General features: G+C 39.6%; 4 protein-coding genes, 7 long non-coding RNA genes and 2 other non-coding genes across 68 annotated transcripts in view; 8 read left to right on the top strand and 5 right to left on the bottom strand.

The window, feature by feature from the left end:
• Positions 1–62,243, top strand: part of LOC144292990 (uncharacterized) — a 329,341-nt gene extending 267,098 nt beyond the window's left edge. For 19 of the 22 annotated variants that reach the window (XR_013360568.1, XR_013360534.1, XR_013360550.1 and 16 more), the window contains 3 exons: positions 27,483–27,545; positions 49,546–49,831; positions 58,038–62,243. Coding sequence is in view for 3 of the 22 variants with exons in the window: in XM_077864072.1 (XP_077720198.1) it covers positions 27,483–27,496 (14 nt within the window). In the remaining 19 variants the exon portion in view is untranslated. Of the gene's footprint in view, positions 1–27,482; positions 27,546–27,962; positions 28,776–49,545; positions 51,047–58,037 lie in introns of those variants that run through there. The other 3 variants (XM_077864072.1, XM_077864053.1, XM_077864061.1) reach the window with 3 other exon arrangements.
• LOC144303804 (U6 spliceosomal RNA) lies at positions 58,897–59,005 on the top strand. Its single transcript, XR_013370780.1, has one exon. It is a non-coding gene; the product is annotated as a U6 spliceosomal RNA (small nuclear RNA).
• Positions 62,244–145,670: 83,427 nt separating the features above from the next.
• On the bottom strand, positions 145,671–187,127 carry PCSK1 (proprotein convertase subtilisin/kexin type 1). Its single transcript, XM_077864015.1, has 14 exons — positions 186,705–187,127; positions 183,739–183,843; positions 180,423–180,533; positions 177,745–177,891; positions 176,411–176,487; positions 171,075–171,163; positions 167,975–168,147; positions 166,764–166,976; positions 164,190–164,290; positions 155,360–155,593; positions 152,523–152,680; positions 151,097–151,230; positions 148,658–148,819; positions 145,671–146,977 (listed from the first exon to the last, which is right to left on the bottom strand). Exons 1-14 carry the CDS (start codon positions 186,882–186,884, stop codon positions 146,600–146,602), a joined length of 2,262 nt encoding a protein of 753 aa, XP_077720141.1. The 5' UTR covers positions 186,885–187,127; the 3' UTR covers positions 145,671–146,599.
• Positions 155,104–249,882, top strand: LOC144292971 (uncharacterized). Of its 2 annotated transcripts, none has more exons than XR_013360396.1 (3): positions 155,104–155,652; positions 177,171–177,275; positions 249,242–249,882. It is a non-coding gene; the product is annotated as an uncharacterized LOC144292971 (long non-coding RNA). The 2 variants fall into 2 exon arrangements; XR_013360397.1 differs by lacking the exon at positions 249,242–249,882 and adding an exon at positions 179,769–179,872.
• On the bottom strand, positions 236,092–241,638 carry LOC144290140 (uncharacterized). Its single transcript, XR_013357965.1, has 3 exons — positions 241,526–241,638; positions 237,676–237,752; positions 236,092–236,255 (listed from the first exon to the last, which is right to left on the bottom strand). It is a non-coding gene; the product is annotated as an uncharacterized LOC144290140 (long non-coding RNA).
• A 23,481-nt stretch (positions 249,883–273,363) lies between the features above and the next one.
• Positions 273,364–282,766, bottom strand: LOC144292954 (uncharacterized). The gene is made up of 3 exons (XR_013360376.1): positions 282,481–282,766; positions 280,252–280,337; positions 273,364–273,699 (listed from the first exon to the last, which is right to left on the bottom strand). It is a non-coding gene; the product is annotated as an uncharacterized LOC144292954 (long non-coding RNA).
• On the top strand, positions 275,303–287,020 carry LOC144292947 (uncharacterized). Of its 6 annotated transcripts, none has more exons than XR_013360365.1 (4): positions 275,303–275,572; positions 281,168–281,273; positions 286,615–286,775; positions 286,881–287,020. It is a non-coding gene; the product is annotated as an uncharacterized LOC144292947 (long non-coding RNA). The 6 variants fall into 6 exon arrangements; XR_013360363.1 differs by having other exon boundaries at positions 275,306–275,464; XR_013360367.1 differs by having other exon boundaries at positions 275,310–275,464; positions 286,672–286,775.
• A 24,585-nt stretch (positions 287,021–311,605) lies between these two features.
• LOC144292932 (uncharacterized) lies at positions 311,606–384,321 on the top strand. Of its 5 annotated transcripts, XR_013360344.1 has the most exons (9): positions 311,606–311,743; positions 314,316–314,544; positions 319,408–319,509; positions 342,992–343,128; positions 364,011–364,131; positions 364,260–364,422; positions 378,508–378,666; positions 382,514–382,630; positions 383,923–384,321. It is a non-coding gene; the product is annotated as an uncharacterized LOC144292932 (long non-coding RNA). The 5 variants fall into 5 exon arrangements; XR_013360337.1 differs by lacking the exon at positions 382,514–382,630; XR_013360339.1 differs by lacking the exons at positions 364,011–364,131; positions 382,514–382,630.
• LOC144292945 (uncharacterized) lies at positions 381,803–386,649 on the bottom strand. The gene is made up of 2 exons (XR_013360361.1): positions 386,322–386,649; positions 381,803–383,966 (listed from the first exon to the last, which is right to left on the bottom strand). It is a non-coding gene; the product is annotated as an uncharacterized LOC144292945 (long non-coding RNA).
• Positions 386,650–386,701: 52 nt separating this feature from the next.
• Positions 386,702–497,885, top strand: CAST (calpastatin). 20 transcript variants are annotated; one of them, XM_077863811.1, is made up of 32 exons: positions 386,702–386,857; positions 400,129–400,191; positions 418,331–418,402; positions 443,434–443,493; positions 447,509–447,574; positions 448,251–448,292; positions 450,121–450,177; positions 450,515–450,628; positions 451,850–451,939; positions 455,509–455,577; positions 457,137–457,235; positions 458,850–458,930; positions 459,514–459,552; positions 460,284–460,376; positions 460,510–460,602; positions 461,697–461,798; positions 465,764–465,847; positions 467,006–467,053; positions 468,180–468,275; positions 469,944–470,039; positions 473,781–473,882; positions 474,407–474,490; positions 476,032–476,082; positions 476,240–476,311; positions 480,973–481,071; positions 482,668–482,775; positions 484,242–484,331; positions 485,525–485,569; positions 485,995–486,087; positions 487,305–487,376; positions 494,837–494,902; positions 495,819–497,885. In XM_077863811.1, exons 1-31 carry the CDS (start codon positions 386,783–386,785, stop codon positions 494,885–494,887), a joined length of 2,406 nt encoding a protein of 801 aa, XP_077719937.1. In that variant the 5' UTR covers positions 386,702–386,782; the 3' UTR covers positions 494,888–494,902; positions 495,819–497,885. The 20 variants fall into 20 exon arrangements, with proteins under 20 accessions (XP_077719937.1, XP_077719921.1, XP_077719927.1 ...); XM_077863795.1 differs by having other exon boundaries at positions 461,694–461,798; XM_077863801.1 differs by having other exon boundaries at positions 455,506–455,577.
• On the top strand, positions 458,192–458,296 carry LOC144303769 (U6 spliceosomal RNA). Its single transcript, XR_013370756.1, has one exon. It is a non-coding gene; the product is annotated as a U6 spliceosomal RNA (small nuclear RNA).
• On the bottom strand, positions 497,689–540,286 carry ERAP1 (endoplasmic reticulum aminopeptidase 1). 4 transcript variants are annotated; one of them, XM_077863763.1, is made up of 21 exons: positions 540,168–540,286; positions 538,218–538,275; positions 533,821–533,853; positions 532,947–533,490; positions 531,074–531,212; positions 527,989–528,123; positions 525,016–525,136; positions 524,095–524,249; positions 523,642–523,755; positions 521,889–522,020; positions 518,166–518,297; positions 517,953–518,021; positions 516,278–516,432; positions 510,144–510,223; positions 509,436–509,619; positions 507,998–508,154; positions 506,163–506,347; positions 505,119–505,280; positions 504,504–504,644; positions 503,859–503,940; positions 497,689–499,259 (listed from the first exon to the last, which is right to left on the bottom strand). In XM_077863763.1, exons 4-21 carry the CDS (start codon positions 533,471–533,473, stop codon positions 499,104–499,106), a joined length of 2,826 nt encoding a protein of 941 aa, XP_077719889.1. In that variant the 5' UTR covers positions 533,474–533,490; positions 533,821–533,853; positions 538,218–538,275; positions 540,168–540,286; the 3' UTR covers positions 497,689–499,103. The 4 variants fall into 4 exon arrangements, with proteins under 4 accessions (XP_077719889.1, XP_077719898.1, XP_077719876.1 ...); XM_077863772.1 differs by lacking the exon at positions 540,168–540,286 and adding an exon at positions 538,350–538,569; XM_077863750.1 differs by lacking the exon at positions 533,821–533,853 and having other exon boundaries at positions 540,168–540,285.
• On the top strand, positions 540,054–575,954 carry LOC144292923 (uncharacterized). 3 transcript variants are annotated; one of them, XR_013360333.1, is made up of 4 exons: positions 540,054–540,477; positions 541,005–541,118; positions 542,165–542,275; positions 544,286–545,576. It is a non-coding gene; the product is annotated as an uncharacterized LOC144292923 (long non-coding RNA). The 3 variants fall into 3 exon arrangements; XR_013360331.1 differs by lacking the exon at positions 544,286–545,576 and adding an exon at positions 573,231–575,954 and having other exon boundaries at positions 540,073–540,477; XR_013360332.1 differs by lacking the exons at positions 542,165–542,275; positions 544,286–545,576 and adding an exon at positions 541,447–541,771 and having other exon boundaries at positions 540,119–540,477.
• The last annotated feature ends 762 nt before the right edge of the window (positions 575,955–576,716 follow it).

Raw genomic sequence — 576,716 nt, 5'->3', positions numbered from 1 at the left:
TTAAAATTCAGGCCTTCTAATCTTCTAATTTCTTGTTTACTATCTTTTCCTCACGTACTCTACTTGATTCATCACCAGATTAGTCTCCACATGAACAAATGAGTTATTGTCTTGATTAAACCTGGTTTTAAGTGTGTTGCTCTAATACATTTTATTTGTCCTATAGATTAGTATCTGTATTTGCAATCAATTTAGCTAAAAGGAACTTACACAAATTTTATAATCCATCTTTGCATAGAAGGGCATGACAAAGTATGTTCAAGATTATGGGATGATTCATTTTTATGAAATCCTTGATTTGAGAAGAGGTAACTATTGTGTATCACATTAATACTAAGAGAATTTGCAACACACTTGCAAAGTTGGTTGTATTTCAAAACCTCAACTTCTTAACCTAGAGATTGTTTTAAGGAACAAATTAATAAAATCATATCAAAATGGGAAGAATATGAGAAAATATTTAGTGAAAGATTTAAAAGTAAGAACAAAACACATAGGTAACAGTATCTCAAAATATATGAAATTCTGGACCAAAATTACTTGCCAATGGAGTTCTATTCCTGGATCTACCAATTATTTTTATGTAATAAAGAGTGTATCTGATTGATTATCTTTAAAACAACCACTTTATGTCACCATAGAATTCTAGGATTGAAAGACTCAAAAATTCAGGTTATCCATTACCTGGCTTTAAGAGAGGACCTATCAAACCATTCCACTTAGCTGAGAATGGCTTCTCTTCCAAATGTTCTCTATTTATGTCCAGAATAAAGAATTATCATGTCTTATGAATACATATAGAATCATATATTAAGAGTACTTCTAGCTTAAGACATGAAGGATGACAGATACAAAGGACAATTTGCTCTTTTCTCCATTGGGTCTTTAGAAGACATTTTGTTTTCTACTATTCTGTCAAATGAACTTTTACACTTCATCGTTATATTGTGATTGAGTTTGTTTTCCATGAATGATGCCTTCTAGAATACCTTTATGGTATAGTGATGTAGTTCCTAAAGTGTCCTTTGGAGAAAGAGACATAATTTCCAAGGCAGTAGCAACAGAATAAGGATAATGAAGCTTGGGAATCAGAGAGTTCCCATGGTAGTACTATAGGATAATTGCTTTATAGAACAAAATTTGTTAAAAAGAAATTAGAGGATTGTAAATGTATTGAATGTGTAGTGCAACATATAAAATAGTTCACAGTGAACATAGTACATGATTAGTTTGTATTGTGTTTTGAAGGGAAGGAGTAATGTTTCAACATAATGTGGCCTGTTTTTCAATCAGGTGATCCATTCACTGAATTAGGAAACATTTCTCCTTCACACAGTGTAGGAAGTGTGAAGGGGGAAAACTGGATTCAAAATTATTTCTCTGATAAAGTTACTTTGACAGGTCATCAGTAAATTCTTCTTTTGTTCTTACCTATGTTCCTTCTATTATGAAAAAAAAGTGTCTTTATGATCCTTCTTCCCATCTGGACTTGGAGAATAATTGATCAATGATCTTTGGTATTTGGCCATTGAGCCTGAGACATAGCCAGCACTGGTAGAGTGCCAGAGATGGTGACAAAGCAGATAGTTTCTTTTGCTCAGACCTAGCTCTCTACCATCTGAAGAAAAACAAACCTCCCATTCTCACAATGACAAATGAATGATCAAGCCTGCATGGGTCCAAGCCTGTACTTCTTGTACAGCCTGAAAATTATGCTATTCTCTATAACCAATGTCCTGCAGTATGAGAGCAGGAGTTAGGTTCTTGATTTTTCACCTATTGTTGGTACAAACTGTAAGAGCTGCCTTAAAGTGTCCCCCAGAGTTGCCCTGGGCAGAGGGACAAAGTCCTCCTATGACTTCTCACTGATCCAGGTTTGCTACCTACTTCTAAAGTCCTTTTAGGCCTGTCATAACTTTGCAGTTCTCTCCTTATTGTTACTATCTTCTTTTTTATCAATATTTTTATAGTTAATGTCCAGGAACTATCTCATAATCCTAGTAATTATTATCTGTAAAATTAAGTAATTAAAAGATTTTCTTTTGATAGGTCTCTAATCATACCACTTTCAATTTCAATTTCATTCAGTCGCATCTATAAAAGTCACCATGGCAATAAAACTTAAAAGAAAATACAGAAGCAAATCTCCATGATCATGAGTTATACAATGATTTCTTAGATACAATAGGAAAACCACAAGTAATAAAAGACCATTAACTTTGACTTCATCAAAATTAAAAACTTTTGTGCTTCAAAGAACAGCATCGGGAAGGTACAAAGATAGTCTATAGACTGGGAAAAAGTATTTGCAAATCATATATTTGAAAATAAATCCAGACTATATAAAGAACTGTTACAATTCCATAGTAAAGTGGCAATCCAATTTTTTAAATTGTACAAAGGATAAGAATAGACATTTCTTTAAAAAAAGATACAAATTACTAACAAGCACATGAAATAACGCCCAACATCATTAGCCATTAGGGAAATGCAAATCAAAACCACAATGAGATACTACTTCACAATTACTAGAATAGCTATAATAAAAAAGGCAATAACAAGCTCTGTTAAAGATGTGAAGAAATTGGAACCGTCATTTATTACTGGTAGGGATATAAATTGGTACAGCCAGTTTGGCAGCTCCTCAAAATGTTAAACATGGAATTACCAAATGACCCAGCAATTCTACTCCTAAGTATATAGTCAAGAGAATTGAAAATGTATGTCTAAAGAAAAACTTATACGTGAATGTTCATAGCAGTATTATTCAAAGAAACTGCCTAAGTGTTCATCAACTGATGGCTGGATAGACACAATGTTTTATACCCGTAAAATGGAATATTATTTGGCCATAAAAGAAAATGAACTACTGATATATGCTACAACTTGAGTGAATTTCAAAGACATTATGCTGAGTAAAAGAAGTTAGTCACAAGAGACCACATATTGTAAGGTTATGTCTATATATATATAAAAAAAAAAAACCAGAATAAGGAAGTCTTTTAGAGACAGAAAGTAAATTAGTGGTTGACTAGAATTTGTGGGAAAGGAGGGAATAGGATGGGAAGGGACTGTTAATGGGATGGGACTTCTTTTTGGTGATAAGAATGTTTTAAATTAGATTATGGTGATGGTTGCACAATTCTGTAAATATTCTAAATATCATTGAATTGTATACTTGAACACATTTAAATGGGTAAATTTTATGGTATAAATTATATCCCAATAAAACTTAAAAATAATTATGATATATTAATATGAAAACAGTGACACTAAGCAAAACTTCATGATTTATCATGTTCATTCTGGAACAACAATGATTAGATTTAAATAAAAACATGAAAAAAATTTTGGCAGTTACTCAGATTTCGGTGCTGGCCACTAACATGCTGGATATCAGAACAGAGATTACCATGAGGTTATGTAAAAGAAGAATCTGGTGCAACATGCCAGTCTTAATTACAAGTGGATGCCTAAGCTATTTTTATTGATCAGGATTGGATGGGGATGGAATATTACTCAGCCATTAGAAACGACAAATACCCACCATTTGCTTCGACGTGTATGGAACTGGAGGGTATTATGCTGAGTGAAATAAGTCAATCGGAGAAGGACAAACATTATATGGTCTCATTCACTTGGGGAATATAAAAAATAGTGAAAGGGAATAAAGGGGAAAGGAGAAACAATAAGTGGGAAATATCAGAAAGGGAGACAGAACATGAGAGACTCCTAACTCTGGGAAATGAACTGGGGGTGGTGGAAGGGGAGGAGGGCGGGGGTGGGGGTGACTGGGTGGCAGGCACTGAGGTGGGCACTTGATGGGATGAGCACTGGGTGTTATTCTGTATGTTGACAAATTGAACACCAATAAAAAATAAATTTATTTAAAAAAAAAAGGATTGGATGGGGAGATGAAAAAAGTATACCATTCAAGCCATCGTACTTTAAAGAAAATCTGATACATGTTGGTGGTAAAAGGATTAAAAAATCAGAGATTTGATATAGGCCACAACTTTGGGTGCATATTTTATCAAGAGAAGTACTTTTCAGAGTGTGATCTGGGGTCAATTCCCATCAGTATTTTGAGGGGAGAGTATTTATTAGGACTGAAATGTATCCTGTCACACTATAACTATGAATCAGCATCTTTGGAGGATGAGGGTGATAAAAGATTGAAGGAATCTGCAATTTTAATGTCACTATTTGATTTTTTCCCATCCCCATTTTATTGAAGTATAACTAACAAATAAAAATTGTATATATTTAAGGATGATGATGTGGATTTGACATTTTGATACACATATATGTTGTAAAACAATTGCCACAATCAAGCTAATTAATATATCCATCCCCTCCTATAGTTATCTACGTGATTCTTATGTAACTAAATTTGAGAACACTGATAACCAAGTAGAAGATCCCTGTTGATTGGATTTATAATTTCTGTTCTACAAGGTCCCTAAAAAATAACAAAACTTAATTTAAAGCATTTTTCAAGGCTTATATTATAATTTTAAATGAAAATAGCTTCACCTATCTAAAAGGTCTAAATTAAAGAGTAGATAAATGCTTGTGGCCCAAGATTATCTCCCTTTATTTTCAACACATGCACAAACCCTTGCGCCATAACGAGGACCTTAAAAGTCACCTTTTAATAAATTAGCACTATAAAAATAGGTTATATGTGATGGTTTTGTATAGTGAAAAGAATGTGTTTTGTACTTACTTTTGGCATATTATGGATTAAGTATTTTTATGGATTAGTGTGGGAATTTACTATTTACAATAATATTTACAATAGAAAAAGTTTTTCATGTTCATGATAATATACTTATTAAATATATACTGTTCGTGAGTAAAACATGATCTTTTGGGAAAAGAACTGTTAAGAGGTTGTCTCTGTCTTTAGTAAAATGACCCCAAATGAATTAGATAAATTACTATTATTATTAAATAATAATAGTAAACTAGGAAATGACCATGGGTTTGTATTTTTTTAAAAGTTGCTCTAAGTGTTTACAGTTAATTTTGATTATTGGCCCTAGGAACACCTAACTGTACTAAAAGATGGTAGGTATTCATTATGTGCTACTTCATTAAGTGAGATGACTTTAAAGTTCCTGTTAGTAGTCGAAATTAATTTTTTAAACTAATGATTTATTTATTTTTCTGTTTTATCTTGTCAGCTAGAACTTACACCATTATATATGCCTATATTTTTTCTAGGAGTTTTATGATTTCATGTCTCAAATTTAGGTCTTTAGTTTATTTTGAGTTTATTTTTGTGTATGATGTAAGAAAGTGGTCCAGTTTCAATATTTTGCATATAGCTGTCTAGTTTTCCCACTACCATTTACTGAATAGAACTAGAACAAATAATCCTAAAATATGTATGGAGCCACAAAGACCCTGAATAGCCAAAAGCAATCTTAAAAAAGAATAACAAAGCTGAAGGCATCAGAATACCAGATTTCAAGATATACTATAAAACTATAATAATCAAAATAGTCTGGTACTGAAACAAAAATAGACACATAGATTACTGGAACAGAACAGAAAGCTAAAAATAAGCCCATGCTTACACAGTCAATTAATCTATGACAAAGGAGGCAAGAAGATATGATGGGAAGCCATGTGACCCTGGGCTCTTGTTTGTTGGGAGTTTTTTGACTACTGAGTCCATTTCATTGCTGGTAATTGGTCTGTTCAAATTTTCCATTTTTTCCTGATTCAGTTTTGGAAGGTTATGTATTTCTAGGCATTTATCCATTTCTTCTAGGCTGTCCAACTTATTGCCATGTAATTTTATAAAATATTATAATTCTCTTATAATCCATTATATTTCTGTGGTGTTGACTATATTATTTCTCCTCTCCTCTAATTTCTGGTTTTATTTATTTGATGCCTCTCTTGATGAGTTTGGCTAAAGTTTTATGAATTTTGTTGATCTTTTAAAAGAATCAGCTCCTGGTTTTATTGAATTGTTCTATTGGGTTTTTTTTTAATCTATTTCACATATTTCTTCTCTAATCTTTATTATTTCTTTCCTTCTGTTGGCCTTGGGCTTTGTTCTTTTTCTTGTTTGCGAGGTTATGTTTATTTGAGATTTTTCCTACTTCTTGAGGTTGGAAAAATTGCTATTGCTATAAACTTCTGTCCTAGAACCACTTCTGCTGCATCCCAAAGACTTTGGACCATTGTGTTTTCATTTTCATTTGTCTCCATGTATGTTTTTTAATTTCCTTTTTTGAATTCTTTGTTGATCTATTAATTGTTTAGTAGCATGTTATTTAGCCTGCATGTATTTGTGTACTCTCCAGACTTTTCCTTGTGATTGATTTCTAGTTTCATACTGTTGTCAGAAAAGATGGATGGTATGATTTCAGTATTTTTAAATTACTGAAACTTGTTTTGTCACTTAACATGTCATCTGTTCTGGAGAATGTTCCATGTGCACTTGAAGAGAATGTATAATCTGATGTTTTTTGATGAAATGTCCTGGATAAATCTGTTAGGTCCATCTGGTCTAATGTATCATTCAAAGCCATTGTTTCCTTATTGATTTTCTGTTTGGGTGATCTGTTCATTGCTGTATATGGGGTATTAAAGTTCACTTATTATTATATTACCATCAGTTTCTTTCTTTGCATCTATTTACAGGTGCTCTATGTATGTAGGTGTTCCCATGTTAGGTACACAGATATTTATAATTGTTATATCCTCTTGCTGGATTATTTGTTTTATCATTATGTAGTGTCCTTCTTTGTCTCTTGTCACAGTCTTTGTTTTGTTTTGTTTTTTTAAAAGATCTTATTTATTTATTCATTAGAGGCAGAGACATAGGCAGAGGGAGAAGCAGGCTTCTCACAGGAAGCCTCATATGGGACTTGATCCCGGACCCAGGATCACGCCCTGAGCCAAAGGCAGATGCTCAACCACTGAGCCACCCAGGTGTCCCTCACAGTCTTTGTTTTAAAGTCTGTTTTGTCTGATATAAGTATTGCTATCTCAGCTTTCTTTTTTGCTTCCATTTGCATGTGTATTTTTTTCATCCCTTCACTTTCAATCTGCATGTAATTTTAGGTCTGAAGTAAGTCTGTTGTAGGCAACATAGAGATGGATCTGGCTTTCTTATCCATTTAGTCATCCTATGTCTTTTGATTGGAGCATTTAGTCCAATTACATTTGAAGTAGTTATTGATAGGTATATACTCATGGCCATTTTGTTATTTGTTTTACAGTTGTTTTGTAGTTCTCTTTTTCCTTCTTCCTCTCTTGCTCTCTTCCCTTGTGGTTTAATGGCTTTTTAAATAGTGTTCAGCTAATTTTAGGATTATAAAATTAACAACAGAAATTCAATATTAAAAATCTCAGTAATGGGGTGCCTGGGTGGTTCAATCAATTAAGCATCTTCCTTCTGCTCCATCATGATCTCAGAGTCCTGAGATTGAGCCCCATATAGGGCTCCCTGCTCAGCAGGGAGTCTGCTTCTCCCTCTCCTTCTGCCCCTGCCCCTGCTTGTGGTCTCTCTGTCTCTTTCTCTCTTAAATAAATAAATAAAATATTTTTAAAAATCCAACTCAGTAGAGTTTGTATGTAACAGCACAGCCTTGTATAAATGCAACATAGAAAATGGCATAACTAAAAAAAAAGCAACAAGCTAAGAAAGAGAGAGTGCAGAGTAGGGCAGAGAGAGAGAGAAAGTATAAGATGCCTAGGGAAAAAATGTCACAAAATCTTTTCCTTTCTTCATGCACGAAATTATGAAACTTTATTTAGAGTCATAAAACTATGACCTAAACATTTGGAGAAACATACCATATTTATGGATAGGAAGACTTTTAAAAATATTAAATCTTTCCAATTTATCTAAAAATTCAGTGCCATTCCAATCAAATTCCTAGAAGGCTTTTAAAATAATTTTTAAAAAGATTTTATTTATTTATTCATGAGAGACACAGAGAGAGAGAGAGAGAGAGAGAGAGAGGCAGAGATACAGGCAGAGGGAGAAGCAGGCTCCATGCAGGGATCCTGACGTGAGACTCGATCCTGGGTCTCCAGGATCACACCCGGCCTGAAGGCGGCACTAAACTGCTAGGCCACCAGGACTGCCCTAAAATAATTTTTATAAAGGTGTGCAGCAATTCTATTTCAAAGTACAGTCATGTATTTTAGAGAAATACTTCTGTATGTGTATATAGGTATTCATTGCTTAGAATAGTAAAAAATGAGAAACAACCTATTATTCACTGATCATTGAATGGTATATTAACTGTAGATTATTATTATTTGACAGCTAAAATGAAGCACTTCCATCAATCTGCAGGTGTCAATATGAATAGATTTGTAAAACAAAATATTTAATGCAAAAGGCAAATTACTGAAAGAATATGTATATATGTTATAAAATAAGTGGGACTTAAAAACCAAAATAGCTCTATATGTTAATTCATGCATAAGCATGTGGTAAAATTATACAGTTTCAAATTTAATTGATTCCTCAAAACTTCAGCACACCTCTGAGGAAAGAGAAGAGGGAAGGCATGTGTGTGGAATTAGAACTTTAGCTGTATCTGGAATACTTTAAAAAAAGAACAAGGGATCCCTGGGTGGCGCAGCGGTTTGGCGCCTGCCTTTGGCCCAGGGCGCGATCCTGGAGACCCAGGATCGAATCCCACATTGGGCTCCCGGTGCATGGAGCCTGCTTCTCCCTCTGCCTGTGTCTCTGCCTCTCTCTTTCTCTCTCTGTGACTATCATAAATTAAAAAAAAAAAAAATTAAAAAAAAAATAAAAATAAAAAAAGAACAAATATGAAGCAAAGATAAACTAATATTGACATCTGTTATAAATGGGTAGCAAATAATTAGCTTCTGTTATATTTGAAATATTTCAGAAAACAAAATCAATAAAAATTGATTTGTAGAATTTTCTATACTGATCAACTCTTAAATGAGCTGACATAAAGCCCTATATTTAATTTAGATCCTCTCATCAATATTTGCCATACCTAAAGGCTGGACAGATGGTAAATATAATATTCTTTCTATTTGACAGATGGGTGAACTAGAAGGTTTAATTACTTTCTCCTAGTTACATAATAAGTAGTTCTGGAAACAAAATATTTTGGTCAATAACTTTGGGGTTTAGCCATCACAGAGAATGTAAGAACATAGTGATTAGCCTTTACAGTTTCTACCACAAGACAACATAATATATTCACTTATATGTTCTATTACATATCTAAAACAGAAGCCATATATCTTCATGTATAATCAGATACTTTAGAAGAGAAAATATATGCTTTAAATTCTAGTTTTTCTCATGGTGGTTGTTACAAATAAGTCTTTCCATTCTGACATATTTCTAATAAATGATAATTTATTATTTAAAAATATATTTTTATTTATTTTAAAAGAAAAGAGAGAGTGGGAGCAGGGGAAGGGCAGAGGGAGAGGGAGAAAATCTCAAGCAGACTCCACACTGAGTGTGGAGCCTGATGGGGGGGGCTCTACCTTATGGCCTTGAGATCATGACCTGAGCTGAAATCAAGAGTTGGATGCTTAATTGACTGAGCCACCCAGATGCCCTATTTATTATTTCTTAAAGTGAGAGCTTTTGACATCAAAGAAAAGCCAACAGTCAATCAGATCTCTTAGCAGAACATTTCCTTTCCCTACTTCAGGAATGGGTATTTATAGCAAAGAGCATCTGGATTGTATTCAGGAGACATAATTTTTCTTCTCAAGTCTTCCACTGACTAACTGTGGCCTATATCAATTTTTTGAATCATCCAGAAGCTGTAAAATATCATAGAAAAAGATATATCAGATTGAGAGAACAGCATTAATCTTAAAATATATTGCTCATATTGAACATGGCAAAGAACCTACTGGGGCTGGAAGGACATGTTTATGGAATGCAATTGTAGGAAATGGGACTGGGGAGGCTTTGGATTTTACTTGTCAGCAATTGAAGATTGTTGAGGAATGGTGCAATATTATGTTCATTAGGGTTTGCTTGGGAATATTGTCATTCAGTAATGGCAAACAGCATATGAAGTATCAGGTCAACCAAATTGAGACTTACTTGCTTACAAAATGAGAAATAAGGAGGTAGAGAGACCAAAGTGGTACAGCACAGTCATCAAAAACTCAGATTCCTTCTAGCTTCCTGTTTTACCAGCCTTAGCTTGAGACTTTTGTCCTCGTTCTCTCAGAATGGCTGTTCCACCTCTAGGCAGAAAGAAAAGGGAAACTAAAAGAATGAAAAGTTTAGTCCAAGTAAACAGTAATATGTTGGCTTTGATGAAAGTCCTATCTAATAGACTTAGACTTACATCTCATTGGCCAGAAGTAGATCACAGGAAGTTTGGGCCTGTATATAGTTTATGTTTGTGTGTATGTTTTATAAGTATAATTCATTTACAATAAACTACATGTATATGCAATACATCATGAAATCATTACCATAATTCAGATACCAAGTATTTCTAGGAGGTGAATATTTTAACACGGAAACATTGTCATCTAAATAACTTAAGGTTCTTTTAGCAAGGAAAAAATGGAAAAATAAGTATTGAGAAACTAGCAGTATCTGCCAGAATTTCTAGATTCAAAAATTCTCCCAAGGATACCCCTCCAAGTAGTCCTCCTACCTCAGCTTGGTGGACCCCCGGAGAGCTTGTCAGGAGAATTGAAGGCAGGAGCTTGCCTTGGGATCTTTTCTGGCCTAAGTCTGCCTTGGCTGGTAGTATGACTTAGAGGTGAATGTGATTTTTAGAGTCACACCAGGGTTAAAATCCCAGTTCCCTCTACTAACTCATTGTGTAGCTTTGAATGATTTAGTTTCGTATTTATTGAGCACCAACTATGTACCAGGGGCTCTGCCGTTCTTTGGGCAGATAGCAGTAAGGGGTAAACACAGTCCATCCCTTCACAGAGCTTACTTTCTTGTGGTGACTGAGCCTTTTCTATAAATAGGAGATGTGGTAAGGATAAATTTAGTTCTTATGACATGTAAATGCTGGTTAAATGGTAATTGTTCAGAAGCTGTCCTAGATTTGGATTCGTTCTCCTGAAACTAGTACTTACTTACATTTGGGAGCTTAGATCTCTCCACTAGAAGTTCTGCTTGATTTTGGATTAATCCCAGGAGTTCTGGGCTTTTTTTGGAGCTAATTAAGGCCAACTAAGCTATGACCCTAAACCTCATTGGGTTAAGAGCACATGACCTAGTTTCTTCCCTCTGGGGAAGATAGTTCTCAAATATCTTCTTGGAATCTCAGAAATCCCCTGCCTCTGAAAATCCTTCTATTTTGAAACTATTCAAGGACTGGAGCTTATTTTTACCACCCCTCTCTGCTTACACCTCTGTGGGCCACTCTGGTGTGTTGTTGTTGTTGTTGTTGTTTCCAGCAGCAGGAATCTGGGAATAATCCTAGCACTCCAAAGACATTAGAGCACCTAGAGAAGCTGAGATTTATCCTAGGTCATGGGGACCTTGATTCTAGATCCCTGATTTCTCCCATTTTTTCTTCCTAGCATGAAGAAATGCTGGGAAGATCAACAGTTCTCCTTCTCCTTGCGATTTCCTTTGCCTTTTGGTATCATCAAAAATATTGGAATATTATAATAATTACTTCTTACTAAGTAACTACTATGAGCTGGGCACTTTGTATATATTATCTCATTTAATAACCTTGTTATTATTCTCATTTTACAGAAAGGAAACTAAGTTTGCAGAGATGACAAGCACTCTTCCCAAGGTCATTTAACCCATAATGGATAGAGTTGGGATTTACACCCAGCTCTGTCTGACTTTAGGTCTTTTTTTTTTTTTTTTAACTGCTATGCTACACTGTGGCTGTTTTTGGAATTACCTATTCTTGGGAAATATTTATCGTAGCCATCTTTGGACACAGTTTGGTAGAAATCCCAAATACCTTAATAGTCAGTTCTATTTCCCTTTTAAAACTCACAATTCAGCGATGTATCTAAGGAAAAGTGGCTGTCTTTGCCAAGCTCCTGGATTGTTCACCTTGAGCCTGGCAGTTTACTCCTGGCCTGGCCCTGTGTGCAGTTGCCAGTCCTGAGAGCTTGCTGTGACTGTACCCTGTCAGAGACTATAGTTGGGCTCACCACATATGCTTGTCTCTAGAGAAGAGTCCTTCACTTTTCTCAGCCTAGAGTTAGTTGCATTTAAAATGTGCCTGGGTGGGCACCTCCCATGTTCCGTCTGAATTTTTAAGTGAGTTGAGGGGTAAGGAATGAAGAAAAGTCAGAACAAAACATTTCATGAATGTCCAAAAAGCATGCGAAAGACATTTCTACTGACCTTTTTTTTTTTTTATTTTTTTATGATAGACACAAAGAGAAAGAGAGAGAGAGGCAGAGACATAGGCAGAGGGAGAAGCAGGCTCCATGCACCGGGAGCCCGATGTGGGACTCGATCCCGGGTCTCCAGGATCGCACCCTGGGCCAAAGGCAGGCGCCAAACTGCTGCGCCACCCAGAGATCCCCTCTACTGAACTTTCTGATATTCCACTTCTGGCCCTGTGATGGTTTCTTACAAATATTGCATGTTTTAGACATAATTATACTAAACTTTTTTGTTAATCTGAAGTCCAGATTTATCTGGTGGCCTATACCTTATCTGGCAACCCTAAGTTGGATGATATATTTATTATGATCATGACTGACTGGACCTGAGTTCTTTTTCTTCTTAGACTGTGTTATATTCCTCTCCATGTAAGATGAGGCCAACATGTCCAAACACTGTAATTGAAGAACCAACTCAAATGCTGCCTTTCCTTTTCCCTTATTCTTTACATCGGAAGTAATATCTTCTTCCTCTAAATTGTTTTGTTTTGTGTGTTTGAATTATAATTGTGTAAGCATTTCTCGAAGAGGAACCAGATGCTTCTGGTGAGTGAAGTTATCACCCTAGAAGTTTCTCTCCCCTAGAAATATTAAAATTTGTTGATGTTCAACAAGAAATGAAAACTGCTTGAGGTCTGTCCACAATGGGAGTCCATTTATCTGTATCATGTGCTGAGGTGGTCCTAAGAGGTTCATTTTGCAGGAGAGAAGTACAGCTCTGAGAGGAAGGGTTCTGGAATGAACTTCCTACTAAAAGCTTCCCCAGGTGCTCTCACTTCAGAACCTTCCTATTGGGGTTCATATTCTTGGCTAGTCTTTGCTAGAATTTTACATATATAAACCTTTTTTCAAATGTGAGTTTGAGCTTTTTCGGGAGAGGGGAATGTGTTTTAATTTTGTGCAATATAAGATATATTAGTTTCTTAAAATGATGTATGAAGTTTTAATTTCTAGCCTGTGAAAACAATTTGCAATAGTTTAAACATTGTTAATTCTTTGGAAATTTTCTATAATTTGTGTATAAAACCTAAAGGGACCTAGCAACGTATTCTAAAAATAATCTTTGACCACATTTTAAATTCTTCTCATAATCATTAATCTATATGGGTTATCCATATATCTTCTTGATTCAATTTTAGAAATTTTAATTTTTCTTTAAACATTTTTATTCACACTTTACGCTTATTTCTATAAAATTGTATGTAATATTTCTTTTCTTTCCTTTTTTTCTTTTCTTTTCTTTTCCTTTCTTTTCTTCATTTCTTTTTTAAGAGAGTGAGAATGGTAGGAGGAGGGATAGTAGGAAAGAAAGAATCCCAAGCCAACTCTGTGCTGAGCATGAAGCCTAATGTGAGGCTCTATCTCACAACCCTGAGATCATGACCTGAGCCAAAATCAAGAGTTGGATGCTTAACTGAGTCACGTAGATGCCCCTGTAATATTTCTAACAATTAAAAAATAATGTCCTCTATATCTGTTGATATTTTTCCTTACACATTCTTAATTTTTCCTAAGGCTAATTTTTATCCAAAGAATTTGCTCACAGACTTATTTTTAATTCTGTTCCCTTTTACATTTCTAATTTATTTTTTTTTGTTTTTTTGTTTTTTTATTTTTTATTGGTGTTCAATTTACTAACATACAGAATAACCCCCAGTGCCTGTCACCCATACATTTCTAATTTATTAAAATATATTTTTACCTTTATTTTTTCTTTAGGTTTGCTTTACCTTCTAATTTATTGAAATTGTATGTTTATTTCTTTAATTCCATTATTTCTTGATAATATAAAATTATGTATTACCAAAAGTAGTTTAAGCCATCTCCCATAATTAAAAAAATTTAAATACAATGTTAGTTTTTCAAATGATTTTCAGAAAAGTAAAAACAAGAGAATGAAAACCATCTATAATCCAATTAGCAGGTTTAAAATTTTTTAACCTTTTGTTGAGGCATATCCTTTTAGATCATTCTTTTTCCTCTCCTCTCTTTTTCTTTCTTGAACATATGTATTTTTAAAAAACGGTATCATGTATATATACAGTTTTACATTTCTTTGCTTTTCAGATAATATTTTAACATTGTAAAATTCAAATCTGTATCATTTATAATTGCTGCATAATTTCCCACAATTTGGATAATTTACCACAATTTGCTTAAGCTATGCACTATTGATAAATATTAAAGTTGTTTTGTATTTTCTATGTTTATATTTTTACTATATAATAAAGGCTGAGAAATTAATAAAGGAGCTTATAAAAAGGTTGCATTGGAAATTATTGTACATACATTTTTGGACAGCAGTATTATTTCTTTGGTGTAGGTTTCCAGATACGGAATTATTTGAGAGGGGTCATTGGATATGTTTACCACATTTTGATGAGTTTTGCCAGACTTCCTTCCAGATTAGTGTGTCATTTACTTTTCCACCGACATATATGAATGAGAATGTTTGCTCTGGGACCAATAGCTATAATCATTGCTAATCTGATAAAATAATCTATTTTTTAAACAACCTATTGTTGTTTTAATTTCTATTTTTTTAATTACTGGTGAGGTTGAATTTCTGATAAACTTATTGACCAGTTAGCTATGTAAACATGATTTATATTTGTGAACATATGTAATGTACTTAAGCCATTTAAATAGCACCTGGTACAAAACAGGTGCTGTATCAGTTGCTATCTTATTATTAATTTTAATTTTGTTTTATAAATTGCCTGTCATTATCCTTTAGTTATTTTCTATTGATATTTATTTTTTAATAGTCTTTTAACAGGAATTTTGAGTTCCTTTGGACCCTGAAGTTAATGAGAAGAGTGGCATTTGAGTCTTTCTCCCCTGCCATAGAAATTTATATATAAAATAAATTATTAGAAATTTATTAAATTTCTATCTTAACTTTTCTAGCTTTGTTTTTCCTTGTCTGGATGTATGTAGTGTTCATTCATTCTTTTCCTTGGAATGTTAAAATTTCAAAAGGTGTTGGGCTTCTCTCACTAATCTGCCATATTAGAGAATCTTTTTTGTTCTAACATTTTTCAATTTTCTTATATTATCTCTTTAGTTATTGCTTCTGTCTCATTGTTTTCTGATATTGTCTGAAATACTAATAAGATTGGATTTTTGTTTTTATCATTCATTTATAATGTTTCGCCTCTCATCTTTTAAGTCTGCCCTTTTTTTCTGCATCTTGATGGGTTTTGATTTTGATTGTTCACATCACTAATTTCATTTTCCACAGTGTTGATTCAATCCTTATTGCCTACTCTAGATTAGAGTTGTAATATTCTATCCTTAGTCTCCTTCGTGCCCCCTTTTCTTTTGCTGCCTTTCACCTAAGTAAATCTCTCTGCCATTTATAATCTCACCTCATTTTGCCTTGTATAGTTCATGTTTTCTTAATTTTATTGGGGCATGAAGCATGTGTTTTCTAGTATTTTCTTCTGTTTCCTATATAGTAGGTAACTTTTAAATCTTGCTTTTTTTATCTTGAATGTTGTCTTCAATTTATTATGCCATATAATATTTATAACTACACTTCAGTATTTTTTCTCCCTGCTTCTCATTTCTGTGTGAGCAGTGGACTACCCATCTTTGGTGTTTGCTAACAAACTGATAGGTTCGACCCCAGCTTTCTATTCTGAAGCTTGACTACAGCTTAATATCAGTTATGTTGGTTCACAGATCCAACTCCCACAGCCTGTGAGGAGGAAGAAATGAGATGAATACCAGGTAGCACAGCAGAGGGATGTTGACTGTGTCCTTTTCCCTCCATATTTGGTGAAGGTGCTGTTTGGGTGTCAGATTTTGAAGCCCAGCTTTCCTTCCTGTCTGCTTTATATAAGCTGCACCTGTGCCTTGCTTCTCTCCATCTGCAAACTTATTCCTTTGGTATGGCCTCTGTCAGAATTCAGGACATCAAGAAACACTCCTTTCAAATGCCATGTTCCACCTCAGCAAATTGAAGCCTAAGCAGTTTACTCCTTGCTGTCTTAGATCCCACCCCCACCCCCACCCCCACCCCCACCCCAGCCTCCTACCCCAGCCTCCTACCCCAGCCATTAGATCTTGTCTCTCCAAATAAGTGACTATGCACCAGAGGATTTAAGAGTTACTCCTTGGTGACTGATTGTATTCATTTTTTATCTAATCTACTTCATTTATACCTGAAATCCCTCTAACTTTCTCTTTGTGAGTGATTATCTTCCTGGTTTCTAATTTGTTTTTTTTTTTTTTCTTTTTTTTTTTCTTTTTTTTTTTTTTTAATTTTATGATAGTCACAGAGAGAGAGAGAGAGGCAGAGACACAGGCAAAGGGAGAAGCAGGCTCCATGCACCGGGAGCCCGATGTGGGATTCGATCCCGGGTCTCCAGGATCGCGCCCTGGGCCAAAGGCAGGCGCCAAACCGCTGCGCCACCCAGGGATCCCCCTGGTTTCTAATTTGAAGGGGGACTTTCTCTTGTCTTTTATGACCCTTTGAACATTTCAGTGGAAATCTGAGAAGGAGGTGTGAGGCATCCATGCTCTCATTTACATACTCAGTTTTTTAATAGTCACATATTTACTTGAATATAGCAGACATTTAAAAAAAGAAAAGAAAGCTAATGATCTAGCAAAGAATGAATACCATCTTGACCTTAAGGGGTACTAACTCTCTTTATGTGACCTGTATTATTTTTATCTTTGCAGAAAAATATGAGATTTTTTCACACTTATAGATTCTTTCTTCTTCTTCTTCTTCTTCTTCTTCTTCTTCTTCTTCTTCTTCTTCTTCTTTTACTTTTTTAATTTATAGATACTTTAGATGGCAATAATGACAATCAGGTTCTGATTGGAAAAAAATATCCAGACTGATCTTGAAATAAGTTCAAATGTTATTTCTTCATTTGTAAAATAGATTTTTGTCTGCATTCCTTCAATGTACTGTCCCTGTGTTAGGTACATCAGATACAAAGATGAATAAAATATGATTCATGCCCTCCTGCAGGAAACTCACATTATAATATAATAATCTACTAGGAGTAGCTGCTTTTCTTTTCTTTTCCAGGTCAAACATTAGAATTGTTTTCTGAAAATGGAAGTATTCAGGATAATGAAAATGTCTTTTTCTCTCTGGCACTGGAAGTCTTGTTTATTTGAGTAAATCAATGAATGAATTATTTTACCAGGAGCTTAACAAGAGATTGGAAGAATGTTTATCTCACTAATCCTGGAGTAATGGAGGAAGAATTTCCTCTCTTTTATGGTTCCTAGACTTACTGGAGTCAGGAAAAGTTAAACTTGACTGAATTTACATTTTCTTTTAAGTATTTTTTTGTTAGGTATGTATGATTTTTCATTGTGTTAATAACTGGAATCAGTATGTAATCATACATATATTTTAAGTATTGCTATATTCTTATCCACACATTTAAAAGAAGATAAAATATAACTTCAGCTTCTGGAGGATAAGAATTTTATTTTTGAACTTTCTAAATGCTACTTGGCATATATCACTAATAGAAAATATTTTGCCAACTAGAAATAGAGACATGCATCCTTCAGAGCCAGGCATATGGCTTTATCAAATCTAGTAGACATCTGTGGATTTTGTATGCTCAGCTTCAAAGATTAAACCTTTTTTTTTTTTTAATTACCCTGATTTTTTCCTATTCCATCTTGTCTTGGTGGTGGTATCAAATGAGGTGCCCATTTATCCAATGCATGGGAACATGATTCAAGCCATGCTGCCCACATTACCATAAGTCATAGTCCCTTAGTTTCTCTACCTTGATCCTTAGAATGACCTAGCTGTGTCCTCCAATGCTTGACGATATAGCATTTCCTTCAATTCTAGGAGCTGTCCTGTATCTGTTCTAATAAATTTATATTGACTCAACTTTCTGTTCCAAAAATCTTGGTATATAGAGACAAGATTTCAGTAAAATTCCAAACATTGGAATTAAGTAATATTCTAAAATTTTAAAAATTGTATTTTACTTTGGAGTATATTTTCTTACTCCTTCTGAATACGGTGCTCTATTGTTCTGAGAAATTATGTGGAGCAAAATAACAAAACAATGGAAGGATTATTTGATACAGAACAAGTTGGAACATGTGAGATGATGGAAATAAGTAACTCCTCTACTGGTACTATTCTTAAAGAAAATTCATTATCATCACCATCAAAATCATATGCCAGACACTGTGCTTAGAGATTTACAGATATTATTTCTAGTCTTTAGAAAAAATTTGAAAATAATGTTAACCCCATTTTATAGATGGGAAAGATTAATGTTTGAAGCTTGTTTGTTAGCTGTTAATGACAATTTTAGCCGAAGTTCGGCTCACTATCAAGCCTGTACTCTCTGTACAATGACACACTTTTAGCTTCTTAAAGTACAAAATTCTTTGTTTCTGTCCTTCGGATATTAAGTTATAATTTTTACATGATGTTTATCCTTCTTTCATTAAATATTTATTGAGTGAGTAGGTGGGTAAGGTCTCCATGAATGTATGTAAATATAGCCTTGAGGCATATGTTTTAAGAAGTAAAGATGACAAAATAGCATGTAGAAGGTCTTCCTTCTTTTGTAGATTATTTAGATTGTATCTAAAATATGTCTATGAGTCAAGGGCAAGGATAATAAGTATTTCTCATTTTTTGTTCAGAAAATCCACTCACAATTTATTTCAAATGATTCAGAAAACTCTTATTTTTTCTTGTTCTCCTAATCCCAATCTATTCTACTCATCTAACATACATTCATACTGTAGTATGTTTGGGAAACTTTCTAAGTTCTATGGAATTTTAGTTCATTTAATTTTAGAGTGGGACACCTGGGTGGCTCAGTGGTTAAGCATCTGCCTTTGGTTCAGGTCATGATCCCAGGGTCCTGTGATTGATTCCTGCATCAGGCTCCCTCCAGGGAGCCTGCTTCTCCCTCTGCCTGTGTCTCTGCCTCTGTGTCTCCCATGAATAAATAAATATTTAAAAAATAATTTTAGAGTATTACTATGCAATAAGAATATAAAGAGTATCTGGCAGCCCAGGTGGCTCAGTGGTTTAGCGCCTGCCTTCAGCCCAGAGCCTGATCCTGGAGGCGCAGGATCAAGTCCCACGTCGGGCTCCCTGCATGGAGCCTGCTTCTTTCTGCCTGTGTCTCTGCCTCTCTCTCTCTCTCTCTTCTCTTTCTCTCTCTCTGTGTCTCTCATGAATAAATAAATAAAATCTTTAAAAAATATATAAAGAGTATCACTGGATACTTCCAGAAAATGGATAGAGTCCCAAGTATACCAATGCTGCTATTAATGTCTTAGGTACACCTGTATAGTGCCCGAGATGAATCGCTGGAATCACAGCCTCTAGGGAGCTAAAACCCAATGATCGTGGAGAAACTTTTGTAGCATCTATAGCCAAATCTGACAACCACTTTATCCTTATCTTTTCTAGCACTCATGATAAGAATTGTGCAGAAAAATGTACAATTCAATCTTTTCCCTCCCCTCATTCTCACACTGTCTACTACCCCTGTTCAGTAATAGAAGGGAAGAGGTTAAGCATGTTGCCTCATTGACAGTAGAACTTACTTAGTTTGTGCAGAAGAAATTTTCTGTGTGCTCAGAGATATCAGTGTTTGCTTTCTATGTAATGGAAAAAAGCATAAAGGTAATGAGTAGACTCTCTGGAAGCTGAAATGCCAAAGAAGCATAACCAGGCTTTGGTTCTACCCATGCTGGAGGGTTTTGTATATTCAATTCATTACTAATGATTCATTTTATTTGAAAGACTTGGTCTATGTGAGATTGTATTTGAAAAATCTGTGCAGTTAGGGGGACTGTAGTATTTCTGTGGAAAATTAAACTGATGCAAAGAACAAAGCCAGATAGAGAGGATGGATACCCAAATAAATGATTCAGGACAAAACAGGCAGAGCAGCACCTAAGTGTGAGTTTATGCTATTATTAAGCAGTGGCAAAAGATTTGAAAGTGGTTAGAGTTGGAACATTCTGACCATCAGTGTCAGCTCCTTGAAGAAACTTAAAAAAAAAAAATCCAACAAACTTTATTTTTCTCATAACTGGTTTAGATACGGTAAAGTATCCCATCTCCTTTTTATTTCCTTTCAAACACTTTCTGGTGGTGATAGTGGGTGGAGATCAGTTGCCTTATAATAGAAAGCACGCTATAGCTAGTTCTATGTTCTTTGTTCTGTCTTAATCTCTTTGAACTCCTTAGAGTGCTAGCTAGGAGTCTCCCTAGGCACCTACAGGAGAATGAGTTCTCTGTGTGTGCTGTGGGAACCAGGCTGAATGTGAGCATATCCCAGAAGCAGCACCAACTGCACTTTGGATTAGAGATCCTTCAGGGTGGAGGTGGCTGAGCTAGAAGTCCGGGCACTCAAAGTACCTCCCCAGACCACAGCATCCCAGGTCAGTGGTTTTAAAACTGGCTGAGGTTTAAAAATTGCAGACTTTAGGGTTTCAGCCAAATATCCCAAACGAGCACATCCAAGAGTGGATTCTGGAAATCTGCCTTCTTAACAAATAATCTGAAGATCGGCTAAAATTCCAAGCTACAATTCTAAGTCCTTTGTGAAGAAGAAATCACCCTCCCTCCCCACTCCACCAGCGTGATTACTTTTGTGCGTGGTGAGAGAAAAGGCACCAGTGTGTTTTAGAAGAGTGAGACCCGTGTTTGGGAAAAGCTTCTCAGTATATCCACCTTCTTAAAGGCTCCATCCTCCCCTCCCAAACTGCCAGCTTTACTGTGTAGGAATCTGAATTTGACATTTTCATCCACTTTCCCATTTTTTGGCTTAGCTTTGCCTTGGCCAAATATTGCAGCTGGAAAAGTGAAAGGGTACCTTAAAGATAGATACTGACATATAATCATGTCAGTAATTAGTGGAGGTTCCAGAAAATGGAACTTTACCCATTAAAGTGCCAACACTTTTTTTTTTTAAAGTATTAAGACACCTCTGCTTTCAGAAACAGAGTATTGAACATTTGTACTTTTCCTGATGATTCAGAATTGTCATTAAACTATGACTTCTTTTGCTGTGCAATGCACATGTTAAGGAAAGTTTTGAAGCTGGTAGGTCAATCTCTCCTGCAATTTTTATTCTGTGTTGTTGTTGTTATAGTTTTTGTTTGCCTGTGCGGTACCATTGACTCTGCCTTTTTGAGGGCCAGCTGCCTCTGTACTGCTGTCAGTATGTTTGCCTGGGAAGTATATGTCCTTTAATTTTTGTTTCTAATCTTTGTAGGCTGCGGTACCAAATAGCTGAACTGCTGGAACTAGATCTTAATTAGAATGAGCTGGATTCTGGGCAAAGTTTTGGTGATCTGTCCTGGGAGTAACCGTCCCAGCTTAGGGAGATGGATGTCATGACATTTGTTCTGGCTGCCCAGAAGGTTTTGTTTACACGTTTATTTTGTTTACTTATGTATGGCTGTGTTTCAGAGGACTCTGAGTTGTTGGAGTGGTTAGTTCTGACTAACTGAAGAGTTATTGTCTATAGCAGAAAACTTGAAGTGAGCATTTGTTTGCATGTGCCAGCATATTCATTTTTAACCTGATGATGATTGAGAGAAAGGTTGAAAATGCCGGTTGGAATGTGGAACAAACAGAACATTGGTTTTATTTTTTTTCTTTCCCTCTTAGACTATCAATGATGCTGGATCCCAGGCTGCACCAGGAAGGGGTTTTGACTTCTCTCCTTCCTGTTATTTTATTTTGCACCCAGAAAATAGATTGGCAGCTGTCATAGCCACACAAACACTTGGCTTGTTGGTAGCTTAGGAAAATGCAACCCTTTTCTGTTTGCTGATAATCAGAGCAAAGAAAAGCACCTGCTGGGTTATCTTATGGGAGCAAAGAAGGACTAATGCCCAATCTCCAAAGAAAACCGCCAATTCCCTGGCTGTTCTCCCGGACAAGTAGTTTGGTGCCACAGAGCAGCTGTGTGTAGAGACACACTTCTTGGGTCCAAGAGGAAGGATTTTCTTGGCTTACAGACTCAGCCCACAGTAGCCCCTTGGTGGCAGTCAGGGCCACTCATTCTAGGGGACAAATTCACCAAAGTAAGTTATCTATCTGTGTATCTTTGAGATCAATGGGAAGAGCTTCCTCCTGGCTTTCTGCTCTTTGCCATTAACACCATAAACTTAGCTGCCAAAATGACCAGGCATTCTTGGCTTCTCCTTTATTTTATTTATCTCAACAAATCTTACCTCTCTCTCCGTCTCTCTTTCTCTCCAAAAAGACTTAAAGATAAAACTAGATAGAGGATCCCTGGGTGGCTCAGCGGTTTAGCACTTGCCTTCGGCCCCAGGGTGTGATCCTGGAGTCCCAGGATCGAGTCCCACATTGGGCTCCCTGCACGGAACCTGCTTCTCCCTTTGCTTATGTCTCTGCCTCTGTCTCTCTCTCTCTCTCTCTCTCTCTGTCTTTCATGAATAAATAAAATCTTTAAAAATAAATAAATAAAACTAGATAGAAATGGGTTAGAATATGAAGATGCTTAACAATGTCTGTTTAGTTGTAATGTCAGTGGCTTTCTTTTGTTTTAAGTCATTAAGCAGTCATTTCACCTTTAAAGGACAAATTGTAAATCCTAACAATGATCTACATTGAAATAATTATAATGTACCAACTTGTACATATTCATATTCTTTTTTTAAAATATTTTATTTATTTATTCATGAGAGACGCACAGAGAGGTAGAGACACCCTGCATGGAGCCTGATGTGGGACTTGATTCCAGGTCTCCAGGATCAGGCCCCGGACTGAAGACGGTGCTAAACCGCTGAGCCACCAGGGCTGCCCTACATATTCATATTCTTATATCAGCAGTGTAAAAGTTTGAAACCTTTGTAAAAGAGTTGTTTTGCTTTCCAAGTATGGAATTGATATGTGGCTTTTCAATTTTGTTATTTTATTTATTGTGAAAAATTATTGCCTGCTTATACTTTGAGATTTTTTAAATTTGTGGGCCTCCATTTACTTATTGGTAGAAGAAGATTCATGCTCTTGTTGAGTCTTCTTTACCTTATAAAGGTAATTGTAGCTGTTCGTAGAGAAAGGCTGGCCTCCTAACTCCTCACCATTTTATCCAGGGACTAAATATTGACTTTTGTCACATAGCTACCATATGCTATTTTAATGTGTATTATTCTACATTTGTTTTTCACAGGGGTGATATTTATAGGTAAGGATAAAATGACTTTGAATGTAAAAGAAAAAAAGTATTGCTAAAGAAATATTCAAAATACATAGGGCATTTTCCCTTATAATTTATACTTTGATTTTATAGTACCTATATTCATTTGTAGTTTTTTTAATGATCCTTAGGTGGGATATGCCTTTCGAAGCCAGATACAGAGAAGGCATAGAGATTATTATATGCTCATTAAGGGACTCTGAAATCTAATTGCTGAGTTACATTATGGCATCACCCTTGGTAATAAGATCTTGAAAAAATTTTTAAACTTTCTATGCCTTATTTTACTCCTTTCGGAGGGGAAATAATAATAATACTACATTTCTCATAGGATTGTTATGAAATTATAGATAGCCAATTTAAAGGATGTAGCTCAGTGCCCAGCATGTGATGAAGATGCAACAAATGTCTATAACTATTACTTTATTGTCCTAGCTGCAAATGAATCTCTGTACAAATTCTGACAAATGCTGAACCTCCAAAATTAACTGATAAGTCAGTAATCTTTGGAAGAGACCTAAAAGTGGCATAAAAGTTAGATGGATTAAATACAATAAACAAAGCAAAGCAACAAAATCCACTTTACAGGCATTCAATAATTATTTGTTGTTTTAAAAAGTAATTAGGTATTAGGTATTAGAAACCAATAGATTAATAGACTCTGTGGGTTGGGTGTGGAAACTTAAGTAAATATCATCCTTCCTAATTGCCTCCTTCAGGGTTTTTGTCTCCTCTACCATGTTCCCTTACCATTCATCCTAATATTTGAATGTCTCCAGTGATCCTAATACTTGAACCTCTCCAGAGATGTCTCCTATCTACGAGGAGGCAGTTTTGATTATTGGGAAGATTATTTAGGTTGGGCTGACAATCTGCTTCTTTTGCTTCCACCCATCCTTCCTAGTTTGGCTTTTATGGTTCTTCATGTGTCAGTGGCTCACATATTTAAGTATATTTTCTACATTCTCCATTCTTTTCATTTTACAGACACAACTTTTTTTAAATCACATGATTTCAAGTTCTCTATTGTTATGAATTATGAACTTTTGAACTGAGCTTACTTCATTTAGAAACTGTATTTAGTTACAAGTAACAGGGACTACCAAACTAGAGGCTTAAAACAGAAAGGGATATATTTTCCTCTCACATAAGAGAAATCCTGTAGCTCAGAGCTAAGATGGTAATAGCAAATTCTTCAGGTTCCAGGACCTTCTGAATTTCTTCTCTGCACCTCAGGTTTTGGAGGTGCCCATTTAGCTACTACTGTTGTGTTCCCATTCTGGAGGCAGGAAAAATTAGAAGTGCCTGATGCAAATAGGGTGCATACCTCCTGTATCTGCTTCCCTATTGAAAGAGCTCCCTTGGACATTAACAGCAACTTCTACTTCTTCTTGGCCGGAACTATGTCGTATGCTCAACACAAATGTAAGGAAGGCAAGGAAATGTAGTTTTCAACTAAGGTTTCAATGCTACCCTGAATAAAAGGAGGATTATTTCAGTAAGAAAAAAAGGGTAAACTACACATAAGGTAGGAAACTGGCAGTCTGCATTAGGATGTTCTTGGAAAAATTTCCTTCTGAAGTGTGGTCTCCCCACTTCAACAACAGTCTGGAGATTAAATGACTCTGAAGAGTAGAATGGGTCTACATCTGGGTAGAAATTTGACTTCTAGAAAATAGTACCAATTAATTAAAATACCACAGAAAAAGTAGAGAGCAGTCCTAACTTGGGCAGAACTTTGTTTATTCAACTCATTTGAGCTCAGCGCCAGTAATCTTAATGTTTACCAAGGCTTCCTACCCATTGAGAACTGAAAGGCTGCTCTTTCCTGGACTGTTTTCTGCTCTACACTCTGACATGCACATGTGGTAGATCCAAAAAGCAGCCTCTAAAGATATGCTCTACTAAAATGCCTATGAGTAAGTGGCATAGTGGTAAAGTCATTTTAGGAAAGTGTAAGTCAGTGAATGAAGTTCTTTATGATATGTGTATTAATGCCAAGATATTCTAAGAAATTATTCTAGAGTACAGAGTCTTGCTGGGATTAGAAACTTTATCTAAACAACCTTGCTGTTAACTTCTCTTTCTGTCCAAGGGATCCCAGATTTTACTGGAATGGGGAAAACAAAAGCATAGTGGTACCCATTGAGAAAAACTGTAAGTAAAACCAAAGAAAACACATGCCTACTCCATAAGGTGTTCTGAAAACTGCAGCTATCTCTGAGAGTGAAAGGAGTTGAAATAAGATTAACTGGTATATCACAGACATCAGCCAATATATCCTTTCCAGCTACAGAGAAGCCCATACTTAGCTAGCTCAGCTATGGTTCATAGCCAGATGTTGGTGGTAGTAACAAGGGCCTTCTTGCCTGTGTTTCACGAGTACAAGTAATGTGACTAGTATCTGACTTTATCCCCCAAAACTTGGAGACAAGCCTCCATTGGCTGAATCTGGACTCTTTAGACAGAAAATGCTCTCAGCACCAACAATGCAGACAGTTAACATCAAGGCCAACTTAAGAGTATCCTCTTTCTTTTTATTTTCTTCTTCTTCATTTTCAGGTTAGATTGAAATCCTACATCCTGCTATCTACCTAGTTTCCAAACACCCATCTTTCTGAAGCAGGAATGGAATGTAAAAGTACAATCCAGGAATAGGTTGACAAATGCAAAGTGTGTCTGGTCTTCCCATAATCCTACCTGACTCTAATAGGATTTTATCTGACAGTCACTATAGGCTTTTTTAAACCAGTTTTTACATCAGCCCCAAGGAAGAAGTGGCAAAAAATATAATAAAAAAATATGGTTACTAATTTCATAAAGTCAATGATAGCTTTGATGATGTAGGAAAAAATGTTCCAAGTTCTGAAAATATAAAAATCTGTAAGAAACAGTTTCTGTCCTTATAAAGCTTATGATTAAGTGACTACTGAGAACTTAATCTTTGTATTGTGGGTTCTACAAGTGAACTTTTATAACAAATATTTCCTTTTTTTTAGTTGAAATGTAATTAATATACAATATTATATTTTTTTCACGTGTACAGCATATTACTTCACCAATTCTATGCATTACTTAGCGCTCACCACGATATATTTACTGTCTTCACCAAACATTGTTATATTATTGACTATATTCCCTATGCCATACTTTTTATCTCTATGATTTGTTTATTTTATGACTGAAAATTTGTACCTCTTAATCCTCTTTATCTATTTCATCTGTTTGTCTACCCATCTTCCTTCTGAAAACCATCAGTTTATTCTCTGTACTTGAGTCTACTTTTTTGTTGGTTTTCTTCTTGTTTGTTCATTTGTTTTGTTTTTTAGATTCCACATTTTAAATGTGAAATTTTATTATAAGAACCTTAGGAAATATCTTTCAGTATTCATAATGTTCTAGTGTAGATTACTGAAATATAGGCATTTCATCCAGGATGACTCATGCATTGCAGATCTGAACTATTGCTTAAATGGGTTCAAAGGAAATGGCAATTGAGTTTGTTGATTGTTGAACCTATTTCTAGTGGTATCAGAATGACTGGAGTCTGATAGCTAAGGTTTTATTCCTTTCATCAGCTGTTATGGACTTCATAAAGACATAAGAAATGTGTATTTCAAAGCAGCAAATCATATTTAAAGGATTACTTAAAATGAAATCATGTCTCCTGTATTTAAAGAAGTCAGATAACATTTTAATTCTTAAATAACCAAATATAGAGATTTTTGTTTTCCTTTCTTTCCATTCTTTTCACATAATTTTACTTCTCATTTCAAAGTAGATTTTGCAGTGGTTGATATCTCTTTTAATATGGCCTACACAAGGAAGTTTTCTCTCCAGTGCTAAAAACACATAAAATATGGACATGATCATTAATGTTATTTCTCTTTACAGGAGGCAGAATGTGACACAAGTGACTCTCAAGCCTGGCACATACCAGAGCCACCGGGAAAACTGGTAAAATATACCGCTGCCTGGTCCCTAGGTTACCCAGAACCATGGACTCTAGAATGGGGCCCAGGCATTGGCATTGTTTTAAAATATCTCTAGGTGATTATAATGTCCAAGAATAGCTAGAAACTCCCACTTTTGTTGGAAAGCAAAATAATCAAATTATGCTAATTGGCACCAAATAGTGTATAGCTTATAGTGTCGTTTGAATTTCCAAAGTCAGTATCTAACAGATTCTGATCACTGTGACAAAGTATAATGAAAGCATTTAGGTAAGGGCAGAAAATATTTCAGGCAGGAGAGTCTTAAGTATTCCTTAAGTTTCAACACTTAGATGACTACATGGCCTGACTTAACTGCTTTGGATATGTGACCCTGGCTTTTTTTTTTTTTTTAATTTTTATTTTTATTTATTTATGATAGTTACACAGAGAGAGAGAAAGGCAGAGACATAGGCAGAGGGAGAAGCAGGCTCCATGCACCGGGAGCCCGACGTGGGATTCGACCCTGGGGTCTCCAGGATCGCACCCTGGGCCAAAGGCAGGCGCTAAACCGCTGCGCCACCCAGGGATCCCCGTGTGACCCTGGCTTTTAACTCAGCTTCCTAAAGAGGGATGTGTTAAACACTTCTCTGATGCTTATATGCTTATATTTTAGTAGATTTTTCCTAAAACTGAAATTTCTGGGAATATAAATACTTTTGATTGCCCAGAGCCTCATTTGCCCTTCTATCTTTGTCCTTTTATTATTAGAGCTATGCCTATTCAGGGAAAATAAAATGGATACCCTAAAACAATCAAGGGGACACTAAGCCATTTGAAGCTTCATTGGCTTTCTTAGGTAATCTTGTCTAATATAGAAGGGGTTGAGTATCAAATTTTCAAAATATTTCTTGAATTTTCTAGTTACTTAGAATGTATTCTCCTATTTGTTACATTTCTCTGTGTACTAACTTCAGTATTTGTACATTTGTGATTGGAATGCCTATACTGTCTTTTATGGGTAAGCGGTAATGTCTATTCCATTTCTCAAATTCTTCATTGTAAGATGTGTGGATAATGAAGTTAAAGAGCAGAATTCACATTCTTGTTTAGCTTTCTCCCTAGCTGTGTGATCTTAGGCAAATCATTAACCTCTCCAAGCCTTAATTTTCTTATCTGTGAAACAAACAGAAGTGATCATAGTTCCTATGTCTTAGACTTATTATGGAGTTTGAAAAAGATAATGTAAGTAAAGTCCGTGCCACGTGTGCTAAATATTATTACAATTATTTCTTTACCACTATTCAATTTTTTAGAGAAATAAAAAGGTTTGAAGGAAAATGAATAATTGCTTTGGAGATAAGGATTTTTCGATGAAAAAATTTGCATTTGTCCCTATTGCAAGTATTTGAAATGTAGTAATTTGAATACCTGAAATCTCAAATCAAGAGCTATGACAGCATATTTTATCTCAAAGGAATGCTAGAAAATTTCCTCTATTTCATTATATGCATTGTCAAAGTCATCCAACATTTCATAGAAGATGCTAGGAAATATGCACCCACTAGAAAAGAGGAGAGAAATGCAGTTTCTGGCAAGTCACAGAATTCCTTGGGATTGGGGTGGGATGGGATGTGATCAAAGTAGTAAAGTGTTGCTATTCCCCTTGAATTCTTTTTCTTTTTCTTTTTTTGTGAATTCTTTCTTTTTAAAATATGGCCTCCAATCCTTATTTGAATGTTATCTGTGAGCTAATTCAGGGTGAGAGACGAAACCTTGGGAACAGCATGTACAGATAATTATCTTCTAGTTACTTTACAGAAATGTCCATGTGCTGACCCTCCCTGTCTCCTTTCTTCAGAGCACAAAACTACTACAAGATCTTCCGCAACTTATGATGGGGAGGGGTCACATCCCAATTAACCCTTCGTAGGTTGAAAATGTCATAAGTAAAAAAATGAATTTAATACACTTAAACTATCAAACATCATAGCTTAGGCTCGCCTGCCTTAAAGCACTCAGAACACTCCACATTAGCCTACACTTGGATAAAATCATCTAACAAAAAAGCCTATTTTACAATAAAGTGTTGCATATCTCCTGTAATTTATTGACTACTGTACTGAAAGTGAAAAGCAGAATGGGTATATGCGTACAGAGCGTTGTAAGGGAATGGGTTGTTTATTGTCATGATCATGTGGCTGCCAGAGCTGTGGCTCACTGCCATCACCCAACATCATGAGAATATTACCATACCGTATATATCACTAGTCTGGGTTAAAGATCAAAAGTCAAAATGCAAAATGTGGTTTCTAGTGAAGAGGTATTGCTTTCCCACTATCATAAAGTCAAAAAGTTGTAAGTTTAACCATTATAAGTTGAAGACCATCTGTATATATTTTCTCCCCTTTAGTATGCCTTAACCAATATTAGGTAGGTGACTTCATGTTATCTCATGGCAGAGACAAAATACAAACAGAAACAGTAAAGGGCTTAATCTAAAGATGAAAACAATTTATAAGGAGTAGGAATGGGAAAAGAAATTCCCTACCTTTTCTTTCTTCCCTCTGGATGGCTTTTATTTCTCTCTCCTCACTGATACTAATAGGTTATAGCAACTTGTATCATCTGTACTTATTCTCCTCTTATTTAACCTCTCCTTCTATGTTTACACTTTTTTTGTTGTTGTTTACACTTTTAAATAGCAGTTTCTGAATTCAAGAATCATTGCTTCCATATCTGTTAAAGGGGAAATATATATATAATTTTTTTTAAATTTACTTTGAATTTTACTACTAGGACAGTGCTTACAATCTTGTCCAGAGTTATTCTGTTAGTTACAAAAGGAGTTACACAAGGAGGTATTGATTGATGTATGATAAGAAAACAGTGTCTAATTTTGGAAATATCTCATTGTATTTTGGGACCAGGTGAGAATTGAGGGTTATTCTTTTTTTGTTCTTTTTTTTTTTTTTTTTACTTCTGTCTTTATGAATTCTCCATTAAAATACCGATTATTTTTTGACCTCTAACAGACCAGGAAATTTATATTTCTGCAACTATTGGAGTTCATTCTCACCTTTTTCCATCCATGTTGGGTATGTTTGTTCATTGCTAAGCCTTTTAAGTTATTCATGATCCTAACTAGAATTTTCAGATGAGTTAAAATGCATTTCCTTATAGCTTATGTGGCAGGCATCAGATGATTAAAAAACAAAATTCATTTTCCTACTGTGGGCTTAATGCGTCAGAATCTGGGGCACAGTTAGGCTTAGAGGGAGGAAGGAAGGAGCTAAAGAAAAGTGAAAGGTAAAAAAGCAGACATATATCAGGAAAAACTCCAGCCAGGGCGGATGGACTGAGCTTTATCAGTGCTCCTTCATGATATGTGTTGAAATAAATGCAGGAAACAGCTTTTGCTTCGAAGTTTGGAATGTTGTGGTAACTGATATTTAAATGAAGGAATGTTACAATTGGAAGGGCTGACCTAAAACTCTTTCCAAAACCATCGATTTTATTTATTAAAATTATTGAAGAGAAGAAAAGTGACAAGAAAAATCATAGATCACTTATTTATTGGACAAGGTACTTGGAGTTCTCTTCTGTGGCAGAGCATCAATTAAGATGGGTTTTATTATGCTCAGCATGTGTGTTTGCCTGGTTTAAATTGTTTACGTATTTACTGGCGAGGCGCTAATGAAAATAAATCAGCCCAAAGGACTTTTATCTCCCTGTCTGTGGAACACTGTGAAAGTTGCATTTTTAATGGATGATGACCACAGTTGTTTTTAGGATTCCTGAATGAAGTCATGAAGTCTTAAAAATTTTGGATCTCAAAGTTTTGACTCATGTTACAATTTGAGCAACTGCTTTGCTTTATAGAAAAGAGCTTGGTCTCATTTTGACCAAGGCTGTAGATTCATTCTTACAAGTTGGAGGCTCATTTCTTGGGATAATATTTTAAAGCCCCATGATTAAGCCAATACTTTAGTTAGGCTGATTTAAATTGTGAGGAAAGATACATCCAGGTCACTTTAAGGCACCATTCCCTCAAATCAGGTATCCTGTTCTACACCTTGTCAGTTAAGGGCACTGCAAAATACAGACTTCAGAGCCCTCCCTTAAATAGGGTTAAACTTCTTTTTTTTTTGGTAGCAAGATTTCAAAGAGACTTCAATGTGCATGTGGATATTGTGACTAATCAAGAAAGGACATGGCACTGAGTATTTCCCAGACTATTATCGAGCACTATCTATTTACATCTCTCAGAATTCTGTTTCTCAGAAGACAGTTAGGGAAAAGCTGCCTGGAGTGATAGAGTTCCTCATAAACTGGCAGTCAGCCCCCCTGGACTTTGGTCTAGAAGCCCATCACCATGCCTGCCTTATTCAAGAACAGGACTTTGTGACCCACTTTTCTGTGCTACGTGTGTTAATACTTACTGAGGGAGAGGATCCAGGGAAGTCTATTGGCCACTCTCCAATACGGAACACTTTTATTGATATGTCTTAAACCAAGGTGCCCCAGAGCAGTTTGGCCTTTACACATGATCCTTTGGCCTTAGCACAAATTCCTGGGCCAACTAGCTGTGGCCAATGTAGTAATATGAAGTGGCCAAAACCACAGAATTTTGTGCTGTTTTTCCTCACATGGAGGCTGTGATAGGAGGTTAAGTTTTCAGGACCATTCTGCTTAGGTGGCATCCATCTTCATGTAAGATATTCATTCATTTTATTAATTTATTCAGCAAGCAGTATTAGATGCCTGTTATATATTGAGCACCATGTTAGGCTATGGAGGTACAAACATGAGTAAGATATCTTTTTTTGGTTCTCAATCAACTTGGTTGTCTTTGTTTCATAAGATATTGTTTGGATGTAAAGTGAGCTGCTTCATTTTGAAAGCCAGTATAGGTGATTTAAATATATACATAACCTCCTTGTTATTTTCCTGTTACTATTTGATCTCCTATTTGGTCTAAATATTCTGCAGTGTTCCCCTCAAAGACACCAGCAGCAGGCAGTCCTGGCATAAACCTGGGGCACCAGGAATGCGGTACTTGTTGGTTGTTTAATTGGTAGCAAGATTATGGCCTCTTTCCCATGGGGGAGACCTGGTTCGTATGATGCTTGTTTTCTGTTATGCATTCTCAGGATGGGCATCCCAGATGGTCCCTGGCTAATTGTGGGGCAGAAGAGGGACACGGTGGCAGCACATGCAGCGCTGCCAGAAGGAACACATCTGTAGCAGTTGTGTGGATCTTTGCCCTTGGTGAGCTATTCTTTTCTGTGCTGAGGGGCAGGTCTTGAAGAAGAAAACTTCAGGGCAAGAGGAAAACTAACTTGTGCTCTTCTCTGAGTTTAAGAGGATCCTGGTTCGTGGCTTACTATGCTCCAGGTTCAGTACTACTGGCATAGAGAGATCCCTTTAGCTATTGGCTCCAACTAAATATATTGTATATTATGTGCAGGAACATCAGCAAGTTAAACAATGTTTGCCCCAGAAAGGGCAAAGATTCTCACTTGCAACATTTAAATTTATCTATTAGAATCTACTTCACAGTTAAAGAAAGTTGGGATATCTTCTGATAGGAAGGATACATGGCAAAATTACTGAATTTAGTGTTGACGTTGACACTAGCTGTTTACCATTTGTAGCCAGACAGAGATAGTAGATGATGGAAGACGTTCTTCCTGGGTCTTCTCCTTAAAATCCCCCCCACTCAATATAAGGGAAGGGAGAAGAAATGTGTGGGAAATATCAGAAAGGGAGACAGAACATAAAGACTCCTAACTCTGGGAAATGAACTAGGGGTGGTAGAAGAGGAGGAGGGCGGGGGGTGGGGGTGAGTGGGTGACGGGCACTGAGGGGGATACTTGACGGGATGAGCACTGGGTGTTATTCTGTATGTTGGTAAATTGAACACCAATAAAAATTATTTTATTAAAAAAAAATCCCCCCCACTCATCCTTCTTTTGGCTGCATTGTTCAAAATGACAGTCTCATGCACTGTTCTTTTTTGATTCATTGGGTAAGTACTGACTCCAGAATGAAAGGATTACACTGCTTTCCTTTGGTCAGTTCTTTGCATATCTGTTCTTCACGATTCTCTAAAAGGTTTCTTACCATGTGTAAGACAAGGTGCAAGCCACCTGGAGAAACACAACGGTGCACAAGGCATGCTCCTTGCCATCCACTAACAGGTCCACGACTCGACCCAATGTGAGATGTGTGTGATACATTCTACACAAACCATGCTGTAAAGGAAGTTGTGATGGCTTTGTAGAATATGATCATTAGTAGGCAGATTCTGGCACTGATGGATTGGTGTGGACTAGTTTGTAAATGTGCTGCGTCAGGGCCCTGGACAACATCATGGCAACCTCATGTTTCATAAAGATGAAACTCACATAACTGAATTCTTTCAGGAATGCATTTTCCAACTTCTATGCACTCTTGAAGCAAAGGCCATAATGCTATAGCTTTGGTTCCTTTTGAACAGTTCACCTTCTGGGAACCTAAGTGGTACTTAGTATATTCTAGGCCATCACCAGCTTCCACTATGGTTGAGGGTCTAGTTTGGTGCCGAGTGTTTCAGTGGCAGATCTAAGATAGGCCTCTCTTTAAGGCAAATTGTTCTCTGTGTCATGATGATATCTTACTATGTTAACAAAGGAGCTTTCTAACTTCTATTACATATTACCTGTGTTTAAAGGATCATGTTCGGGACACCTGGGTGGCTCAGCAGTTGGGCGCCTGCCTTCAGCTTGGGTCATGATCCTGGGATCCGGGATCGAGTCCCACATCAGGCTCCCTGCAAGGAGCCTGTTTCTCCCTCTGCCTGTGTTTCTACCTCTCTCTCAGTCTGTATCTCTCATGAATAAATAAATAAATCTTAAAAAAAAGATCATATTCATTTACCATATATCACTGATTTTAAGGCACACATTTTTTCCACATTTTTGAAATCAGAATGTGTTTTATAGTCACTGGCATGTCATTATTTAGTCTGTGGCCTTGCTCCTCATCCTTAAAAAAAATCTTTTTTAAAGACACAACCCTCGGGATGCCTGGGTGGCTTAGGGGTTGAGCATCTGCCCTTGGCTCAGGTTGTGATCCTAGGGTCCTGGGATTGAGTCCCACATCGGGCTCCTCATAGGAAGCCTGCCTCTCCCTCTGTCTCTGTTTCTGCCTCTCTCTCTCTCTCTGTGTCTCTCATAAATAAATAAATAAATAATAATCTTAAAAAAAAAAAAAGACACAAGGCCCTACTAAAGGAGCATTGAAGAACCCCTTCCCCCCTGCCATGTTTCTGGTAAATAGCACATTAAAGTAATTCAGGGATTCATGTCATTTGGGTCCTATAGGTGTGAGAAGACCAGGGCACCTTATCTTATATCTCGACATATTTTTGGGTCCTCTCCTTTGTGAAAGAGGGAGCAGTAGCATAGAAAGATATGGGTAAGATCGGTCCATGAATTTAGACTATTTGTAATGAATCCAACAGTCCATGAATGCTACAGAGTATATGTTCTTCTACTGTCCACCATGCCCATAGGCATATTAGCAGACTCTAACAGATAGCAAAGGCACTCCCATGTAATAAACTAAATGACTAAGAGAAGTGTAATAATAGAATATATGAACAATACCAAATGACAGGGTCAGACAATCAGTATAAATCCTGAATGGGAAGAGGCTATTTGGGGCTGGGAAAAGTTAATGGAAGATATGAGAGGTGAACTGGCTTTTGAAAGCAATAAAAGATTTGAATAGAGGAAATGGGGGTAGGGAGGAAAAATATGTCTTCTTCCCTGTTTTTTTAAACCTCAGTGTCCAATAGGCATAGCCATAGATTAATTAAAAGTGGATGAGCGTTTTTAGGCTCCAAACACACATTTGAAAATACAGCATATGCTTATTATAAGACTGGCTGTTTTACTAAGAACCAGTTGGAATATATGTGCTTTGGGGGTGATTTTGAACCTTTTTCACTAGCTTGGCTTAGCAAAAGAAGCCCACAAAGCCCTGACTCATGTGTGACATAGCACAGACAAGAGTGGCTGGGCAGGCTTAACTCTAGAGAGGTTTCAAGGGGACTGTTTCCCTTAGACCTGAGCGTAAAGGGACTATGACCTGTGACTCAGAGAGGCACTCTTGAGCTGGATAAAATGACTAGCCCATTCTCATCTCAAACAAGCCAGCCTAGGCCACACTTGGATTATTTAGCAGGCAGTAATGAGGTCTTTTAAATAAATTAGTCACAGTTTTGGAAGATAATCCTGGCTTCCCTTGTGGTTATGCCAGTTATGTTTCAAATCACAGTGAATCCCTTCTTCCCAAGCATGGGCTATGCTACATGTAGGACTTAGTGGAGGGCTCATTTCTATTCTCAAATGGGCCTTCCACTTCTCCTTCTCAGTCACTTATTCCTGGCTTCTTCTAACACATAAAAGCACAATTTGAGCATTCCAGAACACTTTATCAATAAAGTATGAAATCGTTTCTTTATATTTGCAGTATAGTTCTAAAGTTTAAAATGATGAAGACCCACTCCACAATCATAAATAGCAGATCACATTGCTCACCTTTAAAAAAAAAAATGTCTCTTTTCAGTTTATCTTTGGTCCCAATGACTGAAAGTTCTGTGAAATACATTTAAGAGAGCTTCTTCCATTTTAAACAACTTGCCCCAGACTTGGGACATCAGATTCTCTTCTTTCCGTCCTTCCTTTTATTTTCATCTGCTTCCCCAGTTATCCACTGTGATGCACCTTATATACTTTTATAAAATACTGGTGCCCAGGACCCACCCACAGAGATTCTGATTTATTGGTTTGAGGTAGGGTTCAGAATCAGGCTGTTTTTGTTTTTATGTTTACTGAGACATAATGACATAAAACATTATCTTAGTTTCAGATGTACAACATAATGATTTGATGTTTGTATACATTGTGAATAATCACCACAATAAGTTAACATCCATCACCATACATAATTACAATTTTAGGATCTAACCTCTTAGATAAAGTCTTTTAGGATCTAACCTCTTAGCAATTTTTCAAATATACAATATAGTTTTACTGTTACCACCATGCATTACATCCTCAGGACTTATTTATTTTAGAACCAAAAATTTATACCTTCACCAATTTTCCTCACCCCCTACCCCTTGTCCCTGGCAACCACCAATATGTTCCCTGCATCTACGAGTTTGTGGTTTTGTCTTGTATTTTTTTGTTGTTGTTTCTAAGAATCAGGGTTTTTTTTTGATCACCCAAGTGATTATAGAAACAGTCTTGAGAACCACTGTGTCAGTTTTGAAACCTGATCGGCATCAGTAAATATCTCTAAATCCAGAGGTTGAGGTTGCTCCAGTTTCATAAATCATGAGACAGAATTTTTCCAGCAGCTTTGGAACAAAGACAAAGAATCCAGAACATTCTCAGGCCCCAATGCTGGATAACCCCTAGATTAAGGATTTTAACTTTTTTTTTTTTTTTTTTGTCTATTTCTGCTGTAAAGCAACCCACCTAGTTACCCCTGTGGCTAATATATATGGTATCTTAATGAAAGTTAGAAAAAACCACCCCTTGCTTAAGACACTATTGCTATTTTCTGGCAAATTGTCAGAATATTCAAGTCTATGATAACTATGTAAATGATGCTCCATGGAGTTGTGCAGTGCACAGCCTGCACAACCACACCCTGTGACCCATCACATTCTTGTTTTTCTTGTTTAAACAAGTCATGACCTGAACTAGTGACCTGGAGACTACAGGCCTCAGATGACACATATTGGCAGGTAGTTTTAGGCATGGTTTCTAAGATAAAAGGCAACTTCAAAGTCTGAGATGATGGGTTAAGATGTTCTCAAAAGGCTCCCTGTCTCATGACTCTGTCATGTTGCTTAATTTAGCCCAGGTTGCCAGGGAAATGAATTCAGAGTTGACCAGTACAGTGTCTAGAAGCTGTGTATGAATAATAAATAAAATTCATGGCAACTATGCCTTTGCTTGACAACCTGGGATGGCTTTATTTGCTTTTGCAAAGCTAAAGACTAACATAACCTGCTCAACCTCAGCAAAATTGCTAAGTAAGCCAGGCTTATTTTCAAATTTCTCAGCATCTTCTTTTTTTCTTTTTTGTCCCTTTCTTTATGGAAGTAGACACCCAGAAAAGGCAGGTATGTTACTCATGGAATATTCTGACAGAGGGATTTAGCCCAGTACCTCACTGCCTGACCAGTGAATTCTGTGGTTGGCTCCTGTCTTCACTGTAATTGCATTTAAGCAGGTTCTGATAGTGTAGCTCTGTTGTTCACTAGGACCTTCTGCAGTGATGGAAAGTCTCTATAATGCACTGTCCAATACTATATATGTATATACACACACACACTTTATAGGTAGATATCCCTAACTATATGTGGCTATTGAGCACTTGAAATAGGGTTAGGGAAATTAAGGAATTGAGTTTCTAATTTTAAATACTTTTAATTAATTAAAATTTAAATTTAAATAAGGTACACATGGCTAATGGCTGCCATATTAGACAGTACAGATCTGAAAGCATCAGAAGTAACTGGTGCATTTTAAGAAATCCACTCAGCTGCCAAAGATCCACTCAAGCAAAAGAGCCTGAATTTCTGAGAATGCTATCTGGCCATCAGTATGTTTTAAAAGTTTCCCAGGGGACTAACGTGCAGGCACAACTGAGAAGCATAGCATTATTGATTCACCATCTGCATGTACCCTAGAGTTTTGCTGATTCCAGACATTTTGAGCTCAGAGCACTAGGTAAGGGAGTATTGTGGGTAGAAAAGGGTGTTGTGGATGGTAAGTAATAAACAGTTGGATGAGTGACTCACGGAACCTGAAGGTAGATAAGACAAAAGAGTTGTGATAAGTGCCCATAGGAGAGCTTCGGTCATAGGCGCTGTAGATGGGTGCAGCGTAGGAAACGCTGGTGGGAGAAAGAGCTTTAGGATAAGTAATCTGTATTGACCTTTTTTCCATTTGACATCATCCGTTGAGAACCTTTTGCACCAGCCCCTGCCATAAAGGGCACAAAGGTAGAAAAGAAGGGTCGCCGCCATGGAAAAAGTTACAGGGTGTGGAATTAACAAAAAAGAAGAGAAAAATTAAAAAAAATTTTTTTTAAAGAAGAGAAAAATCAGAAAAACTTGACCAAATTGAGAGTAATCCTTATTTAACTCCTTATGTGTGCCATTTGCCATTATTACCTAGCATAAGTAGCTGTCATACACGTCATTAAATGGAGATTGGGTTATCTCTGTTGTAGCATGTGTTCCTTTGCAGCAGTAGCCTCTGTTTTTACCTTCTTAGCCTTCATGTGGTCTGTTTGTGAACAGTTTAAACAAATTGAAAGGAGCCTTAGTACAAATCCACCTGCAACTTCCCATAAGCAGTATGTATGGAGTAAATGTCTATAATAATTTTTGGCAAATGCATTAAATAAATCTTCTCCTCTTGTTGTCCACCCACCTTCACCCCTTTCCCTTGACCACATCACACGTAGCACATTTCTGTTTCTAACCATAGCCTAAATCAAAGTATTTTCTGTGCTCTGATGGGAGTAAATAGGAGAATTAAGGCAACATTTCTCTAGTAGTTAAGTGTCAGAGGGTGTGTGTGTGTGGGCGGGGAGCAGCCCACAATCCTCCTCTCCCCTGGAAGCAGCATCAAGTATGTCTCCGTGGCTTTGTGCCTTCCCGTCATGTGCTTCAGCATCAGCATTCACTTGAAAAACTGCCTTAATTTTATCATGTGTGTAGTGTTTGGGGTAGGGCTTTCTACCAGGAGGATGTGAAAGCTTGGAGGATGACAAGCACTCCTATTCTCTGGGCACTGGACTTCCTCTTCACACCAGCCTAACAAATAACAAACACAGCATAAATTAGTTCCATCCATCTTTGTGCTTTATATAAATGGTACCATAGAGTGTGCATGGCTTTTATGTCTGCCTTCTTTCCTTTAACACATGATTTGTGAGATTCATTCATATTGTTGCATATAATCTTAGACTGTTTACCTTCTAACTGTAGTGCTTTCCTCTGTGTGAATAAACTCAAATATATATATATTTTTTTAGACAAATGTTTTTATTTTATTTATTTATTTTTTATTTATGATAGTCACAGAGAGAGAGAGAGAGAGAGGCAAAGACATAGGCAGAGGGAGAAGCAGGCTCCATGCACCGGGAGCCCAATGTGGGATTCGATCCTGGGTCTCCAGGATCGCACCCTGGGCCAAAGTCAGGCGCCAAACCGCTGCGCCACCCAGGGATCCCAAACTCAAATATATTTACCCATTCAGCTGTTGAGGGATGTTTGGGTCGTTTTCAGTTTGAGGTTATTACAATTGCTGCTATGAACAATCTGATACATGCAGTCCAGTGAATGTATGTATATATTTCTGTTGGAAATATAACTAATAGTGCACTTGTCAGGTAATAGGATATGTGACTATTTCAGTTTAAATAGATACTTGCCAAACATCTCCGAAGTAGTTACACTGATGCTCCTGTCCATCAGCAGTGTAGGAGAGTTCTGATGCCTCTGCACATCCTTTTCTATCTTCTCATTTGAGGCATTCTGGTATATGTCCAGCATCACACTGTGGTTTAATTTGCATTTTCTTGATGACTATTGAACTTGAGCGCTTGTCATGTTTATTGGCCATCTACAAATAATTTTTGTTGTTTGCTCTAATATGGTTATTCTAATAACATATAGCCAAATTTCTTACTCTCTTTTTTCTCTAGTACTTTCATAGCTTTTTAAATATTTTTTAACCAGTTAATGTCACAGAGAAATCAAATTCCCTCCTTTTAGGCTAATCTAATATAGTTGTTTATTATATAGTTGTTTTTTTAATTGTTCAGTTACCTGGTAGTAAAGGGAACAATTTTTATCTTTCAAAACAAAGGGAAAGATTTCACCAAAATGAAATAACTTGATGTATAATAAATGTGAACAGACTCAAGGAAAATTATGCATAGTCATTTTGGAGTATGAATAACTGATATAATTTTTTGGATAGGATAAAATGTTTTACATCAATTATATACTTAAAAGGCAGTCAGCCTTAATACTGAGAGAGAGAACAAGCCTAGAGAAGAACTTACCCTGATGGAATTTGCTTTCTATATGAGAATACTTTCTAGAGTTGATATGACATTGACAGATTTTATTTAAATCAAATGAGCTATTGTTTAAGAGGCCTTTTATATTATTAGAATTCAAGCCTGCCAAGCTGTTCTGTGAAGTGCAGTCATGGAATTTCAGAGAAGGCTTCCATGGTTAGGTGAGTTGGATAAACTCATTAAACAGAGTGATTGGAGCATTTTGAGCTTTGCTAAAGACCACATGGGTAGTGTGACAGCTAAGAAAAGGAATGCTAGAGTAAGCTAGGTTGTCTGGCTGTGTCCTCATTCTCCTGTTTTAAGCAAATACACAGTGGATTTATTACCTGACAATGAGTGACAAAGGTTTATAAAAAGTACTGGCTCTCCTTGTTGAAGGAAAACTTAGTTGGTTATATATTGCTGACTGAAGCTTCTTATCCTTTGAGGCATCAGTAGGATTTCAACTGACCCCAAGTCTTTCCATATTGCTAGCTTAGATATTATTCTACATAGAAAATATTTTTATGAAAATGTCTAATTCAAGGAACAGTTTTCTCAAAGGCTTGAATGTCTTTGAATGTTCTATTTCATTGACCAAGAGTGAACACAATGCAGATCTCTCATCACTTGTTAGTTCTTGCCTATGTGTGCTCCTGATTGGCCTCAGCAGGCAACGGATCAGTGATGTACTGAGGGGGCCCTGGAGCTTCACTGACCATGGTCTCATTCCTGTGCCTGTCATTCTATCATTATTGCTGTACCCCTTTGAGTTTTGGAGGATTTGGGAGTGAGATTTCTTTTTTTATTTTTTTTTAAAGATTTTGTTTATTCATGAGAGAGAGAGAGAGAGAGGCAGAGGGAGAAACAGGCTCCATGCAGGGAGCCCGACGTGGGACTCGATCCCAGGTCTCCAGGATCAGGCCCTGGGCTGAAGGCAATGCTAAACCGCTGAGCCACCCGGGCTGCCCCGGGAAAAAGTACATGTATACTTGAAATTTTTGTCATTTGGCATCTTATCAAGGACTTGCTAAAATAGGTCCTGCATAGGGAAGAGGAGGAGATGGGAGGGAACTTGTGGGAGAAGAAATGAGTTAGAGCTCCCAGTTTTACTGTCCAGTCTTGATTCTGTCCCAAAAATTTACCAAAAGCATCACTCTTGAAAGGTGTTTGTGTGTAAAAAACAAAACAAAACAAAACAAAACAAATATATATATATATATAAATGATATATATGTTCACTTTTTTACCCCAGGAGTATCACAAATTTGAGAGTAAAATGTATTTTGAAACAGATATCAAGAAATGTGTTCAAATAGTTTCTGTCATTATTAAATCTGTCCTCTAATCAAATATAGGGTATGTGTGTGTGTGTCTTCACTTACACTGTTACTTTCTAGAGATGATGGGTGTGACAACAAAGAGGAAGGGAGACAATAATTTCTCCTTATTATTGGCCATTGCCTTTAAAATTTCTCCTGGCCTTTCAAACTGGCATGCTTCCCTCTGACTCTAAGTGGCTCATGTTTCAAAAATATTTTGAGAGAATTGTTCCAGCGTGTTTTCTATCCTATACTGAAAATCTCTGGTTATATGTTCTAGAAAAACTTGGTATGATTAATAAACAGGAAAGAAGGGTTCACAGAAAAGATCACCTGATAGACCTCTCTTCAGTTCCAGATCTGCTCTGTGACACTCTTTTCTTCATCCTTTCTGGAAATGCCTGAATTATACCCTAATGGTCAATGAACTCTTTGTGCTTTAAGGAGGGAGAGTTGAGGATCTGTTTGACTTTTGCTGAAGTTAGTCAATTAACACCTTGAGGTAGTAGCAGATGTTACTACCTGGAAGACATAATGACCTTTGATTTGAAAGAAGCCAGCCCTTTAAAGTTTTAGATAATTATGTTTGAGATAATTCACAGCTGCTCTGGGGCCTTTGCCTCTTTCATTGACACTAAGCCATATTTTAACTCATCCCCAGATGTACCAAGTCTATTCATTGACTCAATGAGTCATTAATTGCCTTTAAAGTTTCATTAGAAGCAGAGACATTGCTAAAGAGCTTCTATTAGTCACCCTTTGATCCATGTTCAGTTAGACATTTGAACAAGAATTGATAACGTAACCAATGATGTCAAAAAAGAGAGGCTAACGCAGGTATTGGATTCTCCACTGTCCAGGTCCAATAAATAATGAAAAATGTAAAGGACCTCTTGGAATGGCTTCCGGTCAGCCAGTGTGAGATGCTGCAGAGAGGTTAGATAATAGATTGTCGCAGATGATAGTTTGTGTGAGCTCACATGTTTGCCCTGTCTAGCCCTCCTTTCTGCGTCCTCATTTCTAGGTCATTTTTTGCTCTACCCCTTTCACATAAATAGCACATCTGCTCAAGACATAGAGTTTATTTTGAAGGACACAGGTAATTCAAAAGCTATTTATGTTCGGATACTACTTACCTAATTTAAATAGCCCAGCAATGATGAAATACTAGCATAGCATAATCTAAAATAGTTTGGCCTAGCTTATTATGTTGTTATGATGCACATTACAAGCTCATTTGCTGTAATTAATTAGTGGAGCAAGGATAGAGCCTCAGCTTTAATTGCTTCTATCTAACAAATGTTTTCGAGGAGAGTTCATTTATTAAGAGCAAACTGAGAAGAATACGTATGCAAAAAGCTCCTTTTGTTCTCTCTTCACTTTACATTTTTTTCAATGCTATTATTTAAAATAAAATTTTTAAAGGTCTAAATAGAAGCAAGTATTGTGTTTCTTTGCCAGCAGTGTTTTTTACTAAATTGACACTTCCTAAAATATCATCTTTACATGCAGTGTGTTTTCCTCCCAATGTTGCTGGCTGATCTTCATGCTTTAACTCTTTCAAATCCTTGGACTGTTGAGGGGCTAGAGTTGGGAGCAACAATGGGATGGAATTCCATTTTCTCCCTTGCCTTGTCAAGTCTCCAGAGCAAGGTGAGATGACAAGTATAATTTCGCACTGTGAAAACAGCAATATGAAACCAATGGAATAGATAATACTGTGTGTTGATATCAGTCCCCTGAACTAGTATTATTATTTTTTATGGATATTCATTTTTATACTGTCAACATGCAAACAGTAATAGTTCTTTCATTATTTAGCTCTGAATAATTTTCAAGGTGACTTTTTACATATATTGTTTCCTTTAGTCATATTCCAAACACTGAAGCTGGCTGGGCAAAGTCCTGTTCCTCTTCCTTTACAAGTAATGGGACTGACATTGAAACACGCTAAGGGATTTGGCTGAGAGCATGTATCTGTGTTTAGTAGAGACTAGAAACAGACCTGGCCTTCTGATAGCTGGCACATATCCCTCTATACTATTGTTGTTAAAGATTTTAAACATATAGGAACTCAATGAAACAGATACCCACAAAGCCACCTCCTTAGATTTGATAAATGTTAGCCTTCTGTTTACTTGCTTCAGATCATTTTTTGTTTGAACGTTTGAAATCAAGCAGGCATTGTGAATGCATCTAATACTGTCCTTCCCCCATCTCTTTTCCATCCTTCTGCTCTCCCTTGAGAATCACCATAATCCTGAATTTGTTGGGAAGCCTTCCCATGAAACTTTTCAGAGTTTGTATTTATATATCCATGAACATATACAATATTATGTTATGCTTTAAAATTTAAATATGAGGAATCATATGTACCATTTTGCAACTTCAGTTCTGTCCTACTTCTTCAGTAGTATGTTCCCAAAATTTACTCCTATAAATCTAGTTCATTCATTTCAACAGGTACATAGTATTCTATTGTATGAATAAACCATGTTTATTATTCCATTCTTTATTTATGGACATTTAGGTTATTGTCCATTTCTCCCTATTTCAAACAGTGCAGTAAAGAATATCTTTGTGCAAAAGAATATCTTTACTGCTTGGCAAAAGGTACAATAATTTCTCTTGGCCTGAAGGATGTACCTAGGAGTTTAATTAATATGCTATACTCATTTTCAAGTTTTCTAGGGGTCAGCATATCTCTTTCCAAAGTAGTTGTGCTAACTCGTTCTGCCACAAGCAACATAAATTCTCTTTCCCTATATTTTTTCCAATAATTGGTGTTATCAGCTTCCATATTGTTCTCTCCTACTTCCCTAATTCCACTGGTGTATAATGATTCCTCCTTGTTTTAATTTGATCCTTATGTTTACCTGTCTTTCCCTATACTTAGTGGTCACTGAGATGTCTCCTTCAGCCAATTACCTGTTTATACTATTTGCTTCTTTTTCTGTTGAACTTTTTGCAGTAATCTTATTATGAATAGGAATTTCATATATATTCTGGATATTTTAGCAATTATATCTTCTCCCAATCTGTGACTTGTCTCAACCTTGCCTATGGTGACTTTTTAATGGTACAAAAGGTTTTTATTACAATGTGCAATATGATTTATTAATATTTCCCTTGTTTTTGTAATATTCTGCCTTTTAAGAAATTCCCTAGACTGACATCATAAAGATATTCAACTATATTTTGAGAGGGCTTAAAGCTTTTTTAGGTCTTTTTTTTTTAAGATTTTATTTACTTATTCATGAGAGACAGAGAGAGACAGAGACACAGGCAGAAGGAGAAGCAGGCTCCCTGTGGGGACCCTGATGCGGAACTCGAACCCAGGACCCTGAGATCATGACCTGAGCCAAAGGCAGATGCTCAACCATTGAGCCACCGAGGTGGCTTTATAGGTCTTATAATCATTTTGAACTTATTTTTTGTGGATGTTGAGAGTTAGAAATCTACTTTTACTTTTCCCTTGTGGATAGCAGTTATCCCAGTGACATTTATTGACTAATCCATACTTCAACTTTTGACTTTTTTAAATTTAGTTTTTATTTTCTATCAAATGGCATGTACAAAATACAAATGCTCAAGAATTCTACAGTCTATTTTAGAAATGAAAACTAGAAGTTCCCTGCCATTATACCTCTTACCATTTCCTGCACCCCAAATATAAATGCTATTTTATTTCTTTTAGTCTTTGTAAAGTTAAAAAAAAAAAAAAGAAAGACAAAAGAAAAGAAAAAACTCTTTGTCCCTTAATCATATGCTTGTGATAACAGCTCTTAATATGTCATATTGGGACATTAGTCTTTAAACTTTGGAAGTTGAGGGTGTTTGTTTCTGTTCTTCTAAACTAATGATACTGTAATGTTGGTTCAATAAATATTTCATATTTACATTATTTTCATTATGCAAACTATTTACAAATGATCTTTGTACTATACTTTAATTACTTTTTCTTTCCTGCACATTTTTGGGTTTGTTTTTCTTGGAGTTATGGTCTTATTTTATTCATATATTTATTTTTTATGATCTTATCATAATTTGCCCCAAGCTATCTCTTATATAAATCTCCTCTTATATTCAAACACTTCCATTTTCTGACAATATCGTCTTTTAAAAAATATTTTAATTGAGATATAATTGACATGTTACAAATTTGTTAGAGGGGTACAACATAATGATTCAATATTTGTATACATTGAGAAATTATCTCAATGTTAAGTTTAGTTAACATCCATCACCTCACATAGTTACAATTTTTTTCCCTTGGGATAAAAAATTTTAAGATCTATTCTCCTAGCAACTTTCAAATGTATAACATGGTATTATTCACTATAGTCACCATGCTGTACATTATATACGCATGACTTATTTATTTTATACCTGGAAGTTTGTACCTTTTGACTCCCTTCACCCATTTTGCTCATTCCCCAACTTTCCTACATATAAATGAGATTAAATAGTATTTATCTTTCTCTGCCTGACTCATTTCACTTAGTGTTCCCAAGATCTGTTCATGTTGTTATGAATGGCAAGATATTCCTTATTTATGACTGAATAATATTCCATTGTGTATGTGTACATTTTCTTTATCCCTTTATCCATTGTGAGTAATAGTGCAGTGACCATAGGGGTAATGTATCTTTTCAAATTAGTGTTTTCATTTCCTTTGGGTAAATACCCAGAAGTGGAATTGCTGGATCATATGGTAGTTCTATTTTTAATTTTTTGAGGGAGCTCCATGCTGTTTTCCATAGAGGCCATACCAATTTACATTCCTACCAACAGTGCACAAGGATTTTCTTTTCTTCACGTCTTCTTAAACACTTGCTATTTTTTGTCATTTCAATAACAGCTATTCTAACAGACATAAGGTGATATCTATTGTGGTTTTGATGTGCCTGTATCATCAACAGGCACTTTTTAAAGATGGCTGTCTCAGAGCTCTCTGACCTGCAATCTGGACAAGTTGTTCTCTTGGAGATAAATAGCTGGTGTCTTGAGATCTCCTGTTACCATCCTGGGAATTCCCTTTGCTTCCCTCTTGTATTAGATTGCTTGTTTTCTGGATCCCATTCTTCCTCTCTTTGCTTAATTCCCTTAATTCAGTGGAATATATTCATTAGTAGCTCCCTAAGAAAGAGTACATGTTAGATAAAGTTTTGGGGACCTTTAACACCTGAAAATATTCTTTCCATAACTTGACAAGGTATATGTTTTTAGATTATGTTCCTCAGATTACATTTTCCCTCAGAATTTTGAAGGCATTACGTCATTGTCCTACTTTCTAGTAATGCTCTTAAAAATTCAGAGCCATTTTATCCCTAATCTTCATTAAGAGAGGACCGGAAATATAGAAGAATCTTCCTGAGCTGCAGAGCATGAGTCCCTTAATGCTAGTGTGGAGTAACAATGAAAGAATTTGGAAGAAACTAATGCATGGTCACTCTCTTCCTGACTGGGGGAGGTGGGCAAGGGACACCTATAGGACCCCAGTGAGGAGAGAAGTCAGTAAGTGAGGATACATGAGCTTCCTATGGGCCAAGTGAAAATAGATTTGTATGGTCTTCAAAGAATCTCCCCCAGGAACTACCTCCTAGGCCTGCAGACCCCAGCAGTAAGAGAGTATGGGTATACTTTTTGAGTCAAGATCTGGGGAGGTGCACAAGAAGTCAACTGGAAAGTGCACTGTTGCAGTATGGAGGCTCCAAGGTCAGGAGTCAATCCTCAAAGGGCCCTCAAATATAACCTTTGATTGCACAGTCAGATTTCAGCATGCACCATGGAGGGCTCAATGGAGATGTTCTCAGTCATACCAAGTTTGCCACATAAAGAACCACTTTGTAAACACTTTTGGAGGAACTACTCCAATGAGAAGAAAAATAATTCTAGGAGATACAACCAAAGATATGGAAAATAAGGATAATTAGATAAATGTACTAAAGGGTATTTTTTGTTCAAAAAAATTATCAGAGGCCAAAGGGCAAACAAACAAACAAACAGAAGCCAACAAAAACCTCTTACTATTCCAGACCTAAAATTCTAGGTAATTCTATGATGGGGAAAAGAAAAGTGTAAACTAAAGGGATGAGAGTGTATCGTAATAACACAGCCTTAAAATCTACAGAACATTATGATGATGTATGATTTTTTTCTTCACAAGAAATGGGGAAAATCCCCTCCTTATCTTGTACCAGGATGATTCAATGTCAGAAAATATCAATGGATTACAATATATTTGCAGTCTTAAAAATAAAAATCATATATTCATTTCAAGAACTACAGGAAAGTTATTTAATAATAGTAGGCAGCCAATGGTGAGTAAAGCAGTGGTATGCTGGAAATGTAATAAAAAATGACCCACTACCTCTTCCAGACACCTCTACCTTGAATAAAGGGTGTAAATGAAAATGGAAATTTTCTTTGTTTTGTTTTGTCTTAGATCAGGTTCTCTAGAAACAGAGAGTGACTATAGAATTCAGGGCAAATGTGTTTTTGAGGAGTATTCTTCAAAAAAAATCAATAGGGTTAAGGATAAGAAAAGTGGGAAAATGGAGCAAAGATATGATTTCAGGATACATGCCATGTAAGTGACACAATAGAACTGTGCTTCCTGGAGTCAGAGACTGGCCTCTTGCACCTTTGAAATCAGTTGATATATATGTAGTGGTAGTGGGGTGGTGGTGTCATGACTTCTCAGGAAAGTTGGCACCTGTCAGGTGAGGGCAATTCTCCTGAGAGAATTGTTTGGAAATCACTCATAGACAGCCTTCACAGCAGCTGAGAGGAGAATGTGCAGGCCCAGTAAATGAATGAGGGCAGGCTGGAGAGGAACAACTTAGCTTCTACCACACTAATTTATATATTAAACTGAAAATTCTAGTTTCTGGATCAAGATTGCATTTTACAACTTGAAGTGACTGTAGGATTTTTTTTCATATCACATTGAAGATTGCTTGTTTTTATCCCAAGGCAGAGGAAGATGTTCTCCAACTGAAAAGGACAGCAGAAGACAGAAAACAAAAACATTTGTTTTTTTTTTAAGATTTTATTTATTTATTCATGAGAGACACACAGAGAGAGAGAGAGGCACAGACACAGGCAGAGGGAGAAGCAGGGTCCATGCAGGGAGCCCAATGTGGGACTCGATCCCAGGTCCCTAGGATCACAGCCTGGGCTGAAGGTGGCGCTAAATCGCTGAGCCACCAGGCTGCCCCAAAACATTTGTTTTTGTTATTTGTTATTATTACATCCAATGAGTCCTACATGCTCGACATACTACATATGTATATACCTATTATACACATATGCATATGTACACACGTCATCACATTCCATGCCACACATACATGTTAGCACATATGTACACATATGTGTACCTGGATATTTCATCTACTGTCTCATATTCTATAGACTAGAAAAAAATCAGTGATATATTCTTACAATGATCTCATAAGTAGCTACTGTTAACATGGGTATTATATATGCATTAAGATCTAAATGACTGTTATTGCTAGAGTGAAAGTGTAGGTGATATTCATATTTTCTTTTTAGCATTCTACTTCTTTGAAATAAAGAAAGTTGAAAAGAGGGCACTTCTTTTTCTGCCAAAGATCTGGAAACACTTTGTCCCTGGATGGACTTTCAGCCAAAGGAGGATCTCCATAGGAATGGAAGAAATCACACGCTCTGCTCCAGGATCCTCCATTTGCCAGGTCACATTGCTTTACTTTGGATTTCTACCATCTGAGAGAAGGTCAGTCCAAAGACCTAAGACCTACCATGGTGCTGCAGATTGCTGAGCAACGCCAGGGAATATGTCCTCTTGTGTCTTTGCCAGGTAAGGATCTGAAGATCTGAAGAGGAGATGTTTGCATCCCCGGTACCTCACATTTTGTGCCAAACCAGGACTACACTGCAAGAAGTCTCTTTGCCAATTTTCCTTTATTAAAAAGATACTCCTCTCCATGCCCAAGAATAATATTATGGAAAAGGATAACCATTTAGCTGTGTTTGACCATGGTCCTAAGGAATTCAGCAGGATCCCACAGAATTCCAAACTACACATTTTTTAATTCATAAGCAAAGGATGAAAGGTACATCATTGGACATGATAATAGAAAATATGCAAATCTTTAGAATGCTTTACAGTGTCCCCAGAATGCAAAGCATCGATATCATGATGGATGTCATGTACCATGGTTATATACATAATATGCAAACATTATTCTCTGAGCAATAATAAAATATGCTTCTTTGGAAATTGTGAAAGCTGAGCTGACCATTAAGGATTTGGCATTTCATTTTGCTGTATGGAAAGACATTTAGCATGTGGTTTCACACCCAGTATTTGGGAGGTGGTCCAAGCTCAGTGGTCCTAGACATAGTCAACATCCGCTTCTTCTAGGATTTAGATAGCCCCACTAGCATTCAGAATCTCTGGGCACACACTGCACCATTATTTTAAAGCACATTTCTTGGTGCCAGACAACAGGCAAACACTAGTGAAGTTCCAGGGAGAGGCATGTTTATTTGTTTTCTGTGGTTCAGAAACCATTTCCGTTTGCTTGAATAAGACAGTGTCTAAAAGCAACTTCCTTTCTTTTCCCATGGCTCCTTGAAATGGCAAATTATTAAAATTATCAGGACTACTGGCATGAGAATGAATGAGAGGTGATCTCATTTTGGAGGAGGCACTGAGCAGAAGAAAAGATTTGAAAAATTAACATGAATCCATTCTATGGGACTCAAGGTTGGGTTTTTTGGGTGATTGTTTGGTAATTCCTCTCTTCCCTCCCTTGATAAACACACACACACACACACACACACACACACACACACACACACACACCCCTTGGTTACTACATCATAAAGATGATTCACCTCGGGAATTCAGCCCATATCACCACTCAGGAGAGGTCATAAATGAGAAGAAAACAATGAACAATGAAGTAGAATTAACAAACAAATGAAGTTGCTGAAAAGAAAACTTTGTTTATAGGTGGCTCTCTGAGTACAGAGAGATCTGGTATATCGATAGATTGCTAATTAGAAAATCTGGAGGGATCCCTGGGTGGCTCAGCGGTTTGGCGCCTGCCTTTGGCCCAGGGCGTGATCCTGGAGACCTGGGATTGAATCCCACGTCGGGCTCCCGGACATGGAGCCTGCTTCTCCCTCTGCCTGTGTCTCTGCCTCTCTCTCTCTCTGTGTGACTATCATAAATAAATAAAAAAAAAATTAAAAAAAAAAATCTGGAGTCTGACCCCTGCTCTGACACCCATGTGAGTTTGGATGAGACCCATAATCATACCAAGCCTCAGTTTCCATTTCTATAAAATGCTGAAACTAGTTGCTTTGCTTACTCCAAAGAATTATTGCTAAGTGTCGAATAAGAGAACATGTGAAAATATGTTATGAACTACGAAGCACTTTACTAATATACCAGTAGAACATGAATATGTTAAACCTAAAGATTGAATTGGTTTTCTTAACTTTGTCCCTTCCTATTTGTTCCCTGTGCCATGAGGCCCTCATCATCTCAGTTCCTACTCAAAACTGGTCTCCTATCTCCAGTCCCATACTTCAAAATCTTTTCAGTCTCTTCTGTAATTGAAAGCTGGTAAATCTTCCTAAATTACCATTTTCCTCGGCAATGTCTTAACTCTTGGAAGCCACTGAAATCCCATGTGGTATTTTAAAATAATAAAAATAAGATGCTATGATAAAGGCATAATGTGGGTGCTAATGTAATCTAGATATCAATTTAGATCTCTCTGTTGCTTGGGAATCAGGGATCTAAATAAGTTGGTTCCTATTCCCAATTCCATAGCCCATAATTGGTCAAAATAATGTCACATACATTATTGAGAACATGCTTGCTAAAGATTGCTAAATTGATCTGGGCCTTTTTTTTCCCCCTCCAAATGATAGAAACTCAACTTAATGGGATTTCTGGGTGGCTCAGTGGTTGAGCGTCTGCCTTTGGCTCAGGATGTCATCCCAGAATTTTGAGATTGAGTCCCACATCGGGCTCCACCCTGGGGAGGCTGCTTCTCCCTCTGCCTGTGTCTCTGCCTCTCTCTTTCTCTCTGTGTCTCTCATGAATAAATAAATAAATAAAATCTTTTTTTAAAAAAGTGAATCTATTTACTTTTAAAAGATATATATATATATATTTAAGATTTTATTTATTTATTCATGAGAGACAGAGAGAGAGAGAGGCAGAGACACAGGCAGAGGGAGAAGCAGGCTCCATGCCCGGAGCCTGACGCGGGACTCCATCCTGGGTCTCCAGGATCACGCCCTGGGCTGAAGGCGGTGCTAAACCGCTGAGCCACCCAGACTGCCCTAGATTCACTTTTATAACAAAAATGGAAAAGAAATATGGCTTCAGGCATGGCTAGATCTAGTGATTCAAATTGTATCAACAGAATTCTGCCTTTTTCTTTTTGCTCTAGTTTCCCTCTGTGTTGTCTTCACTTGAAGACAGTGTCTCTTCATATGATAGACATGCTAATGAATGATTAATTAAGATTTATTAGCAGTTCATTACTGCTACAATTTAAAAAATAAAATAAAAATGGTTTAAACAAGATATTTGTTTCTCACTTATGGGTCTAGATGTAAATCATATAGACAACTATGTCCTGTAAAGTCTTCAGATACCCATTCTTAAAAGTGTGAATGGCCATCTCTCAATCACCCTTTGGTGATTGGTAATACCAGAAAGTATTACCATTGGTAACACCAGGAAGGGTTTTTATTTTCCATGACTCTTTTGGGTAAATATTCATCATTGCTACAACCTAACCACATGTTGTCTTTTTTAAAATCATTGTGAAGTTATTATAACCTTAGGGATATTTACTAAATCTACTATTTAGAAAACTGCTATTTTTATCAGGTTAGTGCTTTCAACTTTGGCTGCTATACCTTAGAATCATCTGAAGGATCTTAAGAAAAAAATGGATTCCAAGATTCCATTGTGGACCAATTAAATCAGAATATCTAGGCAATAGGGCCTGGTTTGTTTTTTGTTTATTTAATTATAGGTTTGGGGGCACCTGGGTGGTATAGTCAGTTGTGTCTGACTTGGTTTTGGCTCAGGTCATAATCTCAAGGTCATGAGATTGCGCCCTGTATCAGGCTCTGTGCTTAGGACTCTCTCTCCCTGTCCCTTTGCCCTTCCCTGACTGTACTTGCTTTCTCTCTAAAATAAATAAATAAATTAATTAATTAATTAATTAATTAAATAAATGTAGGTTCATCACACTGGTCTCCATATGCAGCTAAGATTAATATTGTTTGAGGTCTATGTGGACTAATTGGTCTTCCCTAAACAAAACTTGTCCAAAATGGAGTAAGAAAGACAGAATGACTTTGTCTTGTATCTGGTCACATATACGACTTAGGTATTCTCTAATGTCTCCATCATCTGCAGATGTAAGAACTCCAAGTATCTTCCTAGTCATGGGGTTTTTGGACTCACTCTCAAGAAGGATCCCAATTCCCTGTCCTCCCCATGTCTCTGACCCTTTGACTGGCAGGGCGTATTCTGTTGTTTGGACCCTGTGGCTCATCTTTGCTCATGAATAGTCTTATCATAATTTCCATTTTGTCTAGACTAAAGCTCAGGGCAGCACACACTGTTTAACAATTGAAAGAAATATCCTGAGCTCAGACCTGCCCTAGGACACTCTTCTAAAGCTCCCATTTGCCTTAATATATGTGCAGAGGCCCCTTGCAGCCTAGAGTTTGGCATTATACCAAGCAACTATCTTTTGCTTATCCAGTGTCATAAATTCATCAGTAAGCCTATTTATTTAACTTGGTTTCTTTCTCAAATGACTTCACAAAATGTTAGTAACTGAAAGTCAGGTTCAGAAAGAATTTATGTTTATGGGCAGGCATTTTCAATGACAGAAATCTGGTTACTGAAACATCTGTGTCTTTCCATCCCTTTTCTTCAGCCATTATTTAGAAGGCACCATATTTGACTCCAATGAAAATGTGAGGTGCCAGTTTAGAGGCGGAATCTGCACCAGCTGTTAGGAGGGACATGAGAATCACATAGTTACCTGCTATAGCTATTACTTCTAGTCTACAAGGAATGAGCTTAGTGTTTCACTAAGAAGAAAAGGAAAGAAAGAGCAGGGGTTGGTAATAAAGGATAGCATGATATCCTTACAAAAATGTTTGGGTGTAGCTGGTGAGGAAGAAAGATAAAGTTGATCCACCCATCACCGTCGGGGACTGAGTCCTGCAAAATAACTATTGACTGGATTATTACCTTCTTTCTCATTGCAGTTGTAAATCAAATCCTGGGTTAGGTGAGTTCAGATACCTCTAACCTCTCAGGAACACTGGAGTGCTAATAGTCAGGTGTCTAGTTGCCCATGTTTTACTCATATGCCACAGCACCCCCACAGCTAACCAGTAGAGGGTTAAGCTTTTGCTGAGTTCCCGTGTTAAGGGTGATGGTGGGCTCTGTTCTGGGCCTACCAAGAACTGCCTCTAAGGAGCCAGGTCCTCCATTGAGGCAGTCTGGTGGGGAGAGAGTCTGTCTTTGAAGCCTGATCTACAGTTTCCTTGCAGTTTCATTCCAGGGGACGAATGAAAAATGCCTAACAATGTGTAAGAGGGGCTCAATAAATGATATCCGTAGGAAGGGAAGATACCAGGAGGGAAATCATAAACACAAAGTGGGTGCTGAGACAACAAACATATCAGCAGGGGAATTTAATTTAGGAAGTGATCCAAGAGAAAAGAAAGCTGACAAAGGTTGACAGCTGTGGTTGTAGAGAAGGATGTGAACTTACTCATTTTTTTTATCTCTTGCATCAATCTTCATGAAAAGTGGAAATGGGCTGATTCTGATGGCAGTAATCTTGGACTACCCATAATCTAGTCTCTTTGCACAAGTCAGCAAAGAGTAGTACTATAATGGACCTGGATCTTTCTAAATATGACTGTTTATACTATTATTAAATAATGTACTGTTTTGAGTCCTGGTTTCCTCACTCATAAAGAGAGTGAGATATACCTGTCCTTTTCTCTGGGGTTTTCAAAGCTCAAATGCAGTAGTGTTTATCCATTTTTATTTATCTCATTTGTTCATTTAACAAATATCTATTGTCTACTATGCATCAAGCACTGTTCTGGGTGCTGGAGATATAGAAATGAACAGTGCAGGATAACATCCTTGCTTTTATGGAGCTTACATTTTAGCAGTAGGCAAAAGATAATAAGGAAATAAGCAAATAAATGTCCAACATATCAGGTATCAACAATTGCTATGAAGAAAATACATAGGTAAAGGGGATAGAATTACTGAAAAAGCTTTGTAAACTATGAAGAACTACGCAAAATTAAGATTTTACCCTATTTCAAACTCGACTGAATAATAGGATTAAGCTCAAGGTCTTTGGCACTGGAGAGTGCATTTGACATTTTCAAACAAGAGGAATTTCTGTTATTGCTCATTACAAGATCAGCCTTTTTTAAAAGGCCCCATTTTCCCACCTTCTCTTAAGTCCTTATATTGGCCTGAGGCTTCTTGGAAATGACTCATCCTCTTTAAAATAGAGGGAAATTTAAGTCAGCATCAGAAATATCTAGGATTTGAGTGTTTTCTAAATCTTAATTCTAATCTTTATGTCTATGGAAAGTTCTTTTTCTTATTTTGCCTAATCCCCATTTTGGGAAATAGGAGCACTCTTCTTTTTCCTTTTCTTTCTTTTTGTGAACTCCTCAGTGCTTTATTTTGTTTTTATGTCTGTTGAAGATAGAATCATATTATCTTTATAGGTGCTACGTATTGAATATTAATCTTCAATAGAGATTACACTCAGTTCATTTAATGTAATTTCTTGATTAATGTTAAAAGCGTACTTCTCAAACATTTATGACTGTCTCTAAATGGAAGGCATGTCTTTGAATAGAAAGAATAGCAAATCACTATTCTTTCACCAGTGTGGGCACAACTGAATTAAAAGTGAAGCTAGAAGCCAGATGCAGTTTTTATTTTAACACGGTAATAGAGCACTCTCACCCAAGAGTCTGAGTGCTAGCAACTCCACCTGGAAGGATTGCTTCCATATAATATAAATTGCCTTTAGGCATAAGGTAATAGATTCTAATTATTTTTGATATTCATTCCATTAAGCTGAACTACTTTAAAATGGAACTCTCCTACATTAAAACTCAGTAGTAACTGTTCATAATCTCTTGTTATAAGATACTTTAAATGCTTTTTAGACACTCTCTAGTTTCCACAAGGTAGGTGACCAACAGAAATATTTCCCAAGCTTATTTAACAGTGACAAGACATTACCTTTTTCTCAAAGGTCAAGGAGGGGTTGATGGCTAGATGCTGTGAACAACTCCGATGCAGAAGTCTTCCTTTACTTGCTTCCTGGACTCAAAGAACAAATATTAAGAATCGATAGAGGATTTTATAAAAGGATGTGCCCTTAAAGTGAGGTGCAGAATATGGACTATAATTGTGACTTTGAAAATATGAGGCTTTGTACCACTATTCAATATTATTAGCTTTAAATTGTCCTCAAAGTTTAAATCCAGGGATTTTTCTCTATTTTTATTTCTCCAAATATTTTTGATTTGTATGAACTAGAGAAGACCCCTGCATTTTTATTTTTAAAAATTGCTAAGAAGGCTAAAAAAAAAAAAAATTAAGATAGCATTGAGATCCTAAAACTGAAATCCAATTTAATAGTCTCAGTGTGAGGGTGAGGACTTTTTAAAGCAACAGTTCATTATCACTTCCCTGTCTTCAATTTATTCTTTTGTTTTTTAATGGAATTAAAGGTTTTATTTTTTGCCGTTTGTTAAAAGAAAATAAAGTTCTACATGATATGAACACCAAAACAAACACTCATTTAATTAGGTATTTAAATATTCACTAAAACATTATCTATTTCTTTCTAAAATCCTACTTAAAAAAATCAATTACTTGCTTTGAAAAGTAGACTTTTTTAAACGTTTGTGTGTGTTGTAATTTCCAGTATGAAACTTGCCTTTTTAAATTAAAACTGAGGATCAGAGACAAATGACATGTTGCATTTTTTTCTTTCTTAGTTTGCCTACCTTTCCTCTCCAGTCTCAATAGGCTGTGTCTTTGTGCACCTGAAGAAGACAAACTTCTTTTTTTGAATAAAGCTATTCTATACAACTTGCTGGCATAAGTGAGAGGAATTCTCTCAGGCATGCTCTTTTTTCCTCCATTTCCTCCCACTATCTTGACCAGAGGTTCTCTCTACCCATACTCCAATCTCATAATCTGAAAAGAAAAAGAAAACATTGTTCCAGCTCATTCTGGTTTGAAATAGGCCTTTGAGCTCTATTTACAAAGAGTCATTTCCATGACAATATCAAAGCCCTCAATTTCTATTCGGTGTTATAAAGAGGAAAATCTCTCATTCAAGTGACCCTTCAGACCTGTATTTTTTCCAAGGTGTGAGATCAGATGTGAAATGAGCCCATAAAGAAACTGGTTGGGAAAAACCAATAACTACACCCTGGGATTCTTTCCTGGGGTGTTAACAGTTCCATGTAACCCTCGGTTCTATTTGCATTAGTCCTCTGTTGAATATAAGAATTAGAGAAAGCACTTTAAATAAGGAAATTGAAACTTTATCCACTTCTATTCTATATTCTATTGAAAGTCTAAGGACATTTGATAAAATCAAATCACATTTGTATAGGTAGTGGCACTTCCAAGAGATTAAAAAATGCAAATAAATAACTAAGGAATTTGCAAGATGAGTATTTAAAGTGCAGTCATATCTGCTGTCTCTTTAATGCTGATGAAAGCCATCCTGCAAAAGGAACTTCAGTATTTTCGGTAGCCTTAGAAACAGGAAACTTTTTTATGGTGAAATTTTGAATACAAATTCTGCTTTTGGTATTTTTCAAAACACTGGAGATAGTGAAATAAGACATAAATATGCTAAACTTTAGAAATATTCACTTTTCCAAAAGCTGTTCTGAGTTTCCGATGGAATTTTATTCCTTTTCTTATTTTGTAGGAAGGATTTTGGCTATTAAACTGCAGAGTGAATCTGACTGTTAAGATCAAGAAAATCTTGGATACACGTTGAATTAATGCTATAAACTTTCTTATATGTCTTCAGATGCTTTGGAGGAAATTAAATAGACAAGGGGACTGATTCCCATCCAATCTACTGCCATTTGTGAAGTAAAAATTACCTTTGAACACAGAGCTTCATAGTAATTGCATAATTATTTTTGTTTTCTCATCAATGCCAGCCTGCTACAAGTGAGGTACAGCAGTCTGAAAAGAAGTAATCTGAGATGGAATTCTAACAAATTAAAAAATATTTCCTGCAGCCACCCCTCTTCTTTCTGATTTGTAAAAAGCCATTTCAAGAATTTATGGTGACACTGTAAAAAAAGTAAACTAAAGATCAATATCTCTGATGAATGTAGATGCAAAAACCCTCCACAAAATTCTAGCAAACTGAATCCAACAATACATTAAAAAAAATCATTCTCCTCAATCAAGTGGGATTTATTCCAAAGATACAAGAGTGCTTCAATATTTGCAAGTCAATCAACATGATACATCACATCAATAAGAGAAAGGATAAAAACCATATGATCATTTCAATGGATGCAGAAAAATTATTTGATAAAGTACAACATCCATTCATGATAAAAACTGTCAACAAAGTAGATTTAGAGGGAACATACCTCAACATCACAAAGGCCAAAATGAAAAACCGACAGCTAATATCATACTTCATGCAGAAAAACTAAGAACTTTTCCTCTAAGATCAGGAATAAGACAAAGATGTCCACTTGTACTCTTTATTCAACATAGTACTGAAAGTCCTAGCCACAGCAATCAGACAACAAAAAGAAATAGTGCTTGCTTCTGCAGCACATAATTTAAAGAATTGGAACAATGCATGGAAGATTGGCATGGCCACTGTGCATGGAAGACATACAAATTTGTGAAGTGTTCCATATTAAAAAAAAAAATCAGCCAATCAATAAAAGACATCCAAATTGGTAAGGAAGAGGTAAAATTTCCACTATTTGAAGATGATATGATAGTGTATATTGAAAACCATAAAGAATCCACCAAAAAGCTACTAGTACCGATAATTCAGTAAAATCATAGGGCACAAAAATTAATATACAAAAACCAGTTGCATTTCTATATAATAATAATGAAGTAGCAGAAAGAGAAAGTAATAAAACAATCCCATTTACACTTGCACTAAAAAGAACAAAATAACCTAGGAATAAACTTAACTAAGGAGGTGAAAGGACCTATGCTCCAAAAACTATAGAACACTGATGAAAGAAATTAAAGATGACATAAACAAATGAAAGATGTTCCATGCTCATGGGTTGGAAGAACAAATATTGTTAAAAAGTCCATTCTAGCCAAAGCAATCTATAAATTTTAATGTAATCCCTATCAGTATTTTTCACAGAACTAGAACAAATGATCCTAAAATATGTATGGAACCACATATTTTAAAGCCCAAAGAACCAAAGCAATCTTGAAAAAGAAAATCAAAGCTAGAGGTATCACAGTCCCAGGTTTTAAGATGTACTACAAAGCTGTAGCAATCAAAACAGTTTGGTGCTGGCACAAAAATAGACACATAGGTCAATAGAATAGAATATAGAGCCCAGAAATAAATCCATGGTTTTATGAACAATTAATCAATCACAAAGGAAGCAAGAAGATACAATGGGGGAAAGGCAGTCTCTTCAACAATGGTGCTGGGAAAACTGTACCACTTTCTGATACTATGCATAGAAATAAACTCTAAATGGTATAAGGACCTAAATGTGAGACCTGAACCATAGAATTGCTGGATGAGGTATGCCTGGGTGGCTCAGTGACTGAGCATCTGCCTTTGGCTCAGGATGCGATCTTGGGGTCCTGGGATCGAGTTCTGCACTGAGCTTCTTGCAGGGAGCCTGCTTCTTCCTCTGCCTATGTCTCTGCTTCTCTCTGTGTCTCTCATGAATAAATAAATAAAATCTTAAAAAATAAAAATAAAATTCCTAGACAAAAACATAGGCAGTAATCTCTTTAATATAAGTTGTAGCAATACTTTTCTAGATATGTCTCCTCAAGCAAGAGACTCAACAGCAAAAATAAACTATTGAGACTACACCAAAATAAAAAGCTTTTGCACAGTGAAGGAAAGCATCAACAAAACAAAACAAAAAAAAACAACTTAGTAAATGGGAGAATGTATTTGCAAATGATGTTTCCAATAAAGGTTTAATACCCAAAATATATAAAGATTTATACAACACAACATAAAAACCCCCAAAATAATCCAATTAAAAATGAGTAGAGGGTTACCCAGCTGGCTCAGTTGGTTAATTGACTGGGTCTTGATTTTGGCCCAGTGCCTTAGAATTGAGCTCCACATCAGGCACTGTGCTCAGGGGGCAGTCTGTGTGAGAATTTTTTCTCCCTCTGCTCCTCCCCTTGCTCTCTCTCTTTCTCTCAAATAAATAAATAAATAAATAAATAAATAAATAAATAAATCTTTTTTAAAAAATGAGCAGAGGAACTAAAAAGACATTTTCTTTTTTTTTTTAATTTATTTATTTATGATAGTAACAGAGGGAGAGAGAGAGAGGCAGAGACACAGGCAGAGAGAGAAGCAGGGTCCATGCACCGAGAGCCCGACGTGGGATTCAATCCTGGGTCTCCAGGATCGCGCCCTGGGCCAAAGGCAGGCGCCAAACCGCTGCGCCACCCAGGGATCCCAAAAGACATTTTCTAAACAAGGTATACAGATGACCAATAGAAACATGAAAAGATCAACATCACTCATCATCAGGGAAATGCAGATCAAAAGCACAATGAGATGTCACCATACACCTGCCAAAATGGCTAAAATCAAAACCAACAAGAAATAACAAGTGTTAGTGAGAATGTGGAGAAAAAGGAATCTGTTTGTGTTGTTGATGGAAATGCAAGCTGGTGTAGCCACTGTGGAAAATGTTATGAAGATTCCTCAAAAAATTAAAAACAATTACCATATGATCCAGTAATTTCACTTCTGGGTATTTACCCAAAGAAAATGAAAACACTAGTTAGAAAAGATATATATACCCCCTGGTTATTCCAGCATTATTTAGAAAAGCAAGCTATGGAAGCTTGCCCACATATCCACTGGTAGATGGATGGATAAGGAAGATGTGGTATATATACACAATGAAATATTACTCAGCCATAAAAAAAAGAGTGAAATCTTTCCATTCGCAGAAACATGGATGGACCTAGAGGGTATAATGCTGAGTGAAGAAAGTCCATCAGAGAAAGACAAATACCATGTGATTTCACCTGTGTGTCAAATTTAAGAAACAGAACAAATGAACAAAGAAAAAAGATACAAACAAACAAACAAAGCCCATACTCTTAACTATACAGAACAAATTGGTAGTTGTCAGAGGGAAGGCGAGCGAGCGGGTTATGTATGAAATGAGGGGATTAAGAATACACTTGTGATGAGCAGTGAGCAATAGATACAAGTGTTGAATCATTACGTTGTACACCTGAAGCTAATATAGCACTGTATGTTAACTATAGTTGGGTAAAAAATTTCTGAGCAGTGATATAGCTACATAGTATGAAGTGATAAAATAGTAATTATATAAATATTAGTAGATTAATATTAACTCCAAAGTCTATGTATTAAAATAATAAACTTCTGCTTGTTAAGATTTTCAGATTATGTTAATCTTAATATATGTATATATATTTATATGAACTATCTCATTTTCCAAAGGATGAGGAAACTTTGGGTATAAGACTATGTTACAAGGACAAGTAAAATATTGTACCTTTCTTTGGCTGACTCCATTTGTATGGCTTGGGCAACTCACAAGAAGGGTTGACTTCTTTTGACTTGGTTTCTCTCTTAAAAACATGGATAAAGAGACCCTTGGCTAACAATCACAAATGTTCAAGCCTCAAAGTTAAATTTTCCTTCTGGTAGTTGTAACTAGATGAGAATGAGGAAATAGGATAGATGAAGAATATTTTATAAAATGAAGACATGTAAGGTTTTCTCTTAGAGCTGGTTAATTAGTCTGCCTTTTCCCTTATGTCTGGTCCGAGAAGTTTTGCAGTCAATACTTTAGACTGCAGAGCCCACTGTGTGGTAAGAAATTTTTCATTTTAGCTGTCATGTTCCATCTCACTGCTGCTGCCATGACACACTGCTCAGTTTTGGAGGTATGTTTTTAATTATTATTTTTAAAATCTTAGAGTATTTTGGACATAGTAGGTACTTATTAGAATTGATAATGATGGTGAATTTTTTTCTCCTTCTATGTTATACATTTGATATTTCTGTAGTAAATATTTTTCTCAAAATATTTTAAATTTGCCTTCTGTTCGAAAAGGAGACCACTTTATTGGCAAACATGTGCTTAAGGGTAGTGAACACAGGTTTTGGAGTCAGGAATTTCAACCCTGGCTTTACTAAATATTCTTGGGTAAGTTATTTAACCTTTCTGACTCTGAGATTTCACATGTGAAAATTGTAAATAGTAATGCACAAATCTCAGTTTTTCTTTTGGAGACAAATGAGATGAAAAAATGTGCCTAGTATATAGTGCTTAACATACAAGTGATTTATTTTATTATTGTTGTTATTCTTAATAGAAGTAAGACTCTACAATATAATTCTGTTTAAAACCTTTGAAGATTTTTTTTTAATTGAGTTGACTAGGGGCACCTGGGTGGCTCAGGCAGGTAAGTCTCTGACTTTGGCTCAGGTTATGATCTCAGGGTCCTGGGATCAGGCTCCCTGCTCCTGAAGGAGTCTGCTTGTCCTTCTCCTTCGGGTCTGCCCCTTCCCCTATTTGTGCTCTCTCTCTAAAATAAAATACAATTTACAATTAAAAAGATAAAATGAAATCTCTAAAAAAATAAAATAAATTGAGTTGACTAAGTGAAGTGACCACATGGATTAAATTTCCAAATTGTTTTATTTCATGTAGATAAAATTAGTGATATTTTTGTCTTCTACTTCAAGCATTGGTTCAATTTTTATCAGAATCCTTGGGTAGTGGGTAATTTGGACATGTGTGAAAGAAATACAACCTATACTGTCTTTCTGTGTCTTAATTTAGCTTAAGCCTTTATTGTGCTATTTGCATTTTACTTACCTTTCCAGGATTATACACAGGTTTGGGGGCTTACACAATACCAGGGCACAGAGGTGAGAGTGGACAAATGCTCCATTAGTCATTGGTACACAGAAGTTGCTGCTAGTAATTCTTTGGACACAGATCAGGAAAAACTCTATTCTCCTTGCCAGGTCCTAAGTTAGTTGGTTATTTTCATTAAGTGATGAGTGGAAGGTTAGGATTTTAGGAAACAGACATTAATCAGAAGGGTTTTTTTTTTGTTTATAGCAATACCCCTTATTTTCCATTGAAAATAAAATTAAATAAAAATCAGATATATCCACAATGGCTTCCCAGTGCTTTACTGATGAGGTTTCATGTTTCATTTTTTTGGTATAAGCAACAAAGATGAATCTTTCCATATCCCTATGATGCCTTGTCTTTGGGAAATGAACAAAAAGTTCATTCAGAGTTAAGTTCAAAAAACACTGCTTCCTTTAGACGGTGGTAGCCAGCCTTCAAGGTGGTGCCTAATGAGGCATTCCTTCTGGCATTCTTGTTCTTGTATGATCTTCTCCCATAATCAGTAGATTTGATCCATATAACCAATAGGATCTTGGAGGAAATAACAATGTGCAATTTCTGAATGTTAGTCATAAAAGAGATTGTGGCGTCTGCCTTCTCTTCACTATCTGTCTCCCCAGGAAAGCCAGCCACCATATTTTGAGAATCCTCAAGCAGTTTTGTGGAGGAGAGGAACTGAGACCAATTGCCAATAGCCACAGTGAACTTGTTTGTCCTGTAAATGACCTACCTGGGAAGTCAGATCTTCCAGACTTAGTCAAGATGTTACATGAGTCTAGTCTTAGCTGACATTTTAACTCAGGAGAGAACCTGAACCAAATTGACAGAGCTAAGCCACTCTGAAATTCTTGACCTACAGAAACCATGTGAGATAAATAATTATTATAAGTTTAAGCCATTAAGTTTGGAATAATTTGTTATTGCAGCAATAGATAACTAAAATACAGGCATATAAGAATTCTTATGAATAGATGTAAAGGCTTTGTCAATAATCCCTTGCTTCCCCCTACCCCCTTTGTAATATATACACATTACTTTTTGGGAACAGAATGGTTCGAGTTTTGTGGTCTTGCACTCTGCAAATGACATTCCATCTTCACAAAGTTCATTTTTTTCCCCAGAAGAAAGATTGAATGCATGTCAAATGACCAAGAGGTTTAGTCAGCTGAGTCAGGACAGTCTAAAATTCTCCTATTTGTGTCCACCTGGCTCTCTTAGCTTCTCTATCTCCTTTTATTTCTGTGCCAATCTTGGTGGAGTTGAGTGGGTGGGGTACAGGAAAATTTTTGCTGTTTCTGTGTCAAGCTTTGGGAGTAAGGAAGCATGAGAGACTCTGGGTTTTCTTTATTCTCATCTGCTTAAATTCACCACAATTATGTCTTCTCCCTAAGGGTCCTGGCCCCATTATGTCTTCCATGTAGGGCTTTCCAAAATCTCTATAATCACCAATTAGAGAACTTATTTCTAGTCTATATGTGTGTCTGGCAGAGGTAGTAGGTGGAGGTGACAGATATGGTACCTTTCTTTCTTCATTTCTTCTGAGTATTTTGTCTCTACCCCAGATATTGTCCATTTAAGTTCTTTGGCAGTTGAAAACCATAGCCAGAATGACTGTTAGGCTTTTCTGGTTTTTGCCTTGTTTTACTCCTCTCAGGCATGTTTTTTTTTTTTTTAATAATAAATTTATTTTTTATTGGTGTTCAATTTGCCAACATACAGAATAACACCCAGTGCTCATCCCGTCAAGTGCCTCCCTCAGTGCCCGTCACCCATTCACCCCCACCCCCGCCCTCCTCCCCTTCTACCACCCCTATTTCGTTTCCCAGAGTTAGGAGTCTTCATGTTCTGTCTCCCTTTCTGACATTTCCTACCCATTTCTTCTCCCTTCCCTTCTATTCCCTTTCACTATTATTTATATTCCCCAAATGAATGAGACCATATAATGTTTTTCCTTCTCCGATTGACTCATTTCACTCAGCATAATACCCTCCAGTTCCATCCACGTTGAAGCAAATGGTGGATATTTGTCGTTTCTAATGGCTGAGGAATATTCCATTGTATACATAAACCACAGCTTCTTTATCCATTCATCTTTCGATGGACACCGAGGCTCCTTCCACAGTTTGGCTATTGTGGCCATTGCTGCTATAAACATCGGGGTTCAGGTGTCCTGGCGTTTCACTGCATCTGTATCTTTGGGGTAAATCCCCAACAGTGCAATTGCTGGGTCGTAGGGCAGGTCTATTTTTAACTCTTTGAGGAACCTCCACAGTTTTCCAGAGTGGCTGCACCAGTTCCCATTCCCACCAACAGTGTAAGAGGGTTCCCTTTTCTCCTCATCCTCTCCAACATTTGTGGTTTCCTGCCTTGTTAATTTTCCCCATTCTCACTGGTGTGAGGTGGTATCTCATTGTGGTTTTGATTTGTATTTCCCTGATGGCAAGTGATGCGGAGCATTTTCTCATGTGCATGTTGGCCATGTCTATGTCTTCCTCTGTGAGATTTCTCTTCATGTCTTTTGCCCATTTCACGATTGGATTGTTTGTTTCTTTGGTGTTGAGTTTAATCAGTTCTTTATAGATCTTGGAAACTAGCCCTTTATCTGATACGTCATTTGCAAATATCTTCTCCCATTCTGTAGGTTGTCTTTTAGTTTTGTTGACTGTATCCTTTGCTGTGCAAAAGCTTCTTATCTTGATGAAGTCCCAATAGTTCATTTTTGCTTTTGTTTCTTTTGCCTTCGTGGATGTATCTTGTAAGAAGTTACTGTGGCCGAGTTCAAAAAGGGTGTTGCCTGCGTTCTTCTCTAGGATTTTGATGGAATCTTGTCTCACATTTAGATCTTTCATCCATTTTGAGTTTATCTTTGTGTATGGTGAAAGAGAGTGGTTGTTTGTTTGTTTTTTTATCAGGCATGTTTGTTTGAATAAGGGAAAGGGATGGAGGAAATGCTGGGGAGAAAAAAAAAGAATGTATGTTAATATCTCAAAGATATGCCAACACACTTATGGCAATTCATACTGGGGTTTCAAATTTCACCTGAAATTTTCCCTAAAATTATATGTGAATAAAAGCTATCTGAAGGTGAGAGTAAACACAGGGAATAAAGTTTGAGAAAAGCTGAGATACTTCTGTGGGTCCTGGCCATTTTAGAAAACCTGAAACATTCTTTCTTAAGACTGCCACAGATAAAAAGTTTGGCAATAGTATAATTTAGATACATTTTAATATTAGAATAACTATTGAATTCCTTTAAACATTTCACAAAGGTAGGAAACTAGTTCTTGGTGCTATCTGTTGAATGTGCAGACCAGTGGTCTTACGCAACATATTAAGTAGAGAGCTATTAAAAATGTAGGCACTCAAGCCCTGCCCCAGCAATTCTGATTCAGACCAAATTATCTGTTTCATTTTAAGGGTGTGGTCACTTTTATTCCTCAAGTTATATATCCATTTATTGACTAATAGGCTGGTTGTTCTCACAAGATAATTCTGTTTCCTTTGGAATTGATAAAAGCAGGAGCAATGATTAATAACAGACAAGTTTGTCTTTTAGTAGTTTGTACAGCTCTAAACAATTTACAAAGTACTGTCAAAGAACAGTCAACACAGAGGAAGTGGAGCCAAGGAGTGGAGAGAGACACACAGGATTCTCATGATACCATCTATTGGTGTAAAGTCAGTATACCCCTGAACATGAAACAATAAATTCCTTTAAAAAAAAAAAATTAAGCTAGGTTGAATTGGATTTTCTGACACCTTAATTAAAAGAATCTCAACTGATAACAATTTCCCCCAAATGGTTGTTGAATATATGCTTGAATGGAAGATTGAGGTGTACATGGGAGATGGGGAACATACAGTAGCCAACCTCTCCTGACATTTCTCTTTGGATAAGAAACACCTCTTTTGCATAGTACAGTTCCAGTGGTCACCATTTATATGAAATATAATACTAATAGTGCTCCCCAGGATGTAGGCAGCAAGGCAGCCCTGAAGGAGGATGATTGTGGGGTGAGAGAGAATCTGTGGTTCTTAGTGCTGCATCATTCATATCCTAGAGTCCCATTTCCCAAAAGTGGACAGACCACATTCTCTCTACGTTCCCATGTGTTGTTACGGATCCTTACTCTTCGGGAGTTCTATCCAGTTTTTTTCTTCTCCTATTAGGACAAAGCCAGAAACATTTAATTTGACTGTATGAAATAGTATTTAGAATATGTGTAGGTTGGCAGCCCAGGTGGCTCAGCGGTTTGGCGCTGCCTTCAGCCCAGGGCCTGATCCTGTAGACCCGGGGTTGAGTCCCACGTTGGGCTCCCTGCGTGGAGCCTGCTTCTCCCTCTGCCTGTGTCTCAGCCTCTCTCTCTGTGTGTCTCTCATGAATAAATAAATAAAATCTTAAAAAAAAAAAAAGAATATGTGTAGTTCTTAAGCTTAGACCTCATTATCATGTACATAATTGTTATTTTTATTGTAAGTTTTATTCCGTTAAAGTACTTATTTTACTGAATCACCTTATGGTGACTCAGGCTTTATAAATGTATTGGTCAATAAATGTTCAAGTAGTTACAACTTTAAAAAAAAATTGGGGGAATTCTTGCTCTATAGCCATGCATTGACTTCAGTTGAATCTTTCTGTTTTTTGTTTCTTTCATTTGTATATCTCGCTTCTTTGTACACTCATTCAGTAGTTTAAAGAAACACAAAGAAGAGAGAATGGAGCAGAAAACTGATCTCTTTGTTCTCATTTTTAAAATTTAGCAGTATGCTTCCTCAATAGAGCTCACCTCGGGGATTATTATTGTTTTCTCATGAAATTCTGTGACTCTCTTGCATTTAAGTGACTCCTTTTGTTCAGCTGGCATAGGTCCAGCTGAATCAGTTTTCAATGCCCAGGAAGTTGAGAAAAATCTGATTTGTTTTTCCCTATCTGCAGAGAAGGAACACATGTTGCTATGTACAAAAGGAAATTGCCAGTCTCTGAAAATTTCCTTTTGCAATGTCTAATAGAATAATGTGCAAGCATTTTTGTTGAGTTCTGAAAATATTCTGTCTTGTAATATTTTTGCAAGTGGCCAAACCTAAGTAATATGTTTTATACACTTTCTCATTTAAAAAAAATAAAGTCATCAGTCAAGATTGCCAGTTTAACATTGAACACTTCTATCCACCAGGCTTTGGAAGGGTAACCATACTCTATATGATAGAGGAAGGTGAACAGTTCTAAGTAGTAGCCAGCATAGATACCTTCTTGCCTGGGCTTATTTTCATAATTGTTGAAATGGTTCATTTCCATAACTTTTCATTAAGTTTTCAGAAATAGAGGGAGAGCAAGGCATAAAATATTTATCTACTTATGATACCTGGTCAGAGCTGCTGAACACCTGTGCATCCCCAGAAGAAAGCTTCATCAGTTAATAGGGAAACATTCTCCAATGTTATTCTCTAGTCGTGGAACATTCACTACTAAGTGAAAAGATACTTCCTAATGTCTGTTCCTATGATGAATACTGAAGCAAGCAAACTATAGAAAGAAATTTCCAATAATAGATTTAAATACATAATGGAGATAGATAGATGGATAGATGATAGATAGATATTTTGTTTGTAAGAAGAAAAAGAATTGTCATTTTGAATAGCCACATTTAACATAATAATAATAGTGCTTTTATTTTTTTTTTATTTTTTTATAATAGTGCTTTTATATCTTTCTTTTGAATATAATGCCCTGCATGGAGATGTAGTAAAAATGAACTACTGCTTTTATGCCCAAGTAGGATAAGCTGATTTTGGAAGGGGGGCATGTTGGACTTTGGGAATGATGAAAGGGTAGTACATTACAACATTTTGAACCAGTGGGTCCACTGAGGATGTTATGCCCTTGGTGTTACCCAATTCTTTCATAAATATGACTTGATAATGATATTGACAATGGCCTAGGAAAGTATTTCATCATTAATTTTAAGACAAGATTTCTGGTTTCCAAAGTGAAATAGGAACATACGTTAAAAGCCCTGAAGAAATTTGGAACAAATAGTAAGGGTGTATTCCACAGGACCAGGGTGTATCAAATCTTTATTAAGATAGTCATTTCTGAATATTTTAGTCTAGGAAACCAAAATAAGGTATCATACAGCTAAGAGATTCATTCCACTAAAGATTATTTATTATTGTTATTTCTTTCAGACAGTGTAACTGGATCTTTTATTTGCAATTGCTTCTACTTGTCAAAAATAATGCAAACTGAAAAAAAAATAAAAACAAAAACAAAAATAATGCAAACTGGAAAAAGATTAATGAAATCAGAACAATAGAAAAAGTCCTAGAAATAATGTCACATAAGGCAGATGTTAATTTTAAAATATTAAAAGTGAAAAAAAAACTATATTTGCAGTAAGATATCCAGTTTTGCATATAATAAAGCATATAATATAAAACACACACACAGAGTATAATGATTGAAGGGCTGTAAATGTTAACAATGGTTATGTCTAAGTAGTGGTATTTTGGAAGATTTTGAAACTCCTCATTGTACTTCACTATATTTTTCACATTTCCTACCAAGAACAGTTGTTACTTTTTAATTAGAAGATAAATGCTATAAAATGTCTAAAGCTTTATATAAAATTTAATTTAAAAAAATCTTTACACAAAATTTCAGAATAGTATTTCCTATTGAAGAGAAGCCATGTTGTTTTAAGTAAAAAACTATCCAACATACTAAACTCTAACTGAATTGCACAGTCTACATGACATCATTTTCTTCTACAGGGCTTGCTACATTTTCTGCTTTGGTTAGATCTTCTTTTATTTCTCCATACCAAATTTTTTCCATTGAACCAGTATAGTATCTTTACCTTTGCTAGTACCTTCTACTCTTCTCTCTTAAAATCCATGTCTGTAAAGTCCCTTTTAAAATGTGTCATAAGCTGTCTCCCTCCAGGAAATCTTTTCTTACTTAGGTTTCTTACTTAGGTTGATTACTTTTTAATGTAAATCTTCAGCTAGTGTGCATTTGTTTTTAAGATAGTAGTTTATGGCAGTTGTCATGTAACTTTATATATAATTCTCTGTAATTTATTTTTTGTTGAAGCATTCCGTTATCTAGAGGAGAAATTCTCAAGGTACATAGGCTAGAGCTTTGCTATTTTTGTTTCCTGCAAAAAAACTGGAATAGTGAATCTATACTAATCAAGCAGCTGAAAATATATAGTAACAGGTGAATCAAGAATCCTGTGAGAAAAATTGGACAGAGATAATGAGGTAAAATTCTGAACCTTTGGCTGCTGGTTGAATCAAATCTTTCCTGATGGTGTCTGATCAGCTGTGCTGGTTATATCCAAACTATTGCAATAATGTGGATGTGGATGAAAATGTGTCTTGGCTCTTTATTCCTCATTTTGCATTATGGACTGACTGGTTTTCAGAGACAGGAACCCTAGGATTTGACCCAACCTCAGATTCCATAGTAGCTTGCTGACCACTCTCCTAGGCCTGATAGTTTTCTATTGTTCCTCTACATTGGACAGTGTTTGGTAATTGGGCATTGTGTTATTTTGAATTATCTTTATGGCTTCCAGTGTCAGTTCTAAAATAACACATGTCATAGGAACTAGAGACTATTTCAGCGTGAACCGTTATGCACAATCTTAAAAAGTATTTTTAATGCACAGGTTGAAAGTTAGTTTTGTTGTTATTGTTGTCATTTGTACATATTTAGGCAGCTTTCTTTTTCAGTAGGTCTTTTATGAAATGTGGCATTTGACAAAGGGTCAGTATTAGAAAGTTTAGGGCAGGGAGTTAATATGGCTAGATGCTTATTCTTTCCAGGAATACTAGTTTTTGAAAGTGAGATTTGGGGAACAACTGCTTTATACAAAAGAACAATCTGAGGGGAAAATTTTGGGGTTAGGAAAGAAAGCTAATAGACAATTTCTTATTTCTATTCTGAATAAGGTTTTTCTCCATATCCAACCAGATGTACTTGTGCTTATGTCTCAGGGATTTGCTGCTGTTGTGGCAGTCTACTGGCAATGAGGGAGAGGACTGGAGTAATGCCTGCATTTATCTCATCCAACTTCATGTTTGATGTGAAACATGGTTCTTGGGATGACATTTTAGAGGAGCTACACCAGCTGCTGGAGTATTCTTAAACTCTATATCCTCCTGTTGACTGAGCAGAAAGATAACCTGAAACAGTGGGAATTAGAAAGGTGTCTTTTACTAATGGCAGAAGAGCCAAAAGTGAGCTAGGAGCAGGTAATCTGAAATAGATAGCTATATTGTTTTTGTTTTGTTTTGTTATTTTTCCCCTTTTTTTTTTTTTGAGTTGTGTTATGGCTATGCCAGGTTTCCAAGTTTTTTAAATCTTAGTAGGCACAAGGAAACATTTTTCCTAAGTTTATTGTACCTCCCATATAAGTCTTGGGAGCACTGTTTGCAGAATAGTTTCCAAATATAAAGGTTGTAAGCTAATTAGAAATTACTGGAGCTGATCTTGTATGGTCCTTTCTGTAGTGAGTGTGTCCATGTCCTCAGAGAATAGAGAAACGTAGAAGCATCTGATTCCCATCCATTTCACTCTAGTCCTACCACAATATACAGATGTTGTGTTTTCACAAGGTATCTACTGGCTGTGAAGTAGAAATCTAGCCACAGTTTATGCACGTGCATCCAGCATGTTTGTTGGATGACCCTAGGCCCACTGGCATCTTTCACAACTCATCTTAGACTTGTTTGGAAACCTGCCTTCTCTGCATCAGTGATGTAAAACCAGCAAATGACCGTTTGCAAAGAAGGGATGGAAACAATCCATAATGCAGAATCCTGGACTCAGAATATTGCCTTTCTCCTCTTTTGGCTCTAAATCTAGTCTTTTTGTTTGCTGCTTGGTAAGAGAACTGCTTGTACCTGAGTAATGCAGACCTTCCTTGCCAGGAAATCATATAAATTCATCTTTGTTTCAAATTGCTATTTGGCAGTCTTTGTTTCTCATAGTCTTACACAGGATAAGTATGATTGCTCACCTAGATGGCAGAGACAGGGCTGTGAATACAGGAAGGATATTTGACTTCATTTCTCATTGTTAAAGTACTTCTACCTAATTCTGTGGATTTTTTTGTGAAGTTCAAATAAACTAATACAAGTAAAGTGACAGAGCCTGACATATGGTAAAGATTAGCTATTATTATTAATTATGTTATTTAGGGACATTAACATCATTTTCCAGTGTCTCAGGACAACTGTTCTGCAAATCCCTGGCTATGGCTTGAATGATAAGGAACTTTAATCTATAAATGAACTTTCAAGACCTATAAAATTGAAATTTAAACAAATAACAGTTTTAATGCCAAATACTTGAACAAAGGGTCTAGGTATTAGCTCCTTTAAACAATTTCAGTCAGCAAGAAGATTTGTGAAAAATGCAAATACCCTAAAATAAGTATATGCATGTGTTAAGTGTCAAAAATTAAAGGCAGAATAATAGAGAATTCTTATTTTTATAGAAAGGCCTATTAATTTGCTAACTAATTCAGTATCTGTGATCAAATTAACAAGACACTCAAAAGGAAGGCAGTGTAAAAAGACTGAAATATTCTAATAAAATCACTTTAAAGCGGTTGGCTTCCAATAACGTATTGAAATGCTGGGCGAACAAATCACAATGTTGGGAAACATCAAAATGTTCTGCTCTTTGGTAAAGTTGTACTTTATGCCTGCCCAGCCCCCATGCTCCTGTTGGCTGGGAGCCTCCTCCCTGCTCCACCACACACTAGTTACTGCTTTGTTGGCACATGCACATTTCATAAAAGTACTACTGCCAGGAACACTGGGTGAAAGACACTGATACAAAGCAATATAACCAGCAGTTCACATGTACATTCACAGTACATAGTTTAATGGAAAACTTGCCTAAATATGATTGTGCTTTATAATGTCAATGCTACATGGATTTTTAAGGTTAATTTTCTCCTTGCCTCTCACTTGATGAGTAATTGGTTGTAAACTTAGTGCCAGATGTCTCCTGACATGCTTCAAACGTCACTGTAGAAAATTGGTCTAAGGGCTACTCTTTTGTTGTGTTTCTCAAGACCCACTGATTTTTTTTTTCTGTCCCCTTGATGAGCAATTTATTAACTTAGATTAGCTATTCACAAAAGAAGCCTAGTCTATTGAAGGAACACCTCCGGAGTATTACATCCCAACACCAAGACTATCAAAACAAGAAAGATAAGAAACCTGTTTTCAAAGGGAAACATTGGCTGCTCTGGTGAATTAGTCTTGGCTTTGTGTTTTGAGATTTGTCTCTGTCAATGTTCTAAGAAAGCAAAAGAACTTTTGCAGAAAGAAAGTAGTAAAAGACCATGGAATATTACTCAGCCATTAGAAACGACAAATACCCACCATTTGCTTCGACATGGATGGAACTGGAGGGTATTATGCTGAGTGAAGTAAGTCAGTCGAAGAAGGACGAACATTATATGGTCTCATTCATTTGGGGAATATAAAAAATAGTGAAAGGGAATAAACGGGAAAGGAGAAAAAATAAGTGGGAAATATCAGAAAGGGAGACAGAACATGAGAGACTCCTAACTCTGGGAAATGAACCAGGGGTGGTGGAAGGGGAGGTGGGCTGGGGGTGGGGGTGACTGGGTGGTGGATACTGAGGTGGGCACTTGACGGGATGAGCACTGGGTGTTATTCTGTATGTTGACAAATTGAACACCAATAAAAAATAAATTTATTTTAAAAAAAAAGAAAGTAGTAAAAGAAACCTCTCCATATTTCCCTCTGTGGTACTCAGGACTACTTCATAAAATACAGTGCTCAAGATATACAACTATTTGGCTGCCACTGTGTTAATATTCCCAAGTGGCCTGTTTTTTGCCATTCTAATCTATATAAACTACAGAGTCAGTTGGGATTCCTCATCTAAACCATAAAAGACAAAATAATTTAAGTGACTATATCCTCAATCTTTTTAAAAGACAGTACATAACTAGGACCTCCCTAGCTACGTAGGGGAGTTTATTACATACAATGAATGCCATAGTTAGTAGGAATAAATTCTCTCAAAACTGGCTACAAATGGCTGATGGACTTTCAAGTCTATCTTTAAATATGATCTTTAGGATATATGTTATGTTCAATAAAAGTCTAACGAATGGTCAAAAGCCTCCAGAGCTGGAAATGTCAAACGATACTCAAATGAAAATTCAAGATAATGCCCATTCATATTTCATTTTTTTTTGTCTTAAATAACAAGTTGATTTTGCTCTTTCTTGAGCTATAATTTACACATAGTAAAATTCCCACTTTTTAGATGTACAGCTCAATGAGTTTTGACTAATTCATGTAGTCATGTAACTACCACCGAAATCAAGATATGGGATAATTTCTCATTAGACTTTTTAGTAAGCCCTTCCCCTGACCAACTACCAAAAGCTACTGATCTCCATTTCTATAATTTGTTTTCCTGTTTTGTAATAACATATTAATTGAATCATTCAGTAGATAGTCTCTTGAGTCTGATTTTTTTCTCTTAGCATAATGCTTTTGAGATTTATCCATGTTGGTGCATCTATATATACCTTTTCTTTCTTATTGTCATGTGGATATAACATAATTTATCTGTTCACCAGTTGATGAACATTTTGAGTTGTTTTTGGCTCTTAGCATTGGTGAATTAAGTTATTGTAAACATTCATATGCATATCTTTTTTTAAAGATATTTATTTATTTATTTATTCATTCATTCATTCATTCATTCATTCATGAGAGATACAGAGAGAGAGGCAGAGACACAGCCAGAGAGAGGCAGAGAGAGAGAAGCAGGCTCCATGCAAGGAGCCTGACACAGAACTCGATCCTGGGTCTCCAGCATCACGCCCTGGGCCGAAGGCAGGCACTAAACTGCTGAGCCATCCAGGTGTCCCTTATATGCGTATCTTTGTGTAGATACAAGTTTTCATATCTCTGGGATAACCTGCATGTAAGTTTACCTGTACAAGAAACTGCAAACTTTTTTCCAAAGAAGAATTCTCACCAGCAATATGTAAGTGTTCTAGCCACTTTGTATCCTCATCAGCATTTGATATTGCCATTTAATTTGAGCCATTCTAATAGGTGTGTAGTAGTATCTCATTGTCTTTCAAGTTATAATACAATTATAAAATCAGTTATGAAAGACATATCAAATAATTGAAGTCATGTTACACATCAGAAAGACAGTTTCTGTTATTTTGTTAGACTTGCACATTGGCTGTTTGCCATGTTCTCCTACTGATGTTGTACCACTGAGCCATCTCTAATCATAAATTATAACTACATAATACTCAAGCATACGTAGCATTAGCAGGCACAGAATCTTTGCTTTCTAGCCAGATTGAAATCTTGCTAACAACAGGATTTGTAATAGAATCATTAGAAGCTTTTTGCTCTTTTTTTTTTTTCCATGCAATATGACAGGATAATACCTACCTGGGAAATGTTTCTGCAGCATCTCCAAAATTGAAATGTAGCCAATTACTTCCTGGAACCTTCCAAACCAGCCTCATGTAGAAAACTGGTTTTTGCCACAGTGAAGTAGGAATAAAAGTTGTTAGAGCTACAGCAGCAATTTACTTTTATCTTTACAGAAATTAGATTCACCTTTGATTATTTGTTGGGCCCTGTGACACTTGCTCTTATTCTTCAAGAGTTTTGATTTGGACTGAGGCCATCCCTCATCTTTCCTATGTAGTAGTAGTATGAATGAAACTGAAAGATTGGGGCTCTTGTCCCTCCTCAGAGTTTTGACTAGACCAGAACCTTCCCTGCCTTACAAGTATAGCAGCTCCTTCATGACTTCATGACTTTTTTTTTTTAATCCCTGCTGGGAATCCCTTTGCTCTCCTTCTCTGCCTGGGAAGTTCTTACTGGTCCTTCAAGACTAGATCAAATGTTACCTCCTCTAAGATCCCCAATTCCTTGAGTCCTGTTAGTCACACTGAACTGCGCTTTTGTTTTGTTTGAAAAACTATCACATTGCTGTGTGATTACCTATTCATATTGCCGTATCTCTCCTGGATTCTGAAATCTTGCCAGGCAAGAACCATATGTTAATCATTGTTAACACATAGTACACACTCAATAAACATTTTTGACTGACTCTGTATACATTTGCTATATGGCTATGTTTAAATGCAGAGATTTTCTTCAGCTTAAAAAAGGAATTATTAAAGCATCTGCTGAACAGAATTTTTTTTTAATAAAAGCCATTCATATATAGATTGGCAAAGTGGTGGTTGTAAGCTTTGATTGATCTCAGAACTGGATTCGTCTCACCCTCACCCTCCCAATGAGATTATAAACCTCTTGTAATGGGAAAGAAAAGTCAAAGAATTAAAAGAATTCTGTGACTTTCATCTTCATTATTGCTCTTTGATATGTATTTAAGTAATTGCTTTAATCGTGTCACCAAAATATTAAGGCTATGAGACTAAACAAAAAATTGTTTAGTATGAATATATCCCATGCAATATTTGAGAAAAACTTATACTAAAAAATGGTTTTTTGTTTATCTGAAATTCAGATTTACCTAGGTATCCTATATCTTATCTGACAACTCTAGCCAAAGCAAAACCTCTTCATCTTGTATACTAGAATCACTGATAAGGAATGGTTAGTGCTCTTGGAAGTCAGCTCAGAAATATATAATGGACAATGTGAGACTATTATTCCCCCAGATTGGCCAGTATGGGTGAATTCAGCTGGATGACCATCTTGGCCAGTCTAGGGTACAAGACCAATAAGAGAACTGATGCCAGAAAGAGAAGGAGAATTAAAGTCACTGACACTTATAGCAATTTGGGTCATGTAGAGGTCTATAGATATATGCTATATTTTTTCAGATTTAATTTATTTATTTATGAGAAACACACAGAGAAAGGCAGAGACATAGGCAGAGGGAAAAGGAGGCTCTGTGCAGGGAACCTGCTGCAGGCTCAATCTCAGGACCTCAGGATCATGACTACCCCATGAGCCACCTGGGTGCCCCTGTAGATATGCTAGATTAAAGAAGGCTTCATATTGTATACTACTCTTCTCACGAGAGATCTGGTTTTTTTTTCTTTTGAATGTGAAAAGGCTCTGTAACTGCTGTAACTAATAAAATATTAGCAGAAGTACCACTGTGCCAGTTTCTGAGCCAAGGCCCTAAGAGCCTCTCAGTTTCTACTTCCCCTCTCTTAGAACACTCTTTTTGGGAACTGCGAGCTCCAAACAAGAGTTCCAGCTTCCCTGACACTGTCATGCTAGAGAGGGCTTGTGTCATGCTAGAGAGGGCTTATGTTGACAGCCCACCCTTTCTGCCATCTGCATCAAGCCACATGACAGTGAGGTTTTTGTGGATGCCCCCTGCCCCCAGGACCCACCTAAGAGTTGAAAATCACCAAGTGAACTCTTTTACTGCTACAGGGAACAAAAGAAACACCCAGCTAAGCCCAGCCTGAATTTTTGAACCATAACATCTGGAGATAACAATAAAATGGTTGTCTTTGTAAGCTGCCAAGTTTCAAATGGTTTTATAACACATCAATAGATAAAGAGAACAATAAATACAGACACTAAGTTCCCCAACTCCGTGGTGACTTTGTCAAGAAAAGGATACCTTTGATCATGGAGTATTCAAACTTCTCCATTTGTTTGTTTGCAAGGAACTCAAAGCCACACTACCCCAGCTAAAGCATAGATAGGAATTCAGGGTGACGTCCTCTCTGCCCATCTCTTGTCCTGACTCTCCAGAAGCCAGGAGGTGTTCTGCAGTGCAACCAAGAAAAATTGTGAGATGTAGCTGAGGCCTAACCTAGGATGCAGGTTAACAATGAGATAATGTACAAATCTGGATCTAGATGCAGAGAAGAGCATCACAGGGGAGCAACACTACCAATATGAGATAAAGCCACGTAGAAATGTTCACGGGGTAGCAAGAAATCTGGGCTGAAATTACCCATAGTAGTATTTGTTGTAACAGAGAAACTTTCTACAGGGAGAAGGAAAGGCTGAGAGTCTGCAGACAGAATCTGAGAAGCCCCTTTGGGGAATGTCACTGGGAATCCCAAAGGTGGATGATGCAAGAAAGGGGTTGACCCAAGCCACCCAGGGCCAAAGACTTCACTAGTTTCTCTGTGAGGAAAGTAAATAAGACCACACCTGGGTTACATATGCTGTATGTGATATTTATCTAACTTAATTGTCAAATAAATCTGTTTCCAGTTTTACTTTGGGTCTTCTCAAAGAAGGTCATTTGTTTTCTGAAATATTACCCAAAAGATCTCTTTTGAGATATTGCTGGGTGAAAGGTACCCAAACCTGGGTGGTCTTAAAAGATTATCTAGCTATCTTCTTGGTGTCTAAGGACTAGATATGAGTCAGCAAGGCCTCTGAATAACAGATGCTAGTGAGAGAACAGATGCTCCAGGAGGGACTCACCCGGCGTGGACACTGCCAAGGAACCCTTTCACACACATTTAACTGATCAGAAAACCACTGGTTTTTAGTGGTTTAAAGCGAGGCACACCTGCATTAGAAAGCTGTTATCCTATTTCAGAATCCAAGTCTAGCATATTTTATTCTGTATGTGCTTGAAAAATAATTTGATTTAATGAATATGTATGATGATTATAATAATTTAGTCACATTACATGAACCCTTTCCCTAAGGAAGTGCAAAGCTTTTAAATAAGCCACTTCTAAAAACCATCACATCCTACTGCATGCAGCAACAATCAGAGAAGCCCTGACTTTGCACGTTACTGTATTAACTTAATAAGCTGAGTGAACTCCGAGGTTACCTGAGGCAGGCCCCTTAGAGGATCTTACAAGAGTTTTATTAGGAAACAGAGAGCACATTTAAAGGTTTGTTAATATTTGTACCCTGGTATTACTCATAATATACGTTCACAGTCTACAAAGCTAAGGCTTCCTTCAGAGCCAATAATGCTGCGTGCTGGAAAGCATATCAGCAGTGGCTCAAATTCATTCATAATCTGTAATGCTGACTGCATGACCACAGAAAAAACAGTCATGAAATGCTATCATGGAGTGGTCAGTTATTATACCAATAACTCAGTGGCTTGACATTTTCAGCAGTAAAATATCCAGGCATCTGAACTTAAAAAAAAATCACAGCAATTTTTAGTCATGGCAGCAGAAACATTTGTGACCGTGAGACGATCCATTTTCTTGCCTGTTAACCTTCGTGTTGGAGCAATTGCTCCCCTGGCTGGCTCATTTGATGATGAAGTGATCAATTTCTGGACACCTAGCAAGTCACTGTGTGTTTGAAACTCTCCAGCGCAGGAGTGGGCAATTATTTTGACTTCGAACACAACTTAGTATGTTTGGCTAAACGCAGAGAACTCCCTGTGGGGAATGAGTGCTTCTCTGCTAATGTGTCAGAACACATCTGTCAGAGGTAACTTAATGGTAATAGCTCAGTGAATTTTTAGGAATGGTGTTTCTGGACTGAGGGACTCTATCCTTCCTCCTACCTGCCTTGGCTCCAGAAGGCCATAATCTTCTCATGGACACTTTTATGGTTCTGTTCAAAGATTGGACCCATTGCTGTGTCGTGGACATGTCTTCACCTTTGTCACTCGTCCTTTCACACCTGTTATGATACTCAAGGGCCATCGAGTGAGGTGGAAAGACACCAGATATGGTGTCAAGAGACCCAGACTTGAAATCAGTCTCCCTCTTTGCATGATGGATGGCTGACATATCACTCAACACCTGGTTCATTTAGCAGGAGTGAAATGGTCAATGAACCTGCATTCTGTAGAACCAGACTGACTGGGTTCTCTGTGCTCGGTTTCCCTATCTGGAAAATGATGGTATTGATTGCTAACACTATAGTGCTTACTTTATGCCAGGCCATTTCCTAAGTGCTTTCCATATATATTAACTCATTTAATTCTAAGAATTTGCATCACCACTTCAAGCATGCCCCAGTGCCCTGCTTGGGAAAGAAGGATGAAAGTGGGACTTGCTGGGAATTCTGATTCTTCAGGGGCATTTTGGAAGGTACCTGATTGGCCTTGAGGGAGCTACAGAGGCTGGTGGGCTATGCAGTGAGTCAAGGAGGGGGAGGTGTTCTTGCTAGATGATATTCCAAGCTCCTGTGGTCATTTGCAGAGATACCAACAAGCACCCTTTCCTCCCACCTCCAAGCTTGCCCTTCACCCCTCTCAGCTCCAAACACAGTCCTTCTCTACTTACGCATGCTTAACAAGCTGCCTACTGCCAAGTAACTCCTTCTTTCCCTTTGAAAACTGTCCTTGATGATCATTCTCACCCAGTTCTACTGGTGCCCGGGTGCTTTTGGGGAAGAGCAAACATCGCATCAGAGACCTTTGGGAAGGTTTTTTTATCTACCCGAATGTGCAGCAGCCTTTGGTCCAGAGATAGTAAGGGCTGGAGCCATGCTTTTGGTTTGCAGTAGGCAGGGACTTTGAAGTTTCTGCAGTTTGACTTCTTTGTTTGTTTGTCTCAGTAGCTTGTTTCTAGGCTGTTGCCTCTAGTATCTTTACATGCTAGTTCTAAAACCCTCATGTTGCCTCGAAATACCAAAAATCACCAAATTGGGCAGAATATATAGTTCTCCCTGATCTGCTATTAAATAGATGACATCAGCCTCCAGAGTTGACTCCCTTCAGCTGCTAATGGTGGGTTTTACAAGGAAAAAGAGACCTTCAGTTTACTTCTGCCATTCTTTCCATACATCATTTTGTATGAGGGCTTTAATCCCCTTCCTGCTTAATACCCTCCCCGACCAAAGCCTTGCTTCCTGGTCTGAGGAAAACTGACTTTCACGGTTGGTCTGCCTCTCTTAGTCCCTCCACTGACCCTTCAGTCCAAGTTGATTAACCAAACTTCAATCTAGAAATTTCTATAGATTTTTAGGGTTTGGAGCATTTTGGAGAAGTGGGAAGTAAACTGAGGTCTGGATAGGCAGCTGTTTGTTTTCTCGCTTGCCTCTGCATACATAAGATATTTGATGCCTATCTTCAAAGAAGTGTTCATCCAATCACAAAGTGTTGGGTTAACAAAGACACTTTCTGGTTGAACAAGTTCCTACAGTTTTTAAGCTTTGGCTCCCAGAGTACATTGTCACTCAGGAGATTGAACTTTGAGGTGAGCACTTTATGTTGTTCATTATACCCAGGGGTTATTTTGTTGATAGTGGTAGGTTATAAAAGTACACTATCCCGGCACCTGGGTGGCTCAGTCAGTTAAGCATCTGCCTTCAGCCCAGGTCATGACCCCAGGATCCTGGGATGGAGCCCTGTTCAGTGGGTAGTCTGCTTTTCCCTCTCTGCCCCTCCCCTGCTCATGCACATGGGCTTTCTCTCTCTCTCTGTCTCTCTGTCTCTGTCTCTGTCTCTCTCTCTCCTGTCTCTCCCTTTCTCAAATAAATAAATAAAATGTTTTTAAAAACCAGTGAATTATCTGGTTACAAGTATCAGGAGCTGCAAAGAGAAATAAATCACAGTCCCACACTTCATTTTTCATTTTTCATTTTCAGACGCAGGACTGGAGAGAATGAGATGATTTCTTTTATATTTTTCTTTTTAATTTTTTCTTTAAAGTCTAGGACTGCTTTGCCTGTTGGTACCTATTCAACACCAACAGGCAGTAATTACCACTCTTTTTTCTGGCCCAAGGACTTATTGTTTTAGCTTTTTTTGGGTTGTTGTTGTTAAGGAAATGTGTTTATAATTCAGATTTTATAGTTGCAAGGAACCGTAAAGGTCATCTAGTTCAATCATTCCATTTGACTAATGAAGAAATTGAGGCTCAGCAGTGAAGTGCTTCATTCTAGTTTATACAGCTCGCCTCTCGCAGAGGTGAGAACAGAACCAAGACCAGTCGTTCTTTTCTGTGCATGAGGTTGTTGCCCTTTCCCTTTTCCCTGCCTATTGATAGCCCCCTATTCTCTGGGCTTTCTAGAGCATGAGATTATAGGACACACAATTCTAAAAAACCCTACTTAATTATTGTTAGCAGATGGCCTTCAGATACTAACCTTTGGTTGCCTTAAAGAATAGCCCATATCTTATTGATAGAAATTCTTCATGCTGATCTTTATTTAATTCACTGTTTCCCAGGATCCTCATCCTTTCCAGCTGGTTATTAATTATCAGGCAATATCCTCTCGAGCTGTCTCTATTTCTTAATTACCTTATTAATTGTATTCACATAAATTGATCTCTCTGACATTCTAAGTCTGACTCACTGAGGAAATAGGTCTAATATTCACAAGAGACTGCAACAGTCTCACTACCTTAACTTATTATTTCCATTAGGCAGACTGATATCACTAGAAACCAGATGTGGCTGCTTAGCTGAATAGGTCTTTATCCTAATCGTAATTACAATGTCCTTTAACAATTCTCTCTTGCTCACCTTTCTTGCTTGCTCAGACACACATGATACTTATCAGTTCATTTCTACCTGCGCTCTTTAATCTTTAGCATAGAAGGAATTTCCTCCTTCATATTATCTTGCAGTAATCTTCTATTTGCAATTCAAGGCAATTATGGTGAGTAAACATGAATGTATTTTAATTTTTCAGTTTTTACTGTAACACTGCACCCTAAGGGCCTGATGCCCAATTAAACATTTAAAAACAACTTTTTAAGTTTTTGCATACAAAAAGAGTTTCTTAATGTGTGCTGTTTAAGGTATACCACTGTTTACCCCATCTTTTCAGCCAGGTTCCACTTAACTTTTATGAAATGACAAGGGTAGACAGATCTTAATATATATAAATTGGCCGTTGTTCCGTACAATTCTTTGTGTATTTTTTTTTTTAATTCTTTGTGTATTTGCATTAGAAATGGTTGATTGGTAGGAAATTAGAGCTGAAGACAAGAATCTCTATGAATAAAGTAAGTATTAAAAAGAGAATTCCTATGTGTGCTTATTTGTGGTTGGCAGCAAGTCAGCTCCCATCTCTTAGAAAGAAAAGGGTAATATAAATTCAAAATGCCATTGTTTTTCATAATGAGAAAAATGGGCACCTGGATGCCACTAATGGACAGATTTTGTTTTTGTTTTTTCTGGGGGTACAAGGACCCAATTTGATGATCTACATGACTGAGTCTCTCCGTGTTATCTACATGCCTACAGAACATTTATCTATAGATACCACCATCTCAAACTACTCCCAGCTACCTTGCCCATTCACTCATCCTATTCATTCCATCAACCTGGATGTCATCTTCTAGGCCCTTCTTCTCTCCCTCTCACTTACAAGATGTGTCATCTAATCAGTAAAGTCTACTTCCATTGATTTGGCTTTCTTATTGCTTCTCTTCAACCTGTTTCTTGTGGTGCTGCTGCTTCAGCTTTGCTCCTCAGCCTTTCTTTCTGAAATCATTGCATCTAATTTCAAAGATATCCCTTCTTTCATTGAATGATTTAAGGGCCTCCTTGACCAGCCTCACTAGTCTTAAATCTTTACTGTCCTTTCTCTCATTCTGCACTTTTGCCAGGTTTATCCATATCCACAGGTCCCAAACTTCCCATGGGATTTTGTATCCCATCCATCTGCATGTTCTTTTCTTGAAGTATCATTCCCACCTAATTTTATCTGTCAAACTCCTACTCACATTTTAGGACTTAGCTCCAGCATCCTTTCTGGCTAGCTATGGTGACATCCCAAATAGAGTTGAGCCTTCTCTTCTTTGTGCATCTTTTTAATTTGTACAGATCTCACAATTATATATTTATTAACTGTACTGCAATCATTTGTGCGCCTCTATTTCCTTTTAGAATATAAATTCCTCAAAGGCAGAAGTATGATTATTTTTCATTTTCAGCATCTGGTTCATGATGTAGCACACCATAGATTCCCAGTGGATATTATTCAAATGAATGAAGGAATCTATGATCTTTTGAAATTCTTCAAGTTACATTCTTATGGAATTCATGATTTTACACTTATGTTTGGTTTTATCCAAATGTCAAGGGCCAGTTGGTTCCCTAACCAGTGTTTTTGTCAGCCTGCCTACAAGCCTGCTGTTTCTCTGAAATCACTAAGGCTGAGGTAGAGAAGAAGCAGTCACCCTGTGCAACAATAGTGTGCCATCCACTGTTATTAAGTGTCATGGGGAAGGAAATGGCTTTGGAGGAAACTGAACTCAGTTTAAATTTCAGTTTTGTCAAGTGTAAATGGCAATAATAATAACAGCTGACTTCCAAAGTCATTGTGAAGATTAAATCAGGTAACATGTATAAAGCACTTAAACACAGTCCTTAGTATGTAGTAAATTCTCAGTAAATAACAGTCGTTATCATTATCAGCACATTTATTATATAATCCTCTGTAGAGGAGAGGCAGGGAGAAGTGTGGCAATACTTTACTGTCATCAAGGCACTCCTTTTTCAAAGATAAGTGTACTACCAGTGTTCTTATCCAAACCGTAGAATACAGGCAATTATTTCAGTAACTGTTTTTGCAATTGTCTAAGGATGGGAGCTAACTTGTGCCATTTTTTGCCTAGGAGAGATGTTAATTCATTATACAAAGTGTGCCTTAGGGCGTTAGTTCTCAAGGGGAGAGAACTAACGTCCTAAGGCACACTTTGACTCCCACATTTTGGCCTAAACTCAATGGCTATTGGGCTGGAAATGTGTTTTTAGAACCAGTAATAAAGTTTATAAGACACTTGAGGACCTATAAAATAAAAAAAGTTTTCTTTATATAGATCCTTTTAATTCCTTTGTGCCTTTAAAGTAGAGGGAACAATTTTTTTTCAAAACCATCTTTTTTTTTAAGATTTTATTTATTTATTCATGAGAGACAGAGACAGAGGAAGAGACACAGGCAGAGGGAGAAGCAGGCTCCATGCAGGGAGCCCGACATGGGACTCGATCCCGGGACTCCAGGATCACGCCCTGGGCTGAAGGTGGCGCTAAACCGCTGAGCCATCAGGGCTGCCCTAGAGGGAACAATTTTGTGGTCAAAAGACCGCTGGACTAGAAGTTAGAAGATGGATTCAGCAGCTTACTCTGGGAACAACTAAGGATGGTTACTCCCATAGGTGCTGAGAGCTTCTAACTTCTCTGCAATGAGAGTAAGACCCATCCTGTTGACAGTTCCAATTCTAGGATGTTTTAAATCACAGAATATATTTGAAAGTGTTATACAATTTATAAATACTATACAGATCTAAGCTATTATGAAGATGATGATTCTGCTTTACCGCCATCCTGCTTCCTTCACCAGATGACACTAATCAGCCCAGATGTCTAAGAGCAACTCGACTGTTTCAGAAATGAGGAAATGAGTGGCTTTAGTTAAAATTGCCCAACTTTTATCTGTTCTATCCCTGTCTTTCATTCTTGTACTGCTGGGTTTCCCTTGGCCTTTTCGTTGACTATTAAAGATTTATTCATGCGATACCAGTTGCTATTTCTAACTGCTTTTCTGAAAATTGTTAAAAGCTCAAAGCAATCTGTCATCTCTGTCAGGCCACTTAACTAAGCTCTTGGACTATGGGGAATAGCCCAGGAAGCCCAGATTAGTCTTTTAATGTGCTAAATGGAGTTATCTTTTGATTTGTCTTTGCAGGTTGGAAAGTGAGTTTAGCTATTATTTCCTTTTTTGGGTGTGAGCTAGCTACTTTAAAAAAATTGAGTCTGTATTTTCTACTGGATTTCCCTTCTGGACATTTATGTACTCCACTCAGAGCATCAGAAACCAAGGTAGATTCCAGGCCAATTATCTTAAAGGAGAGCAGGTTAACAAATCATTGATCTTTCTCACTAACCCACTGCTGGAGAAAAAGTTACATTACCTCCAATAGCATTTCAAATCCTCTGATCTAAGACTAGAGTTAGATGTTACCTACACCCAAAAATAATCTGGTTCTTTATTCCCAGCCAAATTGTTCTATACTCAATAATTGTCAAACATGACATGTTCTGCTCCTTCATTTTGGTTCTCATGGCTCTCCTCTTGGTCCCCTATACCTTTTTTTGTCTCACAGTGGTAAGATAAAACAAAACAGGAAGGCATCAATTAAAACTCAGCCTCTTTAATGCTTCCTTGTCCCCTCCTGATCCCATTTGAGATCCTTTTTCTCTTTCTCCCATTGGCGTTTATCAAGTATATTATGCAATTTAGGAATTTTGGCTAAAAGTCTATCTGTATTTTATTTGGTAACTTTTAAAATAGCTTCATGAGTTCTTTTTCTCCAACCCAAATTGTAAGAACAATGTCTTATATTTTCTTTATTGGTACAGAATTTTACCTAGACTTGTAATTATTATACAAATTTTAAATGATTATTTACCATATGTTATTAATATTATTAATAATAATGCCTGTGGCTTCACTGGTAATAATTGAGGGTCCAGTGGAAACTATGGATTGTCCCTGAACTCACATACATGCAGGGGTGCAACTGGCCTCACTATTACACTTAATGGAAGAAATGCTCAGAAAACAATGTGATAGAATGGGTTTGTTTAAATTGGTGAAAGCTGTGAATTTTTAAATTGTATGCATGTCAGCGTATTATCTGTTCTAATACTTTGACTCAACCACAAAGTTTTCTCTTATTAGGGACTTCAACTTATGAAACTGAAGCAGTCCCTTTCTGGCTCCCTCAGGAAAAAGCTGAACAAACAGATGGGCCTTCCTTGGAATGTCAACCAACAAGAGCCCTGCTTCTATTGACAGAGGTTGTAAATTTTACTGGTGGCCCCTCAAGAACATAGGCTCCACTGCCCAGTTCCCCTGGGGAGCGACAGCTAAAAGTAACAAGGTGGAGCCTATCTTTATTGCACTGTTGCTTTTCTTTAAGAGGCCCAGTAACCAGCAAGATGAACAAACTGTAAGTTGAGGTCTATTCTTCATGCCCCTAAAATTTTCTGCTCCCAACACAGCTGCAGTGCTTATCCTCAAGATTTAATAATTTCAACTACATCAAACTAAAAATCTTCTGAACTGAAAAGGAAACTCTAAACAAAATGAAAAGGCAACCTCCAGAATGGGAGAAAATACTTGAAAATTGTGTATCTGATAAGGGACTCACATCCCTAATACATAAATATATAAAGAATGCATACGACTCAATAGCACACAAACAAACAAACAAAAAAAACAATTAAAAACTGGGCAGAAGAACTGAATAGGCATTTTTTCAAAGGAGCATGTAAGTGACCCACAGGTGTTATGATAAGGTGTTCAACATCACTAATCATCAAGAAAATGCAAATCAAAACCAAAATGAAATACCACCTCACACCTGTTAGAGTGGCTATCATCAAAAGACAAGAGAAAACAACTGCTGGGGAGGATGTGGAACGAAGGGAACTCTTATACACTGTTGCCAGGAATATACATTGGTGAAACTACTATGGAAAACAGTATGGAGTTTCCTCAAAAAATTAAAATTAGAGCTACCAAAGATCCAGCAACCCCACTTCTGAGTCTTTATCCAAAGGAAATGAAATCACTGTCTCAAGAAGATGTATATAATGCTATGTTTGTTGCAGCATTCTTTATAATACCCAAGACATGGAAACAATCTAAGTGTCCATCAATAGATAAATGTACAAATAAAATATATATGTATACATATATACACACACATATGCATATACATATATGTATACATACACATATACATATACATACACATATACGTAGAATGGCATATTATTCAGCCATTAGAAAAAGGGAATCTTGACTTTTGCAAAAACAAAGATGGGGGCAGTCCTGGTGGCTCAGTGGTTTAGCACCGCCTTCAGCCCAGGGCCTGATCCTGGAGACCCGGGATCGAGTCCCACATCGGGCTCCCTGCATGGAGCCTGCTTCTCCCTCTGCCTGTGTCTCTGCCTCTCTCTCTCTGTGTCTTTCATGAATAAATAAATAAAAATTAAAAACAAAAACAACAAAGATGGATCTTGAGGGCATTATGCTAAGTGAAATAAGTCAGGAAAAAACAAATACTGTATGATCTCATTTATAAGTGGAATCTAAAAAAACCAAGCTCATAGACAGAAAAGATTGGCTCTTGCCAGAGGCAACAAGGAGTAGGGGAAGAATGGGTAAAGGAGTTCAAAAGGTACAAACTTCTTGTTATAAGATAAATAAGTCCTGGGGATGTAATGTACAGCATGCTGACCGTAGTTAAGAATATTGCATTGAACATATGAAAGTTGCTAAGACTGTAAATCTTAAAAGTTCTCATCACGAGAGAAAAATATTGAAGCTGCGTGAGGTAATGACTGTTAACTGAACTTACCGTGGTAATGGTTTTATTGTATATACACGTATCAGATCATTATGTTGTACACCCTGGGCTAGTACAGTGTTCTGTTAGTTATATCTGCATAAATCTAGGGTAGGAGAAGCTACCTAATGCTTTAAATTTTGCCATTTGAAAAATGATCTTTTTAATTGATAAATTCTCTAAGGAAAACCTAGGAACTTTGAGTTACAAAATAAATTTTAAAAAATAATTTGAATAAAAAGTTAATAAAGCTAATTGATTCAGATTTTCCCTTGGGTTTGTAGGAGATGAAGAACTTCCTTAGTCTCACCTCTTGGATGATACTTAATTAGAGAGAAACCAAGAAACTCTATGCTTGGGAGAGGCTGAGCAGCCTTGCCTAATGCTTCTTTCGTACATTCCTAAACTTAGGAAATTTTAAACTAACCTTTAAACTTTAATAGGTGCCAAACTTTGCATAGAATAATCTTATTCCAAACCCAATTGGTTTTAATATTGAATATTATCAATTATAGAAAAATAGAAAATAGGGCAGCCTGGGTGGCTCAGTGGTTTAGCACTGCCTTCAGCCCAGGGCATGGTCCTAGAGACCCGGGATCGAGTCCCATGTCGGGCTCCCTGCATGGAGCCTGCTTCTCCCTCTACCTGTGTCTCTGCCTCTCTCTGTCTCTCTCATGAATGAATAAATAAAATCTTTAAAAAAGAAAAAAATTAAAAAATAGAAAATAGAAAAGTATTAGAAATAACCTATATACCAAGCAATTGGGAAAACTGAGAATTAGTTATGGTATCCAGACTAAAAAGAAAAAAAAAAAAGAGCTAACAATTTCAGAAATGATGCTGATGATCCAGAAACCTTTATTTGTTAACAAATAATTCCTGAGGTATCAGCTATTGCCTATTTTTTTAAGGATTTCTTGCTTCTTTTAAAATGAATTCTAAGAAACCTGCAGATGTCCGTATAGGCAGCAACCTGTGCTTTGTGCAAAATAGGCTCTGGACAGAGATTTGTTAAATTGAATTCTGTAAAAAGCATAACTCTATTTCCCGAGTTGGTTTAAGAGCTATCTTGGAATTTTAACGTTTTTCTTTTTAAACATTATTATAATCATTTAGAATGGGCCAACCTGATTTCACAGTGAATTACCCATCTCTTATCTTTTTCTCCAGAGTCTTAATCATTTCTGTCAAATAAAGATGAGCCAGGAACACCTTGTTAATGCCAAAATGACTACTAGAATGTCCTGGCTTTGGAGGTTTTCTGTATACTAGGCTGCACCGTATGACATTACCAATATTTGACCATTTTTTATTTTCCATAGATGATAGTTGTAAACGGTTCACACTAAGACATCTTTTCTCCCCATGTCCAGTAAACATAATCTGGGCTTCCAGGTGTGGGCAGAAGAGAAGCTCTTCCTCTGGCTTCTCCCCATCACTGTGCCAACAAGGAAGTGGAAAGGGTTATTGCCAGCTTGTCTCTCTCACCTAGCTTAGTAAATATAGAGTGACTGTGATAATGTCTCCAGGGAGCTTTAGTTTATGGACTGATGTGCCAATTTTGGATTTTTAATTGTCATATCTTTTCAATTGCTCATCATTTTATTATTGCTTCTTTTCACCCCTGTCCTCCCCAGTTTCCTTTCAGTTTATTGGCTTCTGTACTGTTAGAAGGTAATCAAAAGCACAGCCTGAGTGGCTCAGTGATTTAGTGCTGCCTTTGGCCCAGGGTGTGATCCTGGGGTCCTGGGATTGAGTCCTAGGTCGGGTTCCCAGCATGGAGCCTGCTTCTCCCTCTGCCTGTGTCTCTGCCTCTCTCTGTGTGTCTCTCATGAATAAATAAATAAAATCTTTTTTTTAAAAAAAAGAAGGCAATCAAAACCATGCTTTTAAGAAGCTTCTATTAGCATACAGTTTCAGTCATTCCAGAGCTTCACTTGATAGAGTCATGAAGGATTTTCCTTTCCGATAAAGCTAATGGAAATAATATGTGGCAGGAGTCGTGCAAATCTGATGTGTGAATGTCCAAAAATTCTTTTATTATTTAGTAACAACGAGTGTGGTACACCTTGCATTCTGTACACAGGATTCCCTTCTTCTGGGGAAGTAGCCCATCATTTATGGGTGTGTAGACCCTGGAGTTGACTTGGAGAATAGGTTAAAAATCCATAGGTGCTCAGCATTGCTGAGGGAATAGAGACAGCAGTAACTTCTATGTCTGTCATCTGTCATTCTGATCCATGCCTGTTTATTGCTTCCTATGAGTCTCTGCCTATTGCAATAATAAAACAGGAGATCAGGAAGTGACCCTAAAAGTCATCTAAGACCTTGGTTGTTTACACTTTCAAATCACATGAAAAAAATGGATTTTCCCCGAGAAAAGTGAAATTATGTAATCACTGCATTGTTGCATTTTATTTTAGAAGTTTTAGGCAGACTCTGTGGAATCTGGTGAAGATTCCATAATCAGGGGCAGCCCTGGTGGCGCAGCAGTTCATCACCGCCTGCGGCCCGGGGTGTGATCCTGGAGACCCAGGATCGAGTCCCACATCGGGCTCCCTGCATGGAGCCTGCTTCTCCCTCTGCCTGTGTCTCTGCCTCTCTCTCACTCTCTCTGAATGAAAAAATAAGTAAATCTTAAAAAAAAAAAGATACAAATTGCTCTAAGTTGATTATGATTTCTTCTAACAAATTGTTGAGAAAAATTACCTTAAAAAAAAAAAGATTCCCTAATCAGGAGTCCTACTATCTTTTTACACATAGGGAAACTGAGGACCAGGCAGATGTAATGACTTGCCCCAGAATATAAAACTTTCAGTCACAAATTGGAGAGTAACTAAAACTCGGTTCTAGTGTCTCCACTTGTAGTTCTTTTTCTGTGAGGTCACTTGCCTCATTGTCATTCTCTTTCTTACATGTGGAACCCCATAAAACCAGGCTGTAGGAAGAGGTAGGAGAAGTTGACATGAAGTTTTGTGGGATCCCCACTTCCAAACCATGCAACCAGGAAAGGTGGGCAGAGACTATACCAAAAGCATTAATAAACTTGGTCAATTTATTGAAAGAAAATTCAATTCTTTCAGACAAAATACCAAATACAAAATACCAAATCACTCATGTTTTCACTTTTCAGTTGGATCACCTCATGCCCCATGGTAGCTTATTTTCTTTATTTCTGCATATTTATCAGCCACGCAGTAGGTCTAATTCTTGCTTTTATTAATTTTCTTCTGAGAGAAACTACCTAAAACAAAGGATATACTTTAAGGAAATAATTGCATTGACAATGTCATTTTCTTTTTATTTCTTTTTATCGAAGTTCAATTTAATGTCAACTTTATCCAAGCACTGAACCAAGTTACCAGCTCTGCCTGGTTGGGTTTATAGACAGAAATGTCACAGATTTGGAAGGCTTTTCAATGCACAGATCACTATGCATTAAATCCTCATCTAACTGGGCTTTTCCAGTCGTTGAATGATAAAGAAATGAAGAAGAAAGATGCAGGCATAACCATTTGTGGGCCAAAGATTATCTTACATCATATATGCAAATTAATGTGACCTTCCTATTTGGCATACAACATGTCATTGGAAACAGGTGGAACAGTCACTTCTTACACTTTGCCATTTTCTTTGTAGGAGGCCTTTGTTAGGAACCAGAAGCCCTTCATGGCTCTCCTAATCACTATCTTTGTGAGTGACCTGGGATAGAGGAGGTCTGAGTCCCCCTAAATACAAAAAGGGAGGAAAAAAGTACTCCTGTCTGAGGAGTTTGAACAAGAGACCACCAAAGAGGTCCCAATTACAAACAAAACAAAAGAAAAACAAACTTCCAGGATATCTACACAGGGCAGGAGGATTCACACTGTTTATTATAACATGATGCTTCAAACCTTGAGTTTTTGCTTCATGCTTAGAGCGAGACACAGCTGACTGCTCCTTGTTTGGGAGGATCCTGGACAGCATTTCCCAGATTTCAGCTGTTATATATTACCTTCAAAATTTTGTCAGAATCGTTTTCTCTAAATTGACTCAGACCTTTTTTTTTTTTTTTTAACTTGAGTGAATTCTTTTGTGTATCATAAAGGGAAAATTAGGGGGCGCCTGGGTGGCTTAGTCGCTTAAGTGTCTGCCTTCTGCTCAGGTTCATGATCTCAGGGTCCTACAATCAAGCCCCTCAGTGTCTGGCTCCCTGCTCAGCAAGGAGTCTGCTGCTTTCTCCGCCTCTGCCTCTTTCCCCTTCCACCCCTGGCTTCCTCCATGCTCCTGCACTCTCTCTCTCTCAAATAAAATCTTTAAAAAAATAAAGGGGAAAATTAATATTGCTTATAACTCTTAAGTGACTGTAAAAACAAACGTATAACTAGGAGTATAAAAATTATTATATGCCTTTAAAATCATTTTGCACTCAGAATGTATTTACCCTCCTTGGAGATGCCCAGGTCTCTTGGAGATCTTAGAAATTCTGGCTTATAGGTAGGTTCTGACTTGGAGTTGGAGTCAGGACGTGGAACTCTAGGAACTCAAAGCAATGGAGTGGTTTTATTTCCAGGGACAAATCAGGGAGATGAGAATCCACAAACTTAGCCAGCTCACACAGCAAACTGATGTGGACCTTGCTGGCTCCGCCCAGCCTGTTTTCTCCTTCCCCACTTCACCTGGTCTCCTGGCTTGGACCCCATCTGAGCCTTTGGCTTCAGTCACATGGTTTCCTTTTGGCCACCAGCACTCACAGTGTGGATTTCTGCTTTGGTCACTGTTGTTTGCCCTCCTTCCCCTGAAGGACCTGGGGCTTCAGCTGCCAATTTTATAGGGGAAGCCCTGGTCTTTTTATAGCTTCCCGCCTTGCCATGCCTTGATCCCATTAGCATCCCATCACTCTGCTAAGTGTAGAGTTCTGCTTTTCCCTCCCCCTTCCTCAGGGTGGAGTGGTGAGTGGCCAGTGAACATGAGGCAGGAACACAGGGTTCCTCTGCCTCTGTCAGCACTTCCAGGACTCAGTGTGTGCCTGAGCTACAGTGACCTGTACAGGGTGTTCTTGGTGGGGATTTTAATACAGAGAGGTGTTTGCCATTTTCTGCACAGTCTGAAGAGGAGCTGTATGTTTGGAAAAGGAGCTTGGAAAAACAAAAACCAGAATGCCCAGGCTTTTCCTATTGATTTAGATTCCCTAGGTCTGTGTGTGAGTATCTGGGCTTCTCCTAAGCCTCAGTTCCCTTCTTGTAAGTGCAAGAATGGGAAACTCTGGGGCCTTGTCCTTTGGGATTCTCTGTCCTCACCTTCCTCTCTGCGCCCTGCACGGCTGAGCCCTGCATCTGCCTGGTTCTGCATCTGATGTCAGGTGGGGCCCAGGACCAAGTTCAAAGCCTTTGTCCTGCTGCTGGAAGTCAGCTGTGAGAAGGAAGCTGGACTGCCTGGACTGGTCCTACCTTTTGTGCTGAGACCTGAAGTCAGGGCAGCCTCTGTGCTTATAATAGCTGTGGATAAGGGGGTGTGTAGAGCCCAGGGGTCGCCCTGATGTGTACTGGAAAGGGCGACTGCTTTAACTGAGGATAGATGAGGGAAGACAGGCTGAAGTTCTACTATGCTGTGTGGCCTTAGATACAACCCTTAGCTTCTCTGAGCTTTCTTGTCTATAAAACATACGTGTGGAAGAGACACAGCAAAGTCTAGACTAGAGAGTTCAGTGGGTCTCTTCTAGTATCAACTTCCTTTGCATAAATCTAAAGACTCAGCAGTTAGAGAATGATTCTATGTGTCTCAAACATTCAATTCAACATTCATCCCATTTTCTCCCTACTATTAGCAAACTCTCTGTCTTGTCAAGAAAATAGACATGTGTTGGAATGAAGGTTCTCCATGATACTCTGGGGCAAGAATGTCATATTGAACTTTATTTTTTTTAAATTTTATTTATTTATTCACGAGAGACACACAGAGATTGAGAGAGATAGAGAGAGAGAGGGGCAGAGACACAGGCAGAGGGAAAAGTGGGCTCCATGCAGGGAGCCCGATGTGGGACTCGATCCCGGGTCTCCAGGATCACACCCTGGGTGGAAGGCGGCTCTAAACCGCTGAGCCCCCCAGGCTGCCCCATATTACACTTTAAAAAAAATAATTTAAGTTCAAAATTCTCTCTCAAGAGTGGCAGCACTCAGTAGAATTTATTATTGGAGCCCGTTCTCTCCAAGGGCTGTCAGGAATCCCAGGAGGATTGTTCAGTCCAAAAAAATTGAGGAGAGACATTCCTTTTCCATTCTATCATGGTCACTGCTTTGTTGTCTGTTATCTGGGCCTGAATGGACCATTCTGCGGCTGGAGTCTCTAATCCCCAAACTCACCCACCTCACTCTAGGCCTGGCCCAATTCAGCTGTGGTGGCCCAGATCTCATGACTGGGGAGCTCAGGACAGCTTGGGACCCCTGACAATCATATGCTACCTCTTCAGAGATCCCGCTGTGCTTCAAGGAATGGCCTGGCCTTCAGCTGCTTGGACAACTTGCTGTCACTGGCCCCTTTCTCCATTCCAAAAAAGTCAGCTCCATAGTCTTGTCACTCAGCCTTTTCAACCTCAATACCAGCTCTACCTCTACTTCCTTAGGTATGAACACAGTCACACAGAAGTTTAATGACCATTTGTAGAATCCCAATTAAATAACAGCCTCAAAGGAAAGCCTAAAATAAAGGAGCTGCCCTCCTGGTATCCGAGAAACTTGCTTTTTGCCGCAGAAGCACAGAAGTCATTCTAGCCCGTCCAGGCAAGACCAGGAAAACACAACACAAAGGCTGACTTGTTCATTCATTGGGGACTACTAGAGTAATAAGAGTAATATAAAAAAAACTCAATAAATTATCCTGCTACAGAGGCAATTGAGCATGAGCTCCATCGATTCCTTGCCTCCTCTATACCTACAAATTGAACTGCTCCCACACCCCCTCATTTTCCTTCTCCAGTCTGAGAAGATGTGGTGCCCTCCTTCTGTTCTGGGCCGGACCAGTTTCACTTGCCAAAACCAGGCTCCATGACCATCCCCCCTCTTGAAACTTCATTCTTCCCTCTTGCAGGAGTGTGTTCCTTTCAGAATATAAGCATATTTGGCTCCCTCCCATTCACTGGAAAAGAAATCTATCTTGGGACTCATGTCCCCTGGCACATGTCCCATATCTTCTTTCCTGTTATCCAAACTTCTAAAAGGAGTGACCTGTACTCAGTGTGACCACTTTATGGGCCATGCATTCACTCTGCATCTCCTGCTTCTTCTCCGATTAAGGCCACCAGTATGTTTGTTATTACAAAATCCAATGGCCCTTTTTTCCTTTGTGTCTCTATATACTTGGGGTCCTTTGGCAATGTTGATTATATGCCCCGAAAATGCCTATATTCTTGAAGTAATATACTTTCCCAGTTTGTCTCGTTTGTTTCTGCTCCTTCTCAGCCATGGGCTCCTCACTCTATCCACCATTTCTACACTAGTGCTCCCAGGTGTCTGTTTTCAGCTCACTGCTCTTCTCACTATTGACACTCTTGTTGGGTGAATTTATCCACTCTCGGGGGTTCAACTACCACCTGTATGTTAATGATTCTCTAATTTAATCTCCAACTCAGATTTCTTCCCTCAAGCTTCAGACTCACCAACTCTATTACCTTTCAGGCACCTTCACTTGAGTAATCTTTAGCTATTTCAGATTTGATTTCACAAAAACTACGTAGTACTTCCCTCTAACCTCAATCTTTATTTACTGTTTCACCTCTCTTTACCTTCTTTAGAATGTGAGCCTTGGGACACCTTGGTGGCTCAGTTAGTTAAGTATCTTACTTCGGTTCAGGTCATGATCTTTGGGTCCTGGGATCCAGCCCACAGACCAGAGTTGGGTTCCTCCCACTCAGCAGGGAATCTACTTGTCCCTCTGCCTCCCCTACTGCATGTGCATGATGCTCTCTCTTTCTCTCATAAATAAACAAAATTTTGTTTCTTTTTTTTAATTTTTATTTATTTATGATAGTCACACACAGAGAGAGAGAGAGAGAGAGGCAGAGACACAGGCAGAGGGAGAAGCAGGCTCCATGCACCTGGGAGCCTGACGTGGGATTCGATCCCAGGTCTCCAGGATCGTGCCCTGGGCCAAAGGCAAGCACCAAACCGCTGCGCCACCCAGGGATCCCCCAAAATTTTGTTTTTAAAAATGTGAGCCTTGACTTTTCTCTCTTCCTCACTCTCTTCATCCAACTGAGCATTACATGCCCATGGTTCCTTTTCCTATGGGTTTCTCAAACACATCCTCTCCATGCCCCTCTTACCACTGTTACCCTAGTTCAAATGTACGTTTGATTGCATGGGCAATACAACAGCCTCCTAAGCAGTGTCCTGGTTTCTAGCCTTGTTCCCCTCCATTCTGCTCTTTCCAGAGCCACCCAAATGATCCATATAAAACACAAATCTGACCCTGCCCATCTCTGCTAAGCCATTCCATGGCTTCCCGGATTCTATATGAGGAAGTACATCTTCCTTGCCTAGCATGCATGGCCCTCTCTGGGACTCTCTTGTCTGCTTCTCAGGCCTTGGCTCCTTCCACTCAGACTCCAACAATGCTCAACTAGCAGTAGTTTTCTGGACACATCCCATCCCCCCCCCATTTTTTTTTTTTTTTGCTTCTGCTTTTAAACTTAAATGTTTTACTTCAGAGCATTAGGTTGGTCTTATAAGGGAAGCTTCAAGTTCATTTTATATTAGTATTAGAGCGTTTCAGTTTGGGGAAGGAGGAAAGATGAGAAAAGGCCAAAGCTACATACTTATTTCAATGTCTTTCTCTCCTACGAGGCCAGAAAGGGTACTGGACCTTAGATATTTGTGTGTCCTGTTTGATTTAAAGCTCTTAATAAGTATCTCAAACATTTTAGGTTTTCACTCCAGGGAGTTCCTCTAAACCCCAGAGAATCTATCTGTTATGAAGAGTGCACTGCCCTCTAGAGGTGGCTCCCAGGGAAGGAACATAACAAATTCAAAATACTAAAGCATTCTGCAGTTTCTCATGTAAAGTAAATTTTATAATAAGACCTTCACTATTACTGCCATTTGTCCAAAATGTGCTTTTCCAGATGACTAATTCTGATTCACACATTTTCAATCAGCTTCAATAATAGTGTTTGGGGAGAAAATACACGATGCACCTCAAAGAGCGTTTGATTTGGAGTTAAGGGACTCAAGTTCCAGTCCTGGTTCACCCATTAATGCCTGCAGACTTAGATCTCTCATTTGTTAATCAAGGTGTGCGAGATCCCATTCACAAAACGGACTTATCAGAAGGTATATTTTAGGAATAAATTAGAAGTATCAGGAAGTATTAATCATACACTTAGTCTATGCAAGGCACTAGGCTCAGAGCTTTTTTTACAGAAGTTACATGTTTATGTTTGATCTTAGGAAGTTAAATGAAAAGTATTTGAAAAGAAATTTGGAAAACATTTGAGGTTTCAATTTAAATGGAGGAGGTTAGCACTTACACCATGAAAACCTGAAAATGAAACTGAGCTAAAAGTAAAACTTACTCTGGGGTTTCCAAGAATCTATTCCAGTATGAAAGTAGAAATGAATCATACAAACACACACACATACACATACTCTTTAATTTTCCATAAGGCTCTGGTGTAAAACCCCTTTAGCCTGATTTTCCTTCCCCTATTTGCAACAAAGAAAAGAAAAATTGTTTTGTTTAATGATAACAGCCAACTATGATCTCTATATATCTATATAATAATGATTGATGATAGGTAAAATTATATTTATTATCTTACAGTGGCAGTTGGATCCTTAGAATTTCTTAGTATGGGGGATCCCTGGGTGGCGCAGTGGTTTGGCGCCTGCCTTTGGCCCAGGGCGCGATCCTGGGGACCCGGGATCGAATCCCACATCGGGCTCCTGGTGCATGGAGCCTGCTTCTCCCTCTGCCTGTGTCTCTGCCTCTCTCTCTCTCACTCTGTGCCTATCATAAATAATAAAAAAAAAAAATTAAAAAAAAAAGAATTTCTTAGTATGTTAGAGAAGGGGAAAAATAATTAGGATGCCATGTGTGCTCATAGTCACACTGAGAGGAAGATGCCACAAAGCCTGAAACACACTAGCTGGGAGACAAGAGGTCTGCATTCTTATGACTCTAGCCATGCTTGGAGGAATCTGGGGACATCGGGCGAATCTCCTGTCATGGAGGGAACCACATCTGTATACTATGCTTGTAGTACCGCTCCTGTACAGTGGAATGTTAATGCCTTCCTTGGCATCCATGTCCTTAGATGAAAGATCCTGCCAAGTTCAAAACTGTCCTGCTGTGTTAGGAGACCAGCAACCTAAATAGACAAAATCTTTTTCAGTTACAGATCTAGGTATCTTTGGATCTGATTTCTGACATCAAGCCAATCACTTTACCTCTCTCTTCATCAAGTTACAGTCTATAACTTCACAAAGTCCTGTGGGCATTATCTGGAAGATACCTAAGAGACTCTCCCAAACATTTTGAATACATACAAGACATTTTTACCCGAAATTCTTTCTTATGATTTCATAGCTAAGGAACCCTTTAAAAATATGTGTGTGTGTGGTGACGGAGGGGATTGGTTTCAGCCTAGTCTTCTCACAATTCCTTGCTGGAGGCACAGTCTTGAAATGAGGAATGAAGGGAGTGAAGAGACTTTTAACAGTGTCCATATTTTTATCCCTGGGAGTTGTGGCCCGATAGTTCTTAGATCATAATCATTAAGAAATTCTCATAGGGGCAGCTGGGTGGCTCAGTCAATTGAGCAACAGACTCTTGATTTCAGTTCAAGTCATGATCTCGGGGTTCTGGGATCAAGCCCCATGATGGATTCTGCACTCAGCAGGGTGTCTGCTTGAAGATTCTCTCTCTCCGTCTCCCTCTACCCATCCCCCACCAAAATAAATAAATAAATATTTTTAAAAATTCTCAGCATCATCTTACAAGTGTTAGGCTGAAAATACCATAAATAAATAAATAAATAAATAAAATGTATAAATCAATTTAAAAAAAGGATGTAGTTTTATCTTGCTCTCATATTTCGGATGCATTTCAAACTTTGGTTTCAAATATTGTAAAGGTAAGACTCTTTGCTTGCTGCTATGGGATTCTCTAATTTATGACTTAATGCCATATGCTACCTCATGCTACTTTGCCCTCTCTAGGGTTTGCTTCACTTATTATTCTTTATTCCCCTTCCCCCTTCCTTTATGATCTTGATTTACTATATGTTAATAAAACTTTAAATTCCACCGTGCGTGGTCACAATATAAGTAACTCGTGAGACTTAACGGTATATTTAGATGATGAAAACTATTGAATGCTGAGTCTGGAGGGGACAAAGTTATTCATATCACTTCTCTCTCAGAAAACGGCTTAGACTGAGTCAAAAGAGACTGAATTCTCAATATGTAGAAATGTGATTTGGTGGCTGGCCTTGCTGCTCTTTCTGAGGTATATCCTGTTGCTCTTCCTAAAGGTGAGCCCTGGGGAGGAGGGTGCATTATGAGCAGCAGATGCCCTGCCCAGAGGCCAGGGTAATTGGAAATGCAGCAGAACATCCTGTTCCTGGGAGACCTACTGCCTGGTTGTTTGTACCCTAGGGATTTGGCTCCTGGCATTCTCCCCCAGACCTTTGGACTTTGGCAAGGCCAAGTCTTTGTTTCTGTCTTCATCCATGTGCTATTCTGCTCTTTTACAAGGCTTCATTCTGTGTGTGTTATGGCAGTGAAGGCTGCTCAGACTGCCTGGCCACAAACTTACCCATGGACACGCTGCTAAATTTCATAAGCAGCAACAGAATATGCACTTAACTTGGAAATAAAAACTATTACTTGAGCAAAAATATTACAAAACATCTTTCCTAATTCTTGCCAAAATAATGAGGGCCAGGTCTCTGGCTTTCATGGTGATTATTAAAGTTTTTGACTACTGCCAGATACCACTGCTAAATACTTTTAGCTATACATCTTGATTTGAATAGTATATATGAGATGAGCACAATCAAAGCTTTTTTTTTTTTTTTTTTTTTTTTAAAGATTTTATTTATTTATTCATGATAGTCACACAGAGAGAGACAGAGAGGCAGAGACACAGGCAGAGGGAGAAGCAGGCTCCATGCACCGGGAGCCCGATGTGGGATTCGATCCCGGGTCTCCAGGATCAGCCCCGGGCCAAAGGCAGGCGCCAAACCGCTGCGCCACCCAGGGATCCCACAATCAAAGCTTTTGAACACGTAGTGTCAAGTGAATATGGTAACATATTATCCTAGGAAAATCCTTCAAACATCTTGGTGCCTTTGATGTCGGTATCTATAAAATGGAACCAACATGTAAAAACAGTATGAATAACAAAAACTTCCTCATTGGGGTTTTGTGAAGGATATGGACACTGTTAAAAGTCTCTTCCCTCCCTTCATTCCTCATTTCAAGACTGTGCCTCCAGCAAGGAATTGTGAGAAGACTAGGCTGAAATCAATTAAATCTCCTAATTATTGGTCATAATATCGCACATTATAGATGGGAGATGGAAGAGTGGAGTGACAAGATAAAACCACACAGTGACCGGGGGAAGATCCCAAAGTAGAGAGGAATCCAGATTTCAAGAAACAAAGCCATGTTTGGGCACAGCCTCAGAGTTTAAGTAATAAGAGTACCTGAAGTCACAGGCAGGTAGACAAATTATACAGCTACACTTGTGAAATGCAGATGGAGTCACACTAGTCTTTGTCTTTGGAGGAGAGCTGAGGTGGGTCTTGTGATTGACTGGTAGATGCAGTGAGCCACCCTGTGGGAAGCCTCCCCAGGTTCATGATGGAGACAGGTAAGGAGGCCATAGGCAGAAAGGGACAAAACACCTCCAGTTCTGTGCAGTGGGATCCTGTCTTTAACCCCTGGCCACTTACAGTCTTGCCCAAACTCATGGCCTTTTAACTGGGGAAGCATCACAGAAAGACTTTATGGCAACTGGTAATGGAACAGGAAAAGATGACTGGGCAAGACCTTACTTTATAAGCAGTCTGAAGAAAAAGAAGGAAATTCAGGCAAGGTATGTCTTTGCTATTTGCCTTGAGGTAATATTTTGCAACACAGAATGGCAACAATTAAATGAGGGCACAGTATTATCTAATTTGTGCTGTTTACTTCCCAGGATGTGGAACATTTTCTGCAGGAGCCCACCTTTATCTCTCGGAGCCTCTGGCAAACAGCTCCATTTCAGCTCTTTTTGTAGAGCTTGATGCTAAAAGCAGCTGGCTCCTGCCCTCAACCCCCTCTGGTGGTTAACACGTTTTTCTTCTTTGTCCTGAGTTGCCCTAGTCTGGTTCAATTTTTATTTCTGTTAATTTTTAATGAGTTAGTAACTCAATGATCGTGGCTCTGAATCTCTGGAACCGTGGATTGTTGGTAAGGATTGAATCAGCTTGTTGGCTCCTAATAGGCTCTGAAATCCAGTAACATTCATGGTATGTTTATTTACTTGGGTGGTTATTGGATCCCAGTAGGAGAAAAGGGCTGAAGAGACGTATCTGGTCAAAGCCTCTCTGGTTGCCCAGAGAGCTCTAGTTGCGTATCCTCTGCCCTCACTGAAGCATCACACTTCAAAGAAGGATGTTCCTACCCCCTTCTATTATTACTTACCTGGCTTTTTTTTTTTTTTTTAATTTTTACTTTTATTCATGGTAGTCACACAGAGAGAGAGAGAGAGAGAGAGAGAGAGAGAGGCAGAGACACAGGCGGAGGGAGAAGCAGGCTCCATGCACCGGGAGCCCGACGTGGGATTCGATCCTAGGTCTCCAGGATCATGCCCTGGGCCAAAGGCAGGCGCCAAACCGCTGCGCCACCCAGGGATCCCACTTACCTGGCTTTATGAGAACTTTCCCATCTTCCAAACCAGTAGGGATGTAAGACTTGCTTCAAACTCTATGAATGTGTGCTATGATGATCTTCTAATTAGAAATTAACTTACACTACAGCTGTAACTGTGTATGCTGAACCTTATGCAGAATGAAAATGGACCCTGAGTAGTCAGTAATTTGTACCCAAAAGCCATAATCATCACTTATGCCCTGGGAAGCATTAGTGAGTATATTTAAGATACATTTAAATGAAAAACAAGGGGCATCTGGGTGGCTCAGTTGGTCAAGCATTGGACTCTTGGTTTCCACTTAGGTTGTGATCTCAGGGTCCTGAGATCGAGCCCCCTGTCAGCTCTGTACTCAGTGGGGAGTCTGCTTGAGATTCTTTCCCCCTCATTCTCTCTTCCCCTCTGCTCCTCCCCTGATTCACCTATGTGCTTGCTCTCTCTCTCTCAAATAAATAAATAAATAAACAAACAAACAAATAAATAAAATCTATTTTAAAAATGAAAAGACAAAAATAGTGCAGTAGAGAAATCCTAACTGTAGGATTAATAAAGCCATATTTTCACCCCAAATGCTTACAAGATTATATACAGGAGGATAATTTGTGCACAGCATGTAAATAATCATGATTCTCGGTGGGAATTATTTGCATTTTAATTGCTACTAGTAATGGAGAGAGTTGTGCCTTCCTATTTGTCCTCTTGTCATTAGAAAAAGTAGTTTACCATAATTTAAGTTTTTCTTAAGATTTTATTTATTTATTCAGGGGAGAGAGAGAGAAAGAGGCAGAGACATAGGCAGAGGGAGAAGCAGGCTGCCTACAGGGAGCCTGATGCAGGACTCGAGCCCAGAACCCCGGGATCACGCCCTGAGCCACAGACAGAGGTTCAACCACTGAGCCACCCAGGCATCCCATAATTCAAGTTTTTAACTTAAAAATGGTTTTCTAAAAATCTTGGTCACAGTCTCCTCTTGTTTGACATTCTTTGTCTCTGTTTTGGTTTTGTTTTTGTTTTGTTGCTATTGGTTTAAATCAACTGTTATAACTGATCGACTAGGGCTCCAGGTAGTATGTATGTCTATGGTTTACTGAAAGCCAGCCTGAAGGCTGGGTTAGAAATACCAATTGTCTGTTTGAAAAGAGGAGCCGAGTTGGAAGTCTCATTAGTTTAAGTGCCAGAGTTACAGCCCACAGCTGTCCTTAATCCAGTGGTTCCTTTTTACACACTATATCTGCAACTATCTCTACTGTAACATGACATTTTTTTTTTTTTATAAATGGGGCACCTTTCGCTCAAATAAACTTTCGGTAAATGAAACTTTTAGATGATGGCTTCAGATAGGAAACCAGCATCCCCTGCCACAATAAGTGATAACCAAAAAAGAAATAATAGTGAAAACAAGACAGTATTATTGAATTCTAGCTAAAAGCTGGAGTTTGCCAGGGCACTGAGCCCAAGGCTTTCTCTGTTTTGTTTTTGTTTTCTCTCTCTCCTTTCTCTCTTTCTTTTTTGGTAAAGTGTTAAAGATGTGTTAAAGACACCAAATGGAGACTTTCTCTAGACATACTGAGGAGTGTAGGGAAATTGAAAAGGGAAGAACTTTCTCACAATATGGTTTAGTGAGACTAAACCCTTGCCCCAACTCCACATTACCTTCGCCTTAGAAGACAGTGTTTCAGGAAAAACCACCTAACATCTCCTAAGTTTCACAATCGGGAGTGATAGTGTAATGACTCTCCAAGTGAAGCCAAATTGGAACCAAGGCTCTTTTTTCTCCAAGATTCTTCTTCCTCTTGGGGACTTTCACTAACTGCAGCTGTTGCCTCTACAGTGCCCCAGGTGAGCCCTGCAGGACATTCGGCCTCAAGCATGAACATAGGCTCCCTTCCTTATTTCCTCTAAGGATACCAGAGAAAAGCCTGGATATTTAAATAAGGCTTTCTAAACAAATGGATTAACAAAAAGAAAATACACAGAATGACTTAAGCTTTTTTTAATCTTTGGTTTGGAGTTTCCCAGAGGCAGTGGTTCTCAGACTTTAGCTTGCATGGAAACCACCTGGAAGGCTTATTAAAAACATCGTGTGCCGGACCCATTCCCAAAATTCAACAGGCCTGGGTTGGGGCTGAGAATCCACATTTCAAGCAAGTGACCAAATGAGGCTGGGGCTGCTGGTCTGGGAATCATACTGGGAGAACCACTGTCCCAAGGAGACCTGTTGCTGCCTGGCGCCTCCCGCCTGCCTTCTTCTAAGCAGGCCCACGTCTGAGGTATGTGGAGTCTCTTTAAGGGCTGGATCCTAATTCTAAAACGGCCAAAGGCAGCTAGCCTCATAAATAAGAGCTGAATTCCGTCTCTCACAAGTTAGCATGGATCAGCTCTCCTCATACTACCCACATGTCTCCCTCTCACTGAAGTCACCCAACCACATTTTCTCAATTCTAAGGAATTCCACATCTCTGAAATAGGCATATGTTCCACAGTTATGTTGATCATGCTACAAAGGCCCAAGTTTGGAGGAACCCGGTCCTAGTTATTCAAGTTATTGTTGCTTCATGAGTTGGATGGATTTTTGGTACTGCACAAATGGATTTCACTGACATCTAAAATGTCTTTAAAATTAAAGTATTGTCATTAAGCACTGAAACAAAACGTTATTGTGTATGCGGAAAGGTGTGGGAGTAGTGCAATGGAGCTTACATTTGGTATAGAAGCAAATAGTTTCTTCCTAGAATGATTGCCATTTCGTATTTTAAAAGCAAGCCAGGATAAAAGTTTTATTTTTAAATAGCAACATTTACAATACCCCCATACATAGTTTATAGTTATTTAAATGATATGATTGTGAAAAATGCTGATCTCATCTTAAAAATAAGGCATATAAAGATTTTAAAGATTCCTTGAGGGAAGCATGAGCAAAAAAACGTGGAGACCTCAGCTCTAGATTGCAATTTTCCAAGTGACCCTCAGAGTACTGGCACCTGGCTAAAATAAATTCTTTATCCATGGAAAAATGAGAAAGTAAGGACAACTTACTCATTTTTTTAAAAATGAAGCTAAATGTTTTGGGTTTAAAGTTCTGGCTTGTATTCTGAAATAAGTTCCTTTCTTCCTTTTTAGAGGGGAGTTTCTGATGGGAAGTTAAAATATCCTTTAGTTTCAAAATTATGTTAATACTTAACAGGCTTTTTTTTTCTTTTCCTCATTTCCTTTTAAAGCCATAACTGTGTGCTTTATAGCACCTACGCAAGGAGCTGCCCAATAGTAGATGAAGCTGAGTTTCATTTTGCTACTGGGATACACAGAAAAATGTGGCCTGTAACTTGCTAAGCATTGCATTTGAAAGCAGAAGAAATTGCTAAATCCCTGAGAATATATAAAATAAATGTCAAAGCCACAGGACTATCATTCTTAGGCATTGCTGTAGTTGAATCGGCATTATTTTTCTTAGTGGTTCAGAAAACAGTAGTGTGATGTACAAAAGATACTGCTTTAGCTATGATCAAACATTTTATCTGAGCACCTAGATAAACCAATGCTCAATACATCCATGCTAAAGGCTTTGGGCTGAAACTCTCACTTCTCTTTGACTTTACGTTTACTTTTGTGACCTTGTTAGCACAAATAGCCCTGCATGGCCAGAGGGATAACTTTAAAGCAGATGATTGGAAGATGGAGCAAAGGACAATATTGAAGACGGTACAACATGCCCTAAAGCTACAGGAAGATTTACACACACAGTTTCTGATGGGAGGCAATTATGTAGAAAGGTAGTGGTTGTTGGGATGAGGATATTCTTATACAGCCTGTAAGTAAGGATATTCTTGTACAGCCTGGCATGTAGTCAGTATTTAACTGCATTAATGAATGGATGAAATATTTGAAAACTTTTTCCAATGTGAATTTTTTCTCATGAACCAGTAAGTTGTTTTTTAAATATCAATCTCCTCATTCCTCCAAGGCTAAATAAGATATCAAATAGTGTGAGAAGTAAATCATGTCTTATCCATGAAAGCGAGTGGTGGCCCATATATCACAAAAGGAATTCGAATGAGTGAAAACTAGGTAGCAGGCAGGGTAAATATTCCAACAAGTGGACTGTGACTTACTGAGGAATCCATCATATTCTGCTTTTCCTTTATGTCCTCATTTATTTTTGCTTGGTTTTGTGGGGATATGCTGGATTATTTTGCTTCTGATGACCATATCCTTCCTAGGAGAAATGGAACAAGTGAGTAGTACCTAGAATAACCTCTTTGGGGATGGCAGATAGACTGATGTGACAGGATGACAGCTGACGTATGTTTTCTGTGCTAAGCATGATTTCCCAGGCTGAATTACATTCGAAATTTGTTTGTATTGGTTCCTTCATTGTTACACAAATGCAGCTAAAAAAACCAGATCAAGTGTTTAAGTGCAGAATCACATGATTTAATGTTTTATAGACACAAGGGGTCAGCATTTCAACACAGATGATTCTGTGGAAGGCTTGCCTTTCTTGTTCAGTTCTGCAGCTCTATGCAGGCTTGTTGTGCTCATGTGTTTGAGGATGGATAGGGAGATGAAACTTAATTTGTATTTCGCACATCACTTTGTTTTCTGGTTTAGAATGTTGATGCTTCTCTTGTAGATGCAATCAATCTGCCATTGCCATGGGAGTGATTTCTAACAGTGAATCCTCCCAGCCTCACTGGTCCCTGTGGTTTCAGCAGGCTTCAGTGAACTACTGATTGACACATGTTTTCCTCTCTCCCAAAGAGGTTCTTAACCCACAGAGTCCTTAATGTATGCTTGCTTAATAAATATGCATTTTTTTCCTGAACTATGCTAATTTATTGATGCCAGCTTTCCTGGAAAAGAGGCCATGGAATTAGTGAGATTGTATGTTGATTCTGACTTAGCATTGGGTTCCATGATATTGCTCTTTCTCTGATCCAGCCTTTCACTTGCCATTCGTAACTCAGTACAAGTGCATGCTACAATATCTCTTGGAATACATTATATTTTTTCTCAGAATTAAAAAAAATATGCACGCAGGAAAAATCACTGTTTTTGGTGAACAGTTCTACAAGTTGTAACAAATGAAAAGAGTTATATAAAATCACTATAACGAGGGTAATATTCTTTTCTGCCACGCCTTGTGGTCATCCTCTCCACTATCCTAACCCTGGGCAACTGCTGATCTGTTCACTGTCCCCCTAATTTTGCCTCTTCTAGAAAATTATATAAAATGATTAAATACTCTGTAATCCTTGAGTCTAGATTCTTTCACTTAACATAATGCATTTGAGATTTACCCATGCTGTTTGGTTATTTTCACAGCTGTCTAGTATTCCATCATGTGAATGTACCACAGTCTGTTTATCCACTTACCAGCTGATGGTCATTTGGGTTGTTTCTGGGTTTTGGTGATTATGAATAACGCTACATAAACACATACAGGTTTTTCTGTGAGCCTATATTTTCATTTCTCTTGGGTGGAGAGGTGATTTAAAATATCATTTAGTTTTGAGAATATGATGTTAATACATAACTAGCTTTTCTCCCCCTACATTTCCTTTTAAAGCAACAACTTTGTGCTTTACAGACCAACACAAGGAACTTATCTGTAAGTGAATGAAGTTGAGTTTCATTTTGCTATTGAGATAGACACAAAAGTGTGTCCCATAACTTTCTAGGCTGCTGAAAGCACCTAGCAGTGGAGTTGCTAGGTCAAGGGCACTCTATATTTGCATTTGCTTAATCATTCTCTTCAAAACCCTCCAAACTCTCATGAAAATTAAGTACATGTATGGAATCTAGATTTCTGCACTCAGAGAATGTTCATGCATTTATAGAGTTTAGGCTCAAACAGTTAATAACATTTTTAAGCCAGAAGACAACTTATATGACATTTCGACCTTATTTTATAAATGAGCAACGTGAGGAAGGAAAGGGAGTTTTTTGCTCAGGGCAATCAGCCACAAGTAGATCTCTGGTCTTCTTACATTGTTTTCAGGACTGTCAACTCTAATTTTCTTGCTATTTTGTTAAGATATTGGCTTCCAAATAGAAGTAACAAAAATAATTACTAATCAACAATGTGTGCTTTCATGATGCTTTTAATTTATTAAAAGTATTTTTATTTTGCCATAATCAGCCCCTCCCTAGCCTTTCCCATCTCAGTAGCACCACCATCCACCCAGTTACTGAGACCAGAAACTTTATTATTATCTGTGATGTTCAGACCTTAGAAAGTTCCCTGTCACAGAGCAGGCTTTCAATAAATATTTGTTCAGAGAAGGAATGCTTGAACAAATATATGCACTTGAATGTCTAAAATCTGGTATAATTCACACTTTTTTCATATCAAAGGCATTCACATGAACAGTTGGTCTCAAACATTTGGCATGTAAAAACAGATGCCTTTTGGTGTGTTTTCTTATTTTTAAAGTGATTTGAAATAATTGACTATAACAATGCAACATGAAAGATTATAGACTTTTTTAATTTATAGATTTTTTTAATTTTGTAAGCATTTGTTTATTTCTGAAGCTTGGGATTAGTCTTATTGATGGCTGGTAATACTCAGAATTCTGTTTACTATTATGTTTTTTGTTATGCTATTTTAAATGTCTCTCTACCTTTTAAATAACAGTTAGAGACAAGATGTTTTAACCTAGAATTGCTCTATAAGGAACACATACCAAAAAATAATATTTTTTTTTTTTGCCATGAGTGTGATATTTCTGTTAATTGATATATAATTAACATACAGGGTTATATTAGTTTCAGGTGTGCAATAATGATTCAACAATTCTATACCTTACTCTGTACTCCCCATGATAAGTGTAGGCACCATCTGTCACCAAACAATGTTATTATCATATATTGCCACTATATACATATTGACTAGATTCTCTGTTCTCTACTTTTCATCTCGGTGACATACTCATTTTTGGTTTTTGTTTGTTTGTTTTTAAATGAAAGTAAGAAGCCTCATTAGGTTTTTAATTAATTATATGTTGAAATAATATTTTGGATACATAGGATTAAAGTATTATTAAAATTAATAACTTAAAATTTTTAATGGGGCTATTACACAATCTAAAATTAACATGTGGCTTGATTTTCATATTTCTATTGTCAGCACATATTCAGAATATGACACCTCCCATAATCCGACTCTTTTTTTTTTTTTTTTGACATACTCGTAACTGGAAGTTTGTACTCCTTAATTGCCTTTATTTCTTTATGTAATATATTTTTATCATTTATTTCGCCATTTATTCCTTTTTTTATGAACTATTACAAAGTTTTTGTCACTGTGCTAAAACTGGGATAAAGATCTGAACAAGAGAGTTCTCTTCTTTGCCCTAGGGAGTTTACAGTTTGGCAATATAGTCTGACAGAATGGTGACAAATGTCCTTTGTCATGTTGGTGTGGAGTGTGGAGCAGGGGCTCAACTTAGTCTGGGATGGAATCAGGCAAGTCAACTGAGGGAGGTCACATCTGGAAGAGCTAAGAGAAGGAGAGCAACAAGCAGAGAAGAGCACAGTCCAGGCAGAGGGAACAGCGTATGTGAGGTAGGAAGGAATGTGGTGCATTTAACACAAACAACAACAACAACAACAAAAACCCAGACAAAGGTCTGTGAGGTTGGATTAGGATAAGTGAGAGGAAGAAAAATGTGAAATTACCCTGAAAAAGCAGGCAGGGGCAGATCATGGGGGCTTCAAAGGCCAGGGTAGGGATTTTGTACTTAATTCCAACACCAATAGGAGGCAATTTAAGGGTTAAATAGGAAAATGACACAGTTATATTTTCACTTTTAAAATAAAACTGGCTCTGTGAAAGGATGGATTGGAAGAGGTAAGGAATGCACAAGTGGAGACCATTTGGGAGGTTGTATGCAGAATCTATTACTGCATCACAAATTTCTCTAAAACTTAGCTTCCAGCAAACACTATCTCATAGTTTGTGTAGGTCAGGAGTCCCTGCACAGCTTCTCTGGGTGCCTGTGGCTCAAGGCCTCACAAGCCACCTCTCAAAGTGTCAGCCAGGGCTGCTCTCACATCTGAAGCATAATTGTGGGAGTTGTTGACACACCCATGCTCACTCACGTGCCTGTTGGTGTTATTCAGTTCCTCAGAGACTATTGGACTGATGACTTCGGTTCCTTGCGTGGCTTCCCTCACTCCCTTGTCATTCGGATCTCTCCATAGGGCAGCTCACAACATGGCAGCTGGCTTCCTTCAGAGCAAAGGGGAGAATGAGAGACTGAGAGCAAGATGAAAGATAGAGTCCTTTCATAACAATTTCAGAAGGGACCTCCCATCATTGTCCCACGTATTCTATTTGTATTAGATGTGAAAGGAGAAAGGATTACAAAGTGAGGATCACTGGGGATGATTTGGGAGGCTGCTGCCATTGTAGGCTGTTGCAGTGGTCTCACTGAGAAATGATGCAGTTTGAACTTGGACGGTATCGGTAGAATGGGAGAGAAGGGCTAATATTCTCCCTCTAGGAGAACGGGAGTGATACTTAGAGGACAGAGTTGGAAAAAAAAAAAATGTGCTAGTTGATTTGATCTGGTGAAGAAAGAACTGAGAGAGTTAAAAGATGACTCCAGATTTCAGGCCAGGGTTCCTGAGTCGATGGCAGTACTCCTCGCTTACAGTAATACACACTGCAGGAAAGGAGAGACAGGAAGTATAATTCTGTACCTAGGAGGTTTCAGATGCCTCTGAGGTACCTAATTTAAAAATAAGGTAGTGGTTACATATTCAGATTTGGAGCTCATAAGAAAGTTATGGATCCAATATGGGTCACCATAGAGATGTTAAAGCGTATCTTAGGTTTGCCTTTCCAGAAGCACAAGTTTCCCAAGTGACCAGTGGGTCGCTGGAAATGAGATGACTGAATTCTTTGTAAACGTGCTCCTTGACTTCCTGATTCATATATTCTACTATCAGAGACAGAACAACACAGAATGACCATTGGCGTAAAATATATGCTACCTCGTGAAAGCAACACCCCAACCTCATTGTGTATCATCTCCAAGCTGGCACCTTAGAAGTCCCTTCAAGGGGCTCTTCTGTTCTCTATCAGGATGGCAATGTCTGAGTCATAGAGTATATAGGAGACAAGCAGCAATCTATTTTTAGTTTGTACCAACACACCAAGCTGATCCACCAACAATCAGGCCTGGGTTTTTTCCTTTTCCATCATTGTATGTATTCCGGATTATATAACAGAACCATTCTAGCATGCCTACATCTCTGGTCCTGAGACAATTTCCTCAGAACTCTGTGGACACTGTTCTGACATCTCTACCTCATTTAGTGTGAACCACATTTTCCCTCCAAGGTCCTAAGAGCCATCCCAGAAATGCATTAAGACCAGCTCCAAAGCCCCAAGGAAAGTCTTCTGAGTGGCCATTGAAAGCAAAAGCAGACAAAAACCAGAGAGGAGGCCCCCACAGACTGGTACAGATGGTTAGGGGATCTGCAGACCACCAATGGTATATACTTCAAAGCTACAGGAGTGGATGATGTGAAGAGAGGGTAAAGTGAGAAGAGCAAGGACTTCAGACATAGTCCTCCCCTTAAGACCCAGTATTCAATGGTTCATGAAAGAGAATTGCCAACAAATGAGCTAGGAAAAGAGTTTCAAAAGAGATGATGCCCAGACAGGGTTTTAAGAAAAAAAAAGATTTTTGCATTGTATTGGTATAGTATCGTGGATGACCATGATAATCTTGGCAAGAGCAGCAATGTCAAGCGGGACAGTGGGCCCAGAAGCCAGATTTAGAATCAAGAGTGGGAAGGAAAAAATTAAAGCCAAATAAAAAAATTAACCATAGAAGGAAGGAAATAAGATGGATGGGGAGGCTATAAAGTTAGGGAGATTTTTTTTTTTTTTGGTTGTTTATGTTTAGAGAGAGAGCACATAGCCCAATGCTGTAGGAAAGAGGGGAAGGTGTGGAGAAGGAGAGGGAGGTTGAGAGAGACAGAAAAAGAGAAGGGGAGGGGCAGAGGGAGAGGGATTAATCCTACTGTGCATGATTTCTGAGAAGAATCTAAGCCTAGGTGGAGGGATGGCTTTTGATGGTAAGGGACAATCACCACACTGAAACAGGAGAGAGGAGAAAGGATGGTTTGGGATATGGTGGTGGGAAATTGAGGTTATGTAGTTCCTATATGATGGCTTATTTTCCAAGCAGGAGTGAAGTCATTTGATAAGAGTTAATGGATAAGAGAAAGTAAAAGTAACAAGTTTAGGGATGATGGACAGTGTCTGAAAGAAAGCTCAGGCAAATGACATTAGCCACGAAAGGGACAGAGAAAGGTAAGGCTAGGTATTAAACATGAGGCTCAGCAGATCCAAGGTTTGCAGAGGGTAGAAAATATTTGCCTGGAGCATGGACCTGCTTCTTGCCTAAGGTACCTGGCAAATTAGGAAGTATGCACGTTCTATCAGAAAGGACTCTATAAAGGAATTTAGGTTTAGTTGTGAGCAGAAAGTAGAGCAAAGACAAAATTGAGAATCTAAAATTGTTTATCAAAGAGATGGGCGTTTGAGAGCAAGCATTAAAAAAGGGATTAGGTCAGAGAGAAGAAAACCCAGAGCATGACTCAAACAAACAAAAATACATGGCTCTGATTTCTTTTTCTGGTCTTCTCTCTCTCTATTTTTTAAACCAATAAAGAAAGACACCATTCTTTTGTATTCATTATTACAAACTGTTCCTTACCCAAGGCAAGCCAATGAGGATGGATTACAAAATTGAATTAAAATAAAGCCTAACTGGAATTGACATTTATTGGCTACACAAGTCTAAACAGAGGTGTTGTTTTTAAAGATACATTTATGTTTGAGCATTGATATAGATCACCATTTTTGCTGTGATTTTCACTTACATAATCATCTTCTTTCTCTTTCTTTGACCTCACCCTGTTTTGCTGTAATTTCTAAGTATCTATATTTGTTTGCAAATGCAACATTTATAACCATTCATCAAGAATTGGCTAAAGGTATTTTTGTCTTCCATTTCTGTTAGAAGGCCTGTTACCATAAGCCTTTCAAAGACCACTTGGGTTAGAGAGACACATCAACTTAAGAAGAGTAGATATACCTATATCTTTCAAAATAAGGGCATGTCTTCAGGAAAGACATTTTCATCATTGTTAATTGTATACTTGATTAAACTTGAGAGGGTGGATTGAACAATAAAGACCAAACAGCAGGTTGGCTTTAAGCTACTGAAAGACGGCAGTGACTGTTACTGTCAGAGCCGAGTTTTCGTAAGATAACTCCCATTGCTGCATGGGAGATGGGGTGGAAAGGGACAGATTGGAGGTGAAAGGCAAGTAGGAAGCTGCTGTAATAATTTAGGTGAAAAGTAGCATGAGTTTAATCCACACACATGACAAGGAATACAAAAATGGTAAGAGAAAAAAATTCCTGTTTCTCCTCTAGTTTCAATACTTCTGACACCAAATGTATGGGGTTTTCCCCTGCAACAACCAATGTTTCAATTCTCCGATTAAATGTCCTACCGTTCAGTTATGACACTAAGAACATGGAGTTAGTGCAGATCCCACAGTTTAAGAGCTCAGTCCCACAAGACTGTCCCTTGCTCAGCCTTAGATGTCAATCACAAGTCCAGGCTGTCACCTGTGCTTGGGACTGACCAGCTGTAATTAGAGGTTCCTATAACTCCTCGCCTCAGATTTGATGATTTGCAAGAACAGCTCACAGAACTCATGAAAACAATTTATTTACTTGATTTTTGGCTTATTATAAAAGGATACAACTCAGGAACAGCGAGGTGGAAGAGACGCACAGGACAAGGTATGAGAAGGAGTGTGGAGCCTCCATGCCTTCCCAGAAGCTCCATGTGTTCACCAACCCAGAAGCTCTCTAAACCTCTTTGGTTAGGCTTTTATTGAGGCTTCATTTCATAGACATAATTGATTAAATTATTGGCATTGGTGATTGTCTTGAAGGTCAGGGCGTGGAGATGGATTTTTTTCACCCTTCATATTCAAGAAATTCCAAGGGTTTTAGAAGCTGTGCGCTAGAAACTGGGGATGATATATTTATTATATCACAATTTCACTGATGGAGATGGATAAACTGTGGATATACAACCCATGCTTGATTGGCAACTGACTAAACAGCCTGACTGGCCACAGGATACTGGAAGGATCATGATTCCTGACCATGTATTTTTTTCACTACTCCTATTCCAACTTCATCTTTCCCCTATCTACCTCCAAATAGCTTTCTGAGCCATGTAGAATTTGTGTGAAAAAAGAACCGCATGTTTCCTGACATCCATAACATTAGGGAGGAGGGATGGGAAACAATTGCATAATTACTGCTGCACAATCACAATAGGAACTGATTCTTCCAGCCTGAAATTGGCTCTTGGTTTTCCCGGGTGACATTTTCAGACCTTCATTATAAGTGAAGAACCTTGGTAACCATGTCACACGTTTTCCTGTGGTCTGAAACACATTCATTTAATGAGCTGATGACCTTTATTTATCTCCAAAATGTGACCCCCATTAGCTGCTAACCAAACATACAGAGTGACGTTGAGACAAGGACTTGAAACCCTGAATCTCAGAATTGTGATGTTTTTTTTTCTCAACAGTATCTTGCTAGAATGTACAGAAATTGCCTCCACTACTAGGGATTTTGATAGAATAGATATATTATAACTCTTTAGTTGTACAATAGTCTGTACAACTGCTTACTAATAGTCAGTGCCCCACTTGCAAAATATTATACTTATCTGAGCCTTTTTGAAGTTAGATTGGTCAAATGACTTGCTTTGGCCAAAGATCTGTTTAGCAGTAACTCCCCTGTCCTTTCCAGGTGGAAATTTAAGAACCTGTCATTTTTGCAGCGCTGCCTTCACCCTATCCTTTGGCAACTGGCAATGCAGCCAGTGGCTGCTTTCTCATTCTGGGTCCCTGGGTGAGGACAAAGTGATTTGAAGCAGAGCCCTCAGCTGCCATGTGATGGAAATGTATTACAAGCAAGACATAAACTTTTGTTGCCTTAAGCCCCTGAGGTTGGGAGTTGTAACCACAACATAATCAACCTATCTTGACTGATAAAGGGTATATATTTCTGCTGCACATCTGTATTATATATCTGGAGTCATCTTTAAAAGAAAGAAACACTGGGGGGGGAAGGTAGTGTGGGTGTAACAAGAAAAAATTGGTAGAAAATAGTCTTTAAATTGTCACTAGAAATAGGTGAAAATAACCCACTTGTTCTTTTATGTTTAACTACATACTGCTATAAAAATGATCAAATATTTTGTTTTAAGTGCTTAGGGATAGAGGAGGTGGGGAAATTGGAACACCAAAATAATAAATGTACAAAGAAACGGAAAGTTCTCCAGATTTTGTAACAGGATCAAAGCAGAGTGAACGAACAGAAATGCCTCTAACCACAGAGACCAAAACAACTGTTGGCTGAGTGTTTTCCTGACTCATCATCTGCGATTAGCCTTTGTCTGCTGCTCAGATCTTAGAGGATCATTTCCACACTTGGAATACTGGAGGAGTCTTTCGGACCTGCCCATCACCCATGAGTTAGGCAAAGCATGATACCTGAGAAGTCAAGAAAGAAAGGATCCCCCGGTGGCTCAGTGGTTTAGCACCTGCCTTCAGCCCAGAGCGTGATCCTGGAGTCCTGGGATCAGGTCCCACGTCGGGCTCCCTGCATGGAGCCTGCTTCTCCCTCTGCCTGTGTCTGCCCCTCTCTCTCTCTCTCTCTCTCTCTCTCTCTCTCTTTGTGTGTCTCTCATGAATCTAGGCAAGGAGTGCTTAGATTTTCTGGGCATGGATACAGTCTGGCCTGGCTGTAATCTCAGAAAGGAGCAAACACTTGAAAATATTGATTAATTAAAAACCTGAATACCTAACACTTTAAGTGCCCAAACAAAAACTAAGAGTTTGTTGCTATCTACAAAAGCAAGTAAAATGACTATACTATGTACAGGGTAGATAGGGAAGGGAAGAAACCCAGATTGTATCTGCAGCCTAGCTAAAGCAGCCCTCTGCGTTTGTGCGTGCAATCTGCCTGCTAACCACTTCCGCTCAGATATCTAACATCTTCCATGTCCAAACTCACCAGCCCAGCTGCCTCTTGGTCTGCCCCCTTCCTCGACCTGCTTCCCATAGTCTCCCGCACCTCAGGAAGTTGAAGCTGCTTTCTTCCAGCTGCTCAGGCAAAAACACTGGTGTCAGGTTTGACTCTCCTCTTCCTCTCACGTTCTGTATTCAACGCATTGGTACATTTGGTCCGCTTTATTTTAAATCTGACCACTGACCACGCTCGCCATGGTTCTCCGTCTGCTCTAAGCCATCACCAATCCCTTTCTGGACAAAGCAAGAGCTCCTACTCATCTCCTTCCTCTAATCTTGTTCTTTTAGGGACACTTCTCCACAGAGGAGCCAACAGAATTTTTTTTTTACACTTATTTTTTTTTAAATAAAGTATACATAATTTAGAGGGTCAATTTCTGGTTGTTGCTAAAACAGCAGTCCCTGAGCTTCACCACCTTCCCCCACCTCCCCCCAACATTTACTGCTTCCCTGAGGCTGCCACTTGGAGCTCTTTTATGTGATTCTTTTGGTAATGAGCACATTTCATTAAATTAACAGTGGCTATGTTTATATGAGGTCAAAAATGCTGCCGGTTGCATGGTGACCACTGCGGGTTGAAATGTGTCCTAACTATGGAGATGTTGAAATCTGAAAAAAAAAAAAAAAATGTGTCTCAGAATTGAAGAAATACAGCAAGTTCATTTCTTTGAATAACATACTCATGTAAATTCATATTTGTGTGTATATGTATATATACGTGCACATATATATTCTTAGGGTTGGGCACTTAACATTGACTTCCCACCATGAGAAGTGAGGTTTATGATGCTTTTATTCCTCTCCCACTGTCCCCCTCATCCACGTATAATGTAGCTTTATTATACTAATATCCAACACTTTCATAGTGTGACTCTATAAGCATTTTCACAGCTGGATCACATGGTATTCTTTGTGTATGTTGTCCTTTCCTTTACTTCCCTTTCTGTTTTTTCCTTAGAGTTACTAATTATCTTTTTTTTAATTGCTTGAATTTTTATATAATTACTGTCAAACTCACTCCCCTATACATGAATCTTAGACACATTCAGTTTTTATGATACACTCTAGTCAGGAGTGACTGGTCCCTAAGCCTGCTGCAGAGCTGTGAGCTTGGCATTTCTTTTCACCATGTTCCTGGGACCCTTGTTCCCTCTCTCAACAATCCCCGTACCTTGGATCCTATAGGTTCTTTCTTGATTTGCTTCCTTGTGTAGGATGCTCATTGTATTACTTTTTGGGAGAAGTTTCAAAGTAATGTTTCAAATCCTTGCTTGTCTAAAAAGCAAGGATTTTTATTTTATTTTATTCTCCCCTATATTTAATTGCCTAGGTATGAAATGTCACACTAGAAAGAATTTCAGCTGGTATTTAGAAAATATTGCTCCATTTTACCCCCTATAATCCAGTATTGCTGGTAGGTGAACCTTGTTTTCTCCCTTTTTTGCTCCTTTCTGTGTGGCTAGTGTTATGAAATTTCACAGTGACTTGGCAGTAAATTATTTAATTGATTTCATTTTCCCCCTCGATATTCTCTTCTCTTTCTCTTTTTAGATTTTTATTATTTGGAATATTGACCATGTAGATTATTGTCCTTATTTTACATACATATTTTGTGTATTTTTTCTATTTCTGGTTTCTCATCTTTGCTTATTTTTCTGTATTTTCTCTCTTATTTCCCAGAAGATTATGATGTAACCTTCTTGCTGGATGTTTTTTTTTTATAGCATATATTTTATTTCTTAAAATTATCTAATCCAGATGTGCTTTTAAAAAATTAAGTATCTCAAAAAAAAAATTAAGTATCTCTTTTATCTCTGAGAACATTGAAATTTGTTGATTTTTTTTTTCTCCTTTCGAAGATTATTTCCTCTAAATTATTGTTTTTGCTGTTTTGTTTTCTCTTCTAACCTTGAGATTAGTGGCTCTCCTCACATATCTGTCAGTCCCAGATACTTGTTCATACTTAAGTGTTGGACACTGAAAAGCTCTTTTGGAAGCTGTGGGACTGGGCCTGATTCTAAAATAGTCTGAACCATTTTGTGAATGAACATACAACATGCGTCTCTTCAGGTCTTTTCTTTTGGAGTAATCGTAGTCTTCAAAGAAGGATCTCCTTTCTTGTGTCTAATCACACCACTGCCAGAAATCTGGGAGTAAGAAAAGCTGAGAGTTCAACTACTCAACACGAGTAGGTAAATATCACCCAAATTTCCCCCCTTTTTATCAGTTTGGTACTCCTTCCCTCAAGTGACTCTGTCTCTTTATCCTGCTCTATTTTCCTTCTTAACACCCTTTATTGCATGACTCATCATATTTTCAGCTGTTAATTTATTTGTTTGTCTTCTCTATTTGGAATGTAGGGTCAAGGAAAAGATGGCTTCTCCTTTTGTTCACTCTCATATCCCCAGTGTCTGACGATGCCTTGTAGGTAGAAGAGGCTCAATAAAAATTATGTAATAAGTTAGGTTAAATCATAGGAAATATCTGCTATCCAGCTGTTTTTGACCTTGAAAATGCAGCTTCATATAGTTCAAACTAAAAAAGAGAAGAACCAAATAGCTAGGGATTAACAACATTATCCTAATGATATGGAAGTGATTATGGGGTATTTTATACGACAAACTTTTATAGTTTAGTCACTATAACTGTCAAATGTCAAACTTTTATAGTTTGTCATATAAAAGTAATTTAGGGATGCCTTGGTGGGTCAACAGTTGAGCGTCTGCCTTTGGCTCAGGGCCTGATCCCAGATTTTTGGGATCGAGTCCCCATTCGGGCTCCCTGAGAGGAGCCTGCTTCTCCCTCTGCCTATGTCTCTGCCTCTCTCTGTGTGTCTCAGGAATAAATAAATAAAATCTTAAATACATAAATGAATGAATTAATGTAATCTAATAGTGAGAAACTCAAGATGACAGAACTTAGATGTCTTGCCCCAAACCAGATTATGTTAGGCAGTCATAGAACCAGGACCAGAATCTTATGTATACCAGGCACTATTAGAGGTTCTGAGGATAAACCTGTGACTAAAACAGGCATGATATTGAATGGATGTTTCTGGAGCAAGAGAGAGAAGAAACAAGCAAACATAGATAATAAGGCATTGAATGGAATTGTTTCTACTATTTTGCAGTTTTAGCTAAAGGCTCCAAACTAAAGGCAATAGGCAACACAAACCCCCATAAACTAAGGAAAGCAACATGGAATGCTAAATACACCTCTAGACCCAGACTGGTTCTTCATCTCTCACCCCTACCACTAGCATATGTACGCAGAATACTGAAATTCATAGGGAGAAGAGCAGTGATTCAAAGTAAAGTGTAGGCCTAGGAATGGAGAGTAATGGAGAGTATGTGTTGCTTTGTCTGTGCCATCTCCATATTTGTGTTGGGGTACGGTAGAAAGTTTGGTAGTAAGTGCCCACCCAGACTGCTGCTACTACCTGGTGCAACTATTATTCCAGAGAGGTTTGTTGTGGTGACACTTTGAGTACATAAATAACAAACCAAATGACCTTTGGTCAAACAAAATGACCAAAGGAAGCATCTATTCCTGCTTCTCCCATAGAAGAATGAGAAAGCTTGAAGTTCTAAATTATAGATTTACCTCTTCATGATGTAAATCTAGTTGGAGGCCTCTTCACCTATGTAGGCCCAAAAGACACAAAGTTGTTGGCCATAATACACTGACTTACACTTCCAAATCCTGGTATTTATCTTCATATTTAAAGGAAATGTAAAACATTTATTGAACAGATGGCGGTCTACCTATGGGCCCATGAAATACACCTGTGTCTCCCAGGCCACAGTTTCGATGGAAACAGCTGTTGACCTGGACCAGCATGTGTTAGTTTTCCATTAGCTCACAGTGTTCACCAAGCCATCTGTAGTTCACAGCTAAGTAAATGGAGTCATTTTTCCATGGTTGGCTCATTTCCATAGGTCATTATGTAGAAAAGCTGATAAAGCCTGATTGCTTCGAAAGGTAGAGGGGGGAAAACCCTCAGACATTCTGGCAAAGTTTCCAGGAAGGTCCTCATTAGTGAAGCTGTTCAATAAAATCCCCACTGCCTGTTAGATCCTCGACTAATCCTGTGGGAGAGGGTAGGTCTACTTAGATTGCTGTCAAATGTCAATGAGGTATGGGTCAGAGGCTTAGCATATTCACATTTATTTTATTTTCTCATGGTACACTGCCTTCTCTCTGTCCTTTCTTCTTCCAGAAACATTTTTTGCCAGTTGACATCCTGATGAAGTATTTTATGAGGTGATGAAATTCTCAGGGTATGAAATAGCATGTCCCCTCAATTATCTTGTGGTAAGGAGGCTCTATGTCTCTCTCATCTGTTGAACTATTCTTTCCATGAAGGAAGGAACTGTTTTGAGTACTGGGTCTCTATTACCTAACATAGCATCTAGCACATCTTAGGTGCTCAGTAAATACCCTCTGGCTGAAATTATGAATAAATTATATGTATGCATTGGGAAGAATTTTAGTCATAAGCCTAAATGGCCAATCTATATGTCTTTTTGTTTAGTTTGAGGTAGAATTTAGTGATTCATCAGTTGCATACAATATCCAGTGCTCATTACGTCAAGTACCCTCCTTAAGTGCTATTACATCAAGTACCCCGTCCCTCCACCCACCACCCCTCCAGCAACTCTGTTTCCTAGAGTTCAGTGTCTCTTATGGTTTGCCCACCTCTCCTCTATATTAGTCTTTTAATAACACACTAAATATATAGGTTGAAAATACAATAAAAATGACAAAAAAATCCTTAAACATGGCAGGATTTGTAATTTAGATAGAGGTAAAAGGCACTTTATATTCTAATACTAAGGCATTGTACCTGGCTACCTTTGTTATCATTGCGATAAATTCCTCCAACTCACTTCCTGATTTTTCCTTTCAAGAAATTGCCCTTGATTAAATTTCTTTTTTAATTTTAGTTTCAGTGCACACTAAAGAAAACCACTTCTGCATCATCCTCTTAGAAGGTTAGTTCCTGGATGTCTCATAAACGTATATTCAACCCAGTAAAATAGAACTTCACTGATTTCCTGACAATCTATGTCTCTACCCAGCTTTTGGGAAACAAGAATGGAGCCACTATGTGGTGCTTCCTGTAAGCTCACAGTTTTTCTCAGTTCCCCACATCTCTGAAATCCCACTTTAAGCCCATCCTTCTCTTTGTTCTTTATGACCATTCTTCTAAGCTGAACTACAACAGTTCTTTGCTCACTGACTTTGGCATTTCATTCTGAATTTATTTAGTGCAACGTCCAGGCATAGCTAGAAAGGAAATTGTTTGCTAATTGAGACATGAACCCCCCCTTTTCTTTTGAGCTAATCCTCCATTTTCTTTGCTGTCTCCTGAAAAATCCTTAACATCTGCTTAAATTCAGGCATGGGTATCTTTCCATTGTAATATTCTGCATCTGAAGGCAGGATTGTCTTACAAGGAAAAGCTGAGCACTCTGACAGCTGATTATGTTCTATGCCTTTTAAAATTTTTGCTCCTTAAGGAGCACTGGATGACAGTGATGATGACCTATGAAAAGCAATTAAGGCTTCAGGGTCATTGCTACTTGTGAGCTGGGAATAAGATGCCAGAGAACACCAAGGAGCTGTTTATAATAGGTAATAGGCTCTATAAGTAAGGCACAGGGTAGGACAGGAAATATCTCAGGTTCTGTAACAATGTGTTGTTTTTCTCTGCCAAAACAGGTAGACAAATGCAATAGAACTCTCTAACTTAATCTTCTCTGTTTTTGCCAAAAATATTCCAGAGTGAAGTTATTTGTCTTTTTCAGGAATATAGCTTTTTCTCCTAGTAAGGTAGAAAGCTTTTAGAAAATTGTTTAACATCCTAGAAGATTTGCAGCTCTGTGAACATTTCCATAGGGATTAAGAACAACTACTCCTTCTGAAGACAGACTTGTGAATAATGTCACATTTAAGAAAGGGCTTATAATATTTAAAAGCATAACAGGAGTGGTTTTGTCATCTGTGAATCTGGACGTGGAACATGTGACTTTATATTGTGGAATCTGAGTTATTGGAGTCTTGTCATTCTTTGATTCACTGGAGGAAGTACTTTGAGAGATTATTTTCCTATGTTAGTGGTGGGAAGAAGCCTGAATGTGAAATTTCAATCTATTGGGATACCAGAAAATGTTGGCCTTACATGCTATCTTCTTGAACTGGGTGTTTTTGCTGAAAAGAATTGATATTTTGCCTATTATGAGTATGGATAGTAGGATTTGCTGTTCAATTTAGCAAATGAAGTTGATATAAAACTTCAGTAAAACATTAGTAGACACTAAGATGGGGCACCTCATGGAGAGAACCCATTATGCACCACTCAAAATTGTATGATTGCCAGCTATTTAAATATACTTGGTGAAAAAACAGATGAGTTTCCATGGTACCAAAGCAATGTCTGCCTGAACCATATGTTTTCCTTTCCAAATGCAGAGTTTTTTGAATTCAGAATGTTCTCCCCCTATATTTATCTGATTTTTGCTGATATTACAAGTGAGAAAACAGTAGGAAATATTTAGGATCATGTAACACAGATCTATTTCCAGAAAACAAGCCAGTCCTTTGGAAAAGGGTATTCTAGAAAAACACTTTTATTATTTTTATTTTATTTTTTTAAGATTTATTTATTTATTTATTTATTTATTTATTTATTTATTTATTTATTTATTTATTTATGATAGAGAGGGGCAGAGACACAGGAGGAGAGAGAAGCAGACTCCATGCCAGGAGCCCGTCGCGGGACTCCGCCCTGGGCCAAAGGCAGGCACCAAACCGCTGAGCCACCCATGGATCCCCTAGAAAAAAACTTTTATATGTCTATGGATACTGAATCTATTCTGGAACTTTTGATATAGAGAAGGTATCATGGGGAGCATTATGCATGGACTGAAAGAATTTCTGATTTGCCCTTTCCAAGTTAGGAGAGGTGGGAATGCTACACAATGAGAATACTTTCCCAAGTCGTCTTTGTGACTCATCATATTATCTACTTCAATCTGAGTAATCCACATGTCAGTGAGTGCAATCGATACTTATGGTTGCTCAACATCTTTTGAAAACACTCTTAGGTCTCAGTTTCCACATTTTGAATCCTGCTTTGTCAAGATATGATACAAAAGGTTGCATCAGAATCCCTTGTTCCTTAAGGTGCAAAAGCACATGACCTAGAGTACCCCATTTGGATGCTATCCAGGCAAGATATGGATGAGGAAGGGAACAATGGTAGAATATGGTCCCATGCAGATCCATTTCCTAGTAGAGGGCAGAGATGTCTGGTTCTTTTGGGTTGCAGTAGTGGCATGTCTGGCACCCAGTACCAGGTATGCTCAGTGTCTAGTGTTTTCATCTGGACATTTCCCCCCAACAGGTGGATAAGCATTGTTCTTGTGTATTATATTACTGGCTATTCAGCAGTTTAAGTCTAGCTCTCTGGCGGTCCTTGAGATTCTGGTGAAGTTCCTAATATACATTGATATATCCTCTTTTGCTTAAATTAGTTAGAAATTATCCTGTAATTTGCAGTAAAGACTCCTGACCAGAACAACGGAAACAAAACATGGTAATAAAGAAGTAGTTTAACTTCAGCTACAACAGATAAGACAGGCATTGGAAATGGAAGATTTGCAGCGTCCATACAATAAAAGAATCTGATAGATTTCAGAGGTTTTCAAATTTGGAAGATTTTTTTTATATATAAAATGTGGGATTTTCTCCCTTTCACTTTCTCCATAGTTGTAAAAAAAAAAAAAAAGGCAATGGGGAAAAATTCTTGAGTATTTTCAAGAGTTTATTAAATAGCAAGAAGAAAAAAAATATTCCTGTATTATCATCTGCAATAACTTATTTTATTGTCTCTTTCTGCCCCAAGCTTTATTGGGATAAAATTGAGACATAAAATTGTTTAAGGTGTGCAATATGATGGCTTGATAGATGCACATACTGTAAAATAATTACCACGATAGGGTTATCTAACACATCTATCACCTCACATAGTTATCTTTGTGTGTGTGTGTGCATGCTCATGTATTGAGAACTTTTAATATCTACCCTTGGTAGTTCAAGTATAGAAATACAGTATTACTTACTATAGTCACCATGTTGTACATTAGATTCCAAGAACTTACCATCTTATAACTGGAAGCCTGTACCTCTAGACCACTTTAACCACTCTCTCCCCCCACCCTCCACTGGCCCCTGCCTCGGACTTACTTCATTTAGCGTAATGCCTCAAAGTTCATCCATATCATCACGAATAGCAGAATTTCCTTGTTATTCCTTGTTTCTCATTTTCATTGAAAACTTCATGAGAATGACCTTCACCATCTATATTACTATCAAGATTCTCTACAGAATTATGTATGTTTCTCGAAAGATGACAGCTTTTTTTTCCAGGTCTTCTCTTTGTGAGATGTCACTAGAATTGCCCTCAACATCCATATTTTTTTAAAATTTTTTAAAATTTATTTATGATAGTCACAGAGAGAGAGAGAGAGAGAGAGAGAGAGAGGGAGAGGCAGAGACACAGGCAGAGGGAGAAGCAGGCTCCATGCACCGGGAGCCTGATGTGGGACTCGATCCCGGGTCTCCAGGATCACGCCCGGGGCCAAAGGCAGGTGCCAAACCGCTGCGCCACCCAGGGATCCCCCAACATCCATATTTTTACATGCACCTCAAAACTCTTCCGGCTTCTACCCAATAGCCAGCTCCACAGCTACTTCTACACTTTTAGGTCTTTGTTACAGTAGCCCCCCACTTATTGGTAGCAGTTCCTGGCTTGGTCAGTTGGGGTTGCTATAGCAAAGAACCATACACTGGGTGGCTCATGAAGAATTAAAATTAATTTCTGACAGTTCTTAAGAATGAAAGTGTGAGATTAGGGTGTTGATATGGTTGGTTCAACAAGAGCCCTCTACAGAGTGCAGAATTCTCATTGTATCCTCACATGGTAGAAGGAGGATTAGGGAGCTATCTGGAGTCTCTTTTATAGTGGCATTAATTCATGAGGGCTCCACTCTTAAGACCTAATTACCTCTGGAGCCCATGCCTCTTAATACTATCACATTGGGGCTTAGAGTTTCAACATAGGAATTTGTGGGACACAGAAACATTCAGTCCATTAAACTATCACTGAAATAGAATGTTCAGATGATAACCATAACTCCAAGTGTTAGGGATTACTTATATTGTTGATGATATGACATTGCTTAGATACGATGGCAATTTAAGAATGATCAAGAATCACAATTTACGGAGTACATGGGTGGCTCAGTGGTTGAACATCTGCCTTTAGTTCTGGTTGTGATCCTGGGGTCTGGGATCGAGTCTGGCATCAAGCCCCCTGTGGGGAATCCTGCTTTTCCCTCTGCCTATATCTCTGCCTCTCTGTGTGTCTTTTATGAATAAATAAAATATTTTTAAAAAGAATCACAGTTTAGTACAGGGATGCCAGAAATCTTGTTGACATAGAATATTTGGCTATTTGGTCTTCCTTGGTATCCTAATTTGAAAGTGAAGCTGAATAATGGATTAAGGCCAGATATTTGTGTAAAATGCAAACTGTGTTTGAATTATTCCACACCATAAGAAATCTAGAAATAATTGAGAACATGTAATTTTAATGATAAAGAATTTTCTATATTCTGTCTGTGTTTTTAAGGAGGGAATATTTATAGATATTGCCTAATTTTATATTTGTCAAGTAGATCTATTAAAATGTCAATATAAAAAAAATGCATACTTCCCATCTTTTGGATGAATATATGTATATCATCTTTTCTTTATCCATTCATCTGTCAATGGATGCTTACGTTTCCATGTCTTGGTTATTATTAATAATGCTACAGGGAACATGAAGGTATAGGTATTTCCTCAATACAGTGATTTCATTTTGTTCAGATATATACCCAGAAGTGGAATGGATAGATGCGATAGTTCTATTTTTAATTTTTTAGTGGAAACTATATACTATTTTCTATAGTGGCTACACCAACTTACATTCCCACTAACAGTATACAAGGATTCTTTTCTCCATGTTGTCACCAACACTTGTCATTTCTTTTCTTTTTGGTAATACCCATTTTAACAGGTGTGAAGAGATATCTCATAGTGGTTTTGATTTGCATTTCCCTGATGATTAGTGATGTTGAGCATCTTATCATATACGTGTTGGCCATTTGTATGTCTTCTTTAGAAAAACGCCTATGCAGTTCCTTTGTCTGTTTTTCATTCAGATATTTGTTTTTTTGCTATTGAGGTGTATGGGTTTCTTATATATTTTGGATATTAACCCCTTAGCAGATAGGCGATTTGCAAATATTTTCTACCATTCTTTAGGTTGCCTTTTCATTTTGTTGACCATTTATTTTGCGGTATGGAAGCTTTTTAGTTTAATATAGTCCTACTTGTTGATTTATAGTTTTATTGCTTGTGGTTTTGGTGTCATAGCCTAAAAATCATTGAAGAGATCAATGTCAGAAAGCTTTTCACTTATGTCTTTTATTTTTCCAGGAGTTTCACAATTTCAGATCTTAGATTGAAGTCTTTAATTCATTTCAAATTAATTTTTGTGAGGGGTAGAAGAGTCTACTTTTGTCCTTTTGCATGTAAATATCCAGTTTACCCAAAAACATTTATTGAAGAGACTTTGTTTTCCCCAAGGAGTAGTCTTGGCCTGCAACAGTATGAATTGGCTGTATATTTGTGGATTTATTTCTGAGCTCTGTATTCAATTCTATTGGTCTGTGTATCTGTTTTTATGCTACTATCACACTGTTTTGATTACTGTGGCTTTGTAGTATAGTTTCAAATCAGGAAGTATGATGCATTTAGCTTTGTTTCTGCCATATTTCAACAAATACTGGTAAACTCAACAGTACATTAAAAAGATCACACACCATGATCAAGTGAAATTCATCCCTGTGATGCAAGAATGGTTAAACATATGCAAACAATAAACTATATCTCATTAATAAACTGAAAGATCAAAAGATCAAATTTATAATGATCTCAATAGATGGAGAAAAAACTTTTAACAAAATATAATATCCTTTCATGAAAAGACTCAACAAATTGAGTACAGAAGGACTGTATCTCAACATAAGAAAGACCAACTGTAAAAAGCCCACAGCTAACAGCATACTCAATGGTGAAAGGCTGAAAGCTTTTCCTTTTAGGATCAGGAACAAGACAAGGGTGCCCATTCTTACTACTACTTTTCAGTGTAGTACTGGAAATCTTAGTATATATATATAGTATATATAGTCTACAGACACTTGAAAGTCCCAAAACACCTGACACCCTTTAAGGGTGTCTGCAAAGTCAAAACTGTTTTCATCATAATCCTTATATTAGTTGCCTTTTTCACTTTTTGATGTTTGCACTGATGATCCATACAATAGCAAGAATTAAGGCAATGGCATCAAACTGTACTAGTAGTCATTGTATGCTTTACCATCAGACATTCATAGTTTAAAAAAAAGAAAACCAGAAGACAACAGCACTCAAGAATTCTCTGGTGAGGGATCCCTGGGTGGCGCAGCGGTTTAGCGCCTGCCTTTGGCCCAGGGCGCGATCCTGGAGACCCGGGATCGAATCCCACGTCGGGCTCCCGGTGCATGGAGCCTGCTTCTCCCTCTGCCTGTGTCTCTGCTTCTCTCTCCCTCTCACTGTGTGCCTATCATAAATAAATAAATAAATAAAAATTAAAAAAAAAAAAAAGAATTCTCTGGTGAAGCACTAAAATACTGGCCCTTGAATATGTAAATTTTTAATAATTCAGTTGACAAATGGGAGATCTATATAAACCACTTTGCTAAATACCAAATTATCATGGTTTCTTGAAGATATGTGTGCAATTGCTTGAGATGCTAGTTGAACTAGATGGGTTTTTGCTTTGTTTTATTTTTGTGGCATACTATTTTTACTTAAAAAAAATGACCAACAGACAAATTGTGGTTACTCTGACCTGGATATGTGGCAGAAACTTTGCTGCAAATAAATACAATGAGCCTCTCTTTAAAGGAAAACAATTGGCAGAATTTGTTGCTAATTATAAAATTTAAACTTTCAGAGGAAATTAAAATTTTAGAAAACTTGCATCTACTGTAATGTGCTTGGCAAATTCTTAATCCTTAAAGATTTATATGAGGTTGGTGATGATTTTAACTAGTGTGCTTTTTAAAAAATATCATACTGTGATGAAATGTGTCAACATTTGGAATATCTGCATTACTCATCGATTCAATATTTTCCAAATAATCATGGTGTTATAGAATTATGCCTGGGTAAAAATACTATTCAAAGTTCAATATAGACCATTAGATTTCAGTTGAAAAGATTGTAAAAGGTTTATTGATATGATTTCAGAGTCTTCATTATATCCATTCTTTAGGAAACTACTGGTTGAGTCTTGCTATAGTATCAAACAAGAAAGAATGTCTACAACTATACTCCTTCCTTTTTCAGTTGTGTCTGTGTGAGGCTACATTTTCTTCACATACTTCATCCAAAACATCATTTTGCAGCAGACTGAATTTTGAAGTAGATAACAAAGTCTAACTTTCTTTTATTTAGCCAGACATTAAAGAGATTTGCAAAAATATACAATGCCATTTTTTAAACTTTTTGTTTTGGAAATATTTTTCATAAAAACATTATTTACATTAATTTGCAACGGGTTTACTATTGTAGCTTAAAAATTAATAGATTTTCTCAATTTTAATTTTTTCCAATAGATAAAACAACACCAACAAAAACTCTGAAATTCTTTTTTTTTTTTTTTTTTTACTTTGCATTTTCTTTTTTTTTTTTTTTTATTGGTGTTCAATTTACTAACATACAGAATAACACCCAGTGCCCGTCACCCATTCACTCCCACCCCCCGCCCTCCTCCCCTTCTACCACCCCTAGTTCGTTTCCCAGAGTTAGCAGTCTTTACGTTCTGTCTCCCTTTCTGATATTTCCCACACATTTCTTCTCCCTTCCCTTATTTTCCCTTTCACTATTATTTATATTCCCCAAATGAATGAGAACATATAATGTTTGTCCTTCTCCGACTGACTTACTTCACTCAGCATAATACCCTCCAGTTCCATCCACGTTGAAGCAAATGGTGGGTATTTGTCATTTCTAATAGCCGAGTAATATTCCATTGTATACATAAACCACATCTTCTTTATCCATTCATCTTTCGTTGGACACCGAGGCTCCTTCCACAGTTTGGCTATCGTGGCCATTGCTGCTAGAAACATCGGGGTGCAAGTGTCCCGGTGTTTCATTGCATTTGTATCTTTGGGGTAAATCCCCAACAGTGCAATTGCTGGGTCATAGGGCAGGTATATTTTTAACTGTTTGAGGAACCTCCACACAGTTTTCCAGAGTGGCTGCACCAGTTCACACTCCCACCAACAGTGTAAGAGGGTTCCCTTTTCTCCGCATCCTCTCCAACATTTGTTGTTTCCTGCCTTGTTAATTTTCCCCATTCTCACTGGTGTGAGGTGGTATCTCATTGTAGTTTTGATTTGTATTTCCCTGATGGCAAGTGATGCAGAGCATTTTCTCATATGCATGTTGGCCATGTCTATGTCTTCCTCTGTGAGATTTCTGTTCATGTCTTTTGCCCATTTCATGATTGGATTGTTTGTTTCTTTGGTGTTGAGTTTAAGAAGTTCTTTATAGATCTTGGAAACTAGCCCTTTATCTGATAGGTCATTTGCAAATATCTTCTCCCATTCTGTAGGTTGTCTTTGAGTTTTGTTGACTGTATCCTTTGCTGTGCAAAAGCTTCTTATCTTGATGAAGTCCCAATAGTTCATTTTTGCTTTTGTTTCTTTTGCCTTCGTGGATGTATCTTGCAAGAAGTTACTATGGCCGAGTTCAAAAAGGGTGTTGCCTGTGTTCTTCTCTAGGATTTTGATGGAATCTTGTCTCACATTTAGATCTTTCATCCATTTTGAGTTTATCTTTGTGTATGGTGAAAGAGAGTGGTCTAGTTTCATTCTTCTGCATGTGGATGTCCAATTTTCCCAGCACCATTTATTGAAGAGACTGTCTTTCTTCCAATGGATAGTCTTTCCTCCTTTATCGAATATTAGTTGCCCATAAAGTTCAGGGTCCACTTCTGGATTCTCTATTCTGTTCCACTGATCTATGTGTCTGTTTTTGTGCCAGTACCACACTGTCTTGATGACCACAGCTTTGTAGTACAACCTGAAATCTGGCATTGTGATGCCCCCAGATATGGTTTTCTTTTTTAAAATTCCCCTGGCTATTCGGGGTCTTTTCTGATTCCACACAAATCTTAAAATAATTTGTTCTAACTCTCTGAAGAAAGTCCATGGTATTTTGATAGGGATTGCATTAAACGTGTATATTGCCCTGGGTAACATTGACATTTTCACAATATTAATTCTGCCAATCCATGAGCATGGAATATTTTTCCATCTCTTTGTGTCTTCCTCAATTTCTTTCAGAAGTGTTCTATAGTTTTGAGGGTATAGATCCTTTACATCTTTGGTGAGGTTTATTCCTAGGTATCTTATGCTTTTGGGTGCAATTGTAAATGGGATTGAATCCTTAATTTCTCTTTCTTCAGTCTCATTGTTAGTGTATAGAAATGCCACTGACTTCTGGGCATTGATTTTGTATCCTGCCACGCTACCAAATTGCTGTATGAGTTCTAGCAATCTTGGGGTTGAGACTTTTGGGTTTTCTATGTAGAGTATCATGTCATCGGCGAAGAGGGAGAGTTTGACTTCTTCTTTGCCAATTTGAATGCCTTTAATGTCTTTTTGTTGTCTGATTGCTGAGGCTAGGACTTCCAGTACTATGTTGAACAGCAGTGGTGAGAGTGGACATCCCTGTCTTGTTCCTGATCTTAGGGGAAAGGCTCCCAGTGCTTCCCCATTGAGAATGATATTTGCGGTGGGCTTTTCATAGATGGCTTTTAAGATGTCGAGGAATGTTCCCTCTATCCCTACACTCTGAAGAGTTTTGATCAGGAATGGATGCTGTATTTTGTCAAATGCTTTCTCTGCATCCAATGAGAGGATCATATGGTTCTTGGTTTTTCTCTTGCTGATATGATGAATCACATTGATTGTTTTACGGGTGTTGAACCAGCCTTGTGTCCCAGGGATAAATCCTACTTGGTCATGGTGAATAATTTTCTTAATGTACTGTTGGATCCTATTGGCCAGTATCTTGTTGAGAATTTTTGCATCCATGTTCATCAGGGATATTGGTCTGTAATTCTCCTTTTTGGCGGGGTCTTTGTCTGGCTTTGGAATTAAGGTGATGCTGGCTTCATAGAACGAATTTGGAAGTACTCCATCTCTTTCTATCTTTCCAAACAGCTTTAGGAGAATAGGTATGATTTCTTCTTTAAACGTTTGATAGAATTCCCCTGGGAAGCCATCTGGCCCTGGACTCTTGTGTCTTGGGAGGTTTTTGATGACTGCTTCAATTTCCTCCCTGGTTATTGGCCTGTTCAGGTTTTCTATTTCTTCCTGTTCCAGTTTTGGTAGTTTGTGGCTTTCCAGGAATGCGTCCATTTCTTCTAGATTGCCTAATTTATTGGCGTATAGCTGTTCATAATATGTTTTTAAAATCATTTGTATTTCCTTGGTGTTGGTAGTGATCTCTCCTTTCTCATTCATGATTTTATTAATTTGAGTCTTCTCTCTCTTCTTTTTAATAAGGCTGGCTAATGGTTTATCTATCTTATTAATTCTTTCAAAGAACCAACTCCTGGTTCTGTTGATCTGTTCCACAGTTCTTCTGGTCTCGATTTCGTTGAGTTCTGCTCGAATCTTTATTAGCTCCCTTCTTCTCTTGGGTGTAGGATCTATTTGCTGTTTCTTCTCTAGCTCCTTTATGTGTAAGGTTAGCTTTTGTATTTGAGTTCTTTCCAGTTTTTGAATGGATGCTTGTATTGCGATGTATTTCCCCCTTAGGACTGCTTTTGCTGCATCCCAAAGATTTTGAACGGTTGTATCTTCATTCTCATTAGTTTCCATGAATCTTTTTAATTCTTCCTAATTTCCTGGTTGACCCTTTTATCTTTTAGCAGGATGGTCCTTAACCTCCACGTGTTTGAGGTCCTTCCAAACTTCTTGTTGTGATTTAGTTCTAATTTCAAGGCATTATGGTCCGAGAATATGCAGGGGACAATCCCAATCTTTTGGTATCGGTTCAGACCCGATTTGTGACCCAATATGTGGTCTATTCTGGAGAAAGTTCCATGTGCGCTTGAGAAGAATGTGTATTCAGTTGAGTTTGGATGTAAAGTTCTGTAGATATCTGTGAAATCCATCTGGTCCAGTGTATCATTTAAAGCTCTCGTTTCTTTGGAGATGTTTTGCTTAGAAGACCTATCGAGTATAGAAAGAGCTAGATTGAAGTCACCAAGTATAAGTGTATTATTATCTAAGTATTTCTTCACTTTGGTTAATAATTGATTTATATATTTGGCAGCTCCCACATTCGGAGCATATATATTGAGGATTGTTAAGTCCTCTTGTTGAATAGATCCTTTAAGTATGATATAGTGTCCCTCTTCATCTCTCGCTACAGTCTTTGGGGTAAATTTTAGTTTATCTGATATAAGGATGGCTACCCCTGCTTTCTTTTGAGGACCATTCGAATGGTAAATGGTTCTCCAACCTTTTATTTTCAGGCTGTAGGTGTCCTTCTGTCTAAAATGAGTCTCTTGTAGACAGCAAATAGATGGGTCCTGCTTTTTTATCCAGTCTGAAACCCTGCGCCTTTTGATGGGGTCATTAAGCCCGTTCACATTCAGAGTTACTATTGAGAGATATGAGTTTATTGTCATCATGATATCTATTCAGTCTTTGTTTTTGTGGACTGTTCCACTGAACTTCTTCTTAAAGGGGAATTTTAAGAGTCCCCCTTAAAATTTCTTGCAGAGCTGGTTTGGAGGTCACATATTCTTTTAGTTGCTGCCTGTCTTGGAAGCTCTTTATCTCTCCTTCCATTTTGAATGAGAGCCTTGCTGGATAAAGTATTCTTGGTTGCATGTTCTTCTCCTTTAGGACCCTGAATATATCCTGCCAGCCCTTTCTGGCCTGCCAGGTTTCTGTGGAGAGGTCTGCTGTTACCCTAATACTCCTCCCCATAAAAGTCAGGGATTTCTTGTCTCTTGATGCTTTAAGGATCTTCTCCTTATCTTTGGAATTTGCAAGCTTCACAATTAAATGTCGAGGTGTTGAACGGTTTTTATTGATTTTAGGGGGGATCTCTCTATTTCCTGGATCTGAATGCCTGTTTCCCTTCCCAGATTAGGAAAGTTTTCAGCTAGAATTTGTTCAAATACATATTCTGGCCCTCTGTCCCTTTCGGCGCCCTCGGGAACCCCAATTAAACGTAGGTTTTTCTTCCTCAGGCTGTCGTTTATTTCCCTTAATCTATCTTCATGGTCTTTTAATTGTTTGTCTCTTTTTTCCTCAGTTTCCCTCTTTGCTATCAACTTGTCTTCTATGTCACTCACTCGTTCTTCCACCTCGTTAACCCTCGTCGTTAGGACTTCTAGTTTGGATTGCATCTCATTCAATTGATTTTTAATTTCTGCCTGATTAGCTCTAAATTCTGCCGTCATGAAGTCTCTTGAGTCCTTTATACTTTTTTCTAGAGCCACCAGTAGCTGTATAATAGTGCTTCTGAATTGGCTTTCTGACATTGAATTGTAATCCAGATTTTGTAACTCTGTGGGAGAGAGGACTGTTTCTGATTCTTTCTTTTGAGGTGAGGTTTTCCTTCTAGTCATTTTGCTCAGTGCAGAGTGGCCAATAGCAAGTTGTATTGGGAAAAAGAGAAAAAGAGAGGAGAGAAAGAAGGAAAGAAAAGAGAAAGAAAAAAAAAGGGAAGAAAAAGAAAAAAAAAAACGAAAAAAAAAAAAAGAAGAAAAAGAGAAAGAAAAAGAAAGGAGAAAAAAAGGGGGTGGGGGAAGGAAACAAATCAAAAAGCAAAACAAAACAAAAACAAAAACAAAAACAAACAAACAAAAAAAGAACCACCGGGGAGTATCTTCTGATTCTATGTACTTTAAGTCCCTTGGCTTCTCCTGGAAGTTGTCCGTCTAGCTGGTGTTCTGGGGGAGGGGCCTGTTGTGCTGATTTTCAGGTGTCAGCAGTTGGGGGAGCTGCTGTGCCCCTGCCTGGTGCAGGGCTCAGTGGGGGGTGTTTACCCCGTGAGGCCCCAGGAGGAACAGCCCCAGTGGCGGGGCAGCTCTGGAAACCTGGATTCAGCTCCGGCAGGAACTCCGTCTGCAGGGCCTGGAGGCTCCGGGCGGGGCCGCTGATGTGCTCAGCTGGGGCAGGAGCGTCCTCGCTGTCCTGGGCCCTCCCGGCCTCTGCCTGTCCCGGGGGAGGCCGGATCCTGGGCTGTGTCCCGGCGCCCTGTGCTCCGGAGCCTGCGCTGGTGGATTCGCGCTCCCGGGCCGCGCAGCCCCCTCCGTGGAGCCGCCACCCGAGCCCCTCCGAGCTGCTCCTGGAACCGCGCAGCCCCCTCCGCACGGAGCCTCTTCCTCTGCCCGAGCCCCTCCGAGCTGCTCCCGGGGCCCCGCAGCCCCCTCCGCGGAGCCGCCCCCGAGCCCCTTCAGCCGCTCCGGGTCCCGCCGTGCGCGCTGCAGCCCTTAGGGAGCTCGGCGCACTCTCCTGGGCGCGCAGTTGCTCTGTTACTGTCCCCGGGAGCCCGAGGGCCTCCTCGCCCTCCTGGTCCTGCTCCACCTCCCTGCGAGCCCCTTACCCCCGGGAAGGTCGGTGCAGCTCCTGCTCCTCCGGGACGGGGCTCTCCTGTCCTGGGGACACTCGCCCCGGCCTCAGCCCGGCTCCTCGCGGGGCCCCTCCCCCTGGAGGCCTTTGTTCCTTTACTTCTTTTTCCCCGTCTTCCTACCTTGATAGATGCGCGAACTCTTCTCACTGTAGCATTCCAGCTGGTCTCTCTTTAAATCTCAGGCCGAATTCATAGATTTTCAGGATAATTTGAAGGTTTTCTAGGTAGTTTGGTGGAGACAGGTGATTTAGGGGACCCTACTCTTCCGCCATCTTGCTCCTCCGCTCCGCCATCTTGCTCCTCCGCCTGAAATTCTTAATAATATTGAATATAGAAGGAACTCGATTTCAAAAAAACCTTAAGAATCACTATCTTAATAAATAGTTTCTAGGGAATTTTGCATGTGAATACCATGGAGGCTTTACCAGGCAAGTTAATATATTCAGCACATTAGGATGGCCTCCTGATTTGAATGTAAAATTGAATGTAATGACCAGTAACAGTCACATAAATAATTGGTTAAGAGAATAAAAAAGAAAACCAAAGCTTTAAAAGCCTGTTTAATACTTTGTTCGTGTGCATAGATGACTGCTGGACTTGGTTGCTGACCTCTGACAGTGAATGCAGCTCTCGGTCTCCTAAGGAGGCTGTTTGCTTTGCCCTGTCACATGCACACTTTTTTAAAAATTTAAATTCAATTTGCCAACATATCATGCATACTTTTTTGATCCCAGATACTCATCATCTATCTGGCTTCCTTGTGTTTAATGCCTCTGACATAGGACTTGTTTCTTTTTCTACCTTTTGTTATGTTATTTCATCAGGATTCTTTGAAATCAGTATGAGGAGTGATCACCAGACTATAATTTGGTTTTAAGTGCATTTCCTTATCAAAACACTTGGAATTATGAAGCATTCTTATGTCATCAGTTGAAGCACTGAATCCAAAATGTAAAGTTGGATAAAACATAATCTAACATAATTAAGTCTATTATTACCTAACGTAGAACATAAAAACAAAAGAGGTAAAAAGTTGTACAAGATCTTGATTAAGTAAGCAGCTGGATGAAAATAGTCACAGAAAGAAAAGAAAGCTATCTCCCTGCTGCTTTTCTGATGTCAGTGTTCCCTTTGTGAGCTTTAAACTTCTCTTTTCATTTCCTTTCTCCCTGGGACTCTGGATTCTCAGCTAGAGTTTAATATAACTGAAGGGTCCTCTCAATATAGTAAAGTTACCTGTACTCAAATGTGACTTCACCACTTACTCAACCTTGATCAAGTGACTTCAGCTGTTTGTGCTCTAGTTCCCTTTCTATAAAATGAGGATAATAAGTGGATCTATTTCACTGAATGATGATTAAGTGAAACAGTGCATGAACCACACTCAGTACTCCGCCTGTTACCTATTTAGTCCTCCATGAATATCAGCTACGATTCTTCTCTACTTTTACTCACTGGCAATTTCATTCCAACTGTACATTAAATGGATGGGAAATAAGGAACCCAGTAGGATAATTCATCAAATGCGTATCAAACTACTAAATACCAGGCACTGTGCTAATAGTGCTCAGGACACAAGGATGGATAAAAATGTCCATGAGGGTGGAGGCTATGCAGCACATTACTCTATTTCTAGTCTCTCTCAGAGTGCCTGCCATATGGTAGATGTTTAACACATATGTGCCAATAAGCAAACAACCAACATTATGGGGTGTAATTACTCTCACCATCTTATGGATGAATAAACTGAGACTTGGGAAGGAAGAATGATCCAGTGTCCCCCCGGTAGTAAGTCACAGAATCACAACTGAAACCATCTCTGTTTGATTCACGTTGGAGCTACTATCTGCTGCATCTCCAAAAAGGGAATGCTAACACTAGTTATCCATGAGGCTTGAGAAGTGTGAATTTGGCTCCTTAGTTGCTAATTTTTAAAACGTACCATTGCCCTGCAGAAAAACCAAATGTTCAGTAAAACTTACCCTAAGTATTTGAGTATCCATCTTCTTCTTTAAGACACTTTAAGGATAAAAAAAAAAAAAAAAGACACTTTAAGGATATAGCAGTTAACATGAGAGGTGTTAGTAGAACTTAAATTCCTACTAGAAGGACAGACACTAAATAATTAGATATGTGATCACCCTTGTGATGAATGCTATACAGGAGCATATGTCAGAGGTTCTGACTTAATCTGGCACACTGGTCAGGAAGGCTTCCCCAATGAAGGGATTTTTAAAATTGAGCTCTTAAGGGCACATCGAAAAGGAATAACTAGAAAGGATGTGGAGAAAAATCCTTTCTTACAGAATAGCATGTTCCCAAGACTCCTTTGGGGGATTGCAGTAAAAGAAGGGCCAGTATGCTATACCCAAAGAGTGAGTTAGGTGGTAAGATGACACGAAACTATAGATTAGGGTAGGACTAACACTCCAGGGCTTACAAACCAGGTCAATTTGGTCTTTTCCTAAGTGCAATGGGTTTTAAAGAAGAGAGTGATGTGGTAAGATACACAATTTAGAAACGACACAGCACGAAAGGAGACCAGTGAGAACTTTGTTGAAAGAAGCTGGTAGTGTAGACCAGGATACAACTGGCATTGGAGGTGGAGACAAGTGGGTAAGTATAGGGTTTATAGACATAGTGACTTAGATCAGGAAGGTGAGCAGGAGATAGATCCAGGTTTTATGAGACCTGAAGCTTGTGGAATTAGGGAGCTCCTCTAGAAATGATTTGCTGTATAAGGGAAGGTTACTAGATAGCTGGTGAGATCCAGGACAATGCACGCAGAATGCACGAGGTCTGGATGAAGAAGGAAAGTCTTCCTTGTCTGCATCTCTTTTTACAAAGGGTCAATACTTTGTCTAGAATTCTTCCCAGTATTCACTCTCAAGTGTAGGACATTAAGCAGAAAAATAGGTAACTGCTTGCTAGTTTTGGAGACTCTCTGATTATGGTGAGTAGAAAACAATTTAGATAAATCCATTATCATTTACAAGTCAGGAAGGCCATCCATACCTATGCACTGCTAACAGGATATATTATTGTCCAACAAGACACTTTTGAAATACTAATTTATGCTCAGGCACAGAGAGCTGTCCTCAACAAATTTGGGACAGTGGCCACTCTATGTATTATGGACATGGGTAAATGGTAGTTTCCCTCTCCCCCGCCCCCCACGTCTCAATAGTCTTCCCTCAAGAAGATGAGTTCCAGCTGTCCCTCAGTTACCAGTTGATGGGCTCTGACTCATTTCTTTCCAACAGTTGGCACCTGTTTTCTGTCAGCTGACTGTCACTGCAGCATTCTGCTTTGAGGAGAAGAGAAGGCATGAGCTGTAAGCTCTCAGAAATGATGAGGCACATGGTGATCAGAAGCCTTACTCCTGATAGAACCCCTAATCAAACTGGGAAACTGTTAACTAGAGGAAGCTAGAAGACTGTATACCCAGGTGAGCTAATACTGATCCTGGAATATGGTCCAGGAAGAAGGGACTCTGTCTGGAGAAATGCATCCACATCTTGGAGAGTTACAATGCACTCTAGTATATTAAAAGACTTCTGAAAAATGCAATGAAAAAAATAGAAAAATCTGTTTTTAACTCAGTGTGTGACAAATGTACATGACCAGGAAGTCCTTTTTCAACACATAGATACACACACACACTCACACATACACGCGCACAGACTCTGCTGATCAATATGGTACAAAACGTACTTTGAGGTAAAAAAAAGGGGGTGTGTGTAAATTATCAATGTAGGAAGGCCAAGGAATGGGAATGAAATAAAATACCCCAACATAGTAGAAAACTATGAGAGTTTGTGCCCAGACTTTAATGTCCTAATTCCAATATGGTTTTGTAGCTCTGGGTCTATACTACACATAAATTCATATGAGGTTGATTTTTTTTTTTCTTTATTCAAAGGATGCCTAAGCTATTGAGCTGGCCTCTTGCTCCCCTAAGAGAAGAGCTTTGGTTTATTTCCAGATAGGTCAAGAAGTGATGACTGTCAAGGACAACTCCCTGTATCACTTTCAAATTTATTGGGGTTTCTAAAATTGGAAGTAAAGAAGCCGTATAAAATCTATCTAGTTATTTCTGGAGGTACAAGATTGCCTATTAAGACATCAGTTTAAACAATTTTAAAAAAAAATTTAAAAAAATAAAAAAATAAACAATTTAGACATAAAGTTATAAAGTAAAACAGATTAGCATAGTGAAATGATAGGGCCAGATGGACTAGTTTTAAGATCCTGGCATAGCTGTATGACTTTGGGCCGGTGACTTAACGTCCCTAGATCTCAGTTTCTTTATCTGTAAAAGCACTTCATTTGCAGAATAATGCAAACATTAGAAATAGTATATCTTATTCTCATGAATTAACTTATCCTTATGAAAATATACAATGTATGTATTTAATATAGTAATAATGTAGTAATAAATACTATTACTATTTTTTTTAATAATTTTTTTTAATTTATTTATGATAGTCACAGAGAGAGAGAGAGAGAGAGAGGCAGAGACACAGGCAGATGGAGAAGCAGGCTCCATGCACCGGGAGCCCGACGCGGGATTCGATCCTGGGTCTCCAGGATCGCACCCTGGGCCAAAGGCAGGCGCTAAACCGCTGCGCCACCCAGGGATCCCTAAATACTATTACTATTATTTCAAACAGCAGAATTGATAGTATAAGATACATCATACTCATTTGATTCTCATACTATATCTTTTAAAGTATATGTCACTTTTTTTATCTTGCTAATGTAAGGCATATAACCTGGATTCTGAAATAACTGCCAGGTTAAAAATCTCAGCTCTACCACCGAGTATCTGTGCGACTTGAACAAACCACATTACCTCTCACTGCCTCAACTTTCTTATTTACAATGTAGGGACGATAACATTATTTCTCTCCTATTCCTGCTCAAGGGCACACAAGTAGGAGATAGGAGAGCCAGGATTCAGATTCACTTGAGGCTGGCTCTAGAGCCCACACCCCTAGCCACTTTGTGTTGGCATCATTTTCAGACTTTTTGGGGGCCCTTTAATCATTTACAGAGACTAACTGATAAGCTTAAGGCTTATGGCCTTTTGGTTTCTGTAAGTAAAAATAGTTAACAAAGTGGCAGCAGATCCAGGACCATTTATTTATGTTTTAGTAGATGCTGGTAAGGAATGACCAGAGCCATGGGGTGGATGGTCAGATAAACAAGATGGGCTTGATCTACTTATGAGAGCTCTGTTGGAAAAGATAAGATCTCCCAGGTGGATTTTCTTTATCCTGGTTCTGGCAAGATAACTTGAAAATAGCCCATACATTTCTTTTTCACTTCAAGCCCCTCTTAAAAAATTTTGGTTTGAAATATGTACTATCCAAGAAGTGTAGTGGTACATCTTCCAAAAACAAACTGGCATGCTACTGTGGAACGCCCAAGTGACACTTACTATAAACTGAAAACTGTGCATGAAATAGGAGAGTGTTGACCCTCTCCAAGAATGAGTTTTGGGCTAGGCCCTGGTTGTGTCTGGAAAAGGAGAAGTGATGATGCAAGAAGTAATAGTAAAGGGGGTACCTGGGTGGCTCAGTAGTTGAGCATCTGCCTTTGGCTCAGGGCATGATCCTGGGGTCCTGGGATCGAATCTCACGTCAGGCTCCCCGGGAGAGCCTATGTCTCTGCCTCTCTCTGTGTATCTCTCTACCTATGTCTCTGCCTCTCTCTGTGTATCTCTCATGAATAAATAAGTAAAATATTTTTTTAAAGATTTATTTATTTATTCATTCAGAGAGAGCGAAGAGAGAGGCAGAGACACAGGCAGAGGGAGAAGCAGGCTCCATGCAGAAAGCCCGATGTGGGACTTGATCCTGGATCTCCAGGATCACACTCCGGGCTGCAGGTGACGCTAAACCACTGCTGCTGCCCAAATGTTTTTTTTTTTTTTTTAAAGAAGTAACAGTAAAGGATTTAAGGAAAAGCCTAAAGACTACTTTGCACACTTCAAAACATCTTCTGGATTTCTAAATCACCTGTCATTGGGGCTCCTAGGGACAGGGATAAAGGAAGGGAGCAATCACAACAACCCTGCAGAAAGAAATCTGGGAATGTCCCCTATCCTTTTCAATGAACAAGAACTCCTTATGAGCTTGTGGCCTCCTCCTCAGGTAAATATTCAGTGAAGATACTTGCAATATTGGCTTAGGTGGCATGGAGGGTATGCAGGTATGGAGGGAGTGAAAGTGCTTTGTGGAGTTACAGGCTGCAGATTGCATGAAAGTAGCACACCTAGTAGAGGCTCAGCACAGAAACCAGGAAAGTGATTTCTGCTTCTCTCAACATGCCATGACTAATAACTATACTCACTTCCTCGTCGTACACTGATGATAGAGTAATGCTTTCATAATATCTATATGTAGCAATATACAGGTAATGCAGACTGTACAAATACGCAGATTGTATGCCCAAACCCAGGTGAGCAAAAATCACTTCATTTTTTTTGAAGAACTTTGTTTCTATTAAGGGTTGTGTTTCCGATATGTAGTGTGAACTTGATCTGAGCCAATCAAGTTTTCTTTCCTTGCCCTAAGATTGCATCGAACTTCTGAGAGAGGATATTGGAAGTATCAAGACATTGGATGGGGTAGGGATGGGGAAAATGAGGGGAGCATAGATGTCTGTTGTGAATTATCTTCTACCAATGCCATTATCAACTGAAACATCAGTTCTAGTCTTTGGGAAGTCTTGCTCTGATCGGTGTCAGTCCATGCTACTCTTAGGCATGTGTGAGTTGGTTCTGCTCTCTACTATTACCTACTGAATAAATTACCTGTATAAAAGTCATTCATTATCTTAGCTCTGATTTCAGGAAGAACTAAGCTAAGGCATATCTTTAAAAATGAAAATATCAAAGTTTGGGCAAGGTCTTTGTTTAGGTATGGGATCAGCATTAAGAGGTTATGATTTAATATTAGCTCTTTTTTGTGTGTGTGCTTTAGGCTCAAGAAGGCACAATATGAAAGGGATGGATTGTATTGGTAGTGGAATGAACAAATGGAAATTTATTGTATTGGTCAGTTTTGTTGGCACAGTAAGGCTGCATGACAAACTACCTCAAGACTCGGTTGCTTACAAGTACTTATTCTCTTTTTCCTAAGTTGCCATGGTGACAAGTTCAACTTATTTAGGCAGCCCTCATCTGGACAGCTCTGTTTCATGCTATGAGTTGGCTGGATTGGGTTCCAGAAGTAGATCTGTTTCATATAATTTGTTCTGAAAACAGGCTGTAAGGGCAATAGTTCTCTGGGGCATACTCTTCTCCTAGCACTACATCACTGTGAAGCAAGAGCCAAGCCAAACTGTACAAGCACATTGAAGGTCTTTGTTTGCCTCACATCCATTGGCCAAAACAAATCACAGGGTCAAGCTCAACATATATGGCCCAAGAAACTACACTCGGTCCGCAGGGGCTGAGGGAGTGGAGTAAATGATATCATCATAAATGGTCAAACTAAAATAAATTTTCAAGAATTCCAGAAGAACTGTTCTATCTGGCTTTTGTCCTTGAAATCCAGCCATCTTCAAAGTCTACCCACTAGGAGAGCTGAAGATAGCTCTCTATTTTTTTTTAAATGCCCATTTGGTAACTTTTAGATTAACCATGTGCAGGCTGCAAATATAAATCCAAATACATACTAGGATAAACATTAATTCTTACATTTAATGTAAGAATTTCAAATCCATAAGGAAGAAAAGTAATGTCTCCCTAACTACCTCCTAATTATCACAAGGCCCTCCTAGTGGAGATAATAATAATATCATCATTTATGACTCAGGAGAAAGGAAAGGAGTCTGGGGAAAAACCAACCCCTCTACAAGGAAGAGTCAGATTCTGAAGTGGCGGGGTGGACATTCCAGCAATGGAGGTTTGAAGCAGGAGAGGAATGTGGGCCTGAGGATGGGGGATCAAAGTTGGAAGCTGGAAATTTCTAATGAAGTGGCCTCTGGGGAGAGTTGAAGGTCAAGCTACTGTATCTGGCCTATGAAGAAGTCATTTTTGATGAACTGTTGCAAGTCCTTTCTCTCACACATAGTCCTTTAGCTTTTGTTTTTCTTTTTTCCCTCAACACTTCAGTGAGGGCTTAGTCATACAACTTTGGATGTTGTGGAAAAAAGTAAAAGATTGAGCTATAGAGGAAAATGAAACATACTTACTGAAGTAAATTTTTAAATTATCTTTGAGAAAGCCCATTTTTCTCAAAAGGAATTAGCATCTTAATATAAACCTTCAACTTATCTTTTTTTACAGTTCATTTGGGAAACATGGTAAGAGAAGGAGATCTTGTTTTTGTTGGAAACATGAGCTTTTTTCCTTTTTGACTTAGTGAGAAACCATTTATTCTTCTGAAGTATAAGCATATTTTACATATTCTAGTTAATACATCAAGTGTATAATGTGGGAATTCCCTTAAAAATGCTAAGACCACACATGTTAAACTCAGCTATGCATTGTAGTAAGCTATTAGACAAATGTCACTTTTAATATCACAACACATACATATACTTTTTTTTTTTCACCGACAGAGGAACATGCCTTTCAAAAATATTTTATTGGATGAAACTTTCTTATTCTCAGGAAATTTTTGGTTCTTTAATATAATTTATTATGCTTTTTAAAATTCTGATAAAAGCATTGGTACATTATAAATACCTGTAAAGAAAATAGAGTTTAAAATTCCGAGGGAAATATTATATAAGTTTCCTCTTTTACATTTTCACAAAAATCCACACAGGCACTAAGAAAGACTGACAAAAATATTTTATGCCTGAACAATATACTCCAGGTTGGAAACATTCAAACATGACTTTATTTAAATATTAAAGCTTTTCTAGAGTGAACCTTTGGCTACAATCCAATGAATTGGTTGGGGTTTTACCCAGGAAAAGATACTGTTAGAAGCATAAAAAAAGAACGCTTCTTACAGTGAACATGAAAGTAGGAAAGGGGAAAAGATGAGTTTTTGTTCATTACTATTTCTTGGCCTCTTTGGGCCTTAGCTTTGTTATTTAATTGAAAACTTACCTAATAATTCTCTGGTCCTTTTTGGCTTTAATACTTTTTGATGTGCTACAATTTTCAAAATTCCGTCCAACACTCTGTATCAAACAACATGTGAAACTTTCAAGGGTAGAGTGATACTACAGCTCTTTTAGAGAACATTCTTGAAGCATCATGGGGATTGGTCTGCAAATACTTTCATTGTGCACAAATACAAATGGTAGGCTAGGAGGTGAAACTTGGTGAAACTTACCCACCTTACTTCAAACCTTAGCAAGTGAAAGACTCCAGTGTTCCTTCCTGGTCTAGTTCAGTGGAGTTATCCTCTTGGTCTAGTTCATGTGTGGCATTATGAAGTTCTAACTTGATGGAAGAATTACAAACAGCAAATGAAATGGGGAAATGCCAGCATTATAGGTGGGTGACTGGAGCCTTTGTGAGCACATAGAAAATGGGAAGCTGGGGGTTGGCAGTTAACAAATTTAATATAAATGAGCATCCAGGGGAGATGAGATTAAATGAATATATCAAGATTTCAGAGGTACTTTCAAGGGTCTAAAATATTATTTTTCCCCACCCATAAGTTAACCAGATCATTGCAAGTCCTCATAGTTATTGATCATATCCTACCTGGAAGAAGTAGAGGATTTTTTTTTTCTCAATGCAGTTACACTTTGTATGTGTTTGTTTAGTGCAGCAGTGGGAAAAATAAATGCTTGTTGGGTGCTGATTAGTAAGGTAGCCTCTGTAAGCAACATGGAACAGGGTACCTCAGGGGCCTGGGACTCAAATCTAGCTGGGCAGCTACTATTCAAATCCGGCCAACTATTGCCATGAGGGAAAAATGGTCTGAGAATCAAGTTTTATGTGAAATTTCATATTTTCAGTTATTACTCACATTTTTAAATCATTTGACATGCCAAACAAAGTCTACCTGAGGGACATATGAGGCCTGTGAACTGCCAGTCTGTGTCCTCTTGAACTGACTATTGGAAGCAATTTCGTAAATATTTGAATACTATCAGCTCTGAGATTGGAGAAAAACCTTTAATGGCAAGGAATGAACACTCAGTTTTAAAGATCCAGAAAAACCTGTTTGAATGAATTCAATTTTAAAAACAAAACCTCCCCTTGGCTCTTCCCATTATAATTATTTTCCTGTTTATATTGGTTCTCTGTGTCATGAGTGGTTTCCTGTTAGTATTGTTAAAAAAAAAATATGACTAGGAATTTGCCAAGTCCCAAGTCTAAGTTTTATTCTAAGAAAGTAATATGAATTAGTTCTCAGAATTCAGTTTGTGACTGAGAAAGGACATAGGTAATGAGAACTTTCATTAGGGGAAACAGAGGAAGACCAGAACATACACAAGTCCTGGGCACCTTTAGAGCCATGGAGGCCTCTGCATGGCACACCAAGCAAAGAAAAATGTTCTAAAACTACTCAAACCAGGTAACACAGATTTCAAGGACTGTTTCTGGATCTAAATTACTCAGCTTCTCCCCTAAAGGACCAAATGGCCACTCCCTGAATGAGTAGAATGGTGGGGTAGGATAGCCAAGTGTATGGGTCTAATTGTGAACTCTTTTTTCTCTTCTCTTCTCTTCTCTTCTCTTCTCTTCTCTTCTCTTCTCTTCTCTTCTCTTCTCTTCTCTTCTCTTCTCTCTTTTTTTCTTCTCTTTTCTAACTCTTTCATTAGAAACTTTCCAAACCCTTTTGGGCATCACAGTTCAGAGAACCATGGCAAACACAGGGTTAAAATTAGAGGAGCGGTTCCATTTGCAGATTACTTCTTGGAATGAATCTCTTGTCCAGGTGATGCCTTTTTTTTGAGAAATGAAATGGGAGGGCTCAAGGAGGCATTCTAATATGGTGTGAGGACCACAAGCGAAATGAACTACAGCTCCAGAAAGAACTAAACATGTCACTTGTGCAAGCAAGGAAGATGTGATTTGAAAGGGTCATGATCAATTCAGGAAGTTGGGTTCTCTACTTGAGCTCATCCCTTTCATATGTCTAGTTTGGGGAGGAAAAGCAAAAGTACCACAAAGGATATTAGAAGCATAAGAACCAATGGCAAAAACAACCACTTCAGACACAGGCAAAATCTAAGGGGAAGGAGGAAGCATGAATATTTCCAACTCAGGACCACACACTTATTTCAATTTTCTTCCCTCAGAATGTCCACCAGAGCTTGCAGCAGCCGGTCGTCTCTGTGCTTATAAGGTTTCGTGTTATAGAAAACATCAACATAGTCGCTATATAGATTGTCCTCAGAGTCTTTAAGCTGGGAAGGCTTGTTCAGCTTTTCCAGGGCTTCATAGAAATTTTCATAAGGGATGTTGAGCTTTGCACTGGGAGACTTCTTTGGTGATTGCTTTGGGGGTGAGTTTTTGCTGAAAGCACTTTGTAGGAGTCTAAGCATAGCCTCAGATGGGGCTGCCTCCACCAGCTCATCCCTTCTGCCTCCTGAACTGCTGCCACTGGGGCTTTTTGACTCGAGGGGGTTCTTTTTCAGGTTATCTTGCGTGGGCTGCTCCTAAAACACAAAATGCCACCGACAAAAGGAAGGAGATTCGTATTTAGAGCCAAGCAAGTCAGCTGCAGCACATGCCTACTGCTTACTCCTAAGGAGATGGTTTGAGAAGCAGAGAGAGCATGGGGCTTAGAAAACATACTAATTTGGGTTTCAGTCTTCATTTTTGTACTAACTGATGTACGCCTGACACCTGTTTAATCTCCCTGAACTTCACCTGTAAAATGGCAACAAGAAATCTATATTTCTGGTGGTTCTGAAGACTGAATGAGATGATGGACATAAGTGCTCATACCTATTGCTCTCCTTCACTTGTCAGCCTACTACAGTAGAGTTCATTTTAGGGACTTTAATACACTTAAATTCATTAATTTTAATTTATAAATTCTGGAAAAAAGAAAAAAATTAAAATAATATGGTTTTGTCCTATGGAAATTAAATAATTTCCAACTCCTACTCCCTTTCTCCCCGCCCATGTTTTGGGAAGAAGCTGATGTTAAAATATTTAATAACTCCTATAGAAGGCAGAAACAATGCTTCATGTGGAAAAGGTTTTCTGGAAGCCCCTTGTTCTGTCAGGAGCTACTCTTTCAGCCACTGAGGTTTTGAAAGAGGTCTTGGGAGAGATGGATGAACTGGGTAGAGCAGAACCAGAGATATCAGAGAGGCAGCTCTTTGTCAACCATTGTGGAAGTATCTCAACATTTTCACAACTACCAGGGCTTATTAATACCCCTTAAGGAATCTTGGAGGAAGAAATACCCAAAGTCAACTTGCCTCTAGGATTGTGAAGAGAAGGCCCTTGAGGTGGGGACCTGGGGGGAAGCTACTTTGCAGAATATAAATGGAGTCAGAATCTGAGCTGACGACTTCACACAGCTAGTTTATAAATTTCTTTTTTTTTTAAAAAATAAATTTCTTAAACAAATATTATGTCTTTGTATCTTCTAAAATATCTATCACTGAGCCAGACTTCAGGAAAGCTCATTCTGGGAATTCTGATAACCTATTACATCTGAGGCACTGTCCTAATGCTGGGGGATTAAGAGATAAAGAAAATGGGGTGCCTGTCCTCCGTCCGATAAGGGAGAAGCCAGCAGCCTCAGTAGGCTGAGACACAGGAATGGGAATGACTGACTAGTATCCTATGAAATTTTCTCAGAGGAATCGTGATTCAGTAGCTTCCCTTGGAGCTGCCAAAAAAAACGTCAGTTAAGGAATTAGTAAAGAGAAGCCTAGAGGACTTGGTCATTTGAGCTTTGGTTTTCTTTCTGGAAAGCAAACATACTAATGTCTGTCCTCTCTAGGTTACAAGAATTACTGATTAAATGAGACAAGGAAGAAAAACACTTAAAAACTCAGTGCATTACAGACGTTAGGCATGTGTGATCATGCATAAAGAGAGCTGTCTTTACAATTTGTTATGTCATAAATGGTGAAAAGTCATGTTAGAGAATTTCATAATTTTGAATTCATTAATTTTAACTTCTAAATTCTGGACAAAAGAATAAACTTAAAAAATAATAGTGTTTTATTTTACAGAAAACAGTTTAGCACTCCCCTTCCCTGTCCTCCCCAACCATGTTTGACTCCGTCCCTGCCTGAAAGTTAGATACAGTTCCCCTCACTACATTGTCTACTAAGGTTCAAAGAAAGGTGCGTCAAAAACAGAGCCACACAGACCTCCCCCAGATCCACCATCTTCTCCACTCCTCTTCTGTCATTCTGAACGGTGTTGTAGGATGTGTATACACGAGGCTGTTTCATATGTTCTGGCTGAGAAGAAGTCCCATGCAAAATCAGCTTCCAGTTAACAATTCTTCCTTCATTTTGCATTCTTCCAGACTGATGAATAAGCATACATATAATTTTAGGGTGTGTTTTGAGAAACATCGAGCTCCTTAGAAATATCTATAAAATCTAACTTAAAAATCCAGTGCATTCCATGAGTAGAGCACCATGTACAAAGAAGCAAATCACTGGAGTCACTGTGGCCATGAAAATGGACATTTTATAGGTTCAAGGATTTAAAGACTGAATATTTGCTTCATTTGATTAAAAAAGGAAAACTCTTTATAAGAATGTTCTTTTCTGGGCAGACTGCGTGGCTCAGCAGTTGAGCATCTGCCTTCAGCCCAGGGCATGATCCTGGAGTCCTGGGATCGAGTCCCACATTGGGCTCCCTGCATGGAGCCTGCTTCGCCCTCTGCCTGTGTCTCTGCCTCTCTCTCTCTCTCTCTCTCTGTCTCTCATGAATAAATAAAATCTTTAAAAAAAAAAAAAAAGAATGTTCTTTTCTATTCTGTTCTTGGAAAGTTGACTGCACTTTCTACAAACAGAATTATACTTAATAATTATCAAGTAATAGAAACATTCCGGTAGGGGAGGGGAAAAGCCTCTGTTGAGTATTATGAATAGCCTTCAGTATTAATCAGCCCTTAAAACCTATGTATTTATGGAAAGAGCAATAATTTTTAAAGGCTCAACAATTAAGCTAAAAATAATATGCTGAAATTAAAATCTCTAAAAAATATATAAAGTGTAGAGTCAGATTTTATGAACCTGATATAAAATAGTCTCATCTTGATAAACAGATTTTCTTAAGTTTCTTTAAAAATTGAGTTAGGGTGACTGGGTGGCACAGTTAGTTAAGCATTTGACTCTTGGTTTGGGCTTAGGTCATGATCTCAGGGTGGTGAGATTGAGCTCTGTGATGGGCTCCACACTCTGTGAGTAGTGTGCTTGAGACTCTTTCCTCTCCCTCTGCCCCTCCTCTTCCTGCTTGTTCTTTCTCTCTCTCTCTCAAATGAATAAATAAACCTTTAAAAATCCGAGTTAAAGATCAGAGGCCAAGTTCAAGAATAGAACCACTTCCTAAGAATATTTTCTTGCTTTCCCTATGGAAGTTGGAATTTTAGATTCTGGTTCTAAATCACAATTTTAGTAGTCTTTTTTTATATTTATATAAGATTTTATTTATTTATTCATGAGAGACACACAGAGAGAGAGAGAGAGAGAGAGAGAGAGAGAGAGGCAGAGACACAGGCAAAAGGAGAAGCAGGCTCCATGCAGGGAGCCTGACATGGGACTCGATCCCGGGACTCCAGGATCACTCTCTGGGCTGAAGGCAGGCACTAAACTGCTGAGCCACCCAGGGATCCCCAATTTTAGTAGTCTTTAGGAGAAAGCTATTCTCAAAGAAAAAAGGGAACAATGACTATACAGTTTGTATTAACTCAATAGAAATCTTCAGGAATTTAAATTCTTTTAGAATAGTTATCTAGACTTTGGTCTAGATAACAATCTGGTGCTGATATTTGTAACATTTCTATCTTGGGAAAGCTCAAACCTAGAGCCCTATTCATTTATGTGCTCAGCCTGGAGAAAATGCTGGAGAAAGATGAAAAAGTAGATAATTCAGATGCTTTGGGCTTTTTGTTCAGACACTCCCTACTCTATTTTTATGACTGTGAGTTACAATTTTAGAAAGATATCAAAAAGAGTGTTAGTAAACAGTGAAAGAAATGAAAAATGCTTTTCAGTTTGTTGCATAACTGAAACAAAACAAAAAAGTCATGTTAAAGGAGATAGCTTGTCTAATAAGTAAATAGCCACTGCAGTAAACATTGGTAAGAGTTTGTGTGACCTCATCAGAAGGTCATAGCAAAGCTGTTGTAGTATTTATCTTTGTGGCTACAGGGGATTCTGGTGGCTAAGCAGGTCATGTGGCTGTCTGCATTCTGACATTAGAACACTTGGACTTGCCACACTATAATATTATTAACCAGTGTGTCCTCTTTTCTTGGTTTACTAGTACCATTTCCTGGTTTTCTTATAGTATGGCTTATTTATTTATTCAGTCAGTCAATTCAATTAATTTATAAAGCCAAGTGGGCAGAGATTGAAACACTGCATTTTTTCCTTACTTTTACTAGGGAATTACCAGAGTTCCTTAGGTCCTTTATTAATGGTGATACCATATGATACCATACCATACCATACCATACCATATACCTTAAAAGTGCTTCAAAATGCTTAAAAGTGAGCCTGTGTTACTATATCTTTTCTTTTCTTTTTTTTGTTTTTTGTTTTTTGTTCCTATATCTTTTCATTTATACTTACCACGTCTGTAATTCGCAAGGTCCAGGTGCCTATGGGATTCTCTCCCCAGGTGTGAACGGACATAAAATCCCAGTTTTTGAAGCCATTAGGAGATGTATCCCTCTCTCTTTCAGCCAACAGTACAGTGCTGGTCCCTATTTTCATGCGAAACATACCAGTTAATGAATGTCCTAACAACTCTGAGAATATGATATACTCTAGCATCTACTAACTGAAAATGAAAAATGAGAGAGATTAGCCTTTCTAATTTACGATTTTTATATAAGACCAGGATAGAGACATTCATTAAAAAAATGTTGTTACCCATAGCAATTAGCATATTGCCTGGCATATAATTTCTCACTAAATATTTTGGCAAAATATTAGATGAATATATTAAGGTTTATCTGAATAAGGAGAACTCCTAGAACCACATTTACAAACTATAGAGTCAAAGACCTAAAATACATTTTAGTGCAACTATCATTTGAAATTTAAGTGGAAGTCTTTACAATTTAACTGGTGCCTGAGCCTATAATTTAGTGTAGACATAAAAAAAATAAGGCTATATCAATTTAATAATCTTTTGTCATATAGAGACTAGTAGTAGTTGTTAACTCTAAAGTTTCAAATTCAAGCTCTCTATAGATCTAAGTGAAAGGGTCTAGTGAACACTAGGGCCACCAATGAGAAAACATTCCCCCCTTATTTCAGGCCAACTCCAAGATATCTAGAAAGCATAACTCCAAAATTAACAGAGTTCAGTCCAAACCTCTAGGAAGTTTATATCCTGGAAGATGATAGAGAGAGCTCATCTTTCCTCATGATCACCTATAAAAATTGAATTTAGTCAGGTGAATCCTACTAAAACATGAAGGAGTATTAGGAATCATTTCCTGGTTGGATTATAGTTTATGGTTCACAAGCCCTTCCCCATGCATGATCTCATCTGAGTTAGTGCTTTCTCAGGAAAGGCCAATTGACTGTCTATCATACCATATGGACTTTACAATATCATCATGGAATATTTGTTAAGTTTTCCCAATCCTCTTTCATGGATCAGAATTCTAATTTTTCATTGATTCCTTGGATGTGTCTGATATATCTGTCAGTGTTATTATCAGAGTAACTTTCACTAATGCGTTACTTAAGAAATCAATGATAGATCAGTGATCTGGGAAAATGAATACAGGTTGAAACTGTGTATCTCCAGAAAGGTTTCTTAATTGATATTATTTAAATAGACTTCATTCTCTGCTTATCTAAGAACCAATGGGAATGAGTGGGCCAAGAAAAAATAAGCCTATCTTTTGTCCTGAAAAACATCTACTGGGAAACTCAGTCATAATTTTTTAAAAAAAATCATTGATTTAAAGTCAGTCAATATACTCTTAAAAATTTAAACAAATGATTTAGAATAAACTTTTGAAGTTTGTGAAAAGCTTACCAGCAGCAGAAGTGAGTGTAACATGAAGGTCTCCTCTTCGAGAGTATTCAATTGTTGCTTCAAATTGCACATGTTCCAGGGACTTGATGGCATTTTCTTGTTCTTCACAAGCTCTTGTTGGAATTTCAATGATAACTTCTCCATTACCTTTCAGAGCTCTAAATACATTTTTAAAAATCACTGGATAAAGTATGTCTTTTCTTCTTTGCATTTTATGCAAATATACACACATTAGTCTTGACTAGCTCCCTCTTAATGAGTAGAACCCAATTCAGAAGCTATAAATAAATCTTAAAGTGTAAAAAATGGTAAGACTTTCACAGAAATACAAATAAAAAGTTCTACAATTTTTATTGATCACAAAAATACTACAAATAGCCGAAGCAACCCTGAGAAAGAGGAACAAAGCTGGAGGTATTATGCTTATTCATTTCAAAATATTTTTCAAAACTACAGTAATCAAAACCGTATGGTACTGGCATAAAGAGACATATAGACCAATGCAACAGAATAGAGAACTCAGAATTAAACTCATGCATATATGATCAACTGATTTTCAACAAGGATGCTAACAGTACTCAATAGGGGAAGAGGAGTCTCTTTAGCAAAGAGTGCTGGGAAAACTGGATATCCACATTCAAAATAATGAAACTGAACCCATATCTAATGCCATATGCGAAAATCAACTCAAAATGGAGTAAAGACTTAAATATAAGACCTGAAATTGTAAGTCTACAAGAATACATAGAGAAGAAGCTTCATGACATTGGTCTTGGCATAGAGAAGAAGCTTCATGACATTGGTCTTGGCATAGAGAAGAAGCTTCATGACATTGGTCTTGGCACTGGCTAAGACACCAAAAGCATAGGTAACCAAAACAAGTGGGAATACATCAAGCTAAAAATCCTCAGTATAGCAAACGAAACCATCAATCAAATGAAAAGACAACCTACAAAACAGGAGAAAATATTGCAAACCATGTATCTGATAAAGGGTTAATCTATAAAATATGTAAGGAACTTCTACAACTCCGTAACAACAACAACAAAAAAAATTAAGAACAACTAAAAAATGAGCCAAATACTTAAATAGACATTTCTCTAAAAAAGACATACCCATGGCCAACAGGTATATGAAAAAATGTTCAACTTCACTAATCATCAGGAAAATGCAAATCCAAACACCTGTCAGGATGGCTGTTTTCAAAGAAGCAAAAGACAAGTGTTGGAAGACGTGGAGAAACTTGAACCCTTGCACAATTGGTGGGAATGCAAAGTGGTGCAGCCACTATGGAAAACAGTATAGAGGTTTCTCAAAAAATTAATAAGAGAACTACCATATGATCTAGCAATCCCACCTTCAGATATTTATCCAAAATAATTGAAAACAGGATCTTGAAGAGATCTCATGTTCATTGCAACACTATTCACAATAGCCAAGATGGGGAAGCAACCTAAATGTCTATCAACAGATGAAAGGATAAAAGAAAATGTGGTATATACACATGATGGAATATTAGCTTCTTTTTCTTTTCTTTTTTTTTAAAGAATCTTCTGAAATATGCAACAATATGGATAAACCTTGAAGACATGCTAAGTGAAATAAATAAATCACATAGAGAAATACTGCATAATTCCACTTACAAAAGATTTCTAAAATAGTCAAATTCATAGATGCAAAAAGAAGAATTATGTGGGGCTAGAGGAAAGGGCAAATGGAGAGTTACTAATCAATGGGCATAAAATTTCAGTTAAGCAAGATGAATAAATTCTGAAAATCAGCTATACAACAACTATACTTAGAATCAACAATAATGTATTGTACACTTAAATATTAAAGAGGATAGATCTCATGTTAAGTATTTTTACCACAATAAAATAAAATAGAAAAGAAAATGGTAAGGAACCCAGATATAAGAATATAATGCTTATTGCTATGGAATTGAATTCAAGCAGGTTGGCCTTGGACCCATTAAAAAGTGGTCCATTACTCCAATCAAATCCCTTAAGAAATGATATTATCTCCATAATGAATATTTCCCAGGGCTCCCACCCTTAGATATTTTGTGAGAGGGTCTTTAGTAAAATCATGGTTGCCTTGATAGAATGACAAAACAGTTATACCAGATTCTGCTTCTGTGGCCCGATCTGGTAGGCTGAATGTGGTCTATGTAAAAGCAATATGCAGAGGGTACTTCATAGAAGAGAAATCATGAATCACATAGTACTGTAGCATGAAGTGAGGCCTTTCTATTTTTTTTTTAAAGATTTTATTTATTTATTCATGAGAGTCACAGAGAGAGGCAGAGACACAGGCAGAGGGAGAAGCAGGTTCCATGCAGGGAGCCCGACGTGGGACTCGATCCCGGGTCTCCAGGATCACACCCTGGACTGAAGGAGGTGCTAAACTGCTGAACCACCTGGGCTGCCCCAGTGAGGCCCTTCTAGAAATAGATTTTGGATAATACTGGTTGGCAAGTACTACATTTAATCAATTCTAAGATGCATTTTAAAAAATAACATCTTTGAATTTGGGATTAATCTTAAAACTGATGGTAATAGTGTAATTGGCAGTGATTTTCTTACTAACATATAAAACAATGATACATCTTAAAGTGAATACAGGTAGGCTAGGAAATGGAAAAATGGAAATATGCTAACATGATTTGCAGATTTTTGATCTCTCAGTGATTCCCATGGACTCACAGGGAACGATGGTAAATGCTATTCCATCTACTTCAGAAGGGTAATTGAGAAAAAAATAAGGCAGAGTGACACATGTTATGATCAAATACTGCCATGGGCACACACACCTTTAAAGTTCCTGAAGACACTTACCTGGGCTCAAAGTTATTGTCCTTAACAACACACTCTTTCTTCTCAGGAACACTGGTCCAGGTCCTGGGATCAGCTAAATCCACCAGAGCTTTGGCATTTAGCAACCCAAATCCAAATCGACTATTCACCATCAAGCCGGCTCCATTCTTTTTCCATCCAGGGTTATTGGCCAACGGATCATACTCAGAGGTCCAGACAACCAAGTGCTGCATGTCTCGCCATGTGAGATTTGGACTGGAGGGGAAGTGGCCCAAAATGTTTTTTCAGAGACAAAATGATGTTTCCTTGTAAAAGTAAGTGATAAAAACAAGCATCTTCTATTTATAGATTATGCAGTGCCTTTTGTAAGTAGACTTATGTAATTCTAGCATGTATTTCTTTCAGAATGTCTTTTTTATTCAGAATTTAAAATACAGTACTGAAAACTTCTCCCATGTAAGCTCCTACTCTGAGTAAAATTTGGTCTTCAGTATTGTAGAAATGTGAGAGTTGGTCCCTGATTTTTAATTATTTAAATTTAAGTGGAACAAAAAGTTTAAATGATAACACTTCCTTTGTGTCTTTAGTCTTCCAACTGTCTGTTAACAGCCTTGGCACTTTGAACATTATGTGCCCACAGATGAGGCTTTCAATTTTTCTTAGAGAGACTCAGATTTTAAAGACACAATCTGGTTGCCTATTCTTAAAGACCTTTGCCTCTTTTCCTTATAAATAAAAATTAAGAGTACACTTATCTTGATGAACACGAGCAATATATGAAACGATTGAATCACTACCTTTTACCCCGGAAGCTCATGTAACATTGTATGTTAACAACACTGGAATTCAAATTTGAAGCAAACAACTTATCAAGAAGCTCTTAGCTACTTGAGATCACTCTTGCAAGGTACAATGCTGAATACTTTGGGGACATGGAAGGAAATGGTTCTTGTCTTTAAGAGGCTTACAATCCAGCAAAGGAACTAAAGCTTTTTAGAACTACGGTGTATCTGTTGAATGCTACATTCAGGGAATAATGAATTACAGGAATTTAGAGGAAGGAGAACTCTGGAGATGGAAGATGTAGGAAGAAAGCTTTGCTGGAAGGAAATTTCTGTCTGAACTTTGAAGATTGGGTTGAATGTCAGGAAGTAGAGAGAGATGGAAAAAGGAGGGGGCAAGAGAACAAAACCTACAAGGGGGAAAGGATACGATGTAGCCAGAGAGTACAGTGAGGCATCTAGTTTGTGGGAGCAGGGAAAAGGTGAGAGAGTACTGAGCCAGATGGTGAGGACTTAGCACACCAGGGAAAGGAGCTTATACTTTATCCCTTGGCAAATGGGGAATCAAGGATTTTTGAGCAAAGAAATGGTACAATCAGAAGTCTTGGTAAGATTAATTTATCAGCAATGTAAGATATATCAGAGATACATGGGATTGTTGGGTCTATTAAAATGAAGATGCAGCCTTCCCAGATCACTCTATTTAAAATTTCAATTCTCCTTGCGAACTCCTGAGCTCCCTTATCCTGTTTTGCTTTTTTCTTTTATAGTCCTTATCACCTTCTAACATACTGTGCAACTCACTTGTTTTGTATATTATTAATGTCTGCCTCCCCTGCTAGAATTAGCTGTAAGATGGGCTGAGATTGTTATTTATCTAATTCTCTGATGTGTACCATTGAGAAGAATGCCAGGCACAGGGTATATGCTAAGTTAAACATTGGTTGGTTGAATAATTGAATGTGCCTAAGTATTAAATGGCCCCAATAATTTTAAAACTTAGTGCTATTAGTCATTAGATTCTTTCAAGATCACAAGTTTTCCCTTAGCTTTGAGACATGTATTGTTTCTATCAAGCCAATCAAGCATTTTTTTATTTTATTTATTTATTTATTTTTAAAACAACCTGACTTTATTTTTTTTTAATTTTTATTTATTTATGATAGTCACACACACACAGAGAGAGAGAGAGGCAGAAACACAGGCAGAGGGAGAAGCAGGCTCCATGCACTGGGAGCCCGACGTGGGATTTGATCCCGGGTCTCCAGGATCGCGCCCTGGGCCACAGGCAGGCGCCAAACCTCTGCGCCACCCAGGGATCCCAAGCATTTTTTTTAATAGATAAATACTCAAGTGTTTAGTCTTCGGGTTTTCCATCTTAGCACTAAGTTGTGTAACAACCATCAGGGGAATCTGGCTCAATTTGCTATCTTTCCCCAGAGCCCAGAATGTACTGGTTAAACAATCCCCTTGTGACAAGAAAGAGGCAGCATACATTCTTAAACATTGAGGAATCTGGTCCCTGGTTAAAATCCCACATGTGATTTTCAGATCTCTTTAGAGGCATGACAAAGTGTCTACCTGGCAGGCAAGTAGTTTCCCATAAGGGAAACTGCCCTCCCCACACCAACCTGGGTGCCGAGCACATACATTGTGATCTCTGGAAGGAGTTATCATTAAGGTCTCAGGTCCCCTACCTGGGCAAGCTCTTGCCATGTTTCTGTTCCCACCCCTTGTGCTTTCATTCCTAGGTCTCCTATCTGAGATGGTGGGCAGAGGTCTTCTTTAAGCCTCTGGCCTCTGCCCATGGCTTCCTTATAGGGGGAAAAGGAGGAAACCTTGAAGACAGTTTTACCCACTCTGATTCAGTACAGAGTACCTTCCTCTCAACCTACATTCTTGCCCCACCCCCACCCCAGAGTCAATAAAACTAGCAGGGCCTTAGGTTGAGTTTCCTTCAACAGTGATGTGATGCCCCATGTCTGTGCTACTTCACTCCCCTTCAACTGGTGCACTCTTCCATGGGGGAAAGTGGAATGGAGAAATCGCATTTTCTCTGATTTTTGACTCTTGCTTAAAACATTGTAGTAAACAATTAAATTGATTTTTAAATTTATTGCTTTAACTAGCTATTCTGATATCTGGCAGCTTAGTTCTCTCTTTCATCTCAGCTCCTGACAAACATAACAATTCACTCCGGTGAGTGACCGATGGAGTGCACAGAAAGACTATAAGTCAGTGATTCTTATGGGTCCCAGACAGCCTGCCTCATAATTTACATATTTACACTTGTAAATAGTGAAAATTCCTAAATTCCACCCTAAATCTATTGTATCAAAATGAGGGTGGGGCATGAATTTTATATTTATATTTCAACAAACTGTCTAGCCAATTCTCTGCCATAGCTAAAATAGTAGGAGTTGGGGATCCCTGGGTGTCTCAGCAGTTTAGCACCTGCCTTTGGTCCAGGGCACTATCCTGGAGTCCCAGAATCGAGTCCCAGGATCGAGTCCCACATCGGGCTCCTGACATGGAGCCTGCTTCTCCCTCTGCCTGTGTCTCTGCCTCTATCTCTCTCTCTCTCTCTCTGTCTAAAATAAATAAATAATAAATAAATAAATAAATAAAAATAATCTTTAAAAAAATAGTAGAAGTTGGAATAAGGCATACAAGCATATAACCAATTCAGATAATTAGAAGTTATTTCAGATCATCAAGTCAGAATAGGGAGTAATAAACAGAAAGCACAACAAACCCTATTCTACTACCAAAGACCTATGTGATCTTCAGCAAGTCACTTCATTTCCCTGGGCCTGGGGTAACTCCTCTGTAAGTTGAAAGGGTCGAGTATGATAATCTTCAGAATTCTTTACAATTCAGACCTTCTATCTGCCCAATATCATAAATACCTCATTTAGATTGTGTTTCTATATTGGCCAACCCACATTAGGGAATAATTAACTAGCTTAGCAGAAATGGCTATTTTCTCATTGCAGAAACTAATTCTGTTCTATAAAGCATTTTACTGAAATCCTTGCTTCCTTCTAGTTTTTTAAATCAAGTTTTAGGTAAAAGCCTCTTATCGATGTAGCCAATGGGAAATACACCAATTTCCCATTTGAACCATCACTGTAAGCAGGTGAATATATGGAAGCTGGAAAGAGGAAGTGGTATAACTCAGGGTTATAATAAACACTAAGCATAGATTTTCTATAGCAGAACATTTATATTTAGTTGTAGGTTTTATTATTTTTATTTTCTTTTACGTATTCTTTGCAAAATATTCAATGGAGCTTCATTGTCATGCAATTAGGAAAATTAAGCTTGTTTTCCTAACAGTTATTCTTCATTTGTGAGATTGCATTTCATAAATGGAAAGGAGCCGCTAACAATAGCGCATCTCATTCCTGACAGCCTTCCTTTGTTAATTAGTGCTCAACAGCATTCACAATAATTAAATTTTTAAAAACTGCATTAGGTAGCTAATCAAGGATATGTTTATAGAAAATAAGGGTTATGGAATTAAACGTTGAAATTAAGCATTGCTTCTAATTAGTGAAGGTAAAGTAATCTGGAGACAAAATTCTAAAGTGAAAAACTTTATAGGCTATCTGGTTCGGCCTCTAAATATATGTAAGTAAGCCTAGATATTAAAGACTTTGTAACCAGGAGACTTTCCAACATTTCACTTTCCAACTCTGAGTCAGGGATTTCTTTGATATGCTTTATCCAAAGGTTTTATGCAGCATTGAAGTCCTATTTCCCTTCCTCTAGCCTTTCATGAAAACAGAAGATGGGTTCATCTGTATGTTTAATACTTCCAGAGATGTAAAGGAATTCAATGTTTTACTTCAGATATTTTGTTCTCTTAGTACGTACTCTAATTCTTTTTCTCCTCCTCAGAAGACTGAGGTAATTGCTTGCTGTCTTTCTTAGGTATACTGACTGCTTGACAATAATGGTGCCAGAGGCATTAGTCCAAGGAATTCCTGTCTCTCATTATTTATATATATATATATATATATGTGTGTGTGTGTGTGTGTGTTTAATGCCTATTAAGTATCTATTGATACTATTGAGTATCTTTACAAACAACTGGATGAGGTTATAGGAAAACCTCTTTATGGCAGTTGTTTCTCAAAATTTAAAGGTACTGCCTGGGCTACTTATTAAAAACGGGGTTTTCTAGGCCAAATACCAGATACTTATGAATCTGAGTTGCTGACATTAGAATTTGGGAATCTGTCTACTAATTAAACTCCTAAGGTGATTATGCATAATCAGGGGAAGGGAAAGTATTCCTCTATGCATATTTGAGCCAGAAACCATTCTTTCTCTTTCCTTCTCCTCTTCCCATTCCCTGGTATTCCAGCTATGTCTTTTTATTATTATTATTATTATTATTATTATTATTATTATTATTTGTTTATTCATGAGAGACGGGGGGGGGGGGGGGAGGACAGAGATAAAGGCAGATGGAGAAGCAGACTCCATGCAGGAAGCCCGATGTAGGCTCAAGCCCTGAGCCAAAGGCAGATGCTCAACCGCTGAGCTACCCAGGAGTCCCCCAGCTGTGTCTTATTTAACGTAGCATAATAAGTAACCTGCTGTACAAGGAACCTTTTATGAAAAACTCAGGGGCACATGAGTTATGGTGTTCCTCTATCAGCATCAATCTTCTTAACGCCCCTGTCTTGGAGGGGATGATAGACTGCCACTGAACATCTCCTCTCCCTTGCAGGGCTGTGGGAGGCGGTATGGTATGGTATGGTATGGTATGGTATGGTATGGTATGGTATGGTATGGTATAGTATAGTAGCTGATAGCACAGCTTTGAGGTCAGACAGATCTGAATTTGCATCTCTTTGTGGGATCTTGGTTACATTTCTCAACCTCTCTAAGCCTCACTTTCTTTTGTAAAATGCAACTAGAAATTTCTTTGTCACAAGACTGCTGTAAGGGTTTGAATTAGTATTGTACACAAAGAGGTTAGCGCAATGTCAGTCATAGTAAGAACCTGACAAATACTGAATGTTATTATTCTTGATAAATTTAGCTCACAGTTATTCTTCAGTCTCCATAGTTGTTTTTTGAGCAGCATTTGGTTCAATGATTTCTCCCAATCTTGATTATCTAGGGGCACTTTTAGAAATACTGGCATTCAGAGTTTGAAATAATCATCTCGGTATAGACAATTGAATAGAGTTCAGAAAACTGTCTCTTTGAGAACAGACACTTCAAGAATTTCCATGTACTTTGGCAGGAAGTATATAAAATGTAAGCTAGATTATGTCTATCTTACTGATGATTGAATCAAAAGGAAAGGAATTAAATTCTTTTTATATGTACTAGGGAGATCATGGATTCTTGGTATCTCTTAAATCATGAACAGTGTGAGAATCTGATAGACCCAACAGAACATTCCTTCAGAAAAATGTTACACAAACACCAGCAATTCTGCATCTAGTTTCAGCGATGTTCACAAACTGCTGGAAACTCATCTATGTTATTTCATAGCAATCCGTGAAGCTCCTGCTTTAAAACTAACCTATTAAAAATTAACTGACGTTGATGAGGCTAGATCATTCTTCTGTCATTTTCTCCTTGCACAGAAAAAAGCTTGAAATTTTAGAAATCAGAGGTTACAATTTTAAATTTTCAGCTCTTACATGAAGTTGATATCACATCTATTCAGTGAGACAGGTTTTTCTATTATACTGGTCACTAGACAAGGATGGCTTAGGCCTGACTACTTTTATTTACGTGCATCTGATAGGTGTTGGGTAGACAAAACTTAAAATTTTAAGGATTTTTTTCAGCTTCCTAGAACTAACAGTTATATCCTCAAATCATAAATATCATAGGACTATTGTACTACTTGTGTGAAACTGCTTGCCTTCGTTGAACCTTATTTTCTTCTACTCTGGAGTTTGCACCACCAAACTCAACAATTCATGTTGGATTACTTTTATTTGCTGATACCTTCAATTTCCAATCAGAGTCTTATAAAGGGAAGAAGTTTGGGGGAAAAAATGGTCTGATCTGACCCCTCAATTTTATAGATGGTAAATTAAGCCCTCAGTTGGAGATTAATTTGCCTAAGGTCACATAGCTAGTGATATGCCTAGAACTTGGAGCCCTATGTTCCTTGCACTTTTGAGTGTTTAGATTATTTTTCTAAGCACTTTTAAAAGCAATTTTCTAATCCAAATTCAAGGATCTGCTGATGCCATTCTTACCTTTTGTTCCTAGACTCTGCCCCCTGTCCATTCTCTTCCTGTTACAAGTGAACTCAGATTCTGAACATTGCTCTTTTGCTGAGCCCCAGGGCTTACCAGATATCCTCCCAGCCCTTCCAAGTAGGTAAATTCTTGGTACAAACCTCTGGGCCTATCTTTCTTAGCCACTGTGGCCATCCCATTGCTGAAATACCAGGGCCAAACTACAACTCCACAGGCAGCCCCAGGGGCTCTTGGACCTACACTGGACTCTCCAGAACAAAGACTTAGCAACTTCAGGGGTTTTCCAGTGGTGGCACAGGCCAAGGTATTCTACTTTTCTGCCATCATGAACCTTGTCTACTGAATATTGCATGAGGGGAATGCTTTGTTCTCTCTCTCTAGAGAATATAGATGGTCTTCTAGGATAATCTTCTTAAGAAAGATAATAGTAACTTACAAATTTATCCACCTTCTCTATCGCGCAACTACAGCACCTGACTTGATGTTTAAAGTTTTCTTACCACCAGAAAGCAGAAACAAATAAAAAGCTGTGGATACACAATGCGCAGCAGTTAGATTTTTTTCCTCTGTGTTAAGAGACTATTGGGTAACCCATATGAGGGAAAAATATTGTTAAAACCCTTTTTAACATTATACACTAAAATTCCAGGGGGATTTAGAACTTAAACATCGTAAAGTAAACATAACAAAAGACATAAAAATAAATGTTTATCGAATTTGGGGTTGTAAATATTATTCTGAGTGTGAAAGCAAAGGAAAACGCCTTAAAGAAAAGCACGGACGAATATAACCATATACGTACTAACTTCACCGCAATAAAAATTACATATAAATAAAATGAAAAGGTAAATGTCAAACTAACCAAGCATTAATAGCTTCTCTATACTAAGGCCATAAAACAAAATCAAGGTCATAAACGAGCAATCATAGATGACAAATGGCCAAAGAATATCAGATACTGAGCTTCATTAGTAGTGAAATGAAAGCATATAAAATTGAGATGCCATTTTCCCCTATCAAAATAGCAAACATTTAGAAGATGATAAAAGTAACTTTGGTAAGGGAACTGGCACTTTCACACATTTAGTGTTGATGGGAAAATGATATAATCTTGCTAAACAGTAACTTGTCAATATGTACCAATATCATTAAAACATGCACACTCTTTGACCCAGAAATTCTAATTAGGGGTGTTTATCCTCAGGAAATTATGAGAGATGACAATTGATATTTATGGACAGAATGGGTATTTAAACATGATTCAATGACTTTAATATAATTTGCATTTATATAGTGGGATACTACAAAAGGATAAAAATTCTCTTTTTAGTTCTCATGCCCCCTGATATGTTAGATCAGCTCTGGGACTGGGCTTATATAATCTGAGGGGGGGTGGGGAAAAGAAGGAAGTTCTATAAGCTTGTTCCCAATACTACCCACAGGAAGTTATCTGGATGAAGTCTTTCCTGCTGGGAATAAACAGAAGTGAAAAGGCCTTGCAGCTGAGTGGGAGGGAAGTTGGGAGGAAAGCATGAATTTGTAAAGGTCAGGGAACATTGATTTAGCCAAGAGAAAGTGCTCTTAATAGATTATAGGGTATATTTTAAAAATTGCAAGATAATGGTTATGCTAAGTTTCCAATTTTGTAAAATTTTGCGTGTGTGTTAGATCTACATTGGAAGAGAGCTTATTTTTTATTGCTTTCTTTTTTTTTTTTTTTTTTATAGTTTCCTAAGTTTTCTATTGTAACCACAATTCAGAAGACAATAGATGTTAATAAGAAGCAGGAGAGGCAGTCAAGGTGATTAGAAATTTCCTGGGCCTTACTTTGCTTCCAGAGCCAGGGCGAAGATGCCAGCAGCCAGGGGTGCGGAGGCCGACGTGCCCGTGTGGGTCTCGGTGCAGTCATTGTGCAGGTCGGCGCTTGTCTGGGTGGCAAACGGAAGGAAAGAAATGCAGGAGAACATGTGAGGAGTGTGCCCCTGTCCCTGGGGGTTAACCAGGGGCCGCATCTGCTACGGTCAGAAATCTCAGCTGATTCCCTTCCCTACTTCCTCCTCTAAAACCCAGGCGGATGTTTGCCATCTGCTGATATTTTAGTTCACTCTCCTCTACATGCAACTTGTCTATAATTCTGGCATCAGGCTGCCTTTTCTGGGGATGAAGTACTCCCACTATGAATATTTTCTCTTCTGAGATTCCCAAACGAAATGCTGTCTGTGAAGAAGGGACAGTTTCAAAATCACTGTGAATCATGCTGGCCCATTAATCATCAGGTCCATTGTGTTTAGTCTGGCATATTTAGAAATCCTGCCTCATGCAAAATTCCCTTTCACCTTCGGATTAACATTTGACTGCCTCCTCAGCACAAGGATGTAACCCCATCTGATGAGGAGTACTCGCACAAAATGTGTTCAGTGTGTATTTTGCGCTTGCTGTTGACATAATTTGATGGCCATGGGTTAGTGTCCATATTTGCACTTGGGTGAGAATGGTGTTTTTGTTTGTTTGTTTGTTTGTTTTTCAAATAAAAAGTGTGCTAGATTCTGATCTGGTTTCAAATTGTAAAAACTCCTCGGTAAATGTGTCCCATGGACATGCCACTTGGTTTCCCCATCTGTAGAATGAGGTTGACATTTCCTGACTCGTATTCTGAAGCCAAAATGAGATCCTATCTGTGAAAAAGCATTCTTATGCAATATTACTGCACATAAGGAATTACCCAGGCTAATTTTAGCTTAATGAGGAGGTTGCCAAGACTGAAGGGAGGAAACCAAAAAGACTTCGGATCAGGCTGCCTTAAGGACCCCCGCGGTGCTGGTTGAGCAAGCAGTCGGGCCAGAGGATTTCTAACAAGACACCCACCCAGGTTCCCGCATGATCATTTTTAGCTAGAGATTTCAATGTGTGGGAGGGAGGTGTAAAAAAATAATTTGTTCTATTATCACCTCCTTTGGCTTCCCACTTGGAGTCGCTGAATTTCGCAAGTTACAGTGGCACGGCTCCTTAGAGGGTTGCGGAAACCAGGCTGCCCTTTCTCCCTACTGACGCACTAAGTCCCAGAGCTGCCTGAGCCGAGGTTTGCGTAAGACAAAAGCTATGTTATTGCAAACGTCTCAAATAGAATCCGCCAGCTGGCTCTCCTGTGGCTGGTGTACCTAGGGAGGGATCTTCACAAGGACGGAAACTCTTCCTCCATGGCAGCTCACAAGAGGGACAGAAATGCTGACCGAGATGCCAAAAGGGCCTTTTTCTGGAAAGCGACTCTGGATACCCCCAGGGACTAGAGCAACCTGGGACTCTGAATGCAAGGGGGACACATGCCTGATAGGCCTCTTTCAAAGGCTCTCAAATAGGCCTGCCCTAAAGAATTCCTGGGGGGAACACTATTATTTGAGTAATTGAATATAAGGGCCTGAGAGGGAGGCCAGTGCTTTTAAGCTGAGCCTAGGGTTTTAACGTCTAAACTAGTGTTAGTTGCAGAAACAGGCAGTGTTCCAGAATAGTGATCTTGTATAAAAAGGAGTACTGACCTTTTTTTTTTTGTTTTGTTTTGACATGCCATTAATAGGAATTTTACACACATCCCAATATCTATTATGGGGTTCACCCACACTCTAATTGGATCATGACCTATTATTATTCTGCTAAGATTACAGTCTGCATACTTTAGCCAGTTGGTTCTTTCTGTATCAGGAGTTAAATTGGGGGCTATACGTTTTAAAATTAAGAGTACCTCTCTTTGTTCTCAGGGGCCCCGAATGGCCCTTCATCATTGTGCCCTTGAAGGGAAATCCAATAATTGCCCTTGGCAGTCTGACTCACGTAAGTGAAGGCACAGCCAAGTGTGGGCTGGAGATTCTCTGTGAGCACATAACCTTCCTGAGCTGTTTACTCAGACGCTGAGAAGTCCATCTCGGGGGAAATGGAGATGGTTATTTTCCTGCAGGTCATCCGTTCTTAGGAGATGTAGCTAGTATATGCTCTGTATTTTTATCATCTGCTAAAGAGCAAGTCAGACCATATCCCTGCTATTAAAGGATCAACAAGTTACAAGGGTGGTAAACCCTGAAATCTCCGTTAAGGCTATTTTCAGGGAGGCATCACACAAGCAGGAGAGACATTTGGATTCTTGGCTGTGTGTAATGACAACTTAGTGGCTTCTCAGGGCTGAGTTTAAAAATGACAGAGGCGCAACATCTTCTTGGCAGAGGCGTCATTATCCTTGAGAGAGAAGCCTTCCCAACGTATGCCAGCCTTTCAGGTTGAGTACAGTGTGAGTCTTTCTGAGTCATCAAGCTTAAGCAAATCAATTTTACCAAAGATACTGACCGAAGGATCTTGTTGAACACAAGCCATGCTCTCCTACCCAAGCAGAGGAGTTAGACAAAAGCAACATACGATTCGCTGGTCGGTGTAATCCCCGCTGCTGTATGAGGTGGCCAGGGTGGAGGAGCACTTCTCGGCGTACCAGGGCGACAGGCCTTGCTGCGAGGCGCTGCTGATGGAGATGGTGTAGATGCTGTCCGTGTAGCCATCGCAGTCACAGTCATCTCCTTGACGCCCCCCGTTCCCAGAAGCCCACACGAAGATGGAGCCCTTTCCTTGTCTCCCCTAAAGGAAAAGCCAGACCATATCAGATCTATCATGTACTGGGACCGCTGTCACATCCCAGTGAAATCCCCCATAAATGCATGCATGTAAGTTCTCAGAGATAGTTATTTGGAGTCTGTTTCCACTCTAAGTCCTCCAGCATCTGGTTGGAAATCTCACAAGACTGCATATTAGAAGCCCCTGAGCTGTGACTCTGCTAGTCTTCCTTCACCTGGACCCTCCCTGGGATGGTCTGTGTGAGTGCTTTTCTTTCTTTTCCTTACTGTGCCGATTCATAATTTGGCCTTTAGCACTTGCTCATATTTTTGCACTCGTCCCTTGGCTTATGTCACTGTGTTTGAATCTTTGAACTTCCTCTCTTTTTTTCTGCTTGAATCTTCTGGCTGACTGATAGAATGACAAAATCAGGCATTATTCAGATCTGTTTTGCAGCTGCATTAAAAGAGATTCTTCAACTGAATGAAGAGCCAAGGCTACTCTGCCTATGACTTCTGAATTTGCACTTTGCAAAGTTTCTACTTTTGTTTTATCCCAGGCAGAACAAGGCCTTAGAATCCTGGTAGGAATGCAGTATAAACAGAGCAACACCATCAAGGCACAAGTCTGCAGCAGGCCTTTACGAAATGGGAAGTAGCACGTAGCTATATTTAAGGATGTGTTTCCAGAGATTTGAAAGAAATCTGGGTAGTTGTTTACCTAGTATAAAAAACCCAAAAGCTGCAGTAAAATGAGAAAGGACATATTCGGAGTATTTTTAAGGTAAATATTCTAAGAGTAAAGAATCTCTGTTGGATGTCAGACCCAAATGGGGAGAAACTCTTAACCCTTAACTTCCATCCCTCTGAAGAATGATTTGGCTTTCTAAATGCATTTCAAATTGTAAGCAATGACAAGAAATTCAAAGCCATTTCTTTACATACAAATTACACGTCCTTCCAGGTCCTTCCTATCCAAATGGTCAGGTTTTATTTCAGGTGGGTCTATATTAAACATCTTACCTGCTTTACACCATATTCAAAAGCCTTCTGGGCTAGTCGGCCAGGCCCCTCCACAGTTTTTCCATCATCATTTGGGCCCCAGCTGGCACTGTAAATATCCACATGTCCGGGATTGAATCCAATTGAACTGGCTTCAATAGCATCAGTCACAATGCCATCCAGCATTCTTATGCCTGAATAGCAAACCAAAAAAACACAGAAGTTGATGTGAGCATATGCATGTAGAATGGCATCATGCTCTTAATATTCATTTTATTTTTATTTTTTAATATTCATTTTATAAAAGACACTCGAAAGAGTTAAAAACCAGGTAACCACTGGATGCCTCAAGTGCCTGTGACCAGGCTGCTACGAGCACAGAAGGAAGATACAAGTCACTGCCTCCATACGCTTTGTTATCTGCTCTTTAGAGATAACTGTATGCACTAAGCAGTGGCCATGATTGTTAATGATTGCAAAATGTGTCCCCTCCTTTGACCCCAATAACCTGAAAATGACAGGACAGCTTTCAGAAAGAGGCATCAAACAGCCGTCCCCTTACCTGTCCATGAGTACGTGTCCATGACCATGAATGACTATTGCCCAGCGTGTGCCATATGAAGGATTCTATATGGGACACTGTGTAGCTTGAAAAGATCTACCCACAATAAGAAACTAACAAATAGGGAAAGAACTCTTGTTTCTAAGCACTGATTAAAAATAACCCAGAGGCCATTCTTTTATGTGTTTGTCGAGAAACATTTTCAAGGAACATGCTTCCTTTTCTTGTGAATAATCTCAAGGATGAAATCATTGCCATGGATTTTGCTCCTGAGGGGGAATCATTTTTCATTAGGAGAAGGCAGATGTAGTAGCTCTTTGTACTTTCTAACAGGCTGTCACCCGTCATCAGACTCATGCATTCAAGAGCCAGGAAGGCAAAGGCAATTTAGACAGATACAGGCAGCTAGCTACCTGGTTATTCCTGGCTTCAGGCTGATAATGAAGTGCACAGCCTTATATTTGCACACTGCTATTTACTATGGAGCATAGGTAAAAGAACATGTAATTAACACAATTAGTGAAAGTCGTATTGATTAAAATAAAATTGGTTAAAATTTATTTGAGGAAAAGAAGATCCCAGCTCTACTTACTAGTTGTGTGATCTTGGGCAAGCCACTTAACCTCCTGTGCCTCAGTTTCCTCAATTTTAAAATGGGGATGATAACAGCTATGTGCATTGAGGATATACTCTATGCAGCTACCATACAGGTCTAAACGTACAGACTCCTTTATCTTTATGATGCCCATATGAGGGGATGCCATAATTTTCCCCATTTTACAGGTGGATTATAAATCCAGAAAGGGACAATGACTTGCTCAGGGCCACACAACTTGAAACTGGGGAGTTGGGACTTGAATCCCAGAAATTTGGCACCCAAATCCAACCTGTGAACTTACGGAGTACAGCACCTCTAATGTGTTGATGTGGTGCCTTATAAGTGAAAAGTATTATTGAAAATACATTTTGGGCTAGACCATCAAAGGTGGAATAATGAAAAAAAAAATCTCAGTAGACTTGGAATCAGGAGTCTTGTGTTTTAGTTCTGCATCGCCACAAACTAGCTGTCACCTTGAGAATCTTAACTTCTGATTACTCCTCTCTAAAATGAAGGGATCAGAAGATTCTCTCACAAACTATAGTGAGACACTTCATCATGACTTAAAAAGTGAATTATTTCTCTAGGTGATTATCCAATTTGTGCTTCTGCTTTCATTTTTTTTTTTTTTTAATTAACAGTACTTGTAAAAAGGGAAAAACGAAGAGCATTTTGACAATGCTGGTATCAAAGGGATCAGGAATGACACACAATTTGATAGTCTGTTGTATTAGAGATTCATTATATGTACCACGACGTGTGTTTACTTGATTTCTTAAAAGGAAGTCATAATCAAATTCAAGGTGTACTTAGGCGGAGTTTAAAGGAGTTTTTTGGTCATTGGCATATTCTACAGTTGATCTTTTTTATGTAGTTTCAAAAACAAACTAAACTCAAAGCTTATAGCCTAACTGTGAAAACCCAAGGTAGAGAGATATGAAAGGAGGAGAGACAATTATGTTCTCTGGGAGTCCCTGCATGTCCACTGTCCACCCATCTTCACATGGAATGCATCAGTGGGTTCTCTTGCCTTCCTGTTGGAAATCAGTCAGGGAGAACAGTAGCAAGAGTTGGGGGATGAGAGGAAAGTGAGGTACTCATTCCCTGGGATCCTCTGCCTAGAAGAAGCCCTGTTGTTGGATTCGGAGCCACATCTCCTGTCCAGTGGTTCTCTCCTAGGACCACAACTTGCTCTAGTTGCCACTGACCCTCTCCTTCCCCTTGCTCCTTTAGGCCTGAGGTGGTAACATCTGTTTTCATTAGTTAACCTTTATTTGTTTTACTTTACTCTTTTTTTTTTTAAGTTTTTATTTTACTTCCTGTTAGTTAACCTACAGTGTTCTATTAGTCAGGTGTGCAATCTAGTGATGATTTCCCTTAAGTCTTGTAACTAGTTCCTTTATTAGATTGCCCCGATGGAACTTACCATGTTTCCCCACAAAGACACTGACTGAAACAACTAGAAATTCTAAATCCGTGCTGTTAGAGACAACCTTTCACTTCTTCATGTAACACGTATGTATTCTTTTTTTTTTTTTTTAAGACAGTTATTTGCTATGAAATGAAAAAGGACAGAATTGAGAGGCAGGGAAAGTCTTTGCCTAAATTTACCTCCTCCTTCTGTTCCCTTAGCAAGCACTCAATAACAAATCCTTGTAAATTAGCACACAGAGAAAATTAGATTTGGTTCAAAAGTCTTTCAACAACAACAACAAAAAAAAAGTCTTTCAACATTACTGTTTTTCTCCCCACAAAAAATGTGTAGGCTATATTCAGCTATCACTTTTTAGAAATCCAGATTCATTGATTTGTTTGCAAATCACACTTAAATCCTACAGCATATTTTACATGGAATTCATTTCTTCCTCTGATTATTGAAAGCCCCCTCCCCCCTCATTCACACCAAGTGATGCAAGACTCAAATTGAAGTGTAAAACTCTGGGAACAACTCTCTGCTTTACCTCCAACTTTGGAATTGTATGCAACTCCGACCCCACACTTGTGATTATTTGCTTGCATGGCAATTTCTCCTGCACATCTGGTCCCATGTCTGAAGATTTAAAAATAGGAATTATAAAACATAAATGAGAGCAAACTGTTGTTTGCACATGAACCCATGGTACATGGTACATGGCCATACTAACTTTTTGTTAGCCTGTTGCCGTTTCCTTCCCATCAGTATTAGATGAAGTGTATGTATCAGATGATACAGGTACTGGAGCCAAAGTACATGATTCAAATTCCACCTTCTGCCACTGACTAGCGGTGTGACCTTGAGTAAGTTATTTGTCCTCAGGGATTTTGTGGCAAAACCATTAGATATTGCATGTAGAGCATTTAGAATAGTGGCTGGCATAATGTAAGAACTCAGGAAGTGCTAGCTATGGATACTATCATGAGCAACTCTGACACTTTTCTTTGAAATGGCTTCTGCTCCATACTTTTCAGTGAAGTGGCTCCTCACTCCCTGTCTAGTGACTTCCTTTGGAGTAGGTTATCCTGGACCAGTCCTAGTAGGATAAGTAGAACAGAATTCTCCTCTCAAGCCCTCTTCCTCTCCTCTAACCATACTCCACCAAACTAAAGCGATTGAAGTTTTCTGATGCCAAGGGGAGTTTGAGATTTTAACAGGACACTACTGGCTAATTGGGAAACCAGGCCCTCCTGCAACTCTGATCAGGGCCAGAAGCCTGAATAAGACTGGTTGTGCAATCAGGCAAAGAGAGCAATTTATGATTTCCAAGTATCTGGAGGGAAAAGTCCATCTCTAAAACAGAGCAGAGTCCACCATTAAAGCATCAATTCTGAAAATCTGGGAATAATAAGCATCTTTTCCCACACCACCACCACCACCACCACCACCACCACCACCACCACCACCACCGCACCCCCCTCCCCCGACCTCAGGAGAGTCAAAAGTCAAAAGTACTTTAGTTTGAATTTATTTCATGAGTTCATTCCATTGTAGAGTACCTGGGAGCAGGGTAAAAGCTGTTGGTGCTTTGGTGGAGCTCACATAGGAAAGGGGAAGAGTTAGTTCTGAGCAACACGGTCAGCCAGCTACTTTTAGGCATTACTACACTGGACCTCTATTACTCTAGCCCAATCTAGAATAAATATTCTAAATTGACTATCCAAAATAATCCTGTTTCACTTTTTTTTCCCCGCTAAAGTACCAAAGATGATTTTTTGGTCTCCTTTTACTAAATGATGTTTCTGTTTCTTCATGTTAATACTGGAGAGGAATCCTAAGTCAAAACAATATTATTATCTTTAATTCATGGTCTTTCCTAATGCAGCAGACATCTGCCGCCTTTTTTTTTTTTTTCTCCTAGCATTTTCTCTTTTAGGGAAGTAGCTCTCCCTCATTCTTTGTGATTCTATCATGAGGCTCCTCTTCCCAGACAGCTTTCAAGGATTGTTGCATATTCTGGGGAAGAGAATTCTATTCTTTCTCTAGAATCTTCGGTTTTAAGCTCCATATGAGCCATGTGGATCTTGCTGCCAGGCGAGGTTGTTTTTTTTTTTTTTTTCTTTAGAATAAAGCTAATTGGAAGCAAGCAGCTAAGAGATAGAGAATGATTGGGGTCCTAGTAGCATATTTGAGAGCCTGATATTGGAATGCCTGAAGCTAGACTATATCTTAGGTAATTTTTTTTTTAAATCCTCATTTTACGGAATCTTTGAGTTAGGATTTTCTCATTTGAAACTGAAGCTACCCTGACCAACAGACTCATTCTCTTGAGAAATGGGTGCACACTGAACGCATAAAAGGACTCTTATGCTTCTTTGATAGATTAGCCCTCTTTGCTTTTGTAGAAGGAGAAACTGAGATGTCACCCTCTGGGAAGTAGTTCCTAGAAGTCTCCACTACCAGTATTTCCTTTTACACAGGATAGGAGATAGGGCCAGGATAGCAGAATCTGCAGCCTGAGCCAACAGAATCAAACTGTTGGCAGACATCCCCAGCACAGCACCTCTGTCCTAAAAATGATGCAATGTGACACCACCTATTATTTATCTCCCCTTACAAACTGAAAATTATTTTCTTGAAAGGTGCAGTAGGATCACGGCACAAAAAAAAAAAAAAAAAAAAAAAAAAGGATTGATATTTTTCCCTCCTCTTACCCTCACTTCCCACCTCCACACCTTGAGAAAAACAGAAGGCTTTATCAAAGTGGTACTATGTCATTCTTTGTAGACCTGCAGTTTTTTTCTTTCCTTAAATTAGGCTCTGAGATAAAAGAACCCTTTATTATCTTAGAACAATGGTAGTAACTGGCGTTTAAACAAATTGATTTTTTAAAAATTATTCTACAAGATAGTTTAAAGACTACTATTATCCTGGTTAAAATATCCTTGTGACACATGTTATTTAACTAGAAAAATAATCTGTAAGTGGTATTGAAATTCTGAATATAGATTCATGCCAGCTTAATAGTAAGAGTTACCTGCACTTTTGAGATTTTATTATTTAGCGATTCCTCTTTTGATTTGCAGAGGAGAATTCAAATGCAGCTCTAATAATCTCATTTACATAGTAATAAAGAACAGCAGCAACACAGATAGTTGGGAGAGATAATGCCCTTGGAATTGGGAGATAATAGGTCTCTAACTGCTATAAAGTCCAAAACAAAATGGAGCCATTCATTTTCTAAACCTAAGGTATTTATTTCTGACAACATGCTAAAAGAGTAACTACTCTTTATTATGCCTTTTGATAAATGATAGGGTTGCTAACTTTTTGGTTGATAGTCAAGAGGACCCAGAGAGGTAGTTACTTATTGTGTAATTTTCAAAAAGCAGGTTCTAAATTGGCTTAGAAAATGGACTTGTCTCTGACTCTGCTCCTCTCTGATGATATTATTCTTGTCATGTTGATTTCTTACTGAAAGGAAGTCTTAGTTGTTCATCATCATCATCATCATCATCATCATAGCAAACACAACTTTTTCTATGTACCAGACACCATACAAGCTAATTACATATATAAACTCATTTAATCCCCATAATAACCCAACAAAGTAGCTACTATTATTACCCCTTTTTAATAGGTGATAAAACTGAGGCACAAAAGAAGTTAAATAATTTGTTCAAGGTCACCCAGCTATTAAGTGGCAGATCTAATATTTAATCTAAATCTAACTGCAAAGCCCATCCTCTTAACTGTTTGGCTCTTCACACTAACTCTCTGCTATGTGGGAGGTCTATGGTAGGCACAAAATAAGTACTATTATATGGGCTACTTCTTTGAAGGCTTTGGAACTCTGTGAATTGGGGGAAATGTGGCTATTCAATTGGCTATCCAGTATTATGAATACAGGATAAAAAAGACTGTTCCCTTTGGAGGGAAGGAAAAGAGATATCTGAGTCCCTCATCTCATGAGTGCAGAAACTCTAGAGAATATAATTTCACCAAGTATTCAGCTATTATGCAACCACAACACAATTTATCACCTACACTGGATCCTGGGGCCAGACCTAGAGGACACCGCCTAGGAAGAAGGCTGACACATCCAGCTAACAGTCTCCTCACATGCACCCATACAGCTGAGAGCAGATTTCCCTTTTGGTCTCGACCAAGGGAGTGGAATGAGAGTTGTCATTTTTACTTTATTCTAACTTCTTAGAATAAAGGCCCTTTTCTTCCAAGAATTTATTGCCCATTTCCTTAGGAAGTTCTGTTCAGAAAGGCAAGTGCCTCGTCACCCATTTTAGGAGACAAAATGAAAAATAGAGGCAGAGAGAGGTAAGTGATTTCCTCAAGGTCAGCTTCTATACTGAAAATTGACAAAGCTATGACCACGAGCCAGGCTAACATTACAGGGTCATGCTCCAAAAGAGCGTATATTGCTCCTGGTCCTGCAGTGCACTGACTCAGAAATAGGGCTGAAAATGTGTCTGGGTTTCCTGCCATAAATTCCTGAGACTTCCCACTTTCCTCCAAGGGCCAAGTGATTTACAGAGGAGTGGTTTCCATTGTATTGTTACTAGAATATTCTAACTCCTAAGCAGTGTTTGTAGTCAACCCCTTTAAGAAATAAGCCTGAGAAGTAAATGGCACTGAAATAAGCAGTATCTTGGAATCCTCCTCAAGCCTCCCTATCTCCCCAAGGAGGAAATATACACCCAGAAGTTGAGGCTAAGTGTATGAGCTTCAGCCCTCTTTCTGGTGTTTGTTGGACCTTTGGTGGAGTGAACCATCCAAAGACACAAATGTTAGGTCAACATTACTGCACCAGCCACATGAGAATTTTGAGTGAGAATAGTGAGAAGGAAGAGGGAAAGAGGGGGAAAGAGAGCAAATGAAAGAAAATTCAATTAATCCAAGTTGGATAATAGTCCAAGAGAGAAAGCCATATAGAGAGAAAATGAAAGCATTTCATATAGAATCTTTCCATCCCAATTGTAGCAACAAGCCCTAATTTTGCCTTGGCTTTGATCTATTTTGGTGCAAGTCTCCTCTGGGTTGAGCAAATGAAGAAGAAAATATGAAAGTCTTCTTGAAGTTATGAGACACATCGCAAAAGATGACTTCTCACCTGGATATGGGCACTTGAGAACATGTGGCTGGGAAAAAAAGGTTAAAGTCTCTTGCCTCTCGCTTTTATTTGGCCTTTTGCTTTGCCAGTTCTGGCTCTTGGGCTTCCTTATCACATTGTGGTTGCTAGGGAGAATTATTTTAGGAGTCAGAAGATATTCTTTTTCTCCTCCCTTTAGCCTTACAATACTCAGCAGAAACTCTGAGAGATATTGCTGACTAGTCCATTGTGCCCAGAAAGTGTTTCGGATTTGAGGACCGGGCCTCAGAGTACATCTCTGTTGTCTGGTATCTAGCCATACTTTTCTGAGGGAACTGGTAAGCATGGCTGTGGCCACCAAAAGAAGTCATGAGGATTTGTCATCATCATCTATTTTTATTTTCATAACTAACATCAAATATGTGCTAATAATAATGATTCATAGAGGAATTGGGGTTAGAGAGGATGGGCTGGAGATTTTACTCTTTATGACCTAAACATTCTTTCTAAATCTATAACTATTCAGTATCATTTGAGAAGAGCATTTCTTAATATAAGAAGAAAGTTTAATTGAAATATGGCTCCATAAGCCAAAAGAAACATAAAAAGAGAAGCGTTGGATTCTGTTTTAAAAGCAACAAAATATTGTGGTATGGATGGTGTGCATGAAAACTTTTCTAAGAGCTGAAATGCGGATCATATTTATAGTGTAATTTTCTCAAATAAGATAAAAGCATTTTAAAGTACATATTCCCCCCAAATCCACATTTACTCACTTGTTCTCATTTGTGGGATCATAACGGGGAAATGGATCATGGTCATTATCGTTAAAATCATAACTAGCCTCTGGATCCTAAAGAGACAATAGAAATAACCCTGTAGCATCATTTTTTAAAAAAGTAGCACTTCCCAAGCCTTCTACCCCTACCCCCTCTATTCTGGCTGATAGCTCAAAAGTCTGCATTTCAGAGTGTCTGGCCCAGTTGCTGATCATTTATTATACCTATAAACCAGGCATAAATGATGTACACAGAAAAGTGAGCAAGCATCCAATTCTCAGTGAATGTTACCAAACCTATATAATTCTTTGAAACTCATAGGATATTAGAACCAGAAGGAATCAGAGTCTACTTAGTTCAACAATGTTATTTTTCAAGTGAGAAAACAGACTCATAGAGGTTGAATGACTTAACTAAGATATAGAGATAGTTACTGACAGATACTCAACTCTCTTACGATTATAGGAGCAAATAGGTGACTGTGGGGTGGGGCTCAGATCCACAGTGATCCTTTTCAGCCTTCCCAGTTACACTAAATAAACATGTAATTTTATTAAAGAGAGTGTGCTTGAAATTTAAGACAAGTTTCTAGGTCCCACCTCCTTTTCCAAACAGATTGCTACACTTAAACATTTCCAACTTAGGAATTCTATTACCACTATTGCCTCCTCTCTACATTTTCCATATCTTTCAGTAAGATTATTGAAAGATAATCTTTTAATCTTTTTTTTTTCTTCCCTTTTCCTTTGCTCTTTAGCTGGGGAACTTTGAATGAATGGAAAGGATGAAAGAAAAGGGACAATCTTAAAGATGAAACACTGATCTAAAGACCTAAGATAATCATGTGCAAATTAACAGACAAGTAAGTAGTTTTCATTTACTTGTTTTCTTTTCTCAGCTTGCCATTGTTGCACTATGTGGTATACATTTTGAATTGGCACAATGTCAGAGATATTCACCTATAAAGGATGTGAGGAAGAAAACTGTAAAAATGATCTCAGGCGTTATTCCTGATTTGATGGCTTTAATGCCCCAAATACTGAGTGATGTACAGTCTGAATGGCTTTTAATAATTTAGTTGGTATAGGTGCCTCCCCACTTCCTCAACACAAATGCTTTTGTAAAATCCTTGGCTCCACTGAATGCTTTCAGTACCCACTGATACAAAAAAGCTCATATGCTGGCAGGAAGGTGAGGGAAGAGCAAAACCTTAGCCCATGATTCTCAGGGCCGGAATTAGAGCACTGTTCCATTTGAGCAAAGGAAATCCTTGTCTACGTGTCTGTGTAGACATCTCCCTAAGTTGCAGTCATGGGAGGGCCCAGACTCACATAATTGGCATAGATGTCTGTGTGATTCCACTCCAAGCCATCATCCAGTACTGTGATAACAACTCCTTTGCCTGTGATGCCTTTTTGCCAAACAGGTATCACATGAAGATCCAGCTTGGGCAGGGCTGCAGTTACCCTAGTATCTTGCTGGTAAAGGAAAACAAAGAATTGACAAAATCATGATTTACTTGTGCAAAATGAGAACTGAAACTCTAGTCTGAAGTCCCATCTTTTTTTCCCCCTAGGTCACTCTACTTTTTAGAAGAAGGTGATTAGGTGAAATAAAAAACAAAGTTGATGGTAGGGCCAAGTGAATCATCAAAGTACTGTTCTTTTCCCAGTTGTTCCACTGGAAAATCACTTGAAAGGATGAATCACTCTGTGCCCCTTCTCATTGAGCTACATAGCTTCTAAGAAGTTTATCCCTAAGTTTCATTCATTTGTAATGACATGCTCAAGCTTTTTATCTACCAAAGTTCTATTTGATGTTCCATGTTCCCATCTCTCCCCAAATCCTGAGCCTCCCTTGCCATACTGAACTCACTTAATAATGTCTGGTTCCCAGTCATTCATGGATGTTTTAATAACTTTTCTAAAAAAAAAAAAAATGCAGAAACTAGAATGCCCAGGAGGCTGCTGTCTCACTAGAACTTGAAATTTAATTGCCTATTTCTAAGTATGAGTGATTTTTTTTTTCAAGTATGGGTGATTTAGAGAGCAGGTATCTATGAGAGGAGACCTGGAGGTTTCTTTTTTCAGATGAATTTTCTGATAGTTAAAGTGTATGGGACTATAAGGGAGAAGAGCTGGATAGCAAGGGAATAGAGAGATGAACACATTTCCAAGCATGTGAAAGAGATGCCTTAGAAAATTGCCAGGTTTCTGGAGAAAGGAACAGTAAGAAATTTATAAATAATAACAGTCAAAAGTGTCAATGAATAAATTTCCCCATGGCTGATTCTCCTCAGAAAGAAGTAGGGGGAAACTGTGCTTGTTTTTTTTGTTGGTTGGTTGGTTGGTTGGTTGGTTTTTTTAAGATGTCTTCATTCGGGGCCCCTAGGTGGCTCAGTCAGTTGAGCCTCTACCTTGGGCTCAGGTCAAGATCCCAGGGTCCTGGGATGGAGCCCCAGGTCCCCAAGTCAGGCTCCCTGGGCAGCAGGGAGCCTGCTTCTCCCTTTCCCTCTGCCCCTCCCCCTGCTCCTGCTCACACACACTCTCAAAGAAATAAAACTTTTTTAAAAAGTTAAAAAAAGATGTATTTATTCACTATATATATATATATATATATATATATATATATATAGAGAGAGAGAGAGAGAGAGAGAGAGAGAGTGTACATGTGAGTAGGGGAAGGTGCAGAGACAGAGAATCTCCAAGCAGACTCCCCACTGAATGCAGAGCCCAACCTGGGGCCCATTCCACAACCCATGAGATCTTGACCTCAGCTGAAATCAAAAGTTGGATGCTCAACCTACTGAGCTATCAAGGTGCCCCAGTAGGGGAAAACTCTTAAAAAAAAAACTTACTAGCGCAACATGAAGCTAAATCACAGGAGGTTGGAACTACACATAGATATTTGGACAAAGCCAGAGAAGATTCCCGTGTCAATTGCAAGAACAATCAATCACACAGTGTGATGGTTAAGAGTATGACCTCCAGAGCCATAAATAATGGCCCCACCACTGGTAAACAGATAACTCTGGCAAGTTACTAAACTTGCCTATGTCTCTGTTTCTTCAGCTTCTAAATGGGTATAATTATTGTATCTACAATATAATGTGAGAAATAAAGGAGTTAATTTATGTCAAACACGTAGAATAGTATTTGACATATAGTCAATACACAAATGTTAATGAGTCTCTTACACTGCAATGAGCAAGTATTGCCTAGGTTAAGAGAATATCAAGAGGAATTGATCCCTTTTCCCATCCTTTATACAACAAAGATGTCTAAGCCTTAGCTTAGGATTATCATGAAAACTTATCTTTTGTTACGTTCTGAACAAAACCCACTTCTATCAACAGGTATTACTGCCATGAGGCTTAATATTAAAATGGAAGGGAAAACACTCTGCAAGCCAGAAAGAGCACTTTAAATTTTTCTACTCAATGCCCACAGACCAATGAGGATTTGGTATCTTAAAAGTAAAATAGTTTGCAAGTCTAGATATCTGCATGTAGATGTATTTATCTCTCCTTGTGTTCCTTCCTTTAGCTTAGTTCAGAAATTCTCACTTCTTAGCATGTAAAAATTGCCATTCATTATACACACACACACACACACACACACACACACACACACAGAGACATACTGAATCATGTTCACTGTACCCTTTGGGTGATTTAAAGGTTCTCAAGAGTAACTTTGACCAAATGTGATTTTTTCCATGATTGCTGTTTGTGGAACTCTTAACTTGCAAGACATGATTCTTCTGCATTTACCTCAGATAAGCTTAAGAGAAGAAAGTAACAATCTTTCCTCTCATAGCAACTAAAGATCTGTGGTTCAGACACTTCCACCTAGTAAAACAGGAGATCCAGATCATGGAAGTTCCCATCAGCCCTAATCTCCAGGTAACATAGCCCTCTATTAAATTGCTTATCATTAAAAAAATCTATTTTCCAGATATAACAAAATAAATAGCTCAGGTCGTATACAGTCCTTCTGTAAGTACTTACCAAGTACCACTGCTGATTCCACATTGGATCATTGAAGAGATTTAGTGCTGAGTCTCTTAAAACTGAACGTTTACTTCTCTCCTTTTCATACTGTTGTTCAGCCCATATCACCTACAAGGAATTTTATGGCCAGAAAATCAGCAATAGTCACTTCTGTGTAACCGTCTTCCCTCTAACTGGCTCTAGTACCCTCCCCATCAGAGTTGAGGCAGCTCAAAAATGTTTTCGTTTGCAGACAAACTGGCAGCTCAATGAGAAGGGATTGCTCACTGGGGAGATGAATATTCCGTCTATTATAGTAAACTGTACCTTAAGGGGGAGGAGAAGGAGTCAGTGAAGTGATGATTCCCTCAAATTATTTACACTATGATTCCAGTGGAAGTAAAAGTTAGCCTCCTTTCATCAGCAAATGGACCATAATACTGATTTTTTATTGAGGTCTTAGTGTTTTGTAGCTGAAAATTTGTCCATTTTCATGGAATGAGTCAACAAGCTAAGAGATTCAAGAGACTGCTGCTATGGTGCTCTTACAGTTTAATTTCTTTTTATTCACTTGCAAAAGGTAAAAATTGCAAATGTTATGCAAGACAAGAAAGGTGCTGTGTCTTTGCAGATCAGAAAACCTGCTCCTCTGTGCTTCAAGCTCCTGCTTAAGAGTATTTAATATAAGAAACAGATCCAGGGTGATGAATGAGTACTACTGACCATGCACACTTACCATTAATTTAGTCTTATGTATTATGCAAAGAGATCTGACAGTACAAAAATTACCTTTCCAACATTTATAGCATAATCCTATTATACTCGAGATCCTGAGAGGGTGAGGGACTACCTTGTCGTTATATTCATTATGAAATAATACCATGCTCTCATTTTGCTGGGCAACATGACTGTTTCCTACCCAAAACATATTCTCTCTGTTGTACACTTCATGACAGTTCAGTGTCTGGTGGGGTTAGTTAATTGTGAGAATACTCATGAGTCAGATCCAAAAATAAAAACTAAAAAATAATTTGTTGCTAAAGGATAAAACCATCCACTAAGACTGTCCTGAATTTTCAATCAGAACGTCTATGGCAAACCTAATATAAATATTGGGAGGGACTTAAAAGCTAGACATTAATTGCTATAATTTATTTTTAAAGAACCTATATGTTCAAGCTTAATTGTTTTGGCTTAAAATACCTCAATGCTTGGAATATACTGCCTGTCATCTGAGTTAGTCTTTGGAAACTGGCTGCTAGGGAACAAGTACTAATCTTTGATAGAGAGTCTTTTACAGTTGGAGATTTCATTAACAGACTTGTAAAGATAGCCTATTGCTGCATTTCAGAAGGCTATTTTGAAAGAATATTATCCCCCATTTAAAAAAGAGCAATAAAGTGAAAATCAAAAGCAATTTTTAAAAAATGGAATAGAAGAAGAGGCACTCTTCCATCTGATCAGATAAACATTCAGTTGTTGGAAACAGTGTTCTGATTCATGTCATTAACTCCAAATCCCATGCTAATCTCTATAAGAGCAGACCAAATGGAATAGAGGAAATTAGTGGTATCTTTCTATTATATATAAAATAGGTACCATGTTCTTAATTGTAAATAATTCTTTCAACTTGGGAAGAGCAGTAAAGATCATCTAGTCCAACTTTCAACTGCTAGCTTCTATGGGTTCTAGGATTTTTCCTTAAAAAAAAGTTATCGTGGGGATAATTTTTCATAAGATTGTATAGACTCCTTTTTTTATGAAGTTAATTTGGAGATTAAATTCTTAGTCTTTCTTCATTATCATTTGAGATTTTTGCCCCAAAATCAACTATTAAAGAAATAGCTAAAGAATAGAACTGGGCCATCTGTTCACTTTAGTGAGATATTTGTAGTAATAATCACAGGTATGGATCCACTGTGACCAATTTTCTTCTGTGAAGATGAGAAGGGAGGTCAGTTTGACTTCCTTGTGCATCAATGTCAGGCATACATTTAGGCAGACAAGGAAATCTCTTTCTTGTTTTGCTCAAGGACTAAGCCTAGCCAGGATCTTGGAAGTTGTCCTACTTTTTCAGAGCCCATGCAATGAGTCATCTGCTTTGGGATGGCAAAAGGAAGACTTCACTGGACAAGAAACTTTTCAACCAATGTTGAGCCTCTGATTCAGTCTCACATCTAGCCATGAACTTAAGTAAAAGCCATGGGTGCACAGCAGCTCTGGTTCGCTGTCCGTGGTCCTGACACAGCCTTCTTTGCCTAGGTGTGGTTGTTGTTTACCCAGGTCCGGTCATTCCCTACCCTGATACTTTGCCTTTTTATTCTCTCTTTTAAAATTCCATTAGATTCAGAACAAATCAAATTGCAAATTATTTCACAGGGTTTATAAATTCCATGTCCTTTCAATAGTTTTATCACCTTTCTGTCACTTATAGTTTCTTTCTAGCAAGTTGAAAGGATGTGTTCTATCTCTCACAAAGCTTCCATAATTCTCTGGAGTGTCCTAGGCAACAGAAATCATGATAACAGAAAACAGGCCAGCCAGGATAAATTTCTACCAATATGGCACATTCTTGAGAAAAGGCAACATGCGTACCCAAATTTCAATACTCCCAATATGGTCACCATTTCTATTGTTATGTATGCTGATCTTGAAAACAGACTTCAAAAATCGATAGGTACGCTAGATGTACGTTCAAATTGTCCTCACACTATTTAGCTATATTCATTCTAGACATTTCCTGCTCTTGCCTAATCATTGAATATATATACAAACCAGGATAAAAAGATATCATATGCTTTCAGTGAAGCAATACAATACTTATGGAAACACTTGGCTCATGAAGACATGGATTTAGAACTTGCTCATAAACTCTAGTGCCCCATATAATGAAACCAAACCGAAATGGCAAGATATGTTTTCAGTTATTCTGAAATGTTTTTAAAATCCATGTTCATATGTTAAATTTCTTTGGCATCCCCCATTGGACATTAAAGTGCTCAGTAAATAATAGGCATATAATAAAAGGTTGTTAATTGATTATATTGGTAAACATTTTATTAGAGCTGCCATTTAGTTTTCAATATTCATTTTCATGCTTTTAGACTGGATTTGTGAGCTAGTATTTTAAACATATTATATATATATTATATATAAAATGTTTAACTCAGCCTATCCAATCCAGTTATTATTATGTGCAGTGATAACCCTGTAGAAATAACAAACACTACAGATAATTGTGACCACAGTAAAAAATAATCATATTTGCAAAGTGCTTTTTGCTCTTGTTGGAAATCATAAAGCAGATGTTTGAAGACAAATGCACAACACTTACACGATCATCATCAGATAACCTCTTAGTAATATGAAGGGCACTCCTTCGAGACCTTCGGGGATGGTTTTTATGTTTGAATAAGTAGTGATTTTCAAGTGATCCAATCTATAAAAGAAAAATATTAAAATAAAAATCCACTTTCCAAAATAAGTATGTATGGATTAGATTGTAACCCGAGTAACTTAGAGACAGGCAATTTTTATTAAGCCCATTCTTTAGGAGGAAGACACTGATAGACACCTTCACTCTCTCGTGACTGTGTTGTGTGAGATGAGCTTACAATATCATCACTTTTGCTAATGGTATACTTGGGGGTTAGTGATACCTCTTTTTCACACATTTCAGAGGAACTACATTGGTTTTCCTGTGTAACAATACTGTGTAGGTACATTTCTTTAAAAAACTCTCTTTATCAAATTTATCCTATCAGAGAATAATTTGTGGAAAGCTGGCAAACCCTTTGGGTACTATATATGGTCAGTGTTACCTTCAGCTAAAATAACTTCTTGTTGTTATAAAATAGTCATTGAAATATAGTGATTAATTGTTATAAGCTACCAGTAGAGACCATTTGACTTTCCACTAGTTCAAGGTGTTCTATACATGGAGTTGGGGAGAGGGAAGAGTAGCCATAAGAAAACATCACCAATGCTTAGCTCTTTCTCCGTTATCAACGGTTTTGCTTCTGGTCACTTCTCTAATTCTATCTTTATCCCGAGGCCTTTGGGAGCTCAGGGTAATGATGCTAAATTACTGTAAACAAAGGGAGAGATAAACAGAATCAAGAAAGCACTATCAGTCTTTTCCAAAGAATTTTTATTTTAAAAATGTTTGTTAGTAATGTCATTTTAGCTGGAAATGGCTAGAAAAAAAATCTATCACGTGCAAATCATATGTAGATATAGATTTCCCCCCATTATTTCTTAAAGATTCCTGTGATCATTCCATCCCTTCTTTGAAGAGCCTACCAAGAATACTGATTTATTTTTTGGTTTGGAATGTGTGATTTTGAAAGTAATTCCCATAACGAATGGTGCAGGTTTGGATATATGTCTGGGGCTAACAGGTGAGAAAAGGAAAAAGGGATATTTTTGCTCTCTTACCCAGTCTTTTTCCACACAGTTACCAGTGCCATTCAGCTGCCCAAAAGACATAGGATCAAGTCCCCAGTTACTCCCGTGTAGGATGTGCAAGATTTCCATGATGCCCACAGTAGCTACCAGTACAATTCCACCTACTGCTCACACTCTCCTTAGATCCCAACAATTCGCTGCAGTTTCTTCTAAGCTGCTCTCTTTGAATCTTCCACCTGTCCCACAATCTGTTTTCTATGCCTTGAGTGCCTTCTACCTCTCACAGTGTTCTCCTGGCAACCTTTGACTCTTCTCCCTGAACCCTGTGCAAATGTTTCCTCCACTGCGCTTTCTCTTTTTTCACTCCTCTCCAATTCTTGTCCCTCTTAAATCCCTCAATCAACAACTAGTGAGATCCAGGTGCAACTTCTATTACACCAATTACATGCAATTCCAGTTATTTGTTACTAAAAATCTCTCCTTTAGCTTCTTGATTCCTTGAAAGTTTCTTTTCCTCCTATTATTCCTCAGCCCCCAAAACAGAGCCTTGGTACAGAACAAAATCTAGGCAAAAGCAAAAAGTCTTGGTCTGCTACTGGGACGCCGTGACCGGCTTTTCTGCTGGGCATTTTAAAGACAATTTGGATCATAAAATTAGAGAATGAAGCCTCTGGCAAGGAGAGGCGTATTCCCCAAGCGGATTCGATCTATGGAATCGCCAACGCCCACGCCGATTACTCATCCGTGACTTCAGCGGCATCTCTCCAACCACCTCCAGAAAAAAAAAAAAAAAAAAAAAAAAAACGCGCCAAAATGTTTTACAACTCCCTCCTCCCCCGCTTTGAGGCACACTTCCAAGGCAAGGGGCGAGGGCTTGATTCTGAGCCAAGGGAAAGGAAAGCTTAGATTAAAAATCATACCCCCTGGGGTTTCTCCCGGAATCGCACACCTAAGCTGTCACTCTAGTAATGCCTTACCCGCCCCCCCCGCCCCCCCCACCCCCAACTATCTATTAAACCAGCTCTCCCTAGGACAGGCAAGTTCTTATCAGAAACTGAAACCCTCGCCTTGGGGAAGCTATTAGGCATTTGGCTGAAGGACAGGAAAGAAAGAAAACCTTGCCCCCACAGTCATTTCTGCAGCTTGACCCTTCAGGCGGACTGACCCAGCGAAGTTGGGAAGCTCGGACTTTGCAAGTTCCCCGGGAAGACCCGAGCCTCCCGGCTGAGGTGAGCAGAGTTGGTCCCGCGTGTCTCACCCACCTCTGCTCCCGCCGGCTCCCCAGGCTGCTCCGCGGGCCCCCAGCCTCTGGGTCCCGAGTCCCGGCCTCGGGCGCTCTTCCCATGCCCTGGGCGTGCCCGAAAGGCTGCGGGCGCACATCGCCAAGCCCGTTTGACCCCTTTGCATCAGGACTTGGATCTGATGCTGCCATATTGAAAAAAAAAAAAAAAAAAAAAAAAAAAGAAGGAAACAGCCGGCTCCTGACGCAGAGCCCAGCTGAGTCCCAGGGGACAGAGCGCAATGCCTCTCCCGGGGGCGCTCGGTTGGTAAGAGCTGCGTGCATCTCAAGTTCGGTGAACAAGCGTGGAGGGATTTTTTTTTTTTCCTCCCAAACCACGCGGGAATGGATTTAAATGCCAAAGCGGACGACAGCAAGAATAAGCTTTCCCCAGCTGCAGCGGCTTCGTTCTGCCTGGCTGCTTCCAGCCCAAACAATAAATAATGCAAGCCTTCTTTCTCCAAGCGCGCCAGGGGCGAGAGCTGCAGAAGCTCCTGCTCTTCGCCTACTGGGCTCAGGAGAGTGAGACCTGGAGCTCCCACTTGGGAGATCGCGCTTCAGTCCCGCCGGTCCCCGTGGGCCCCAGAAAGTTTCTGGAAAGTGCAAACTCTTACCTGACCCAAAAGGTCATAGCCCAGCTCCTCGGCTATGGCCGAAGCTGCCTCCGGTCCCCCGGGGATCTCTGCCGCCCATTCATTCACAAACTGCCTCTTGGCTTTTACACTGTTCAATGCACACCAAGCGCAAAAGAGAGCGAAAGCAGTACACTGCAGAGTCCAGGCTCTTCGCTCCATGGCTCTCACGCTTGCTTGCACACAAGTCAGAAGGAGATGAGGGAAAAGAAGCAAGAGAAAGAAGCAAGCAAGGAGAAAAGCTAGAAACACTAGCCCTCTTCCCCCTCGGACTCTGGACCACTTCTCGCTCCCGGTGGCTCTGCAAAGAGATAGGAGGCGCGCGAGGAGAGGCTGGGCGGTGGCGAGCGCTCTTTGGTCTCCCGGCTGAGTGGAGCCCCAGCCCTTCCAAGCCGGAATGGAAATGAGTGTTTACACGTCAAATCGACGAAAGCCATCTCTTGACGTCAGATCTACCTGGACTAAGATCTGGATGGTATTCCCGGGGGGGTTGGAGAATCGGCTAAAATAAGCAGGGAAGGATTAGGGAAAGGAAGGAACCGTTTGCTGGGATCAGTTAAGTCTGCTCCCTGACTGTAAATTCTGTAGCCATGAGAAACACCTTCACTTCTCAAAGAGAAGTGCCCCTATTTGATTGTTACTACCAAGAAGCAAAGGCTGGGAGTTACAGTACACTTTGCCTCCCTTCTGTCCGTTTGTTTTTTTAAATATTTACTTAATTATCTCACGGGTTGGGGGGGGGCAGGAAAGGAAGGAGGTGAGTTCTTATAAGAGCCCCGTGGATATCAGCACCTGCTATGAAGAACAGGGGTCTTAAGTCTGAAATCGGACAGAGGTTGGTAGAGCAGAGAGGAGGGAAGCTTCTGTTGACCAGATTCTGATCTAAATTGCCTAAGAACAAAAGCACATCAGGAAGGCATTGTTAGAGCCATACTTTAAAAAATGTATTCTTAACTAACATTTGAAACCACCTTAAAGGGGATTCCTGGGTGCCTCAGTGGTTTAGCGCCCGCCCTCAGCCCAGGGCGTGATCCTGGAGACCCAGGATCGAGTCCCCCGTCGGGCTCCCTGCATGGAGCTTGCTTCTCCCTCTGCCTGTGACTCTGCCTCTCTCTTTCTCGCTCTCTCTGTGTCTCTCATGAATAAATAAATAAAATCTTAAAAAGAAACCACCTTAAAGAAAACAAGTTTAGTTCATCCTCTCCTCAGTTTCTCCACTCAGTAAAACAATATCTAAAATTCTATTCCAGATATTGCAAAGCCTAGTATCACCCCCCCTTTGCTGTGCTTATCAGAAAAATGATTAATCACATAATTTTAATAGAAAGTTATTTTCTTTAACTGTCAACAGTGGGGTCTAGGGACCACACACTGTTGTGTTAACTAAGGGAGAGAAAGAGCAGGTGAACTCTGAACTTACTATTTTTTCTCAGTAGGGCTCTTCACTTTGGTTTTAAACTGAAGTTGTGCCATTACTTTTCCATAAAATGCTCAGTGTCACTTTGTGGGAGAGTTTTTTTTTTTCCCCATGGAAAGAGAATAAGCGAGAGTCTAAATGCCCCCCCCCGCACCTCTTACCCACCCCCACACGGACCCCAGAAATGAATTCAGTCTGCCTTGGCTGGCTGAGCCTCTCTGGGTCCTAAGGGATTTAACCTGCCTGGCAAAGCCCTGGCGTAGTGTTCAGCACCGCGGAGTGGACAGCGCCCCGCGCGGCGGCGGCCAGGGCGGCCCTTCCTGCTGAGCCTCGACAAATTGAGGTCCTTGTGCAGCTCTCTAGAACCAAGCTGTTTCTCATTTGATCTGTCTTCCCCTCTTTAAATAGAAAAAAAATAGGAAACTGACTGCAGGGGGGAAGTGTGGTTCGGTTCCTGATCGTGACTACTTACCTCAAGCTCCCAGGAGCGTGATGGACTCATCCCAAAAGTAGAATTGTGAAGCGTTAAATGTCTTGTCTGTGAAAGGTTTTTCTTCTCTTCTCTTTTCTTCTCTTCTCTTTTCTTTCCTCTTCTTCTTTTTTTTTTTTTTTTTTTTTTTTTTTTTAAGCTCCCAACCACCGGGGGGCGCAGCCTATTATAAGAGAAAGAAGAAAAAGCATAAGGTTGGAAAGAGGGCATATGAGATTGAGGAGAAAGGAAGCGATAAGACTAGGTGGAGGATGAGACTGAGTAGTGCTAATTCTTCATTTGCTTTCATGTTTTCAGAAATGTAGACTAGATTTATAATTTCTTTAAACATAAAGCTTCTTAAAAAATAAATGTCAATGTTAATAAGCCATGTGATCCAGTTAAGTGTATAATAATAATAATAATGATAATAATAATAATAATGTGTAACTCTCACTTAAGGTGTTGTGGAATGGGCTCGATTAATAGCTCTTCTATCCTGTAGATTCACATGTGTGAGTGTTGATGGCTGGGTGAGCTTTCTTTTTTTTCCCCTTCATGTTTCAGCTTGAGTTGTGGCCTCAAGCTCTCAAGCTCTCTAGGATATTTATTCTCACAGCTAACTGTGTGCTGGCAAAGCAAAAGAAACTCCTGGCACATATTTAATAAAGGTAAGTTTGGTTAGAGAAGGAATATATTTGCCTCTTTCTTATTATTCAAGTAAATAGGGTTGGCAGAGTGTAGGGCAATGAGTGTCTCATTAATGAAGCATTTGTGTTAAATGGCACACTGTACAATCCTGAAGGAAATATTTGATTGATATGCCTCCTAGGATAAACTAAATTCTCATAACAAAAACAGAATATTGCCATACAAACTATATATATATATATATATATATATATATATATATATATATATAATCTCAGTAACTTATTTGGAAATTGTCTCAATTTATCTTATGGACCTGATTTGCTACAATTTCTGGGATGCAGAAGAAATGAACGTTTGCCAAAGCAAAAGATGCAAATAGGTATAGAATTCGTCTTTGTCATATCAAGGGCTAGCCCTATTCTGTTATGTGCATAATGGTAATAACCTGCAGGCCCATTAGTGTTGTATTTTATACCATGAATTAAAAGAGCCAATTATCACACTTAAGTTGCTTTGAACAGCATTTGATTCATCTGATTAATTTATATAGAAAACAGGATAATCTAGAAACTAAAGAGAACAGCGTTTCTATTATGAATTATCAAGTGAGTGTTATGCCTTTCTTGACTGCTCCCAACTGCTGAGCGATACAGTTAATCATTTATTAAGTTTTCTTGGCAAGTAATAAAAGCAAGGCTAGTATAAGCAGGAAGTAAGAATATACTCAGAGATCTATAAGCACCATATCTCCTAGTCTTAGAAAACAAATTTTAAAAAATTTTTGTTACTGTGACATAAAATATGTACAGTATAGTGCACAAAACCATGTGTGCAATGATTTATGACAAGGTAAACACTATGTAACCATTCAGGTCAAGAAAAAGAACATTGCTAGCCTTTCAGAACCATATCTCAATATTTTCAAGAGGCATATGAGGAGTAAGGAAATAACTTAGGTTTAAGATTTTTAAGTGGTCATGTAAGCTTACTTGTTTCCTTTGAGTAACAGTAACTATATATTAAGAAAAATCTGTAAATAACTAGTCTGTAATTTAAGTAGAAAATATTTGGTAAAAGAACATATTAGAGTAGTGAATCTACCTATTGTAATATTTCTCAACAAAGAAAATATCAGTATTTGTATGGCAAACTGATGTAAACTGGAAGAAATTTGGGGACATATGTATGGGATTTGAGATCATATGGCAAAAGATTCATCACATTGCCTTTATATGATACAACTTTGATAAGAAAATAAAATACAATATTTAAGGAAAGATATAATATTGAATTCAGATAAATTTAAGTTTAGAAATACAAGTATATTTCCATCGATATAACCTTTTGTCTCAGTTTTTGTGTTTGAAAGCTTATATATCATTGCTAATCAAAAATTTTAAACAATGATCTTTTCAAATTTATTTATAGCTGCTGTCAACACAAAATTTTATTTGCACAAGTAGAGACAAAAAGGGATATGCTTGCAGCAAGTTGCTGAAGTAGATATCAAGGTGATAGACATTCAGCTAGGTTGAGCTCACTGCCTTGAGGCCAGGCCAATGAGTGATAATCATAAATGCTTAAATGCCAATCTAGTTGGATCTTCTTCTCAGGAGCCTAGGATAAAGCTATTTGCTTGGCCTTCCCAATGGTTGAGAAGACAAATATCTAAAGGGACATCTATAATCCCACCATTTGGAAAGCTCTGATCTACAGAAATGGAAGTAAGAGATAATAAAGCAAAGTCTGTACATTGAAAGACTTTGAGGTGGATGAATAATTATGTAGGACTTTGTTGAATAAACTAGGCAAAATTTCAGCTTTAATATTGAATTGAATTGAATTATTAAAATTGAAACAAGTGCTATTAATTCCAATTGCTTTTTAATGACCAAATGATTGGTCGTTTCTTATGAAAGTAGATAATTAAATTTGTCTTATACAAGTATTTATTAACAATTTTTCTTTCTTTAGAGCAAGTTCTTTGAACACATGCATTTACTGAGAGAGTTTTGGAGTATTCCTGCTTCTGTTTCCAAGCATGCTCCTGCTTCCTTTATGCTCTCAAACACTGACATTTTCATATGGAAAGTTTAAGATATAACTGCTTTCTAGGTTCCTGAAGTGCATTTTTCTATGAGAATTGTAGACTCTCAGTAGTGAAAAGTGATCTTAAAAGTTATCTAGTTCCTTGATTGTCAGTGTGGTCTACATACCAGTGTGATAGCTGTTACTTGGAGCTTGTTAGAAAGTCAGTCCCTGAGCCCCCATTCCAGAACTACTGATTCAGAATTTGCATTTTTAAAAGTCCCTGGTGATTCATATGCAATTAAAGTTTGAGAAGCATTGATCTAGTTAAGCCCCCCAACCCCCACGTCCCCATATATATAGCATTTCTTGGGAATATTCTTGTCAAGAGTGAGGTAATTTATGGTCTCCCAAAACAGTCCTTTCTTTAGCTTGAATTAGGTCCAGGGTTACAGAGTCCTTCCTTATAATGACATAAATCTTCCCTCATTACGTACTTCCACTCAAGCATGCTATTATTGCCCTAGAGCACCACACTGATAAGTCTCAATCTCTTTTATATATGATAGCTCTTCAGACTTTGAAGATAGGTTATTACATCTCACCTAACATTTTTCTACCCTAGGTTAAACATCCTCAGTCTTTTTAATGATTTTGCATGCTGATTGGTCTTGTCTGGACAGGATCTCTTTGTATATACTTCTAAAAATATGTCATATAAAATGTAATATAGTATTGTTGGCTAAATCCAGTTGATTAGGGCAAGAATTTCACCTCTTTTTGGAAACTATCTTTCTGCCACTATAGCCTAAAATTGAGTTAGCTTAATTTTTTTCTTATTCAACTTAGAGTCCACTAGAATCTCTATTTATAGTCACAGGTGCTATTAAGTCACATTTTCACCCAGACTTGTACAGTTTTTTGTTATCTATGTATATACCGGCAGGGGTCGAAGTGTAAGACTCACTTCAGCCTCTCAAGATATTTTGAATCTTGATCTCATCATCCAATTATTCTCCCTAGCTTTATGCTATATACAAATGTAGTCAGTTTTCCATTGGTGTCTTCATTCAGACTATTAACAAAAAGATTTGCAAAAACAGGACAGAAGACAGAGCCACAAGAAACTTCCCTACAAGTTAACTGACTTAATAATTACTATGCATTAAAAACAGTTACTAATTTACCTTTCTAGTAACTGTTCAAAAGGATAGCAGAAAGACCTTGTCACATGACATGCTGAAGTCTAGATACATAGAGACTATAGGACTAACTTTCGCTAGCATTAGTATGACTTGCTCTATGTCATGCTAGGTGCCACTGATCAATTATTTATTTTGTTAGTAATGAAACTAAAATTTTAATGATTCGTTCTGAAATTAATAGTAGTCCACTGATCTGGTTCATGGAATTTACCTTATTATTCTTGAAACAGAATTTTTGACCATCTCCAGTCTTTCAGTGGTCCTTCTTCTGCTTTCTAATATTCCTCAGTGATGATCTCTGACACTGAGTTCAGGTGCCTCCCTTTTATAGTGAATTTATTCTTTTTTTTTTTTTTAATTTATTCTTGAATTGAAATTTACCCATATTGCCCATCTCCTCCTCTTGAATCCGCCCCAGGTAGTACTGGTATAAACAGTATCATCTGATACATAAAAAATTTCATCTATCAAAACAAAAGTCACTTAGTATGAATCAAAATTATTTTGGTTTCAAAAGACAAAGACATACATTCTAATTGAAACTAACTTAAACAAGAAAAAAGAAATTATTGGCTTGCATAATTGAAGCATGAAAAAAGAGCTGGTCAAGGACACTGTACCCAGAGACTTAAATAGCAATAGCGAGTATCTCTCTCTCTCTTTCCTTCTTCCATTCTCTCTTTCTCTTCCTCACTTCTCAGTTCCTACATCTCGGTAGCTCTCATTTCTCAGGCTCTTCCACACGGTGAATACCTGACTAATGATGTCTCTGGGAACAGGAACTTCCCAATTCCTGAAGAGAAGAGAAAAAGTGTCAATTTCTGCAGTTACGTTTATTCACCACTTTTTTTCTTATGGTGGAGTTCAGGTATCCTTAACTCTATCAAAAGTAGAGGGGGAAACACACACACACACACACACACACACACACACACAACAGAGGGAACCAAGTGTTTGAAGACAATATTCTCTTAAGTCTGATTTACTCCATTGTTATGGTATTTGCCTGTCTCTGAACATTTGTGTCTGCCTCTCTTTCCCCAGGGCCACATACAGACTCTCCTATACCAGACTTGGCCATACTGTATCCATATCATAGCAAGGAGACAAAGATCAGTGGGTCCAATATCTTAAGCAAACATGAATTAGCCAGATCTGGGTTGTTAAATCCTAGGGAGAAACTAACTGGTGGCAAGAGTTCCTTCCCAGGCTGTGAATTTAGGAAAAAGATGAGCTTGTACGTGGGGGTGTGAAGGATGTTAGCAAGACAAAGAGGTCAATTTAAGGCTATTTACATTCTTCTGACTCTCGAGTCCAGACTAATCAGGGATTTAGGGTGAGGCCACACCTACACAGGGGTAAATGTGGTAATTGGCAGTGGGAAAGCTGGTGGCAAAATGGATTTGAGAAAATGTTTTGTAGGGTATCCTGGCTGGAGATCCACTCTCTCTTCTCCTTGTGCTCTGTTGCTGGACACAGCAGAAGCAGTGGCTTTAATTTTATTTGCAAGGTTAGTTGAGAGTTGACTGGAAAAACTGGCATTTGACAAACTGGGGCCCAAATCTAGATGGGCACTATTTCAAAAAACAGTAAGCACAGAAATGAGAGCAGACCTTAGAGCCAGACTGCCTGGGTTTGAATCCCAGTTCTGCCATTTAGGAGCTGGGGATGTTTGGATGTGTTTTTGATCCTCCTTTGCTTTAGTTTCCTCATTTGTAAAACGGAGCTACAATAGTAACTTTCTTGATGCAGTTATTATGTATAACATACCTACAGTATTTTCGAGTACAAATAAATAATAGTTATTTTTACTTAGAAAACAGCACCCTGAAAACATCTGTTTGTTAAAAAAAAAAAAACAAAAAAAACTGTTTTTCAAATGGAGAGGAGGAGGTTGTAGGGTTGTGAAGGGACATTTGATAGGGAGATGATTTCAGAGCTTAAACCTGCCTAACTCTGGCACCACCTCTCGTCTCTCTCTTTTCCTACTCACTAGTTTCCAGTACACTTCCCTTCCTCTTTTATTTCCTTCTATCATAGTCTTACATATTCTCAGTTCATTTTTTTCATAAGCCTGCTGAGAGAAGCAGGACAGATTTGATTAGCTCCAGTTCACTGAAATGCAGAAGAGTGAGGTAATTTACCCACAGCTCACACAGCCGACTTTGGGTAACAGATCCTTCCTCTTTGAACATTTGGCATTTGATTTCATGGCGGAAGATAAACAGTGACTGAGTTAGAGGTAATGGGAAGACCTAGAGACTTGCTCCTTCTAAACACATTCTGTGAAAATGGCACCTGAAAAAAAAAGAAGACTCAATATGGTGAAGTATGCTGGAAATGTATTGTGAGAAAACATGAGTCAGTGTGTCCAACAGTCAACATTAAGAGCGGTCAGCAGACCTCGAGGCACACAAAGAAAATTGACAAAGGGGGGACCTTCTTAAAATATTTACCCCACCACCTTGTCTTCCTGATATTAGAACCATCCCGTGATTCTATCTGGGTGATTGAACAGTCACACAGTTACTTCATTTTTATTTTCTAACTTTTGTGGGAAGGTTTAGATCTAGCTCACATGAGCCTGATTACAGGAATATAATGATAACAGGCATTTATATGGCTCCTTATACTTTTCACAAAGATTTCACAGCGACTAGGTTCTCACTCTATCATCATTTCTATTCTCATTTCACAGACAAATAACCAAAGTCACAGGCAGGGAGGCCACCCAAGTTTGCATAATTCTTCTGACACAGCTCAAGCTACAACTCTAGTCTGCGTTGCTTCTCTGTCCATTTGCATGGACTAGTTTGATGTGTAATAGTTCGAGCAGTGGAGGGTGTGAGTCCTCTGTTTCTTACTAGCATTGTTAATTAGCATAATTTACTTACCCTGAAGCTTCGGCATCCTCCTCTGCACAGTTGGGAAAATATTGCTGAGTACCGCTTATGAGAACTGAAAGTGACTAACTCATGTAAGTCACTTAGGACAGGGTTGGGTACATGTCATGTTCTCAGTAGAGGTAATTGTCATGATTACTGGTCTGTCTTCTCTTGTTACTTTATTGGCTTTACATCAAAGAGAACTGCCCATGGTCTGAAATTAGTCCCAGAACCACCATGTCCCTGGGTTTATATTATCTCGAAATTTTATTGCCCTTTGTTGCTTTGGAAGGGTGGAAGCTTAAAAGATAAATGGATTCTATTGGATAGCATCCCTGACATTAGTACCTAGCTTATGGTCAGCCAATAATTATCAGCTTATAATGCATAAAAGTCACCTGGGGAGTTTGTTTAAAATGCACCCCTCTTTCCATAATGATTTTGGGATGATGTCGGGCCTAAGAATCTGCAGACTTTAGCAAATACCCTGAGAGGTCATGAGAAACTTGTGAAAGGCTCTGAACTGGTGTTGCCTGCCCCCCTCTTCTGTTGTGGTCATGTCATCATAACCTCTTCATCCTCCTTCTTTCTTTCTTTCTTTCTTTCTTTGCATTTGAAATAGACTGCCTGAGGTTATTTTCCACTATTAGGCTAGCTCTATTATTATCTCTTTAGAGAAAATGCCACTGAACCTGGGGAAAAATACAGAGTAATTACTCAAAGGAAAAATATATATATAACTTCCCTGGAACCAATTAGAAAGACAATCATTAGGTTGAAGTGATCATTTGCTCACACTTCACTGTAGGGCTCCAGCCCTCTCACAAGGAAGAAAATATCCATGTTTGTTTCTAGAGCTTATTAATGTTAGACCCGAAGATAATGCCCTGACCATAAGTTTTAAAGCCTTTCCTATAAAGATGCATAGCTAGATTTAGGATCATTATTCATGCAATTCAACAGAAATCTTACATATATCGATCTTTAGCTTTACATCAGGCACCCCAAGAAAGACATTATCAGTTCCCACATCCTACCCCAACCCCCACCTAATTGTACTTAAGTGCTAGGGAAGTAGGGAAGAGGGCCAAGTGTCATATATGAAACCATTTTAACAGAGTATGGTTACCCATTTGGGCATTACATCTGTAAGTTCCAAAAAAAAGTAGATATTTGACAGTAACCAGCTTTTAATGAAATATACATAGCCATTCCAAAGCACAAGCTTCCAAGTGTTTTTTTAGCTTCCATTATAGATTCAATTATCAATGGTTGTCAATTCTTACTGCTCTCTGCACCCCTCTGCAAGGTATAGACATTGATTAAGACTACACAGGTGCCCCCTAGGATTTCTTCCTAATTGCCTCAGTTCTCCATTTTATTTTGCTAGAATATACTTGATCTTGTCAAAATACTCTCAGCACCTAATATACAGAACCTCACAGACATTCCAGATGAATCTTAACAATATAAGAAATGAAGGTAAAAAAAAGTTAAGTCTCTTGGTTAATAATTTCTCTTGGCTGAATCACAGCAGTCATAGGAGAAGCCAGAGGAATTGTGAATTTATTCACTATCGCTCCCCCAACCTTTTCAGAAACTTGTAAAGACTAGGGGGTTGGGGGGGGGGGGTTACATAAAGAGGATATATTTTGTACTGGTCTGCTTTTCTGGCTTAGGCCTTTTCAGTTCTCATCAAAAATAGGTGCATTGAGGTCATGATTTGCCAATAAGCCTTATGTAACAGATTTTTTTTTAATTTTGCTGTTGTCAGGCATAAAATTTGTTTAATTTAGAAAGATTGTTAATAGAGTTCTAGTACTTGCTTTTCTGTATTTTTAAGACCTTTTAGAAATTAAGTTTTTTTCTGATCTTATCTCATGCTACAAAACCTGTTGGATTATGTAATTAAAATTTTTTTCTTTCTAATATTGTTCATCAAATCATTGTCTATAATACTTAAAAATTCTCTTTTCATTCTCATATACAGTTCTTTTTCTTTTGCAGTTATTTCTGGGAAATTTTGTTTAATTTATATTCCATTCTCTCCTGACTTTTTCATTTTCATTTTTGCCATCATACTGTTTATTCCCAAGAAGTCTTTTTGTTTGTTTTAGAAATGTTCTTTTGTATTTGTATTATGGATGCAATATTTTTTCCATGTCTTTGCGAATATTCATACCAGGTTTTTTTTTGGGGGGGGGGTTGTCTTGTTTTGGGGTTTTTGTTTTGTTTTGAAGTTTTCCTGTTTGATTTCAGCTCCCTCTATCATAACAAAGTCATTCCTCTGATCTCTGGTGATCTTTGGTTGCTGGGCCTTGTTTAAGAATAAGGTAAGCTTAGGCCAAATAGAAATTGTGATAATTTCGGGGGCATTTGGGTGGCTCAGTTGGTTAAGCGTCTGCCTTTAGATCAGGTCCTAGGATCAGGCTCCCTACTCAGTGGGGAGTCTGCTTCTCTCTCTCCCTCTGCCCTTTGCCCCACCCTGCTCGTGCTGTTTCTCTCTCTCAAATAAATAAATAAAGTCTTCAAAAAAAAAAAGTTGTGATTATTTTCATGAGAACTGACAATGGCAAGCTTTGCTGTAGAATAGTCTAGCCAAATAATTGAATTGAGAAAATTTGGAAGTCATAGTCTTTAATTATTTCCTCATAGGTCAGTCAGGTTCTATAGAGACTTGAAAATCTTCCATCTGAAGGGAGAGGAATTGGCTGCCAGAGGGAAAAAAACCATGGAGAACTCAGGATTCATTATACCTCACTTAGTTCCATATGAAACCTCCACCTTTAGCTGTGCCTGTGAATCCCTGTTTCGCTTTCTTTGGGGGGGGGGGGGGTTGTGGAGACCTTCTATCTTTGGCTGGGGTAACGAGTTATTGGTTTCCTGGCAGTGGAGACTGATGAGGTAGGGGTCTGGTTGCTTCTAAAACAGACTTTCAAGTAATCCTTTTCATTTTAGTATCTTCTTTTGTTCCAGCTTCCAACTTAGACTGTTATAAATTGTTAAGTATAATCTATGTAATCACAAAGCAAAAACCTATGGTAAAAACACAAAAGATAAGGAGAAAGGAATATAAACATATCACTAAAGAAAGCCATTAGAGCACAGGAGCCGAGAGCAAGAGAAAAAGAAAAGAACAGAGGAACTACAAAAACAGCCAGTAAACAGTTAACAAAATGGCAGTAAGTGCATATCTATCATTAGTTACTTTAAATGTAAATGGGAGTAAATTCTCCAATCAAAAGGCATAAAGTGGGTGAATGGATTAAAAAAAATCCATCTTTTTTTTTTTTTTTGAGAATTATTTATTTATTCATCAAAGACATAGGGAGAGATGCAGAAACATAGGCAGAGGGAGAAGCAGGCTCCCTAAGGGGAGCCTGATGTGGGACTCGATCCGCATCCTGGGATCACGCGCTGAGCCCAAGGCAGATGATAAACTGCTGAGCTACCCAGGCATCCCAAAAGATCCATCTATATGCTGCCTATAAGAGACTTGATTCAGATATAAGGACACATACAGACTGAAAGTAAAGGGATGGGAAAAGATATTCCATGCAGAAGGAAGAAGAAAGCTGGAGTAACTATACACACAAAATAGACTTTAAAGCAGAGATCGGAAAAAGAGACAAAGATGGATGTTACATAATAATAAAGAGGTCAGTCCAACAAAAGGCTATAACATTTGTAAATATTTATGCATCCAACATAGGAAGACCTAAATATATAAAACAATATTAACAGATTTAGGAGAAATAAACCAAATAATAGTAGAGGATTTTAATATCCCACTTGTATCAATAGATAGATTATCCAGACAGAAATCAACAAGGAGACATCAGCCTGAAATGACACATTAGACCAGATGGACTTACTAGATATATGCAGAACATTGCATCCAAAAACAACAGAATACACATTCTTCTCAAGTGCACATGAAAGATTTTTCAGGGTAGATCATTTTTTAGGCCACAAAACAAATCTCAATAAATTTAAGAGGACTGAAATCATATCAAGCATTTTTTTTTTTTTACCACAATTGTATGAAATTAGAAAATAACTATATGGGGGCACCTGGGTGATTTAGTCAATTGGGCAATTGCCTCTGGATTTCAGCTCAGATCATGATCTCAGGGCCATGAGATTGAACCCTACATTGTTGTCTTTACTCAGTGTGGAGCCTCCTTGAGAGTCTCTCTCTCCCTCTCCCTCTGGTCCTTCCATGCTTGCTCCTGCATGCTCTCACTCTCTCTAAAAATAAGTAAATAAATAAAATCCTTAAAAAAAAAAAAGAATTAATTACATGAACAAAACTGGAAAATTCACAAATACGTGGAGATTAAACAAAATATTACTAAAAAAACCAGTGAGTCAAAGAAGAAACCAAAAGAAATAAAAAATACCTTGATGGAAATATACCAAAATTTGTGGGATGCAGGGAAATGTAGTTCTAAAAGGGAAGTTTGTGGTAATAAATGCCTACCTGAAGAAATAAGAAAAGTCGCAAATAACAACCTAACTTTATAGCTTAAGGAACTAGAAAAAGAAAAAACAAAGTTCAAAGTAAGTAGAAGGAAGGAAATAAAAAAATCCAAGTGGAAATAAATGAAATAGAGACAAAAAAAAAAAAAACTCAATGAAACTAATAGCTGGCTCTTTGCAAAAATAAATGAAATTGATAATCAGACTGATCAAAAGAAATCAGTCAGACTGATCAAAAGAAAAACTCCAATAAATTAAGTCAGAAATGAAAGGGGAGATGTTACAACTGACACAACAAAAATACAGAGGATCATAATACTACTATGAACAATTACATGCCAACAAATTGAATAACCTAGAAGAAATGGATACATTCCTGGAAACATACAATCTTCTAAGACCAAATCATAACAAAATACACCATCTGGACAGACTAATTACTAGTAAGGAGATTGAATCAGTAATCAAAAATCACCTGACAAAAAAAGTCCAGGGCCAGATGACTTCACTGGTCAATTCTACAAAACATTCAAAGAATGATTAATACCAGTCTTTCTTATACTCTTCCAAACAGTAGAATAGAAGGGAACTCTTTCAAAGTCATTTTAGGAGATCAACATGATCTTGATACCAAAATCAGATAAGGATATCATAAGAAAGTGATAGGTGAATATCCATGCAAAAGTCCTCAACAGAATATTAGCAAATCAAATTTAACAATACATGAAAAAGATTATATACCATGATCAAGTGGGATTTATTCCAATGATACCATATTAACATTAAGAATAAAAATCATATGATCATCTCAATAGATGCAGAAAAAGCATTTGACAGAATTCAGCATTCATTTATGATAAAATCTCTAAACAAAGTGGATATAGAGGGAAGGTACCTCAACATGAGAAAAAAGCCATATATGACAAATCCATAGCTAATATTATTCTCAATGGGGAAAGGTTAAAGCCTTTCCTCTAAGATCGGGAACAACACAAGAATACCCACTCTCACAACTTTAATTCAACATGATTTTGGAAGTTCTAGCCAGAGGAATTAGGCAGAAGGGAGAGAGAGAGAGAGAGAGAGAGAGAGAGAGAGAGAGAGAAAGCATTCTTTTGGAAAGGAAGAAGTTAAACTATTACTACTTGCAGAAATTACTTATAATAATAATGGAAAGCCCTAAAGACTCTATCAAAAAACTATTAGGATTAATATACGAATCCAGTAAAGTTGATACAAAATCAACACACAAAAATCTGTTGCATTTGTATATACCAATAATGAACTATTAGAGTAATAAAAAAATTCCATTTATAATTGTGTCAAAAAATATTTTAAGAATAAGTTTAACCAAGGAGATGAAAAACTTGTCTATTGAAAACTACAAGACATCAATGAATAAAATTGAAGAAGACCTAAATACATGGAAAGATACTCCATGCTCGTGGATTGAATCAATATTGTTAAAATATCCCTACTACCGAAAGCAATCTACAGATTCAATGTAATCTTTATCAAATTTCCAATGTAATTTTTCAAGGAAATTGAAGAATCCAAAAATTTGTATGGCACTATCAAAAAAATCCAAATAACCGTAGCAATCTTGATAAAGAAAAACAGCGCTAGAGGCATCACACATCTTGACTTCACACCATATTACAAAGCTATAGTAGTTAAAACGCTATGGTATTGAAATAAAAACAGAAACAAAGATTAGTGGAACAGAATAGAGACCACAGGAGTAAACCCATACATATATGGTCAATTAACTTACAACCTAGAAGTCAAGAATACACAATGGAGAAAGGACAATCTCTTTAATAAATGATGTTTGGAAAACTGAATGGCCACATCCAAAAGAATGAAACTTGACCACTGTCTTATACTATACATAGAAATTAATCAAAATGAATTAAAGACTTACCCCTTCTACCTATAAAATTCTTTCATTTTATATTCTTCATCAGCACTCTTTTCTATTAGATGAGATGCTGCTTGATTCATGAATTATTGAATAAATCCAATACCATCTTTTAAAAAATAAAGGATTAAGGACATGAATGTAAAACCTGAGACTTTAAAATTCCTAGATAAAGACATAGGCAATCAGCTCCTTGACATAGATCTTAGTGAAGATATTTTGAATCTGACACCGAAAGCAAAAGCAGCATAAACAAAAATAAATAAGTGGGACTACATCATACTAAAAAGCTTCTGCATAGCCAAAGAAAACCATTAACAAAATAAAAAAGGCAATCTGCAAAATGGGAGAAGATATTTGCAAATCATATATCTGATAAATGGCTTATAGCCAAAATATGTAAAGAACTAATACAATTCAATAACAAAACCAAACAACGACAGCAAAAACCAATCTGATTAAAAAACAGGCAGAGGATCTAAAAAGACATTTTGTAAAAAATTTAAATTAAAAGGACATTTTTCCAAAGAAGACATATATATGAACACTTGCTTGACATAATAATCATCAGGGAAATGTAAATCAAAACCACAATGAGAGATTGCCTCATACCTGTTAGAATGGCTGTTATCAAATTGAGAAGAAATAACAAGTGTTGGCAATAATGTGGAAAAAAGGGAACCCTCATGCACACTGTTCATTGGAATCTATATTGATGCAACCGTTGTGAAAATTTCCTCAAAAAATTAAATATAGAACCATATGATCTAGTAATTCCACTTCTGGATATTTATCCAAAGAAAATGAAAATACGAACTTGAAAATCTATATGCATCCCCATGTTTATTGTGGTATTATTTACAATAGCATTATGTACAATTATTTACAATTTACAATATTGTAATACTGAGCCCAATAGTCTAAGTGCCCACCAGTGGATGAATGGATAAAGAAATTGTGGTATGTCTACATTAGAATATTATTTAGCCATAAAAAAGAATGAAATCATGCCATTTGTGGCAACATGGATGAAGCTTGAGCGCGTTATGCTAAGTGAAATAAGTCAGAGACGAGTACTGTATGATCTCTCTTATACATGGAATCTACAAAATAAACAGCACATAGATACAGAGAACAGTAGGAGTTCAGGGTGGGAGAAATATGTGAAAGGAGTAAAAAGGAAAAATTAATAAATAAAGATGTTGCATTACTAATCAACAACAACAAAACAAAGAGAGTTTCACCCTGGCTCAAATGGTTTGTCACATGTAAAAGCAATTGATTTTCAGTTGTGTAAGAACCCATATATTATCTATCTTGGGGGAAAAAAGTGAGAATAGAGCCTGGCTCATCCACTATTGGGACCGTATAAAACAAGTGTGGTCAGATACATGAGGAGTAGGTACATTTATAACAATTGATCATGGGCCTGAGGTGGATACGGAGGGGAGGCAAGTAGAACAGTTTCGGTTCCATGTGTGGTCCCTTGAGTCTGCGGTGACCTCAGCACCTGTCTGGCTACCTGTTCCCTTTGCAACCTGACTCTTCTGTTGGGCTCTTCACTCACATTGCTGCTTCTCCCTCATTAGCAGAAACTGGCTTTCTTTTAAAGCTATTCTTTAAAATTAAAATTCTCTTTTCTTAGGTCTGCTAAACTATTTGCTTTTCTGCTTCCACAAATTTCTCGCTCTTGCTTCCACTTCTATTCTGTTTTTGAGTTTATGCTTTTAAGAAATCCCTTTATTGTAGTTTTTGAGAGCTTTTGGGAGGGATTAAGTGTCAGCACATATATTTAATCTGCTCACTTTACTTGGAAGTATGACAGCCAAACAAGTAGACACAATCTAAATGACCCCCGATATTTGGTTGGTTAAATAAACCACAAGGCAGTCATATAATAGAAAACTTTTCAATCATTAGAAGTGATGCCAATGAATATTGTTATTGACATGGAAACATTGATTTCCATGTGGAAAGTGACAGGTTAATAAACATTAATCACAGTGGCTAACAGAGCACTTTTTCTGTCCTCATCATTCTGCTAAAGACTGTAATAGAGTTTTCCATATATTCTCTCTCTCTCTCTCACACACACAAAATTCTGTAAGGAAGCTACTATTTTATCCATTTTATAGATGAGGAAACTGAGGCTCAGAGAGATTAAGAAATTTCCTCAAGGTCACAATGTCTTTGGTCTTGATTTGAGGAAACTAAAATTGGGTTCAAAAAGGACAGAAATAGAACTTATAGGCACCAATAATTTCTATTCACAAGCTATCTCATACATCAAAACAGTATGAGAACAAATATTGACAAGGATGCCTCTGATCAAGCTTAGCCTCCGGTGCTCCTCCTCTTCCCCCAGGAACAACACAGTGGTCAGCAGCTTAAGAAGGTGAGAAATCTGACAAGTCTGAGAGGCTCAGGGCAAAGAGTGGTCAGGCTTGTTTTCTTTCCTGGTTTTCAAGCTGATTCATAGCCCAGAAACATCTCTTTCCATCATGTAACGTAAAAATTCTGTAAATTAGTAATCCTGTGGTCTGGCTGTGGTCTGGCTTTGTCCAGGTTCTGGATCCAGAGATGCTTTTTGCGAAACACTTATGCGATTTACTTTATTCTACACCTAAATTATGGGAATCTTCCATTTATGTGTGTTTAGTGGCTCTCCACAAGCAGGCTGGCCACAGCCTATTTTACAAAATTAATAGGCAAAATTTATAGTGTATGATTTAATTTCTGTAAAATAAAAAGTGAATATCTATAACCCATATGAAATTCTCTTCTTTGAAATCCCAAGGAACATGTCACTAGTTCTCCTTGGGGGTTGCATTAGGGTACTAGAGACAGTATTAGCAGTTTCCTCATTCCTGGGGATTGTTCTCTCTAGTCTTGAGCTCCACAATGTACACATTTACCAATGTCCACTGAGGAAGGAAACTCTTCCCTTCCTCTTTTAAGTAACCCTGGCCACTGGTCCCTAGACTGAATATACATATGGATTTCTGGTAGTTAATTCAAAATATACAGAGTAAGGTTAGTGGAGGATTGAAAAACAGGCTGCATGTAGGTGTATATAGTTGCCTTGTCTGCTTGCCCTGCAGAAGAGAACTGGCTGCCTTGCCCAGACGAGACATGGCTCCCTTTTGAATTCTCATTAGACTTCCAAAGGCTTTGCTTTCAACTGTTTCTATTTCTTCAGCCTCACCTCCTTTTCTCTCTACCTCTTACAGTCTACTCCTCTTGTAAACTCCATCTCCTCACCTGAAGTTCCACTCTTCTCTCCATTTTGGGAACATTCATCTTCTTGCTCTGAAATCCTCCCATTCCCATTTCAGTCTTTGTCTTATAAATTTCCTCAAGCTCCTGACTTTTTTTTGCAGGTCTCAGGCAATCTCTTCTCTGCCTTTTTTGATACTGGGTTCTAGGAAAGATGGGCCCACGTCCCATTGCTGTGTGTGAAGCTAGGGTAGGGAGTAAGAGTTGCTGGGATTGTATTTGGAATTGCAGAATAATTTTAAGTATCCAGAAGGACATCATAGAACTGCTAGGATTACCTTCCTGCCAAAATCTCTCATTGAATCTCCATAAGAAACCTATCTTCCTCTTGTTAACTTGATTTTTAAAAAAATATTTTATTTTTTATTTATTCGTGAGAGACACAGAGAGGGAGAGAGAGAGGCAGAGACACAGGCAGAGGGAGAGGCAGGCTCCATGCAGGGAGCCCGACGTGGGACTCGATCCCGGGACCCCAGGATCACACCCTGGGCTGAAGGCGGCGCTACACTGCTGAGCCACCTGGGCTGCCCTGTTAACTTGATTTTATTATGGTACCAGAACTGTCTGCTTATTGACTGTAGGTTACGTTACAAACTGCTCCATCATTAATCTGAATTTGAAGGGTACCATGGCCAGTTGCTTCTCTATAATTTCTGGGCTTGCTTCTGCATTTGAAAAAAAATGAGGGACTGTGTAGACACATCACTCTTATGAATGTGGCAGGATGAAATTTTGAGATACTCATTTCCTCTCCAACTTAGTCTGTAACAAGCATTGTTTCAAAGAGTGTAGGATTTTATACCAAGAACACAACACACACAAATCAACAGTCAGTGCTCAACATTGGAATCTTTAGAAATAAAGTTTAGGGGGTCCTGGATGGTTCACTTGGTGGAATGTGCAACTCTTGATCTCAAAGTCTGATTTCAAGACCCATGTTGGACATAGAGATTACTTAAAAAATAAAAAAGAAATTAATAAAATAAAATTTAAACCTCACTGCAGAGAAGGTAATCAGTGAAGTCAAGGGTATTGAAATTCAAGATTCAGAGTTTTTGGGTCTGTTTGTTTTTGTTTTTGTTTTTTTTATCTTCAGGAGTCCAAGCCCCAAAGGAAGTCAGGCATGAAATTTGTACTATAAACAGTAGAATAGAAAGAGAATAGATAGAGAGTCACAGTGCCTTATTCTGGAGACCAGGTGAAGTTTGCCTTGACTAGGAGGGGACAGGTCACTCTGAAGAAAGAGCAACAGTAAGATACGGACATGGGACTTCACCTCCTGTCCCCATCAGACTAACAACTAGGAGAGAGAATGGGTGACTGAGATTTCCGTCATTTTGGCGACTTAAGAGTAGAGTCAACATTCTAAATACTTAACAGCCAGAATAGCACAAATATTGGCCAATTAGAAGAGATACCCGGGGATCCCTGGGTGGCTCAATGGTTGAGCATCTGCCTTTGGCCCGAGGCGCAATTCTGGAGTCCCAGGATCGAGTCCCACGTCGGGCTCCCTGCGTGGAGCCTGCTTCTCCCTCTGCCTGTATCTCTGCCTCCCTCTCTCTCTCTGTCAATCATGAATGGATAAATAAAATCTTAAAAAAAAAAAAAAAAAAAGAAGAGTTACCCAATCAATCCAAATGATCATTTTGGTGCCTGTTGGCTGAATAACAGACCTGGACAGAGACCTGGACGGACCTGGGTATTACTGAGAATAATGCCTAGTTCCCATTTGAGAATTCAGGGTGATGGCACCCTTGTACATGTGTTTCACAGGACAGTGGTGAGGGAAGAATTAAATAAAATGAGCCAAGGAATAAGAAAACATGATACACCCCTGAGTTTCTCTCAGACTTCTGAAAGTGTGCAGCCCCAAGGGGGTTAGAAGTAGTTGAGAGCACCAGTGGACTCTGAGAAGCTTGAACCCCTGTTAGGATCTCAGCGGTGGAGGTAGCAGACAGAAGGACCAGCTTCCAATGGGTAGATGAGACAATTTAAATAGCAGCTGATGCCAGCAGAGAGCAAAGAATGCCTATTGACCATGTACACTCAGTACACACGGACACCCACCCCGCCCACAGACCTGCACAAGCCCTCTTTGGAATTTAAATGAGATTTAGGGAAGAAAATGGAGAAGGGTAGTATCTTAAAAACTGCCTGAGTTTGAAATTAAAATAATGAAGCCTTAATTTTACTGAGTTTACTTGGGAAAATGTGATCAAATTTTTCTTTTAGAAGGAAATGTGGATTTATGATAGAAAATTACATTATTTTTTGTTAAATAAAGCTGTATTTTACCTATTAGGTGCCTACTCAGGGTCGTGTGTGTGTGTGCATGTATGTGTGTGTGTGCACATGTATGTAAAACCTGGGTGTGAGTTGAGTCCCATCCTTTGAGATTCTAATTAAAGTGGCTCAAATGCTGTCCTTTGGGTGGTAGATCCCATATCCTTTCCAATCTCTCCCAAAAAGATTCAACAAGAAGTTGAACCCTGCTCTACGAGAGCAGCACATTCCTGCATCATTGGTTTTTGAATATTTTAAGCAGTAAAGATTTTGTTCTGGATGGAACACTCATATATTAAAAAAGATTAAAAACCCCAAACAACCCAGGGCCATTCTGACTGTGCAGAGGTGCAGGGCCAGGAATCAGCCCAGAGCATCTCTCTGAATATTTTCATGGAATAAGAGTGCCTTAATAAAGAAAGCCAATTTTAAAACTATTGCTCTACTTACTGCGACACTGGGTGTGTAGACTATAAATCTTAAAGGCCTAAGTTTAACTCCAAATGGAACAGGAGAATTTGTGCACAAAATGTCTCTGTAATTATTTCTCTTGGGGAAAAAAAAGAAAAAAGAAAAAAAATTATTTCTCTTGGGCTTTTGATTGTATCTGGTTCCTTGCCTTAGTAGATTTAAAGAAAGACAAGCAAATAACCAAATATTTTACTCTGGCATATGCAGACTTGACAGCTGTGCAAAAAGCAACTGCCTATGTTTCATTCATTCAACAAACATTTATTATGCTTTAATCAAGTACCAAGCACTGTGCTAGCTGGAATGCAAACTGGTTCCCTGTCCTCTATTGACCGTGACATCTTTACATGAATTCTTAGAACTATAGGTTCTTCTGCTGCTTTGATACCTTTTCACATCAGAACAAGCTGTGAATGTTTGGATGTGCTTCTCTAAGTGTGCAAACTCTTGAAGTTCTGGTGGATTCAGTCCCCTCCAGCAGGATCAACCCAGAAACTCTCAATATCTAGAGTCTGCCCCAGTTACTACATTCACATGAAGGAGAACTCTGGTCTAAGACACAGGGACACAAAGGTCACATCACTGATCAGAAAAGGTGGGCCAGCAGAGGCCTTCATAGACTTTCTCTTTGCTGCTTAACTGAATCATCTACCACTTACAAAATGCAACTATTCCTTAGATGTAGGCCCTTTAGATAAACAGTGAAAAAAATGGTACCTTTAAAAATGTCTAAAGTCTGATTTGTAGCAAGTTGTGTACATAGGTAGATCAACTACCTCTGCTTGCTGGGCTTGTCCGGAACAGCCCTCCTCCATCTATCCCCGTTCCTTCTCCTCCAAGACAACCCTTTCTACGTTCTCAGCTTTTAGGATTTTTTCCTTCATTTTATTTCCATATCTCTGAAGAATATTTTCTTTTTTCTTGATGTTTTTCAGTTTTAAGAATTATCCGCCCTAAAATGTCTAACTCTCTAACTACCGTTGTACTCTAGCCATGCGCAGAACGATTAGGTCATGATCCTATTTCAACATACACTCACGATCAGTTTCCATGTATGGACTAAGTAAAGTCTTTTCACACCTGACATGTGTTGTCCACCATGATCATCTTTCCCTTCTTCTGCACTTTGTCATGTGTTTTCTTTGCTTAATTTTTTATGTGTTTATCACCATTTCATCTCTAATTTCTCCTCTTGCTATGTTTAAATACACCAACTAATCCATTAGTCTTATCTTCCTGGGTACATTCCCCCCTAAGCCTCTGGCCTGGCCCGTCTGGACAGGATATTGTGCTTCATGCCTGGTGCACCTTAGTGTACCTTCATCATTATCAGGGATTCTCCTCACCACCCTCTTGAGTTGGAACCAATTTTCTGGATCCTAAATTTTCTGCCCTCTTGTTCTTATAGAATATTTCTTTTAATAGAGTTTTGAAAATGGGTATATATCTACAAATGCCTTCAATCTACTCTCACATTTGACTGAGAATTTAGTTCCATGTATAATTACCTTTGGAAAAAATTTCTCTTGGAATATTGTAAACGTTGCTCTATTGTCTTTCTATTGTCAGCCGTCTTGTTAAGATGCTCAAAGTTACTATGATTCCTCTTTATTTTCTTTGTGGAGGTCTTAAATTTCTTTTTTTTTTTTTTAAGATTTTATTTATTTACTCATGAGAGACACAGAGAGAAAGAGAGGCAGAGACACAGGCAGAGGGAGAAGCAGGCTCCATGCGGGGAGCCCGACGTGGGACTTGATCCCAGGACTCCAGGATCAGGCCTTGGGCCAAAGGCGGCGCTAAACCGCTGAGCCACCTGGGATGCCCCTGCCTTTAAAAAAAAAAAAAAAAAAAGATTTATTTATTTATTCATGAGAGATACAGAGAGAGAGAGAGGCAAAGACATAGGCAGAGGGAGAAGCAGGCTCGCTGCAGGGAGCCCACAGGACTTAATCCAGGATCCTGGGATCACACCCTGAACAGAAGGCAGATGCTCAACACTGAGCCACCCAGGTGTCCCTTAAATTTCCTTTTTAAAATTATCCCCAGTATTCTAAAATTTCATAATGATGTACCTCAGTACAGGCCTATTTTCACCCATTGTGCTGGATATTCAGTGTATCTTTGAATGTGGAAACTCATGTCCTTCAGGAAATCTGAAGGATAGCCTAGAAATGCATTTCCTTGCCTTTAATATTATTTGCTCTCTTTTCCTGAGACTTCTGTTACTTAGATCTGGACCTCCTGGACTGGTCATTCTATGGGCAGGGATTATTTTATACTCATATTTTTTTCTCCAAAAGATCATATAGAAATAACAACTTAGAATGGCTTTACATTAAGTTCTTATAAAAATTTTCATTTTATTTTTTTAAAAGATTTTATTTATTTATTCATGAGAGACAGAGAGAAGCAGAGACATAGGCAGAGGGAGAGGCAGGCTCCACGCAGGGAACCCGACATGGGACTCGATCCCAGGACCCCAGGATCATGCCTTGGGCCGAAGGCAAATGCTCAACCGCTGAGCCACCCAGGAGTCCCAAGTTCTTATAAAAAATTTTAATGTTTATTCTTATTAAAGTATAATGAATATACAGTGTTATATTAGTTTCAGGGGCAAAATTTGGTTCAATAATTTTATATATTACTCAGTGCTCATCACGAGTGTACTCTTAATCCCCTTTATCTATTTTACTCATCCTCCCACCCACCTCATATTCATATTTTTATCTCTTTGAATCCCAGATATCTTATCCTTAGCATTTACTCAGTCAATAATGTTGAATCAGACTAAACTGAGTGAATTCACATTAAGAAAATCCTCTCCTGGGATGCCCTTCTATACCAGGTTCATTTACTGACAGTCTCCCCATTCTCTAAAATCTGACCTATGTCCTCTCCCCTGATCCTTCCAGTCTTTCCCTTCATTACTCTAGTGCATCTATCACTTACCTCTTTGGTATTTATTTAATTGATTATATGAACTCTATGTAATTTTATTTTATTTTAATTTTTTAAAGATTTTATCTCTTTATTTGGAAGAGAGAGAAAGAAAAAACACGGAGAGGGGGGAGGGACAGAGAGGGAAGCAGACTCCCTGCTGAGCAACCATTCCAGGACCCTGGATCATGACTTGAGCCAAAGGCAGAAGCTTTAACTGATTGAGCCATCCAAGCTCCCCCCTATGTAATTTTAAACCGTAAACTTCTGGAAGGTAGGGATTTAGTCACAAGCATCTTTGTCTACTACCTACCACCCACATATTATCTCCAATAATCTAACCCAATGCTTACCACTACCTAATTCTTAATAAAAGTCTGTTGAATGAATTAACGAAAGTAAGGAAATTGATGTCTTCTTAAAAATCCTGTCACAGAAATTCCAAGTAGCTCAGGAGTGACTTCAGCTAATGGGCAAACATGACCCTCAAGAGTTATAAAGAAAAAAAAAGCAACCTGTTTATTTCAACTCGGGAAGAATGAATACAGAAAAATAGGCCTACAAGGCATGATGAAAATAGGTCCCCAAAGACATTGTTTCTGAATCTCAAAACACAGCAGAAACAGCTATTTAAAAATGCCATCTGAATACTTACTTTTCTGTTAGTTTTCCCTGTAATGTGTATATACAAATCCAATTTTGAATCCTATTGGCATTGACTCAAGCAGAGTTATTGTATTTAAGGAAAATTTATAAGCAATTGTCCAACAAAATTATTTTCCAGATTGTTTTTGCCACTACCTATGTGTGATGAAGCTTAACAGAGTACTTCTAAAGAGGACTGTAAGTAAAGGAAACTGTGAATTGTAATTCTACTTCAGGGAATAAAATTTCTTTATGAAATCAAGAGTGGAACAATATGAAAAGGAAAATGATCCTGGGTACATCAGAATAATGCACCAGTGTAGCTACGGAGGTATTTTGAGCATTTCCACTATAAAGCGCTGTTGGAGGAGACTCACGTGTGGTTTTTACTATTAACCATGACAGTCCGGGCAGTGTTTTAGCTAAAGTCTGCATGTGCAATTGTTTCCAAAGTGTACATGGGATATGATTCATTGACCTTTCAGGTAATTTGACTCAATCAAAAGTTTTGGTATAGTGGCATTATCAGAAGAAATGCTTTGGCATCAAATAAAAACCTTAAATCAAAAAATAATTCTCCTTTAATATTCAAAAATATCCTTGAAATGAGGATGGGCAAAGCGGTGTGTCTGTTGCTCCACTATCAAAAAATAATTCTCCTTTAATATTCAAAAATATCCTTGAAATGAGGATGGGCAAAGCGGTGTGTCTGTTGCTCCACACTAGTGCTCTATCCATGCTGCCAAAGAAAGAAGAATTTCAAAATTATCCAGATGAATCAAGACAAAAACAAGCCCATACAAACTGGTCTTGGTTAGTTCTAATGAGCAAGTTTTAAAATCTGGAATGCCTGCATAATTTCCTCAGTATTTTTCTCTATTTCTCTATCCATGGAAATGATTTTTTGACTTTGTCTAATTCTCCAAATGCAATTTTTTATTTCTCAACTGTAATATAACATAAAGCCTTAGAACTCTTGTAGCTTATGTGTGTATTATCTTCAAAAAAAGCTCCAAATTATTGAGACCCTACTATGTGATGGCCATAATTGTATATGTTACCTAAGTACAACATTCCTATGGGAAAGGTATTATTAGACCCATATAATAAGACAAGGAAACCAAAGCCAGAGAGATGAAATAACCTAGCCAAGGTCTGAAACTAGTGAATGCCTAAGCTTAGATTTGAACCTCAGTTTAAAGTTAGTTCCCCTTTAAAAATGCTATATTGCTGCTTTTAGGTAGTTATATATAACACAAAAGAGATGCTGATGCTTTGCTGTCAGTAGTCCCAGCACTATGATTTTATTGTCTAGGAGTTCAGCTATCTCACTGTGCCTGAATCTTTGTAATCACAAGAACATTTTGCAGATGTCTGGCAAAGGCAGGGAAGCAGTTGTGGTTTGTTGACATCAAGCTGGCACTTATGGGGTGTCTATCTTGTTCTCAGCTCTGTGCTGAGCTTAAAGGGACGCACAAAACACTGGAAGATCTAGTCCCCTTCCTTGATAAACTAAACAGATATTGTTTCTTTGAAAATCTTTCCTACCTCACAAGCATTTCACCAGTGACAGTTGAAGTGATTTTAGATGGTTCGCCAATTCCTGAATTAAGTGATATTGAATCTTGATGAGAATGTATTCCCTTTTCTATCCTTCAATAATCATCAAGAAGAATGGCTCAGTTTGGTGCTAGTATGTTTTTTAAACTCCTACTAATCTCTTTCGCCAATAAAATGAAAGCAGGCATTTGGCTCAGAGGCTTTGGCAAGCAAGAGAGCATTTACTTTATTGGTATCCTCTTTTTATGACATTTGATGTTAACTTTCCATTTACCATAGTGATATAAATTGTCGTTTTTAAATGAATTTAGGCTAAAGAGTAAGTCATTCAAATAAAGATAATAAAAATCTAATAATACAGACATATGTTAATAATACATTTTAAATAATACAAGGATATGGCAAGAAAGCTAACTTTGAAAATCAAAGAGAATTGGCAGGATCTTAGGCAGGTCATCCTGCAGCATGCCTTGGATGAGACTCTGGCCCGGCTCGATTGCAGGGGAAAGCTGTCTCCAACTTCTTCTGTATAGAATAAACAGAAGTGGAAAATTATTTTTCATAGTAAAGAAATTGTACATTTAAACAATTATTCATATAAGCCTCATACTCATTGATTAGGTGCTATCATAAATAGAGTGACCGATAAGTGACTTTCGTTGTAGGCAAACTATAAATAATCTCTGGAAATAAATTCAAGTTGTTTATAAAAAGATACAGATAATAAACCTTGACATGGTTCTAGCAATTAAAAGAGTTGCATTTGAGGAAATGTAACCAGAATAAACATGTAATATATCTATTATTTAGTTATAACAACTAAAGAGCATCTTGCCTTCTGTACAAACTTTCTCCTTAGGAAGCAAATCCAGGCAACTTAATGAGAGCCTTCCGGGATCCCTGGGTGGCGCAGCGATTTGGCGCCTGCCTTTGGCCCAGGGCGTGATCCTGGAGACCCGGGATCGAATCCCACGTCGGGCTCCCGGCATGGAGCCTGCTTCTCCCTCTGCCTGTGTCTCTGCCCCTCTCTCTCTCTCTCTGTGTGACTATCATAAATAAATAAAAAATTAAAAAAAAATGAGAGCCTTCCTGCCCAACATCATCCAAGAATATATACTCCACATGGAGCAAACATCCTATTGTCTGTCTTTAAACACTTTCTATATGCTAACACTCCTGTGTCAGTTCTGTGAGGATGGGATTTTTTTTTTAAAAGATTTTATTTATTCATGAGAGAGACACAGAGAGAGAGAGGCAGAGACCCAGGCAGAGGGAGAAGCAGTCCATGCAGGGAGCCCAATGTGGGACTCAATCCCGGGACTCCAGGATCATGCCTTGGGCAGAAGGCAGGCGCTAAACTGCTGAGCCACCCAGGGATTCCCCAAGGATGGGATTTTTTTTGTCTCTTTGCTGGAACATGTGATAAACAGTCCTGCACATTTGCTGATTGAATTAATGAAAGCTGCCACTTAAGCTCCTGATTTTATATAATCATTTCAGAAAGAAATCCTTCTGTAATGTTTTTCACTCTTCCATCGCTTTCTCTATAGCAGGACTCAACATTACCTCCATGTGTCAGGGTTGTCACTATGCAAATTAAATAAAAACAGAATACTTAGCACGCTGACCTCCTCAGGTGCTAGTGAGCATCATGAAGCTGTTAGCCCATACCAAATAGTCCCAGGTTGGTAAAACTTCCAAACTCTTGCCACTTTTACATTTTCCTTTCTCTTCCACTGCTGCAAGACTGTCAACTCTCATCACTGTTAACTGTCAAAGTACCTGATTTTCACAGCATCCTGTAAAAATTCTAGGACAGCTGCATCTGGATCATCAGACTTAATAGAATTCTGAGATATGTATGTACACATACAAGTATATGCAATAAATATATATTTTATGAATAAATATATAAATACATATTTTTTTCTGCTTGGAATTGAGTGCTCTAAAGAGCAGAGGGAAGCTTTTCAATGATATGATTAGTGGAGTACTATATAAGCTTAATACAGGAGCTCTGTGACATCTGTTGAGATGCCTGTGACATCTGTGAGCTGCTGAGAACTATTTTCTTTATGTTTCTATTCCAAGTTATGATCAGTCTAGTTGAAGTTTCCAGATAAATAACCTCTGAATAAGTAGGGGTGCTGGAATAAATAATAAATAAATACAGCCTAATAATATCTTAAAGCTCATTCATTTTCCACAGTTTGAATTTAAAACTCTGTAAAGATATTTTCTAAGACAGAATGTGTTTTACCCAAGTATATGATTTCAGAGATAATGGGGTCTTCATGTTCTCATCTCCATGTACTTGGTTGATTCCTTTCATTTTGCCATAGTTAATTCTTTCAATTAAAAGTTTTGATTCCTCTTAACATAAAAATCCATCTCCACCAGGAGAGGTAACATTAACTCCCACTGGTGAGTTTTAGTTTAACTTGAAATGTTCCGGATCCTTTTCCTGAAAGCAAGGTTTGATGATTATTATGGACCTATTATATGTCAGGTGGGCCTTCACATGACCTCGAAAATAAAGCAGAAACCCTTCCTGTAACCCACAACAGCCTGCAAGATTCAACTTGCTGCCTCTCTTCTAATCTTCCCGGGCTCTCTCCTCTGGTTCAGAATCTCCCAGCCCCCTTGGCCTCCTTTTATTAGTGCCTCAAAAGTGCCAAACTCCTTTGCATCTCAGGACATCTGTCTTGATGTTCCCTTAGCTCACAGCCATCTGCTCCCTGGCTTTTCCCATAGCTAAGCTGTCACCTCTTCAGAGAAGCCTCCTTTGAACGTCTTATTTAAATTACATCTTCCCTCCATATTATCCTCTCTTGTTGAAAATTCTTTTTATCCATTGGTTTTACCATACTTGTAATTATTTATTTGTTGATTTGTTCTTTTTTTTCTCTCTCTCGCTTCCCCTATGCTTAAAGATCTGTGATGGTAAAACATCTGTCTATTTAGAGACCATCATAAGTCCATCATCCAGCACAGTAGGCCTTAAACAAATATTGATGGAAGGAAGGAAGAATAGGCCACTAGACTCCTGAAGTCTGGGGAAAGGGAGGGAGATTCATGAGCTTCTTCTTCTTTTTTTTTTTTTTTTAAGAGAAGCTAGAAATGTAAAATTTCATGTGAATTCAATTGATGTTAATGCTGGCAACAAAGTTGGAAATTTTAAAACTTTGTGGTGTCTAGTGAGCTAAACACACCTATCTAGACTGCCACACTGACAGAAATTTTCATTCCCTTTTCAGTTTTCCTAAAGGCAAAACCTCTTCCAAGTATGTAGTAGTATGTGATAACTCCCTAAAATTCACTCCCATCACGTGGAAATCTAGGTGGCTTAAAATTCGATGTTTCCAAGACAATCAAGATTATTGTTCTGAGTTCTGTCTTTTAAATTAATTTTGGTTGTAAAATATCTCTTTAATATACCTAACTCAGTCATCAGAAAGCTGAGTGCCTAGACAGGCCACTATAATTTTTCTCTTTGCTGGGTTTATCACTTATTTGTGCAGCTTACAGTTGTGTTTTAAACTTAATGCATTTCATCTTTCTTATGTTACTGATTTTCCTTGGAAAATTGATTTAAAATAATATATATATATATATATTAATAGGAAAGGAAACATCAGAATAAGTCTTATTCCTTATTTTCATAGGATTAATGGCTTGTCAGTAAGCTATGCACCAAGGGCCAAATCTGTTCACTTGCCTGTTTTCATACAGCCTGAGAACTAAGAATGGTCATTACATTTTTACATAGTTGAAGCACTGAAAGAATAATAATATTTGGTGACACAAAAATTTTATGAAATTCAAAATTTAGTGTCCATAAATTGTATTGGAATGCAGTCACGTTCATCTTTAATGTCCTATCTATGGCTGCTTTTGCACTACAGTAGCACAGCAGAGTAGTTGCAAAATATACCCATATGGTCTACAAAGCCTAAAATATTTATTGTTGTCCTTTATAGAAATTTTGATTTAGAGAAGTAATTACTAGATTTTGGGATTTCATGGATCAGTAAAATGAAAGAGGTGGAGAGGAGATTAAACAAACACAGAGCTGCCAACTTTCAGTTCACTGCCAATAAAAACACTTAAACAAATGTTGTCATCACCAGAGTTTAATAAAAAAAAAAAAGTACAAAGAAATAAGAATGGACATCCTCTCAGAATAAAGGGAAAACTGTGCATTTAAGAGGATGGGGATTTCAAGTTAAACCTAACTAGTTTGAGTACACGGTCCAGTTTTCTCTATCTGTCATGAAAATGTGCAGATTAATCCTTTATTAGTATTATTTTAATAAACTAGCAAGTTTCTAGATTATACCATTTTCCCGTTTTTTCCTTACCCAACCCACACTCCTGGATCTCACCCTACCGAGAATGCGTGTTATGTGGGAATGCATCTCACTTTTTTGGCTTTCATTATTCATCACTTTTATTTATGCATTCCAAGTATCAAATTAGTTTTAGTACCTTTGAAGGCAGAGGCTACAATTTGTCATTGTTTTTCACCATTTTAACATCTAACATGATATCAAGAATATAGTTAGTGCACCTGTACTTTATAGAACTAATCTCCTTGATGCAGAGTTCTCCTGGCTCCCACATTGTCTCTTCTGATTTATCCATAGAAAATACTGATGTTGAGAAACAAATAAAATCATCAGTCTTTTCTACCTATGAGAAATAAATGGTTGCTTTCCAAGACATTAGGATGGTCCACTGTTGGCAATACAACCATGGAGAAAGGCTCCTTATAACCTCTTTTTATGTAATTCATTTCTCTTGTGGTCATATGATACAGATCACAAGTTCAAGAGCATTTTGCATATTATCCATGTGGCACAAAGTCACGTAAGGTCCCTATCAAAATGGGTAACTGAGTTTAAAAGCCTGTGACCATCGAGAAAGAATATCAAGAGGAAACTTAATATAGTAGTTGAAACATATAATTTGCTGGCTTAGAAAAAAAATAGGCCATGATGGCTCTTTAAAAAAAAAAAAAAGAAATTAGTGATTATAGGATTCAGCTGCTTAAGCTTTGATTCGGAATAGGACCAAAGAACCCTCAGGACTCCTGTGGAGTTTTCTCTCTGCCTCTCTGCCAGAGCTAACCCTTCAAGGTAATTAAGAAATAATTTCATAGTAGCCACACATGTAGGCAATCAGGCCCAATATAGGAAACACCTGTTTTTACTTCAATTCTGGCCTGCTTACTAATAGGCCATATTTGTCTTGGGACATTGTGTTTGCTTGTGTAATTGTGCATAGCACATTTTCAGATTTTACCACAGATGGATCCTGAAAGCAGTTCTGAGTGAGTGTGTCTGGGTAAACAAGACACAAAAAGCCTTCCTCATCTTCTGTACAAACAGACGCAAGCAGAACGAGGCCCTGCCCTACCCTCTGCCCACACTGTGCATGGCAAACAGGAAGCAGTTGGTGAACAGCTTTGGTCTTTCCTGGCTTAGCAACCAGGTTTCTTTTGTTTGGCTAACAACTCCAGGCCCATCCAACCAAAAAGAGTGGAAAATATGCAGGTCAACAGCCAGACAGTGATAAGTGCTGACGAGTAGCCTCGTCACAGAAGTAGAAGAAACCCTGATCCAGTGGGAGGATGTGCTTCAAGTGTTTAGAGTTTCAGTACTGTGCGTAGTAGCTGCACTTTGACGAGTGTTCTTACGACCAAGGCCCAGAGAAGGATGTTCTGAGAGTCACAAAAGAGTGGGAAAAGCTATTCGAGAACATGGAAAACAGAGAGATAAGGAGAATTGCAAGGAGAGCATGGATAGAGGAGGCTCCAAAGTCCAAAGAACGAGGTCAGAATGAAAAGTGGCGTTCTGCTGCTTGGTTTATATACATGAATGGAAATGAGGTGGAGAACAGGGGCAGTGAAATGGAAAAAGTCATGTTTGCAAAACGTAGATGCATATTTATGGTTAAGGGTATTTTAGGCTTGAATTATCTCACCTTTTCCTCAATTTTATACTTTGTTTTGGGTGGATGGAAATAGAGGAAAATATTAACAATATTCATGACTTCTGTATAAATTGTGTCCCTAGACATAATTTTTTAAATAGTAGTTTTGTTGAGGTATAATTCACAGACTGTAAAATTTACCTTTTTTTTAAGTGTACAGTTTAGTGGGGCTCTTTTCATATGGAGCCAGAGTTATGCCCCTAGTTTTAGAACATTCCATCACTGCCTCCCTCAAAAAGTCTATGCCCGTTAGCAGTCACCCTCCGTTCCTCTCCTCCCCCAGCCTCTTCAACTCCTAATCAGCTCTCCATATTTATGGCTTTGCTTGTGGTGGCCATTTCATGGACATGGAACCATACAATATGTGGCCTTTGTGGGTAGCTTCTTTTGCTCAATAGAATGTTTTCAAGATTCATCGGTGTTGTAGCATACAACATTACTTCATTCCTTGTCACACCTAAATAACTTTCCACTGTATGTGTATCTCACATTTTGTTTATCCATTCATAAGTTGTTAGACACTTGGATTGTTTCCATTTGGGCGCTTTAGGAATAATGCTGCCATGAACACTCAGGTTCAAGTTTTTGTATGAATGTACATTTTCAATTATCTTGGGTGTGTAGGTGTGCAATTGCTAGATCATGTGGTAGCTGTGTGTTTGGCTTTTTGAGAAACCACCCAGAGTTGTTTTCCAAAGCAACTGCCTGATTTTCTGTTCCCTCCAGGAATGAATGAGGGTTCTGATATCTTTGCATCCTCTCCAATGCTTGTTATTACCCATCTTTTTGATTATAGCCTTCTTACTGAGTGGTCAGTTATGATTCTGAATAGTCCTCCAAAATGGCCTAGCACAGGTGAAGCAGGCGTGGGTCTTTTTTTGAGTTTTATCACGTAATCCATATTATTTGGGGGTTGTAGACCAAGTTACTTATATCAAGAATATGCATTTTATCCTAATTTAGGGCTGGTTTTACCCTCTGTCAGTAGATATCACTAAATGTAGGTCACGTTTTAGTAATTACCATGGGCACAATATGCAGGTGATTTTATTTGCAAAGTTGTGTTTTGGATTAAGTGCTGATGTACACCAAGTGATGAAGCCAATACCCACATTGATGTAGATAAGTACTCTCTTTGCTGGGACATGACCAACATTGGCTGTAACTGCATGGTACCCAAACAGAATAGCACAAGTAGAAACCCTAGAAATGGCTGATTAGGCCTTTTCCTAATGGAGGTACATTGAGGCAGTACAGCCTAAGGTATTGAAAAGAGGGCTGGCCTAGCAATCAAGGGATTTGGATTTCAGCTATGTGAATGAACTGTACCCGATCTTGTTCCCTGGCACTGACTCTTTCTTACCAGATGAGATGTGACTGCTATTGCTCACTAGAGTCTCTCCCTGTATTTCTACTGAGTGCACTTAAGAGTTTTTACGTTATCGCTTCCTTTATTGACTGCCCTTGTCCCTCGACTGTAAGCTCTATGAAGGTTAGGGAATCCCTTCCTTTTCATTTTCAGTGCTTAAGCTCAGTGCCTGACATAAAGTAGCTGGTTATTAAATATTGTGAAGATCTTATACAAGCAATTAACTGCAACTGTGGCTTGACATTATTATAGAGTGTTATTTACCTAAAGAGTACCTCCCTCTACAGTTACTTATTTGTAAAATATAAATTGGGAGTATTTGTAGTACCTACCTCTCTGTGTTGTTATGAGGACCAAATTAAATATAAATTAGTGGCACACATAAATATACATAAATATCCTACTTTTGATTCTCACTCGCCACTATCATTTTCTCAAAAATTAAAAAGAGTTGAATGAGAATCTCATTGACATGCCTCCCATTGCCAACATTCTGATAATACATTTGCTAGCATGATAATCTATTTGCACGGTGTTTATGAAGATTCCATTTATAGAGTAGGTGATATGGTGTTGACACATGTATGTAGGAGCTTGATAACAAAGAAAGTTCCTGATTTCATTTATGGAGACAAAATTACATTTGACAACTGTATTTTTCTCTATAGCATTTGTGGTTTGAAACTCAGCTCTATTTTTGTCTTATACATTGATGATACACAGTAAATATTAGGGCGGGTTTAGAAAAGTTTGAGAAAACATCGTGTCCTTTGTGATGAAATAAAATCCTGTGGATTGGTTGCTTTTTGATTTAGAAAAGGTCATCATTATGGACCATTTCAAATTTTCAAAGTAACTTTAAGGGCACTCTGCTTCTCTGGGGGACCCCATAATGGGGAAAACACTGGCCCTTTCTGGTTTTCTAACTATGTTCTGAAACTCCAACCTTGAATTCCTTATCTCATCCAGGAGGAAAACGCAATATTAGTTCCTGCTCTTCTGAAAGTATTTTCTTTAAAATAACAAACCTCCAGTTAGGGAAAATGGTCATTACTCAGATTCAATCCATTTATACTGATACTGATTTGTGTTGAAGGACTATCTAACTGGCCTTGTCAGTCATAGTTGGATGAATGGAGCATAGATGATTCGTACCCTGCTTAAACCCCACAGGTAAATTTTACTCCCCTCAAGCTATCTTTGAATTTCCCCTTCCATCTTTCTCACCCAAGACTTATCTTTCCATGTCTCTTCTCTTTTATCTTCCTTGGTTTTACCTTCTATAATCACTCAATTTTTAGTTCACCTCCATCTTACTCTTTTTCCAACACCCTGAGGATTCTGAGGGCTCAAAAAGTAGTAGCATAGGGGAAAAAAAGTAGTAGAATAGAAGATGAGAAGAGAAATCTGAAGGAGAATGTAGAAGCAGAGTTCATTGCAATTGAAGAAGATAAAATGAAAGAGAGGACAGGTTACCAAAATACTTCAAGAAGCATATGGGATATGTTTTCCTGGAAGCCTTGCGGCTAAAAGGTTTAAAGAAAAAGCACCAATGCTGGATATCAACACAGTTTTACTGACATTGAAAAAAACCTACAGAAAATGTTCTGGTAAAAGGATTGTGCTATTTGGCTTTTTAAGAAAACTACTTCCTCTTTAAAATAGGCAATTGTAGACAAAATATTTTTCTAGATTGTTTCCCTTCTATTACTACCTGAGAACTCTTTTGTTCAGCCAAAAATGACAGTATTTACTATCTCTGACATGTTTAAATAGGCTTTCCTGTAAAGAGCAGTTACTTAATTGAATTCAAGGACCAGGCCCAATCTGTATATAAAAGAGAGATTTTAGTAAAAGTCCTAGTGTTTACATAGTTTATTCTTACAAGATAATGTCACTATACTTAAGATTTCTATAGTTAATTCTACTCAGGTCAAGGAGCATTTGGCCAAAATATCACTGAGCAAACCACATATTACATGGCTTTGAGCCATTTGTAGTCCAAATACTTAATATCCATGAATAAATCTTGGGTGGAGTGGCAGAATGACAAAAAGTGGGAACCTTTTTTGAAATCCCCTTGTTCAAATATTATTGTGAAATGTAACTCAGTAGAAAGTTTTCCAAAATAAAGTGAGCGAATCTAAATGAATAAATTAATGTATGTTAAGTATTCGTGTAGTTGTTACATACATCAAGAAATGCAACATTACAAGCTATAGATTTATAGGAATCTTGGCATTTGGCACAGTCTGAATGTTTCTGTCTCCCCTCCCTTACCCCTCCCCTCCCCACTCCCCTGCAAATTCATATCCTAATCTCCAAGGGTGATGCTATTACTAGGTGGAGGCTTTGGAAAGTGATTAGGTCATAAGAATGGAGCCCTCATAAACGAATTAGTGTTCTTATAAAAGATCCCACAGAGCTCCCCAGCCCCCTTCCTCTATATGAGGATACAACAAGTAGTCTGCAACCCAAAAGAGAGCCCTCATTCAACCATGCTGGCACATTGAGCTCAGACTTCAGTCTCCAGAATTGTGAAAAATATATTTCTGTTGTTTATGAGCTCTCATATATATGTATGTATATATATATATATATTCTGTCATAACAGCTCAAAGGAACTAAGACAACATCCAATAGAATAAGTCCTCCCAGCTTATTCTTCAGGAAGGGCTTAGCTTTTCATCTTTTGTTATTGCATTTATATTTTAGAAATAGATTTTCATGTTCTAACAAAAATCCTGCTGGGATTTTCATGAGGATTGCATTGGATTTCTAAGTTAATATAGAGAACAAAGTATATTTATCAATTATTCATTTAAGTCTTATTTTTAATAAGTTTCATAATCATCTCTATGACAGTCTGGCATAAGCTTTAGCAGATTTATTTCTAGGTATTAATCCTATAAAGATTATTTCATAAAATTTTATAATTATAAATGCAAAAGTTTTTAACTTACTTTGATGGATTTTTTTGCCTAGGTATTTGAATTTATAATATTGTAAATACTTTCTCTATTTAAATTTTACTTTTTATATTTTATATTTAGAAAGAAAATTAAGTTTTAGTGTTGATTGTCTATACTGCAAACTTGCCCAGTTGTCTTTTTAGTTCTAAGAATGTAACTGCAGATTCCTTCAGTTTTTCTTTTTTTCTTTTTTTTCATTGATTTCTAGTCTTATACCATTGTGGTGAGAAAAGATGCTTGGTATGATTTCAATCTTTTTAAATTTACTGAAACTTGCTTTGTGACCTAATATACGATTTATCTTAGGGAATGTTTGCTGTGCACTTGAAAAGAATGTGTATTCTTGAATGGAATGGTTGGTTTTGAATGGAATGTTCTGTAAATATCTGTTAGTCCATCTGATCTACTGTGTCATTTGAAGCTGCTGTTTCCTTGTTGATTTTCTGTCTGGATAATTTATCCATTGATGTAAGTGTGGTGTTAAAGTCCCCTGCTGTTATTGTATTAATTGTCAGTTTCTCCTTTTATGTCTTTTGGTTTCTTTAGATTTTTTAATTTACAAAACCATATATTTATAAATAATTTTTGCTCTTCCTTTTTAATCCTGATAATACTTTTCTTACCTCTACAACACCATCTAGGACTTCCAGCGCAATGTGAAATAGAAGTCTTGATGTCAGACATTCTATTTTTTTTTTTAAGATTTTATTTATTTATCCATGAGAGACAGAGAGAGAGGGGCAGAGACACAGGAGAAGACACAGGGAGAAGCAGGCTTCATGCAGGGAGCCCGACCTGGGACTCAATCCTGGGTCCCCAGAATCACACCCTGGGCTGAAGGCAGCACTAAACCGCTGAGCCACCCAGGCTGCCCATATGCCAGACATTCTATTTTGAAAGAGAAACTTTCCTTATTTTTACCATTAAGCATAGTGTATATTATAGGTATTTATAGATAATCTTTGTCCCATTAAGGACATTTTATTTTTTCCTCAATTTACTATGGGCTTTTGTTTTTTAAACATGATGGATTAGAATCTTGTCAAGATCTAGGTACTCATTGTTATGAATCTCATTTCTTCTAGAGCTTATTAGTGACTAGAGCTAGTAAATATAGGTATGGATACAATCATACACATACATGAATATGTATTTTATTTTTGTTTTTTTGTTTTGTTTTTTAGACTTTATTTATTTATTTATTTATTTATTTATTTATTTATTTGAGACAGAGAGAGAGAGGCAGAGACATAGACGGAGGGAGAAGCAGGCTCCATGCAGGAAGCCAGGCGCAGAACTCAATCCCGGGACCCCAGGATCATGCCCTGGACTGAAGGCGGTGCTAAACCACTGAGCCACCTGGGGTGCCCATGAATATGTATTTTGATATCCATCTGTGTGTGTGTGTTCGTACTTATGAGTTTACAACTGATACCTCCTCCAATTCCATTGCAACAGGGTTTATTCTAGCCTTTCTTCTTTCCTTCTTTGCGGTTACTTTCTCTATTGAGAGAAACCCAGATCTCATTATCCAGAATATATTTATATTTATATATTTATGTATTTTTTCTCATTCCTAGAATATAAGGTTTTAGATTTTTTTTTTGAGAGAACGAGAGAGAGAGAGAGAAAGAGAGAGAGAGAATGCATGAGTGAGCAGGAAGGTAGGAGAAGAAAGAGAGGGAGAGAGACAATCCCAAGCAGGTTCCATGCTCAGTGCAGAGCCTAATGTAGGGCTTGATCTCACAACCCTGAGATCATGACCTGGGCTGAAATTGGGAGTCACATGTTTAACTGACTGAGCCATGCCCCTAGTTTTAGAATTTCTAACTCATAATCCTGTGAAAAAAATTTGCTAACTAGAGTATTATATTTTTATAGTTCCTTTTGTTCTCAGCCTTAGAATTACTGTGACTATATTGTTTTACAGTTACTTAAGATGCCTTTTCCCCCACCCTTTTCACTGTGATTATATTGTTGATTTCTATTGCAGTTGGATATGTTTATTACTATTTACATTCCACTTGGCATTTGCAGTTGGTATATTTGTTACTGTTTATATTCCACTAGGGGTTGCTTTCACAATGTAGATGAATTTAATTTTTTATTTTGAAATTAAATTAAAATAAATTAATGTTTATGAAACATTACCATGGTTCCACATGTCAGAACTTTATAGAAAGGTACACTCAGATCAGTGTCATTCTGATCATCCCTCTTTCTTGTTTCACTGCTCCCATTCTTGTCACCCCATTCCCACCTAACCTTTGTAGGTAACCTATCTCATTATTTTTTGTTTTATCCTTCCTGTATTTTTTTACATAGATGAACAGATAAATATATTTTATCTCATATCCTATTTCTATTACAAGATAGCATAACAAGCTACTCTTGCATTTGTTTTTTTATATTTAATCTTATATCCTAGAAATCATTCCATTTCAGTTCATAAATAACTTTCATCCTTTTTATTACTGCCGCATAGTACTGTATGATTTATTTAAACACTCTCCTATATGTAGAGATTTATGATGCCTACAACATTTTGCAATGCAAATAATACAATGACTAACCTTGTATGCATGTATTTTTGTGTTGTTAGAGGTGCAAATTCCTAGGTGTAGGTCAATGCATGTGTAACTTTGTTAGAATTACCAAATTCTTCTAGAATGGTTGTACCACTTTACATTTGCATCAGCAGTGTAGGAGACTTTTTCCCCACAGCCTCATCAAATGAGTGTGTTTTCAATATATTCTTATAGTTGCTGATCTTATAGGCAAGAAATATTATCTCAGTATTTTTAACTTTAATTGTTAGTAATTCGGAACATCTTTTGACATACTTAAGGACTATTTATATCCTTTTTTTTCCTGTAAACTATATTTTATATCTTTCCCGTTTTTCTATTGGTTTTTAATTTTTTGTCCTTCACATTTTAAGAGTTCTTTGTACATTAGTCCTTGGTCTGTGATAAATGTTGACGATATTTTCTCTTAGTGTATCAGCTCTCCTTTGACTTTGATTATGATGTAGATTTTTTTGCCTTGCACAAGTATTTATTGTTGTTTTCAAATTTATTAATTACTTATTTTATTCCCTTGGGATTTTAAGGCATAGTTAGAAAAACTTCGCTTACAATAAGATTAAAGGGAAATTTACTCATGGTGTTCTAGTATTTGTGTAGTTCCATTTTCTACATTAGGTCTTTAATTTTCTTACAGTCCACTCTTGTGTGTGGATCAAATTTTATATTTTTCCAAATGGAGCCTAATTTTTTTCAGCACCATTTATTAATAAGTCCATCTTTCTAAATGCATTAGTATCTGAGGCTCTGTGTCCTTTTTGGTAAAATGTGGATAATATCTGTTTCAAATCCTGGTGTACAACTTAAATGATGTAACTTATATACTATGCCACCATAGTTCCCTAAGTGCACCGTAAGTGCTAGTTCTCTTCCTATGAAACAATTTACTACCAGTTGATTTAGTATATCAGGATGAAACCTGCATCTGTCTAGATGCAGCGGTTCTCAAATAATATTGTTCATAAAAATCACCTGGGATGCTGCCTAAAATGCACATTACTTGGCTCTGTCCTTTAGATATTCAAACTCAGTGGGTCTGGTGTGGCTCAGAAATCTGCATTATAACCAGGCCCATGTGTGATTTTGAGACCAAAGCCTGAGAAGCATTAGTCTGAGGGATGTGCCTATTTTATCCAACCTCATAGTAATAATTGAAAATATGCAAAAATTATAAACCACCTAGGGTAATAAATCCCTATATTCATAGAACTATTTTACATCAGTTACAGAGCAATTTGTGATAAAAATACTGAAGATTTCAAAAGTAAAAGTGTGATTAGAGTTGATTTTATTTCATTTAAAATAGGTAATTTTTTGAGAGAGATCATGAAAAAAATGAGGAATGTGGATATAAAGGGAACAGTTGCGTTACGTGTTTAGTGATTTTTGGTGTGTTATATGCTTTCCGCCTCGAAACATCCTCCCTTAGAATCTGACAACGTGGGGACACCTGGGTGGCTCAGTGGTTGAGCCCCTCCCTTTGGCCCTGGTCGTGATCCTGGAGTCCTGGGATCGAGTCCCACGTCAGGTTCCCTGCATGGAGCCTGCTTCTCCCTCTACCTGTGTCTCTGCCTCTCTCTGTGTCTCTCATGAATAAATAAATAAATAAATAATAAATAAATAAATAAATAAATAAATAAATAAATAAATAAATACATGCATGCATACATACATACTTAAAAAAAAGAATCTGACAATGTGGAGGAAATAGATGAAAGATGTATTTTGTACTGGTTTTTCAAGGCTAATTACAGAAAATAAAAGACAGAGGAAATCTCTTCTTGAGTAGATATCTTTTTTAGTTCCAGTTAAGCTAAAAATAATGTGTGCTTGACTTAAACATGAACTTAAATTTTATGCCAGAAAATCTCTCCCTAGCTACTTACTTCAATAAATAGATTGATGCTAAAAGCACATTTGCTGTTTAGAAACCATTATAGAAGAATGCTGCCTCTGTGTCTCTTACTCCATTACTGATATATGTAGCAGGTGACAGGGAGACCATAGCTGTGATTCATTTACGAGTATTGTGTCTAAAAGTAATTTTTGTGGCAGCTCAACCACTGAGTGATTTCAGATTTCTAAATAGATGGTAAAGTACATCAGCGTGATTAAACGCACTCCCACAAGAACAAGTGTTTGTTCTCAATATCATCATGTAGCCTGTACAACTCTAATTTGAGAGTCTAGATGTTCAAAAACACCTGTCACAGTACATTGTACATGATTATGTTTTGTGTGGTGGGATGATGTGTGACAAGCTGAGTCTCTTAACTGAAAAGTAAAATATGAAGCGGCCTCCTTCCTCCAATAAGGCTTCAGCTGCCAAAGTGATTTTTTTCTATTGTTAAGGAATTTTTAAATATTAGGTACCAACTTTGCATATTTAGAAAACTTAGTTACTCTTTTTTCAGTTGGATGATTTCTCAGGTAGGTGATTTTGAGGAGTCCATATAATTGAGATAAGGACTCCCCTTGTCTCATTCTAATAGGGCAAATAGAACACATTGAAAATCACTCAACATATTGTACAAATAATATATTTATGTATATACATATGATTTATATCAGGTACTGTTTTCTTATTTGGCAATCATATTGTGGTCTGTTGAAAAACATCTCTTTAAAGGAATATACCTCACATAATTCAAGGTGAGAAAAGGGTAAACATATATATTTTATGTTTGTAGAAATTTCCCAAGGAAAATAATGCTTAAATGATTTTTTTAAAGATGTTATTTATTTATTCATGAGAGATACACACAGAGAGGCAGAGACACAGACAGAGGGAGAAGCAGGCTCCATGCAGGGAGCCCAATGTGGGGCTCCATCCCAGGTCTCCAGGATCATGCCCTGGGCCAAAGGCAGTGCTAAACCGCTGAGCCACCCCAGCTTCCCTGCTTAAATGATTTTAACATTATTACAGAGATGGTGTGAATTAAATGTAAAACATGAGTATCATTTTTTATAAATTTATTTTGTTCTATTTCATTGTATCCAAATCTGTATCATTGTACCTCAGACTTCTTCAGTGTGTCCTTTTTTAGCAGGACCCAAAATCCCATACCATGCCCAGCATGCCACTCATTTCCCACTCAGTAAAGGAGAAAAGACATAGGTGAAGACAGGAAAATACATTACTATATAAGTACACATAAACACAGACACACACACACGCACATCACAGACACATGGAGAGAGAGAGGAGCACTTTAATTTAGGAATGGCTGAATGGATTCTTCATACTGAAACCATATAACATAGACACATACAATCTAGTCATTACAGAAATTATGGGTCATAGCCCAAAAATACTGTTGATGCCCATATGTATGACCATGTACTATATATAGCATTTACCATGCTACCACAATAAGTAGACAGATAATAAGCTAGAATGAAAGACAAAATGCACAACTAAAAATGAAGTTCATTTTAACACAGTATTATATCAATATCTGATTTCTGGCATTCAAATTATGTGTAAGAATGAAATAGTCAAAATCTACCACATTTGACAACATAGTGTATGTCAGCTGGTCTTCAGAGTAGGATACTCTGAATTTAAGTGCTCAGTGTGCTCAGGTAACACTAATTTATCTTGCAAATACCTAAAGTAACTAAAGTAACTAAAGTAAAGTAATACCTAAAGACTAAAGTAACTCTAATAGCTCACACAATAATTTAGTCATAACTTTGAGTCCTAAGTGAAAATAACAGTCTGTGGATTTGCATTTCCCTCATAGAAGAGCCAAGAAGGGGCTTGCATTTTGAGAGAGTTGTGAAGTATATTGGTAGCCTGCTTCTGACCTTGGAGCTTACTTTAAGAGCCATTGGTTACACGGCAAAGGGAAAGTGCATAGTTTTTTAATAGCCATAAATTAATGTATGCAGATGTCACAAATTATTTGACTGGTTAGTTTCACACTGTAAGATCTTAATGAGATTCAGTGCCCAGTGTCACTGGCTAGGCTGACCTCAGGGCCTTTTCACACAAGAAAACATGAAAATGAGAAGGGTTTGCAGGTCAGCTAGAGCAACTTTCCTCCCAATAACTCTGCAGCTGGATTAAACACACTTGGAGGTCATTGTAATTGTCTTAGGACGTGAGGGTTACAGTAGCTCTAAATGACTTGACTGATGTCACAAGCCAGACAGGTCAAATTTTCACTGTTCTGTAATTTCCAAATATCAAATCAGTAACTCCTAGACTCATATACCTCAGATTACCAACTGACAGAGAATAGAATATTTGCCAGAATATTTATCAGAAAATTCATGCTGAAGCCATACTTCACCTTGAACCTAATTACCTCCCTGAGCTACCATTATATCCCCCAGATTTCCTCAGTCTCCAGCCAAAATTATGATCCATTTTCTCTTTTTGCAAATGGGTTACAATGAAGAAAATAATTTTACTTTTTTATTTTATTTTTTAAAAGATTTTATGTATTTATTCATGAGACATACAGAGAGAGAGAGAGAGAGAGAGAGAGGCAGAGACACAGGCAGAGGGAGAAGCAGGCTCCATGCAGGGAGCCCGATGTGGGACTTGATCCCGGGTCTCCAGGATCAAACCCTGGGCTGAAGGCGGCACTAAACCGCTGAGCCACCTGGGCTGCCCTAATTTTGCTTTAAATAGCTGAAAAAAAGACCTCAGATATGGTCAGATGAAGTGATATAACATGAACTGAGATGTCTGGCATGTTGATATAAAAATGCCTGCTCTGCATAGACTGGAGAATTTAGGATTATCACAGACAATGAAATTTTATTAATATGGAAAACAAATTGGCTACACATCATCTGTTTCCAGTCGGTTCCTGACTCTCACCAAATTTTAGAACAGGCTTGATTGAGATCAAGGGAGCACTTTAAGTTAACCTTTCAAATTGAGAGAGAGAGAGTGTGTGTGTGTGTGTAATTTGTATTTGCATATTGGAGTAGTTAAGTCTTTAAATTTAGCTTACGTTTTTTTCTACTGTCTCTCAGAAGTTTAGCAAAACATACTTTCAACCCTATACCCTCTTTATTCTGGACAAACTATCCTCAGCTATCTTATTATTTGTCTAACACCTCCCAACCTCTAGCTTTACTGTCGAATGGAGAATAAAATTTTTTCCTTACTGATGTGCACTCAGAATTTCTTGAGACTCTGGTTTAGACAGGAGAATGTCTTTACCTCTTCCCCTGGGCTTTAGCATCTGTTTGGTCTACCAATAAAACTTACCAACCTTAGTATTTCCGTCTCAGTCCCTCTCATCAAATGGGTCTGGCTGTGTGCTTCCAACATTGTAATAAGAAAGAGCTGCCAATAGACGTGAGTGGAATGAGTTGTTTATAGGAGTTCCAAAGAAGAGAGACACACAATTGTGGTACTGCCAGAAACCCAATGCTATGACCACATCCAATCTGGAAGGATAGCAGATATAAAGGAACCTGCCTCAATTCCTCCCTCCCTGTTTCTGGACAACATCTTTAATCCCTCACAACTCTCTTTCCATTGCCAGCTCTATGGTGACAGGGATTGATTAATTGATTTTGCTTTTTTGTATGTGGTGGATTTCTAGGACCCAGAATATTACCTGCTATATTCACATAACATGCATACTATAAATAACTGTTGAGTAAAATGGCATGACTGGCTGAGATGCAGCTTCAGAATCTTATGCAACATGATACTCTAGACAGTCAAAATGAAATCTGCTCACCACCCTTGAATTCTGGGTTCTTGCATGCCAATTTCATTGTGAGTATGCCAGGACACAGATTAAGGAATCAGCAAATTGTTAGCTCACAAAGCAGGTATCTCTATCACCTCTTCTGGGTCTGATCTATCTCACATTATGGCTCTAGGGAAATACTAAGGTTGGTGACTCTAACATAAGATGGCATGTTTCCAAAATTAAACAACACGGGTGTGGTCACTGTGTCAGATTCCTGAGACTTCCATAACAAGTCTCCACCAACTGCAGATGGTTAAAAAAAGAAAAGAAACATATACTGTCTCATATCTGGAGATTAGATATCTGAAATCAAGATGTCTGCAGTACCATACTAACTGTGAAGGCTCTAAGAGAGAATGCTTCTTCTCCTCTTTCAGCTTCTGTAGGCACCAGGTATTACTTGGCTTGTGACAGCATAATTCCTATCTCTGCTTCCATCATCACAGTCTTCCTTGCGTGTGTTTTTGTGTCCAACTCTCCCTTTCTTTTCTCTTATACAGACACCAGTCATTGGATTTAGGGCCTACCCAAATCCAATAAGACTTCGTCTTAACCTAATTATGTCTACAAAAGCCCTGTTTCCAAATAAGGTCACATTCACAGGGACCTGGGGTTATGATTAGAACATAACTTTTGGGGAGCACAGTTCAAGCCACTCCAGTCACTGTGTGAGCTCCTCCAATAGGAGCTTACAATTGAGAGTAAAGTTACAGATGAGTAGACAGGAAATTACAGCTAGGTGATGTGTTTTCATAAAGGAAGCATGTTATGAGGGCAACTAGAAGAAATGTCTAGCCAAATTGCCTAAGGGGCTCCGAATTGCACACAATAGCACATAACAGAAATCTGATAGCAGTGGCTTAACTAAATGGGGACTGATTCATATTATATAACAAGAAATTGGAAATAGGCAGTTCACATCTAGTGCCACTGTTCAGGAAGTCCTCGAGAACCCAGGTTCCTTCTGCTTTCCTTCCCTTCCACTGGGGCTTTTGTTCTCATAGCTACATAATATTGGCTTCGATGCCAGACATCAGGTCTGCACTATAGAAAAAAATAGAAGGAGAAGGGAAAGAAGTACTTGTGGGCTGAGTCTGACCCTTTACATCCTGGAGGCCCTACCCGGTAGACTTCTACTGGTAATTCATTGGCCAGGACCGAGTCACATAGACCTTCATAGTTTCAGAGAGACTAAGTCAGTGAATGTTACTAACTGGGAACATGCTGGTCTTTGCAAAATTGGAGTTCTATTAGTGATGTACAAGTGAGGAGGGCAGCTAGTGGATTTTGCCAAAGAAACTGTTGCAATGATAGAGAAATGCCAAAACTGAGAGTTGAAGGATTACTAAGGGTCTCTCAGGGCTGAGGGCTGGGACGGGTTTTCCAGGTAGAGGGCAGGGAGTATTTATACAGATCTGAAAGTGAGAAACGCCAAGAAAGAGGAGTTGACAGACTTTTTATGCTGAATTGCAGGAAGTGAGGTAGGAAGTCACACTAAGAAATGAGTCTAGGTAGGAAAGTAGGGGCCTGTAAGCCATATGTATCATGTAGGGCTTTGTATATAATTAAAAACCAACTTTGGCAGAAGTTTTGAGCAGAAAATGGAAGCATTCTTGGGTAGCTCACACAATTTTCCAGGACTACACGACCATATATAGTGCTGCGCTGCCAGGAAGAAAGTCCAGATTATAATGCAGAACTGATCATTGTTGATGCTGCCGCTGCTACCACTGCTAAGTATTGACCCCAATAGACTCAGGATATTATCAACAAAACCCCACTTCTGAGGTCTGAGAACTCGCCCCTCCTAGAACTTCCTTATTATCCACAACTATATCACCTCTCAAATCAAACTCTTGGAAAGAGGTCTTGATGAATGAAGCTTCATGTGCCTAAATTATAGCTTGCAAGGAAGCTAAATACTTGGCATGTTTTACATCTGACACAAGAAGTGCCTCTTTCTCTCACCAAGAAACTCCCCCAAATATGGAAAGAAGCTTCAGATGCCGGGCAACTAAAATGGCCAAGGAACTCTATGAGGTAACAGAAAGTGCAGGGAGTATGTGGAAAAAAAAAAAAAGACTATGGTCAAAAAGGGGGATGTTTGAATTTAAGATGAGGAACCAGTCCTGAGGTATGACTAGGGTCTTGTTTCCAGGGAATGCCTTTGAACAAGGAGATAGTATCAATAGTGAGATCAGAAACTGTGTTCTGGATTATACCAGACTGCCTCATGGAATGAGACAAATAACTATGATATTTCGTCTTTCTCTACCTGATTTAAAAACAAGAAGAAGAAAACTTGTGTTGTTGGGTGAAAAGAAGAGTCCAGGAGTAAGCCTTCCCCTCCCTCTCTGCCCTTTGGACCATGCTGCTGGACCAAAAGCAGCAGACATTTACTTCCCATGGCAGGACAAGTGGTCAGTACTCCATCTCTTATCCTTGTCCTCAAAGCTGTCACAAATACAACAGGCCAGTGGGGAAATGAAGCAGGAAGACTGAGTGAGTAGCTGGGGACATAACCCAGATCACACCTCCCCAGCTTTTCTCTCAGAGCAGCATCTGTATCTCACATGAGTTCATGAGGATTTATTACCATGGTACTTTCCTCCCTCTTCCCCTAAGGAACTGAAATCTCTAAATCCCACTAAGATTAAGCCCCAGCTCTAGTTGCAGGAAGACATAAATAATGAAAATCTCTAGATCTTCTCCTCTCCATCTTCCACCAAATCATAAGAAAGTAGACTGGATATTAACTTTCTCGCAGGTTTCAGGCCCAGCAGCTTTTCCTGTTAAACAGTAAGTGAATGCTGCGAAGCAGGCCAAAGGGGCCAAGGGCTCTAAGGTTGCTGGGGGGGGGGGGGCAGGACCTGCAAAAAAGATCAAGGGGTTGCCTGATTGACCACACAGATTACCTTGGTATATTCGCTTGGCCCCTATGTGATAAGAGGAGGCCTGAAAGTTGCTGCACCCTCCAGGAGAGGCATATGGATTGGCAAGAGGCTGCTGCAAAAGAAACTATGAAACAGGGGGCATGTGCCTCAGACTACAACTCCAAGAGTAGGAAGGTGAGAGCTCACTTTCTTGAATGGCCAAACCGAACCAGTTACAGCACAAGGGTCACCGGTGCAGGGAAATAGCAGAACAGGTGCCATAGCAGTGAGAAGGGAGGATCCAGAGGACAGCCAGTGGATCTAAGACTCTGGCTACCCCTGCCATAGGGACACAGTTTCCCTTCTATATACCAGAACGCCATTGCTTCATCTTGGGCAAGAAAAGCGAATCATCCAGAAGGGGCCATTTAAAAAATCCTTCTTTCTTTGCTATTGAACATTAAGAAAAGAGACCTTTTAAACTTTAAAGGAAACTAAAATACTAATGACTAGCAAGTCTCTTCCCAGGTGGTGGGGGCCTCATAAGGAAAATCAGTTCAGCCATAGGAAATAATGAAGCTGCTTTTTTGGCGCACATTTAGTGAGTAAATTTAAGATGCCAATACCTTTTGCATTAAGCATTATTTTTGTTGATGCATGTCATGCCTAGTGCTTTTTGTTTTTATTTGTAAGTGGCACCAAATTTACTTTTCCCCACGTTTGTGCTTGTTTGCGTGGCTTGATGATCTATTAACATAGAACTGATAACTTGAGAAAGTTATCAGTTATATGATGCCAGGTTGACCACTTATCATCACTCCCAGCAACATTTCTAAAGTGATGCCAGCAAATATCCAGGAAGAGATTTTAGCCAAGGCCATGGTCAGGAATTCCTAAAGCCAGAGACAGAAGAGTATCACTCTTTGCCTCCTCATTTCTTATTCTTCACCATTGTTCCCAAACACTTGGAACATTTTAAAATGGAAGCGCCAAGGAAAATTATAAACACATTTCAAAAATATCATTTCCTTGGCTAGCCCCTTTTCTATACTTAGTCTGAAAGACTACCCATATGGGGATCCCTTGAGACAGTCTTCATATCCTTCAAATTAGTCCAACTTCCAATAGACAAGAAGATAATTATGCAATTTGATACCTTTCTTTCCTTTCTTACTCTGTCAAGCACGCACACAGACACTCTGACAACACATCCTCCTGCATATATACTTCACAGTTATCTCAAAATAATTGGACAGCACTTGTCTTAATGTAGAAAGAAACATTTTTAATGCCAGTCGTGATGTGGACAGCTAAAAAAAAAAAGCCTATTCTCAGAGTCCTTTTAATTATGTCCAGAGATCTCAGCTAGACTTCAGTTCTCTATTTCCTTCACAGTTGTTGATCTACTAACTGAAAGATCAATGTGTCAAAAAAAGCAGAAGTTTTCAGTCTTAGCAAACTCCAAAGACTACTTTTTACATTTAATAAGGCAAACATGCACAAAGTCTACTGATAACTTGTAAGACTTCTTTAATCTAGGTAGGATACTTATTAGTTTAATGAGAATTTTTTTTTAGCTTACATCAAGTGATAAAGATATAGAAGCAGAAAGAGATATTTATTTTTTTAAAAGACTTTATTTATTTATTCGAGAAACAGAGAGAGAGGCAGAGACACAGGCAGAGGGAGAAGCAGGCTCCATGGGAGCCCGATGTGGGACTTGATCCTGGGTCTCCAGGATCATGCCCTGGGCTGAAGGCGGTGCTAAATGGCTGAGCCACCTGGAATGCCCAGAGATAGAGATTTAGATAGGCACATAGAGATGCAATTTGAGTATCTGAAGACTCTGCTCTGTGTGCATGACACATTCATTTGTTTTTTACTTTTCTAATTGATTAACCAGCCTAGATTAAGTAGTACCTCTTTGTAAAATAGTTATTTCTTGGGATAATTCAGCAACTACCTTCACAATTTGCTTTCACAAACATTATCAGCAATTACTCCCACAATAGTCATCATTATATTTTGATCTATAGTGCTTCAACATCCAGTGATGGTGTTTAGTGTTCCTAGGCTGGTGGTACAGGCTGTATATGTCCTCAGAGTAACTTCTGGGCTATTTAAGGGATGTTAGCACAAAAATCTGCATGTCCTTTTATCCTAGTCATTGTTAGGTGAAAATATTCATTTTCTCTCACCAATTTGATTCACTTATCCAGGTTGCAATATATAATCCATACTGGGTATACTCAAGGGTTCTAAAATGAGTAGAAAGGGCATCAAAGAAGATTAGGCAATGGGAGGGTAGAAAGGCTTGTTGATTTTCCTCATCAAGCAAAGCTTATAAGGTGGCACCGTGGGATAAGAAACTGGAGGGAATTACTAGACTAGGAGGCAGTGGGATCCAAAGAACTTGTGCTCCCCAGGAACACAAACCAAATGTTTAAATACGCATTTCTGTGCCCCTGATTCACACTGCTCATTTAAGCATTTCTTTCTAAGCAATGTTATAAGTATATTTTCCAGATAACTAATTACTAATTTCCAGTCACATATCTCATTTTTGTCTTAATAAAGTTAAATCATTAACATTTTCTGAAAGTTCAACATTTTTATGACTTTTACTGCAAATTGTCTTCTCAAAATAAAGTCATTAATCCCCTTATCTCTGAATAAATGAGTATATTATCTATCCTGAACACATCCTAATAGGAACCAATAGTACAAATATTTGTTTGATTCTTTGCTGTGAAAAGCTAACAGAAGATAAAAAATAAGTACATTTTATACCTCATTTTACCTTACCAAATTTATATATTTTAAATGTTGCACCCCAATTGAAATTAAGCATATTTAATACAAAATCCATTTTGGTCAAATTATAGGGTTGAGATACAAAGTGAAAATTATCCAGTGATTTGTTTCTAGTCTTCTTGTAACACTCAGTTCTTGATTTTCTGGGTTGTCATTATTCTGGAAGGTCATTGGTTCCTGTTATTGGTCAAGGAAAACACATCCTTTTACTCTTTGCTGTTTTATCAGGTTAATTATTTGAGTGTGGTTGCAGATGGTGCTTAATATACCTACACACAGCCATTAAGAAACTATAGTAAAATAGATTAATGTCAAGTAGAAACAATATTCTGTCTTGTTTCCAACATCTTAATTTATCCAATAAGAAAGTACTCACTGAATACTTACTGCATGTCATGAGCATGACAGGTGACAATGATGTCTTAGGAAGTTGTCTTCATACTCCAGAAACCATAAAATAAATACTGACATTGGAGTTAAAGCACAAGTTAGCCACTGAATAGCTAGATGGTCACCGAAAGACTTCAATTTCTTCCCTATTGATTAGGGGAAATAATGACTACTTCAGGGGATTGTTGATAGAACCAACTGAACACATGAAGTGGCATATAAGACATGATTGGTGGTGATAATAAAGGAGGTGAGAAGTGCAATAAGAGGCTAGTTGGGTGTAACTGTGGGAACAGAAGAAGAAAAAGTATTAGAAATGAAAGAAGTAAAAAGTCCACCCAGAGCAGGATATCTGTCGACAGAACGTAAGCTAAGTGCTCAAGGTACCTGGAGGGAGACTGCATTTAGAAACCTACATACTGACACCTGCCTATCATAGTCTCTTCCCAAGTGACATGGAGACCTCATCTCTATAACTGAAAACTCAGAGGTCAATGTTGACCAAAGAACTTGTTATTGGTGGCTACTCCTGGATTTGTTGTCTACTTTATTAAATTACCAGCCAATCAACTTAACTATACTAGCTCAACCAAGGTCCTTGAAAGTAAATGTGCATAGTGAGGATATTTTGTTTTTTATTTATTTCAGTTAGCATTTTTTAAAAATTGTGTTAAGTTTTTTATTTTAATTGTAGTCTAATATTATATTAGTTTCAGGTATGCAATATGGTAATTCAATGATTCTATAGATTGCTCAGTGCTCATTATGATAAGTGTACTCTTTGATTCCCATCATTTATCCCCCCCACCCACATCCCTTCTGGTAACCATCAGTTTGTTCTCTATAGTCAAGAGTCTGTTTCTTGGTTTGTCTCTCTCTCAGTTTTTTCCTCCTTTGTTCACTTGTTTTGTTTCTTCAATTCCACATGAGTGAAGATATTTTTGGAGAAAGTTGCTGTGAAGTTAGTCTTTGAAATTTATTTGGTGAATAACTACCATTTGCCAGGCACCTTTACATACTACGGAGGTAGAGGGAAATTATAATAAATTATAAGAGGAAAAATACAGCTGAGACCTAAAGGAAGAATAATAGCTTACAAAGCAAAGACAGAGGCAAATGCACTCCAGGCAGCAGGAGAAGCATATGCAGCTTCTCCAAGGTGAGAGAGAACAGCGCTCTGGGCAGAACTGTGGTGGGAGGCAGGGGGTGGCAGGGAGTGGGAGGCATGGTTTTAGGCTTATCGGAAGAGGCTGGAAAATTAAGAAGCCACCAGAGCAAACAAGCAATTGCAAGTTATGTTCCAGAGTTTCTGGAATTTGCATTTTTGTCATAAGGGCTTTGTAAAGACATTAACGGTTTTAAGTGTGCAAGTTAACATGATCACATTTGCAAGGAAGAAAGTTGACTCTTTCTGCAAGGGAGAGTGTGGGTTGCAGGGAAATTAAGGCAGGAGTTAGAACAATTAGGAAACTCATGGGGGAGTCAAGGCAGAGAAATTTGGTAGCCAGGACTATGGGAGTACAATAGAAATGGGAAGAAGGGAATTGAATATAGAAGCCAGGTATAGAGAAATCCAGGTTGAATCCCAATAAACTGTTTTAAATCATTTTGGATAAGGAACATTGGGAGAGTCCGTTTGGAGTAGTTGGGATTGGAAGAGAGAAGATGAAGTCAATTCTGGACTGGGTTGACTTTTTAGTGCCTACAATATATCTAAGTTTATATGGCTTACAGACCGTTGTATCAGTGGATCTGGTACTCCAGCAAGTAGGCTGGACTGGAGGTAAAAATACAAAATTATTAACATTTAATGGGGATTGAAGTTACATAGATGGATGAGATCACCCAGAGAAAGTGACAGAATATCCTGGGAATGAACTCTAGGCAACAATTACATGTATGAAAGGAGCAGAGGTGAAGAACTTCACCAAGAAGACAAAGAAGAAGTGGTTAAAGAGGTAGAAAGAAAAACAGATATTGTGGTGCCACAGAAACCAAGAGAAGAGGGCATTTTAGAAAGGACGGGGTGGTCTATACTGTCAAGTTTCACAGAGCAGTTATCACTGACATTTGAAAGCCATTTGGATGAAATGGAACAGGCATAAGCCACATTAGAAGAGAGCAGATTAGAGAGATTGTGGAGCAAATGAAGGTTGTGGGAATACCTCCTTTAAGAGCTATGGCCATGAAGGGGAAAAATTAATCAGGGCAGTAGTTAGAGAGGGCCCAAATTTTAGACCACAAATAGCTACCCAAAGGACAAGCATGCCACTGCAGCTGGATTCATTGGAGCTAATGGATATTTTTCAGTCTTTCCAGGAGAGAGGTTACACCTAAATTGGCATGTGGAAAAAGAGTTCTCAACCAGAAAAAAAAAAAAAAAAAGGAACATATAAGGAAGAAGCAGTGGAAGGATGTTGGGATCATTCACATCATTTTTTTGTTATAAGTAGAAGAAGGGCAAATTGACTTACAAACATTTTGATTAGTGCCCTCTCTGTTTTCTCTGTCTCTGTCTGTCTCTCTCCCTCTCCCTCCTTTTCTATTCCTTTCCAATATATTGCATTTAAGAAGCTTCATTTTCTAGTGAAAAGGAACTCATCAGAAGACATTGTCAGTAATAGTCATGAACCATAGCATTGTCCTGTTTCCATAGTCTTGATATCCAGTTCTTGTTTCACATTCTGCACAATGGCTTTTCTCTTACTTAATAAATCAAACTTACTGTGAATCTACAAAAACCACAGAGCCAAGTGACAGGTAGTTCTAATTAAGATAAGAGCTTTCTTTCAGATCCTTTAAGTGCAGCTTTCAGAATGTTTTCTAGCATTTAAAACAAATATGCTGATATCTGATTTGTAGCCCAAGAAAGCCAATTTAAAATTCTCTATTGCCACTCACATAGTCTAAAAATGTAGGTTGGGCTCAATCACAGATAGAACTGGTTATTGCTCTCTTGAAGTCCGGTAAGGAACATTATATTGTAAGTTAGACTGTATTCATTTCCAAAGCAGCAATATCTTAACCTTGTCATAGTCATAGCACTTCAGGAACAGCCCTTTGCCCTTAACATTTGTTCACTCTTGGAACAAAGCATCTTTTCCTATAAGGAAATATGTATATTTGTTTTCAAAATGAACTCAAACAATTTTCATTCTGGAGAATACATGAGAAGGTAAATAAATGAGAAAAAACTTTTAAAAACTTCCAGCGGAAGCATATACCCTCTGGAAGTTATGGAAAGGGTTTAAGTTAATGGTTAAAAATTTCTTGCTCATGTTTGAAGGGAAAGTAATAAAATATCATACCAATAAAAAGTAATAATCACAGTCACTGTGTATCTACAAAACCTTATTAAATATCCCTTGACAGCAATTTTGAAAAAACTCAAAGTAATTATCAAGCCTCATTTTAAATTAAAACCTGGCCCTGATGCCCCACGTCACTCTTACGCATACATGGTAACAAAAGAGACTTATGATGGCTTTGTGTATATTGCTGCAGAGTTAGCTGGCTGGCCACCCTTATGATATAATCTCCTTCCACTGCAATTTAATTAAAACAGTGAAAGATCTGACCTTTGCTGGAGATTTTCTTATCCACAACACTAAAAATATCCCCTAGAAGCAATCTGTCAATATGATCTTTCAAGCACGATCCTGATAGTCCTGGAGAAGAGAAAGGAAATGAGAAAAACCAGAACCCACAAAGGTTAGGACATAGTTAGTTGTCCTGAAACCAGGTTTCTGTAAGATGAATAAGCCACTTAATTACTAGAAGCAGTGAGTGAAAGCCCCCCATCTGCTGTCCACATATAATAAGGGCATGATCAATAAGAATTGCCTACCATCCCCACCCCTCTCTTCCAATTATCCTTGTGTCTGTTGTGGTTTGATGACACTGAGAGGCTTGAGAGCCTTCATTTATAGATATTAATGGTAAGTCTTTCTGTCCCATAAGCCCTAGAATTGTCTGCATTCTGTAGCAAAAGATTTCACAATGAAGGAAGAACCCCTCTTTATTGATGGTAACAGCAGTTACCTACACACTCTGTTCTGATGATTGAAACATTCCTGCCTGGTCACAGGATAAATATCATGTGTCTTTATTGCTGTGGTGACAGAGGAAAATTTCTCCTTTTCACCATGGGAATATGGGCTTCCACTTTGAAATATAACCTGAAGGATAAGGAATGGAAATACTGGAGAGAAATAGGATATAACTCAAGGAAAAATGGAGCTCATGATGGGGATAAAGTCCTGCTAATCAAGCTAATTATTCAATAGAGAATAGTTTTAAAAAATGTAAAAAGTCCAGATTTGAAGTCAGATAGACCTAGAGTCAACTTCTTCACTACTTTCTGGTCACCTCTACCTAGGAATGACACTAAACACAGCTAAGCTCCTAGCTCAGCCTATAAAATGGCGACAATACTTATTTTACAGACTTGTCAGGATAATAGGGATAACTATGGGATATCATATGATACATATATTGTTTAACAATAAGTCAAAGCTATTTATAAACAGCCAGAAAAATAAAAATATCACTAAAGAAATTATGGGTCAAGATAGGAAACCACAGATTCCCCAGTGAAATGTAAACTTAAGTTAGATTCTAATGACCAAACTCCTACTGTCAACCAAATGAATCAGACAATCAGTATACTTTAGTCAATAAAACTAGTGCTTTAACTATCCATGCTTTAATTAGTGTCCCATGCTAACTGTGCACTTGGAAAACTGAGATGAAGCTCAGGCATGAGAAAAGGCTAAGAGAAACTGTGTTTTATGTATATATATATCTCCAGAGGTGATCTTCAAATCTTTAACAATCAGTAAGGAACAAGTCTCAACCAATAAGAATGGGTGTTGACTATAGATAAAATAGCCGTGTCAGTGTATACTGGGTGATTATCAATCTGATACTTCTCTATAAGGTCTAGCATTAACCTTTGTATTTAGTAAGCACTCAGTTAATATTTATTGAATTGAATTTGCACTATATTAACCTAGTCATTCAAAAATGGTAGTAAGTAGGGGAAAGAGTTGAATTGATGATGACCAATTTGAGGATTGGTAAAAGAATCATTCTGATTTTTCCCCATGAAGATTTTTCAGTTTTTGCGGATCAGCTTGGATATATGTCTGACTTAAATTTGATCTTTCATTACTCTTCTTTGAGTAAAAGAATTTTAGATACTTTTAATTAATAAACTTATTTTTATTGACTGATTACTAAAATCCATTCACATCTTGGTTCATTCCAAAAGGATATAAAATGACTGTATCTTGATTCCTAGTTTACAAGGAGCTTAGTCAGGATTCTTGGGGTGATACTTAAAAAATGAACAGACAAGTCCAAAATCAGACAACTAACAGACTCAAGACCCATATCTAAATCCTATGATTTCAAGTGCAGTGCTATGCTCTCTCTGCACCATGCACCTCTTGGCTGCCTACTTGAAGGCAATGCCCATCTTTATTTTGGGCAGACTCAAGTCTTAATGACAACTAATTCTCTTAGTTCTGCATCCATCTGCCTAAGCTCCAAACTTCAGCAGCTAGGGTTGCACCTGCATATATGCATACTTAATAAGTCAGTACATGTGATTATGAGGCCTCTTGTCAGTCTTTTTACATTACCAGCACTCTCTGATTCCTAGAAGAGGCTGGAATTTCTCTGATCCTTTTCCTCTCTTAGGCCTTTGGTGACCATTACCAATGGCTGTGCTCAGCATCACAGATGTTAGTTTCCTCAACACATACCAGTTGACACATACCTTCAGCCCAACTTAATGATTTAGTGTGGTTATATTGGACTCATCAGAAAAGTGAAAGCCATCCTAATTTCAGTTGTGATGAAACATATATACTTTGCTCTTCTACATCTGTTTTTAAATCAAGTAAAAACTTTAATAATTATGTTCAGCAGAGGCATCTGGAAGATGTGTTGATACTTGTTGGCAGCAGACACCAGATGGGTTATTCAATCTGGAACAGATGGTAAATTGATATTAAATAATGATAAGCCTGGACTTTTCTACCATTCATGATTCTCATTTTCTATTGAGAAGTTTACCATTTTGGTTTAACTCAGTTTTCTAAATTCCTCTTTCTAAACCATATGGTTTTAGGAGGAAAAGAGAAGAAATTTTCTCTTTAATCAGAGAATATCTCACACCCTCAAGTTACCCTGGGATTGAAAAATGAACTCTAATGTGCTCATATTATGGTAAAGCTAAGAGGTTCATCATTTTTTTATGGCCACAGATCTAGGATTTTTCTATCCCTACTCTATTAATGTTACCCTCTTCTTTCCCCTTGTATCTCCCCTTGTTCTGTACTGTCAACTAAATTCCTTGGGGGAACTCTTTGCAAAGGAAAACTGCCAAAAGATAATAAAAGCTGCATAAATTTCCAATATCCAAATGTAACTCTCTCCAAAGGGAGGGGTGAAGTAAACAAGTGAGAGTTAAGTCCTGAATGGGACCTCTACCACTTCTGAAATTGAAATCTTCAGCTACATGTGTAGACTAAGGAAATTGAGAGAAGAAAGAGTGTTCTGGTTCTGTGGATCTTTTGCCTCATATTAAGAGAAATGGTCACAGGGTCACTGAGAATAGGTCATGGGTCCACTTAGTGTCATGGATGATAGATTGAGAGCCAAATTGGTAACATACATGGACAGCACAAGCACTGTCACAGTAATGCTGTCCATGTTGACCAGTCAAATCTTCAACCCCTCTTCCTTTGGAGATGGGGAAGCTTCTAGGAAGGAGTAGAATTCATGTAGAGAGAAAAGATGGTAACTGCCCACATGGAGTAATATCCTAGGGTTCTAGACAGCTACTACCATATCTATAATTCTTACTTAACTCCCTAATGCCTAGAATTCTACTAACATAATCTGTTCAGCATTTTATAGCTAATAAAATATAATTTAAAAATGATCAAAGCTGATTTGGTGGCTTGAAGAAGAGAATAAGGAGAAAACAGGTACCAAAAGTCGGAGTTCAGGGAGAGTGATGGAGAAGACACATCCAAATCTAAACAGTTCAAAACTAGGATCATTGAAAAAGATCATGTTTTAGTTTGGGCTGGCCTTAGAAGTCAGAAAAGGTGGAGCAGAATCTCCTTAGTAATTATCTTACTAGCTGTTTAACTTCATTGACAACCCAAAGTAGAATAGAGGTAATAGCGAACTCGTTTCACAGAGGCAGGGAGTGAGCTCAGAAAGAGTGTGTTTTCTCTCAGTTCCACCTCGGTCTACTTTTCTGTATTTAAAATAGACCACTGAGGACTGATGAAGCATCCTCATTTATGAACTATCCATCTTACCAATCACTGGGGATAACCAAAGAGCATACTATGACTAAAAGATATCCTTTTGATCTCCTGCCTTTTCTTATATTTTTTTCCTCTCATTTTACCTAGAGACAGCTGCAGAAGTTAGATGGATGGTTCCTAGGACCACTGCAGAGCACTCTAGACTTTTAGAGAAGTCTAAAATAAATAATATTTATGAAATTAAACAAAAAATACAGACTAGATCAAGTCATAGGTATAAAAAGCCATTACAAAGATAAACAGCATCTCCAAAGATAGGAGAGAGATAACTAAAGATGCCATCATGTCTTCTGGTCAAAGTCAAGGAAGGATGGGAACTGAGTGTCAGTGGGATCATTTTTAAATAAGGCTTGCAATGGTGATGTACAGTCAGAGACTTCTGTACAGACCCAGAAGTACAGTCTCAGGAAGGGAGGAGCACTCCTTTTCAATGCAAGAGTAACCCATGCTCCTGAGAAAGAGGTAGCCAGCTCTCTGAATTCCCAGCTCAAGGAACAGTTGTCATGTGCTATTGCAGACTCCTGAGAATACACTCCAGACAGAGATACGTAGGTAGGATTTGGGTTCAAATCCCCAAATTGTAAGGTAGGATTTGGGTTCAAAATCCCATGTGCAATTGTCTTCCTTAATGAGTAGAACCAAATCATGCAGGGGCCTAGATAAACAGGATTTTTCAAATTGTGCTCCAGAATTTTGTACAGTTAATCTCACGGGCTGCCTTAGGGAGTGTAAGAAAGTTGAGCAAGCAGAGCCTCCCCCTTTACCTCATTAAATTCCCATCGGAGTAGCTCACTTTCATCTGTATATTACTCTGGAGTTCTATGTAGAATCTCCTGGGGACAGATTCTGCTACTAAAAAAATGTAAAAAAACTCACTGACATTGATAACTCTAACTACATTGTGCCCCTTGGATTCTTCCCTAGGGCTCGACCTTGGTCCCCAGGTGGCCTCCAGTGCAAGTCCCTTGGTATCTTATAGCTATGACATAGACCTCTTAGAGATTGCCTAGGGAAGGAAAAGCACAAGGCCATAAAATCTCAGAAATTCAGAAATACCCAATCAAAAAGTAGGCATATTGTGCAGAAGGCAGGGGTGTTTTACTTCTTGACACTTTCCAGTAAAGACCAACCTATAGATCACCACCAAGAATGGACCCCTTCCTCCAGTGGAGCATTAGAAAGTACATGAGGCTGCTTTTGGCTGTTATAATATTGTGGAGTATCATTTTAATCCTTAGTAGGGGCCACGGATGCTAAGTTTCTGTAATATGTGGGACAGTTCTATATAATGAAATTGTACCTTCCCATCAGAATGCCAGTACCCGTGACATACTCTCCAACATAGCAAAATCACAGGAAATGCCTAGAATTCTTCCAAGAGGTTAGAGATTATAGATATTTGTCTCTTATATAAGTGGGTATATCGTACTGTCAACACATAAGAACATTATACATACAATTGAATCACCATTTTCTAATTCCATATTTTCTGATTATTATTTGGAAACCCATATGGATCTGCTGATGACTGTTCCATTCCCCACATCAGTTATTGACTCACTGTGAATTAATACATTAGCCATCCGGTTCTTCAGTATTGATATATCATGGACTTGGGTTAATGTGCATTGGTCCATGAGACAGATCTATTCTCAGACACAAAGGACTCCTACATGACAGATAACCCACAAGGCTTAAGGCCTACTGGTCTCTCCTTACAACATCCCTGCCTCAACATGAACTTCCTTTCAAACTATAGCATAAACATTTCTCTTGAAGAAAGTACTTAGACAAAAGCAGATTCAAAATTTAATTCTGGGGATCCCTGGGGGGTTCAGTGGTTTTAGTGCCTGCCTTTAGCCCAGGGCATGGTCCTGGGGTCCCAGGATCGAGTCCCACATCGGGCTCCCTGCATGAGCCTGCTTCTGCCTCTGCCTATATCTCTGCCTCTCTTTCTCTCTCTCTGTGTCTCTCATAAATAAATAAATAAATAAATAAATAAATAAATAAATAAATAAATAAATAATAAATAAATACATAAAATCTTAAAAAAAAAAAAAAGGATGGCATCAGAACACAGCACTGACCACATAATATTAAACAGAGGGTTGAGATGTAGGACGTTATATGTTAGGAACAAAAATGCAAATGCTTTTATATAAGATTTTTCTCTAGCATTCCATTAAGCATTAATAAGCTTCTCTCTCTTTTTTTTGCTTTTATGTAACTTATGAGGATTTTATACAATATGACTAACTCATAAAATTTTAATAAAATCGGCCACATGGCTAAAAATATCACCCTTTACTGTAATTATAAAGGCAACTTTCTGATTCAGAGTTGAACCAAGTAGAATTAGAAGAAAATAGCCTCTTCAAGAAAAGTTATTTGTTTACTAATTTAGTGTGTTATGCGAAGGATTGCCCTTAATTCAATAGTCTAACCCAGGGTTGAAGTGAATGTAAAAGACTTGGAAGATTTTAGTCCTCTTTCCTGGGAATTTGGTATTCTGTGGCAAATAAAACTTAGATATTTCTTCTTGAATGGTAAGAAGTCATTACCAGCATTTAATGTTATCCAGAATAAAAAAAAAAAGTCAAAGAAGTGAGTATTTGCAAAATTTATACTGATGAACCATATTTCTCCCATTTTCTTATTTTTGTTACATCCTACCATATATTTCCAATGTGAAAAAAATGCAAGACCTAAAAATAACAACTTAATAATAACTGACATTTTTTAAATGTTGGATGTGAACATGGCACACTTGCCAAATGCTTTACAGATTGCAGAGTGCCCAGTGAGATGTAATAGTTCTTTTAATCCAGAGAAGCCTGCAGAAGAGTATTTCCAGATGGAAGTAGCAGATTCCTTAGAGTAGATCTTTCTTGGGGAAGGTTCCATTTCCCAGACTTTTGAAGTTATGCAAATGTTTGGGGAGCAAATAGTAACCTTTTTTTTTGTTTTGTTTTGTTTTGGTTTTTTTGAGGAAGGATGCAACAAAACCTTCTGTGACCTGACAAAGGCATTTCCTCCAACCCTGGCACTAGGAAAAATTTAGTAAATTTACTTAGAGAATAATGTTCCTTTGGGGAGAAATAAGCACAGGACCCCAAACTACTTTTGAGGCTTAACTCTACATAAACTTCTACAGTGAATGGAAATGGCACAAACTGAGATTTTTCAGGTACGAAAAGACACCAAGGACCCCCAAAGAGCAGTTTGGTTTGAAAGAAGGGGGCATGGAATGGCAACCTGGGTTCAATATCAGACAGGGCCACCTTTGTACAGACGTGACCTCAGAAGACCTTGATCGTGCTTAGTCATTGAATTCAGAAACCTCCTGGAAAACCCCTTTAGTTGATATGGCACATGCTCAGCTCTCCAAAGCCATCTGTATGGATTGAGTAAGGGAATGAGAGGTTTTGAGAGGATAATTACAAACACTTGTCCTGCCTTTGCAAATATTGATCTAGGTTTCAACAGAGACTTGTAGGCACAATTTCTATTCTGCTTTTAAGCTAGATTGAAGTAGATCTGAGGGTGACTTAAGAGTAACCTGGGTTCAGTTTTACTGAGGTCAAGCCCCTCTTCTTCCATGAATAAAGAAACTCATAATGGTACCAGTGTTGCCATTTACACATGTCCAGAATGGGTAGCACATAACCACACAGAATAATGTCTTCATTGATCACTGCGGGAATGGTTCTGTTGATGGTGCAGATTGTATATAATTCACTACATTTCCAAAATTATATAATATTATACATGCACACACACCTCACAGAAATTTATAATAAGAAAAGGAGTAACAATTACTTCTTGGTCTTCTGGATGCACTGTGTGTTAGGTCACCATGATCACCTGTAAGTCATGGCTGGTAGTGGGCCCTAAGACGAAGATTCAGTTTGCACGCCTCCCTTCTCCCTTCCTGTTCTTCCAAGCCCTGGTCCTCTTCCTCAAGCTTATCAATAACAGCAGTGTCTAGGGAATGTGGACCCTGCTGTCTGCTGACAGTTTGTGCTATCACTTAGATAATAGGCCCCAATAGCCTGTTGGGGATCCCCTCCTCTCTTCACACAGCCAGGCTTTGAGGTGGCATTTCTGTCACATGGAGACAGAGGCAATTAAACTGACAGTGGCTTATTAGTGCCACTTAGTTCAGGAACAATGAATTTGAGGCCCTGACTAAGAGAGAATCTTCTTTCTTTGAGATGGACTTGATGACTTCCAGACGTCATGTCTATGTCACTTCAGACAGTAATGAAGAAGAAAATGCAGCTGCAGATCAGACTTTGGAAGATGACATCTGAACATGCGTGCTCTCTGGCGCTTTAGACATCCACGAGACAGAGCTGAGTCCCCACAGAGCCTACCACTGGTGAGGGCCTGATAAGTATCACCAAATGATTATTAACTCCCCCTGCAATGGCTTTTCATTGCTCTTGGGACAAAGCTCAAAATACCTAACATGATCTATTACACTCTGTCTTATCTAGGCCCATTTACCCTTCTGGCCCTCTCTCTTCCCATCCTCCCACCTGCTATACATAGGGACCATTCCTGAGCAAAACATGCCTTTCATGTATTTTTTAAAAATTTGCATTTGTTTTGAAATTAGCCTATAAAATACTACCATTGGATGTAGATCTAAAGAGAAAGAAAATGTGTTGGATATATTTTCCAGTGAAATATTATCCTTGTTTTATTTAAATAAAATGTTCTTCATTTTGCTTTATAGTATATTGCCCGTAATTAAAATTTTGTATTATAGCTTCAATATTACGGTTGGCTTTGTTTTTTTTAAGATATGTTTGCAATAAACTGAAGAACTGTAATGCCCTTTTGTGGAAGAATTTAGAAGTAATAGAATGATTAAAAATATTAAACAGATTAATACCAAAAACAAAACAAAACAAAACAAAACAAAACAGGCCACTATTCAAAAGATTCAAATATTGAGTAAATCTTAACCAAAATTTTAGCAGAGAGGTGTGTTCATATGCATGTGTCCTTGTGCATGTCTAAATTGACAAATTGACATGCTGATCCAAAATGCGTATGAAATGTAAATGACCAGAAATAGCAAGTCGGAGTCAGTCTTGAAAAAGAACAAAGCTGGAGGAGGCGTTGTACCCCCTATCAGGACATATTATAAAGTGATAGCAACAGCGTTGCACCGGCATAATCATATACAAATAGGCTAATGGAACAGAAATAAGGAGTCTAGAAAGAGACACACATATATATGGATACAAATGATTACAAAAATCATGCTCCAGGGCAGTGGAGGAAAGCAACACAAGTGTTGCTAAATTAGTTGCATATGGAGAAAATGAACCTGAATCCATACCTCAAACTGTACACTTAGAGTTTATACAACAAACCATACAAAAACCAATTCCATAGGAATTGTAGATCTAAATCTGAAGTGAAAAACAATAAAAACTTTTAGAGGAAAACATGGGAGATGATTTGAGGGTAAACAAAAATTCCTTCAATAGGACACAAAAAAGTACCAGATACTAAAAACCAAAACCAAAACCAAAACACTTCTGCTTATCAAACAACACCATTAAGCTAGTGAAAAGGCAAGCCGCTCAGCAGGAAATATTTGCAATACAAATAAATGCCTGACAAAAGAGTTATAGAATATATGACTTCTGTAGTTCAGTAAGAGATACACAAAACAATAGAGAAATGAGTACGAGATTCAAACCCCTTAAAAAGAGAATACGGAAATGTATGAAAAGGTACTCAGTAGTCACCAGAGAGGGGCAGCCTGGGTGGCTCAGCGGGTTAGCACCGCCTTCAGCCCAGGGCCTGATCCTGGAGACCCGGGATTAAGTCCCATGTTAGGTTCCCTGCGTGGAGCCTGCTTCTGTTTTTTTGTTTTTTTGTTTTTTTTTAATTTTTTATTTATTTATGATAGTCACACAGAGAGAGAGAGAGGCAGAGACACAGGCAGAGGGAGAAGCAGGCTCCATGCACCGGGAGCCTGATGTGGGATTCGATTCCGGGTCTCCAGGATCGCGCCCTGGACCAAAGGCAGGTGCCAAACCGCTGCGCCACCCAGGGATCCCTGGAGCCTGCTTCTCCCTCTGCCTGTGTCTCTGCTTCTCTCTCTCTCTCTCTCTCTGTGTCTCTCGTGAATAAATATGTTTAAAAAAATAGTCATCAGAGATATGCAAATTAAAATTTTATTTTTTATTTTTATTTTTTTTTTCAAATTAAAATTTTAATGTGATTTCTCTACACACTCACCAGAATGGCTAAAATCAAAAAGAGTGATAATACCAAGTCCTGGTGAGAATGTTGCACAAATTGAATTTTTATGTATTGTAGGTGAGAATATAGATAGAAACAACCAGGTTAGGAATTGCTCAGTAATATTTATTTAAATATTTGGATTTAAACTGATTATATGCAAGACCTGTGACATTGTAATTGCAGTCCTAGGTATATATACACAGCAGGAATACATATGTAGGAAATGTGCATAAGAATATTCACAGCTGTACCGTGTAATAATCACAAATTGAAAATGACCCAAAATGTCTATCAACAGGAATATGGATAAATAAATTGTTATAATCATACAATTGAACAAGATACACAACACATATGAATAAATTACAATTACATAAAACAAAGAGAATGAACCTCATGGTGTTGGGAGAAAGAGGCTAGACATAGAATAGTACATACCACACAGTGCAATCTCTTATAAAAAGTTCTAAAACAGGCAAAACTAATGTATTAGAACTGAGGCCATGTAGTACCTCCTGAGGGGCTAGGAACTCAAGTAGGCACAGGGCTGTCTGGGAGGATTGAATATTCTGGGCCTTGATCTGCTGTTGGTTACACAGGTGTATCCAGTTTATTAAAAAAAAAAAAAAAAAATTCACCAAGCGAAACATTTGATTTGTGCACTTTTCTTTATGTATGTAATGCTTGAATAAAATAATTCACTTTTTAAAAATGAAGTTTAGGAAGGAAAGTTCAAAGCTGCTATCTATTCTTGTGTGAGGGAGGCCCCTACTCTTCTAAATTGCAGCCAAGGGAAGCTGCAGGGAGCCCTATTTAAAAGAAAGAAAGAGGGCAGCCAGGGTGGCTCAGCGGTTTAGCACAGTCTTCAGCCCAGGACATGATACTGGAGACCCGGGATCGAGTCCCACGTCAGGCTCCCTCCATGAAGCCTGCTTCTCCCTCTGCCTGTGTCTCTGCCTCTCTCTCTCTCTCTCTCTCTCTCTCTCTCTGCGTCTCTCATGAATAAATGAATGAAATCTTAAAAAAAAAAAAAAATAGAAGTTCAGGGATCCCTGGGTGGCTCAGCAGTTAAGCGTCTGCCTTTGGCTCAGGGTGTGATCTTGGAGTCCCAAGATCGAGCTTGGAGTCCCCACATCCAGCTCCCTTCATGGAGCCTGCTTCTCCCTCTGCCTATGTCTCTCTCTCTCTCTCTCTCTCTCTGTCTCTCATGAATAAATAAATAAAATCTTAAAAAAAAAAAAAAGAAAGAAAGAGAAAAAAGAGATCCCTGGAGAGTAATAATTGTTAAGATTGGATAATGGGTACATGTGATTTCATTATATGATTCTAATTTTGTATGTATTTTAAATTTTCCATAATAAGTACATTTTTCCCAAAAATCTATATAGGAATATAAATCCTGATTTGCATCCAAATCAAATCGCAACCACTGCAGTCTCTTCATCTTCTATTACATTAGTTAACCCCCTACGGAAACATTGTCACCAAAGCTTTTTACTTATGCAGGAAAGCTCTCCTCCTGGTCACTTGATTCTGGAGAGTTCCCTCTTGTGTATTCTGTTTTTCTCTCCTTGGAAATAAAGATGTTCGCTATTTTCCCCTGTCAAGATACCCACCAGCCAATGATGTTCTTTTCCATCCTCGTGTCACTACCTAATGAAAGACTGAATGACGAATATAAACTTCAGTCGAGAGCACGTAGAGAAGTAGATAACTAAAGAATATGAGCCGAGAAGAGGAGACTAGATGTCTGGCTAATGAGAGGCCCTAAGCCAAATCAACCGAAAAGGAAATGATTAATTATGGGAGTGTAGCAGTAGAGATGCCCCCAAGCAGTTCAGTGAAGTGAAATGACGTAGGTTAGAGAACAAGATAACAGGCTGATTGATTCTGGAACGGGAAAGATATATTTTTAAACATGTATGTCACATACAGATGGCCCTCGTTTTACATATATATATAATTTACATATATTATATATATATACATATAATGCTTTAAAAGGCCAATAAAGTTATAGATAAAAGCTACAGACTATTTTATTTTCTATACACCAAAATATTCTTCCTAAATCAGGGGGTAGAAACAGAGCTTTACAAAAACTGATTTATTTTTAAAAACCTGGGAGAAAATAGTCACCAATCAAGAAGTCACACACCCCTATATGTAAAAATATCTCTGAGTTAGTTTTACTTTGTAATTACTATTTTTGTATACCTTTCTATACCATTTTTATACCATTTTTATTTATCTTCAGGGTTGAACTTTAATTTTTCTCCTCTTCAGCCTGGAGGAAGTGCTGTGCCCTTCCAGGTATGAAATAAAGGGAAGTTTTCCTTTGTCTTGCAATATAATTCTACTCCCCATCTTGCCTCTTCACCAGAAAGAGAATAAGAGAAAGTGGGCTTAATGTTGTCACTAACTAAATCACAACTCTCCAGTTGGAGGCTAGGTAGGCAGCAAAAAATAAACCTTCAAATGTAGCCCAGTCCCTTGGAAATTCTAAACCAGTGTGTATCCCCACCAACCCCAAGCAAGCCTCATGCTGCCCCAAAACCCCAGCCACTGGGTTTGAAATATGGCAGGGTGGAGGCTTAATATTATACAGGAATTAGCAAAGTGTCCTTGTTTCTTTGTAATGAGGAAATTCCTTGAAGTTACTAACCAAGAAAAACCTCAAAATATAAAACATGCCTCCGCCTCCTATTTCACTGGTGTCTAGACTTCTAATCACTGGTGCATAGAGTTACAGGACAGCTCAGGATTGGGGCAGTCCAAGAACAGCAAGCCAAGCAACAAGGCTGAACCATTGCCAAGAGAATAAGAAAGGAGCCTCAGGGTCTCTTCAAGGATACTGGGTTCCCTTGTGGCAGTACAATACAAAAGTAATGGTGACTTGTGCTGGGCAGTTTTCAGCATATATTGAGGACTCATCCATATCCATACTTGGAAAATATCCTGAACTTAAAAAATACAAGTAATCAATTACACGAGTTGGGGTGGAGATTTTATCTTTTTCTGAAAATAGGAACACTCCTAATATAAAAACATAGTGGCAAGGAGAGCTTGGAATGGCAAGAACAGAATCAAACCGGAAATAGTCCTCTTAACCACACCTGCTAAACCTTTTTGGCCACTTCTTTAGTGTGGAAGAATTGGGTGAAATTAGTGTGAAAATGAACATCAGCTCCTTTATGATATTTTGCTTTTCTGTATATAAGTACTTTAACTGCATAATAGCATGTTCACAAATAGTTTCAATCCACAATGAGTTCTCACACTTTCTGAGCTACTTGGTTTTAGTGCTGTAGGGAGAATACTTGTCTATAATTGGCAGCAACAACAGGATCTAGATGTAGCTGCTTCCAGAACTGATGTCATCAACAACCTAGATTCTTTCCACCTTGTGCTCCCATCCTCAGCATTATCAATTTTCATCTTCAAGCTTGTCCCCTTAGGGTCACAGGATGGTGATCTCAGTTTCAAGCATCACTTCTGTATGCGATTATATCCCAAAATAGGATGGCCAATTTCTCCTCGGGTGTCTCTTTTTCTTAGAAATTTTTCTAAGAGTTTTTTAAGATCCTGCCATATGTTATTGGTTAGAACAAAGGCATATGCCTAAAGTGTCAAACTAATCACTCTTGAGGAGAATGGGATTACAGTCCTGGTCTAGACTAATCATGACTTGTCCCTTGGGGCTTGGCCACCTTTCTTATGTGCCAGGCCTCTTAATATCTAAATAAAACTAGGGCTCTATTAACATAAGCAAAGGGAGGATCAGTTGTTGGAATGGCCACAAATGCCTTCTACCTCAATTCATAAATTTCTATAATAAGAAACCTACCAGGTATTATTACAGGTTGATATTGGGACTAGGTATATAAACATTGTCTATAGTAATGACAGTCCTGTTTCCCATGGTGTGGCAACCAATACATCGGCACAATGTAAGCAAATCTTTTCTGAGTAGCCATCATGTTCTTGTTATGATAAGGTACAATGATGAAGTCAGTCAACCCTCAAGGAATTTGCAATCTACAGAGTCTGAAGGTATAGTAAAGATTTTTGTCAGCAAAAAAACCAGTAACATGAGGCAGATTTTTAAACAAATGTATAAAATAGAATTCACTAGGATGAGAAAGCTTATAGTCTAGGCAGGAGGTGGGATCAATGCTAGCAAATCAATTAGAGAATAATTAGGTAAAGCAGAAATAGTAGATTAGGTTGCTTTGGACTGCTACACTGATGGTACATTTAACTTATTTGAAGAGCCTTTGGAAGTTTTTGAGTATAGTCATGACATGACTAGATGCCTCTGTTGAAAAACATGACAGGGACAAGGAAAAAAACAAACAAACCTGTGTCTAGCAGAACCACTGTAGTAAGTATTAAACGTATAATTTATGAAGCACTATAACCTAAATTTGGGTTGTGATAGTGGTTATAGTACAGCATGTTGGCCTTTTGGCTAAGATCAAACGTGGTAGTGGTTATAGAAATAGAGGATGGAAGAGAAATAGATTTTTTTTTAATTTTTTTTTAATTTATTTATGATAGTCACAGAGAGAGAGAGAGAGAGAGAGAGAGAGGCAGAGACACAGGCAGAGGGAGAAACAGGCCCCATGCCCTGGGAGCCTGATGTGGGATTCGATCCCGGGTCTCCAGGATCGCGCCCTGGGCCAAAGGCAGGCGCCAAACTGCTGCGCCACCCAGGGATCCCGAGAAATAGATTTTAAAGGAACAACAGAGTTTCTGCAAAAGACAGAAATCAAGATGAATTCAATAACTAGAGCCCAGATGAGAAGAAGTACCTTTTAAAAGTCCTCCCAGAGAAGCAGTGGTCCTGACCTGACCCCATGAGGTCGTAGGCAGCATGGAATGGTGTAGAAGGAGCTTCAGAGTGTGGTACCAAGTGTAAACAAAAGAAACTTAACAAAGTCATAACTAAAATAAAGTCAGGTAAAATACCTAACTGAACTGTCAGCCTGAAAATTTAGGCAGAGAGGCTAGATCCAGATAAAAGCCACAAGACAGACCCCAGGGTTATCAGACAGGGAAAGAAGTCACTGACTGTAAAGGCCTGGGGCAGATGTACAATACAAAACCATACAGTAAAAATCAAACTTACGTATGTCAGTAACATAGTAAACTCACAGGGACTACTTAAATACTAGAACTATAAGATTTTTAAAAAATCTTATCTGTGAACAGTTAACCAGAGAGGTGCCTACAAGATAGGTATGGCAAGGCATAGACCAATCAAAAGAACACATGTGCAAAAAATTAAAAATAGAACTACCGTATGATCCAGCAATTTTACTTTTGGATACATATGTTAAAGAAATGAAATCAGTATTGCAAAGAGACAGCTGGACCCCCTTATTCACTGCAGTATTTTTCGCAATAGCCAAGACTTGGAAACAACCTAAGTGCCCAATGACAGATGAATGGATAAAGAAAATGCATTATTCATACACAATGGAATATTATTCAGCCATTAAAAAAGAGGAAACGGCCATTTGTGACTACATGGATGGATCATGAGGGCATTATGCTAAGTGAAGTCAGTCAGAAAAAGACAAATACTATATGATCTCATGTGAAAGCTAAAAAAACAGAACTCATAAAAGCAGACTAGATTGGTGGTTGCCAGGCACCATGGGGTGGGGGAAATGAGATGTTAGTCAAAGGGGACAAACTTCCAGCTATAAGACGAATAAGTCCTGGGCTGTAATAGCTGCATGGTGACTACATTAACAATACTGTGTGTCTACTTGAAAGTTGCTAAGAGAGTAGATCTTACATTTTCTCATCATACACACAAATGGTAACTATTTGAGGTGGTGATGGATATGTTAACTAACCTTATTGCAATCATTTTGCAGTATATGTGTATCACATCATCACGTTGTACACCTTAAACTTACACAATGTTATATGTCAGTTATAGCTCAATAAAGCTGGGGAAAGAAAAAAAAAAGAACACTTTGTAACAACATCAATATCTGACAAAAAAATTTATTTTAAGGCACAAAAGCATTACTAGGAATAAAAACAGTAATCACACAATCGTAATAGGTTTAACTCACCAGAAAGACATAAAAATACAATAGTCATAAAAATGCAAAAATGTGCCAGAATTAAATTTGCTTTCTATATATGTTAAATGAATGCCAATTTTTTTTATATGTGTGAGGTATAAAGTTCAACAAAGCAATGAACTGGCCCCTGTATTCACCACCTGGTTTAAATAATAATGAAAAAGAAATGAACAAATCCACCATCAGGGTAGGAAAGGTTAATACACTCAGTAAATTTTTAAGACAGGACCATCAGTAAGGGCTTAGAAGATGTGGAAAAACACAATTAGCAAGATTGATCTAATAATCCTACCATGTATATTTAACCCTTTCCCACAGTTCCCATAACACAAATCCTGGTCTTCAAATTCTGGACTCTGCCCCTGCCCCAATCAAGAAAACAGCACATAGTTGTACATTCTTGCCTTGGTCCACATTGAGGACCAGCCTCCAAAGGGATGGACTATCTTGACGTGTATTGTCATTTATTTTTCTCTTTGTATTATTTGGACTAGGTTATAAACTGATTGATGTCAGAAATATGGTTCCAAATTTAGCAGGATCTCAGCCCAGGACTGAGTTTGCAGCAGTTATTTCTTTACTTTGTTCTAATTCAAGAAACATAATTTTAAGAAGTTCTTTCAGTTTAAATCCCTTTATTTTAAGATTAATAAATTTCTTTCCTTTTGCTATCTGCATACTTTATAATATAGATGCAGCATAATTCTTCATTCTTCCTTGAGTTGTTTTCAGTTTTTCTGCCACCCAACATGCTGGCGCTTTTTATTTCTGCAGCGTAAGGGGGACTTAGGGGCTTTTTTTTTTTTTTTTTTACTTTAGAAATTAGTTTTTCATTGTCTTAACTAAAGGGTTATTGTACTTCCCACGAGTAACACAACTGAACAGCCTGCCCTCTGTCTTTGGGGTACTCGTGTACATTTTAACGTTTGTCAATCGTTAAAAATGTGGAACCTGGTATGTCATTGTTGCTTTCGTTCACATTTCCATAGTCAAGAGGGCTGCTGAGTCTTTCCATATGTTAACTGTAATGTATATGTCCTTGTCTGTGAGTTATATATATTCTTTGCCCATTTTCCTATTTCTTGTCTGCAAAATACTTCTCTCCAACATACTCCTCTAGGTGAGGCAGAAGCGGAGGGGTGGCCAGCGCCTACCCCTTTGGGCCTGTGTTGTTAGAGCTCTGCCTCCAACCTCCCTTTCCCTTTGGCCCTGAAGACATGGATGGGTCCATCCATCTGAGAAGTTGAATGCTCCTATTAAAAAAAAAAAAGAAGAAGAAGAAGAAGAAATAAAGAAAAAAAGAAAGGAGGAGAAAAGCACTTCCCTACATCACATAATCCTCTTCGCTCTCCGCGAAGCCTGCTGCTGCTGCACAATTCATGTGGGATTTCTCTTCCAGCAACCAAAGAGCCCGGCATAAAACCCACCCGCAGAGACCCCGCGGTCGGGAGTGCCGATGTTCGGGAACCATCTGCTTCATGTCGTGCTGCTCTATTGAGACACGTGGACTCCTTCTGATAGTCTCACTCGAGGGAAGACAAGCCCCAGGGTAGCAGCCCAATGACCCGGCTCCCGCCCTCCCCTAAGCATGCTTTCATCCCACCTTTCCCCACGCGTCCACAACATTGGCCTTTCTCTTCCTCTGCCCTGCACCCCACTTTTCATACTTCACATTGCTAACGGCAGGGAGCTTCCCGCTGGTTTGTAAAAGGTGGGAAACCCATGGGAAAGAAACCTCATCCCGCCAGCTGCCGCAGATGCACCTGCCGCAGGCTTTCCCACGGAGGGAGCGGAGTGAGCCGGAGGCTGCGGGAGGCGGCCACGCGGGGCCGGGGGTGCGGGCAGCCGTCCGCCTGGATGAAGATGCCGCCCTGGCCAGCGCCTGGCCTCCCTCCCGCAGACGCAGGACCCTTGTCACACTCTCCGCTGCTTTTTGTCTTCGAGGCCTACAGTTAGAGACCTGCGCATGCAGGTGGGCGGGGTGCAGGGAGGTCCTGGAAACCCCGGGCCACCTGCCTCCCCCCGCCCCAGCCCACTGGTCTACAGTTAGAGACCTGCACGTGCAGGTGGGTGGGTGCAGGGAGGTCGTGGAAACCCAGCCGCAGCCTCCCCACCCCAGCCCACCGCTCGCCCTCTGTCCCCCCTCCATCTGGCCTTGTCAGAGTCTCCAGAAAGGCTTCGGCGGCACATCCAGTGCAGCAGTTACTCTTTGTCTCTTCTCATTTCCCACGCGTGGTGGCAGCGTATCCTCCGATCCTCAAAAGCCCTCGGGAGGCTCCCCCACGAGGATGGCAGGATGCGCTCGCATAGTTCAGCCCACACCGAGACCGGCTGCAAAGGTCGCCTGGTGGCTGCGTTTGAGCAAATATTAATTTCTCCGGGAGCAGATTTTTAAATGTAAAGCATATCCTGAGAATCGAGTTTGGGTTTAGGAGACTTCCTTTTCTTGCATCTAAGATGTATTTTGTATTTTGTCTCAAAGGAAGATGACTCCCTGAGCAGTTCCTTTTCCCTTCCCACTCTTAAGAGCTCTATTGAGGTATAATTCACCCACCACACTCGTCCATTTTAATTAAGGGTGCGATTTAAAGAGTTTGGGTGAACCTACACAGTTGGGCGGCCATCACCCCAACCGAGTTTTAGAACAACTGTGTCCCCTCAAGACTTCTCTGTCTTGCAGCTTGGAGTTGAAGCCGGTACCCACCTCTAGCCCAGGCAACAGTTGATCTGCTTTAGGTCTCTATAGTTTGCCTTTTCTAGAAATTCCACGTAAGTGGAATCACACAGTATGTGGTCCTTTGTCTCTTCTTTGACTTGGCATAATGTCTTGGAGATTCATCCACATTGTTGCTTGTATCAGTATTTTGTTCTTTTTTTTTTTTTTTTTGATGGCTGGATAGTATTCCATTGTCTGGATATGCTACATTTATTTTCTTTATCCATCTACCAGCTGGTGGACATTTGGGTTGTGTCCAGTATTTGTCTATGGTGTCCCCACTGTGAACATTTGCATATATGTCTTTTGGTGGGCATATGTTTTCTTTTCTCTTGGCTAAATTCCAGATAGTAGAACTTCTGGGTCATATGATACAGTAAATGTATGTTTAAAACACTCTAAAACACAGCCAAACTTCAAGCAAATTCTTTTTTTTTTTTTCCAAATTCTTAAAGAAAATATTTACTTCTGATTCTCCAGGTTGTATTTGCCGTGAAACGACCCAACCTAACAGAATAAATCAAAATTCTGAGCATCATTTGGCAAAATTGTTAGCAATGAAATCATGGGGAATAAATCCTGTTCCATTTCTATTCTCTTTAGCCAAAAGGCCTTCTTTAGAACTCTGCTAAGGACAACAACAAAAGTAAAGAATTACCCCTGGCTATTAGTCCTTTCATCTCCTCTTTCCTTATGCTGCAGCTGAAGGTGACATTTTCAGATTTCTTTGGCTAGAGAACTCAGCTTAGCATCCTGAAGGGGCAGAAACGGAGGATCCCAAGGTGCACCAGCCTTAGTAATCGTACAGCCACTAGCAGGGTAGAAGCTGCTAGAAGGTGCTTCATCAACAGGTCACTGAGGGGCTTTCTGGGGCTCGACCTCCACCAGCCCCGTGAATGCATGCAAAGTGAGAGGCCATAATTTCCCTGATATTATAGTAACTGCGGATTCTGGATCCCTGGGATCTAGACTGTGCCCTGGTGGTTTGGGATAACAAAAACACAGCCGCAGACAGAGAAGAGATTTTTCAGTTCCAGTTCTGCTACTTACAAGTTTTATGATCTTAAACAAATTGTTCATATTATAATTTGCAGTTTTTGTCTCGTGGGGTTTTTGTGAGAATTAACTAGGATACTAATAGAATGTGCATTATGTAAATTCTTTGATGGCAGGGAATCTTTATATGGATCCCAGGAGCATAGAACCGTGCCAGATACTTCGTAGATGTTCAAGAAATATTTATAGAATACCTAAAGTATTTAGCATAATACCTGGAGAGATTATTTATTTATTCACTCATTCAGCCTTCTGTTTAGTATTTATTGAGCACCTACTATATGTTTGTCAAGAGCTAAGCTGAACTACCAAGTACCAGGGTAGCTGATTAAGACAGCAAGTCAAAATGAAACAGTGAAACCTTGAATCACTTACTGTGCTAGGATAAGCAAGAGATTACACTAGAGAAAACACCACTTTCCTCACTGTTCCATTTTCCCCCGTGGAATGACATCAGTGAGGGTTAGATCAGATCAGACATGGAATACTGTCTGACTCTCAAGAGAGTCCGGGCCAAAAGATTCCTGCCCTCTTATGGACCTGGTGGCCACGGGGCTGGCAAGGAGGAAACAGAGGGGAAAGAGCTAGAAGTAAAAAAGTTGAGTACTGAGTAGAATAGAGAAAAGTAGAGGCCTCGAGTTATCTCTCCCCCACCCCTCACTGGGCGATCTCTGCAGAGACCGCTGAGAAGACCTCGCCCCATAAATAAAGAGACCTGCAAATGGAGATCACCTGCTAGGAATAACAGGTATGTGTCAGAGCATGAGCGGCCGGGTGGCCAGGGGGCCTGTGTCTTTGACTGCACTCCCATCAGAAAATGCAGCACACAGGTATGCCCCCAGACTCATGTGGGAAGGACGACTTTTCTCCATCAGGCCTGCCAGATGGAGAAATGTCTATGAATGGGCCAGAAAAATCATACACAGGTTTTGGGCCAGGAGCCAATCTCCTCAAAGTTGCTTTTGGAGTAGAAATGGTCTCTGTCCTCACAAAAGCATGTGGACTGTTGAGTATGCAGGCTATGAACAGGTAAACAAATACTACATAATTGGCAAATTATGACGCAAGCCCTGGTGTCTTTTGGGAAGGGGACCAGGGTCCAGAGAGAGAGAATAATGTCCCTGCATTAGCCTGAGTGCTCAAGCTGGATCCCTCAGAGGGGATAGCTGAGCTCAGAACCGAGGACGGGAAGGAGACAGCCACGCTGAGCACAGGGAGGAGGGATCTGACACAGGTCAAGTGCACAAGCTAAATAAATGTCCATTAGATCCTCCCTTTGTTACATCAGGCTTTAACTAATTATAGAGGCCATACTTGAGGGGGCAATGAGACTTTTACCTCATCCAAATCTGCGTAACAGTCCACTACTTTGTAAAAATGTTTTCTTTGATGTACAAAATTAGTGCATCCAGTAAAATCTATCTGTGGTTGTACAGATCTCCGACACACATGAGTCAGATGTTCCTAGTATCTAAACAGTCTTTTATAAAGTAGGATGAACCCCCATTGTGTAGCTTTATGGAAAGAACCAAAAGAATAGGTTTAGCTAAAACTCCTTGGGGTTCTTGATCCCTCTTTGAATATTAGAGACTGGAGATGCTGCAGAAAACAGCGGTTACTTTTGACTTTAGGGAGGACGGATGGGTGAGTGGTTATTTTCCACCTGTGGAGAGGACTCTGGAAGGTTCCCTGTCCTCCCCAGCCTGTCGTTTGTAAGCCTCTGACACAAAGTTCATTGTCAAGAATGAGCTGGGCCTTCCAGTAATTGTGAAAAACCATCCACACATAGTGAAAAGCAACGACCAGTTATTGTAAATCTTGTTTTCGCCCAAGGTTGTTTATCTTTCAAAAAAACAAGAAAAAAAAACGAAAAAAAAACCAAAAAAACAAAACAAAAAAAACCTCCCTTTCATGGTTATTGTTTACTGTCAGGTCAAAGGAGCCAATCCATTTCATAAAGCCCTAACTTTATGCACCTAAATTTTCAAAACCTTGTTTTTAGAGCTGTCTTTGAATAAGGTTGGATTGAGGAGGCACTGAACTATTGATATTCCTGATTTGTATTTTGTTAAAGTAAGAAGATGATGCTGTGGAAGGAGAATAGACTTAAGAGCAATGCAGACATGAGTGTTAACCCTGAGTCTCTCCCTTCGTGGTTGTGGGACTTCCACTTCTAGTGGGCAGCTTCCCTGTCACCCTGGCCCTTCAAAATTGCAGTCACAGCCTTTCCCTGGGAGGTTGTGAAGACAAAAGATAATTTGTTTTGAGTCTCTGGCATGTAGTATGTGCTCAATAAATGGTGGCTACTATTATCAGCAAAGTATCAGTTGCTGTTGCCATGGTTAGGACTCATAGCATATGGAATTCAGCACGCTTGCAAATTTGCGACATCAAGTTGAATTTTGGAGAGACCAAGAGATGAGTTTCTGAACGTTTAATAACCCTTTTCTTTCCCCAGATGTGTGATTAGGAGAATGCAGCTTGGAAAAGAAAAGTTCACACAAAGGCCCATGGATGGCCTTGTGCAGAGGCGTGGGAGGGGCTATGGTGTCCACGGTGTTTGAGGAGTTGTTGGGTCCAAAGAAGGGAAGTAGCACAGCTGCCCTTCCCTCCCTCCTGGGAAAAATATCCCCTCAGGGCCTTTCTTCTCTCAGGTCGAGGCCTGCAAGTATAGAAGAGAGTCCCAAGAGAGATGTTAAGAGTGCAGACTTAACCAACAAAAAACTGGATCAAACTTGGCATTTATTTGTCCCATGACCTGGGGCTAAATTGTTTACTCAATCTGCTTCTCACCCTCCTTGTTGCTTAAGAGGGACTTGAAATGATATTTTCTACCTTAGAGTTTTGTTTTGAGAATTAAGTTAGTTAATGGATGTGCTTACAATACTCTTCAGGCCACAGGTAAATGCCATCATTATCATTGATCTAAAATTTCCCTTCAGGGTCAATCTCAAAATATTCTTTCCCGTCGTCACTTTGGAAGTTTGTAAATATGAAATTTGAAGAAAAAATATTTTAAAGAATCTCTGCCACACCTCCCACAGACGGCAGCTAGTGATTCTAGTTGACAAAGAACAGATCCGGTTAGTGGCTGAGAGGGCCGCCGTCCTCAGAGGAGACCTGTGCCGGCTGTGGAGGGGTGACTGAGCCACTTGCTCAAAGCACAACCTTGGCGGCAACCAGGGTTAATTATTGTAAGCCACCTGGTGGTTTAAATTCCATTTTAAATGGTCTGGATGTTTATAAAGTCTTAGTTTTTCATTTGTCTTTGAAAAAGTGCTATCTCAATTTTAAAAATCCCCCTGAGCTTTGTGACTCATATCATAAGAAATCTGACCTTTCAACGGAAGGGGAAAAATCTAAGTTGTTACCTTGACAACAAAAGGTAAGCGGGATGCTTTGAGCTCTGGTGTTTCTGCTATAAATAATCCATCTTTGGCCAGAACCACAAGCCGGAGAAATATTAATGTGAGAATGGAGAGGAATGAGCTGGGTTGGCCATAGGGAGAGTCTGCGTTTCAGGAGATTGTTTTAATCACCATTTTTAGGAGTCATTCCCAGAGGCACTTTTGTAGCAATTAACCAATAAACCAATAAGAGGGAATGAATTCAATTTCTAAAAATGGGAATTTACACAAATGAAGACTGATAATGCTTTTTCATGTGAGGGCTTTCTCTATGCTTATTTGTAGCATCGTCTAAATTGGGCTGTTTTCATTCAGAATTGTTATTCTCTGGCTTTCCAACAACCTATAAAATAGAATAAGGGGAAGTTGACAATGAACTTTGGTCCTTCAGCCAGAATTTATATGATGTTACCCTGCACAGTAACCGGAAGGGAATATCCATAAAGTTGGATAGCTTTTGAGACATTGTGGATTATTTTTTTTTAAAAAATCAAAATCTTCTTTTGATTGAAAGTAACAAAATACTACTGAATTTTATTTTTAACAAGCTGCACTCATGGATAGGTCTAAGATTTATGGCCGTGATTATCCTTTTGCTTGCTGACGTAAATTAGTGTTCTGGGAAGTCCAAGTTATTTCTTAATAAGCTTTAATAGTCTGTGAGTCAGAGTAGGTGCTGCTGACAATGAGTCTTACAGGATTTATTAGATGGCAAGTAAGAAATTGAGGGGCACGCCCATCCAGTAGCCTATGGAAATAGGGAGTTAAAATATTTTCTGAATAAAGTCTTTGCTCTAGTAAATTCTACCTGCTTTTCAGTAAGTAGATTTTTATCCAGGAAGATTTCCCAAAGTTACCTTACCAGTGGATGAGATTCTCCATGACTATTAATACTTCTTACTGTTGTAATGGAGTCACCCTTAGATTCATGTGAACAAAATCAGATGAACTTGATTTATTTTTTCCAACTGATCCTGTTTTGTTCTTAAATTCCTACTCTGGATGACTCATAGGGGAAGGGGCTGCTCTAGATTAAGAGACGCTTTAAAGAAACAACCAAATGCATCATGTCACCCTTGATTAAATCCCGATTCAAACAAGCCAACTATAAATGGCAATTCGAAACAAAAACATTTAAAGTGGATTGCATATTAGGCATTCCCTGAAATGATTGTTAATTCCTTAAGATGTGATAATAGCATTGTGGTAATTTTAGAAATTGCCTGTATTTCTTGACATACAAACAAAATGATATTCCATCTGGGATTTGCTATAAATTTTTTTTTTCAAAACAGAGGATTGATTATAGAGGAAACAAAACTGACAGACAAAAAGTCTGTAATATGGATGATAGATATCTGTGGGTTCATTACACTATTCTGTTCTTGCATATGTTTGAAAATATTCATAGTTTTAAAAAAAATCTTTCTAACCTAAAACATCTCCCTCTCTTCTTTTCCAAGATAGCATTCCATCCTCTTGGAGTAGGAGGTGGTACAGTATCTGATCCTTATGGCCTTCTTTTCTTGGATCCTCACTGGGTCTGCCTCTGAAGAGTCTATAACCAATGTTATTGAGCCCATCATAGTTGAAACACCATGAAGCCTCTTGTTCATTTGTCTCCATTTCTACTACTGATGCTTTGAGGCCTGGCTGTGATTCCCAATAGACCCCTGATTTGGATAACCCATGCTCTAGATCTCAGTTACAGAGCCATATTTTCTTTTCCACAACAACCCCTCTTATCTGGTAAGTTCACCAGCTGATACCTTTAACTATTTCCACATGCCATCCATCATACCCAGACATGTGGAAACTTCTTGATTCCCTGCACTCCAGGAGAAAGCCATGGAGAATCAACGGAGTAGAAAGGACATTCCATACAATCTTTTAAGCACTTTTCTCAGCCAATTTTATTCTTCTCCCAGTGTCTTATTGGATATAAGGGACAGTGCTAACCCCTGGGATACTCTGAGAAGCATGTAGTTTTTCCAGAAGGGGTCTAGAGAGGGCCAAATCAAGATTTTTGTTCTGAAAGCAACCCAGACTTATCTGAGTCCTTTTCTATGCCCTGAGGCGTGGCTTGCTGTGAGGCAGGGAAACACTACACAGTTCAGCACCTTCCTCTTGTCCCTCTCTTCCTTTCTTCCTAGCCCCGTTACCCGACACAGAAAGGCTTCCCAAGAGGGAATGGCACCTGCAATCACATGAAGCCATCTCATTTGAGTATGTTCTTACTATCTGTTTCCCTCACTAAAATGAAAGGTCCATGAGAGCAGAGATCTTATCACTTGTTTACTGCTATATCCCTAGCACCTAAAGCCATGTTTGGCACACACAGGTGCTCAATAAATATATATTGAATAAATAGTCAATGAACAATCACTGTATACCATTTTCTATAGCACTTACCTTGTAAATTACGTGTGTATCAGTGTAAATACTTGATTAATGTCAATATCTCCATCTAAAACGGTTTCTGAAATTTGCCTGATAAAAATGAACTTCAATGCTTGGTAAACACTTGATTCCTAATTCTTTGCCTGAGATTCTTTTTTTTTTTTTTTTTTTTTTTTTTCCTGAGATTCTGACTCTGTTGATCTAGGTTGAAGATTAGGAATCTGCATTATTGCAAGTGCCTCACACCCCCAAGGAGACTGTTCTTTCCCATTATGGACCTTTGGAAAACACAATTCAAGAACATATGGTCTATAAGGCAAGGGTCTTATCTGGTTTTAGTCCTTGGAGAGATCTGGCACATAGTAGAACCTCATTACATTATTGCTGAATGAATGAATGACTAACAGGTGGTGTTGAATACATGTTAGTCTCTTTTTTTAATGATTTTATTGATTTACTCATGAGAGACACAGGGAGAGAGAGAGGCAGAGACAGAGGTAGAGGGAGAAGCAGGCTCCCTACAGGGAGTCCAGTGTGGGACTCGATCCTGGGACCACGAGATCACACACTGAACCAAAGGCAGATGCTCAACCATTGAGCCACCCAGGCATCCCATGCTAGTCTCTTTTTGACTTGATAATCTCTTTTCAACAACTAGACTGAACTTTTCTATAAAGGTTAGATGGGTTAATTAGTCAGAAACCATCATTTGGCTTTCTAGCATATTGTATTTCAAACTTTGTGAATGAGAATGTAGTTTTGTGTGTGGGTTTTTTTTTTTTACTACCTCATTAACAAGACACACAGAATATAGCTATCAAGAAATTGGTTGCATATTGGTATTGGCATAAAAACAGATCAATGGAACAGAATAGCGTGCCCAAAAATAATCCTATACTGATATGGTCAATTAATTTATAACAAAGGAACAAAGAATGTACAATGCAGAAAGGAATGGCATTGGGAAAACTGGGCAACTACATACAAGGACTAAAACTTGACCACTATCTCACTCCATTTATAAAAATTTACTCAAAATGGATTAAAACCTTGAATTTAAGACATAAGACCATAAGACTCCTAGAAAAAAAACATAGGTGATAACCTCCTCACCATTAGTCTTAGCAATATTTTTTGGATCTGACTCTAAAGGCAAGGACAACAAAAGCAAATATAAACAAATGGGACAACATCAACCTAAAGAGCTTCTGCACAGCTAAGGAAACCATGACCAAAACAAAAAGGCAACCTACTGAATAGGAGACAATATTTGCGAATCATATATTTGATAAGGGACTAATATCCAAAATATATAGAACTCATACAACTCAATAGCAAAACAAAACAAAACAATTTAAAAATGAGCAGAGGATCAGAATAGACATTTGTCCAAAGAGGACATCCAAATGGCCAGCAGACACATGGAAAGATAACATCACTAAGCACCAGGGAAATGTAAATCATAACCACAGTGAGATATTACCTCATACCTGTCAGGATAGCTATTATCAGAAAGACAAGAAACAGCAAATCTTGGTAAGAAATTGGAAAAAAGGGGACCCTACTGGACTATTGGTGGGAATATAAGTTGGTACAATCACTATGGAGAACAGAATAGGAGTTCTTCAAAAAAATCAAAAATAGAACTACCAGATGAACTATCAATTCCATTTCTGGGCATATATCCAAAGAAAGCAAAAACACTAACCCAAAAAGATATGTGCACCAATATGTTTATCACAGCATTGTTTACAATAGGCAAAAGATGAAAACAACCTAAGTATCCAGCAATAAATAAAAGGATAAAGAATATATGAAATACACCCATTTGCACACTCACATATGCACAATGGAATAGTACTCAGCCATAAAAATAATGAAATCTTGCCTTCTGTGATAACACGACAATAGGACGGACCTTGAGGCTATTATGCCCTGTGGAATAAGTCCAACAGAGAAAGAGAAATACTCCGCTATTTCACTTACAAGTGGAATCTAAAAAACAAAACAAACGAAATAAGACAAAACCCAGACTCATAGATACAGAAAATAGGGTGGTAGTTGCCAGAGAAGGGGAAAAGGGGCTGTGCAAAACAGGTGAAGGGGACCAAGAGGTACAAACTTTCAGTTCTAAAATAATTCATGGCAATGGAATGGACAGCACAAGGAACACTGTCGATTTTATTGTTTTGACTTTGCATGGTGATAGATGGTGACTAGACTTATTGCGGTGATGTTTGCAATATGTATGAATGTTGAATCCCTATGTTGTGCACATGAAGCTCATAGAATATTGTATGTCATTAATGCTTTAGTAAAAAAAAATAGTTGCATTCTCTTCTAAAACTGATTTTTTTTTAAAGTATTTACTAAACCATAACAATCAAGCCTTCAGTACTAATTATCATGAAAGAGGCAGTAAGCCTCCTGTCACCTCCTCAGGTATCGGGAACATAAACTAAGATTTTTTTCAATTTTGTTCTGAAAGCATTTAGCAGATAATTAGATGGAATACTTAAAAGCTATAATTTATCTGTTATCATTTTGATACTTCTGTACTTAAGATCCAAATGCTATAACTGTGTGAGCGGACAGGCAACCTGGAACCACAGAACAATCATCGGACTATGGCACAGAAAACCTGTGTACTGACTCTGACTCACTCAGCTATTAATCAGTTATATGACCTTTGTCATATAATGTTCCCTCTCTATCTGGTTAGTTTCCTTGAAGGCTAAAAAATGAGGGGATTCAAAAAAGTGGGGGTTCAAAAAAAGTGGAGGTTCAATTAGTTGATTTCTGGGATTTTTTTCCAGCTTTTATATCTCTTGGTTTCTTAATTCTTAGGCAAGGCACTGCTCTAGGCATTGGAGTTACCACAAGTGACCAAAACAAATACCTGCCCTTAAGGAACTATTCTGGGCACAGGGTACAAGATAAAAGTAAAGAAGCTAATATAGATGGTCAGTAGGTAGGTGGATGGATGGATGGATGGATGGATGAATAGATAGATGATAGATAGATGGAATGCCATGGAAAAAAAACAAAATTAAGCAAGGACTAGAGTATGGATATAGTAAATTAAATAGGGTGGGCAGAGACCTCTCCACTGAGATTTGGGTAAAGTCATGTTGCCCTTGAACAACACAGAATTCAGTGATCTAGTCCATCAAGTAAGACTGTGTCCAGAAGCAGAAAATAAAGCTGGAGACAATGGGGTACAAATACAGATTCCTATAGGAGCCTTGGAAAAGTAACCCAGTCGATTGATGTAAGTGGAGAAGGTAGTGGTTACTCAGCTCCACCCTCATTGTCATCCAAAGTCGGGGTCTGGTGTTGCCACATCAGCTCTCTTCCAAGAGAAACTGGAAATCGGAATTTTTATGTAAAATATCCTGGTTTTTTTTTTAAGCATTAGTTATTATATCAGTTTCCTAGGGCTGCCATTATGAAATTATGAAATGCCACAAACTGGTGACTTAAAAAAATTTATTCTAACCCAGTTAGAATATAAAACTACTAGTCTAGAAGTCTAACATCAAGATGTCGGCAGGGCCATGCTTCCCCTGAGACTGGATCGAATCCTTTTCTGCATCTTCTTAGCTCCTGCGAGTGGCCAACCATCCTTGCATTCCTTAGCTTGCAGCTGCATGACTCCAGTCTGAGCCTCCGTGGTCACACAGTACTCCCTCTTTGTGTGTTTGTGTCTCTTCTTATAAGGACACCAGTCATGTTGAATTAGGGGCCCCTGCTACCAGTTGACCTCCTCTTAACTAACTACATATACAATGACCCTCTTTCCAAATAAGGTCCTGTTCTAAGGTTTGGGGGTTTAGCCTCCAATGTATATTTTGCAGGGGGACACAAACTTATAACAGTTATCAGTTAGTATGCACTTTAAAAAATACTCTTATTAGTTAGCACTACATAGGGTAAATAAATCATATACGTAACTCATGGGTTATTATTTTGTGAGCTCTGGGCTCACACAAAGAACATTAAGCTTGATGCACAGTGTGGTGCCTGCCCAAGTATTTGCTGAAATAATAAGTGAGTGAATAAGTATCTGAATGAGTGAATGGTAGCATTTCTTTTATGTATGCAAACATCTGGAAAATATCTGGAAAAGGTATTCTATTACCAGAGAGAGATTCCAGTTGGTCAAAACTCTACTGACTGTTCAGTACTTTCTGTGGATTTCTACACAAGTTTGAACAGAGCTGTATAAAATGGGAACTCCTACTTCTACCCTAGCGCTCCCCTTCCTCCTTCCTCTGCGTGGATTTCTCTGCCTCGAGCTTGTGTCCGGGATGCCGCCCAGCTACCCTATCTGGTTTTTGCTCATCGTTAAATGCCAGTTTTTCTTTTTCTGTAACAGAGATTGCCTGTGGTTTGCCCGATGTCCAACCCTCCCCCTTCTTTAAAGGCAGAATGTGATAGCAAATTTGCTCAACTGGAAAATACTTTAAAGCCTGGTTAGCCAACAGGAATAGCTAAATAGATGTAAGTGGCAGTCTTGGGGCAAGACTTCTGGAAAGCTCTATGCTGCGTCCAACTCTCCTGTTTCCTGCTTGAAAGAGAGATGTGATAACTGGGGCAACAGCAGTCATCTGGGGCCTACGGTGACGTTAATAGTAAAAGTTACGTACTGAGAACAAGGGAGTGAAAGATGCCACGTGGCTTCCTGCTAATATCTCGGGCCACTGTACCAGCATGTGGCAGTTTCCCTCCAGACCTACCTTCTGCGAGACGAAAACCAACCCGCCCCCTTCCATAAATCATAGTGCGGGTAATAATTCTGCTTTCTCCTAAGCCCACTCCTCCCTTTTCATTTCTGGTCTGTATTTTGTGCAATGACACCTCCCAGGCTCCTTCTTCTGTCCGGAGTGAGTCAGCCCATGAGAGCTTGAAATACCCGAAGACAAAAGAAGGGGAGAAGCCAGGGAATGTCTCCTCTTTTTTCTCTGCTTTAGGGGACATTCTGGCAGTGGGTGAGTAACTAACTGGCACCAGACAACCTTCTCTCTACACAGAAACCTCCTCTTTGTGCCAAGAGGTCCCAGCTCCAGGGTGCCAGGATCACCGGGGCCTGCCTTCATCTCTTTTTCTGGCAGTGCTAGGGGCTTTCTCCACCTGAATCCCATTGGCTTCTCGACTCTTTCATTAGTGTAAGAAATTTCTGTATAAAATACCCTCTTTTTGACATATGTAGACTGTTTTCTGTTCTCTGAGTGGATCCCAAATGATCCAACCACTTCATTTGCAGAAGCGAGGGAATCTTTGTTTTTCTCAGTTGAACACAGTGTTCAGTTGCTGTATCTCCCTTCAGAATTCATGAAGACAGCAGAGAGAAACCGCCAGATCCTAAAAGCCTATCAACATCCCAGTTAGGACAACAGATCCTAGGCATTTATGGCTTCTGGTAGCCAGATTTCAGCCTTTCCTGAGTTTTCAGAACCAATCTAAGAAACAAAACTAGAAGGCATCTCCTCTTCTCTTTGCTGGCCAATGCCTAGCGTATGCCCTTGTTAATCACATCTCTGTCAAAGACTTGCCTTGGGGTGAGCAGACAACCTAATAAAATGCACATTCTTCTTAGCTTTTGTCCCATGGACTAAGTGCAAGATGAGACCCTCTGATCGCCCCCACAATCTTCCTGTTTTCTGCCCTTTGAGATAATCCATGCCTAGAGCATCTCCTAAATGTGTTCAATCAGCAGTTCACAGTCTTTCTCTGGTACTTGATCGAGAGACTCCACAAATATCAGCTTGTGCTCTCTGGGACCTGTTACCCTGGAGCACAAGCTACATTGCTTTCCTGCTTCTCGTACCAGGGTCCTGGCATGTGGGTGCTGGAGGGGGAAGGCCACATTTGTTGGTGGTGGGTTCTTTCACCTATTCCAGCATTTCACTTGGACGCTTTCCATCCTGCCAAGGAGTAGTTCATCCTTCTTTAAATTCTGCATTGGATGACACAAGAGTCCATAATGCCCACTCCTCCACCTTCTGTAGGAAATCTGTAGAATCATACCAATAAGCCTTCACATTAAAGCATAGTTCCAGATTTCTATTAAGACATTATCCATTCTCTTGTCTTGTAGCCTCACATAGCAATTTGCAGTGCTTGATCACACCTGCCCTTCGACGTCCCTCTTCATAAGAGGACATGCCAAGTACACCGACAGCTCAAGCTGGGTCTACACATAATTTGTCTGTGGTAGTATAGTGGTCCTGGCTTATTCCATCTAGACGTCTCGTTTCCTGTATTGTAGTGGAACAGTGCCACCCCCACCCATATTTGTAAGGTATAATCCATCACAAGAATGAACCCAAATTTATTTGTAGGTGATTACAAACATACAAAGCATTCAGAGGATGGTTCAAACATTCATTTATTGTTGCTATGGAGGTTGCCCCTCAGACTGTACAGAATTGACCAGGAATTTACAGTGGAAAGTTCTTTTTCCTTTTGTGCTCTCTGTCCTATCCTCAGAATATCTTTGCTGCCCCAGTGATCAAGGCAGCAAGACCTGCCCGTGTTTCTAGCCCAAGAAAACAAAGCCAGAGGCCTAAATTCTTCAGTGTACAGCACCTAGAGAAGGCAAACAAAACTCCTTTGCTTATATTGGTCACTTCCCAAAGCATAACTTCAGTGTCTCCATGTTGTCGAAGACATCCCCTCCCCTTCAAGGGCAAGAATGGGTGACAGCAGACATCATCCTGGTATAGAAGAGAATAAGCAATGGATTGATTTTATAATAATGAAGAAAATCCAATAAAGTTAATTTTTTAAAAATTTTTAAGGAAAATACAATTGGAATAAGCCAAGATGAGAAATTCCAAAGCATTTCTAAGAAATATCCTTATAATTAAGGGGTCTTTTTTCCTTTAATCATTCTTTCTCTAATTATTGTTTTATAAATAATATCCTTCAAGATGAACAGATAGACAGACAGATAAACCTGCGGTATTTGGGCAAGCCTATCAGTAATGAGAGTGTGCTAGTGAAAAATGCTTCACATAAGAGTCATCAAGTTGCAAAAGGATTATCTATGAACCAGGAAGCCTCTCCTGACATGGTGAATCTACATTTTAGGGGGAAAAACAGTCTTGTACGTTTTCTTTCTACAAAAGCAATTATATTTCTTCACATATAAATTGTTGCAAGGAACATGCAAATGCTGTGAACTGAAATGGAAACACCGATATATTACTTCTGTTCCAAACATCTCTGCCTAGCTCCGCAATCTCCCACATTCCTGAATACCATGATGAAACCTTTCGGTTGTGTGAAAATAAAAAATGAGATTTGTTCTGAATAATTTGTTATAGTTTTGGCATGTTGTTTGTTCTCTTGCTGTGAAGCAAAGAGCTATGTTGGCCTGGCATCTTTTATTGTCCATTCTCCCTTCTCAGGCAGAATGGGGAAAGTGCAGACGTCTGCATACCAGCAAATTTGTTACTGGTGGTTAGAAACGTTTTGCTGTAGCAGGATAGTGGGCCCTTAGCAGCAAAGTTGCTTTGAAAAATAAATGTAATTCACTTTGGCCTGCTTTCCAGAACAGAATTTCTTATTTGGTAAAAATGTCAGGGAAAAAACGCAAGTAAGAAGAATGCATATGATTCAACTCACTTGACCAGTTTATCTCATCTACGCATGTTCAACTTTAAAAGAAATAACACTTTCACTTCCGATATGCATTTATAATTGGGAAATAGAGCATGATATACCATCCTCATGGTGCACTTGGATGCTTCTGGGGCAAACAGCCAGCTCTGCTGTGTAGAATCATAAACCATTCAGGCTGGAAGTAACCACAGCAATGATTCTCCCCAGTTCCTCAATAACATGAAGAAAATTAGGACACCCAGGACTGTCCTAACTTTAGCACTAAAAGCCCCACATGCCAGGAAACCCCTCAGTCCCAAGATGATTGATCATCCTGATATTAGGTCTAGATTTCAGATCCTCGGATTACTGACTCAATGATGTTTGTATCACACATCTTTGTTTTTACGGAGATTCTAGTTCTACCTTTAAAGACAGCTTGTAAATAAGTTTAAGTGCTAATTATGCATTCCTCCTCTATTTAAGGAGTGAAATAAAAATTTTGGTTTTGGTTTCCCCATACAGTTTTTAGAGACATGCCCTAAATATGTTTCCCTTCGTTCTCTCTTCTGTCTCTCTTTTTATTCCTGGAAAGATGTAGATTTGTGTTGTTATGCATGGCTTAGGCTGATAAATCAAATCAGTAGACATTTCAAATAAACAAACAAAATGAATTTGAGAGGTTATAAGTGTTTGCAAGTGTCACCGTGGAGACCAGAGAATGGATTGTCACCATGGAGACTTGCATAAACACTGCCTGTAATGATTTCTATGTGGAATCAGATATAGAAGAGATTTGGGAAGGAGGATATATAAATGGAGCTGGCAATAAGTATGGCTGGAGTGAGTTGTGCGGGAAGACTGGGGGATGCTAAAGTAAGTTGACAGTTTGAAATGTTTCTCAACTCACCATTGCTCCATCAGCGAACAAGAAAAAACCTTCAGGGAAAAATCCCCACATCCTATAATATTACAGGATTGGAGGTGATTTCCATGCACTTTTTCACTCTTTTGCTGTCATTATAATGAGTTCTATACAGTTGTCATGTGATCATAATTACAGCTGGTCTTTGTTATGTCTTGCCACATTGGTGGGACTGTGATAAACTTTTTATGGTTATTATCACATCGAATCTGAACATTTATAAGGAACAGAGAGAAGGTCCTACAGCTAAGAAATAGGGCAGACAGGATTCGTATGAGGCAGTCTGGTGGAAGAGCCCATGTTCTTAATACTGATCTTCTCTGATGAGAGAAGAAATGTCCTTGTCTTTGAGGCACTTTAAATCTAAATAAGGAAATAAACATAATAATAAAGAATAACACCAGGGCAACAATATGTATTTCCAGTAGTCATACACATTTGGTAATTATTTAATTACAGGGTCATGTCCAGCATGAACCTTACCACTTTTTCTCTCTTTTCTCTGCAGTTATTATATCACTGGGGCTCTCAGTTGCAGAGAACAGAATCCACATTAGCTAGGATATATTAAAAGGAAAAGGATATATTAAAGACACTTTATTTACTCGTGGGATATCTGGGAGTGTCCGAGAGTCATGCTTAAAAACTACAGAGCACAAATTATACTATCTTCCTATTTCGGGGTTACTAGGTTTTTGGTTTTTGGTTTGCTTTTTATTATTTTTTAAGTTTTTAGATTCCAGTCAGTTAACAAATAGTGTAGTATTAGTTTCAGGTGTACAATATAGTGACTCAACACTTCCATACATCACCTGGTGCTCACCACTAGTGCACTCCTTAATCTCCATCACCAGTTCATCCACCCCCCCACCTCCCCTCTGGTATCCATCAGTTTGTTCTCTATAGTTAAGAGTCTGTTTCTTGCTTGTCATTTTATCTTCTTTTTTTCCTTTGCTCATTTGTTTTGTTTCTTAAATTCCACATGTGAATGAAGCCATACAGTATTTGTCTTTCTCTGACTGATTTATTTTGCTTGGTATACTACTCTCTAGCTCCACCCATGTCACTGCAAATGGCAAGATTTCATTCTTTTTTATGTCCGAATAATATTCTGATATATATATATATATATATATATATCTTATATGCTTATATCTGATATATCTATCTATTGATATATTCATCAGTCCATGGACACTTGGGCTATTTCCATAATTTAGCTCTTGTAGATAATGCTGCTATAAACATAGGAGTGAATACGTTCCTTTGAATTGGTATTTTTGTTTTCTTTAAGCAAATACCCTGTAGTCAATTGCTAGATTATATAGTAGTTCTATTTTTAACTTTTTAAGGAAATTTCATACTTTTTCCAGAGCGGCTGCACCAATTTGCATTCCTACCAACAGTGCAAGAGGGTTCCCCTTTCTCCACATCCTCACCAACTCCTATTGTTTCCTGTGTTGTTGGTTTTATCCATTCTGACAGGTGTGAGGAAATCTCTCATTGTAGTTTTGATTTATATTTCCCTGATGATAAGTGATGCTGAACACCTTCTCATGTGTCTGTTGACAATCTGATGTCTTTGGAAAAATGTCTATTCATGTCTTCTGCCCATTTTTTAATTGGATTATTTGGGATTGGGGTGTTGAGTTTTATAATCTTTTTATATATTTTGGTACCAACCTTTTATCAGATTATCATTTGCAAATATCTTCTCCTATTCTATAGGTTACCTTTCGGTTTTGTTGTTTCCTTTGTTGTGCACAGAGTTACGAGGCATTTAAATCAAATTTATCTTATAATGTCCATTAAGCTTTCAGGGAAATTAACTCAAAGGCTGGACTCTGTTGGAGTAACGCTGGCTTCTCTCTATTATCTCTAATTCTTTACAGAACACCTGTGGACAGCATCCCATGGCCAAGGTGTTCTCGTTGTTACAAAGCTTTGGATCAGGGATTCCTAGTATCCTAGGAAGCTTTGTGTTGGGCCAATCAGCCATCTCTGAGAAAGAGGGATTTTTAAGGCTTGCCCAACATCAAGGTTCAACAGAATTTATTGTAATATAAAGGGATATGGGGCAGTCTGGGTGGCTCAGTGGTTTAGTGCCATCTTCAGCCCAGGGCATGATCCTGGAGACCTGGGATCGAGTCCCACATCAGGACTGCATGGAGCCTGCTTCTCCCTCTGCCTGTGTCTCTGCCTCTCTCTCTCTTTCTCTGTGTCTCTCATGAACAAATAAATAAAATCTTTTTAAAAAATAAATAAAAGGATAGCTGTGTCAATAATCTTGGATAAAATCCTTTGATTCAAATCTTGTGGAAGATTCCTTTACAAATTGTTGATATGCACCATGAGAATTAACCTTTACTTTGCACTGATAGGTACTCAGCAGACAGCAAAGTATACAAGACTTTCTTTTTCTGAGGAGAAATCGAAGGACAATATAAAGCCCAATGAATTTGGACTAAGAACAAAATTGTTTAGAATATTAAATTTTAAAATATTGGGGGGGGGGTGGCTGGAAGACTCAGTCTGTTATGTGTCTGACTCTTAGGTTTGGCTCAGTCATGATCTCAGGTTCCTGAGATTGAGTCCAGGGTTGCCCTCAGTGGAGACTCTGTTCCTCACCCTCTCCCTCTCCTGATCTCTCTGCCCCTCCCCAACACATGTTCACTGTCTCTCTCTAGAATAAATGAATAACTCTTTAAAAAAAACAAAGAAGTAGGTAATTTGTTTTTAACCCTTTGGATGTTATCAATCATATAAAGAAACAGTTCCCTTTTCTCACTGATCATAAGTATATAGCCAAATTTGTGACTTATCTGTTTAGCAAGCATATAGGATCTCATGGCATGATTCTTTCTTTCTTCTTTCTTTTTATTTTTTTAGTTTAAATTCAATTTGCCTACATATAGTGTAACACCCAGTGCTCATCCCATCAAGTGCCCTCCTTACTGCCCATCACCCAGTTACCCCAACCCTCTACCCACCTCCCCTTCTGCAATCCTTTTTTTTGTTTGTTTTCCAGAGTTAGGAGTCTCTCATGCTTTGGCTTCCTCTCTAATTTTTTCCACTCAGTTCCCCTCCTTTCCCTTATAATCCCTTCCACTATTTATTATATTCCACATATGAGTGAAACCACATAATGATTGGTCTTCTCCTCCAACTGACTTATTTCACTCAGCATAATACGCTCCAGTTCCATCCACATCAATGCATGATTCTTTTTTTTTCAAAGCATGATTCTTAATACACCACACACCAAGCTTCATCTTACTTTTTAATTGTTATTTTCTCTTTCTCTCTTTTCAAAACTATTTGTATATTATCTCACCATGTTATATACATCCTTTTGCACTTAAATCCATTTTTGTCTTTTTTTAAAGATTTTATTTATTTATTCATGAGATACACACACAGAGGGTGGGGGAGAGAGGGAGAGAGAGAGACAGAGAGAGAGAGAGAGAGGCAGAGACACAGGCAGAGGGAGAAGTAGACTCCATGCAGGAGGCCTGACGTGGGACTCAATCCTGGGTCTCCAGGACCAGACCCTGGGCTGAAGGCAGCGCTAAACCGCTGAGCCACCTGGGCTCCCCCCTAAATCCATTTTTGGAAAGAAAAAAAAAAGACAAAACCACTGGTCACTCCTGTAGTGTACCCCACTCATTCTTATATGACTCCAGGAACCCGTCCTGTTGCCCTTCCTTGAATGAAGTCTCTGTCCTCCACACTCCTAAATCTCATCCTCACTTTGACCCAAGTTTTCGACTGGCTGTGATTTTTTTCCTCCATGTCATCCACCTGCTTTCATCTTTCAGAGATTTCTCATGATTTCTAGTCCCCAAGAATAGCCCATTCTGTTTCCCATCACTGATTTGGGTTTATTTCGCTTTCTGTTTTCTTCTACTATTTCTGGAGGTGATGCAGGGAGGCTGGAGCCTGTGCTCAGTGTGCCATCTTCCCACGGAGTCCCCTTTCCCTTTTTTATCCCAGATCTGCATTTCCAATAGTCCTCTGAACATGCACACTCAGACGTGCTGCAGGAGGCTTAACGCACAACGTCCGAAATAAACGCTTCACCTCAGCCAACTTCTGTGTGTGTGCACATGCACACGTGGACTGTGGCACACACACGTGCCAGTGTGTGTTTCCTGTATAACCAAGAAAGAAAATGTATCCCATCCTTGCTCCCCTCCCTCTCTCATCCTTACCGCCCAATAAATGTCCAAGCCTCTAGTTATACTACCTCAGTACTCAAATCCATCCATTCCTTGCCATCTTTTTATTGCCATAGCTAACAATCTGGTTTTATTCCTTCAGCCCAATCTCCAAATTCTATCCAAAATGAGATATCTAGGGGATCCCCGGGTGGCTCAGTGGTTTAGCGCCTGCCTTCGGCCCAGGGCATGATCCTGGAGTCCTGGGATCGAGTCCCACATCGGGCTCCCTGCATGGGGCCTGCTTCTCCCTATGCCTGTGTCTCTGCCTCTCTGTGTGTCTCTCATGAATAAATAAATAAAATCTTTTTTTTTTAAATGAGATATCTAAAAAGCCTTCTGGCTGCCAGTACCCTATAAGGTAAATCTCAACCCTCTCCACAGTATCACATGGCATCTCACTTACCTCAGTACTCACTACTCAGTATTCAAAGTTTATATTCAGCTGTACGTCCTCTGTTCTTTCATGTCTCCGAGTTCTTGTGTATATTGTTCATTCTACCTAGAATACTCTTCCTTACCTCAGCCCGTCCTTCCTTCTTGCCTTCTTTCATTCTTCATCAAATATCTGTGATGCACATCCTATGTGTGGGCACTATTCCAGACACTCAACAAAAGAGTTGTTGCCCTTATTTTTAAAATGTATTTAATTTAACAAACATTTCTATAACACTTGCTGTGTGCCAGGAACCCTTCCAAAAGTCCATGAGATTCCATTCTAGCTGGAGACACACATTAATCAAATCAGGTCTTCAAGATTCAACTTAGGTCCTCTTGGACACTTTTCTGAATCTCCCAAGCTGAGCTAAGCCCAGCATGTCCTGCATGGACAATTACCCAAGCATGTTTATGTGGTTGTCTCTGCCATAGAACTGTAGGTTCCCTCAGCAGACTATTCCTTTTATCCCATGAACAGTGTTGGGGGCCTAATAAAAACTCAGTAAGTATTGATGAAACAACCGCCAAACCAAATTTGATCATGTCATTCTACTGTTTAAAACCCTTTAACGAGTCATCATAGAAACTAAACATTTGAGTCCAAATTGCTTAGCTTGGCATGCAGTGCTTTGCAAGCTGGCCCCAACCTATCCTGGCCTCACCTTCCCCAGTACCAAGTCATGCTCCTTTCGCCCTAGCCACACTAAACTATTTCTCATGCTCCGGAAATAATATTGTCTATAACCTCTCAAGGCCTAATATTAGATGCTCTACCTGACTTTTCAACCTTTAATAAAGTTTCATTTGTTGTGAAAGACCAACTCAAAGACCACATATCCACATGTGTCACATATTCATCCATGTGACTTTTCACTCCTATAGCCATATAGTCACATAGCTTTATTTATCACATTATAATGATCTACTTATGTGTGTCTGTTTCCCCTCCATGACAAAAATTATGTTTTATTAATCTTTGAATTCTCTATAATTTCATAGGAGACCTATCATGTCCTAAAACATAAAAGATGATCAGATAATGTTTGATTGAAGGAATTCATGGATAGGGTTGTACAAGCTTCACTGCACTGTGGAGGACAGCCAGGTAAGGACCAAACCTTGGCGTATACAATGTTTCTACAGAAGGTAGAGTTCAAAGTATTATCTCAAACCAAATTAGAGACCTTCATATTCAAATGCTTTATTGGCTAATCACCTATTCTCCATTTTTCTTAATTTTCAGATGTAAAAGATTATTTGTCCTTGAACTGTTTTGTCCTATTTTAGAAGAATAATATGTCAGTACTGTCACCTACCTACTACTTCGTACACATTCCATACATAAGACAATATTATTTCTTGGAGGCAAATCTCTCTCCTCCAATTTAAAATACCTTTAGGTGGTTGTTAGGAAGGGCCATTTTATCCTGTCTCAGGCCTATATATTGGTAAACAGGATGTTGTGCATCAAAAAACAGCAATAGACAGTTGTAAGAAGCCTTTTAAAAAAAAATGTAACCTATGTTTTCCCCAGGCCAGAAGAGCCTCAGGCTAAACTGGGGTCATATTAATAGTGATAAAGATTGTTGAGCAGCCCGGGTGGCTCAGCGGTTTAGCGTCTGCCTTCAGCCCAGGGTGTGATCCTAGAGACCCGGGATCGAGTCCCACGTCAGGCTCTCTGCATGGAGCCTGCTTCTCCCTCTCCCTGTGTCTCTGCCTCTCTCTCTCTCTCTCTCTCTCTCTCTCTGTCTCTCATGAATAAATAAAATATTTTTTTTAAAAAGATTGTTGTTCTACCCTGACCCTCACTTAATATTATAGGACCTCAAACTTTTTGCAAAACTTTCCCTTCTGTCCTTAGATATTTTGAGGGACCCTAAGAAATATTTCAAATGTTTCAAAACACTGAATCCTCTCAGCATCCATGTGTAAGGAGCTGCAGCTGATGATGCCAGGCTCTTCCTATCCACATTGCTAATCAACAGGCAGCTCGGACACCTTCCATGGTTCCCGATGCCACAGGCCAACCTCTAACTCTTGGCACCACTTCCTGCTGCCTTTCAAGCCATCCTCCTTTTGTGAGAGTTATCAGTGCCATGTGACAATGCCTTGTCTTATGTACGGTGCTACAGTTAAGTGTCTGCCTTTGGCCCAAGTCATGATACCAGGGTACCCAGATAGAGTCTCATATGGGGCTACTTGCTCAATGGGGAGCCTGCTTCTCCCTCTCCCCCTCCCCCTGCTCATGCTCGCTCTCAAATAAATAAAATCTTTTTTAAAAAAGAAAATATCAGAGAAAACTCAAAACTTACATGTTTTCTCTTATATTGTGAAGTTGCTCTGTTTTCCTCCAGTATTATGAAATTGCTAATGGTATAGAATTCTTCTGAAAGGATAAAACTTGGTATTACTTCATTTACCTTGAGGAGCATCGGTTGGGATAGCTCAAAATAATAGTTATGTTTTAAGACAGGAGATAATGTCATTGTAGGGTGGAGGAAGCCTGCAGGTAGACAGTCAAGGGCTGGTGGTGAAGCTCTGTGAAGTCACCAGGGTCCATTTTTCTGCTCCCCCCTCCTCAATACACATAGCACACCACAGGACCCCAGACTGCTGCAGCATCCTCAGTCACTGTAACTGTACTCCAGCCGGCAGGAAAGGGTAAGAACAAAGAAGGATGTGCCCTTTCTCCTTGAGGACACTTTACACACGTAGAATTTACATATGACATTTCCACTTAACCCTCTATGGGCCAGAACTCAGCCACAATGCCACATTTAGCTGCAAAAGAAGCTGGGAAATGTGGTCTCTATTACAAGTATCTAGATCTTCAGCTAAATCAGCAGTACTGCTACCAAAGAAGAAGTCAAGAATATGTATTTTGAAATAGCTGGAAGTCTCTAACAAAGATACAGGTTTCTTTTGTCTCCTCTATTTATGGACTTAAATCTGGTATGTGGAAGAGGAACAAATCATTGAATTGCTTATGCCATCCACACCAATGTATGGCAGGACCACCTATTGATAATGAAATCATGTTTAGTTCTCACTGCTCTTAATACATTTTCCTTTCCCATCCTGAAAAGTTAGCTCAGCCTTTTGTATCTATGACTAACAGACTCTTGTGCTACAGAGCCAAGAGCAGAAGTAGCAGGTAAACTCAGCTTCAATTTTTGTTTTCAACATGTAAACTCATGGAAACAATGACAGCAAAGCATCTGAAAAAGGAAGGCAGTTTCAAGGTTTAGGGAAAGCAAAACAGGATCAATTTGAGAAGGAGACATCAAAATATCCTTGGGGCCGAAGGGGTCAGGGCTTTAGCCATTCAACAGGAAGTGGGGACCAGGGCCATGCTCATTCATAGCTCTCTGGGATACACAACCTACATGGGAAGGACAATGCGTTGCGGCTCAGGCAGCCAGATGTGGGTCGTGAAGTATCTCCCAAGCTTGGAAATGTTTCCTATGCCCAAGCTGCCCATTTCACAGAGAACATGACCAAGGTGAAGCCAGTAGTAGGATATCCTTCCCCTATATTCTGAATTTACAAGTCAACTGATACTATAATTTAACCTTAGAAAGGTAGAGGCAGCTCCCCAAAATGAGATCAAGGATGAATTTCCCACCACCACAGGCAGTTATAAGCTTGGGGAGATTCTTCTTAGTTTCCAACATAGTGTTTTTTTACACCCATGTATTACTAATATTTACTCCTGCTACAAAGAACAGAGCAGAAAATAGAACTCGGCCTTCCTGGGCATTAACTTTGTGGTATTCTTATGTAGCTTAGCTGTCTCTGAGGACGAAGGTTAGAAGCAGGTTGGAACTATATTGATCACTGAAGGGTGATTCATCCTGACTCCTCATCTGGCTTCCTTGGCTCATTATTTGCTCTGTGTTCCCACATTGATTTAATCCTCCATATTCACTTTGTAGGCTATAAACTCCATTGGGGGCAGGTATTCATTCATTTTATTCTATGATGGACCATATGTATGTCACATGGCCCACACAGCCTGTCATTTTATCCACTTTTTATCAGATCAACATTCCTGAAATAAATGAGCCAAGATTTTTTCATTTGAGCTGGATCACTCAGAAATCAGACCCACAGAGGAAGTCTTCCCCTTGACAAAGTTGTAGGTGGTGGTGGGGTTATTTTCTACTTATACTTACCATTGTTCTTTCCCCAAATCTGGGGCTGGTTACAGATTTATATGCCAGAACCAAGTCTCCAAGAGAGACTCAAGGGATTATAACCAGCCATGTTGATGATTTAGTAGATAACGTTCTTTTTTCTGAACTTCAAATGAAACCAGCAGGTTATGAGGAACCATCCTTCAGCTGAGTCATAAAGACAAGCTCCTGCCCTCTTGCAGTTAAAAATTCATGAAGCATTTCAAAAGGCTGTTGAGAATCAGGCTTGGTTACATTCTTTCCCTTCCCTTACTTGTTATTTACATGATTAAATGCCTCTGGCAGCCTTTACTTTTTGGATGAATTATAACCTGATGTCTCTGATTAATCAAGAATAAATGTTGGGCCTGGTTACCACTTGGTTAAGCTTAAGAAAAATATAAGCATCACAGAGAACCAAGCGACCAAACAAAATATAAATGTCAGTTGGTTTTACTGTGCTTTGCTACAAAGGTTGGCAAGCTTTGAAAATTTGCATGCCAAGGTTGTCTCCCAGAGGTAGATAAACATAACTGCTAACACGAGGCTGTAACATTTGTCAGCTACTGTTTTTACTTCCCTGTGGTAGTTTTCTCAACCAGAGGGAACTTTGGTTCCAGGGGAAAGGGTGAGAGATCCCCCTGATAGTGAAAACTGTCTGTATCTCATAACTGGCTTGCAAGCCATATGTTGCTGGTGTCAGCATTAGTACATTATAGCTGGGTTTCAAGTCGTAAGTTTTGCAACTGCACTATTCTCCAAAATGGCATTGCTTTTGCTACTACAAATTGAAAGAAATCCATCAAAATACTTCTCTGTCCTATGTTACTGAAAGTACAGGAACCTCATTTTTTCAGATCTGTTGATATCCCATAACTTTCTGCCTTATTGCAGTAAAAAATTCATGAACCGTTTTCAAAAGGCTCCTGAGACAGCTTATTAGACCCAAGTTTCTCAGCTCCTTGGCCCTGATTCAGAGGGTCTGACCTGTGGGGAATCCTGCAGATTTCATAACCTTGTCCCTGCTCCCTCTGCTCATGGAAAAGTTCAGTAAATCCCTTTGGTCTGATTTGTGCTCAGTGCTGACTCCTCCTTCCACAGCAGGCTCATAGTGGTAAAAGGCAAATGTCAGAACCTTTTAGAAAACCTAGAGTTGCCATCCGTAACGATAATAGTAGTAGTAATAGCAATAGTGATGATGATGATGATGATGATGATGATGCTACCTCCCTTCTGAAACCTCTCTCAAGAAAGCAAGGAAGCTTTTTTCCGGAAGTCCCTGGTGATCATCTCAAGCCTCAATGGACTGAATTAGATCACAAATCTATCTTAGAACAAGAAACCAGGTTTAGGTGGTAGGACAATGCTGGTTAGATTAGACCTGAGCCAGGAGCCCCACACCTAGAGCCAGAGGGATGTTGAGTCAGACTCATGTAGAACATCACTCAAACTACACAGGTCTTGCAAGGGTGGGTATGCAAACCCAAACAAGCTGGGATAGTTGCTAAGAGAAAAGGGATGAACAATATAAGTTAGCTGCAATGGCCACAGCAACTAACAATAGTCGTATGCTGAGCTCTCATTTCCTATTGTTACAATTCTAAGAACGTTTTCAATGAATCCTCACACAAAAAAAAAAACAGAGAGAGAAGTTCCAATTTTATGCACATTTTCAGATGAGAAATTGGAGACTCACAGAGGCTAAGTGACTTGTTAAAGTCACACAGCCAGGAAGTGGCAGAGATGGTGTTCAAATCTAGGTGGTCAGACTTCAAAGTTCAAACTGATTCATTCTCCTCTTTAGGAAGTGTTTCTAAGCTTAGCCAGAGCACACTGAGGGACACAGGTGTCATCCTGGGCTTCAGAGACCAATGAAGCTATCGAGTCAGAGCCAGTTAATTAGCACAGCTTCCTCCCCACTTGTGGTTCTGTGCTAGTCACCTCTCCTGGCAACTGTTGACCCCCCCCCCTCTGCTGGGCCCTCCTACTTCCCTTTGCACCTCCCATGAGATCAGAGGAATCACTATACCAGACATGTACTTGACTTCAAAAATTGGGTAAAATGACTATTTTTAAGAATTCTTCCATTAAAACGAATAACTATAGCATTTTAAGATGGCCTTTTCCTGTGATCGCTAATAGCATATGGAAGGCTAAGCCCAAGTGAATCTTTCTAGTACCGGGGGATAATAGAAGGCGCTTGTGGTGAGGACTAGACTGGGCAAAATGTCCCATCCGTGGTCATCAATAATCTCTTGTTCTTTCTGTCAGTTCTCAGGGCTTAGTTCTCTGCGTAACCAGTTTTGTGTTTCTGTTTCTTCCCCGAAGAAGTGGGTGTTGGGAATCAAGCCAAGAAGCTGTAGCAGGACAATTGATATACACATGATGACTATGGCTCTTCCTGACAGTAAGATCCTCTAGATCTGTCTAAGGTATTTCATGACATTTTATTTGGCAGGTTGAAAGGAGTGAAATATAGAAAGCTGTCTGGGTTTAGCAGGGAAAGTCTTACCTCTTTATTATTCCTGTGTTCCCAGGTGGTGTCATGATCCAGAATTCATTTTGAACTGAACATTCATGGCCTATATTGAAAAAGCTACATTAATTTCATAAAGTTGGGTCAAGTAAGGATAAAAGGAGAAGATTGAAAGAAAATAAAATTTATTTGGAGTAATAAGCCTACAGATGATTAAGAGTTCTTCAGGAAATGATATATGCCGATTGAAAGGCACTCATATTGTTTTCTGGACTAAACCAGGTTCATAAGTATTACAGTCATATATTTTAATTGAACATTTTTAGGCTTCCATTAAGTTTGAGAAATTAAATAAGCAGTGAGGAGTTGCTACAGTATTTTTGAGATCCTTTAAGGTAATCTTCAGATAATTATAAAAAAGGAAGTTTTTTGAGATTTTAGTACTCGCTTTAAACTGTATCTATCCATTCTGCGCTATATTTATTAAGTTCCTCCTATGCGTCAAGCACTAATGCTGGAAAAGCAGTGATAAATATACAACACAGTTCCTACCACTGTGGGCCTTGCCACCTAATAAGAAAGGCTAAAAAAAAAAAAAAAACCCATAATAATGTCAAATTTGAAAAGTTCCATGAGGATTGCTAATAGCATACTTAGAATAACAATGTGGGAAGGAAGGAGCAACTTTATGCAGCGTAATTACAGAAGGCTCCTCTCAGGAGACATAGGAAGTAAGGTCTAAGAATGAGAAGAAAGTAGCCGTGCAGATAGAGAGGAGAACAGTTCTCTAGAAACAGGACTTGAAAAAATCCTGCAGATGGAAAAAGCCCTCCACCAAGATAAGGAAGCCTGACCAGGGGAAAGAAGTTGTATGGGAGGGATACTGGAGACCAACACTTGAAGTATCTGTGAAATATTAGTTCCAGCAGGAAATTGAATAGAGCCTGGAGTCTTAGAAGCAAGGTCAAGGAGGGAAATACAAATTAGGGAACGATCTGCATGTAGACACACATTTTTGAATGATACAGTGATTAAGATAGCTTAGAAAGAGAGGCTAAAGTAAAGAGAAACTCTACTGTTGTGTTATCAATACAGAAAAGGAACCAGCAAAAAAGAGTCAGCCCAGCTGAGGAGGGGAACTGAAAGAGCAAATATCATAGAAGCCAAAAGAAAGGAGGGAGTTACTGGGTAAGGAGGGTGGAATGATGAGCACTTACTCTTCTCCTTTTCTAGGCCAAGACCCTAGGAAATGATAACAACTAAACTTTTTGAAAGCCATATACCTACAACAACAAAGAAACCAGAAAGAACTATCACTGACTTGATTTCAATGATTTCTTGAAAATGGAAGGCAGATGGAGGAGTGACTGAGTGTGACAGAGGAAGCCATAGCTCAGAGAACATTTAGGGAAAAAGGATTAAGGAGAGATCCAATCTGCCGTGCAGATCCTGGAGCTGTCCAGGACTTGGCGGGGATGGCATAGAATTGAAGTGAGACTAGGGGCTGGGCACAGAGTAATTGAAAGGAAGGATACATAGCTTTTGCTACCCCACAATACTCGCTCCTGCACTCTGAATCTCTGAATAGAGATCACTCTGAATAGAAATCAAAGGCCTACATTCTCCAGCTTCTAGGAATTACCTACAAAAATACCATCTACTTTCCTGATAAGCACCTTAATCTTAATCTAAATCTGAACATGCAAGCTGATAAGGCCTGCCCATGTATCTAGAAAATTTTATTGTATCACAATTAGACTTCATTTTTTTTTAAAGAAAGTCTCTAACATGAAAAAAAAAAAAAAGAGATTTAGATGAATTAAAAGGTAAAAATGACACTGGAGGAAGTGAAAATTTAATATATGGGATAGAAAAAAAGGCTCAAAAAGCTTTCTATCATATCAGAGAGATTTGAGAAAACATTATATCCTAACACAAGAAAAGGTTGCTATGGAAAAAGGAACAATCGAAACATAGGAAGGATCTCTTGAATAAGGAAATAAGACTACCAAATTAAAAAGATTGAATAGAAGGATTACAAACCAAGATGGGAAAAATAGGAATTAGGAAAAAAAAGTTTAAAGAGATGGGAAATTTACAAATAAAATTTAAAAATGTGAAAAATAAAACTAAATCTATCAAGGTGTTTCAACAACTGGCTAATGGAAGTCCCAGAAAACAAACAAATTCGAACTTGGAGTTTGGGCAGACATTTCCTAAAATAAATGAAATGAACCTGTCACTTCAAAGAAAACAACACAGTTCGTATTGCGGCTGACGCAATACAAACTTTCAAGGAGAAACGAGATTTTGGTAAACTTGTATCCCCTACTATGAACCTGACAGATTCATAGTATTTAAAGACTTTCCTAATGAGATCAGTGGTGATGCTAACAAATGTTATTTTCTGATATTGTAACATCAAATGTGTCAACATTTGGAAGATCTTCATAATTCATTGAATCAACATTTTCTAAATAAATAATGCATGATATTACAACATCATACATGAGCAAAAAAGCTCTTCAAAGTATAGCTGTATCAATAGATAATAAAGTAAATGAGTACAAAAACTGCAGTGATACGATGTCAAATCCATGTTACAATTAATTTTTAAGAAATGCCGTTTGTCCATTTTCGGTAAAGTCGAAAAGAAAATATTCACAATGGGAATTAGTTCTTCCAGTGAACAGATGTTTACAAAGTCATGGTAATGTAAGCAGTTTATTGATTTGCAATTTTTAGAATCAACTTAATGGCTTAATTATTGTTATAGAACAAATGGTAAATAGTATCAACTTTGTCAATTCAACAGAGCAAGTACAGAAAGCAGAAAGTGAGAGGTAGAAGTGGGAAGAAGAGATAAAGAGATAAAAATAGGGTAGGAATACTAATTTTCTTGCCTCACAGGATGTCAAAAGATATTACCTATAGTTGATGGAAGAAGAGTTTGAAAGTGTTGGATTTTACTAACCCATATAAGAAAATAACAATTAACATAGCAAGTATCACTTTGTTGAAAGAATGGAGGAGAGAGGAATGGGAGTAATACGAGAGAAGTAAATCCTCATTTATTATCACAAAAGCAAAGAAATGTCAAAAATCAAGAAACTTAAAAAATGTCATTTAGAAATGAGCTAACTGCCATAAGAAAGAGCTTTTTAAAATTAGAACGTACTGTCGCTGGAGAGAGGGACAAGGCATGGGATGTGGTGGCATGGGTTGCCAGATAAAATACAGGATGCTCAAAAATAAGTAACAAAAATATTTTTTTAGTAAAAATATGGCCTCAATATTGGATAGGTTATACTTATACTAAAAAGGTGTGCATTATTTTCCTGAAATTCAAATTTAACTGGATATCCAGTATTTTTGTTTATTTAATCTGGCAACTATATATGCTCTTTTTGTTCGTTGTTTGTTTTCAATGATAGACTCTTTTTAATGTTTAAATCTTTTTTTAATGTTTAAATCTTTTAACCATATATTAAATAACCTGACATTAAAAAAAAAAAAAAAAAGGAAGAGGAGGCAGAGGAAGAGGAAGAGGGTAGACCAGCAGTGTCCAATCTCAGTGAAAATTGAATACATGAGGCTGTAGACATGTTTGTTATATCTGGCCATGGAGGGGGCAATGATGTCTTTGACAGAGCAGATTTAGTGGAGCCATGGAACTGTAAGTGGACGTTGTAGATTAATGAGTGAATTAAGGAGAGGTAATTATAAAAGAGGAAAGTAAGGAACAAGTGATTTGAAGAAAATCAATGGGTTACAGGAGTGATGATACGTTTTTCTTTCTGTATATCTATTACCTATCTCTAATTCTTTTTTGGGGTCTGTCATATCAAATCTGTACAACATTAGAAGAACATAAACTTCTAACAATAATTTGGGATAATGCCACAGGAAGTCTCCCACCCACCCACCCCCAAATAGTATACTGAGTAAGGGTCTGACTTTCTGGTGGAGGGATGTTTGTAACAATATGAACATTTTTTAATAAAAAATGTGGTGATTTACCATATATGTAAGTCAGATATGGGGTTGGAATGGGAACTTACAATCCCTTTCTTACTAACAAAAGTTACTAAATCAACCTAGCTTCTTTCATGAGACCTGGAAGGCTCTCATACACTCTAAATCTACTCATTGCTCAAATGTAGCACATAGTATATAAAAGATCTCAGGGAAATACAAATATGAATAAGACATGGAGCCTTCTTCCAACGAAGAGAAGTTTTCAAGATAGTGGCTAGACCAGTCAAACCTCCCCTAACAACTGGTTTGTTGGCCTCATGCCAGATGGAAGCCTACCTTTGCTGAGCTCTGTCCCACGTACTCTTAACCTGACTCCGTCACCATGCTTCATTTCCCCCAAAAGGCTCTCTCAGAACTGGATTTGAACTGGCTTCTTTAATAAAAGACATAAAACCAACTTGTCTCTTTTTCAGCAGATTATATAAAAATGTCTAAGCATATTTTTCTCTAGTGGGAACAATATGCAAGCCATTCTCCCCCCACTTAGGCTTTCCAAGTACTCTCTGTTCCCCTTCAATTGTGCTATGGTTTTAAAAAGCCATCTAATTTGTACTACTGAAGTCACATATGTGTATGATGAGCCATTGATGGCCTTGAGATGACAACTTATTAAAACACTTTGTTTATTTTATTTCTGTGAGCAGCACAAGAAGAATAAAAAAAAATTCCTTATCTTTTCAACTCTCATAGCAAATGACTCATTTCCTCTCCAAAGAGGTTAACTTCTCATTTCTCTTTCTTCCCTGTTACCCAAAGACTCTTCCATCTTGGAAGTAGCATGGAAATGAAAGAGTAGCAACAGTGGGTAGATGACTTTCTTTTCCTTCGTTTTGGAAGGTGCCACTTCTAGGAGTAATCTGATTGCCACTGACCTTCCTTTATGTCTCCACTGATACCTCAGCCCTTCCTCTAATATATCTCCCTGGAGGATATTTCACTCTTCCAACCCTCTCTCCCACTTGACCTCTTTCTTCTCAGCCATTCTAGTAAGCAGAGATTTTCTCTGTCCTTTCCTTCCTCCCTCTGCCAACTCTTCAGATCATAGAGCCTATACACAAGGCAAGCAGTGATTAAACAGCCATAGTCAGCAAGAGAGAAATACTTCACTAGACAAACTAGGGTCATCTGGTGTCCTTCAAGCCCTCCAGTGAGTCCTTTCAACCACAGAAGTTGGGAAGAATAGTGTCAGGTTTTAGGGATGGATGTTTTGACTCTTTGAAGGGACAATTACCCATTGGTTTGAAGTGTTCAGAAAAGTAGGTCAGTGAATGGCAATTGATGTAAGTATGATATTATATAAGGATATGTGGGTATGGTCCTTATATTATACCTGTTTATAGAAGGACAATTATTATCCTATATTCATCTGCTAGAAAAGATAATGGTTGAAAAGTCTTTTGGAAACCTACTTGCTTTGGAACTCACTTAAAAGCATGTAGACTAATAATAGCAAACACTGGGCCAGCAAATATCTTATAGCTGATAGCCTAAGAAGGATTGGAAAATATTAAACTTTGGAATATCTCTTGAGTTTCTGAATTGATAATATAATCAGAATCAGCGTACAAACTAGGAAATGTTCAAATAGCTAAATGATCCTGGACTAACCTCAACCTGAAATTTTGCAACATGGGTCTTTTGAAATCAAAAGGAACAAAAAAGAGTATAGTATTGGATTACCACATCATTGGTCACATATAAGACCTCCCATACCTCTCTCAGCTATAAGATCTTCCAATCAGATATGGAATGATCTTTGAGATATTGTCTCTTTCCCACCATCGGACAAAAATATCAAGTTACAAGTTACTGCACTCTGGCAGATTGGGGCCTTTAAAAATCCTCAGGAAGTGAAGATGAAAAATCAATATCAAGTGACTCATAGAGGCACTGTTTCTAATGGTTCTGCTGCTGTCATGTCACCCTAAGAGGAAGCTCTTCATATTTGGTCAATATGGGGACACCACATCATTCTGAATTTTATATGAAAAAGACCACAGAACTTTCATTATAATGCTCCTTCCTGATTGGTCCCATTAACCACTAACATTTGCAGTTAAAGTAAATGTAGACTCTGTTCTCTGTTATTTGTATTTTCTCATAAAATATGCATGAAGACAATCATAGCAAATGTCAAACTATCACCCTTTTAAAAATTCAGCTGTATGACTCATGGTGTTCAAAATTGAGTAATATATTGAATGGATGAAAAAAAAACAGTAAAACTTGAGCGTCAAAGTCTTGAGACAACACACAAGCCTGTTTGAATAGATAGTGCAATCCTTATATCATTCTAATTGTTTGAAAATGAGAAAGTAGGATAGTGATAGTTTATATTCTGTTATTTGGTTCTGAAATGTTTGGAATTGTCTATAGTGTTGATTCATTGACCCCCTTCTCACTATTGAGAATTCTTTATTCTGAGTGATGGTCCTTGCTCTGAAATCCACCTTGATATTAGTCTAGCCATTTCAGCTTTCTTTTGATTGATGTTAACATGTTATCTCATTTTCCACCCTTTTACTTTTAACCTGTTTATGTTTTTATATTAAAAGTTTAGTCTTCCTTTTTTTTTATACAATCTGACAATCTCTGCCTTTAATGGATGTATTTACACCATTTACACTTAATGTGAATACCAAGATCATTGGATTTAAATCCACCACTTTATTTTCTATTTTGACCCATCTGTTTTGTGTTACGTTTTCTTTAACTTTTTTTCTGCTTATTCATGGGTTAATTGAATATTCTTATTACTTAATTTTTTGGCTCATTAGTCATAATACCTGTTATTTTAATGGTTGTTTTAGGATTTATAATGTGCATCTTTATCTTATCACAGTGTACCTTTAAATATGTATAGAATAAAAAATTACAATTTATTCCCATCTCTCCCCTCCTGGCCTTTATGCTATATTGTTGGCATAAAATTTGTACATATATTACAAACTCCACAATACATTGTTTTTATTTTTGTTTCAAGCAGTCAATTATTTTTAAAGAGCCTTAAAATAATAAGGAAAAGTTCAACCCACATGAGTTATCATTTCTGATGCTTTTCGTTCCTTTGTATGGATCTAGATTTCCATCTGGTATCATTTTCCTTCTGCTTAAAATATTTTCTTTGACATTTTTTTGTAATGCATGTCTGATGTTGGATTCTTTCAGATTTTGTAAGCCTCAAAAAAGTATTTATTTCACATTCATTTTTTTCTCCCAGTATTTTTTATTAATTGACTTTACTTTTAGAACTGTTTTAGATTTACAAAAAAAAAAAAAAAAAAGCAAATAGTACAGAAAGATCTCATATATCTCCTCTTACTCAATTTCCCCTATTATTGACTCTTATATTTGTATGGTTCATTTGTCATAATTAATGAAAACATATTGGTATGTTGGTAACATATTGGTATGGTCATTGGTATGTCATTAATTTATTAACTAAAACCCATAGTTTATTCAGATTTCCTGAGTTTTTGCCTAATGTCCTTATCCAATTTCAGGATCTTATCCAAAATACTACATAACTTGCAGTTCTCAGATTTCCTTAGACTCCTCTTAGCTTAGTGATATTTTCTCAAACTGTCCTTCTTTTTCATGAGCTTTACAGTTTTGAAGAGTACTGGTCATGTATATTGTTGAATGCTCTTCTACTGGAAATTGATAGTTTTCTCTGACTAGACTGGGGTTATGCATTTTTGGGAAAAAGAGCGCAAAGGTAAAGTGACATTTTTTTTTCATCACATTATACCAAGGTTGTCTACTGTCAATATTATTCATCACTGAGGGTATTATCCTTGATCACCTGACTGAAGTAGCATTTGTCAGGTTTCTCCACTGTAACGTTACTTTTTTGTTCCCTTTCTATACTGTACTCCTTGAGAGGAAGTCACAGTACAGAGAACCTACATAAAGAGTGGGAGTTCCACTGCTGCATCTGTTTTAGAAAGTAGCATCTACATAATTTATCTGAAATTTTTTTTATGAAAGATTGGTCTCTTCTCTCTCACTTATTTAATCATTCCTTTGTATCAGTATGGGCTCATTAATACCTATTTTATATTTTGGGTTAAAATTCAATCTGACTTCATTTATTTTGTAGCTTGAATTGTTCCAGCTTTGACTATTGGGAGCTCTTTCACTTGGCTCCTGTGCCCTTTTACCACACATCAATGTGGTTATTTGATTTTGAGCACTTCCTTATTTCTGGCACTATAAACGGCCAAGCTGCTCTAAGCTCATCTTGTCTGCTTCCTGCTCTAGTCCTAGAAACAGCCTTTTCTTCAAAAAGCCCTGTTTCCTTTTATTGGAGAATGGCACTGGAAGCCAAGATCCGGGTGCTAGGTGTCCTCACGTTAGCAGAGGACACACCTAGCAGATCATCAACAGTGTTAGATCCCCTCAGCCGACAAAGCAAAGAAATTATGTATGTTTACTAACATGTGCGTCTATACACGTATCTATAAATATTTTATATGTAATCATCTGTGTCTGTATTAAATTTAACATGAGTTCTTACTGATGTCTCCCTAACCAAATGGATTATTCTAGCCTATTCCTCTTGCTAATCTGTATTTTTCTAGTCCAACAGTGCAAAGCCTAGATCCCACCATTGGCCATCCATTTACTTAATTTTTAGTTCCAGTACACACATCTAGCAGTAACAGAATTATTAATCCATACCCACATGGAGAAAATTTTGACTCCAGTCAGTTATGAGTTATGTACTGTTATTTTCACCTTTAGTCTTTATTTTTTTTTAATTTTTTATTTACTTATGATAGTCACAGAGAGAGAGAGAGAGGCAGAGACACAGGCAGAGGGAGAAGCAGGCTCCATGCACCGGGAACCCGACATGGGATTCGATCCCGGGTCTCCAGGATCGCGCCCTGGGCCGAAGGCAGGCACTAAACTGCTGCACCACCCAGGGATCCCCTCACCTTTAGTCTTTAAAATACCATTCATTTCCAAAGTTATTTAGGTCAACACCTTTCCCTTCAACCCTTCCTTTGAGGTTACTTCACACATTTGTAATACATCTAGATTCTCTTGCCACAGTCTGCGTTCTATCTCAAGATCCCCTGACCTCCTAAATGATTTTTCCTTTATAAATTAAGGTTTGTTCTTTATGTCGTAAAATTCTATAGGATTTAACAAACAAGTAATGCCATGTATCCACCAGTACAGCATCATAAAGAACAGTTCCACTGCCCTAAAAATCCCTGCATTTCACCTATTCAATCTTCTCTCCTCTTCCAAACCCCTGGCAACCAGTGATTTTTCTTATTGTCTATATAGTTTTGCTTTTCCAGAATGTCATGAAATTGGAATTATAGACTATATGGCCATTTTGGACTGGTTTCTTTCCCTTGGGAATATGATTTATGGTTCTTCCAGGTCTCTTTGTGGCCTGGTAGGTCCCATTTTTCAATTACACTGTAGAGCAATATTCCATTGTATGGATGCTCCAAAGTTTATCCATTTATGTATTGAAGCACATCTGGGTTGCTTCCAGTTTTGAGTGATTATGAATACAATTGCTATAGACATTCGTGTGTGGACATGCTTTAAACTCAACTGAGTAAATACCTAGGAGTGCAATTGGTAGACAATATGTTAAGACAAGACTATGTTTAGTTTTGCCTTAGAATGTCAAACTGTTCTTTCCAAAGTGGGCTGCATTTTGCATTCCCACCAGCAATAAAAGAGGTCCTTGGTGTTGCATATCATCATCAGTGTTTGATGTTGTCCGTTTTGGAATTCTAGTGATTCTAATAGCTGTGTAGTGGTATCTGATAGCTGTTTTAATTTGCAGTTGCCTAATGACAAATGATGCGGAACGTCTTTTTACATGTTTACTTGCCAACTGTATATCACACATCACAGTCAGCAGTAGTGTTAGCCAGGACGGCCTTAGTAGAGAAAGTCCATATTGTTAAGTCTGTGCATTGCTTCTATCCATGCCACTTACCACACAGGCCTACTGAGCAAGTCCTGAAGTGGCTGGGAAAAGAGGCTGGTATGCAGACTGTGTCATTTCCTTCACCTGATTATTGAGGGCCTCCTTTGATGACCGTTTACTCAGGGCATTGTATCTTCACTGTTTTGGCCCATTTTTTTAAATTTTTTTAAAACTTTTTTTTGTTTTGGCCCTTTCATGATTTTTAGTTCAGCTTTGTATCTCTTCCCCCAGACTTCTTTGTCACCAATCTGCCAATCTTGTTTCTTCCAAGTTGCTGAGAATCAGCCAAAAAGCTAACCACTGCTGATGAATACATCCATTTTTCTGACCATTTCTTAGTACTGGCAAAGTGTACAACTAAATTTACTGCTTATAGCTCTGCCCACTATTACTGATTTTCCTTCACTATTGTCCTGTGGTTATTCCTGAGAGTGACTGTAGTACTGCTGCTGTGCATTTTGGGTCATAGCAACATCATGTGCAGACCTATCAGTAAACCTGGATTTTTTTTTTCTTCCCTAGATAGTTGGGCTTTAGAAACATCCCAGATGACCAAAGTCATGAACTGAGAGAGAAGAAACCATGCAACAATAGCACTGTTAAATGTTTCTGAGTTACCTATTCAGCTTACTTGGATCTTTTCAAGCTTGGTCTCTTATATTTCATTTCCACTTGATGATACATTGCTTCTCTACACACTCAACCGTATGGCTAAGTGAATCAGAAACACCCAATTCATGATGGAAAGCTCAGGACACATGGTCTCCTGATGTTCCTGGATTCAATCTCTCTACCAAGGCTTATAAGAAAGCCAGAAGTATTTTCTCAAAATGAAAATAGTTACCTGAAAAAAATTTGCTCTAAAATCTTAAGATTCTTCACTGTGACTCTCTATTTCTAGGGCTTGCTAGAAGGTCCATATGGCATCTCCATTTGCTATATATACTATAAACATTAGTGGACCTAATAGATTGATCAAAGTAGCATATATTGCCTGCAAAATTAAAAAAAAAAAAGACTATCAAGTATCATACCTCTTTTTATGGCATGGGTATAAGGTGCAGCCACTTGTATTTCATCTTGGAATAGATATCCCAACACTCCCAAGATCAGTGAACTCAGAAATTTCAATGAAGTCATGGGCTTCTGAGTTGTTGTGGGGTTTATCTCCCACTCTTTAGTTTTCATGTGTCTTCCTAAGTCATCTGAAATGCTTGCTATTACCTGCTTATCAGATCCAATTAGCATAGTGTTGCCAATGTAGTAGACTAGTATGTTTTGTGAAATGTCAATTTAATCAAGATCTCTATGAACTGCATTATATAACAAGGAGCCGGAGAACTGAAATAGCTCTGAGGCAAGGCTATGAAAGTGAACTATGTCACTTTACCAAAGTAAAATCAAACTGCTTCATGAGGTCCTTGCAAATTATTATGGAGAAGAGGGACTTTTCCAGGTTGAAGTTGGAAATCAAGTGCCATAGATCATGTTAATTTGATTAGTGAAGACGTTACATCCAGGACAGCAATTGTGATTGGAGTCACTTCCTGATTAAGTTTAAAATGGTCCATAGTCATTCTCCAAGATCTATCTGACTTCACAAATAAAACCGGTGAGCCAAAAGGAGTTATGATAGGTTGCTACCCTACTTCTTCCAAGTCTTTGATACCATATTAGTTTGGGTTCACTATCTTAGTAGGAAGTGGAAGGAAATTCCAGGGCCTAAGATCCAACATGGGATTCTACTAGTTGCCCTGTATGTCTGTTTTAATTATACATTCAGGAACTGAGTAAATAAACAAAAGGGAAGTCCTTGGACCAACTTGGTACAGATTTAGTCAACTTGAGCTAAAGTCCTATCAATAGAACCAGCAAGCATAGCCTCACTTTAACTGATGGTCACAGTGGAATTTTGGGACCCCAGGAATTAGACAATTCAGAGCCAATGTCTAGTATTCTCCCCAAGTCTGGAAATTTCCTTTTATCCAATGTACAGTAATTTTAGGTTCTTTGGTAAAGTCTAGGAGAAAGATTTACATTCTGTATTTCCAATCTTCAATAAAATGAGATCCAGACTCCCCTCCAATGAAGGTCTTTGGGATTTACAAATTAACTTAGGTCAGAAATTGAGTGAGAGGCTATGATTCTCCACTGTGGTGACATCCTGACCTTGGACTTTTAGCTCCTAGGATATATATTTCCTAGAATAAATTGCCGATGCTCATAAGCTGCCCAGTTCCAGGGCATTTTGTTATAGCCGCCCAGATGGACTAAGACAATGTTCATTAAAATGGAATTGGTTAAATGCTTATGTTATCTCCATTCCATGGAGTACTATTTGGCTCATTAAAAAAATGACTTCGCTCATTTGGTATATGGAACGATGTCCAAGAAAGATCTTTAGGTGAAAAAAATTAAGGTGCAAAAAGTGTGCATAGTCGTATATTATTTCCACAAATGTTTGTACGTGTGTGTGAACATTGGGTTCCCTGGAAGAAGACACAAGAAACTGGCAATTGTGATTTTCTCCAAAAGAGTGAACTGTTGAACCGTTGGAAGTGAGAGTGAGGCATCCTTGTTACTAAATCCAGTAACAAGGATTTAGATACTTGAATTTTGTAGCATACTAAATGTACTACCTACATAAATATGTAGGTATGTTTTATTTTTAAATTTTTTTTACATTAGCCCTGTGTCCAACATGGGACTTGAACTCACAACTCTGAGATCAAGAGGCACATGCTCTACTGACTGAGCCAGCGAGGTGACCCATGTTTTTTTAAAGATTGCAGTATACTAGTGATGCTATTAATTGATTTTAAAGAATGCCATTTGGCAAAGAGTCTGCTCCCTCCCTGTACCACACCTGCCTTCCCTGTTCTAGGGTCTGGGCAGAGGACATTGGTGAGACCTCTCGAGCCTACACAGACCTGTGTCACGATCTGATCTGCAGATATGGAGATGTATGTTTCTTGTATTTTACTGATCATGTTGGCAGCATTCTGCTGTCAGCAGGCTGTGGAGAATATTCAATGTGAAGGTGCTGCTTGAATTTCTGAGCTCTGTAGTGATGCAGACTCAGTAGGAAAGGACTTTCTCAGACCATTATAAATATCAATTTAGTTCCATCAAGAGGCTCTGTTTTGTGATACATTTCATAAAGAATGCTGTCTTCAACACAATAACTTTGTTAGCCTCTTACCTCTTACTTCTGAACAATGATTAATATGCAAGAGAGAGATATGCTTTTATTAATCCCACAGGATCACCAAATACCTTAGTTTTATAGAAAATAGGTCCAGTGAGGTATCCTTTTATGTCTCACCAACTATAAGGAGCATAGAACACTTTCGTTCAGCATCTGTTTGTTTGCTCGGGAAATATAATGGATACCTCTCACAATATATCAATTCCAGGGAAAAGGTTAGTGGACAACAAGATCTTCAAATTGACTTTTTCACTTGGGTCTGCTTTGATTCCAAAGGCTGTTTTCTGAAGCTTGCTTTGTTTTCCAGATTTTTTTTCTCTATTTTAAACAGAGTCCCATCCTGGTTGCCAGAAAATATTTTGTGTTCAAGAGTATGAAGATACATTTAAAGAGCAAGCAGACTTTTCTTTTTTCTTTTCTTTTCTTTTGTCTTTTTTTTTTTTTTTTTTTTTTGAGAGCAAGCAGACTTTCAACGAAATAACACTTCGCTGCTTTGCTGTAACAAAAATCCTTCAGGCTAACCTCAGCTCTGAATTACTGAGGCATTCAACTAGAGAACACTTTCATTAAGACTCCAACTTAACCATCACCTTTTCTTGGAAGCATCTACCAACTCATCCAGGCAGAGTGACTCTCTCCTTCCTCTGAACTTTCAAAACATGTCCATACCTCAACTAAAACGTGCTGCACCACATGGGTTTCTAGGCATTTTCTTCTAAAACCTGCTTCCCTCTCTGCCCCCTGTGTCTAGCTCTTCTGAATAGCTTAAGTACAAACAGCGGCTAAACGTACTGGTGAAAACAGCACTTGGCCCCTTATAATTACTCTGCAATTAATAAATGAGTGAATAAATGAAGTGGTACTGAGCCCACTCAGAAAATTTAAAAAAGCATTTAAATAGATGAACCCCTGGGTGAGTCAGAAAGGGACACTGAAAGTAGACTGCCGAATTTTTCTGGAATCAGCCCAGGGAATGTGCAGAACAAGTACTCGAGAGGTCTACAGTCTCCCCACGAGACAGGGCAAAGGGAATACCTACCCACCCAGAGGATAATTGGTGCTCAAATCAAACCTAGAAATCCTATATTCACTCTCCCTTTTAGTGAGAAGCCTCTCTGCCTGGCTAGAATTTCAACAGACATATTTCCAACTGGCTTTATTATCATGACCCAAATATAAATATCATGGCAGGAGCCCATGAGGTGGGAGCACAATTTATCCTAACTGAAAATAGAGGCAGAGAGCATCAGCCCTAGTATCCTTGAATCTAGAGTGGGGTTGCCATAGCAACCAGCTGAGTCACTAATGAAAAAAGAACAGTTGCACTATGACTAGGCTGACATTCTGTGACATTCTCTCATTTTACCGTAGCTCTAATGATGTCTTCAGTAGGAATGACAGAGAGGAAAGGGTCTGACCTCTCTATTAAACCTGCAACTGGTTTGACACGCTCTGCCTTTAGCCTAATGAATGTGAATTTTCTGTGTGCAAATTCTGCCTCAGAGAAGAGCACTTTAGGAATTTGTCTGATACATATATTAGACTTGTTGATTCCATTGTTCCTTTATTGCAATCCCTTTCTCTTTCAAATTAACATGGCAATGAAGCAGATGAGCCCCAAAAGCAAAACAGGAAGGGAAAAAATTAGTGCGACGATGTGCCAGGTTGATGCTAATCCATCACTGGTGACACAGAATTGGAGAAGAAAACCAGAAGCCCCTCCTTTTTTTTTTCTGTACTTGTTCTTTCTCTTTATTTTCTTTATTTTTATCTTATTTTATTTTTATTTTTTGTTCTTTCTCTTTATTATTTTTTTAATTGAGGTATTATTGACACACAATGTTACACTGGTTTCAGGTGTAGAAGAGTGATTCAAAGGCTCAATACCTTCTGCTCTGTTCTCCCCAAGTATAGCTACCAGCTTCTGCCCCTTCTTCAAACAGCATGATCCACAGGCAATTAAGCAAGAAGGGCAGCAATCTCTGCAAAGGCAGAGCGAACCTTCTGGAAACACGGTCTGAGAGTTGCATATCCAGAGCCCCGAGCTGGGCACTGTGAGGTGTTACAAAGAATATATATCTCCAGGTCACTTGCATTTTGAAGGTGAAGGAGGGGTGGGAAAGGTCAGTGACTTAGAAAGTACGCAGACTACACACGGCGCCTACTACTGCCCCAAAGCTGGTGCAGAGACCAGCACACTTCTATCTGCAAGGCTTAAAAATCGAAGTTGATAAAATGTAAAACTGCCATAACTTTGGTTGTACAAATGGAATTTAAAAATAGAGTGAATCTAGACACTGTCATTGAGTTTGTGAAACAGTGGGAATGCTTTATTTATGTATTTTTTGTTCCACATGCGCTTGTTTGCAAACATACGGACTCGTTTTAAGCCCAACATTGGGATGCTTCCGTCTGCACAAGAAGGGCCAAGAGAACTCGTGTCAGCATTTGCTGCAAATGGTGTGGGAGTTTCTGAAGTTGAGTGTCGGCATATACACTCCTTTATCAGTGGCAAAGAGGAGAGCTCGTTCATTATTAGAGCGGCCTTCTTGCTACTCATCAGGGGAACCTGCTAAAGCTCATTTTCTTAACCTATGACTTGAATCCTGTGATGCCTCTCCTCGAGATCTTCATTTACTGCTTTTAACATGTCACTCTCCTAGTTCTCCTAGAAGATGGTTCCCCAACTGCAAATCTAATCACACCTAATTCTGCTCCCTGATTTGCCATGCCCTCTACAGTTTTGCCCCAGCATTTCTGTCCACACTGATCCCCCGTTCCTACCAGTGCCCGCCCTCCCTTCCTGCCAGACCCTGTACCCCCCTCCCCAATCATGAGATGGCATTGCCGGTCCTCGCCTCCACGGCCTTCCTCCTACCCCACCCAATCCTAACACATCCTTTGAGAAGCTCCCAGTGCCATTTCCTTCCAGAAGGTTATCCTCGGACTGGCTTTTGCCTTTGAAAACAGGGGCTTCCACCCAGTTGACTACTCACCATTTTCTTAACATGTTCATGCCCTTTTCTATGGACTAAATTGTTTGCCCTTTGAAAGCAGGCTTCACACTGTGTTTGTCTTTTCATGTACATACTCCTCTAGTTCGTTTACGGTCGGTCATGCCGTCATGCATTCATTCAATAAGCATCACATCAAGGCCACGGGGGCAGGGTGGGGGGAAGCCAGTGACCTATAGGTGTCTTCACGTAGGAGGTTCAGACTTCACAGCGTCAGGAATGCAGAGCGGGGACGATGCAGACACGTTGTTAGGAACCAGATGTTGCAGATGTTTTAGAGTCACCTAAGGATTTTGGTATTTTTATTAAATCCTGCTTTGGCAGAGCTCTGGAGCCCCACGGAGGGGAGGGGACAGCAGAGGTGGTGGGTGACATTCCTGATAGCAACCAGAGCTGCCTTGCTTTTTTCTCTTTTTTTAAATTTTTTTTATTGGAGTTCAATTTGCTAACATTTAGCATAACACCCAGTGCTCATCCCGCCAAGTGCCCCCCTCCGTGCCCATCATCCAGTCACCCCCACCACCCCGCCCACCTCCCTTCCCACCACCCCTTGTTCGTTTCCCAGAGTTAGGAGTCTCTCGTGTTTTGTCACCCTCACTGATATTTTCACTCATTTTCTCTCCTTTCCCTTTATTCCCTTTCACTAATTTTTATATTCCCCAAATGAATGAGACCGTATAATGTTTGTCTCTCTCTGATTGACTCACTTCACTCAGCATAATACCCTCCAGGTCCATCCACGTCGAAGCAAATGGTGGGTATTTGTCATTTCTGATGGCTGAGGAATATTCCATTGTATACATAGACCACAGCTTCTTTATCCATTCATCTTTCAATGGACACCGAGACTCCTTCCACAGTTTGGCTATTGTGGACATTGCTGCTATAAACATTGGGGTTTGTGGACATTGCTGCTATAAACATCGGGGTGCAGGTGTCCTGCCGTTTCACTGCATCTTATCTTTGGGGTAAATCCCCAACAGTGCAATTGCTGGGTCGTAGGGCAGGTCTGTTTTTAACTCTTTGAGGAACCTCCACACAGTTTTCCAGAGTGGCTGCACCAGTTCACATTCCCACCAACAGTGCAAGAGGGTTCCCCTTTCTCCACATCCTCTCCAACATCTGTTGTTTCCTGTCTTGTTAATTTTCACCATTCCCACTGGTGTGAGGTGGTCTCTCATTCCACTCTATGGATGCACATTTCTCAGAGCTTGGGCTAAAATTTCTTTTGAAGAAAGGGCGCTTTTTGACTCCGCTCTGTCTGGAAGCCTCCTTTCTGCATAGTGGAGAGCCGGTTAGTATTTTGAAGTGGAGAGGGACAAGCAGGTTCTGCCTCTGAGGCTGAATCCACAGCAGGAAGTCAGCAATTGCTTAGCCCTCCAGAAACTAAGCCCCTCTCAGCACCATGCACCTTTGGCAGGTGCTCCATCACTATTGGCTAAAAGAGGCCGAAGGGAAAGGGGGTGGATGTCTTACTTTAATCCTAAGAGGGCTGGGGAGTGGCCCTGGCCTTATGTTGTGCCTTCACTTAGCACCTGGTAAGGTGCTTCCTTCTTCACTTTTCTTTGTGTGCGTATTTCTTTTGTTTTCACGGGCCCTTCACTTTGTCACCCAGGGGAGTATTTTTAAAGGACTGGAGAAGACAACTAAAATGGCTCTCGATCAACATGTGTACTAACTAGATCTATACCTAGGTAGAATGCTGTTAACCAAAACCAAGCAGGAAGGACAGTGGACATTGTATGGAAAGGGAATAATATACGTGGGAGAAATCAGCACAGAAAATCAGCAGAGCCTTTGATGTTGTGTCAGAGCCAAAAATAGCAGAGTGCTCTGGAACAAAGCAGCAGCTCCACTCTGGGCAGACCCAGTCTCCTCCAGACACCGCCAAGCCGGGAACGCGAACCCCTGGCTGCCACCTCCCCAGCTGTTGCTGTTAGGCATTTTAGATAATGAGTGGGAGAAACTCCCAGAGGGCTCTTAGGTGCCAAGCCAACAGAAACAAACTTCATTTTATAGAAAGAGACATTCAGAAAACATTCCTGACGTTCTAGCTGCTGAAAGAAATAGCACAAGGAGAGGCCTGCTCACTCACATCTGTTTCTGCCACCAAGAAACGTGCCATGTGTGGCAATCAAGAAAGCGTGGGAAGTAGTCATGCTTGGAAGTCAGAGGGTGCTGTGTGCAAATTCTGGCTCAGCCAGTTGAAGATCGAGGAACAATATCTCAGTATCTGTAGAAGGACCTACGGTCACTGCTTTCTTCATTCGGACACCCCTCAGCACTGTTTTACCATTTGGATAGAGCTGTTTCCTCCCTGCCTACCCTCTTACACCTGCACGGAGCAGATTTCTCCCACGAGTCAGTCACCAGACCTCTGATTATGGCCCCGGCTTCACATTATGCCCCTACCTGTGTCATCTACCCAAGTAGGTGGCACCCAGCTCACAATCATATGTCTTAGTCTAAGACCTTCCAAGTCCAATTCCATCTGACTGGCATCACAGGGACAGCTTGTGTCCTCACATATAACAAAGATAAACGTATAGCTTGATCTAAAAATCCGTAGCTCGCCATGCAAAATGGCATGCTATTTTGTGTGTGGAAACAGTTTTTTTCAAAGCCGTTGTCTAGACACTAGAAGTGTGATTGTTGGACCATCAGGTGAGATTTATTTAGCCTTGGAAAAAACTGCTAAACTGCCTTCCAAGCAACCGTATTGACATCCGCAGCATGAAGGAACGTTTTTGTCATATACCACCCTCCAGCAACTAGTATCCTCATTTTTGGGACTTTAACATTTCTAGGGGGTGCCTGGGTGGCTCAGTTGCTTAAGCGTGTGCCTTTCGCTCAGGTCATGATCCCTGGGTCCTGGGATCGAGCTCCGCATCGGGCTCTCTGCTCTGGGCGGGAGCCTGCTCCTCTCTCCCTCTGCCTACCTCTGTCCCTACTTGCTTGCTCACTCTCTGTCAAATGAATAAATTTTTTAAAAAGGGGGGAAAAAAAGTAAAAATCCGTAGCTCACTTGTGAATGTTGAACAGCACTGTGGTTGAAAACTTCAAGTTTACGAACTTGTCTGTCTGCCTCATAAGACTTAAGATCCTTGGAAAAAGGCCTTATGTTTTGCTCACCACTGAATGTCCTGTGCTGAACAGAGTAGGCCCTCAAAAAATTTTACAGAATTAATTTCAAGAACAATACTATATCGTGCATGTATTCACAGCTTTTTCCCATCACACTGTCTGGTGAAGAAGGCAATATTCTTCCCTGATCATGGATCTGGGGCCTAGGTTATTGTTGGAGAGATCAAGGTCATGGGAAGAATGACTAAATTAGAAGGATGTGGAGCACCTGGGTGGCCCAGTTGGGGAAGCACCTGCCTTCAGCTCAGGTCATGATCCTGGAGTCCTGGGATGGAGCCCTGGCTCTCTGCTCAGTGGGGAGTCTGCTGCTGCTTCTCCCTCTGCCTCTCCCCTCCCTTGTGCTAGCTCTCTCACAGGCTCTCTCTCTCTCTCTCTCAAATAAATAAAATCTTTAAAAATTAAAAAAAAAGTCAGAAGCATCGGGGAAAAGCCAGATTGGTTTCCATCAGCATGGGCCTGGAACTCAAATAAATATAATTGATTATAAAGGTGAAATTAAGGGGAGAGAGTGGGAAAGAGGGAGAAGCCAAGAAAAAGCTGCAGAAGAGAAGGAAAAGAAAAGAGATTTTTAGAGGAAGGAGCCCCCCATTTCTTTTAAAGTTTTTATTTATTTATTCATGAGAGACACAGAAAGAGAGAGAGGCAGAGACACAGGCAGAGGGAGAAGCAGGCTCCATGCAGGGAGCCCGATGCGGGACTTGATCCCAGGACCCCAGGATCATGCCCTGAGCCAAGGCAGATGCTCAACCACTGAGCCACCCAGGTGTCCCAGGAGCCCCTTCTTTAGTGAAATTCTGTCCCAAATATGGTAAAAATAGAATGAAGCTAGAGAGGATCCTTAAGACGTGTATAGTACGCTTTATAATGCATTTCCCTGTTAACATTTCTTCAAGCAACTTCAGTAAAGATTTACATTGCTGGGGCCCCTGGATGGCTCAGTGGTTGGGCATCTGCCTTTGGCTCAGGTCGTGATCCCTGGGTCCTGGGATCGAGTCCCGCATCGGGCTCCCTGCATGGAGCCTGCTTCTCCCTCTGCCTGTGTCTCTGACTCTCTGTGTGTGTGTCTCTCATAAATAAATAAATAAAATCTTTTTTTTTTAAAAAAAGATTTACATTGCTTTTCACTACTTTGGGAGGAATATTAAACTGATAGTTCTCTTTGGGTGTAATACAGTGATGAAACCGACAACAAGGTGACCCGGGTTTATTTGAGTTAGAGACAGAAGGAATAATTTCCTGGTTAAGTGAAGGGATGACCTAAGTATCCCTTAGACAACACTGTCATAGACCAAAAAACTTGATGTCAATACTCCTGACTTTTGATTAGCAGCGTCTGGCAATCTCCCATGAGTTTGAACATTGTTGTGAATTTGGGGCCTTTCTGCATGTGACACCACACTGAGTCCGTGTGCAGAGAAGCAACGTAGAGCCAGCAGAGCTTACTTCTAACTAATGGTTGGAGTGTCTTGACTTCTGATACTGAATGTTAAGCACTGAAGAGTGTCCAAGAGCCAGAGTTGTCATCTGTAATGGGTCTAAGTTCTGAGCTCTCCAAAGTATTAAAATATAGGCCTCATTCTGGCTCCTTGCTTGGCAGGGCTCTTCATGTGGGATGGGGTTTTTGGGGGGCGGGGGTGCTGCACATAAACTTTGCAAAGAAGCAGCTCAGTCCTTTTCAGAACACCTCACCCAACTCTCTTTCTCATTGATACCTTTCCACGTTCACCAGAAAAAGGGCCTAAACTGCTCTTCTCTTTGTACAAACATTCTCAGGGTATCATTTTTGTTGTTTTTTGACATATCAATACTATTCATTTTGAAAATATTCTAGGGGTGCCTGGATGGCTCCATTGGTTAGGCATCCGACTCTTGATTTCAGCCCAGGTCATGATCTCAGGGTCCTAGGATTGAGCCCCGAGTCGGGCTCTGCACTCAGTGTGGAGTCTGCTTGAGATCCTCCCTCTACCTCTGCCTCTGCCCCTTCCCCCATTCACGTTCACTCTCCCTCTCTCTCAAAAATGAATCAAATCTTTTAAAAAAAGAAAAAAAATTCCATATAGTTACTGATGGGGCTTGTAGAAGAAGGAAATTGATGAAGAAACGTGTGTGTTTTGGTCTAGGACCATGCACATAGAGATGGCTTTCATTACCTGAGCAGTCCCTTGCCTGGGGTCTGCATGCTTGGGAAGTTTTTGGCTGTCCATAACTGTTCTAGGAAAAAAGGGGAAAAGGAGTAACAGATTTCCAGTAGACTGCTCCCTTTCATCAGTTAGGTCCCTATTATATTGTAATCTTCACAGAGGGAGACGTCGATAAAAGATAGTGCACTGTGCCACCTTCTGTACCCCTACCCTCACTTCCTGTCCCTCACAGCTCTCATTCCTCCCTGTCCTTATATTATGTGCTTCTTCACTTGCTTGTTTATCGCCTGCCTGTCCAAATGGAATGTAAATCCCATGAAAGCAGGAACTTTTCGTGTTCACTGATGCACCCTAGAACAGTGCCCAGCATACATTCAGTTCTCAATTTATATTGTTGAATACATTAACATAGGATCAATTAGTAAATGAGTTGTTGAATGGAATTAATTAACTAATTACTTGACCCTTGTCATGTGCCAGCAATTGTATCTAGATGCTTTATAAGTATTTAACACTTAAATCTGATGCCAACCTGTCAGGTAAGTGCCACATTCTAGATTTGACATATGTGGAAACTGAGGCCCAGAGAGCTTGAAAAATTGGTCCAAAAGACATGCACAAGTAAGCTTGCACATCTAAGCTTTGAATCTGGTCCTTTCTGATTACACAACTTGTGCCTTTATTTATTTATTTATTTATTTATTTATTTATTTATTTATTTATTTATTTACAACTCTTGACTTTGTAGAAAAGCTATAGGTCAGATAGCTTGACATCCTTCAAAGGTACAACCAACAACCGTGGAAAGGATTTTTAAGGGAAACCAACCATTCATTAATACTTCTGTGTCGGGCTTGGGATCTCCTGTTCTTCTCCTCTCGTCCCCCCTCAACCACATTTGACTTAGGCATCAGAACAAGGCTTGCATGCGTACCCGTACCCTGGCTGACAGTAAAGCTTACCTGCTGCTAGTCTCTGCATCTTGGATGCCTCTACTCCTTCCTCAGCAGGTGCCAGCCAGAAGAACATCTGTGAGCCTGCCAGAGCTGAGGGGAGTTCTCTACCTGTCTACCAAGTGTCCACAAACCTTGCCACAGCTTGCCGGGACATGGTGAGACAACAGGAAGAAAGATTAAATGAGTAACAAGCGTGTTCAGGACAACTTAGAAATAAACAAGGCAGGGAGCTGAGTGGTGACAGGAACAGGTTACCTGATGACTAACTGGGAAGAAGGACAAAAGCCGTGATCCTGAAGGACAGGGCAAAACAACACATGATGTGGGGAACCGCTGTGGTTGCCAAGTCTGTCTCATAGGGTACTTGCTTTTTTCTTTTTTAACTTTTTCTGGTTTATGTCCTTGGGCTGTGCACTGGATGCGATGACTCAACTAGTAAGAGCCAGGTGGTTTTCTACTATATCTTTACGGGAGTCCCCAGAAGGACAAAAATTTGAACTTTAACACATCTTCAGTTACCTTGAAATGTAATTCCTGGGGGTTTTGTTTGTTTGTTTGTTTGTTTGTTTTGTCTTTTTATGCATTCTTAATACATAAAATAACAAGCACAGATTATAAATGTACAGTCTGATGGATGTTGACAAAGGCACATACCCATGTAATCCAGGCTGTGAACAAGACAGAAAATATTAACTTATTTTAGAAAGTTCCTTCGTGCCTCTTTCTAGACAATCCCACCCACCATGCCCTCGAACAACGACTACTCTGATTTGTATCATAGAGTTGCTTCCCCTGTCCTAGTACGCCATATAATAAAATTGTACAGTATATACTCTTTGTTTCTGGCTTTTTTTGATTAACGTGATGCTCGAGATTTTTCCATGATGTATGCTTCAGCATTTTATTTTTATTGCTGAATAGTAGTCCATTATAAATATATACAATTTATTAACAAATCCTCACATACTTGCCCATTTTCTAATTGGATTGATTGGTTCTGTCCTGTTGGGTTTTGATTCTTTATACATTCTAAGGTACTAGAATTTTTTGAATTTATCTAGTTATTTACTGAATATGTAGTTTGTAAAAATTTTCTCCCATTATGTAGCTTATCTTTTTTCTCTCTCTCTTTTTTTTTAAAAGATTTTATTTATTTATTCATGAGAGACACCAAGAGAGAGGCAGAGACACAGGCAGAGGGGGAAGCAGGCTCCATGCAGGGAGCCCAACGTGGGACTCGATCCCGGGACTCCAGGATCACACCCTGAGCTGAAGGCAGGTGCTCAACCGCTGAGCCACCCAGGTGTCCCTGTAGCTTTTCATCTTTTTATAAAGCCTCATACAGCAGTAGTTTTCATTTTGATGAAGTCTGATGTATCCATTTTTTTTCTGTTGTGAATTGTACTTCCTATGTCAAGTCTAAGAACTGTCTCGTCCTAGATTCCCAAAATTTTCTCATATTTTTTTCTAAAACTTTTATTATTTTGTATTTTAGATTTACATCCATCATCCATTTTGGGTTAATTTTTGTGTAAGGTGTGAAGCTTAGGTCCAGATTTGTCCTTTTGCCTGTGGATGTCCAATTGTTCAGGCATCATTTGTTAAAAAGGCTGTACTTCCTCCATTAAATTGTTTTTGCACATTTGTCAAAAACTAGGTCAGCATATTTGTGTAGTTCTATTTCTGGGTTCTCTGATATATGTGTCTATCCTTCTGCCTATGCCTTTCCAAATAAGTGGTAAAATAAGCTTGTCAGATGATAGATAGATGATAGATAGATAGATAGATAGATAGATAGATAGATAGATAAATAGATAGATGATAGACAGACTACAAACCAACTTTGCTGGGATTTTGACAAAAATTGCATTAAACATATAGATCCCATTGGGGAGAATTGGAATCTTTACCCTGTTGAATTTTCCAATCTAAAATCATGGTATAGGTGTTTTAAAAAATTTAGGTGTATGGTATAGGTGTTTTAAAAAATTTCTTTGACAGTATTTTGTAATTTTCATCATATAGATCCTATACATATTTTGCTTAGTGTACACAAATATTTTATTTTTGGAGTTCTTATAATGGTACTGTATCTTTAATTCCAGTTTCATGTGCTGTCGTTAGTACATAAAAATGAGATTGATTTTTGTATGTTGACCATGTAGGCTGTGACCTTACTGAACTCATTTATTAGTTCTAGGTAGGTTCTTTGGTGGATTTCTTTGGATTTTTGACGTAGATAACCATGTCATCTGCAGGCAAAAACGATTTCCTTTATTTCTAACTTATATGTTTTTCATTCTTTTTCTCAACTTATAGCAGTGGCTGGAAGTTCCAATACTATGTTGGATAAGAGTAGCAAGAGTGAACATCCTTGCCCTGTTTCTGATCTTAGGGAAAAAGCATTCAGTCCTTCAACATTAACTACAATGTAAGACTTTTACAACTGCTGCTTATCAAGGTGAGGTAGTACCTTAACTTAGTGAAAGGTTTTACCATGAGTGAATGTTGGGTTTTGTCAAATGCTTTTTATGTGTCAAATGATATGGCTATATGATTTTTCTTGATTTTTATCAACCTTGTTAATAAGATGGATTATTTTGATTGATATCAGAATAATGAACCAGCCTTGCATACCCAGGATAAAACCACTTGGTCATGGTATATAATTCTTTTAAATAATCTTTAGATTTGATTTGCTAGGATTTTGTGGGGAGTTTCATTTTTGTTTTTTCTTGTTGTTTTGTCTAAAGTCATGAGAGATTAAAAAAAAGAGCAAAAAATAAATAAATAAAGTCATGAGAGATATTGGTCTGTAGTTTCTTTGCTTGTACTGTCTTTAGATTTGGTATTAGAGTAATAGTAGCCTGATGAAATGATTTGGAAACTGTTCTTTCTTCTATTTTCAGAAAAAAAAATTGTGTAAAATTAGTGGTAATTCTTTTTTAAGCATTCACTAGAATTCTCCAGTAAAACCATCTGAGCCTAGATATTTCTTTTTCATAAACTATCATGTTATGAATTCAATTTTTAAAATTATTATAAGGCTATTTGGATCCTCTCTTCCATCTTGGTTGTATTTTGATGGTTTGTGGTTTTTTAAGAGATTAATTTCTCCTAAGTTGTCAAATTTATTATTTTTTTTTTAATTTTTATTTATTTATGATAGTTACAGAGAGAGAGAGAGAGGGAGGCAGAGACACAGGCAGAGGGAGAAGCAGGCTCCATGCACCGGGAGCCCGATGTGGGATTCGATCCCGGGTCTCCGGGATCACGCCCTGGGCCAAAGGCAGGCGCCAAACCACTGCGCCACCCAGGGATCCCAAGTTGTCAAATTTATGATCATAATGTTGCTCACTGTATTTCATTATCCTTTTAATAATTGTAGGATTTGTAGTGATATCCTCTGTTTCTTTTTCTTTTTTTTTCTTTTAAAGCCAATGTGAGTGGGTTTTTTTGCTTTTTTTTTTTTAAGACTTTATTTATTCATGAGAGACCCATAGAGAGAGAGAGAGAGAGGCAGAGGCACAGGCAGAGGGAGAAGCAGGCTCTATGCAGGGAGCCTGATGCAGGATTCAATACCGGGACTCCAGGATCACGCCCTGGTCCTAAGGCAGGCGTTAAACTGCTGAGCCACCCAGGGATCCCCTGATATCCTCTGTCTCATTCCTGATATTGATAATTGTCCCAATGTCTTCCAGTGCAGAAGAAGAGGGTTAGGTGTGTGAAGGTGGAGAGCTGCTTTCTTATTCAGGCTCTTGTGGCAGGATCTCCCTACAGGTACCCTCCAGCTGCCATGGAGTTTCTGGGCAGAGTCAAGAGGTTTTCTGGTTGGGCCACTTGTTATGGTGGGGTCTCTCTTGCAGTTCCTCCCACTAGCCTTGGTTTTTTGGGGGCAGATGAGCTCCAGTCTGGCAGGTAAAGAGAGCACCTCTTGGCCAGTTTATTGTTTAAACAGTTCTCTAGCTCTATTCTTGCTGTTGATGCTGTTGGGCTAGTTTCAGAAGGATGTTTTCAGGGGGACTCTCCTTCAGTCAAAGGAGTTAAATGAGCTGACCAGGGCTACTTTCTATTGCTAAGTTGGTGTCTAGGAAATGCCAAGTCTTGGTCATCTTCCTCTGTTGGGTAGGGCCTGCAAGACACCTTGCCACTGTGCTGGTTCTCCCAAGCCAGTCTGCGTTCTTCATATCAACCTTTCAGGATATCCCTTGGCTGTCTCTTGAGTGATTTCCAGGGCTTATAGTTTTACTTTGTGGGGATAACAAGAAGAAACAAGTCTACACTATTCTGTCCAGACTGGAAGTCAAGTATTCCTTTCAAAGAGGAATTGTCTTTGGTTCTCAAATGTCTACTCTGTGTTTAGAAACATAGTCATTCTAGGGGCCAAAGTCATAGTTCCCAGGCATTGCTGCTCTGAGGCAACAGCACAACTCTCAAGTTTCTTCTAGAACTTGATGCCTAGAAGCAGCTGGTAAAGAGAAGGAGTCAACAGGTGATTGTTTTGAAAAAAGGAACAAAGTCATTCAAGTACCACCACATGTATAATTATCTTCAGCTAAATGTATATTATGGTATCTCCTTCCTTCTCTTTTCCCTTAAGGCTTGTTGTAAAATTCATCTTAACTGGATTTAACATTTTCATAAGACAAAAGAAAGTGACTATAGAGGGACTTATCTGGGGTCTTACCACATCTCTTTAGTCAAAGTTTTAGACTAATTTCCCTCAAAATGAAAGCCTCTCCATTAAAATGCAGATTCAGTATTCAAAGAAAATATAATAAATTGAAATTATGGGTTGAAATTAATATGATGAAGTTCATTGGGAATAAGGATAAAATCCTTTATTTAGGTACAAAATGTTCATTAATAAATACATAGATGGAAAACAGTTTAACAATGGTTTATTTGAAAGCAAAGTAAAGGCCTCGGTTACCGTGACCTGAAAAGCGGTGGTAATCTTAGTATAAATAACAAAGCCAGAATCAAGAGTGAAAGTCCCTTCATGCCTTTCTCAAATTTTAATGTGCACGCAGCTTACCTGGGTGTCTCGGAAAACTGAAGATTCTGATTTAATGGGCCTGAAGTGGGGCTTGAGAACCTGCAGTCTAACCAGCCCCAGGCGCCGCTGGTTCTGTCAACTAGGGGACCCTACTTTGAGGAACCAGGCCTCCTACTCCTCAGACCCTCTGTAGTGTGCGATACTCATTCCCAAGCAAGCAGCACAACTTAAGAGAATTTGAGAAGTGAATTTATTCAGAGAAGGTAAGGCAACATAGTTAGAAACTAAGGTTTATGACTAACAGTAGAAGGGTCAACCCTTCGCCAACTACAAGCTCTTTCAAAGTGATAATATAAACCATCCACAGACAAACAGGCAAACAATTGAACAATAACAACAAAAAAATCACACAAGACCAAACACAGACAACCGATTAACATTTGAAAAGATGTTTGGCCTCAGTGGTGATCACGGCATGCAAAATAAAACGACGACATCATTTTTCCAGCCAGTGGGTAGACAACAATTTAGAAGCTTGATACAATCCAATAAAAAAAAAAAAAAATTTAAAAAATAGAAGCTTGATACAATCCAGAGGGAAAATAGGGATTGTCATACACTGTTGATGGAATATGAATTACCACAATCGTTTGCAAAATAATCTAGCATTATTTACTAAAAGAAAGATTGTACAGGGGCGCCTGGGTGGCTTAGTCTGTTGAGAGACCTACTCTTGGTTTCTGCTCAGGTCATGATCTTGGGGTAGTGGGATCGCACCCAGCATCTCAGGCTCTGTGTGAAGCCAGAGGGTGGGTTTCCTGCTTGAGAATCTCTTCCTTGGCTCCTCCTTTGATTTGCTCTCTCTCTCTCTCTCTCTCTTTCTCAAATAAATAAATAAAATTTTTTTTTAAAAAAAAGAATGTGCAGATATATTTTGACTCAGCAATTCCACTCATGGGAGTCTTTACTAATGAAATAAACCCAGAATTATGGATATACTTACAAAGATACTTACTGCAATGTTGTTGTGAAAAACACTTGGAAACTACCTGAATGTCCTCAATTAGTGACTATGCAAATGTAAGTTTGTGGCATATGCAATGTAAGGGAGCATTTGCTATAAATTCCTACCTCCCAAAGGTGGAAGGAAGAATTCATAAGCAACTTGCACTATAATGTTCAATCAGAAGCCATCAGAAATGCAATTTGGGGAAATTTTGTAGAGGCAAGACATCACTCTGCATGATTTCTGAGTTTCCTTCTGATCCTAAAACTCTTATGATTCTATAAATTGGGTCCAGTGACCCTCAATAAAAGCAAGAAAGAAGAGGAAGGAAGACAGGGTTCCCATCCTATCTGCTTTTCTCATTTAGAATTGGGGCCTTGGGACCTGGTTTAAGGGGCAGAATGTTTCATTCGTGTGTGTAGATGCCACAGACTGAAGCTATTTTACTTGGATACATGCTAAATGAAGAAAAGAATGGTTATTGGTTTCTCTATCCCTAATTGTTGAAACAAGATCCATATTTCAGAAAATGCCTCCTTTATATTCATAGTCACTAACGGAAAGTGACTAATATGTGACTGGGCAGGAACACAGCGTCAAACACCCTGAGCATATGGATAAGTGACTCTCTGTGTGTCTAAAATCAATGGAGCCTGATGCCTGCTTCTTTGCCAGGAGCGTGGACTCGCATAAATGCACTCAGGAACGGGAGAACAGCATCTCATTATGTATTGGGACCCGGGTGAGCGAGTGGCTGGATGCCTGCATTCCCCCCATCAGTGGTTTGCAAATTGTGACACTTCCTCAGAGGTTCTTCTGGGGCCCAGCAAGCATTTGTTAGGAGTGTTTAAAATCTGTTTAAACAGTTATTTTTAAAACTGTAATTAAAACCTAACAAACACATTAAAATATGATCTATGCCAAAATTTTAAACATACTGCAAACCACCAAAATGCTAATGTATATTCTCATTATTGGTTTAGTAAGTAAATACTATGAATGTCAATGCATAAGTTTGTATAAAAAAATACTGGTTTGCTTGTCTTATGGTGCAACATTTCATTTGGAAAATAGGCAATTATACCACTAAAGTTTTTTTTTAATATATATTTTTTTATTTTTTATTTATTTATGATAGTCACAGAGAGAGAGAGAGAGAGAGGCAGAGACATAGGCAGAGGGAGAAGCAGGCTCCATGCACCTGGGAGCCCGACGTGGGATTCGATCCCAGGTCTCCAGGATCGCACCCTGGGCCAAAGGCAGGCGCCAAACCGCTGCGCCACCCAGGGATCCCACCACTAAAGTTTTTGATAGTCGCTGCCCCAAATCACAAGTTAGTGAAGACAGAACAGTAAATGTAGAATGAGTAATTACTATTAGAATGGTTAATTCAGATATTTTTCAAATCTTCAAATGGTCTTCACCTCCTTCAGAACATCCCACTTTAAACAAAAAGCTCTTTGTTCTACTTTAGGACATTTAAATCTTCTTTTTTCTTTTCAGGATCTGGTATTCTTCTTCCTTCATTCTTATTTTTTACTCTCATTTTGTGGGGGAGAGGAAGTTGGTCCTGGGAGCTGGAGCTGAGTTGAATGTTGGTGATAAGGGTTAATGTGATGACTTGCATGGCAGTTTCTATCCCAGGGGGAGAGTCTTCTCTTAACATTCTTTTTTTTTTTTTTTTTTTTTTTGTGAACATATTTTGAGAAATTAAATGAGCTTGGAAACTTTCCAGCATAGGATCTGGAGTTTGAGTGCTTAAGTTCAAATTCTAGGACTACCATCTTTAATCCAAATCTGGTACTCTTTCTTCTATGGCATGCCTTCTGTCATAGAAGCAAGACAAAGCTATGAAAGTTAATAATTGGTGGCTGATTTTTTTTCTCATCATTATTTTTGATAGCTATGGAATTCCGAAGTCCCCTAGAGGATAGATAGCACTTGCCATCCATTCACTCCCCTAATATTTATCCTGTTGTAAATATTTAATACAATTGGCAACACCTACGCTCTGTGAAGCAGAAGAGGAAAGAATTTCACCAAGAAGGATGTTACATCAGGAAAACAAAACAAAATCACCCAATTGTTTTAACAGACAAACCTCACTAGCTCCCTGTAGACACTCTTATTATCCCATTTTACAAACGAGAAATTTGTGGTACTATGAAGATAATTATCTTGCCTGAAGTCACACAGCTACCAGGGAGGAGTACTGCTAACTCTGTAAGAGCCAATAAGAAGGCAGGTTGGTAACCTCTCAAGAAGCACCTTTTATTTTTCCTTGTGTCTGGAAATGATTTTTTTATGTTTGTCTTAAAACTTTTTTTTTTTAAATAGCTTTTTTAAGGTCCCAGAAAAGAATCTTTTCACTGGGTTGTGTCATTACCATAATATAACAATTGTAGGGAGTTTTACATTGAATGGCTAATAAGAATTATCATAATATAAATGAGATTAAACAACAACAACAACAACAACAAAAAAAAAAAACAGTATATCCATCTACAATGTAGAAAAGGAAATCATATCTCCTGGCTTGGGAGTTGAATGTGAGTTAGAATCCAGGTACTTAGGAGAATCAGACACTAGATCTTGCTGCACAGTGTGGTGAGGAAGGTAGCTCATCTGACTAAGTTGGGAACGTAGTAACTGCTCAGCAGAGGACTGCAATCCATAAAAGCAACCATTTCCTGAAGGCAGCCACATCAGTGACAGCCTGACCCTACAGTAGGATCAAAGTAAAGGACAAAAGCCCTGACTCCAAGCAGTAGTTCCTGTACAAATTGTGTACCTACTAGAGTTAATCGGGATTAATTCAGAAAAGGTGGAAAAGAGGAATAACAATCTTACTCTTCATCAGGCACCTCCTAGGTGGTAGCCAGTGACTTTGGTAAGCCCTATCTATAGTTATCCCGTGTAAACGGCATGTGAACACCCTGAGGCATTATCTCCGTGTTACAGATGAGGAAGTAGAAATACATTTGGCCACGTAACATGCTCAAGATCATGGAGGTGATAAAACTTCCTTCAAGCCCAGACTTAGTAGAGTTTAAGCCTGTGGTCTTTCTACTTCATCAAGATTACTCAGCTATCACTGAGAATAGTCTTAATTGTTTCTAAAAGTGCCCTGGTTATTTAAGCAATAGAGTTTTGTTTTCAGAAAATAGAGACCCTCAGGGCACCTGGGTGGCTCAGTCAGTTAAGTGGCTGACTTTTGATTTTGGCTCAGGTCATGATCTCAGAATCATGAGATCAAGCCCTCCAGAGGCCTCCATGTTGAGCATGGAAGCTACTTAAGATTCAGTCTCTCCCTTACCCTCTGCCCCTCCTCTCTCACCCATGCCTCTTTTCTCTCCCATGCTCTCTCCCTCCCCTTCTCTAAAATAAGAATAAGAATAAAAGAATAAGAATAAGAATAAGAATAATACCCTCATTCTCAGTTTACCGCATCAGCTAGAAAGGTATGTGAAATAGCTATGAAAAAGCAAAATTGACCTCTGTTGTTTTTTTTTTTTTAAGATTTTATTTATTTATTCACAATAGACAGAGACATAGGCAGAGGGAGAAGCAGGCTCCATGCAGGGAGCCCGATGTGGGACTCGATCCCAGAACTCCAGGATCACGCCCTGGGCCAAGGCAGATGCTCCACTGCTGAGCCACCCAGGCATCCCGACCTCTTGCTTAATAGTAACCCATTACAGCTTCTAGACCTATTGACTCCTAGAGCTCAGAAGGGTCTATAGCAGGTGCCTAGGGTTTGCAAATCCCATACATCATAATAAGGCATTTATTATTCAACAGGTAAATAGCCCGGCTTGAAAGAGGTTCACTAGAGAGAACAAATAAAGACTTCCTGACTAGTGGAAGGATAGTCATGCTGCTAAGTATAGGGGAAAAAACAATAAGAAATATTATTTCTTGAGTGCTTGCTACTCCTACAAGTAGGTGAATATTCTGAGTGTCATCTTTGTGAGGATGCCTCTGTTGGGGCACAGAAGGAAAATAGTAGTTTCTTTGATTTCTAAAAGGCATTTGTGTCTTAGGCAGAAAGATGAGTAGAATATGGGTAACTAATAAAAACTTTGAACATAATCACAATAAATTATAAATTCACTTTCAGCTCTATGTACATGTTCCAAGAGATTTTAACTTCAAGAAATAATTATATTTGAGCCAAGAGGAAATTGAGAAACATTGACGATAAATCCCCAATACTACTAAGGTGAGAGTATTCTTCATTTTTGTTCTAATTGTGTGTGGAATTTAAATAAGGAACATTTCTAGAAGTCCTGCTTAGCTGTTTCAGATGAGTTATTCTGACAAAAAATAACTCCTTGAAACTGACAAAAAATAACTGTAACTTCCCTACAGATAATCATTCATATGAGATGGTTGGTATATGCAAAGTGCCTATCCTTGTGCCTGACACAGTTATAGGTCAGCTTTTTTTTTTTCCTCCTTATTGGAACTCTAGCTGTCTGACTGGTTCCAGGATCCAAACTCCACCTAGGTGTGATTACCTGAACTGTAATCACTTCAGAATGTTGTTATTTCTTTCACTAACTGAAACCTATACAATTAAAGTAGATGGTACAACTCATGTTAAATTCATATTTTATTCATAAAATAAGGTATCAGTCTACCAGGCTCTGTCATTGTTAACTATCATGATCTAAGTCTAAATCATTTGATGCTGATAAGAAAAAAAAAGTGCTTTTTACCAAGTGGATGAAATTGCAGTAGGAAAGACAAAAATGATTTATGTTCTGATCCCAAGAGAGTAATCAATTTACACTCTGAAGCATGAAATCTGATTGCCCTTTTCTCTAATGTAAAACACCATGTACTACAATTTATTGACCATAAAACTACTCATCCATAGTCAAAGCATTTTGTTCCATGATTTCTCTGTGCGATCTTCAAAGAAAGGATTGATATGAAATTAATCAACTATTGACTCCATATAGAGAATCCCTGCCCACCTTTTTAAACTCTGCTTGGAAGAGAGACCTCCATAAATTGTTCATCAAATTCTGCAGTTCATGACATAATTTATTTCCTTCAAATGTCTAGTAATTTTTTAGGCCTCCAGAACCATTATCTTCCTACATATCTTCTTTTCTTCCCTGGGTTATAAAGTTAGACATCTTTCCCAGCTTTTCAAGCTTATTACTGCAACCACCCTTCCTTCCAAAGTCATTTTCATTCAGAAAACAATTATTTCATTTACATTACTTTAAAGATAGTGGATTTCTTTTTTTTTTTTTATTTAAATTTTTTTTTTTTTTTTTTTTTTTATTTATGATAGTCACAGAGAGAGAGAGACAGAGACAGAGACACAGGCAGAGGGAGAAGCAGGCTCCATGCACCGGGAGCCCGATGTGGGATTTGATCCCGGGTCTCCAGGATCACGCCCTGGGCCAAAGGCAGGCGCTAAACCGCTGCGCCACCCAGGGATCCCAAGATAGTGGATTTCTAAATAATGTCAAATTCACTTCTTACTCATCAATTTACATTCAAAGGTCTCTTTGGATGCTATGTTACAAGGATTCATAGACTAAGTTGCCAAATGTTTAGTAAGCATTCCAAAGAGATTGAAGAAAAGCATTTGGATCTTATATAAGTAAATATTTTTGTAGACATGTCCCCAAATTTTCATAATTTTAATTTGAATAGAGGTGTGTCTCATTTGCAGTCTCAGCTTCTCCATGGTTTCTCTTATTCAAAAACTGGTATAGATAAAAATAGAAACCTTAAATTTTTATTTTCAAAATGTTTTGAATCTTGGGGACTCACTTTCTCTTTCAAAGAAATTATAATGCCACTGAGTTTCTCTGAAATGCCACTTTCAGCTTTATATGAAAGTCACTTTTACATTTGCCTTAAAAATTTTTTTCATTTAGAAACAGAACATAACACCTATAGTCTCTTAAGTCTATATTCCTGACAATTAGAAAGAAATAGTCACAATTTCAAGAGCAAAATGTTTTAGTTATAATCTGAGGGAAATAAAAGGATATTTTGTTTAAGGTCATGTGATTCTCTGAATAGCATAATCTCTCTGGTCAAGGACCAGGAGGATATTGTAACTTTTAATATAACTTTGGCTTTTCTTTGAGTATGTCCCATCAAGCACAAGAGTCTTGCTAATTAATCAGCTCTTACCTCTATTCACAAGGGTCTTCGATTATAAGAAAACCAAATTTAGTAGTCTCTATACTCTGGGCACGTGTTTCCTCTAAGAGGAACTGTCAGTTATAATCACTTTAAAATAGGTTTTACTCACCAAGAACAACAATTTGAAGCTTCTAATATATTGGATATGTAAAACTGAAACAAGACAGCTATGGTCAAACAGGAATGTTGAGTTTTTCCTATAACTTCAAAGAGGCTTGTTTAACACTGTCTCTGGTATTGTGGTAACTATTATTAAAAGTCAATATAATTTTCAAAATTATATTGATTTTTAAAAATTTCAGTTTTGGGATGCCTGGGTGACCCAGTCAGTTGAGTGCCTGACTCTTGATTTTGGCTCTGGTCATCACCTTGGGGTCATGGGATTGAGCCAGGAGTCAGGTTCCATGCTGAGTAATGGGTATGGAGCCTGCTTGAGATCCTCTCTGCCACCATCCCCCCACCCCAACTCACACACTCTAAAAAAAGAAAAGAAAAAGAAAAAAAACTATAATTTTTCTAGAGCAAGTTGAATTACTGAATAACCCAGTTCCTTATTACACAAAGTATGGTTGATGAACCACACTGGCATTGGTCTGGGACGTTGTTGGAAATAGAAAATCTCAGACTTGAAGCAGATTATGTATTATTTTTTTGGAATATGCATTTTTAATGAGATCCCCAGATGTTGTGTAAGTATATTAAGGTTTAAAAAAGCACTGAACTAGTTAATATTGCTACTTGGAAGAGCCAAATACTCTTCATTACAGTTTACTGTGGATGGGCTGCTGTGCTCAAATGGATTGCAGGTGCACTCAGGTAACAGCTCTTTCAGCCCTCAAAGCAGGTGGGTGGGGACTGACTCAGCCAGAACCCTCAGAACGGTTGCTATAATTGCAAGTGGTCTTATCCATTAACCCCACAGTGCCTACCAGTATCATCATTTTTAAAAAGATTTTATTTATTTATTTGATAGAGGGAGAGCACAAGCAGGGGGAGTAGCAGGCAGAGGGAGAGGGAGAAGCAAGGGGCCTCCATCACAGAACCCTGGGATCGTGATCTGAGCTCAAGGCAGGCACTTAACTGACTGAGCTACCACAGCACCCCTAATATCATCATTTTCTATGTGGGCTGCTACATGGAAAAAGGTAGCAATGCACTACTCTGATGAATTACATTTAATGGAAAGGATTAAAGAGGGAAAGTAAATAGAAAGGGGAAATCAAAGCTCTTCCAGTTCAGACAAATCAAAAGTGAGGAAGTCAGAATGAGTTTGAATATTTGCTTCAGTTTCCCAACTCCTTGCAAAGTTATGTAAGTAGAATTTATACAACAACCAAGCAATGTTGGAAGAATAGTTCTTGGCTGGCAGGGGTCTGTTGTTGTTGTTGTTGTTGTTGTTGTTGTTGTTGTTTTTCATAGCTTTTGCACAGCCTAAAACTTGCACAGAATTGTTCAGCAGTAAACCCTTGGCTATGACAACAGAAGGATCCCTGAATAACAATAGAATTTAGGGCAACCCCGGGTGGCTCAGTGGTTTAGTGCTGCCTTCAGCCCAGGGCATGATCCTGGAGACCCAGGATCCAGTCCCACGTCAGGCTCCCTGTGTGGAGCCTGCCTCTCCCTCTGCCTGTGTCTCTGCCTCTCTCTCTCTCTCTCTCTCTCTGTCTCTCTCTGTCTCTCATGAATGAATAAATAAAATCTTTAAGAAAAAGATAGAATTTAGACCAAATTAGAAATTTTTTTTCTTGTCCATCCTTGTCAAGGCATTTGTCCAGTGCTTTGAAGAGAGTGGCTTAGAAGTTGATATAAGAACCCAACTTAAAAAAAAAAAAAAAAAAAAAAAAAAAGAACCCAACTTTATAGCAATTGTTATTATTGTAAATGACATTGTGCTTTAATTAATTTTTTAGTTGATATTTTAACTCTCATTCCTTAATATGGGTCTGGCTTTCTCAATTAACATTTTTTAAAGGACGAAATTAAAGAACCCCACAGTCTTAGCTTCTCTCTTATAGCACAGCAATGGCTTCAAATTGGCTTTTCTTGCTAGCTTCCCTCTTTCAAGCCTATCATCCTCACATTATCGGAGAGACCCCTTGAGAATGCAAATCCTCTAATGTCATTTTTCTGCTTATATCATTTCCATGATGTTCCATAGCTCTCTGGATAGTTTGAATCCCTCATTTGGCATTCACATTCCTTTAGGACGCCTGAGTCAACTTCCTTTGTGATCCCATGCCCATCTGCACTGCAACCATATCAAAGGGCTGTAGTTCCCCAAACATGCAGTGTTTTATAATGCCTGTGTCTTTGCACCTGCTGTTTCTCTTGCTATAATGCTCTTCTCCTTCTTTGTTGACTTGCTTTCACCTTTCTCATCCTTGAAGCTTCAACTCCAGTGTCAGCTCCTATAGAAAGTCCCCTTTTCTTCTTCCCTTCTAGTGATGTGATCCCATGGAACCTTGCATTTTCTCTATCATGGAATTACTCAGAGTGTTGCCATCAGAACCAGCTTCACGGATATGCAACCTGTACAATTGCATAGAGCTCTGCTTTGAAGGGCCCCACGCTTTACTTAATATTCTGCTGTTGCCATCATGAAATTCTTAATTTCGTCTTTGAATATATGTTTTGCAAATCAAGTCCAATGGGACAAGGGAGCATGCCCCCGAACAGAGGAGACACATGCAAAAATTGTGTCAGCTATTTATGACCACCCCATTCACATAAAAGTTCTGCAATGCCCCAAGAGCACAGAATTCTAGTAGATCCACAGTGTATGAGATTTCAGGAAGATAGAAAACAAGTACAAGATAAGCATGTTACATCTACTACTAAGAAGCAGCGCTCACAACTCCAAGAGAACATAGTATCTATTCCAACTAGAACTAGCTTGGGAGACAGAAAGAAGATAATTATGTTCTAAAAAACAGTGATGTTCTAAGAATGAGCAAGGAACCCTATCATTCTTTCCTAGTCTTATTACTTCCCTATGCTAGCCAAACACACAGACTGAAAATGACAACCCACGAGAAAGGGAAAGATAGGGCAGTCACAGTCCCTTTACTTTTCATCCTTCCTCATTCACCAGGAGGTTACAGGAAGCAAGTGTTGGGAGAATGCATGCATATCAAGAAGCAAAATAAAAACTGTTGAAGTAGTTTTGTGTAACGTTTCCACTGTCCTGGTAAAAATGAAATACTACAATCATGAAATTTCAGTGATTCTGCCTATGAGTCAAATGCTTTCATATTTGAGTTTCGAGCTGGTATTGCATGATCTAAAGATGGCTAACAAAATTTATACTAATTTAAATTTTTAAGTTTTCTCTACTTAGAATGATATTAAACATCACATTAAAAATTAGTATGCCAAATCAAGAGAGTCTGCAGAAGAAAGAAAAAAGCTTATACTTTTTGTACTGCTAAAGGTACCTTTTTTTTACTGGTATTTTGAAGAAGAGCCTCCACGTTCTCATTTTGCAGCAGCCTCTGCAAATTTTGTAGCTCACCGTAATTATAATTTGTTTTACTTGTCTATGTACCATATTAGATTAGGAGTTTCTTGAAGGCAGGGACTTTGTTTTTTATCTTGGTATCTCAGCTGTTTGCATATAGTAGGATCTCCAAAGATGACTTGCACATGGCAATTGCAGCTGATTTCAATGCTTCCAGAGAGGGGAAAAGAAGCAGCTCTCTTTCCAGAATGTAACACAGTATATTTGCCTTGAATGTGCCAATATAGAATAAGGAGGATAAAACAAATCCTCCAATCAATTGGTGCTGGTTTTAAATACCTGCTAGGTCTGTGTCAGGCACTGTGGGAGATTCACATTTTATCTTGTAGTCATTTGTGAGGGATGACTGCTTACTCACAGAAGCATAGGATAAAAGGTGAAGATGGTTAGTCCTCATAGGAGACATGTACATTGAGGCATAACAAGGGCTAAAGAGTTATGTCAGATGTCAAAGTGGATGTTTATTTAGATAGTAAAAGCCAGCAGCTCAAGGTGAGGTAGGAGGGTCCTAAGATATGGGCTAGGCTTAACCCCAAGGCCAGGCAGAGGCCTAGGTCTCCAGACTCTTATCAAATAGGTATTATCTGGAGAATTTATATACATGGACCTTAGGCCTTGCTCACCAGTGAAGCAAGAATCAGAAGCAGAACTCCAGACCCCAGGAAAGGACAATCCAAGAACAGGGAAGGACCCCAGTCTTGGAAGGCATTAGAGTAGAAGTTTCCCCAAAAAAGACCTCAGAAAGGACCAGATCAGGAACCTGCCCCATGACCAAGGCCAAGGGTGGAATGAGTACAAACGAGCAGAGACCCTGATGGGCTAAGTCACTTGGTTGGGGAGTGACACCGAACCCATGGGCATCTGCAAGTCCAAATAAGGAGGAGATGACATAGAAAGCCAAAGAAATGATTTTAGGGGAATGGAGAGGAAAGCACATAAAACTTAGATAAGAAACTTTGTCATAAGACAAATCCATGTGAAACAAAGTAGGATTGCATTTAGCTTAACATATAAGAGGCAAATAATGGAGTTCATACTTTCAGTAACATGAGGAGTCAAAGTGGGTTGGAGAAATAAGAAAAGGCTTCCTGGACAACATGGCATGAGACCTGGATGTTCAAGGAGAGACTCAGTTTACTACTAATGAGTCTACAGGAAACTGCAAATGGAGATGGCCTCCTTAAGAGGTCTGTGGCTGGGCATGTGGGATGTAGGGAGAACAGTGTGATAGGTAGAATAATGCCCCCCCAAATATGTCCATGTCTTAATCCCCAGAACCTGAGAATATTACCTTATTGGGCAAAAGCAACTGCCCATGAGAGCAAATTACTGAGATGTGGAGAGTATCCTGGGTTATCCAGGCGGGCCCATCATGATCCTTGTGGTCCTTACAAGAAGGATGCAGGAAGGGTCAGAATCAGCAGAGGAGGTAGCATGATGATGGAAGTAGGGGCCGGGGTGATGTGCTCTGGGAATGGAGGAGGCCATTACAAGCTAAGGAATACGGGTGACCACTAAAGCAGAAAAAGACAAGGAAACATTCTCTCGTCGGAGCCTTCAGCGGGAACCTCCCTACCAACATCTGGACTTGAGACCAATCTGAATGGTTTTGGACTACTGACCTCCAACACTCTAAGAGTTAAGCTGCTGTTTTAGGCCACTACGTGTGTGGTGATTTGTTACAGCAGCGGTAGGAAAGCAATAGAGGCACAGGGAAACGTGAACTAAGCTGCAGAGCTATTTGTGGTCACTGTGGACGTGCCAGGAAAATCTAAACGTAGGCAAGCAAATGATGGAACTTGCTGCACGATGCTGTCTTCTTCCGTGTTCCAAATGCATCACAGTGGGTGCCTTGAGATAAGCCCTGGAGGGGGCGGGCTCAACCCAATCAGCCCACCGTGCCGTGTCAGGAGCCCTCAGATGCTGAGAGGTTTTGGATAGATCAAGGTGCTGGCAAGTTGGTTCTAGGTGAGGCCTCTCTTCCTGGCTTGCAGGTAGCAGTCTTGTCACTGTATCCTCACATGGCCTTTCCTCTGCATGTGCATATGGAGACAGAGATCTCTGGTGTGTCTTCCATTTCTTGTATGGATACCAGTCCTATTGGATCAGGGTACGACCCTTATGATCTCATTGGACTTAGATTACCTCCTTAAAGAACCTATTTCCAAATACCATCACATTAGGAGTTAGGGCTTCAACATACAGATTTAGGGAGGACACAATTCAGGCCAAACCAGATGACAGCAATTAGGAATGCACTGTCTTTTACTTTTAGGGTCCATGACCTCATATTCACCATGTTATGAAGATTGTATCAGAAATCATTATGAAAATACTTCCAGAACACCTTTTAATTTTCATGCGTTTTCAAGATTTTCCTAATGTCACAATCTGCCCAGGAATTTGCCCATCTGCCCAAAGAAAGAGAAGGAAAGCAGGTTGCACGCTGTCATCTTTTCCTCATTCACCTATGTGAAATGCGAATTCAGAAAGTACAACCAAGAAAATATTATCTTTTTGTAAAAACCATGCAGCTGGGTGCCTGCTGTCAGGATATAATTATACGAAGTGGAATTGGTCTCAAGCAAGACACGAAAGCTACTGTCCCAGCTACATAGAGTGCCGAGGGAGCTCCTCTAATTACCACCAACTAGAGATGTAGTCTATCTCTTTCAAATAACGTCAGCAGCAACAGCGACAGCCTGCACCTTCCAACATCACACTTCTTCATTAGTCTGCTCTGACTCACCCTCCTCACCTCCTACCACCCAGCAAACCTTCCACTGAGTGATTTATCTTTCCATGTACTGGGTAGCATTTCAGCCACTGCCTTCTTTCTTCCTTCTTTAGTTCCTACCAAATAATTACCGAGTGTCCCTGTCATGCGAGGATATTCATAGGCTCTGTGTTATGCCGGCCTCACTGTAACCCTGCCAAGTAGACATCATCCCTCTATAAAAGGGTAAAGTGAGGATCAAAGTGGTTATGTGGTTTGGCACCAGTACTGAGTCACTGCAGTGGGCATCCGGAGGGAAGGAAGGGGAAGGAAAGAGGGAAAGAGGGGTGAGGGAAGCAGAGGGGAAAGAAATCTTCAGGAGTAGGGGGATAGCAGTAGTAAAGTTAGATGAGCCTCACCTTTGTCATCCTGGAGGATCAACATGGCCCTTCACAAGCCCCAGCGGCTCTCTATCCAGAGACTAATTTTATGGGAATTCATTGTAATAGAAACTTGTATAACCTGCTTCATTAGAATTGGTTGGACCTGCTGCCCAGACACAGCAAAACTGTAGTGCAATTCTATAAATAAGCTCTGGCTCCTATGCCTAATGAGACCTTACAGTCAGCCTGAAGGAAAATATCATCTGTCTCTGCTGTTCATTGCCTTTTGTCCTGAATGCATGCAAAGATACTATTTAAGCCTTTTTTTTCATAGCCTTCTCTCCATGCAAGTTGAGGCAGGGTCCCAAATCTCCCCACAGGCCAGCTAGTTGTCTGCACCCAGCCTCCACTATGGCCAGGACCAAGAAGGACTGTCATGTTCCACCCATCTGAGCACTGCAGGAAACAGGTTCTTCCCTCCGTTGCCCTTTTTCTAGGGCTACAGCCTTGATTTCTTCGAGAAGGTGTGCAGTGGCCTAGTTCTACTTCCTTTCTTCCTCTCTGTGGCCTCTAAGCTGGGCCACACAGGCTGGATGCCAGAGGACAAACCAATGAACGTTGCCCTGCTTCTGTTTTTCTATGAGAAAAAAAATGAAGATGATCTCTCTTAGAGCCTGAATGTTGCTTCCCCCTCCCCCCAACTTCATATGTTGAGACCTTCCCCTGTGATGATATTAGGAAGTGATCGCAGTAACAGGTGGGGCTTTTGAGAGGTAATTAGGATTAGATGGGGTCATAGGATGGTGACCCCATAATGGAGTTAGTAGCCTTCTAAGAGTCCTGAGAGAGTTTGCTTCTTCTCTGTGCTCTCCGCCACATTAGGATACTGTAAGTTGACTGTCTACAACCTACGAGAGTGCCCTCATCAGAGCCTGGCCCCATCCTGGCACCCTGATCTTGGACTTCTAGCCTCTAGGATTGTGGAAGATAAATCTCTGTTATTTAAAAGCTACCCAGTCTATAGAATTTCCCTTCGAGCTGTCTGAGATGATCAAGACAATCATCGATAGACAACTGCATGAGACTTTTGGAGTTACGGTTATGTTTATAGAAACATTTTAAGTTGTTATAAAAAAAATACAATGTAAATAACCATAACTTGACTAAGAGGTACCTTAATTTATGAGGTGGAAGAAAAGGGGGGAATCTGGTGGTTAGGGTCCCAATGTGGCCTTGGCGGGCTGAGTTCACTGGTGTCTGCAGTGCTCAAATCAGAGCAAATGTATGATTCCCAATCTGTAAACTCAGGGTTTAAGAAGTACCCATTTCTATAACTTAGATGAAATATAAATTCCAGCATCATCCAACCAAGTGATCACCAAGGTCATTTGAGGTAATATCGAAACTCCCTGTTCAGGTCTGATAAGAACCTGGAAGACTTCAATGTCCAGGAAACACCTCTGTCCTCCACCTGTCTCTCTGGCATCTGCATTCTTCTATCCATCATGGGCACCACTGACATTGCTTAAGGCCTACAGTGGTCCCCCAAAGTCTGGTAACTTTAAGTCAGGTCGCCTGGGAGGTACATAAATGTTTGCAGAGCCTGGAAATACCTTTCCCTACGTGCCTCACCATCATCTCTTTGATATCTTGCCACCCACTTGGAGTTCAGAGGTGGGTGCAGGTACATCCACTGTCCAAAGACCTCTCTCCCTTTCTTGACATAGGGAGATCTTTTTGCCTTTCCTTCTCCTTCTCTCCTTTCCTTCATAGAGTTTATTCATTCTGTGCATTTCCCCTTCTTCACCCGAAACATCTCACATGCTTTATCAGGCTTGGGTTTTAAAAAAAAATTCAAAGGTCATTGTCTTCAGACTGCAAACTTGAAGTGATTGATATCATGTCTTCTGGATGTAGTGACTAGTCACTTCAACTTTGGGTAAGTATACACGCAGTGGTTGAACTAGGTTGTGTGGCTATTATAGAAGCATAGGTTTTAGATGAAAAGGTGTGGAATATTGATGGGCATGGGGAGAGTGCATTGGTCCCACCAATGCATGTGCCTTTCAGTTTTATTCTCTCCCTTTCTGGATACCTGTCATATACATAGTCTAGTACAGAAAGGTCTCTCATACACCTCATGGACCTTTCACCCTGATCAGACCTAGCCCAAGGCTAGCAACACTAGCCAAGCTGTCGCCTCAAGCAACAGCTCTGTCCAGTAAGAGTATGAATGACGGTTGACCCCAGCATGGACCCTCTGTCTTACCAAGTGTGAGTTCAGAGGCAGGAAAAAAAAAATCATTGATAATTGGAGGATCAGCTGAAGTAAAGTGACAGGAATGGAGAAAAGCCAAAAAGAGAACAATAGATTTCTGGTACTGACCTAGTGACAAGACACCTGGTGGCTATGGCTGTGCTCGCACCTAAAAGATCTTCCAGCTCCTGTTTTTCTGGAAGGCCTGGCTATATGTGGTTCCTGTTTTTCTTCTTTCTCTGTGTATCTTTTCCACACAATCTAATGATCTGAGCAAACCTGAGCCTCTCTCTGGTCCTTCTGATCAGAAGAGGCTCACTCACATTTATTTGAAGAAAGCCTTGTAAGGTTTAAGTATTAGATCAGTTAAAGAGCAGTAAACAGTGACTCACAGATTAATAAATATTTCAAAGGGCAGCAAATAACAGGCGCTTTTATTCTGAAGTTTGAAGACCAAGCAGTTCCAGATAAATAGCCGCCAGTGAAAACATCTTAAACTGATAACCCTCTCTCTCTCTTGCTCCCTCTTCTCTAGATCTTGGTCCCTTTGTGTTCGTTCTGCTTTTCTTTTTGTGAACTTACTTCCCATCTCCTCTCCTACCATTTATATTTGCGTGATTCTCTCTTGATTCCTCTCCGCCTCTTCTCTTTCCTTTGTCCCTCTTCCATTCCTCTTCAACATCTCATTCCCTTACTCTTCCTTTTCCCCTCTTTTCCTTCTCTGGTTGCCTCTCCTCTCCTCCTCCTCTTATTACTTTCCTTACTACTACTCTTTAAAGACCACAAACCGGAAAGGAAATATATTCATTAGAATTCGTTGTGCCTATCACATTTTGTGTTCTATTCTCTTTGTTTCATAGCAGGTGACTTCTAAAGCAGATAATTTCTATTAAACAAACAAGGAATACCTAAAGGATCTGCTCTTGCCTGTGTCCCTCAGTTGATTGTTTTCTCCAGTCTTCTGTGGCCTTGGCAGGACATAAAGGCTTTCCAAGCCCAGTACTCTGCACAGAAGGTTACCAGGGGGAAAAAAAATGGGTTCTCGGATCAGTTTCTACTTGGAAGAATTTTTTAAAAATCTCCCTGATGTTTGCGCTGCAAAGAGAAAAGAAAGATACAATCAGTTATTTACTGAATTAGATTATTAACCCAAAAGGTATAGAGATGTTATTACAGTAGAAATAGTGATTTTAGTTTTACTGTGTAGAAATTATCTCTCTTGGTGGTACTCGGGAGGCGACATGAATTTTTCTGCTAGATTAGTTTTTGAATGTTCCCACGGTGCACCTATCCTTTGTGGCTCTGAAAGGAAAGTTGCAGACCAAGTACAAAGCCCTTATCACCGTTGTCACCCTCTTGTCAAATGATTAAAATCCTTGTTGACATTAAATGTCAACAGAGAAAGTTATCCAGCATTAGGTAAGCGCTACAGGGCCAAGGATTCCTATCCAAGAGCATAGTCACCTGCCACCTAGTGTCTTAATAAAAAACTACAGTAAATGATCCATTTAGCCCAGGTCTTCTGGGCTCCCTCCAAAATCCTCTTTGAACCCTTAGGGTTTAGCTGGGAGCTCTTCATGATGGCAGGCAGCTTTTTCTGGGAGGCTGCTGACCTGACTCGTCCACTCTGAACAGAAGAATCCCACCTGTCACAGTCGGGTAGGGTTTCCCCCTCTCTGGTCTATATGTGAGGATATCCAAAGGAATGCTCTGACTCAAAACTTTATGGGAGGACAAAGGATGCCTGAGAATGGCTGAAGCGTGCCATGGCATAAAAAGCATATAAAGTGCATATAGTCAATGTTATACTGTTAATGATAATTATATGTAGCAATTGCAGTGACGTTGTAATTTAATATTTCGCAAATGTTTAAGTGTCTTCTATGAGTTGGGCACCATGCCAGGTGTTGGGAACGAGGCTGTGAGCGTTAGAGATAGGTCCTGGTGTCATGAAGCTTGTGTGCTGTGGAGCAAGAAGGACAACAAACAAGATATATACATACCAGGGCATATACTATAGAGAAAATCAACAGGGCCATGAAATAAGCTTATTGGAGAAGATGACTTTGTTACAGGTAGTCAGGGACAGCATTTCTGAGAAAGTGGCTCTGAGTGAGACTCAGATACTGAGAATGTGCCAGGTGTAAAAGGAGCAGAGGGTGGTCACTCCAGGGACCAGTGAGTACAAAGGCCTGGGAGAAGAAAGGGGCCTAGTGTGTCTGAGGGCCAGGCTGGAGGACAAGGCAGCGGAAGTGTGCTGACCCAGTAGAGTTGTGTTTGTACTCCAGACATCGCTGATTCTGGACATAAAAAGAATAAAATTTTTCTCTGAGATTTAAATTTTGAAACTGGTTCGTAATAGATCATACATTTATTGGGGTTCTTTAAATCAAACCAAATTAAGAGGAAACAAAGTCATATTGTGGGACGGGGAGAGGAATTTAGTGCTTTGTGTAGCCAGGAAGGACACAAGTGGATCAGAGGATTCTGGAACCACCGACTCTGTTACTGGCTCCTCTTTGTCTGCTTATCTCTGAGTGTTGAATTCAGTCTCTCCTACCAGTAGAACCACGGATGCTGACAGTTCTGAGCTTACATACAACACAATGACCTAAATCTTTTCTCCTACCTCAGTTTGAAAAGCCCACGCAAGGACTCTGATTGCCCTGACTTTGTGCTCACTCCTAGGACCAAAACCAAGGGAAGTGAGAAACTATGACCCACCTCACTTGCATCATGTGCCCATCCCTGTGGTCAGATCAGTTACTACAAACAGAGGGGAAGTATGTGGTAACATAGACATGGCCCATGGGGTATCGATGTCACTTTAGTTTTTCCATCAAAGATGAGAAAAAAAGATACACTCAATTTCATCAAGGCTAACAAGCTATTGAAGGACACTAATACTATCCAAAGAAAGAATGCATCCTTCTCAAAGAGACTTGGCCAGCCATTAAAATACAGAAAGAGGAAAGTCAATGAGCTGAACCTTGGTGGTTCTCAACTAAATGATTTGCGGGGGAGAGGGAGCCTTACCCAACGGTTCCCATGGTAAGGTATATTGTTGAGCTAGCTGGTATCTCTGAGCTAGCTCCTCTGTGGCCCTCCCATCTTAATTCAACATTATCAAATTTCTGATATTAATTTGAGGTGCATCCTCACTAAGGAACTTCAGAAGATTTACCAAAACCGAGGATAGTCTTCTTTTTTTTTTCCTCTTTCTTGATTCGGGCTCTGTTCATGTGCTTCTATGTCCCCCACCAGTTCACATGAGACTTTCCTTTATTGTAATATTGTTAACATGAAAATCTAAGTCTCCACGTCAACTGTCCCCATCAACTGACAGAAAATTTCCCCATCTTTTTTGCTAAGAAATCTTTACTTCTCTCTAAAAGGTTCTACAAAATGCTCTCCTGCTAGTCATTTGTTATAGGAAAATAGCTTGTCCTTCAATTTGTATGATACCACAGCTCAGCTCTGTGTGTGCGCACACTCACGTGTGTGTGTGTGTGTGAGTGTGTGTATCCCTCTGACTCTTAGCTGCTTTGTCTTCAACATGATCAGCATTCCACTTTTTGGAGAAGGTTTTACATACCATTACTTTTGACATGAAAAGTAACATTAGCTCTGCTGAAAACGGAGTCGATGTTGGACAAAATTAGGAATGACAATGAAAATCAAATGCAAAATATTAAATACCATTCTAGGTTGTATAGAGTTTTTTTCTAACCTTTTTCCCCATTTATTTTCCCATTGACTCAACTAATGTTTTTGAGCACCTGCAATGTGCTATGCCCTGCGAATAAATACAAGGGTAAAAAGGGAGACAGAATCAGTTCTCCTGTAATCATTTGGTTCCCAATAGTATCTGGACTCTACTGTGTGTGGAATAGATGATAAATAGCCCTCGGTCTTGGTCTTCAAAATATTTCAGAAATTTGGGACTGGAACAGATAAACATATGCAGATGATGATCTTGCAAGGCACCATATGGCAATTTTTAAACCGTGTGGCAAAGAGGTATTGAGGAGGAAATAATTCACTCTGATTGGAAATATGTGGGAAGAAGATACTGAGGTCATAGTAATGGAACTGACCTTTGTAGGTCTTGCATAGGTTGAATGGGTGAAGAAGGAAAGAAATTCTAAGGACTCAAAAGGACAGAAGCAGAATGCTAAAGGATCCGTTGAGAGAATATGGATGAGTTTTTTAGACTGAATCAGTAAGTCTCTTTGGATGATAGTAGGACAAAGAGTGTGGGATGGATGAGACATTAGGCTAAAAGTCATGGAAGGCAGACGCAGACTAGGCTATTCAGTTTCCATGCAGAGGATTTAGACTTTATTCTGTAGCAATGGCAATCCACCAAAGATGTGTGATCCCAAAAGGATATATCTTTGTCAGCAGCTCATAGGATGGGCTCAGTAAGTGAAAAGCAAAGAAGGCTGGAGAAAAAGTATCCCTTAGCTGCTGCCTTGCCTCTTATCCAAGTGAAAAAAAGATGGTGAAAACCTGACTTATGTTTGTGCCTGTGGAACCAGAAGAGAGATGGGTTTAAGAGGCCATGGAGACAGGGAACTGACAAGTCTTCCATGATACACAGAGGGGATGAAATGGGGAGGAGGCACTGAAGGTGACCCCATGCTCTCTCACTGTCAAGGGGGTCCAGTGACGGTGGTACCACACACTTAGGTAGAACAGCGCAGAGAAAGGTACATTCATGTTTCCAATGCACAGTATGAAATTGCAGAGAAACATGTAGGTAGAGCCTTGAACTAAAAATGTGAGTCCCCAGCACTTTATGTCCAAATAGCTGCCTTTTTTCCCCCAGATTTTATTTATTTTTTTATTTATTCATGAGAGATACATAGAGAGAGGCAGAGACACAGGCAGAGAGAGAAGCAGGCTCCCTGCAGGGAGCTCCATGTGGGAACTTGGTCCCAGGACCCTGGGGTCACGCCCTGAGCCCAAGTCAGATGCTCAACTACTGAGCCACCCAGGCACCCCCAAATAGCTGCCTTTCATAGACTGTCTGCTGTATCCTGTGTGTTAAGCTTCATAATGACTGAGCCAAGAAGATATCAACAGCCACACATAAGAGAAATAAGAACTCAAGACATTAGACTTGCCCACATTCACACAACTAATAAGCAGCAAAGCAAGATTTTGAATCCAGCTTTACCTGACTCTAAACCCTCACGTTTTCAAATATCTTGCTTTAGTTTTTTTTTTTTAGCTCATTGCATTCATTGGATGTATAAAATCACTGTCACCCTGAAGAGAAAGTCTGGGGTCATTCACTTCATTCTTAGCCATGGTCAAACGAGAAATAATAAGCATGCTCGGCATACCTCATGCTCAAGGCCATGGAGCTGAATTCTCAGGAGGAAGAGCAGCGGGGAGTCCAAACAAACAGAGCATAGTTTTTTTAATTGTGCCCTAGAAACAATTATATCCTCCAAAAAAGTAAAGTGGATGTTTTATTAATAAATCATTATTTACAGAAAGTTGAATAACCATCATCATCAGTTCTAGGTTAAATAGTAGACTAAGTATAAACTTTGAGGATCTCCTTCTGCTGTTAAGTCTAGTTACTGTGTTGTGAAAATTTAATATTTCAAAATCATAATCTCCCGGCCTATTAATACAGTTGGTGGCAACTGTGTTTTCAAGAAACTTTTGTATGTCAGACAAAGCTACACCTCATGGTGAGATTTTAAATTATGTCTCAAATATGGGATCATTCCACCATTTGAGGGGGCGGGGTCAATTCAGAGAGTTGTAGGGACAGAACTATAAAATGTACACATATTTAAAATATGTATTAATAATACTATGTATCTTTATATTATATGGATAAATAAAAGTATATGTTATATATAAATGCTTTTAAAAATATTACCTATATTTCATATATACATATACATACACATACAGATACACACACACACACACACACACACATATACCTAATGGGTCACACAGATACTCAAAAAGCAGTGGTTTTCAATCCTGACAGCACATTTGAATCACTTGGGGAGTATTTATTTATTTATAAATTTTATTTATTTATTCATGAGAGACACACATAGAGAGGCAGAGACACAGGTAGAGAGAGAAGCAGGCTTCCTGCGAGGAGCCTGATGTGGGACTCCATCCCAGGACTTCGGGGTCATGACCTGAGACAAAGGCAGACGCTCAACCACTGAGCCACCCAGGTGCCCCACTTTGGAAGCTTTTAAGAAAAATACCACCACCTGGGGCCCATGCATCAGTATGATCCTAATAAGCAGCCAACATGGACAACCACTGCCCCTAGATGAGCAGTGATTGAGAAAGAAATGAAAAAGGACTTTGGAGACATATAAACCTGAATTTGAATACTACTTCACTATCGACTGGCTTCATCATTTTTGGTAAATTATCTGACTTCTCTGGGGCTCGGTTTTTCCATCTGTACAATAGGAATAATATCTACTTTTTGAGTTCCGAGGGACAAGATGTGCCTGGTGTCATGCAGTAAATAGTAGTGGAAAGGCTAAGAGCCAGGGTGGAGGCTAAGACAGAGGGAAAGGCTGGAAGATGAAGAGAACACCAAGCTGAGAAGAGAGGCCAGAAAGAACCCTACAAAGCAAATTTAGGCCTGTTTCAACTTTACAGAGATTCATGCTTCTCATATTTTTCTTGAAATCCAGCTAAAAGCAAGAGATTGGCTCAGAAAGAGTGAGAAATTTTACCCTGGGGAAGCCCTGCAGTGTGAGAAAAGCCATGCTCTGGATCACCTTCTTTATTTTCTCTGACCACAGGAATGTTTATGCCACCTGTGCACAACTTGAAACCTAGCTCTTGGGGTCTGACACTTATTCTAGAACATTATACTACCTGGTGTTCCTCAAGATGTAGTCTCCAGACCAACGCTGCAGGATCACATGGAAATATACTAGACTTGCAAAATCTTGGGGGCTCCTCCCCAGACCTACTGAATCTGACTTTGGGGATAGGGCCCAGCAATCTGTGTTATAAGCTCCTCAGGTGGTTCTGATGCAATTTAACTTTTGAGCAGCACTGTGGTAAAGTATTATAGCAGGTGCCCTCAGCAATGAAAATGGTTGGCAATAAGCAAAACCACAGCACTCTTCGTCTTGGTCACCATTGGGTCGTGTTAAATCAATTCGTAATTCTTATCCTCCCAGCTTAATAAATTTAATAAATGAGGAGATAGCCAAATAATTGAATTCTCCATCGGTAAGAAATACAAAATCATCCTTCAGACTTTATTTGATAAGGCTCTCAAACAACACTTAAAATTACATTCTTACACATTAATACCGGTATATCTCTACCTGTATATGAATGGGTGTCCTTTCATATATTTAAATATGTATTTATTCATCTGTTCACCTTTGCAAAGATTTCCTTTTACATCTGCTTTTCCAGAGGTCTCAGGTTTATTCTGCTGTACTTCCCAGTTAAGTATGTTCCTCAAGTCAGGTTGATTGGTGAGCCTAATTTTTAATGATGATGCTCTTCACAGCTCGAGGACAGACCACTAGTATAGGACGTAAACACTTAGATTCTGGAGATGGCTCGGCATAGGTTTAATCCCATCCCCATATATGATGTATAATACTAACTTGCATTTGGGAGGTAAATTATTAATCTCTAAGAGACTTATTTCTTATCTACTGAAATGGGGTTAACAATATAATACCTATTCCTGCCTCATAGGACTTTTGAGAACATGTAAAATAATAAATACCTCCTATTGGTATTATGACTTCTAGAAGTCTCTTTGCTTTTAATGATGATATGAAATACTTGGAGATATTTGAAGTAAAATGATATGAGTGGTATCATAGGGCTCTTGGAGGTTTTTTTAAAATATTTTATTTATTTATTAATGAGAGACATAGAGGGAGAGAGAGAGAGGCAGAGACACAGGCAGAGGGAGAAGCAGGCTCCATACAGGGAGCTGGACCTGGAACTCGATCCCAGGTCTCCAGGATCACGCCCTGGGCTGAAGGCAGCGCTAAACCTCTGAGCCACCTGGGCTGCCCTCCCTTCCCGCCGCCCCCCCACCCCGCCCCAAGGTTTTGTAATAAAGCATTCGGAGCAGTGTTTTTCAAACCTTAACGTGTATACAAATCACCCAAGGATCCTGTTAGAGTGCAGGTATTGATCCGAGATGGGGTCTGACATGCTTTATTTCCAGCAAGCTCCTGGGGAATACTGATGCAGCGTGTTCCAGTTTAAAGCACTGAGCTTATGTCCTGGAACATGTTAAATACTTAGTAAACATTGACTATCAGTATTGTGACTTCCAGAAGCTTCTCTGTTTTGAATAGCAATTTGAAATACTTTCAGATTTTTGAAGTACACATGGATGGACATGAAGTGGAATCTCTATCTGTCAAAACTAGGAGATGATTATGTGATCTAACTGTTCTTAATTACTTTGTGTAGATGAAAAAGTGGGGAGAGTATCTTTTCTTCTTTTTAATGTGCTGCTTCTGTCTCCCTGAACTCAGAGATTTTTCTTCATGTGCTTCCACTTTGATTCTACTTGAAAAAAATGACCTCCCTTCTCTTTCTTACCCTTTCAAATCCTAACCTGATCTCAAAGTCTAGCTCCTTCAGAAGAAATGTAGCTCTCAGCACATGCAGATTTTACCATACAACATTGCATCACGTGACTCTAAAATAATACCACGTTTCAAGTAGAACCGCCAGCACCGATATACTTGATGGTGAATGTTGTCCTTCAATGCCATTTTAAGAAACTCTGGGTTCATGATGCTGCTTCCATTGCTTGAAATAGTTTTTGAACTTGTTCTTAGGAATTGCCTCTGGATTAGTCACAGTGCACTAGGCTATTGTTGCATGACCAAAATATTTCAGGATCTCATTAGCTTAATGTTATAATAAAAGTGTATTTCTCTCTCATTGTATTCTAATGTTGGTCAGGGAGCTCTCAGGGAGGCTCTGCTCCAAATAATGATTCAGGAATTCCTGCTCTTTCCATTGTTGAGCCTGCCATCTTGGAATGCTTGGATATGAGCTGAGAAAACATGGAAATTGCTCAGGGGGCCTATGGTCAGGACTGGAAGAGGCTTCCATATGCCATTGGCCAAAATTCAATCAAGTGACCCCAAAGCTAACTTTGAACAAGATCCAACAAATCTATATGTCCAGCTGGAGGAAATAGTATTGGTGAGCAACAGTCAGTTTCTGCCATATAGAGTCATGGGGCAAGATGTTAAGAAGATCAACTGCCCTGTGGTAAAGAGCTTTCAGCCAGTGTCTGAGGCAAAGTTGTGAGCAATGGTTAGTTATAGGTGTGCAGGGATGCTGATTCCTACAGCTCTCAGGGTGGCTGGACAGAGATTATGGCAGCTGGGAGGACTCCCCGGATCACCCACACTGGACATAAACAGCCTCATCCATTTTATGCCAGTGTGCCACTTTATGTTACAGAAAACAAAGGGAAGCCCTACTATGTGGTCACATCTAGTTTTTTTTTTCATATCTAGTTATTGACTAAAAGTCATATTATCTGACTTGAACACTATTCTTGGCTCTTCTTCAAAATCAAATTTGCCTCCCAGATATCACCCTCACTATAGAAATTCAAACTAGAGTGCTTTTATACTCTAAAGCAATTCTAAAAGAAGTTTCAAAAATATTTTAATTGTTAATGGCATTTCCAGGTTAGATGTTACAGGTCATTAGGGGGATACTTTGAAAGGGATAGGCTTCATTTTTATGTTTGAAATAGTGTGCTTGTTAGAAGAGAAGTATCACCTGGCATAATACTCTCTCAGTCCTTCTATGCTGTCTCAATGGCACGGTATCATCCTTTTTTATGGTTGCATAATATTTCTCTCTGTGTATGTATACACATCTTGAAATGTGTTGTACACCTGAAACTAATATAACATTGTATGTCAACTGTACTCAAATAAATATAAAATAGTTATATTTTATAATGACTCAAAATAAATATAAAAAAGTAAAAACACCAGTATGATCCTATTATGCAGGTTAACTCTAACCTGCCTAGAATAATTATCTTTCTCTTCCTTCTCCTTTTCTTTTCTCCTTCTCTTTCTCTCTCTCCTTTTTCTTCCTTATTTCAAATATTTTAGAAGCTAGATATACTTCACTCTTTGTGTATGTCCTCCCCCCTGCCACACACACATAGTAAGTAGCTTGCTGGCTAGTCCCCTGATACATGCCCAGAAAAAAAGTTACTGGTTGATTAATTTGCTCTGTAGACATGTTGATTACAAAAAATAGATTTAAGCTGGTGCAGGAGATCTTTCAAAATGCACTATTTAAAAAATTTCCTCCTAGAGATAAAAATTTAATACCAGAATCATTTATTTAGAAGGCTTTCAATCCTCCTTAATAGTCACAACCATATGTTAACATGCACCTTTCACTTTATGCATTACCTTTCTTTCTCAACTGTTTCAAGCACATAAAAAATCCAGAGATTATTAAAAATATTTATACCACTGACCTTAAATTATTAAGCATTACAGATCTTATTGAAACTGTGTATCCTTATTAGAATGCTATTATCTCTCCCTTTACAGAAGGAGCTACTATCCTCAATTTGGTATTTATTATTCATATACCTATATTGTTTTTTAGTTCTTATGAACATATACAGAAGCACTTTTATAAACATTTTGCAGGTCTGAAAATTTTATAAATGACATTATATTATTCATATATATTTGACAATTGCTTGCTTTTTTCTTTTTTGCCTAACATTGTGTTCTGAGGTATGTGTTGTCATGTGCAGCTCTAATCCATTTGCTTTAACTGCTGTATGGCATTCAGTACCATGAGAAAATATATTCATTTATTCCGTTGTGTTAGTATACTTCTAGTTGTTTCCACATTTTTGCCTTTACAAGGAGAGCTTCAATAAAGTCCTTGTAAATGTCTCCTTGGGTACTTCTGCTAAAGCATTTCCAGGACAAAGGCACAGGAGTGAGATTGGTAGCTTTCTAAGGTGTAGCACTTAACTTTACAGAGTCATGCCCAATTGTCCTCCAGGGGCACGATTCTGTAAAATTGTTCTGGGCTGGTTTTTATCCCCTGCCAACAGTAAAGAAGAGTCCCTACTGCTTCTTCACTTGGTATCATCATGCTGAAGCTGGTTATTGTAAAATACTTTTTCCTTTAAAAATTTTTTTATTGAGGTGTAATTCACATGTAACATTTTATCAGTTTCAGGTGTATGACATCATGATATGATATTTGTATATGTTGAGAAACAATTATCAAAATAAGTCTAGTTTATATCTGTCACCATAGTTACGAATTTTTTTTCTTGTGATGAGGACTCTTAAGATCAAGAGCTACTTTAAAATATGCAGCACAATATTATTAATCATAATCATCTTGTTGTACAGTACATCCCCATGACTAATTTATTTTATAACTGTAAATTTGTACATTTGACTTTTTTTAACCCATTTCACTCACCCCCACCCCCACCTCTGGCAACTACCGTACTGGTCTGTTCTGTGCCTCTGAGTTTGTTTTAGATTCCACATAGAAGTGGAATCATATGATGTTTGCCTTTGTTGACATATTTCACTTAGCCTTCAAGGTCCATCCATAGTTTTGCAAATGGCAAGATTTCATTTGTTTTTATGGCTGAATAATACTCTACTGTGTTTTCTTTACCCTTTCATCTACTGATGGGCACTCAGGTTGGTCCCATATCTTGCAATCTATAATTAATGATGAAGTGAATCTGGGAAGAGAGATATCTTTTCAGGTTAGTGTTTTCCTTCTCTTTGGATAAATACCTGGAAGTAGAATTGCTGGATCATATGGTAATTCTATTTTTATAACTATTTATACTATCTTACTTGTCAATTTGCATTTCACCGTTAAGTGCTGAGGCTGGGGACTTTGTCATACATCTAACAGCTATCAGTGTTTTTTCCTTTGGGAAGTGTATGTTCGTATATTTTGTCCACCTTTTCATTTGGGTTATCTTTTGTTTTCTTCATTTATAGGAGTATTTTATGTATTTCGATACAAATCTTTTGTCAGTTCATGAAAATATCTTCCCCCAATTGGCATCTGGTCTTTTTACTTTATTTATGCTATCTTTTCCTGCACAGATAAATGTTTCCATTTTAATGTAATCAAATGTATCAGAATCTTACTTTATAGCTTTGGCACAGGTGGCTTTGCTTAATATGTTCTTTCCTGTACTAAGATCATAAAGAAATTCTTTTGTATTTTCTTCAAAATTCTTAAATTTTGCTATATACCTTTACTATTTAATATTTAATCAATCTGGAAATAATTTAACTTTATGTGTACTATAAAGAAGAGGTCTGGGGCAGGGGCAGGGATCTTCCAAAGAGCCAATTATTGTTGGCCATTTGTCGAGTAGCTCAGGCATTTCCCACTGATCGGTAAACCCACCACCGTCATTTATCACATTCCCAAATCTGAACTCTAGCCTGTCCCACTAATCCATCCATGTGTCACAGCACACCGCCTTAACTGTCCTACTTTTATAGCAGTCTTGATACGTGGTACAGGGACTCCCCCATATGATTGTTCTCTCTCAGAATTGTCTAAGCTATTCTTAGTCCATTTCTTTTACATAAATTTCAGAATCAGCCTGTCAAGTTCAACAAGGAGCCTGGCCGAGGTTGTAATTTGAATTGCATTAGAAGAGACTAGTTTGAAGAGGACTGACAGTGTTACATGACTGAGTCTTCCTCTCCTTGGACGTGGCTTCTTCTTTCTCTGTAAGTATTTTCAAATGCCTTTTTATGAAATTTTACATATTTTTTTGATATATAAAATCTTTTGGTAGTTTTGATACTAAGCACCTTATATTTTTTATTACTACTGTTTAGTTAATGACAGCTTCTGTTTAAATCCTCATGGTGCTATGAGTTAGGTATTTTCTTTTTTTTTAATATTTTATTTATTTATTCATGAGAGACACACAGAGAAAGAGAGAGAGGCAAAGACACAGGCAGAGGGCTCCATGCAGGGAGCCCGACGTGGGACTCGATCCCGGGTCTCCAGGATCAGGCCCTGGGCTGAAGGCGGCGATAAACCGCTGAGCCACCAGGGCTGCCCCGAGTTAAGTATTTTCATCCCAATTTCATAACCAAGCAAATCAAGGCTCAGCAAGAATAAGTAACTTACTATATGTTCTTGGTAGTAAGTGATCAGAGATGGGGTACCAGGTCAGAGCTTCTAACTCCAAATCCAGTGCTCTTAACCTCCACTTTATATTCTGTCTTGTGATAGGTGACTTCAATGACAGCATTTTTTTTAAGGGCAACATGAGGATTTTTACAGTCACAGAATAGAAATAATGAGAATAAGCACTTATTTCATCAAAAGCAGAGCTTTTAAAACTTTAATGTCTATACAAATAGCCTAGCGATCCTGCTATCCAGTTGGTCTAAAGGAGAGCCTGAGATTTTGCTTTCCCATGAACTCTTGCATTTAGCTATTCACAAATAGCTTTCAAATGAAGGCTTTCTGTTTTTCATAATTGCACATCCTTAGTTACATTTAATGCTAGGCGTCTTTTATTTTTATTATTCGTGCTCATGTTATCTACCTTTCTGTTTAAGTCCTCATAGTACTAAGAGTTAGGTGGTATTTTATCACTAAGGACACGAGGTTTAGGAAGATGAAGTAACTCACCAAATGCCATAGGCAGCAAATGATAGGTGAGGCCAATACTGCTGGTCCGAGGAACTCACTTTGAGAACCACTGCTCTAGAGTCTCCTCTAGGGAGTGACTTTTTAATTAACAATGATTAAAGGTGAGAACTCCACCAGATGGCAGCACAAGCTCATCATTTTGCGTTGAGGGACTTCCCACTTCCCCCTGAAGTATCTGACATTGGCAGATGCCCGACTTGTTAGGTTGTCTCAGGGAAATGAATCCGGTTCCCCTCACTCCTGAGGCTCTATGACATACAACCCGCGGTAGCACTTCAGTGTTGACAATGAGTTTTCATCAAGAGCATCCAGCTGGGACAGGGTATCATGCCCACAAGCTTCTCCCAAAAAAGCCTATTTCAAGAGGCTTGTAAATGAGAATGAAAAATTGTTTTCCATCGGTTGCTTTTTCATCACTGTGAGTTCAATTTGGGCACTTAACCAAGAATGGGAGGCATGGTTTGAAACGTCTGGCAGAATATGAGAGGAGGAAATGATTCATTCGCTGGGGGGGGAAGGGCAGACCATGCAGGCAGAGAAACCTGAATCGGAGTCCAAAGATTCCGGGAAAATCCGAGCAGTGTGCTCAAGGACCATTAGCCTCCTGTCAGACCATCAGCTACAGGCCCCGCCTGCACTGGGGGGCCTCAGCCCATCCTCTTACTCAGTTCTTTTTTTCTTCTGAGCCCGAAAATAAAAAATAATAATAATAATAACCATAAATAGGAATCCATCACTCCTAATGTTGCCAGTGCGAGCTTGGCGAGGTGAAAATCAATTAGAAAGGATCACAGATTCTTGATTTTTTAGTTTTAAAAAGACCTCAGAAGGGATGTCTGGGTAGCTCAGTCTGTTAAGCATCTGCCTTTGGCTCAGGTCATGGTTTTGGGATCCCAGGATTAAGCCCCACATTGGGCTCCCTCCTCAACTAGAAATCTGCTTCTCCCTCTGTTTTTCACCTTGCTCATGCTCTCTCTCTCTCTTACTCGCTCTCTCTCTCTCTCTCAAGTAAATAAATAAAATCTTTGATAAAAATTTAAAAATTTAGAAACCTCACCAGCATAAGCCTGTGCACCGGGAAGGCTGGAGCAGCGGCCTGTGGCGTACTGGGAGAGGCTGAAGTACTTGGGGTCCTTCTGCAGTCCCTGGGAAGGCCCCACCTTCTCCTCTCTCCTTATTCTGCAATCGCCATCTCTCCTATTGATGTAGGCAGTGTAGACACACACTACACAGGCTTTCAGATGCCTCACCAGCAGGGCAGATGGGTGTTGTGGAAAATGAAACAGACAGAAAAGGGTGGTTCGAGGCAGTGCCAGGCCGACCCTCAGGCCAATGGAAGCTTGTCTTGCTGCACTATTCAGGGCTCCAGGCAGGTGGAGCAGGGAGCCGGGGAGGGCTGGCCAGAGGACCATGGTCATGGGGAGACCAGCAGATTGTCAGTGACCCTATTATGTAAGGGTTACTGCTTCCAGAATTTACTGGGGAAGAGAAGGACAGGGAACACGGTCCATGCCACTGAGGCCAGGGAAATGGAAGCTGAGAGAGGCCAGGCTACTTCCCCAGAGTCCTATGTCTACAAAGCATGGATCTGGGCTATAAACCCAAGACTAGGGTCCAAGGTCTGCTGTGCAGGCCTGCAGACACGGGACTCCAATACTCATTAGATGTTTCCTGAATCAATGTATTTATGAGAGAAGTTGTACTTTGCAAAAAACAAAGAAGCAAACATGTAAAAGAAAACACCAGAAACAAGAAATTGATCATCTACAGATAGGTTAATGGCAAAGAGAGTAAGAAAGCCTTGGGCAAAAGTGTTGGGCAATTGGCTTTGGGCCACAGAGACCCCATGGCTCTTTCCTCTGGGTCTGAGGACTCTAGTTCTGTCCCCACAGGGCATAGTGCCCAGATGACTGGAGCCTTCAGCTGCACTTCCTTGCTGCTGCCTTGACCACACCTTTCTTTATGGCTCTCTGCCTTCTTCCCTTGATGCATGAGGCCATAGCCTGCCTGATTCATAGGCTGAAGCCCTGTGATAAGTTGCTACTGGGAATCATTTCATAGAACAGACGCCTTTTATAAAAAGTAAAAAATTCTTCCAAATTAATTCTTCAATGCTTCTCAGCTATTGGTCACAGACTCCCCTGAGGATGTGGTAAAAGCTGCAGACCCTCTACCTTATAAAAGTGTGTGCATTGCACACACACACTAGGGCACACAATTTCATGGAGTTCATTTATCCCTGAATCCTATCCAGAAACCCCAAGCTGGGAACTCTTACCTTAGATGGCCATTATCTGGGTTTGTTTACACTGAGATACACAAAATCCCATTGGTGCCATTTCGTAAGGGGTAAGCTAAGATAGAAAGGGAGAGAACTCAGGAATGATTCATCTTAAATTTGTACCTTTTGCATATTTATGTAGACAATGCTTTTAAAACTCTGGAAAAAAGTATTTTAAAAGGCAAAATATGGGCAGCCCTGGTGGCGCAGTGGTTTAGCACCACCTGCAGCTGGGAGTATGATCCTGAAGACCCGGGAGTCCCACGTCGGGCTTCCTGCATGGAGCCTGCTTCTCCCTCTGCCTGTGTCTCTGCCTCTCTCTCTCTCTCTCTCTCTCTCCCCACTCCTGAATAAATAAATAAATAAATCTTTAAAATATAAAAAAATAAAAAGGCAAAATATAAAGATATTATAATAAAGTGGTTACATCTGGTGAACAAGGAGGGCAAAGGATTTGGAGAACATTTCAGCACAGTGGGACGTGCAGTAGGCCAAGCTCTGTTCCCTGCACAGCCCTGGGCTCTCTCGGAGTGTTAGCTGATAGGTGTATGGAGTTGGGGATCCTATCCTGGTATGGGAAGACTGCACAGAGGAGACTTTAGTTCTATTACATAGTCCTACTAGGTCCACTCCAGGGCCTACTTCTAGAAAGGAGAGCACATTCCCAGGCCAGAGGTCAAATTTGAGCATTTTAGGATACTAGAGCAGCCCTTGAGGAAATCTGAGCTGTGTGCTTTGTTGGGGCTCACAGATGGTTTAACAGAGCTTTGCAGTCAGACAGGCCAGACTCACCAACCATCCCTACCTGCCTGGCACTCTCCTGAAAGTCTTGCATCTCAGGAAACCCCTCAGTCCTGGGAAAACCAGAACAGTTGATCACATTATCGGAGTTTCAGATTAGTGACTGTGGGTGGGATGCTTAATCTCTCTGAGCCTCAGTTTTGCACATCTGCAAAATAAGGCAAGTAACCCATGGTTGAGGGGTTCACGATGACGCTGGAGCAATGCAGGTAATTGCCCAATATTTGGAGGCAGGTATAAGCAGAATGGCAGTCTCTTCTTGCTGCTGCTCTTGTTGCCTGGAAGGCCAGGCTTTCAGGGCTACTCAGGGCTACTCAGATGCAGGCACTTCCCTCCTCCGTGGCCCCTAGGGTCTCCAGACAAGTTACAAGGCCCCAGATCGAGTCAGGAGGACAGCACAGGATGAAAACATGACAGACACAAAGCAGTTTCAACCCCCTTTCTAAGACCTCGTCTCTCCCTCCCACAGATTCTTTCTCTTCATACTCCCACAAGCACCTCAAGCTCCCTGTCTTCCCCCTGGGGACAGGAGTTGCTACCAGTCATCATACTTTAAATGATTGAAAAGAAACGCCTAAAACTGTTACCATTTTAATTTGTCTCATAAAAAAAATGGTTTTGTCTCCTGTTAGAGGAAATTCATACACCAGGGAGCTTGACCCTTTAATGGCTCTATCAGTTAGGCTAGATTCAGCTGCTCCTATGCAAAAGCACAAAATTAGAGTAGTTTGAGCAAGATGGAAGTTGTTTCTTTCTCACATAAAAAGTCTGGGATGGCAGTTTCAGAGCCGTCCTGGGCCGCGGCATCCTCACTCTTCTCCTCCTTCCACCCAAGTGCTGCCTTCCAGGCTGAGGGTCGCTTCCTGGTCCCAGAAGGTGGTTGGAGTGCCAGTCATTACGGGTCATCTAAGGGCAGAAGAAGGAGGAAAGGGAAAAGGGGAGAAAAGATACCTACTGGGTGAGTCAGTTCCATTTAAGCGGGTTTCCAAAAAGGCCCAAGCAACACCTCATTGGCCAGAGCTTAATCCCACGGTCACTACTAGTTACAAAAGATTTTGGGGAATAGACACTTCTCCGGGTGCACTGCAGCCTCCCATAAAGAGAGGCCCAGATACTAAGGAAGGAAAGGAGAATGCACCTAGAAGTTGCACCAAATGGGGAGGCCACACTGGTAAAAGCTTCTGTCCTTGTTCTCCCTGATGGGGAGGCGACCAGAGTCATGGTAGCAGCAAGTCCCTCTGTCCCCCAGTTCTGGTGACCAGACCAAATCTAGGTGCCCCTCAGTGACCAATAAAAGAAAGAATGAAAGGAATTATACTAATAGTGGGGGGAGGGATGTGCTCAAATACTAGTCGTGAGGTCAGATTTCCAAGGGATCTTCTATCTGAGGATTTTAAAAACCACAGTCAACTTTTCACCAATCTGTGGGTTTAAGGTTTGTTATATTCTCTTAGGATTCCATTTATAGCTTCCTGGTTGTTCCTCATTTGTGTTATGAAACTAAATTCCGAAAGCAGCCAGGATCTCTTAAGAACAAAGGCTATTTCTTTTCCAGTATGTATTGATCATGACTCACATAAGAAATACGTAATGCCCGATGAACATTCAGCTCATGACTTAGAATTGGTAATACAGCAGTAGCTGATTGTTGAGGGAAAAATTAATCTTCTGGGACAATTTCCAGCCTGTCAGAGGAGGAGTAAATCATTTCGGCTTAGTTGCTACTTGCAAACCGGAGCTAGGATTTCTCAGCTAACATTACTAAGGACATCAGATGGTTACAATGCACATAGTATTGAACCTGATGCCCAATATGGGCTCCTGATTCTTTTCCTGTGGACACATGATTCTCTCCCACATTCAGGCTTAATCTCAGAAGTACAGGCAATAAACTAAATCACTCTTTCAGCTAAAAAGAGCAAGGAGAAGAAAGGGCTAGAGTTGGCTGCACAAATATGACAGCTATGACCCATGATGCAGCACCACTGGAGATGTGAGTCTGACTGACCAGAAGGAGAGTAAGAAACCTGAAGTGCCCTGAAGAACACCAATCGATTCAGGGAAAACATTGAAAACAAAGGAAACTGGGGGGGTATATTCATTTTAAACTGAAAAATGAGAAGGGATGGGTCCTTTTCTCAAGAGTGAAAAGCAAAATTTGAGATGTACACGCAGCTGCCATGGGCAGACTCATCATGGAACCTTCTAGAAGGAGATGACACACTGCCAGCAGCGACCACAGCAGCTAGAGTACGTTAACCCTGATGGAGAAAGAGCACTTAGTGCCAACTGCTTTCGGATTTCAAAGCAGTCAGTCACGTCCAACTGTGTCTCTCGGTGAAAGCCCCATTACATGAGGAATGTAAATCAGTTTTCCTCCACAAATAGATTGTATCTCTGGTATTTCATAAATTGGGTCAGACCCAATGTACCTCAATAATTTTTATAACCTGATCCTCTTCCTCTGTGATTGTGTCTTAGCGACAGACAGTTTGCAGGATCTTAAACACAGTAATAACATTTGTTTTCATTAGTCTCAAAACAAGCAGTGAAGGGAATATTAAAGTTAACGGACACTGCTGAGTTCACGGGACAGCTTGTGGGGTCGAGCATGGGACCCTTGAGTTAATCCTCTCACAACTCAATAATGATAATAGCCACTGTCAAGGGGAGTGTCCCCTGTGACTCAGGCGCTTTACAATAGCTTTACATACTTATTCTCATTTAATTCTCCCAACAACACTCTAAGGGAGTATTTACATCCCCATTTTTTAGAACAGGAAAGTACAACTCAAGGTCTTATTGATACCAAGTGGTAGTGTACTTATTCAAATCTGGGTCTGTCTGAATCCAGATCCATGCTATCTTCTCCTACATTTGGTTGCCTTATGAAGACTCAAATTCCTTTCTCCTCTGACATCATTTTAGCATACCTTCTTGGAAAAAAAGGAAAGAAATGTTAGGGCTTTTTTTTTTTTTTAAGATCACAATAATTTTGTTATTTTTTTTAAATGAAATGTAAGCCAGAGCTTTCTGCACATTTTTCTAGGTTATCATTAGACCTATCTTTTATCCACATCCTGTCCTGGGGCTCCCGAGTGTTTATAGGTATTCCTGATTCAAAGGAAGAGTATTCTGATACTCACCCTGCATGTGGGCTTTCTAGGCACACCTTTCTTTGGGAAAGAGGCAACTATTCTTAGACGGTAGAGCATTTCGACCCACCGACTAAGCATATGGCATCGAACGAGTTTAGAAGAGTGGGAAAATAGAGTGTGATTCCGATCTTATAAGCAAACATGCACGTGTCTAGTTTGTTTCATAATATATGCATGTAATGATCTGGAAAAAAACTATACCAGAATTATAGCAATAGAACACTGGATGGTAAAATCCCAAATGATTTTTCTTTTTTCTTTTTGGTGTTTTCAAAATGACCTAAATAAATGGATATTGCTATTACTAAAAAAGTAATAGTTGTTTGGTTTTTTTTTAAGATTTTATTTATTAGAGAGAGAAAGAGAGAGATAGCATGAGCAGGGGAGGGGCAGAGGAAAGGGAGAGAATCTCTGGCAGACATCCCCAACTCAGGGCTGGATGCCACAATACCCACCCCCGCAAGACCAGACCTGAGCCAAAACCAAGGGTTAGACTCTTAAGGGACTGAGCCACCCCGGCACACCCCTCTCAAAATGATAGTGTTAATGGGTGCACGACTTCTCAAATTGTGCAATAAGTGGTTGGAGGCACAGCTGTATAGCATAAGGCCTCTTAATATTGCACCCATCTGTTGTTTATCAATGTCATTAATAACAAAAAATCTCTGATATCTCTTTGCCACGTTTTCATTAGCTGGAAAAAGATCAGCTAGTCTCAAAAACTGATAAAGCCGAAAGACTCTCCATGGACTTACTATGAACCAGCATCATTTAATAAGCAAATATGCTCATCCCTTTGTATGGCTTTATGTTTGCATTCCCTCTGCACAAGGATTGTTTCTGGAGATAAGAAATCATGGCATCATTTTGGTTACCTATTTCCATGGCAACTCATGGATTCAGGGAAGAGATTTGTTGTGGGGACTTGTCTTTCTACGTTAGGTCAGTTCCCTGTGAGACTGCCGCATCTGTTGTAAATATCTGAAGCAGAAGTGAGATTCGGTTTTGGTTCTCAGAACTCAGATTAATACCTGTAATTCTGTGAGCAGCACTAAGGAGTAGCAGTACTCTGGAAACATCTCATTTTTCACAACAATTCTCTCTTTAAAGATCACAAAAGAAAATTCTTTTTAGGGTTACTAGTTAGTGTAGAGTGCAATAATGATGGTTTTTCCTGTTAAGTCTCTACAGGCATGCTGACTCACTTGCACTCACTTGCACACACAAGCACACAAACACACACACACACACACTCACAAAGTAGAATATGAATTTTCTTGTAATCTTTACTCAAATGAAATATCGTCCATGAATTCTCAAAATTTTGTCCGGTATTCTCTCCTTGTAATGTTTTCCTGGTAAATCCTTAAAAATGGCAACAAAATTGTGTAGAAAGCTAGAAGTCAGAATTCTGATGATCTTTTTACCACGATCTCTGTGATCTTGGGCAATTGCCCTAATTTAGAGACTTAACAGTTAGGAAAGCTTGGGACGGTTTAGTAACTGTGCTAATTTCTCACCACTATAATCATCTAAGCTAATAAAAGGAAGGAAAAGTAGTTTGTGAAAAGAGTGAAAAAACTGAAAAGAGAAAATTAGGATTATCTCTATCCCTCCCTCCAGTATAACCTCTGTTCCTCTTCCCTCTGTAAGTGCAGGGCCATAGAAGGAAAGAAAGAATGAAAGAGGTCACTTTCTTTTTGGCCAAGCACACGTATGAATGTTCAGGTTATTGTTTACTTTAGGTTCAAGCAATGTATTCCCACAAAAAAAAAAAAAAAATCCATGAGGTTGTGGGAGGTAGAAGATGGCTTATTTAATGTCCATTAAATTTGTACCCACCAAATCCTCCCAGACATTCAGGGATGTAGTTTTGAATTTTCAGAATAAAGAATATCTCTCTCTATTCTTTTTCACTCATCCTCATACTTTTTTTAAAAAGAAAAGGAATTTATTAAAGGATACCAGAAGGCTCATAGACTTACTAAGATGGCAAATCTCTGAAGAACAATATGTACTCACATTGTAAGTGTTTCTCTGGGACTACAAAGCCCTGGGGAGAACAAGAGACAGAAATTAGGTTCTGCTGGCTAAGCAGATTGGTCCCTGTTTGTAATCTGGGAAATTCAGGAAAAGAAACACACTTAGCAGCCTTGGCCTTCAGGAGTCACTCTTACCTGCAGGTGGGCCCAGAAGAAGCAACTGAACCAACCAAATCTCATCTGCTCTTTGACTTTATATTAAAACCAGGCCCTTAGGGTAAGCTGATTATGTATTTTTTTTCTAGGGCCTTCAGATGTTACTAAACTGTCCCAAGCTTTCCTAGCTGTTAAGTCTCTAAACCAGGATTCTAGCCCAGAGTCTACGGCCTTGATGGCACAAGTATGGTTTGGGGACAAGCAGTGTCAGCATCACCGGACCTTCTTATTTCACATGTCCTAGCGCACGCTTCTCAACACATAAGATGAACGTAATACCTGCTTCATTTCCTTCAGAGGTTGGTTGTGAAAGTCTGTGACAAAGTTTTTACTGCTCTGCTCTGCAGAAGAATGAGAAAATTCAAGATAGTACAGGGAGTTTTCAAAAAAAAGTCCATTTTAGGCTATTTAAAGGACTTTTTTTGTGTGTGTGTGAAATGACCTTGCTCCTTTGCTAAGATCATGTTCTTCCTTTCATCAGTGGTGATGATATGGTATTTGGTAAGTTTTTGTCTCTCAGATATCAATTATTTGACAAAACACAAAGTTGGACAATCTAGTTGTTGTTGTTGTTGTTGTTGTTGTTGTTCTTCTTCTTCTTCTTCTTCTTCTTCTTCTTCTTCTTCTTCTTCTTCTTCATTTTACTAGTCTGGAAAACCTTAAAATTTGCAATCTACCATGAAAATGTTTGGAGAGCTACAAAACTGAAAAAAAAATTGTAGTGTTACTGTTTTCTCAATTAAACACAGAATATTCCTTTTTTTAAAACACAGAAGGTTCTTGAGGAAACTTCTGAAGGGAGTGTGTTCAGTGCCCAGAAATATAAATGTCCTATCTTCTGGTTCATGTGGCCTACTGGAAGGAAGAGGAGAGGCAGAGAGGCTCCCAGCTAGGTGATCTGCCCCTTTATGCCACTAGGAGGCATTGGGACCCTCTTCAAGTCCCAGACCTCAGGCACCAGGCTTGCCTGGTGGTAAAGGAAACCCTGAAGGTGGGACTTACTTACCCATTAGCCATACTTTTATTTTCATTTCACTGGACATGTGGCTTACCTTACAAGCTGAAGAGGAAAGATTAGTTGCTGTGTCGATTGCCATCGGAGGTTCTGTTGTAGGAGCAGAAGCCCAGTTGAAAGTGGAAATAAGGTTACCTTTTCTTGCAAATTGAATGTAAATTAAAAATTAAAAAAATATAAAAAGGTTACCTTCTACAAACATTTAGAAAGGAAATAAATCCTTTTGTTTTTTTAAAGGATCTTTATTCTGGGATCATGACCTGAGCCGAAGGCAGATGCTTAACTGACTGAGCCCCCCAGGTGCCCGGAAATAAATCCTTTTAAGCATTGTTGGGGTTTTTTTTTAAATGTTTTTTATAAAGATTTTATTTATTTATTTATTCATGAGAGACAGAGAGAGAGAGGCAGAGACACAGGCAGAGGGAGAAGCAGGCTCCCTGCGGGGAGCCAGATGCAGGACTCGATCCTAGGACCCTGGGATCGTGACCTGAGCCCAAGGCTGACCTGACGCCCAACCGCTGAGCCACCCAGGCCCCCCAGCATTGTTGACTTTTTAAAGCATCCTTTCAAAATCACCATTTCAGTGCACAAAAACTTTTCCCTACTTAATTATCTTTTTATCCTTTACTACGAAAAGGCCCTATCTGTAATAGTACGCGCTAAATAGTTTTGGCAGTTTACCTTAACTTGTTTTTTAAGACGCTCTATAAAAGAGGAAGTTAATAAATTGCTTTAGCAGGTCAAACAGTGTCCCATGGCTAAAATGTTTGAAACTCAGAGAGTGTCACCCAATATCTTGCTGCCCAGAGGAAATATCCTCAAAGATGGCAAGAATCAATTTAATCTCTATAAATACATAGCATTAATACTGTGTATATAAGCCGAATATGGTTTCTATTTCTGTTTGATAAATATAGCCGAGAGCACATGAAACATTAAAAATGGAAGGAAATACGGAAATCATACACCCAGCCTCTCTGTAGGAGATTGGGTGATGTTGTGCAAAGTGTGCAGGTTTGCGGTGCCTGCATGGTGGCTCAGTCAACTGAGCATCTGACTCTCGCTTTTGGCTCAGGTCATGAGCTCAAGGTCATGAATTTGAATCCCACATTGCACTCTGTGCTAAGCCTTAAGCCTCCTTAAGATTCTCTCTCTCCCTCTGCCCCTCACCTCTGCCAGAGCTTGAGCTCTCTGTCCCTCCCCCTCCAAAAAAATGTGTATAGGTTTAGAGTCAGGCAGACAGATCTACCCCAGGCTTGCCTCTGCCATTTGCCAGCTGTAAAGCCTTAGGCTGTCATTCATCACTCACTACTCTGCTTCCTTATCTGTAGAGGGAGGATAATAATATTCTGAGATAAAATAAGTCACAGACCCGGGAAGTGAAGTGGCTTTCTCCAAGCTGCCCAATTAGTTTAACCTTCAGAGCCCAGGTTAGAAAGCAAGTAGGGGTCCTGTTTCCTGCACATTTAGAACATAAGCAATTAACGAAGACCTCATCACTGAAGGAAGCTGTCATAAGATAACACAACTGCCTTTCATGACCTGGCCCTTCTCAGCCCTAGAATGGCCAGTATATCATTTATAATAGAGCACCATGACCTAGGAATAAAGTCTAATGGCAGTTGTATAAGATTTCCACCTTGAAAACTAGAAGACAAGACTGAGAAGAAAACAAAGGAGATCTAATGTAGGGAGAAGCCGTTTTCCTTGTATCAATATCATTTCTTCCATAATTGATCTATAGATTCAGGGCAATCCCTATCATAACCCCAGCAGACTTTTTTTGGTAGACATTGGCAAGTGGATTCTAAATTTGATATAAGAAATTAAAAGACCTAAAGTCACAATCTTGAAGGAAAAAAAAAGTTTTGGTGAACTTGAATTCTGTACTGCGTATCTCTCCCCTGAAGGACACAGAGGAATTTAGCATTTATAACAAATAATGCCTTGCCCCTCGGCATAAGAGACGGGCAAGTGTCTTTGAGTCCTCGAAATCAGTGACCTATCTTTGAAAGCCAGTTCCTCCTCACTGAATGACATATAACATGGAAAAATCAACTCCAGAGCCTGATACTGGGCTTCGGGGAAGTTCATTTCCCCCTTCCTTTTTTATTTCTCTTTCCTTGAATATAGTAACATTAAAGGTAGAATTAAACAGCTTCCAGCCAAATGGAGAAGCATTATTCTGTCTTTGAGAATAATGTCCAGCCAAATGTCTTCGACATTGGTTTTGAAAGTCTAAATGATTTGAAAAATCAAAAACCACAAATTTGTATTTCAAAAACCAAACCAAGGTGAAACGGGTGGAGAAATGTAATCTTTGGCCTGACAACCTCTTATCAAGAGTTAAGATCAAGTAGTCCTACTGCTTCCTACTTATTGTTTCATGAGGAAGGAAAATGATAATATTTCTTATGGGCTAAGATATGAGGGAAAACTAGCCTTTGGGCAATGTCTGCAGTGAAGGGAAGCAAGGAAAGGAAGATGCTCTGTTCCACAGGACCACCAACGTTAAGGGGGCTCATGTGGTGGGAGCTATGGCCCCTCCAGGCCAGGGCCCGCTCCCCGCTGCAGAGAGTGGTCAACAGGAGCCTCCAGCTGTCAGCTCCACTCAGGAACCTCAGCTGCAGAGAATCGCTTTACCTGGGCAGCCTTGTACGTGGCCACTGAATGGCAGGAAGGGGTTGTAAGAAAGGCCCCACCATTTAGCAGGATATGTGACAACGCTGCCTGACATTTCTCTTCCAAGAACGCCCCCTGGCTTGGCCAAGGCTTTGCCAAGCTTCCACTGCAGGCCAGTTTCTCCCACTGCTCAAGCCTTCTTCTGTCCACAAGCGCTACTCCTTATAAATATCCCACACCACACACAATGCCTCAGCATCTCCTTCAGAGAATCAAGCCTATAACTAAAAGCATCACACCTTCCTCAGAAGTGCGTGCTGACCCTTTGCCCAGTTTCTGTCGGAGAGTTCACACAGAGCTACATAGGAGGGTTGCTCTAGAGTTAGATTTCACTCTAACTGGTACCTCAGCTTTGCCTTCCAACCTTGTCTCCCAACACACCTCCCATGAGCCTCCCACTCAAGCAGGGTGTGTTTGCTCACTTCCCAACTTTAAAACCCAGTCCTCTGCTACCTTAGAGAATGCCCTCCCGGGCCCATCCTGCCCAACCTTGACTAACACAGGCTGAGCCATGAGTCACAGCACTTATTGGTGTTGACTCTGGCAGGGATGAATTTCTTTGCTATCAAGTGCTATAAATTTTGCAAACACAGAGTTAAAGCACAGCCAAGCCCTAGACCAGCTAAGCCTGGGATATTGTGCTTCAGAACAAGGAGGCAGTGCCAGGCCGCTCTGGGCCTGTAACCTGAGGAGGTCTGATCTACCTATCACACCTTCCTGCTTTTGACTCATATTTATGGAGCACTGTCCTAGCACTGGGGACATACCACTGAATAAAACAATCATGTTCCCTATCCTCAGAGATTACTGTCTAGGGTGAGAAATAAAAATCCAACAAGCCAAGGGGCACCTGGGTGGTGCAGTTGGTTAAACGTCCGAGTCTTGGTTTCGGCTCAGGTCTTGATCTCAGGGTTGTGGGATTGAGCCCTGCGTCAGGCACCACGCTCCATGTGGAGTCCACTTGAGATTCTCTCCCACTCTCCCTCTGCCCCTCCCTCTCCTAAAATAAATAAATAAATCTCCTTTTATTTTTTTAATTTTTTTGTATATATATTTTTATTGGAGTTCGATATGCCAACATATAGCATAACACCTAGTGCTCATCCCATCAAGTGCCCCCCTCAGTGCCCATCACCCAGTCTCCCCTACCCCCTGCCCAGCTCCCTTTCCACCACCCCTTGTTAATAAATCTCCTTTTAAAAAGTCCAAACAACCAGCAAGTGAACATAATTGCCTGTACAGGATACTAACAGGAAGCAGTGATAGAAAACAAAGGTGAAAAGTGGGAATCTACTTAGATGGTAGGGTCAGGAAAGGCCTCTCCAGAAAAAGACACTTAAGTTGGGACTGAAAAATAAGAAAGCATGATCCAAAAAAAAAAGGAAGCATGATCCATAGAGAGTCAGGGAGACAGCCTTCCAGGCAGAGAGATGATACCCACGCATCCCTCGTTTATTGATCAATTCCAAGATGAGGAGCAATATGTAGGAGGGAAGAAAATCATCTTTTAATCACACAAGAGATGAAGTGTCATATTGACTTACGAAAAAAAGCTTTATAAGTTTCGTTTGTTTCAACCTACAACTGATTTTCTGGGTTGGGTTTGTGTGGTTTTGTAATCACTTGTAGTGTCCTGAGCTAAATATATGGCTTCGTGGCTCTGCTGTTGTACATTTGATACCCTCTGCCCAGAATTTATTTCTCCACTTTCCACTCTTAGAGCCTTTCCCTGCTTCAAGGTTTTCTTAAAGCATCTTTTATTTTAATAGCATTTCTAAAAAATGAGATTAGCCTCACATGACATAAAATTCACTATTTTAAAGTATTTGTTTTGTGGGGTTTAGTATATTCGCTATATTTTGCATATTCTAAACATCACCATGATCTAATTCTAGAACATTTTCACTACTCGAAAAAGAACACTAGTACCTATTCCCAGTGAGTCTCAGTTCTCCTCCACCCTCACCCCCCCCGGGTGACCACTCATCTACCTTCTCTCTCCATGGATTTGCCTATTCTGGACATTCATAGAATTACAATCATACAATCTGTGGCTTTTTGTGTCTGGCTTCTTTTACTTAGTATAATGTTTTCAAGGTTCATGTTTATTGCAGCATGGACCCATACTTTACTTTTCTTTACGGCTAAATAATATTCTAGTGTGTATATATACAAATTTTGCTTATCTATTCATCAGCTGATAGACATTTGGATTGTTTCTACTTCTTGACTATTGTGAATAATGCTGCTTTGAACACTGTATACAAGCGAACATCTGTTAATACCTGTCTTCATTTTCTCAGGTATATATTTAGGAATGGAATTGCTAAATATATATTATTATTAGGTCGTATGGTAATTCTATATTTAAAATTTTGAGGAGCTGCTAAGATGTTTTTCACAGAAGCTGCATCATTTTAAATCCCCATAGCAGTGTATGAGTATTTCAATTTCTCCACATCCTTGCCAATACTTGCTAATGCCTTTTTAAAAAAAATATTACAGACATCCTTGTGGGTGGGGAGAAATATCATGGTTTTGCATTTCCATAGTGTGAGAAAGAAGTACACATGCATTCTTTTGCATGTAGATCCTCAGTTGTTCATAACCACTTGTTAAAAAAAAAAAAAAAAAAGACTGTTCTTTCTCCCATTGAATGTCCTTGTCAATCTTGTCAAAAGCAGTTGACCATAAATGTATGGGGTTACTTCAGAACTCTCAGTTCTCTTCCATTGGTCCATATTTCTATCTGCACACCAGTGCCACATTTTCTTGATTACTGTAGACTTGTCAGTTTGAAATTGGGAGATATGAGTCCTTCAACTGTGGTGTTCTTTTTCAAATTCTTTTGACTATTCTGTGTCCCTTGCAGCTGGAAATTTCAGAGGGATTGCATCAAACCTATAGATCAGTTTCAGTAGTATTGCCCTAACAATAATAGTAAATCCTCCAATACATAAACACGGGCTATCTTTTCATTTATTTAGATCTTTAATTTCTTTTAACAATGTTTTATAGTTTTAAGTATATGAGCTTTATAGTTCTTTGGTTAGATTTTTTCTTAAGTGTTTTTCTTCTGATGTTATTATAAATGGAATTGTTTTCTTGATTTTCAGAGGAGGCATTTTCTCTTATGTGAAACTTTCCCTGACCTTCACTTCCCCCAAGTGAAGTCTGATAAGTCTTCACTCAATGTTCTCCCTCCGCCAGGCAGATATCTCTATTATTAATACTCACCACAACATACCAAAAGGCCCAAATCTGTATAATGTTAATTTCTCCTACTTGTGGACAGAGACTGTGTTCTATTTATCTTTTTTTTTTTTTGTCCCTAAGACTTACTTCGAGACACTCACAAAGTAGGGGCCCTGTAAATGTTTATGGAATAGATAAAGAAAGAAATAATTGCCACCACTGAGGGTTTTCAATAAGACTGAGAATATCAGTTAGGAATGCCAGGGAGAGAGAGGGGTAGGGAATGAGGCTGGAGAGACAGGTGGAATGGAGACTAGAGCTGGTATTTCCCTCTCCATATGAAGGGGAGTAGTAGCACCATAAGGATGATTACACTGATGTTGAAAGAAGATCGATAAGTGATTTGGGCTGGGGAGATGTAGGTCTAGAGAGTTTCTGCCAGGAACTTGCTGCAGTATAGTTGTGAGGAAGTGAGTCTAGTACGATAAATATATGAGGAAATGGAAAAGAAGGAAAAGATGTGAGAGGTGTTAGGACTTCAGAATTCTTGGGACTTAGTGGCTAGTTAAACTTGAAGAACAGGAGGAAATCCATGAATATTATGTGAAATTATGAACTTAAAGTCCCTGCCAAATAAATGTTCAACATGTTAGTTCTCCTCTTCTTCCTCTTTTTCAGTATATGGCATGCTTTCCGCACATAAACTTCAGGTAAATGGAGCCAAGCCAAATAGACTCTTATCTTGAAATAGGGGACCAGAGATCTGGGATGAGAGAGAATGTAAGCAGACTCATTTCCTGAGTGTCAAGGGCACCTTTTTTTCTAAATCCTATCAGCAAAAAAGCACTGAGTAGTGCTCCCACTGAAGTGAAATATGTTTTGTACAACATAGTTTGCATTTTTGACCAACGTCTAATATATTCTACAAGGCCAACATTTTTTAAGGCCAATATTTTTTAATCTATTTGAAATTTTTAAGCTCACTAGACCACAAGGGTGAAAATAAGACCACAAAGTTATTAGTGATTAAAAACAAACAAATATTTGAGTTCTGACTGTTCAGCAATATTGGGGATTGAGAAAAGCATTAGGCAAGGTCTCTTCACTTAGAGAACTAACAATCTAGTTGGAAGGGGAGATATGTGTAATTCCAAAGAATCATAGGGTGACTCAGCACTGAACTTTGTGGTTCAGACTTTGAGTATTCTAGAAATCCTGACAAGAGGATGATCTTCAGAGGCTTTATGCCTAGAGTGAGAGTAGGCTCTGACACCGTAGATGGTGAAATTTCTAAGACTAAGAGTATCCCAGGCAAGAGCCATGTGAGCAGACTATGTACCTAGAAATCGGTTTTGACATTCAACTGGGTGAGAACATTTAAAACTTCTTAGTCAGAGGGAGTCATTGTGTTGAGGCATTAGGGGGAAATAAGGAGAAATAATAGAGGGTACAAGCAAATTACATGGACTTCGCTTTTCTCTTTGTTCCCAAATCCAAAATTTGATGGGGAGAGATGAGAAAGCCTGGAAGCAATAAATGCTGATATGCACACATTGAAGGAAAGCCTAGATACAATCACTCTCAGAATTCATTGGGAATTGGGAATTATATATAGAATCAAGAAGTTGGACAGGATTTTTGAATGGTTGGACTCCAGCTCTCTGGGCTGAGTCAGGATAAGTCTAGGATAATCATCCTAGACTAATTTAAAACTATATTTTAAAGTTTCCAGATACAGAGTCTGTAATCTCCTTGATAACTTTTCAATTCCAAAGCAACCTTCACATCAGTGCACTGAAATATCTCCATTGTGACTTAAGTCCCATTCATTTGTTCTGTCCTAGTGGATATCAGGAACAGATGCTCACCACTAATTTCACTAGCTACTCAAGACTAGGCTACTGCCATTCAGATGCCTCTTTCAAACATTAAATGACCCTCTTCTGTGCTTAGTTAGAAAATTGCTTCTGCTTCAGGTTGTTTAAAGATTCTCAATACAGTTCATAATAAATAAATTTAGATGGCTTATTTCCCTCTACTTTTCCCTATTATCAACTTCATCTCCTAACCAGATCCTAAAACTACAGTTTCTCTCAATAGCTAACATTTAATCTTAGAAATGTCCATTTCCATTTGGTCCAGGTATATAACCATCTGGAAGGAGCCAGAGTTTAAGAATCAAACAGGCTTAGATTCCCAACCTGATCTCTCTATGACTCAGGTTTCCTTATCTGCAAAAGGATAATAACAGTACTAACCTTGCTAGGTTTGCTGTGTAGAAATTATGAAAAATACTGCCCCCTGAGATTGGTGCAAAGTAAGCACTCTATCATAGTTATTACTCACTGTTTTAAGTCTCACCCTATCATAAGTAAGCTCTGTGACTTAACTTCTCTGAGCCTGTTCCCTCATCTGATCATGAGTATAAGACCCGTCTTACAGGTTGGTGTAAAAATGAATAAAACATAGTGGCACTCAATTAATGGCATTATTAATAACAGGAAAAATCAGGTACTCACAAAAGCTTGTCCAGTCTTACCTTGTACTGAAGGAAATGATCCTGAATTTCAGCTTAAAAACCTATTTAAAGACAGACATTTCCCATTTTTCTCTAAAGTTTTCTTTAATTTCTCAATATGCCCAGCAGAGTTTGTTTGGCAAGAATTAAAAAACAGAATTCTTCAGATATCTTTAGATTATTGCCGCTGAACCTCAAACTAATATTAAGATATTTTGTTAGATTTTGGGATGAAGGAAATGAAAACAGAATTATGAAAAGAGATAGATAATGAAGAGAAATGTTGGATGAATGAAAGACTGGATAGCATTTGGAAATGTTTTCAAATGTGAATTTACAAAGAAGGGTTTTATGTACAACCTTGAGTCAGTGGTGGTTGTGACCAGGAGGTAGAAGAAGTCAATATGGCTGCTGGCCTCCCCCTCAGATATTTGTGCAAGTGTGAGAGACAACAAATTCTCCACTCTGAAGCAGCCATGCCCAACAACAGGTTACTCTTGGAAGGCTCAGCTTCAGCTGCATCTCGGGAGGGGCCGGTACAGGAATAGATCAGAATCCTCCTTTGGGGTTTACTATCAGTTGCCTGCCTCTGTGTGCAAGGCTGGAACTATGAATATAAAATTGTGTTGTAGGCTCAGATCAGGGGCAGCACTAGGACAGGAAATAGCAACTCTGAGGGCAGCAGGCACATTCTCCCTCCTGAGCCTCAAAGGACATCTGCTTTTTGGTAGGTAGAAGAATTTGACTTCAAGTTCATGAATATTCTAGAATTTTTTAACATGACATATATGGAATACACTTATTTCGTTTTCCTTTTCAATGTTGAAAGCCTGCTCAAATCCCAACAAAAAGAATCACGAGAGGGGTGCCTGGGTGGCTCAGTCAGTTAGCAGCTGATTCTTGATTTCAGCTCAGGTCATGATCTCAGGGTCTGAGGACTGAGCTCTGCAATGGCTCCATGCCCAGTGGGGAATGGAGAATCTTAAGATTCTCTGTCCCTCTCCCCCTGCCCTTACTCCCACCCAACTTCTGCACGAGCTCTCTCTCTCTCTCTCTCTCAAAAATTGATAGATAAATAAATATAATAATCATGAGGAATGTTTTAAATAGTAAGAAAAGTTTAGTTTCATGTTATACTAAAAAAAAGTTCAGTGTGAAATCATTTCTACCTAAAATCTTAAACTTCAAGAAATTTAGATTTTTAAAAATTATTTCATCAAAACCTGTGTTGAAAACGACCACCAAAATTGAGGATGAGTAAAGATCATCTCTTGACTGATGAGGAATATTTTAAATTATTTATTTTTTAAATATGCCATTTGTTTACATATTAAAGATTCAAGAAAGGTGAAAAAAATACAACAAAAACTCTTCCTTTCATCCTGTCCTCCAGCTACCTGTTCCTCCTCTAAAAGACAACTGATGTTAGTGGTTTCCCGTGCATTTTCCATAGGTATTTAATATACAGTCAAACATATTCATTTCTTTTTTGTCCCTGTTAGCTGAATACCACTTTTTCGTATTGCTCTGTACTTGGTTTTTATTGAATATACCATGTATTACATAGTAATACAGAAAGAGCATCCTCATTCTTTTCTATAATTGTATGTAGCAAAATTTATCTGGTGAATGCCCTATTGATAGAAATTTAGGTTGTTTCCAAAATATTCTAACTAAAAGCAATACTTCAATTAAAAACAATGGCCTTGCTCATAGACCACTTTGTATATGTGCAAATATGTCTGTTATACATATTTCTAGATGTTTTTACTATGTTGAAAGGTAGGCACATTTGCAATTTTGATAGATATTGATGATTATGTGATTGTCTGTTTCTCCACCTTCTCATCAATTACAATTTATATCATACAATTCAGAACCTTTACCAGTTCTGAGAGGCAGAAAATAATAATGAAGCGTAATTTTAATTTTCACTTCTCATAAGTGCAAATGAGCCATCTTTTCATTTGTTAGGAATTACTCATACTATTTTTTTATAAACTTTCAGCTAGGGAGAATCAAAATATGAAATCACAAAAAACCAAAATTATATCACAGTTTAACAAAGTAAATAAATGCCCCTTCTCTCACCAGTATAAAGATGAGCATCTTTCTTCATGCAAACGATGCACTTTTGCAGAAGTGAACGAAGTAATCTTTAAAAGAAGTTGAATGCTTGGCCAGGATGTCTTAGATCAGCCCAACATCAGTTGTAGTAAGACTAAGGGAGATTTCTTACTATGTTTACTGTGTGTCAAGTACAAGCCTAAATATTATACACTTTTTTTTTAAAGAGTTCAGCTTTTTTTTTTTTTTTAAGATTTATTTATTTATTCATGACAGACACAGAGAGAGGCAGAGACACAGGCAGAGAGAGAAGCAGCTCCAAGTCCCCAACGTGGGGCTTGATCCCCGGTCTCCAGGATCATAACCCGGGCCAAAGGTGACGCCAAATCGCTGGACCACCAGGACTGCCCACATTTCTTTTCTCAGTTAATCATTTAAGGTAAGTTTCATTTCACAAGGGAGAAACTGAGGCACAGGGAGACCAGATAGCTTGCCTAAGTCAACTCACTTGGTACATTTACATGGCTACTCAGGAATTTTTTGAACTCCATAGTGTCGTATATAACTACAGATTTGTATTACCCTTCTGGAATGTGGCTTTCCAGCATTCCAGTATTCCATTTTAAATAGTCCCAGTCAATGAGTAAATGAATTCAGCTTCTTGGGACACATTTTGCAAATAACTTGCCTGGGTGAACTGAGATCAGTAACCAGAGGAATTTTAGAACCATAAAGTAACATTAAGTAGATGAAGATGGGCCCGGCTTTATGAACCTTTGAGAGTTAGGGCAAAGGTATCTCTCTAGAATAACTTTAAAAATAAACCCAATAGGGCTGCCTTACTGGCTTAGTCAATAGAGTATAAGACTCTTAATCTCTGGGATGTGAGCTCAAGCCCCATGTTAAAGTATAGAGATTACTTTAAAAAATAAAATCTTTTTAAAGATTTTAAATAAACCCAGTAAAAGAAAAAGAGCTATTTTCTCATTTTACAAAAAATTTATTAGTAACTAGTTGACATTCTTTTTGATAAAATAATATACTTTGCCACGTAAATAAATGTTGCTATTTTAGCAAAGTATTATAATGTAAGAAATACATAATATTCTGTTCATTTAAGTAAATTTAAGGGTTTAAAGATTGGCCTTATATACTGGGTTCACAGTGTGAGGAGAAACGTGGCTTGGCTTTGGAGAAAAATGGCTGAACCCCTGGGCCACTACTATCTTTTGTAAAGCCTTAATGCGAATTTTGGAAAAGCTTCCTCTCTGGGAGAACCAGCTGGAAAAATCCATTTTCTCTGATTGGATGAAGTCTCAGGCAGGGCGAAGGGCTTGGCAAAGGAGAGGTAGGGCTCTTCATCTGCATGTTTTTATGCACTATACAAAATGCACAGCTGTATGCAGTGGCCTTATTATCGACTTCTTCTCTTCTTTGGAAAAGCCTTTGACACCCTTCAGAAGATCCTTGAGATCTCCCTAAATACGTGGATATTTTGTGCCAAAGTGTACCAGGTTGAGGTTATGTAAGGCAGCTTAGGTTTCCTCCTTCCTTTATCTTGTGATCAGTGAGCTCAAACCACTCTCTTCTGGTATACCCAAAAAGAACATAATCAGGACACTTAATCTGCCAACAGGAATCTATTCATGTCATTATCAACAACACTTAGGAGACTTTCACCTTCCGTGGGTCTCTTGTGCTCATCATGGGCCTCAATATTTTATATGAGCTCCATCTAATTCCAAGAGTTTCTTTCCCCATAAAGCATACATAAGTTGCAGACAAATCTTTTACCACTGCAACATTTTTAAATCCCTTCTCCTTTTCACCTCTGTCTTTCTACTATAGCAGCTACAGGAATTATTATTACCATAAAGTAACAGCCTTTCACTGGACACACTGGGTCTGGGAGGTGCCTCATGTCTTCTTGGGAGCTTTTTCATCTTTTGGTTTCCAATCCACATCTTGGCTCTTGGTCCTGCTTCATGTCCAGTGTCAATAGGTCAATACTAACATTATATAACTCCTACTTCTGGACTTATTCATCCTATTCATTCAGTAAAGGTAAACATAACTCTGAGTCAATGAGGGTGTAAGAAAAGTGAAGGATTGACCATGAAGCTTCTGAACCCACAGTTGTGATCAAAGTAGTTAAGCGCTAGAATCTATCCCAGAATTATAGAAGCCACAGTGACCTCTATTTACTCTACGTATTAGAGACTTAAAATCTCAACCAAACATTCATCCATTTTTTAAAGGATATATGAAACCACGTTTAAGAAAAAAGTTAACTTTTCTTGGAGTTTCCTCTGTAGTCCCCCTTTTTGGGTTAGTGGATTGTCTTCATCTGTGAGCAAGCACATACCAGAAGCCAAAATTCTTACAGAAGTATGCTCTCTTTGCTGTCTAATATTTGGATATCAACAGCTCAGGGATCCTTTTTTATCAATAAAGCAGAATAGTTGCCCTTACAGCATTCTGTAGACAGATAAAGTCTTGATGTGATTGCTATTCAGGCCATATTAATAGATCTGAGATTAGCTTGACACCTAGACAACTTAAAGGATATAAGTTCTATTTAATACGAAGTTATATCACCAGACAGAAATTATTAGAAATATTCTAGCTGCACTGAAATATACTAGAATTATTTTCTGCTTATCAAGTTTCAGCTTAAGATTTGGTGATAGAATCATTTCTAAATCTTCTGTATAGTCACTATTAACTACATTGCTCATTTGATGCTTAAAAAGATATACAGAGATAGACTTTTATGGGGAGAACTATAGGTAGGGAGATAAATATATATAGATAACTGTATTGATGTCCATACACACATATCCATAAAGAAAAAGGAGGAAAGAAGAACCCAAAAGTTAGCCATGGTTAATACAGAATTATGGAAGATTTCTTAAATTTTACTCTATTTTCCAAATATTCAACAATAAAACTACAGTTTTCATAATGAAAAATAATGGTTAAAAAGAATTAGGTAACTTTGGAAAACAGCATTTTGATTAGAGACTGTAAGAATAAAGACAAAGGGAACTTCACATAAACATTGTCCTGTTGATAAAGTTGTTTTTTGTGGTAGTAAAGATTAAGAATTTTGAAACTACTGTATGAATATGCTAGAACTGAACAAACAAATAAATAATAGCAGATGATAGGATCCAGTTTTCTTACTTGTGGAGTGGAAAATTGCAGATAAGCAAGGGAAAAGTCTAGAATGAAACTTGTGGTATGGATTCGAGTTGGAGACCTCACATGAGCTCATGTTAAGCTTAATATACAGATGGATGGATACAGGAATAATTATAGATATGTGTGTAAACATGGGCTCATATATACATATATTTCCCAGCTCTAGCCTTGAGCTCTGTCCTAGAAGCAAAGATACCCCAGTAGCAATAATCAAAGCTAGCCCTCAGATCTTAGTTTCTAATACCATTTTCCAATAGAAGGAATCAGCATGTAAATAAATGGTTAATTCTACTGCTGGGGCAGAGTATACACAAGTTGAGCCTAGAGCATTCTGTAGTGCCAGAAAGTAAGGGAGTGTCCAAAAACAAAATGCTGGAAGCATGTCAAAGGGAAACAGGAGCTGACCTCCCCCTCCCAATGGCCAAAGCTGGAAAAATCAGAGCAACAAAATAAATAATGCAGTATTAGGTTATAACATATGGTATAAAATAAAAATATGTAATGCCATACTGACATAAACATATGACTGAATAAGTAAATAAGAGAGAAAAGACACATAGCCCATACAAAACAACTCCAATTAATTTTTGTAGATAGTCTCTCCTCAAGGGGGTAAGAGTTTAACTCTTCACCCCCTTTGAGTGTGGTCTACATCTGGTGGCTTGCTCCCAAATCATATGGAAAAGTGTAAAAAGGTAACTTCACAGTGGAGGAAATCAGCACAGAAATGACCAGATGAACAAGATTAACATCCTCAGTGATGAATCATGTTGATAGTATATATCCTTGATATGATGTTCTAAGAATGACCCTTCACCTCTATGGTCCTTCGTCCCCCAAATCCATAACCCCGAGACTAGAAAAACATCACCAGACAAACCCAAAATGAGGGAGATTCTATAAACATCTGAGCAGTATTCCTTAAAAGCATCAAGGTCGTCAGAAATAAGAAAAGTCTAAGAAGCTGTCACAGTACAAAGGAGCCTAATGAGACATGATGACCGCATGCAATATGGTATCCTGGATGGGATCCTGGAACAGAAAAAGGACATCAAAGAAGAAGAATTAAATTGAAATAAGAGTAAAGTATGGAGTTTAGTTAATAGTGACACATCAGTGTTGGTCCATTAGGTGTGACAGATGTACCATGGTAATAATATATACATATTATATATATAATATAATATATATTATATTATATATATAATATAATATAATATAATATAATATAATATAATAAATAATATAATATATTATATATATATATTATGTTAACAATAGGGGAAACTAGAGGAGACTAATAAGAACCTTCTATACTATCTTTGCAACTTTTGTATACATTTGAAACTGTTCTAAAATTCCAAGGTTATTTTTAAAAAAGAATTAGGAGTGTATTTTTACATAAATACACAGTTCAATCAGAATTCCTATAGAGAAGTAAAGGACAGAGCCAAGTAAACACCTAGGTGAATATCACTTCCATTTCCTGGAGGCCATCACATTTTGGCAACACAGCATAGTGGGAAAAGCATTCAAGGGAAAAGCATTCAAGCTTTAGATCCACACAGCTGGGTTCAAGTCCCAGCTCTGCCACTTACTGACTATATAACCTTGAGCAAGTTATTTGATCACCCTGAAACTCAGTTCTCTCATCTGTTACCTGTGCATAATAAAATTGAATATGCATTTCATAGGGCTATTCTGAAGACTGATTTAAAGCACTTGTCATAGTGCCTCCTGTATGATAAGTGTGCTGGTTGCAATTATTATATTGCATATGTATTTTAATTTTTTAATTTTAATTTCTTTTGGAGACAGAGACAGAAGAGGGGGAGGGGGAGAGGTGGAGGGAGAGAGAATCTTGAGCAGACTCCATACACAGCATCAAGCCCCACATAGGGCTTGATCTTATGACCCTGAGTTGAAATCAAGAGTCAGATGTTTAACTAACTGAGCCACCCAGGTGCCACTATTATATTGCACTTAAATGCAATTATCATATTGTATTTATTATTGCTATTAATTTAAAAATTTTAAACTCCAGGCTCCTGGCTGGTTCAGTTGGTAGAGCATGTGACTCTTGAACTCCAAGTTGTGAGTTCAGGCCCCATGTTGAGTATAGAGATTACTTAAAAAAAAATTTTTTTTTTTAAATTTTAAACCCCAGAGTATCCACTGGACAGAGGCAAACCATTTTTGGCTGGACCTTACTCCTAACCAGTTGATGAATTCTTAGATCTGTTCCCATTCAGCATTCCAGATGTTCACCAGACCATAGTGTGATCCCCACGTGAGCAGTACTCTAGGAAAGCCCTGATCCAGACCCATATCTCTGAGTGGGAAGCCAGAATTTGCCTTGATTTGCTCCTTTCCAAGAATGGGTGCCTTCCCCATCTTCTTAGGAAATAGGAACATGATTGAAATATTTGTTTCATGTGTGTTTGTGCTGAGAGAAAGGCTGATTATTGTAACAATTCCATCTTTTGCTAGGGAGCGGAGAAAACAAGTTTGGGATGATGTATTCATGGTAATAAATACACCAGACCCATCATCCTATAGCTGTCCTCATCCTAGGATAGTGACAAGTTCTTGATGGCCCCTCAGACCTGGATGCAACACAAGAAACTGAGTCATACAGTTTAATATTTTGCCTGGCAAAGTATCTCTGAAAATCGAGTTATACCACAAACTCTGGCTGGTTTTTCTTTTACTTCCACTCAACCTCCCCCACACAAATACCACTTTATTGAGTTAATTGTCTACACTGAAGTCTTAGGAGCCCAATTTTCTGCACAGCATACCATTCACTTCAAATTCTTAACACAGCCAGATCAATCCTTTTAATATGTTGTTTCAGTCTGGAATTTACTGAGACTAAGTGGCTCATGGGAATCAACTTTTACTTAAAAAGAGTTAGTACATTCTTGTGATATAGAAGATTTTCAAATGATCTTATCCTTTCTCTATATCCCAATCCAATCCTCCCACTCAAAGTAGTCATCTAAATTTTCCTTGCCCTCATTTCTTCTCTCAGTATTTCTTTCACCCTTTAATAACTGTCTCTGGTAGCATATCCTGAAGGTATTTAGACTCGGCTGATATGCTGAGCAAGCCATATTTCTTCACGGTAGAGAAAAAAGAAACCACAATTGGTCATCAACATGACTCACCCAGGCTTCTACCACCACGCCCAAACTGCACAATAGGACGTACTTGGGTTAGATTTAACCAAGCAATCAAAGCCATCATGCAGAGCAAGATTTTGAGGGGATCTTGGGGGATTTTGACCCCCAAGATCCACATATACCTAACGTCATCTCCCATTGGTCATCTTTCGTGATCTACTTGTTGCAGGTCATGTTACATAGTTAATGGTGTGGGGTTGAGTTTTATTTTCCATTTTCCTCTATGTTTCTGCTATTTCAGGCTCAGATTGGCACACGAGCACAATGTGCTCTTTCTGAGAGGCTCTTCAGTGGTCTGTGAGCTTATCATATGTCCAGATTTCCTTTCCTTTTGTTGAGAAAAAGGTATCTCTTTGGTTATAATACTCAAAGTCATTCTGGCACTTGCATGCTCTTGATTTTTTAAAACCCAGTATGTGAGAGATCCACTAATTTCTGGAAAGGGGAGAGTTGAGAGCACATACAGAAGACCATCTGGAATGTTGTCCCAGCCCATTCCCATCCTTCCTCCTCCAGGGGCCAGTAGGGCTCCATTACTTGGCCCGTTCCTGCCATCCCACAGTTGACTGAACCAAGGGTAGATCTGGCCTGAACTGACCCAAACAGGGTTGCCTTCCTCATTGGAGACTGGGGACCAGACAAAGACATCAAGAGGGAGACAGAGAAAGACTTTCTAAGTGGCATAAATGTGACATGGAGCATGTAGACCTAAAATGCACTGTGGGAATTCACTGTGCAGCTAGCCAGTTTGCAGAGAAAGAGAGATGGAGCAGGCCCACAAGGGACGCAGAAAGGCGAGGCGGACACGGAGGAGGCCAGCTTGCTTACAGCCCTCTAGCAACGAGTTGCCATCTCGTGAGGTCCAGCTGCATTCAGCTCTAGCTATGGGAGGCCCCTTATATCCTTGGAGCTGACCCTTCTTTTTGTTTTACCTAGAGCAGTGGCTTTTTCTCTTGTTTAGCAACAAAAGAGTCTTGACAAATTTATAGCATAAATAGAAAACCCCTCTTCTCACTACTGCACATCACTTGTGCCCATTCTCCTCATGGGGAAAGGCATCCCCATTTGGCTGTGGGCTACCATTCAAACTCTTTCCTCCCTGTTCGGTGTTCAGAGCAGAGGAAGAAAAGTCATCCTGAACCTTCCCTTCATCTGCCTACCTTGTCCTAGCCTTACCCACCTTTCTCCAGGGGAAGCCAGCTGTTTCCCCGAGGGAGGTCTTCTCACTGGGGCATGCGTGAACCATGCTCTCTACCCTTCCCTGCAGTTTTCTACATTGTTGTTCTTTCTGGAAAGTCTCATCCCCTTGCTATCTAAATCCTGCACACTCTCCTGGACAGAGCCCCACCTACTGTGAGACCTGGCCAATCACTTCCCCACATTTTTCTCTTCCTTTTCTGATCTCCCTGAAATATTTCTGATACATATTTACTGTCCTTGAAAAATGCTTAAGATCTTATGTGGAAAATGTGTTTACAAAATAGCAGGTACACTACAGAGCTGTCAATAAAGCTATATAGCAATAAATCAACTGTGTGTTGGGATTGGGGGTAATTTTATCCCAGTTTTATTTTCCCGATTTATGTTTTAATTATTTTTACAACAAACGCAAAATGTATAATAAAATAATATTAGGGAAGGTCTAAGATTCTTGATGTAGCTTTTAAGGATTTCCATAAAGGAGTCTTCTTGAACTGTTCTCTTCTCATTTATTCAGGTTAGCCTCTCTTTTCCAATATGTTGCCATATACTTGAAGATTCAGGTCACGCTTCTTATTTTTTCCTACTCTTCATCTTTCTTGTACCTTAATTCTGACATAACAATAAGTTATTCATTTATTAACCTATTCTTGATAACACCTGAATAAAGTCATAGAAGAGCTTATACTATGCATAACTGTGCACTCTTGAAAGATAAAATATTCAGCCTTTCATTGTGACCAACACTTCTGGCTCCAGCTTTTTCTCTGAAATACTTCAAGTATTACATCCTTTTTTTTAAAGATTTTATTTATTTATTTATTAGAGAGAGAGATAGAGAGGGCATGAGCAGGGGGTAAGGTCAGAAGGAGAGGGAAAAGCAGCCACCCTGCTGAGCAGGGAGCCTGATTTCAGGCTCCATCCCAGGACCCCAGGACCATGACCTGAGGAGAAGATAGACACTCAACCAACTGAGCTACCTACATGCCCCCAGGTATCACATCTTCTATTTTCCATTTCATCATTTTAATATAAGCAAAATGATGACATGTCCAAAATAATACTGCTCAGTGTCAATCTTTTCTTTTTTTAGATTTTATTTATTTATTCATGAGAGACACAGAGAGAGAGAGAGGCAGAGACACAGGCAGAGGGAGAAGCAGGCTCCCTGCAGGGAGCCTGACGTATGACTCTGAGACTCGGATCTGGATCCGGGACTCCGGGATCACACCCTGGGCTGAAGGCGGTGCTAAACCACTGAGCCACCCAGGCTGCCCCTCAAGTGTGAATCTTAAGCAAATGGTAAATAATTCATTCCTTCAGTGATTTTGGCCAAATGCTATAAGTGAGCAGGCTCTATGACACAGGGCATTTAAGTGGAGGCTTCAGAGAGGTGCCACGTAAACATGTATTTTCCTCCTTGTATATCACCATGGGCTGATTGTATCTGAAGCTAGATTTATAATTAGGTACTATGGATTACTCAGTTCAGTCTTCTGCTTTATGTCTCTCCCCCAGGGTTTTAACTGAGCATTATTTAATGCTTCAGCTAAAATGATATTAAGTCAATTATCTTTGCTTAAAAATATCTCTGTGACCCACTTGCTTTGATTATGAAACAAAACAAAGGGAGACATTACAACCAGAAATGGAAGAGACCTCCAGGCTGTCTAGATCTTGCTTGACCCAAATCGTGTGTCTTCTTAGGACCATCCCTGACAGCAGTACCTGTCCTCTGTTCAGGTAACTATGGCAGGTAGGATTCTTTACTGCTGAGGCACATGGGCTTTAGACTCAGTTAAATATAGGTCTGAATCACAGCTCTGATACCTAGCTGTGAGCTCTCAGGCAATTAACTGAATCTCTCTGAGACTCAGTATCTTTATCTGTAAAACGAGCCTACTAATCCATACCTTGCAGGGCTATTATTTTTAAAAATGTGTTGCAATGACCTTCTGATCTACACACAGATTGAACCCGAGTCTTAATATCTTCTTCTTCCTGAAACCCCACCAAAGGAAGAGTAAGTGAATTTAAAACAAACAGGCAAGTTATAAACCCACAAGATTAAAGAGAATGGGACAAGAGACAATGAACAGATCTGAAACCGACACATTCATGGAAAATGGGAAGCGGAAGTGGAATGGTGAGAAGTGACTCTCCCAGCCTAGGGAGTGGCACCCTGCATGCCTGCAGAGAGGCTACTGATGGGGGCAGGGGGCATGGCACTTGGTAGCTTCAGGATTTGGAGCTGGGACATGGGCTGAACAGAGGGAGGTGGGTGGAAATCATAGGTGGCAGTTAGTGACTCAGGCCCTTTCTTGCACCTCACACAGCAAGGTAACTATACCTTTCCAACTTTGGATGAGATGGGAGACCCATAAAGAGGATGCTGGAGAGCGGTTAAGAAAATCAGAGGATCAATCCAGGACCTGCAACAGAGGAGAGATAGAATCAAATAATGTAGACTCTTCAGACACGCTTATCCACTGGCCTCAGACTGACTTATCAGAGCAGAAACCACAGTGGCAAAGGTGGCTTGATCTAGGCCACAAAGCAGACGAGAAGGAGAAGGACTTGGATATTTGGGCCCTAGACTTACAAATATGTAAGAGGCATGATAAACAATGGATTCTGGGAGAGGCTGCAGTCCCAGTCCCAGTCCCAGCAACCAGTGGCCTCTCATGGGAGAAGAGCTTTAATTGTGCCAATTGAAACAAAATGTTGCTTTATCAGACAGCCACAAAGGTCAGGAATAGGTAGTGAAAGAGACACAGTAATGCATTGTCCTTGCCAGAAACCAAGGGCTACAGAGGGAAGGTGTGAGATTCCCTGACATGGGACCAACAAACTGTTTTCTAAAAACAAATCAAGCAGCAAAAGGCTGAATATTAAATCCTTTTTAGCAATTGTATAAGATTAAACTGTATGTATTTTTGACCTCTGTGGGTCAAAAATTTGGAATACAGACAATTTTAGATGGTTCAACCCACTCGTCTAGAGAAGTTTCTTCCCCTATGATTGTCTCTATTCCCGTAGGATGGCCATACTCGTACGGAGGTACCAACAACTCCTGCAACAAAAGTATGAATAGGGCACCTACCCACTCTTCTAGGCCCTGGGGGTAGATCAGTGAGCAAGAGGGGGTGAAGTCACTGCTGGATTAGTCAGACTTGGCTTAACTGGCCATCTTTATTGAGTACAACTCCCAGATCCAGGGCTGCAGAGTCAGTCTGGCCTGTGATGAATTCCTGGCTCTGTGTGACCATGAATGTGTGTGTGTGTGTGTATGTGTGTGTGTGTGTGTGTGTGTGTCCTTCCCCAGGTTCACAGGGCAGAGAAGTACAGGATAAGTACTCTATAAATCATAACTGTTACATTTCTTAGCACCTATTGAAGGAAACCTCCTTCAAAGACTTTACCATTCAAAGAAAACTGATATACAACGATTCTAACTTAAGTGCTAAAGCTTCACTGCACAGTGAGAAATAAAGAGGTTAGGTCAGGAGCATAAACTTGGCACCGTGGGGCATTCGCGAGTGTTGCCAAGTGACCATATTCTGTTAAGAGTTAGCCTGGAAAGACCCATGAGGAAGTGAGTCTTCAGACAAGTTCTGAAAGTGAGTTTTGAAAGAGGGGAAGGAGAAACAACTTGCACAAGAAGGTCCCAAACCAGGAAATATAACCTAAAAGATGGATTAGCTTTCCCAGGGAAAAGTGGTATTTTTAAACTTTCTTCCTAGAATGTTGTAGAAACACAACCTAGATTGAAAAGGTAGTTATTCTTTCTAGACTAAATGCCACAATCAGAATTCACATTCACCAGGGACATTTGCTAGGACAGGAAGAAACCAGAGAAGGCCTGGGCTCATTTTGAACTGAAGTCTTTTATACTTTCAATATTCCCCATTTTAAATGTATTGGTTTGCTAGGGTGGCCCACCACTTTAGCTAAGACTGGCTTAGAACAACAGAAATTTATTGTGTCACATTTCTGGAGGCTGCATGTCCCAAAGCAGTGTGGCAGCAGGGCCATGCTCCTGCCGAATGTGCTGGGGGAGGATCTGTTTAAGACTGCTGTTGTAAAAAGAAAAAAAAGACTGCTGTCCTAGCTTCTTGGCAGTTCCTCAGTTTATAGCAGCACGTCCAACACATGCCATTCTCCCTGTGTACATATCGATGTCCCAATTTTTCCTTTTTATGATGCTCATCATACTATACAAGGGCCCACCTTAATAACCTCATCTTAACTAGATCGTTTTTGTAAAACCCTATCTTTAAATAAGGTTGGATTCTGAGGTGTGGGGTTGAGACTCCAACATATCCTTTTTGGAGGGACACAACCCAGAACACTGAGGAAAAAGAAACCGATCTAGTCATAAAAGTGATTTTGGCTAGTATGACCCAAACTGATACCTCTTGGGAAATATCCCAAAATTCATATAAGTAAAAATCCTATTAAAGCAAAAGTTTTACAAAGCAAAGACGCTTCTTTGCAAGAAGGCTATTCTCACCACAGAACTATGTGATGTCGATTTGAGTAACAAGTCCCCCTTGATGAATGACTTTGTGCAACCAATGCTTTTGGAGTCTGAACTGGATCTAATTAACAAACACAATATAATGAAACCAGTAGGGTACCATTGAGCTTGCAGTATGGAGAACTGAGCTGTTAACAGAGTTGTGGATTTTCCTTCCTAGCTCTGTATATGGCCTTAGGCAGCAACAAACCACCCAATATCCCCTCTACCTATCATCACAAACATACCCTCAGTGGAAAAGCCAAACCACTCACAGGAGCAGAAATAACCCATGGTTCAGAATTACTCCAAAAAATGGTATGTTTATTACAGTATGTTTATTACAACTTTTCTTGTGCTGGTTCACAACACAGAGAGTGTGGCCATCAGTTAAGCTTTCCCTTTTCCTCCTATAGTTCTGGAAAGTGATCTTTAGAAGCACAATTTATTTCAAGAAAGCAAAATTAAAAATTTCAGAAACTCTAAGTGCTAAAGTTTAATCTGTAAATTATATGTGCACTTAATATATAATATGTATTGGTCATCTGGAACTGCAATTGAACAAAAAATGCTGTGTATATTTTTAAAAAACTGAGTAGAATAATAAAAAAATAGAAGTGAAAGATAACCCTCCTCCCCACTTCACATCCCTAATCTCCCACGTTCTTCAGCAAAGGCAACCACTGTTTATAACCTTTTATGTATCATTCCAGAAATAGCCAGCACAAGGAATATATCTGTGGTTACATAGAAAGTTCATAAAACATATCTTTTTTATTTTTACATAACATTAGAATGCTTTATACGGATTCTTCACACTGCCTTTCTCAATTACTAATACATCTTACAAGATGGTCCACATTGGCTCACAGAAACCTCTCTTTGAAATGATTGCATTTTTTCCTATTATATGGTTATTTCATGCACTTAACCCTTCCCTACTGGTGACCACTTAGCTGGCTTCCAGTTTCTCACCATTATGAATGATGCTGCAATGAACAGTTTTTTTGTGTGTCTTTGTACATGTATATATACAAGTACATTTGTTAGAGACATTCCTAAAAATGGAATCGCTAGTGCAAAGGTATGTCCAATGACATCTTTGACTGATGTTTGCCCAATTGCCAACCAAAAGTTGTTGGATCAGTTTATATTCCCATCAGCGACGTGGGATGGGAGCTGTTTCTTCTCTATACTATTGCCAGTGCCATGTATTGTTCATCAGTTTTGTTTCTCTCAACCTAATAGGATAAAAAGGGATCTGATTGTGGTTTTAATATGCATCTGTCATTTTGAATCACATTGGAGCATCTTTCCACATGTTAATAAGCCATTTATATTTCTTTATCTGTGAATTCTCTATTTGTATCCTCTGTGATGTTCCTACTGGATTTTTGGTTCAATTACTGGTTTAAGCTCATGTTTATATTGTTTTTATTTATACATTTTTTTCTATGAAGAACTTTTAAATTTTATAATCTTTTAAATTTTAAATTTTAAAATTTAAACTTTATAATCTTTTAAATTTTATAATCTTTTCTTAACCTTTTCCTTATTATTTTTTAAAAAGACTTTATTTATTTATTCATGAGAGACACAGAGAGAAAGGCAGAGACACAGGCAGAGGGAGAAGCAGGCTCGTGCAGGGAGCCTGACATGGGACTGGATCCCAAGACTCCAGGATCATGCCCTGGGCAGAAGGCAGGCGCTAAACTGCTGAGCCACCCAGGGATTCCCCCTTTTCCTTATTATTTTAATCTTTTATGAATCTTTTCCATTAGGGCTTCTAAGTTTTGTGTCAGAGAGAGCTTTCTACTCTAAGATTATAAAAAATTATACTCCCATATTGTCCTTTGGCACAAAGTTAGGGATGTTCTCACAGTATTTTCTACTCTCTGACATCATTAAAAAGGTAACTATTTATATAGAATTATACAAACTCACATTTCACCCCTTAGAAAGCAGCAGTCACACTACCTTATACATTTAATTTAGAATATCTACCTTTCCAAAGTACTTGAATCTAAAAAATTTAAAGTTTAGTATTAGATAAAGAAAAAGAGAATCCCTGTCAGTTGTAATAGTCTTGAAAATCTTACAAATGGATATTACATTTAAAACAAATAAAATAGGAATAATTTTTACATTCAAGAATAATTTGAGTGTGGGGTAGACTTAATGACTTGCTTCCAAAGTATGGAAAGGGAGAGATTGCAACTTTTCAGTGGAGAAACGTGCAAACCCCACTTTACCCCGGTGATGGAGGTTCATATCACCCCTGGTAAATCATGTGAACATCAGGAGTCCTCTGTACAATGTGATAAGGTCGCTTATCACTGTAATATTCTTCCCCTAAACCCATAGTCTTAGCCTCATCATAAGATAAACATCAGATGTTTTTTTTTTCAAATTTAAGAACATTGTACACAACATCTGACCAATATTCCACAACTGCCAAGGTTGTGAAGGACAAGGAAAATCTGTCACAGACCCCAGAAGAGACTAAGGAGACATGACTATGGTGTGATATCCTAGACTGGAATCTCAAGCAGAAAAAGGACACTAATGAAATAAGGTCAAATTCATGTGAAGTCTGCAGTTTACTTTATAGCCATACCTATGTTGGTTTCATAGTTTTGACAAACGTATCGCTGTATTTAAGATGGTGACAATAGGGGAAATAGAAACTGGGAACTCTACTTTGAACAGAGAATCTTTGCAACTTTCTTATATATCTAAAATTATTCCAAAACACAATTTTATTAGAAAATCAATTTCATATTTAATAAAAATTTTCTGAGAACAAATACCCCTAAAATATCGGAAATAAGTTATTTGTAATAACCATTTTTAAAGGGCTAAGGGTAATTTTCCTGCAGTTCATTCCTGCTTGTGAAGAGGCTGACCAACATGAATCGTGAATCTGCCAAGTAAAAAAATGACTGCTGCTATGAGTATCTCTTTAAAATCTCTTGGAGAAAAAAAAAAAAGAAAAAAGAATAAAATCTCTTGGAGAGTTTGCAAATGTAAATGAGTAAAGAGAAGAGTAAGTGACCATCCATCCTTATAGAAGGATCTTAAAGTGTTCTTTTGAAATTACAGATAGTCCTCATGTTAAGGACGAGGTTTATATGAGAGCTTTTTTTATGACAGCTTAGTTGAAATATAATTTATATACAATTTACCTGTTTTAAGTATAAATTTCAGTGGTTTTAGTATATTTTTTTAACTCTTTTTTTTTTAAGATTTATTTATTTATAATAGACAGAGATTGAGAGAGGCAGAGACACAGGCAGAGGGAGAAGCAGGCTCCATGCCGGGAGCCCGACGTGGGACTCGATCCCAGGACTCCAGGATCGCACCCCAGGCCAAAGACAGGCGCCAAACCGCTGAGCCACCCGGGGATCCCCCTGGTTTTAGTATATTAAGGGGATCCCCCTGGTTTTAGTATATTAATAGACGTGTCAATCAGCAGTCAATTTTATCACCTCAAAAAGAAACTCAAGACCTCTAGCTACCCCCCTGTCGTAATCAACACCCCCACCAACCCTAAACAACTACTAATCTATTTTCTGTTTCTACAGATTTGCTTATTCTGACATTTCATGTGAATGTGTAGTATATAACCATTTGTGACTGGCTAGTATTATTTTTATATTCTCCAAGTACACTCTGAAGAACAGATAGCTAAAGTATTTTAGATTTACTTTTATCACTTCAGATATTAAATCACTCACTTAAAAATATAATTTCAATCCCCCACCCCAAGGCATCAATATGCAAACATTCCACTCTAAATTCCATGACATATTTGGTTTTGTATATAGCAAAGCATAGATACAGAGAAGTGGCTAGAAGTACTAAACCACAATTCAAATGATTGAAATCAAATGATTCAAATGCTAACAGTGTCATTTAGCAGCCCTGTAACCCAGGGTAGATTATTCAACCTCTCTGGGCCTTAGTTTCCTCTCCTATAACAAGGAGAAAAGAATATTTCCTACTTTATAAGGGTGTAATGAACAAATATATGCAAAGTATTTTTAAAAAGGTTTTATTTATTTATGTGAGAGAAAGCACAGAGTGAGAGTGAGAGCTGACTCCCCATTGAGCAGAGAGCCCCATGAGGTGCTCAATCCCAGGACCCTGAGATCATGACCTAAACTGAAGGTAGATGCTTAACCCACTGAGCCACCCAGGCGCCCCTATGCAAAATCTTTAAAAACAAGTTTCTAATACATAGTAAGTTCTATGGCTTTATCTATTTCCATCATTATCAACTATGAGAGCATTCGATAGCATTAGTACCATGGAGTGTTTAGACAGTTCTCCTAACTTTCTGATCTTATATGATCCGAAACCATTTCAATTACAGGTGTCCTTCTAAATTGTCCAGTCTATTTCTTTCATCTTTTCAAGAGGGAAGTTTAGCCTGGAAAAAAAACCCCAATAATGTATTCTTATGCATTCCATAAATATTTATTGAGGACATATTATGTGCCAGGCATAATCTCAAGTTCTGTGAATAAGACTGAAATGACCCTTTTCACCACAGTGTCTAGTAATGGGTACAGATAAACAGTATAACAGGGATCAAAGAATGTTAGTATGCACAATGATTCCACCTCCATTGGACCCTCTAGGGAGAATTATATCATTGCAGAAGGAAACAAGGAAAAGAAATAAGACAAAATAACATCTTCTGATTGTTTTTTGGGGGGAGTTTATAGAAGCAATTTTGAAACATGGGGAGACAATGGAAGTAAGTTAAAAAGAGAAAGGATGTTTAAGATATTTTGCTGAGTGTTCAGGTTGTGCACCCACTCAGGCATTTTTCAATTGCAGTAAGAGGATTGCAGTAAAGATTGAAATGCTTTTAGTTACTTTTGGGATGCCAGAGCCTTGTTTCTTTAAATATAAACTGCATTTAGGATCAGGATGTGAGAATATTGGACTTTATATGGGTGGTACACAGTTAGGATGCAATGCTGCGGGAAGTTAGCACTTTGGGAAAGGAAAGGAACGAGTATTCCAGGAAGTAGGAGATGAGCAAAAGCAGAATTGGGAAGAGTGGAGAGTATCCCAGGGTCTGAAAGCAGGGGGGCATGACTGGGGCACAGCCGCCTGAAGGCATAAAGCTGCAGTTGGGACTGCCTAGGACAAATCCTGCAGGTCCTGGGAGGGCATATTAAGGAATCTAAACTTCATCCTGTTGGCGCTAAGGAACCCTCAAGGACTGTAAACAAGGAAGAGAGATGATTCACACAGCACTAGTTAGTTGTTGGTCTCAAGAGTGTATGAGTCAGAACTGAGCTCTTTGCATGGACCCATAGTCCCAAGGATGGAGAGCCATAAACCCAAGGGAAATGAGTAAGGGAAGCAAAACACGTCTAGCTTATAGGAAGGCTTCCTAGCAAACAGGGGTCTCTTCTACCTACTTCCTTGTCTGCAGCCAGACCTAGGAGCAATCTTTCCTTTTCACTTTAAAAACACTAGGCAAGGCAGCCCAGTGGCTCAGAGGTTTAGCACCGCCTTCAGCCCAGGGCCTGATCCTGGAGACCCAGGATCGAGTCCCACTTCGTGCTCCCTGCATGGAGCCTGCTTCTCCCTCTGCCTGTGTCTCTGCCCAGCACCCCCCCTCCCCGCCTCGGTCTCTCATGAATAAATAAATAAAATCTTTAAAAAAATAAAATAAAAACACTAGGCAAAACTAGAAAATCAAAACATTTATTTTCCCTTCGTTTCTAATCATTCTTTGCAATCAGATTTTAAAATATATCTAGATTGCCGGTGGTAACAGCACAGCTACTGCAAAAAACAAATTGTTCTTCAGTGACCCCTCTTGAAGGCAGAAGTCATTGTAGAAGGGGGAGAAATTTAATTAAATGGGTAATATGTTCAGACCTACTGCTTAATCATACAGCATCTTGACAGCATACTTTAGTAATATGAATCCCCCCCCCCTTACTTCTATTTTGCAATGTTTTCTGGTGTTATATCGCACTGAGCAATGTAATGGATGTAATAAGTTATCTGAATCCCCTTCAGGAACAAAAGAGTCCTTATTCCAGCTCCTGGGAGGGCCACCAGCACCCAACCCTCCTCTCTCGGCTCCTCTGTGGGATGCCACAGTTTCAGAGAGCCACCTTTCTCCCCCGAAGCCATGCTCCCTTCACCCTCAGCCATACCCAAGGACTAATGATGCAAGCTCATCAGGGCTCAGCCCTTTCTCACCAGCCCCCAACCACTCCAAAGGGCACCCCGCCATGGTCATTCCCTGCAGGGTTATGGGAGGCTTCTGCTCGGTCTACTTCTCCCTTAGCCCATCCTTCCTCCCTTCCCTCAGGTGTTGATCCCATGAGTACTTCCTAATAAATCCCTGAAAAAGGAGAAATGATCTCAGTCCTCTTTGGTCCACACAGACAAGAAACAGGAAGTCCCATCATGCTAAAAAACAAGGCCTGGCGGTATTTTGCAGGTGTTTTATTATCTGCAGGCACATAAAGGATGAGAAGGAAAACCTGTGGGCCTTGTTACAGGTATATGTGTGACTCAAGTTCTTGTTTGGTAACAGTGAAAACTAAAAAATACTTCATCTGCTGTTTATTCTTTTCTCTCTTTATCCTCTGTCGCTCCATCCTTCCATCTCCATTCTCTTTCCCTCCTGCCACCCCATCAGCCACCCAGACACAAGCCCAGTGTGATCTGAAAAGCAAGGTGTCCTAGTCCATCCTGGCTGCTGTAACAAAATACTACAGGCTGGGGAGCTTATGCAGCAGAAGTGTTTTTCTAGCACTTCTGGAGGCTGCAACTCTGTGATCAGGGTGCCAGTAGAGTCCAGTGAGCGCTCTCTTCCCAGCTGCAGACTTCTCCTTGTATCCTCACACGCAGAAGGGGCAAGGGAGCTCTCCTGGGGCATCTTTTGTAATGGCATTACTCTCCACGAGAGCTCTGCCCTCATGATTTAATCATCTAAAGGCCCTGGCTCCTATGGTACCACATTGGGCATTAGGATTCTAATATGGGAATGTGGGAGGGGGGCACAAAAATATTCAAGAACAGAGCACATGACAAAGCTCCTGTGGTCTAAACATATTCTCCAACTACTGACTAGCACACCTTCATCTTGTTTATGCACAGACTTTACCACTTAAGCCATTCTCCTGGATAATTCAACAGTCAGAAGCATGATGCTCCTACTCAGATACACATCATAAGGGAAAGGAGCCTTGGAGAGCCTTGGAATATTTTGCCTACATCTTTGCCTATTTGCAAAGATGATTCTTCTTCTTCTTCTTCTTCTTCTTCTTCTTCTTCTTCTTCTTCTTCTTTTTCTGGTTTACTCTGGACAATGTCACTATGGAGTAGAGCAAACCTGGTGGAGAGTCTCAAGATGGCTGATAGGACAGGTACATTTCAGTGGGATTGGTAGGTACTTGAACATCAGCTAAAAGATCCAGGTTTTCTTGAGTTAACTTCCATTCCAGAAGTAAGTGGCAGTGTAGAAAAAATATCATACAAAGGAAGGGGACTATTCAAACCATGAGTACCTCAGATTTGAATCCTCCTGAATCCTACCCCCTGGCCAGGTTACCACAACCTCTCAGCTGTCAGATCTAATGGACACTCTTCATCCATTGTCTGACCCAACCTTTGAGTGAAATGTCATATTGCCGGATCAGCCCCTTCCTTTCAGGAGCCCCTCCTCCCTCGGCCTCTGGTACCTACTTCCTTCCTAGCTTCCTCCTACCCCCCCCCCCGCCCCCCGTAGCTCCTTCTCAGGTTCCACTGGCTTTTTCTCCAGTTTCCATCCTGTCTTTCTTTTTCTCAGTTTACATGTTTCCTGATGAGAAGTGATGAGCTCCTGAACAGCTCCTGCAACAGTGGGGATGAAGAGAAGATACAAGGTGGAGGTCATGTGGAGGAGGTTACAACTCAGTCAAGTCAAACATGGCAGGAGGAAGGAGCCCTTGAGCTCCCCGTCTCCCCAGCCAGCCCATCACGGTCAGAGTGAGAGGTCCCTCAGGATCCTGTAGTGCTCTTGGAATATCTCTGCCAGCCCTTACCCTTCGTCCATGGTCATGTGGTGGTGAATTTGTCTGTCTTTCCTCCTAGACTTTCAGGCCCCCGGTACCTCCACAGAGCCTGACACAATGCAGTCATCCTGTTACTGAGTAAATGAAGGAATGTGCAAATAAAAATAAAACAAAGGTGCCATATATATTTAAAATGACCTTCTCTAAGGTGTTCAACTGCTGGTCATGGTATCAAAGTTCGAATTCCTCACTGACTACAAGAGAAAGTGAAAACACTGCCCTCTTTCTTCTTCAACTTATTTGTAATTCTTCTTTACTCATCATCATCAATGCATAGTTTAGCCCATAACTGATCTGCTTATGGAGTTCCAACCCTTAAGCAAAGCCTGAAGGCTAATGTCATTATCTCTTATAGATTTTGATATCAATTATATCACCTGGCATGGCAGCTGCTTGGTAAATAGTAAGTTGGCAAATGGATCGATTACTTCTAAACTTGCACCAGCAGCTCCAACCAGATGGGTAGGCTTTTTTAATATTTCCTGAACTGCCCCCACCCTTTCTACCCCTGTCCACATCCCACCAGCCAGCCTGCCCACTCAAGCTTCTTTTACCTTCCTAAAAGCACTAAGCCCCACAGAACCCCAAACTCCCAAAACACATTTGTACTTACTCATACCTGCCTCATTGTCACCCAAATGATGTGTTACAAATGCCACATGACTCCAGCTAACCTCTAAGTCCTTGGAGTGCAGGAAATATGCATTTTTATCCGTATATCAATTTCTTTCACAATGCTTTACATGATGAAAGACTTTCAAAGAATATAACACTAACTGGTTTAAGTTCAATTTTAAATACCCCTTAGAAAACACCTCAAATTTTAATCAACAAACCATTCTTCTTCCAGACTCAGAATAATGTGTCAGGGATCTAAAGCCTGAACCTAGGTCCTCTAGGATCTTTAGTATGGATGTGTTTCTGGTTCCTGGGCCTAGAGATGGGGCTGCCTATCACCTGGGCCCTGTAGTTTGTGTGCTTATTTAAATTACTGTAGGTGTTTGGTTGCATTCTTAAGTCATTTTTTTTTTTCAGGCTTATGACATATTTCCTCCAATTATGAGTGTAATTCATGCCACCAATCAATTTTTCTTGAATGGACAATGATATATCCCTTATCCAAGTCATTTCATTTTTATGGGTAAATTCTCACACTGTAGCCTGTGTGCTGGAAATGCTAGTTACATAGATAATAAGCAAAACTTTTAAAAAGGAAATCCATTTTCAGCACTCCTCACTGCTCCCCCCATCAGGAATGCTGCTAGTCTGTAAATGAAGACGAAAATCCCTAAATACAGCATGACTACTCTTTTCCTACAACCTGGCTTCTCTCTCAGCAAATGTCTAAAACATAACACTGCAGAGAGTGGTCACCCTCGGGTCCTAAGTGTCCATGCCACCCCAGGGAAACGGGTTCTTTTTTCTGTCGGGTCTGATCACAAACCACAGAATGGAAGGGTGACAGTCTCAGCAGATGAGCATTTTCTAGACAAGCTTGTTATACTTCACTTCCAGGCCTAAACCAGGAAGTGCTGTTTAAGATGAGTCAAAGACTAAAAACACTTTGGCCTCGGAAACAAAACCGGCCAGGCTCCAGAAACGCTACAGGGGTTTTAATTTGGGACTATTCTTTGGTTTGAATTGGAACCTACGGCTTCCTACCCCCATAAAACGTTTTAAAACTTTCAACATTGCGCCCTCCCGCCCCCCCCCCCCCCAAAAAAAAACCCCTCCAAGTGAGATGCCAGAAAATACACACAGGAGAGCGTACACACCTACACAAACAGACACATCCAGACAAACAAATGCACAGACCCATTTGTTTTTTGTGATCCGCTTCCTTATCTAGACGGTCCAGGCTTGGGCCAGATTTGAGTTGGTAAATTCTTCTCCAAACTAAACCCGGACAGATTGCAGGAAAGGTGTTTAATTCTGGAGATAGGGACGCCTGGGTGGCTCAGCGGTTGAGCGTCTGCCTTCGGCCCAGGGCGTGATCCTAGAGTCGTGGGATCGAGCCCCACGTCGGGCTCCCTGCGTGGAGCCTGCGTGTCCCTCTGCCTGTGTCTCTGCCTGCCCCCCCCTCTCTGTGTTTCTCATAAATAAGTAAAATCTTTAAAACAAAAATTCTGGAGACCTGTTTAAGGAGAAGGGTCGAGGCGCAGCCGGGCCACGCCCGGGTCCCGCTCTCCCGTTGCACAACTGAAAGCTGAGTCCGGGCAAGTCGAAGGAGGAACCCTGAGACCTGCAGCCCCTCCTCCCTGCGACCTCGGGGAGCCCCGAGTCCTGGGAGGCGGGGAGGACCTCGGGGCGAAGACCACGGGGCCGAGGGTGTTCGGCTTCAGCCCCGGAGCCCCGGAGCGCTGGAGCTGGGGCCGCAGCCAGCAGCCGGCAGGAAGGGGAGGACCCGGCCGGGCAAGGGGGAGCCCCCGCGCGGGCTCGGGGCTGGGTCGGAAAAGCTGCCTCACGGGCGCGCCCGCCGGCCCCTCCGCCCCCTCCCTCCCTCCCTCCCTCGCTCGCTCGCAGAGCAGCCCCGCCCGGGCCTCCCTTCGCGGCCCCGCGGCGCCCTCCCGGAGGCAGCGATCCCGCGGCCTCGCCATGTCTCAGCCGGGCCAGAAGCCCGCTGCCTCCCCGAGGCCCCGGCGCGCTGCCGCCGCCCGCGACACCCAGGAGGTGAGTGGCGCTCCTCCGGGAGCCGCAGGGCCGCGCTGGGGGGAGGGGATCCGAGCCCCGGGGCCCTGGGCCGCCTCCTCGGGGCGTGACCCGCCCGGCCGCCTGGCCCGGGCGCCCTCGGGGCCGGGAAGGGCGCGGGGCTCAGGCTCGCCGCCGGGCAGGGGCCGGAGGTGACCAGGGGTCCCTCGGGCCCGGCCCAGTGCGCCCGGCGAGGCGCGAGCTCCACAGGGGGCCGGGCCGCGTCGGGGAAAGTTGGGTGGGGAGAGGCGGGCGAGGGAAGAGAGGGCTGGGGGCGGGAGTTCCTTCGAGGCCCCCGGAGTGGGGGGAGTTTAACGAGCGCGGAATCCCCTCTTCCGCTTAAAGCCGGGGCTGCAGGGCGGGGCTGCCCCGAGGAATAACACAGCCACCCGAGCCAGCCTCGCGCCGCGCCGGGCGGGGCGGGGCGGGCCTGCGGGGCGGGGCCTGCGGGGGGCGGGGCTGCCGGAGGAATAACACCCCTACCCTAGCCAGCCTCGCGCCGCACCGGGCGGGGCGGGGCCTGCGGGGGGCGGGGCCTGCGGGGGGCGGGGCTTCCCCGAGAACTAACACCCCTACCCTAACCAGCTTCCCGCGGCACCGGGCGGGGCGGGGCCTGCGGGGGGCGGGGCCTGCGGGGGGCGGGGCTTCCCCGAGAACTAACACCCCTACCCTAACCAGCTTCCCGCGGCACCGGGCGGGGCGGGGCCTGCGGGGGCGGGGCCTGCGGGGGCGGGGCTTCCCCGAGAACTAGCACAGCTACCCTAGCCAGCCTCCCGCGGCACCGGGCGGGGCGGGGCCTGAGGGGCGGGGCCTGCGGAGGGCGGGGCCTCTGGGGGCGGGGCCTGTGGGGCGGGGCTTCCCCGAGAAATAACACAGCTACCCTAACCAGCTTCCCGCGGCACCGGGCGGTGCGGGGCCTGAGGGGCGGGGCCTGCGGGGGGCGGGGCGGGTGTGGGGGGCGGGGCCTGTGGGGCGGGGCTTCCCCGAGAAATAACACCCCTACCCTAGCCAGCCTCCCGCGGCTCCGGGCGGGGCGGGGCATACGGGGGCGGGGCCTGTGGGGGGGCGGGGCCTGTGGGCGGGGCTTCCCCGAGGAATAACACCCCTACCCTAGCCAGCCTCCCGCGGCTCCGGGCGGGGCGGGGCCTGCGGGGGCGGGGCCTGCGGGGCGGGGCCTGCGGGGGCGGGGTCTGCGGGGCGGGGCCGCTCCGGGTGCGCCCAGGTGTCGTGCCTCCTGCTGGTTGCGGGCGTCGCGAGCGCAGAGCCCGCCAGCTCCCAGGCAGGCGAAGTGGGAGCCCCGCGCCGGCCGCCCCGCACCCCGCGTCCTCGCCGAGCCCTCCGCCACGCGCGGCTCCGAGCCCACCGACTGTGGCCATGGCATTCGCAAGCTGGTGGTACAAGACGGTAAACGCGAGCGATCGTGCCTGGGCAGGAACGGGAAGGGGATGATTGCTCTGCCTTTCCGGGAGTGCGGATGGATGAGTGCTGTCCGGACTGGGGCTGGGAAGGGGTGGGGACCACATGCGACCTCTTCCCGGGACTTCAGGTTGGGCTCCGGGAGAGGCCGAGACTCACCCTGCTGTGGTATGCACCAGCGCGCCCGGGCGTGCGAGTCCGTGTGAGCAGAGATGCAGGAGGCCCTGCTTGCTCTCGAGCTGAATGGGACAGGAATAGTTCCGGGAGGAATTCCGCCCCTGGATGCGGATTCCCGAATGAACTCAGCTCGCAAGAGCCTAGACCTAGCGTTTTTAACTTGTGTGCAAAGCTCGAAACTTTTAGAGAAATGTCCTTGGACATGCATTTTCCAACACAGAGGAGGAGAATGGGGGGGCAAGAGAAAACCCAACACTCCAAGGAGCAGTAGCAACCGAGATCAAGAGCTTTGTTGAGAATGAGACGGTGAGAGTTAGAGCGATTCTGTACTTTTTTTTTCCACAAAAAAAATAAATAAATAAATAAAAATACACGAATGATGTGTTGGTAGGTGAGAATCAAAATATTTCTATCCCATTGATTGATGTGTGAATTTGAAAAACTTAGTTTTAAGTACACGTCTTTCTCAGCATGTGGTATTGGGAAAAGCAAGGTTATTCTAATTAGACACGCTTTAGAGAGAAACCTTGTATGGAAATCAGTAAACTGTCACTGATAAGCCAGTGGCCATTCACTGAACACCTACTATGTGCCAAGTCTGGTCCTAGCCTCTAAGTACACAGTGGAGAATAAGATAATAGTTCTTTTTCTCAAAGGGCAATGAGTCAACATTTATGAACCTGTTTCCAAATCTGTAAAATGAAGGTCATAATAGGCACCACATAAGGGTTGTGAGGACCGATTAGATTCATTGATCAAAGTACCCACCGTACCCATAGACTTTTAATGATTGGGAATTACAGTTTCCCTAAAGATATTTCTTTGTAATTGTTTCCCATTACATTTTCTGGGCTTTTAAAACATAGCATCTTATTTATGTGCTGAAAGCAAAAGTTTGCTTTGAGTCATTATTGTCCCAAGGTTCTTATCAAAGTGCACCACAGGAATTATCTGCAAATATGGATGGCAGTGTTTCAGAGGTGACATCAGACTTCTCTTTCCAAATTCATGATTCCCTAAAGGAAATTCCCTCAAGGAAATGCTGGAATATTTGAAGTAGTTTAAAACAGTGCTTTTAACTTTGTTATGTTTAGGCATCGTCTGTCATTTTGCTAAGATCTCTCTTATATTCCAATTTGGGAACTACCATAAAATTTTTTTGCCTCTCAGGATCAGCAAATTGTCTGTGATCAGCTTTGATTCTTCCCAAACCAATGTCATCTGAAAGAAATGTGGTGTGTCACATATGTAATTTAAAATTTCCTAGTAGCCACATTAACAAAAGCAAATACAGGTGAAATTCATGATAATAATATATTTTACTTAACCCACTCTATCCCAAACATTATTTCAACATATAATCAAGGTACAAACTGTTGAGGTACCTTAGATCTTCTTTTTTATATTAATTCGTCAAACTCCAGTGTTCATTTTATACTTAAATTGATTCATACTTGGCTACATTTCAAGTCAAAAGGCATGAGTGGCTAAGGGCTATAGTATTGGAAGATATAGCTCTAGACATGCATGGCTCCTAACCATTTTTGTCTGTTGGCTATGAGGGAGTGATTACAGACTGTTCTGAGAATTAAATGAAAGCTATAGACCATTTTCCCTTAGCAAAATACACAAACAAATACACAAAAGCTCACCCATAAATCCTCTAAAGGTCCACAGAGCCAATTTATAACACATATATTTCACATATATATAATATAAATTGTAATATACAATAATACGATATATAATTTAATTATATAATATATACTCTGTAATATAATGTAATTATATAGTGTTATATACTGTATAATATAATATGATGGTATATACTACTATAGAATAATTATATATAAATGTACGATTTATATATAATATATATGTATTTTTATCATATATATCATAAATATATCATGCATATATGTATACATAATGGTTCTGATACACCCTATAATTTAAATATCTTTACTAGGACCCTTTAAATACTGAAAAAGATTGTGAACGACCTCACTTTAAAAATCTAGGCAGAATAAGATAAAATAATTAAAAGGTGTATCTATGATATTTGTTTAAGGGAGTGCTACCTATAAAGCCAGTCAGTGAAACACAGTACAGTGTATATTTCCACACTGAATACTATCAATATTATCAATCTTATCTTCCAAAGAATTATGTGGTTGTAGGGAGAAAAAAACAACTTTAAAAAGCTAGATCTGAAGAACATCCAGTGAGCATCATAATGATGAAGCATGAAAGAGAATAAATTCAGTTGACATCAGTAATCACATTCCTGAGTCATAAGTTGACTCGATTAGGCCCTGTTAATTAAAGGTGTTTCTTAGCCTAATTAGACCCATGGGCCCAGTGGCAGCATGATCAAGGAGCCCAGTCATTTGGGAGGCCCCATCATTGTGGCCATCCTGGGAAGAGTGTCACAAGCCTTCCATGGCAGGACAGACTACTTGACTGCAATGACTTTTAGGAGTAAGGAATGCAAATTATAGAATTTGCAAAAAGCACATAGACTTTGAATATTTGGGAGAATGGAGGTCGGACACAACTTTCCTCTTTTGGATGACAGTTTCTAAACTGGTTTGCTTCCCATTGCAGATAAGATTTTTAAATCAGGAGTAACATCTGATGATATTGTTCTTTCATCAGTTTTGGCAATTCCCAGAGAGTAAATTGTATTCTCCAAGCGCTTTTTAAAAAATGGCACCGCTTGCTGGGGATGGAAACCTGGGTGACAATTTGAGATTCTGAGGTAGGCATTTAGTTCTAAGTAGGTTGTCTGGTGTAATACAAGAGTTCTCTTAGGAGCCCATCTTTATTCTTTTCCTTGACATTTCTTGTTTTGTCTATTTGTTTTATTTCTGTGGTGGTAGAATATACACAACATAAAATTTACCGTCTTAACCATTTGTAAGTGTAAAGTTAAGTGAAATTAAGTACATTAATTTTTTTAAGTTTTATTTGTTTAAGTAATCTTAAGTACACCTAACATGGTATTCAAACCCATGACCCCAGGATGGAGGGAAGGACGCTCCACCAACTGGGCCAGCCAGGCGCCATGTGTGAATTCATATTCTTGTGCAACCATCACCACCATCTATCCCCAGAACTCTTTTTATCTTGGAAAACTAAACTCTAAAGCCATTAAAAATAAATCCCCATTCAATTTACATATATCCACTTGAATACATAGCACTGTATTCAAGTATCTGTGTTCCTTTTTTTTCTTGACGTGTTCTATTGTAAAAAAAAAAAAAAAAAGTGTATCAGGTATCTTTCAGTTAAGAAAAATGTGAAATAACTCCATCCAATGAACACTATTTATGTAAATTGACTTCTCAGATGGAGGAGACATTTATCCCAGGGAGAAAAGGAGTTTATAGTTAGAGTTTCCTTTAAAAAGTATGGAATTAAAAAAAAAAAAAGTATGGAATTCATTTTGACTGTTGAGAACTCATAGAACATAAAATGATTTGGTAAAGGGCAAAGGGCAAATGTGTTCATAGGTCATTATTGTTCACCTACTATGTGTCAGCTTCTGGAAAGAGTTCCATGGACCTAGCAATTGTGTGGGTATTCATACTTGATCTTTTCTTGCATTTCTCATAGATAAAAATCACAAGCATCATAATGACTACTACAAAAGCAGCAAAGTAACTATGGAAATTCTCATGGCATCTTCTTTGAATTCAAAAAGACTTACCGCAGGTAGATCCCAGAAGCTGAACTTGGCAGTGAGACAATCAATGCTACTTCTGAAAACTGAACAAAAAGAGCATGTGCCCTTAACAGTATCATTATGACTTATCCATGAGAATGTTAAACTGTTAGGAAAAGCGTATATTGGAGTTTAGGTGAAACATCGAGGTTTCAGAATTATGGCCATGCATTTAATCCTTAATATGTGTCTTTTATATGAAAATCCCAAAGACCGTTAACCTATAATTTTAGAGTTTATAGTAAATGTTTTTAGAGCAACAGAGAGATATCATGTATTAACAGGGCAGATCTTTTATTTGCTTATATATCTTGAGTAATTATTCTCTATATAATACTTAGCACATGGTAGCTACTCATCAATTTTTTAATTAAAATAAGTCAACTCTATTCTCTATGAGTTTGGAGTTTTTAATATGAAAACCAAGTGAATGGCTAGGATATTGCCTTTGGGTAACTCTGGGGAGATACATATGCTTGAGATAAGAGGCTTCCAACTTTTTCAAGACTTTTTATCACAGAAGAGAGGATAATATAATGAATTCCTATACCCATCATCATTAATCATTATCAACATTGTAATGTTGTGCCACTCTTCCTTTATTTAGTTCCCAGTCCCATGGACCCCACCCAACACACATACATACACGCCCACATACACATACATACACCTCTCCCTTCCAAAGTATTTTATTTAATTTATTGTTTTTCAATACGAGAGAGAGAGGGAGAGAGAGAGAGAGAGAGAGCGCGCGTGAGCACACATGGTGTGAGAGCTATCGTGAATGTGAATGGGATGGCGAGAAGATGGGCTGTGGGGGTAAAGGGGCTGAAGGAAAGGGAGAGAGAGAATCTTAAGCAGGATCCACATCCAGCTCAGAGCCCCACGCAGGGCTGGATCTCATGACCCTGAAATCGTAAGATCATAACCTGAGCTGAAATCAAGGGTTGGAGGCTTAATGGACTGAGCCACCCAGGCCCACCCCCCAGAGTATTTTAAAACATGGGAAACTGCACATTTAAGTGTCATGCCTGTGACCAACTTGGTGTAGATTGCTTGGAAAAAGAATTCTCTATTCCCTATGTACTTTGTTTCCCTAGGTGAAATATGGAAACGTGAGACTAATATAATATACAACCATAATAGATAAAGTACCGAACACAGATTTATCAGATGAACCTGGTTGCTTTGTACTTACAAAAAATAAGAAGCTACATTCTCTGCTCTAACATTTATAGCCTTAGAAAATGAAACCTTTAAACCTTTGCTTACGTCTCTTATTCATTTTACTGTTTCATAATTCAGTACAATCCTGTTGATGCCAGAGGAAAACCAGGAAGTGGAATAACTTTTATTGTATTCTTAAAATGAGCTAGGCAGTGGGCCAGGCTCCTCATTAACAGCTCCTTTCAGAAATATGTCAGCCCTTGGGCTAAGTACTATCAGTTTCAATTTACAAGTAGAAAACAGAAAGGTTAAACTGTGTGCCCAAGGTCACATAGCCTTTCACATCCAGGCTTTTTCTGTCCCATCAGAGTTTGTCAGAGAAAGGAATGCAGGGAATTGGTTACCCAGGTAACGGAAGAGGCTGGGAAGTCAACTGGGGAGGGTGAGGCATCCCAGAGATAAGAAATATCAGGAAGCTTCTCTCATTACTACGCAGGAGGGAGCTGGATCACCCTGGGGAAACTGGAATTACAGTTAGGCCATCCTGCAGGAGACACTACTACAGTCTCCTAGAGGCAGAAAGGAGGGGGAAAGACCACCCACTCACCACCTCCAGTCTCCTGTCCCTGCCTCCCAAGCCTGAGGTCATCCATCCCAAACATCCCAGGTCCACTGGTCCACATAGCAAGGAGGAGCTGGGCCAGGGATTGGGAGGAGTGGGGGGCAGCATGTGAGGAATTCACCTGAAGGCAGAGAGGCTCCCCAGGGAGGTGGTTTTATAGCAAAACCAGCTTTACATCTTGGGTCTTGTTCCTTCTGTTGTTGGCTGAACATTGCTGTTTTAGCAAGCAGAATACATACAAGAATAGATTTTAAGGTATTTTGCTGGAAATACCAATTTACGTGTCATCTTTTAATTTTTCAAGTCTTTTTTTTTTTTTTTTTGGCTTCTTTCTCTGAACAGAGCAAAAGTACTTCTCAGGCAATGCTTAGAGGTTTATAGAAATAACACTCATTCAGTCAAGAATTATTTGTCACACCCCTACCACAGGACCAGAAATATCAGAATATAGTTTACCATCTGGTGGGGAAGACAAAATATACACTTAGGAAGGAATCAGGAGAAAGAGAGTATAAAATAAAGTGCTAATTTGTTTGTATAAGACACTAAGTAAATCGAGGCTAATGAGCAGATATGAAGATAAAACAGGCCATAAATAGGGCAAGGCTCAGAACTAGTCTGGAAATGTTGGTGTGAGCACAGGGCACTGTGCTCCTTCCTTGAGCAATCAGAGGTTACCCAGAGTCGCCCCAGCCGGGCTGGCCAGGGGAATTTCCTGGTGGGTGCTACTCAGTGAGGTGATTGGAGGAGCAGAGCCCTCTGCTTCCTGTCAGGGTGCACACATATCTCCTCCCAAAACCACTTGTCTCCAGTCCTAGCAGCATATCGGAATCTGCTGGGAAATCTTAGGAAAATGCGTCTGTGCTCAGGCCCCAACTCCAGACAAGCTAATATCCTACACTCTGGCATGAGTGTTTCCAAGTCTCCTAGGTGTTTGTGACCCACGTTTGAAGGATGAGACCCCCACATACACGCCCCACTAAACGAGGGCTTTCTGATCCTTAGACGGGACCGAAAGGAGCTTTTCGGACCATACGCAATGTCAAGGCAGTGTGAGAGCTGAGCTCTGTGCACAGGAAAGTCCAGAGGGCACCAAGATAAGCTCTTATTGCTTCATGATTTTGCCACAGCTATTGCTGGCATGCAAATATTGATCTCTATGGCCTTGCCTCCAAGTTGAAGAAAAAAAAACTTTCGAGCTCTTTTCAAATAATCTTTGCTGTTTTTTTAAAAAACAATTTTATGTAAGTAAAATTCACAAACTCTAAATTCACCCATTAAAATATGAAATTCAGTTCATTATTTTTTAGTATATTCGCCGAGTGGTGCAAGGGTCACCTCTTTTTTTTTTTTAATTTTAGAATGTTTCTGTCATCCCCTTAAAAGAAAATTCTGACTTTTTTTTTTAACAAAGCAAAGGCATTTCAGAAGCATGCTAGCATTTGGTACTTTCTCAGCTGGGCTTGCATTTGCAGAAGCTCAGTTTTTTTCTGTCTTCTTTCTTCTTTTGTCTATGTGTGGAAGTTTGCTCTGTTTTTCTTCTGTGTTACATATGTTCTTGTCTGTGTGTCTGTCAGAGTGTGTGTGGGCAGCGGTGGGGAGGGTGCCCCGATGCTCATTAGCACCAGCGCTCAGTTGGGGGAGCTCACAGGCTGCCGGCCTGACTGCTCTTGGCTCCTGGTGATTTCCTGACAGGTTTATGGGTTTGCCCAGATTTTAAGCATAACTTTTCTGTTTCCTCCAATGAGGAGAGAGGACAGCTATACTTGCCAAATACACAGTGATCCACGGGGGTGAAAACAGTTTGGAAAATTATTTCTTTTTAAGGGAAGACGGTGAAGTCCCTTATCTGCCTTTTCCCTGCTTCTGAACTCCTGCCACTCATACCACCACTTTCATTTTAGCTCCATGATGCAATTTCTACTGCAGCAGGGTTAGTAGCATCCTGCTCTTCCTGTCTTTGGCCTCCAGCTCCTTATAGGATTGAATTTACAGACAGGACTGTTTGATTCATTTTAGAAAGCAGGCCAGAATGGAAAGGTTCTGTTTTGGTTTGTTGCTTTCATTTTAGACTATTGGATTGAGATTTTTCTTGATGTGAATCCCAGGATCTCAGCTAGCTTTTCACTCGATCCAGAGTAGCCCAGTCTCTGGCCCACAGACTATGATCTGAATATGTGGGATGATGGAGGAAGGCCTCACCTTTCAGATCCTCAATTTCTATATCCATAAAATGAGGTGACGGCGTGTGCTCTGGAGTTGCGGTGGCAAGTGAAGGGGATCCCTTAGGGGAAATGGTTAACACTGGGCCAGCACAGAGTCAACAGATGCTTAGAACATACTCATTTCCTTTCTCTGATCTAGAAAAATCTTCCATGGATTTATCAGTTTTGTGGTTTGCTTCCCTTTCTGGACCTATCGTGCTTGTTTCCTCCTCCGTGCTTCTCTCACCTCTCCCCACCCTACCCACGGTGCATAGAAATGGACAAAACTTTCTCTCTTCCCTCTTAGGCTTGCTGCAGGTTCCTAAGCTCGGTTGAATCTGACAAATCATCCCCAAATATTTCACTGCATCAGCTCAGTTATGTAGAAAGTGCTCAATTATGCCATGAAATACATAATGAGGCACTTGGCCTGTTAACTCTACTGAAATGTTAAGAAAAATAGCAATAAATTTTAAAAACTAAATAAAAGGGCAGCCCCGATGGCCCAGTGGTTTGGTGCCACCTTCAGCCGGGGGCCTGATCCTGGAGACCTGGGATCGAGTCCCATGTCAGGCTCCCTGCATGGAGCCTGCTGCTCCCTCTGCCTGGGTGTCTGCCTCTCTCTTTCTCTCTCTGTGTCTGTCATGAATAAATAAATAAAATCTTAAAAAAAAAAAAAAACTAAATAAAAAATCAGGCACCTTGAATATCTCTCAGTGAGAAGATAGAACTGATTTTACATCAGTAATAGACTGCTGAATGTTGAATAAGCCCCCAGAAATGGTCTGGACAATGGTTCATTCATAAAGGTGCTCTTCACTAGAAATTGAATGGTGTTTGATAATTTTTGTTAATTCTCTTAGAGTGATGATGATGATATTGGAGTTACTTGGGGAAAATTCTTCAATTTTAGAAGATGTTTAGTGAAATGTTTAGGGGTAAAGTTTTGGGATATTTACAATTTACTTTGAAATGCAGGTACAAACACAAATAGATCTGTCTGTAGTATACACAAATATGGCAAAATGTAGCAACAATGTTAATAGTTGTTGGATCTAAGTGGTGAGAATATTAGTGCTCATTGTATTTTTCTTTTAACTTTTCTGTGCATTAGAAAAATTTTATAATAAAAAGGTAGGTTGGGGCACCAGAGTAGCTCAGTTGTTAGACATCTGACTCCTGATCTCAACACAGATCTTGATCTCAAGGTCGTGAATTCAGGCCCGTGTTGGGGCATGGAGCCTACTTAAAAAAAAAAAAAAAAATAGCAAGCTAGAAACTTGGAAAATATAATCCATTAGATTCCTAAAAATTGTTCTCATTTGATTGTGTTTTTTATGTCCGTATACTTCTTTTTTTTGTCCATATACTTCTGTATATTGTAAAAAAGCTTCCAACTGAGAGCAAATATTTCTTTTGAAATTACAAAATACCAATTCTTAAGTACATAATTTCTCTAAGTTGTCATTATAACTGAACATTTTAAAAAGTGTTTCTTATATATATCCCTCCCAAACTATTTAGAACCTACCTAATTTGAGGGATTTTGAGTGTTTAAAGGGAAATAAGTAACTGACGGTGTTGATTAATCTGGAGGACTGAAGTTTTGAAATGCCCCCAGGAAATGACTTTTTCAAAACTTTTATGTTTATTTATTTTTTATTGCTTTTTTTTTTTTTTTTTTTTTTTAAACTAAGCTCTACTCTCAGTGTGAGACTAGAACGCATGACATTGAGATCAAGAGTTTCATGCTCTATGGATGGACTGAACCAGAGAGTGGTCCCTTTTAAAAATTTTTAAAGAAAAATATCTATCTACCTAAATTTTAGGGAGAAAGGGCTGTCTGCACATTTACTGTAGGGTAATGTATCATAATATATATTTGCCACATGCACAGGAAGCAGACGGGGAGCTTGTGGAGAGCATGGGACCTTTTTTTTTTTTTTAAGATTTTATTTATTTATTCATGAGAGAGACTGAGAGAGGCAGAGACAAAGGCAGAGGGAGAAGCAGGCTCTTTGCAGGGAGCCCAGTTGTGGGACTTGATCCCAGAACCCGGGATCACGACCTCAGCTGAAGGCAGATGCTCAACCACTGAGCCCAGGTGCCCCCAAAAGCATGGAACCTTCTACCAGACAAGAACAAGTGCCTCTTGAAGCTTTTTCACTTGTAAAGTAGAATACTAATACCACCTGACAGTAAACGAGGTGCTCAGTAGGCTCAGTAAAACAGTGGATTTTTTTGTTTTTAGTGTCTGTCTCTCATCGGAAAAAGATAGGGAATTGGAGCTTATAATGAGCATGATACGGTTTACCAGTTTTGGAAGGAGACAGATTGGGTAAATTGGTCATTGTAGGTCTATCTCTCTTAAATTCTATCTGCAAATGGTTATATATGTGGACTTTAGCATTTTTTTCCCCAGATTCATTAACCACTCAATACTGATTGCTCTCAACTGTGGATAGACAAACACTAGACTAGGACATCAAGGTCAAACAGGCCATGTACAGGGCTTCGGTCACAAAGCTGTTGCAGCCTGGCTGCTATTCAATGAGTGGATTCCACTCGCTGATCCATGGCAGTGTTACATCTTGGGAAGAATTTTCCACACGCGAAAGTGATCTCCTCCTAGTTTTTCATACAGAGAACTCTTAATGAAAGGTTTCATCCATGTGTCTGATATTTCTTGGGCTCTTGTTTTAATTAAAATATATGTTGCTATGACTAAAGGAAATATTACCTTATTCTATTTAGCATTGTATAGTGACAAACAACATATTGTATGTAAGTCAGAAAACCTGCTTTGCAAACTTTTCCCATGTGGTAGATATGTATCCTTAGGAGAGCTCACTGAATTCTTCTTACTCTGTTTTTTCATCCCTAAAAATCACATAAGCCTCTTTTTTTGTATCAAATAAGGATGTGTATGAAAATAAATAATAACGAATGGTATAAATTATTATTATTATTACTGTAACTACTACTCTTCTTAATTCAAATAATTTCATTGATTCACATATCCATGTTATGATTCTGCTCTAGGTAATGTAGTAGGGTTTTATGTTTTGGTTTAACTGAAGATGGTTGGGATTGATCCCAATGGGGAGTTTTTATTTCCTTATATTTAAGTTCTTTTTTCCTCCACTTTCTTGCACATCCCACAATGTGCAATGAAGCAATTCTTTGTAACCTTTTTCAGGAACATAATTTTTTCTCTCTCAAAAAAAAATTCAATAAATTTTATGGCTTATTTTATCTTATCATCAAGACAAATGAGCATGTGATCTACTTGAAGGTTTTATGTACCACATAAAAATACTTGCTTTCATTCCCACGGATCTGGTGAGAAAAGTAATTCTGTTTCTGGACATAACGAAATCCTAAAGCCATGGTAAATGGAAGTTACGGGTATGATCTCCCTTCAGGGTGTATCTTCCTGCATTGGTGAGTCCTCGGATGGAACAACTCTGGGGAGCTCCCCAGAACCATCAGAAGCGATGGTGGACTTGGAATCTGCGGTCCTCCCTCAAGCCCATGCTGAAATGAGGCTTAATATGGCTTGAAGCTCAGCTTGGTCCTTATACATGACATCTCCCTGAGCAACCACATGTCTCCCACGCTGGCAATTTGGGCTTTAAAATTGTGTGAGGCATTTTGTAGGAGACGAGATGCCGCCTTGGAATCACCATCAGATCTGAGTCTGGCTAATTAGAGACTGACTTTCTACATCGCAAATGAATGTCTGTAGCTTCTCTTGATTTTTGAAAGCCACCTATGTTGGTGTAGAATTATCAGCATTTTCAGAAGGAAGATTAAAGGGGTCCTGTTTTTATAGGCTACATATTTAGCCCTTTGGGATTAAGGTCACTATTATATTATCTTGTGTTACCTCCTTCTTTTAAACCTTATCTTTCTTTCTTTTCTTTTTATATTTTTATAGCATGTCAGCGAAAAAACAAGTGGATCACCTTCCAAGTCAGGAGAAAAGAAAGGAGCAGATGAGGTAATTCCCGCAATACCGGGCTTTCCAATTCTCTGGTTTTTAATCATGAATTCTACTTGAAACAGATAATGAGGTTGTGTAGAGCTCCTTACTGGAACATTGGCAAATTTAGTCTTCACTAAGATTTTATTTAAGAATATAAGCAGAAATCATTAAAAATTAATAAAAAAAAATAAAGTGCTCCCGGGGAAAGAACCTTTAGAAAGAGTTTTTATTTAGGAACAGAAGCCAGTTATTGAGGGTGTTTTCCCTATAGGAATTGCTGAACCTTAAATGTTTTGTTGGTGACCATGGCAGATTTAGAGGAGGAAACCAGATGCTGTAGGGGAAAAGGAAATCTTTTTTCACGAGAGAGCACTATGAAAGAAAGATAGAGCCTGGATTAACCCATTGTTCAGGTTCATAAACAAAAGGAAGAGAGAAAGACTATTGGATCAATTCTGTGGAAACAGTAGTAAAACCAGATCTTTCCAGATAAGTTATCTATCAAATAATCTACTATTTGAAAGCTATAGTGTTTCTTTATTCTTCAGACTAGGAAATAATGATTTTGGATGTTATTCTCTATTAATATTAATCTATTAGGGGATCCCTGGGTGGCTCAGTGGTATAGAGCCTGCCTTCGGCCCAGGGCGTGATCCTGGAGTCCCGGGATCGAGTCCCACATGGAGCCTGCTTCTTCATGGAGCCTGCTTCTCCCTCTGCCTGTGTCTCTGCCCCTCTGTCTCTCTGTGTCTCTTGTGAATAAATAAATAAAATCTTAAAAAAATTTTTTTTTAATCTATTAGTAAACTATACACAAAAAGGAAATCTTTTCTAATGTGGTCAAGTGAATAGTAGGCGAGTTTGTATATCACTAATTATCTTATTACTTGAAAGCTTAAATATTACAGCTTAAATGTACAAACATTGTTGGTTTAGGCAACGACTGCTAGCACAGTGCTAGGTGTATTTTTTTTTAATAATGTCTAGACTATAAAGTACCTTATTTCCATGTTTATAAGGGGCTTGAGAGAATGAGTAAGGAGCCCTGTTATAGACGCAGCCAGGGGACAATTTGAGATCTCGGTGTTAGTAGAGGCAGGCTGTACTTTAAGTTTGAAACCAAAGGCTGAACTTCCACCTCAAGAAAAAGAAGAAGGAATTTTTTTTCTCTTTATCAGCAATTCAAGGAATTCTGGTATTATTTCATAACACTTCTGAGAAGTTCAGATTTACAATTCTTGTACATGTCTCGAGCTGGGACACGGTGGTCTGTTTTGCCCTATCTCAACCAGCAGAAGTGAAGATGGAACAGAGGTTTTCCCCTGCTGCCATGCCATGAATCACTGTAGAGATGTGTGCAGTCAGAGATTGAAAATTGTTTATTATCTCACCCGATTCTGTCCATATCTATTTGCTAGGGTGGACAGGCCTATGGGTGGGATGACTTGGTAGTCAAGGTATATTCCCAATATGGTCTGTCTCCAAGGAATCTCTTATTCTTTATGTCACGTACAAATTAGTCGCTGGGGAGATACTGTGGCCCTGGAGAGAATTCAAGGAAACCATCTTGCATTAGGCATCATTTTAGCCTTTGGGTGCCCGGTTATAAAACCATGTGTGATCCGGATTTGTTACCTGCCCTGCCTACGGTTGGTTACCATGTTCTCTCCTCAAAATTACCAGAGAAAAAATTCCTGAAACTAATCCTTTCTCCCAAGTATTTCATTTCCTACTGCTCTTTTGAACAGGAAATAAGATTTAGAAGTTTCATTTGGGTTTTGGTCATCCAGTTTCAGACTAGTATATACTTCCAAAGGTTAAATAACATGTCCCTAAGCATGTGCATACATGTGGGTTAGGCTTCCATGGACAAACCCAGGCCTTTGAAACAAAGTCAGTTTGAAAATGTGCTTTCTATGCTTAGGGGTGCTCCTTGGCATTTTTATCTTTCTCCCTATATTACTCGGCTGCATTTTATTTGGAAGTGCAAGGAAAAGGGCACATAGTGGGGGTTGGGGAAGATATAACTAGGAGAAAAAGTGATTAGGGTGAGGTAAAAACCACTATTATATTGTCGTATATAAAAATACCTGGGGATGAATGCTCCAGTTTAGAGTTCTTTCTCTCCTGCAATAGTAAAGTAGTTCTTGGTTGGTATTTGACCCCTTTACAGCCACTAATGATTGTAAGAAGTTGGCAGCAGTTTTAACAGACTCTTACAACTAAAATATCATTTGCTGTGTTGCATTTGCAATACAAATGCTTGAGAAATGACTGGAGTAAGGAGAACAAATTCGCTTATTTGTTTATACGAGTCATTATGAATTTGGCTCTGTCCTCCTCAGATGTAGAGGAATTATAGAATTAACAGTTGCATGCACTAACAAGCCAAAGATAAAATGACTAGAGCAGGGAAAAGATAAATGAAAACACTTAACATCAGCTCTTTTAAAAACCATGGGACAGAGAAGCCTTTCCAAAGCTGCAGTCAAATCTATTTAAAGTATTTGTCTAACACATCTGGCCTCACTGGAGGAGTGAGCATTTTAGCAACATATTTCAGTCAAGGCCTGAGGAATGGAATTTAAAGCATGAGATGGGCACAATCTTACAGAGCCAATTATAAGAACTCAAATTTAATAATAGATCTATTTTTAGGGGGACAGGAAGGGAGCTATGAAGAGAAGAGAATAGAAATTGAGCCTTAGAGGAAAAGATATGTGGCTGATTTTCTTTACCATAAATAATAGCATTGGTGGCATTCTTTTCTCCAGTATTCACTTTTCCTCCTTCTAAAATGCATGAAGTATAGAATGACTCCAACATTTTTTTTTTACTTTTTCTCTTAATGAAATTAGTCTTTTAATTTTTTTTTATTTTATTATTTTTTAAAGATTATTTATTTGAAAGGGAGAGAGAGAGTGCAAGCAGGAGAAAGGGCAGAGGGAGAGAATCTCCAAGCAGACTTCCTGCTGAGTGTGGAGACCAACTCAGGGCTTGATTCCAGGATGACTCATGACATCATGACCTGAGCTGAAACCAAGAGTCAGAGGCTTAACTGACTGAGCCACCCAGGTGCACCCAAATTGGTCTTTTTTCAAATTCAGAAGCAATATGTACTTATGAAAAACAATGTTACCTATTCTACCACTTAGTTGTAACTATTGCTGTGAAATTTTGTGTGTATTCTTAAATTAATGTGATGATATCATGTGTTCATACTTAATATATATATGGATTTTAGCAACTTTTTTTTTTTTTTTTAAACAGAGAGAGTGAGCAAGGAAGAGGGGTAGAGGGAGAGCGAGAGAGAGAATCTTAAGCAGACTCCCTGCCCCGTGTGGAGCCCAGTGTAGGGCTCGACCTCACAACTCTGAGATCATGACTTGGGCCAAAATCAAGTGTCTGATGCTTAACTGACTGAGCCACCCAGGAGCCCCTAAATTTAGCAACTTTTTATGCAGCATAAAAAACATAATCACTGAAGAAAATTGAGAAAATACTGAAGACTTTAAAGAAAAATGCCATCATCTAGAATTCTAGCACCTATAGAGGTGGCTACTACTCCCATATTGGCCTATTTCCCTACATCTTTTCTCTCTGTATATGCTATGCTTAAGCCGAGATAACAAAGAAACATCATTAGGAGGACCTGGAAAAAAAAGTAAATCATGTGCTTTGTGAAAGATCAATCTATTTCAACTGAAAAGAGTCATCATTGTGTGTGATTTTTAAGAAAATCATGATTTGGATATCTTGGCATTTCATATGGCATTTAATCTGGTTTTTATTTTGTTGTTGCTTTTTTGAGGGAGAAACACATATTTCTTCAAAATGTCTTCTGGGACAATGTTCCCACAAGCAAGTGGTGTAGCTGTTGTTAAAAAATTCTGGAAGACTAGTACGGCACACATCATTTTAAGGGGTTATGGGTTATGACAAGAGAGTCTGTATTACTTGTGGGGAGTTTATTGTGGCTGCACAAGCTGATGTCCCAGTGCCCAGAAAGAGGCAAAGCCAAAGAAGTGCCCTGAGAGCAGTCCCACCTGGCTCACCCAGACACCTATCCCAGCAGCAAGCCCAGAATCCAACTCCATGGCTGTTGTGGCAGGTGAAACTAAGGGAAGCTCAAGAGATTTTTGGACTGTAGTTTCTTCTTCCTCTTCTTCTTTTTTTTTTTTTTTTTTGAGTTCTATCTAAATTTTGATTCAGTTTTTCATTGACTGGAATATTTTTTACATAATTTTTTCAGGGAGGAAGTGTGAATGATGATTTTCTGAGTCTCTGTGGATCCAAGCATACTTTGGTGCTGGCTTCACACAGAAATGAATACAAAATTGTACAACATCCTTCGCTAGCAGTTCTGTTCCCTTAAAATTCCATACGTGCTGCTCCATGACTTTTCTGGCTTTTTGTGTTGTAAAGCTGTCTGGGGAAGCCTAAATTTATTTTTAGAAACCCTGTTTTCCCTGCCTTGGCGCATATACAATTTTGTTGTTGTTCTTACAAATTAAAAAATTGTCAAGATGTGCCTATATATCTGTTTCTCTTTATTAATTTTTTCCTGGAATGTCTTATTTAATTATTGTTTTCATTTTGGTTTAGCTCTCACGGCAATAAAAGTCAACCCCCTTATTGATTTCTAACCATGGGATGAGACAGGATACAAATTCTTTTGTTGATTATTGCAAGGCCTTTCCCATTAAAAAAAAAAGAAGGAAGTTTGGTAGTTCATTAAGCTCAGTAGTTTTTTTTTTTTTTTTAAAGCTATGTGTAATACCCAGAAACATATGACAATAGCTAGAAAGTAGAGACCTTATGCATCATCATTCAATGAATTGTTTTATTCAAAGCTAAGGATACAGCTTTAGTAAAGAATATGAAAATAGTGTGCTTTTAGATCAAGCATCTGTGATATAAAATTGTTATACCGTTGGATAGGGAATGGCTAATAAAAACAAGTACTTTTTATCAGTGAGCCTATAAATATATCAACATTATGTTATTCAGGAATACTATGCCCTTCATAATTGTACTTGGAATTTATCTAAGACCTTAGGTCTGACCAAAATTGTCTCTGAAAGACTGCACCTTATGGCACATGGAATTGGAATCAAATGTTAATAAAATAGCAAAGGAACTGAATGGAAGTTAAATTTACTGGCTTCAGAGTAAGTCATAAGTCCTGGAAACCTGATGATTAAATATTAAATATTTATTAATATTTAAATATTAAATATTAAAACCAGAATGATTAAATATTATTATTCCTGAAATATACTGTTTTAAAGTATATATTTTTCAGTCTTCTCTTTAGATTTTATTAGTTTCTCAAGGATAGTGGCATGACTGATTTTAAAAAGAGAAAGAACTTGAAATCATGCCCATAGCAAAATACCTCTTTCATCTGAGGATTGACAAATGTATGATTCTTGTCATAAAGTCAACAATATTTTATCGTACAACAATGTGCATAATTGCTTATTGTAGCCTTTTAAAAACAGTTCCTTTGTGAAAGCAAAACGAATGGAAAGTTGACGTCCTCAAGTCTTGTATGTTTCTATCAACATTACTACAAAATGCTTAGCAAATGTGTAGTGCACTGTGTTACTGTTATAAAAAAATATCAAAAACCCTCTATTCCAAAAAAAAAAAAAAAAACCTAAAAAACAAAAAACAAAAAAACCCCTCTATTCCTAATTTTCCAGGACATTACATGAAATAACACAGTGGTTCTCAGGTATTAACATGCCCAATAATCACCTAGATAATATGAAAGATAATGTGAAAAATTTAGACTCCTGGGCCCCATCCTCACAGATTCTGATTTAGCAGATTTAAGGTAGGGTCAACGAAACAGGTTTTTTTTTTGTCTTTTTTGTTTCTTTTTTAATTTTGTTTTTACCAGTTACCTCAGATGGCTCTTATGTCAATAGTCTTCTGAGCATATTTTGAGTAACACTGAGCTAATTCTTATAGAGTACTTAGCACAGTGCCTGGCACACATAAGCATTTCTTTCTTGATTCTTTTTCTTTTCTTCCTTCCTTTCTATTTCTTTTTTTTAATATAAATTTATTTTTTTATTGGTGTTCAGTTTGCCAACATATAGAATAACACCCAGTGCTCATCCCGTCAAGTGGCCCCCTCAGTGCCCGTCACCCATTCACCCCCACCCCCCCACCCTCCTCCCCTTCCACCACCCCTAGTTCGTTTCCCAGAGTTAGGAGTCTCTCATGTTCTGTCTCCCTTTCTGATATTTCCCACTCATTTATGCTGAGTGAAATAAGTCAATCGGAGAAGGACAAACATTTTATGGTCTCATTCTTTTTTCTTCTTTTAAGATGATCTCCTCACCCTGCCCCTTGGCCCAACTCTGCTCTGCCATGTTCTGGAGATAGCACGACTCTGCAGCACATTAAAAAGTGCGGCAGTTTCCTAGAGTCATGGCTCATGTAGACAGCTTTGTTCCTATTTTTCCTCAAACCTTGTCCCTGCAGCTATTCCTTCTTTCTTTTACTCTTTGTTTAATGACTTCTCCTTAGACTACAGATTAGTTTAGTCTTCCTCATCATAAACAGTTTTAAAATATTTCCTTTGAAATGGCTCAAACTCCCATTCTATCTTATTTCTTACCTTCACTGCCAACATTCTTGGTTGAAATTACAGAAGAAAAGAGGGTAGAGACAGAGAAGGGAGAAACCAAAAGTAGATGTTAATGAATGCCTGTGGCGGGGAGGTAGGAGGTAGGAAGGAGAAATCGTTGAACACGTCAAAGAAGAAGCAATTAAAAGGGCAGAGGGACCTGGATGTTGCAGTGTCATCAATGGGAAGACTGCAAGAAAGGTCTAGGCTGCCAATTGGAGAATTTTGGAGGCTGTGGAAGAGCCTTTGATTGTGGATTGGGATTTTGTTTGTCCCCTTCAGAGCTGTTACTGTTAGGATTGTGAGAATGCTGAGTAAGTGGAGATTATGCACTGATGACTCTTCAGTGTATAACGATTTAAGTAATGAATATCTGATGAAGAAGAAAAAAAGGACATTGAAATCTGTGTTTATTTATGCAAAAAGATAAGTGTGGCCAAGATGCATCACATATTATGGATTTCTCAGATTGTTTGCCAATTGTTTATGGGTAAATGGATTCATTGGTTAATTGAAAGACATTATTTGGAAAGAACTCAGGAGTGAATTCTAAACATATATTTATCTTAATCATTAGGACTCCAGGCTTCCTAGTTGGTTATTCACATCAGAGTTTGCATCCCTGAGCTCTTTCTTGTGTAGATCAAGCCTCTGATTCCTGAGTGGTCTAATTGGAGCTCAAGGAGCAGAATTTTTTGGACTTTAGTACATTCCAGAAATATATCACACTGGAATCTGAAATCTGCAAATATGGTTTTGAGCAAATACATTTCTCTTATGGGAAATCGAGAGCTAAAATACTTTCAAATTCACATTCCAATTTTGGTTTCACTTAGTACTTCAGATAAAAATTGTTTTGCTGAATATAATTTTGTGACTTACTTTTTTGCCTGCTTTCTTAAAACACTGAGTAGACTCCCTAACATCTGAAACCATACATCTATTTCACTGAATAATGAAAGCTGAATAGGAAGCTGAATTTTAAAGTAACGCATTTAAAAGATAATGAATGCTCTTACTACATGCCATAAGGAAAAGAGCTTGCTGAGGTATTAGGTGTGATAGCTGCCTGAATGCTAAACATATAGTTCAGGAGACACCCAGTGGCTAAAGGAGGAAATTCTTTGCTGTAGTACATCCTTAACTTTGTCTTTGTAAATTAGCATGTTAGGGGAGAGAGAGAGAGAGAGAGAGAGAGAGAGAGTGTGTGTGTGTGTGTGTATTTTAAGAGGCTTGATTTTGACTTCTTGTATACATTATCTTCAAATATTTGAAATCTTCCAAATTATAAGACTGGAAATATATAGTTAAGCTTTTCCTTTAATAAAAACATAAATGGTATTTTAAAATGTAAAATAACTGGGAGACGTAAATAAGAAAAGCAAACCTTTTTAATTTTTTTTAATTGAAGTTCGATTTGCCAACATAGAGTATAACATCCAGTGCTCATCACCCAGTGTCCGTCACTCAGTTAACCCATCCCCCCACCCGCCTCCCCTTCCACTACCCCTTGTTCGTTTCCCAGAGTTAGGAGTCTCTCATGAATAAACCTTTTTTAAAAGACCCAGAAATTCCAAGTCTAAGAATTTGCTTCAAGTACATAATCAAAAGTGTGCTTGATGGCACAAGGATCTTCATCACTGTATTCATAATAATAACAAACTAGCCACCTGGGTGGCTCAGTGGTTGAGTGTCTGCCTTTGGCTCAGGGTGTGATCCGGAGGTCCTGGGATCGAGTCCCACATCAGGCTCTCCTCAGGGAGCCTGCTTCTCCCTCTGCCTATGTCTCTGCTTCTCTCTCTCTCTCTCTCTCTCTGTGTCTCTCATGAATAAATTAATAAAATCTTTAAAAAATAATAATAACAAACTAGGAGAGAAACACATGTACAGCAGTAATGAATTGACGAAGTTATGACACAGGTATAGTAACCAAGGCATCTTTAACACCATACTTCAAAGAACATTTAATGACAGAGAAGAGTGTTAGGTTAAAAAAACGGTGACAGACTTATGATGTGTTTCACTTACATAATGTACATAATGTATTTGTAACATCTTGTGCATGTTTTTGTATTTACAAAAGAGAAAAATAACTGAAAGTAGCTGTCTTGATTGGCAGGATTTTGAGTAATTTACATTGCCTTCTTTCTACTTTTTTCTTTGTTCTAAATGTATATTTTTCATCAGAAGGGAAAGAATAGAAAACAGCATCAGATAATGAACAGAATAATGGAAGAGAGTGTTTTTAACACTGATCAGAACTAAATCCGTGCATCTGTCTCCTTAGACCTTAAAAAGAGAAGTCTCGTATACGTGAGCCTTTTTTCTTTGGAACCTCTAAGAGATAGTTCCAGAGCGAAGCTGCTGCCACCGTGTGTTTGTGTGTGTGTGTGCACACGCGCACATGTGCGTGTTTGAGTAGAAGTGTGTCTCTTAGATATGGATAGGGTTAAGGATTTAAGCACTAAGGCAGCTTAGAGGACAAGGATTCTTAACTATTTATAGTTCTTAGTCCCCTTGGAATCTGATGAAAACCGACCTTTTCTTCTGAGAAGTACACACATGTGTGAATTTAAAAAATACCCCTGGGCAGCCCCGGTAGCGCAGCAGTTTAGTGCCACCTGCAGCCCAGGGTGTGATCCTGGAGACCCTGGGTCGAGTCCCACGTCAGGCTCTCTGTATGATGCCTGTTTCTCCCTCTGCCTGTGTCTCTGCCTCTCTCTCTCTCTCTGTCTCTCTCTCTCTCTCTGAATAAATAAATAAAATCTTTAAAAAAATTAAAAAAAATAAAAAATACCCCTAAAACATGCCATATAGTTTAAAGACATTTAGACGTACACACCATCCCCACCCCTGAAGGGGCAATCTTATTGAGTAGATAAATATAGGAGGTACCATCTAATCATATTTCCCCAGTTGGCTTGTTGTTCTTGTCTGTAATCCCACCGTTAGCAGCTTTCTTAACCTTTGAGGTAAACATTGCTTCCCCTGGCTCCTCTTTGAATTTGCAGGTATTCTTAGGAGAGAGACTATATAAATTATTAATGTCATAGTGAGAAGTAGTTTGACAAGAGGAGAACAAAATTATGTAGCACTGTTTTTCTGTTGACCTGAGAGCATTTGATAATAATAGCTCACACAAGTATAGCAATTACACGCACACACACACACACACACACACAAACACCCCTTTTACAATAATCCCATTCTCCTGATGAGGAAAGTGAAGCAAAGCTTGATTAAATAACTTGCCCAGGGTCACATAGGTATTCGGTAGGGAAGTCCATAATTGAATTTTTTTTTTTTTTGCAGTCTATCCTTTTAACTAGTTTCTGAATAGTATTCATAAAATTACCAATCTTAAGAATTCGATGTAAGGCCAACACCAAAAACTTTCTTACTACTGTTGTTCATTTTTGTAACTCTTCTTTCCATCTTTCTTCCTTGGGTTGTACCTTCTTTTCATTGAAGAAGTTCAGGAAGTAAGATTAAGTCATTCCACGGAAATAAAAAGCATAGCGTAGGGAATATATAGTCAATGCACTCATGAGAGTGCATGTGACAAGCAGTAGTTGCACTTGTGAGAGCCCAGCATAGCATTTGGAGCTGTTGAGTCACTATGTTGTTCGCCTGAAACTAATGTAACAGTGTGTGTCAACCATACTTCAATTAAAAAAAGAGTAAATCATTCCCAGTCCCAGGAATCTGAAATGTAAGGAAGAGTAGGGACAGCTATTCCCTCTCTGGGGAGTAGGACGTGCAACAGAGAGGGAAGCTGAGTCACAGCAGGACTCAGAGTCAGAAGGATAGCATTTGGCTGCTGGTCAGGGCAGCCACCCCAGGACTAGAAAGACTTGAGTTGGCTTGAAGATGATGAGTGTGTACTGACTAATTAGAATATAACCAAACTCCACGAAGTGCAGCTACCATAGTGGTGTGCATGAGGCATTTCATTCAATAAGTGAATTTCCATGCAATGAGTTAATAGTAAGATTTATTCACTAAGACTTATTTATCAGTGTTTCCCAGGGGCTAACGTATCCTATTTATTGCACTGCATCTGTGCTAGCATACATTTATTTATACTTCCTTTGGTAATAAAAGCAACTTGTACTTATTTGTACACTATTTATGACCATGGTATAAAGGAACATTTGTAGATAAAAGTCAAGCTTTGTAATTGCTAGTGTTGGGGAATCTGCGTACCCTTTTGAAAGACAATCATTTTCTAGATACTATTTTCCAATTTAGCATGTGTTTTCATGTGGAAACACAATGCTTCTTGTCATTTTATAGGGTAACTATTAAGTAATGGAACTGATTTGTTAACAAATATGTCAAAACATATATTTTAATGAGAGTTTTCATCCTGAAAACCACTACATTTCATCAAGTCTAAGAAACCACTGATCTAAAAATGCACCGATTGGAAAATGCTAAAAAAGAGAAAAAAAACTATCAGTTATTCTCTGGCCACAGCTTCCATATACTGATTTTTTTTTTTATTGAAGTATAATTGGCATACAGTGTTTTATTAGCTTCAAGTGTACAATACGATTCAACAATTCTATGTGTCATTCAGTGTTCATCACGACACGTATACCCTTAATCCTCCATCCTTTCCCCCTTCCTCCCCTCTTGTGGTGATTTTTAAAAAGCATCCATTTGCAAGAGGTATGAAAAAGGAAAGAAAATGGTGGCTTCATATCAATAAAATGAAATCCACTGGTAACCTGAAAATATAGAAAGTTAAGATGTTTTTCTGTTGGTCAAATAATGTTGAAACGAATTCCACTGTTATCATCAAAGCACAAAGAATTTCTCTCTTCCTCAGGATTTTTCTTGCTCAAGTCAATCAGTGTCATCCAGTTCAATAGCCTTCTCATAATTATCACGTGTGAATCTGGTTAACTTTTGGGAGTTTCAAAAACTTAAGTCTCCATTTGGAGGATAAATGTTTGTTTTGCATCTAAGGATAATCGAATGTGTTGCTGTTTCCAAAAACAGTTCAACAGTTTTGATATTTCAAAAGTATCTTGAGAAATTATTTGAGCATGCCAGCAGCCACACTGAACCTTTGAGGATTCCAATACTCGTTTAACACAAAAGTTTTTGCTTGTGTAACTATGTGCTCAAAAATTTTGTCACATATAATATTTGATCTGTTGCTTATAGACCATTCTGAGCTAAAGAATCCCCTAGCCTGCTCTGGTAAGGGCTCCCCAGGATTGAATATCTGCTGTTACTTTGGTAGAAAAGTAGACCAGCTCCATTTTCCTGCATTTTTTAAAAAAGACTTTATTTATTTATTTATTTATTTATTTATTTATTTATTTGAGAGAGACAGAGAGGGGAGAGAGAGAGGAGAGCATGAGTGATGGGCAGAGGGAGAGAGAGGGGGAGAAACAGACTCCATGCTGAGCTTAACCCACTGAGCCACCCCGGTGCCCCATTTGCCTGCATTTTGGTGGGAGAAAAGAATCACTGGGTTTGTGGCTATAGAAACTCTGACCCTCTCCCTGCAGGGAAGGCGCTGGGTCAGCTGGGGCATGAGACAGAGCTCTTGCCCCACAGGTAGATTTCATCATCCTGGGAAGCCTTTCAGGAATGGGCATCTAAAAACCAACTTGCCCCTTTATTCATACCCAAACCTTCATCTTGCTTGGGATTTGGTGAGCTGCTTGGATTGATGGGTTCATCAGATTTGGAAATGTGTTTGTTGGCCATTAGTTCTTCATCTATTTTGTTTTGTTCCCATCTCTCTCCTCTTCTTTAGAGGGTGCGATAATTATACATAGATTGGCTGCTTCAGGTTGTCCCTCGGCCCCCTGACCCTCTGTTCCCCACCCTCTAGTCTACTCGCTGTTTCATTCTGGCTATTTTCTATTGCTATGAATCCACATTCACCAGTCTTTTCTTTTGCGATACCTCATCAGCTCTTAATCCCAGTGTATTTTTCATCTCAGACATTGCATTTTGTTATCTTTAGAAGTCTGATTTGGGTGATTTTTAAGAAAATGTCTTTCATGTCCCTTCTTAACTTATTTTTTAAAAGCTTCTTATTTTGAAATAAGTAGATTCCAGGAAGTTGCAAAGATACTGTGGAGAGGTCCCCTGTATCCTTCCTACATTGGTTACGTATTAGGTAATTATAGTACAGTATCAGAACTAGGAGGTTGACATTGGAACAATGTGTGTACGTAGTTCTATGCCATTTTATCACACGTAGGGATTCCTGTAGCCAGTGCTGCGATCAAGATACCATGCTTTTTGAACATTCTATTTTCCTACCTATGGAAAATTAATAAGGGTTTTTTTTTTTTTTTTTCTGCTTCTAGGCATGCCTGGTAGCTTTTTATTTGATGTCAAACAGATGTGAGCTTCATCTAGTTGGGTGCTTGTTTATTGTCACCGCTGCCTTAAGTTTCCTGGAACTATGTTCTGGGACACAATTAAGTTACCTGGAAGTGGTTTAATCTTTTGAGGTTTGCTTTTAAGCTTTGTTTGGCTGGAACAGAGCAGCATTTAGAGGTGGACTGTCCTGTCCTTCTGTGGACTCTACCAATGATTCTGACTGCTGGGGACACACTCTATTCCTGATCTGTGGGAGCCCTCCGGATTATACCTCTGCTCCTTCTGGGTGCTCTTTACCCAGATGTGGGGTTTCTTCGCAGGATACACATGCAGACCTTTGGGGCTCTCTGTTGCAGCTTTTTTCTTTCTGGTGCTTTCCCTGTGAACCGCTTAAGCCCCCTTGGTCTGTGGAATTCCCATCTCTACCTCCTCAACCCGAGATCGATGGCTTCTTCCTGGGTTCCTCTTCCATGTTCCGTGTTCATGCAGCCTGGAAACTTCTCCAGGCAGGAAGCTTCTCCTTAGCCTTCTCCTAAGCCTCCCTTCACTCATTTATTTCCCTGTCAGGAAACATCCCATGCTGCCTGGTGTCCAATGTCTGAAACCCACTGCTTCATATTATTCTCTGGGAGTTTTTTAGTTGCTCAGGGTAGAAACCCTCCTCATTTTTTATTTATTTTTTTATTTTTTTTAATTTTTATTTTTTAATTTTTTTATTCATTTTTTAAATCTAAATTTCCTTACACCTTTTTTTTTTTTTTTTAAGATTTTATTTATTTGAGGGAGAGACAGAGGGAGAGAGCACAAGTAGGGGGAGTGGCAGGCAGAGGAGAGGGAAAAGCAGGCTCCCGGCCAAGTGGGGAGCCCAGTGCGGTGCTCGAACCCAGGACCCCAGGATCATGACCTGAGCTGAAGGCAGACGCTTAACTGACTGAGCCACCCAGACGCCCCTTCCTTACACTTTTAAATCCAAATATCCTTATGCACAAACTTCATAAGTGTAAAAGGGAAATGCACTTGTACTTGAAAGGAGCATGTGGCCCAGCTTACGGACTTAAGTTCCTTCCTTTCCTGTGAAAGTGTTTGAGCAGTTTTGAAGTTGAGTTGTTAAATTTTTCTCATTCATAAGCCTGATCACTGACCTTACTTCTTTGTTCACATACTGAGTTTTAGTGCTTTCCAGGCACTCTGCCACCATTTAAATGTGCAACAAAACTGTTGAAATCATCCCTGTGGTGTCTTGACATCTGACACCTTGTAGTGCCTCAAAAGGGTCTTTGCTACTCTGAAGAAACACATCGAGGTCATATTTATTTCTGCAGATATTTTGACCCTGAATCACCACCACCTCATTCCCTGCACACACACACACACACACACACACACACACTCACGAGACCTGTGTGACAATGCCAGCAGCTGTGGAACCCATCAGAGCAAGGTCCAAAAGGGATTGTTCTTTGACATTGGATGCCAGACCAGCAGGACCTGCTGCTGGCAGGCCTCACTCAATAGGGAGGCTTTTCAGTATTAACCCTGTAAGTAGTCCTGGGCCCCCCTTAGCCAGCACTTAGTGAGTAATCCCGGTATGTCTGGCTGTGGGTTAGGTGTATCACATTTACACCTTCTGTGTAATTCCCAGAGCTCATGCAGACCTAGGAGTGTGATGTGTTCCCTCCAGTCAGAATCATTGGGTACTCATAAGGGTATCCTCCCTGTATTTAAAAAAGAAAAAAAATTAGTCCTACTCTGAAGGCTGCTTTCATCCCCCCTAACAAAGCTTAAAAGCAAACCTCAAAAGGATCAAACTCTTCCCAAATAACTTGTCTCCATTATTAGAATCATGGCTAGTCCTAAGGAAAATAAAAATCACCTTTTTTTCTATAATGAAAGGAAATAATTTTTTCCTGATTATTTAAATAATAAAAGCTAATGGAAAACTCTCAACAGCCACGAAAGATTCCTCATGAGTTAAAACGAGGCCTGTTGGGGTTGCCCTTGGGGAGATCAGTCTATTTCATTGCTGCTTGATCAAGAACTTTGGGTCTCTCCAGAGTAGGGATTTCCAATGTATGGGCCACAGACCTTTCCTCATCTCCTTTGATTCTCTCGACCTCTGTCCTAGGTATGGGTATGGTTATTCTTTTTTTCAGATGAGAAAAACAGTGCTTAGACACATGCATACTTTTGCCTATGGTCTCAGTAGGCATTTGGGGGAGCCAGGATTCTTGCCGCACATATCAAAAGATAGAGCCTTCATTCTAGGGAACCTGGCACCTTTCTTTGTGGTCACTAAGTCTCAGGATAACATAAGGCTTCATTCAGGGGACCTTTCCTGAGATTTTAGGAGTTGCTGTGAGACACAACTCTTTACTGTGTCACTATTGAGCGAGACCTGTGAGAGCCAGAGCAACAGGTCCTGCTGGTCTGGCACCAGATGTCAAAGACCCTTCTGGACCTTGCTCTGCTGGGTTCCACAGGGGGATTTTTCTGAGATTTTAGGATATAGTGACATAGCAACCCTTTGCCAGGCTCGTGGAACTTCACTGATACTTTGAAAACAGTTTTTAAGACTTGAGTTCTGACTCCTTTAATAAACAATTTTTATTGTGGACTATGGCAGACGTAGGAAAATGGTCTGTAATTCATTCTTTTCATACCTTTCCACAGCTGCAGATAGAAGTGATCTAATTCTAGTCACTGAATTTCACTGCTCAAGCATGTGGTGCCTCTTTTGGGGGTCTCTTGACTGGCAGACTCTGAACCACTTTTGGAGTAGGAGAGGCTGCTTAAAGTAGGTGTGGCTTCATAGTCCATGAAAATAGGGCCTGTTTACATTTAGGACTGTAGGAGAGATCACATGTTCTCTGTCAGTCGGTAGGACTGAGGCCCTGTGGCATGTTCAATTGGGAGGAGGGGATGACTCAGCCAGCCCCTGACCTGACAGATGGGGATGAGGGGCACTATCCTCCTGATGGTTTCCCTTCTGATCCTTAATGGGTGTAGGGGTGGCTCAGTTGCTTACGCGTCTGCCTTTGGCTCCAGTCATGATCCCAAGGTTCTGGGATCAAGTTCTGCATCGGGCTCCCTGCTCAGTGGGAGCCGTTTTCTCCCTCTCCCTCTGCCCCTGCTCCTGCTCACCATCTCCCATACTGCCGTCACAATACTGGCTTTTTCACAGCCACTTTTAGTTTTATCCCATTTATCTAAGACTTACTTCTTCCCTTGGCCGATGGCACTGCATGTATGCTTGGGAGAGATTTTAGTCCATAGGTGATGTCTGGGAGCCTTAAGTCAATGACCGTTAGGCCTCTTGGATACCCATTTCATTAACATGTGTCCACCCTGCTGCTTTGGTGACCTTCCAGAAGTGCTCTAAATGTGGTCAGCCATGGGCATGTAAAGATGATACTTTGAGGACAATAAGCTAAGTTTTGACTTTTCTGTTTGCAGAGGTGATATTTCCCCTGAAGGAAAAGAAGGCTTTGGCTCAAGATTTGATGGCAGGCATTTTCAAAAAAAAAAAAAAAAAAAAAAAAAAAATCAAGCATATAAATCTTGCTAAATATTAAAGAATTAAACCAGGTTGCTCTCAATTATATATTTTTAAAAATTTCATTATATAGACATACAACTTCTTAATATGCTATGTACCAGCAGTACTGTCCCTCCTGTATTCAATGCTTATAGTGCGTTTTACACATATGACAGCTGTCGGAGCATAGTCTCACCATTTGACATTATAAAAACTGTATAGTTTGTCAACTTGCCTCTCTGAGATATGGATCTTCATAAGAGACATATCAAGGCCTTGTTGAGAAAGAAGCTGTATATTTTACCTTTCCTTTTCTCTGCCCTCCACTTATTGTTCTATTATCAATTGAAATGGTGGTATAGTTTTATAAGAAAATACAAAAAAAGGACAAAGAAAATTTTTAAAAATCGCTCTTAACTGCACCATCAGAAAATAACCTCATATGAACTTCAGTGATCATATTATACACACTATTTTATAAGCTAATATTTCTTCATATAAAATATGAATAATATGTTTTCATTTAATGAAGTGTTCTTCTGAAAATGATATTTCATCCTGTAGCTGTCCATAAAATAATCCTCTATTGGGGGAGGCAATACAGGCAAGTAAGAGAATGGGATCTGAAGCAGACTTTAACCAGCAGTGATGATGGCTGAGTTCATGTTCTCTCCCCATTTCTCAGTCTCCTCACCCATAAAATGAGGATAACAATAGTACCAGCTCTGTATCAGTTCCTATGAAGATTAAGTTATGATACATCGTACTTTTTTTTTTAATTTTTATTTATTTATGATAGTTACAGAGAGAGAGAGAGAGGCAGAGACACAGGCAGAGGGAGAAGCAGGCTCCATGCACCGGGAGCCCGATGTGGGATTCGATCCCGGGTCTCTGGGATTGCGCCCTGGGCCAAAGGCAGGCGCCAAACTGCTGCGCCACCCAGGGATCCCTGATACATCGTACTTAAAACACTTACAGTGCTTGCAGTAATGCTCTAAATAGATACTCTTACTAAAGCATTATTACTCTATTATTATCTGTCATTGTATTATTCTAATAAAATAATTGCCTGGCACATGGTAAGTAGTCAGTAAACATTCATTACTATTACCTATATTGTGTTCAGCTTTTTACTGTGATAATACTATGATGAATATCTTTGAAGAAAAAAGGCTTATGCTCTCTGTTCTTATTTCTCTAAGATTTTTACAAGTAGAATTACATCTTTGATACTTATTGCTAAATCACCCACTCTAGAGGTAGTACTAACACACAGTCTCTAGCACGGTGAGAGAGAAAGCACCCACTTATCAAGGGATGTTGTTTCTGGAAGTGGCCCATGGAGGAAATGGCAACTGCCTATGTGAAGATTTTTGCAGGTCTCCAAAATCACTGACCCTCGAGCAATTGAGATTTATTTAACTTCCTCTTCCTTTTCAGTGTTTATATAGTCTTGGAGCAAAGATAAGAAAAATGTAAAACTATATTTATTTTTTTGTATGCTTACTAGTATATTAGTCTGAAGTTTGCTTGAGAAGATATTTGTATGGATATGAAAATTTGCATTGTCTACATTGTTAAGGTGGTTTCCCCCATTGAAACTAATATTTTTTATTTTTAAGAAAAAAGCAAGAAGCCTTGAGAGCAGTCAACCTTCCAGAACCCATGCTGGTGGAACAGCCCCAGCCACCAAGGTCAGTCATTTCTTAAACATGAAAAGATGGACCTAGTCTTCAGGTCCATCATTTGTGGGTGGGGTCTGTAGAGAAGGCAAATAGTGCCTGTATGTCATGATAAATTTTGAACAAAGTATCATTTCTATGTGGGGAGGAGAGGAAGGGGGATGTAATTTCTTAATAATGATTTCAATGATTTAAAGCCTAGTAAAACCATTTATGCTTTAATTCTTCTTAGCATATAGTAAGTGTCCAGTAAATATTATTATCACAATACCTATAAATAATAGTGGACTTTGACACATACCATGAGTAGAAATATAGTGCTCTCACCTCTTCAGAAAATAATTCAGATTCTCTTCATGTGCATTAGCCACACCAGGCTCTCTGCTAAATGCTCCATATAATTATCTTATGTAGCTTCTTCACAATGTTATAATTATTATTCCTTTATACCTAAGGAAACCAAGGCTCAGGGAGGTTAAGTTCACAAAGCCAGGAAGATGGAGGTAGGGTTTGAACCCAGGTTTCCTGTTCATATAAGGTCCTCGACACTGCTGGACCCCAGAAGCTCGAATTGAGCATTCTTTGGTAACACAGCTCTTCAGAGTTTTGCAACTTCTAAAAATCACTGAAACAACATATTTCAAAACAAAAAGTACAATTTTAGCTAGTAGTTTTCAACATTTAAAACTAGTTATATTCAGCCCATTTCACTTGTGGTTTTCCAGTATGTCTGAGACCATCAAAAACCTTAACTTATTTCAGGACTGTCTATACAAATATTTTAAATAAACATTTTTCCTTTAAAACTGGTGGCTTTCCTATGAAAGTTTGCAGACTTTCTCAGATAGGTTGCTTGCTTGACTAAGAGTTCATATTTTAGTGCTTCTAAAGTTGGCCAGAGTTGAACAGATTTGGGGGCACTACAGCGTCAACGCTCAGTATGGGTAAGAGGTCTTCTGCACTGCCAAAAAAACCCAAGTTGCCTCTTTGCCACTTATTACTAGCAAGTTTACTTAGCCCCATAGAGCCTCAGTTTCTTCATCTGTAAAATGGGGATAGGATGGCTCTTGACAGATCTGCCAAGAGGCTTACGTACATGATAATAAAATATATAAAACTCTTTGCGCTGAGCCTGGCATTTAGTAGATGTTAGAAAAATGTATCTTGTTAGCTTCATACTCTGTTGTTTGGATGTCTGAAACTAAAAAGAGGAGCAGCCTGAGTGGCTCAGTGGTTTAATGCTGCCTTCAGTCCAGGGCCTAATCCTGGAGTCCCAGGATCGAGTTCCACGTCAAGCTTTCTGCATGGAGCCTGCTTCTCCCTCTGCCTGTGTCTCTGCCTCTCTGTCTCTCATGAATAAATAAATAAATAAAATAAAATAAATAAACCTTAGAAACTAAAAAAGATTTTTCAAATATGTCCTGTCTTTTATAGTACTTTTATTTACTAAATAAAGCCTCTAAAAATGAGAAGGCTCATTAGAAAACCCCAGTCCTATGAGATTTAGTGAATCATCCTTAGGTGATTTTCAAATTTTGGAATTATCTAAATTCTTGGGCAGTGTGGTGGTTAGTACATTGTAGAAAATCACACCCAGTTTTCTCTTGAAGTTAGCCATAAGGAGCAGTCCCTTTTCTGTCTTTTTTTTTTTTTTTTTTTTTTAACACACAAAGTTATCATCCAGTCATCCTGAGGTTATAAAGAATTTTGATATCTCCCCCAAACCCTGCTCTGTCTCAAGACACTGAGGGAGGGGGCCTAGCTGGGAGGTGGAGACATTTTAGCCACCTATTTATTTATTTATTTATTTATTTATTTATTTATTTATTTATTTATTTATTTATTTAATACCAAACCTGACAGTCTTTCCTTAGCTTCTAAAACATTGTCATCTCCTTACCTACATTATTCTCTGTCCTGTTGCAATCCCTCACTACATGTTCCTGACTCACTTTGCTTCACCAGTTCCCTGAATATTAGTTTCCCCAGGGTTTTATTCTTCACTCCTTTCCTTCTCGTATTTTTAACATTTATAGAATTTGGAAGAAAAAATATATATATTCGTATATATTATACTTGCTTATTTCTTCTTTTGATGTCTGATTGAAAGGGCTTTAATTCAGGATCAACAACACCGTAAAGACTTTGTTTATTTGAGAGAGAGAGCAAGAGAGCACATGCGCGCGCGCACACACACACACACACACACACACACACGAGCGCATGCAAGCTCAAGTTGGGGTGGGTGTGGAGCAGAGGGAGAGAGAGAACCTCAATCTGACTGGAGTCATGGGAGGCTGGATCTCACGACCCTGAGGTCATCACTGAACCAAAATCAACTTAACTTAACTGACTGAGCGATCCGGTACCCCTGCATCATCATCACTTTCATACAAAGGTCATTCCCATGCATCATTTAGAAAAGCTGGGGTAATAGCATTTGTGATCACTTAAAGCCTTTTATTATACAATTAATTCTTATAACACGCACAGGCAACATATTACCCCGACACATGACATGACAAAATAGTAGATATAATTGGCCATGGGAATTAGTCTTGGTTTTCTTGATTCTTGACACATTGAACTTAAAAACTAAAATAAATTATAGTTCTGCCATTATAAAGAAAACTTTACAGCCTGTCTTAAAAGTTAAATATTTAATTTGAAGTCATGCATAAGCTGTGTGATATAGAATGGTTGCCGTGTATTGCAGAACTGTTTTATGGGCGTTCTTATGAAATGAGTAATTATGTGCACAAATAATACCACTTCTATCGTGCATTTCTGGGCTTAGAAGACCCAAAGTGCTTAAGTGGCATAAGTCTTTCTAACTCAAAATAATTATTGTAAAATGGGTAGTGCTTATTAATATTCAATTTTTGATTAATTAGTAATGAAGACTAATGAGGCTGCAGAAATTATTCATGCTTTTATTAAAGCCAGTATGAAAATAGTTGTGACCCATAATCAGTCATGCAGTTTTATCTCTGGAAGAGTTCTCAGGCAATATGTATCGTAACCACCTCCTGTTCAGGTGAGGAAACCAAGGTTGAACTTGCATTAAGGAATGTGGCTGCAGAAACTACTAAGAAGATATATTTGTTAAGGCTGTTAGTTCCACCTGGAATCCCATCTGTTTCAAACCAAAAAAGAATTTCTTAAGGATAGCAGGAGTAGCTTGTGGAGGGATCCAGAAGGCGCTAGCAGTGGGAATCTGAAGTTCCACAGCTAAGGACAATGCCCAGCTACACCATCGGAGCTTCTTTTGCTGCCACCACAGCTTGAGCACCAAACACAGTTAGGACTGGATGCCAGAAACTCTGCCACTGCCAATCTTGAAGATTAATGTGCCTTGTCAGACACAGATTTCTGGGTGAGCAGTGGTCTCCTTACACTGCTCACTTCCAGTCTCCTTCTTTTATGGCACATCTGTTTGACCATCAAAAGTCACATACCTTAACCCTATTACAAGGGAATCTGGGATTGTGAATGTTCTGGATTCTACTTTGCATATTGATTAGATGGGAAATTTATTAATATGTAGTAAGGGTTTTCAAATGTGTGGCCAGCTGCCAACTGACATATCTACTACAGAAAGGAAAACGGGAGAACTGCCTAACTGAACAGGAATATAAATAAATCATGATATGTTATTCAGCAATATTAGGCCTTTAAAGCAGAAGAAGAGGGGATCCCTGGGTGGCTCAGCGGTTTAGCGCCTGCCTTCAGCCCAGGGAGTGATCCTAGAGTCCCAGGATCAAGTCCCAGGATCAAGTCCCAGGATCGAGTCCCAGGTCGGGCTCCCTGCATGGAGCCTGCTTCGCCCTCTGTCTGTGTCTCTGCCTGCCTTTCTCTGTCTCTGTCTCTGTCTCTGTTTCTCATGAATAAGTTAAAAAAAAAAAAAAGAAATACATTTAATAATAATAAAACAGAAGAAGATACAAACAACTTTTCTCCCAGCAGCAGAGGAGAAGATATGCGAAGGAAAAAGCCCCCATCAGAGAATTCTTTTGTGATTTTGCTCCTGGTTTTGCCATAAAATAGCTATGTTGGCATAGCTCTCTCCTCTCAAAAAAAAAAAAAAAAAAATAGCTCTCCTCTCAGGTGCTAATTTTCTCATTCATAAGATTACTAAGAGGCTGAATAAACTATGTGTGTTCTGGCATTTAATGTCGGCCTCACCCACAGGTACCACATGTGATTTGGAGGCGGACTCTGTGTGTTAAGTAGGCAAGCATTTTTATTTTAATAATCATGTATATATTTTAATGTGCCAAAAAATAAACTAGCACCTCAAACTCATGATCCCAAGGATAGTTTTCCTTAAGTCAGGCTAAATTAAAAGTTAAAAAGTAAATCCAGTTTTTCAAATATTAAGTAAATGTAAAACATTTATATAGTCAATTACAAATATTATAGGCAATGCACAAGCAACCAATGTTTGGAAAACAAGATTCAGAGAAGTCTCATATTTTAATATTCGCATTGAACCAGTGGGGTTTTTATTAAAACGAAGATTCTGATTCAGGAAGTCTACAGTGAGACTGAGATACTGCTCTGCTAACAACCTCCTAGTTGCTGCTGTTCCTGCTGGTCTAGCAACTAGACCTTTGGAAGCATCCTTTGGGAAGCAAGGATGCTGAATTGTTCTGATTACAGGTAGCTCAGACTACCTGTACCTCAGATTACCTAAACAGTGATTGGAGAAAGTGGTATAAATACAGATTCTCAGATTCCAAGCCAAGAATTCTGATTCAAGAGGGTAGAGTGAGGCCTGGGGTTTTTATATAGTTAATAGCTACCCCCAGGAGTGTCAGATGCAGATGATCTGAGGACCACAGTGGGAGAAAGGATGAACCTCAAAGGTAGACAAAGCACATTAGGAAGTAATAACATCCCTCTTCATTTCTGAGAAAAGGAGCCTCTTTCTACAAGTACAGCAAGATAAGACAAAAATTTATTTCGTAGCATGTAATTACTCGTCTGCACTCTTGAGGAGCACAGGATCCCTCACCTGCAGTGAGGAAGACTTGCTGCCCAACTAGGGGCTGCGGTACCCAGGACTCATCCCTATTGGGGTGTGGCCCAAATAAGTCACCCTGTGGTCTTTTTGTCATAGGGGGAAATGAATGCCTGTGAAACCTATATGAGCTGAGGCTTAATTTAAAAAAATTAAAAGGAAAGAAAATATTAATGATAAAAAGGGAATTATTAAAAGATTTATTTATTTGAGAGAGAGAGAGCATGAGCCTGGGGAGGGGAGGAAGGAAAGGGACACCCCGCAGAGCAGGGAGCCTGATGCTGGCTGGGTCCCAGGACCCTGGGATCACGACCTGAGCCGACGGCAGCAGCTTAACCAACTGAGCCACCCAGGCACTCTTCAATAAGGGATCTTTAAACTGTGTTTTCATTGAGAATAATTTTAAGGACAAGGTCTTCTGCTCAGGGAATCATAAAATATTAGACTCAGAAGGGCTCTTACTTCACCAGCTTTACTTAACAGAAGTAAACAAAAAGTGAAAATTAATAAGGTGGCTGTGAGGAACACCTTGCTGAGAAAGTAGAGGGACCCCACCTTCTCTGCTTGGTGTGCGTACAAAGCTGTGCACATGAGCTCTCTGCCTTTTCCATGCCAGCTGGCGGTCACCTCTGCTTTGGCTGGAAGCAGCCCTGAGTCACTGCTCAGCTGTCACCAGCTAGGCCAGAGGTCTCAGCTCCCCAGTCACCCACCGCCACCACCTCCTCCTCCTCCGGACACACCCCGGGATCAGTGTCCAGAGTCTTTACTGTGACTGGCTTGTGGCTTTGGGAAAAGTGGGCTTTCCACATTTCTTTTCAGATTTCCTCTTTTCTATTAGCACTACCATTTATTCTGTATTTATCAGTTGCCATCCTTGTAGAACAAATTGCATTTCTTTTCCCTCCGTCCCTCCCTCCCTTCATTCATTCATTCATTCATTTATTCATTCATACATTCATAGCAGTACATACTTATGAATTCTCATTTTATTCATTGGCTTAAAGTCCATTTTTCGTATGTGATATTTTAAATCATAATAAGATAACGTGCGATAATTCAGCAGAAATTTGACGGTGCAACTGCTCTCTAAAATACCCCCCTGCCCCTGGAGGCCTGAGGACTTGCGAATCCCGGGCGGCGGCCCCGATGAGCTTGCTGTACCGCTTGAGAAGGGGTATTTGGGAGGCGTGTTTGCAAGGGCGCCCCCTTCGCTCCCTTTGTCGGGGGCCTCGGGCTCCAGCGGGGGCTGCACCGGGCCGCGAGGCTTCCCGGGGGCGGGGCCGGGGCGGGGCGGGGAGCGGCTGCGTCGCGTCCGGGGCCGCCCCGTGGCTCCTGCGGCCGGAGGCTCCACCCAGGACCCGGGAGCCGCGGCCCAGCCGGGCGGCGATGCCGACGCCCTGAGGAGCCAGCCCGAGTGCCTGGGCCCCGGAGTCGGGCGCCGAGTGAGTACCGGGCCGCCCCCCGCGCCCTCCCGGCCTCCGGAGCCCGCAGGTGCACCGCTTCCAGAAGGGCCCCAAGCTGCAGGGTGTCGCTTGCTCGCCCCTCCTTCCTGCTGGGAACACTGTTGCGAGCTCCTCTGGTGACCCTGCCCGGCCTCCGGAGCCCGCAGGTGCACCGCTTCTAGAAGGGCCCCAAGCTGCAGGGTGTCGCTTGCTCGCCCCTCCTCCCTGCCGGGGACACTGTTGCGGGCTCCTCTGGTGACCCTGCCCGGCCTCTGGAGCCCGCAGGTGCACCGCTTCCAGAAGGGCCCCAAGCTGCAGGGTGTCGCTTGCCCGCCCCTCCTCCCTGCCGGGGACACTGTTGCGGGCTCCTCTGGTGACCCTGCCCGGCCTCTGGAGCCCGCAGGTGCATCGCTTCCAGAAGGGCCCTAAGCTGCAGGGTGTCGCTTGGTCGCCCCTCCTTCCTGCTGGGAACACTGTTGCGAGCTCCTCTGGTGACCCTGCCCGGCTTCCGGAGCCCGCAGGTGCACCGCTTCCAGAAGGGCCCTAAGCTGCAGGGTGTCGCTTGCCCGCCCCTCCTCCCTGCCGGGGACACTGTTGCGAGCTCCTCTGGTGACCCTGCCCGGCCTCCGGAGCCCGCAGGTGCATCGCTTCCAGAAGGGCCCCAAGCTGCAGGGTGTCGCTTGCCCGCCCCTCCTCCCTGCCGGGGACACTGTTGTGGGCTCCTCCGCCGAGAATGTGTCTGGTGACCCTGAAGCGCGGGTGGGCCCCTCAACCAGGGATTTGTGTGACCTGGAAAAAAAATGCAAAGAAGAGAAGCAGCAGCTCTGTTTGGTTTGGCAGTTTTATGGCTCGGCCCCTCCCCTTCCCCTCGCGTCCCAGCCCTGCCGTCCCTACTGCGCTGACCTCCGTTTTAGAGGATGAGCTCACTCTGGGTAACCTTTGCCCATACCTGATACGTGCAGGGTGCGGTGCGGCATATGCTGCAACATGTTCTGGTTCTGTTTCCTTGAACACGACCCGAGACTGGTCCCATAACATCCCTCAGGGGTACTTTGTATCTGTCTTTCAAGAATGCAAGGTGTATTCATAGAGATTTCACAATCTCTCCTGTGCCCATAGGGTCAAGAGGCAAATTGTTTGTTCCTCTATTACAGCTTGAGAACATGAGGCGGAGTTGAGGAAACTTATTTAAGGGGCAAGGCCTTGGGTTCTCTGACTAGTCTTCTAGGAACCCACCTGTATACATCGGGAGGAACCGGAATGCTCAACCAGCCACCCTGGAAAGTGTCTGCTGGCTGAGGTGTTGTGTAGGGCGAAAACCTCTGCATTGCAGAGAAGGTCCTTAAGAGTGGCATCTGCTGCTCAAAGGTGGAGACTATTTTCTAATGAAGAGCTATTGAGTGTCTCTCCCTAGTGTGTTTGTGGGCATCGAATTCAACTTTTGCACACTGATTTTTTTTCAGTATTTAAAAGGACATTTGTTGCTGGGAATGTGGTGGGAAGGGAGTGATGTCTGGGTCCCAGAAGACATTATAGCATAAAAGTGGTGACGGTTAGCAAAGTCATGCCGAAGTGGGAAAGGCCGCATCGGCTGACGGATGGAGAAAGGGTAAGCGGCCAGTAGCAGTGAGGGTGGGCTGGGAATCCATGTAGGCACTGCAAGGACCCTTGGTGTCTGTTATAAACAGGTGAGCTTTGCGGACTGCAGGGCAGTGTTAATGAAGCAGCACAGTCAAGTATAAATGTTAGCTGTGGTTCCATTCACATGCTTTAAAAAAATTCCCATTGCATGAGAAGAGTTGATTATACAGTATTAGTGATGAATTTAGTTCCTTGATTGTTCTCTGAATGGACTGAAGAAAACGGGTTCCTATTTATCTTTTTTCATTTGGTAAAACCAGTCTTATTTTTCAAATCAAGATGTGGGACTGGATCCCAGGAATCCGGGATCATGCCCTGAGCCAAAGGCACATGCTCAACTGCTGAGCCACCCAGGCATCCCGCACCCCTAACATTTTGAAGTTAAAAGCCATTCACATAGAAAACAAAATGCAATTGTTGGTGACAACCATTGTACTTTCCTAGTAGGCAGATTATTAATTCAATATATCAGAAAAACTACAGGATTGAATACGTTCCTCTTGTTTAGTTAGACGCATTGGTGCTAAGACATATATTCCAGATTCATATACTTTCTAAAATAAGAACATTGATAGGTATAATGAAAAAGAAGTTACAAAGATGTGCATGTGTATAGGAAAGCATAGACTGTGGGGTTTTATTTAAAGCAGACCAATTGATTAAGTAGCTCACATTTGGGGAAAAAAAAATAGTTCCACCTAAGACGTAGTGATATGTTAGAGATATGTTGCTAATGGTTTCCTAAGGAATGAAGACTATGAAAGTCATCTAAGCAAAGCCTCCTCAATTGCAGATATTTGTTAAAGCACGCCAAGGAGAAGGTTATTGGTTATAAGGACAGAGAATGCAGGCCAGTAGGCTGATTCCAGACTAATCCATAGCCCTAGAGCTCTCCCAATCTTGTAGGATGTTCTGAGCCCCCTTGACATTCTCTAAGACAGTATTTGATGATGTGTCGTCTGGAGAGCATTTGCATCAGATTCACCTGGGATACTTATTTAAAAATGGACATTTCCCGGGCTCTCCCTCAGACTTACCCAGTCAGAATCAAGGAGGAATCTATGGCTTAATGAGCTCTCTAGATAAATTTGTACACCGGTAAAGTTGGTAACCACCTGTTCTAACAAGCAAGTCCGACTATGCAGAGCCTTTCCATAAGCAATCTTCCTCTGGCCTTAGCAATGCAGTAAGATCTCAGTGAATTTACTAAAAATTCTACTTACCCACAGGAGCTCAGACTCCTGAATCATACTGAGGTTTCCTCATGAACTCACTGATTAGTGATCATGACCCACAAGCAACGCCTAGACCAGTTCTATTTCACTCAAAAGTCCCATAAGAGGTTGAGGCCAACTTAGCATGCAAGTGTAGCCTTTGGATTCTGTAAACCCTCTGGATTCTATGATGGGTTGAGGTCCCCTGCACAAGTGATACAAGAATAAAGACCTAGACCAGACCTTGGAGCCTTTGGAGTTGCTCCAAACAGAGGTGTTAGTTGAGGGGTCAGAGATCCCCATTCCTACAGAGTAATCAGGGGCTCGGTCTATTGCATAATGTTTCTACTAAGAAACACCTATGCTAAGAGGGTGGCCAGAGAAAGTAGCGGGGAGTAGAATTATTTTCACCTTTTTCACTTACATGTGCTTTTTATATTTCCCCTTTATCATGAAAATGGATATTGTGTTTATATCCAACATGCTAAATAAAGTATGTTGATACAACTCCATTACTGTAGCTAGTCGTCATCAGAATCCTGGAATATAACTATACTCATGCTAAAATATGTAATTATCTTGTGTGCTTTGACACATGCATCTTCTCATAATATTTTATTTACAGAGATGTATCAAAGGGCTTGGTCTACAGCAGAGGATTGAAACTGGTAGCCAGAGTTTTCATCTTCTATGATTCATAACTTCTCTTTTATATTCATCATCTCTTTAGTTATCGCTGTCTTCATTTTTTTTAAAAATATTTATTTGTTCATGAGAGACACAGAGAGAGAGAGGCAGAGACACAGGCAGAAAGAGAAGCAGGCTCCATGCAGGGAGCTGGATGTGAGATTCCATCCTGGGACCCCAGCATCACGCCCTGGGCCGAAGGCAAACACTCAACCCATGAGCCACCCAGGGATCCCTATCTTTAATTTTTTTATGTCAAAACTTATCCAGTAACTCTTTCTATGTACCTGGAATAGAAAGGGCATCTCCTGTCAGAATTCAGACTAATATTTTTAGGCATGCACAATGTATTTTAAATGTTTGAAAGCCTTTAGATGGGGAATGTACGCTCTACTTTGTCACCAAGCCCATTACCCTCTCTTCATACTGACTTGATTCATTCACAACACCTAGCACATATTTTCATTTGAGTTTTAGACCCCAATCTACAAAAATAGACAAATAATTATTTTTCTGAAAATTTGATTAGTCATTTGAAAATTGGATCATTTATACACACACACACACACACACACACACACACACACACATACAGCTGAGCTGCATACTGGATGTGTGTAGCATTAGGATTTCTCTCTTGGTCCAGAATACCTGCCTATAAAATGATAGCAACATTGGGATTGGAGATGTCTGTTGCATGCTCTTGCCTTACAGTGTAAGACAAGGCGATAGAGGCATAATCACAGGTACCAAATGTCCCTGGGTTTTAGAACACATAGACTGGAGAGGATGAATATTGTTGAGGTATTGCAGGGCTGTCTTCTTAGGGAACATCTAGGCTTTTCATTAACTTGGACTGGCAATATCAGCACCAAAAATCTTCCTTTAAAAACTGGCTGGAAAGTATTTTTGCAAAATAATTTTGTTAATCTATCCTAATATCTTATGTAGTCTGCTTCCTTCCTTGTGGCTCAGTGAAAGTATGAAGAGACTAATTTTGTCACCAGGAAAAAAGGTGCCAGTGGATAATGGATGGTAGAAAACAATGGTTATTTCACTCACCTCCCTATAAAGCCATCTGGTTTTCAACTATCTAAAGCAGTGATCCTCAGCATCAAGGAGGTTCAGAACCACCTGAGAGGCTTACAGCTTTTTAGTCCACAGCCCCTCTTCCCTTTTCCTCCCACTCTTTCCCCTTCATAGGTTTCTGAGTGTTCATTGTCTCCCTTCTCCTCCCGTACTATCTGTGAGTGACCTGTCCTGGACCAAGAATCACCGAGCTAAGGTGTTTGAGCTTGGCCAGTTACGTTGCACAGTGGTTTGACATAACTTTGATTGCCAGCAAACATTGTGCACGTTTTTAATACAAAATGTTTAAATAATTACAAACTATTTCATAGTTTCTACAGCTCATATTAGTGATTATTTTTCCCTAGCAGTATTATAAAATAAATTACCATCCATAAGATATCTTACTGTAAATGTGAGTTTTAAATCAATCAGTAATTAATCATCCTTGGGGATTTTAGCCATAAAGTATCTACATCACTAAGAAACAGCATTCCTCCTTGCTGAATATTCAGAGATCCAAAAGGAAAGTTTGATTTCTTTTAGCTATTGAGTTTGAGCCTTCCCTTGCCTTCAAGAATCTTCTAATTATTGCAGTGATTGGTGCTGAATTACTCTCATATAATGTTTTCATGGTGAGATAGGATTCTTAGCCTCACAAATTAGAATTGTTTCCCTCTGTAGTCCTTCCGACAGTCATATTGTTATATCTCTTCAAATATTTCCAAAGATTGAATGTGATGAACAGTGATGTACATATTTGCAACTAAAAGCTTTTCACAATACCCCAACAGACCTCTAGTTGAACTAGTGGTAAACCATATCTTCCCTGTGTGTGTGTAACTTCTCCACATTCTCCTACAGACTGCCACAAATAAATAAAATAACGGTTTTTTCAGTAGGAAAAAATAAAAGCTTAACAACATTCTAGCTAGTGCTGATAATCTGAAAATAATTCTAGAATGCTCTGGGGGAGGGGTTAGGTCCAATAGCATGTATGTCATTTGGAAGACATTTCCAGGATCTGATATTTAAAAATAAATAGAATGAAATCATCCATTTATTAATTATTGAACAACTATGGTGGTAAGTGATTTACAAAGGGTTTCATTGAATCCTCTTAAGAGTTACAAATTTTGTGGGGCACCTGGCTGTCTCCATCAGAAGACCACACTGACTTTTGATCTGGGTTCATGAGTTTGAGCCCCATGCTGGTGTAGAGATTACTAAAAATATATAAACTTAAAAATTTTTTAAAGAGTTGCTTGCATATTTTGCAACTAGGTAAGAGGGTACTAGGACAATTTTATAAATGAGAAGACTAAGGCCCAAAGAGATTAAATAATATACCTTGGGTCACACAGATAGCAAGGTTTTATTTGATTCCAATGTTCTTTTCAGTGGACTGGTCTTATAACATTTTCCACTCAGTGGTTTATATCTAGGTAGTTTAAATAACAGAAAGAGGAATGTGTATCTAAAATTCAAAAAAGCACTAGAAATCAATATTGTGTTCTCTCTATTGTTATACTCAGTATCTTAATATGGCTGAAATTCTCTGATGGATGAGGTTTCCTTTTTGTGTGAAAGGGAGTATTGTGCACTGGAATTAGCAAATCATAGTTTTGTTGACAGAGTTTCATTAGACACTTAAGTAGACAGCAGAGAATGGATAAATTAGCCATCTTTGAACATGAAATTTTAAAATTGAAGATTAAATAGTACATAACTGAGAAGTTCCTTATGTAGGAAATACAGAACTTAGATAAGCAGCAATGTTCATCAATTCAAATAATCAATTACATCCATTTCAAATGAAGCTTACTTTTAAAATCCATTCTTGGGGATCCCGGGTGGCTCAGCAGTTTAGTGCCTGCCATTGGCTCAGGGTGTGATCCTGGAGTCCTGGGATCGAGTCCCACATCGGGCTCCCTGCATGGAGCCTGCTTCTCCCTCTGCCTGAGTCTCTGCTCCTCTCTCTCTCTCTCTGTGTGTGTGTCTCTCATGAATAAATAAATAAATAAAATCTAAAAAATAAAATAAAATCCATTCTTCTATTTCATTGATTTTTTTTTTCCTAGGAGAAAGTGGGATAAAGTGCAGTGAAAGGTACTGTTATTATTATTCCTGTTTTATAGATGAGGAAACTGAGATTCAGAGGAGTTAAGGAATTTGCTTAAGTTCACACAACTGGTGTGAGCTGGAATTCAAACTCAGGTGTCTGCCTACAGAGCCATTCTCCTAACTACTAAACAGCAGTACTTCTTTAAGATTTGAAAAGATTAAACATGCTGTCAGTAGACATTTGTGAATTTGTTTTGCTTATATGGTTTCTGTAATGACATTTGATTTCACTTTATATTTTCATTTTAATTATTTGAAAATCAGCTTGGACAGGTTGATAGCAACCTTGTTATCATTCCTATTATGTAAGCAAGCCGTGCTTCACTTGGGAAGCTAGATGGTCATGTGGCAGGGCCATACCTAAATTTCCACATGATTGGTTCTTCATAACTTCCCTCTAGTTTTCTGTTAGAGTTTGTCATCCTTGTAGAGATTGAGGTTAGAAGTTGGTTTTATAACATAAGGACTTATAAAAGTTCTCAAGTTCTCTCATTCTCCATTAGGCCTACACCTGAGGATTGAATTTGAAAGCCCCATGGAAGCCAAGCTGAAAGGTTCTGAGAGCTCAGAATTTTTTTTTATACAGTAAACATGCTCTCAGTAACCATATATGCATTAATGAGGGCATAATCTTTTAGGATTTATACAAATCCGTGCTTTTGCTACCAAAATTCTTGTTCCTGCATTGAATAGAATGTAGATCTAGAATATAGATCTAGAATGTAGATCGAATCCAAAGAAAATACCATAATGTAAAACAATCCTACCCTTTTTTTCATTAAGAGAGGTAAATAACATTTGTGAGTAACTTCTCAGAGCAGGGCTGCCCTAGGGTGGCTGGTATTAATAAAATTTTTAGGAATCTCTGATTTGGGGCAGCCCGGGTGGCTCAGTGGTTTAGCACCACCTTCAGCCCAGGGTATGATCCTGGAGACCCTGGATCAAGTCCCACGTAGGGCTCCCTGCATGGAGCTTTCTTCTCCCTCTGCCTGTGTCTCTGCGCCCCCGCCTCTGTCTCCCATGAATACATAAATAAAATCTTTAAAAATAAAAAATAAAATAAAAATTAAAAAAATAAATAAAAATCTCTGATTTGGATTTACCATGTGCTAGGCACTGAGCCAAGCACTTTTTAAACATACCGTCATTTAATCCTCACTGGTTTTATACCCATTTAACAAATTAAAAACCCGTGTTTAGAAAAGTTGAGTAGCTTGCTGAAGTTACAAGCTGGAATTCAACCCCAGGTGTGTGGGAGGCTAACCACCCCTATTTGCCATTTGAACATCTATCATTGGGTACATTATTTAATAAGCTTTACATCTTTACAGCATAAAATATCAGAGAGTTGCTGAACTATAGACTTCTCCGGCCTAACAGTTTACTGATGAGGAAATGGTGTTCTAGGGAGGTTAAGACTCACGGTCACACAGCTCTTCAAGGGCAGTCCTCCTCATTGTTCACTATGTATATTTTATTATGCTGAAATCATTTGACTCACAGTCTTATGGAAGTCCTGGCCAGACAGACCTTTTGTAAGGTAGGGATAAGAAGAGGAAAATACGCTGTCTTTTCCATATAACTTCTCTGCTTTATCTTGGACAAAGTCAGACGTAGTTGGAGTTATTTCATGCATCAGAAAAAAGCAACTAGAATCCCGAGAAGCGTGAACACAACTTCAGAAAAAAAAAAGCTGCTCTTTTCTACTCTTTGATGACTGAACTACGCTGTGCAGCTTGCCCTTTCCTTTTCCCACATAATAATTATCATTCCAGAAAACAGAAACAAACACTGGAAAACTTGGGTGTGCAAAGCAGTGCAAGTTGCTGTACCAGAAGTTTAACTTCATGCCTTTTGTGGATTTTTTTTTTTTTTTTTTGAGTACTTGGGGTGGCCCAGTGTCAGAGCTAATCATCAGACACACATAGGGTGTGGTCAAAACTTCTCTAATCTCTGGCGTGGATTTAGCTCCCAGAAGAGCTGTGGCTATTGTCATGGTTGCCAGGCAACGTTTGGATGTTTATTTTGAAGTTTGCCCACATGTTGCATCAGAGGCCAAAACTTCATGTGCTCTCCTCTTCCAAGAGCAAGAAGAGCCTAGAATTCTATTTTTATCTTAAGTCTCTGTGTCCCTTTTAATATGTTTCATCAATGTACAGTCTACTCAGTTGAGATGGAATCCTGTTTCCCACTGAGTGTTCAGATTGCCTCATTTTGCAGTACTCTACTCCATCTCACCTACCGCACGCAGGACTCAGTATCTCTTCCCACCTCTGAGGCTTGCTTAAGTAGTTTTGCTCACTTGGAATGACTGTCCTGTCTCAGCCTCTATCTCTCAGATATTTTAATTTTTGGAGAAAGAAGAGTCCACTTGTTATAGCAAAGTTCATGGGCATCTCTGTCATAGCTGTGCTTAAATCCAAGCCCTGGTACTTCTTAAGTGTGAAATCTTAGATGAGTTACTTAACTTCTCTGAGCCTTAGTTTTCTCATTTATAAAACACATGGGTAGCCCTGGTGGCTCAGCGGTTTTGCGCCGCCTTCGGCCCAGGGTGGGATCCTGGAGACCCGGGATCGAGTCCTGCATCAGGCTCCCTGCATGGAGCCTGCTTCTCTCTCCCTCTGCCTGTGTCTCTGCCTCTCTCTCTCTCTGTCTCTCTGTCTCTCATGAATAAATAAATAATTTTTTTTAAAAAACCCACAGTTAATGGTTACCGCCTAGGGTTTTTTTGAAGATCTACTGAAATCAGACACACAAAGCACCTGTCACAGTTCCTGGTACAGGATAGTCTGTGGTCCCCACCTCCCTGTTGACGACACCACAGTAAATAAGAGTTTCATTCTCTTTTGTGAAGCCTTTCCTAACCATCTTCCAAACACACATGTCAGAAGTAATCTCCCTCTTCTCATCCCTTGTAACATCATGTTGTACTTAAGATCCTATCACAATCGACCTTATCTCGTATTACGTACACTCTGGGGTGTAAGTTGGTGCCATAAGTAGATCCGTTGACACAAAGTAGATCTGCGTGTTCTCCCTCAAAGAGATGGCTCCCCTTCATTCCTAGATGATCCATTGTTTGTTTCATTGGAATCATGTCTTGTGTTACAATTAAACACCATTGTTCTTTGTTGGGTGACTACCGAAGCCCTCCCCAAGAGCACCATCATCACGCTAAATAATTAAAGGCATTGCAAGAATGTGTGCCCTGGTTTGACAGCGTGGCAAACGACAGACAAACTTAAACCTCTGCATATTCATTTCCTGAAGTGAATAACCTGCCATTACAGAAAGAAAAATGTAAATCTGATCCCCTAAACAGTGTTTCTGAAGAATGTCCGTGCTTTGCTCAAAAAGCCCCTGCCTGTTGTTTGTTCCAGGTGTTTTACAGGAAGCAGCTGAGGGATGTTTTTGTGTATACATGCTTTTTAAATTTGTACAGCTCCCTTTTGAAGGCAGTGGTGATGGAAATACTCGATGTTTAAATTATGTTTTTCCAACCAGTTCTCTGATTTGTGCTTTGAATAAAATTTCTGGTGCTTGAGTAAAACTTATGTACTTTTGCTTTTGAGCCATCAGATAATACCCTTGTGTGTATTCATGCACAAATTCATCATTTATTTAGCAAATACTTGTTAGGCAACAACTGTTGCCAGGCTCCGGGGATGTGCAACAGCTGAGCCAGGCACGGCCCCTGACCTTGTGGAGTTCAAGTTCAGTTCTGTCTTATAATTCTATGAGGAAAGAACTTCTTTATAAAAAAAAAATCCATCATTTTCTTTCTTTCTCTTATTATTTGAGACGTGTTATTGAGTAAGATCTTATTTGTGGTTCAGTAACGAATGATTTGGTTCTCTCATGTGCATCTAGCAGAACTAGTTCGAAAAGTTAAAAATCAGTTACTTATTTAATTTAGAAAATGTTTAATATTTATTTTTGTGTTTTGCCCAGATTGTCTTAATGTTTGGTATCTAACTTGACCCCCCACGATAACTGTAGAGTGCATAGGATTCCCATTGTGGAAAACTAGATGCCTAGCAGGTTTAATGGGCTTGCTTATGGAGTCAGGGCCACTGAGAAGCCAGCAGGCTGAAACTTAAGTTCGTTATCTATCTATTTATTTATTTAAAAGATTTTATTTTTATTACTTATTCATGAAAGACACAGAGAGAGGCAGAGACACAGGCAGAGGGAGAAGCAGGCTCCCTGTGGGGAGCCTGATAAGTTTTCTAATTTAATTATGTTCCTGATTCTAGCTTAAGAAAGAGGTATTAAAGCTTTATCTTTGGGGCTCCTGGGTAGCTCTGTTGGTTAAGTGTCCTGTTCTTGACTTTGGCTCAGGTCATAATCTTAGGGTCCTGATCATGGAGGGGTCCCTCCTCTTGGGCTCAGCAGGGAGTCTGCTTGAGATTCTTTCCTCCTTTCCTTCTGCCTCCCCCCACCCCCGCTCCTGCTCAGATTCACTCTCTCTCTCTCTCTCTCAAATAAGTAAGTCTTTAAGAATAAAACCTATGTCTTTGTTAAAATGAGATTTTATTTATTTTTTAAAAGATTTTGTTTATTCATGAGAGACACAGAGAGACAGGCAAGAGACACAGGCAGAGGGAGAAGCAGGCTCCCTGCAGGGAGCCAGGTGTGGGACTCAATCCCAGGACTCTGGGATCACACCCTGAGCTGAAAGCAGACGCTCAACCACTGAGCCACCCAGGCGTTCCTTAAAATGAAACTTTAAATGATGATTCCATCAAAGGTTGGAATCAACAATGATTTTTTTTTTTTTAAGTTTTACTTAACTAATCTCTACACCTAGTGTGGAGCTCGAACTCATGACCCAAGATAATGAGTTGCATGCTCTTCTGGCTGAGTCAGCCAGGTACCCCTCAACAGTGATTTCTTTAGCTCCTCTCCGCTGCTATATACTTAGCACTATGGTAGATGTTGTAGGGAGCAGAAATGGCCCCTGTGTCATGATCAGTTTATAGCTTCATTGATACCATGTGATATATACTTAGAAATGAGCTCAGTAACCCTCTAACATAGAATGTGACTAAGTGCCCAAGTGAGAAGTACAAACATATATAAGGGTTGAGAAGGTAGTAGGAGCTAAAGCAGATTCAGGTGTTGTATCTTGAGCTAAATCTTCAAGGGTAGGAATGGGTGGGGCCTGAGCAGGGAAAAGCCTTCTAGGCAGTGGAAGTAGCAAGATGAGATGCCCAGAGGAGGAAGAGAGCATGATGGCGATGGTGGTGCTAATACTAACCAGCGTTTGCCCATTGCTTACCGCTTGCCAAGCAATGTTATAACTAGTTCATGTGCATTAACTCACTTACTCTTAACCTGAATAGGGGGACAATTCTTACTATTCCCATTTCACAGATGAGGACACTGAGGCACAGTAACTTAGTTGAGGTCGCGCATGAATTCACTATCAGCTGGAATTCCACCAGACATTCTAGAGCCCAGAGCCCCCATCACACACTTAACCAGTGAGTTATGCTGCCTGATGAGACAGGAAGGACACCATCCTATCCAACAAGAGGACCTAACAATCATGAATATTTATGCCCCTAGTGTGGGACCCGCCAAGTCTCAATCAATTAATAACCAAAGTAAAGACATACTTAGATGATAAGACACTAAGGAGACTTCAACATGGCGGAGGGAAGGAGGGGTGGAGGGAAGACACAGTATGGGTCATAGTGAGAGAAATAGTGGAGTAAATATGTTAGAATAAATAATGGAGCCTAAAGTTCAGTTAGAAGGTGTTGGACCTTATGTAGGACACAGTGTGAAACTGTTGAGAGCTTACTCTTTCATCACAGTGAGAATATGGCACACATTTTTTCAGATAAATTAGGCAGCCAAAGAAGGAATTGGAAGTGAGAGAATGGGGCAGGCCAGGGGGTGGGAAGACAAGGCATGGAAACTATTAGAGGGCCTTGATGTAATCCAGGTGTGGGAGGTACGCGATTAGACCAGGAGTGTGGGTGGCAGTAGCGATGACAAGGACAGGATGGTGATGAGCACTGGAAGCAGCACTGGGCCTGAACCCAGGTGATTCAGGGCAGGATGAGTTCCTTACATTATGTCATTTGGCCCTTAGAGCACCTGCCAAGGCAGGTGGTTTTACTCCCAAGGAGGCTACAGGAGGTTAATGTGGATTAATAAGTGCTGGAGCAGGAGTTAAACCTGCATCTGTCTTTCTCGACGTCCTCATCTTAAGGCAAAGTAACGTAGTCTGGTGATACAGTTCGGCTGCCTCTTGTGTAGAGCACTGTTCACGTGCTGAATGGTAGTTAAAGTCCTAGGAGAAATCAGCTTTCTGAGGAAGCATCAGTGTAAGAGAGAAGGCGGAGGGCTTGTGACTGAGGTTGAAACAGAGAAGAAGGGAGCAATCGGAAGAGGCTTCCAGAAGGAAACGGGTTCAGAGGGTGGGGGAGTTGCTCTGGCACAGCAGCCACGGGGGATGCAGAATGGAACTGTGGATTGGTCAGCAGGTGCAAGAGGTATGTGCATACCTGTGGCAGGTGTTCCAGTAACGCTCCATAGCAGAGGCAGGCGGATGTGGGAAGGGTGGTTCGTGCTGTGGGTGGGAGGATATGGGGACGCTGCCCGGCAGGGGTGGGGACAGGAAGATGGGTTGGGCTCAGGAGCACCGGTTGACTCATCTGCTGGCCTGCTGTCTGTACCAGGCCAGCCGGGGCTGGAGGAGAGCAAGGGGAGGTCGAATGACGTGAGGGAAGACAGCAAGCACAACTGCAAGCCAGCTGGCTGCACCTGCGAAGACCTGGGAGCCTTCTGGCACCCCCGAGCAAGGGAGGGGGCTCTATTTTTGTGGTAGATGGAGAACTGAGGAGCTGAGGAAATAATTATTTTCATCAGCCAGATTTAATGGCAGTGGAATGGATGAGCTAAGTTCCTAGGACCCAGACCCTCCGAAGGGAGCCTTTACCTTCCCAATCCAGCCCATCCAGCAGGGCCTGTGGGTGGTCACAACCCTCTGCAGTCGCACCAGCACCGCACGGTGGTTGAGGTTGGTCCTTACCAGACACCCTGCAGAGTCCAGGAATAGCCGTGGACAGAAACCCACCCTGGGTAAGACTGGGGTCGGCAGAGGAGCGTACCCAACGACTGCCCTTCAAAAGGGATGTGCTCTAGGTAGGAGGGATTCCCGAGGCAGGTACATGGTTCCCTGCCTGAATAAGGTGCTGGAAGTGGATGCAGAAGATGCCCATGGGGGCTGCTGCTGCTGCTGGACGTTGTAATCCTGGGCCTGGGAGCTGGCGAGATGCACCCGAAAGGAAGGGCATGTGGAGGTTGGGTATTTTGCAAAGAGAAGCAGCACCAACCTGCAGCACGTGTGTGAATAAAATAAAAAGGGAGCGATGGGTGAGATGTGCTCTGAGAAGGGGGTGGCTGGCTGCCTGGAGCTGCTGTTCTGCACTAGGAGATGGGGAGAGCTTAGAGCCTGGGGGTCTTTACAGGCAAGAAAAAGGATTTGGGCGTGACACAGCTAGTCACCTCTGGTCTGCTTTAGATGGGAGCCAGAGTGCAACGCAAGAAGATCAATCTGTCCAAGATGGGTCAGAGAGGTAAAAGGACCTCGGGAGACCTTTGCAAAATAGATAGGCAAAGGGGAAGCAGTTTCTTTTTTTGTTTCAAGTTTTTATTTAAATTCTAATTAGTTGGGACTGGCTGGGTGGCTCAATGGTTGAGTGTCAGCCTTCGGCCCAGGGCGTGATCCCAGGTCCTGGGATCGAGTCCCGCATCAGGCTCCCTGCGAGGAGCCTGCTTCTTCCTCTGCCTGTGTCTCTATGTCTCTCATGAATAAATTAAAAAATCTTTGAAAAAATAAAAATAAATTCGAATTAGTTAACATAGAGTGTAATTTGGGCTTTAGGAATAGAATTTAGTAGAATTTAGTGATTTATCACTTACATATAACACCAACCTCTCTCAGGAGAGGGCATATAACAGTGCTCATCACAGGTGCCCTCCTGTTTCACTCCCTACATCTCACCTCTAGCACCCCTCAGTTCTCTATAGTTAAGAGTCTGTTTTTTAGTTTGCCTCTTTTTTACCCCCATATTCATCCATTTTCTTTCTTAAATTCTGCATATGAATGAAATCAAATGGTATTTGTCTTTCTCTGATTTGTTTCACTTAGCATAATACCCTCTACTTCCATCCATGTGGTTGCAAATGGCAAGGTTCATTCTTTTTGATGGCTGAGTAATATTCCATCACACACACGCACGTGTGCCCACGGCCCACATCTTTATCCATTCGTCTGTCTTAAAAGCATGCCATCTTCCCTCATATCTGTAATCATTTACTATAGTGAATTTCCAAATTTCTCACTGTAGCAAGTAAACTCATTTAAGAGATTTTGTTGAATGATGCTCAAAAATGCATGTCATATTAAGTACAGGGTTAAATGTTTTTTTCTAGGCTGCAATCACTCTCTCATCAGCATTGGTTTATTTTAGTGCAAGTTTACAGTACAGCAAGATTATTTGAGATGGGCCTGAAGCTGACTTAGAACTCGAACATTAGTTTTGTCACATAGGATTCTTTTCCTACCTCTGTTGGAACACTTCTTTGTAACATGAACCTGTTGTGGGTTTATGTTTCTGGACTCCAAGCTCTTGCAGGGCAGAGCTGGCATTGTCCTCATTGTGTGTAGTCAGCCCCCAGGTCGTGTTTTAAAATAGCAGTGGTTGAATGGGTGGGTGGAGAATGATTATAATGTACTTTTTCTCTGTTTTTTGTTACTCTGATTTATGCTTTAAGTTTATAAGTGACCAATAATACTCTGGATGTGAAGAGTTCTGCGTGGGTCACTTGGGAAGGAGAGTGTTGTTAGAACTGCACTTCATTCTGATTGCCAGCACTAATCTCACAGAGATAGTTTGGTGTGTATGAGCTCTGATGGTTGTGCTTAAAATTGGCCCTCGATGTTAGCCAGACTGCCCATGTAACGCAGCAGAGTCACTGGTGCAGAATTCAGGTGGCCTAGGTCCAGCCCTGGCACACACAGCTCCCTGTCCCTCCCCTTGCCAGCCTTTGCCTGGCTGATGCCCACTCATCCTTTAATCACCACATCACTTCCTGAGCATCCCCTGTCCCGACTGTCTCATGAACTAACTCTGATTGCCAGGTCTATGTTTTCATGGGAGTCTGTGATTTTCCTTTATAGCTCTCGCCACAAGTAATTATTGCAGTGATTTTTCTATTAATGGCCTCTCTGATGAGGCTGAAAGTTCCACAATGGCAGGAACATGTCTAGCAAGTTCACCACTGTGTTCCTGTCACCTGGCACCAACTATGTGCTGGATAAGTACTTGTGGGTCCAGTGAACTGTGGAACATTTGACAGGGCACTTAACCTCTATGAGATAGCGCTTTCTCCAACTGTTTAAAACCTAGCAGAGGTTTATCTTTAAAGTGCTTCAGTTCGAAGATTTTTGGATAAATGCTTCAAAAAATGTTAACTATCAGTTATTCACACCGATGATTAGAAATTTAAATAGTACAGAAGATTGGAGGTGAAAATGTTTTCAGTCCCTCACTAGAGATAATAAATATTAAAAGTTTATTCTCTTTATAAATAGAATAAGATACAACAAACCAGAGTTTACTGGGACTTGAATGGGTTCACCATAGGGTGGGATTATTTTCCTTATTTTCAGTTCCCATGAAGTAGCTTTCCTATTTCAGTTTCAAAATATTTAGTGGCTTTGTAATGGGATAGAACTTTCACAGAGGGATCTGCTGAGAAAAGGTGCTGCCGAGGCCTTCAGGTAAATTCCCATGATTACCTCTCCATGCTTATTGATGGCTATCCGTGTAGATTTTACTGTTCTCAGGTGAGGGGGCTTTGAAAGTCTATAGGATTTGAGGATCACATCCAGCTGCCACTTAATAAAGTAGTAGGGCAGATTGGAAACTCCAAGGCTATGTGATTTTAGGAATGTTTTCATAAAGCATAGAGGTTTAGAAATAATGTTTACCTAAGATTTGCAACTTAAATACACTTTTTAAAAAGAATTTATTTGAGAGAGAGAGAGAGAGAGGAGGAGGAGCAGAGGGAGAGAATCTCAAGCAGGCTCCTGGCTGAACTCAGAGCCTAATGCAGGGCTTGACCTCATGACCCATGACCTGAGCCAAAACCAAGAGTCAGATGCGTAACCAACTGAGCCACCCAGGCACCCCTAAAAGCACTTTCTTGTAGTGTTTGGTCTTTGATTTTTCTATGACTGAGGGAATTCATTAAAGGAATGGGCTGTGGCAAACAGGTACATTAATTTTCACAACTTAAACCTCAAGGAAAAATGAATATTTATGTGTTGGTCCATTAATTTGATGGGAAAATCTACCTTGGTACATCCTTCAGTTCTTTATCCCAAAGATAATGTTAGAGAGCACCATGCCTGCTACAGTGACCAGGTTTGGTGTATTTTGGTGTGAGGGGGTACCCAATAGGTGCCTAAGGGTACTTAGGAATAAAGTTCATAAGGTTTGTTTGAAAAATCAATATACTAAAATTTTGGGCTTTTTACCTATAAGTTGTGATAATTTACCATTAGTGCCAATGTCCTCTACATTAAATGAGGTCTGTGGGGAAGGTGTTTTTCTTCCTGGGCCATGAGATGTGGTAGGTTCATACAATCACCTTGGGCGGTAGTGTGGTGGGTGGGGGGAGCCGGGGAACCAGCCAGGATGGGCTCATCCTGCCGTGGGACTTAGCCTCAGAAATGGCTCAGGGCCAGACATCAGAGACAGGCTCTGGGTATTACTGGCAGGGTGGCAGCTGTTTACTGACAGCCGGTTACTTGAGAAGGCAACTTAGGCCAGATGGAATCCCTGAACTCTAAAACCTAACAGACTCAATATTAAGGAGGTTTACGTGAGCCTAGGTTGGAATTCCCAAAGGTAGCGATAGATTTAATATTAACCAGGGTAATGCAAGTAAAAGTCCTAGCATAACAGTTCCATGCAAGTATCCTTATGCACATCTCCCTGCTTGGGTGATGAGGTTGCAGGGACTCATTCTACCACCCGATTGCATCCCTAGGAATGGTGTGTCTTGAAACTTCACTTACCATTCATCACCTCTTGCCCTCCCAGGGAGGAGCCTGGACGAGACAGTTAATATAGCAGTATTTGCAACCCTACTCCCGTCTTCTCTTCCTTACATGACACTGAAAGGACAGTTCTGATCCTCCCAGATCTGTTTTCCAGCACTACATCCTGCTCCTTCTGTCTTGTATTATATCTTAGGAATAATGCATTAGTGATTTAATAAGCACCTACAACATGCCAGACATTTTATTATCTCAAATACTTAAAAGCCCCCAAAAGAGGTGTTATTGGCCTCATTTTTTTATAGCTGGGAAACTATACCAGTCGTTGGCTAGTCATTGGCAGAGCTTGCGGTTGAACAAAATTTTGCCTCATTTTAAAATCTCTGTGCTTTCTGAAAGTAATACAGATAATAATTAACATATTTACTGAGCACTTCTGCGTACCAGGTCATAATAAACTTACAACGTAGTTATCTACTAAAGACCAGAAAATTGCCTAAGATTATTTCAGAAGTAGTTATGCTCAAAACTGGAACCCATTTGATCTGGTTATAGACAAAAGTCTTATTAAACATTCTTTAAAGTCCCTACTGGGCAATATCGCCGACTGGGCTTTTGTGGGAGTTGTACTCTGGAAGAGGTAAGACCAAGGTAGTTAAAAACAAATATGGTTAAGAGGAGCTGAAAGACAAAGTATGTATAAGACAAAGTATTTGTAGGTAAGCCAGAATCAGACTTTCTATTTCTTTACTTTCTAGGCGTCAGCCTCTTCTGCTTCTACCAGCAAGTCTTCCAGTATGAATCCCACAGAAACCAAGGTATGAAGAGTCTTCATGGGTGTATGTGGGTGAATGCCTTTAAGGGATTGTTTCGTAAAGCAAAACAAATGTAGATTAACTAATGAGTTATGTGTCCTAACAAGCCTAAGTTACGGAAGTGACCATTTCTTTCTAATTTATAGGCGTCTTTGGAAACTCCCCTTTGTTTTTAGTATTTGCCTCAAATATCAACTGTACACTTCTCCATTGTTTTAGAGTATCTAGAAAAGAGGAGTCCTCCAAAGATTTTTTTTTTTTTTTGGTCCTAAACTTGTAGTGTAATGATATGATCTAAGTGCATTTCTCTGGATCTCGCGAAAAATATGCATTCTTAACTTTTTATAAAATGGTTTTATTATCACAGCCATTTAAAACTCAATGTAAGAAAGAGAAAGTTTATACTAAGTTTACTCTAAGCGACAAGTGACACAGAAACTGTTACTTTGGATACTTCCTCAAATTTCTTTGTGAAATTTTAGTCCTGGAGGGCAAGGGCTTACTGATAAACCTTCAGAGCTCTATATGGGATTTATTCTAATAGTTATTTCTTGGGATTTCAGAAGAAAAAATAAAAGAATGTTGTCCAATGTAGTGGTCACAAAGAGTAGACCTAGTTCTGAAGAGTTGCCTGAAGCTGCCTCAATCCTCTCCCTTAGTGACCAAGTATCAAGCCGTTTCTTGGGATTCTTCTGGGGGTGGTGAATTAAAGCAGGGACATTATCGAGATGCTCTCAACTAATTTTTATGAGCCAATATTCTTGAGTGTTTTCAAGAGTTAGCCCAGCTCTATTATTAAGTTGCCCTTGTTTAAAATCACTGGCATGATTTGCTTTCTGTCTTGCTAGCCTGTGGTGGGATCCAATGCCATAATTTGGTACTGGCACTTGTACTTTGGTGCTGTTGGGATATCCTCTGGTCTCATGTTGAACTGTTTTTAAAGGACATTGCAAATATCTTGAAATACACTGTCAGATCTCTTATAAATGTCATCTAGCTTTCATCTTAATTGAAAAGTTTTTAACCTAAAATTGTTATTTAGTATTTTACATTTACATGAATTTTTTTTTTGTTTTCAAAATATGCATGACTTGAGCCTTCCTTCATCTATTAGTTGTCACTACTTACTTAGACCAAGTTTAATCTTAAAATATTTTTAAAAATCTGATCTCGGTCTTAAAATGATTTTAAGACTGTAGGAGAAGCATCAACCAAAAACAAATTATCATTGAACTCAGAGTCCATGAAAAGCAAAGAAAGGAAAGCCACAAATCTAAGCTTTTCTCTTTATTATTGTGGCTCTCATTTGATCCATTGCCTGGCTCTAATCCTTTGCCCCTGACTCTCTCTGTGCTCAAGGACCAATGTTTATTGTAGATGTGCCCTGTTTTCCATAGCAAGTGTCCACAAACCCTTCAGCCATTGCTAAACAATAATAATGAGAATTCCTGGCAGTTCTCCAGAACTGGAGGATAGGAGGAGAGAGAAGAAGGTAGGAGGCAAGAGGGAGGGAGAAGAATAAATGTCTTGATGACAAAATATCACCAATGGCTGCCTCAGGACCACTTCTGGCATCAACTCTTTGCTGGGTGGATTTCAGTCACACTGTTCTCATTAATTAGATTCATGTACTTCTGATGTTTGGGTCATAACATTTATCCTGGCCTTCTCTTGATTTTTGTGAATTTGAGCATATTTCTTCAAATATTTTAAGCTTTTAGACAAAAGATGTTATTTCATGATAGCTCCTATACCAAATTCTTGTCTTACTCTACATCTTTCAAATAAAAGTCTATCTACTTCTGAAGGGGGGTGATATGTCTAGATCTAAGTCCAACCTCTCTTGCCCCTGGCACATTATTATTTTTTTTTAAAGATTTTATTTATTTATTCATGAGAGACACAGAGAGGGGCAGAAACACAGGCAGAGGGAGAAGCAAGCTCCTCACAGGGAGCCCGATGTGGGACTTGATCCGCGGACCTGGGATCATGCCCTGAGCCAAAGGCAGACGCTCAACTGCTGAGCCACCCAGGCGTCCCTCCCCGGCACATTATAATGGGGGATCACAGTGCTGTGGTTAAAATGGAAGGTCAAATCATTTCTACTCAGGGTGTGACCCCTGCAAGACGATATAGTAGGAACCATGCAGCCAGATGGCCTGGTTTGGAATCTCATTTCATACCAGCCATGGTATTTGGAAACTCCCCTTTGCTTTGGTTTCCTTATTTGTACAGTTTGGATCATAGTATTTATTTCACAAGACTGTATAAGAACACAAACATGAAAGGGTATTAGATAGTGCCTGTCTCCCAGCAGGTGCCCAGTAGGAGCTGGCTAGTACTGGAGAGACAAGTGCACTGAAGTGATTGAGCACCCAAAACCCCAGCTCCACCCTGGATGTCCTTGGGAAGCTAACTTGTGTGTGCCTCAGTTTCTCATCCACAAAGTGGGAATGATGGTGAAGATGATGCACGTCTCATAGAATTATTATGAGGACTAAATGAGTTGGCACATGTGAAGTTTACAACAGTCCCTGATACTAAAAGATCATCAATAAACATTGGTTATTATCATCATCACTGTTGTGTTAAGCCCCACCACCTTCAGCAAAAATAAATTTAGGTAATGTATTAGCGACTAATGAAAATATGCCATTATAAGCTGCTTGCATGTGTGAGTGTGAATTCTTAATCATTCTGTAGATTTCTTCCATGCAAGATCTTGATTGCCAAATTAGAGTAGAAGCTATTAATAGATCCAAACCACTACAATACCGGGTAGCTTATTTTCCTTCTTAATCATTTACTAAATTGCATATGCGTAAGTTCAAAAAAGCATAGTAGCAGATAACAGAAACTAACAAAGATAGAGTATGAAAGGATCCAAAATATAAAATTTATTTAAAAATGTTTCTGTGATTATGAACTTTGTTTCCTTCCCAAAACAGTGTGTTGGTAAAACGAGGGTCCATTATGGGAGGAATGTATGTATCTTGATGGCTGAAGCACAAGACATGATAAATTAAGAAGATATTTGGTGTTGGCTTTTGTAGATAATAGAATAGAAAACAGGAGTTGAGGTTAATAGCAGCAAATAGATAAAAGGGAAAGAAATGGTGGGAGGCGTTAGGCCTAATTTTTCATCTTTGACTCTGAAAAGTTAAAAAATGTTCCAGTTTTATTCCAGTTTTCATATCTTGCCTGTACCAAGAATTCATGTATGTACTGAAGGAATTGTGTTTTTTGATACAGATGACCTTTGGTTGGATAAAACTGTGTAAAATGCTCCAGTAAAGGGCCTGAGTCAGAGCCAACTCTTCCTCATCTTCCTTTTTTTTTTTTTTTTTTTTAATAGAGAGCAAGTACAAGCTGGGGGAGAGCAGAGGGAGAAGGGGAGAAAGAATCTCAAGCAGGCTCAGTGTTCAGTGTAGAGCCTGATTGCGGGGCTCAATCCCTGGACTCTGATAACATGACCTGTGCTGAAATCAAGAGTCAGAAGTTTAACTGACTCAGGCATCCAGGTGCCCCACAACCAGCTCTTCTGAAACATTCCTAGAAATTTAGATTGTATCATGTAACAACAACAACAAAAATCTATATGCTATTTACAGGATTGTTGTGTAACACCATATTGACAACATTTCAGAGAACTTTTGGCAACACTAGCGACTGTTGATTTGATCATAACCAAATGTTAGACATAAAGGTGCAAAATAATGGCCCAAGCAGCCGGTACACAGAGAAGGTGAAGGAAAGGGGTCAGAAGTTAGTTATATTACTGGTAATCTTGCAGATTCTTACACGGTCAAAAAAAAAGTCCAAATTGCAATATTTGCTTGAGCCTTTACAATTTTAGCGTCTGCAACTTCTTGGAGTTAACATACATATGCTGGAGTAGATAGATGGCAGTAGGTGAGTAGAAGGGGACTTGATATAAACATTGAGCCCTGTGATATATGTTATTTACTTGATTGTCAGATAAAATAAAATCACACTTGGGGCTGTGCTCTTGTATTAGGCTATTCCAGTCAGCAAACAGACGGGAGGACAGCATTCTCCTAACAAGAAAAGACACAAAAAACAGGTGATGTGGTTCACTGTACTAGGGGATATTTCTGTTTGCTAATGGCCACGTCAGCTGCTCAGCGCACGCTAATAATTGTAGTCCCAGATCTTCGGTAACTCTCACCCATCACAGACTTTCTGGTAGACCTTAGTGACCCATCACTGAAATTCTGGCGCTAAAATTAAATGTCTCTGCTTTCTGTACTCTTGGCTCTGTCACCATCCCATTGTTTTCACCATAGTTTCACTTTGGCAGCCAAAACCCGTGGTATTTCACTCCAAGGTGTATGTCTTTGCCTTTGAAGGATGAGGATTTGTATATATTTATATTATATATAATATATATTAGCTTATATATTAGCTACAATGTTTATTTATATATTAGCTAATATATTAGCTACAATGTTTGTAGCAATAAGTGTTTTCGTACCTTTGATACACATAACAAAAGTAAGCTGTAAATTGCTGTCTAAAAGTGAGAGCAAAATATTAGGTTGCTTAAGTGTTTATCTAAAGAGTTAAAATTTCAAGAAAAGTATAATAAACTGAACTCATAAAGTTTATATGTACATCAAAGTCATCTTCTTTGCACTTGCTTAATTGAAGAAAATCCATGTTAAGCCTTGTATACTATGTGTATTTTTTGCCTTTCTTAATTCCTTCCCTCTCTTCTTTCTGTATTTTTCTGAGTTTAGGCTGCAAAAACAGAACCTGAAAAGAAGTCACAATCAACTAAGGTAAGTGATTTAAGTCAACTAGTGAGTTCTTTGGATTCTTAATAATAATAATAATAATAATAATAATAATAATAATGAATAACCCATTTCCTCTGTTGGTGCTACTGAATGAGAAAAGGATATTTTTTTCAGCTAATTTAATTAATTTTGTATTATCTTTTAAAATATGGTTATATAGAGTATAAGTGAATAATTACACAATAATTACAATAAGTATACATGGCTAAAATGAGTGTTTACTATTTTATACATGAGAACAGTATATTTCAGAAGGCATTTTGTTCAAATCTAGATTTTTGTTACTGGTGAAGTAACTGTTAAAAAAAAAACAGCAAAAATGAAAGAGAAAGGACAAAAGGTAACGAGTGTCCAATTACTTTAAAGATAGGACATCAAGAATAAATGTGTGTTTTGAACCCAGCACCTACATACCTTACAGATGTGAGCCTTTCCTAAGAGGCCTGCAGGTTTATCTTAACAGTCTTTTTTATTTTTTTAAAAAAAGATTTTATTTATTTATTCATGAGAGACACAGAGAGGGAGAGAGAGAGACACAAGCAGAGGGAGAAGCAGGCTCCATGCAAGGAGCCTGACCTGGGACTCAATCCTGGGTCTCCAGGATCGTGCCCTTGCCTGAAGGTGGTGCTAAACCACTGAGCCACCAGGGCTGCCCTATCTTAACAGTCTTATCTCAGTTTATAGAACTGGTTATCAGTTTCTCAGGAGACAGCTCCTGCTTTCCCTTGGGAATGCCTTCTCTGACTCATGGCTGTCTAGACTGAAAACCAGTCTACATCCATGTGGAGATGGACCCCAGAGTGTCTGTCTGCAGGCAGGGCAAATATTTCTCCTCCATAAAATGCTACACATTATTTATTTCAAGCAAGCATGCTTAAGCAAGTACTCAAGATAAGACCACAAAGGTGTCCTGTGGGAAAGCACAGAGATGTACTTTAAGAAAGCACAGAGCTGTAGTTTAAATGCAGGCAAGGGTGAGGTCATCTGGGTGGAAGGTGAGACTTATCTGGTTTATCTAAGGGTTATCTAAGGGTTGCCCCCCTTAGAATGACAATTCCATGGTCCACTGTAGAGAAGGAATTCACCAGTGAGACGGAAATTGTCTACTATTCTATATTTAAGTTTTGGCTGTTTAGTCAACTCAGGAGAATTGGGTTTCTGATGTTACCTCGTCTAGTTATAATAGAGAAAAGACTGTAAATCGTTAAACTACAGTGTTCATCTCCTATGAAGGAAGATTTTTAAAAGAATTTCTAGAGGGGGTTCCCTATCAGTAAGTGCAGAGGTCCTAGGGATCATGTGACCTCTTTGTGATTAGACCTGCAGTTACCAAATGAGCTGTAGGAATTATGAAAAACAATAAGTTAGAAATACATACTTATATGAAAAATCATTCTAAATCAAATACTGTATTTTTCATTACTCTTAAATTGTCATTACTAGATGGTAGGATAATTACTGATGAGTAGCACATGTGTATTTATCTAAACGGGTCTTTCCCAAGAGATGCAAATGGATCTAATTGGAATTTTTGTTTGTTTGTTTTTTTAAGATTGTATTTATTTATTTATTCCTGAGAAACAGAGAGAGAAAGAGAGGGAGAGAGAGAGGCAGAGGGAGAAGGAGGCTTCATGCAGGGAGCCCAACATGGGACTCGATCCTGGGTCTCAAGGATCACGCCCTGGGCTGAAGGCAGTGCTAAACTGCTGAGCCACCCAGGGTACCCAGAATTTTTGTTCTTGAGTCTACCTGGAAATAATATAAGAAAGGACTCCGATGTAATTGAGATTTTATCTTTTGAAATTGACAGCCATCTGTGGTCCATGAAAAAAAACCCCAAGAAGTAAAGCCAAAGGAACACAAAGAGGTAAATGATCGTCTTTAGGACTTGATATTTGGTGAAACTTTGTGTGTGAGGAATTGAATTCTGGACATGTTTGTTTTTCTAGTTAAAATGGCACCACCATGTGGCAATAGTAGGACTGGCAGTTTACTAATATTAGTAAATTGCTGAATTTGGAAGGATATGGTATTATTTCAAATTTTGTACCTAAAGTAAAATTGTATCACATTTATGTCCCATGACTTGAAGTTCCTACAATTCAAAAGTATATAGAATGCAACCATTAGGAACACTTGGCATCACATAGAGAAAGCGTCCGTATCTGTCATCTTGTTAACCACGTGATGTGTGTGTGTTTCAGCCAAAAAGCCTACCCAAGCATGCATCAGATATGGGAAGCAAGCATGTTCATAGTGAAAAAGCAGCTTCTAGATCAAGTGAGCAGCTGACATCAGAGAAATCAACAAAACCAAAGGTAAATAAATCAGATTGATAGAAAACACGACCATCAGCCAGGGAATAAGATGCAGGTCCTCTATCTCCATGGGCATGTGTAATTGAATCTCTGGAGCTATGCTGAATATGCTCTGTACTGTAATGATTTGGTGCTGTCATTTTACTGGCTTCGCAAGTACCCTTGTGGAAACTTTGCCCTATGAAAAACTTAAGAAGTACATCAGATGGGCTACAGGGACGTTCAATCTAGCTTTCCGCTGCCCGGTGGTATCTAGTCATGACTGTAGGGCAGCAGGCTCTAGTGTCTCAGAGACAGGAAGCTTGGGATAGAGCTTGCCTCCTAGACCCCCCTCCACAGGATCTGCATGATCTGCTCTTTTTTTTTTTTTTTTTAAGATTTTATTTATTCATTCATGAGAGACACACCGAGGGAGGCAGAGATATATAGAGAGAAGCAGGCTCTTTGTAGGGAGCCCGATGTGGGACTTGATCCCCAGACTGGGATCATGTCCTGAGTCGAAGGGATCATGCCCTGGGATCATGCCCTGAGCCACCCAGGTGTCCCTTGCATGATCTGCTCTTTACATGGAAGTCTGAAAGAAGTGTTGAGAATTTTGTTGTGTACGAGATGAATTTAGAGAGCCACAAATCAGAAAGAGATTCCATATTTGCACAGCTAATGGAGGTCCCCTATTGGAAGAAGAACAAACCTTTATGACAAGAACTCTTCCATCGAGAGCTCTTGAAAGACGTCAGGTAGGGTTGCTTCACAGTGGACTTGAAAGAAGACGTTAGGCATTTGTGGCCAACTGAATGCAGCCATTATGCGTTTTGTTCAAATCTATTTTGTTTGGCTCACAGTATTATTAAAATTAATTTTCATGAGCTGCCAACAATTGAAGTCCTAATGTTTCACATAAAATTCAAATTTCTAGCTTCTCTTGAAAATCAGGTTATATGGCAACAAGTGATAAGAGCTTTATACCCGGTATATGTACTCCAATTTATCAAAGCCCCTACCTGGCCCATTTCACTCTCTGTGCACCTGGGGGGACTCTATGCTCTTGAGTCCAGACTTACATGGTGCCCAGTGTTGTACCATGCACAGTAGAAGCTAGTAACCGCTCCTCTGCAAGTTGTCCTTGATGGTAAACTGGCTTAATAGTGATACTTGAAATGCGTGATCTTGAAAATCGTCACTCAAAGATACTTCTATTAATCTTTTTTCTCCCACCTTTAGACTAAAGCACAGGATTCCGTTTCTGCCGGTGGGGAGAGTGTTGTTGCAGGTGCAGCTGCAGCTGCAGCATCTGCCACAGCAGCTAACAAGGTGAGCACACATGGGCAGACATAAAGTATGTAGGTGGGCCTCGCGGCCTATCAGGTCTGTTCCACGGAAGTGCGTGCTTGGTGAAGACCCCTTCCAGCCTGCGCTTCACGTCTGCTTCTCAGTAACCTTTTAGTTCCTGTGGTGCTCCCACACTCAAATAACCTGTATTTGGTAAAACCAAATATGTTCTTATGTGAAATTTACTGAAGAAGAGTTCACATCTAAAGGTTATAGAGTAAGAAGGATAGCAAAACCGATTTAAGAATTCATATATTGGGCAAATATTTATTGAGCACCTACCATGTATCCAGTATCAGTACCAAGAAAAATAAAATGTGAGTTGACTCAGGTCCTGCTTTCAAGATTTATAGCTTTGAAATAAAGTAAATTAAGTTGCTATATTTGAGCAAGCACTTCTCTCAGCTTTCAACGTGGACAGAATCTACCTTGATAAGCGTAAGTCACAAACAGTCCTGGCATCTACATGAGTTGATGGGGGAAATTTTAGAAGGAGACGTTCCCAGCCCTCTCTGGAGAGAGGATGTGTGTCCCTCTGACTAATGATGGGCGAGTCTTCCTTAGGTCACTTGAGAAGCTCCTTCAAATACTAGCCTGGAAATGTAAGATGAGAAGTAGTCTACTGTTTCTACCCATAGCGATAGAGTCAGTAATCAGTTTATGGACCGTGTCTCCCTTGAAATGCTATCTGTCTCTCTGGAAGCCACAAGTAAGTAAATGCAACAACAATAAGAAGATGGAAATGAAATTTTTTTTTTTTTTAGGTAGTAAGTATTCATCTGTTTTTCCACTTTTCAAAATGGGAAAGGTATCCCCCTGTAGGCTAGATGGTAAGGAAAGTCCTAGGATAAAAAGTATGGCACATCTCCTTGAAACATCAGTTTTTCTCAGATTTTGAAAAGGAAGAGTCACATTAGTTTGTAGCCAAACTATATTGCTCTAATTACTATGCATATCACCTTGAGACTTGCACCCTTGTCCCCAAGGGGTATACATTACTGCATGGTGTTGATGAGGGGTACTTAGATGAAATGGTTTGAAAAATGGATAGATTTAGCAGATTTGATAGATTTGAAAAGCTTTAAAAATATAATTAGTTTGAAAGTTTGTGCTAGATGTAAAGTAGCCAAGGAAGAAAGTGAAAGCTAAACAGTAAAGTAAGAGGCTTATGTGGAAATCTGGTGTGCGTTGACTTGGCCTTGAACTTAGGACAAAACATTTCTCTTTCATTTGCCTCTGATTCGCCTCCCATAAAATAGAATTGTTCAGATCTTCATTTTGGGAAAGAGGGGAGTCCATACCATGTTTTAATGCCCTGTGGTGTGACTGCAGGACACCCTAGCTGCAGGCTAGCCTATCCAGGGCCAGAAAAAAACCGAATCCCTGGGACTGCATTCCAAGGCCGATGAAGACAGACCCCTACAAGAAGGTGTTTGGTTAAGGAACTGAGGGATTTTGTCCATTTGTAGGAATCCATGGGACTTTGAGTCAATCCATTTTGAGTTTGACATAAAGGATGGGTAGTTGCAGGCTTGTAGGTTCAGCAAAGTGCAAAAGTGTGAGATGTTCTGGGTACAAAGTACATTCCACTATGGGTAAAGCACCAGGATTGTACGGGGGTGGGGGTGGGAGGGACTGTGAGACCAGAAACAGAGGACGAGGCGCTGCTGTGGGGAAGGCTGAGATGAGTTGACTGGAGTGGTAGCTATGCAACCAGTAGAGGATAAATGTTGAAGGTTGGAGAGCAGTTGAGTGATGTGAGTGCACCCAGCTTCAGGACTGAGCGACGGCAGTGGGTGGGATGAAACGGAAACAGAGATCAGAAGGCTGGTCAAGGAATGTGGCCTTAGTCTTCATGAGTCCTAATTTAGCATCTCTTAGAGCTGGGATAGAACCAGAAGTGCAGGACTCATTGCAGAGGTAAAATCTTCAGGTTTCAGAAAATGATTGCCTGTGATGGGCAGTGGTAACATAAACTCTGAGATGACGTGGGGCTTCAGGGTCTCATGAACTAGAGTCGATAATACCAAGGTGAGGCAAGGGGGGCCCTGTCAGGTTCCTACAAGCACAGGGACCACGCTGATGTGAGTGAGCACCTCCCTAAATTGTGAGCTGGTCCCTGGTTACCAGTGACAGGTGGACAGAGTCAGAAGGGGAACTGGTTGAGGATGAAAAGTGATCTGAGTTTGGATAGGCCAAGTTGAAACGTCAGAGAGAGATGTGTAACAGGGCAATTGGAATGAATGTTGTTTGGAAGTACAGGAGAATGGAGAGAGTGAGCAGAGAGGGGAGGAAGGGAGGAGGAAGAACGAACAGGAATGAGTATCTCATGAGGTTGCAGCTGAATCCTGGAAGTGGATTCCGCTGCCGAGAGCCCGGCTCCTACCTTGCTGGCCTCCAGAGTGTTTTTGACAATCGCAGTGGTCACTTCTTTAGCACTTAGTTGGTACCTACGTAATGCTTAGCATGTACCAAAACGGGACTTTCACACTTCAGTACATAAATTTATCCAGTCCTCACTATGCTCTAAGGTAGGTGCAGTCAGTGTCCCACTTGAGGATCCTGAGCTACAGAAGAGGTGACCTGCCTGAAGACTCCTGCGGCCAGTAGGTGGCAGCTGCTGTGCTCCCCACCCTCATGCTCTGCTGCCACGTTCCAGAGCCCTCCACATGAGAGAGTTTTCTATTGTCTTAAATGGACAGCTTCACCTGTCTAGTTCCTGCCAGTCCTTGCAAGCACTTGGGCCTGGCCCTAGAGGATGGTTTTGCTTGGGATCACCAGTGCAGAGCAGAAAGGTGCAGAATGTGGAGGGCTGGGGGCAGCGCGAAAGAGGTGCCAGAGACCAGACGGCCCAAAGGCCAGAAGAGAACTGGGTGATCTTGGCCACGGCAGCTGTGAGAGAGGAGTTAGGAGACGGGTGCTTCCTGAGGTCAGACTTTGGAGATGTTTACGTCTGGATGAAGCATGGAGATTGCAGATCAGAGGGTTTTGGCAATTTTGAAAGAGCAAGTGAACCCATGATGGGAAGGAAATTCATTTTGGGGAGATTAAGAAAGGAGCGGATGATGAAATACTAAAGCAGGGAGTGTGGAGGTCTTCATGTGTGCAGGCAGGGACTAAAAACAGTGACAGGAAGAAGTGGCCGCTTAGAGAAAAAAAATTCCTATGTGCTGCAGACTGACAATGGGCCCTGGGAGAGGCAACGGAGAGCCATGAAGAAAGAGACAGTAGTTTTGGATTCAAGCATTGGTCTTTCCTTTACTGTGTGAACTGGGAAAAATTATTTAATATCTTTGAGTCTTGCTCTCCACATCACTAAATGAAATTAATGTTATTTACGCTGTCCTGATAAAGGATAACACATACAACATGTTATCTGGCACAGAGCAGCTCTTCAGTGTGTGATCAATGCTATTGATATTTTAATGAGCACATCTTTAGATATATCGTTGAATTTTAGTGAATTATTTAATAATTGAATTTGAATTTGTTAAATTGTTGAGGAAAGATGTATGAGAGGGAGTTTTTATTTCTTTCTAAAACCCCAGCAGAAAAAAGAAAAGAAATCATTAACATCGGCTGTACCAGTTGAATCCAAACCGGGTAAACCACCTGGAAAGGTATGAAGATAGCAGGGCATTTCTACATGAGATAATTATTTATTCATAGTCTCTATATTCTTGATCTGATTTTTTTAAGGGCAAACCATATGAAGTAAGATTAAAGACCTTTTAAACGAATTATTGCTATAAGCTAAAAGTGTCATTTTTTTTTTTTTTCTGGGTATGTTTGGAACACTTAATATTCTAACCCTCCATTCCAAAAACTCTAGTTACATCCCATGGAGTTTACATTCCAGTTTCTCTCTTGCAAATGTAACTTCTTTAACCAGAGGTATCACTAAAGAATATAAGGCAAGTCTTTATTCGGAAATTTCCAAATTAATCAGTCTAAAGCTAACAGATCCCAAATTGTATTACATGATCAGTTCCTAAAACTGTAGTGGGAATATGGTAGTTGAAGGGGAAAAAAAATTAATCATTTTAACCTGGGTTAAATAAAGTAAATAAAGGGCTTTTCCCAGAAGTCTTGTTTTAAATGCAACATATTCTTCACAATGAATCATTTTTAACCTCAAAGATAGGATAGAGGCACTCTTACATTCATTATACTGATTAAAACTCATATTGACAAAGTAAATTGTCACTTCTTATAACCTTAACATCCTGTTCAGGTAATTTGTTTTGTAAACATCTTCAGGTAAGCAAGTGAACAAAAAAACCCACAAATGAATGAAAGAATACAGGCAATCCATTTCTGAAATACTCTAATAGGAAGAGGTGTTACCTAGAGGTTTTTTTGGAGTTCTTTGTAAATATGTAACTCTGGAAAACTGATATGCAGTAAATACTAGGCATTTCTCCTATTGCATACAATAACATTATTGCATACAATATCATTCTTTGTGTTTTGTTCTTTTTCTTTTTTAACTGTCAATACATTGGACTGGCAACTTTAACAAACCCATTTGTTCATGTAGTTAATACCATTAGACTTACCGAAGTTGTAATTTTTAGGGGGTGAGAAGTAGGGAGAGAGGGAGAGAGACAATCTCAGGCAGGCTTCCTCCCCAAGGTGGAACATTACTTGGGGTTGATCCCATAACCCTGAGATCATGACCTGAACTGAAATCAAGAGAGCCACCCAACCACTTGAGCCACCCAGGCACCCCTAAAGTTGTGATTCTTACCTCAACGTGGCTTTCTGTCCTTTCAACGTAGAATGTGTACTCTAGGACCTTATGTAATAAAGTCTATTAGAGACCAGATTTTTACAATTTTGATGTTTAAAGAACTTTTGATGTTTGGTGTTTTTCTGTACAGAATGTTTTTGTTTGGAGCGCCTGGGGTGGCTCAGTCAGTTAAACGTTTGCCTTTGACTCAGGTCATGATCTCAGAGTCCTGGGATAGAGTCCTACATCAGGCTCCCTGCTCAGCGGGGGGGTCTGCTGCTCCCTCTATGTCTGCCTGCCTCTCCCCCTGCTTGTGTGCATATGTGTGCTCTCTCTCTTAATTTCACTGAAATAAATAATTTTTTTAAAGAATTTTTTAATTAAAAATTTAGAAGTGAAATATGTATTACAAATAGCATTTAAATACCTGCCCTCTTTCTTTTCTAGTCAGACATGGATGCTGCTTTGGATGACTTAGTAGACACTCTAGGAAAACCTGAAGAAACTAAAGAAGATAATGTACCATATACTGGACCTGAAATTTCAGTATGTGCTTTTGATATCTGTAAAGATTCATACTAAATGGGTAGGAATGCAGATACGGTCATGGTCATGAGGCACCAAAGAATACCTAATGCTCTGTCACTTGGAGTAAAGCAGATGGTGGCATTATTAATAATAGCAACTACAAATTAGTGTTGGGAGTGGAAATGGCTTGTCCTATGGTAGCTATCTATTACATTGACTCAGTGACCATTTATCGATCATTGTGTTATGACTGGTGCTGGGATAAACCTTATTGGGTTACAAAGATTTTTCTGTCCTTGAGATTTAAGTCCACTGGACTTGAACTTATTTTGACTTCTAGAAATTTACCACCCTCAGTTCATCCCCCCTGCCCCGTCTAATTCCTAAAAAAGCAAAAAAAAAAAAAAAAAAAAATTACATGTTCCTTGATATTAAAAAGATTAAAAGGATATGCTGTAGATTGGAGGAAATACTTGGCAACAGACATGACAAAGGATTTGTTTTTCTAGAATTTATGAAGAATTGTAAATAAAAAAGACAACCCAATAGAAAAATAGGAGAAAACTTGTTTGGCTCATAAATACGTAAAATTCTGTAGGAATTAGAGAAATGATACCAAACTATGAAGAGACCATTTCACACTCATCAGATTGGCAAAAGTATAAATGTCTGACAGCTCATGTAGAGCTTGTAGATATTGAAGATGTGCTTACTCTTCAGGTAGCAGTTCCACCTTGAGAGAGATTCTCTGGGAGGAAGCCTTGCCCGTGTGTACCAGGAGTTATAAGAATAAAACATTTGGAAAGGATTTTGATCAACAGCAGACAAGATGATATAATGGAACACTTTATAGGGGTTAAAACAAATTATTCATGTATCAACATGGATACATTACAAAAGCATAGTTTTGAATAAAAATACAAAATGATATCTAAAATATGCCATTTCTATAACATTTGGAAGTATGCAAAATAGTGCTCAGTAGCAGTGCATATGCTAAAATTGGAATGATACAGAGAAGATTAGCTTGACCACTCTGTGCGGAGCACATGCAAATTTGTAAAGCATTCTATATTTTTTCAATTAAAAAATATGCAAAGTAATACTACATATTGTTTGTGGGTACCTACATATGGAATAATTGTGTTAAAATGCACTCAGTTTTAAGTGGGTAGGTGTAATAAAGTTCTAGATGATGACTGGCTAATAAGGAAGATGAATGAGATTATAGAGGTTAGTTAACCAGGATATATTATCAGACCTTTTTGTCTTAGAAATTACATCTCAAAGCCTTGGGTATCAGGTTATAGAGATGTTTATTATTAACTTTTTTGTATGTTTTGGAAATAGTTAATGAAAAACATTTTAAAGTAAAATGTACTTTGATATAAGACTTAAATTTAATATAGTGGTTTGAATGTTTTCTAGTTATTATATATGGGTTAGGCTAACTAAAGTGTTGTATAAACTTAATTTCAGTGTTGTGTAAAGCATTGGCTTTTTAATGGCTTACATTTCATTTCAGTAACTCCATAAATTACTAATGGGAATAGTAGTTTGGTTGCTGAATACACATACAACGTTCTCAGCTAATTAATTATATAATATCCCTGTGTGTGGTTTTTATTCCAGGATCCGATGACTTCCACCTACATAGAGGAATTAGGTAAAAGAGAAGTCACACTTCCTCCAAAGTACAGGGAACTTTTGGCAGTAAGTTAAATTATCGTTTACTTTTTTACTGTTTACTTTTTTAGAACATGATCTTTATCCCTTCAGTATAGTCACGTTTTTTAGATTTAGAAAATATGATGGGGCAGGTGAACTTGTTACAGTGACTCTCAGTGTATCCATTTGCTAGGGCTGACATAACTCAGTACCATAGACTGGGGTGGCTTGAACAACAGGAAGACATTGTCCTACAGTCTTGGAGGCTGGAAGACTGGAATGGGTGTGGGCAGCGTGGGTGTGAGGGAAGGATCTGAGGCCTCCCTCCTTGGTATGTACATGGCCATCTTCCCTCTTTGTGCATCTCCTAGTCCATGTTTCCCCACTTCTATAAGAACAGGAGGCATATGGGACCACCACCTATCCTAATGTCCTCATTTAACCTTAATTATCTCTTTAAAGGCCCATTGTCCAAATGTAGTCACATGCTGGAGTACTAGGGGTAAAGGAATTCAACAATATGACTTTTGGGAAAACACAATTCATAACACTCACTGAGCCTTACATTTTGCCTGTTGTAAAAATTACTTTTGGTCGCTCAACATGACCAAATTAATATTTGTTTCAGAAAAAAGAAGGTATCACAGTGCCTCCTCCAGACTCTTCGGTGAGTTTACATAAATGTTCTTCTGAGATCCAGGTTAACCTGTTTTTAAATCTTTAGTTGTGGGAGGCACCTGAGTGGCTCAGTTCAGTGTCCAACTCTTGGTTTCGGCCCAAGTCATGTTCTCATGTGTCATGAGACTGAGCCCCAGGTCAGGCTCTGTGCTCAGCAGGGAGTCTGCTTGAGATTCACTTTCTTTCTCCCTCTGCTTCTGCCCCCCTCACACTCACTTCCCCTTGCTCTCTCTCTCAAATAAATAAGTCTTTAAAAAAAAATCTTTAGTTGGGGGATATGTCATCAATTCTCTATATTATGTCTATGGCTAATCTCTAAATCAGATTAAGTTTCCATCTGTTCAGAGGCCGGGGATGACGTGGGGGTTGTTTCAGTGCTCATGGATTCATACGTAGTTTTTTTTGTTTTGTTTTGTTTTTTTGTTTTTTTTGTTTTTTTTTAGAGGAAGAAGAATGGAGCCAAGAAAGTTTTGCAGTAAAATAAATGTTAATAGAATGAGAATATCCTAACACGTGATCCATTTAAAAGAGGGAAACAGGCAAATAGGATTAGTGAGCACCCATTCCCTTCCAAATGTAGGCTTTCATCTGAGTTAGTTGATAAGGTATTTTATTTGGTAGTAAAGGAATGTCAGATTATTCTTCCTTTGCTGAGTTTATATTGTGATCCTTAACTTGAATGACTCTCATATATGCCCCATCGTGTCCCTGTTTCTTTAGAAACCCATGGGGCCCAATGATGCCATAGATGCTTTGTCATCTGACTTCACCTGCAGTTCACCTACCGATGCTGGAAAGAAAACTAAGGAAGAGGTATTATTTTAAACATAATTGCAGTGCTTGTTAGAAACCGTATCAGACTTTAAAACAACTTCTTTTTAGTTCTGGTTATTGTAATTGCCCTTCTTTCATCTTTAAGTCTGATCTTTTGTGTTTTGCCTTTCAGAAATCTACAGGAGAAGAGATTTTAAAAGCCCAGCCAGCCAGGGTAACCAAAAGTGCTGCTTCACCCCAAGAGAAAAAAAGAAAGGTGGAGGAGGTATAAATAATTACTTCTTTGAAAATAACCACGGTCCTTCTCCTGACAGCAGTTACTTTCCTGAGCCTGATCCAGCTGATTCAGGATAATCACAATAGAGCGTTATTCCTGATGTGGAGCATCTTTTTTCCCTCGGGTCTGTGTAGATTAGTGAATCCAATCAGGGTTCTATTGATTATCTCCAGGCAAGCCTTCTGTGTTTCTACGAATGCTGTTCATGATTTCAGAACAGTTTTCTTCATTGTGAAACAAGAGTATCTCACCACTAAAATATACAGAAAGACAAGACACCAAAAAAAATTGTACCTTTGGAACATAACATCTTCACCGTGATTTTTTTTTAATGGAGTTTGACCTGTGAATCAATCACTAGTGGAATGTTGGCCTAGCTGTTTCAGGTCACTTCTCCTGACCACAGTCACATAATTGTCACAAATCTTGAAAGGTGATCCAGCGGCTCAAGGCTGGATGAGAAAACGTGCTCCATCTGCAGACAGTCCAGATAGTGCAAGGAGCATGTCTGTTGGATCTGCTCTGCCTCTCCCTTCCTGGAGGGGACAGTTTATTTTTATCTGGCAGGCTGGGGAGCGGTGAGAGCACCACACCCCAAGAGTGGGAGTTCCTACAGCTATTGGCCATTGTGCCTTCAGAAAAGAAGGCTGCAAGGGGCCACTCTGGGTTTCCCGGCTTCCTGGGCTTAGCTAGTTTGCTAAGGGACAGGGTTGTCAGAAATTATTTTTAGAGACACATTAAAAAAAACAGGAAAGTGAAAGTTTACTTCTTGGAGCTTTTATTTCTATGCAAGTATTTTATAATAATATTATAGCTTGATAAATAAGGGGTGAAGTGTGCCCCTGAGGGTAGAAACTGTGTAAGACACTGTGGAAGTATCTTAGCCCCAGTATTTTTCACTGGTAAGTTCTTTTTCCTTTCTCTCTTTTCTTAGGTTTCAAGTAGCACTGCCTTCTCAAAGTCCTCTAATCCACGACTCCTCTGACAAATTTGAAATTAGGATTTCACAGAGAAGTGGATGGATTGTGCAGGCTGAGGAGATGTTGTCTTTGTTAATGTACAGAGTTTTTCCTTTTTAGCAGGACGCAATGAGTGATCAAGCACTGGAGGCTCTTTCAGCTTCTTTGGGCAGCCGGAAGCCAGAACCCGAGCTGGACCTCAGTTCCATTAAGGAAGTCGACGAGGTACTGACCTTGGAGTTTATTGATAAAGCGCGTCAGTCTGCAGGTTATGAAACTAACTGCCTTATGCATGTTTAGAATTTTCACACAACTTTGCTTTATTGGAGATTAAAAACAAATTGCTCTTCATTCTATCTTACTTTCAGAGTCCGGTTAACTTAGATCTTCAGTCCTGGGCAGTTAGAGTTTGCCTTATAAACCATCTAGAATTTTAATATTTAAAGTGAATGCTAATCTCTTTTGCCAATGCTTCAGTGACCCCTGACGAGACAAGATAACGTGGAAGCAGTGGCCTGGTGAGAAATAGGTTTATCTGCTCTTGTGGACATGGAAATGTATATTTTCAGAAGGGTTCCAGGTGCCTGTCTTTATAAGGAAAGAGGGAGAATGCTGTCGATGGGATGGGAAGAGGCTTCTTTGTGGAACTATGGAGAAAAATGTTGAAAATCTTGTCCCAAATTAGAATAACATCAAGTAACAATTAACTCTATAAGTGGAGTTCCTGTGTGCTTAGAGTGTGATGATGGGGGGTATTTATCCCACCACACTCTGACATCTTAACAAATCTTCTGAGCCAAAGCAAGTTTCTGTTTGGTGGAGAGGAGTTTTTTTCATGAGATTACAGTTTTTGAAGACTTTTCCAACTGAGTTATCTGGGATAAAAGAGGATAGAAAAGAGGGAATGGCCCTGCCAGCAAGGTAGCATAGTTGGGGAACATGGAAATCCAGCCTGGGGACCCTCAGGGGTGCCAGCCTATCAGCACAGGGAGGGGAGCTGGCAGGTGTTGCTGTCATAATGCTGCTGCCCCCTCTGTCACTTCCTGTTCTGAATCACTGAGGAAGGTGAGTCTCAGTGAGACCCCGGCAACTCTCCCTGAGTCTGGGACCGCTCTGGTCCAAGATGGGCCAGTTTCTATCTTCGGCTTTCTTTGAGGGCTCACCGGGCACAGTGTGGCATGACAAGCTTTGTGGAGGCGAACACAAGGGAGCCGGGGAAGCAGTCCTTGTCCTCCAGGACCAAGTAATGTATTGAGAAGAAAAAAGAAACTTGCGTGAAGACACACTGTGAGATGCACATGTGTTAGAGCAGCCACATAGACGAGCTGTCTCAGGGAGAGGGTGATCCTGGAGGAACCCTGGGGGGGGGGGGGTGCGGATCAGGCCAGGTTCAGTGGTGTCCCTCTACCACCAGAGAGCTACGGGGCAGTGAGCCAATGGCACTTACAGATACTTCATGTGATTTACTAAGACAATAATTTGGGGTGGAAAGCTATAAACAGCAATCCCAGGACAGCCTTCGAGTGATTAAAATCAGATAAGTAGAGAGGTGCCTGGGTGGCTCAGTGGGTGAGTTTCTCAGATCGTGATCCCAGGGTCCTGGAATTGAGACCCGCACTGGGATCCCTGCAGAGAACCTGCTTCTCCCTCTACCTCTGTCTCTGCCTTTCTCTGTGTCTCTCATGAGTAAATAAATAAAATCTTTAAAAAAAAAATAGATAAATAGAAGTTAAAAATGTCGCATAAAAATAACTTCTTAAGCAGTTGGGATAACTAATTTTGGGATGTGTATACGTGTATTCCACTCCCTATGGAAAAAAAAAAAAACAACCACAAGCAGAAAACTCCTAAAATTTTAACTGAAAGAACTGTTCTTTCTACTCTTTATATTAGTTTCTACTTTATCGTCTGCAGTTTTCCACTAGTTTTCCTTTTTAATTATGTACGAAGTATAAATATTTCCTTAGATCTTCCAGTCCTCTGGATTCTTAAGCTGAACTTTTAGTGCCTGATGGTGAATGTAATACTTTCTGGATAGTCTGATGTTTTGATAAGTGTCATAAAGTTTAATATCCTATAGGAGTCCAGAGCCTCTCCAGTACATTCCATACTAGAGAGGTCTCTGTGGAAAAACTGCATAATGCTTCAGAGAAGACATCCATGCCTACTTATCATTTTTATAATAGATCATAACATAAAATAAATATTCTATAATGATACCTTACTAATCTTCCCCATTTCTGTGTGTAGTTACCTAGTCGGATGCTATTTAAATTCAGTAGACATGCCTAGAGTGCAGGCATGTAAAGAACATAAAGATCAAACAGGAATAGAACAGATCTCACTGTGCACATGATCCTCATTGTCCACAAGCCTGGAGAAGACAGTCTGATACAGGAGACCCTTGACTTTCACAAAGCCTGTTTTCCAGATGGAAACCTCACAAATATCTGGAGTTTGGAGAATACCACTACATAATAGGACTTTCTCCGTATGCTGCAGTAGAATGTAATTAGAAATATTTTTTAAAAAACAACAACAAAACCTATCATCCCTTAATGAGAATGGTTAATTTATAGAACAATAAAACTGTCATTCTAAACCATAGGAGAGTGTTTGGCTCACTAAAAGTGCTTAAGATGTTTTAAATTAATCATCTAATCATTCAGTGTAGAATTATAATTCTTAAGTATGGGTGGAGGGATGGGTTGAGCAGGAATTTCCCAAATGATGCTCCACTTGATACCCAGGAGCCCCTTGTTTTGTGATTTAAATCCATGCCTTGATAGAGGAACCAATTATTACATATCATGGAACTTCCCATCAGTCACCAGTCGTTTAAAATGCAAATGTCATATCCTAGAAGCCAGTGATCTACTATAGAAGTACACTTTCATCTCTAATGCAGTCGGTTTTTCATGGTTCTGTAATCCCGTAAAGTCCTAGTGTTGTTGGAGGAAGTCCTTTTTTATTGCGGGATTATTTATGATAGCCAAATTCTAGAAGCAGCCCGTCTCCATCAGTAGAGGAATGGATAAAGAAGATGAGGTATGTGCATACAGTGGATTAAATGGATTAATCAGCCATTAAAAAGAATGAAATCTTGCCATTTGCAACATCATGGATAGAACTAGAGTGTATAAACTTTAGGGAAATAAGTTACTCAGAGAAAGACAAATACCATATGATTTCAGTCATGTGGAATGTAAGAAAACCAAGCACGCAAGCAAACAAAAAGAGTAACAAACGAAGAAACAGACTCTTTTAACTGTAGAGAACAAACTGATGGTCACCAGGGGAGAATGGGTGAAATAGGTGCTGGGGATTAAGAGTACATATAACATGATAAGCACCGGGTAATGTATAGAACTGTTGAATTGCTATATAGTACACCTGAAGCTAATGTAAACCTATATGTTAATTAGACTGGAATTTTTTTTTAATATTTATTCATGAGAGACACAGAGAGACAGGCAGAGACATAGGCAGAGGGAGAAGCAGCCTCCCCACAGGGAAGCCCAAGGGGGGACTTGATCCCAGGACCCCAGGATCACGCCCTGAGCTACATACAGACACTCAACCACTGAGCCACCCAGGTGGCCCAATTACACTGGAATTAAAAGAAGAACACTTAAAAAGAAGGGAGTCCTTTCAAAAGAGGCAAAGTGTATTATCCATGGATCAGTCAAGATGTGCCATGAGATGCTCCTCTCGTTTCTGAACTGTGTTTTAACATTCATGGGAACTAATTGTTTCCTCCCCTTCGATGACTCCTGTGTTGAGTAAGACAGACGGAGGCTATTAAAATAATTACTAACTCTGCCCTGTGCTTACCTGCCTCAAAGGATATTTTATTTGCTTTTCCTTAGTGATCCTTACACGTGTCAGTAGCCCCATTTTGCCGCTGAAGGAAGACTCAGTGGCTCCCCACAGTCACAGAGCAGCTGAGCGCAGGGCAGGGACACCTCTCCAGGGTTCCTGGCCATCTTGTGACTCGGCCACCGCGGCCTTCCTCACAGCCAGCGCTCACCACGCTCTTGTGCTCTGTAGTTTACAAGGCGCACAGATGCACTTGAATCTGATAGGATCTTCCCCACACCACTCATGAAGTCCAGAAAGCGAGATCCTCTTATTTCACGTGCATTACCAACGTTTCTGTGTTTTATTCCCTCCCCCTCCATTTTCATCAGGCAAAAGCCAAAGAAGAGAAACTAAAGAAGTGTGGTGAAGATGAGGAAACTGTCCCATCAGAGTACAGATTAAAACCAGCTACGGTACGTTGTTAGCCGCAGTGCCCAACAGCATAATCCTCCTCTTGCCTCCACATCATGTTTTGTTGGGTCTGACCCAGTTCATATCCATGTAAAACCCCACTCTCTAAAGTTAGTTAAGGGATAGTTTCCTAAGTGGTAACCGTGTGCTCATTCAAATTCACACAAATGCAAGTGTTACAGCTGTCAGTGATGCACGACGTAGGTCCTTAACCTTAAAGCCCAAGGATCAATTCGGGAATATTGTTTTCTAGAACTGCCGTATAGATAAGAGCAGCATAGACCTTTTAAGGGGTAGATGTGAATGTACAACTATTTACCTCCTCAGTTAAGGTGGTTTTATTGTTGTTGGCTTTGGTTTAAAATGAGGATGGTGGACCGACTCCTATAGTTGTAATTTATCTTTGAAAAAATATACACCAATGCTTGATGGAAGGTTTCTCAGTTTTAGAAAGAGTCTGGATTACACGTCTCCAGAATACAAAAACAGAATTGTAGGAATGAGATTTATCTCTTCACCCTGGGTTGGAGAAAGGAGACTTTTTTTTAATAGCTCAAATCTTTATTCTAATACTTGATAAGAAAAAGAAAAAAAAAAAAGCCTGAGGATGTATTCACTCAAATATAAGAAATTCACTCAAATATATGTATACAATGGACTCAGCCATTAGAAACGACAAATACCCACCATTTGCTTTGACGTGGATGGACCTGGAGGGTATTATGCTGAGTGAAGTAAGTCAATCGGAGAAGGATAAACATTATATGGTCTCATTCATTTGGGGAATATATAAAAATTAGTGAAAGGGAATAAAGGGAAAGGAGAGAAAATGAGTGAAAATATCAGTGATGGTGACAAAACATGAGAGACTCCTAACTCTGGGAAACGAATAAGGGGTAGTGGAAGGGGAGGTGGGTGGTGGGTGGGGGTGACTGGGTGATGGGCACTGAGGGGGGCACTTGGTGTTATGCTATATGTTGGCAAATTGAACTCCAATAAAAAATTTTTTTAAAAAAATTCACTCAACAAATCACTCAAATATAAGGAAGAAAAAACCAATCTGTCTTCTCATATCCTGGAATTCCCTAAAACAAGCGTAATGGGACAAGAAAACGAAATGTTCTATTTCATTTTCAGTGAATTTTCTATCTTATTTTCAGGATAAAGATGGAAAACCTCTATTGCCAGAGCCTGAAGAAAAATCCAAGGTTAGAAAATGATTCTTCTGATAATTAACAAAAGCACTGTAAAGTATAAGTTGAGATAATTTAGACAGGATTTCACCGTGGAGACTTTAATGCCAACCTAGTATTGGAGAGAGGGAAACTTGTGATGGCGACACTCCTATCACTGACTTTTTCACATATTTTCATGATGATTCTCCTCATGAATTATTACGAGAATGTTACCAGTTTTCTAGGTGACATTCATTGGACTTTAGGAGCTGATGTCAAGAGAGCCTCAAATTAGATTGTTTGCACTTCAGAGTTTGATTGTAATTGTGATGTCATGATACTCTAATGATTCTATAACTGCTTTAAGTTGGTATCAAGCGGCATATTTAGCTGTTAGGATACAATAAGCAGCAACATTTATTAATCACTTACTCTGTGCCTGACACCATATCGATTGCCTTTCATACGTTACCTCTTTGGGTGCTTGTTGGATGAAGAAGGTGCTATTATCATTCTCATTTTACATGTGAGGAAACTGAGAGGCAGAGAGGTTATGCAAGTCACCCAAGGTCACACACCTAGAAAATAGCAAGGGCAGTGCCCCAAAACTCAGGCTGTCCTGGACAGAGGCACGGCATCCCAATCACCTACAGCTATAGATGACTGGTATTAATCAAAATTTCCACAAGCTCTAAATGAATTTCATCTGAAGCACTTAGGGATAGGAGAACTTTCCTGCCCAGATCCCACACAGTCATGGGAAAGGAGTATATGATCTCTGTCTCCTGAGCTATTCAGAAGGAAGTCATTAGGAAATAGTTAAAAAAAAAAAAAAAAATCCCATAAGAAAAAAGCTTTTATATGGATCTTCATTGAAAAGAACTGGCAGTTTTATTTGAACACAATTCTTCAGAAATCGAAGTAAACTCTTGACTAAGCGAATCATTTCTGTGGTATTCAGGTGTCTGGTATTCCTTGGTTGTTGCATGACGTTTATCTTACATAGATAAATTTTAAAACATCCCCAATACGAATTTTGGTTTTAGATCCTAAAATATGGCCTAATATGTGTTAACAAAAAAAAAAATACTTCTGTATGAAAAACTTGTTTATAACAAACATATAGTCCCTTAATAATGTAGTGTTTCTTCTATTACAGCCCCTGAGTGAATCAGAACTCATTGATGAGCTTTCAGAAGATTTTAACCAGCCTAAAAGTAAAGGAGAACAGTCTAAGCCAACTGAAAAAACAGAAGTATGTTTCTCAAAAGTAAAGGTCTCTAGTTCTGTGTTTTTTTAAAATATTGTTCCATACTCTTAAGAATGCGAGGCCCAAACTGTTTTAGCATGAAGAAGTTGATAGAGACCCATTATGCCATTTTTTTTTTTTACACGCAGTTGTCATCTTGACTTTTTCTAGATGTGCTTGCTTTTCCCAAAGAGACCTTGATAGTCTTACACAATTGAAGTCCTATAATTATGCCTTCAGGGGAGCAAGCACAACCGTGCTTTCCTTTCTGTTCATCCTTCTGTAACGGACCTAGTCACAGTTGTCATCACCACTCACCTCAGGACGGTTGGGGCCCCTGTTGGCAGTCTCCTTTTGGTCCCTCCCATATCTCTCTGCCGGAATTACTGTTTCTTAGGCGTCTTGGTAGTCACATCATTCCCCTGCTCCCACTCTCACAACCTCCCCATTCCCCACCCAATAAAAGTCCCTGCTCCTGTGTTCTGGTCCCAGCTGCCTTCCTTACCCCAAGGTGTGTCCTCCAAATACTAAACTGTGACAGTAAGTGCTTGTGTGTGTGTGTGTGTGTGTGTGCGCGCGCGCGTCCTTGGCTTTTCTCATGTGGTCCTTCTTTATGGAATAATGTTCCATCCTAATTCCCAACCATCTAAAATGTTAGTCATGCCTTTAAAGCTCTGCTGAAATATGGTCTTTGTCTCCTGCTTTTCCCTCCCCGAACCTTCCCACTTTTCCACACCTTCCCAAGCATAATACATCACACGCAGGGGTCTATTCTTTATATATCCCTGTTAAGATATTTATGACAAGCAAGGTGTTAGCTGTCTTGGTCTTCACCTCTGACATGCATACATAGTTTTAACTAAATAGCAAGTTCCTTGAAAGAAGAGATAGTCCCCTATTAATGATCATCTACTGAGCACCTTACATTAGGATCAACTTCTGTGTCTGGATTAAAAACTGTTTGAAATTTTACTCTTGTGATAAAATAAGATAGCCCAGTTCTCAAATTTTAGTACCAGGATCACCCGAGGGTTTGTTAAAACATGGATTGCTGGGCCCCACTTCCAGAATCTCCATAGTAGTAGTTGAATTTGCATTTGTAGCAAGGTCCTGATGCTGCTGGTCCGGGGACCATACTTTGCGAACCCCTGGGATGGTATTACTTCCTTGCGTTTGTACCTTCCTATTTACAATTGATAGGGTGCTCTTAAGTATATAAAAGAGATGGATTTATATATAAAGCATTACATTACATAGTTGGCATATTATTGTATATTCTATGAAAATAATATAAATGATAATAGTTGCTAATTTTATTGAGCTTACAGTGTTCCCAGATAGTATGCAAAGCACTGGACATGTTTTATCTCATTTAAAGCCTCATGTTGACCCTTGAGATGTAGGTACTATCATTGTTCTCATTTTACAGATGTGGAAACTGAGTCTCAGAGAGGTTAAGTAACCTACCTAAGGTAAGAGGTAAAACCAAGTTGAAATAATGGTAGAAGAGTTACAACATGCCTTGATTTATTCACTATTCAGCAATCCTTCGGCATTTAAGAAAGTCATGCTCATAGCAGCATATAATGTAGGACAGCGTATTGTTCGTGCGTTGTTGTGCAGTCTTACTAACCAGTTTTTTCTAAAAACTCTTCGTTGTACTCCTCCCCTCAGGAATCTCAGGCTGCCCCCCTAACTCCTGTGAGCGAGGCTGTGCCTCGGACCTCCATGTGTAGCATACAGTCGGCACCGCCCAAGCCACCTACCTTGGTGAGTGATCCTCAGGGCGTGGAGCGATGTCTTGAGAGGGTAATGTTCTTCCTCCCATGCACTTGTTACTGTGTGTTACCACGTATTATTTTATTCTAACAAAATAAGGAAATGTTTTAGGGCTGTAGCATCCACTGTTCTTTTGGCTTCGGGGTATGCTACAAATTCAGGCTAGACTTAACTTTTTAATTAAACTGCTGCAAGCTGTGTTTTTCATTCAGCGTCTGAAAGTCTTTCTTCCTCCTCAGCTATTGTGGGTACTCATGCTCTTTTACTTTCCCACATCTTTCAAGCCTACTTGGAGTTTCACGGATAGCCTGCTGTGATCTTTTGTTGACTCTCCTAGTGGAATCATCTGCACCAATATCGTCATGACTTTTCCTCACTCCTACCTGAAGGGAGGTTGAATCCATTCCTTTCCATTTTCTTCTTGGCCGTTGTATCAAGTGTGGCAGACGCTCATCCACTGATCGTGGATTCATTTCATTTCTGACCGTTGTATCAAGTGTGGCAATTCAGTAGTTGAGTAACAGCTGGTGGAGCTGTGCTGTGTTACTACAGACTCAGTGCATCTGTACTCTGAATAGTTAACTTGTAGAAGCTTTACAGTATCTTTGTATTAAACTTTCACAAGGACATTATGAATCCTGCGTGATAGATCACCTCTGTGTTACAGATGAGGGAAACGAAGCTTTGAGTTGGCCTTGAACAATCCACTTAACTTTTCAGAGCCTCGGTGATATAAATAAGGCTCCTGCTCTGAGCTACCTCAGCATCGAGTGTGGCTATAGCCAAATCTGAAGCTTTTTACAGTACATTTTGGTCTTTCTCATATGGGAAAAGGGCAGGAGGAACAGGGTGAAGGGATCCACCCCTAGGAGGAATTAGGAAATATAGAAGGGAGGGCATGATCATACTGAGAAGGGGGAGTAGCACTGTTTTCCTGGGGAGACCAGTGAGCTAAGGACAGGCCAGCAAAAAGGGATAAAGCACGTGTTGTACTTGGGTTTAGTGCATTTAGTTTGAGTAAAGGGGGTCAAGAAATTGTGGGATGTTTCCTGGGTGCCCTGAAGTGGCTGCTTCCTGCCAAGGACGTTCCTGTTGCTAACGGAAAATCCCCTCAAAGTCCAGGGTCTCTCTTGGGATGCCTGGTGGCTCAGTGGATAAGCATCTGCCTTTGGCTCAGGTCATGATCCCAGGGTCCTGGGATTGAGTCCCACATCAGGCTTTCTGTGGGGAGCCTGCTTCTCCCTCTGCCTGTGTCTCTGCCTCTCTCATTCTCATGAATAAATAAATAAAATCTTAAAAAAAAAAAAAAAAAAGTCCAGGGTGTCCCTCCTGCCTTACACAGGACTCAACCTCTTTTTTTGAGGTGTCTGGGCATGCTCCAGAACTTGGACATGGTGGGAATGAAGCCACAGGCCATGGTGGTAAAGACTAGGAGAGGAGGAGAGAATGTGGGATGACACAGTGAAGGAAATAAGAACAGAGGTGGTGGTGAGTGGAATAAAAAAGACAATAGCCAACATTCCAGAGCAGAACTCTGTGACCTAAACATGTGCCCTCTGCCTCCCGTGCCTTTAAGGGTTCCTCTTCCTTTCCCACTTTACCTTGACTGTAGGGCCGCCAAGCATCGATGTTCAGTGCACACAAAAGGGCTCTGTTTTTCCATTCTCTGATGATCTTTTCTGGGCATCTGCTCCATCAGCTCTAGGGACCACGGTTGCTGAGATTACCATCACCAAAGTTAGTTGGCATTCCTGGAATTGTGACACCCATGGGCGCCAGAAAGAATAGCTGCGGAGTATGACAAAGGTCAGAGGACCCAAGATGGACTCGAGGATTAGTGAGCAAAAAGAATCAAAGAGCAGAGGAAGGAGATGAATGTGTGTCCTGTATGGTTCTTGTTCACGTAAAAAGAAAGTTTATTGAGGAAATGCAGAAACCTGAGTTCTAGTTGTGAATTTGACAACATGAAATATTACAGATACTGAAGTTTCACTTCTTAGTCCTGTTTCCAGAGTCCTTCATTCTTTTGTTTCTTATTTTTTTTTAAAGATAGTATTTATTTATTTATTCGAGAGTGAGAATGACTGGTGGAGAGATGGAGGGAGGGAGGGAGGGAGAGAGAGAGAGAGAAGCAGACTCCTTGCTGAATGGGAAGCCCCATGCAGAGGATATGGGGTTCCATCCTAGGATCCCAGGACCATGACCTGAGCTGAAGGCAGACTCCTAACTGCCTGAGCCACCCAGACGCCCCCAGATTGCTTCATTCTTAAGAGTGCTGTGTCTCCTAACTTTGCTGCTTCTGTTTGGTTTATTTCTTGAGGCCATGGGAGCAGGCTTAACAGGAAGTTGTAGTTTTTAAAGGATCCTATAGCAGAGAGTAGGAGAAAGCTGAGCTCAACGTGTGAGCTTGTCTTAGATCAAGCTAACAATTCCAATTGCTTGGTTAAGACTTTGGTCACTGCACCTCTTGCATTTTAGACCGAATTGCAAACAAGTTAGATAAATCAGGGATTTTTGTTGCTCCTGGGAATAAAGTCTATGCAGGTCCAACCACTAGAGGGTGATAAATCCCCTTCCACTCAGGTTCCATACCCTCGTTGGGGATCTCTCTTGCAATGCAACTAAGCAGAAAAACTTTTCTTATTTACGTTCATGGTTAAGGCATATCCACAGAAAGACACTTTTACTCCAATAATCAGACATGCACTCCGCGTGAGGTCATAGAATTTTATAGGAATAAACTTCGGAGACTTTGAAATTCAGAAGCAGCTTTCATACTTTGACCAAAAGCTGCAATAAGAAATTCATTGCTACTTCAACCCAATATCTATGAATAGAAAAAAAAAACAGTTTAATGAATAGTACTTATCCTTGTTTTATATGATGCATTCTGTTTTCTATCCTTTCATTAAAAAAAAAAAAAGCCCCACCCGTAAACTGTTGAATTGATTTTCATGCACCATTAATGTATGGATCATGACCTGTGATTTGGGAAAAGTCAGATCGACTCCTAACTTTTAGCCCAAACATAGTTTTCCCTTTATTTTTCCTTTGTATCACGTATGTTGTCTTCCCCCAGTTTCCTTTTGAATATGAGCATGGTGGGAGCTCACTGCATCACAAAGGAGCACATTTGCTTTTGAACGGTGGGACCCCAAGTGGACCATCCCCATTGTGCCACTCAGGTTGGTCGGACACAGGCAGTCACCTGAGTCAGCATGAAGCCACCTAGACCAGTAGAAGCCACGGGAGGAACACAAGCTTCTGTGTCTCAGCAGAGGCTGTGCTGAGGCCACCACCTCCGGGAAGGGCCAGGCTTATTTCATAGAGCATTGGGAAGAATGTCCTCTCATAGGCCTTTCTGAAAATCTTTCCTGCTCCATCTCTAGAAGGATCACCATAAAAATCACTTCTTTGCTGGCTTTCTGCTTCCATTCCATGATCTTATTTCCAAACCAAGTCACTGGGTTAGATTATTGGAGTTTCTCAGTCTCAATACATGCTGTACCCACTAACTGCTTACCATAAGAAACATAAGGTCTAATTTTTAACATTTCAGGTTTCTTTGACATGGATTCTAATTCAGTTGGTAATCAAATGATTAAAAGATGACATGTACTTCTTATCTAGACCTGAGATAAGGTTGTGCCCTTCTGAATTGCCTGATGTAGTCTCTCTTTTAAAAGGAGTGATTAACCACCTACTTAGTGTATCTACGAATGTGCCTTTTAGGAAGGCATGGTGCCAGATGATGCTGTAGAAGCCTTGGCTGGTAGCCTGGGGAAGAAGGAAGCAGATCCAGGAGATGGAAAGCCTGTGGAAGATAAAGTCAAGGTAATAGCGGCTCAGTCACTTCTAGAAAGTAGCTAACACTGATGATCTACAGTCCCCAACTAAGTTAGTCACCTTTTTTTTTTTTCCCTACAACACATAACCGACTGGCTGTATCTATTAGGGAACATCCCATCCCCATTTGATAATCTAAACTGGGGTAAGCATCGACGTTGTGCTATAGTAGTGGATGGATAGCGTGCCACTCAGGTTAGTCAAACACCTGGGCCATGTGCATGCCCTGACTCTCACGTGGGCCGTGTGCATTCCCACTGCCCAGGAGTCTTGGGAGAAGCGGCAGGTGCCCACCCTCCTCCGCATCTTGCCTTTTAGCCCAACAGGCGTAATGGTGGAATCTGAGCCCACAGAAGCAGGGGAGGCTGAGAAAGCTGAGGTTGCTGTGGGAACTCTGTACATTTGGCCATCGTATGCTCTGGCCTAATAGGGGAGTTATCTCAGATGTAGGCACTTAGGCATCCACTTCATGGAGATATATTAATAATGAAAATGGTATAATTTTAATGCAGGAGAAAGCCAAGGAAGAGGATCGTGAAAAACTTGGTGAAAAAGAAGAAACAATTCCTCCTGATTATAGATTAGAAGAGGTCAAGGTAAACATAAAAACCTAAAAAAGGGACACGGAAATAGGCCTGAAATGGAAAGATCTTGTTTTTAGTGTTTCAGATGCCAAATAGTTGGTTAATACTCCGTTGGCATACCGGGTATGACGCTGGAAAATATTCCTCAGTGACCTTTCACTCCTCCCTTAAGTGAAAAACACCTAATGCCTAAGCTACCTAATTTTTTTCTCATTTAATGACATGGTGTGTTACCATGCCAGAAAGAAAGACTAACTTAGACAACCTTTATGTAACTAGGAAAACCAAAATGAGGAATAATTATTTTCTATGGAGAAAAATTTGCAGCTCTTGGATATATATTGAAAAAGGAAGGAAGCCTGTTTAACATTAAGTAGAATAATGTCTTTATTTTGAAAGTACAGATGGTACAGAAACAAGTGACACAGGGGGGAGACTCCATTATGTATCTGTAGTTGAAGTGTGATCACTTGAACGGGGACACACGCCATGGACCGTAGAACAAATATCAGTCCTCTTCATAAGATGCTACTACTTATGAGAATATTCAACTAAGTGTATATGTATTTTTTTTTAATTTTTATTTATTTATGATAGTCACACACAGAGAGAGAGAGAGAGAGAGGCAGAGACATAGGCAGAGGGAGAAGCAGGCTCCATGCACCGGGAGCCTGACGTGGGATTCGATCCCGGGTCTCCAGGATCGCGCCCTGGGCCAAAGGCAGGCACTAAACCGCTGCGCCACCCAGGGATCCCCTGTATATGTATTTATGTGCATTTATATACGACTACGTACATAGGTAGCCTTGCACCTATTTTTGTATATATGGATAAATTGGACTTACCATTCTTTTATGAACTTTACTAAAAAGCTTCAAATGTTTTAATTGTCCTGTTTCTCAGAAGCGGCCCTAAGAGGCATGTGAGGTTTGGCATCATCTGAGCCATAAGGATGAGCTCCTTAGGGCAAGAATTTTGTGTATCCTGGCTTCTGTGGTATCCACAGTGCTCAGAGTGTCACACAGCATTGATGCATAGGAGTTGGATGTATTGCCTATAAAATTAACTGTTTTTTTTAAAGGTTTTATTAATTCATGAGAGACACAGGGAAAGGCAGAGACATAGGCATAAAATTAACCAGTTTTCAGGCAACTTTGGTGAAGACCATCCCCCAAGCACATGAGGGGTGCATCCCTGTGCTCCCATCATGTCCTGTAAGTGCCCTGTCACAGCACCTTGTGTCACACTGTTTCAGCCACTCACATATTTTTCTGCTGCACTAGTTTGTGGGTTTTTGAGGTCACAAGCTGTGCACGGTTGGTTTTATAGTCCCCATGCCTAGGGCATGCCTGATATGTGAGCTGTTTGTTGACATGAAGTCATTAGAGCATATTCTCTGGTGAGAGACTCTTTTTTTTTTTTTTTCCTGAAATGATGAATCTGTTTATAATGCACAACATCAGGTCTAACCTGTAGATGCCTTACACTATGTACAAGGGTTCATACTTTGGATAAATCCCCCAGGATAAATCATGTTTTTCTCTCCCAAATAGGATAAAGATGGAAAACCACTCCTGCCAAAAGTGCCCAAGGAATCGCTTTTAGTAAGCAAGACAATTTTCCCTAAGTATATTTTTCTTACTTGGCCCTGATTGTTAATTGTGGAAGGGCGTAACTTTCTTTTTAATAAGTTGATGAGCAATAAATAGTGACATCCTTTGACGAGGTGGCATTTATTGATACGTTTTCTGATTCTTACAGCCCATGAGTGAAGACTTCCTTCTTGATGCTTTGTCCAAGGACTTTGCTGGTTCCTCAAACACTTCACCTCTTGTAAGTCTGAAACTCCTGGGTTTATTTCCTTGCTTGTAGGGTGGCAAAAATAAATGGAAAGTAGTGACTCTGACATTGGAGCTGAGGAAACAGTCACAAAATTAAAGGGCCTCAACCCCACTGTAACCATGAAAAATGTGTTCTATCATGAAATAGTGTCCCAGGACCGTGGATATTTGCAACACTGTAACTAATTAAACCAATGAGCATGTATTCTTTACCAAGTGTACTTACGAAAAGAGAACTTAAAACTGAATTTACCCAAAAGTACATTTCAAGTAACTTTACCTGTTGGTATTTCTACAATTTATCATTTTCCATAATTGTCTCCTAAGAAATTTATCTCTGTGTAGACTAGATAGTTCCTCAAAGGGAATTCTGTTCATAAAAATTTCAGGAAATGTTGGGACATGGTAAGCAGGTTTCTCTACTATAGGACTTTTCTAGCTTATTTATATGGAAACTTATTTTAAGTCTGTTGAAGTACCCAGATTGATGTAATTCCAAACTTTTTTTGTGGGATCTGTGCTATCGATTTACAAGGTTCGTATGTGGACAGTGGCATAGACAGTGTATCAGTTGAGCAACAGAATGAGTAGCTATTAGTAAAAATAATTCCTTGAAGTAGCTCAGTTTTTGGACTGGATGAAGCAATAAACCCTTCAAAGAAGGGATTACTAACCAGTGCACTTGACCCCTATGAAAGCACCATCTCCAGGCAGTTGTAGCCACTCCATTCCATGACCTTCCCCTCTTCCTCCTCCATACTAACAGATTATATTACACAGAGGTTCCCGAGTCCTGATTTAGGGAAGAATATAAAGTGAGCAGTATCCCAGGAATGTGGAATCATATCTTCACAGTGATGCAAAACAACAAATTAGGGGGAGCCCGTATTCCCTTCTTCATACCATCTGTATTATTATTATAACAATGAGGATTTTTCTTTTAGAAATTCAAAGAAAATGTAACAGTGAATTTTTATGCCCACCCAAGATGATGTATAGCAATGGAATGACTTGAGATAAACTATTTTTTAAAAAATTCTAATCTTAGAAAATTAATCTAGCAAAGGGAAAAATTTGTTAGTGTCTATCGTGAACAAAGTAGAAATAACCAATTATGATAAATGAAAAAGGTCAAAATAAAAAATTATTTGGGGGAAAGTACCAAGAACTTTGGAGGAAAAGTATCATATTCTGACTCATGATTAATGTTCAAATATAAAGGAGTGCCTGCTGTGCAGACCATGTTCTTTGATCACAATAAAACAGAAATTCTATTTAAAAAGAGAAATTTAGGGCAGCCTGGGTGGCTCAGTGGTTTGGCATCTGCCTTTGGCTCAGGTCGTGATCCCAGGTCCTGGGATCGAGTCCCACATCGGGCTCCCTGCATGGAGCCTGTTTCTCCCTCTGCCTGTGTCTCTGCCTCTCTCTCTGTGTCTCTCATGAATAAATAAAATCTTAAAAAAAAATAATAAAAATAAAAAGAGAAATTTAGGGGCACCTGAGTGGTTCAGCCAGTTAAGTGTCTGCCTTCTGCTTAGGTTGTGATGCCAGGATCCTAGGATGGAGCCCTGCTCTGTGGCGTTGGCATCCGGTTCCCTGCTCAGCTGGGAGTCTGCATCTCCCTCTACCTTCCCTTTACTGTCCCCCCTGGTTGTGCTGTCTCATTCTCTTTCTCTCAAATAAATAAAATCTTAGAGATTTTGAAACATCCCATCACTAAAATCAAGAAGTAAATTCCTAAGAGACTATTTAAAAAATCATATATAAAACATTTGCAAATCAAAGTCTTTTTTTAAGATGTTAAAGAGAGATGGCAACAGATAACGAGAGAGTGTGAGCAGGGAGGAGAGGGAGAAGCCAACTCCCCTTTGAGCAGGAGCCTGAGGTGGGGCTCAGTCCCAGGATCAGAGGATCATGACCTGGGCCACCCAGGCGCCAGGCAAATCCAAATCTTTGATAAGCAGCCAAGGCAGTATTCATGAGATACATTATCATAAATACCTTCATCAATAATAGAGGAAAAGAGAAATCTGATTAACCAAAGGTTTATTGGATTTTGAATTTCAAATTTAAGCTATTATTATAAATAAGCTATTATTTTACATTTAAATAAGCTTTTATAAAGTAACCACACAAAAGAAAGTAGCAATTGAGTGTAGTAGATGAAAATCACAGTCTGAGACTAAACTGGCCCACAGTTGCTTGATTTGAAATAACTAAAGTTTTATAAGATTTCAACAACTGTAAAAGAAAAAAAAATCTTATAAATAAAATATGATTAGATTTTAAAATGAGAACATAAATGAGTGTAATAAGAATCAACATTTGGGTATTGTGAATGGCTAACATTTTTAAACAAAACATTGGCAGAAATAATACAGAAAAATCTTATCAATAAAATTTAATTTAAAAATTAGACATAAGTAGTACACGATAGCAACTGAAAATTAGACATAAGTAGTACACGATAGCAACTGAATTATTAAAAACCACTATGTGCAATAGTTTTTTTTAAACAATGTGAAGCACACAATTCAAAGCACCTAAACAAAAGAAAAACTGAAGAGATTAGAACTGTTTTCAGACTTTGCTTCCAAGGGAAGTTTAAAATTGACTCTTAAATGTTTAACAGTAGATAGTCCCGTGCGACATAAATATAGGCTCAAAAACTAGCCTACATAGTTGCTTCTATAAGTAATGATGATTTTAATCTTAAAACTTGATTAATATAGCATTAATAACTAAAGTCACTTAAATCTGTAGATGTATAATTTTTAATAAACAATATAAAATTATTAAATTAATTACTTAGCACTGTCAGAAATTAGATTTATTTAGTATCAGGGAAACTCCCTATAGCATAGTAGTGTATCCAATAGGAACGATGAATTGTATTTCCAAAAAAAAAAGATGTATTTTAAATTTCACATACAGTCATATTTTAAATAAATACCTTTAAAAAGTAGACTGTCCCTTAATGTATTAAAGAGTATTTATTTAACTTCAAGAATCAAATATTCAGAATTAAGCTAGAGGCATTTCCTTTAAAAAGCAAAGTATTAAAAGTTGATTTTATTGTTATTTCTGCTTAATAGTATATGAAGAATCGGTAACAGCACATGAAAAAGAAATGACAAGTATGAAAAAAGAGTATTTGTGTATTTGTAGATATCCCTAGTTGTCGGTACCACCTTTGTAGATACCACATTGTGCATGCTGGGTACATCAGTAACAGATTGGAAAATATGGTTAGTATGAGATGTCAGAAATTAAAGAAAAGAGCAAGAGATGAACAGAAAAATGAGAACATGAAGAAATTAAAACATTTAAGATAGTTTTACTCCGTGTCCTTAAAGAATCATGACATTTCTCTAGACATTTCATGAGTCAGTTTTTATTTTTTTTATAAGTCAGCTTTTAAACTTAAAATAGCAATAAGGTATCTTACATAATTCAATAAAATTATCCTAAAATGTTTGAAAAGCAAATGCATAAAAACATGAAAAAATACAGAAAAGCATTTTTCAGTATTTTTAAGGAAGATGAGCTCAACTAGATATAAGGTTTGATTTATATGATAATAAATTCAATTCTTATTCAGAATGCAAAGCTATAGGTCAATGGAAAAGATTGAGAAATGAACATATAGGATTTAATGTATTTTTTAAAGGAGAATAAATCTTTATTTCAGAAAGATTCTGGCATAATACACTGCTTAACATTAAGAAAAAATAACACTGAAACCACACAGCATATACCAGGTCTAAGGCAACACTCCTATATCATCAGAATTAAAAATATATAACCTATCTGGGCAGCCCCAGTGGCTCAGCAGTTAAGCGCTGCCTGTGGCCCGGGGCGTGATCCTGGAGACCCGGGATCGAGTCCCACGTCGGGCTCCCTGCATGGAGCCTGCTTCTCCCTCTGCCTGTGTGTCTGCCTCTCTCTCTCTCTCTCTCTCTCTCTCTCTCTCTGTCTCTATGAATAAATAAATTTAAAAAAAAACTTAAAAAAAATAAAAATATGTAGCCTATCTAATTGAGGCAAGGAAGGCCCTGAAAAGCAAGCATGCTCATTCATTGATTTTCACAGAATGAATTTCTAGCAACTCTGGAGAGGGACGGCAATTTGGCAGGATATAGCCAGCCCCCTGAAAAGAACTGCTGTTGGAATTTATACAGAGCAACTAATTACAAAGAAGAAAGCTGAAAAACGGCAAACAACCTAAATGTACACCAAGAAATGTGTAAACAAACCATGCAACTCTAAACCATTTTGAACATTGGGATTAATAAATATGAATAGGAATCAGGAGAGATGGTGTGAACTGCAACTATGGAGGAGGAACGGGAATTAAAAATTGCTTTTAAGATTATGTGTTATTTTGCATCCATTTGAAGAGAATAAATAGTAATAAAGCTGTATTAAAAAACTGTATTTAAAGGGCTTAGTCAGTGGAGCATGTGACTCTTGATCTTGGGTTTGTGAGTTCAGGCCCCATGTTGGGTGTTCAGAGGTCCCTTAAAATCTTAAAAAAAAAAAAAATTTTTTTTAATTTAAAAAAATTTAAATCATGGCATTGCAGACATAGTTTTGTATATATTACTGAGATATATATATATATGTTGTTTTTTGTTTTTTGTTTTACAAAAGGAATTTGAAGAGGCTAACCTTCCTGCTGTCATCTCTGAAGTGGTTTCCCAAACCCCAGCTCCAACCACGCACTCTGCTGGTCTACCCCCTGATACTGTGGTAAGCAGCATCTTAGAAATAGGTTTTTGCAGCAGCAACAAGAAGACAGGGAGTAATGGGAATGAAACTAGACAAAATCATTGGGAAGATAAAGCATGTTCTGTTTTAGAAGAGATAAGGCTGGCGATCTTGGGAAGATAACAGAATATTGGAAACAAAGTGTTTAGGAAGTATTTTACGCACGGTCCAGGATCTTAATAGTATTGTTGTTTTATTGGAATTGAAAAGCGGTAGTGTACATTGTGTATATATTCGAATTACTAGATTTAACAGATTCTTCAGCTTTCCTGATTATTTTCTCCTCCTCTATATTTTTCCTGACACATGCTATAAATACTACCCATTATAACTTGAACCTCAAGTTTATTTTACAGAACTGCTCAGTGTTGGAGCTCTTTCTCCTGAAAATTCAAAAATGTCATGGAAGAGCTGTTTTCCTCCATTCAGAGCAGTAAAACTTTGTCATTTTCATGTTAGCAGTATCAAAACCTCAGCATCAGTACTGTTTTAATTATTTACATGTTCTGAGGCAAGAGTGTGGGACCAAAGCCTTCCCAGACTTCCTTGATTAATTTTCTGTGCAGTACCAAATTATACATTATCGAAGCGAGGAGACCACACCACATCAAAGAGATTGCCCTAAACCAGATCCCCATCTCCTCTGGTTGAGAACAAGTGCCTCATTTGCTAGATGGAGATGAAGTAGCTTTAGTGAAGTCAACTAGGCCTACTTTCCTTTTGATGTAGCATCAAAGCTTGCTTCGTGCTGTAGTCGGAGATTCTGAACAAATTTTCATCCTGTTTGGTCAGCCTCGGGATCATCTGAAAATATCCAGAGGCCCAAATGACAAAGCCCAGACTCTGCGTGGGTAGCTCCACCGTTAACAGCTCTAATCCTGGGCTCTAACAAAAACACTTAAAACCAGTAAAACGCCATGTATGTGTGTGTCCACCCACAAGGACCAAAGTGCCTGTGCACAGAAAGGCAGCATCATTAATAACCCAGGCTGCCGGTCGCCCTGCAGTTCAAAATACTCCCGTGAGGTCCTCCCAGGGTCCTGTCCTGGCTGAGGCGAGGGGTGAGCATCTGCAGTACAAGGCCTGCATGCCTTTCCCAAGTAGGTTTTAGAAGGACACTTTTCCTATCCCGGGTCCCATCAGAAAGTCTAGTTTTAGTTAATATTTCATTTGAAGACCTCAAACTCAGTATAAATCTTTAAAGGAATACGTGAGGGAATCAGGAAATAAGGTGTCATAATTCATGTGTGCTCTTCCCTGAGGAGGACATCAGACTGTCACCAGGAGTGTTGCATACACTGAACCCACCATAAGGCACATTTTCCAGGAAAACAGGCCAGGAACCCCCTATTTTTTGGAGGGGCCAATTTTTTAAATTTTCCTTAGGAGAGGCATCTGGGGGGTAGAGTAGGGTAGACAAGCACATGGGAATGTTGACAGGGAAACATTAGGAGAGGGAGTACCCCTCAAGGGCCTGCCCATCTCCTTGCTGAGGACCTCATGAGTTTAGGAGTCTTTGTGGCAGTGGCAGGGCCAGATTTGGCTAACCAGTGACTAATTCAGATTGTGACTTCTCAGCAAAGTGACAACAAAGAACTGGACGATGCTTTGGACCAACTTTCTGACAGTCTGGGACAAAGGCAGCCTGATCCAGATGAGAACAAGCCGATAGAGGATAAAGTCAAGGTAAAAAATATATACGTGAAACTTAAGGTTTTTATAGCCTACACTATCCTATCATGCACATAAGACGGGGAAAAAAACCCCACTTCTGACTTGGGAGTTTTAGCAAACAATATGATCACTGAAGTCTCATTTTTTCCCTTCTCTAAACTTTGTTGAATATATCACCCCAATGAGAACTAACGCTGGGGCACACGTTCAGGCAAATGTCCTGTTGCTGAGACCGGACTTAGTGATGATGGAAGAGAACAGCTCTGCTTCAATTTCATGCTCTTCCCACAGTAGCTTTTCTTGGTTTTATCTGCTAATAAGCATGTATGATCTATACGACCCAGAAATGCGTGCCTTTTTTAGGATGACATAGTCTGTGCATGTAAGAGCAAAGGTTTCCCATCTGTCAGAGGTTTTCCCTAGAAGCCTCCTGAGCCATCCTAACTTGGGGTTCAAACCCCTAAAGTGTTGGGCCAGGAGTCAGCACGGTGTAGAGGCGTGTCCGCAAGGCACACAGTTAGCTCTACACCTTCTGTAGCAGGAGTAGGTGCTTATTCACACTAACGATGTGTGGTACCAAGTGATCCGTTTAGCTTGGAACCAGGAACTAAGTGACCAGCCAGAGGGACGTCCCAGGGCATTTCAAAGCATCATTAGTTCTTGATTCTACCCGTTACAGGAACATCAATGTGAACTTGAACTCTATTTGAAAAATGAAGTAATGAGGCAGAAAAAAAGAGCCTGTTCCCCCCTGCTCCTGGGAGGGGGGGACTGAATGTCATTGAATCTGTGCAGGGCGATGTAGGCGCTGCTTACCTTACAGCACGTTCTTCTTCCCCCCTCCCCTGCTCAAACAATCAGTTCAGTGTGCTGGTCCTTTAGGGTCGCTTGTAAATGTCCAAGTTGTAAATACTTCCTTTCTAAATATCAAGGTACAGGGACTTGATCCTTTTATTTAAAGAGTGAAACTGGGCAGCCCGGGTGGCTCAGCGGTCTAGCGCCACCTTTAGCTCAGGATGTGATTCTGGGGACCCAGGATCAAGTCTTACATCGGGCTCCCTGCATGGAGCCTGCTTCTCCCTCTGCCTGTGCCTCTGCCTCTCTCTCTATGTCTCTCATGAAAAAATAAATAAAATTTAAAAATAAATAAAAATTAAAAAAAATAGTGAAACTCCCATCAGGACATTAGATAGTTTATACCATTGGGTTGTATCTCTTTCCATGGTTTCTAAGGATAAATATTTCATCATTTATCTTAAAATACAGGTAGAAATTCACATGTGGATCAACATGTCAAAGCACCTGGGTTTTTTTGGGTTTTCTTTTCCCCCCACCAAGGAGTTGTCAAAGTCATCCATTTTGTTGTTACTTAGAAAATAGACTTTGCTTCGGGAAACTAGAATAAATGCGTAAGGCCGCATTTTAGAAAGGATTGTCTAATTGAAGGAGTGACTATTTTATCTGTTCCATGTTTATAGGAAAGAGCTAAAGCTGAACACAGAGACAAGCTGGGAGAAAGAGACGACACCATCCCCCCTGAATATAGACACCTCTTGGATAACGATGAGGTAAGTGAAGGCATATGTCTAGGTTAGGCATGTAGCACACAGCTGCTTAAATTCAAATCTCACTTGCGATGAACAGGAGGGGTACACTTTAACCAGAGCATAAAAATATCCCATGATGGAGGGCTTTTAATGTGTCTCTCATGAGCAGCTTGTTTAGGGTTTGGCTGATATTTATTCGAGCCAGTATCATTTGATGTTCACCGTCCTGGGCTCTGTGGTATAAAGAGTGTTCATTCACTCACTGATGCTTACCATGGATTCCAGGGCAGGTGCGCAGAAAAATTCTCGTTGCAAGAAAATGCTTTAAAAAATAATAGTTGTAATCTGAAGCAGACAAAGGAGCTAGTACTGGCCTAATAGGGCAAATAAATAAGGCCCCTTTATTCCTCTGGACCACCCGCACCCCTATTCAGAGTAAAGGGGGGCAAAACTATAGTCCTAGTCCCAAGTCCTCTTTCTGTATCTAGATATACCCTGTCAAGTCTTGGGCCGTTTGTCTCTAACACGAAGCCAGTTTTTCTTAGGTCAGCCAGGCTTATACCCTTCCCTTTCGGCTCCTCGTTACACGTCTGTTCGATGATAAATAATCTTTCCCAGGCCTGTTCAGAGAGAAGCAAGGCAGCCTAAATCACATCCTCCCCATTCTGTACTAATTCATTTGGTGGGTTTGAGGACTCCGTGGTTTGAAGGGTTTGCTTCAGCGTCTCAGAGAAATCAGTTCCACTTACGTGCATTCTATATTCCTGAAGATAGCAGTTCTGGACCCTGCTAGCAGCTTTGCTGCTTTTATTCCCCGGGAAAAGCATTATTTAATGTCCTTGTCTGTGTATGTGGGTGAAGTCCCTGATAAGTCATACTTGTAATCCTGAAAAAAAAAAAAAAAAAAATCTATGCCATCCAGGCCCTTGAAATCCTTCCAAAGTATCATGAGCTTTTATCAATAAGACAGAAAAACACAAGTTACGTTTTGTAATAGTCTGAGTAGAAGTCTAACACATGATGGCAGAAAGTTCCTAAAGAATGGTTTCCTTCACTTCTAACCACCAGACTGTAAGGTTTATCACTTACTGCACACCTACACTCCACTGCATCTCAGGCAAGGCATTAGACCATAGCTTCCACAATTGCTGAGGACACCTGAGTAAACCTTTACAAACAACTGTGTTTAACCAATAATCTGCCTTGTTCCTAAGGGTAAACCAGGAAAGCCACCTGCCAAGAAAACCAAGGACTCAAAGGTAAACCCCACGGCGGCATGTTTCCTATAAGCAAAGGTTTCCTTTTCATTCTAGCTAAACTTTATTCTGCATTTTAGAAATCTGAGATTTATTGAATGGCTGCCCCATGTTTGGTACAATGGGAAGGCATGCATATGTGATTGGGTGGGTGTAATCTCTCTTTTTTAGGCCTCACAGGAGCACATTTAGACCCATTGTTCAGACTGAACAACTGAGGCTCGATACTCAGCAAACTTGTATAAAGTAAAGTAGTATTGAAGAAAGTAAAGCTGTTAGGATCTTCATGTTTTAATTTAGGAAGAGGATGTCAGCAAAGTCTCCTTTTTCTTTTAATATCTTATTTTCAGTGCAGTGGAAAAATGTCTCTTAGGGTATATTTTGGCCTGGTGCTCCTTCACTGACCATTATTTCTGTTACTCTCTCAGAAGCCTGAAGATGACAAAGACCCCATCGATGCCCTGTCAGGCGACTTCGACAGCTGTCCTGCACCCACAGAAGCCTCAGAGAACACAGCAGAGGTACTATACTTCTTCACAGGGACTTTCTTTGCATACATAGAGTTGTAGGCCGCAGCATGAATGCAATGATGCCATAGAGGGCTTGAAAAAAAAAAAAAAACCATCATTATACTACCCTGTCACCATTATTGAGCATACTTATCTTTTCCCCTCTGTATATGTTGTACATGGTTGTTCATTATTTCAGGCAATATACATATATGTATAAATATAAATATGTGTATATACACACACATATAAGTTCAAGTCCATATTTAATACATTACTTATTATTCCATAAGTGTTTTTAATCTCCATAGCCATCATGTTTGAGCACCACACTATCAGTGTTTGACAATAATTCTTTGTCACTGCTCCTTTCAAATGAAAGCAGACCCCACCTGCCCCATACTTTCGCATGGCTATTGCCTTCTGGGGTTTCCTCACCTCTCTGCCAGGGCCCGGCTGGCTGATTCCCCTGTCCCTCCCTCAGGGCCCAGATCAAGCATCAACTCCTTCAGGAAGACTCCTCTTACTGCTTCTCCCTTCCCAGGCCAAGGTCAAGGACCTCTCCTGCATGCCATCTTGCACGCTGGGATACACTTGGTCTGTGATTACACCTGTGAGCTTTGTGCTTTATACGGCAGCTCTGGTCAGCATTAGCAAAATTCCTGTGACATAGCAGGTGCTCAAGACGTGATTAAAGGTCAATTAAAAAGAAAAATAGGTGGTACAGTGAGTGTGTGGCATTTTACCTATAACTACAATTTTATATAAATAGAAAATTGAGTGCCCCTGTCATTTTCAGATGAATTAATACTGTAGATCCGTGTGCTATGGCTTTGATCTTAGTGATTTGTCAGTTCTCCCCATGGTGGGTGAGTTAATTTCTAGACTACTTCAGCATCCTCTCTCCCACTCCTGGATAAATAATGCCTTTTTGATGAACAGGACTTTTATACAAGACTTGCCCCAGGTCTCTGTGATGATTTCTTTTGTTAAATTTTTTTTTCATAACACTGAAAATCAGTATCCCATTTTTGCTCTGTTGGCACATAAAAACCAATACTGCCAGAAGCAAGCACTGTTTTGGTGAGCAAAATTCCTCATGGAATTCTGTATTTTTAATCTTTTTACCTTCTACCTTAAATAATGGAAAACTTTGAATATACATAGAAAAGTTTAATTATCCTCAATGGACTGATAACAATAACCTCATTACATTTCCTTTGCTTTAGGACAAAGCCAAGAGAACTGCTCCCAGCTCCAAAACACCGAAGAATAGGGGTAAAGCAAAGGATTCTGCAAAGGTAAACAGCACTAAATATTACTGCAAAGTAGCAATTACATGGAGTGGCATTTATCCTTTTAACCGTTCAGTTTCTAACTGGGAATCTTTTCAGAATAATCGTTTAAGCACCATCTATCCCATAGCATTTTTTGCTAAAGAAATTCAAGTTTTAGAGACTTATAAAAAGTATGTGGTACTTCAGAAATCTAAATGTTCATTCTTACCACAATTCAAGTTTCTTGCATTTCCCTTCTTTGTCGCACAAAGTGTGGATGAACCCACTCTAATTTTATGGTTTGCAATGCCAGCTAAGCTGTCTGTGCTAGCCCATAATCAATGTAGGCCCTCTCCTACCCCAAATTCCACTTTCCTCAAACTCACTTCCAACTGTATCCCCCCAACTGTCTGCAGTTAGCTTTGCCTTCAACTTCAAAGAGAAAATTGAGGCCACCCAACACAGAATCCCCAAGGTCCTTCTCCCCTCTGTTTGCCCTCATTTGGCCCTTCTCTCCGAAGGGTCAATAATCCAGTATCTTCTGTCTTTTTTCTTGTATTATAAACATATTCTAGTTCTTTCACCCCTTTAAAAGCAATTCTCCAACTTAAAAGCCATTCTGCCTACAGCCCAATTCCTTCCATCCTTTCTCTTCCTTCAAACATCCTGCTTCCTCTGCTTGAGCCCTGCCTGCCATCAGCAATGACATGCTGGTTGCTAGTTCATTGGCCCGTATCAATCCTTAGTTTACTCAATCTCTCAGTAAGTTGAGGCTGTGATGGACTGAGCCTTTGGCAAATACTGGGAAGGGTGAATTTTTTTTATACTTTTCCCTCTCTAAGGATCCATACCACCACCACTTTAAATTGCCTACAGCACATTTCCATTTGTATGTAACACATGGACAGTACAGGTTCATATAGTGTATTTCGTCAAATCTAAATCACCAGATATAAAAATATATACCATTAAGAAAAAGTCAACAATTTGATTTATTCACTATAAAAACCATAGCAAATTTAGACATGTTAAAGTGGTGGTGGCAGCAGGGGAGATAATGCCAGAGAATGTGGTTGGTATAAACTTTAGGACTTGGAAGTAGATTTTCTCTAATTCTGTATACTATTGAGGGTTTCTAAGAGCCACGATATGCATTAGACATCACCTGTGAGGGAGGAGTATTAGTTCTACTTTCTAGAGCAACATGAAAAATGATGTACTTACACTAGTGAGTAGCAGTTCCAGGGTCCAGGGGCACCTGGCTGGCTCAGTAGAGTATGTAGGCTTTGCGGTTGTGAGTGAGTGTAGAGATTACTTAAAAGTTACAGGGTCCAGATTCTTAGGGCTGGACATTAATGGAGGCAAACTATTGAGAGGTTGCTATTAAAATTACTCAAACTGTTGGATGAGACAACTTCTAGATCCTTTCCTATTCCAAGAACATATGATTTAAAGGGTTATTACTATGGTCCTCTGACTATAACGAGAAGGTGAATGTACAGCTTTAAAAACTACTCTACCTGCTTGAAAACTCGAAGTCTAGATGGTGACATAGGAATATCCTGAACTCACCTTCTTTGCATGGACATACTACAGTTACATATTCAATTATGTCCTGTGGAAAAAAGCCCCAAAACTAGCTGAGCGACTACTACTTACCTAGCAAATGAGAGCAGATCAAATGCAGGAAGGCAGACAGGAACACAATCTCACCATAACCCAACTCCAGGCACCATGACCCATAATAAAAAGGAAATTCGAAACCCACAGCTTCTTTCTGGGGAGCAAAGGATTTGTACCCCATATTGGGCATCCCACCTTATATTAAGATCTGCATTTGAGAGATAAGTCCACAAATATCTAATGTTGAAATCCAATGGGGCTTGTGTCCACAAGACCCACAAGGCTTTAGTTGATCTGAGAAATTTTCTCAAGGGCTTGAGAGCACAGGTGAGGCAGCCAATTGAAAAGCACCCAGACTTTCTGTGAAAGGTATAATGGCTTATTTTATGCATTGTTCTGAGGGTTAGGGGCTTGCTTAAATACTTGGCAGGCCAGAACCTGGTAAACACCATCTTTCTAGTCTCTCCCTGCTTCACTTCAGGTCATCAGAATCTCCTTGAAAGCAGTTCATACTGATCTGGAGACCTAGCTTTTGTGACTGCCACCCAAGAGACACCCCCTCTCCAGCCTGCTGGCCCAGATCACTGGGCTATGGCAAGCCAGCAGGATTTATTTTGTGGTCTCACAGGACTGTATATATGTGCCTTCTTTAAAAGATGGTATGTAAGGCCGTGGCTTCCAATCAGCTTCAATCTAGGTGCTGACAGAGATCCTCCCCTTAGGGACTGTGACAGATCATGGCATGCTCTCAAATACTAAGAATCAGTAAAAATAAAATTGACCAAGTAGCTTATCACAAAGGTTTGAGAGACAACCAAGTTGCTAGGACAGGGTTGAAAAATAAGGTTCATCTCCTGCATGAGGACACTCCTTCAAGACTATGAGAGTGCCTGTTTGATTTAGGGCATAGAAACCAATACAGAGTCAAGGAAAATGAAGCAGTAGATGAATAAGCTCCAAATCAAAAGAACAAGATCAAACCTCGGGGAAAAAAACAAAACAGAATGGACATAAGAGATTTACCTGATGAAGAGGTCAACAGAATAGTTAAGAAGATGCTCATCAGGGCGTCCAACTCTTGATTTCGGCTCATGTCATGATCTCATGGTTGTGGCATCAAGCCCTGCATCAGCTCCACACTCAGTGGTGAGTCTGTTTGAGATCCCCCCTCTCCCCACCACACAATTTCTAACAAATCTTAAAAAAAAAAAAAAGAAATGCTCACTCAATTTGAGAAAGGAAATGAGAACTTCAAGAGACTAGAATAATGACAAAGTGCCAAACAGAAGTCACAGAGCTGACTTCTGTTTGAAAAAGGCATAGAACTCACCTAATCAGAGCCATAAAAAGAAAAAGATGGGGGAAAAAAGTAAAGAGGTTAAGGGACTTAAAGGACAGCATCAAGTAGACAGACATCAATATTACAGGACACCCAGAAGGAAGAGAGATAAAGAAAGGGGCAGAAAACTTACTTGAAGAAATAATGACTGAACCCTTCCCCAACTTGGGGAAGGAAACACATCCAGATGCCCATAGGATCCCCCCAAAAGATGAATCTAAAGACACCCATACCAAATAACATTATAATTGGAAAATCACAAAGTAAAGACAAGGACAGAATCTTAAAACAGCAAAAGAAAAATCAGTGGTCTCTGACTATCAGCAGATTGTCAGCAGAATCTTTGCAGGCCAGAGAAAGTGGCAGGATCTATTCACAATACTGAAATTTTAAAAATAATAAAACCCCTATAACTAAGAATACCTAGCAAACTTGTCATTAAGAATAGAGAGCAAAAGTTTTCCAGATGAAGAAAAGCTGAGAGTTCAGCACTGAACCAGCCTTACAAGACCTGTAAAGGGACTTCCTGAAATTGAAAATACAGGGTGCTCATTAGTAACAGGAAAACTTAATGAAAAAACAAATCTCACTCTAAAAGTAAATATATGGTAAAATTTAGAATAATATGAAGGTGTAAATCACTTATAAAGCTGGATGAAGGTTAAAAGGCAAAAATAGTAAAATTTGACTACAGTAATCCATTAAGGGATATAGAAGACAAAAAAAAAAAAAAAAAAAAACATAAAATGGAGGTCCCACAAACATGATAGGAGTAAAAATGTACAACTTTAGAGTGCATTCAAACTTGTTATCTATATTTTTTTAAGATTTTATTTATTCATGAGAGATACAGAAATAGACACAGAGACACAGGCAGAGGGGTCTCCAGGATCACAGAAGGCAGGTGCCAAACTGCTGAGTCACCCAGGCCTCCCTGTTATCTACTTTAAATAAACTTTCATATTGTCATAAACTTCATAATAACTATAAAGCAAAAATCAATAGCAAATGCACAAAAAAATAGGAATATAAGTTTCCTAATACAGAAAGTCATCAAATCACAAAGGAATAGAGTAAAAATGGAAAAGAGGATCTACAAAATAGCCAAAAAAAAAAAAAAAATCAACAAAATGGCAATAAGTGCATAATGAAGAGTTACATGCCAACGTAATGGACGATTTAAAAGAGAGAAACCTGTATCCTACCGAGACTGAATCAGGATGAAACCATTTTGAACTGGCCAATAACTTAGTAAGGAGACTAAAGCAGCAATCAGAAACCTCCCAGACCTTCAGGACAAGACAACTTCACTGGAGAATTCTACCAAATATTCAAAGAATAATACTAATCCTTCTCAAACTTTTCCAAAGACAGAAAGGAAAGAACACTTCTAAGCTAACTTTACTGAGGCCAGCAGTATTCTGATAACAAAACCAGAGTAAGACACAAAGGAAAATCACAAGCCAATATTCCTCATGCACACAGATTTTTAAAATCCTCAAAATATTATTGGGGCATGCTGTCTCCCTCTCCCTCTACCTGCCATTCCCTCTGCTTGTGCTCTATCAAATAAATCTTAAAAAAAAAAAAAAATCAAATAGATCAAGTGGGATTTATTCCAGGGATGCAAGGATGGTTCAACACCCAAATCATCCAATGTGATATACCACATTAATAAAGCACTTACTAAATTTCAACTTTCCTTTATGATAACTCTCAACCAAGCTGATATAGAGACATACCTCAACATAATAAAATTATGACAGACCCATAGCTAGCATCACACTTAAAGGTGAAAAAAACAGGAAGCTGTCTTTTAAAATTAGGAAGATAAAAATGCCCACTCACCACTTTTATTCAGCATTCTACTGAAAGTCCTGTTCAAAGCAATTAGGCAAGAAAAATAAAAGGCATCCAAATTGGAGAAGAAGAAGTAAAACTGCCACTATTTTCAGGTGAACTAGTATATGTAAAAAAATACCAAGGAATTCCACCAAAAACTATTAAACTACTTCAGTAAAGTTGCAGTATACAAAATCAATATACATTTATCTGTTGCAATTCTATATATTAATAACAAACAAAAAATTAAGGAAATAATCCCATTTACAATTGTAACAAAAGACTAAAGTACCTAAAAATAAATGTAGTGAAAGAACTTAAAGAACTATACACTGAGAACTAGAAGACATCGATGAAAGAAATTGAAGGAGGTACAACTAATGTAAAGCTTCTGTACTTATGGATTAGAAGGTTTAATATTGTTAAAATACTACCCAAAACAATATAAAGAATCAATATTGCAATGGCATTTTTTTTCACAAAATATTTTTAAAATCCTAAAATTTGTATAAAACAAAAAGACCCTGAACAGCCAAAATAACCTTAAGAAAAAAAGAAGTACCAGAAGCATCGCACTCCCAATTTTAAACTACATTACAATACTAATCAAAACAGAAATGATATTGGCATGAAAATACACACACATAGATCAACAAAACAGAGTGGAGGAGCCCAAAAATAAGCCCATACATATATGGTCAATTTATAACAAAGGAGTCAAGAATATACAATGGGGAAAGGGGAAGTTTCCTCAGTAGTGTTGGGAAAACTGGACCCCTGTCTTAAATTCAAGTCTTCGATAACATTCAGTTTATTTTTATATATGATTTAAGACCTGAAACCATAAAACTTCTAGAAGGAAACATAGGTGGTAAGCTCCTTGACATTAGCCTTAGCTCAGATTTCATGGATTTGACACCAAAAGCAAAGTCCACAAAAGCAAAACAAGAAGGACCTGATGAAACTAAAAAGCTTCCACACAGCAAAGAAAACCATCAACAAAATGAAAAGACAACAGACCCAATGGGAAAAAATACTTGCAAATGCTACATCTGTTAAGGAGTTACTATCCAAAAATGTATATATATTTTAAAAAAAAACAAACTCAATAGCAAAAACATAATTTTAAAATGGGCAGGTGATTCAGTGGATATTTTTCCAAAGACCTACAAATGGCCTGCAGGCACATGCCTCCGATGTGCTCATCCCTCACTCATCATCAAGGAAATACAAATCAAAACCACAAGGACGTATCACCTCACACCTGTTAGAATACCTATTATCAAAAACTAGTGTTGGTGAGGATGTGGGAAAAAGGGAACCTCCTCTACTGTTGGTAGGAATGTAAACTGGTGCAGCCACTAAGGAAAGCAGTATGGAGGTGATTCAAAAAATTAAGAATAGAAGTACCATATGATAGAACAGTTCTTCCTCCAGGTATTTAGCCTAAGAAAATGAAAAATTAGGAAAATATATTCACTGCTATGTTCATGGCAGCATTACTTAAAATAGCCTAGAAATGGATACAATCGAAGAGTCCATCAATGGCTGTATGGATCAAGTGGGTGTGGTATTTATAAGTACAATAGGATACTCTTCAGCCATAATAAAGAAGGAAATCTTGCCATCCGTGACAACACGAATGGACCTTGAGAGCATCATGGTAAGTGAAGTAAGTCATTCAGAAGATAAATACCACATGATCTCACTACTTTGGGGAATCTTAAAACAAAAAAGGTGAGCTCATCAGTTGGTTGTTTCTAGAGGGGAGACAGGTATGGGGTGGGTGAGAAGGGTAAAAGTCAGAAGAAAAAGTTTTAAATAACAAAATCATGTGAATATATTGTACTGCATAGTGACTACAGCTCACAACGCTGTATTGCACATTTGAAATATGCTGAGGTCTTAAATGTTCTCATCACAAGGGGAAAAAATTTTTACCCGTGAATGATGTTAACTATACTCACTGTGTTCATCATTTTGCAGCATACCCAAATATCGAATCATTGTTGTATTACTTGAAACTAAAGGTATAAGTCAATTTATACCTCAAAAAGGAATGAAACCCATAAAGGACATAGGAAGCCAGATTTGATTATTACTTGCTCATGCACTTGTATCTCAGATTATTTTCTCAGTGGATTAGCTGCCCCACAGTGCCCCCCAAGTAAGAGAGAACTGATCACAATAGAATGAATGAATCCCATCCAAAAACGCCTGTGTTTTTCTTCACTTACCTTAGCCTTCAAAAAAAAAAAAGTAAAATTTTAAATCACTTAAAGCAGAACAATTCATAGTTTGGGTTAAATGAAAAGGAAATCCTTAGGTAAGGCCCATCTAATTTTCCTCCACTGAACTGTCATCTTTTGACCCTTTTTTTTAAAAATTTTTATTTATTTATGATAGTCACACACAGAGAGAGAGGCAGAGACATAGGCAGAGGGAGAAGCAGGCTCCATGCACCGGGAGCCTGACGTGGGATTCGATCCTGGGTCTCCAGGATCGCGCCCCGGGCCAAGGGCAGGCGCCAAACCGCTGCGCCACCCAGGGATCCCTCTTTTGACCCTTTAATGCTGAAAAGCCCATGTTCTCTTAAGCCTCTTCTGCTCTGCTAGATCGGCTTTTTTGATACCTAATCCAGGAAAGAAAAAGTTCAGTGATGGTCTGCTTTCCCTTTTAGGCAAAGCAGGAAACTTCCAAGCCCAAAGCTGATGAAAAAAATACAAGTTAAAGTTCACGCTATTTGGTAAGTTGGGTGTTTGCTGTAATGGAAGACAACCGTACCTTCCACAGACCTGTGTCATAGGCCCGGGAAACTAAGCCCATTTCTTAGTCATGTTCTTTTTATACTGTTGGCATCAAATGCACATGGCAGTGTCTAGAGGCTCATTTGCTGAAAAGCAAGAAATGGAATCATGTGCTATTGGAGTGTTTAAAAATAGAATCTTATGATTAAGAGCTCTTTAAAATATCAGGCCAGGCTCTTAAAGAAAATGACCGTGTAAGTCTAGCTGAGTCTGAAACCCAAATGCTTGTGACTGCGGATTACTGAGACAAAGCCACCTTAGCCTGTTACATCTTACAGAGAGAGGTCCTTATGCTGCTGGTATTACCAAAATACCAACCCATGGTGGGCTGGACAGGAGTACCCCCATCTGGTCTACTGGAAGTGACAGGGTTTTCTGGAATAAAAACGAAAGATTGCAAAACTAAGATAAACAAAAGTGGTCAAAGTCAAGTACTTTGTTTAATTCTACTTGTATGTTGAGAGCCCTTATAATTCTTAAGTGATTCCTCTTCTCTAACAGTAAGGCTTGATGGCTTAGAATAAGACCTAAAACTGCTGGCTGACCAAAGCCTAAAGAAAATAAAAATGTAGGTTAGATTGGCTTAGTGTCTCTCTCATCATGGTTTCTTATTTCCTGTAACAAGAAAAGTATACTTATTAGAACTATACTGAAGATCTTCACCCAAATTACAGGTTTTCTATTTTCTTAATTCTAGCATTTTCTAAGAACATTCTTATGGTTACTTATAGGAAATTCCTTGTTGCCATCTGTTACACAGTGCTTCTGGTAAATGTTAAATCTACTGTGCCTAGATGAAGAAAATTATGCATCAAATGGTTTACCGGATTTTTTTTTTCCTTTGAATTTTTCAAGGTATCGGCCTATAAAATCTTCAGCTGGTGGATGGTGACTTTTGAAGGACAAAGGGCTTTGAACAACAGCAGTTTTTTTCTGGGTGGCTTCTAGACAGTGTTACTTGTCGAGTCTTGACATCCTAAACATTGGTTATTCTTTTCCCAGAAAGAAAATGAATGTGTGTGGTTCATCTGTGTTACTGTACTGAGTATTGATAAACTTTGAATTTTTAAAAATTGCCTTCAGTTGGGAGAGATGGGAACTTTATATTTCTATGAGATATATTTGATAGTTTCTTAAAGCAACACATAAAAGAAGGAAAATCCTTTGCAAACTTTTGCACATTCTACACACAGTGCCTGTAAATCTCCTTAGTATTTCCGATTGCACTTAATTCTTGTTAGCATTTGGAAAACAATGCTTTGAACATGTTTAATGTCCTGATTTCTCATTACCCATTTTCCTCTTGGGCTTTGGAACTGTATTTGATGTTTCTTTGGGTTAATGTGTATAAGTCAGACCTAAAGTATTGTACATTGGGCACATATATTCTCTTAGGCTGCTAATAAATTAATAGATAACCTGGACAGACCAGGATGCGCTGCACCCAGTACTCTTTTTTTTTTTTTTTTTTGCCAGAAGTTAGGACTTCTGTACCTTAGAGTCAGCATAAAAGATCCTGAGACTTGAATCAAGTCAGAAGGGCAAAATGCAGACTCTTTGTCTTGGAACGTAACAAGTTCTAATAGTAAAATCTAATCCTTAAGACTGTTCATATGCCTTGACCTCCCTAGGGTTACTGTGTTAAGCTGTGCTTTCCATTTCTGATACATATTATAAGCAGAGCAGCAATCATGTGCTTAGAGCCATTGCCACTTTAGTCTGTGCACTGTATACCATCTGGCTTTATGGAAGTTAGGTTTACCAAATACCAAAACTTCTACTTAAAAAAAAAAAAGCTACCTGCAATTTAAAAATCAACTTTTCTCCCACAGCAATTCAAGAAGTAGGTTCCGATGTCTACAACTTTGGTTTCTCAGATCTTTTGGAATGAATTGTTTATGAATATAGCACTGATATCCTTGGGGGGAGTTTGATAAATACTTCGTTTCTTGGTACTGAATGCAGGAAAAGGTTATCACGTACATATCCTAAAACTGGAGTTTGTGTCAGAGAGTACAGCCTTCCTTAGCATGTATTTTACATTTTTGTTAGAACTTACTTGACTTCAGCAAAAATAATTATCACCAATACTGTCCTAAGGGGAGGGGAGGGCAGCAGAAAGAACAGCTGCTTATAACGGAGCATAAATTCTGTTACTTCTCTTCAAAAATTATTTCTACAATTCATGAACACACCTATAGGATTTCAAACTTCGGCCAAAGTGCGGTGTATCTATCCCATGAGAGATGTAGGCATTATTCTATTATTCTAAATCTGGGAAATAGAAGCCAGTGTTAGGGTGACTAAACAGCATTTTCAAGGCACTAACAAGGCCAAAAAAAAAAAAAAGGAAAGAAAAGAAAGAAAGAAGAAAAACACTGTTCCTGTGGGATTTCAATTGTATTTCTAATTCTTCTAAGTAGGTAGCATAAAAGTTTTTTATTTTGTTTTTTATGAAACCTTTGGCCTTCGCAGATGTATGTGTAGGGAAGTGGCTGCAGTATTACTGATTTCCATGCATATATAGAAGTACTTTTAAATCCAAAGATTTAAGACATGCCTGTAAGAGTAAACACAAAAGGTACTGTAAGCGGGCCCTTTTGTGCATTGGAAAGGTCTCCAAGACTTGGGTGTTTCCTGATAATTACTGATGACTAGACTAAGCTACAGAATCAGAGTCCTCTTCTACGATTCCGGTTAGGAGGAAATCATTGCAAATGTCCGCTTCAAGGAAAATAAAACAACTTTTATTACCAAAGAGGTATTTGCACATTGTTGTAGCAATATTGTATCTATTTAGGAAATGGACTTTCCCAAAAGCAAATTAAAATAGGTTCCTCAGTTGACCAAGAATGAAAACCACTATTTCCATGTTTCATTAAATCAAAGTACAAAACACAATTAAAATATTTTACAGTAAAATCTTGGCTCTGTGTGTCTTTTAGAAGGTTAATCCTGGGGGGTGGAAATTACCAGCGATTTCTGGTTTCATTAGACCATGTAATACATATAAAAATAGAACTGTAAACACATTTATGTCCAGAAGTCACTCTCGTCCACATATGTTAGAGCACACTGACATTTTTTCATATCGTATGCTTTTAAACTTTACGGTTAAACTCATTAAAGACTTCAAAGACAACACATTGTCCACACTTAAGCTAATTATGACCAAGTACTTTCAGTTTTACAGTACATTATTTACGGGAGACTCTGCGAGGCCCTAGTAGCAGTAGGAAATTATTGGGGAATTATGAACTGGGCTGAATAAGGAGCGAGAGGAAGCATCACCTACCTAAGTATCAACAGCTTCGAGGTTCAACTTCAAATGAAAGTCTTCTCCTCTAGACCTGAACATACTCTGCTTTTTCAGAGGGACACTTGATCAGTCAGCGTCTCTGAAGAAGTAGACCACATACTCAAATCAGGATTATTTGAGGAGAGTTCCATAAAAGTTGTGTTTTCTCAACAAAGGTGTGGGGAGGACGTAAGCAACCCACGAGTACTGCCAGGACCAGTGAAAGCCAGGCTCTCACTTCACCCAAATGAGGAAAAGACCAAATGGGAAAGAGGACCACCTCCCAGGTCTAGCTTCGGTGGAGGTCAGCCTGGGGCATCCTTCAAGGGAACCAGGGTAACAAACACCCCCACCTACTCTCTCCCACCCCAGCTCCCATCTGCCTTCCTGAGAAACTGACCAAAAGAGAGCAAATCACAAGCCTGAGGAAATGAGCCTCCAAGTCAGCCCCTGGGTTCAGTGGTCCCTACAATTCACAAGTCTTTAGAGGACAATGACTCAACAGCATATGGGTGACATCCATGTGGCAAGCGGGGCTTTGGAAAGCACAAGGCTTATGGATAGGGGTGAAAAAGGAGTAGGATGCCCTACACAGTAGGGACCCCACCCCTTGGGTTTACATTGCAGAGCGACACCTATTGATAAAACACACAGTAGCGGTAACCCATCGATGGACAGTTGAGTAGGCAGTCTTTTCGTCTTTTCACAGGAATAGTCAAATGATCAAGAAGGAAGAAGGAAGTGTCTGCAGTGGAGCCCCAACAGCCATCCCTAATTTGAAAATAATTGCATTCCACAACATCACAGATTACACTTCACAGGAACCAGCGAGGAACAGGCTTTTAGAGCAGTTCAAGCTTCTGGCTTTGTAGCCACACTCTGATCTTATCAAAATTCTTATCCATCCAACGTATGTTTTCCTCAATGGTTTCAATTGTTTGCTGGACACAACGTAGCTGAGAACCATTTTCCTTCAAAGAGCTGAAGAATTCTTTCACCTTGTAAGGAAAAACCAGATTTTTAAAAAATTTGTTTTCTTATAGTACACAGATGTAAGTTGGGGCTAGTTAAAAGGAAACGGAAGCCAAAATTCCAGCATTTGTCAAAGATTCTACTTAGAAGGCAGTGCCAGGTGTCTGGGTACAATTCTACACACATAAACTTACGCTGTATGCAATGAGCTCATGCCTCATGATGCCGAGTTCTGTATTTTTCTCCTTAGCTTTTTTACTCACAGTTGCCAGGCCCTAAAAGACTTGACTGTATACCATTTTATAATTAGGGTTTTGGTGTATTTAATATGTGTTGCTGCGTCCACCCAGATGCTAATTTTTTTAAACATGGTATCTAAAAAACACAATGTGCAGACTATCTTCTTTGCCAAGCAAAACAGTTTAAACGGTTTCAACCACACAAGTGCAGTCTTCCTCCATGGGCCTGGCCTTGTAGATCTTTAGAGAAACACCCAAGGACAAGGCTTCTTAGCAATTTACGGTGGTAATCCCTGAAACCTTGCCAATTTTTTTTTAATCCTCATCCACAATTCATGTATTGTTCCTCTAAGATAAAATCCACAGAGTTGCCCGTGGTTTTAAAGAGATAAGAGACAGCTGTTTCTTATTTCATCTCTGGGATTCTTAACTCCTGTGGGTTCACGTGAGAAATAGTCCGGCTCTGCAACAGCACTGACTATCGTGGTACAGTTTCACCTTAAAAGGTTCTTGACCTGGGATCCCTGGGTGGCTCAGCGGTTGAGCCCATGCCTTGGGCCCAGGGTGTGATCCTGGAGCCCCAGGATCAAGTCCTACATCGGGCTCTCTGTATGGGGCCTGCTTCTCTGCCTCTCTCTCTCTTTCATGAATAAATAAATAAAATCTTAAAAAAAAAAAAAAGATGCTTGACCTTGTCCCCTAAGTTTTCACGACATTAATCCATATATTTTTGACTGTGCAAACAGGAAGTCAGTCTGGGCCAAGATGTATTACTTGTTCAGCATGGATTCCGGACAGTTCATTCCTTCCAAATCTATGTTATAATACCATATTTTTAAGTTTGGGAATAAGAGAAAGGTAAGAATAGGCTTGTAAAAGGTCAAATTCCAATTCTGAGTGATTCAGGGTTGTTCTAAAATTGTATCCCAAGACAACTTTTCAATGAGCTAAAGGCTTGTCTTCCTGCTGTACACCCTACAGAACATGGACCTCATGGTCCTGCCCTCGCTCTAGCTCAGCCCACTGTTCCGTACTCTCAGACTCAAGATTAATATTCAGTTCAAACAACTGTGGGCACTTTTCAGCAATCCAATCACCATAATTTTACTTAAGTGTTTAATTATTAAATAATTTAAGAAGTTTCAAATTATTTAAAAAAATCTAGAAGGAGCCCTTCATGACGGTACCACTTAAAAACAAAAACCTATAAGAGCTAGAACTAAGCCAACTGATAAGCCTTGCCCTCAAACTTTTCCTGACCCCAAATTCTCTCTCCTATGTTCATCTACCTTGGGATATGCAGCATCTCAATGGAGCATTGGATTCAAACCTGCCTCCTTGAGAATGTTTTCAGTGCAATAAGCAGTGTGATATAGAGATACTAAAAAAAAAACAAAAAACAAAAAACAAAAAACAAAAAAAAACCCCACATTTTCATCCTACTAACTTGTTTGACCCTTTGTAAATGATTTAACTTCTCTGGGACTCTGTTTCCCTATTTTTAAATTAAGAACATGCTCTCCCTTGCAGAGCTCTGGTGAGGACATGGGTTCTGCACTTTATCCATATAACTTCCAGCATGGACCAGGGACTCCATCTCGTCTACTGATTCGTGAACCTTTACTCTGGCACATACTCATCCCTCTGGCTTAATTACTGTGCTAGACACTGAGGAGGAGGTGAGGGATCAGGCAAGTCCCCGTCCTCATAGAGCTTATGCTCTACCTGGGAAGACAACAAACAGTAAAGTACAGTTACTGTATATATACTACTGTGGGGGGCAGCTGGGTGGCTCAGTGGTTGAGCGTCTGCCTTCAGCTCAGGGCAAGATCCCTGGGGTCCTGGGATCGAGTCCCACATCAGACTCCCCACAAGGAGCCTGCTTCTCCCTCTGCCTATGTCTCTGCCTCTCTGTGTCTTAGGAAGAAATAAAATATTTAATAAAATAAAATAAAAATTTAAAAATATATATATTTATGCCATTGTGGACAAAATACAGAGGCAAGGAGAGTGGGGAGGGGGTAGCCTGCTTTAGACAGGGTAGTCTGGGAATGTGACATGGGACCTGGGACCTCTGAATGATAAAACAAGCCTTTATACTGCCAAGTTAGGGAAAGAGCAAGCCAGGCAGAGGTCAGTTTAGAGGCTTGGAGATGGGAGAACACCTTCTTGTCCAGGAGCAGGAGGCAGCTGAGAGGCTCAAGGGTTGCATGACCGTGACACACAACAGTGTGTGATAATTGGCTGGAGACATGGCCCAGTCAGCATAGTCTTGTGTACATAGGAAGAAAAGTTCTGGAATTTATTCCAAGATAAACAGGTACGGTTTCAAGGAGGGGTCAGTCATGGGCTGATTTTCAGTTTTAAGTGTGGAAAATGGCTTGGTGTTGGCAAAGGGGAAAGCCATGCAGGCGGCTATCACCATAGGCCAGGTAAGGGCTGAGAAGGGCCTGGGGTGGGGTAAAAGCAGACAAGGGACAGATACGGACAGATGCTGGAAGCCGAGCCACCAAGACTCTGGGATGAACTGGATGTGAGGCCAGGAAGGGTTCAGGCTGACTCCTACATTTTCCCTGTCTGGAGGACGCTCTCCTTTCTGAGGACATCCCAGCCTCCTTCATTTCCATGCCTCAGGCCTTTTGCACCTGATATTTCCTCCGCCCACAACAGACACCTGCATTTCCTTCAGTCTCTGCTCAGAACTCTCCTGACCTCGCCTCATTCATCTTCAGACCTTATGTCTGACACAGCAGCTGCCTGCCTTCGATCAATTTGTAACTGATTCCCTCGGTGGAGTTGAAGCTCTGTGAAGGCAAGGGCTTTGTCTACTCTGTTTATGGTCATAGCCCCAGAATCTAAAAGCACGTCAGCCTTATAGTAAAAGTGAAAGGTCTCTAAAGAATCAATGAAAAAACAAATGAACAAGCAAGTAGCTGAATGAAATGGTCTGTTGCAACAGATCCGGTTTATGGACAGCTGTCTACTCATAGACCATGACTGGTCTTCATCACACAGAATTGCTCTCTGTAGACCTCACTAGAGGTCAATCTTTAATCATCATGTGCAACTTTACAAGCCTAAATAAAAACTAGAGAGAAGGTAAGGGATGTGACATTTCTTTTGCATTTTCAAAGCATTCTCCCTGTATCAAGCTCTATCATGGTACAACCAGACTATATAATGGAACTGTTCCTAAAAAGATTGGTATTAGGTTCTCAGCTTTTATCTGTTGCAACCTTTTTTTTTTTTTAATTTTTTTTTTAATTTTTTTTTTTTTTTTTATTTATGATAGTCACACAGAGAGAGAGAGAGAGAGAGAGAGAGGGAGAGACATAGGCAGAGGGAGAAGCAGGCTCCATGCACCGGGAGCCTGACATGGGATTCGATCCTGGGTCTCCAGGATCACGCCCTGGGCCAGAGGCAGGCGCTAAACCGCTGCGCCACCCAGGGATCCCTTTTTTTTTTTTTTTTTTTTTTTTAAGATTTTTTATTTATTTATTCATGAGACAGAGAGGCAGAGGGAGAAGCAGACTCCCTGTGGGAAGCCCGATGCAGGACTTGATCCCAGGACCCTGGGATCATGACCTGAGCCAAAGGCAGACACTCAACCACTGAGCCACCCAGGTGCCCCTATTTTTAAAGCCATGTAAAATCTGTCCTACAACTTTAGAAAACATTGTTATAAAAGGGACACCACGCAACAATGAACCAGACATCAAATTCCTCAAAGTTGAAGACTGAAAGTCTGATTTTGTGGAAAACTTGTATGTTCCATGGTTCCCTCTTACTAGATAATGAGAATAACTCAGTGTTTTCTCATTTTTTTTTTCTAGACTGCTAGGAAGCAGTGGTCCATTTAGGGTACAATTGCAATAAACTATCCTCAGCATAAATCCCTTACATAGATACCTCTTTCTGTCAAGTATGCAGCTTTTTAAAAATTCAGCATTTCTTTTATATATGGACCTTGTACGGTTGCGTAAAATTCTTTCTGAAAGGACACCACATATAAGAAAGTAACAGGAAACCCTGAATCCAGAGAACAGAGAACCAAGATTCCATTCACAAGAGGGGGATGATCACATAGGTCATTTGTACCTGTGATGGTCACTTTTAATATCCTACAAACAGATTAAATGTCTCCAGTAATTGTTTTAAGCCCTAAAACATGCAAAGGCAGAGCTAAGACTTCTTCACGTATTGAGGAAGAGGCATAGTTTTCAACAGTTTATCTGTAACTGGTTTTGGTTGATGTCCAAACACCACGGCATCCAAAACAGACATCTAACAGGTGACAAAATCCATCCCTACCTCTTCAGACCCTTACTTGGTCTACCCCCTATTTATTAGCTAATTGTCACTTAAATTTAATAAACTTTTGTTTACCTCCTCAAGCCGTGCTCTTGTGGAGAACTGATTTGTTGTTCCTATTACCATAGAGGTTAGGGAAGATGAGCCAAGTTCAAACCTGGAGATGGAAATTGTCAAGATGTATCATAAAATATTTATTCATTTGATATGTGTTTTTAAGTGCCTTCTACATGATACAGCATTTAACTAAAAACTGCTTAGGCATGAAAAATGTAGAATGTGATACCTACCCTCCCAATGTGCTAAGATATAGTTAGGTGTAAAAACTAAATACACTGACCACTGAACGAAAGATCTAGTACCCAAAAGTAAGTGGTAGAGGCTTAGTAAGTGCTCCAAGAGCTAGCTAAGGGCAGGTCCAAGCAAGTCCAAGTACTAACCCATGGTGTAAGCTGAACTGTGAACAGGAGGGCTTCATGTAGGCCCGTGGGTGTGGAAAAGGATTGTTCCAGATGGACTGGAATACTTGACTCTTCAGATGCATTAGTTAGAAAATCTAAAACGGATTTAGTGCTAAGAATAATTTTTTAAAGACCTCTACATGCTATCTTCAATCAAAAAAATCCATTTAGACTACCACTATTGTTTTATAAACAAAGCTAAAACACAGGCAGGTTAATGGACTTTTCTAGTCATAGCACAATTTCTGGCACTACTTACTTTTGTATAAGTTTATCCCAATTTTCCCTCAGAAACTTCCAGGCCAATGGATATCCCACCGGGTTCCTGCCAACAGTTCTAAGAATATGTGGAAACTCTTGAAGTTTTATTACGTCTCCCTTAAAACTTTCATCTAGTAGCCTAGAATGATTAAGAGAAAATGTTAACAATGAAGAGCCCCTGGAAAAGTTATGAATTACTTCAATAAAATAAGGTGCGAAAGAAAAAAGTCAATCTGTCAATAATAAAGACAAGATAAATAGGTGACTAGAGCACTCATCAAGTTGCTATAGGTACATAATAAAAACACTGAAATAGTGTTTACAACACCAATTCCCCTATAATCTGTTTGTTCATAAGAGAAAATAGGTAAGAAAAGCCTATCTAGTATGTATTTCTAAATGCGTTAAAGACACACAATATGCATTCCTTTAAATATTTTTCTAACACCTGCTTCTAATTAATTACTGTACTCATTAGATGGATGCCCACTTGAATAAAATGTTCCCAGCAGAAAAGGCAATTCGAGGCCAGGGCCAAGAGAATAAGAGATGCCAGAAGGATCTGAGCTCATTTAACTCCTCTTGGCCATGTGAACACGAATTAATTACTCACCACTGAAGCTTTTCCTCATCTTGGCTAACACAGAGGGCAACTTCAATGTTATTTTTCTCAGTATTAGACAAAGAAGACTGATATTTTCTATAAAGAAAATCCCATCCTTCCGGGTTCTGGACCCCAACAGCAAACACTGCCAAGGTCACATCGCTGGGAAGGCTGTGGAAAAGAAGGGACCTGGTGAGAGTCTGAGAGGCAGGAAGTGTGTTTGGATGTATAGTGGTGACTAGTTACAAACTCAAACTGCCCCAGTGATCGGAGCAACATGCCTGGAAATATCAACAAAAAACCTCTTTCCTTCAGTTAGAGTTTATGAAAGAGGCATAAGAAAGTATCTACAAAGTATTAGGTTTCAAGTATCCTTCTCAAAAACAACGTGAACAGCCTCTTTGATCAATACCTACGTATCTAACATACTTTAATGATGCTGGGGGACGGAAGATGATCACGTCTTAAGCCAAAAGAAAGAAACTCCAACTAGACTCAAGATGTAATCCATGAACAAAAGTCAACGAATCAACAGGACCACTGTTTGGAAGTATTTCTTTAAATGGAACCATGTATATTGTTGGCCTAATATTTCCTAGAGAGATTTGAGCCACAAATATAAAAGTCCAAGAATAAATTCCAAATACAGGAAAATCCTACATAGCTTAGGACAGTATCAACAACTACTATACACACCTTATCAGGGACTTTGGATGCCCAAAGAAACTATTACTATGGCACGCACTGCCTCCGTCCCCATCCAGGACGGTTGTTTCAGTTCTGATCCTTGCCTCTATTAAATGGGAATTATCCTAATCCTATTTTAACTCTCTAGATATTTGACTTTTATAGATAGAAGTTCCTGCCTGGCATTTCTTAAAACAGAAAGTTGAGAGATAGACCAATAGTAAAAAGCAATTTACTTTCCCCAAAAATACAGCAGAGCAGGCTTGTTGTCTATACTTGTTTTTTCTTCCAACATTTAGCACTGATGATCTAAAACAGAAATTACATCCTTCATGTGAACTACCTGGTTGTTCAGTAAGCACAGACCTCAAATTTCCATCGGATTCCTTCCACTCTCTGAAATAGGCTTCTGCCCTCTGCACACAGGGCGGATACTTGCGCACACAGGCGAGGAGGAGGAGCTGGCTCCGCAGCATTCGCTCCGTCACTGAGCCCTCATCTGTCCACGTCTGATTATCAATGAGGTCCCTCAGCAGCCTGATGAGAAAGGCCTGCGGGAAAGCCACGTGTGTCACCAGTTCTATCCCCGGCCATCCAGTGTTTCTACAAGCCTATACACCCCCAGGGGATGGGGGTTAATTTTTAAAGCTTAATCCAACTCCTATTTTTAAAACCATGTAATTTTTTTATTTTTAAATATTTTATTTATTTATTCATGAGAGACACAGTGAGAGAGGCAGAGACACAGGCAGAGGGAGAAGCAGGCTCCATGCAGGGAGCCCGACGTGGGACTCGATTCCAGGACCCGGGATCTCAACCTGAGCCAGAGGCAGATACGCAACCACTGAGCCAGCCAGGTGCCCCCAAAAAACATGTAATTCTGTTTATTTTTAGTTATAAAAGGGGTCAAAACCACTATGTAATTATTTTACTATTTTGCGTAACAATCTTTTAATAAATATACCTTCATTTAAAAATCACCATGAATTGCCAATTTTTGAAACTAAGTTTACAGGATTAAATTCTGAGAGCAAATTTTACAACAGGACTTTGTAACATTTTGGTAAAAAGAACCATTTCGTGCCTCATCCTCAAGTATCTGCATCATGGAGTATCTTAAGAGTAACCATCAAAATGATGGTCAGTAACCATTCACCAGTCAGAATGGCTAAACTGAACAGGTTAGCAAATAAACGACAGATGTTGGTGAGGATGTGGAGAAAGGGGAACCCTCTTACACTACTGGTGTGAATGCAAGCTGGTGCAGCCACTCTGGAAAACAGTATGGAGATTCCTCAAAAAAGTTAAAAATAGAGCTACTCTACGACCCAGCAATTGTACTACTGGGTATTTACCCCAAGGATACAGAAAGAGTGATTCAAAGAGGCACTTGGACCCCAGTGTTTATAGCAGCAACGTCCACACTCGCAAAGATATGGAAAGAGCCCAGATATTCTCCACAGATGGACAAAAAAGATGTGGCATATATACACAATGGGCTATTACACAACCATCAAAAAGAATGAAATCTTGACCATTTGCAATGATTTAGATGGAACTAAAGGGTATGATGCTGAGCAAAAAGCCAGGGAAAGACAAATACCATTGATTTCACTCATACGTAGAATTTAAGAAACAAAACAGATGAACATAGGGGAAGGGAAGGAAAAAGAAGATAAAAACAGAGAGGCAAACCATAAGAGACTCTTAACTACAGGAAACAAACTGAAGGTTGCTGGCGGGGAGTGATGTAATGAGCACGGGGGTCACTGGGTGGTGGGCATTAAGGAGGGCACGTGATGTAATGAGCACGCGGGGGCGGGGGGGGGGGTTATATGCAACTGACAAATCACTACATTCTACTCCTGAAACTACTGCACTATATGTTAACTTGAACAAAATAAAAGTTAAATAGTAACTATCAAAAGACAGAAGTAAAGATAAAATAAAGGATTTGCACAAAGAAGGGAATAACAAATCTGTAAAATTTAAGTACAGATTCTCGTGCTAGGTCTTAGTGTCAGAATATCTTTGCTATTTAATCCAAATACTGAGTTAACTTTGATGTTTTTTTAATATATATGAAGACGTACATATATTTTGTATATACTTTGTGTATACACAATGGGAAGGATGCTTTCCCACACCCACACAAAAAGCAAACCAGTTAAGTAGCCACTCAAGTCAGTAAAGGCTTCTACCTTGAACTGATTTTCCACTTCATTCATATCTCTTTTCTCCATCAACTTATACATAGGGATCAGCTCGTTCAAACCCTGGAACACCGGCATAATTTCCGTTTCATGTTTCAAGTACAGGGTTAAGTCCAAGGCTTTTTCAACTGAGAGTTTTCCATTGCTGGTCAAGAGACACCGTGGTTAGCAGTATAAAACAACAACCACCAGGAAATCAACTTGTTTTGAAAACTATTTTAACCCTCCAACAAGCATTCAATCAGATACAAATGCTCCCTTATTAATAGTGACTTTTATATATAAGTATCTTTTCTTCCACACATAACACTGGCTTATTTACCACTGCGCAGGAAGTTTCTTGACTAGTGATGGAGCCAATGCTAACTTGGGGTAAAGACAAAACGGAACAGGTCAGCATCTTTCCCCCTAAGAAACAAAATGTGTGTTCAACTTCTAGAGAGAGATGGTCATTTTTATAAAAAATCAGTAGTCTTGGTCAGAGAGACTGCCACTCCGTCAAAAGTCTGAGGGTCTGGATTAAACCCATTCTTGTCCCCATTTCAAAAACAAAGTGACTACAGATAAAAACCCTTCATTATGGAGCACAGGTGTTCAAAGTCTCAGTGGCAGGGCATATGCTAAGTACAAAACCCTCCAAGAATTAAGCGATACTATTACGGAGGGAAATAGTCTCAGGGAGGCAGAAACAGCTAGATAAAGCACTCCTGTCTTTACCTTCCATTGCTATTTGCCACCTTAAGAGGCCCAGCCAATAAAGAACTCAACATTTAGAACAAAGGGACATGGGAAACGAGAAGTATAGAATCCTTGCTTCCCACCTGGGTGACTCTCCTTGGAGTCCTGCCTAAATACTGAAGTGTGACTTTCAGGGGCACCACACTTCCTCAAAAACCATTGTCCTAAGGCAAAAAAAAAAAAAATAATCAGAGCAAACATGATCCTCAACAACTCGAAGATCATTTGGTTGGGCCACATTTTTAAGTTATATTTCATAAAGCTTCTATGATGTTTAGGTATCCAGTTTGAGGAGTGCGGGGAGAAATCCTCTAATCCAAGAGACAAAATGCAAACAACTTGGTACTGAGCCACAGTGTCTTCTAAGAAGGCTTCAAAAATGTGAAAGACCCAGCAGGGCCAGAGAAGCTGCGGGATAAGTTGGTATCTTGGTTTTCTATACTTTGGCATCAATCTGCTAAGTTGTTAGTAAAATTAAAACACAGATTACTTCTGTTACCTTACTCTGCAGACCTAGACATGTGGTTAATCACTAAAAGCAACCTTGGATTATAAAAAGAATTTAGGGAAAAACACCGTACAGCTCCTTATTAGCAAGCCATCATTTTCATCTTTAGAAATCCAGTGTTTGAATGCTAACAGCAGCTGCTTTCAGAAACGAACCGAGCCCCTGAGGAGTCTGTATTACCTGACAAGCTGAAATGCATTGTTAATGAGACTGGCCCGGTCATTGCTGCTGATTGTCGTGTGCGCCCCTTTTAAAAGAGCGGTCAAAGAATCCCATCCATCATCCTCATAATGCACAATGTAATAGCCATTCATTCCAACATTAAATTTGATCCATTCTACCTCTTCGGGGAGGATGAGCACATCTAGAACAAATAAAATAAATCACAGCTCCATTTTCTCTCTTGACTGATGAAAGCTTTTCTGATCAGAGACCGGACAAAGAAACTAAAGGCAAGTCTAATATTGAACGACTTTAATACTGAAATGAGTTTCATATTGAACACATTTCTTTTAGAAACCAGAAAAGTCCATTCCAATAGGCACAGGTCAGCACTAGCTTTAGACACTTATTTTTTGAGATTTATAGATCTATGAGGGGAATACAGTCACATTGCAGGCCCTACATATGTTTTAATCCAGCCATGTGTAACCAAGGGGGAATTTTCACTAGCAATCGCTTCTTCTTGCCATTATATAATTCAACTGCTTTAATCTCTATTTTGAAAGGTCTATCTACACTAGAAAGCAGAAGCCAAGAATTTGCTGAATATGAAGGTTGACTTAATCCTTCTCTTTTAACCAAGATACATAGTAAAACAAACTTACTAAGTCTTACACATTTCCAGTTTCTTCTTGACTTAACCCAGTCACTTCTGCAATACGTTACCTGTTTTTGTCTTCAGCAAAAATCTTTGGACTGAGTCTGATTTGCTGGTAATGAAGGTCAATGGAACATGCCACAGGTCCCTTAAAGAAAGAACAGATTATTTGTTGAATCAATTCAACAAACAATTGTTAAATTATCTATCATACACCAGACGCCAGCTGGTTTAAATGATGGCACCAAAACGACCATAGGCACGAAGTCAAAGCATCACCAGCCCATTTTCCAGCTTTGCAAGGGATGCCGGGTCAGGCATGACTCATTCTTCTTGGACTTCTTCAGCATAGCTAGGAATTTGGGCTCCAGTGAACCCCGGCATCCTTTGCTGAGGGTGGCCGACTGGAGCTCAGATGTCCTCCCTTAAAAACCATGACCACTATAAATGGCACATATTGACATCATGTGACTCCCAAATCATTTATTATAAATATAATATCCCTTCAGCGGAATTCCTTCCCATGATGCACAACCCAAATCTCATCATGAGTAAATAGCAGGAAATAAAAACTGGAGAACAGTCTATTCAAAGAACCAGCCTGTAATCTTCAAAAATGCCAAGGGCAAGAAAGAAAAAAAGTTGAGGCATTGTTTTAGGGAAAAAAAAAAAAAACACTAAAAAAAACAAAACTATACTAACTGAACATGTGTAACAATACAATAGGAGCTATACTGAATCCTGAACCAGAATTCTTTTTTTTCCTTTTGCTGTAAAGATATTATTAGGACAACTGGAAAAGTTGAAATCACCAGTCAGAATGGCTAAAGATATTATTTTGAACTCTCAGGTAAAGATATTATTAGGACAACTGGAAAAGTTGAAATCAGGTTTGTAGATCAAAGTAGTCTATCAATTTCATCTCATAATTTTGATAATATACTGTACTTAGTAAGTGAACATTCTTTTTTTATGGACATATCACACTGAGCTATGTCAGGGTACAGGATATCATGTTCCCAATGTATTTGCAGGTAAAAGAATTATATGTTACTGTGTATCCAGGAGGGCAGCTTAAAACTACACTAAACTCACCTCCTGTGGATACACCAAGTCTATACCTACATATAGAGCAATTCCTTCTCAAAAAAAAAAATTGACGGCTGATAAATAGCTTCTACACAACAAATGATAGAGGGCCCGCACAGAGAAGGAGAGACAGAGACAGGATAACAACAGGAAGCCCATCCCAACACACCCCCCACCCAAACCCCCCCCTCCCCGGACATGATAAATGAATATCAATTTAAAGGACAACTAGATTGTAAGTGAAGGACATCCACTGACTAACTCTAAAGCATCCACCCAACAGTGTGGAATCTGCTAGAACTCTCTGCAGTCCTAGGCACTGGTGAGTACCACTGTTTACAGGGCCAGCTGCCTACGGCTATGCCAGCAACCCCAAGGCCCCCCGCCCACGCCAGCTCCAGTCATCCTGCCAGGATGGCCCCAGCTGAGTATGCTAGGACCCACTCGGGCCCCAGCTATCCTACCATGGCAGCCTTAGTGCAGGACAGCCCAGGACGCTACGGACTGCACCTGTTCCCACTCCAACTCTAGACACCCTACCAGGGCAGCATCTCCTCCAGCTCCAGCAATTTCTCCAGAGTGGCCCAGGGAAAGAATGCCCCAGAACTCCCCAGTCCATGCACACTCCAGCTCCTACCGTCCCACTAGGGCAGCTCCAGCACAGAGTATTTGGGAACCCTGGGCCCATACCCACTCCAGCTCTAGCCATCTCACCAGGACAGCCTTGGTGCAGTTTTCCCTAAGACACTTCCCCCATCCAACTCCAGCTTCAGCTGGGGAGCCAAAGCTACAGGCACATGCAACCTACACAGGGGATGTTCCCACAGCCAGTCAGGACAAGTGGCTGTTCTACCTAATTTGCAGAAGTAGACTTATGAAGTCAAACAAACCAAGGGACACAGAGGATTATATTCCCAACAAAAGAAAATGAAAAAATTCCAGAAAAAAACCCTAATGAAATAGCTAAGTAATTTACCTGAGAGTTCAAAATAATGTCATAAAGATGTTCCCTGAACTAAGAATGGAAAAATACAATTTCAATAAATAACTAGAAAAAACTACCAAACAGAAGTCACAGATGTGAATAATAAATGAAAAATACAATATAAGCAATCAGCAGCAAATTAGAGGATATAGAACAGGTCAATAATCTGGAAGATAGAATAGTGGATATCACCCAATCAAAATGGCAAGTAGAAAAAATAATTATAAATGAGAGCAATATAGAAGGGACCTCTGGTTATAACATCAAGTGACAAACATTCACATTATAGTGGTCACAGAAGGAAAAGAGGGAAGAAAGGGGTAGAAAACTTAAATAGCGGTTGAAAACTTCACTAACATGGGGAAAGAAATAAACATCCAGTTCCAAAAAGCACAGAAACTCCCAAACAAGAGGAATATAAAGAGATTCATATCAAGACATACTACAATTACAATATCAACCATTAAAGAAAAATCTTAAAGGCAGTAAAAGAAAGTCACATACAAGAGAGACCCTAAGACTATCAGCTGATTTTTCAGCAGAAAATTTGCAGACCAGAAAGGAGTAGCAGAATATATTTAAAGTGCTGAAAGGGAAAAACTTAAAACTGAGAATAACCTACCCAGCAAGGTTATTATTCAGAACAGAAGGAAAGAGATATAGAGTTTCCAGTACAAGCAAAAGATAAAGGAGTTCATGACCACAATCCAGCCTTATAGGAAATATTAAGGAATCTTAAGAGAAAAAGAAAAGACCACAATTAGAAATAAGAAAAACTATAAGCCAATATCTCTCATGAATACAGATGCAAAAATCCCCAACAAAGTATTAGCAAATTGAATCCAACAATACATCAAAAAAAAAATCATACACAATCAAGCCAGATTTATTTCCAGGATGCAAAAATGGTTCAATATTCACACACACATACACAAATCAACATGATAGGTCACATCAATAAGAAAAAGGATAAACCGTGTTATTTCAATAGATGCAGAAAAAGCAATGGACAAAGTATGACATCCCCTCATGATAAAAAAAAAAAAAAAAAAAGACCCTCTGGAAAATAGATCTAAAGGGAACATACCTCAACATAATAAAGGCCTTATATGCATATAACCCACAACCAACATCATACTCCATGATGAAACACTGAGAGCTTTTCCCCTAAGGTCAGGAACAAGACAGAGCTGTCCACACTCACCACTTTTAATCAACACAGTACTGTTAAGTCCTAGCCACAGCCATTAGACAACATAATAAAAGGCATCCAAATTAGTAAGGAAGAAACAAAACTCTCTTCATTTGCAGATGATACAATAGAAATACATAGAAAACCCGGAGCTGATAAAAACTACAAGAACTGATAAATAAATCTACTGAAGTCAGAGTACAGAAATCAATGTACAGAAATCTGTTGCATTACTATACACTAATAATGAAACAGCGGAATGTGAAATTAAGACAACAATCCCATTTACAATGGCAGCAGACACAATAAAATATCTAGGAATAAACTAAACCTAACAGGTGAAAGACTTGTACTCTGAAAACTATAAAACACTGATGAAAGAAATTCAAGACTATGCAAAGAAACGGAAAGACATTCTGTGTTCATGGAATGTTAGAACTAATACTCTTAAAGTGTCTACAGCGTGAAAGGTGAACTATAAATTTCATGCCAATTCTTAGCAGAATACCAACAGCATTTGTTAGAGCTCCAATGAACAATTCTAAAATTTTTATGGAACCACAGAAGACCTCAAATAGCCAAAACAATCTTAAAAAAGAAAAACTTTCTTTTGAGGTGTTGAGGTATCACGACACCAGACTTTAAGTTTTATTACAAAATAGTAGTAATTAAAACAGTATGGTACTGGCATAAGAAGAAACATACAGATCAACAGGACAGAATAGAAACCCCAGAAATAAATCCATGATCCTATGCTTAATTAATCTTGGACAAAAGAGGAAGGAGTAATAGGAAAAAGTCTCCTCAACCATGGTGGTGTTGGCAAACTGGACAGCTACGTGCAAAAAAACATGGGACCACTTTCCTTCACCATACACAAAAACAAACTTAATATGAATTAAAGACCTAAGCGTGAGACCTGAAACTATAAACATCCCTGAAGAGAGCACAGACAGTAATTTCGCTGACATTGCCACCGTAACATTTTTCTAGACTTGTCTCCCGAAGCCAGGGACATAAAACCAAAAATGAACTATTGGTACTACTTCAAAATAAAATGCTTCTGCACAGCAAAGGAAACAACCAACAAAACTAAAATACAACCTATGGAATGAGTGACGAAATTTGCAAATGACATATCCACTAAAGGGTTAGTATCCAAAGTGTATAGAACTTATTAAAACTCAACACTCAAAAAACAAATAAGCCAATTAAAAAATGGACAGAAGCCATGAATAGTCATTTCTCTGAAGATGACAGCCAGATGGCCAACAGACACATGAAAAGATGCTCAACATCACTCATCATCAGGGAAATACACATCAAAACTACAATGAGATATCACATCACACCTGTCAGAATAGCTACCATCAAAAACACAAGAAACAACTGTTATCAAGGATGTAGAGAAAAAGAAAACTTAGTGCTCTATTGGTGGGAATACAAACGGTGCAGCCACCGTGGAACACAGTATGGAGTATCCTCAAAACATTAAGAGCAGAACTACCCCATGATCCAGCAATCATACTACTGGGTATCTACCCAAGGAATATGAAGACACTAATTTGAAGGGATAAATACCCCACGATGTTTATAGCAGCATTATTTATGATAGCCAAATTATGGAAATAGCCCGCATTCATCAATAGGTGAATGGATACAGAAGATGTGCTACACACACACACACACACACACACACACACACACACACACTGGAATATTACTCAGCCATAAAAAGAATGAAATCTCGCCATTTGCAACAAGGGATGGACCTACTGAATATTATGCTAAGTGAAATAAGTCCTACAGATAAAGACAAATACTATATGATTTCACCTATATGAATACTTGAAAAACAAAACAGAAAGGTTCATAAATAAAGGAAGCAAATTGTTGGTAAAGGGGGGGTGGTGCAGGGAGGTGAAATAGGTAAAGGAGGTTAAAAGATACAAACTTATAAAGTAAGTAAGTCATGGGATGTAACGTACAGCATAAGGAATACGGTCAATAGTATTGTAATGATTTCCTTTAGCGACAGATGGAAGTGAGACCTATCACTGGCATTTTGCAATGTATAAATATATTGAATCCGTGTGATGTATACCTGAAACAGGATATTGTATGTTAATTAAACTTCATTAATATATTTATGTGTGCTATATAGAGAGCACATACAAATGTATAGAGAGCTCGTTTTTTAACTCTTATTTTGGATGATACATGGATATACATACACATATACAAAGGTTATATTTTAGGTTTTATATACGTATTTTGGGTTTAAAAATTAGGAGAGTAGGGAGGGGAGAGGGGCAGAGAGATACTGGAAACGTAGTAAAGAGTTAACATATATGCATATCTGGGTAAAGAATACATAAGAATTCTTTGTGCTCTTGCAACTTTTCAGTCTGAAATAATTTCAAAATAATTTTTTTTAAAGTACTGTCCATCCAGGGTGAGTCAGGTTGCACTATCTCCTTTCCAGTGATGGCCTTCTGAAGTGTTAAAGCTGATGAACAGTTTCCAGGATCTAAATCAGACTTCCAAGAAGCAACAGTCTCTCTCAAAATCCCTAGAAATCACCTAAGTGTTTATGTCATCAGTTCCAACCCAAATGCCAGGCACTGTAGACATTTCGTGGCCATGGCTTAGTTCAGAGTTCATTTCTAGTCAGTAAATGGAATTCTCATCCTATCAAACGACAAAACAATGAAAATGTTTAAACCATCATTATCAGTTCTATTGAGACGAACCAAGGTTTAAGGCCACATTTATCCTTTCAGGAAGATGGTGGTGTGTAACTCAACTCTACAGGGTACAGCAATTCGATGGACTATTTTAGTGGTCAAGGTAAAAGCACTCTGAAAAATCAAGTTCCATCCTACAAGGCAGGTGTTCTCTAGGCAACAGTATGAGTTTTCCATCAAGAACATTACCCAGTTTCTGAGGCGTCATCAGGTCCCTTCCTGTAGAGCTCCTGCTTCATGTGTACGTTCCTCCCTCTCACTGTGACGGTTACCAGGGGAAAGCCTTTCTGCAGCGTCCACGTATTCATCATGGTTTTTACATCAAGGCCTTCCTGTTGCCAGTGCTGATGGAGACAGAAGAAACCAGCTATAGGACCACTCGCCCAAGTCTAACAGAGGACCAGGCTTGCGCTCACAGGGCTACTACCTGTTGGCAACCCCTGTGAAGCTTTTCCTCACCCCCTTCCTCTGCTCACCAGCCCCCCCTTCCTCACACTGTGTCCTGCCATGGCATTCCCCTCAGAGCACTGACTGTTTGCCCTTCGTTCTCTTTCTCTACATACGCAGGTCACATCTTAAGAGCAGGTACTTTGTGTGGTTCTACTGGGCACACCTTGGGCTTGGCACACCCCACTGAGCAGACACGTGAGTGAATGGAGGGAGGGAAGGGAGACAAAGTGGCCAGGCTTTCAACAACCATGTAACAACATTGGCTCAGACAACACAAGCAAGGTGGGGGAAAAACTGTTCAGTCAATAGCCTCTACCTCCCAAAGTGGTAACATCAAGATGGGCCATACTCAACAGTCATAAACCCAAAAGAGGATATATTCTTTGAAACTCAAAAATCTTCTAAGAATACTTATTTTATTTTTTTAAAGATTTTATTTATTTATTCATGAGAGACACACAGAGAGAGAGAGAGAGAGAGAGAGAGAGAGAGAGGGGCAGAGACACAGGCAGAGGGAGAAGCAGGCTCCATGCAGAGAGCCTGACGTGGGACTTGATCCCAGAACTCCAGGATCATGCCCTGGACTGAAGGCAGGTGCTAAACCAATAAGCCACCCGGGCTACCCCTAAGAATATTTAAAAGGCAGTAAAAGGATAAAAATACATCACAAAATTACTGTGATGTAACACAATAACACTACATCACTAGCAATTATTGAATAAAGTGGTCTCTAAAAACCAAAAAGCCAGAAAACATAAAAATATGGTAGTAAAAGTCAGCTGAATCTCTAGACCTGAACTTTAGTGCCTGTGAAAATATTCTACAAGTCCAGATAATGAGACTCACATTATTTTGGACCTCAAATATTATGAATTCTTCGCAGCTTAGCGATTAAAAACATGAATTGGATCTAAAGTCAAACCCCCCCACTCTGCAGTTTACTGAGCATATGCTTTCAGATTTCACTTTTCCATCTGTTAAAATAGAAGTACCCTGCATGTTGGACTGGTGCAAGAAATACAGGAGGTAATAGTGCTTAGCACCTGTCTGACACATAGTAGATGCTCTAGAATGCTCGCTGCCCTGGTTTTTTTCAGAAATGAAGAGCTTTGGAAAGGACCCACACAGCCTGAGACAGCCCCAATCCACCACAGAAACAGGTCATTGACATTCACTGCTTTCCAGAGAACGAAGCTGATTAGGACCAGCGACAGGGGCTACCAAAGAATGCTATCCAACTTCCCTGTGGAGACAGCATCCAAGAGAAGTTGTAAAAAGATGGTCAGTCTCCACACAACCTTATGTGGAATAAGAGTGATATGATGAGGACCTCAGAGTCTGGCACAGAGGTTTTCTGCGAAGAATAGAGTAAAAACCTGGGCTTAGGGGGTCCCACGTAGATGGAAAAACTTACTGACGATGATGAACGTGAGCCCCTAGAGCAAAAGCCATCCATCCTCTCTGTGCCACCTGTAGGGCAAATCTAAAAACCAAACATGTTAGTCTTGGTTCTGTAGAAAACACTCATGATCCCTCTCAGAGGGATTAATAGAGTGCAGAAAACAAAAACAAAAACATGGTAATAAGCCCGGCAACCCCAAACAGAGCTCAACAAAACCATACTCACACTTGCCATGCTGTTCCACAGGTCCTCATTTTTTGTGTTTTTGTAGCTATGCTTCAGGAGATACTGGACAATGCCACTTTTAAATGCATCGGCACCAAGATAATCCCTTAGCATATTCAGAATACAAGCTCCCTGAAAAGACAACATTAAGTCATTGTTAGTTTAATCATCATCTCCTCTGTCATCACACTTTATCTTGGGAGAGTCCTTTCAACATGCAACTACGGCAATATCTTCAATGTCTAGTGATTTGTGACCCAACTAAAGAAAACGGGTTTAAAAAAAATTTTTTTTTAAAGTGGGTAAACTTAGATCTGCCTAGGGCAGCCCCAGTGGTTCAGTGGTTTAGTGACGCCTTCAGCCCAGGGCATGATCCTGGGGACCCAGGATCAAGTCCCACATCAGGCTCCTTGCATGGAGCCTGCTTCTCCCTCTGCCCATGTATCTGCCTCTCTCTCTGTGTGTCTCTCATGAATCAATAAACAAAATCTTTAAAAAAACAAAAACAAAAACCTGAGACCTGTCTAGACAAAGGGTTGAACAGAACGGTCTCTTTTCTTAGGCCCCCAGGGCCGTCATTCTCTAACAGCAACCAACCCTCCCCGCAGGGCAAATTAACATCATTGGCCAGCGCCCATTATTCACAGGTCAGTGGACAGTGGTGCAGAAGCCACACGTGAAGCACCACCTGCCTTCCCACAGCCACTGTGGCCCAGCAAGGGGGACAGGCAGGTAGAAGCAGCGATAGAAGCAGAGGTACCGGTTAAGGGATGGGAGAGCACAGGCAGCCTGGAGCACAGACGGCAGGAGGAACAAAGGAAAAGGTGGCAGAGAAGGCCTGGTGACCTACATTCCTGTGTTAAAGAGTCTCCCCCAACCCTTGATCCCCATTACTGTGGATTGTGAACCCCCAAATTCAAATGCCTCCAATGGACAAGTGACATAAATGAGGCAATGCACTCAAGAGTAAAGAAAAAAGCTTTCCTATTGACCTTGCTTTTCCCCTCCATCATTTTTTTTAAATACAACTTCCTTCCCCTGCCCCTTTCCCCTTCTCTTCCACTCACCCCCTAAGCAATCAGGATCCATCATCCCAGAAAGCTCTTCCTACTTCCTTCTCTTCCTAGGAAGCCCCAGTTCATCCTTTAAGAAGTAATTAGAAAATCTCCCTTTACGGGAGAATTTCTTATGTCCTCTCAAGACCTACATTGTTCCTTTTTCTCTATAGGGAACGGTGGGGACACCAGACAGGCAAAGCACAGATCCATGAATATCCACATGGAGTACATCACCCTGCCAACAGGATTGGTTTGGGTTTTTTTTTTTTTTTAAGTGTTTATTGATGTATAATTTAGATGTAACCTATTAGTTTCAGGTGTATAGTGGTTCAATATTTGTATATACTGTGACCACCACTTACCACATTAAGTCTAGCTAACATCAATTCCCTTGTTTTTTTTTTTTTTTTCTTTAGATGTGGACTTTTAAGATTTACTCTTAGCAACTTCCCAATAGGCAATACAGTAGTATCAACTACAGAACATGCTGTAAATTACAGCCCAGTGACATAACAGTTTTATAAGTAAAAATTTGTACCTTTTGACCCCCTTCTCCCATTTTGCCCATCCCTGCCTCTGACCACTACCACTCTGTTCTGTGCCCAAAATGGAATGGTTTTTGAAAATGCCACATGTAAGTGAAATCTTATGGTATTCGTCTTTGACTTATTTCACTTAGTGTAATGCCTTCAAGGTCTATCCACTTTGTCCAAATGGCAAGATTTCATTCTATCTTGAGGGTGATTAATATTCTGTTGTATGTGCATATCACGTTTTTTTTTTTTTTTTAAATCCATTCATTGCTCGGTGGACACAAGTTGTTCCCCTTCCTTGGCTACTTACTATAAATGATGCTACAATGAATTTGAAAGTGTGTGTTACCTTTGAATTAGGATTTTTTGTTTTCTTCAGATAAATACTCAGAAGTGGAATTGCTAGGTCCTACTGTAGTTTTATTTTTGAGGTCAGTCCTGCATGAAGAGAAACAGAGCTGTCCTACGTGTGCACTCACTACAGAAGCCCTTTTAGGTAGTTGTAGTTTTAATATTGAGGAAACTCCACTTCATTTTCCACTGTGATTGGACCGATTTACATTCCCACCAACAGTGCACAAGGGTGCCTTTTCCTGCACACCCCTGCCAACACTCTTTGTCAGGATAGCTATCCTAAGAGGTGCAAGGTGATAGATCACTGTGGTTTTGATTCTCATTTCCTTTATGATTAGTGATGTTGAGCATCTTGTCACATACTTCTTGGCCACTTGTGGGTCTTCCTTGGAAATGTCTAATTTAGTTCCTCTGCCAACATTCCATCAGATTGTTACTGAGCTGTAGGAGTTCTTATCTATGTTGGATATTAACCCTATATCAGACATATGGTTTGCAAACATTTCCTCCCATCCTGTAGGTTTGCCTTTCCATTTGCATTATTTCTTCTGCTGTACAGAAGCATTTCAGTTGGATACATTCCTACTTGTTAATTATTGCTTTTGCTGCTTGCACTTTTGGTGTCACATACAAAAAATTGTTGCCAAGTCACAGGTTAAGGAGTTTTATCCCTTTATTTGCTTTTAGGAGTTTTATGGTTTTTTGTCTTCAATCAAGTTATTTTCTCCAAGAGGTATACGACAGTGGTCCATTTTCATTCTTTCACACGTGGTGTTGGGAAAGCTGAACAGTCATTAATTGAAGATACTCTCCTTTTCCCATTGTATATTCTTGGCTTCTTTTTCAGACACAAAAAATTGACCATATATGTGTGGGTTTGTCTCTGAGCTCTCTAGTCTGTTCCACTGAGATACACCTCTGTATGTCTGTTTTTATCTCCCGTGCACTGCTGATGAAAACATCAAAGAAATACTATTCCGTATATTACATTTAAGATAACCAAGTACAATGGTAAAGGACATTCTCTGCCTTGCTGAAGACAAAAGAAATGGTTGGGAATGGAAAGAGAATTGGAAAAGCAGAACCTTGATCTCATGAAGGAAGAACTAGGACTTTAGCTTCAGCTTGCATTACACCAAGGGAAATACACAGCCCTCTGCCCCCTACCATGTAACCAGGGTGACTAGAATCCTTGTTTTTTCTTTTTCCTTGTCCAGAAAAGCCAGATAAAGATTTTTTTATGTATAATCTCCCATCAAATGTTAGCAACCATTTCCAGTTCTGTTATTAAACACATCGCATAGGACAGTATTTTGCAGTTCAACAATACAAACCATTTTTTTCACTTTATAAGGCTACTTTTAAAAATAATTAATCTTTATTTAATTTCAATTTGCCAACATATATTATAACACCCAGTACTCATCACACACCAGTTCTGAAGGCAATGAAAGGTAAGCTACAGGAGGCAGGAATGTTTGCCTGATGATACACGATCAAGACCTATTGTTGAATGATAAGAGGCAGAGTTACTGTAGGCCATCAAGTTTCACTTTATGACAAAATGGAAAAAAACAACTATAAGATCTTCAGGATTACAAATCAAACTGCAACTTTGGCTGTAAAAAGTTAACTCCAGGCAGCATGGGGCAGCATAGAAGGCATTCAATCTGGTGGTTTTTTAAGAAGGGAAAGCCACCCCACAACCCTATCTATCACCTCTCTACCCAAGTCTATCAGTTTGGTGTCCAAAATGTACCCTTATAATCCATTTTTACCTTTTCATAAGAAACCTCATCAAACATCTCCCGAATCTGAGCAGGATCCTCCACAGCTGTCGACACAGGGTGTGAAGAATTTAATGCATCTACCTCCATCACATCAAAACACTTGCCAAAGAAATAATCTTCCTATTGAAACAAAGAATGTCACTTATGTGATTTCTATTTTAGATAAAAAATATTAAAGGATTAATGTTTGTTCTGGGTTAACAGGCTTATACTTCAAGTTTCTGGCCCAAACCTCTTCCATATTTACACTTTACAAAATAAAATAGCATTGCTGTTGCTAAAGAGCATCCAACAAACAATTTTAGGTGAACATTTTAGATTTTTAGATTTTGTTCATCTTAACTACCTTTTAGAAGACAAGCTTAACTTAAAAACAAAATCATGGGAAAAAAAAAAAAAAAATCATGGGGATCCCTGGGTGGCTCAGCAGTTTAGCATGATCCTGGAGTCCTGGGATCGAATCTCACATCAGGCTCCTGGCATGGAGCCTGCTTCTCCCTCTGCCTGTGTCTTTGCCTCTCTATCTCTCTCTGTCTCTATGTCTCTCATGAATAAATAAATAAAATCTTTAAAAAAAAAAAAAAAAGAAAGAAAGAAAAGCCATGATGCTTGTAGCCAAACAGTGCCAAACCACGAACTAAAGTGTGTAGTGATTACAACATCGCCATCTTATTTTAAAGCAAAGAAAGTTAAGTTTAAAACCATGTGGTCAAAAAAAGAAAGAAAAAAAGAAAAAGTGGAGAACAAACTCCAAGTATAATCTGATTTCTTAGGGCATATTACCCAATAGAATAACATACACAGATAATCAACTTTATTTTTAAGGGTTATGTGGAAATGGGAAAATATTTATGATCCATCGTAGTGTAATAGTTAGACATTATAACTAAATTATGTGTCCAGGAAGATGAAAATGAGAATACATGCATAAATCAAAATTATAGAGTGAAGGATTGCTTTTTGAGTTTTGTTTCCTTTTATATACAGTTTTTTTTATATACAGTTTTCTTTCTTTTTTTTTTTTTTTTTTTTTTAACTTTACTGCATGTGGGACAACCTGGGTGGCTCAGTGGTTGAGCGTCTGCCTTTGGCCCAGGGCGTGATCCTGGAGACCCGGGATCGAGTCCCCCACTGGGCTCCCTGCATGGAGCCTGCTTCTCCCTCTGCCTGTGTCTCTGCCTCTCTGTGTGTCTCCTATGAATAAATAAATAAAATCTTAAAAAATAAAAAAAGAAAGAAAAACTTTACTGCATGTGATTTTCACAAGTTAAACACCAGATTTTTAAGATAAAAATGTAAAGGTTCCAAAGCCTTCAGTTTGTAGGCTCCTATATAAACAAATGTGCAGTTACCTAAAGCAAATAGGATCCTCTTTGAGTTGGCAAGTAGGATCCTATTGAAATAATAGCAATCTGTACTTAATAATCCTTCAGTGAGCAACCTGAAGGTTGAGAAAATGAGATGGAACAGACAAGTTGTCATTACTTCTATTTCTTTTAAGATATTAAGTGGGATAAGATTTAACATAATTTCCTACCTCTCACAGATTTGGAAATAAGGAATCCAGTTTGGAAATAAGCCTTTGTGACACCTCTGAAGTTCAGTAGCATTTTGGGAACCCCATTCCTTTCTAGACTCTCAGGGAGTTAAAATGAATTCGATAATTGAAGATCATTAAATATCTTCCACTAAAGCTGAATAAAACGACAGATCAACCTGTTAAAAATAAGTAAATACTTACAACTTTCAGTTCAGGATGAGTCACACTGACAGACACAAACTCCATAAACTTGGCAAAGCCCTCATTTAACCAAAGATCATTCCACCATTCCATGGTAACGAGGTTTCCAAACCACTAAAAGGAAAACAGCAGATTATTCACACATTTCTACGGAGACTGGCTTCTCTACACAGCTATAAACATAAGGCATTCAGGAGGAAAGATTGCACGTGTATGATGTCAGTGTATCAATGACATTTATAGAATATTTCAGCAAAGTAAAAAAAAAAGTTTCAATGTAATTTTAAAACATGGCACCTGATGCTTTAAAGAAATTGTTTTTCCTATGGAAAAAAGGCAAAGCAAAAATGAAGCTATCCAACTCGTATGTCAATATGAATAGTCTCTTCTGTCCCATAAAAGCAATCTAGGTGTAGTTTTGCCACAATTTTTTAAAAACAAAATTTTGTGTACCTGGTGGGCGAGTTCATGAGACACTATCAAAGTAATGTCAAGCTTATCTGACGCAGAAGACTTCTCAGCATCAAACAACAGAGCAGATTCTCTGTACGTGGTCAGTCCCCAGTTTTCCATAGCACCACTCTCAAAGTCCGGAATAGCAGCAAGATCTTGGGAACAACACAAAAATCTATTAGCTGTCTTGAAGTGAGACATTGCCCAAACACACTAGCTTTCAGAATGGATAGGTGTAGGGATCCTAAGAAAAGCCAAGCTGGTTTGGGCGGAATCATTCTAGGCTGGAGGAACTTTTCACAACCAAGAAAGAGAGGCTCAGAGTCACTGAGTTGCTCTACTGCTGCATGACAGCCTCAGAGGTGGGCCCTGGGCCTCCTGACTCCCTTTCTAGCCATCTGAGGAGGAGTTTAGGGATTGAAAACTCTTTAACAATCTCTTCAATAATCCACTTGCCTTGGGATGCCCCAGGCTCCCATCCACCTAAAATCCCAAACACACAATAGTTTTAAAAGCCCACTTAAGAAGGAAAATGCAGATTTTTCCTTACCCTGTATGCGTTCAAGAAAAATTTATTGAGCATCCTTTATATCCCTACCAAACGTGTGCCAATAATGAAAAAAAATGCAGCTTCCGCACTTTGCTGTCTCCCCACTAATTCAGCAGGGTTTATCTTTAAAGTCAGAAGATAAGATTCTCACCACGATACGTGCCTCAGAAACCTTTTCAAGTTCTTCTGCTATTAGAAATTTACTGTATAGATGAGGGGTGAGTAGGATCAACCTGATGGTTAACCCCTGCTGGGAGTTTCAGGACTTAAAGGGCTACTGAGATAAACATGGGAATGCCAATTAGGAGGATTTAATCCACAGCTGACAACATTAAATGCCACAATTTGCAAAAACTGTGCAAAATCTCTACCTTGTTTGGGCAAGGGATATGGAATGCTGAAATAATCCTCATAAAATTCTAGAAGCGTCACGGCGGCATCCAGGGCATAATCTGCCTGGTGTATCTTGTCTGGCACAGCATATATGGAAACCTGAAGAGAAAGGCAGAGACAGCTATTCAAATGCCATTGTGGGTTCTCTCCACAACTGTACAGAACATAGACGTTTAAGGCTTCATCTTCCGCAACATAGTTGACAATTAAGAAAATCAGCAGTTCTGTTTCTTATATTAATGCTGTTTCTGATCAACTACAACATGCTGGATAACCTATACAAAACCATCTTTTTAAAAATGCTCTTATGACACTGTAGAAAAGTCAAGTTAGATGCCAGAAATGAAGTAACAGTAGGACCCTCCATAGACAGCAGAGCACTGCAGCCAGCTTTTGTCCTGAGGACACTAGCCTAATACAGATGGATCTGAGCTTTCACAGCACTGGAGGTCTCAGGGGATAGGAAACAAAATTCAGAGCCCGCCCGAGATGGGACGTCCAACAGAAGACGCACCATGCGTAAAGCTGGACCCAAAAGGATCACACCCTTGCTGTAAGGGTAAACTAAACACAGCCACCCCCTTCCTCAAGGAGCCTGCAGGAGTGGGGGAACATCTTTTTCAAAGGCTTGGTACTTTAGAGGGGAGGCTGATGGAAGTCTTAAGAGAATCAGTAAAAAGCTAATCTTCACACTCGGTAGCAGCTGGACACACACTAACCAGGTAGCTTAAAAATCTGAAGCTAAGAGGTTGAATTAAAGTGATTCATGGGCTCGTAAGTGCTCCTGGTCACCCGACAGGAGCAAACAAATTCTCTCTGAAAGAAGCCACCTTCAACTCAGGTAGCCTAAGTTCAATACACGCCGAGGAACCCAGACACCATAAGCAAAAACCAGCAGAAACAACAGACCATAGAACCAGACGCACAAAGACTTCAGATAGGACAGTTACTAGAATGTAAAATTTACATTTAATGTATTTAAAGAAATAAAAAACCTAAGAACACTAATATGAAAGAGTTCTGGGTCCCAATTCCAATGTGGGGGTGGGGGATTACCCCCACACCTGCAAGCAGTTCTCCAATACCACCCGGGTGTCCCACAACTCAGCTTGGTTTCAACACTGCCCAGCGTCCACGACATGAAGGATGAGCCTTTCAAAACTGGCCCCACTTCCACTTCAGGGGATAGTCACGAGTCCACCTTACCCTCCATGCTTCTGACCAACAGGCTAGAGCTTGCAGGTTGCAACAACCACCTCTTTAGGTTTCATTACTTTGCTAGAGCAGCTCCTAAAACTCAGAGAAATATCTTACTTACTATAAAAGGTCATGACTCAGAAACAGCCAGATTGGAAGAGCTGCCATACCATCCCCCAGGCAGGCCACTCTCACGGATTCTCTGCACTTGCACCAACCCAGAAGCTCTCTGAACTGTCCTTTTAGGTTTTTATAGAGGCTTCCCTCCACAGTCAGGGCTCATAAAGTCATCAGCCCTAGGTAATTGAACTCAAATCCCCAATCCTTCACCACTCTCTGAACGTCAAGAGGGAGTGGCCAAAAGTCCCAACCCTCAGACCACATGGCTAGTTCTCCGGCACCCAGCCCCCATCTTTAGGTTACCTATGTGCTTTCCACAAGTCATCTCATTAACCTGAGAGACACCTTTCTAGCTGTCATCAGGAAATTCCTCATGTTTTAGGAGCTTCATGCTAGAAACCGGGACAAAGACCACGTATATATATTTCTTGTCATAAATCACAATATCACAGTATGGAAGAGACATTATTTTAAAAAAAGAATCTTTCATAAAGGATTCACAAAAGTGGGCAAATCAATGCATGACTGTTTTTGCTGATAGTTTCGCTACTGAATTTAGATTGGTCCCTATGTTCAAATCTCAAGCATCACCTTCAAATCTCCAGGTAAGTAGAAAGATCTCTACAAGAACCACTACAGGGGGATCCCTGGGTGGCCTAGCGGTTTGGCGCCTGCCTTTGGCCCAGGGTGCGATGGAGTCCCAGGATGGAGTCCCACATCAGGCTCCCAGTGTGGAGCCTGCTTTTCCCTCCTCCTGTGTCTCTGCCTCTCTCTCTCTCTCTCTCTATGTCTATCATAAATAAATAAATAAATAAATAAATAAATAAATAAATAAATAAATAAATAAATCTTAAAAAAAAAAAAAAAAGAACCGCTACAGGAACAAACGATCATTCATCAGAGAAGTCCTATCCGTTCAGGCCTCAGTGAAAATGTGCACAAATAAATGAGATATCTTCAAATTAAAGCCCCTCCTCTCCCCGCAAAGATTGTTTGCATTCAGAACCCAGCATACAGTTGAATAGGTTGTTCACTACACAACGGCACCTAGAAAGGGGGAAAGTAGTACTTGACACAAGATATTTTTTCTAGTATTCGCTGCCACAAATGTCCTCCCCAGAGCCATGAAATTCTCTAAGCTGACTGCTCTATTTTACTTTCTTCTCAAGGCCAGAAACCCTCTGTTCAGATAGTCAATGACATTTTCTTCCAAACTGTAGAAAGTGATAGCCAGAAACAACTAGAGAAACCACTGGCAGGGTCTAGTCCAACCTACACATTTTTTTTATTTTTTTATTTTTTTATTTTATTTTATTTTTTAACCTACACATTTTAAAGAAGCATAAATTAAACTAAGTTTCAAAGAGAGCAGGGCCAAGGTCAGAAAACCAGCTATTGGTGGAGCTGGGACCGTGATCCAGACCAGACCAAGCCTCTCCACATGTTTTTGTGATTAGAACCCCATTGTAAATACCAGCATCTGTGACAATAGGATGCCAACAATCTTGGGTTTTGCCCAAGACTCAGGTGTGTGCCCAAATTGTGGGACTTCCAGTTTTAAAACCAGGACAGTCTCACCCAGGCTAGGATAAGTTGGTCACCCTATGTGACAATCTGACAGTCCCAGGATTCACCTTGACTCCGTTCTTGGTCATCTTGCTAATGGACTCAAAATCTGAAATAATGAAGGCCACCAGGTAGGTGCTCATCTTCACAGTGACATCAAAATGGTCTTCTAGGAGTCCTTCAGCAACAGTCACAGATTTAACCTAAAATCAGAAGAAATGAAATCATCAAATAACCCAATTATCCAATGCATTGAAAATATTTCCTAAAGAGAAATTTCTTAACCACCGGATGTAATAAAGTACACAGCACACCATTTGTAAAATTATTTTAAAATTTCTCTAATAAAAATAAATAAATAAATAAATAAATAAAATAAAATTTCTCTAATACCTGATTGTAATTTTGATATTAAGTCCAATCTATTCAATTTTTTTTTAAGATTTTATTTATTTATTCATGAGAGACACAAAGAAAGAGAGAGAGGCAGAGACATAGGCAGAGGGAGAAGCAGGCTCCATATGGGGAGCCTGATGCAGGACTCGATCCTGAGACTCCAGGATCACGCCCTGGGCTGAAGGCAGGTGCTCAACCGCTGCACCACCCAGGGATCCCCCGCAATTTTTTTTACTGAGATGGAATTCACCTACCATAAAATTCATCATTTTAAAGTATAGAGTTCAGTGGGTTTTTTTTATTATATTTACAGAGTTTTGCAACTATCATCACTACATTTCTTTTAAATACCCAAGATGGTTGCAAACTGACCCATATTTGGTATATGACAGAGATAATATGAATGGAACAAAGCAAAACTGAAATTACTGGTTTTGCCAATATGTAGTCCACCTGACCTTAAATACCGGTACGAGAATTTTCTGGAAACACACTAATTTGTTTTCTACAGTCGGCAAACATGTAACTGTATATAACCTAAAAGAGAGCTTCTATTTTCCCACAAAATTGAAAGGAACACATGCCTGAACCTGACTCGGCCAACCAACTCTGATTTGCTTCACTGGAATCAGCTTTAGGTGTAGTCAGGGAGAAGGGGTGGGGGTCATAGAGGTGCAGTCTAAGAGGTCTGATCCCCAAAAGGAGAGTCTCATACCCCAGGCAACAACACAGAGCACTGGGGCAGGGTCCTGGAGAAAGAGAGCAAGAGAAGAACGAGCCTGGCGAATTCCATATTAGCATATGCATTTTCCCTGGAATCTTATTTCCACCTCTATTTCTGTGCCCTCATCCTTCTTTTTAGCACCCATCAACCACCCGTTCTGGTGTCTGATGGTCACCCTTTGTTCACTCCAACCCTAACCCTGATAGCCGACCTAGGTTTACTCTTGAAAAACTCCAACTTACCTTTTCTTTTTAAATGCCTTCTACCCAACCCTAACCCAAATGGTCATTGCTGAAGCTGTGGTATTCACTAGGCAAGTAAGCTAATTAATTCAACTTTAAATGTCATTAAATCCTGTCCACCGCCCATACACTTCAACGTTCTGATGGTCTGTTAGCTTTTGCAGCCACCAAGACAAGACGATCCCCTGAGACTCCACTGTCCTTCCCCCTGAATTCCAGGTCTGCAGCCTGAGCTCAGGCAAGTCCTAAAAGATTTCTGCCAATGGGAGAGCTTTCCTGTCCAGGAGGCAAGATCACACTGTAGATTTTCCTTTCCTTAATAAATGGCTCTTGGCTATCCATGGATTGAGGCTCCAGCGTCTCTGCGAAGCCTTGGGAGCTCCCAGCCTTCACCTTGCAAGCCTACGAGTTTCTCCACCAATCTTTTTTTGGTCATCAGTCTCCCCTTTGGTTTCATCTGTCCCCATCCTTTATTCTCCTAAAGCTGTGATTGCTTCTCTGATTAGAGAACTCATAACCCCGGGAGCAATATCATAATATTGGAGGATGGAACGACGACTGGAACAAGTATGTTCTCTATCTCAAATGTATATCAGGAAAATAGCATAACTGTTTCCTGTTTTTTTTCATATACAAATGTGAGTGGGATATCTATCCCACTCACATTTGTATCCGTTCTTAGTTGGTAGAGTTTTGCAGAAGAGCACTTTTCACAGAGCATGGCCCCCTGAGGGGGGCTATCAGAATCTTATTTGAGGAAGGGATTATTAAGGTATGATTTTTAAGGTGATCCATAGACTTTTGAGCGTCTCAAGGTACTGTGTTAGAGGTTGGCTGTGGCCCTCAGAGTCCCGCACTAAGATTATGCCCCCCTGCTCAGCACAGGGCTGAGCTGGGACACCCTTTAAGATTCTGGGCAAAGTCAGTTCCATCTGAGTCTCATCTGCAGCGAGCTCTCTGAACAAAAGCCCATGTGTGTGCTTCAGGAGTTGCAGGCTGATAGCTAGGGGGATGAGTTTTGTTCCTTTTTGTTAAAGATTTTATTTATTTATTCATGAGAGACAAAGAGAGAGAGAGGCAGAGACATAGGTGGAGGGAGAAGCAGACTCCCTGCGGGGGATGAGTTTTTCTAAGCTGGCACTGTCATCGGTCCGTGGCACTGACTCAGTAGTTTTATTCATTTGGCATGGCCATTTTCTCACCACTTTTGAAAATCAGATGGAACACGGTCCACATTTGCTTCAGTATTGGAGGGTAATGGTTTCTTTAAAGGGAACTGAGCTATCGATGACTACTTACCTTTTGTAACATAAGACGACTTTTTTTTTCTGTTGGCCCAATTTGGTGGATATAGTTACAAATCAGATGGTTACTCTTAGTTATGCTCTGTAATTTCTATATATGATATACTATCTAGTAGAGATATAGCCTTAGATGACCAGGTGTGCCCTTTAAAAGATCATATGAGACGGTGAAGGAGAAAGTGCTTTGTGAAGGGCGCTCTCATTTACATCTGACCTGCTTCCCTACAGTTGCCCTCCTGTCAGCACCAGTGACCAGGAATGCCACTGGTACTGAAATCCTACATGTTTTAAGGGCCAATTTTTTCTTTAACTACAGATAAATTCTTGTTTGAAACAAAAGCAAAGGTTAGAAATGAAAAAAGCAAAGTGAGCTGTCAGGCAATAAAACAACACAGGTGACATGAATGTTAACTGTCACCACAGTGACAAGCAAGTCACAGCATATCAACAGATTTTTCCCGTGAGTAGACAGGCAGTTCAGACTCACCAGCGGCATATTGGAGATGGCGACGTGTCTGGGCTCCCTTCGGATCTTGACTGAAAAATTCGCTTTGAAGGCAGGTTCATCAAAGCAGGGAAAGGCCATTCTGGCCGCAGTAGGTTCAAAGTGTGTTGATGCAAGTACTCTAAAATTATGGCATGTGAAAAAGAAGTACAACATAAAGCACCAGGGACTCTAAAATAGATGTGTTCTTTGGTTTTTAATCCCTAGAGATATCATAAGATTATGGAATTCACTACTAAAAAAAAAAAAATTTCATTTAAGCTATCATAAACTAAATTTAAAAAGTTAAAAACTGAGAAAACTGATTGAAAGTTATTTGACAAAGGCTTAATAGCCTTGACAGATAATGAAAACTTAAAAGTGAGTAAGACTATATAACCAGCAACCAAGGAGAAGTGCAGGTACAGGTCATAAACAGGCAATTCACAGAAGAAGGCTTACAAATAGTCAATAAACATATGAAAACCTGCTCAACTTTCTCAATAATAAAGTTAAAGGGACATATCTGTTGGCTTTTTGGCTCTATAAAGACTGCCCGTATACAGAATTGGCTGCAGATGAGAAATATGGCAAGGGATATCAAATGATTGTACACCCGTGAACTTATCAATTTTAGTTCTAGGCATTTATTCTAAAGAAATGATTGACAAAGATACTGCTGTTGCTGAAACGGTGAAAACAACCCAATCTCCATCAACGGGGTATTAGTTAAATCAGTGCACATGCATTTTAATAAACTCATTAGAATAATGTACACTGACAGCCTTCCATATGAAACATCTCAACATATTAAAATAAAATCCCTTATCAGATGGAAAATATAACATTGCTCCATTTACGCAAATGTATATCCATATCCAGAGAGAAGTCCAGAAGGATGGTCCCCAAAATAAAAGCACCGGCTATCTTTAGGGGTGTGATATGGATAGAATTTACTTTTAAAAAAATTCTTTTTGATAGCATCTTTTTTTAACCTCAGAAGAATAATATGGAATCAGAAAAATAAGTGAGTATAATCTACGAGCAAATAAAATTTGATTTTAAAATTCAGCATAAAATCTCCCAAAATAGATTACCTCCTTAAAAGCAGAACAAAAGCAAGGCTGATGAGGATCCTTTAAAAAGCTTTAACTGAGAAAAAGATGTTTCTTCTAATAGAATGTATGGGCAAACTGCATCCTCCAAAATAATGCGGAAGTCTTAATCCCTCGTATCTGTGAATGTGACTTTATTTGGAAATAGGGTCTTTGCAGATGTAATCAAATGAAGCCATAGGGTTGGGCCCTAATCCAAGAAGACTAGTGTCCTCATAAGAAGAGGGAAATTTGAGGAATGGCTACATAATAGAGTCAGACTCCAGACTGATGTTGGTGCAAGCCAAGCAATGCCAACAATCGACGGCTACCACAAACTAAAAAGAGGGAAGGAAGGATTCTTCTCAGATTTAGAGAGAGCCGAGCCCTACTGATACCTTGATTTCCGACTACTAGCCTCCAGAACGGTGAGAGCATAAATGTCTGTTGTTCAAAGCCACCCAGCTTATGGTACTTTGTTATAGCAGCTCTAGGAAACTAATACTAGAGAGAATTAAAAATGTTTATTATATACTAGAAATCTAATTACATAAATAGGTACTTTGACAGAGCAGAAGGAAAGAAAACTGGTTAAAACAGAATCAAAACACGAGATCTGAAAAACAAAGAAAAGAATCTATTGGCTATTTTTAGCTGTAAATGAAACGCAAAATCAAAATATTCAATGATCAAGGGAGATTTCAGAAATAATCCATATGAAATAATGAGTTTAGTATGGGCAGTACTTGAAGTTTAAAAAAGAAAAATAGAAAAAAAAGTACCTCACTTCCCCTTCCTTGGTTCTGTAGGTGCTTTTATAAAATCCATTTAAATGCCCCGAGAGATGGCCAGTGTAGTCAATGACAACTGTGTACGGGAGCCCAACCACCAGAGGCTCGGAAGCCACAAGTGCGATTTGCTCGTGAGGCGGGTATTCCAGGACTCTCAAGGGTTCTGCAGTCAGCCTCTCTCCAACTCTCCTCCTGAGGGTGGCCTTAGATACTTGCAGAAGGTGACTGTGCAGGATGATGGCACTTGTAGGCCGGCTGGCTGCGATTTCTATTTCCGTGGTTCCCTCGAAAGTCAGAGTGGTGAGATTTGCGTGGATCATGAGATCGTAATGAACTGGGACAATGTGCTCAGGAAGTCGTATTTTATCCCAAGGGAATGGTGTCCCATTGGTAGCTTTCGGAGACGTAGTGTCACTGCTCTGACACCAGGAAGGAGTTGACACAGTTAAGAGAAGCAAGAGTGAGGACGATAGAAATGGCATGGTTGCAAGTGGCCATGTGACGGACGGAGATATCATCTTCTTGCTCAAACCACCTGGTGGCACAAATGTATAACCCCCCCAAAAAAAAATTGAGTCACTGAAATATTATATGGAGATGGCATAATTTCACAATAAGGGAAGGGAGAAGAAATGTGTGGGAAATATCAGAAAGGGAGACAGAACGTAAAGACTGCTAACTCTGGGAAACGAACTAGGGGTGGTAGAAGGGGAGGAGGGCGAGGGGTGGGAGTGAATGGGTGACGGGCACTGGGTGTTATTCTGTATGTTAGTAAATTGAACACCAATAAAAAATAAATTAAAAAAAAAAAACAATATATCTACCAGGATAGAGATACAAACTTTCAAAAGTTCTAGGTCTTTACCTGAAAGGAGTATTACCTTCCCTATATTGATTCCTAGAAGAAAGAAGTGAATGGTCAGCAACAGTCTTCACACCTATAAAAAAGTACCAGTTGACTTTCCAAGTTTAAATGAACTCTATCAGTCAGGGTTCTTGGTCGAAAGAAATAGAACAAGGTCCCTAAGTAAGCCATCAAAAGGGTCACAGAGGTGTCAGGAGGATTGGGAAACAGGCCAAGAGACAGCCAGCCAGAAGCATATCAGAGAAATGGAGCAGTGACCATCCCCCCCACCCCAAATCCACACTGGACCTTGGAGGAAGCTGCCCTGCTGCCTGAGATCAGATGCAGGACCCTGCTGCAGCCACTGCCAATGGGAGGTCTCTAACTGCCCCTGCAACTTGGCAGTACTTCTTTCAGCTGAGATAAGGTAACCACACTACCAGTCAGGGGGGTGGGAAAAGCAAGGATCTGGACTTCACAGCTTCTGCAGGACAAGTCTGGATCCCCACCAAGTGTACGAGGTAAAGAATCCCCACATATAGGAGACATGGGAAGGAAACACAGCTGCTGAGCAGCAAGGGGACAGGGAGGCAAGTATCCATTAACAGTAACCCTTAATAACAGCAGTGTCTTTGTCAAATGTCACGCCAAAGGTTCATCTAACACGTATTTAGCCAGGAATGACTTAAAGTGTTTATGGTGATTTCCTCACCAATAGTTTGTGACAAACCTAACAGTCTCCTGGATCCTCTCTGACAATCATCCAACAAATCTACGTTGAATGCCCGCTCCACACAAGGCCGTGTGCGCAGCACGGGGTGGGATATAACAATACACAAGACACAAATCCCACAGCTTTCAAAATCCTGCAAGACAGAAAACACTCATGCACAAATGATAGAATGCAACAGAGCCAAGGGTGGAGCGTCTTCGGAATAATCATAAAAGGTAGTGCTGGGGCAGAAGGGAGAGCGTGCCACGGGCTGCACGGCGACTCGGGGATGCCTTCGTGCAAGACCAGCATCGAAGCACAGTTTGGAAGGATGGGTTGGATTTAGAAATGAAGGGAGGCCACTGAAGCCACTGCAGGTGGAGCAAACCAGGGCAGGAGTGAAAGCGCAAAGGGACAAAGTAGAGGGCTGGCTGGGCAATCAATCCATCCGGATGGGGAATGATTATTCACAGGGCGAGGAGGAGAGGGACTCCAAGGGGATGCTCAAAGCACGCTGGGAGTCCTGCTGCAGACTCTATCTTGGTCTTTATTGACGAGGCCTTAGGACACAAGAGGAAGGTGAATTACAAGAGAGTTGGCAACCATGGCTGAGAGCACTGCCAATGGGAGGTCTCTAACTGCCCCTGCAACTTGGCAGTACCTCGCCAAGCTGTGAAGTCCAGATTCTACGCACGTTTCCCTCTTAGTCAAAGAACCTCTCTAAGGGGGTATTTGCTGGGACTCGTCTGCTAGTGAGCCCAGGTAATTGGTCCTAATTCCCTCAAGCTCTTTGGGCTCCTGAACATACAGAGCAGATGAGAAAGTGGTGGGACGACGGTGCGGTACATGGGGCTCCACCTCTAGGTCAGTGGTTCTCTACTCCGGCTGCATATGAACATCAGCGGGGAAGGAGAAGCTTTTAAAATGACCAATGAAAAAATAAAAATAAATAAATAAATAAATAAAAATGACCAATGCCTGGGTCTCTATCTAGAACAATTAAACTGAAATCTATGGTGATGAGGTCAGGGCACCAGAATTTTAAAAAATCTTCCTAGAGATTCTATTGGAGAGCCAAGCAGAGAACCTCCTGGATAATCCTTGCGAAGGCCTGGTCTTACCGTCTTCAACCCTATGTGGGGCTCTCTCCAACCCCTCTCTCTCCATCCTGCTCCCCTGCCAAAAACACAGCCAGAGGGGCCTACACCCTGCTTCCCCACAGAGCAGACCTGCAGGCACATAGACTACCAACACAGGCAGGAAGCACCGAAGCACCATAACCTCAGTTCAAAAGGTACCACCCAAGGGGGACGCCTGGGTGGCTCAGCAGTGGAGCGTCTGCTTGGCTCAGGGTGTGATCCTGGGGTCCAGGGATCAAGTCCCACATCGAGTCCCGCATCGAGCTCCCTGCATGGAGCCTGCTTCTCCCTCTGCCTGTGTCTCTGTCTCTCATGAATAAATAAATAAAATCTATTAAAAAAAAAAAAAGGTACCACCCAGATGCAAGAAGAGAGAATCAAAGGGTCAAACCTATTCCAAGCGTGAACAGGGAAAACTGGTTTTTTTGTTTATGTGTTTCTTGGGTTTTGGTATGTGGGTAGGAACCAACGAAAGGATGTTTCCAGCCACGGAGAACTGAAGCAACGTGAAGGAGAAGAATAAAGTTTTAAACACCAAAATAGTAAAAGGTTCCCACTTTTACTCCCTCAGCAGATTTCTAGCACAGGGCCAACACGATGGATCTCCCTTGAAGTTGGGACATGAGAAATAAAGGGAACTTGAGTGATGTTATGACGTTTCCTTTTTGAATTTCTGATGGCAGGAGCTTTGTGAGTGCAATGAAGGCGGCAGGTTCAGGCCTGGGAGGGCCTCAGATGGCCCCAAGTATTCCCGAAAGTCCAGGAGGAAATCTAAAAATCCCATCTGGTTCTGAGCAGGCAGCAAGGCCTACAGGCCCCTAAAGGAGTTGGCAGTGCACCTCCCGGCCAAGGCTTTACAAGGTTGAGTCCATAAGGAGATGGAGTCAAAGAGAACACGACTGTGTCTCAAAAGAGATGTAATGCCAGGAAACCACTACGGAACATGCAGTGTAGATGGCATAAATATCTAAACCATAGTTATGTTAATAATAATCCATATTACACTTATAGTCAGAAAAGAAAAACTGGCTTTGAGTTCTTGCTCTGGCACCTACTGTGTGACCTGGGACAGGTTATTTAATCCCTGTTGCGTTCTTTTCATGTGTAATTTGAGAAAATAATAATACCTCTCTCACAGCATTGTTGTAAAGACGGAGTTAAAATCTTTGCAACCATCCATCCCACCAATATTTACCAAAATCTTTGCAACCATCCATCCCACCAATATTTACCAAAATCTTTGCAATCATCCATCCCACCAATATTTACCAAAATCTTTGCAATCATCCATCCCACCAATATTTACCGAAATCTTTACAATCATCCATCCCACCAATATTTACCAAAATCTTTGCAATCATCCACTCCACCAATATTTACTCTTATGTGCCAAGGATTTTGCTGGACACCAGCAATATAAGACATCACAGATCCTTGACCTCAAACTGCTTACAGAGCTGGGGGCAGGGGGAATTTTAACCATGACTAGGGCTCTGGGGGAAAAAAAACAACAACAACACAACAAACTGCAAGAAAAAAACAGGGCAAGGGGATCAACCCTGGGGGTTCTCTGAGAGTACTTTAGCTGAGATTTAAAGGACGAAATCAAACTACCTAAGAGACAGAAAGAGAGTTTTCCAGACCGAGGGAAGAGCAAGCATGTTTGTAGGCTCAGGGGCAGTAGAGTCCTGGTTACGAAAGGCCAGTGACCCTAAAGCAGAACATGCTGCAGAGATGCACGTGGAGCCGCAGATGGGACCAGACCCCACACAGCCTGGAGGCGCGGGAAGGCTTCTGACTCCCAGCCGAGGCACAACGAGAAGCCACTGGGTTTTGAGCTAGAAGGTCTCAGGATCCAGGTCACACTTTAAGAAGCCATGTGGATCAAGAAAGGAGCAGGAGGGATGGCTCAGAAACCAGTCAGAGAAGTGGTCTAGACAAACTAAGCTGGTGGCTTGTACTCTAGTGGTGTCACCAGAGAGAGCGAGGGAGGGGAGAGACAGAGAGAGGGAGGGACTCAACATCTCCATTTGGGGTGGACTGCAAGGGGGGGGGGGGGTGGTGACAGAAAGAACACATCAGGATGGCTGCCAGGCTTCTGGAATGAACATCTGGGTAGTCACGGGTGCCATTTACTGAGACGGAGAAGACCAGAGGTGGGACGGGGTTTTAAAAGGGAGGAGAGGTCGACCAAGGATTCATTTTTGAAATATGTTTGTGAGGTCTGTGCGGTATGCACGGAAAAACACCCGCAGGCAGGTGAACACACAGGCTCAGAGCCCAGAGAGAAAGGTTTTCAAGGACCTGCCACGCACCTGCCTTCGGCCTCTGATCTCACTAAATAAAGCATCTTTCCCGGTCAAGGTTGTGGTAACGGACCCTGACTTCCCTGCGCCGCCAGCAAGAGTTCAGGGCACTTTAGGAAACTTGACGGAGGCTGCTGCCTCTGCGGATTAGGACTTTTCCCACCCACGGGGAAGGCAGGGGCAACTGACCCTGGGTTAGCTCACCCTTCCCTTTATGGGAACCCTACTCAATGGGAAATCTACCACCGAAAGGTAACCGACCTTCTTCCAAAATGTCCCGAACGATGACATCATCAAGCGTTGCAGTAGCTTGTCACCGCTGGTAAACAGACAAAAACGTTGAATTCACTCAAATGGTCTTTAACCAACTGGAATTCTTTCATTTAGACCGACCTGCACATGGGCTCTGGGATCAGCACAATTCCCAATCCTTGGGGAAAGAGAACACCACTGGCCTGTATGTCTTTTTTTTTTTTTTTTCAGTTTTTGTTCTTGTTTCTAGCTGACCACATCCTGAGTTGAGGGAGCAAACACTGGACTCAGCAGAGAGCTCCGCCTTTCTGAACGTGGCCCTACAGAGAACCTCCAGGGACACTAAGGAAGCGTCCAGGCCTCTCCCTCCGAGAAGTCACCCTGCAGGGCCACCCCCCACCCCCACCCCCACCCCCACCCCGGCGGGCAAGGCGCCGGCCCCGCAGGGACTGGAAGTTGCTCAACCGGAGAACCTGCTTGGGGTAAGACCCCAAGGGGAGCGGAGCGGACGGGGGAGGCGCTGGGAACCAGGACGCAGAGGCAAGGAGAGGGCGGTCGGGGCGCCTTCTGCCTCCCGTCCCTCAGCACCGTCCAGCTCAGCCCGGCACCTGCTTTCTCCCGCAACCATCCCGCCCAAGGCACCCCCACCCCCACCCGCGGCACCCCCCCAGCCCACATCTGGCGCTGCGCGGAGGCCGGGGGTGGGGCCAGAGGGAGGAGGGGGCCGAGGGGGGAGCGGGGGGGGGCGGCTGGGGAGGGACGGGGGGGGGGGTCCGAGGAGGGAGCGGTGGGGCGGCCGGGGGAGGAGCCGGGGGAGGAGCCGGGGGGGGGGGGCTGGGGTGGAGCGGGAGGGGCTGGGGAGGTGGGGGGGCCTGCGGAGGGGTAGAGGGGGGAGGGGGGGGCGGCTGGGGAGGGACGGGGCGGGGGGTGCCGAGGAAGGAGCGGTGGGGCGGCCCGTGGAGGAGCCGGGGGGCGCTGGGGTGGACTGGGAGGGGGCTGGGAGGTGGGGGGGGACCTGGGGAGGAGCCGGGGGGAGCCGAGGGGGGCCTGGGGAGGGGTCGGGGGAGGAGCCGGGGGTGGGCTGGGGTGGAGCGGGAGGGGCTGGGGAGGTGGGGGGGCCTGGGGAGGGGTTCGGGGGAGGAGCCGGGGGGGGGCCTGGGGTGAAGCGGAGGGGGGCCTGCGGAGGGGTCGGGGGAGGAGCCGGGGGGGGCTGGGGAGGTGGGGGGGGCCTGGGGAGGAGCCAGGGAAGCCGAGGGGGGTGCCTGCGGAGGAGTGGGGAGGAGCCGGGGGGCCTAGGGTGGAGCGGAGGGCGGGCCTGGGGAGGTGGAGGGGGCCTGGGGAGGAGCCGGGGGAGCCGAGGGGAGGGCCTGAGGAGGGGTCGGGGGAGGAGCCGGGGTGGGGGGCTGGGGAGGTGGAGGGGCCTGGGGAGGAGCCGGGGGAGCCAAGGGGGGGCCTCAGGGGGGGTTGGGGGAGGAGCCGGGGGGGGGGGCTGGGGAGGTGGGGGGGCCTGGGGAGGAGCCGGAGGGGCCGAGGGTGGGGCTTGGGGGACCAGGGGGGTAGCCGGAGGGCGGGAGAGGAAGCCGGGGTGGGGGGGAAACCAGCGGCGAGGCGCTCGGAGGGGGCCGCTCCCGCCTGCCGGGAAGAGGCGCGCTGACCCTGCGCCCCCGCGCCCCCGCCCCCCGGCCGCCCCCCGCGTCCCTGCGGACTCGGGCCCAGGTCCCACGGCCCCTCCAGCCCCCCAGGCCCCCCCCAGCCCCCCAGGCCCCCCCCAGCCCCCCAGGCCCGCCCAGCCCAGCCCTCCGCGCCTCGCTCGCCTCCGCCGCGCGCCCCGGCTCCCCGGCCGCCCCCGCGGGCACCAGCAGGTGGCCGGCGCCGAGCCCCTCTCGAGCCCCTCTCGAGCCCCGCAGCGCGGCCGGGGGTCGGGGGGCCGGCGGGGCCCCGGGGTCGCACCCGCCGTACCTGGGGGCCCGCCGCTGCCCCGCTGGCCCTCGCGCCGCCGCGCCCGCCTCCCCGACCCGGGAACAGAAAGCGAAAGCGGAGAGGGCGCCCCGGAGGAGGCGGAGCTGGCAGGGCGCCCCGACCGACCCCCGCCGGGACAGCCCCGGAGGCGCGGAGCCCCGCAGGTGGCCCGGGCGGGACCGAGGTCGCGGCGCCCCCGCTCGGCGCTGGGCAGGCTCGGCCTCCGCCAGGCCCGGAACCCGGACCACGGGGCGAAGCGCTCAAGCCTCGGGGTTTCGGGGACACGCCTCCGGCAGGAGGGGGATTACAGGTAGCCCCCCCCGGGACTGCCCCCACGGCCCAGGGGCACTCGGGCCGCGAACATTTGCTGCTTTCCACATTAAAACGGCTGCTCTGGGGGCCCCTGGGTGGCCCCGGGGTTGAGCGCCTGCCTTAGGCTCAGGGGGTGACCGCGGGGTCCCGGGATCGAGTCCCACGTTGGGCTCCCCGCATGGAGCCCGCTTCTCCCTCTGCCTGTGTCTCTGCCCCCCCCCCCCCCCGTCTCTCGGGAATAAATAAAATCTAAAATAAATAATTAAAACGCCTCCTTTGGGATCCCTGGGTGGCGCAGCGGTTTGGCGCCTGCCTTTGGCCCAGGGCGCGATCCTGGAGACCCGGGATCGAGTCCCACGTCGGGCTCCCGGTGCATGGAGCCTGCTTCTCCCTCTGCCTGTGTCTCTGCCTCTCTCTCTCTCTGTGACTATCATAAATAAATAAAATTAAAAAAAATAAAAAATAAAAAATAAAACGCCTCCTTTGCTTTCTCACATCAAATGACCATTTCTACGCTCCCCTTAGAACGTTGAGACTGGATGAAACGTCCAGAAGAGCCCAGCTTTGAACAACTGAGGGTAAATGAAGTAACAGGACAGGAAACCTCAAGCTTTCATATTGACCAAATGCTACAAGTTGGTGAGTGGGACCAACCCGTCTGGGACCTTTTCCCTACTGTCCTCAGCCTTTCCCCTCTCATTTCTTTCCTAACCTCCTTCCCTTTGGTTCCAAGACGCTGGTACCGTATTTCTCAACCATTGTTTCTCAATTTTATGTTCCTTTTGAAAAATAACAAAATGTATTTTGTTCTGGGGAATCTCTCCAGTCAAGGGTATTTTGTAATATAGAATTAGCATTCCGTCCCCAGCCCCTAACAGGGTGAGATCTAGGTAAGCGTTTTCATTCTATTCCAATAAGAAATGGGCTTTGGGATTAGGTGATTGTTTTTCATTTGCGATTGTGGCAGGGGCTCAGCAGGTAGCTGCAGCCTCCAAGGCCTCCACATGTCTGCGAGTGATCCAGTCTGCTCCGATGAGAACTTCTTGTCCTGTAAACTCATGCATGCTTTGTGGATCTGGAGGGGCGGATGGAAGATCTCCAACCCAGGCACACTGCTTAATAGCAGGTGTCCCCTAAGAAGCTGACAAACTATGTTGCGGGGACTGTGATCACTCTCCGATTCACCTGTTCACTGAAAGCGATAAATAATGCCAACAACCCCACGTCGTGTTCAGTATGCATGTAATTAAAAAGATGGAAAAGAAAAATAAAACCACCAAGATGACCAGTGACGTTTTAAAGACTCATTTCTATGTCGTATCAGTGAAGGTTCGATCACAGAGAACAGAATCCATTCAAGCTGTTTAATTAAAAAAGGATTTATTGCAGGCTTTTACGTGACTTACATAATCATCGGGAAGGTTTAAAGAACACACGCTAGGGGGAGCTTCCAAAAACAAAATTCCAAGGCCCTAATGTAGAACTTGGCCACCATTGAAACTAGTTCTCTTGCCACAAACTCGGAAGCCATCTGCTAAATTGGGCAACTGCTAGCACAGGTGCTGGCTTCAGAACCGTGTCATGATGTTAGCGTCCAGCAAAATGAGTATCTCAAGCTGGGTTTCTCTCCCTACTTAAAACCCAGTTTCAAATTCAACTCTTTTACCGGTGCTTTTGTTTGGCAGAGCCTAATGCACACCCAGAACCTAGGAGCGAGGAGATCTAGGGGATGGATTTGCTTTCCAGACTCTCCAGCGGAGTGAGGAATTCTGAAACGAGGTTGGAAGATGTGCTGAGTAAGCCAATCACAATGTTCACCGTAAATATTAAGCTGTATTGAAACTGGGCAAATAGAAAAGAAAAACCATCGTAAGGAGATCTCAAGTAATTTGGAATGTCTTTATGGATTAAAAAAAATGGGATATTGATTGTAAATCTAACTTATGAGAGGCATGGGGCACTTGGGAGTGTGATGAATATTTTTACCTCTGTGACTTAAACACATTACTAAGCATCAAGTTATGGTTTATTATGTTTGAGTGTCTCTAGGGGCTTTTCTCCCACCTTTTGTCTGTTCAGCAGGTGTGCTTCCCCTCCTCATAAACGCATAGCCACATGCCTCAATCTCAGTCTAGGCTGCACTCAGCAACCCCTTTCTCTGGCCACAGTGATTGGTACCAGTGACACACAGGCTGGCTGGGTCTGAGAACCCAGAAGGGGGCCTGCGGACCAGCCAAGACCATCCTTGACTTCATGCAGGATAGAAACAAACCAGAAGTCAAGGGGAAGTGAGAGCAGAGTTTACTGAAAATCTAGACAGAGTAGAGATACAGACAACATCTGGGAAACTCGGAAAGGAGACTGAGTCTCATCTTTGCTTGGGGTCTGGGGGTTTTATTGAGAATTGTGGTCTGGTCTCAGGCAGCCAGGAACTGATCAAAACAAGGACCAGTAGGGCAGCCTGGGTGGCTCAGGGGTTTAGCACCGCCCTCAGCCCAGGGCGTGATCCTGGAGACCCCAGGATCGAATCCCACATTGAGCTCCCTGCATGGAGCTTGCTTCTCCCTTTGCCTGTGCCTCTGCTTTTCTCCCCCTCCCTCTCTCTCTCTCTCATGAATAAATAAATAAAATCTTTAAAAAAAAAAAAAAAAAAAAGGACCAGTGCTCAAGCATGGTCCCTAAGTCACTCCTGCCCTAGAGCCCAGGGTCCTGGCGCCAACGTGTCTGGAGAACATACAGGATGACCTCAACTGGTCACTCCGTAGATATTCTCTTTTGTGCTGGAAGACTCAAAAAAAAAAAAAAATCATTAATTCCTTGACCTTTACACGGGGAGGACGTACCTTAACTGTACAGTAAGGCATGTGTAAAAGTGGGGGTGCAGGTCCTAGCAAGGAGAGAAGCAGGAAAAGGAGCAAAAAAATGCAGTTCTTCCTGGAGTCAAGCTTCCAGGAAGCTTCAGCTTCCCTGTCTCCAAGGATTGGCACAGGACAAAAGCCAGGCCAGTCAGTGGCCTTGCCCAGCATTATACTGGCTGGTGCTGGCAGGGAAGCCTCTTTTTTTTAATTCCTCTTTGTGGCCTTAGAGTTAGCGTCCAAATTCCCACTGTGGGGCAGGGCCTAAGAACATGAAACCCACACCAAAAAGGAGAAAAAAAGAAATAAGAGGCAGAGTTTAAGAGCTCCCTTGTTGGGCAGCCCGGGTGACTTAGCGGTTTACCACTGCCTTCAGCCCAGGGTGTGATCCTGGAGCCCTGGGATCAAGTCCCACGTCAGGCTCCCAGCATGGAGCCTGCTTGTCTCTCTGCCTCTCTCTCTCTTTCTCTCTGTGTCCCTCATGAATAAATAAAAAATCTAAAAAAAAAAAAAAAAAAGAGCTCCCTTTGTTGTGCAAATGTTCTGATTTCACCCTCAGGCTTGAAGCTGGCTCCTCTGGAAGGCTACTTCTTCCAGGCCCCCCAGCATCCTTCCAATAAACCATCCCTCTTGGATTAAGACTGATTGAATTGGCTATCAACTGCATGCAATTTTAAGAGAGAGAACAAATCACAGTCTCAATTTTATAACCCACTAGCTCTATGAGTCACTTGATAGAAGATAATGTCCTTCGTGTCCCATGGGAAACGTGGGATTTTTTTTTTTTTCCGCCCTTAGCTTCCCATACATTGTTTGAAGTTGACTGACCTAAATTTCAAGGAAGCCTAAACCTGAACTGCATTTCTGATCAACCAACTGGATTGAAGTCATTTTGATAATGTCACTCAATTTCAGATAAGCAGCCCCTAAGAACAACTGCATTTTTGACAGGCTCCTTGATAAAGCTGCCGCAGCACAATCGCCGATGTCTTCACTCTACACTTGTCTGCTGTGTAGTCTGGAGAGCCCCAGAAATTTCCCTGGCAGTGGGAAGCAGCCAAAAGAAGAGTACTGTGACAACAGGAAGGGGTCAGGCTTTGTAAGGGGTCAGGCTTTGTAAGTGTGTGTGTGAGAGAGAGAGACAGAGACAGAGAGAGACAGAGGGAAAAAGTTGAATCAAAATCTTTTCCTACCACTAACATTCAGGTGTATTTCTTTTACTTGCCTTGAAGTTAGTTTCTTCAAAGCTCAGTTAATACTCTAAGTTTGAAAGGCAAAAACCCTGCCCCAGAATCTGTCTTTTCAGGCATTGCAAGACCAGATCAGATCATCAGATCAGCATTTAGAAATATGGCACATGAAAAACAAACAAACAAACAAACAAAAAGGAAATATGGCACATGAAATAATCACTCTCAAAGATGGTTTAAATCAGGGATGAGTTCTGAGGATTGACATCCATCTTTCAAAACACTGCGTGCCTTCTGTGTGCACAGTATTCTGATATTGTGTGAATGATACCGTTGCCTTCCAGGACATCATCAAAAAAGTGAGCATGTAATAGATTTTCATCAGCCATGGATTTAATATTCAGTTTTGACTATGGGGGGGACTTGATATCTAGAATTTGAATAGTTGGTAATTTCCCTGGAGCATGAATTAGAATTACAATGAACTGATGTGAGAGAAGGAGCCAAGGGGCCCTTGAGTGGACCAGCCCCACACAGAATCCCCACCCCAATCCAATCCTGTTGTAATAAAAAAATCTAAAAACAAAAAAAGAAAATTGAGGCTGCATTTCTAAAATTTCACTCAGGAGCTTGAAGTGCTCCCAAAATTTTAAAATGTATTTTACAAGAGAAAATATGTACTCAAGTGTATTTAAAATTGCAGTCCTGCAAAAGCCTTGCAAAAATCTGCTCTACAGATTTCTCTGTCGGCAGATCTAGAAGAAAAGCAGGCCTAGGCCTCTGATCACATGTACCCAGCAGAAACATGAGGTGAAGAAAGGGGCAGAAGGATTCCTTACCTATGACCAGGTACTGGTGGTCATGTCGTACACCTAGATAAGTACCAAAGCCAAAGCAAGAAAAAGCTAAATCTAGGAGTTCTGTGAAAACTAGGAGATGAAACGTATAGTTCAGAGGGGAGAAGACAAAGCAGTAGGAAATCTGAAACTGGTAAAAGCACGAGGAGCCAAAGAGAGCACATCTCAGTAATAAAAATTGGTATATTTTGAGCATTTCCTATGTGGCGAGTACTGTGCCAAACACTCTATGTGAAGTGGGTCATTTAATCCTCAACAATACTCTAGGGTATGTTCCATTATTATTTCCAGAAAACAAACAAACAAACAAAACCCCAGAGACTCTGTAAGTTAAGTAACTGCTGGGATATATAGGTAGGAAGTGACTGAGCCAGATTAGTGGTGGAACCAGGATGAATCTAGAGATGAAGAGCTCCTTCTTTTCAAATCTCTCATAGTGAAGGTTTACCTGTGTGCCGTTTTGGTTTAAAAGGGTTCAGTGAGGGCTAAGAGCTTGACATCAATCTAGTCACCGGAGCTATAAGCCATCATCATCTAGGACCTTTGTTCCTTTACCCCTCAACTTTACCAGGGTTTATCAATATTACTTCCAAAGGGTGTCTTGAATCTTTCTCTTCCTCTTCATTCCTATTGCCTCCAGTCATCTCTTAACTAGTACTTTGACTTCTAACTTCCTCTTTTATTTTTTTTTAAGATTTTATTTATTTATTCATGAGAGACACAGGGAGAGAGAGGCAGAGACACAGGCAGAAGGAGAAGCAGGCCCCATGCAAGGAGCCTGACGTGGGACTCGATCCCGGGTCTCCAGGATCAGGCCCTGGGCCAAAGGCAGCGCTAAACTGCTGAGCCACCCGGGCTGCCCAACTTCCTCTTCTTCAATCTGGTTTCTATACTGGCATCTGTCCAAGCTACCATCCTAGGGGCACCTGGGCGGTACAGTCAGTTAAACATCTGGCTCTTGGTTTTGGATCAAGTCATGATCTCAAGGTCATGAGATGAAGCCTGAGTTGGGGCTCTGCACTCAATGGGTAGTCTGCTTGAGGATTCTTCTCTCTCTCCCTTCCCCTACTCTCTCTCTCTGTCTCCCTCAAATAAATAAAAATCTTTAAAAGAGGAAAAAAAGGGGGGAGGGGGCCGGAATCCCTGGGTAGCTCAATGGTTTGGTGCCTGCCTTTGGCCCAGGGTATAATCCTGGAGTCCCAGGATTGAGTCCTGCATTGGGCTCCCTGCATGGAGCCCACTTCTCCCTCTCTCTCTGCCTGTGTCTCTGCCTCTCTCTCTCTCTGTGTCTCTCATAAATAAATAAATAAAATATTTAAAAGAGAAAAAAAAGAGGGGAGAGGGTGTAGGGAGCGGGGGTGGGAGGAAGGTTTAGGGAAGCAGAATCAAAACCATTGTCCAGCAAAAGCATGGGCTCAGAAACCTAAATAAGGTCCAGGGAAGGTATTATTCCAACTAGTGCCAAACAGAAATCCAAAAACTGGGCCCCAAGAAGGAGACTACAGCTAGATGCAGCCAGAGAGACAAATTGAGAAAGTGTGTGAATAGAAGGTAATGATTTCTCATGTAGGCCTTTAGATTTGCCTGTGGGTAGAGACAGGTGCTCTCGAGAACAAGGCATCACGCTGTACGATGCTATGTAACAAATTTGTTGCTGGAAACAACACACATTTACCGCCTCACAGTTTCTGTAGGTCTGGTTTACAGACATAGCCTGTTTGGGTCCCCTACTGAGGGTCTCACCGGGCAATTAAGATGTCATCCAAGGGGCACTTGGGTGGCTCATCAGTTAAGCATCTCACTCTTGATTTCGGCAAAGGGTATGATCTCGGGGTTTTGGGATTGAGCCCCATGTTGGGCTCTGAGCTCTGCTTGGCATTCTCTCTCTGCCCCTCCCCAAACCACCCCCCTTTAAAAAAAAAGATGTCATCCAGGACTGTGGTTTCATCTAAGGCTTGACTAAGGAAGGATCCACTTCCAAGTTCATTCAGGGTATTGGTGGAATTCAGTTCCAAATAGTTTATAGGACTGAGTTTGTCGGTTTCTTGGAGCTGTTGACTAAAGTCTACCCTCTCATCTCCCAGAGACCACCTGCAGTTCTTTACTATGTAGGGTCCTCCAGCGTGGCCATCAGCCTTCTTAAGGCCAGCAAGGGAGGGAGTAACTCAATCACGCTGAGATTTACAACCTTAAGTAACACAATCACATAATCATATACATCCCATCACTTTTGCTGTATTAGTTAGAAGCAAGTGGCAGGTCTTGCCCATACTTTTGGGTAGGGAATCACATAGGAAGGCAGGTATCAAGGGTCACCTTAGGAGATTATCCATCACAGGTCCCAAAAAATGTTGACACCACTTCCTACCTTACCACTCCCCCAATGTCCACTCGCATCACCCTAATCCTGGGCCACACTATTTCTTGCCTAGATACTACAGCAGCCTTCCATTTTTCCTCAATTCTGCGCTTGCCTCCTTATAACGCATTCCACGCAGCAGGCAAAGTTGTCCCCTTCAAATGGACAAGAATCTTAGTGTCTCACTCAAGTGTGCACAATTTAACACATTTAAAAAAAAAATTTTAAATTAACAAATTCTGGGCAGCCCGGGTGGCTCAGCGGTTTAGTGCCACCTTCAGCCCAGGGTGTGAACCTGGAGACCCAGGATCGAGTCCCCCATTGGGTTCCCTGCATGGAGCCTGCTTCTCCCTCTGCCTGTGTCTCTGCCTCTGTGTGTGTGTATGTGTGTGTGTATGTGTCATGAATAAATAAATAAAATCTTAAAAAAAATTAACAAATTCTACCCTAAGATTCTATCCCACAAGATGGTTGGGATATCCAGTCTCACTTATTTTTGGCTTCACTTCACCGTTCCCCCAGGGCACAACCATGGTCCCAAGGTCTTAAGCGCTGCCAAAATATCCCAGGGTCTTAAGCAGCCTGGTCTTAGGTTCCTACTGGTTACCATGGAGATACTCTCTCGGCTCCAAGTTCAGGGGATCTGCTGCCTGCAAGCCTTGCTGGTTCAGACACAGCTTTGGCCCTAGGCTTCACCCTTCCTAAATGCAGCATGTGCCCAGCCTCTCTGAGATCTTGGGGCCCCCTCAGTAACATTGTTACCTAGGGGTATACTTGCTCCTTCTATCTTTGGGATGTATATACCTTCACCTTTTGACCTAGGATGGGAATTTAAAAATTCTTCTTGCAGGGCACCTGGGTGGCTCAGCTGGTTAAGCATCTACCTTTGGCTCAGGTCAGGATCCCAGAGTCCTTGGATCAAACCCCACGTTGGGCTCCCTGCTCAGGGGGGGAGCCTACTTCTCCCTCTCCCTCTGCCTGCCACTCCTCCTGCTTATGCTCGCTCTGTCAAATAAATAAATAAGGTCCTAAAAAAAAAAATAAAAATTCCTCTTGCCATTTACCCTTGCCTCCACCCCCATTGAGTCACTAAAATATTCAGCGCTTAGCACAGTCAGATGTTGCTTTCAAGCAAGTTCTGCTTTATGGCACACCAATGACCCTAAAAGAGGGAAATTAAAAACTCAGTTACCTGCTTGAGATGGAGGATTCAACAACATGGGGAGGAAAACACACAAATTAATATGTTAATTTTCTTTTACTTTCTTCCTTCAGTAAATCTGTGTCCTTAGACAGAAAATCCCACCTTCCTAATTTCCTCCAAGAGGATGGGACTCCAGTTCCTATCCTGAAGCACCTTGCCCTGGACAGGAGCTCCTATACAAAAACTGATGGCTGCTTGTGGAAGCTTTCTTTTCCCAGACTCCCCAGACCAGGCAGGTGAATGTAGGTGAATGTACTCTGTGAATTTCTCACTCCAGCAGACCATTTCCTGGAGACTCTTCCCTTGAAGAGTCCTTCTTGGCACTGCCTATATCCTACCTGGAACATTAGGCCCGGACCCAGCATCCCGAGGGCAGTAAGCCTCAATGGAACTTACCTGCACCAGGTGAGACTACAAATACAGGTCTGTCTTCCCATTTGAATCTCTAGTAACATCTAACCTTTTCTCAGGGCTCTTGTCTCACCCACCACCCCGCCCCAACCCAGATGGGGAGGTGACCCACTTTAAGGAGGGAAGCCAGACTGTGGTTGCTGTGTGAGCTGCTAAGGCCTTTCCCTGTTTCTTTTCCCCCTATTTAATGAGATCCACCTCCTGCCCCCCACCCCATGGTGTATTGTCCTTTCCTCCACCCAAACCCTCAAGAGCCTCATTTCCCACCCTCCTCTGTGCGCTTCAGCCACACTAGGCTTTTCGTTTTTCTAATGCGCTTCCAGCCTCACCCCCTTGCGATGAACTCTTCTAGCTGCCTGAGTTCCCCTAGCCCCTGCTTCTCCTAGCTGACTCCTGTTCTTCTAACTCTCAGATGTCCCTGCTCTCTCTCTCCGTCTCTCTCTCTCTTTGTGTGTCTCTCTCTCTCTCTCCGTCTCTCTCTCTCTCTGTCTCTCTCTCTCTCTGTGTGTCTCTCTGCAGGGCAAGAGGAGATATAGGTACCAGCGGAATCTAGCCCTCTGAGAAACCAGAGTAGTTGCACAGTCAACTCTCTCTCTAATTTCCCAACATCACTCTCAACCCAATCCTGCCCTAGCTCTGTCATTGCTGGCAGGGAGATCCCAGCTTTTAAAGAAAAGAGAAGGGATCCCTGGGTGGCGCAGTGGTTTGGCGCCTGCCTTTGGCCCAGGGCGATCCTGGAGACCCGGGATCGAATCCCACGTCGGGCTCCCGGAGCATGGAGCCTGCTTCTCCCTCTGCCTGTGTCTCTGCCTCTCTCTCTCTCTCTCTCTCTGTGGCCATCATAAATAAATAAAAATTAAAAAAAAATAAAGAAAAGAGAAATGTTCACTTTCCTTTAGTTCAAAGTACCTTTTAATTTCTTTTGAAACATCTTCTTGGACTTACATGTTATTTCAAAGTGTGTTATTTGGTCTTTAGATACCTTGGGATTTCTGGCCATCTTTCTATTATAAATTTCTAGTTTGATTCCATTATAGTCTGAACACATATTTTGTATGATCTTTATTCTTTTAAATTGGGTAAAGCATGTTTTATGGTCCAGACGGTGGTCTGTCTTTGCAAATGTTCCATGTGAGCTGCAGAACACGTAATCCTGCTACCGTTAGATGAAGTATTCTATAAACGTCAATTAGACTCCGTTGATTAATGGTTATGTCTCTTTTTCACCATTGAATCCCTGGGATGGAACAGAGAACAAGGCCCAGAGAATGTGCTCCGAAAGGTTATTGAGTAAGAGGAGAAGGAGCAAGCAAGAGGAAGGGAGGAAGGGACGCAGAGATTTCACATGTGATTCCCCTGATTAAAAGCTTTCAAGAGTTCACTGTAATCTATACATTTTAACTACTGTTTTTCCTATTCGGTAGCAATATGTCACAATCTATTTATTATATTTCTTCTGTTGTAACAAATGCAATTATTTTATGTACCAATGTAGAAGGGGGGGGAGAAAACTACTGCCAACAACATTGTGAGATGCCATCAATTTTGAAGATGTTTAGATATGAAAAAATGTGAGTCACAGAGTTGATAGAATTTTGTAGTCAGCTACAAGTCTGTCTCACCTGACGGGTGGCTCCGTAGCTTATTTATCTTTGTGTCCCCAGCACCAAACACGGTACATAACACAGACCAGACACTCAATAACATTAGTTTAGTTACGTGATGTGTCACTCATTGGCCACCACCAGACACCTGGCTGTCCCTCGCTCCCTGGCCTCCGAGCTGTCAGTGTTCCTGGCTGGCCAGACATTTTAATTTCTTTTGAAATGCGTTTGCTCCACAAAAACCTGACAGCTTTTCGCCTTTCCCATGACTTTCCCATGACATTATAGCTGAGCGTCTGCCAAACTCACACGTGGGCCCTTGAAGCTACTGTGAGGAAGTGACATCCTTCCCTGCTCTTCCCTCCAGTCCTCTGCCCTGAGCCTAGTGACTTGCCAGTGACATTTTAGGTGGGGAAGAGAGAACTTTAGGAAGCTTCAAAGAAGTTGTTCATTACTCTTGTCTATTCACAGGGCTGGCCTTTCCCTAAGCTTTACTTATTTTGAATATCTACTCAGGCAAGCAAAAGAAATAAGTGATAAACCCTGTTCCTTTTAATCCTGTTTACATAGGACTTCTTTAAAAGGATGATCCTGGGCAGCCTGGGTGGCTCAGCGGTTTAGCGCCACCTTCAACCCAGGGCCTGATCCTGGAGACCTGGGATCGAGTCCCACATCAGGCTCCCTGCGTGGAACCTGCTTCTCCCTCTGCCTGTGTCTCTGCCTCTCTCTGTGTGTCTCTCATAAATAAATAAATCAAATCTTAAAAGAAAAAAATAAAAGAGTGATCCTCCAGAGAAAAACATTATCATATGATCTCACTCGTATGTGGAATTTAAGGAACAAAGCAGAGGAGCATGAGGAAGGGAGGGAAAAATAAAACAAAATGTAATCAGAGAGGGAGATAAGCCACAAGAGACTCATAACCATAGGAAACAAAGTGAGGGTCGTTGGAGGGTAGGGGGGTCTGGGGATGGGGTCACTGGGTGATGGGCATTAAGGAGGGCATGTGATGTAATGAGCACTGGGTGTGATATAAGACTGATGAATCGCTGACCTCTACCTCTGAAACTAATAATGCATTATGTTAATTAATTGAATGTAAGTTAAATTCAATTTAAAAAATAAAGGAATGATCCTGGGTGCCTGGGTGGCTCAGTCGGTTAAACGTCCGACTTCGGTTAAGTGTCCGACTCTTGATCTTAGCTCACGTCATGATCTCAGGGTCTTGATCTCATGAGTTCAGGCCCTGTGTTACTTAAAAAAATAAATGAATAAATAAAAATAACAAAAAATAAAAAATAAAATAAAAATAAAAATAAAAATAAAAATAAAAATAAAAATAACAGAATGATCCCAGACGGGTGTCTTGATGGAGTGAATGTAGCCTCTCAGGTTAGCCAGCATGGTGGGATGTTTTGTTTTGTTTTTTTTAAACATATGAATTGGGGCTATCCATTCTCTAGTTGGCCAGCACAGCATTTCCTGACCATTGCATTGTACTGTGGTAGCACAATATACTACCTATATTCCTATAGGTAGGAACTCATATATTCCTATTCCTAGACTCCTATTACCCATTGGACCTTTCAAAGAGCCTGAATTTCTGGCCTCTGCCTTCAATGTGTGGTTTTTCTTCTCCAGAAGGACCTCCAGCTCACCATGTCCCCTTACCCTCAGTTGAGATTAATTGGCCATTAGAGATGGGTCAGTTTCTCTAACTGTAGGGGAAACTATTCCCTGAAGATGAAATAAACTGGTTATAGAAATGTTTATTGGTATATTTACTGGTGCAGGGGTGCAGCTCTAAAAATAATCTCTTGCCTTTCTTACTGCAAAGCTCAAATACCCCCGGTATTTATGAGGCAGTGTTGCAGAAGGGAGGAGCATGCATGCAATTAACAGAGTGTGTCACGGTGTTGACATTTAGTATCACATGAACAGTTCTGGGGTCTGAGACCCAACCCCTGGAACCCCAGTTCTAGTACACACCTTCCAACCGCATCTTCCCCGAGTTCTTTTTTTTTTTTTTCTTCCCCGAGTTCTTGTTTGGGTTTAGTTAAGCACAGGCAGAGGGAGCTAGAGATGGATAAAAGTGCAGAGGCTTGGAGAAATTCTAGTGAGTCCTTTAATTCGTGACCACAAGGGACACGTGTTGTTTCCTCTCCCTTGTAAAGGTAGCACTGTGAGTCAGAAGTTAAAAATAACACTGAAATGTTTCCCTCTGAGACAGAACATGAGAGACTCCTAACTCTGGGAAGCGAACTAAGGGTGGTGGAAGGGAAGGTGGGCGGGGGGTGGGGGTGACTGGGTGACGGGCACTGAGGGGGCACTTGATGGGATGAGCACTGGGTGTTATTCTATATGTTGGCAAATTGAACACCAATAAAAAATAAATTTATTTAAAAAAATGTTTCCCTCTGTGTAAGGAGTTAAAATACAAAAACGTTTTCTGAAATTGGCTGCTTTTAATCTTAAAATAGTAATAGTACTTTCCATTTTGCGCTTCCCGTCTACCTCACTTTCCCCTGCATGCCACTCAGTCCTATAAAAAAGAAAATGAAAGTTCCCAAATGCTTATCTGAAGAACACTGAGACCCCTGTACTGGTTGAAACCCCATGAAGGTACTAGAAGAGTAATGGGTTCTGAAGCAGTGACTGTTCTTTTTCTCACTGGGCCATTTTAAAGTCAAATTTATTAGGTTTCATAATTTTTTTCCACGTAAGACTTTCATTCATAGGCTAACCTATTTAAAGCTACAGGATAAATGAGGCCTATGAGAAACGAACCACACTCATCTTGTAAATTATTTTAAACTTTAAGCCTAGAATTCTCTTGGCATTTATTAAAAAAAAAAAAAAAAAGTCAAAATTTTCTACTAAGCACAGAAAGAACAGAAAAATTGAAAACATAATCACCGTCTAACCCCGGTTACTTCTTATTTTCTATCTATTACAGGGTCAGGCCTTTGATTTATAGGCTTTTTTCATTGTGGAGATATCATTAACATATACTTTTTAAAAATTTTATAACATACACATTTGTGTAAGTTTCAGGTGTACAATGAGTTGATTTGATACACTTTTTTATTGCATGTCGCCACCGTAGCCGTGGCTACCACCTTCATCATGTCACACAATTCTCATTTCTTCTTTTGTGGTGAGAACATTTCAGATTTGTAGTCTCTTAGCAACTTTCAAGTACATAAGACAATAATGTTAACTAGAGTACAAAGCTGTGCATTAGATCCCCAGAACTTACTATCATGAAAGTTCAAGTTTGGCCAGCATTTCCCCAATTTCTACACCCCCAGCCACTGGTAACCACCATTCTACTATCTCTATCTACAAGTTCATTTTTCTAAGATTCCACATATAAGTGAGATCATACAGTATTTGCCTTTTTCTCCAACTTCTCTCACTTAGGATAATGCCCTCAAAGTCTGTCCACGTTGTCACAAATGGCAGGATTTCCTTCTTTCTCGTGGCTGAATAATATTCCATTGTGTGAATATACCACAACTTTTTTTACCAGTCATCCATTGATAGGCGTTTAGGTTGTTTCCATGTCTTGGCTATTGTGAATAATGCTGAAACAAGCATGGAAATGCAGATATCTTTTCAATATGCTGTTTTCATTTCCTTTGGATGTATACCAAGAAGTGGGATTGCTGGATCATATAGTAGTTCTATTTTTAATATTTTGAGGAAACTCTATACTGTTTTCTCTAGTGGCTGCACCAATTTCCATTCCCACCAACAGTGCATAAGCATTTCCTTTTTTCCACATCTTCGTCAACACTTGTTCTCTCTTGACTTTAAATGTCAGCCATTCTAATAGATATGGGAAAATATGTCATTGTGGTTTTGATTTGTATTTCCCTGGTGATAGTGAGCATCTTTTCATGTACCTCTTGGCCATCTGTCTGTCTTCTCTGGAAAAATGCCTATTCAGTTCCTGTGCTCATTTTTAAATCAGGTTTTATTGTTGCTCTTTTTTTGTGGTTGAGTTGTATAAGTTCCTTTCTGTTTTTCTTTTTTGGAATATTAACCCCTTAGCAGATGTATATATTGCAAATATTTTCTCCCATTCTATACGCTGCCTTTTTATTCTACTAGTATCTTTCACTCTGCAGAAGCTTTTTATTTTGATGTAGCCCCATTTGTTGATTTTTGCTTTTGTTGCTTGTGCTTTTGGTGTCATACACAAAAAATCATTGACAAGGCCCAGTTAAGGAGCTTTTTTCCTTATATTTTCTTCTGGGAGTTTTCTGGCTTCCAGTCTTATGTTTAAGTCTTTAATCTCCTTCAAATTCATTTTTGTGAGTGGTGCAAGATCAAGGTCCAAATTCACTTCTCTGCATGTGATTATCCGGTTTTCCCCATATGATTGATTAGAGACTCTTTCCTCTGAGTATTCTTGGCTCCCTTGTCAAAAATTAGTTTGACTATGTATGCAGGGATTTATTTCTGGGCTCTTGATTCTCTTCCATTCCATTCTGTTTTCTATTTATTTCTGGGCTCTTGATTCTCTTCCATTCCATTCTGTTTTCATGCCAGTACCATACTGTTTTGGTTACTATAGCTTTGAAATATAGCTTGACATCAGGAAGTGTGATTCCCCTTTTTGCTCTTTGTTCATTCTCCTTTTTTAGGATGGTTTTGGCTACTGGAGTCTTTTGTGGTTCCATACAAACTTTAGAATTGTTTTGTCTATTTCTGTGAAAATGCATTGGAATTCTGATAAGGATTGCATTGAACCCATGGATGGCTTTGTGTGGTATGGATGTTTTAATAATATTAAGTCTTCTGATCCATGAACTTGGATATCTTTCCATTTGTTTCTGTCTGCCTCAATTGCTTGTACGTTCATCAAAGTCTTAACAGTTTTCAGTTTACAGATTTCACTTCTTTGATTAAATTTATTCCTAAATATTTTCTTCTTTTTGATGCTATTACAAGTGGATTTTCTAAAATTTCTTTTTCAGGTATTCAGTTGTTAGCATATAGAAATGCAACTGATTTCTGTATATTGATTTTATTCCTGCAAATTACTGAGTTTATTGACTAATTCCAACAGCATTTTGGTTAAGTCTTTAGGATTTTTATATATATTCTATAGATAAGGTCATATCATCTGCAAAAACAGACCGTGTTACTTTCTGATTTGAAAGCCTTTAATTTCTTTATCTTGCCTAATTGCTCTAGGTAGGACAGCCAATACTGTGTTAAATAAGAGTGGTGAGCGTGGGCACCTTTGTCTTCTTTTTGATCTTAAAGAAAAAGCTTTTAACCAAATTTCATTGTTAAGTATGAGGTAAGTTTGTTATATGGGGCCTTTATTATGTTGAGTTATATTCCTTCTATATCCAATTTGAAGATTTTTATAATGAAAGGATGTTGTATTTTGTCAATCTATTGTGATTATCTAATTTATAAATCTTTAATAGATCATTACATTTTAATTATGACCACAAAGTAAAGATTGATACATTTCAAAAAGGAAATTCAGTTATTGAATGTAAATGGATTACTAAGAATACAGAAGACTCTAGATTCAGTATAAAAGCATATTAGTAATAATAATACAAACATTTATTGAGCACTTACTCGGTGCCAGTCTTTTCCAATATTAAATTTTCACTTATAAATATTACTTGGGTAGATATGTATTAAGAGGAAAAGTTAAATAAATGAGAATTGATAGCATTAGTAGTTTATTTTCAAAAAACAGTTTATTATGGACAGGTCCTCCAATTAAGCAGTTTTGCTCCACACACATAGTGGTGGACCCATAATTTTGGGAGATTATAGAATCCTCAGGGTAAAGAGAGTGTGGGAGGCCTTGGGGACCATCCTTCAGTGTGAGAAGAAAGCTCATTCTCACATCATTCCAGATGAATGGGTATCTGTCCTAGTTTTAAACATGTTATATTTTAGCAATTCTAGACACGTGAGGGAGGGAGGGAAGGCCAATAAGCTTCAAAATCATAATAATAAGGTGTCAAGAAATTATTCACTCCTTGGCAATCAGAATTAACTTAACAGTTTTCTTCTTCATGACACTTCAAGCTTACCTTTTTGTGATTTTAAACAAATACTGAAGTCCCCTACAAGTCCAACCCAAAAAAACTTACACATGTATATAGACATCATTGGCCTGATAAAAGATTCTTATTTTTTCATATACTAAATAAAATACAGCGGATTTCCAAAATTCATCTGAGTTTATTTACAACATTGCATCCTACAGGCCTAGGCCTCCTGGCATACTGACCTGTTTTGAATTTTACTAAATCTAAGAATGCTCATAATGGGAAAGGCACTGAAAACATCATTTTCCCCATAGCAACAAATGAACTAGTCATTTCTCTGATATACATTAAGACTTCCTGATTGAATTCTTCTCATCACTGTGATCTTTGGACCCATTCTAATCCAGTGACACTAATCATTTTAGATTCTGTGAATATAGACATTGTCATCTATAAAATAATTTCCTGGCTGACATAATAATCAGCTCAATATTGAATTAAAGAAAACACTAGGAGGCAGGGTTAAGAAATTACAACATGTGGCTTAGTGTCCTTGAAGGCATCTGCCTTCCAAATTAATGATGAGTCACTCTTACTATTTTTAATAATTTTTATATGTATTTTTGAGTAAGTAATATATACCCAGAGCAAGAAAGGCCAAGAGTACAAAATGGTACGCATGGTAAAGTAAATATCTCTCATCAGTGGACATGCTATTCACTGTTATTTAGTAGATAAACCCTTTTGGACAGCAAATTGGCACTAGCTAGTAACGTTGAAAGTGTGGAATTGCTACTTCTGTGAGTGAAAGAATAGGTAAATTGGACCAATTCTCCAAGTGACAACTAAAAAAGCTTGAACATTTTTAAAAGGAATCTTACCAAATGCCTCAAAGAACTAAAAAAAAGAATGCATTTGAGATCACTTTGAAAAAATTTGAGTCCCAGGCCACCCAGAGGCGAGGACCCTGGAAATCCCTGTGTCACATGGTGTGAAACCCTAGGAGACAGCATTCCAGGAGTAAGGATAAACCTGAAAGGAAAGAGCCCATGCAGACTGCCAGCTAGCTCAAGGTGCTCAAGGAGGCCATGAGAAAAGAGGACAATTTGGCAGCTGATAAAAGAAATGATTTTCATAACATCATCCTATTCCTCAAACTTACTCTGGAAAGGAAGATGATATATAGACCCTGTAACTCTCCCACCCTCATCCAAGAATGTAACTTCAGGAAACTAGCAAAATGTACCAGGAGACACACACAGAATATTCACTGCAATGTGGTGATAACTAATAACTGGAAATAATCCAAATGTTCATCAACAAAATGAGATATTCATATAATCGAACACAGCATAGAGCAGCAAAAACAAACTATTGCTAAATGCATCAGTATAGATAAATCTCACAAATAGAATGTTCAGCAAAATAATGCAGCAAAAGATTATATGTTGTGTGATACTAATAAAGTGCTAAAGTAAACGAAAACCTCGGGGTGCATGGGTAGGCAGTCCTTTAAGCCTCTGACTCTTGATCTCAGCTCAGGCCTTGATCCCAAGGTCTGGAGTTCAAGCTCCACACAGGGCTCCATACTGGGTGTGGAGCCTACTTAAAGATAGATAGATGGATGGATGGATGGATGGATAGATAGATAGATAGATAGATAGATAGATAGATAGATAGATAAAAAACTAGCATATGTTGTTTAGGAATTTATACACATGTAGTATATGCATCCCCAAGCTTAAAAACTAGAGAACAACAAACATAAAATTCAAGGTGATGGTTGCCTCTGGTATAGGGCAGGGTGCTTCAGCCGTATTAGTCATGTTCTCTTTAGAAACAATCATTCTGGATCCTCCAAATATATCCTAAGCACCCAAATGCACTTTGGAAAAGCAAAGAGTACATTCCTTTTATGATTATAAGGCCAGTCTGCAGTTTGTGCAATGGCAACTTTCCTTCTAGGTTTATCAGTACCCCCTGGTATGCGGTCCCCGGGGGTCTCAGTGCAAAGTACGAGCTCGTAGCATCTCTCAAGTCACATCAGCTAGATGTGGCCCAAGATGTCTTTATCTCTACCATTGGTCCTTGGAAGAGCGTTTTTCTGTCCAGGGAAATGCTGCAAATACTTCCTCCAGGATCTAGGCTTGGCAGGGGTAGACGCAGAGAAGAAGCTAGCCTATGCCCACCTCTTTTCCCACTGCAGATTGGTCTCCTAGAATGGGATCAAGCTGAGGTTGAAGAGAGCTATAACTCTGGATGAGTTTCCAGGTTTTTAAAGTTATTTTTACAGTAAACTATTCTATATGATTATTGCAATTAGAATATTTTGAGAGAGAAGTAATTAAAACTTTTTTAAAAAAAAAATTTTATTTATTTATTCATGGGAGACACACAGAGAGAGGCAGAGACCTAGGCAGAGGGAGAAGCAGGCTCCATGTGGGAAGCCTGGTATGGGACTCGATCCCAGGACTCCAGGATCACGCACTGGGCCTTAGTCAGAGGCCCAACCGCTGAGCCACCCAGGTGTTCCCTTTTTCTTACCTCTAAATTACCAGAGGCAGCAGGAGAGCCTGCCAGTGATTTTATCCTAGAGATGGGGAAGAGTTAGCTCTTCAGGGTCTGAGCGTTCAGCAACAGTATGGGTGACGAGTAAGTGTGCTTAAACTGGAGTCCACCTAACAGACCAATTTCACAGTAATTGGGTACAAAAACTGACTCACTAGATGAACTCAAGCTCTCTGTCCTCCCAAGCTCTCATTCCTCCTTCCACGCTATCAGGGAAGCATGCAGCCTGATAGATATCACAGCGGACTCAGCTCCTGGCGTACCCCAGAACTGTGCACCCCCAGCTGAGGGAGATGCTGCCCAGGAGCCAGTTGTGTTTGCTCCCAACCTGTCAATGTCAATTGTGTCCTTAATGTAGTTACTTAGGTTAATGAAATGTGGTGAAACAAATGGGTGGTAAAAGGAGGTTGTTGCATCCATGAAGACAAAGCTGATTATTTGGGAAATTTTTGATAAAGTTGAATAGAATCAGGTGTGAGTACAACCGTGAAAGGCTGAGAAAACTATGAAAATGGAAAAATAGAGGAGGGTGCTGTGTTCAGATTGTTTCACAAATATCCCTACTGTCTTCCTCTATAATGTGGAATGTATAAAAATTCAAGGATCTGAGGAAATTATTTCCAGGTCCTTTCCAACTGTGTCATTTTACGATTTTTACACATAGAACTATATCATCTTTATAAAAATGGACAGGATTTGTAAAACGCACTTAGATTCTGAAAATGTGCTATCTGTAACAGATAACTTTTTGTGCGTGCAAGTGAAGAATGATGCTACAAATATCTTAGGTTTTAGGTTTCTTGATAAAAATACTGTTGCATGTTGCTTGAATTGAACACATGCTCCATTTAGGCCAATAGACTCCTGAACCAGTAAATACTTGGACAGAAGCTAAAACTAGCAATTGCAATATTCAATTTCAAGGACTGCTTTTGTCCAACTGACAATCTCTTCACGTTCTATGATGCTTCTCTAAAACACAGGATCCTAAGCTTCAACAGAAACACCATATTCACTCCTGTGTGTCTTGATCACATAAATATTTAAGAAGTTATTTTGAGGGCAGCCCGGGTGGCTCAGCAGTTTGGCGCTTCCTTCGGCCCAGGGCTTGATCCTGGAGACCCAGGATCGAGTTCCACGTTGGGCTCCCTGCATGAGGCCTGCTTCTCCCTCTGCCTGTGTCTCTGCTCCCTCCCCCCACCCCCGTCTCTTTCATGAATAAATAAATCAAATTTTTTTAAAAAGTTTTTTTGGCAGTGTATATTTGTTTACTGATATCAACTTGGTGGATTGAGAAAGGGAGTTTCTCAAATTTAAAAAAAAAATTTGAAACCACTCTTCTGTATAAATAATACCTAAGGCCCTTCCATTTCTAACCTTCTATAGTTCTCCCATTTTTACTCAAGGACTGTAAGTGCTCCTTTCTCTAAACCATAGTTTACAAGACTGAAAATGCATTAATATCTCAGGAGATGTGTACTACGTTATAAAGTCAATTCAAAATATTGGTTCACTGAGATTCTACTGTTCATAGATCACTACTTTGGGGACTGAGAATACATCAAAATAAATAGAATTTAGTCACATGGCTCCTGACCTCACCTTGCCTAAGAACACAGTCAATGAATCTGTATTCATTGACCTGAATTTCCTTTTCTAGTTTCTATATATCTTCTGTGTTTCCTGTCCACACAAATTTGCCTTTGTCTTTGTAAACAAAGTAGGACACTCCCCACATTAACTTGAAATCTTAGATATAACTCCACAGAATGAATAAAGAGTTGCCCTAAGTTGTTAATATCATTGGATTTTTGGTTCCTCAGTAATTCAATTACATCTACAAATAAAGTGAGGTTTGATTAAAGAAAAATGTTTTTCATTTCCTCACTGTCACAAGAACTTTCCTCGATAGATCAATTTTCTTTTTGCTAGAACACATGTGTCAGTTTGTCAACATGTTTAACTCATGGATTTGCAGTTAACATGCTGGGTTCCTAGTCCCGCTCTGCTACTGTCTGTTAGGAGTTCATTCAGCTCTCTAACCTGGATTTTGTAATCTGTGAAATGGAAATAAGTATGCCAACCGTAAAGGGTGCTGTGCATAGTGAGCAGCATATCAAATGTTGATTCCTTCTTTCATTTCAACACAGTTATCAGACCATATCCAATTTGAGGAATTTTAAATTAGTTGCTAAATTGTGACATGGTAAGAGGAGTCCTGGGTTGGATCAATATAAACTTCCACTGAGCCAGAAGTTTCACATTTGGCCTGGTTAACAGTAAAATGAATTACCTAAAGAAGAAAAAGAAAGGCTTGGGAACATAATCAAAATAAAATTAATCCACATCAGTGGGAGCTGCAATTTGCTGACACTCTTTAGGGAACAACATGGAAACAGGCTTGGGGAAGTGAGTGCTGGAAGACTTTGATGCTGTGTGAAGGAATAGTACTTTTTTTTTTTTTAATTTCACTGTTATTATTAATCATTGTTGTGTTTAACCCATACTATATAAATCATCTGATGAACATTCATTTCCATCTAATTTTTTGTTATGAGATTCAAATGTTGACAACCCCAAGAAATACAAGATGATAATTACCTAGTAATAGGCAGTTTTTCAGACCTACTAAATCAAGATCTGATTCAAGGAGTATAAATTTACATTTTAAACAAAGACCTCAGAGGAACCTGGGTGGTTTAGTGAGTTAAGCAGCTGCCTTCAGCTCAGGTCATGATCCTGGGATCCTGGGATCGAGCCTTGTGTTGGGCTCCCTGCTCAGGAGGGGTGTCTGCTTTTCCCTCTCCCTCTGCCCACCCCCCACTTGTGTGCTGTCTCTCTCTCTCTTTCTCAAATAAATAAATAAATAAAATCTTTAAAAATAAAAAACAGTGGAAGGACTCTATGTAACTCTTATGCATACAACCAGTTTAGAAACAGTAGAAACAGGACTTTTTATTTTAGCAAATACTATATGTTGAATCCTCCCAGATCTTAAGGAGTACTACAGGGCCATTAGGAGTATAGTGATGGTTGAAAGATTGCTTTGCTGTCAGTGAAAAATGTATCGCTATGACACTGTGGCTTGAGGTAAAAATTATGACATCGCCTATTGAGAAAGGTGAAACCCTTACATTGACTGACCCATAAGGTTCAAGGATAATTGGAGTTGCTGAGTAGGTTATGACACATGCCACTTTGGAACTGCTTTGAGGCTTGCTGAGTGGTTCTTGCCACATGATGGGTTCCTCAGGGACTTGTCAAATTCCCTGAGGACGTGGAGGACAGGACACTGTCCCATTAAATGCATGAATTGGTACAGAGATCTTGAAAAACACAAATGAAAGCCAGATAGAAGTTCAAGTGCTGGTCTCAGATACCAATCCTGTGGTCCAAATTTCCCATTAAGTATCATTTAGCAACAACAATAAAATAGAATATCCCTAAGTATAGAAAATTTATTTGTATTTAATAATGCAAAGTAATAGCAGATGCTTTAAAAATTAATGCTGATTATTTTGTTATTTATTATCTCTGTGAGTATGATTTTATTTTTTTATTTTTTTAAAGGTTTTATTTATTTATTCATGTTAGACATAGAGAGAGAGAGAGAGGTAGAGACACAGGCAGAAGGAGAAGCAGACTCCATGCCGGGAGCCTGACGTGGGACTCCATCCCGGGACTCCAGGATCACACCTTGGGCTGAAGGCAGGCGTTGAACCGCTGATGTGTTTTTCCTATATAACTGTGTTTTAAATTGCACTATGAGAGTTAAATTCAGTTGTAGAAACATGAATAAATACTTCAAAAGCCACCAGTAGCAAGGCTCACAAGTAAGGAAAGCCTATCCTAACTGTTATTATCACAAATCTCCACAGGTAGGTCAGAATCTCCAAAAGGAGATTTTTTTTCCCTCAAGGCCAGTATGTTTCTTATATTATTTTATGCTTGACTTAAGATGGTTGAATGATTTCATTTTCAGTTTTAAGCATTACATTAATTCCCATGCAAAAACCCAAGACCACATATGCCTGATTTCAATTGACCAAAATCCAACCCGTGAGTCTGGACATTCGAGATCAAATCCAAAATGTTGCTTGACCTTTCAAATAGTAGTCATCATGGTCATCCTTTGAGATAGCAGCAGACCCCTGACTTTTTAAACACTACAGTCTGTTATGAATTCACCCCAAAACAAGGAGCCAATGCCTTGCAACACCTGAACCTGACAAGTGGATTTCATTCACAAAGATAAGACACCTCCACACAAAGCTACCACCCACAGCTACCACCCACAGGCCTTTGGGAACATACAAGGACTACCTAAGGGACACCCAGGCAGAGAGGTGGCTCCCAAGTAAACAGTTTCCAGAGCCTCAACTGGAGGCTGCAAACATACCCTATCTAAACATGATCTGAGAACACCCTTGTGGGTTAGAGAGGTGATGCAGGATCTCCTTTCCACCTTTTCTTTCACTTTACAAAAAAAAAAAAAAAAAAGCCAAACTCTCTCCATGGCTAATCTTACTGTAAAGCAATTCCTGGGGTTGAGAAGACCTCCATGATGCAAATAAAGAGAAAGGTGAAATATTTTTATTGATATTAAGAAAGTGAATGTCTCAAATGATTGGGTAACAAATCCTTTTTCATTTCAAAATGATTTCCAAATCTTTGCTTTCAATAAAACTAAAGCAAAATCTAACTACTAGATAATTAAAAATACTTCTGATACATTGCTAGGTGATTTTTGGCATCTGAATGGCAATGAGTTCAAAGAATTGAGTGACATTACAAGAACAAAACTCATTACATTCTCCACTAATAACTTATGTGAACAAAGTTCCTCTGCACTTACATAAAAATAATTCAAAACAGGAATAAAATTCATGCTGAATCCTGACTCCTTCTAGTAACAGTCACACACAAATGCATTGCCTGAATAATAAGATTCATTCATCTCCTTAATAGATGCATAATGTTAAATAATTTAGTCATCAAAATTTGTAATATATTTCCGTTGTTTTGATCGATTGTGTACTGATTATGATTATAATGATAGTGCAAACCAGAAGATCTTTTAAATATTTGAGCCTTATGGTTACTGGAAATTAAATTTTCATTTATATTTCCATTTATATGCACATTTTTGTTTCAGGAAATCATGGTAGGGTAAAGACTTTCAATCATAAAATGCATTATATTAGGTTAAAAATCTGGGGAGGAAGTGAAGTGGTGAGGAAGGAGAAATTTCCAACTATTTAAAAAGAACAGGGACGCCTGGGTGGCTCAGCGGTTTAGCACCTGCCTTCATCACAGGGTGTGACCCTGGAGTCCCAGGATCAAGTTCCACATCGGGCTCCCTGCGAGGAGCCTGCTTCTCCCTCTGCCTGTGTCTCTGCCCCTCTCTATGTCTCTCATGAATACATAAATAACACCTTTTAAAAAATAAAATAAAATAAAAAATGAAAAGAACATGTTCATCTTTTTAGTATAAATTTGAGAGATATCAAATCTTTGTGACATTCATATTCCACAGGACATATTTTAAAAAGTAATATTAGAATTTTAAATGTCAGTATTTACAACATGCCAAAATTCATATCATTTGTAACCACTAAAAGTATCTAAGTATTTTAGGGTTTAAGATTTGAATGTAGATTTAAGTTTTTCAAATGTTGGGAAGATACATAAGTGTTTCAAAATTATTTTATAGGACACAAAAGCAAAACCGTCGAAGACCACTGGTAGGCCAGTAGTCCTCTGCAGATGTCTGCAGACGTCTCAATGGGTTGCCACAACTGCAGAAGTTAAGGCCCCAGTCCAGCCAGAGGCCCAGACTGAGTAGGTCTAAGGTGGACCAATTCCTGAGATGGATCAGTCAGCCCTTGCGAGTATTCTAATGCCAGCAGTCCAAGGGTTACAACTTAAGAAACACACTTTGATCTAGGCTTCCTTTCTTCCTAGTTTTGAGAAACATCGTGGTTCAGATGTGTACATTTATCTACACGCATATGCTAATAAAATAATAGTTACTGCCTTGCAATTTGAATTCTTAAATCTGTGGGACAAAGTTGCCCCACTGTGTTACTTCCTTATTGCTGTCCATTTATTTCCTCCCCAATTCCATCCATAGCTGCAGTATGAAGCCACATAAGGAGTCATAAAGACTCCTGAGGTGCAGTGAACACCTCTTGCCCTCCACCTGAATAGTCATTCATTCATTTATTCATTCATTCAGGGCCTAAGGTGGGGCCTGAGGAGCTGAAAAAGAATCAGACAAGCTCCTTGTCCTCAAGGCGTGATCAGTCAAGCGATTGGCTCAGCCATGTGAACCAATCATTTTAATACTTTGGGTAAACAAAGTAGAAAAGAATGAAAAGCTTTTGGGAACACAAGTAATAAGCCACCAACTCTACCTTCAAGACTTGGAGAGGTTTCTAAGAGGAAGGGAGAGATCTTATATTCCCCACCACGCTGTACCCAAAAGAAACACTAGATGTAATAAAACTCCAGTAAAGACTCTGGATTATTATTATTTTCACCCTTTCCTCCTTTTCCACAGTGAATCAGGGTCTACTTCAGAGTCTGTAACATAATATAAAATTTAAGTCTGCCATATATTATAGTGTAAGGTCTGTAGATAATAGTTCTGACTTAGCAGCAAGGGACAAATATGTAAAGATTTCACTAAAGTTTTCACCTAAGACCCCTAATGATGACAGCTCATAATCTCCATTTTTCTCAATCCTGGTTGCATACTGGAATTATATAGGGTGGCTTTTTATTTTTTAAATTAAGATATGTTGGAGAGGATGCGGAGAAAAGGGAACCCTCTTACACTGTTGGTGGGAATGTAAAATGGTGCAGCCACTCTGGAAAACTGTGTGGAGGTTCCTCAAAGAGTTAAAAATAGATCTGCCCTACGACCCAGCAATTGCACTGTTGGGGATTTACCCCAAAGATTCAGATGCAATGAAACGCCGGGACACCTGCACCCGATGTTTATAGCAGCAATGGCCACAATAGCCAAACTGTGGAAGGAGCCTCGGTGTCCATCGAAAGATGAATGGATAAAGAAGATGTGGTTTATGTATACAATGGAATATTCCTCAGCCATTAGAAACGACAAATACCCACCATTTGCTTCGACGTGGATGGAACTGGAGGGTATTATGCTGAGTGAAATGAGTCAATCGGAAAAGGACAAATATATGTTCTCATTCATTTGGGGAATATAAATAATAGTGAAAGGGAATAGAAGGGAAGGGAGAAGAAATGGGCAGGAAATATCAGAAAGGGAGACAGAACAAAAAGACTCCTAACTCTGGGAAACGAACTAGGGGTGGTGGAAGGGGGGGAGGGTGGGGGGTGGGGGTGAGTGGGTGACGGGCACTCAGGGGGGGCACTTGACGGGATGAGCACTGGGTGTTATTCTGTATGTTGGCAAATTGAACACCAATAAAAAATAAATTTATTATTAAAAAAACACTTTTATATTGTCACAAATAGTGATTAATAAATTGCAAAATTATGAATTTTAAAGAGGGATAAAATAATTTTCAAGCATCCTAAGTCTAGTTTTCCTTGCTACAGGCCACCATTTCAATATGTATTTAATTGTTTCCAAGTTCCAAAAGTACAGATTCAGTGGACTCTGATACATGTGTTCTAAGCAAAGTATATTTGACCGGAACTAATGCAACACTGTGTGTCAACCACACTCAAATAAAGCAATTAGTTTAAAAAAAATAAATTGAGATATAATTAACATATAACATTGGATTAGATTAGGGGTATAACATAATGGTTTGATGCATGTGTATATTGTGAAATGATCACCACCATAAATTTAGTTAACATCCATCACTGCATGTAATTACAATTTTTTTCTTTGTGATGAGCACTTTTAAGATCAACTGTCTTAGCCACGTTCAGATGCAAAAAAACAGTATTATTCACTATAGCCACCTCACTGGTACTTTTAAAACATTCTGATACTCAGTTAAAGCAAAATCTCCGTGTGATGGGATCCAAGCATGGGGTCTATTTTTTAAAGGTCCCAAGTGATGATGACAGTCGGTTGTGACCCTTGGGAGTAGCTGCAGCATCCGTCAGAGTCATCCCTAGGTACATAAATTTGCTCCCATCAAGAGCACATGTCATATCTCCTAATTTTCTAATTGCTTAACCTTGGTGAATATGCAAATATATTATCTGAAAAAGGGACGGTCACTGTGCAGAAAGCTCTTGGGTCACTGCCCTAATTTATCAAAATCCCTTTCTCTGAGGGCACCATTGATATATGAGGTTTGCTCTCTCTGCATCTTATAACCCCGTCATCTGGGCCATACATGAGAAATGGATACCTCTGCCATGTTATTCCAGCAATCTCTCTTTAAAATTTGAAGCTTGAAACAAAGTTAGAGCTGATTGACAGTATGCTAGTAATGCTATGTGCAGCTTCTGATGATTTCCTTCGTGTCAACCCATTGTGGCCAATTTGAGGCTACTAATATCATTTAGTGCAAAACTCGTGAAAATATAACAACTGATTCTCCCAAGGCACTATGAGCCACTCCCAACACACCCACGGAGCTGAGTCATCTTAATATCAGCCACTCAGATAAGATTCAATTACACTTCCTGCCCTGTTCCCGAATTTCCCAGGGCTAAATGATGCAGAGACATTCAGTTCAATTTAATGCAGAGACATTAAATTCAGATACATTCCTTTCATTCGTCTTCTTTCCAGTAATTAAATACTTTTTTTTTCTTTTTGGCTTAAGCTATTCACAGCCAGTTTTTCCTACATGCAGTAAAAAGACCCTAAAAGAATGCAATCACTCTTGAGGGTATCACATTTTAGTTTGAGTAAGTTTATCAGATACTCAAGATACTTCCCGAGATAAGTAGATAACAGGGCAGGCCTGGCCCAAGAATTCCAGAGAAGGAAGGCTGAGCAGCTGGGAGGGGGCAGGCTCTGTGTGCTTGTTGGGTCCCAGGGAGAACCAAGGACAAGAGGGGGTTCAAAGCAGACTTTATTTCCAGAATTGTGCCCAGCATGGCTTCTGGCACTCTCTACTTCCTTTGGAGAGAATTTATCAAATGTTTTACAAGGGTTATTGATCCAAATGCTATGGAAGCTAGGGTTGTTTATTTACAGGTACTTCTCTTCAAATCTATAAAAGAAACCAAGATACTATAGCTTTTTTGAGTAGTAGAGAAGAGAGGCAGAGGAAAGAGAGATAACAAATGGGGTAGGGGCACCTGGGTGGCTCAGTTGGTTAAGCATCGGACTCTTGGTTTCGGCTCAGGTCATGGTCTCAGGGTCCTGAGATTGAGCTCTGCATTGGGCCCTGTACTCAGTGTGGAGTCTGCTTGTCCCTCTGCTCCTCCTCCCACTTGTGTTCTCTCTCTCTCTTTAAAAATAAATAAATCACATTTTTTTTTAAATTGAGGTAAAGATAATTATGTCTGAGTCTCTTCCCAAATATGCTGGGATACTAAAGCATTCTATTCCTCAAAGTTTACCGACGTGTCTACAGATTGGCATATATATTGTACATGACAATCTATGTTATTAGAGAAAAAACAAAGCTCTAATGCCAATAAGATATAATAGTTAAACTAGGGAGAGAGAAAAATTGATAAAAATAAGGATGACAGTGTAAAGTAACACTAATTATAGTCATTTATTCAAACTCCTCACCATTTCAGGCTTCATTATGTTGCAAATTATTAATTATATGCACATCAGGGAATATATCACCTATAAACTTGGTTCTTTTATTTGACTAATTTATCTTTATATTACTTAGCCCACATACTTTAGGCTGGTGTGACAGGTTTGTCTACTTAAAGTTTTAAAAATTATCCAAACTATTGCTCATATTCTGACATTCTCTGTGTGATCTTGAGGTTATTCACTTGGTTCTTCTTCTAGTTCCCTTTCCTTAACTGAAAATGACAGTTAAATTAGATCATGCCTAAGATCTACTGTGAATCTAAATATATTTGGACATGCAAAATTTCATGTATGTGCAGAGAGAAAGAAATTATGTAAATACATGGTTTAAAAATCTGATTTTCTCATTTAGAAGGAGAGACAATGATTCTAATTTTTTGAATATTGAAAATGAAATGAGTGGAGGCTTCCGATGGAGCTATTCTATAATAAACTAAACTAAACTAAAATCTTCTGATTTTCTTTTTCTTTGAAGATTACATGTTTAGAAATGTTCTTGGTAAAAATAGTCTAGCAAACAATCAGGGCATAATTAAACCCTTGGAAGAATTCACTCTTGATACATATTAGATAATAAAGCAGAAAGGTAATAGAATGGTCACAGACATGCTTAAGGAGATGATTATATCCGTGTTCTAACTCTGTCATAAAAACCAGAGGGCAGCCCGGGTGGCCCAGCGGTTTAGCACCGCCTTCGGCCCAGGGCGTGATCCTGGAGACCCGGGATCGAGTCCCATGTCGGGCTCCCTCCATGGAGCCTGCTTCTCCCTCTGCCTGTGTCTCTGCTTCTCTCTCTCTCTCTCTCTCTCTCTCTCTTTGTATCTGTCGTGAATAAATAAATAAAATATTAAAAAAACAAACAAACAAACAAAAAAAAAACAGAACCCAAGGGAGATCTCCAGGAACTTCAAAGAGGTCCTTAAAGCTGCCTAGTGATTATCTTATATTTGCCTGGCCCAGTAATTCTTAAATGTTGGTGTTTGTCTACTGGGAAATGTGACACATACAAAGCATCTATCTGATTTCGGAAGCCCGGCCCTTTGAGTTGCTTTATTGCCTTATTTGGTGGTGACAGACACCCAAGGTTGAGAACCACTGCCCTGGTCTCTCTGCTCTTCCACTCTCCTTGAGGTTCTACAATTTTTGGCACATTAGAATGACCTGAGGGGCTTTTTAAAAACCCTGATACCTCATCTTGGGGAAGGTGGCAGAGGAGGATCCTAGACTTAACCTCGTCCCACAAATGCGCCTAGGTAACACTCACATCAGTTATGTAACCCAGAAAATGACCCAAAGATCGGCAGCACAGATTTTCCAAAGCTAAGTGTAGAGAAGAGTGTGTATCAAAGAGGGTAGGAGGGGCAGAGACACAGCTGGGAGTCAGAGGGAGCCTCGGGACTATCCACAGGAGGGAGGGACTGTCCACCTCCCCACTTGGACGCAGGGCCCTCCCCACCGGGACCCAGTGCAGCAGGGACCTCCCTACCTGGGCGCAGTGCGGCAGGGACCTTCCCACCCAGACCCAGTGTGGCAGGGACCTCTCCACCTGGACCCAGGGCAGCAGGGACCTCCCTACCTGGGCGCAGTACGGCAGGGACCTTCCCACCCGGACCCAGTGTGGCAGGGACCTCTCCACCTGGACCCAGGGCAGCAGGGCCCTCCCCACCTGGACCCAGTGCAGCACTGCCCACCCCTGCACTCTCCTGTGGAAACACTCCCTCCATCCCAGCCTCAGCAGACGCCTTCCTGGGTCCCTGCGAGTCCCCTCCCATAGCAAGCCTGTGCCCGTCAAGGACTTGGCTCAGTCCCAGGCCCCTGAGATCCCGAGCTGAGCAGAAGTCAGAGATGCTTAGCTCAGGGAGCCACCCAGGTGCCCTAAATCTGGCTGGTTTTTTAAAAGAACTCATCTAATTTTCTGCTGAATGTATACTCAATCCACGCTGGCAGGACTGATACATGTGGAAATGAGTTCTGGTGAGGTTGTACCAAGTGTTCTTGCTTCAATAAAGCTCTTTATGCCATGTTTCTCTATCAATTTTTTTTAAAGCTTTTATTTTATTTATTCATGAGAGACACAGAGAGAGAGAGAGAGGCAGAGACATAGGCAGAGGGAGGAGCAGGCTCCATGCAGAGAGCCTGATGCAGGACTTGATCCTGGGACTCCAGGATCATGACCTGAGCCGAAGTCAGACTCCCAACCGCTGAGCCACCCAGATGCCCTCTCTATCAATTTTTAACATTGATCTGTCCTTTATATGTAAACACCATATTTAAACGTAACCTGATAATTACTTTTATTACCTGTATAGTGTAGATATCCCGAAGTGTGTTCCATAGAACACCAGGATGGCAAGATCTTCTACTATTCTGTTCAAATAACATTGGGAAATGCTGCATGCATTTCTTTCTCTCTCATTTTTTTGGGGGAGGGGGGGAGAGAATAAGAGTGAGGAGAGGAACAGAGGGAAAGAGAGAAACCCAAGCAGGCTCCACACCCAGTGTGCAGAGCCAAACACAGGGCTCCATCTCACGACCCCGAGAACACGACCTGAGCTGAATTTTAGAGTTGACCACTAACCAACAGAGCCACCCAGCGCCCCTCTCCTGAAGATTTATACTGTGTTATTGGCATATTACTGAAAGGTCTCTTACTAAAGTCTCTTGCAAAAAATAAAAATAGAAAATTAAGCTCCTCAACTGTCTTGGCCACTGCTTTCCCGACCTGGTAGTTCACAGACACCTCCCCACGGTGCACCTGCCCCCACCCCAGCACCACACATTAGCACCCTGTGGTGCCCATTTTGTAAAATGCTCTTTCAAAGTCACAGACCTAATAATAGCGCTGGAGGGGGTCAGAAAATATCTTGGCCTGCTCAGTTTTTTTCACTTTCAGTCTATTCCCTCAAAAATATCTTTTAATATATAAACAGCATCTATGAAAATTATTTCTGATAAGAAAGGCTTTCAGGTAATTAAAAGCCCATGATAATTAAATCATGGTCTACATTTAATTAATGCTTTATAGTAATTAAAATTGTCTTCTAACCGAAGGCATGACTTTGAGATTGGATTATCTGAAAGTAATTTTCTAAGCAATAATTCTGTCTCTGTTGAAGCACAAGTTTGAGAAGTTGGGTGAACTTCATCAGGCCGCACACCGTGACTTACATCATGCGTCTCCTTTCAGTGATGAACAGTGAGCAGGGTACCAGAATCTACAAATTCATCAGATTCCAAACTAAACACTGAGGAAAACAGATGCCTTGAGCCCTCTGCATCCTCTGCATCCTTGGCACAGGACATAGATCAGGGTTTGGCAGGGTCTACTACTACAGTTAAACTGGACTGCTTAAAAAAAACCAACAAAACAAAAAACAAAAACTGGACTGCTTGATTGATGGATAGATAATGCCAAACATTTTTTTTTCGGATGCTTTTTTTTTTCAACATGCAAAAATCAATTTTATTTCTACAGATTAACATCAAACAATTGGAAATAGATTTTTTTTAATGTACAGGAGTTCCAAAATAATAAAATACTTAAGTATAAATGGGACAAAATATGTATAGTATCTGTACGCCCAACACAACAAAATGTTGATGAAATAAAATTTAAAAACCTAAGTAAATAGAGAGTTGCAGGATGTTCAGAGACTGAAAAACTTAGAAAGATGTTAATTCTCCCCAAATTGCTCTATAGATTTAACACAATTCCAGACAAAATCCCACCAGGATTTTCTATAGATACAGCCTAGTTTATTCTAACCTTTACGTGGAGAGGTATTAAGAGTAGCCCAAAGAATTTTGCGTCAGAAAAATAAAGTTGGAGAAATAACACTACTAAATTGTAAGCTTACTATAGAGCTACAGTAATCCGGACAGTGTGGAATTGATGCTGCTTTTCTTTGTTTCCTTTCTTTTTTCAGCCTCGCTCCTGTAGGCTTGTGTCCAAACAACCTACAGGCATGACTCCGCAGACCTGCACACAGATACTGACTTCGCTTTATGTGTTCAGCCCGGGACAGTGAGGACAGTGTCTGTTTTCTGGCCATCCTCCACCCGAGCCCTGGAGCTGGAGCGGTTGCAACGCCAGGCCTCTCCAGCACTGAAGTGGCAGATGCATGGTCAAGAGGAGCCAAGGAACGCATGCTGTACCGTATGCCAGGGCCAGTAGGGCATGATTGCTCGGGTGGAAAGTGGTAGTGAAACATTAACCTTTTCTCAGGAATGCAGAGGCACAGGAAAAAGGACCAGAGCCAGGGGAAATACCAAAGAAAAAACCAGGAAGAGCAAAGGAGACCAATGGCAAGGACAGCACAGAGAGAAATCGTGGCATGCAAGGCAAGCAGCAAGTCCCCTGAGAGCTGAGAAGAGAGGAAGCAATCAACCAAGAGCGGTTCTGTTATGTGAAAAGGGGGACAAACAGCTTCCTAGGCCCCCAAAGTGTACCACTGAAAACATTCACATTCAGAATGAACGAACGAATGAATGGTTGATTATTCATTCATTCATTCATTCATTCATTCATTCCTTATTCATTTGTTCATCCGTCCAACCAGCAGTGAGTTCTCTCTGCGGGACTCCTAAACTTGATTTTCTTTTTTCTTTTTTCAATAATTTTATTATTTTTTAAAGTATATGATGTATTTTCTGTTATATAAGTTCAGACTTCAGTTTCTCTAAACTTGATTTTCTAACAAACTCTCACTTCTTCTATTCCAATAGAGCAAGGGTCTTAGATTCCCTGATTTGTTGCAACAAAGAGAGTGTCACTACATTTTTCTGGCCTTATATATATACACTCAGGAGCATGATGTCTGGCACAGATAACACAGATGAACAACATTATTTTCACGAGAAGGGAATGACAGTAAGGAAGAATGCTTATCTCTATAGGCTCTCTCATCTGTGGGTACCATAAGGCCCCACCCCCATCTCCAGAAAGAAAATAAATCCTGAACAAGAGAGAGAATCCCAAAGTTCACCAAGAAAACCGTGCTCTGACTCCTGAATTTCTAAATTGGGTGGATTTGAGACTCAAGATAGTTCAGTCATGTCAAGTCAGTTATAGGAAAAAAAAATACAATTTTTGCATATCAAGATTTGTGGCTCAAGAAACTGAGGTTTGTTTGGAAATAAATATTGAAAAAAAAAAACTCATTCCCAGAATTTTCTAGTTAAAAAATTTTATGGCAATTTACAGGACCTCTATTTAACAACAACAAAAATGGTATTATGTTCCCATAAATATAATTTAGTGCTTTCCTACTTTTGAAAAAATAACTTATTTTAGATGCAGAGTCTCATATTCAAGTCTGACAATTAGAATAGATTTTTCAAAAAACCGTATTACAATCCCATAGTTTTAAATTTAGTTTTACAATGCTCAGATGGTAATGTGAATAGAAATGGTAACTCAATTACTTTTCAAATAAGTACCTTGATGAATATATTCATTTTCTCCTGACAGGGAATTATTATTGCCTTAAATTTAATCTTAGTTCTGCACATGCTGCAGGGATTTTCATGGCTAAACTGTTTTAAATTATCTTATGATTCATCTACCTTGAAATATGAATGCACTCTACCCACAAATAGGCGGAATTATACATAGTAGATGGCAGATTACTTTAAATTTGATTTTGTAGAAATATTTTATTAAAACATTTCTCTTATGTGGCTAAAAATCACACCCCTTGATTCGCTTTGCGGGCAGCATCGGGAGACTGGACTGAGCTGGTGGTATGTGTGCTCGTTCATTCATTCAACGAACACAGAGTTAAGCAGATAAAGGATCAAGGCCAGAAGCTCTGCTAAAACAAAGACGATCAAATCAGTCTTCATGTCTAGAAGGTACTGAGGAAGGAAAGGCCAGTCTGTATTCTCTACGGACAGGACTGGGGCTGCTGGTTCTGGGGGATATGTTATTTGCTCTCTGGTTTGAAATAACCCATGGACAGAAGGTAGGGGAGAACAGAATTTAGACTGTAGCCGAAATAGAACAGAAATCTGCAGGTGAATCTGACTGTATGAGTCTAACACAGAAAGGCTACACTTGCCTTAGCCTTATACATATTAAGAATATGGACATTATCAAGTCTCAAAATATTATTCCAAAGGTCAGTACCAACGCTTTGTATACTTATCTCTAGTTAAAAGTTGGTACAGATGGACAAATGCCAAGAACTGGAAGATATAAAGGCACCTGTGGGGTAAGAAGGGCAACTACCATTGAGTTAATTTGACCCAGTGGACCTTTATTTCTCCAGCAAAGGATTGGATAGTCTGCATTGTATTCATTCACATTATAAACTAGGGAACGAACTTGGAAAGGCGAAGTTCCTTTCCCACACAGGCCAGCGACTCGTGTCAATTTGGAACTCACAGTGAAATGCGGCTTTGGAAAGCGTGTTTTCTCCACACAGTGCTCTCAAGTTTGTTTTACGAGGGGCGCCTGGGTGGCTCAGTCGGCTAAGCATCCAAGTCTTGGTTTCGGCTCAGGTCATGATCTCATGGTCCTGATGACACTCTGCACTCATGGAGGAGTCTGCTTGAGATTCTCTCCCTCTCCCTCTCCCTTCTCCTCTGACTGTCCCCCTACTCACACTCACTCTCTCTCTCTCTCAAATAAATAAATCTTTTTTAAAAAATTGTTTTGTGAGCAGAGTGCTTAAAGTAATGGAAGATAGTATTACAAGTCTGAAGTCCAATCAACCTCAAAGTGTTTAAAATTTCTAAGGAAAGGTAGCTTTCCTGCAGCTCAGAAAGGTAAGCAAAGTCATGCAGGCTCTGCATTCGTACCAAAGGGGAAGAAGCATTCACTTAAAAAGAACAGTAAAAGATGAGCTTTTCAAGGACGGTACCTCCTTGGAGGAAATCTGTAAACATTGTCAGTTTTGACCCCATCTTGAGTTAAATAATCCTGCCCTCTTACACTGGAGCCGTCTTGAATACATGCACACACACAACTGTGTTCCCTGAGCTAATTACTTAATCTTCTTAAAATTTACTCTTCTCATCTACAAAATGAGAATAACAATATCCACTTTCTAAGTCTGTTGTGAGAACAAAGGAGATGATCATGTGATGCATTTAGCATAGGGGCCATCTAGAAGGTGATAAAGGTCAATAAAAGATTGTAGTCATTGATGGAAGTTAGTACAATAGATACCCTAAGTATGTAAACAGATGTCGATGAAGGGGTCGAAGGCCCATAATCTTACTCGGATTTATAAACAAATCAGATTAAGCGGGTTTCTGCACTCAAATCAATGAAGGCCAATGTTGTAAAAGAACTCTGAGCGCTCTTGGTCTTTATTGCCATCTTTTTTGTTCTAGTGACAAATAATAGGCTTTTACAATAACACCATTATGTGTTCCTGAAAAACTTTGCGTTTGCAAAAATTTCACAC

This window comes from Canis aureus, chromosome 2, assembly GCF_053574225.1.
Source record: "Canis aureus isolate CA01 chromosome 2, VMU_Caureus_v.1.0, whole genome shotgun sequence".
Lineage (NCBI taxonomy): Eukaryota > Metazoa > Chordata > Mammalia > Carnivora > Canidae > Canis > Canis aureus.
Note: the sequence above shows the minus strand (reverse complement) of the source record. Positions and strands in the feature narration are given on the sequence as shown.

What these genes read in the sequence shown, in the direction of transcription:
- PCSK1 (XM_077864015.1), bottom strand. Translation starts at nt 186,884, where the DNA reads ATGGAGCGAAGAGCCTGGACTCTGCAGTGTACTGCTTTCGCTCTCTTT. An exon ending in GCTATGACCTTTTGGGTCAG is followed by an intron (nt 183,844 to 186,704) that starts GTAAGAGTTTGC and finishes TTTCTTTTATAG; the next exon opens with ATTGGATCACTTGAAAATCA. An exon ending in GCCCTGGCTCTGGAAGCAAA is followed by an intron (nt 155,594 to 164,189) that starts GTAAGGCCCAGG and finishes CTTCCCCTCCAG; the next exon opens with TCCAAATCTCACATGGCGAG.
- CAST (XM_077863788.1), top strand. Translation starts at nt 386,783, where the DNA reads ATGTCTCAGCCGGGCCAGAAGCCCGCTGCCTCCCCGAGGCCCCGGCGC. An exon ending in AGAAGTCACAATCAACTAAG is followed by an intron (nt 448,293 to 450,120) that starts GTAAGTGATTTA and finishes TGAAATTGACAG; the next exon opens with CCATCTGTGGTCCATGAAAA. An exon ending in GAAAGAAAACTAAGGAAGAG is followed by an intron (nt 460,377 to 460,509) that starts GTATTATTTTAA and finishes TTTGCCTTTCAG; the next exon opens with AAATCTACAGGAGAAGAGAT.
- ERAP1 (XM_077863763.1), bottom strand. Translation starts at nt 533,473, where the DNA reads ATGATATCTCCGTCCGTCACATGGCCACTTGCAACCATGCCATTTCTA. An exon ending in CCATCTCCAATATGCCGCTG is followed by an intron (nt 528,124 to 531,073) that starts GTGAGTCTGAAC and finishes TTCTGATTTTAG; the next exon opens with GTTAAATCTGTGACTGTTGC. An exon ending in AAGTGGAAAATCAGTTCAAG is followed by an intron (nt 506,348 to 507,997) that starts GTAGAAGCCTTT and finishes GCTTTCCCGCAG; the next exon opens with GCCTTTCTCATCAGGCTGCT.